The 576,716-nt window shown below is 45.2% G+C and overlaps 1 protein-coding gene across 1 annotated transcript; it reads right to left on the reverse strand.

Annotated features, from left to right (window-relative positions):
* Positions 1 to 19,293: 19,293 nt before the first annotated feature.
* LOC137540985 (septin-9-like) lies at positions 19,294 to 470,884 on the reverse strand. Its single transcript, XM_068262143.1, has 4 exons — positions 470,722 to 470,884; positions 292,123 to 292,182; positions 37,949 to 38,572; positions 19,294 to 19,349 (listed from the first exon to the last, which is right to left on the reverse strand). Exons 1-4 carry the CDS (start codon positions 470,741 to 470,743, stop codon positions 19,294 to 19,296), a joined length of 762 nt encoding a protein of 253 aa, XP_068118244.1. The 5' UTR covers positions 470,744 to 470,884.
* Positions 470,885 to 576,716: the final 105,832 nt, after the last annotated feature.

Here is a 576,716-nt window from a genome sequence, read left to right on the forward strand (position 1 = left end):
CGACAACATCCCTGAGAGTGCCCTCCAGCTCCCAGGCTTCAGCCTCATCCGAGCAGACCGTGATAGCACCCTTTCTGGGTAAAAGAAAGGGGGCGGCATCTGCTTCTACATCAGCTCCGTCTGGTGCCCAAACACCTCTGTACTGGCCAAGAAATGCACACCAGAACTTGAACTCCTCCTCATCAATTGCAGGCCAACCTACTCGCCCAGGGAGTTCTCCTCCTACGTCCTCGTGGGGGTGTATATCCCTCCTGATGCAGAGGTAAATGCTGCCCTGCGGGATCTCAGTGATGCCATCATGCAGTGGGAGACGGCCCTCCCGGACTCGATGTTCATTATCTTGGGGGATTTCAACAAAGCCAACCTCCGTAATGAGCTGCCCCGCTTCCACCAGCACATCACTTGTCCCACCAGGAATGCCAACACCCTCGACCATTGCTACACGGTCCTGAAAGATGCATACAAGTCGACACCGTGGGCAGCACTAGGCTCATCTGACCACTGCATCATCCACCTGATACCTACTTACATAAGGCGCCTGGAAACCTCAAAAACTTGTCACCTAATCCTTCAAGGTGTGGTCAAGTGAGGCTAAACTACAACTTCAGGCCTGTTTTGACTGCACAGACTGGAAGGCTCTGGAATCACCTAACCTGGACGAGTGGGCGGACAACGTATCCTCGTACATTGGCTTCTGCGAGAACTCCTGCATCCCTACAAAATCCTTCAAACTATATTCAAATGATAAACTGTGGTTCTCGAAAAGACTACGACAACTGTGACGCAGCAAAGAAGCTGCACACAAGTCCGGCAACCAGGAGGACTACAGGAGGGCAAGAAACGACCTAAACAGGGAACTGAGGTCCGCAAAGAAGTGCTATGCGGAAAAGCTGGAACAGAACCTCTCCTCAAACGACTCACGAGCTGTATGGAAAAGGCTTAAGGCTGTCACCAACTACAAGCCTCCCCCTCAGCATGCTACACCCAGCTATGAGCTTGCAGAGAGTCTCAGCGACTTCTACTGCAGATTTGAGAACCAGCCAGCACTTGCAGGACTCCCACAGCCGCCTGCACAATCCTCTGACATTGACTCACTGGGCCCAAACTCGCCCCCACCGTCAGTGGGTGAGGCGGATGTGCTGAAACACTTGCTAAGACTAAATGCTAGGAAAGCCTCTGGCCCGGACAGAGTGTCACCAGCCTGCCTGAAAACTTGCGCTCGTCAGCTTGCTCCTACCCTCTCTTTCATCTTCACGAGGTCCCTCCGAGGTGGCAAAGTACCCGCATGCTTCAAGAGGTCCACCACTAACTCTGTCCCCAAAAAGCAGGAAATCCTCGACCTTAACAACTTCAGGCCCGTGGCACTTACATCCGTGATCATGAAAGCTTTTGAAAGCATGGTGCTCCCCCTCCTTAAGCACTCCACGGAAGGACTGCTAGACCCACACCAGTTCGCGTACAGAGCGAACAGGTCCACTGACGATGCCATTAACATCTGCTTGGAGCTCGTCTATGATCACCTGGACAGACCAGACTCCTACGCCAGGATCCTCCTACTGGACTTCAGCTCAGCATTCAATACCATCAGCCCCAAAATACTGCAAGACAATCTTACTGCGATAGGAGTCCACCCCACCCTACGCCTGTGGATCACAGACTTCCTCTCCAACAGGTCCCAGGTTGTTAGGCTGGGCACTATCTCCTCACAACCTAGGATCACCAACACAGGAGCCCCACAAGGCTGCGTCCTGTCGCCGTTTCTGTTCTCTCTATATACGAACAACTGCAAATCCACGACAGACTCTGTAAAAGTAATCAAATTCGCTGACGACACGACTATTGTCGGTCTCATCACCAATAACGATGAGAAGGAGTACCGCCACCAGGTCGAAGGGGTCTGTCACTGGTGCAGAGAGAACGAATTGGTCCTAAACACAGCGAAAACTGTGGAGATGATTGTTGACTTCAGGAGATGCGCCTCCACCCTGCCTCCAATCTGCATCGATGGCAAGGAGGTGGAAAGAGTCCCCAGCGTCCGCCTTGTGGGCACAACCATCTCCAATGACCTGAGGTGAAAGGCCAACACTGCCTCCCCACAGAGGAAAGCCCAACAGTGACTTTTCTTTCTCCGTCAAATAAAAAAGTTTGGTATGGCTCAAAAACTTCTGACAAACTTCTGCTCCGCTACAAAAGAATCTGTCCTATGCTCTTCCATCCTGGTTTGGTACGCCAGCTCCTCTGCCAGCGACAGACTCAAAGTGCAGAGGGTCATCAGATCAGCGGAGAGGATCATCGGGAGATCCCTTCCCTCACTGGACCTCCTTTACCATTCCAGGCTGTACTCCAGAGCATTAAAGATCACCAATGATCCCTCACACCCAGGCTACCGCTTCTTTAGTCAGCTACCCTCGAGTCGGAGGCTCCGGTTCCGGTCCATCTTCACCAAGACCTCAAGGCTGTCAACCTCCTGAACTCTTTCCACGCAACTGCCCATCACCACACCACAACACCATGTCTGCACTGAGGCACTCTGCACGTGGATAGACGGCGCCCTAGCTCAAGCTGAATTTTTCTGTTGTTTGTGTTGTAACTTTTTGTGTTGACTTGTCCTGTACCTGTATCTATATCCTGTATCAGTACCCTGTAACGTGCCAAGACCAATTCCAGGCACGATCCAGTCGTGTTTGGCGATAATAAAGATTCTGATATAATGATAATGACATCACAGAAAATGTATGTCACAGTTTTTTTTATGCTGGCAGACTCAAAGCACTTCAGAGCGGCAGCAATTTAGGGTATGCCCCATGGGTGACCAGGATCATTAGCAAGCCTTGTCCAAAGCCTCCTTACTGTTTACATACTAGCTTGAGCCAGAATTTAAACCGTGGTTAAAGGCTCAAATCCCACATCAAAGGCAAAATCACACAGCCTCTGACCTTATAAATAAGGGAGAAGGCACACAACAGGCTTTTCAACTTGTGTTTATCTAAACTTTAGCAAATACATGACATGTTTCAGGGTTACCCCCCTTCATCAGGTGTACATGCTACCCCAAAAACACAGTGTTTAAATGAATCAAACAAATGCACCATACCCATCAAGGACAACCCCCTCTTTGGTCAGCATAACCAGAGTGATCACGGGGGTCGTGGGGAAGTATTGACCGATAACAACATGACCCCACATTTGGTGAACTGTTTAAGGAGCCACCTCTGTTTTCCTATCGACGAGGCAGAACGATCAGGGATAGAGTTACCAGGGTGGATCTGTCGACCAGTAAGCGTGAGATCCAAGAACTCACTAAGAAACGGGGGACATTCCCTTGTATGGAATGTAACTGCTGTAGTTCCATTGTAAAAGGTACTTATATAGATATAAACAGTTAACTCTTGCGCCTCAGCCAGTATTTTAGCCAGAATCTCCTCAGTAAAAATATGTGAGATAGCAAAATATTACCACAATGGATATAAAATAAATACAATGTATTGCTGTTATTTCCAATAAAATAGTCAGAGAATCTCAAACATATGGCAAACTGTCAGACCAGCAAATGACCAAGTGCCCCTAGCCCTAACTGCAAGACGGCCGTCCTGAACAAACTTACTGGCAACCTGCTATTGCACCTATATCTGCAGACCTCTCATCTATTGGAACACCTAAGTAAATAAAAATGAATACTTATGCTTAAAAACGGGGGGGAAGGAATATTATATATACTTTTAAAATTCCACACGGACACAATAGTCTTCTCATCCAGCAATAAACAGTGTCTCCATTAAATTTGGATGTTAATAATAAGATGAATCTCCTATTTCAGCAACAGAATGGTATCCAATAGCATTGTTTTGCTCAAAATGAATGTATACGTGTCCTTGTTTCCAAGTCACTATGCGTTTTTCAACTATATGCACCAAAGCATCAAAGAGTATATATTGCCGCATGCAATCTTGATACTCACGCCTGTAGTCTGCGTGAGTTAAAGTCCTTCCCAGCGAGATGCGTGTACGGGAGAGGAGGAGGGGAAAGATTGAATCTGACCGGTCCGTGGATCCGTTCACACCCGTGTATGGCTGCGGCCGCTCCTGCCAACACAGAATGGTCCGGGTTCGTTTGAGGAGACCTGCTCCGGATATCGGTCCACAGTACTCGGAAGCGCTGCTGCGTGACGTCTCTCTGCAGTCTTAGCCAATCAAGCCAACGCGTTTCAAAAGGTAACGCCTTCCTTCTTCAGGAGCATTCGTGGCTATAAGCCGCGGGTGAGGGCCTGTGACACCCCAGTGGCCAGGCATTTTTTTGATCGTGGCCATGGGGTGTCGCAGCTCTGCTGGCTGGTGCTTGACCACGTGCCACCATTGCAGAGAGGAGGTGACAGAGAAAAAATCTTCTTACAGAAGGAAGCAAGTTGGATGCGAAGATTGGATACCATTTCCCCAAGAGGGATGAATGAAATGTTTAGCCTGAAATGCTTTCTGTAATATTGTGCTTGCAATTTTATGCATTTGTTTTTGTCCCGCTCTCTCCTTAGATGATGGGCTTTCAGTCCATTTACGTCTCTGGGGATATCGATTGGAAGGTGGTAAGATTAGACCGATCAGTCAATATATTGTTGCATAGTGGCTGCATTATGTTGCATAGTGATTGCACTGTAGTTTAGAATTATCAATATGTACATCAGGTTCAATAGGTAGACTGGTATGTAGTGCCCTGTGTACTTTCTTTTTCTTTTGCAGGTTTTGGGACTTTTTTCCATATACAGTGGGTTGCAAAAGTATTCGGCCCCCTTGAAGTTTTCCACATTTTGTCACATTACTGCCACAAACATGAATCAATTTTATTGGAATTCCACATAAAAGACCAACACAAAGTGGTGTACACATGAGAAGTAGAACGAAAATCATACATGATTCCAAACATTTTTAACAAATAAATAACTGCAAAATGGTGTGTGCACAATTATTCGGCCCCTTTGGTCTGAGTGCAGTCAGTTGCCTATAGACATTACCTGATGAGTGCTAATGACTAAATAGAGTGCACCTGTGTGTAATCTAATGACAGTACAAATACAGCTGCTCTGTGAGGGCCTCAGAGGTTGTCTAAGAGAATATTGTGAGCAACAACACCGTGAAGTCCAAAGAACACACAAGACAGGTCAGGGATAAAGTTATTGAGAAATTTAAAGCAGGCTTAGGCTACAAAAAGATTTCCAAAGCCTTGAACATCCCACGGAGCACTGTTCAAGCCATCATTCAGAAATGGAAGGAGTATGGCACAACTGTAAACCTACCAAGACAAGGCCATCCACCTAAACTCACAGGCCGAACAAAGAGAGCGCTGATCAGAAATGCAGTCAAGAGGCCCATGGTGACTCTGGATGAGCTGCAGAGATCTACAGCTCAGGTGGGAGACTCTGTCCATAGGACAACTATTAGTCATGCACTGTACAAAGTTGGCCTTTATGGAAGAGTGGCAAGAAGAAAGGCATTGTTAACAGAAAGCATAAGAAGTCCCGTTTGCAGTTTGCCACAAGCCATGTGGGGGACACAGCAACCATGTGGAAGAAGGTGCTCTGGTCAGATGAGACTAAAATGGAACTTTTTGGCCAAAATGCAAAACACTATGTGTGGCGGAAAACTAACACTGCACATCACTCTGAACACACCATCCCCACTGTCAAATATGGTGGTGGCAGCATCATGCTTGGGGTGTGCATCTCTTTAGCAGGGGCAGGGAAGCTGGTCAGAGTTGATTGGAAGATGGATGGAGCCAAATACAGGGCAATCTTGGAAGAAAACCTCTTGGAGTATGCAAAAGACTTGAGACTGGGGCGGAGGTTCACCTTTCAGAAGGACAATGACCCTAAACATAAAGCCAGGGCAACAATGGAATGGTTTAAAACAAAACATATCTATGTGTTAGAATGGATCAGTCAAAGTCCAGATCTAAATCCAATCGAGAATCTGTGGCAAGATCTGAAAACTGCTGTTCACAAACGCTGTCCATCTAATCTGACTGAGCTGGAGCTGTTTTGCAAAGAAGAATGGGCAAGGATTTCAGTCTTTAGATGTGCAAACCTGGTAGAGACATACCCTAAAAGACTGGCAGCTGTAATTGCAGCAAAAGGTGGTTCTACAAAGTATTGACTCAGGGGGCCGAATTACGCACACCCCACTTTGCAGTTATTGATTTGTAAAAAATGTTTGGAATCATGTATGATTTTTGTTCCACTTCTAACATGTACACTACTTTGTATTGGTCTTTCACGTGAAATTCAAATAAAATTGATGCATGTTTGTGGCAGTAATGTGACAAAATGTGGAAAACTTCAAGGGGGCCAAATACTTTTGCAACCCACTGTATATGGATTATGAACTTTTTTCCCCTATTGGACAATAATGGGCTAACCCTCATAGGAATGTGATGTTATGGGTCAGCTGACCAAAGAGGGGGTTGTCCTTGATGGGTGTGGTGCATTTGGTTGTTTAATTTAAACACTGTTTTTGGGGGAGCATGTACACCTGATGAAGGGGGTAACCCCGAAACATGTTGTGTATTTGCTAAAGTTTAGATAAACGCAAGTTGAAAAGCCTGTTGTGTGCCTTCTCCCTTGTTTATTAGATTATTTGAAGTGGATTGGTGACCCACTGGTGGATCGAGCACCAGTGACTCAGGATAACCTAACCTGAGTAGGTTACCATTGGTTACATCTGTTTGTAAACCTCCGACCTTAAGCTACTTAGAATTTGGGGTTGTACCAGAAAAGGGGAGTTGACATCCATTACACACTGGTGAATGATTCCATGCAAGTACGCTGCCTGACTCTCCGCTTGCTCTGCCCTATGGAGAGGGAAGGATGAGCAGGAGCAAGTTGCAGCAGGATGTAATGATAGCAGTTAAAGGGAATATGAAGTGAAAATAAACTTATGATATAATGAATTGTATGTGTAGTACAGCTAAGAAATAGAAAATTAGTAACAAAGAACAGAGTCTCAAATTGTTTTCAGTACAGGAAGAGTTAAGAAACTTTAGCTCTTATCTATGCAAAAGAGCTGCACTGATCTCTCTGACCCAAGTTGGGTCAGAGACAGTCCTATTTTCTGAAGCACTTATACATCAAAGAAACAGTGAGACACAGCTTCAGATAAGTTTTTCCTGCATGAAAGTTCAAAGGATCATTAGCTCTGCTCTGTTTCATAGTTTAAAATACAATGTGTGGTTTGTAACTGCAAATATGACAAAATGATGAAAAAAAAGGAAAAGCTACATAACTGAAAATAAAAATATGAGACTTTATTTGCTACTAATGTTCTACTAATTATCTGGACTACACATACAATTCAATATATCATACATTTTTTGTTTTTTTCCAGCTTTAGTCTCTCTTTGAGAATTATTTTCTCATATGTCGATAAGACTGTGGATGCAGGGTCATTTGTACACATGGTGTCGGCACCAGTGCCACAAAGCACTTACTACACTAATTACTTACGACACATAATACTTCTCTACTGGAGTTTCACCTTCTGTTAGAGTGAAATGGTTACATATCACCTCCGTTTCTTTTTCTGTAGTGTAAAAATTGGGCAAACCATGATGTACTACATATACTGTATTCCCATATATAAATAACTTTTACTAGTTTAAAAGTAAGTATACACACACCAAATGGAGCTGCTCCCTGTGGCATTGTCCTGCCAAGGTACCATCCCAGCAGGCAGAGGGCTCAGAGCTATGCTGACATTTTTGCCAAATTTTGATGGAAGTGGTAGGTCTAAATTCTTTATTTTAAATTGGTATCTCTTGGCAAGAGAGTTGTTCTGATCCATTCCATACAAGGTAAAACATGCTGATATATTGTGATCATAAAATGTCAGTATACAGTGATTGCAAGAAATTATCACACATTTTACTATCTTGTAAACTGTAGAAGCTCTGGCTAAAATTAGTGTTTATACAGCTATGGTGCTTATATATCACAGGTGTCAAGCTTAAATGGAGGGCCAAAATGAAAAACTTAGACCACAGGGCCAACAGACATATTTACCCCCCCCCCCCCCCCCCCCATTTGGAATGATCGCACAGCACCTGACAGTTTGTACCGCATGCTACAGCTGCGGTGGGACAAAAGAAAAAAAAAAACCTCAGTATAGGTCGGTAGCCAGGTATAGGTGACTCTGTATAGGAAACCAGGTATAGGTGCACCCAGTATAGGTAGCCAAGTATAGGTGGCAACAGTATAGGTTAGCCAGGTAGGTACTCCCAGTATAGGTTATTTAGGCATAGGTGCCCCATATATAGGTTAGCCAGGTAGGTGCCCCAGTATAGGTAGACAGGTATAGGTTCACCCAGTATAGGTTAGCTAGGTAGATGCCCCCTGTATAGGTTAGCTAGGTAGGTGCCCCCAGTATAGGTTAGCTAGCTAGGTGCCCCCAGTATAGGTTAGCTAGGTAGGTGCCTCCAGTAGGTAGCCAGCCTGTCTCCCCTCCTTCCCTGGCTGCCGCTAGGTAGATGCTCCCAGTAGGTAGCCAGCCTACTGCCCCTTTTTCCCGGCCGCCGCTCCATTACTTGCTGGAGTCGGTGGCTCAACCTGCATGGAAGTCCGCTTCCCTGATCATCTGCGCATGCCCGGTGCCGTGGAATGCAGCAGTGATGTGCAGACAGCAGAGCAGCTCCTCCGGTAACATCGCGTATACAAGAAGTACTTCCTGTATACGCGCCTACTTGGTCGGAGCCGCTCTGCTGTCTTCACGTCACTGCTGCATGCCACGACACCGGGCATGCGAAGAGGATCAGGGGAGCGACTTCCTTGCAGGATGGGCCACCGACTCCATGTGGTAAACGAGCGGCGGACAGGGAGTAAGAGACCCCTCCGTTTCGGAGCAAGGGAATGATAGAGTGTAATTACGCTCTATCACTCAAACAAGGAAGGAGGGCAAAACAAGCTTACAGTGAGAGAGGACAGAGCTGGGAGCATTGCCACGGGCCAAAATTAATGTTAAAGCGGTATAAAACCCTGACATAATATTCAATAAAAACAGGTTTTCCTACTTTTTATATGCCTTACGGGTTAGCATATTTGCTTTTGTGCATGAGTATTATTATTCATTTAGAAATTATACGTTCCCAAAGTACACTTTTTTTTTCTCTAAGAGCTGACTTTGCATTTTATTCATAACTGCTTTATTCATCGTCTAATTTAAGCATAAATGCTTTCTGATGCTTTCTGATTGTCTAATTGTATCAAATGAGGAATGTAAACAAACCCTTCTCTCACACTGCCGGGTCTCCTAAAGACAGTGAAACACAAGATAACATTATCTTTTATTACATTTTATAATAGCTACAAATATCCTAACTTCTTTCTATTCCTCCCCTACCAGCCTAATCCAAGCCTCATTCCCTGTTTTTAATAATATTAATCCTAACAATTATATAGAAAATTTCTCCTGTCAGACTTAAAGCAATTGCGAGCTGCAGCCACCAATGGTGCACTCTGTAGGCCACCTTGCAGTGTTAGGGAGTCTTGCCCCAACGACTTCTTACAGAATAGGTACTTGCTTACTTAATAAGAAGAGCAGAGATTTGAATCCTGGTCTCCTAACAGTCCCTCTTGCTAGTAGGGGGACTGTTGATAGTCTGCCGTTTGAGCACCCACACAAATGAATAGCCAATTTTCTGAGTGCCAGGATTACTCATTGTTAGTAATTAGAGGTACAGCCTCCATGACTTCTCATTCAAGTATCTTTCTCTGTCAAAGTCTATGATGGCCATGGAGAAAACACTGCACAAAAGATTACAAAACGTGTTCAAGCAACCACGACTCACCACTTGTATTGTCAGAAAATCTCATATCTCAAATAATTTCCATCTTGCTTTAAGATGATTATATATGTGTTAAAATGTTCTGCAGATTATTTTAGTTAATTTCATGATTTTATGATTATAAGCAGAGTTCTTCTTTAAATCAGTTAGATTGTTGGTTAGAGTAACCCTTAATGTCATTTTCTTCAGTAAGCTGTTTGTTCCCTGTACAAGGTTATGATTATATTAAGATAGCGCTGTAGAAATGTTCTGACTATATTCAGTTTTTGCTGCAATGCAATGCGCTTATGCAAGGCCAAACACATACACTGCAGAAGCTAAGCCTGTTATATGCTGATATATTAATCCTGTATAGAGATCATGTATAGTGATCATAGCGTTATTAATTAATTACTTGATCAATAATAAACCTATATAATAAGGTAAATAAGTTTGTTTTCTATATATTTTAGCATGTATTAAAAGTACATGGCTGTTTGTTATGAATACCAAACCAAAACAATAAGCCATGTGATCAAGACAGTACAACCTGTGACCACTGGGGCGTTCAGGAAATCCCCGTTAATTAATGATGTACCAAAGAACATGCCAAGTTCCTAGATTAAGTTAAGAACATACGCATATATCTTTGCATCCATCAGATCCAGAAAGATGTCATAAGGACAGCACCTGGGTCATCACTTGTGTCAAATGATCTAATTAAAATGTTATTGATGTAATTTTGATTAGAAAAGACATAGATTGCTTAGGTTAGTAAGTCAAGTAGCGTCATATATGTACGCACCTGCTCAGATAACCCGCTAGTTCAAAATGTCACAAAATGTCAGAATGTACCAGTTAAAAATAAGTTTAAGTTTTGTGCGTCACCATGAAATCCCCTAACCGAAGCCATATTAGAAATTTTACAATAAAAAGCCCTGGCAGGTTGGAATATTTTGTCATTGAGCCTGAAACTCTACTAAGATCAACTGAGGCCTAGAGACCTACCTTCCACTGTGATTCTAGAACACGAGACGTAATATGCATTATTCTAGGTGAATTTATTGACAATAGCTTATATAAATGTTAAAGACTTGTTATTTCAAACTTCAGCAGTTTAACGTTTTTTTAGATAACTTTTTTATGCTATACTTCATATACAATCAGTAAGCATTACTATTTAACTGCAATTGTAAGCTTAGGGACAACTACCTAGCTTTGATTGATTAAGATATATCTACTTTAAGTTCTTTAAGAATAGAACTTTAGATATCATGTTTTAAGGATAAAGCTATATTTGTGTGTACCATACACTGTACAATCTCGAGATAACAATTATCGATGGAAGTTAAAATCTACAGGAGAAGAATTGCTATGTTGATATGGACTTGTTTCACTACAGGAACTTTGAAAATGTATTTTGGATGATGGACAACAACTGGAGAGATGTATATCCCTGTATATATGCTTTATCTATTTTTTATATCAATATAATTTTATAAAATTCAACAGATGAGTGTTGCATATTTTTTCCAAAGGTAAACCTGTTAACCTATAACTATTCTGTTTATAGTGAGCTACGCACCCACTACTGACTAATATTGATTATGACGACTTTAAGGCTTGCCCTTTAAGTAGTTGGTAATCATTTAAGGCAGACATCGATAAGATATTTGACAGTATGATGCTAAAAGCAATTCTGAACTGAAGAACTGAAAATTAAGTCAAAATAAATATACACACGTCATACTTACCTACCATGCAGTCTACTCATCAATCTCTTTCTCCTCTTCTGCATCATGTTTCTTCACTGTAATCAATAGAATTCTCCATCCTCCATTTTGAAAATGGCCATTACCCCAGCTTTCTGGTCAAAACGCACTGTAATATTACCCACTTGAGCCATAACGAAACAAAGGCATTACCTAGCTCATCAGTTGTGCTTTCAGTTATAATTGACATCAACTGATATCAAACTGACAGCAACTGATATATTTCAGTTCTGACAAAATCTTGTCAGAAGTGGAAGGAATTGTTGTAAGAAAAAAATGGTGAGCTTCTGAGAGGAACTGACGGCAAGGTAAGTATGTAATATTCATTTGCAGGTATATCATGTGTTTATCTCTTTAAATAATATCCCTGTGTCTCTGCATCCGCTATGTCCCTGTGTCAGTGCTTTTTTGCACTGCGCATGTGCAGGGAGGGACGCAGAGACACTGAGGAGAGCTGAGGGAGGACAGGGCAGGCGTGCACGCGCGCGCGACGGACAAGTGCATGCACTTGTCAGAATGGTGACAGACTAAGCCCGTTTTTAAACAGGCTAAGGTCATTAGTTTCAAATAATTTTACTCTGTTCATGTTCACTTAAAGTGTTTCAACAGGCAGGTTGAGAAGATGCTGCTGTGAATTCTCTCAGTTATTCTTATTTATGTTTGCAGCTATAAGGGAGGATAAACCCCAATAATATTCCAGAAGATGCTAAAACCATTCTTCTCTCTATTCAAAATGAAATACTGAATGGAATAGCCTTTTATTATCATTAATATACAGCAGTGACACCTTCTGAAGTACTTAAAGTAAATAGTCATAGCACTAACTGTCCTCAGAAGACATCATTGTAAACCTTGTAGTTTTCACACTATTTATAATGGTGTTTTATTCCTGTGTGTGTTTTTATTGGAGAGATTTCACCAGCTATCCTGAATTTGGAATAGGACGGGAGAAAAATCGCCCCAACTGGAACCCAGAGAGGAATAAAAAAAAACCTCTCAGTGGTTCTAACCCTTTCGTTCTGCAAAAAATAAAAAAAAATAAAAAAAGACTACCATAGCCTCCCTTAAATCTCCTCTGAGGTATGGAGTACTTGCAACACCAGACTTTACTAGAGATTAGTGTTACATCAAAATTGTAACTATCTTATTTTTTTATAATGTGGAAAAACAGAACTTTGCATGGGGATACTAAGGTTTGAAGAGTCAATTATTTATTTTACAAGAGGGAATCTCCGATGAACACTGGTGCTGACACACTGCCTCATGGAGCGCTCCTCAAGCCAGGGGTCACAGGTAGTTTACTGGCCACTGGCACACCAAGCATGTTGCAGGGGGGGGGGGGGCACAGGGATAGCAGGGAACCCAGGCACTGGAAGATGCAGGCAGATGCAGGATCCTGCTACACATTCTGTCGGGTACACAAGTGGGGGGAGGCTGCCTAAGGGGCACATCTGGCTATGGGGAGGGAGACTGCCTACTGGGGGAACATCTGGCTATGGGGAGTGGGGCTGCCTACTGGGGCACATCTGACTATAGGGAGGGAGGATTTCTTCTGGGGACCAGTATAGCTAGAGCGAAGAGGGCTGACTACTGAGGGAACATGTGGCATTAGGGAGGGGGCTGCCGCATACCAGAGGGCACATATCGATACAGGCAAAAATGGCGCCGGCAGGCCTGGATTTACCTCACAGGAGCCTGTAGGCACAGATGTCCTGGCACCTTAGACTTTGCCCTCCATGAACCATCAACCCCCCACCAAGCTTCACTGTGAGTATGCTGGCTGGCCCAGCTGTAACAACTCCCTTACTTTTCCTACCTGGCTTTGGTAGCCACAGGTGTCCCTTAGTATTAATTAGCTAGAGGAACCTCAATATTACAGTAAGTAGCTAGAGGTGCCCCTGACTGAAGAAAGATCTCATCATTGGAATGCCAAGAGCAGTGTAAGTAACCTCTCATTTACACTCTCATCAGGACTCTGCATAGGGAAAGAGGGAGGGAGGCTCTCTGGGAGGGGAGTGGGCCGCATTTCCATCATCAGGCGCCTGTAGGCTAGTGTCTACAGTGCCTTATTGTAAATCCAGCCCTGAGAGCCAGACATTTGAGTACATCTGAGATTGGGCCCTAGTAACGCATTAGACTGTGACTAGGGATTAGATTGTGAGTTACTTTCAGGAACAGTTAATGACATGTCTATATATACTGTAAAGCACTGCAGAAGATGCCAAAGCAATATAAATTATATTAATAATCTACATAACTAGTAACACATTAGACTGTGACTAGGGATTAGATTGTGAGTTCCTTTCAGGAACAGTTAATGACATGACTATATATACTGTAAAGCACTGCAGAAGATGCCAAAGCGATATAAATTATATTAATAATCTACATAGCTGAGCTAAAGAGGTGTTTTTATATTTTTCTGACCTGTCACTTCTTTCCAAGGTGATTCAAATGACCAATATATCCTTTTTACAGTCACTATCTTATGTCAGCAAATACAGCTATTGCTATACTAACACGGTTAAAAATGTGTCACTGTTTTATACATCCAATCTTAAAACACCAAAGCTTTGGAAAGATATTTGTTGGCCAGGAAAGGGTTTAGATCAGATAATGCAGCAACATTTTCCAACCTCCTCCAAAAGCAGCAGAATTCCCAGATCACTGGGTAAGATGTATGACTCACTAGGTCAGATGTCCCAGCACAACCCCCTCTAGTGACTTGGACATAACTCATGTTGTATTCATTCAGTATCCTGCAATACTGTGTTTTCCTTTTATCACAAGAGAGTGGAGACAGATCTAGAAACAGGACTGCAGAGGACACTCTATTACAATAAATGGCATGAATCACTGTCATTCTGTACTATAGAAGCTTTTGTCAGAGTTCCAACAGATGATGCTTATTAAGCCCAGTCATGATTATGAAACCACTGTATGTGCTTCTGGATAGGGCTGAGAGCTGCAGCAATGGGCATCATTTACAATGGGCAGCACAGTGGCGTAGTGGTTAGTGCTCTTGCAGCGCTGGGTCCCCGGTTGGTGTCCCAGCCAGGTCAACATCTGCAAGGAGTTTGTATGTTCTCCCCGTGTCTGTGTGGCTTTCCTCTGGACACTCTGGTTTCCTCCCACATCCGCAAAAACATATAGATAAGTTAATTGGCTTCTCCCTAAATTGGCCCTAGACTATGCTCTACACGACACATACCGTATTTTTCAGACTATAAGACGCTCCTGACCTTTTAGCTTTAGAGTACAAGAACCAGGGAAAATATATACTAAACCTGGTGCATCCATGGAGAAGGGGCATCTTGTGGATTATGCCCCCTTTGTACCTCATGCCCTCTTGTACCTCTTATGTCTCACTGTGTCCTCCTCTGTCCCCCTGTGTCCTCCTCTATGCCCATTTGTTTCTCCCTTGTGTCCTTCTCTATGCCCCTTTGTGTCCCCCTGTGTCCTCCGTTTGTCCCCCTGTGTCCTCCTCTGCATGGGTATAGTACAGAGAGTCCCTGACATTGCGTCGGGTTGGAGGTTCATATTGGCAGGCATTCTCAAGTCAGGAACTCCCTGCATTTGAACTATAAGACGCAGTGACTACCCCCCCCCCCCCCCACACACACACACTTTTGTGGGCGAAAAAGTGAGTCTTATAGTCCAAAAAATACAGTAGATCTATGACTATGGTAGGGACTAGATTGAGAGCCCCTCTGAGGGACAGTTGACGACAAGACAATATATTCTGTACGGTGCTGTCAGCGCTATATAAATACTTAAATAAATAATTTACTATGGAACTCCAAAGCTGAAGAACAGCAGACAACTGAAAGACCAATACAAATGCCCAATTCGCCAGAAACAATAGTTAATGATCGTTTTGGGTGACATCTTAAAGAGACACTGAAGAAAAAAAAATTATGATATAATGAATTGGTTGTGTAGTACGGATAATTACTAGAACATTAGAAGCAAATATTCTCATATTTTTATTTTCAGTTATATAGTGTTTTTTATAATATTGCATCATTCTCTAATATTTGCAGTTTACACACTACCCAGCATTCTAAATGATTTTGCAGAACAGGCAAGTGAACTTTTGACCTGTCCTCTGGGGAAGAAAAAACAGTACAATGCCTGACAGTTAAGATAATAAGCTTCAGAAGACAGAACTCTCCGCAACTTTGAAAGTCGTGGAGCTGAATGGCTTTTTTGCATAGATAACAACTGGAGTTTCTTAACTCTTCCTGTACAGGAAACAATATTAAGGCTGCCATACACTGGTCGATTGCCACCAGATCGACCAGCAGATAGATCCCTCTGTGATCGAATCTGATCAAAGAGGGATCTATTGGCTGCCTACACTGTAAAAAGATTTTGAATCGATTTCATTATGAAACCGATTCACAATCTGTGGAGCTGCCGGTGCCGCTGCCCCTCCTGCATACATTACAGTCCGCCCGGTCTCCGCTGTCCCTTCTCCGCTCTGGGCTCCAGCTTCACTTTTTACTTCCTGTCGGGGGAAGTTTAAACAGTAGAGGGCACTCTACTGTTTAAACTTCCTGTCGGGACAGGAAGAAGTGAAGCCAGCCGGAGCTCAGCGCGGAGAAGAGACAGCGTGGAGATCGGGGACACGCGCCGGTGGAACAGGTAATGTATTGTCGCTAGCATCGGTTGTCGGACATTCGAATGCCGCTATCGACCCGCCGGCGATCGAGCGAAATGTTCCGCTCGGACAGATCGATGGTAACAATCGATTTCGGACAGAAATCGGTCGTTCGGTCAGCGTTTGCACATCGATTTAACAGCAGATTCGATCACAGTGATCAAATCTGCTGTCTATCAGCGGGCAAATGTTTAAGTGTATGGGCACCTTTAGACTCATATATCTGCTGTAAATGTTTTATTTCTTAGCTGTACTACACATACCAATCATTATATCATAATTTTTTTTGCGCTTCAGTGTATCTTTAAGGAGCAGCTGCTGTACAGACATGCTGCAAAGCCACTGCTGAAAAGTCTGTCCTGTTTTATGGAGAAGATAAGGGGAAGATGAGTGTGAGGTGCCCTATTACAGGGACAGCAATCTGACAATAGAGGTTGGTCACTAGTGATCCAGGGAATCACTAACAACATTGCTGATGATGTTATGGGCCACTTATAGTGATACCAGGTTTTCATCTAAAATAATCACAAATTATCATGTTGGGAAATAAAAATCTATCATGTCTACATAACGTTAAGTTGTGTACACACCCACAATTATAACCGCCCACAGGGGTCAGTACTTAATACCTTGGTTGACAGTTTTAACGGAGTGCTGTACAGACGGTTCACTTTCCTATAGGCTAATTATGCATTCTGTTGCTATGGAGGGTTGATGGTGCGGTGCCTAACAGAACAGCTTTGAGAGTGAGGGGAAAGTAGGAAAACTGTCCTCAGCCTGTGCTCAGCTGAGAAGTTCTGGCACTCTAGATCCCTATCTGAGAAGTTCTGGCACTCTAGAGACATATCAGGACCACTGTACACATGCTAGATTCTCGGCAGACACGGTTGTAAACAATCTTCTAATATGTGTATGAGGCCTAAACAAAGGAGAAAACTTGGCTTAGATTTATTATATAAGCTGGCGCACGAAAGACCGCCTCTTGTTTTTCCCTGTGTTGTCTGTCCTCTCCGGCGTAATGAAGCCTGTGTCACCTGCATTTGCTGCTGCATGAGAGCATTACCAATACAGCAGCAAATGCAGGCGACACAGGTTTCAATTAAGCTGGGAAGGAGACACACATGGCATCTGCCTGTATACTTCCATTCGTGAAGTGGCTCCCTACTAGACAAGGACAGCAGGAAAGCCACAGCAATAATTCTACCTATGCCCATGTGATTAAAGAAGAACTGTAATCTAGTAGGAAAAAAAGTATCCAGACCACACGTGGGACATATTACATTCAAGTTTGGATTTTTGAAAAATTGCAATCACAAAAAATCACATGCAATTCTCACTACAAGACTATGCATGTGATTACAATACTGAAGTGCTGCTTCACTACATTTGCTGCTATGGGGCCCTTCAGCAAAGGGGGCCCAGTGGATATTTGTATTATATGTATTCAACATTAACTTTATTGTGTTTCTTCACCCTCTGACTTTGTCTCAGTGCTCATGAACTATGTGCAGTGTTGAATGCAGGGGAATGTAAATTACACTCTGGAAGCGGGGAGATAGAAAGGTGCAAAGACACAACTGTGGCAGTCAGGGCCGGATTTGTCCTTTCCAGCGCCCAAGGCCAGGTGTCACCGACCGCCCCCTTCTGTCTGAAAACCTTACTAGTAATCACTAGCTTGAATGGGCTCCTTTCCATTGTGATGCTCTGTCCTCTATTCGACAAACAAGCAGCACATTCTCTGTTCACTTGTGCTCCCTGTAATTCCACGCTTCTGCCCGAATGCGCACAGCAGCCAATACTGTTCTGGGCATGTATACTTCGGAAATGAAGCTTGTGTATGATCAGTATCTGTCAAGTATGCATACCCATATTTTTATAAAATGTGGTCAATGCGCTCCTCTGACAGATTTTTCCAGATGTATTCCTATGGGTAATAGATATTGTGCAATTTTGTATATAGTGATGGATCGCTTCACCATGGGGGGTATCACCACCCTGAATAGACATAAAAGGTAAAGGTGGAGCGCTCTACATCACATATACCATATAGCTCTTACAGCTCTAAAAATGAACCCAGCTGTCTATACAGTGAAATTTGACACTCTTTATTGCCAAATTTCTCGTACGAGCAAGGCTTTTGATTGACACCCCCCCGGGCCCGGCAAATGATTTAGGACATTAGGGCTGTGTAATGGTGCACGACCAATTGAATAAGACTGCCGCTAAAGCCTAATGGTAAATGGCGGTGGAATAAAGTTCAATAAGAAAATTGTCCACGGGAGGACGCCATGATGCCGGAGCCCGATAGGGTGACGTCACCAATAGCCGCGAGAATACCGCCAGTCTCCAGGAAATATTTGCATAGGAGAGGTATATAGCGTCACCACACCCGACCAATGGTATGCCCCTGATGAGTCTTATGACGAAACCGGTAGGGCGGGGCCTCAGGCGCGGAGTGTGGAGACGCTAAAGGAGGAAGACGGCGGTGGGGGACGTCCTATTTTATTCTATGCGCATTTAATCTTTTATATTGTAAGTGCACTACTTGTGATTTTAATTCTATTAAATACGGAGTTACGCTATGTTGGCATGTTTCTGAGTCTTAAAGGTATCAACATCCCGGTCACCAAAGTGATGAGAATGCCATACTACCTGGTCAGCGTGAGGATCAGCCATTACGTTTGGTGAGCGAGCAATTCATTCATTTCTCACAGAGGTGTGGATACTTGTGGGGAGTTACACGTGGAGTTTGTTCTGGTGCATGGGCTTGACCAGTTAAAGCAGTATCACGCTATGTTATCTTTGTGTCTCTGAGCTTAATCCAGGAGGAGGTTGTCTGGATGTGAGGAGCTACAATCATACTATGCCCATTTGCTGATCTGTGATTCAATCAGCTACTATTGCTGGTAAGAGTATTCTAGCTGGAGGAGTGATCAAGGGAATAAGAGGAACAGTTTCTGGAACCTGTTGTATTATAAGGATATTTCAGCCTGATAGCAGGAAGATTAGCAAACACGTGGCTTGATTGCATTCTGGGTCTGCAGGGGAACACTTGTGTTGTTACTGCAGGGGGACATTGGATATCCTGTAGACTGTGTCTGTTTTCCACAGGAGGACTGGAATATAATAACATCAATTGAGATTGTCAAATTTCACTGTATAGACAGCTGGGTTCATTTTTAGAGCTGTAAGAGCTATATGGTATATGTGATGTAGAGTGCTCCACCTTTACCTTTTATGCATACCCATAACACTCCCGGCCTGAGCTGCTGTGCACATCCGCAAAGGAACGCAAAATTACAAGGAGCGCCAGTAGTCAGAGTATGCACGGCTTCTTTGTCCTTTGTGGGACTAGCTGCAGTCAGAGCCATAAACAGGGACAGGGTAGCGCAATGAAGAGAAACCTATCCAAAACAGAGAAGAGGTAAGTAACAAATAACAACATCTTGTCAGAATACAGGAAGAAGAAGGCTTAGTAACAGAAAGCTTTTTCTTTTAAGTTAGCCAATAAATGATATGATCCTGATTAAACACTTTCTGTCTTCACTGATAGCTAACACAGTACAATACTCTACTGCTGCAGGTAATTAGAAGGATCCTAAACTACATACAATGGCATAGATGTAGGTGTCCATTAAATAGTGACAATTTAGTGCTTAAAAAAGAAAGACAGATCTGAAAATGAGTCAGGAAAGAGTTAACTGAAGCGGAGATCACTACTGCTATAAACATCCCTGGCTAACAAGAAAAAAAAAGTCATACATTTAGGGTTAGATAAGAAAGTCATTCTGACAGCTTAGGAGAGAGGGAGAAGTAACTAGCAGAGCTGAAATTCCTCTGTAGTACTAAAGTATTGTACCATGTATAGAGATGTCACGAACCTCCGATTTTCGGTTCGCGAACCGCGTTCGCGAACTTCCGCGGAAGGTTCGGTTCGCACGAACGTTCGCGAACCGCAATAGACTTCATTGGGGATGCAAACTTGGAAAACTAGAAACACTTATGCTGGCCAGAAAAGTGATGGAAAAGATGTTTCAAGGTGTCTAACACCTGGACCCCAGGTGGCGGAGTGGGATACATGCCGAAAGTCCCGGGGAAAAATCTGGATTTGACACAAAGCAGCGTTTTAAGGGCAGAAATCACATTGAATGCTAAATTAGAGGCCTAAAGTGCTTTAAAACGTCTTGCACGTGTATACATCAATCAGGGAGTGTAATTAGAGTACTGCTTCACACTGACACACCAAACTCACGGTGTAACGCACCGCAAACAGCTGTTTGTGTAGTGACGGCCGTGGTGGACTGGTGCGCACCATGGCGAGATTGCTCTTCCTCACTCAGTGATGTCTGGTTAGGTAATGTCTGTCTGCCTTATCAACTTTCGATGGTTCTTTCTCTACCATTGTTAAAGCTTACATCTATTTTTTTTACATTACATTTTTTACTTGCTGTTCAGTACCTGCAACGAGAATCTGTTATGGAGGGCAAGTCTTCCATTGTGACCACTGACCATGGGTAATGTCCGGGGAATCCTTCCTGGTGTGATTCCGGTCCGGAGTTGTAGCCTAACAAATTGCTACCACCACACATCCAGGCAAGGAGGGCAGCAGGCATGGCATGCCCGCCCCGAGGTAGTGACCAAAAATAACAATACAGGACTCAGGAGGACTTTTGAGGCCCTAATGTAATGAATCTACTTTAAATCCTTTAACGAGAATCAGTTATGGAGTGCAAGTCTGATGGTGCCTTCACTGCAATTCACCAGGTTGGTCTCCGGCGAGAATCTGTTATGGAGGTCAAGTCTGCCATTGTGACCACTGACCATGGGTAATGGCCGGGGAATCCTTCCTGGTGTGATTCCGGTCCGGAGTTGTAGCCTAACAAACGGCTACCACCACACATCCAGGAAAGGAGGGCAGCAGGCATGGCATGCCCACCCCGAGGTAGTGACCAAAAATAACAATACAGGACTCAGGAGGACTTTTGAGGCATTAATGTAATGAATCTACTTTAAATCCTTTAACGAGAATCAGTTATGGAGGGCAAGTCTGCCATCCATTCAAGTGAAAGGTATGCACTGACTGCCAGGTATAATACAATGTGCAGTCACAGATGCAATGAAAGGTATGCAGTGACTGCAAACAGCCGTTTGTGTAGTGACGGCCGTGCTGGACTGGTGCGCACCATAACGAGAGTGCAGGTGATGGTGGCTTTACAGCCTATATGGTCGCCCGGCTGATGTAGCTGAATGACAGAAGTGACTGTCCAGCTGATCAAATTTGGTCTGACCACAATGAAGCAACAGCCTTATTATCTTTGGTGTGCCACCCCCATCCGAGACACTCATATAGCCGGCGGTCATTGCTTCATTGTGATACGCAAGCCCCTACACCGCGGCAAGGTAATGATCACGAAGGGGGATGGGCACATGTACATGCCTTTTTTTTTGTTGCAACCGCCCGCAGTGCAGCCAGAAAAATTAGGCAGGCATCTACACGCACCAGAAAAATTAGTATAGCGGCCGCTGCTAGGTATATGCAGTGAGGTGGGTTCACTCAACGCAAAAGGTAGTTAGATGCAGTGAGGTGGGTTCAATGAACACAAAAGGTAGTTAGATGCAGTGAGGTGGGTTCACTGAACACAAAGGTAGGTATATGCAGTGAGGTGGGTTCACTCAACACAAAGGTAGGTATATGCAGTGAGGTGGGTTCACTGAACACAAAGGTAGGTATATGCAGCGATGACATGGGTTACCTAAACACAACAGGTACTAGGTATATGCAGTACTGGGTATTACAATGTGCAGCTCCCTGTCACACACACAGTTAGTCACTGAATGTGCTGGGCTGCTGGCAGTGGCACACACACAGTATGAATTATCAAGGCTGTCTATGCAACACAAGTGTCAGTTTGACACACAGAAGAAAAAAAAATAGATCACACAAACAGGATTAGCTCTGAAAAGAGCTGTTGAGGGGTGCTATTAAATCAATAAGATTCAGCCAGGAGCAAGCTAACAAGCCAAGAGCCTAACTAATCTTTCCCTAGGAGAAAAAATCTGCAGCAGCTCGCCCTATTCTGACTATAACGGACACACAAGTGAGTGTAATGGCCGCCAGAGCCTGCCTTATATAAGGTGGGGAGTGGCTCCAGGGCTGAGTGTAGCCTGATTGGCTACAATGTGCCTGCTGACTGTGATGTAGAGGGTCAAAGTTGACCCTCATAGAGCATTATGGGGTGAATCGAACTTCCGGGAAAGTTCGCCGGCGAAGGCGAACCACCCGAAGTTCGCCTGGAACCGTTCGCCGGCGAACCGTTCGGGCGATCTCTAACCGTGTATCATCCTGATTTAAAACTTCTTGAAATTCCTCTGTGAATGTGAGCATTAAAACTGAATGCAATTCTGTCTGCTTTACTGTAAACTCGCACTTCTCACACAGTAGCATGTACTGTATTTCCATCATGCAGAGGACTGGATCATCATCAGATATGCAGGGTGTACATGAACTCTGGAATTTAGACATCCATGCAGAGCAGGGCGCTGCGGACCAGAAGAGGTGATTTACTTTAACATATGACCACTTTTCTCTCCAAGTTCTGCCGCCCTTCTTATCTTATCTGATTTTATCGCCCTAGCCTAGGCCATGGCCTTTGTGGCCTTCCCAGAAATTCGGCCCTGGTGGCAGTACAGCCTACTTTTATTCTTGGTTGAGCAGAGTTGTCTACTTTCCAGATATAGTAGTAGCAGTAGGGTATTGTACCGTGTTAGCCATTAGTAAAAGCAAGAAGTTTTAAATCAGGATGATACCATTTATTGGCTAACTAAAAATGAATAAAAATAAGCAAGCTTTCAACCTTGCAGCCTTCGTCGGGCTTACATCCTGTTAGTTTGCAGGCTGGTGGTACAGACAGCTATATACATGCAACATATACATGCTTACCTTCTCAATCAATTCTTCTCTACCGTCAACTCCTCCAACACTACACCATCCGGTCATGCGCAGGAACTACCGCAATCTGTATCTGAATACCATGACTGAAGCCTTGCCAACTCTAAGTACTCTGTCATCCTACACTGACCCAGAGGCAGCATCCAGTTACTTATTTAGTGTAGTCTCCTCTGCCATGAATTTAGCTGCCCCACTCACCACCACCCGCCCCCGCCAAACTAACAGGCAGCCCTGGCTCACTGAACAAATCAAACAGCTGAAAAAGCGCTCCAGGGTGGTAGAAAGGTGCTGGAGAAAGAGCACTGCTATAGAGGACTTCCACTACTACAAACAAACTATGCAGGAGCTCAGGGATGCCCTCACCTCTGCTAAGCAGTCTTATTTCTCCTCGCTCATTTCCTCACAGTCCCACAACCCAAAACAATTGTTCAACACCTTTAACTCCCTACTTCGTCCCCCACCTCCTCCCCCTACCACATGTCTGTCAGCTGACGACTTTGCATCATACTTTACAAGCAAGATTGATGCAATACGTAATAGCTTCAACACGCAACCACTTTTACCAGCTCAACCATCACCTGTAGATTCCTTCTGTCCGCCTGCATCCTCGCCCACTACTAACTGCCTTCCCCCCAATCCACAAGACCACTCTCCCACTCTAATATCTTTTACCACACTCACTGAACAGTTTCTTTCCTCACTAATCTCCAAAGCTCATCTCACTACCTGTGCCCTGGACCCCATTCCCTCCAATCTAATCCCCCAGCTTTCCTCCTCCCTTAATCCCGCTCCAACAACTCTATTCAATCTTTCTATCTCCACTGGCACTTTTCCTTCCTTATTCAAACAAGCTATTATCACACCACTTATCAAAAAACCCCTCTCTTGATCCAGCTTCTCTATCCAATTACCGGCCTGTCTCGCTCCTCCCCTTTGCTTCTAAACTGCTGGAACGTCACATCCATTCAGAATCGTCCGCCTTTCTCTCTACCAACTCCTTACTTGACCCCTTTCAATCTGGATTCCGCACACACCATTCCACCGAAACTGTCCTCACGAAAGTTGCTAATGACCTACTGGTAGCTAAATCCAAAGGCCAGTTCTCTATTCTAATACTCCTTCACCTTTCCTCTGCCTTTGACACGGTTGATCATGCTCTGCTTCTGCAGACACTGTCATCTTTAGGAATCAAGGGACAAGCACATTCCTGGATCTCCTCTTATCTCTCTGGACGCTCTTACACTGTGTCCTTCTCTAACACCAATTCCTCCCCATGCCCACTGTCTGTTGGTGTTCCTCAAGGCTCTGTTCTTGGGCCACTTCTTTTCTCAGTCTACACTCATGGCCTGGGACAAATAATTAACTTTTGGCTTCCAGTATCACCTCTATGCGGATGACACCCAAATCTATCTCTCAGCTCCTGATCTGTCATCACTACTATCTAGAGTCCCCGACTGTCTATGTGCCATTTCTGTATTTATGTCCTCCCGCTTCCTCAAACTCAGCATGAGTAAAACGGAAATTGTGATTTTTCCACCATCGCTATCTACACCCCCACCAATTGCAACCATAATGGTATACAACACCCCAATAACCTCAACCTCTAAGGCCCGCTGCTTGGGGGTTATACTTGACTCAGAGCTCTCCTTTAAACCTCACATTGCCTCATTAACCACCACCTGCTATTTCCAGCTCAAAAATATATTCCGTATCTGTCCCTTCCTCACACAAGAGGCCACCAAGATGCTTGTACATGCCTTAATCATCTCCCGCCTAGACTACTGCAACACCCTGCTCTGTGGGCTACCACAAAAAAGGCTAGCACCTCTCCAATCCCTTCTAAATTCAGCGGCCCGCCTCATTCACCTCTCCACACGCTCTTCTGATGCAGTCCCACTGTGCCATTCTCTCCACTGGTTACCTATTACCCTGAAACTCCTGACTCTAACATACAAAGCCCTCCATGAGTTGCCCTGGCCTCTAAGCTGATCACCTCCTCTCATGCTCGCATCCAGGACTTTACACGAGCATCATCTCTTATCTGGAACTCTCTTCCACAGCCTGTACGTCATGCTCCAAACCTGGACATCTTCAAAAGCACTCTTAAAACACACCTTTTCAGACAAGCTTATAACATTTTATAGCCTTTATTTACTTATTTGACACAATGTAATCAGAGGCAAAGGGTCACTGCCTCATCCATCCTCCACCCCCTTATCTATACAATAATACAATACAATACAATAACATTTCTATAGCGCTTTTCTCCCATAGGACTCAAAGCTCTTAGGCTCTCTCAGATTCAGTAATTAGTAGGAAGAAGTATTCACACAACAAAAGTTATATTTCTGCAAATGCCAAACTGAACAGGTGGGTTTTTAGTCTGGATTTAAACACGTCCAGGGATGGAGCTGTCCTGATCTGTTGAGGTAAGAAGTTCCAAAACGTAGGGGCAGCATGACAGAAGGCTCTGGGACCAAAAGTTTCCAAGTGGACTCTGGGTATGACTAGATTATTAGAACCTGTTGATCTGAGAATGCGGGGATTGCTACGCAGCTGCAACATATCTTTCATGTATCTAGGGCCTAAATTATTCAGGGATTTAAATGTCAGTAGGCCGATCTTGTATAGGACCCTCCATTCTATAGGTAGCCAGTGAAGGGAGTGCAGGACTGGCGTTATGTGGCAGTGACGGGGTTGGTTGGTTAGCAGTCTGGCAGCAGTATTCTGTATCAGCTGTAATTCGGTACAAGACCTTTTTTGGAAGGCCAGTGTAGAGATCATTGCAGTAGTCCAGTCTGGATGTGATGAAGGCGTGGACTAAGGTTGGCAGATCTTCTGGGGGTATGAGGTGCTTGATTTTTGCAATGTTCTTCAGGTGAAAATAGGATGATTTCACCACAGCAGAGATTTGAGTTCTGAAGTTTAAATCCCAATCAATTAGAACTCCCAGGCTACGCACATGATCAGAGCTGCGCAGATCCGTGCCTCCTATTCCCAATGGTGAAGACTGCAAGTTAAGTTGTTTTGTTATCATGCTCTGCCCTCCTATCAGAAGGACTTCAGTTTTGTCTGCATTTAGTTTCAGCCAGTTGTCATTCATCCATTGCTGTAGTTCACGTAAGCAGGCGTTTATAGTTAGAGTTGGGTCTGTCACACCAGGCTTGAAGGAAAGGATATAGTTGGGTGTCGTCTGCATAGCAGTGGTATGTCAGGCCATGTTTTTGGATTAGTTTTCCCAGCGGTAACATGTAAATCGTGAAAAGCAGGGGAGAGAGGATTGAGCCCTGGGGCACCCCATACTTAAGTGATACAGGGGTGGACAGGAAGGGCCCCATAGACACTTTGTGGGTTCTGCCACTCAAGAAGGATTGGAACCACTGAAGAACTATGCCATCAATGCCGCAGTATTCCTGTAGCCTGTTTATCAAGATGTCATGGTCAACTGTATCAAAGGCTGCAGAAAGGTCTAGCAGTATGAGGATGGAGCACTCTCCTCTGTCTCTTGCCATGAGCAGGTGGTATCTAATGTGTCCCCCACTACCCACTAGATTGTAAGCTCGCAAGGGCAGGGTCCTCCTCCTAATGTTTAGTATTTTTGTCACAATATTTGTGCTGCTTGAAACTGTTTTACAATTTGTTAGTATATCTATCTTCCCCTTGTCGTCTTATTGTGCTTTGTAAAGCGCTGCAGAATATGTTGGCCAATTATTCAATCTTGCACTGTGAGAGACAAGTCGGCAAGGGTGGGGGGGTTGCCATATGCTTCAGATCCTCCTTGAACATAAGGCCCCTGCCCATAGGCCCCACTGAAACCTTTGAATGTATTGCAGCTCAACTGTCAGCAGAAGTAAACATCAACATATTGCTCATATACCGCCCCCCAAAAAATGGTCCAGCCTTTCTTAAGGAAATATCTGAACTCTTATCCTGCGTAACAGTGGAACACCCTAGATGGATCATCCTGGGAGACTTCAATGCATGGGTGGATGATCACGACTCCCAGCTAGGAAGTGAACTACTTCTCATAATGAATGAACTGGGTTTCTCTCAGGCTATCAACCTCCCCACCCATACGAAAGGGCACACCCTGGATCTTATATTTCATTCCGGACTTTTAATATCACACATGGATATAAACCCAGTGGTATGGTCAGACCACCACACCATCCACTTCTCTCTGACAGCACCAGCGATAAAACACAGAGGGAAAGAACTCATAAAATACCGTTCACTGAAAGATGTCTCACCCCAGCACGTTCAGAATATCCTCAACTTCGACGCATTAACCAATCATTGCGCAGACCCAGACTCCATGGTCCTGATTTACAACCATGCAGTGTCATCTGCCTATGACGCCCTCGCTCCAGTTCGCATCAAACGATCTACACCACTTCACCATGCACGGTGGTTTGACAGCTCACTAAAGGACCTAAAGAAAGAAGTGCGCAGACTAGAAAGGAAGTGGCGAAAATCTCAGAATTCAAAAGATAAACACACCCTTGTCTCTCACCGGGAAAGCTACCAAAATGCGATCACCAAGAAAAAATCCTCCTACCTATCACAGGAGATCGCAAAGGCCGCCAACAGACCAGCCCAACTATTCCGCACAGTTGATAGACTATGTAATCCATCCTGTCTAAAACCCACTATAACTCCCTCAAAGGAGCTATGTGAGAAATTTGCCTGCTACTTTGCTGACAAAGTATCTTCTATTCGGTCTCTCATTCAGTCCACAGCACCCAAGACTCATGCAACTAATGGAAATAGCTGCAAAAACAACCTAACACCCTGGACTGATTTCAAAAGTATTAGTGAGGAAGAGATCTCAGACACCCTCTGTCGTCTCCACCAGACAACCTGCGACCTGGACCCTGGACCAACTAAACATATGCTGAAATGCCCTGACCTGCTTGGTCCAGCATTTCACAAAATAGTAAATTGCTCTCTGCAAGCAGGGAGGTTTCCTACCTCTCTAAAAGAAGGAATCATCAAGCCCCGTCTCAAAAAACCTTCCATGGATCCAGATGCTATGAGCAGCTACAGACCTGTCTCCAACCTCCCCTTCTTAGGTAAAGTTATTGAAAAGGCTGTCTATCTGCAACTTGAAACCAGGCTGTCAGTAAACAACATCCTGGACCCTCTACAATCTGGCTTTAAGAAACACCACAGCTGTGAAACAGCCCTCATCCAAGTCTGCAACGATCTGCTCATGGCAAGGGACAGAGGGGAATGCTCCATCCTAATCCTGTTGGATCTCTCAGCTGCTTTTGATACAGTTGACCATGAAATCCTGCTTAACAGACTGCAGGAGTACTGTGGCATCAGTGGATCAGTCCTCCAGTGGTTCAGATCATTCCTGACTGACAGAACACAGAGAGTATCCCTAGGACCTATAATGTCCAAACCTGCACCTCTACAATTCGGAGTGCCACAAGGATCAATCCTATCCCCTCTGCTGTTTGCAATCTACATGTTGCCACTCGGTACACTTATCCAACGACATGGCCTGACGTACCACTGCTACGCCGATGACACACAGCTATACCTGTCCTTCAAACCTGGTGGAACAGACCCTACCCCAAAAATAAACTCTTGCTTAGCTGAGCTTCAGGCATGGATGAATGATAACTGGTTGAAACTGAATGCTGACAAAACTGAGGTCCTGTTTGTCCAAAGCCAGTGCTCGCCATCAAAACAGCTCTATCCTAAAGCAACACCAATCAGGATTGGGAATTCAGACATAAACAGCTCCAACCTTGTGCGCAGCCTTGGCGTACTAATCGATGGGGAATTGAGTTTCAGAAACCAAATTTCATCTGTAGTTAAATCTTCCTTCTTTCATCTGAAGAACATTGCAAAGATTAAACATCTGATTCCCCCAGAGGATCTTCAAACCCTAGTCCACGCCTTCATCACATCACGGCTGGACTACTGCAATGCCCTTTATGCTGGCCTCCCCAAAAAAGACTTGCGTCGCCTGCAATTAGTGCAGAATGCTGCTGCCAGATTGCTAACAAACCAGCCTCGCCACTGTCACATTACACCGATCCTTCGCTCACTGCACTGGCTACCAGTAGAATGGAGAATACTCTTCAAGATTGGACTGCTGACATTCAAATCCCTGCACAATCTGGGCCCTGGATACATGAAGGACTTGCTGAAGCTGCACCACACCTCTCACAACCTCAGATCAGCAAGTTCTATAAACTTGGTCACTCCCAGAGTGCACCTCAAAAAATCTGGAGACAGAGCCTTCTGTCATGCTGCCCCTACTCTTTGGAACTCCCTACCACACCCAGTAAAGACAGCACCATCCCTGGAGCTATTCAAATCCAGACTGAAAAGCCACCTGTTTAGCCTGGCATTTCCAGATTTATAAAATTCTTCCCCTGTACCACGATGGTCGGAGCCATGCGCTTTGAGTCCCACGGGAGAAAAGCGCTTTACAAATGTTATTTGTTGTTGTTGTTGTTGTTATATAAATAAAAAATAATAATAATAACATCAAAAGGGAAAACAGATTTTTTTTCAAGCATAAATATATGTCATTGAGATGCCTTAAAAACAGAACATCTTAATGGGATGAGAGGTTGTTAGCTGAGATAAGGATCCTTGTTTACTCCCTGCTCACAGACCTGGGAGTTGGACTGACACAGAGGTATCGTAAATTCTGAGTTCACAAGTTCAGCTGTATAGGCTGAGAAAGAGTTTTTAAATATCATCAGCCTCATACCAATATAAAAAGTTTTTGTCCTTATTCAAGCCCTTGTCCACAGCTTTGAACAAATTTATACATTTTGTTTCTACTATTAATCGATTGTTTGACGTTTTGAAGCCACCCTTCAGGGCAGTGACACGAAGAACATACATGCTGTGTATGTTGGACTGAAAGTGTGTAGGAACTGGTAGTTCAGATTTGGTATCGTTAATAGATTGCCTGTGTCCATTCATACGTTTGCGCAGAGTTTGTCCAGTTTCTCCCACATACATAGCATTGGGGCATTTAGCACACATTATTATTTAGTATTTATACAGCACTGACATATTACGCAGCGCTGTACAGTGTATATATATATATATATATATATATATATATATATATATATATATATATATATATATATATATTGTCTTGTCACTAACTGTCCCTCAAAGGAGCTCACAATCTAATCCCTACCATTGCCATATGTCTATATTATGTAGTGTAAGTACTGTAGTCTAGGGCCAATTTTTTAGGGGGAGCCAATTAACTTATCCATATGTTTTTGGAATGTGGGAGGAAAGCGGAGTGCCCGGAGGAAACCCACGCAGACACGGAAAGAACATACAAACTCTTTGCAGATAGTGCCCTGGCTGGGATTTGAATCAGGGACCCAGCGCTGCAAGGCGAGAGAGCTAACCACTACGCCACCGATCAGATATACCAGATTGGTGGAACCACAGGAAAATGTGCCTTGTACTCTGCCATAAGAGGACTGTAACCTTGTTTAATGAAAATGTTCTTAAGGCGATTCAGGTGCTTGTCTCTGTCCATCCTGTCAGAACAAATCCGGTTGTACCTTATAGCTTGCTTGGCTGTAAATTATAGAGTTCTTAATGTGCTTGGGATGAAAACTGTCATATCTTAGGTATGTGGGACGGTCTGTAGGTTTGCGATACACAGGCGTTTGTAGGTTGTCACCCCTGATGTATATGGTGGTGTCCAGAAAGTTATCTCTCTGTGTGAGAGTAGGTAAGTTTCAATTTGATTGTAGGATGGAAGGTATTGAAGTTCCTGTGGAACTGGAGAAGATCATCCTCACTTGCGGACCAGATGATTAAAATATCATCAATAAAGCGGAAGTAGGCTATGGGTTTTATGTGACATGCATTGAGGTATTCCTCTTCGATTTTGGCCATGAAGAGATTTGCATACTGTGGTGCAAATCGTGAACCCATTACCACATACAGATACAGATACAGGGGCTTGCTTAGAAACAGAGAAAATTATTTTCAAAGCTAATGGATGTAAAAACACTTTAATTTTATTATTACTATTGGTTTATAAAGCACCAACATATTCTGTGGTGCTGTATAAAGAAAGAAACAAACAAGGGGCACAAAATAATACAGACAAAGGTAAACACCAATATACGAAATACAGAGTTGGTACAGAATTTGTACAAAATACAGAATTGGTAATTACAGTGACAAAATGAATATGAATAAATGGGTAAGGCCCCGTTCACACTTGCGTTTTGGCAAGTAAGCGGACCGGATCCTGATCGGATCAGGACCTGATCCTGATCAGAACCGTACGGTTCCGATCCGGATCCGATCCGGATCCGGTCCATTGTATCAGGCATGCATCAGGCTGCCATCCGGATCCATGGGCAAAAAATAGTTAAATTTAAATGAGAAAATGTTGGGGTCAGCAGAAGGTGCACCTGGTGCACCTGTAGAATCAGGTTCCTCCGCTGTAGGCCTCACCTCCACCTCCGACATTCTGCCAAACAGCTCCAGCACGTCTGTCACTGCTGCTCCACTCCAGACATGCTTGGCCCATGTGTCCCCATTCGAAATGGCCGCTTGGATACGCATAGGAAGTGGGGTAGAACGTCAGGTTTTTGTAGGCAGTGTGTTCTGTGCCTTCCTTTTCCCATTGGTTTCTGTGTTCCGGATGGTGCTGTCAGGCTCAGGTCCGGCTCCGGTCCGGGTGCGTGGGCCGGAGATCCGGACCCAAAAAATAGCGCATGTTGGAAAAGTGTCCGGAGTCCGGATCCGGTCCGGCACCGTACTGTACGGAACGGACACGTGTGAACGTCCGCATAGCCTTTGCATTGCTATGCGGAACGTACGTTCCGTTTGTACAGTATACGGTCCGGATCAGATCAGGAATATCCGGACAGGGAACGCTAATGTGAACCGGGCCTAACAAATTCCAAGACACAAATGGGTGAGAGAGAATCAGAATCATTTATTTCCCCAAGTACAAAAGGGAGGTTGTACCCGGAACTAGTTTGGCTCATACAGGTTATTGAAGGAGGGATGGGGGGATATGGATGGTGAAAGTAAGGGGGAAAAATGTCCGAAAGCCAAGAGCCGAGGCTAGCCCCGCCCCCAGCTAGTGGCGTACTCCCGGTTGGGCAGGAATTACATCACTGGTATTTCCGTCAGTCTGTGCATGCACGCCAACCATGCTCCCGTCATGCACATTTACGGTGTCGCCCATTAACTTGCATTACTGAATAATACTTCATCATGCAATAATACGGGTCATGCAGTAATGCACTGCAGCCTTTGCGTTGATATTGTGGCGATTTGAATACTTCTGGCTCACCACGTCGCATCATGTGAACCCTGCAAGTCTCGATAGACTTGCATGACCCTTGCACGGGGATGAGGCAGGGAAGAGAAATGCTGTGCAACGCAGCGTGCTAGTGTCCAAGTGGCCAAACTCATTTGCAGCTAGCCAAAAACTGATACTAATAATTTGGTGATACAGCTAAACAATCTAGCAGTGAGAAAATAGTTTTAGATGGAGTCCTATTTTACAAGCAACATTTTAAAGCCATTTCTTTTCTTCAGCAACTCCAAAATATTTATTGGATCATCACATTCAGGCTTCTGTTACACTGTAAATCGCAATTGCAAATTCCGATTTGCGATTTTCACTGGATGCTAGCAATACGAGAAGAAAAATGCAGCATGCGGGATTTTTTTCCATCGCGTCAAAAATCGGAATCACATGTAAAATGGCATCAAAATCAGAAATCAGAATCGCATGTAGTGTAAAAGAGCCCCAAGGCTGATCACAAGTATAATTCTACCTATGGCTCCCCCTGTATTCTCCTGCTGAAGGAACTGATCGGTCTGGCAGGTTTATGAAAAGGTGACAATCCCAGCAGCACTAACAATTACACTAACAAATACAACATCTTGGCTATTGTCAACCCAAACAATACACTAGGACCTTTATGTATACTATTCTATGGCATCCCAGCACATAGTTAAAATATGCTAATGACTTTTGAAGAAACAAATTTTGAACACATACTGTAAGGGAACGCGGAAAAGCCGCCGCGTGTACTGACAGCAAGGCGGCTGATTCCGCGTCCAGCGCGGCGGTTTGCACGCAGCAGCGTGGGTCTGGTGTGGCTGGGTCTGTTAGTTCACACAGATTCAGGAATACCCCCGCGCGCGCTGAGAGGCAGAACCTTTATGACAAGCCAAGGAGGGATCAGCTGACCAAGCGGGTCAGCTGACCTCAGAACAAGTGACTATTGGTCAATCAATCATGGGTGGCGCCGGAGAGCGCTGCTCTATATATAGTTACTTCTGCTCAGTCTCAAGTTGTCTGCCGTTGCGAACACTACGTGGAAGCACTCAGACCTTAGTCAGATCCTACAGTGTGTTTGAACCAGGAGGACCTGGGAATTCACACTGAGCCAGATTACTTCTGTTTATTATTGTGTTATTATTCAGACTAGTTCCAGGGTGTCGAGGCCACGGACCTCACATCCAAGATTAGGGAACTTGTGTTATCTTTGTGCTATTACTCCAGACTAGTTCCAGGGTGTAGAGACCACGGACCTCACACCCAAGACTAGGAATTGTTTGATATCTGTTATGACCTACTGCTTTCCTGGCTATCCCTCTGCTCTCTGATTCGGTACCTACACTTATCTGAATATCTGTTGCCAACCCTGCCTGCCTTGGATACCGAATCAGCCTACTGTCTCTGTACCTTATCTGTCTGTGTGTTGCCGACCTGGCTTGCCCGACCTCGAGAGCTATCTCTCTCTTTTTAGAGATAGTCTCCTGACCTGCTAGTGAGATCCACCTTCAAGTGTCACTCACTCACAGGTCCCTCCTACCTTCAACCTGGGACTCCACCCCTTTGGAGGTCTCAGGCTGCTGGAAGGCTTTTGTACTTCTCAAAGGGCAGTATCGCCCATACTGCAAGAGACCACCTGCTCCTCGGGTGGTCTTACTCAAAGTCCTTACTGTTGCACCAAACACTCACATTATAAAGGTGTCCAGAGGTTAGTTATACTTAGATTATCGGTGATTCTGCAGATCATCAATAATCAGGTATAATCTGTATTCTTGGTGATACTGCAGATCACCAATAATCAGATTCTCTCTGTGTGCTGACACCGATCTTTACACATACAAACTAGGGAGAAACTAGGGTGGGGCAACTTGTAACAGAAAGAGATGTGTAATCCATTTTCTGCTGATTAATAATGCCACTTCTGTAGGTCAAGGAGTTGAATGCGCTCTATATGTAACTGCACAAGTCATCATCATGTGACTGATAAAATGAACAATGAGGCCATTTTGGGAATTATGGGGAACACTATTCATTGATCGTATGATGGAGACTTGGAAGCTCTGATACTGGCATGAATTCAGTTATTTAAAAAAAAAAAGTTGTGTGAGAGTTTCAGGAGTTGAATCCTAAAGTATATCTGTGAAGTATGGTCCAGTGTTAGACAAGGAGCAGAAATGCATCATCAGATCAACAAAAGTTGATCCCAAACTGTCCTGATCCAGTTCTTTATAATGCCTGAAGAAGAAACTTAACATTTTGTAAGCTTGCAATAAATCCTGTGCGGTTAATCATTATAAAGGTATTACCGGAATCAACATTTGTTGGATCGATGTCTGCAAAGTATGTGCAATGAAAGCACCTATCCTGCCTTAGCTGTGGGGTTGTATGTCCTATCACATGTGTGATGGAGAGAACCAATCTTTCTTTAGCTTTGGGGTTTGTATGATCTAACATGTGTGCTATCAAGAGGACAAATCTTGCCTTAGCTGTAGGGTTGTATATCGTGACATGTGTGATGAGAGGCAACAACACAACAGAAGGAATAAAAAGCACAGATATTTGTAGCTGTGCCACCAGTCCTAGGCATGGTACATCTCCTGTGGTAAGTTCCAGAACGTTACCAAAGATTTTAGCGATCTTTTAAAGCACATCATAAGACAGGAAATAAATATTTCTCAAATTAACAATAATACATGACATAACCCTAAGGCTAACTTAATTTGACAACCTAATTTAATAGCTATTTGTCTCTACGCCTCTATGCTATGTATCCATGTGGTTTAGGAATCAAAACTTAAAAAATTGTGAAGCCTCCTTACACTTTCAGTTACAACACAGTAATGTGCCTAGTTTGAGTCTCAAGGTAAATCGGTCAGGCAAACAATACATTTGTCTCAGATTGGGGAACATTTGTCACAGTCAGCTGTTTAGAAACCATAGAGATGTATAAAAACTACTGCAATCCTGCAATAAGTCAGAAACAACTTGACTTGCACAACATATATGAGCCTGATCCTGACACAGCCTCTGATGAAAAATTCCTTCCACTGGCTTTCCATTATACACATCCCTGTATGGTAAGCAGAGCTATGCAAATTCAGTCATGGCGAGCATTGAAGCTGTAATAATCCCCCTCCCCCACACACCTGTATAATCCATATGTGGACAGATGAGGGCCTTGAGCTCAACCATTTCATAAACAGGATTCCGTTTTATTCCCCACACAACCATAATTTAATGCTATTTTTTATCCTCATAAATTATTTTCTCCTTGAGCAAAGGAGTGGATGGTGAAAATATATTAAATGCAAGATTATTGCTTCGATCAATGTGGCGTTGCTCAGGCTAATGAAAGCAAAGTTCTGGTGTCAGATTCTGCATACTAACTTTTATTTTTATGGAAAGAATATGTGTGCAGGCCTTTCAGATGCAATACTGGAAGCGCTACCGATCTTAGGCAAAGGTAAATATTATTTAAATGCAAATGGATTATTTCCTTTGTCCTCATTTTACACTGTAATAGACACACATATTTTTTTCTCAACATTCTGAGAATATATGGTATAGATTTGGCACATCTGTATTCAAAGTCTTACATGAGGTTTGCAAGGGGCATATTTTCCACACATTCCCATTCATTTTAGTTTTATCTTCCTCCCTGAAAATCGGGTGAGATGTCTAAAATTAATAAGGACAGTGGAATAAGTTAAAATTCTGTCCCCACTCACACACACCTTTACTTTAAAGCCAACCTGAAGTACGGTAATATTAATAGAGACTCTGGTAAAGCTTATTAAGCAAACCTACTTAAATGAAAGCGATTTCAAATGGTGCTGAATTGAACACCAAAGAGTCCTAATATTTAGCTATCCAGTCACACTCCTTCACCTGCACGGCCTCTAAATAACTGCAGATGCCGAACCACAGTCATGTGAACGAAATAAGTATAATTATTGGACTTCCATGTAAATAATGGGAGCATGTTACTCCCATTATTTACAGTAAAAAAAAGTGCAGCAGGACGATTTACAAGAGGGCAGGAAAAGGGAACATTTTAGAAGCCCACATATAAAAAGGGGATCATCACACACTGCAGTTACTTTACTATAAGTATAAGTAGCTGCATAGCATTTGTCCCTCAACTGTTCAATGTCCCTTTATCTTTTTTTCTGTGTTTTCCAGTGCCTTGTGATAATTATACACGTGTGTTTGTGGCAGAATTCACATGCCAGAGCTCAGAGTGAATGTCATGGGATATGAATAGTTTGATAATAATAATAATAATAATACCTTTTTTTGTATAGCGCTTTTCTCCTGTCGGACTCAAAGCGCTTGCGAGGCAGCCACTAGAGCGCACTCAGTAGGCAGTAGCAGTGTTAGGGAGTCTCGCCCAAAGGGCTCCTTACTGAATTACTGGCTTATTGAACAGGAAGAGCCGAGATTTGAACCCAGGTCTCCTGTGTCAGAGGCAGAGCCCTTAACCAGTACACCATCCAGCCACTACATCCAGCCATAATGAGAGAAAACAGGGGGTACAAACAGATGTAGATCATACTGGAAACCTAAGATGATGGTTACATTCTCTCTCAAATAATCTGGTTAGATAAGTGTTGTTCCTCTGTAAGAAGGGACATCACGAATGCAGGAGAGAACATTTCTTTTACCATGTTCCAGAAACATATTGTCCAATAGAGTTACTGCAGGCTCTGCACCTGTCTATCTGTGGGCTATATATGTTTTGACCACACGTCTGGGTTGATCAAAACTTTTGTCATGAAGTATGTAATCTAATTTATTTTTTAGTAGCGTAGTTTGTGTTACTGTAGTAATGGTAGCAATACTCCTGTACTGTGGGTTGCACTAATTGCGTAACACACGTTACACTGCTGATGGTAGTAGGGGTAAAATTCCTGTGCGCTGCCTGCGCACAACAATATTACCGGGAGTTAGTGCATCAACACCAAGGAGAGATAATTAATGGGATAAACAGAGAATTCATGTGATCGCGTTTGTGAATGAACCCCACTGTGTACAGTATGGGACTGTAAGTTGCAGATGAGCCATTGTATCTTACTCTGGACTTGTGAGCATGTGCTATTATTGCCACTCATATATATTGGGTTTGGAGGACAGGAGATTACTGCTGCTCAAGGCCAGGAGACCCCTCACATTTTTAAATCTATGGGGCCTCATGTTTTGTAATTACACTTTTATGTGACACACCATTTTTTTAAAGCATTAATAAACCAAATACAGTATACTGCATTACTGTGCAAGCCGTATTGTGAATATATACAAACATTTATACCATCACTAAAATTGTAAATATAGTGTAACTTGCATGGCACTATGTAGTATTACCCAACATAATATAACAATTGCCATTCAGGGAAATGCATTCTGGAATGAAAGAGAAACTTGTGATGAAGGGTAAACATATGACTCACCATCTGGAGGTCTCTGCTGCTGAACTTCTATATGGACGGTCTGCAGTTTGGGCTCAGGTTGATAGTGAGGCACAGTTGATGATGGTAGGGAGTTTTCCATCTGTTTTACTAGGGGGACTTCTGGGGATTTTGGCATCTGGATCTCAATTCGTTTAGCATTGGATTCTTCTGTTCTTCTCTGGACCATTTCAGGAATTTTAGAACTTGGCACATCTCCACGGAGCTCATGAGGCTTTCCCAAACTTATCTCTGCTCTTCTTGGACTGGGCTCTGGAGGTTTATGTCCTGGCAGTTCAGCTCTCTTCAGACCAAATCGGGATACTGCTGGGACAGAATTTTCAACCTGCTTGGATGAGATGTCAATGGAGATCTCTGTTCGCCTTGACATGGGTTCTGGATGTCGAGATCCTGCTAACTCAATTCGCCTTAAAGATGATTTTGGAGATCTCTGTCCTCCAGAGTCTGCATGTCTCAGGAGTGGTTCTGCATTTCTAGGGCTTTGATCTTGAAATTTCTGGGCGGCGGAGCCTGCACCTCTTAGGAGTGGATTTGGAGCTCGGCGGGGCTGGACAGAGGGATGCGAAGATTGATCAACCTCCTCAACCTCAAACGACCTCTTCAATGCTAAAAGAAAGAGAACTCACTTTTAGATTTTTTACACTCTACTCAAATGATGCCTTACCAATAGGTTTTAACTTTATAGCACAGTATTTTTACCAACACATGGAACCAAAAGCGCAACAATGTTTTTATATTGTATGGGAGTTGACATGCTGAATTATTCTGCAAAGTGTTGGATAAAGTGTGAATGCACCCTTAATCCTTCTACTGAGACCTGTACTATTCTAAATCTAGAAAAAGATTGCGGGACACAATACTATTCTCCTTCATTGCAATCCTAAAGCGGATCCTAAGGCATATTGAGTGCATTTATTTTATGGAGATGGATATGTCAGACATCTTACTACAGGCAGTAGTGGGGTTTTCTATTATGGGATCCAAAGCAGTTCACTGATTTACCATATTTATAATTAGTTCCTTGCAAGGAAATTAGTGTTTGCTCAATTTTGTCCAGTTCTGTTTTATTATACTGGCTTCAATTCACAACATGACAGTAGTAAAAGGCATCTCTGATATCCTTTTATATGTTCATGTTTGTTCTACTCTCTCTGAATAATGTCTATTAGTCTTTATTAACATTTTACTTCATGGACAGAGTTGAACTTCCAAGAAATATTTCCCCTCTAGCTCCTCTGCATCTTTTGACAGGAACCTAAAGGGTTAAATGTCTGAAGGGCTGCAGGGGAAATCTGTTTTGTACCAGCTCCCTATCCTCTGCTGCCTAGGGGGTAGAGAAGCTTTAGCCTCCCTAGTAGGTATTGGAGCCTGTTAGAGGGACTTGCAGGAGAGGGAGAATGTACCTATTCGCTCTCTGCTTCTGTCAGTCATGGGCTATCCTTCTCTGCTGCAGTCAGACATGAGCACACTTTCTGACACATCAGAACTGGCAGCGATTACCAAACATGTTACTGGGCTTTACCACATGTTCTAATCTCTATGAATTGACATTTACTGACATGTGTTAAGGTATTTACCACACAAGTCGGTAATTTACCTCACTGGTCTGTAATTTCTGCTTGCCATACAGTAACAGCCTTTATTAATTAACATTTTCCTAAATGATCGGTAAAATCAGCTGTTTTTTGCATTACCGAATGCAGTAATGCTTTGTGAATTGAAGCCGCTGTGTTATTTATTTCCTCAATGGACCTATATCAACATATTATGCAGTGTTTACATGTTTAATTGAACAATTTACCCCACTCACTGTCCCCACTAATGGAGCCCAGGGTTTCCATAATTTGCTGCTTTCCCCTGCACTGGAACTGGGAATGCAGGAGAGTCCATGTGAGGTGCTCTTCTGGACAAGGGGATTAGTCGAGGTTATGACCTCTACAACCCCTGAAATAGGGACCTCATAGGATCCTGGGTAACTCCCGATACTGCTTCACTGCTTGGAATCCTGGGCAACAAGCCAGCTATCCCCTATGGAAGCACTGCACAGGTGAAACCAACATAATAGGTATATGACTGGCGTGGTAAAACCCTGTACGTTATACTTGCAATAAATACTCGGTAGTAATAGCTAGACAAAATGTTGCCAACATAAATTGATTAGCAGCATATTGTAAATTATATATTAAATTCTGTGAACTTTTGCGGCTTTCCGTACAAAGGGCACAATCTGTTGCCTTGAATAGTTTTTTTCTGTTAATTATTCTCATAGTTATTTAAAAACTTGTTCTGCCCTGATAAATCTCCTAACAGGGACATCATGCTTGCCTCTTGCACATGCCCTCCTGAAAACAAAACTGTATAACCTTATTAAATCTGCAGGTTTTGCTTCCTCCTTCTCAGTTCTGTATCAAAGTGGAACCTGTAAGCTAAAACAACAGAGTGCAAAGGGTTAATTTAGAATGCTTTTAGTAAGGTAACCCTCCAGTGACCAGGCTATTGCAGCCTTAACAGCTCACTGCAGAACCATAATAGGTAGCACACAAATGAACCCCCCTCCTTTTTCTGCCCACCAACAGAGATTTCTGTTGGTGGGCACTAATCGCTGCTGCAAGCAGTATTATATTTTTTATTTTTATTTCTTTAATAAAATTGGCTTTTTTTCCCCTCCCTCTTCCCTCCCTCACCCCGCTCACGATCCAATCAGCAGGATCGTCTCTCACAAGCATCGGCCTATGCGAGCGATCCTTTGTCTTCCCCTTCCAGGAATAGCCGAGCTAGTAAAGTGCTGCATTAGTTCACAGCGCTGTTTTTTTTCAGTCTGCTAGCGGTGATCACTGCTGGCAGACTGTTGACGCAGAAGCAGGGATGCATACAAATCGGCTTGCGCGCTCCCCACTAGTCTCCGCCCACCGCTCTTTATTTTTTTCCAGAATTTTTTTTCATACAAATAGAGATCAAAAAGTGAAAAAATGAAATAATAAATACATTGTTTCGACATTATCTTTTTACATTCAAATCCTAATAATCTTGTCCCATATAAGATTAGTAAGGGCTGGTTCACACGGACGTCTGCCCGGCTTTCTGTGGCGTCGCGTTTGGTGGCTTTGCGCCGGCTACGCGTTTGGGCTTTCAGCAGCCTTCACGTAGCTTTCAGATGTGGTAGGCGTTTTTCTTCCCCTAGAGGAACATTACCTGTGGCGGTTAACTGTCCCAGGACGCTACATGTAGCGTCCAGGGTCGCCTTGAACGCCAGGGAAAATCGGGACCCGAACGCCGCGTTCGCGTAAATGCCTGTAAAAGCCTGGTACAAACGCTCCCATTCACTTGAATGGTGAGACAGAGGCGCTATTCGTGCTACTGACGAGCTACTGTTTGGTCCCCTATCTTATTGCCTGATTAAGCGGGCTGTGTCTGCGAAACGCGTTGCATCTTTTGGGGTACCAATAATAAATGTATTTGTTTAATTCAGACAGTATTTTGAGTCTGCTTTCCGGAGGTAAGTCCACCACTGCCTCCCAGCAAATTTAAAAAATGTTTTATTACCTTTTATCCTGCTGGCGACTCTGTTCTCTTACAATAATACTGTGTCCACCCCTGGTGGAGGGGTGACCTACCCCTACTTTTCTGATGTACAGAGAGCGACATCTTAATCCTGAGTGAGGACAGGTCTAATCTCCTCACCTGCATCTAGAGTGGTTGCCTTAGAGGTAACCCATGTTTGTGAGTATATTCATCTCACACTTACATTTATCTATGGTTTCCAATATATACTACACTATATTGGGCTCTCTATGTTTCTTATTTATTTATTACATGGTGACATTTTTACTGTGGGCAGGTGATGTAGCTGCTGCATGATTTTTTGGCAGTTGGAAACAGCTGTAAACAGCTATTTCCCACAATGCAGCAAGGTTCACAGACAGGAAACTGCCAAGAGTACGTACTTTTCTTGTTTCTTGTGGGAGGGGTTTCACCGCAATATCAGCCATACAGCGCCCCCTGACGATCTGTTTGTGAAAAGGAATAGATTTCTCATGTAAAAAATTTTTGGTCGGAGTTTCTCTTTAGGCAGTACCAGTTACTTCCTGGTTTCATGGAAGCACATACAGGGTTAACCATCCAGTGTTTACATATAGCCTGTCTGAACAGCACACCATGGCACAGATCAGACAGAGGTGACAACTCATATTGCAATGATTTACTACTAGCAGATAAGGGAGAATTAGCCCGTTTTCTCTAAATACACAGGTTGGGTTTTTATGTGTTTTACTTTTCTCCTGTGGAAAAGTTTAGATCGTCTTTAAGGTGTATAGATGCTGATTGCTGTCACTGCACTGTCCAGTGCACAAGTGGCCATGATCTGTGCCTGTGGCTCTTCTGTCATGCCATACAGTGGAATAAAATGTTACCTCTGAACATGGCACAAAGTAAAGATGATTAGTAAGCATTTTTCCAGAACCGAGTGGAATTGACTAGATAAATGAACAGTAGTTGGTTGTCTGGCCTGGGTATTGCAGCAATTTTTCTACAGAAGTGATTGAATAAAACTTGTTTTTGATTGGAAGTAGCTATGGCAGCTATATAAGCAGCAAAATCTTTTGAGATTTTAGAGTAAATCTAATTCTCTGCCAGTTTTCACATGTGTCTAATGCTGGGGATACACAGTTCATTTTGAACCGTGTATTGAGCCGCACGATAGATTGCGGCGTGTCCCCGCTCGTCCCTGGGCACGGCCGGATCGATTCCCGCTCTTCCCCGTTGGCAGTTCTTTATCTTCTCTTCGTTTCTGACCATTGTCCTGCCCGCGGTAGACAGGTCGGAAATTATCAGCACTGCCATCAGCGCTCGATTACACGGTTCAAAACGAACCGTGTATTGCCATCATAACATATGACCACTTTCTCCTTCTTCCTTTGTAAAAGTCATGTGAATTTTCACAATTCACATGCAAAGTTATTGAATCATTGTGCCCGATTTGGACAGGTTTTAGTGGAAATGAGCCCTAAAGCAAGAGATAAAGGAACATGGCCTACACTGTGAACTAATCCAGTTACCAAGTCGAAGGGAAGAGGTTCAGAGTGGGGAGAATAGGCCACTGCAACCTCAATGACTACTATAGCCCCTTACACACGCCTGGGAGTTCTGGTTCACCATGATCTTGCTGGGTACTCCAAACGGGGAACAGAGGCGCCAGCAGGGTAAAAGTTGATAAAACCTTTAAAATTTGCTTGGAGGAAGCGATGGACTTACCTCCATAAAGCAGACACGAAAGTTTGTCTGTATAATAGTAATCACATTTATTTTATAGTACCCCAAAAGTGCAACACGTTTCGCTGGCCACGCCCGCTTCATCAGGCAATAAATGTGGGGACAAACAGAATTTCAGCAGTAGCGCCTCAGTGCTGGGTACTCCGTACTTCATTCACATCTGGCACATGCCACTTAAAGTGGATCTGAGGTGAACTTTTACACATTGCATAATAGTGTTCCTTTCCTATTGTTTATAGGGCATTCCACAAGCCAAATACTTTTTTTATTTTTGTTTTAATACTCTAATTCCCTATAAACTAAAAAAGCCACACCCACAGGTTTTCAGAGAGCCTTGGCAGTAGCAAGGGCTCATGGGAGCTCAGTCTGGGCAGGAGGAGGAGTAGGTGTTACTAGCCATTGATTTCAGAGGCAGAGGGGAGGAGGGAGGAGGAGAGGGGATTAGGCTGATGGCTCAAGATACAGATAAGCCTGCCTCTGTGTAATGTTTACAAACAACATGGCTGCTGTCATTGTATCACAGGAATAAATAATCATATTCTATTAAAACTGTTTGCAGCTAGATTTGCTGTGTAAACCATCTGAACTTTAGATAAGATATATAGACAAGTTACTTGTTATAGTTAGTTTTTCATCTCGGATCCGCTTTAATAGCGCTATATGAGATCTAAAGTAGCAAGAAAAAGTATGGGAACCATTTGGAATTACTGTATATGGATTTCTACACAGTGGTCATAAAATGTGATCTGATCTTTAATTAAGTCACAACAATAGACAATCACAGTCTGCTTAAACTAATACCACACAAATAAAGACAAGACATCAAGACATTTTGCAGGAGAACTTAAGGCCATCTGTCCACCAGCTGAAGCTCAGCAGAAGATGAGTGTTGCAACAGGACAATGACCCAAAGCATAGATGTAAATCAAAAACAGAATGGCTTAAACAGAAGAAAATACTCCTTCTGGAGTGGCCCAGCCAGAGTCCTGACCTCAACCCGATTGAGATGCTGTGGCATGACCTCAAGAAAGTGATTTACACCAGATATCCCAACAATATTGCTGAACTGAAACAGTTCTGTAAAGAGGAATTGTCAAGAATTACTCTTTACCATTGTGCACGCCTGATCTGCAACTACAGGAAAGGTTTGGTTGAAGTTATTAGTGCCGAAGGAGGTTCAACTAGTTATTAAATCGAAGGGTTCACATACTTTTTCCACCTGCACTGTGAATGTTTACATGGTGTGTTCAATAAAAACATGAAAACATTTACTTATTTGTTTGGTATTAGTTTAAGCAGACTGTGATTGTCTATTGTGACTTAGATGAAGATCAGATCACATTATATGACCAATTTGTGCAGAAATCTATATAATTCCAAAGGGTTCACATACTTTTTCTTGCTACTGTATATAAATTGATAATTTCACAGTTCACTTAAGAATGGGCAGCTCGCCCTACAAATTATAGTTCTATGTAGCGGAGTTCTTGTAAACTATTGCAATACAGTAAATGAGGAAATGTCTCCTGAACAAGTGTTTTCATTTTGTACACAAGGGGTCATGTGACCCCTTCTCCCACATGTCTGATGCAAGGGTAGGTGTCAGGGTTCTTGTGAACCGTCAGGGTTCTGTTGATCCCATCACTGGTATCAAGGGGCAAGCTGCCCCGGGGCATGGGGTCTAAGCAAGCACAGGTCTTTACCAGCGCACGCCGCAAGAGATTATTGGTCTGTCACTCCTAGTGGGTGGCAGACTACTTTGCTGCCTGGTGCTTTCCTGGTCATGATCCCCATGGCTACCGCACCAGTAACGGGAAGAACAGACAGTACCTGACAGGATAGGAGGGGTCTCGAGCAAAGCAGACCGTAAAGCTATAGGGCAAAAACAGGCTTGATGGGCAGGTAGGCCTAACCTATAGAAATCCCGGGAAGGCTTTAAACAGGAGGGATTCCCAGGAGGAGAACGAACAGATAGGATAATTTTGGGAAGGGAGCTGAGTGAGAGGCTCCAGGGAGGACTGCGGACAGATGGGGAATCCCAGGTAAGGAGCTGACAGCAGCGGATCCCTGAAGGGTACTGACTAACAGGGTAAGTCTCGGAGATACTGACAGTCTTGAGTAAGCTCTGGGAAGGAAGCTGACAGACTAGGAACCCAGGAGGGGGATGGACATGCTGGAGGAAACCCCGGGAAGGGAGCTAGCTGTAGGGGCTCCCAGAAGGGAAGCAGGCAGCTGGAGGAATCAGGGAACCAAGGATGGATTAGTGCACAGGAGACTGACAGGTAGTGCAGGGATCATATGTTAGGCAAAGCTAAATTGCAGGCAGACAGGCAGGCTAGAGTAACAAAAGGGATTTAGCCAAAAGGGGATCAACTAGGAAAGGAGAGGCTGGTGGTGAGGGAAAGCCAACAGAAAGGAAATCAGGAAAGGGAAGGGGAACGGCGGCAGAACACCGTGGCTATGACCAGGGATGCAACAGCATCCAAACAGTGAGAGTGTAGTGTTTAAATACCCTGCCTCTCAATTAAGCAGGGTGCAGTACTACCTACCGCCACAATAATAAAGGAGGAAGAGACACGCAGGCGCGCGCCTAGCAACAAAGGAATGCTTGACCCGGAAGCCTGTCGCGTCGGAGTCTCTCCACCATCCCGGACAAGCGAGAGGAACAGTGTGGGACTTGGCGACTGGAGTGAAACGAACGATTGTTACATTCCGCCGCCCTTGCTGAAGCCAGAGCTGGAGACGAGGACATGTAAGTGACACGAGCAATCGTGACAGTAGGTGACCACTTCTCCCACATGGCTGATGCACGGGTAGGTGACCCCTTCTCCCCAAGGCTTCTACAGGGGTAGGTGACACTTCTCCCACATGGCTGTTGTAGGGTTAGATGACCTCTCCTCCCACATGGCTGCTGCAGGGGTAGGTTTCCCCACCTCCCACATGGCTGCTACAGGTGGAGATGACCCCTTTCCCACTTGGTTGCTGCAGGGGTAGGTGACCAGGGGCGTAACAATAGGCCCTGCAAGGGATGCCTCCGCAGGGGGGCCCAGAAGCCACAGGGGGCCCGTGGGGGGAAAGGTTTGAGAGACTGACAGCTAAGGGCATGGAGAGAAAAAAACGTATTCTGCTCTCGCACGATTGTTATATTGACTGCATGTGTCCACAACACAGATAAGGACTCATACACACTTTGGAATTTGTACACTGTCCCAACTTTGTAAAAAAAACATCTGTCTCTCACTGCTGCAAAGTTCTGATGACTTCATGTACAACCTTACAAACAAAGGAGTCACATTTTGAAAAAAAAAGTTGTAGACTTTCCCTTTTCAGCAATCACTCCAAAAGGATTCCTAGATTCTTATCACACACAGGCTAATGACCTTATGGCTCTGATTACTTTTACAACACAGTGGAATGGAGATTGATGTCTTAATTACTGTTGCTGCTTCATTGAGAGCTTTTTGTCTCATACTGAGTCCAAGTTCTTGTAATAACAGTATCAATCAGTGACATTCTGAATGTTTTGCCAAAGTTACAGTAAATACTATATCTTATGTTCAGTATGTCATTGTTCCTCCATATAGCATGTGCTCTCGTGTAGTAAAATAATAAGGCTGTGTGTGTATGTATGTACTGGGAGCAGAGCTGCAACGAGGAACTTGTCGGCTGCAAGGGGCTGGAGGAAGCCCCGGGTAAATAGATCTAGGGGTAGCATAGATTGCCTGACGTTTCCTTTAAGTCTAAGTATTTTTATATGCAAGGGGAAAACACATTGGTCCTCAGTTTTCCTGTGCAGAAAGAAAGGGGGGTGGGGGCCATCCAAAGTTTTTTTTTTTGGGGGGGGCATCCAAAGTTTTGCAGGCGGGCCCAGTGATGTCTAGTTATGCCCCTATATGTGACCCTTCCTCCCACATGGCTGTTGTGGGGTTAGGTGAGCCCTCCTCCCACATGGATGCTGCAGGGGTAGGTGACGCCTTCTCCCACATGGCTTTTGTAGGGGTAAGTGACCCCTTCTCCCACATGGCTGTTGTAGGGGTGGGTGAAGTGGGTTTTGTAGGGGTAGGCGACCCCACCTCCGGCATGGATGTTGCAGGGCTAGGTGGCCTCTTCTCCCCCATGGCTGCTGCAGGGGTAAGTAAACCCCTTCTGCCACACGGCTGCTGCAGGGGTAAGTGACTCCCTCTCCCATACGGTTGTTAAAGGGAATAGATGAACCCCCTTCTCTTTTAACCCATTTGGAAGCCTCAAACAATTTAGAAGCCTAACTCCTATACAGTATTCATTTCCCTGTTAAAACACAGTCATTCTGAGCTCAGGGAAACTGCAGGGCCACCACAGCAATTCATCTCTCCACATTACAATTCATACACAGGCGATTCTATTTCTGTTAATTACTAAGGGATTATGGATCAGAGGAAAAACAACTTAACCACTTTGTTACCAATAGGCCGGCACTGGGTAGCTGCTTGATAGCCACACTACAGTTAAAGGATTAGGATTTTTTTAAATTTTGTTTTCTTTCTGCTGACTGAGAATAACCACATCCTACACCCAGAAGTAATGAGCACTGCTGGGCTCCCATTCATGGTGTGCCACGAAAGCAGTTAGGAAATAGTTAAATAAAAGTCCAGAATCAGCAACTTCCAGTGCAGAAAAGAGGAACACAGAGCCAAACAGAATAACAAGAAAATCTATTATGCTCGAAGTTTTGGGACTGTATAGGAGATATTGAAAAAACAGAAAATGAATTTGGACATGGTAAGACTGTTAAAGCTAAGCTCTGGACAATCTAACAAATTATTTAAAGTTATTTATCAAACACTATATGTACTAGAAACAAAAACTAATTAATATATTTACCCTAAATCTCCCCTGAAAATTCAGATCATGTGATTTTGTTTCTGGCAGCAGCACTTACATATCCTGTGATTTGTGGGTGGGCAATATTGGAAGCAGTGCAGAGGCAGAGGCAAGAGAGGCTCCAGCCTCAGGATGCAGTACAGGAGGGGGTGCACAACTCACTCACCTATCATTCCCCTATTGTGTTTGAAGGAGAGAGTAATAAGAAAAGGGGATACATGGCAGTGACTGCAAGACAAATAACTAGAGATTACGGTGTTGGGTGGGGGGTGGGTGGAGGGTTGAGGGCCCTGAGGTGTCTCTTAGTCTAATAGCAATCAGGGCAAGGGGTAGGAGGGGTGGAGGAGTGCACTTTAATGTCTCAGCCTTGGGTGCAGAAGGACCTTGTCCCGCCTCTGACTGGAAGTGATCTGGAGAGATATCTAGACTTGTGAGACAAGTGGGAGAGTTACCTCAGTATAAAGGTGACCCCACATGATACAATAAAAAGATCTGATTTCACAGCAATCCGATAAAAATGAACAGATGTACAGAATACAGAAGAATCAAAAGGTGTTTTCTTATTATATGAGCAAGAAAACTGATTGGATTTCCCATTTTTATCTATATACAGTAGATAATCGTCAATGGCTGCTGATGCCAGCCGCTTGCTCCCACCGCCATACTCCCGTTAGAAGGGAGATGAATGAATGGGAACGCAGTCCCCGCATGATTGTCTGCATCAATGAGATGCCGCGATAATTTGTATCTTACGAAGTAACACACCCAAACATTACTTCCTGTTTAGCGTACTTATAGTATGCTAATAGGAAATAATGCAAGAGGACACCTCAGGGCCAATTAGTAAAATTACACCTACATTCATTTCTTTTAATAAAAAGACCCACACTTACATTCAAAATTAACTCCTTTCCTCCTGTAATGATCTGCGGTCGATTTCCACCGACAGCGCACTTCAGGTGCGCTGAAGCAGATGGAAATCCCCACAATCACGGAAGAAGTGTACCCAGTATGTGGAACACATATGCAGAGGGGAATTCCAACCAACAGGTGGAGCTGTGGAGTACAGAGAAGCAGGTTCTCTGTACAACCACAGATGTCAGATAGGAATTGCACGACTTGAAACAAAACAGAGCAAACAGAAACAAGATAGTAGAGAACAGGAACAGATGCAGACAAAGAATTTCTACCAATCTAGTCGCCCCCCGGCGACGATAGACATATGAAACAGACCAGAGTGTGAAAACCAATCGCACAAGAGGTGATTGCTATCAGAGATACAAGACTGAGTAAAGACAGAGCATGAAGGAAAATACAGCAGTAGGTACAATGTAAAGGCCAAGGAAAATAACAAAGCACTAACTGAACGCGGCCACCGCACGTTATGCGCAAAAGCGACAAAACACGTCAATGGCACGGACACCGCACGATAAGCGCAACAGTGACAAAACGTACCAACCCTGACTAACAGATGAAGACAGAAAGCAAAGACAAACAGACAGTGAGAACGCTTGCCAATCGGTTGTCTAACACCAGACAACAGCGAGCGTTCCTTCCCTGCAAGACAGACAGATGGAGTAACCAGTAGCAACCGCTGCCAAGGTATACTCCACGACACAAACAAGGGAGGTCCACCACCTCTAACGCTAGGGTAAATGCGACCAAGGAACAGGACTGAACGATTCACTACCAACCACCGCTGGAGGTAGTGCAATCGCAACAACAGGACAAGACAAAACTAGACAGAACGATTCGCTACCAGTCACCGCTGGAGGCAGCGCAATCTCAAGTTCGGGACAAGACAAGATAGACGGAACGACTCGCTACCAGCCACCGCTGGAGGCAGCGTAATCGCAAGTTCAGGACAAGACAAGATTGACAGAACGATTCACTACCAGCCACCGCTGGAGGCAGCGCAATCGCAAGTTCGGGACAAGACAAGATAGACAGAGCGATTCGCTACCAGCCACCGCTGGAGGCAGCGCAATCGCAAGTTCAGGACAAGACAAGATTAGGCAGTACAAATATAACACAATACTAACTGCACTAATAGGAATGCCGAATGCACTCCCCAAGAATAACTACACTAGAATATAGACAATATGATCCAAAAAGGCTGAGGCTCAAGGTGAGTCTATCAAACAAAAACCTATGACGAGCAAGGAACTCTGGGAGGAAGTAACATATATACTGAAAACCTTCCAAGGAAGCAGACACGCAATTTGCATTTTCCCTGGACTGCATTATGCAACCTGCATAAGAAACCAACCAAATGTCCAGGGAAACACGGCCAGCAAAGCTAATTCTGACACCTCCCACCCGCTTCCATAGTTACCTTAAAAATTATAAGTATATAATAAAAAAACAAAAACGACAAATAAAAAATTACATAAATAGTTACCTTAGGAGTTGAACTTTTTTAATAAGTATGTCAAAAGTATATATTAATTTAATTTATGAAATTATGGACTTGTAATTAGTGATGGACGCAATTGAAAAAATGCACCTTCATTTACAAATAAAATATTGGCACCATACATTGTACTAGGGAAATATTTTAAATGTTATAATAACCGGGAAAAATGGGCAAATAAAATGTGTGGGTTTTAATTACGGTAGCATGTATTCTTTTTAAAATATAATGGCGGAAAACGGAGAAATAATGAATTGTTCCCATTTTTTTCTTATTTTTACCATAAAAATGAATTTAGAATAAAATGCATTTAGAATAAAATAATCCTTAGCAAAATGTACCACCCAAAGAAAGCCTAATTAGTGGCTTAAAAAACAAGATATAGATCATATTGCTGTGATAAATATGAATAAAGTTATAGGCGAATGAATGGCAGGAGTGCTGAAAAAAAATTGCTCTGGTACAGAAGGGAAAAAACCCTTAGGCCCTGTTCAGACTGTCAGCGTTTGTAGAACGCGTATAAATTCAAATGCGTTTTCTATTGCGTTTTGCACACACACGTGACCCGGGAAACAGAAAAGAATTATGGGAACTGCAGAGGGAAACGTACGCTAAAAATGCAGTAGTACGCGTTTTTGATACGCGTCCATAGACTTTCATTGTGTCCGTTTCTGTGCGTGACGCCCAGAACTGCGTGCAGCAATGCAGATGAGAAACGTATGCATCTCATATGCATACATGTGAACGAGGCCATTAGAGAACATTAGTAGCCGTTTCTATGCGTAAAATCTTTCTGTATGCGTTCTGTAAAAACGGCTAGGAACGCACACAGTCTGAACGGGCCCTTAGTAGTGAATGTGTATGTCAGGTTTGTGCATTGCTGAAATGCAACAGGCAAACCCAAGAGACAGACGTGTGGAAATGTCCATAAGAAATGTCCATAAGAATGCATGGGTCCATTCAGCAAGCATGTCTGCATTCTGCTCTGGTGAATTCTCTAGATGCAGACCTATTGTGTATAGACTTACAATAATGATTGGCCAATCACTGACTAATTTTACCACCTCTATGTAGTATGAGGGTCAACAGATACAGGATACTATCAGGGCTGGCGCTATTGTTAAGGCAAGAGTGGCAACTGCCTCAGAGTCCCTTTAAAAATTCTATGTGTCCTGCCTCTAGGCACTGCAGCCGCGGGGTATATGTGGTGCAATGGTGGTGGAGGTGAGGACCGTGAGGTGGCAGCCCAGCAGGCAGGAGAGGGAGGCAGGGATACATACTTTACATGCTTTCACTGGCATCATGGTTACCATGGTTCCCTCCCTGCTTGGTGGACTGCAAAGGCGCCCCTCCTTCCCTGACATGACGTCACATCATTGTGACTGCATAATTCGGAGAGAGCGCCACTGCGGTCCAGCAGATAGGAAGGAAACCATGATGCCGGCGGAAGCAGGTAAAGTATGTATCCCTGCCTCCCTCCCCTGCCTGCTGAGCTGCCATCTCACCTCCACCACTATCGCACCACACGGTGAGAGAAATCAGATGCTGCGGGCTGATATTGAGGAGGGGGAAAGTGTGCAGCAGCTTGGAGGACCAGGGGGCAGACTTCGGGTTCAAAATCAGGTACATGACCTGAAGAGAGGGAAGCCTCAGGAACCTATTGAGGCTTCCCTCAATCGTCTGAAGGCCCCCCTCCACATCGGGCCGCACAGCTCCTGTTCCTAAATCATGCCTGCGTCTTCAGCTCACCGCGCCTGCGTGGGCAGGCTCAGTCGATTATTGTGCAGCCATGATACAGGAAGAGGAGCTGTGTGGCCTTGATGTGACCATCGGGGGGGGGGGGGGGGGGGAGAGAGACACAGAATAGCAAGGGTAGCCTCAATAGGATCCTGAGGCTTCCCTCTCTTAACTACTTCCCGACAGCCGTATAGACAAATGGCGGCCGGGAAGCAGACGCCGTAAGGACCGCCGTATTGACAAAATGCGGCGGTCCTTGTTTGGGCATGGGCGGAGCGACAGGCGGAGGCGGAGGATCGCGTCACGGATGACGCGATCCTCCGCCTCCGCCTGTCGCCGCTCACTCGCCGCAACATCCCGCCGGCCATACGGAAGCGCCGGCGGGATGTTAACCCGACGATCGCCGCATACAAAGTGTATAATACACTTTGTAATGTTTACAAAGTGTATTATACTGGCTGCCTCCTGCCCTGGTGGTCCCAGTGTCCGAGGGACCACCAGGGCAGGCTGCAGCCACCCTAGTCTGCACCAAGCACACTGATTTTCTCCCCCCCCCCGCCCCAGATCGCCCACAGCACCCATCAGACCCCCCCTGCCCACCCCCCAGACCCCTGTTTGCACCCAATCACCCCCCTAATCACCCATCAATCACTCCCTGTCACTATCTGTCAACGCTATTTTTTTTTATACCCCCCCCCCCCCTGCCCCCTGCTCCCTCCTGATCACCCCCCCACCCCCCAGATTCTCCCCAGACCCCCCCCCCCATGTACTGTATGCATCTATCCCCCCTGATCACCTGTCAATCACCTGTCAATCACCTGTCAATCACCCGTCAATCACCCATCAATCACCCCCTGTCACTGCCACCCATCAATCAGCCCCTAACCTGCCCCTTGCGGGCAATCTGATCACCCCCCCACACCAATAGATCGCCCGCAGATCCGACATCAGATCACCTCCCAAATCCATTGTTTACATCTATTCTCTCCTCTAAACACACACTAATTACCCATCAATCACCCATCAATCACCCCCTATCACCACCTGTCACTGTTACCCATCAGATCAGACCCTAATCTGCCCCTTGCGGGCACCCAATCACCCGCCCACACGCTCAGATTGCCCTCAGACCCCCCCTTATCAATTCACCAGTGCATTCATTACATCTGTTCTTCCCTGTAATAACCCACTGATCACCTGTCAATCACCTGCCAATCACCTATCACCCATCAATCACCCCCTGTCACTGCCACCCATCAATCAGCCCCTAACCTGCCCCTTGCGGGCAATCTGATCACCCACCCACACCATTAGATCGCCCGCAAACCCGCCGTCAGATTACCTCCCAAATGTATTGTTTACATCTGTTATCTTCTCTAAACACCCACTAATTACCCATCAATCACCCCCTATCACTGTTACCTATCAGATCAGACCCTAATCTGCCCCTTGCGGGCACCCAATCACCCGCCTACACGCTCAGATTACCCTCAGACCCCCCTTATCAATTCGCCAGGGCATTATTTACATCTATCCTTCCCTGTAATAACCCACTGATCACCTGTCAATCACCTGCCAATCACCTATCACATCAATCACCCCCTGTCACCCCCTGTCACTGCCACCCAACAATCAGCCCCTAACCTGCCCCTTGCAGGCAATCTGATTACCCACCCACACCAATAGATCGCCCACAGATCCGACATCAGATCACCACCCAAGCGCAGCGTTTACTCTCCTCTAAACACCCACTAATTACCCATCAATCACCCATCAATCACCCCCTATCACCACCTGTCACTGTTACCCATCAGATCAGACCCTAATCTGCCCCTTGCGGGCACCCAATCACGCGCCTACACGCTCAGATTACCCTCAGACCCCCCCTTATCAATTTGCCAGTGCAATATTTACATCTGTTCTCCCCTGTAATAACCCACTGATTACCTGTCAATCACCTGTCAATCACCTATCAATCACCTATCAATCACCCATCAATCACCCCCTGTCACTGCCACCCATCAATCACCCCCTGTCACTGCCACCCATCAATCACCCCCTGTCACTGCCACCCATCAATCAGCCCCTAACCTGCCCCTTGCGGGCAATCTGATCACCCACCCACACCAATAGATCGCTCGCAGATCCGACGTCCGATCACCTCCCAAGTGCAGTGTTTACATCTGTTCTCTACCCTAAACACCCACTAATTACCCATCAATCACCCCCTGTCACTTTACCTATCAGATTAGACCCCTATCTGCCCCTAGGGCACTCAATCACCCGCCCACACCCTCAGAATGCCCTCAGACCCCAGCCCTGATCACCTCGCCAGTGCATTGCTTGCATCTATTCCCCCTCTCTAATCACACCTTGAGACACCCATCAATCACCTCCTGTCACCCCCTAGCACACCTACCCATCAGATCAGGCCCTAATTTGCCCCGTGTGGGCTCCTGATCACTCGGCCAAACCCTCAGATCCCCCTCAGACCCCCTTCCGATCACCTCCCCAGTGCATTGATTGCATCTATTTTCCCCTCTAACCACCCCCTGAGACACCCATCAATCACCTCCTGTCACCCCCCTAGCACTCCTATCCATCAGATCAGGCTCAATACAACCTGTCATCTAAAAGGCCACCCTGCTTATGACCGGTTCCACAAAATTCGCCCCCTCATAGACCACCTGTCATCAAAATTTGCAGATGCTTATACCCCTGAACAGTCATTTTTTAGACATTTGGTTTCCAGACTACTCACGGTTTTGGGCCCGTAAAATGCCAGGGCGGTATAGGAACCCCACAAGTGTCCCCATTTTAGAAAAAAAGACACCCCAAGGTATTCTGTTAGGTGTATGACGAGTTCATAGAAGATTTTATTTTTTGTCAAAAGTTAGCGGAAATTGATTTTTATTGGTTTTTTTCCACAAAGTGTCACTTTCCGCTAACTTTTGACAAAAAATAAAATCTTCTATGAACTCGTCATACACCTAACAGAATACCTTGGGGTGTCTTCTTTCTAAAATGGGGTCACTGGTGGGGTTCCTATACTGCCCTGGCATTTTACCGCGAGGAGTAGTCTAGAAAACAAATGCCTCAAAATGACCTGTGAATAGGACGTTGGGCCCCTTAGCGCACCTAGGCTGCAAAAAAGTGTCACACATGTGGTACCGCCGTACTCAGGAAAAGTAGTATAATGTGTTTTAGGGTGTATTTTTACACATACCCATGCTGGGTGGGAGAAATTTCAATGTAAATGGACAATTGTGTGTAAAAAAATCAAACAATTGTCATTTACAGAGATATTTCTCCCACTTAGCATGGGTATGTGTAAAAATACACCCCAAAACGCATTATACTACTTCTCCTGAGTACGGCGGTACCACATGTGTGGCACTTTTCTACACCCTAAGTACGCTAAGGGGCCCAAAGTCCAATGAGTACCTTTAGGATTTCACAGGTCATTTTGCGACATTTGGTTTCAAGACTACTCCTCACGGTTTAGGGCCCCTAAAATGCCAGGGCAGTATAGGAACCCCACAAATGACCCCATTCTAGAAAGAAGACACCCAAAGGTATTCCGTACGGAGTATGGTGAGTTCATAGAAGATTTTATTTTTTGTCACAAGTTAGCGGAAAATGACACTTTGTGAAAAAAAACTATTAAAATCAATTTCCGCTAACTTGTGACAAAAAAATAAAAACTTCTATGAACTCACCATACTCCTAACGGAATACCTTGGGGTGTCTTCTTTCTAAAATGGGGTCATTAGTGGGGTTCCTATACTGCCCTGGCATTTTAGGGGCCCTAAACCGCGAGGAGTAGTCTTGAAACAAAAATGACCTGTGAAATCCTAAAGGTACTCATTGGACTTTGGGCCCCTTAGTGCAGTTAGGGTGCAAAAAAGTGCCACACATGTGGTATCGCCGTACTCGGGAGAAGTAGTACAATGTGTTTTGGGGTGTATTTTTACACATACCCATGCTGGGTGGGAGAAATACCTCTGTAAATGACAATCTTTTGATTTTTTTACACACAATTGTCCATTTACAGAGGTATTTCTCCCACCCAGCATGGGTATGTGTAAAAATACACCCCAAAACACATTGTACTACTTCTCCCGAGTATGGCGATACCACATGTGTGGCACTTTTTTGCACCCTAACTGCGCTAAAGGGCCCAAAGTCCAATGAGTACCTTTAGGATTTCACAGGTCATTTTGAGAAATTTCGTTTCAAGACTACTCCTCACGGTTTAGGGCCCCTAAAATGCCAGGGCAGTATAGGAACCCCACAAATGACCCTATTTTAGAAAGAAGACACCCCAAGGTATTCCGTTAGTAGTATGGCGAGTTCATAGAAGATTTTATTTTTTGTCACAAGTTAGCGGAAATTGATTTTAATTGTGTTTTTTCACAAAGTGTCATTTTCCGCTAACTTTTGACAAAAAATAAAATCTTCTATGAACTCACCATACTCCTAACGGAATACCTTGGGGTGTCTTCTTTCTAAAATAGGGTCATTTGTGGGGTTCCTATACTGCCCTGGCATTTTAGGGGCCCTAAACCGTGAGGAGTAGTCTTGAAACGAAATTTCTCAAAATGACCTGTGAAATCCTAAAGGTACTCATTGGACTTTGGACCCTTTAGCGCAGTTAGGGTGCAAAAAAGTGCCACACATGTGGTATCGCCGTACTCAGGAGAAGTAGTATAATGTGTTTTGTGGTGTATTTTTACACATACCCATGCTGAGTGGGAGAAAGATCTCTGTAAATGGACAATTGTGTGTAAAAAAAATTAACAAATTGTCATTTACAGAGATATTTCTCCCACCCAGCATGGGTATGTGTAAAAATACACCCCAAAACACATTATACTACTTCTCCTGAGTACGGCAATACCACATGTGTGGCACTTTTTTGCAGCCTAACTGCGCTAAGGGGTCCAAAGTCCAATGAGCACCTTTAGGCTTTACAGGGGTGCTTACAATTTAGCACCCCCCCAAAATGTCAGGACAGTAAACACACCCCACAAATGACCCCATTTTGGAAAGTAGACCCTTCAAGGTATTCAGAGAGGGGCATGGTGAGTCCGTGGCAGATTTCATTTTTTTTTGTCGCAAGTTAGAAGAAATGGAACCTTTTTTTTTTTTTTTTCTCACAAAGTGTCATTTTCCGCTTACTTGTGACAAAAAATAATATCTTCTATGAACTCACTATGCCTCTCAGTGAATACTTTGGGATGTCTTCTTTCCAAAATGGGGTCATTTGGGGGGTATTTATACTATCCTGGAATTCTAGCCCCTCATGAAACATGACAGGGGGTCAGAAAAGTCAGAGATGCTTGAAAATGGGAAAATTCACTTTTTGCACCATAGTTTGTAAACGCTATAACTTTTACCCAAACCAATAGATATACACTGAATGGGTTTTTTTTTATCAAAAACATGTTTGTCCACATTTTTCGCGCTGCATGTATACAGAAATTTTACTTTATTTGAAAAATGTCAGCACAGAAAGTTAAAAAAATCATTTTTTTGCCAAAATTCATGTCTTTTTTGATGAATATAATAAAAAGTAAAAATCGCAGGAGCAATCAAATAGCACCAAAAGAAAGCTTTATTAGTGACAAGAAAAGGAGCCAAAATTCATTTACGTGGTAGGTTGTATAAGCGAGCAATAAACCGTGAAAGCTGCAGTGGTCTGAATGGAAAAAAAGTGGCCGGTCCTTAAGGGGTAGAAAGCCCTAGGTCCTCAAGTGGTTAAGGTAAGTACCTGATTTTGTACCCGAGCTTCGGCTCAGGTACTCATGAACGTGCCCTGAATATGAGCAGGTTGTTTGGGTAAACTGTCATACTACATGGAGGCGATAAAAATGGTCACTGATTGGCCAATTATAATTGACTAGTAGATGCACCTGTCTGTCCCGCCCGACTCCTTGGCACTGTCCTCCTGTCCCAATGGCTGTCCGTGCTACGCACATGTGCAGTAGCAAAAAAACAAGGACACAGGGACAGGATGACGCAGGGACAGGTTAGGTTTTATTGTATAGGATAGTGTGTACCAGGCTTAAAGCTGGGTGCAGACGTTAGATACAAGTCTTTGGAAAATGAAAAGATCAATCCACAGATAATATTTGTAAAAAGTTTGAAAAAGACCTCAAAAGATAGAGATGAAAGATATTTGTCTCTTGATCTTATAAATCCAACCCGGCGGATCGGGTCTGCAGATGATTAAATAATGAGACCTGCAGATGTACATGAGATCTGCAGATATTTCTGAACTTATTTTGTGCACAGCACAGGGGTGAAAAAGAAGGCATTAAATGTATGAACTGACAAACCTGTGCGGTAGATTGATTCCTTGTCTGCCAAAGATTTTTATTTGATGTTTGTACCCAGTTTAATACAGAATCCTAAACATATGTATGCGCTTTACATCCAGTATCCTGAGATACTCTAGTAAGACATACCACAAATGTCTTTTAGGGCCCATTCACATTTGAGTGGGAATCGCGCGATTCACGCTCAAGGCAAACCGCTAGCGGTTTTTCAAAAACCGCTGCAGCATGTCAAACATGGCAGTGTTCTCACTGCCGCATTTGCGGTTAGCGATAATCGCAAACGTGTTACATGCAGAGGTTTGTCGGCGATTCGCAATTAGCGTTTAGCGATTGTGATTAGCATGCATAGCATAGCCAAAACCGCCGCTTGTCCAGTGATTTTTCCGCGTTAATCGCGGGAAAATTACTCCCGCAAAACGTTTTGCGATTTTAGATGTGAACGGGGCCTTATAGCTAGAAGAAAAACAAAAGCTTGCTTTCTTAAAACAGAAAGAATTTGCGATAATTCAGGTTGGAGTGAGCTTGAGATGTCTCCCAGTGCATCACTGCTGAATATATGCAAATTAACCATTGTTACCCTTAGAAGCTAAACACACCTCCAGAACCGCTGGAATGCAATGATGTGTCACCTTGTTAATTTGTACAGAGCCATAATAATCCAACATGCATACAGACTGTTTCGGATTGTTTGATCCTCATCAGTGCATGGCATGGATTAGTTAGAAGAAGTCCTGTTTCTTCTGCGGATACCCTCTTTCCTTTCTCCTTAAAGGATACCAGTGCTGAATAAACCAAGAGAAACGTTTTCCTCTCTGCCCTGACATCCTCTCTAAATGCCCCTCCAGCAGCCTCTTCTGGGTCGTGGGCGTTGAGTACTACAGTGCGGGTGCTGACCGGGCTGCACATCCTACAGCACATGTCCATGGCCGGGAGCGCACTGCGCATGCATATGACGTCATGCGCATGATGTAGTGATGTCATACGCCTGCACAGTGTGCTCTCGGCCATGGGCGCGCACTGTAGGAGACATGCAGCGCGGCCAGGGCCTGTGCAGTAGTGCCTGACTCCAGGGACAGAGAGGAGAACAGGGGGAGTGGTAGGCATCAGAACAGGTGACAGTATATGCCTGCTCCCCCCATTTCTCTAGGTTGATTCGGCTCTAGTATCCTTTAATGGTCAGATGGGCTGTATTCCCAGATGTAGCCCTCATCTGTTGAGGGAGGACTAAGCCATCATCTGTTGAGGGAGGACTTCCTTACAACTATACTTATCTTCCTTCTTAGACCACACAACCACATTTGGCTGGCTGGATAGTGTAATGGTTAAGGGATCTGCCTCTGACATAGGAGACCTGGGTTCGAATCTCGGCTCTATCTTTCAGTAAGCCAGCACCTATTCAGTAGGAGACCTTGGGCAAGTTTCCTTAACACTGCTACTGCCTATAGAGCGCGTCCTAGTGGCTGCAGCTCTGGCGCTTTGAGTCCGCCAGGAGAAAAGCGCAATATAAATGTTCTGTGTTTGTTACATTGGTGCACAGGCTGGAGAATGCCAGCTTTTTCTGCATTACCAATACTAGGAAGAGCATTACAGTTACAGGAAAAGCACTAAAATAGCACTTTGATATACAGCTGTAAGGATTCCTCCTGTGGCGTGTTCTGTCCATTGCAGTGGAGCCGCAAACGGACAGCTCTGGGTGGTCAGCCTGCATTCGGTTGTGCATTCGCAATGAGTCACATTGTCATTTGCAATTCAGAATCAGAATCAGAATCAATTTTATTTCGCCAAGCATGACTGGGTCAAGCCCGGAATTGGGTTTGGCACAATGGAGCAGTACATAGAATAGTACATTGGCCTCAGGGAGTGGAGGGCCGCGATGTTCCCACCGCAGAAGTTGCTCCCTGGAGTATGTGGTGCGTGTGGTAGAGTGAGGGGCGGGGGCGTGGCCGATGGCGGGAGTGGGGTGCCTACGGGGGGTAGAGGAGCCTGGCATTGCCAAGGGACGCAAGGGTTACCCGCCACAGGGACAGTCCAGGTCAACTTAAAAAGCAGTCTTGTGCGGTTAAAGACAGTTTATCACGTGCAACGTACAGTACAGTCTGTCACATGAGCGGTTTCAATACAGTCCCTCACAAGAATGATGACAATACATTCCATCTTATGAGCAATGCAATACAGTTTACCATACGCAAAGTGCGATGCAGTTCTGGGCAGCTCAGAAAGCTGTCATCATTCCACCAATGGCTTACTACAGCTGAACTGCAGCCAGATAGCCCTGGATTTCCTGCATGCATGTTGTTGCATAGGACTGCATGCATTGGTACGGATAGTCTTTTTTAGCTAGCAAATAGTAACCAAGCCAGCTCAGGATTGAAGGATTACCATTCAGCTGTGTGGAGATTTTCATGCTTGCATCCATTGGCTGATGCCAGCATAAAAGTCTGCCTCCCCTTTTAGACCTCGCCCGTCATAGTTTCAGCTCTGTCTAAGCTGTTACTGGGTCCTTTGATACTGTGAATAATATTCCTTGTCTTGTTACCTTCTATGCAAAAAATGTGTATGGGTAAGTAGGAGGAGGAGTACACTTCAAAAAAGTTATAAACCTTCTTGCTATAAAAATATAAATTTTATTAAAGTACTGCAAAAACACATCAGAAACATATATAAAATAAGACTTTAAAAGGTGTACACCCACTAGGTAAATTAACCACTTCCCGACCGCCTAACGCACAGAGGCGGCCGGGAAGTGGAGCCCTGAAGGACCGGCTCACCCACAGAGGCGGCGGTCCTTCTAAGGGCATGGGCGGAGCGATCGCGTCATCCGTGACGCGATCCTCCGCCGGCTACTGTCACCGCTCGCCCGCTGCAACATCCCGCCGGCTATACGGAAGCGCCGGCGGGATGTTAACCCCGCGATCGCCGCATACAAAGTGTATAATACACTTTGTAATGTTTACAAAGTGTATTATACAGGCTGCCTCCTGCCCTGGTGGTCCCAGTGTCCGAGGGACCACCAGGGCAGGCTGCAGCCACCCTAGTCTGCACCCAAGCACACTGATTTCTCCCCCCCCCTGCCCCAGATCGCCCACAGCACCCATCAGACCCCCCCCCCCTGCCCACCCCCCAGACCCCTGTTTGCACCCAATCACCCCCCTAATCACCCATCAATCACTCCCTGTCACTATCTGTCAACGCAATTTTTTTTTATCCCCCCCCTCTGCTCCCTGCCCCCTCCTGATCACCCCCCACCCCTCAGATTCTCCCCAGACCCCCCCCCCCCCCCAGACCACCACCCCCTGTTTACTGTATGCATCTATCCTCCTGATCACCTGTCAATCACCTGTCAATCACCTGTCAATCACCCGTCAATCACCCGTCAATCACCCCCTGTCACTGCCACCCATCAATCAGCCCCTAACCTGCCCCTTGCGGGCAATCTGATCACCCACCCACACCAATAGATCGCCTGCAGATCCGACATCAGATCACCACCCAAGCGCAGCGTTTACATCTATTCTCTCCTCTAAACACCCACTAATTACCCATCAATCACCCATCAATCACCCCCTATCACCACCTGTCACTGTTACCTATCAGATCAGACCCTAATCTGCCCCTTGCGGGCACCCAATCACCCGCCCACACGCTCAGATTGCCCTCTGACCCCCCCTTATCAATTCGCCAGTGCATTAATTACATCTGTTCTTCCCTGTAATAACCCACTGATCACCTGTCAATCACCTGCCAATCACCTATCACCCATCAATCACCCCCTGTCACCCCCTGTCACTGCCACCCATCAATCAGCCCCTAACCTGCCCCTTGCGGGCAATCTGATCACCCACCCACACCATTAGATCGCCCGTAAACCCGCCGTCAGATTACCTCCCAAATGTATCGTTTACATCTGTTATCTTCTCTAAACACCCACTAATTACCCATCAATCACCCATCAATCACCCCCTGTCACCACCTGTCACTGTTACCTATCAGATCAGACCCTAATCTGCCCCTTGCGGGCACCCAATCACCCGCCCACACGCTCAGATTGCCCTCAGACCCCCCCCCCCCCCTATCAATTCGCCAGTGCAATATTTACATCTGTCCTTCCCTGTAATAACCCACTGATCACCTGTCAATCACCTGCCAATCACCTATCACCCATCAATCACCCCCTGTCACTGCCACCCAACAATCAGCCCCTAACCTGCCCCTTGCGGGCAAACTGATCACCCACCCACACCAATAGATCGCCCGCAGATCCGACATCAGATCACCACCCAAGCGCAGTGTTTACATCTATTCTCTCCTCTAAACACCCACTAATTACCCATCAATCACCCATCAATCACCCCCTATCACCACCTGTCACTGTTACCCATCAGATCAGACCCTAATCTGCCCCTTGCGGGCACCCAATCGCCCGCCTACACGCTCAGATTGCCCTCAGACCCCCCCTTATCAATTCGCCAGTGCAATATTTACATCTGTTCTCCCCTGTAATAACCCACTGATTACCTGTCAATCACCTATCAATCACCCATCAATCACCCCCTGTCACTGCCACCCATCAATCACCCCCTGTCACTGCCACCCATCAATCACCCGCTGTCACTGCCACCCATCAATCAGCCCCTAACCTGCCCCTTGCGGGCAAACTGATCACCCACCCTGATCACTCGGCCAAACCCTCAGATCCCCCTCAGACCCCCTTCCGATCACCTCCCCAGTGCATTGATTGCATCTATTTTCCCCTCTAACCACCCCCTGAGACACCCATTAATCACCTCCTGTCACCCCCCTAGCACTCCTATCCATCAGATCAGGCCCAATACAACCTGTCATCTAAAAGGCCACCCTGCTTATGACCGGTTCCACAAAATTCGCCCCCTCATAGACCACCTGTCATCAAAATTTGCAGATGCTTATACCCCTGAACAGTCATTTTGAGACATTTGGTTTCCAGACTACTTACAGTTTTGGGCCTGTAAAATGCCAGGGCGGTATAGGAAGTCCACAAGTGACCCCATTTTAGAAAAAAAGACACCCCAAGGTATTCTGTTAGGTGTATGACGAGTTCATAGAAGATTTTATTTTTTGTCAAAAGTTAGCGGAAATTAATTTTTATTGGTTTTTTTTCACAAAGTGTCATTTTTCACTAACTTGTGACAAAAAATAAAATCTTCTATGAACTCGCCATACACCTAACGGAATACCTTGGGGTGTCTTCTTTCTAAAATGGGGTCACTTGTGGGGTTCCTATACTGCCCTGGCATTTTAGGGGCCCTAAACCGCGAGGAGTAGTCTAGAAAACAAATGCTTCAAAATGACCTGTGAATAGGACGTTGGGCCCCTTAGCGCACCTAGGCTGCAAAAAAGTGTCACACATGTGGTACCGCCGTACTCAGGAAAAGTAGTATAATGTGTTTTGGGGTGTATTTTTACACATACCCATGCTGGGTGGGAGAAATTTCTATGTAAATGGACAATTGTGTGTAAAAAAATCAAACAATTGTCATTTACAGAGATATTTCTCCCACTTAGCATGGGTATGTGTAAAAATACACCCCAAACCGCATTATACTACTTCTCCTGAGTACGGCGGTACCACATGTGTGGCACTTTTTTTACACCCTAAGTACGCTAAGGGGCCCAAAGTCCAATGAGTACCTTTAGGATTTCACAGGTCATTTTGCGACATTTGGTTTCAAGACTACTCCTCACGGTTTAGGGCCCCTAAAATGCCAGGGCAGTATAGGAACCCCACAAATGACCCCATTCTAGAAAGAAGACACCCAAAGGTATTCCGTACGGAGTATGGTGAGTTCATAGAAGATTTTATTTTTTGTCACAAGTTAGCGGAAAATGACACTTTGTGAAAAAAAACTATTAAAATCAATTTCCGCTAACTTGTGACAAAAAAATAAAAACTTCTATGAACTCACCATACTCCTAACGGAATACCTTGGGGTGTCTTCTTTCTAAAATGGGGTCATTAGTGGGGTTCCTATACTGCCCTGGCATTTTAGGGGCCCTAAACCGTGAGGAGTAGTCTTGAAACAAAAATGACCTGTGAAATCCTAAAGGTACTCATTGGACTTTGGGCCCCTTAGTGCAGTTAGGGTGCAAAAAAGTGCCACACATGTGGTATCGCCGTACTCGGGAGAAGTAGTACAATGTGTTTTGGGGTGTATTTTTACACATACCCATGCTGGGTGGGAGAAATACCTCTGTAAATGACAATCTTTTGATTTTTTTTACACACAATTGTTCATTTACAGAGGTAATTCTCCCACCCAGCATGGGTATGTGTAAGAATACACCCCAAAACACATTGTACTACTTCTCCCGAGTATGGCGATACCACATGTGTGGCACTTTTTTGCACCCTAACTGCGCTAAAGGGCCCAAAGTCCAATGAGTACCTTTAGGATTTCACAGGTCATTTTGAGAAATTTCGTTTCAAGACTACTCCTCACGGTTTAGGGCCCCTAAAATGCCAGGGCAGTATAGGAACCCCACAAATGACCCCATTTTAGAAAGAAGACACCCCAAGGTATTCCGTTAGGAGTATGGTGAGTTCATAGAAGATTTTATTTTTTGTCAAAAGTTAGCGGAAATTGATTTTAATTGTGTTTTTTCACAAAGTGTCATTTTCCGCTAACTTTTGACAAAAAATAAAATCTTCTATGAACTCACCATACTCCTAACGGAATACCTTGGGGTGTCTTCTTTCTAAAATGGGGTCATTTGTGGGGTTCCTATACTGCCCTGGCATTTTAGGGGCCCTAAACCGTGAGGAGTAATCTTGAAACGAAATTTCTCAAAATGACCTGTGAAATCCTAAAGGTACTCATTGGACTTTGGGCCCTTTAGCGCAGTTAGGGTGCAAAAAAGTGCCACACATGTGGTATCGCCGTACTCAGGAGAAGTAGTATAATGTGTTTTGTGGTGTATTTTTACACATACCCATGCTGAGTGGGAGAAAGATCTCTGTAAATGGACAATTGTGTGTAAAAAAAATTAACAAATTGTCATTTACAGAGATATTTCTCCCACCCAGCATGGGTATGTGTAAAAATACACCCCAAAACACATTATACTACTTCTCCTGAGTACGGCAATACCACATGTGTGGCACTTTTTTGCAGCCTAACTGCGCTAAGGGGTCCAAAGTCCAATGAGCACCTTTAGGCTTTACAGGGGTGCTTACAATTTAGCACCCCCCAAAATGTCAGGACAGTAAACACACCCCACAAATGACCCCATTTTGGAAAGTAGACCCTTCAAGGTATTCAGAGAGGGGCATGGTGAGTCCGTGGCAGATTTCATTTTTTTTTTGTCGCAAGTTAGAAGAAATGGAAACCTTTTTTTTTTTTTTTTTTTTCTCACAAAGTGTCATTTTCCGCTTACTTGTGACAAAAAAAATAATATCTTCTATGAACTCACTATGCCTCTCAGTGAATACTTTGGGATGTCTTCTTTCCAAAATGGGGTCATTTGGGGGGTATTTATACTATCCTGGAATTCTAGCCCCTCATGAAACGTGACAGGGGGTCAGAAAAGTCAGAGATGCTTGAAAATGGGAAAATTCACTTTTTGCACCATAGTTTGTAAACGCTATAACTTTTACCCAAACCAATAAATATACACTGAATGGGTTTTTTTTTTTATCAAAAACATGTTTGTCCACATTTTTCGCGCTGCATGTATACAGAAATTTTACTTTATTTGAAAAATGTCAGCACAGAAAGTTAAAAAAAATCATTTTTTTGCCAAAATTCATGTCTTTTTTGATGAATATAATAAAAAGTAAAAATCGCAGGAGCAATCAAATAGCACCAAAAGAAAGCTTTATTAGTGACAAGAAAAGGAGCCAAAATTCATTTAGGTGGTAGGTTGTATGAGCGAGCAATAAACCGTGAAAGCTGCAGTGGTCTGAATGGAAAAAAAGTGGCCGGTCCTTAAGGGGTAGAAAGCCCTAGGTCCTCAAGTGGTTAAGCTGGTCCTAAACTACATACCACACCAGTCATGCACCATACACACAGGGATGTTATTCACTGCGGGCGATCACCATATTCCATGTAGTCAATTGTAAACTTTTTATTGGCCAGAAGATATTGTGTGCAGTTCAACATATGATAATCCGTTAGCAGCGGAGGGAAAACAAAAATATCAACTGCAATAGGTAACGTCTCCTTTAAAGCAGCAGCAGTCGAGGCAGCATGCACGTCAATGGAGCAGCATAAACATTATAGGCAGCATGAAGCAAGTCAGCGTAACAATCTGTATAGGTATACTCTACCAAATCCGTGTAGAAGGCAGGTTGACCCAACATCAGAGGTCCCATTCCAGGGTAGCCGCTTGCTAAACTGATTTGATGGATGGATAGATGAACTTTGTAGTCCACAAGACCGGCGCTGTCATATAGAAGCTGCAACTTGTAGGAGGAGGAGACGCACCAAAGTCCAAGAGGCCAGAGGACCCATCAAAGCATGGAGTAGGGTGTCCAAGCTGGGCAGGTTGGGGTGGTCGAGGACGAGCAAAATCCACGTGGGTCACACCAACACGCCGTGTAGACCCGACATGTTTCGCCGGCTTACTTCCGGCTTTCTCGAGGGGGCGTGTCAACAACGTTCACATCATCATGCATGCACTGCCTATTAGTACGCACTTATGGCCAATCGACGTGCGCCCGCCCACGCACTCCACCACGCAGAGGGATCGCAGCCAGCGACTCCATGCAAAGTAGGAGGGCAGGGCGAACACGCAGAGCGGCCATTAAACTGAAGCCTCAGCAACGAAAACAAAAAACCAATCAGATAAAGTGGAGCCGTGGCCAGGAAAAAAAGGACAAACAACAATAGTAAGATGATGGCCAGTAACTATATACTAGTCTAGGCCATGTGAATAGAACTTCCACATGAATTGAGGAATAGTATTACACTGGTCATGTAGCCACCTAGTGTGTGTTTGGGCTGCAATGCCAAACCGGGGGAAATATACTCTTAGTTGTCCAGATCGAGAGCGATCAATCATATAGCCCACCCTAAAGTCAAGGTGCGCCAGCCCACCCAGGACGCCAGAGAGAGAGCAAACAGCTGATTATAAAGGTAAAAAGGGGGCATAGCTTAAAGAATCGTTTAGACCTGGAGGAACGGTGGCTCTTAATTCAAAGATCCACCGTGCCTCCCGTTGGAGAGCTAATCTATCAAAATTGCCACCAAGAATATTGGTATGAATACGGTCAAGGCTAATGACCCTAAGATCACGATAGACACCCGCATGGGCAGTCTTAAAGTGGCGAGCCACCGGAGACAGGACCACAGGATCTTTGCTTTTTATTTTAGATATATGCTCATTAATCCGTCTCCTTAATTCCCTCTTGGTCTTCCCCACGTAGAAAGCTCCGCAGGGGCAGACGAAGAGGTAGACCACCAGAATGGTGTCACAATTCACAAAGTGAGACAACGTCCATGTCCTGCCATCCGGTAGCTCAACCACTCTCCCTACTTGCATGTAACGGCAGACCGTACAGCCGCCACATCTGTAGGTCCCTGTGACCCTGCAGTGTCTGGGGGCATCACCTGTCCCCACAAAGTGGCTATTGACCAGTATATCTCTCAACGAGGGTGCTCGCCTAAAGGAAAAGTTAGGGGATTCCGGAAGAAGGGCACCGAGTTTAGGATCATTCCTTAAAATGTACCAATGGCGCCTGAGGACGTCCATAATCAAGCCATGTTGGACATTAAATCTTGTGCAGAAACGTATATCATCCCGTGCATGTGTGGAGTGATGTTGCACTCCAATTAGTGCTTCACGATCAGCATTTGCTGCGCGTTGAAAAGCGCGTCTCAGGTGGGCGTCTGGATATCCCCTTTCTCTGAATCTTTTACGTAGATCTCTTGCCTCCTTTTCAAAGGTGGCTGTTTCGGAACAGTTCCTACGCACCCTCAAATACTGCCCAGTGGGAACCCCCCTGACAGTATGCGAGGGGTGGAAGCTGTCCGCTCTTAATAAAGAATTGGTTGATGTCTCCTTCCTATATAGGGTAGTTGAGACATAGCCATCGGCATCTAGAGAAATTTGGAGATCGAGAAAGGGGATAGCCCTCTCGTCAGCCTGAAATGTAAATCGCAAATTGCGTTCATTAACATTTAGACATTGCACGAATCTGGTGAGCAAGCTCCGCCCGCCTGTCCAAAATAGCAAGATGTCGTCGATGTACCTGTGCCAAGTCACGATGTGGCACAGGTACATCGACAGGGACTCGTCGGAGAAGATTTCCCTCTCCCACTCCCCCAGGTATAGGTTTGCGTACGATGGGGCACAAGTGGTTCCCATCGCCGCGCCCTGCACCTGGAGGTAGTGGATCCCCTCAAACACAAAAATATTATTACACAAAAGGAATTCCAACAAAGACAATAGAAGTCCATTGTGCGCTGCATGCACAATGCTTAACTCATTCAGGAAGGTACCAATTGTCCGGATGCCTCGGTCATGGGGGATACTGGAGTAGAGGGCCTCCACGTCAAGGGCCACCAAACATGCGCCAGCCGGGACCTGCAAGCCATTTAGAATTTGTAATAAATGCAAAGTGTCTCTGACATATGAAGGTAAAGATTGAACTTGAGGCTGTAAATGCCTATCCAGATAAATACTAATTTTCTCAGTCAAAGAACCTCTACCGGACACAATTGGGCGTCCAGGAGGTTTGTTAATACGTTTATGCACTTTAGGTAGGGCATAAAACGTAGGCGTGACAGGATTTATTACTTTAAGGAATTGGCTTGTATCATCATTAATGACATTCCGGCGAACAGCATCGTCGATGATGGCGAACAGGTCACCCCGGCATCTGGTGGCCCTCGACATGGAAACCCTCTTATAGCATTGTTGATTGTTGAGTAAATCCATACACATGTCTCTATAGTCAGTGCTCAACATGATGACTACATTGCCCCCTTTGTCGGAGGGTTTAATCACCCACTCTTTCTGTTCCTTAAGGGTGTTCAATGCCTCAATCTCAAGCTTCTCCAAATTAGAACCAGATGACTTATCAATTCTTATCTGCAACAAATCATCTTCCACCACCTTCATAAATGTTTTTAAACTTGAGTTGAGGGAAAAAGGGGGAAACTTAACCAATCTATTCCTCAGGCCCATATCACCCAGGTGCGGCTGAAAGACAGGCGGAGCGAAGATCGCTCCATCTGCCTCATCCGCATCCGGTATATCTCGATTATCAGGATCAGACTCCAAATTTTCCAGAATTCTCAGTGCCCTTAGATCATCCTCTGTCCAGAGCTCACCCGGGGAGAACATCCCACCGTTTTTGTTTTTATCGTTGAATAGTGACTGTAGAAGAATCTTCCTGCCGAAAATCTGAAAATCCGTAACCACCTCAAACTTATCCATGTTGTGGGTCGGACAAGATCCTAACCCCTTGGACAGGCGTGAGGTCATTGGTGCAGGTAAAGAGGTACCTGTTAAATTGATGACTTGTAAACTATTCAGGTTCTCGGCAGGAACTCCACCAGAGCACATATCGGCACTTAGACCCCCAGGTGACTCTGTCCTAAAAAAGGAGCAACAGAGGATGATGCAGATGCTCCACATTGTTACCTTCTAGTTCAGTTATCTTGTGGAGCTACGATTATATATTTCCCACAGGGACATATATACGTACTCCTTCTAGTGCAGAGAATTTGTATTGTTTGTATTGCCTAGTTAGTTCGCTGCATTGCTCCAGTCCAGATCTAGCTAGTCTCCTTGCTTATGTTATATATTGGTTCATCGCCAATATATACATATTCTAGTCAGCGTTTGTTATTTTCTTTGTATTCGTGTTACGGTGATATATCAGTGCCGCTGATATATACGTATTTGAACTGTTGATATCCTGTGTTCAGCTAATCAGTTTTTAGCACGTTTCGGTAGGTTGCGCTTAGCGTGATCACCCGTGCTTAGCTAGCATAGTCCTGTCCTTGTGAGGTATCCATTGCTACGGTTGCTATTGGTTAACTCACTCTTGTCTTTGTGAATGCTTGCTGTCACTGAGGCAGTGACTAGATTAGCAAGCATTCATTTTGTCAGCCTCTGTCCTCCTAGTCCTGTCCTTGCGAGGTAGCCATTGCTGTGGTTGCTATTGGCTACCTCACTCCAGTCTGTCTTGTATCTGTCTGAATGTTTGCTATCGCAAGAGCAGTGCAACATCGCACTGCGCTGCCCGTGCGTCTTATCGGAAGCCCAGAGCTGCAGTTGCTCTGGGCAACCTGTGTAGCCTCTTCCATTATCCAGCTCTTAGCCTTGTTGTGCTGGGTGGTCAGAAAGTATGACCCCTCAGCATTACAACAGCATTCCTATTTAGTTATATTTCATGGGGCTACATTGCAAAACCTTGTTTTACAGCATGTAAAAGTATAAATGAATTGGAAATAGCATGATGAGGTTAACACCGTAGTTATAGAATACTCCTAAATAGTATTTTCCTGGAATCCAATTGTAACATTACTCACGGACGCGGCTGCCGGCAGCCGCTCACTTCCGCCTTGTCTGGCGGCATCCATGGCTCCCCTGTGGCCATGAGACAGCGCGGCGCTTCCAGCCAAGACCCTGGGCGAGTTTGCACGGCTCGTGACAGCCTTTATAGGCTGAGGAGACGGGTGTGAGGCTGGTCAGCTGACTGAGGAAATCTCTGATTGGCTGGAGGTTCGGGGGAGTGCTTGCACTTTACTCAATAATTAATACTTGGCTTGTCAGTTCTTCGGTGTCTGTTATAGCTTTCAGTTCTCTGAGCGCTGGACCTTGCATACTACTGAGTCTAGTTAGTTATTTGCAGACCTATATATATATATATATATATATATATATATATATATATATATATATATACACAGACACTGCTGATATATACTGTATGTACTCTAGGTAGTTCAGTACTGTATATTGTAATTATCCTGATTGTTATTCTGTGTATGACCCAGCAAGCCCTCCACTTTGATTAAAGTCTCTTCCCTCTGTACTATAGTCATCTGATATTCGATATTGACCTCGGCTACCCTAATGACCCTGTCTCTGTCTCATCCCTGTTTGTACCTCAACCATCTGACCTTATGTGTATGACTTCAGCCTGTTCAGTGTCAGGCATGGTCGGAATAGCCAATTTCCGATTCCGTGGTAATTCCGCATACCGCCACTACCGAAATTCCGCTACCGTTTCATTCCGAGGGAATTCCTGAGCCGTTCCGCGGAATTCCGAGATACACGGAATTCCGTCAGAAAATTTTAAAATCTCTCTCTCCTCCTCCTCCTCCTCCATCCATCCATCCATCCATCCATCCATCCTCTTATATCATCCAGTAGGGAATTGCAGATTTTCAAAACAGCTTATATACCATAGCATGCTTTTCAAAAAGTACTGATCCTTAATCATACTACTTTTTCTATTGCATTGATCATAATGGTAGTATGGTTTATGCTAGGATAGCTTTACCATGTAGTGTGGTTCATGGTCTAGAGGTTAAGACAGATACCTACTAGCTACTACACACTGCATCCTGGGTTCAAATCCCAGCTATGGTGTATAAGCATGCTTTTCAAAAAGTACCGATCCTTAATCATACTACTTTTTCTATTGCATTGATCATAATGGTAGTATGGTTTATGCTAGGATAGCTTTACCATGTAGTGTGGTTCATGGTCTAGAGGTTAAGACAGATACCTACTACACATTGCATCCTGGGTTCAAATCCCAGCTATGGTATATAAGCATGCATTTCAAAAAGTACTGATCCTTAATCATACTACTTTTTCTATTGCATTGATCATAATGGTAGTATGGTTTATGCTAGGATAGCTTTACCATGTAGTGTGGTTCATGGTCTAGAGGTTAAGACAGATACCTCCTAGCTACTACACACTGCATCCTGGGTTCAAATCCCAGCTATGGTATATAAGCATGCTTTTCAAAAAGTACCGATCCTTAATCATACTACTTTTTCTATTGCATTGATCATAATGGTAGCATGGTTTATGCTAGGATAGCTTTACTATGTAGTGTGGTTCATGGTCTAGAGGTTAAGACAGATACCTACTAGCTACTACACACTGCATACTGGGTTCAAATCCCAGCTATGGTATATAAGCATGCTTTTCAAAAAGTACCGATCCTTAAATTAATCATACTACTTTTTCTATTGCATTGATCATAATGGTAGTATGGTTTATGCTTGGATAGCTTTACCATGTAGTGTGGTTCATAGTCTAGAGGTTAAGACAGATACCTACTGCATACTGGGTTCAAATCCCAGCTATGGTATATAAGAATGCTTTTCAAAAAGGAGAGGAGTGAGAGTGAGAGTGAGAGTGAGAGTGAGAGAGTGAATGAATATCTTTTGATGTGATTCCGGAAAATTCCGTCGGAATTTTAAATTTCCGCGGAATTCCGTTTGAGAAATTCCGTTCCGACTAACAAAATCGGAATCTCGGAATTAATAATTCCGCGGAATTTTCCGACCATGCCTGATCAGTGTATGAACTTAGCTTGTTAACTAACCTAGCTCTGCTTTAATCCTATAGTTCTGACTTCATGTTTATGACCCCAGGTAACGATCTGACTTTGATTTATAGTATACTCAGTGTACACTTATAACCAGCGTTACACCAATATTCTTATTTGGATTTTAAGGTTTAAAAATCTGGTGTGCCATCCACTTCTCTTTATGTTTCTTCCTATACTGTATCCATACAAATGAATAATGATCTATGGAAGCTCTTTGCTTTGTCCTTCTGCTAGGTCGCCACAGTGGCACACAAGGTTTATGACCTTTAATAGGCAGGATAAACACAGGTTTATCTCCCCATGCCACATGTCACTTTAGGCACCCTTTTAAAGAGACACTGAAGTGAGTATAAATCTCGCTGCTTGTCTCATAGTCAGCAGGGGCATGTGTGCCCCTGCTAAAACGCCGCTATCCCGCGGCTAAACGAGGGTCCCTGACCCCCCCAAACCCCCCCCCCCCTGCAAAATCTACGACCAACGTGGTTGTAGATTTTGCTGCTGTTGAGGCAGGGCTAACGGCTGCAGCCCTGCCTCTCAGCGCCGTCTATCAGCGACGCATCGCCGCCTCTCCCCCGCCCCTCTGAACGAAGGAAGACTGAGAGGGGCGGGGGAGAGGCAGAGATACGCGCTGACAGACGCGCGTGAGGCAGGGCTGCGGCGGTTAGCCCTGCCTTAATCCGGAAGAGATTCCCCGCTGCTCGGAGGGGATTTTGGGGGGTAAGGGACCCCCGTTTAGCCGCAAGATAGCGTCGTTTTAGCAGGGGCACACATGCCCCTGCTGACTATGAGGTCTGAAGCGAGATTTATTCTCGCTTCAGACTCTCTTTAAGTACTCTGAAGGAAACCTGTTTATTACCGTATTTGTATTTGAGTTCAGATCTGCACTAATTGTGGCAACTTTAAATTACTACCATTCATTTTTTTTAAAGCATCAATCACATTATGTTAAGGAGGAAATAACCTGTAGTTTTATTGTTCTAAGTTTAATGTGGAAAAAATGTTCCAACAGAATATTCAGGACTGAATGTTTTCCGTATCTCATGTGCTTCACAATAAAGTTCTTTTTCCAAGATTCCTGCCTTCCACACCCTGTGCTAGTTTCAGTTTTGTTCGGTTAATTTTGTCTTGCTCCTGCATCAGATCTACATGCAGGCCCTGAATTGCATCCATTATTACCCTTGAAATCTGACCTCTTCTTCTGTCTCTTGTCCAGTCAGCTGTAAGCTGTTAGGGTCCATTCACACTAGAGCGTTTTGCCGTGATTTCGGCAAAACGCTCAAACGCTAGCGCTTTTTAAAAGTGCTAGTGTAATGAGACCCTATGGGCCCGTTCTTACTTGGGCGATTTGCGCTAATCGTCGACAAAAACGGCCAAAACCGCGAAACGCAAATGCGTCGCCTGCACCATTTTCAGGTGATTTCCCGGCGATCGCGATTCAGTGCTATAGAACGCGATCGTGGCAAAATCGCCGCAGTGTTCAGTGATTTTTTTCCGCGTGAAATTGCGGGAAAATCACTCCTGCAAAATGCCGGCAAAAATCGCAGGCGTTTTGTAAGTGTGAATGGGGCCTCAGGGTAGTACAGAGAGGTTTTGGCCTTCAATTACCATGTAAAATCTCACAGCTACTTGGAATTCCAGCCAAAACATTTTATTTTGTTTGGAATAGAGTGAGTTCAAAACTCATTCAGGTTTTAATTGCATGTGTACCTGTTGATTAAGTTTTTCTTCACTTCCTTTCCCAGTGACACAGGTACCCCATTTAGTTTACAAAGAACCAGAAGGACTTTTTTATTGTTGGCCACAATGAAATAAAAATCACATCAACTGAAAACACTTGCCAAATACAAGCAAGCATCTGTAGGTCATAATTTTCAGCACGTCTAAAAAGGATGTCAATGCATCGCTTGAAGATAGCAGGTGGAGACATGCAAACCATTACTTTATGCCATTGCATCCAGAACTGCTGGTGTATAGCAATGTCATCACCCTAAAATGACAGATTCAATTATTCCAACTTGTGTATGATTATTTAAAGCGGAATATAACCCTGCATTTCAACTTTGCTCTAAAACATTATTTACAGTATATCATATGCAACCAGCAATTTTTTTTTTACTAGACCAGCATTGGAAGGGTTACACAGAGTTTTAAAGTTCCTGGAGATTTCTGCAGACGCATCCGAAGCTCAGATAGTTACATTTTGTTTACATAAATGTATCTAAGTGTTGAATGTTACACACTTTGGCTGTCCTCCAGCTCAGTCAGAGAGAGTGAGTCACATTCAACACTAAAGGTGCGTACACACATGCGACTATAGTCGTTTGTAACGATCGTTCTCCTATCTTTACCAACGACGATCGTTACAAAAAACGAACCACCGACTATTAAGGCAAACGACGAACGAGCCAAATCGCTACAAAAGAAAGTTCTGTCTCGGCGGATTTTAACCAACGACGATCGTTTGCAAAAGTAGTACATCATTGGAAACGGTCGTTCGTACTAGGCTTGACATGCGCATTTCACTATTTCTCTGTGAAACTTCTCATTTTTATGCGCAGGCGCAATAGTTGCTTTACGTGATGTAACGTTCGTTCTAACGATCAGATCGTTACACACCTTTTAAAACTATCTTTACTTAGGTCGTTCTTTCATCAATTAAAAGTTCGTTCGTCGTTCTCAACGAACGATCGTTGTCGCATGTGTGTACGTAGCATTAGATACATTTATGTAAACAAAATGTAACTAACTGAGCTTCGGATGCGTCTGCAGAAATCTCCAGGAACTTTATAGAGAATCTGTATTGTTAAAATCGCACAAAAGTAAACATACCAGTGCGTTAGGGGACATCTCCTATTACCCTCTGTCACAATTTCGCAGCTCCCCGCCGCATTAAAAGTGGTTAAAAACAGTTTTAAAAAGTTTGTTTATAAACAAACAAAATGGCCACCAAAACAGGAAGTAGGTTGATGTACAGCATGGCCACACATAGAAAATACATCCATACACAAGCAGGCTGTATACATCCTTCCTTTTGAATCTCAAGAGATCATTTGTGTGTTTCTTTCCCCCTGCAGTTCTCATGCACTGAAGTTTCAGGCTGCTCTTTTCTTCCTGCAAACAGCTTTGCCCTTGTCTGAATTTCCTCAGTATGTGAAAGCCCAGCCAACTCAGAGGACGATTTATCCAGCTTGTAAAAGATAAGAGAGAAGAGAGAAGCTGCTCTAATCCTAAATAACACACAGGCAGTGTGCATAGAGGGGCCTGGAAGGGGAAGTTCATAGCAGAACCACAACACTGAAGAACTTGGCAGCCTTCCAGACACAGGCTGACAAGTCTGACAGGGGAAAGATACATTGATTTATTACAGAGACTGACTGTGATAGCAGAAAGTGCTGCTGTAAGCCAGAACACATTAGAATAGCTTTTGGAACTTGTAGGATGATAAAAAACAGGATGCAATTTTTGTTACGGAGTCTCTTTAAAACTCTGTGTAACCCTTCCAATGCTGGTCTAGTAAAAAAAAATTGCCGGTTGAATATAATATACTGTAAATCAGTGCTGTCCAACTTCATGGGCATGGAGGGCCATTTTTTTTTTCAGACCCCATGGTGGAGGGCCGAAGGCTCTTGCTGGAGCCGCAGCCCCCCCCCCCCCCCCCCGCAGTAAAAAAAATGCAATTAAAGGACAATTAGATTGGCAGCACTTTCCACAAAATGCAATGCAATTGGCAGCAGATCCCCACAAAATGCAATTCAAGAGGTCATTGAAGCTGTGTGGCGCGCGCAGCACGCTGAAAAACAAGGGTTCCATTCTGCGTAGAGCGGTGCGCGTAGAGCACGCCGCGCCGGAAAATGGGTGTGGCCATGGACAAGAATGTGGGTGTGGCCACGGGTGGAGACAAATTTACATGAAGTTAGCAATGTGGGACATTAGATCAGGACAGTGGTGGCGAACCTTTTGGAGGCAGAGTGCCCAAACTGCAACCCAAAAGTCACTTTATCGCAAAGTGGCAACAGCAATTTAAACTACATACAAACGTTTTAACTCATACATGAACATTATGGAAAATCCAAGTTGAAAATAAACTGTGAAGATAAACAATTTCATCCATCCTACTCCTGAAAAATGTATTTTTTTTTAGAACCTCCCTGTTTTATTTTCCGTTTTAAAAAGCTAAAAAAGTAGGTTTAATGCTATAGTCTCAAATGATGATGATTCAGCTTTTCCCATAGTCTCGCAGTTAGCAATCATGAGGCCCCCAACAAATCATGAGGACCCCAGCAAGATACATTCAGCAATCATGATGCCCCCAACAAGACAAATTTAGCAATCATGAGGCCCCCAACAAATCATGAGGCTCCCAACAAGACACATTCAGCAATCTTGAGGCCCCCATCAAGACAAATTCAGCAATTATGATGCCCCCAACAAATCATGAGGCACCCAAGAAGACAAATTCAGCAATCATGAGGCACATAAATAGACAGCATTTCACATAATTAGGCAGAATGCCCCCTTAATATGGTAGACACCTCTCACCTGGCTTTTACATTCTCCTCTACTGGCTGCTGTGCCTGGATATACTGTTTTTGGCTGGATTGGGGATGATGTGTGGGCTGAAAGGCCTTGCGGTGATGCTGTGGCCGGGCTGGCGGTGATGCTGTGGTGTGGCCAGCTGAGGTAGTGACAGGTGCCCCCCAGTTAGATAGTGACAGGTGTCCCCCCAGCTGAGGTAGTGACAGGTGCCTCCCAGTTAGATAGTGACAGGTGTCCCCCCAGCTGAGGTAGTGACAGGTGCCCCCCAGTTAGATAGTGACAGGTGCCTCCCCAGTTGAGGTAGTGACAGGTGTCCCCCCAGCTGAGGTAGTGACAGGTGCTCCCCAGTTAGATAGTGACAGGTGCCTCCCCAGTTGAGGTAGTGACAGGTGTCCCCCCAGCTGAGGTAGTGACAGGTGCCCCCCAGTTAGATAGTGACAGGTGCCTCCCCAGTTGAGGTAGTGACAGGTGTCCCCCCAGCTGAGGTAGTGACAGGTGCCCCCCAGTTAGATAGTGACAGGTGCCTCCCCAGTTGAGGTAGTGACAGGTGTCCCCCCAGCTGAGGTAGTCACAGGTGCCCCCCAGTTAGATAGTGACAGGTGCCTCCCCAGTTGAGGTAGTGACAGGTGTCCCCCCAGCTGAGGTAGTGACAGGTGCCCCCCAGTTAGATAGTGACAGGTGCCTCCCCAGTTGAGGTAGTGACAGGTGTACCCCCAGCTGAGGTAGTGAAAGGTGCCCCCCAGTTAGATAGTGACAGGTGCCTCCCCAGTTGAGGTAGTGACAGGTGTCCCCCCAGCTGAGGTAGTGACAGGTGCTCCCCAGTTAGATAGTGACAGGTGTCCCCCCAGCTGAGGTAGTGACAGGTGCCCCCCAGTTAGATAGTGACAGGTGCCCCCCAAGTTAGATAGTGACAGGTGCCCCCAAGTTAGATAGTGACAGGTGCCCCCCAGCTGAGGTAGTGACAGGTGTCCCCCAAGTTAGATAGTGACAGGTGCCCCCCCCCCCCCAAGTTAGATAGTGACAGGTGCCCCCCAAGTTAGATAGTGACAGGTGCCCCCCAAGTTAGATAGTGACAGGTACCCCCCAGCTAGATAGTGACAGGTGCCCCCCAAGTTAGATAGTGACAGGTGCCCCGCAGCTAGATAGTGACAGGTGCCCCCCAAGTTAGATAGCGAGGTGTCCAGTCCCCGTTACCTTTCATCAGCGCTGTCCTCTCCCGTGTCCCCGCTGGCGCTGTCTCAGCTCAGACCTCACAGATCGCGGCGACTGAAGAGAGCAGAGTGCGCATAGCACCCGCGCGGAGGAACTTCACATGCGGAAGTGACTAATGATGTCACGTCCGCATGTGAAGTACTCCGTGTATGCGGGTACTACACATGCGCACTCTGCTCTCTTCAGGCGCCGCAATCTGTGAGGTCTGAGCTGAGGCAGCGCCAGCGGGGACACGGGAAAGTGCACGATATGAGGTTGCAGGCATGGCGCCTATAGCGGAAGCCATGCTTGCAACTCAGGGAGACAAGCGGGCCGCAGCTGGAGGCCTGGCGGGCCGGATGCGGCCCGAGGGCCGCCAGTTGGACAGCACTGCTGTAAATAATGTTTTAGAGCAAAGTTGAAATGCAGGGTTATATTCCGCTTTAAGCCCTCAGTGCACGTTATTGAAATGAGTGGTGAATGGCACTACGAAGTTAGAAGCTTCACTAGAAAAGAGAATTGCTGCTCAAGGAATGTGAGGGGGGAGGGGTGGAGGATTGGTAATTTGTTGTAGGGGATGGTGTGTGATCTTTTTATTGGGGGGGTGGGGGGTTAGAGAAAAATTTTGGTAATACTTGCACTTGTGCATGGTTGCACTTGTGGGGGAATTGATGGCCACACTTGTCAAAGGGAGAGAGGAGATTAAAGTAGCTGGACTTGTTATATGACTTGAGGGACACCATGGGGGTATGGTGAGTAATGTCGGTTGGGGAAGGGGCAGCAAAGTTTTGCTGGGTGTCCCATGATTTGTAGTAACATTCCTGCCTGTCATCTGATATGTGTACATTACACACCAAACCATATTACTTTAATGGTGGCCACTAATGAGCCAATCTTTTTTCATCTAATCTTACAATTTCTATGAAATATAAAGCCCCATCTACACGATGGGACATTGCAGCGATCCGGCGGCTCGATTAGCCGCCGCCGCATCGCCTCTTCCGCGTGCCTGCCGCTTCCCCGCTCGCCGCGCGTGCGCCGGCATCGTCCCCACGCCGCGCCGCTTATCTTCCGCTCGATTCCCTGCCATTGTCCCCTAGCGGGGAGCGAGCAGGGAATCGGCGGAAGCAAGATCCGTCCTGTCGGATCTTATCAATCGAGCCGCATCAGCGGCTCGATTGATAAGGAGCATCGCGGCCGCATCTACGCGTGTAGATGCGGCTTAAGGGAACTGCCGAAATTATCTATTCAATTTAATCCCACAAATTACCCTTCTCCTACAGAGATTTGGTAAAACTGGATGAAAAAGATTGGATCCTTATTGGCCACCTTTAGACCGCTCAAACCAATGGCCTGGAACATCCACTGTCTGGCAAATTTGCTCATGGATTGACACGTGTATGGCTACTACTAGATTGCAATCAGTTGTAAATTCGGAACTGTATTTAGAAATTGCATAGATACAGTGGGCCATATGCAGCTCACTTTTTCACCTGAGTTTTCTCCTGGGAGATCATTTTTCACCTTCGATTTAAAAAAGTTTTCCAGCACTTTTTCACCAAAAAAGTACCAAAAAGTAGGTGAAAAAGTTAGATAAAAATTATTTTCAGTATTTTCTTGCTTTCTGGTGGCTTAAAAAGCATTTTTATTGACAAGTTTAAAAATATCACCTAGGAGAAAACTCAGGTGGAAAAAGTGAATTGCATATGACCCCGTATAGCTAAAGCACCATATATATGGATAAATGGGTTGTTTTGTGGAAATCCTTGATATGGGTATTTGCTTGCACCAGTAACCACTATTATAATTGATTTATACAGTACCACCATATTATTATGTGCTGTACAGAATTAGAAAAAAAAACATCAGTACATAAAAATACAAATATTGGTACATAAAATATACAAGTCATCTTGACTTTTGACCATTGTGACTAACAAAGTGAATATAGTGGTGCTAGATAAAGAGTTAGAGTGTATCCTCTAGTTCAGGGTTTCTCAAACCTGTCTCCCCAACGGTGCATGTTTCGCAGGCAACCTCACCTATGCACAGGTGGGGTAATTAGTGTCTCAGCTACATGAAATCCACCTATCTGAGGGCTAGATTTATCAAGGGACAAAATATTGGTAGTTTTTTAGAAATCCATGCAGAACTGTCTCAGGCATCTTAAGAAAGCATTGGATAGTGCAGATTCCTTCTAAAACTGTAGTAAAATAGGAGGAGCTAGGAAGGTCTCTCAGACAGTGCAGTTTGAGGGGAATTGCCGTTGCTGAGGTAACCAACACACCTGCTGTACTGATAGCAGCAGGCTCTGAGGAGGGATTCAGCAGGGGAGAGGAGCTCATCACAAATCATGTCTAGCCTGCACTCTGCAATCATGTCTAGCCTGCAGTTCTACAGTTGTAGAACTGCTATTCATAATCTGCGCCAGTTTAGGGATGGATTTGCACTTTTCTTAACTGTAATGCAGCTCTAGAAATTCATGCTAAACTACCACTATTACGTAGGATGTAAGAAGGTTCTTATTATCATGCAGAACTGTTCTCCCTGCTGGTTAGAACAGATTAAGAAGAAAAAACTGTCGGTAATTCTTTGATAAATCTCCCTCTCTGACACTAATTACCCCACCTGTGCATAGTTGTGGTTGCCTGCAAAACATGCACTGTTGGGGAGTCACGAGGACAGGTTTGAGAAACACTGTTCTAGTTAATTGCCAGGCAGTGAAGAGCTCCCAATTGAGGTGCAGCAGCTGAAAAATGAGAAGATCAGTAGGTGAGTTGTCAAGATAAAGATCGATAAAACTCAAAATTAAAAGTTTTTTTTAAAACATTAAACCTACGGTAGTTTAAAAAAAAATTGACATGACACAGTAAGCTGGCCATATACATACCTAATGTTCTTAAATGATAGATTGCTTTCTGAAAGCAATATTGAATAGATTTCTGCAGGGAATCCATTGAAAATCAATTGAACTGCATTGTTCGATGCAGTTCAACGCATGGGCCATCGATCTATGGCCATACGTGTCCCGCCCCTGATCAACCCAGATTTTCCATTCTGCATGATCAATACTTTTGATCAATTTTTGGTCTAAATTTGAGGGATCAAATCTGCAGGGAATCAAATGTAAAAAATTGATGTGTGTTTGCAGCTTTGATGTATAATTAAGTAATTACTGAGCAAATAAAGGAGTGATAGTTCTCGCAGATATCTGACTCTGGGACCTTTGCACTGCAAAGCAAAAGTGCTATACACCACACCACCATGCCACAGCATTTTACACATAAAATGCAAAATGGAGGCAATCAAAAAAATCTTTCAGCAAATTGATTACCCGGATCAAATGAATACTGAAATGGGCTTCTACTAGATCACTGCTCTGTACTATTTTATTATATAGACGCCTCAATTAACTTCAGATTCACAGTAATGCTTTTCATAAATGATTTGCTATAAGAATTATAGTGGGGAATGCTGGACACGAGATGGCCATAACTTTCATTCAGCTTATTCATGCCATATTTATGTTTGTTTTCTGGCAAGTCGGGAAGGATAGGAACAAAATGAAGGAAGGCTGTGAATCTCTTGTCATTTCCTGCATGGCTGGTGAAATCCTATCTTGTTTTCAATGGAGATAAGGTCAGGATGATGAAAGAAGCAGAAAAGTCAGGGCATGGGGGAAGTCACAGTGTGACCACCTCTTTTAAGCTGAGTGCCAGGCTAGAAGCAGTGCTTGGAGGCTTCCCTTGGAATTTTTACACACTGACAAAGGAAAATGAGTAAAAATAAATCAGTATTTTTGTTTGAAGTCATGTTGCATGCCATCATTTGATCCTATGTACAAAGTGAATTGGGTCTGTATGCAGTACAGTGTATCCATGCTGGGACACACCTAGCAGGGTATTGATGGCTCCTGGTGACCCTGTCATCACCTTACTGGATAGTTCATCAAGCTGCTCACTTCACTCTCAAGTCTCAGGCAAAAAAACACTCAACTGTTTTATCACACTGTGGGGGAGATTTATCGACGCATTAAGACAGTTTTTTCTTCTTAATCTGTTCTATCCAGCAGGGAGAACAGTTCTGCCTGATAATAAGAACCTTCTTAAATCCTAGGTAATAGTGGTAGTTTAGCATGAATTTCTAGAGCTGCACTACAGTTAAGAAAAGTGCAAATCCATCCCTAAACTGGCGCAGATTAAGAAGTGCTTGATAGCAGTTCTACATGTGTAGAACTGCAGGCTAGACATAATTGCAGAGTGCAGGCTAGACATGATTTGTGATGTGCTCCTCCTCCCTGCTGATTTCCTCCTCATAGCCTGCTGCTATCAATACAGCAGGTGTGTTGGTTACCTGCAATAACTGCAGTTATTATGTGATAACGTAGCAGAGGCGTAGCTATGGGGGGGCAAATGTTCTCGGGCGCATCGCTATGAGGGCGCTGAACAGGGTCGCTACACGACCACGTGCGTGAGAGGCGGTTCGCTGGCTGCCCAAAGTGCCCATGCTTCTCTCCTTCCCTCTGTTGAGGAGTTCAGAAATGTTAACAGCAGCAGGAAAAGCGAGGCACATCTGGCTATCTATAGGGGGCACATCTGGGTAGCTAAATGGGGGGAAGGGGGGCACATCTGGCTATCTTAAGGGGTACCCATTTGGCTATTTAAAGGGGGACATATCTGGCTATCTGAATGGGGAAGGGGCATATTTGGCTATCTAATTGTGTGTGTGTGTGTGAGGAGGCGATGTGGGCACATATGGCTATCTAAACAGCATTTGTACATTTGACTCCACCCATGACCAAATTCTGATGCATGGCCATGCCCATTTTGTCAAGAGGGGCAAAAACCCTAGCTACATCTCTGTAATGTAGACTGATACCGACAGCTTTCCTGATAGAATAGGTGTAAAATACATTTTTTCCTGCGCTCATACTGATTCAGTGGCTTCTTTTGTTTAATGTTCAATTGATTATTGGAATTTATGCACGCTGGTGCTGCTCTCCAACTGGGTGGTGCCCGGGATAGTCTGTAGAAAGTGGAAAAGAGGAGAGAGCACTCCAATCGTGCATTAAAATTTTATTACCAATACTCGCAAAATGCATTAAAGTGGCCACGAACGGTCCAATTTCTAGCGAAAAATCGTTTGAGTAATCAGAAATTCTGATCGGATTGGTTGTAAATAATCTCCATTGACGGTCACAATCGATCTTCCGATTGGATTTTGGTCAAACCAAAATTTTGATTTTCTTGTTGTTTGTGATAGGAAGCAAAGATTGGTTCTTTGGTGGTAAAGTGATCGTTTTTTCTTCTGATCAGAATTATCTGATCACTCAAACAATTTTTCGTTAAAAATTAGATCATTAGTGCCCACCTGTACACTTACTAGAAGTGAGGTTAAAAGTGCATGTAGTAGGCCGCTCACAGCTCGTATCTCCATTCAGAGGTCTGGCCAGGAACTAGGATCGCGATGTTACTTCCTTCGCCGAAGCTGACAGGATTGCAGGAGACGTGGGGGGCGTGGCCTCTGCTTACTAGTGCCGTCACGTCACAACTGGTTTTGGAGTATGCCACACCTTCATCAGGTGACATGGCGGCTATTGGGCACTGAATAAGTAGTCTCTGGTTTGGGATACTCCTATCTTGAGGCGGGGATAGTCCGCTTATTCTCAGTAATGAGTAGAATTAGGTAACCCATCTTTGCAGGTGATCACACTCAGTTTTAACCCCTTAAATAACATAACTATAAACTATAAATACAATTGCAGTTACAATTACCTCCAGTCTGAGAAAATAGCACCCCACTCCTTACTATGCAGCTTAGGCTCAGTCCACACTTGTGCGGATGCAGAAAGGAAACGGAACATGCATCTGTGAGGCAAATGCGTTCTGTTCATTCTGCTTTGCCCAAATACACCCGTTCCGCGTCCATTCCGTGTCGGCAACTTCGCTACCTTGGCCTGTACGTATCGCATCCACCTGTCTCGCCACCGCCGTGCGTCCCACCGCTTGTCTCGTGCTCAGTCCCTTCAGCAGCCCGGGGGCTAGCAGAAGCATGGCTCCCCATAGGCTGCAACAGGCCAAGTCTCCCTAACAGTGAGTATTCTTCCTCGATCCAGCGTGCGCTCCACTGACGTCACTTCCTGCACGCCGCCCACTGTATTGTAAATGGACGGCGCTGCAGGAAGGGACGTCAGTGGAGCGCACGCTGGATCGAGCGAGGAAGAGGTGAGTCCTCCCCGCCCACTGCCTCTTACGAGTTGCGCTAGTTCTGATGTATTTAAGGCTGGAGGGGAGCGGAGGACGGGGACCCAGGCGAGGGAGGGGGGGGGGGTCCGACCCCCCACCCCGCCATTAGGCCCAATACCCCCGCCCTGCCCGCTACTTTTCCAGCTCGGCGGCGGCAGCAATAATTTTTTAAAAAATTTGTCTCAGGCGGCAAAAAGTCTAGGGCCGGCCCTGCGTATACCACGGATACGTTTTTAAAACAAGTGTGAACTAAATGCAAAAGTGTATTACTAAATATTGTTTTTAGTATATCCAGAAATTTTGATACTCAGATGCCTGTATGAATGTCTCTCTTCTGACAACAATTTTGGGGCGTGGGAAAGCGTATAGCACCATACAGATATTTTATGAACTCTGCTGAGGCAATGCAGATCGTGGGGCACATTTTGGAGCACCAAAATCAAATTTAGAGTTTCTTTTTATACTACATATATTTTATTTGCCTTAGGGTACAAAGCAGATGTAGAAACATCAAGGAAACTGACCATATACTTATAGATCCTTTTTTATAGCATTAAAACCATACCAGCTATCTCTTCAATTCAGAAGATAGAGGTTCATGTTCCATTTGTAAGAGTAGGTAGGTAAGTGAAACAATGTTGGTAAAGTCTGCTAGAGACATCCACATTGTCCAGAAATCTACCCAGACAGAATAGACGCCATAAGCCTCAGGCAGTGTCCTGAACACCTGGCCATGACTCTGGCCACAGCAGAATGAACGCATTCCACACGGTATACTCTGTACAGTTGTGCAGCTTCCAAGAGGTTTATGTGTCAGTACAGTAGCAAAATACAATCTTTCACACAAATTGATTCCAAAACGTTCAGCCAGGGACAAATGTGAAACTACAGATTGTAAATGATTTATTAGGTGCCTGTCGCAAACAGGACAGATGAGAATTAAAGGTCTTAAATGTAGCAAGTATGGTTTAAGGCTAAGGAAAAAAAACAAGACTGAAGTTTTTAAGCACTGATGGCCTATGGCCAATTACTTCTTAAGATGACACAGACCTGTTATGCATATTGGAGGGAACACAAAGGATTTAGAAAATATGTATAGATTATGTAACAAAATAAAACAATTGAGACTTTCCTGGCTGGGTGCTCACATAGGGTATGTGAAAGTGCTGCTTTTTCTGGTGACAATCCACAACACCCCTTATGCCATATTCGTTACAAAGCTGACACACTAGATTAAAGCAGACAAATTGGGTGCCAGCATTTTTCTGTTATCTTTGATACCAAAGCCTCATCAGCTGCGGTGCTAGGCGAGTCAGGGGTAGTTTCCGTCGACCAGGGGTCAAGAACAGTGTATCAGCTGCAGCGCTGGGTGCTTGGCTGTAGTATTACCAAGTCTTGGGGGGTAGTTTGGGTGCCGGGAGTTCAGCTACAGTTATTGACTGTGATGCTGTGCACTTGGCTATAGTGAAGTACCTTAGGGGTAAAGGTTAGTTTTAGGTGGGTAAGTGTTAGGGCATAGGGATAGAGGTTAGGCATAATTTTCTATTCATCTGACAATATAATAGTTTAGCAAATGAATGAACTTTATCTCTTCATATACAGCAGAACTGCTATTTTTTTTCAGTTAAATACTGGAAATGTCAAGCATCCAGTTACAAAAGTATCTCACAGTCATACTGCTTCTGCCCTTTCCTGTTCCCAAGAGCATTTCTGTGGTTTTGTGAGGGGACAATGTCTCACATCCAGCAACCTTGCCAAACATTGTGAAAATATGTTCTTACTTATACACATGACTTGTATCTACCTGAAAGTGATTTCTGGCTTTATCTGCCTGTCAGGTTTTTACCTAATGCTGGGGATACACAGTACGTTTCTGTACCGTGTATCGAGCAGCTGATGCGGCCAGCTGATAATATACAGCAGGTCCGAGGATGCTGCTCGATCCCCGCCCGCTTGATCCCCGCCAGCGGACAATGGCAGGGAATCGAGCAGCTGATAAGGAAGCGCCATCGGGGACGAGCGGGAATCGATCCACGGGGATGCGGCGGGAATCGATCCGGCGGCTAATTGGCCGCCGGATCGACTGGTGTATGCCCAGCATTAAAATACAAGCCAGCTCATATCAATGATCTGTGAGTATCAATTACAGTGCATAGCATATATTTACTCAGACTGACAAAATACATGTATACAGGCCCGGATTTCTGCAAAGGCCACAAAGGCCATGGCCTAGGGCGATAAAATCAGATAAGATCAGAAGGGCGGCATGACTTGGAGAGTGAAGAGGTCATATGTCAAAGTAAATCATCTCCTCTGTTCCCGCAGCGCAGCCATCCAGCGCCCTGCTCTGCACTAATAGCTGAATTCCAGAGTTCCCTAATCCCTGCACCTCTCACTTCCTGATGTGTTATAACAATCAGGATCAATCATAACTGTCACCTGATGATCCAATTATGATCGACATACAGTACAAGTGGATGTGAGAAATACCAGGGATTTACATTACAAAGCAGATAAAACTAAGTTCCGCTGAGTTCTAATGCAGGCATTCACAAACATTTCTGCTAGTTTCTTTGCCTTCTTTTTTACAGCTGTGACACTGACCCCAGCAGTTGTAAATTACACTTTTTTATCTAGCTGTAATTTATTGCTTTATTTTCTTCCTACCCAGTGATCTCGTCTCTGCTTAAGTTAACTCTTTCCTGACTAATTTTCTGTCCGTCAGCTCCGACCATCTATGAGAACTGCTGCAGCCTGGAATAAAAATGCTGTATGCTTCCCTTTCATTGCTAAACTGTCACTGTCACCTTAGCTGTTACTACCTCTATGCTAGTGTGTATGGTTTGGCATCCTTCTGCTTTCCTGTAGCATTAGAGCATTTTACCATCTTAGCCATCAGCAAAAGCAGAGAGGTTTGAATCAGGATGATACAATTTATTGGCTTAAAAGAAAAAGAGTAATCTTTCTGCTAATAAGCCTTCTTCAGATTTTGTCCCCGTATACTGTCAATATGCTAGAGTACACCACCATATGTACATTCAGCATTCAAAAGAGATACGTAGATTTTTTCAGCGAATATAAATAAATGTCATTCAGATGCTTTAAAGTGGAGCTGAACTCTTGCACAGGACAGAAGGAAAACAGAGAAATGCACCCTGTATGTATTTAGAGAGCCTTTCGAATTCTTCCACATCTGTGTCTAATCACAAATTTGATATCTTCCCTGTGTCACCTGACTGCCACAGCATATAAGCTTATTTTAAAGTACAATATGTTAATATATTTGCTTCCATGAAAGTAGGAATTATTTGGAAAAGAAGCAGGCGGTTTACTTCCGGCAAACAGAAGGAGCGATCAGTGTGGCAGGGTAGAAGAGGGGAAGGATAAAGGTGCTGCTCTTGGTATCCACCTCGGTGGCAAAAGTATCTGTGTTTGAGACAAGAAGAGACAGAGCGCACTCAGGAGAACAGTACAGCAGTAGATTGGGTGAATTCAGAATAATCTCACCTCTAGAAGTTGCTGGCGAGCCTGTACAGGAGTAGCCAGCGTGTAGGCTTTTATCCCTCTAGCCAGGGATCAGGCACAAAGGCAGCTGGATTCTTCCTTCACTCGGATGGTTGTTGGCAGGCAACGAGCGGCTCTGAAGTTGTACATCCTGTCTGTGTGCGAGTCCGCTATATGCGGTTGCACAAACAGATTGTGGTGGATTTCAAAGCATCAGCTCCAGGATTGAGGGATCTAAAAGCAAAGCTCCACGCTGCTCCATGAATCTTGCACAGGCAGTTCACGGGCAGTTGGAGTGGTAGTCTGATTGTAATGCAGCAATGCGTGTAGGAAAGAAGAAATGGCGGCTGCTGTATAGTGTTAAGATTTATTAAAATATATTGCAACGCGTTTCAGGAGACCAAGTCCTCCTTTCATCAGGCAAAGTAGGAATTAGACACACTGTCTATTTATTGCAAAATTTTATCAGCTGTAACAAAAATGTTTTTATGTAAAGGTTATGTTGTTGCGTATCTTTTAGAGCAGAGAGGAAGTTCTGAGTTCAGGTCCACTGTAATTACAACAGAACATCCAAAGTGGGTCTTGACAGGATGTTTAATACTCACCTGTTCTCTGTTTTGGATGGGCTTCTCTCCATTGCTCTGCCCTGCCACCTGTTTGTGGCTCCAACTGCAGCCAGTCGCACAGAGGACAAAGAAGCAGCGCATGCTCTGGCCACTCACGCTCCCTGTCACCTGTTTGTGGCTCTGACTGCAGCCAGTCGCACAGAGGATAAAGAAGCAGCGCATGCTCTGGCCACTTGCGCTCCCTGTAATTTCCTGCTCCTGCCCAGATGTGCACAGCAACCGAGGCCAGTATAGTGTTATGCATTCTTGACAAGTACCGATCATACATCACCGTAATTTCTCAAGTATGCATGCCCAGAACACTATTGGCTGCTGTGCACATTCGGGCAGGAGCGCAAATTTCCATCGTGAGAGGACAGAGCATCCACTGATTCTTTGTTCAATGAGGGGCACAGCAACACAACTGAAATGAGCCCATTCAAACCAGTGATCGCTAGTCAGATAGTTGGCCAGAATGTTTTTTGGTGGTGGTGGTGGTGGCGGGGGGCGCTTGGTGACAGCAGGCCTAGGGCACTGGTAAGTACAAATCCGGCCCTGCATGTATATCAAGTCAATCAGAAACAGAGAAATACAAAGCCCAGAAACCTTACTATATCAAAAACAGGGAAATAACTTTAAAAATGTGGACCGATTTGCACAGAAAAAAAATTACTACTGAATTCCTTACAGCAATCAGATGTAGACTGTTTAACAATCTACATTTGCAAGAAACAGAATTGATCAGAGATTATTCAACATTTTTACAGGCCTTACAATAATTTTTTTTCCACTTTTTGAACAAATTTTAAGAGGAACTTTATTGAATATAACTTAATGATTGCTATATCATATTTTTTCACAATAATAATTAAGCTATTTAGGCAGTGTTTGTTCATTGCAAAATTTACTTACTCTTACATTTTTCACGGGTGGCAACGTCTTTACTGCTGGCAACCTGAATCTTGGTTCTTCCTGCTCAGTAAGCCAGCTCCTATTCAGTGAGGAGACCATGGGCAAGACTCCATAATGTTGTAATGCGTAATATGTTAGCGCTTTATAAATATCATTAATAATAATAATAATAACACTGTTACTGCCTATAGAGCGGACCTAGTGGCTGCAGCTCTGGTGCTTTGAGTCTGCCACGAGAAAAGTGCAATATAAAGGTTCTGTGTCTTTTCTGGATTAACACATCACAGAGAAGACAACTGAAGGTCTGAGCTTTTCTCATAGAAAATCTTTGTGCACACTACAGACTTTTATTTTCTCAACGCAACGTGCACCAGTGTTCGGTCAATTCACTAAGCCTAACTCCTGTCTTTAATAACTCTTCAGAGCTGTTTTACAGTTATCACCATGGTGATATAATTGTGATAACTGTAAAACAGCTCAGAAGAGTTATTAAAGACAGGAGTTAAGCTTAGTGAATTGAGGCCAATTGTCTGTTGTTTCTTTGACAGTTTGACAAGTTGAAAAACACTTAGCCATAGTCAAGTGCCATTAAATTGACTACTGTTCCTCCTCCGCCTCTCCATACATACATGCTGCGCAGCAGGCAGTCCAGTAAGCTTATCTGCACATACATCATTGGAAATCTGAAATGATCATGTCTCTTTGCCGCTTTCAACTCCCTGCTTAAACCAACCCCACCCTCCGTTTGCTCCCTCTCTGCCATGAATTTAGCCACCCTCTTCACCAGTAAATTTTTCTCCTTTCGTCAGTGTGACAATTCAGCACTGCGGTCCCGTCTACCTGATGTTAAAAAGACCGGTTGCTGGATCACAGATGATAACATGTCAAAGTGCGCCAATTCCATCTAATCTGCTACAATTACCATTCAGGGAATAGTCGCCTCTGATGGCTTGAAATACAGTGAGCAGACTGATGTTAAAGATTGGTCGCACAGCTGCCGACAATGTAATGTGACAACCACCCACCAATTCCGTATTACTAGGCCACAGTTGCCATGCAGATCTCATGCGCTAGAGACTTCTGGAGGCAAATCCAGGGTGTGCACAGTAAACGGTTACGACTGGTTGATGGTGCCCATACATGTACAATTGTATGTACAATCTGTAAAATAAAAGTATTGATTTCACTCTGGAAATTAAGTATTTCACTGCCACCACTCTTGATTTGAAGGGAGGAAAGAGTATCCCGCTAGCTATTCCAAGAAGTAAGAAAATGGTTATTTACAACCTCACTAGCCAATTAACAATTCATTAAGAAAAGAAGAAAGCAAATCGGTAGTATGACTCTTCAGAGGGCAGAGGCACAAGCCCGAACGATTCAATTGTTAGTTTTATTCTCAAACTATATAAACAAATATACTTTACAAGCAACAGGTAAATATACCCGTTAGTCAGAACAGACTGGGTGATAGAAATGAGTAGAGATGAAAAAGGAAATAGAATCTTTTATAATACAGTTCAAAATACTGTTATTGGTAGTCTATGCAGCAATCAAAAGTCTTTGGAGAAAAGTCCAAGATGGCCTATTGTCATGTGGCCCGAGGCCTTTGTGAGATGTAATCCAAAACAATTTTGCCAGTGTCCAGCTGGCAGTTGATTGATGGTATTCCGGCCATCCCTGATCCTCCCAGATGTGAATATCACTGTTAACATACACAACCATTTGCCCTACCTCTCAAGCCCGCTGTCTGGGTGTCACCCTGGACTCCACACTCTCCTTCACCCCCACATCCAAAACCTCACAAAGTGCTGCAACTTCCACCTCCGTAACTTCTGGAAGATCCGCTCTTTCCTGACCTCTGTCACCACCAAACTCCTAATCCATGCCCTCATAATTTCCAGCCTTGACTTCTGCAATGCCCTTCTGTCTGGTCTCCCTATTACCCAAATTGCCCTGCTGCAGTCCGTCATGAATGTGGCAGCCAGAATTATCCACACTTGCCATTGCTCCACCACGGCAGCTCCCCTGCGTGAATCCCTCCACTGGCTTCCTATCCAGTCCAGAATCAAGATACTGTGCCTGGCCTACAAATCTGTCCACAATACCTGCCCAACCTCCATTTCCGATCTTACTCTGAGGTACACACCTAGCTGTTCACTCCGCTCCCCCAATGAACTTCGCCTGACTGCCCCCCGCATCACCCAATCCCATGCATGCCTCCAGGAATTTTCAAGAGCTGCTCCAACACTATGGAACTCCCTACCTCCCCATTAGGACCTCCCCCTCCTTCAACATCTTCAAGAATGCCCTCAAAACTCACCTTTTCACTCTGGCTCCCCCCCCCCCCGACTGAAGTGCTAAACCCGCAGCTGAACTCTGGTCCAATACCTTTCGTGTCCCTACAACCCCCCCTAGATTTTAAGCCAGTGTTTCTCAAACCTGTCCTCGTGACTCCCCAACAGTGCATGTTTTGCAGGCAACCTCACCTACGCACAGGTTGGGTAATTAGTGTCTCAGCTACATGAAATCCACCTAGCTCAAGCACTAATTACCTCTAATGTGCAGGGTGAGGCTGCCTGCAAAACATGCAACTTAGGGGAGTCACGAGAACAGGTTTGAGAAACACTGTTGTAAGCCTTCAGGCAGGGTCCTCTTCCCTATGTCTCCTATCTGTTCATGCACCTCCATTACTGTATACCCATCCTATGGATCTGAGTGATCTCCATGCTCCCATCCAGTGACTGACTAAGGATTACATGTACTCATACTGTGCTGTGTGATCTGATTTACATGTATTCCTGTATTGCCTTATTGCTGTATGTCACTCCTAAATATTGTCTGTAACTTTAACTAATGTCCAGCACTGCGTAATATGTTGGCGCTTTATAAATACAATAATTAAATAAATCATGAAAGATTGCTCCAGTCAATATATAATTGATGTGTGTACATATAAGTTAATTTCAGTAGCATGTATTAAAAACTGAGCTCCTCCATGCTTCTTAACCCCTCTAGCACCACGCTGTTCTGCCCCCTTAAGGGCCAAAGTCTTTTTTTTTAATCTTACAATGTAATCAATTCCTAGCTGCATACAGTTTTTCAATAAATGTGCATGCAAGTTGGAATTATAAATATCTCATTGATAATCACTTCCGACCATACTAAAAGCTGGATTGGCCCTTTTCTGTGACTGATAATATACTTAAAGAACAACTGTTAGCCATCATGTGCCCCCCACAAAAAATACATATGTAAATAGATAAATGCTTGCTCTACTTACATATCAGATGTAATGCACTGTCCACGTTTTGGTTTCTTTTAATTTTCAATTTATATTATTTTCCTGGCAGGGGCCATTTTTTTGCCTTCCAGGTTAAAGAATCCCCCCCCCCTCTGCATCCCCCTCCTCCCCGCACTGATTCAGAGCACAGCGGGGAGGATAAAGGCATCAGGCACAGACTCACCTAATAATGTATCCAAGTGCTGGCGTTCCCATCTGTTCTCTGCACTACCACCGGAGGCAGTGCAGAGAGTATAGAAGGGAACTGCAGCGCCTGGAACCATTATTCAGGCAGTCTGTGTGCAGCTCCTTTATCCTTCCACAATATTCAGCACAGGGAAGAGGGAGAATTCTGCGGGCGGCAGATGCACCAGAGAGGGAGCCCAGATGCCTCTGGAGGAGGGGGGCCGAGGACAGTGACAGGAGACAGCCTCTGGCCCTCCTCCCTGCACACTAACACGGCTGAAACATAGAGAGTGAAGGGGAGTGCAGGCGGCCAATCACAGCGCAGAGAGGTGAGTGACAGAGGCTTCAGCCAATCAGGCTGATACAGCATAGCATGTCACTTCTCTTTTGCGTCTGTGTTAGTCTGCGTACCATCTTAGAGCCCAGGGGCATGGGGAGAGAAAGAGCACAGTAAGATTGATTTTAAAGTTTGGATTTGCCTGGTTAGCATCCTCTTGACTATTGTAACAGCCTGCACTAGAAAATCAATTTTGTATTTAATTGCTAACAGTTGCTCTGTAAAAATATGTTCCTTGCCAGGCTTGTTGTGCTGAATAGTGTGGACCGCAACAAGTAATTTCAGTTCTCTGAATTTTCACATAATTTTCGCAATTACGATTCCGATCACAATTACGATTGTATGTGTAGTTTTAAAGAGAATTCGAGCTGGAATTTCATTCTAAAAAAAAAAAACATACTACCTGATCTGGGAGGCTATCCGGATCAGGTAGCATCAATTAACGCCCGTGGCCAGAAATCCCTAGGTTTTGGCAGTGACCCTGGGGTCACAACGCTGTAGCTCTGGTTCTGTGTTTCTCACCAAAGAGCACAGAGTGCAGGGAGGCATGTGAGAGGTAATGGGTGCACTACTCATTCCATACCTTTTTTGTATTGAAACACATAGATACGTATGGTCCGCAGCCTCCACTTGTCCTCCACTGGCTCCGGGTGCACTCCGTTCTCCATACACGCATGCCCCACTTGGGGGACATTTAACATTAGGGGGATAGCGTCAGGGCAGCAATGCGGTCGGATGCGGCATCACAAAGCCGATTCCTGATTTTAGCATCGGCCTGCGGTGTATGGGCAGCCGACAGATCTCTCTCTAATCACATTTGATTAAAGTTGTCATTTAATAAATCTTCCAATGGTTGTAAAGACTTACATGCACCTGATGAAACCAGTTAAGTGGAATTACTACCCAAACATTTTTCTCAGTTTTGTATGGAGTGGAGAAGGATCAGAGGTCAACTCTGGTGTTAGGGGTGATTTAGGTCACAGTTGAAGAAAATTCCCTAAACTGTGCCCAGTGACAGGTAACTCCAAAATAGAAAGAGATGGAAAACCTCATCACAAGATACATAGACTGCAGTAAAAATCCTCTGGAGATGAGTGGGGAAGGGTTAAAGCTTTTGTGAAGGAATCATCATCCTCATCTATGATTTCCCATCATGTCCTATGCCTAGGTAAATGCAACACTGAAATTCCAAGCATTCCGAGAGAGGACAGCATGTTAGAAGGCTATCTCACGTTATTAATATTGGGCTCTATGTTGTAGAAAGAGAAAACAAGGTAAAAAAGGCTAAGCTTACATTCATCTCACCTGACACAGTAGAGGGGGCAAAGTGATTAACCAAACACAGTAAACATCAGTGGTGAGCACCCCCTTCTTAAGAAGGGGGTGCCATCCAGCATTGTCTCCCTGAATGCTATTATCTCAGATCTCCAGAGTGGCACTGTTTCCGCAAAGTATGGGTAGTACAGCATAGACAATGGCCTCAATTCACTAAGATCATGCTGGAGATAATAAAGCAAGAGAAAATTTACCTCCACACAGTGAGAGAGTTATCTTATCTCTTCATTCCTTAAAGGGAACCTTAACTGAGAGTGATATGGATGTTTCCTTATAAACAATACCAGTTGCTTGGCAGTCCTGCTGATCTCTTTGACCAAAGTAGTGGCTGAATCACAGACCTGAAACAAGCATGCAGTAATCCAGTCTGACTTCAGTCAGAGCACCTGATATGCATGCTTGTTCAGGGGCGGTGGCTAAATGTATTAGAGACACAGGATCAGCAGGAGAGTCAGGCAACTGGTATTGTTTTAAGAGGAAATATCCATATCCTTCTCAGTTTAGGTTCCCTTTAAGTTTCATCCTCTGTAGTTAATTTACCTCCTCTGTAGTTATTTTCACACACAGTTAATTAACAGCCTGTCTTTACCTCTGGTGTTATTTTAAGGATTGGAGAGTTAACTTAAAGACAGAAGAGTTAACTTTAGGTTTGCATGAGGTAAAATGTTCCATGAATACGACATGCCTTATCACCATGGTAACAACTCTAGAAACGTTATTAAAGACAGGAGATAAGCTTAGTGAATTGAGGCCAATGTTTCATTACATATAGGCTGTACCACTCTAATCTGTAGTACTTGAGAGCACTATATTGAATGAATGGCAACACATTCACTTTCTGGGGGCTTGAGCCCACTAACGTAGTTGTGCGAAGTTGTGTGCAGTTGCATCTGCTTTTCAGCATCTGTAACATTGATGTGTTGCTGTAAAGCGGACACAACTGCGCACAACTGCGTTAGTGGGCTCAGGCCCTTAACAATTGTGCAAGTGAGAGTTGTGTATCGTGGAAAAGTAAAGGACAAGACTGGGCATGGTAAAGAGGGGCATGTGTGAACAGGGCCATAGGAAAGTATAGGTCTGTTCTGCATATCCATTGGATTACAAATATTTCTGCCTGCGCTGTGGTGTTTTCTTGGAGGTGATACGTCTACCACTTTTTCTACTGGTGGCTCCTTGAATAACTTATGCTGGGAATACACAGTTTCTACCGTGCGTTTCTCCTCTCGATCGTTTTTTCCGCTCGATTCTGCAGTCGATTCTCTTATCTTCCGTTTGTTTTTCTTATCTTTTTCCATTCACTTCTATCAGAAATCGAGCCGCAAAAGAATCGAAAGGGAGATCGGACATGTCGGAAATGATCTATCAAATCCTCTTATCACCTAAAAAACGAACAGTGTATTTCCAGCATTATGGCTTTGGAAAACAGTCCTGCAGGGGACCTAGTATTACCAGTCAAACTGAGGACACTATTTTAGCACCACCTTTAAAGGATACCCGAAGTGACATGTGACATGATGAGATAGACATGTGTATGTACAGTGCCTAGCACACAAATAACAGTGCTGTGTTCCTTTTTTTCTTTCTCTACCTGGAAGAGTTAAATATCGGGTATGTAAGTGGCTGACTCAGTCCTGACTCAGACAGGAAGTGAGTACAGTGTGACCCTTACTGATAAGAAATTCCAACTATAAAACACTTTCCTAGCAGAAAAATGGCTTCTGAGAGCAGGAAAGAGATAAAAAGGGTCAACAGTTCATAGATTTTAGCTCTGACATACTTCAATGAATGTGTCATTAAGCAAAAACAAAACAGTTAAAACTTAAAAAGTAGATTTAAACATAAAACTGCGGAATATCTTAAAAAGTCATTTTAGGGGAAGGAAGATAGATACAATCGTTTATTTCATTAGTTTATTTTTAACCTCCTTGCCGGTTATCCCGAGCTCAGCTCGGGGTAACCTGCCGCGGAGAATTCCCCAGGCGCTGCTGTGCCGATTTGCATAATTTTTTTTTTATACATGCAGCTAGCACTTTGCTAGCTGCGTGTCACTTACGATCGCCGCCGCTCCGCGCCGATTCGCCGCTACCCACCGCATCAGAGGGTGCCCCCCTCCGAGACCCGTGCGCTGCCTGGCCAATCGGTGCCAGGCAGCGCTGAGGGGTGGATTGGGACTCCCTCTGACGTCACGACGTGGATGACGTCGGCGACGTCATCGCGCCCGTCGCCATGGCGACGGGGGAAGCCCTCATGGAAATCCCGTTCAGAACGGGATTTCCGGATGGGCATATGCGCCGGCGGCGATCGGCGCATACGGGTGGACGCCGCAGGGAGGGGGGAAGCATGTAGCTAGCGCTAGGCTAGCTACATGCTAAAAAAAAAAAAAAATGCGAAAAAACACCCTCCCTGCCGTACGCAGCTAATTTTTAGAACGGCAGGGAGGTTAAAAGACATGACATGAATACATCACTGTTTGGGGAAAAAGAAAAAGCTGTTTGGGCTTAATTAATTTTAGCAAATATATATTAGTCATCTCACCCAATAGAGAAGGGGTGCAGATGCACAAATAATTCCATAACTACATAGGCCATTGACCTTAAAGAGACTATGTAACAAAATGTTCCGCCTTATTTCTTCTATTCTATAAGTTCCTATACCTGTTCTAATGTGGTCTGTCTTACTGCAGCCTTTCCTAGTTGCACAGTGGCTGTATTATCTCGGTTATATAATCTAATCTTCTTTCCGCTGACGGCTTTGTCGGGCTCAGGCACTCAGGCAAGAATGTGCTGCTCTGCTTGTTATAGGCAGAAGCTATACACACCCTCTACACGCCCCCTGCAGGCTCTGTGTGAGTCACAGACTGAGCTCCTCTCAGCCTATCACATGCCATGTCTTTTGTTTGTAAACACTGCCTAAAACTGGCAATTACCAGCCTGGATTGCAGCAGGGAGTGGCAGAAACAGCACAGAGGGGCCCAGGAGAACATAATGAATAGAATGGTTAGCTTTTTATGGTAAGAATTTTAGAGTAAAGATTCTCTTTAAAGTCGATTTCCAGTATGTTTTTCAACTTCACCCTCACCCACTAATCTAACTGTAACACCCTTCCAGCCATCTCCCTGGTTGTTCATCTTTGACAGTCCTTAACTTCAGGATCACATGACGCAGCCATCTGATTAGACAGCCATGGAGTATAAGACACTTGGAGCCACTTTGGGCCTGATCAGCACTGTACCGAGTCCTCCCCTTTCCAAAACCGTTGTCGGAAGTTGCAATGAACCTAGCATCTCTGCCTCATTGTCACACCATCCTGCTTTATCACATTGTTGAAGCCACCCTGACACATAATTTACTGGAGAGTATGGTTGTAACAGCAGTGGGGGAGGGGGAATTTTTGGGGAAAGGAGTAAAAAGCTTTACATTGATGCATAGTCACCCTACATCTGTGGCAGATATGTATGTGTGTTTTATAAGCTGCATAAGTATAGTTATTTTATTTTTCATTAATAGATGGTATAATGCTACAGTGCAAGCAGGAAATATATCCTATGTAAACGGTCCCTGTTTCACTAGCAGCCATGTTTAGTACATCCTAAATGATGCGTTTTATTCTGAATAGGAAGGAAATGTTGAATCATCTTTTTATTTCTAAACACAGCTACGGACTTTTCTATGACAGCAAAGTACAGTAAATGGGACCACAGGTCTCTGAAAATAGCACTTTTTTTATTACGGTAATGCAATATTTACTCATATAGTAGGAAAGCAGGCATACAGTAGAACGGCTTCCAAAAAAACAAAGCATATAATAATGAATTCGCAATATGTATACCAGCCTATACAATCAGCAGTCCTGAATTAATATAAACGTTTAAAGCAGACTTAAGATGGCCATACATTCATCAAGCTCTGCCCGAACAAAAGATCAATCCTTTTTTTCTCAATCAAAAAAATATTACCGATTAAAACACCACAAAGTGGTAGCGATATTGGTTAGATTTCATTCATATTATCGACCAAATATGTGTTTCAATCACTCAAACTTGCAATGAGATTGATGAGAGGATAAAGCAATGTCGAAGTGCATAGAAACAATATTTAATCCGTTCTCATTGATTGGACAGCCAAAAGTATATTCAATTCACCATCAATTCAATTCAAGGCCCCATTAAAACTGGGAATTGCAAAACGCTAATTGCTGGCGATTGCTACAGTGAGAACACTGCCATACACTTTGCACTAAAGCTTTTCAAAATGCTAGCAATTGCCAGCAATTGAAAGGGCTGCTGATCACTATTAAAGCAGTTTGAATGGGGCCAAGAGTTGAAATTAGAGGTTGAACAAATGTACAAAGACGCTGACAAAATATTGCAATAATTTAAAAGTGGTCCCCTTCCCCCTCCATAGGACCTTTCTGTACTGAACAATGCAAAGGTTGGAGATCAGTCACTTGAAAGTTGGCAGAGGGGACAAATCATCACAACCCTCTCCTGGATAACCGAACCTATTATGGCTCATAGAAAGCCAAAGTTATCAAACAGCCAGCAGGGGAATTATCAGTAAAGGCTTATACATGTTACGGCCAGAACCCAAAGTTTGGCCACTTCTAGTTCTGGCCGGCCACTTCGGGTTCTGGCCGGCCAATGTGCGAAGTGGCCGCTGCGCTGCGGCCAATGTGAGAAATTGAATTATTCCTGTAACATTAATGTATCTTCTGGCCGCAGCGCAGCGGCCAAATGTATCACAACTTAGTTAATTTAATGCAATTAAGCCGGTGGCAATGTAACAGATCAAGCCGCCGGCTTTTTCTCTGTCTCTCTCTCCTCCTCCCCCCCGCATCTCTCTCGTTCTCCTATGAGCAGCCGGTGGGGACACGTGTGTGTGTCCGGAGTCATTCGTCGCGGCAGGGAATCCTGCCGTTCTTGCACAGCGGGTGCTGGCAGAAGCAGTGTCTGCAGCCTCCCCGCTCTGCTTTCCTGGCACGACGAACGACTCTTGGGGACACGCGTGTCCCCGCCGGCTGCCCATAAGAGAAGGAGAAAGAGGCAGAGCAAAAGCCGGCGGCTTCATCTGTTACATTGCTCCTTGGACACACACGCTTCCTGCAAAACATCACATAGACGGAGGTTACCGGCGCCGTGGCGAGGAGTCCGGATGACGTCCACAGGGTTATGTGAGATATGCTTGTAATTTTTAATTGGGGCTTTTAGCCATATTAAAAAATATTTTATGCTATGAGAGGCGTCTCTCTATGTTTTCTCTAGTTCAACTGTTGAAGCTACAGCAGTGACATTTATGATATGCCTGATTTCGGATTTTATCTGGTGAGCAGGGGAATGAAGGGGGGAGTGTGACCCCTGTCCTGCATGAGGTGGAGATTCATTTTCCTAGCACTAAGTGTGGAATCTGCACTGGGTGTGCAAGTAGTGGAAGATTACCCGCTATGTGCGTTCCTCTTTTCTCCTTGCTGATTTAGGATTATAAAGATACCTCCTGGGCCCTATCTGCCAGTACGCGCTGCTGTATTTGCTTGGCCAACTTAATGCACAACTAAGAGCACAATATGACCAACCACACACAAGGTGTTTACACAACAAGTGCGTAGCCACACACCAACCAACTAAACAACCAACTCACTTAAATGTTATGTGTGCAAGCTAAATGTCAAACTGCACAACATGTCTGCATTTAAAAACAACAGTTGTTCAAAAGACTTGTACACACCCGTTCCAACCAGCATGATAGTTGGGCAGATTGCTCCGCCGGTTGGATCTGCAAACTACCTGTTATCAGTTCTTTGCCAGCCATACACATGCTCAACTTATCTTCAAACAGACAAGTTTGGAAGATATTTGGACAAGTTGTTGGTAAGTGTGTATGAGGACTGCAACACTGCAAACAAACTGATGTAGATGAGTTCAGGTACACTTTGAACCTTTCTTGCAATGTTGGCAAAAGATGGTTTAACAGAGTCTCAGTAATTTTGCTACACCAGTGTTGTAAGAAGACCTAGGAACATAAGATTAACTCAATTATATTATTTTTCAACTTCACATTTTCCAGTTGTGGGTAAGTTTGTCCAGAAGTTGTTTAATCAGATTTCTGTGTGTGAAAGTCTAGCTTGGCCAGGCCTGTCTACTCACCATAGCCAACTCACTTGGCCTAGTACAACACACCAACACCCCCACCCACACTGCAGGTCACACTCTCGACCTTATATTCACTAAATTCACCACCATTACAGACCTTGACATCGCACCCTTGCCTCCCTCAAATCATCACCTTCTCACCTTCAACCTCCTCACAGAAGGCACCCTCAAACTACCTGCCTTCCCACCCAGTCTCTGGCAGCGAGACCTACGCAAGCTCAACCCTAGTGTCCTTGCTGACCCCCTCCATGCCCTCTCCTCCACTCTCCCCACCCTAAACTGTCCTAATCTTGCTGCAGGTCAGTATCGTCTAACTCTCTCATCAGCCCTAGAGAAAGCTGCTCCCCCAATATTCTGCCGCAACCGCCCCTCCCCCAACCCTGGCGCACTACCCATACTCACAACCTCCAGTGAGTCTTCACCTCCCACCCCTACCAACCAGCTCCTCCTCCACCCTATCCTCCCCTCACCTTCTTCACTCCTACTACCACTGAAGAAATCAACCACCTACTGCAGACTTCCCATACCACTACCTCCCCCCTTGACCCCATCCCTTCTGATTTACTCCAGCCTCACTTCACGGATTTGGCCCCAGTCCTCACTACCCTGTTTAACCTCTCCCTATCCTCAGGCACCTTCCCCTCAGACTTCAAGCAGGCCACTGTACTACCCCTGCTCAAGAAACCCTACCTCGACCCCTCACTACCCTCCAACTACCGCCCTATCTCCCACCTCCCCTTTGCCTCAAAACTCCTTGAGCATCTGGTTCACAAACGCCTGACCCAGTACCTCAATGCCAACTCACTGCTAGACCCACTGCAATCTGGATTTCGGCCTGCTCACTCAACCGAAACAGCTCTCACCAAAGTGGTCAATGACCTTGCCTTAGCTAAAGCTGAAGGTAAATACTCCAGTCTCCTCCTCCTTGACCTTTCAGCAGCTTTTGACACAGTAGATCATCCCCTACTCCTTCAGTCCCTTCAGTCTATGGGCATTCACGACCTCGCCCTGATCTGGCTTTCATCCTACCTCTCCAACCGCTCCTTCATGACCTCCTTCAATGAGTCCACATCCACCCCCAACCACCTCTCGGTGGGAGTCCCCCAAGGCTCGGTCCTTGGCCCCCTACTGTTCTCCCTATACACATCCTCCACTGGCAAGTTTATTTCCTCCATGGGTTTTAACTATCATCTGTATGCTGATGACACCCAGATCTACCTCAACACCCCTGACATATCCCCCACTACCATGGACAAGGTCTACTCCTCCCTATCAGCCATCTCCTCCTGGATGTCCGCTAGGTTCCTGAAACTAAATCTAGACAAAACAGAATTTATGATCTTCCCACCACGGCCCTCCCTGAACCTCCCAGATGTGCATGTCACTGTTAGCCACACTACCATTCGCCCTTCCTCTCAAGCCCGCTGCCTGGATGTCACCCTGGACTCCACACTCTCCTTCACTCCCCACATCCAAAACCTCACAAAGTCCTGCAACTTCCACCTTCGCAACATCTGCAAGATCCGCCATTTCCTGACCTCTGCCACCACCAAACTCCTCATCCATGCCTTCATAATTTCCCGCCTTGACTACTGCAATGCCCTTCTGTCTGGTCTCCCTATGACCCGAATAGCCCCGCTGCAGTTCACCATGAATGCGGCAGCCAGAATTATACACTCCTGCCATTGCTGTACCACGGCGGCTCCCCTCCGTGAATCCCTCCACTGGCTTCCTGTCCAGTCCAGAATCAGATTCAAGATAATGTGTCTGACCTACAAATCTGTCCACAAAACCTGTCCAACCTACATTTCCGATCTTACTCAGAGGTATGTGTACCAATTAGGAAGGAAAGCAACAGTGAATGGTACACACCAATAACACACAAATGTCTATTTTACTGAAATAATTCTAGAAACTTTATTTATCAAAAAGCCACCCCTAAGCCCACCAATCTCATTCAACTCCATACATACTAAACCAATCACGCTCAACATATGATATGCATAGAACTGGTTCACTTGTATACAGGGCAAAAAGAAAAATGGGATAAAGTCACAGTTTGAAAAAAGCCCATACTAAAGGGGGAAGGGAGGGCAGTTGTTAGTGCAAAAAAGTTTTCTCTCAGTGTATAATAGCAGCTGCAGTTAGCATATCGAAGTAGCAAGCCACAAATACTCCTCAAGGCTCCTAACAGTGAATGTAGTTGTCATATGTTAGAACAGTCATATATTAGAGCAAACCTTTTCTCATTAGTATCACCCCAGAGCAGTGAAGCGGTATTAGTAACTCAGCGTAGCAAAAAGCATAGCATATAGCAGGGAGATGTATAGCGTAGTAGCAACAGAGTGCAAGCATAGGTCTGCAGTGTCCAGAACAAACAGCCAGTGAAATCCTCCTGGTATAATGTCAGCAAACTTGGAGAAATCAATGGAGGCTGGAGCTGAGTACCTCACGTACAGGCATACATGCCTTCAGCAAGCCTCTTAATATTCATACAGTGTGAAAGCTCACCAGTCCGAGCAGCAAGTGGAAGATCAATTTCTCACCAGGCAGGTACCGGTCATTATGGCACAGAAGGTCTGGACCTTGTTGTAGATAGCAGTCCAGGCAAGAGGAGAGGATTGGCAGGACAGAGGCATCAAGAAGGCCGGGCTAGACACGTGGTGAACGCCAAAGGAAGCCTCAACGAACTTCCACACAAGTTAAATCAGCCGGTATAGCCAACCACGGTGCAGGAGGGTGGAGCTGCCCGGCCACATCCCCTGCCCAGTCGCAGGGACGCACGTCACCCCACACCAACCCCACTCCCCGCCGCATCAATCCGACAGGCGGGAGAAGGAGGGGGAAACGCGCATCACCGCGCAGACGTCCAACCGTGCCGCGTCGCCCAGGCAACACTGCCCAGTGCCAGCCCCAGCACCAACACCAACATCATGCCACACATGCATGTCATTCAGACAAATAACATATATTAACTGTTGCAATAATTTCTACACTAGCATCAAAAGCTTACTCAGAGGTACACACCTAGACGCTTACTCCGCCCCTTGAATGAACTTCGCCTGACCGCCCCCCACATCACCCAGCCCCATGCGCATCCAGGACTTCTCAAGAGCTGCTCCAACACTATGGAACTCTCTACCTCCACCCATTAGGGCAGCTCTCTCCTTCAACATCTTCAAGAAGGCCCTCAAAACTCACCTTTTCACTCTGGCCTACCACCCCTCACAAGTGCTCTAAACCCGCAGCTGAACTCTGGTCCCCTACCTTTTGTGTCCCTACCTCTTCCTCTAGATTGTAAGCCTTTGGGCAGGGTCCTCCTCCTTTTGTGTCCTACTTGATCATGCACCTCCATTACTGTGCACCCATGCTATGCATTTGAGTGAACCTAACTTGCCTAATCTCCATGCTCCCATCCAGTGACTGACTAAGCATTACCTTGTACTCATATTGTGCTGCGTGATCTGTTTTTTTTTTATTCCTGTATTGTCATATTGCTGTATGTCACCCCTAAATATTGTCTGTAACCTAAACTAATGTCCAGCGCTGCATAATATTTTGGCGCTTTATAAATACAATAAATAAATAATCTATATAAGTGACAACCACAAGGAGTGATACACCACCTTCATACACATGGCAGATATGTGGTATGGTATAGGGCTGAAGCTTCAGCAGACGAACAAGAATTATTTCCCACAGCTGATAGGATACATGGCTTCCCCTAAAAAATAGCCCTAAACTATAGTACAGTAATAATATTCCTGTATTGTCATATTGCTGTATGTCACCCCTAAATATTGTCTGTAACTTAAACTAATGTCCAGCGCTGCATAATATTTTGGCGCTTTATAAATACAATAAATAAATAATCTATATAAGTGACAACCACAAGGAGTGATACACCACCTTCATACACATGGCCGATATGTGGTATGGTATAGGGCTGAAGCTTCAGCAGATGAACAAGAATTATTTCCCACAGCTGATAGGATACATGGCTTCCCCTAAAAAATAGCCCTAAACTATAGTACAGTAATAATATCAGTTGATGACTATGGTAGGAATATTTGATTGTGCACTTTCTAAAAGACGGTTAGCAACAATAATTTTAGTACTTTGGAAATATCAGTGTTACGTAAATGCATAACAATAATTTATTGCATGATAGGCAATAATGTAAACTCCTCCTACTATGACCACCCAATGTATAAACTATTCCCATGCATGTCCTAATAATCCTTTCTATAACATGAACCACCTCACCCCCATCCAACATGCCAGCTGACATAAAAACTATTTCCTATGGATTTCCTAGAAATCTTTTATCTAACATATCACACACCCCCCTCCCCTCCCCTACACACACATCCACATGACCATCTAATATATGAGACAGTTCCTTATCAATGTCCTAGCAATCATCCATCTAATGTAACCCTCCTAACATAGACTGGCCCCATTCAGATGAATGTACCATTTACACCCAGACATTGATCTAGTACTGAAATACAGCGGAGCCAGATCTAACAGTTTCCTTCCCACTCTATCCAAAATTAAAAAAAAAACAAAAAAAAACAAAACAGTTTTGACTTCAGTTGGATTTGTACACATTATTTGTAGTGATTATGTGTTACAAATCCATTACTCTTACAACATTAATGTACAGGTTTGTCATCCACTAAAATGTTCAGTTTTTCCACTTTGTCTTTTTGCTTCAACAACATGTTATCATGTGTTTTTGCTCTGCTTCCTTCCTTTCCATTACTCTATTCACTAAGGAATTAACTTCCTAAGCTAAAATTATTGCTTTTATGTACCTTTGTGCGTGTGTGTACTTTTTTCTTTTGTGTTTTTTTTTTTTGTTCTAAAGGGTCCTGAGTAACAGTCAACCAGTCAAATATCTTATCCTAATAAAACTGAAGACTAATGAATGAACCTTTGGCTGTGACAAACAGGGACGGATCTAGGGGGGGGGCAAGCGGGTCTCTTGCCCCAGGCGCAGTTTGTTGAATTCTTAAAAAGGCGGCAAAATGTGGATGGGGAATGGCAGTTTAGGCGCCAAAACCTGACCTTGCCCCAGGCGCAACTTGGGGCAACTCGGTCTAGATCCGTCCCTGGTGACAAAAACACATCTGAACAATATTCTTAAATGTAAAGTGCTCAGTTCTCCAAGTCTTGGCAGAGTAAATCCATACAAAATATGCCTCCAAAAAATAGCATCACAAGACTGTTTTCTACTTTCTTTTTTGGGACCAGAGATGCAGCCAAAAAAACAAGACCTTTATTGTCAAGGAAGAAAAAGTTCCATAAACAGAAGAGATGGAATCAGAGATTTTTGATCTTGGACAGCCTATCCTACACTCCCTCTACCAAAACATAACAAGACACACCCAGATGAAACAAATTTGAGTCAACTGTCATCAATTACAACATTGGCAATACTTACACAAATAAAATCATTGTAAGAGCGTGATTCAGCTAACATCCACAAGCACAAGTCTTAAAGTGAACTGTATGAAAAATAAATTCTATCATAAACGAATAACAGTAAAAAGATAATAACCCCAAATGCACTTCTGTGGATGTTTCTGAACTAAGTAAACATTTGAATCTTATTAAAGTGGGACTGAACATGTATGGCTATCAATCCATGTTCAATTCCAAATTATGGCACTGAAGCCACAGAGTGGCACAGTGTTCAAATCTGTTTATCCACACAGTGGTACAGTGTTCACACCTGTGTATCATAAAAATATACACTTGTCTGATATGAACTTTTTTTCTTTACCTCTGCATCTCCCGCATCTCATGTTGTCCCATGTATGCTTGTCCCATGTCTATGTATGTGCCATGCTTAGCTGTATGCTATTTCTTGTTTCTTCATCAACGACCCTGTATGCGCCAAAAACAATTCCGGGTACAATCCACCGTTGTACTTGGCGATAATAAAATTCAGATTCTGATTCTGATCTTTAAATTGCCATGGCAGTGCTTGGTCTGTTGGTCAGGAAATTCTTAGGTACTTAGTTGATTGTCATACCATTACCAAAGTGTTAGGCCTAGGTAGGGGTAGTTTAGTGTTAGGAGTAGGTTGGGGGGAGGGAAAGGGCCCTTTTACACTTAATGTTTTGGTATGCATTACAACAAACAAACACAGAACATTTATATCGCACTTTTCTCCTGGCAGACTCAAAGCGCCAGAGCTGCAGCCACTAGGACACGCTCTATAGGCAGTAGCAGTGTTAGGGAGACTTGCCTAGTATGTGTGCATTGTGAAAAAGCTATCAGTTAGTGGGAAATGAGCCATTAGAAAACATGGACATTACTTTGAAAATCAATTGTCCATTCAGTTATAACTGAGAGCAACTATTTAAGTGTAAAAGGACCTTAAAGCAAACCTGAACTGAAAATGAAAAGTTGAAATAAACATACACACGTCATACTTACCTCCCATGTAGTCTGCTCATCAATCCCTTTCTCCTCTCCTGTATCCTGTTTGTCCACTGTGATCAATGGAATTCTCCATCCTCCATTTTAAAAATGGCAATGACCCCATAACAGCTTCCCGGTCAGCACACTGCTAAACTGTAATATTTCCCACTTGAGCCATAGGAAAACATGGACATTACCTTGCTCATCAGTTGTCCTTTCAGATATAACTGACAGTAACTGCTATATAACTGACAGCAACTGATAAATTTCAGTTCTGACAACATTTTGTCAGAACCGGAAGGGATCGTTGTAAGAAGAAAATGGTGAGCTTCTGAGAGGAACTGAAGAGGAAGTAAATATTCATTTGCAGGTACATCATGTGCTTATTTTAAATAATTTTACTCAGTTCAAGGTCACTTTAAGGTAGTTAGGTAAAGTGATCGTATAATATATGTAAAATTGCAGACATTCTACCATTGGCTTTATCCAGTGCTCATTAGTAGAACACCGGTAATACAGGGCCACAGAATATGTTGGTGCTTTATAAATCAATAATCAATATTCGACTAGCAGCTTCACCCAGCGCCCGAATTTCTGGACGCCCTTTTTCAATGTCCGCCGATTCCAAACATCGATGTGGAAGCTTATATCTTCATGGCCAGCCCTTTGGCTATATAATAGCAAAAGGCAGACACCCAAACTAATCCCTCATAGCAAAGGTATGTTTGCAGCCTATAATTATCCTGGGTGTTGGCATCTGCCAAACCAACTGCACCGTAACAAACTGCTTTGCTACATGCTTCACATTTGTAAATGGTAAATAGTTTTCATATTTACCATTAACACAACTAAACTTTTACATACAATAGCTTATCTTCACAGGCTGCAATAAAAGAACTGCTACTATTTATTCTGCAAAATTACAAACAAATGATGAGCACCTCTGAGGGACAGGAGTACATGGCGTCTCGTCGCCGCTCAGTTCGGCTCGGGCAGAGCTGAATGACGACTCTCCCTGCTGCCGCTAAACTTGGTAGTGGCGTTAAATATTATTCCCGATTGTTGTAACAACTCGAAAGGGAGTTATAAGATGCCAGAGCCCCGAATTACTGATGCATGAGGCGCACAGCACAGCATTGCTGCTATGACGGCGCACAGCACCTGATTCAGAGGGACAGCTCATCACAAAACTGACAGTGATCGGCTTCTATTTTGTAAATAGGAGCTGTTCACACTTGTCACTCTGCAATGGATCTGTGGGATCGATTGCGGTAATAGGTAATAGGACCACACTTCTGTGTAGTCTGGGTAATCCCAGGCTGGCGGACGCACTCACCATATAGCCTATGGGGTAAGGCATCTGCCCCAGGCTCCTGCCAGACCATTGGAGGGAACACTACACTGTCTACCCGCACTGACCGCACGTGTTACGATGCAAGTGAGAACCGAGCCTTAGTGACAAGACTATATACAAGCACCTGGGGAGGGTCTGATGTTTACATTATATTATGCATATTTACACTAGTAAATCTTCTGTTCTTCTAGTCCCTAATAATTTTCCTTTCTTCCTCAGCAGCTATCATTACTGCACTCTCTCCCCACCCCTATCCCCTGTGCATGCTCATGATGACACCATCACACATGTACTATTTGTGACACAGAAGACAAGTGGGGCTACACCAGATTTCTGCAGGGGTAAAGGAATAATAGACAGTAACACTACTGCAATTTTCTTCAGCGAAAACACTACCTAAATCTGGCTGGTACTACTTCAGGACCAGGCTCTTTTTGGCTGATCTGTGCTGCGTGGGCGATCAGACTTCCACCCTTTTTTCCCCACTAGGGGGATGTCCTGCTGGGGGTGTCTGATCGCCCCCGCTCTGTGTGGCCGAGCGGGGGCGGGGGGGGCATGTGCTCCTCAAAGCCCCCCTCCGCAACGATTTTCAGCCTCCCTCTCTTTCCCTCTCTCCCCTCCTTCCCATGGGCAGTACAGGACGGCGATCCGTCCTGCACCGCCTCTGATAGGCTTCAGCCTATCAGATGCCGGCAATCCTGCGCAGCAGCGCCGTAAACACAGGGGATTCCTTCCTCTCGTTTTTACATTTAGCCTGCGAGCCGCGATCGGAGGCTCGCAGGCTGTTCACGGAGACACCCTCCGTGAACTGACATGGAACGGCCACTCGGAGCGGCCGGTTCCATGTAAATCCACTTACGACCAGCCGCCGCCTATCGCCGCCATTAAGTGGTTAAGCTCAGCAGTATCAAATCAGGTGAACAAACCTTGGAACATTTGTTAAGGGCAACCAATCAGATTTCAACTAGTAAATGAAGCAAGGGTGCTCTTTGCTACTGTTCCAGCCTTGCTACACTTTTCTTTCTATCATTTTTTATAAATCTGCCATATTATCCTTGAGAAAGATTGCATTTCTCATTTAAAGATGGTAAATCAGCAGAAGGAAAAATGAAGCTACAACCCCACCTTTCAGACTTGTTATATCCTCAACACCACATGCTCAGCTGCTGACCCTTCACAACAGACAGACGGAAACTTGAGAGGCTCAGGCTTGTGCTCTGCTGGGATGAGATATGACAAAACACCACTTGACTACTACAAAAGACCAACTCAGTGCTAAGTTAAAAACAACCCTTGAGGGAAATAAAGACACAATTGCTGAAAAACAAATTCACCTCCCCATTTTTAGCACATAATAAAAAAAATAGAGAAAGTGAAAGGTCAGCATGGGCAAGCCAAGAGAGTAAGCACAAAGGTAAGGCATCAAGTGGTCCTTCAGCAGCTGAGGAGCCACCAGTTCCAATATGCCCTTCTAGATCTTGTATGAGCTAATCAGGACATAATATATGTGAAGAGGTAGAGAAGAAAAAGACGGGAGGAGACCGGGAGCCCAATCTGGTGCAGTATTGTAAGGCAGTTGGTAATGACAACTACAAAAGTGTCAAATATACTCACAAAAATGGGTTGCAGAAGGCAACCACTCAGCTGCGCATGTGGGGAAGTACTGTCCCCACTCGACCTTGTGTCCTGGTGTTAAGGTTGCTGCTCCACAAAATGGTCCACCTTCCAAGGTGGTACCCCAGGGTCGGGGTAAGATGTAAATAGGAGTGAGTAGGAGGCGCCCGATGTACTCATGACACGGTATAGGTTAGCAATTCTCTATGTACAATGGTACAGAAATAAATATATGGTACAGAGACCTCAGACTCTGAGGTCTCTGTACCAGGCACTGTATACAACCTGAGGAAGCCGGTAACCGTGAAATGCGTTGTCATTTGTGCCAATAAAGTTAACCTCTGTATTTTATCGATGGTCTACTTATTCAGGTAGGACCATATCCATTTATATATTTTTTACCATATATTCACTTCTATACCATTGTACATAGAGAATTGCTAACCTATACCATGTCACGAGTACATCGGGAGCCTCCTACTCACTCCTATAATAGATGTGAAGTCTGTTGTAGGATTTGTAACATTCTTAAAAATGGTTTATGAGTAATGGTGTGCTGTAAATCAAAGCAAGTATTCGTTTTCAACAGTTGGGGACAGTCAGAACTTCAAATGATGATTTATGGCTGGATGATCTGAGTCAGTGCTTCTTGTGCAGTGCACTTTGTCTTTTACCACAAAGACAAATGTAACAAAATACTGGTGGATCTACTAGTCAGTAAATTCCAGTATATGGTGTGCTTTATTTATAAACTCAGGTTTAAAGGTCTCGTTCACATTGTTAACGCAAAATGGCTGAGCGATCGTAATAAAATGTGCATGATCTCATGCCATCTGCGCCACACTGCTGATCGCATTCACTACAGTGAATCGTGAATGGGTCAGGACTGCGCTTAGCATAAAAATGCATGCAGCAGTGCATACGATCTGAACGGCAGAAGTGCTGTGTATGTACTTCTCTTCTGCCGTAGCTACACTACGTTCCTATGCTTTTAAAAGGGCAAAACACTGTCACCTCACAGTCACCTTACAGGGACTGGAGGTGATGGTCCAGCCTAAATTGTATGCTTGTCTGAAAAGAAGTGCTTTAACGATGCGCTTGGAAACTACATGGTTGCAGTGGCTTAACTAAGGAGCTTGGGGCCCCTGTGTGAGTTTTACATGGGGACCCAACGACTGTATTAATATGGAGCCCCAAAACCTACCAAGGACCGCTGCAGAGTTACAGAGGTGTATTTAGAGTAAGGAAACAGTTATTAAGGATTACTATTATGCAATGCACATTATATAGAGGTGCTCATTACCAGCATAGCCCCAATGAAAAGATAATAAGATGGATGAAGGAGGGCCCCCAATGGGCCCCTGTGGTCCAGAGGCACCAGTGCGGTCACTTTCTGGTTGAACTCGATGGTCTTTTTTCAACCCAAATAACTTGTAACTATATACACGCTGCCAAAATGCACACGGCAGTGCGTATGATGTAAACAAGGCCTAAGGCTCGTACACACATCCAAACAATCTGCCCAACTATCTTCTAAACTTGGTCTGTTGGAAGATAGTTGGGTGAGTATACAACTGGCAAACAACAATATGACCAACTGATAACAGGTTGTTCGCCAGATTTAACCGGTGGATCAACCTTCCCAACTATCGTGCAGGATGGCCACATGCCTATAAGTCTTTTGAACAACTTTGTACTTTAGCTTGCGCGCATAGTATTTAAGTGAATTGCTTGTTTAGTTGGTTGGTGTGTGTGTAAGTACAGGTACTTGCCGTGTAAACAATGGACGTTGGAGCTTTTTTTAAATAAGCACAGTCTAAAACCACAGCATAGCCAACAATCATATTTTATACTGCACTTGCCCTGCATATTGGTTGTTACAGAACAATACAGCAGCCATTTCTAATCTCAGACATGAAAAGGTCAACCTTTTCTGTGTTTTTCAATACAGCTTGTCAAAGCAAATAAAAGTTTTGTTGTAATGTCTTATACTTCCCTTTTTCTCAGGATTTACTTGGTGACAGTAACAGCCTCTTCTATGGAAAGGTTTGGTGGCAGGTGATACCGCTATACTACTATGCTTTTAAAAGAGCAAAACACAATCACCTTACAGGGACTGGAGGTGATGGCCAAGCTTAAATTGTATGCTTGTCTGAAAAGGTGTGCTCAAATGATGAGACTACATTCCAGGGAAGGGGAAGATACTTGTGAGAAATCCTGTATACATTAATGGGAGGAGATGATTCTAAGGGGGGTGGGGGAAGGAGAAATTTGTGTGCCGAGCAGAGGTTTGGGTTTGCATGGTATTTGGAGATTAGTGAGGAGATATATGGAGGTGAAAGACTGTGGAGAGATTTGACTGTAAGAGTTAAGCGTTTGAAGCGGATCCTTTGGCCAATTAAAAACTTGACAGAGAGGAGCAGCAAGTGAGGAGTGAGAAGAGCGGTGGATGAGTTGAGCAGCTAAGTTCAATATAGACTAGATGGATGCAAGTGTGTTATTTGGTAGGCCATGGAGCAGGGTATTACAGTAATCAAGCTATTATTAGGCATGTACTAGCATTTTAGTAGTGTCCAGAGAGAGGATTGTGTTGGAGATAACAGGAGTTGGTTAGAGAGTGATTGTGTGGGGAAAATGAAAGAGAGGAATCAAATATTAATATTTGAATAAGAGACAGTGTAAGTCTTTCCAGGGAGATAGAAAGATAACTAAGAAAGACCAAAGTCCCTTATGCTGGGAATACACCATGAGTTTTTTTTTTTTGATCTGATCTGATTTCGTTTTTTCTGATTGATTTACTCATAGAAGTGAATGGAAATCGATCGGAAAAACGATCAGAAAATCAATCGGCCAGTAAATCTGCTGAAAAACACTCATGTATTTATTTATTGAATTTATAAAGCGCCAACATATTACGCACCATTGTACATTAGTTATGGTTACAGTCAATATTTAGGGGTGACATCCAGCAATAAGACAATGCATGAATACATGCAAACCAGATCATGCAGCACAGTATGAGTACAAGGTAATGTAGTCACTGGATGGGAGCATGGAGATTAGACAAGTCGAGTTCACTCAGATCCATAGGATGGGTGTACGGTAATGGAGGTGCGTGATCAGGTAGGAGATATAAGGAGGAGGACCCTGCCCGAAGGCTTACAATCTAGATTTAAAATTTCTAGCATAAAACCTCATACACACGATGCCCTCAGGCGATATTGCAGGGCTGACACTGTACAGGTGTGTTACTAGCCTCTAGGTTAGTGATGTGTTATGTTGCTATGTGGGGGAAGAGGGGGGCGGACAGAGCAGGGCAGTTGTGACATCATGCTGCAGGCGAGAAGAGTGGAAGAATAAAGCTCTTGGCCATCAATCTGCCAAAACGATCCGGGTGGCTCATTGCTTTCCGAAGCATTAGGACTGCTGTACATGCACTAGATTTCTCAGCAGAGATAGCCATTATTGACAGCCTCAGTCACGCTTTATCTTATACTGTATGTGTACGAAGCTTACTACCTAAAAATAAAAGTGTCTGGAGAAGCAGATTGTGGACAACAGTATAAAAGACAGAGGTCAGACTAAGAAGATGAGAACGAAGCAAAAGCCTTTAGGTTTAGCTGGTAGGAGACCTTTGGCTAGCTTGGTAAAGGTAATTTCTGTAGAGTGGCTGGAGGGGAAGCCAAACTGGAGTTGATGATCAAGCAGCGTGTTTGAAGATAAGTCATTACTAAACTCATGGGGAAATGAGCAGGCAGCAACGTTTTTCCTCAAGGACATGAGGATCTGTGAACCGGCGTATCAGGTATTTATAATTTTGTAATAGAAACTAAAAGTGTTCCCGAAAAGCGGGCACAAGACAGTTACGTTACATCTTATTTGTTGTTTTTTTTATCTATAGAAAACCTTTTCAGCAACCAGCAAAAAATAAAATAAAAAAGTAATAATGTTGTTAAAGCTCTAGCTCAGGCTTATGTTTTATTTGATGCATATTGTACGGAATATAGTTTTGTGAATAGCAAATAAACCATTTGCCGTTATACTTTTATTTTACCTGGCCGTCTGCCACAGAAAAACAGTTTTGCTAACCCAGTGTCAGATGTAGCCTGGTTAGACTGAATAGCATTCTGTGAGTTGTCCAAACTCCTCCCCTACTCCACCTTTACCAACATGAAGAGGCTGGGAGGGGGCACCAGCCAAACTTGCAGTGTAAACTCTAAGGCAGTGGTCCTCAAACTAAGGCCCGCGGGCCGAATGTGGCCCCCTGAGGCTTTTTTACTGCTCCCCCCAAACACAAAATGTATTATAAATGCGGTCAGCTACATCTTTAAATATTGGTGGTCTGCACATATAGAATGAAGTCAGAAAGTAGTAATTCTCTGGTTTCCAATCAAATTCCACATCAGGTGACACTGCTGTCCAATTGGACTGCAGGTTGCCACCTGGGTATGCTTCACTGTCTGGTCCACAAAGACTTCTACATCATCTTATGCATACTCCGGCCCCCCAGCAGTCTCAAGTATGTTGACCCGGCCCTCGACTCAAAACGTTTGGGGACCCCTGCTCTAAGGTGACAACTCCCACCTCCTTCGTGCTGTTGATACAATGTGTTTGTGCCCAGCACTACAGCTACAGCTCTGCTATCTCATCATCAATTTCTGTCTATTCCTACATACTCAAGAGTGTAATACATCACTTACCCCCTCCCCCTCCAATGTGCTTATAAAAAAAGTAAATAAAATCCCAGTGACAACTGGTTCCTTCACATGAACAAGGTGATGAGAGGTACTTATGACTTTTATAAACACACTGGGAAAATTGTGAAAAGGGGTAAATGCTTTATTACACACTGGGCAAGGAGGAACTACTAAACCATAGTAGTGTTGGTCACAAAAAGTGAATCTCGACAGTTGGAGGAGGTGGACTCTTAACTCTTTAGGGGGACCTATTTATAAACGTAGCAAAAAAAAGCCATCCTTTTCAGCCTGATCCTCAGAGTTGTATGATCACCAATAGCAACAAACGCTTGCGAAAAATCTGTGGCTGCCATATTCATAAAGTTGCGATCAACCGGATCACTACTTTGTAGATTGGTAAACAGTGTTTGTGGCTTTCGGTGTGATGAATGTCACATGTTACAAAACAAACACCCTGTTCTTCACTTTTGCCACAGAATACCACTTTAAGAAGTAGCTGAATGGGACTGCACTGGAATTCAATGGGTCACTTACCACTACAAATCCTTGTGAGAAGGAACACTCAAAGTTGGCGATCCACTCAAATAAATGGAACTGCAAATTGCCATTGACATATGATTGCCTGTTTATAAATATGGTGTTCTAAAAGTGGCAATTGTATCTGGATAAGTAAAAAATGTTATCCTTTTTTATAGCACCTTATTTATACTGAGCATTGAAGTTTGCTTCAGTCTGCTCCATTCCTGCCTGCTGCTTACTTTAGCAAACATACTTCTCTGCACATAATTGGGCATTGATAATTCAGTTCATTCCACCTATAGAAACTCATCTCTATGTAGTGATTGCTTGCCATCTTCAAATGCAGTGATGTGACCTGCTGACGATGTAGCGTGACGTCAAGACATAATACAGGACTCCAGCAATACTCGGCTATAAATCTTTATTTTATTAGGGGATGTTAGATGTCAATATTGTCTCCACACATAAACATGATCATATGATTCATGATGTCTTTTTTTATAGGCTTTGCCTCGCTAAACCTTTCATGCGGATGCAGCTAGGTCTAGGCTCTTATATGTTCCATTTTTCCTCCCCCTCTATGAGTCACTGCTTTTTTTTCTGTTCTTTCTGAGTAATTTTCAGCCTGCTTGCTTTACCACCCCCCTGCCTCTCTCATTACCTGTCTCTGGTCACAGCCACTATTTCCTGTCCATAGCTCTCATTCTGCTACTGAGATCTATGTCACCTATGTCTTCCACACAGGCTGGTTCTCTGTATCATCAGGGTGTACTTGTTGCCCTGGACAAGTGGTTAAATACTGTATCCCTTCCCCAAGCTCTCTTTTGCTTTCCCTCACACATCTTCCATTCTGTATGTAACTAAATACAGCAACCTCACAGTCATTTCACCATGCACAGACAGAGCAGATGTAACTGTAACATATAAAAATAGAACAATCTCATTTATACGAACCTTCGAAGTCGGAAATGATACCTTCCAGGTGCGCATTCACTGTAGGATCAGACATTTTGGGGTCCTTTGGCAATTCCAGAGTCTATCCAGATCTCAGCAATGATTTCTTTCCACCCTCTAAACAACAAATCCCAAATTTGGAAAAATGGGCTCACATCAGAAGCTGCCGCCAAGAAGGGGGAAGGAGAAGAAGAAGAGGGAGGGGGAAGGATTCTCCTGTTATGACTGCGATTCTCAACTTTTTTTCCCTTTAATGCGTGTGGGATTTTGTCTCTCACTCTCTCCCTAACTTGTACTGAGGAAGAGAAACACAGCCCCTAAAAGCTGATTTGAATCAATGGTGCAAAGGCAGCCTTCAGACTCCACCCATGTCAGACACACACACACACACACACACATTCACAGTGCTAGCACATCTCACATTCCCCAGGCTTCCTAGCTGCACAGAGGTGACATCCTTTGTAAGCAGTTTGTAACCCTTCGGGTTCCACAAATCTGGCTCTCAATTAGTTAATCTTGACAAAAGATCCAGTATGTCATATTTCAGAGCTGAAAAATGTTTATAGACAAAAGAGTGCAAATTGCACATTACTTTACACAGTAGTAGCGTCTCCTGTTAAAGGACAATCTGCATGGCTGGCATATTAAAATTATTTACACATTAAGCGTGCAATACTCTCACTTATGGCTGGCTTAAAGAGGGACTCCAGCAGGAACTTCTTTTTAGTTTTAGACATAGTGTGGAAGTGTTAGAACTTCAGTAAAGTTATTACTGCTTTCTCTGTCTTTCATTTCGGGGAAATCTCCCCTCACTTTTTATGCCATAATCATGACAGGACGTTAAAGGAAATCTCCACATAAGACAGGGAAGACAGACCTTTGACAGCTGTCACCTGAACAGGTGTTCCCACTGGAGAATTATCCCCAATTCCTGTTGCATTGACATCCACATTCCCCCACCCAGCTCTATCTCCGTCTTGGTGCCAACATTCACAGGGATGATGTGATGGGAAATCTCCCCAGTAAGAAAATAACACAGATATAAAAATCTTTTAGACGTTTTAACCCTTTGCCCACACTATCCAAGACCTATTTTTTTCCCCAGGAATTACACTTTAAAATGGATCTCAAACCTTTTTAGTTTAGGGGAAGGACTCTCTCTTTTCACCTTAGCTTTTCACCAAGTTACAGGGTCACCAAAAATTGGGGGTGGGGACCTCAAAATTGGGTTAAACATTTTTAGCACAGGAAAGTTTTATATTAGTCCTGCACCTTTCAGATAATTTCCAACATGTCCATTCTGCTCCCAATTGATAGTGGGTTTGATTTTCAGATCACTACTGCACAAAATCGATCCCATTATCGATCAGGAGCAGATTGGACATGTCGCAAATTAACGGTTTGATCTGTCAAAATAGCATGGTGTGTTCCTAATAAAAGGTCAATGATCAATGCAAAATCAAACTGATAAGTTTTAAACAACAAAAATCTTGATTGTTTTAAATCAAATGGGACTGTGTTATCAGATAAGAAAGCTGAAAAATGTAAACCTAATTAATCACATCAAATGGAAAAAATGTTAAAATTATAGTTTTAGAGTCTTCTGTAACTAGTGCAAAATATCGATGTCTAACCTTTTTGAAAAATCTATGTCCATGGCCAACATTAGAATATCCATAAAGGTGCAATTAACAGTAAAGCCTCGAAAATGATCAGAAACAATAGTTCAGGCCCACCAACCAGGGCCGGGCCGAGGCAGAGGCTGGAGAGGCTCCAGCCTCAGGGTGCAGTGTAGGAGGGGGCGCACAATCCATTCAGTTGTCATTCCCAATTGTGTTTGAAGCAGAAAGAAATAGGAAAAGGGGATACATGGCAGTGACTGCAAGTCAGATAACTAGAGATTAAGGTATTGGGGAGGTTGGGGGCCCTGGGGAGCCTCTTAGTCTAATAGCAATCAGTATGTGACGGCTGGGGTGGGAGGGATGGAGGGGCGCACTTTGGTGTCTCAGCCTTGGGTGCTGGAGGACCTTGTCCCAGCTCTGCCACCAACAGACGGAAAAATTATAAGCAATGTGATCAGACTAATAAAATAGATACAAAATTCAGATTGATGGAACAATCGATACAATAATCATTCATTGTTGATCAGTACCTTTATTAGTACCTAATCCAATTAATCACACGTGAGATTGTACCATTAATGGGCACCTTTTGATTTCCTATGCTATTTATGTCACAATTGAACAAGAATTTTGGTCAAAGTCAGTTAAGCAGATTTTTCTTGCTCTCAAATAGTTTTGGAAAAATTCATAGTAAGTAAAATTGGTCTTTGTGACCTCTGCAGTGGACCAGAATGATGCTCCATAAAAAGCTAAAAAAAAAATAATTCTAGAATGACAGAATTCTGTATTAATGGAGAGTTGAAGGCATTTTTCTAAATTGTAAAAAAAAATATTCCTTTGAAATTCCAGGAATTTCTATCAAAGGCTGTTAGCTTCCCCATCCCCATGAGCATCTCATAAATAGTGCAGCCTTAGTACAAAAAAGACATTTGGAAATACCTGTTTTTAATGGCCCATACTCACGGGCTACAAATGTCGCCCGTGAGTATGAGGCGTTGCATGGGCGCGCACCCCGAACCGTCGCTCGTCGCTGATGTTGCCAGGCGATTGACCGCGGTCAATCGCCTGGTGACAGTTGCCGCCACAACTCCGCCGCAACTGTCGTTAGTCCGCGTGAGTATGCGGACTAGCGACAGCAACATAATTGCAAATAGACGGCACTTCTGGCGAGGGGGGAGGAACATCAGCAACAGCTTCCGTCGCACCGCTGGTCTCTCTACCGCGTGTGTACCTGGCGACGAGCTGTTGCCGGCCTGTCGCGAACACGCTCACGTGTGCTGGCGACAGGCCACTTTTGTAGCCCGTGAGTATGGGCCATAAGAGTTGAGACAGGGATAACATACCTGCAGGTTGTACTTTTATGTTTTGCAGACTGCCAGGTTCCCTCCTGCACACTTTCTGGAAGCCTGGTAGTGAATGCTGTGCCCCTTACTACAAAAGGGAAGTTGGACATACCCCTACCAAGGGCACTACAAGGGAGGGTCGTTATCTAACAGGCTTATGGTGCCTTTCAGAAAGAGCTTTATGAATGAGAATTTGTGACTGTGAGTAACCCACGGCCTCTCAGATAGCACTGAAGGAGGCCAAAGGAACAGGAAGTGATGCAATGTTTCACCACCAGGAAGAGAGTCTGGAAGGCAAAAGAGCCCCAACCACAGTCATATGGCAAGGGCTCTACATATATTTCCAAATGTCCTTTTATTGAGATGATAGCCAGCAAAAAAAAAAAAAAAAAAAAAAAAAAAATGTTTAAATGTTTCCTTACTCTACCAAGGTCTGTCTAGGATTCAACTTTCAAATGAAAATAGATCTGTATATTATATGCATATGTAGAAATAAAGAATAAGGGCTTGTTCACACTTAGAGCAATTGTGTTTTTTTTTTTTTAAGCGTTGACGATTTTAAAAATCGCCTTAAAAGTGCTAGTGCAATGTTAATTTATGTGAGTGTTCTCACATAAGCGATGAGCTTTTTAATCAATCGCAAACGCGGGTCCTGCATCATTTTCTGACCGTTTGTGATTCTATAGAAAGGATAGGGAAATCGTTAAGCACTTGAAAAAGTACTTTGAAAAGGGATTTCTCGAGCGCTTTCAATGAATAAATACATTGTATTTATTTACTTCCGGGGCAAAGAGCTTCCTCACTGACGCCAGAAAGTGAAAAAAACATTCCTACACAAAAGAGCTTAGAAAAACGTTTTTCTAATCGCTCTGAAAGCGCTGAGAAAAGTGCTTTCAAAACCACTCAATAAATTGTTCAGCGCTTGCGATAGCGCTGGCGATTTATAATGTAAACAAGGCCTTACTGGGAACATTGAACTTAGGCCCAGTTCACATTGGCGTTCTGAGCCAAAAGCAGATCCGGTCTCTGCTTCACTGGATCCAGATGGCTCAGTCCGTGGCCCGGTTCACATAGTGAAAACGGATCTGATCAATGATTGATCGGATCCATTTTCACTCAGCAATGACTACACAGCGCGTCATGTGACTAGAAGACAGAAGCCTCTACCGCCGGCTGCTACTGAAAATAAGGTACGTATAAACCCTCCCTCACCCACCTGCCAGGCTGCTGCACCCTCCCCTCACTAGATTCGCATCGGCCCATGCCCCCATCCCCTGTGAAACGGTCCATTTCTTCACTAGTGTGAAGAAACGTTCAGTTTATCATTGCCCCAGTGCTGCAGTATTTTTTGTCCGGATCCATTCTGCTAGGCAGAACGGTCCGGAAAATTAGGGCCTGCAGCATTTTTTAGATCCGTGGACCGGAACGTATGGAACGTATCCGTACCAACGGACGCATGTGAATGGAGCCATAGGTTAACATTGGATCCATTCACATCCGTTCCGTTTGTACAGTATACGTTCCGGTTCCGATCCGGAAAAAAACGCCAATGTGAACCGGGCCTTATAGAAACAATGTATTATATGTTGGTTCATATTTCAGTGAACATATTAGGACAAGAATATGGGAGAAGAGGTCACTGGCTTTATTAGGGAAATCGCTACCCCTGTCATCATTTCTACAATACTTCACAAATCACACTTGTTAAATGTATCCCTATGGCGCTCCCGCATTTCAGGCCTTTGCTATTTTCAAATCCTATGTTTTTTTTTTTTTCAAAAACAACTTTCTTGCTGAGTAAAATTGTAAATCACATTTAATGTATCAGAGGCATTTGTTTTGCAGTTTTATGTGTTTAAAGTACACCTGAACTGAGAGAGATATGGAGGGTGATATATATATATTTCCCTTTAAACAATACAGATCGCCTGGCTGTCCTGCATCGACAAGCATGCAGATCAGATGTTTCTGACCGAAGTCTGACTGGATTAGTCACACGCTTGTTTTGGTGGTTCAGACTCTTCTGCCACCAAAGAAATCAGCAAGACTACCAGGAAACTGCTATTGTTTAAATAGGAAATAAATGTAGCAGCCTCTATATCTCTCTTAGCTCAGGTGTACTTTAAATGCATGCATTTTATGCAAATGAGTCCTGATGTATTTCCTGCCTCTTGCTTTCTGTGATTTGGCTCTTGTGCATGGTGCAGCAGAGAAAAAGCATGATAATTGCAGAGAAAAATGCACATGAAAACCGTAAACTGAGGAAAAATGCATGAAAACAAATTGAAGACCGTGCAAATGTGTTTGCGTTCTTTCCTTTACTTTCTGATAACACAAGAAGTAAGAGGCTGCTGACACCATGGGAAGTGAGAGGCTAGTGACTCCATAGGGAATGAAAGGCTAGTGACACAACAGAATTGAGAAGGTAGTGAATGATACCCTTAAAATGAGAGACCACAGGAAGAAAAAAATTGGTAACAACATAAGAATTGACCACAAAAGTGACCGCTGCTAACACGATAAGATGTGACCACAGTAAGCCCAGGGCTGGTAACACCATAGTAAGTCAGGTTAGAAACAACACAAAGTATAAGGCTGGTGAAACTACAGGAAGTGGCAAGATGTTACACTACAAGTAGTGACCACAGGAAGTGAAAGACTGGTAACATTAGAGTGAGAGGCTGCATTAGTGAGAGACTGGTAACACTATTATGAGTGGGAAGTTGATGACACCACAGTAAGTAAGAGGCTAGTAAGAACACAGGAAGTGAGAGAAAATCCTCTTAGTGGGTACTGTGGCAGCAATAAAATCCAGAGAGAAATTGTATCCCTTCCTCACTTCACCTGACATTCAAAAACATTGTGCCTGGACATTTATTTTATTTACAAATAGGAGAATACTGTCCAGTAAAGTTAATAAACTGGTTGTATCATCCTACATCCCAGTGAGTTAAGTGTGTTTTTTATCCTCAGTGCTGTCATTGATTTTTTTTTTCTCATTTCCTCCTCGAGTTACATAAGTTGTGACATTTTCCGCATCTCTTTCTGGGGAATAGATGATTCAGCAGTGGATGGGTTACAGTGATGGCGTCACCATATCCTGGAGTTGAATTGATAGGCAGCAGGAACTCCCAAAAATATCAAGCAAGAGGAAAAGCCAGCTGTCAACAGGAAGATAGCCACATACGGGTGTACTGACTTTGACATTTGCTCACCAGCTTCATTTTTAGGGTTGGTGCACACCAGAAGAGCTTTTCTGAGTGCCTCGTGATTTTGAAAGCTCCTGGTAATGTTATTCTGTGTCTGTGCACACTGGCGCGATGTGATTTTGTAAAAATCCCCCATAGCATTACATTAGCAAGAACTTTTAAAATCACTAGCGTTTAAAGAGCTCTTGTGGTGTGCACCAGGCCTTAGAGCAGTTTGATGAAGTACACTTTAGAATGTTATACAAGCTATTAAACACCCCTATAAAATGACTGCATTTCCTACAGAATTAATGCTTTAATTCAATAATCTGTGCTAAAATGGACAGTAATCAACTAAAAATAATCTTCAATAAAATTAAATGAAAATTGCACAATACAGCTATTGTCATGCAAATTTATTGACAATCTCGTGTCTGTAGAGGGGAGTTTAGATTAGAAAACCTTTTCTGTTTGGTTCTCCACTTAGAGGGAACATGAGGTGAGACATATATTTATTTCCTTGTAACAATACTAGTTGCCTGGCTGTCTTGCAGTCCTTGGCTGCAGTAGTTTGTGAATCACACACCTGAAACAAGCATGCAGCTAATCCAGTCAGACTTCAGTCAGAGCCATCTGATCAACATGCTTATTCATAGTCTATGGCTAAAATTATTAGTGGCAGAGGATGAGCAGTACATTCAGGGAATGTGAATTATTTAAAAGGGAATACATATGTCAGCCTCCATATTTCTCTCACTTCAGGTGAGATCTTTAATATCTTGTGATGGATGTGTCTCTTCACAGCTGCCCATAAGAATGAATTTCTAAAGATTGCCAGCAGATGGCATTCTTTGAGGACATTTGTAATAGAGCTACCTCCTCTTGATGTACTGTATATGGGCATTTTATACGAAATTTGTAATGTGAAGAACATGAAGTTTGCCATAAAGTTGAAGAGAAATCGAGAGCCCAATATGGTGTAGTATTTCAAAATTGATTGGATAAATGAAACAGTGAGATGGTAATACTCACAAACACGGGCTACCACCTAGGTAACCACTCATTAGGCAGGTGAGGAGATTAGACCTGTCCTCACTCAAGATTAAGAAGTCGCTCTCTGTAGATAGGAAGAAAGGGGGTAGATCACCCCTCCACCTGGGGTGGACTCAAATATATTGGTAGGTGAACAGAGGCGCCAGAAGGATAAAAGTACATAACATTTTTAAAAAATTGCTGGGAGGAAGTGGTGGACTCGCCTCCGTTAAAGCAGACACCAAGGACTGTAAATATATAGATATACACATTTATTGAAAATACCCCAAAGATGCAACGCGTTTCGCGGGCACGGCCCACTTCTTCAGGCAATAAGCATGTGATAAACAACAGCAATTCAGTTATAGCAAGCAGAGCACCTCTGTTATTTACAGTCCTTGGTGTCTGCTTTAATGGAGGCGAGTCCACCACTTCCTCCCAGCAATTTTTTAAAAATTGTATGTACTTTTATCCTTCTGGCGCCTCTGTTCACCTACCAATATATATGAAGTTTGCCATCTTTATTTCCTTTTTGAAAAACACAAATTTCCAGGCTGTCACGTTTAGCTTCAGTAGTTCCCATATAATGACTGTAAGAAGTATGGTCAGATGACATTATCTGCATAAATGTTCTGGGATACTGATTCATAAAATATACTGTAAGATCACTAAGTTCAGTATGATCAAGGAGATGCAATTGTCATGGATTTGCAAACAACAAAAAATTGCCTCTAGCAAGAGATCCTGCAAATTTGCATCTGTATGGCTAAATTTCAAGCTGCATGCAAACCAATAATATTGGCATTTCATTGATTATCTATTCTATAGTCAGCATGATGGCCATACGAATTGAATTATTAAATGACAACAAAATGGTTCTGTCAATATCCATCTCATTACAGGTTTCCTTTAGACACAATTCCTCGACAGATTACTACACTGTATATTGTAATCATTCTTTGCACTGCCACATTCTGCTTAAACATTCGGCCTAAATAAGCAGAGGAAATATTTAAAAGTCTGCTCCACTGATGTTTCCAGTATGTTAAGTTTATGTCCAAAACTGACGCCATTTAATACTGTAAGTTTTTACAATGGCCTCAATTCACCGACTTGTTGTGGTACATACCTCAAGAAATTGCAATTCACAAAGGTTAAAGCATTCGGTAAATCAAGCTCTGACCAGCTCACACTCTACATGTGGTAACATTGACAGATGTAGCAGACAGCCAATAAGGAGAGCCAGGCAGCCAATAAGGAGAGCCGCACAGCCCTGCTTCTCACTTCAGAATGCAGAGCAGGGGAAGGAGACATCTTAAAAGGCTTCTCTGTATCCTTTTAGATGCGAATATCTGTATACTTGTATACAGAAGAGCTTACTCTGGTGGCTGCAGCACATCTAAATGGATGGTGGGGATGCACTGGACAGACAAACCCTGACCCATGCACACCGCTGACTACTTCATTAAGCAGCAGGGAAAAATTGTGGCAGCTCTGGAATGTAACATACTGTGGCTGGTGTTGCACTACTCTCTGCACCTCTCCTCTCTGAGATAGGGTGGCTTAGTGGCACAGGTAGATGCACAGTACCCTACAGGTTACCCTTTAAGGCTCCTCCCACCCACAAATAACACAATTTCTTAGCAATCTTGGCAAAGGGAGCGAGGCTAACCAACAAACCTGGATTTTATGATAGTGTGGGTTTTATTTTTACACCGGGGGTCTGCATTAATGAGGGGTTAAAAATGGACTAATGTCTAAACACATTAGTGGAGGTATGAAACTTTTTTGTACCATATTATTACAGTATTCCTATTCATTTCCTATATATAGCAATGACAACTTCTGCAGTGCGTCATAGATTACATTAAACAATTTGTGTCACTTTGTATCGCTGGTGGGACTGGGTTTCCGAGTTTAGAGTCAGTTATTGTGGGGTAAACCGATTTGCCTACCATAATATTTTTGAAATGTGGGAGGAAGACGAAATATTCAAAATAAGACCATGTAAACACTCAGAATATTATAAAATAATGTCAACGATAGCTCCCATAATATTAAAGCCCCTGTCTACCCTTGTCTTTTATAAAAGCAACATCGACAATTGGTCATGTAAGCTTTGTCAATAAAAATGTCAGACTGCGCTTGTGTTCTTCTCTATTCTCTCCCACTTTTGCTGCCGGCCGGAGCAAGTGGGATTGAGCGGCTCCCAGCACGCATCATCTGCTGCGTAACACCATTGAAGGGGCGTGAGTACGCTGGAACGGACAAAGTCCGGATTATCATTCAAACTGTCTACTATAGCAAGTGCTTTGCAGTTTACTAACACCTATCAACATCCTTATAGGAGACTTATAAGCGACCCATATATAGAACGGACAGTGCCCATAAAGGCACAGGACACCAGTCTAAGTAACTGGATTTGCAACAAAGATCATTTGTGCATTAAAGGAATACGATCGATTCACATATTTGTTCAATTGACACAGGAATTGTTTGGCAAGTGCTGCTAAGTATTGGTGTATACATTTTAGTAGCAACTTCTTTGTTTACTGTTATCAAAATACATTCAAACTTTACTGACGCCAAAACTGACGGCTGACTGAGCCATGAGGAGAGGGGAAATTCCCCTCACACTTGATCAGTTAACTCTATGTGTAGCTCTGTGTGTGACAGAGAAGAGAGCTCCCAACAGCTGCAGCTCCTGTGTCCTGTGTTTCTGACTGACCTGTCTGAAGAGAGCAGAGGGAATGTAACTAATTGTCACAGCTTTTTCATACTGTTTTTGATATGTTTGATATGTTTGATATTTGCTTTCTGTAGTCTGATATGCAACTCTGGCTGTGCATTGAAGCAGACACCCCTTCTGCAATAGATTTTTCCCAATATAGCTAAATCCTACCCTCAATAAATTACAGCTTTTGCCTCTGATATTTAACATGAAAAGTAGGAAAATGTTTACACAGCTACTTAGACATTATTTGTACATTGTCATTTTAGAACACTTGGGTATCGATAGTATTCCTTTAAGCATTGTATCAGGAGGACTGATTGCATTCAATTAAGAACTATATCAAGGGAATAGGAGATGTACCTCTGCACAACATGTAATTCCATTAGAGCTGGATGCCACAACAAAAAAAAACCCACAGTTCATTTTACTGCTTAAGTGCAGATTCTTATTAATTAATTTTATTATTATTACCTTATTGGAAGGTTTATATACATTTAACCAATTGCATGTTTTATGTGTACTTTATCTTATTTTATTATTAAAGACAAATTAACCAATTGAGGTTTGAAGAACACAAGCGCAGTCTGACATTTTTATTGATACACTAATCGCGAGGAAGTTTGGACATCCTTGATCAGACTAGAGCTGCTAACCAGATTGGCGCAACACTTTACCATTTTTTTCTCATGTAAGTTTTGGCCGAGGAATTAATTATATCTGATGAAAACAGTTTCAGTCACATGACCACTGATGCTACATAGCCCAGTTAGGATGCAGGAGATAGCAGGAAAGTCATGAGAGAGACGTGGTTGGCCTGTCACTCATCTCATTACCATGGCCTCAATTCACGGAGCTTATCAAGCACTTTATCAAACGTTTGATAATTTTCCTCATGGGTAAAATCTAAATTTTGAATTCACTAAGGTGTTATAGATTTATCGAATGTTTTATCGATGAAATGATCAATAAATCTATAACACCTTAGTGAATTCAAAATTAGATTTTAAACATGAGGAAAATTATCAAACTTTTGATAAAGTGTTTGATAAAGCTCCGTGAATTGAGGCCATATCGTGGTTAATGGAAGGAGTGTCATGACTAGTGAAGTGGGGAAGCGTTTAGACAGCAGGCTCTGTAGTCTGCATACAAAAAACCTGTGAGGCATTGGATAGACTACAGTAGAAGTGGCAGCAAAGTGACTGCCATGTCTACTGGCAAAATAAAGGCATTTGGGGCTTTTTAAATGGCTTAAAGGGGAACTTCAGCCTAATCTAACATACTGTCTTTAAAGAGAACCCGAGGTGGGAATTACTAATACTATTGGGGCACAGAGGCTGGTTGTGCACACTAAGACCAGCCTCTGTTGCCCCATCGTATGCCTCCATGTCCCCCTTGCTCGCCGCTATAGACCCCGCAGTGCTGGCGACACGCAGCGCGTCGCCAGCACAATGTTTACCTTAGCGCTGTCTATCAGCGCCGCTCCCCCGCCTCCTCCGCATCGCCGCTACCCGCCCGCGTCACTTCCCTCCTATCAGCGGGAGGGAAGGGACACGGGCGGGTGCGCCGATGCGGAGGAGGCGGGGGAGCGGCGCTGATAGACAGCGCTAAGGTAAACATTGTGCTGGCGACACGCTGCGTGTCGCCAGCACTGCGGCGTCTATAGCGGCGAGCAGGGGGGACATGGAGGCATACGATGGGGCAACAGAGGCTGGTCTTAGTGTGCACAACCAGCCTCTGTGCCCCAATAGTATTAGTAATTCCCACCTCGGGTTCTCTTTAAGTTACAACAATTATGTTAAATAAAATAGATAGGTAATATAATCTTTTACCCACCCTGTTTTAAAAGAACAGGCAAATGTTTGTGATTTTGTGGGGGCAGCCATATTTTTCATGGGGGCAGCCATCTTTTTGGTTCAAATGAGGTGACAGGGAGCATGAGACACGGTTTCAACTGTCCTGTGTCCTGATCACCCCTCCCAGCCGTGCGCGCTAGGCTTCTAATCTCAAATTCAAAATAAAAAAAAAACAGCAGAAGGAGAACAACATCAGAAATCCCATCATGCTTTGCACAGGCAGTTTTCTTCTGTTTTCTTCTACAGCTAAAAATGAGGCTTAAGTAAGAAAACTGAAGTTCTGATGCTGTGAAACTGTTTAAGAAACACCAAGCCTTTTCAGTGCTGCTGAGTAGATTTTTAGTCTGGAGGTTCACTTTATCCTTACCTTACATAGCTACAGGGAGAAAGGTGTTAGTTTAATAAAAAGTTAGGTTGGAGAGGTGCTTAAGTTAACATGAATCCACTGGATCATCTGAGTCTACCTGGAATTTTCTCAATCTACTGTTCTCTTAAAGAGAACCCGAGGTGTGTTTAAAGAATGTTATCTGCATACAGAGGCTGGATCTGCCTATACAGCCCAGCCTCTGTTGCTATCCCAAACCCCACTAAGGTCCCCCTGCACTCTGTAATCCCTCATAAATCACAGCCGTGCTGTGAGGCTGTGTTTACATCTGTAGTGTCAGTCTCAGCTGCTCCCCCGCCTCCTGCATAGCTCCAGTCCCTGCCCCTGTCTCTTCCCTCCAATCAGCAGGGAGGGAAGGGATGCAGGCAGGGACTGGAGTTCTGCAGGAGGCGGGGAGAGCAGCAGACTGACACTATAGAGATAAACACAGCCAGCTCTGACAAGCTGTTTGTCAGCAGCGTGGCTGTGATTTATGAGGGATTGCAGAGTGCAGGGGGACCTTAGGGGGGTTTGGGATAGCAACAGAGGCTGGGCTGTATAGGCAGATCCAGCCTCTGTATGCAGATAATATTCTTCAAACCCACCTCGGGTTCTCTTTAACAAAAAAAAACAACCATGAAAAAACAAAAAAAAAAACAGAAAAAAAAATGAAGAGTTTGAAGTTTAGGAGCAAAAAGCTTTATGTTACAGTTTCCAGCCTTCGTTTGCCTGAATTTAATAGAGGTTTGTATTAGCAATTAGACTGAAGGATTGTGGGATATTGCTGCAGTACAGTTCTCACACTGATTGCTATATTGCTTTTTTTTTACAAAAAGTGATATCCTGTAGTGTTTCCACTGAGGCAAATGGGGTAGTGCAAATATTTATTATTTATTTATTGTATTTATAAAGCGCCAACATATTACGCAGCATATTCCAGAATGGCATAGTACTGTTCATAAATCAGATCGTGTCCACTGCACTTCAGCTTCTTGTGTGCAGCGTTTGAAAATATGGCACTTGATAAAGGATGCAGGCCCAAAACGTTGTTCTAGTTTGTCTGTAATGCTAACGTATTAGCATATGGAAATGAAGGTAGGGGTTGGTGAATTCCTCTGAAAAGGCCTACTACCAAATGTCTCGAACAAATAATCACCCAATTTCTGGACGACCCTTGTGAAAAAACACCACATTTTCCAACTTCACAAGGGTCATCCATAAATTGGGTGATTTGTGGACTGCAGCCCCTCTTCGCCTCCTTCTAATGCACAGCTAAATGGGCCGTTTTTATTTGGGGGTTATTATTGTTAGTTAGTTATTATATGTATATTTTATCATATAGTATTGTGATAATAAAGCATTTTTCTAATCTCACATGCACCCAAGTGTTAACCATTTTCTTAGTGCTTATGTTTATTGTTGACATGGTGCATGTGAGTCTATCATTAAGTTTTATTTGAATTGTTCATCTTCTGACCTATCTTATTCAGTTTCATGGGGCATTGCACCTGCCGTATTTAAGCACTTTTTTTTACAAGGCATTGTTGTGGGGGAAAAACAAAACATTCCTCAGCTTTTATTTACATTTGAGCAAAAAGTGTTCAGTACAAAATTATTCATACCCTTCACAAACTGTCACAGTCTGTGGGAAAATTCAATGTTCTATACCATTCCAAATAGTCCAAGCTGTTCTAAAGCTAATTACCCTGATTAATTGGGAACAGCTGTTTTAATCAACTCAGCAGGTGAAAACCAGCAGCTCTCTGCAGTTGGTTTGTGGACAGTCATGGCTAAGACAAAAGAGCTCAGTGAGGACCTGATGTGGCGAACATTACGGAAAGTCGTACGCAATCGCCAACGATTTTCGTATGGTCCTGCAAAATTACTGTCAGTGCTGTGTAAATGTACAATAGATGTCTTTTCCCTCTCTTCTCTTAAAAACAGAGCCCCTCACCCCCTCCACCTCCACCAGCTTTTCACACGTAGCTGGTGACATAGGTGTTACAAGCTAGGACCAAATGGTGGCCATGGAATAGCTTCAGCAGCTCAGCAGATAACAATCAGCCCCTCTCCCCAAAGCCAACTCAAACTGACTGAGATAAGAGCTCCCTCCAAAATCATACAATCAAACAAAGAGAACTTTATTTGTAATTCAAAATAGCCTTGTCGCAGAAAGACAAAAAACACATTTTCTGATACCTAGAAATCAGTTCTATCATTCACCTGAATTACAATTTTCTAACTGCCAGGAATCCGTAGGAAAATCACTTTATCCGGCCTGCGTAGAGCGAATGCGATAGACTAGGCATGTATAGCCTCGTTTGATACAGGGTCGCAGGCCGCTTATAAATATAGTCTCGGATTTGCGATGCGCCAATTTGGGGCGGAGTCACACAGATTATTAATAATTGGTACATTTTCCTGCTCTGAGTCTGGGGGTGGCAACCTTGCTGCCAGGAGATAACCCTGCCTTAAACACACCTACTATCCAGGTACTGACAGCCCAAAACTCAGGTCCTATAAAAGTGGGGCGGGACCAAACCTGCCCAGTTCTCCAAATTCCATCGACCAGGCAAGTCCAGGCAGGCGTTTAAGGAGAGCCGACGCCTGCTGTGTTCAAGGACCCTTAACATTAATGCCTACTTTTAAACTGGACTCTTTTTCTTCATTCTTCAAATGGACTGCTCAGCATAACTAAGTAAGAACTTCCTGATTTTATTCCTTTTTATTTTTAAGCTCTGTGTGTATATGTTAATTGGTGTATATAACTGTATGTAATGCATTTTTGTTATTAAACGTTTTAAAAATCGTTTAGCGGTTATGACCTGTTGCTGAACATACACAATAGTACCTATTCTCCTGAAATCGCTACCCTGTGTTTAATAGAAGTGTACATTTATAACCCGTATGCATGAATCCGGCTCAGATAGTCAGATCTGACCCAGATTCCTGCATACCGCAAAGGGTTAACAGAGCGTTCTCAAAGTATTAGCATAATTACAGTAGTGGGCTGTGTAACTCGCTTGGTGGCAGATCTTTGAATTGTATGTGTGAAGTGAATCCGTTGGCATCCGAACGCTCCCTCCGTGAGTCAGTTCATCAAATTGCGAAGTCTGGTTACCCTTCGTGATGAACAAAATGACCGTGTGAGAGGATTTCTGACGCTGATCGATTGACCTCATCCGCAGACCGGCCTTGCAATCTGTGACACCTGCGACTGCGCATTGGGAATGCTCACAAGTCAGCAAAGGGCTACAAAACCATTTCTAAATGTTTTCAAGTTTCAGTGGCTACAGTGCAAAGTATTATTAAAAAATACAAGATGTCCTCTCAGAGGACATGGTTGGAATCCAAAAGTGACACCTGTGCTGGCCAGGAGGATAGTGAGAGAGGTGAAAAATAATCCAAGGATCACTACCAAGGCCATCCTGGTGAATCTGTGCTCTGTTTGTGGCAATGTCTCAAGGCAGACAATCCAACGGACACTGCACACTGCTGGGTTCCACAGATACGCTACTTCTCCAGATAAAGCACACAAAAGCAAGTTTGGCCTTTGCAAATGCTCACCTGGACAAAGAAGAAGACTTCTGGTCTTCTGTGTTATGGGTCCAGGGCTTGCCCACACTTCCCTCTAGGTATCGCATGATGGTTTGGGGGCCCCAGCGAGTGAGAGAGACCTGGGGCCCCCGGCTGTCATGCGGACCAGTGTTTGTGATTTTAAATTTCTTTTTTGCAGCTTCCAGGATGCGGTTGACAGGTGAGTGGTTAGGGAGGGGGCCGTGTGGGAGATGTGCCTACACGGGACGTCCCTGTAAATGATGCAATTCACGATTGCGTCCAACCGAAGCCTTCCACCTGAATGCTAATTAATGTAATTCCTGCTAGATTTGGTACAGCAGGCAAAGGGTATATGACAGTACACCTGATTGGCTGACTGGCTTCTGCTGGCCAGATAGAGGCAGGACATTGCTCTAGCTGGAAGTTAGCAATTGTGTTTGTTGCTTCTGTGTTATGGTCAAATGAAACACAAATTGAATTGTTAGGTCACAATGATGTTTCCTTCATTTGGCGTATAAAAGGAGAAGCCTTAAACAAAAAGAACACCATCCCCACCCCCAATGCTTTGGGGGTGTTTTTCAGCCAATGGACCAGGGAACCTAATCATAGTAAACGCACCATGAAAAAAGAGCAATACATGAGGATTCTCAGTGACGACATCAGGCAGTGTGCAGAGAAACTTGGCCTTGGGTACCAGTGGACATTTCAACATGACTATGACCCAAAGCACACAGCAAGTGGTGAAGAAATAGTAAGAAGACAACAACATTATTGTTTTGGAGTGGCCCAGCCAGAGTCCTGACTTGGATCCAATTGAGAATCTGTGGAGGGAGCTAAAGATCAGGGTGATGGCAAGAAGACCCTCCAACCTGAAGGATTTGGAGCTCATTGCTAAAGATGAATAGGCAAAAATACCTGTGGAGACTTGCAAAAAGCTGGTCTGCAACTATAGGAAGCGTTTGATTGCTGTAATAGCCAATAAAGGCTTTTCTATTGATTATTGAGAATGGTATGAACAATTTTGGACTGGACACTTTTTGCTCAAATGTAAATAAAAGCTGAGAAATCCCCCCCCCCCCCCCCCACTCCACAGTAATGTCTCTTGTACATCATCTTATTATCTTTTGGGAGACACCTATGTCAGTTCCCGTCAAGTAACTTTAAGTCAAAATTTGCCAGGGGTATGAATAATTATGGGCAGCACTGTATGTAAATGTGAGGAAGTTACTACGATCAAGGACTGAAGAAGGATGTGCAGGAAAGAGACGTATGGAGCAGACAGACTGTGGAGAGCTTTGCAAGTTAGTTTGAAGCAGATCCTCTGGGTGGCTGGGAGCCAGGGAAGAGCTTTTCAAGGGATGCAGGTGAGGAGCCACATAACAGATGGCTGAGGCAGGCAGCAGATTTCAGAATACACTGGCGAAGTGCTAGTCTGTTAGTAAGTTAGCAACAGAAAAGCTATGCTAGTCAAGGTGTGATATGACTAAGGTGTGAACCAGGATATTGCTAGTATATGCCAGGAATAAAAGAATGCAAAATACATTTTTGTGAAGATGGCAGAATTTTGTTAGTGAGTTAATGTGTGGACTAAATGAGCATAGTCAAATATTACACTTAAAGAATACCTGAGGTGACATGTGACATGATGAGAGACATTTGTATGTACAGTGCCTAGCACACAAATAACTATGTGTGTTCCTTTTTTTCTTACTCTGCCTGAAAAAGTCAAACAGGTATGCAAATGGCAGTTCATGTCTGAGTCAGGATTGGGTCAGACTACAGTGTGAACCTCACTGGTAAGAAATTACAACTATAAAACACTTTCCTAGCAGAAAATGGCATCAGAGAGCAGGAAAGAGATAAAAGAGGTTAATAGTTCATAGATTTGAGCTCTGGCATACTTCAATGAATGTATCATTGAGCAAAAACAATAAAACAGTAAAAACGTTAAAGTAGATTTAAATATAAAATAAAACTGTGGAATATCTTAAAAAGTCATTTTTAGGAGAAGGAGGGTAGATACAATTGTTTATTTCATTCGTTTGTTTTCAGCTCGGGTGCCCTATAAGCAGTTCACTTGACAAGCTAAGGTGTTAATATTCCATCCAGTTGTGGGCTGACACATTATAAATACTTCTGAACAATCATTGTAGTTCAGTAAGAGTCTGCATCAAAAACTGGTGTTTTAGTTTTGGATGAGCATTGATGGGGTGATTCACCTACTGGTTTATATCAGCTGTCTGAGACTTAAGTGTTGAGATTTCCCTGCAGCTGTTTGTGTTTCCACTCTTTGCCGCAAGGCTTCAAGCCTATAACAAAGGATTCACTCTTTCAAAGCTGGACTGCATCAGTATTTATTTTACATTACACATAGTCAGTCTGTAAGAGCAATAACACCCACCAATGTGCTATGTAATAGCTGTAGCAGTTGGAGTGTATTGGAAACACTGATGAAGATATATTTCTTTTGGAACCCTCAAGAGATATAAGAAGACAATGTGTGATTAAATTTGCCAGGAACCACAGGTGATCCTTGGGTAGAGTTGGTCTTTAAGAACTTACTCTTGGAAGTAGGGCCAAATTTCTCCTTTCTGCTTCTTCTAGCATTCCCGGTCTGTAACACACCCACTCCTTTCTCAAAAGGAAATGTGCTGAGGTCTAACATAAGTAGCTGCATACTACAAGAGTAATGTCACCAATGGCTCTATTTAGTACACTGGTTACTTCAATGGTTTATCATCACCAGCAGCTGGTGCTGGACTGGTGCATGTTTACCACAGCCTACCAAATGGTTACATTTCTGCTTTCTTACTGTACAGTGGCAAGCAGAGGTCAGTACCCCTAGCCTGACCAGGATACTAACAGGAACTTGTGCACCTTCAAGTACATGTTAAAAACGTGCCTTCAATTTATCATGCACTTAAGGATGTTATGGGTGGATGTAAAACAGTGGAGTCACTCAAAAAGTAGAAAACAATGAAAACAATAATATAAAAAGAATAGGTATGGTAAGATTACCTCTCCTGTGGTGAAGTAGCACATGTAGCAATCAAAAACTTGATTGAGATTTTCAAGGGTTTATTGCACAAAAGTCTGAGGTTGAGTTCACAGTAGTCAGTTGCATAACGCTAGCGTTATAATGTTTTATAATGATTTTGAACTTCAGTGGAGGCTGGACATAGACTTTAATACAAAACCTACATGCAGCGAGTTAGAATAATGTGATCAGTTACACTGTAGCAGTATTATTATTATTTATTTATATAGCGCCAACATCTCCCGTACCGCTGTACATAGTACAAAACAAATAATGAGAAACAAATATACAGAAGAAATTCAAGACACAGTCATGACAATAGTAGAAATACAAATACATAGTTACATAGTTAATATGTAGTTTGAGATATCTCTAAAGTTGGTACATGTGCATATGTTAAATTACCGCTCAACCCCCAGTGCCGGGCAGTGCTGGAACCTGGAAGCTTGACTCCAAAAGACAATTAGAAAGACAAATAAGTCACAAATTTCAAGTCTATACCATAAGGTGCTCTGTGATCTGGCCTATGAAACAGTAAAACCACACTGCTTCTGCATTGTAGCTACACAGGAAGTTCTGATGATATGATTAGAATCTGCTGCAAGTGTTGGCGATAATCTGAGTTATAAAGTCACAAATTATTCAGCTCTACCAAATGTCACTGTCATTGTAATCCATTCTAACAGTACACAGTGATCAGTCATAGAGATCTTGTAGAAAAGGATACCCCGCTACACTGATGGATCAAATAAAAGTCCAATCTTTATTGCAGCATTCATGGACATTCAGCAGTAAAAGCTCACCCGTATCGGAGCGGACATGGCTTCTTAGTCAAAACTAAGTTATAATCTTAGCTTTAACTTAACTTTACTAACTAGCGGGGTATACCGTACTTTCTACAAAATCTTCTATGGCTCATTGATTCTCTGTTCCTGGTTGGAAGGCTGTATGTGTGGAGTGGTTGTAGCAGCCCTTTCCTTTTCTCCACAGTCATACAGCTCTGTAGCTGCAAAACTGGAGGGCATAATCAGATCCTCTGCCATAGTCCCATCATCCCATTAAAAATAAAATATTTCCCCAATCGGAAAAAAAAAGCAAAAAAAGAAAAAAGTTGAGTTTGAAAAAAATAAAAACATTGGGGATACGATCCCAGGGCGACAAATCAGAGACCGATGCTGTAGACACATCTCTAACCTTCCAGCTAGTGATGCGTTCTGTTTCTTGTGGAGTGGGGCGGAGGGATGGCAATTGGCACACGACAGACTGGTTTCCTGCGACGTCCACCATACGTTGTACACACATTAGAAAGGCATACAATTGTTTGCTGAAGCAGTCGTATTCTCCCATTTCCACCAACTTATACAGTGGTGTGAAAAACTATTTGCCCCCTTCCTGATTTCTTATTCTTTTGCATGTTTGTCACACTTTTTTTTTTAAAAGAGAATTTTTATTGAAGTTTTTAACAAAGAACAGATAAATCAGCAATTCAGCATCATTATACCAGTTAGTGCTGTTATCGTGACGTGACTCAGAAACAGATATACATCTATATATATATATATCATACGGGATTGTAGAATGGAATACATAAGTTATACGTGGATATGTTTGTCACACTTAAATGTTTCTGCTCATCAAAAACCGTTAACTACTAGTCAAAGATAACATAATTGAACACAAAATGCAGTTTTAACCACTTTACCCCCGCGCGTACGGATTTCTCCGCCCCTTTTTCCATCCTTTCACCCCCAGGGACGGAGAAATCCGTACTCTGCGCACTCCCGCCGCTGTCCGCGTTCCCGCTCGTAAACACGCCGCCCACCGCTAGTAAACACGCCGCCGCCCGCTCGCCCAGAGATCAACGAACGGGAAAATCCATTCCCGTTCGTTGATCTAAGCCCCGCAATGACCTGCTGCCGCTCGGCTGAGCAGCGCGATCATTGTGAAAAAATAACAAAGTCCCAGCCTCTTTCTACTTCCTGCAAGAGTCCGGAAGGACGCTTGCAGGTAGCATGAAACAAATTAGTAATGTTGCCATCTTGTGGCCAAATAGTAAAACTACACCCTAACCATTTTCTACACACAAATAAACTTGTTTTACACAAAAAATTAACTCCTTACCTCCCACACTCCCCAATTTTTTTTTTTTTTGTAATTAAAAAAAAAAAAAAAAATTTACAATAAAAAAAAAAACATAAATAGTTACCTTAGGGACTGAACTTTTTAAATATTTATGTCAAGAGGGTATAACACTGTTACTTTATAAACTATGGGCTTATAATTAGGGATGGACGCAAAACTGAAAAAAAATGCACCTTTATTTCCAACTAAAATATTGGCGGCAAACATTGTGATAGGGACATAATTTAAACGGTTTTATAACCGGGATAAATAGGCATATACATTTAATGGGTTTTAATTACAGTAGCATGCATTATTTAAAAACTATAAAGGGCGAAAACTGAAAAATAATAATTTTTTTTCCAACATTTTTTCCTATTTTCCCATTAAAACACATTTAGAATAAAATTATTCTTGGCATAATGTCCCACCTAAAGAAAGCCTAATTGGTGGCGAAAAAAACAAGATATAGTTCATTTCATTGCGATAAGTAATGATAAAATTATAGACGAATGAATGGAAGGAGCGCTGAAAGGTGAAAATTGCTCTGGTGGTCAGGGGGTAAAACCCCTCAGTTGGGAAGTGGTTAAATGATGGTTTTTATTATTTAGTGAGAAAAAAACCTCAAAACCTACATGGCCCTGTGTGAAAAAAAAAGAAATTGCCCCCTGAACCTAATAACTGGTTGGGCCACCCTTAGCAGCAATAACTGCAATCAAGCATTTGCGATAACTTGCAACGAGTCTTTTACCGCGTTTAGGAGGAATTTTGGCCCACTCATCTGTGCAGAATTGTTGTAATTCAGCTTTATTTGAGGGTTTTCTAGCATGAACCGCCTTTTTAAGGTCATGCCACAACATCTCAATAGGATTCAGGTCAGGACTTTGACTAGGCCTCTCCAAAGTCTTCATTTTGCTTTTCTTCAGCCATTCAGAGGTGAATTTGCTGGTGTGTTTTGGGTCATTGTCCTGCTGCAGCACCCAAGATCGCTTCAGCTTGAGTTGACGAACAGATGGCCGGACATTCTCCTTCAGGAATTTTTGGCAGACAGTAGAATTCATGGTTCCATCTATCACAGCATGCCTTCCAGGTCCTGAAGCAGCAAAACAACCCCAGACCATCACACTACCACCACCATATTTTACTGCTGGTATGATGTTCTTCTGCTGAAATGCTGTGTTACTTCTACGCCAGATGTAACGGGACACGCACCTTCCAAAAAGTTCAACTTTTGTCTCGTCGGTCCACAAGGTATTTTCCCAAAATTCTTGGCAATCATTGAGATGTTTGTTTAGCAAAATTGAGACGAGCCTTAATGTTCTTTTTGCTTAAAAGTGGTTTGCACCTTGGATATCTTCCATGCAGGCCATTTTTGCCCAGTCTCTTTCTTATGGTGGAGTTGTGAACACTGACCTTAATTGAGGCAAGTGAGGCCTGCAGTTCTTTAGATGTTCTCCTGGGGTCTTTTGTGGCCTCTCGGATGAGTTTTCTCTGCGCTCTTGGGGTAATTTTGGTCGGCCGGCCACTCCTGGGAAGGTTCATCACTGTTCCATGTGTTTGCCATTTGTGGATAATGGCTCTCACTGTGGTTCGCTGGAGTCCCAAAGCTTTAGAAATGGCTTTATAACCTTTACCAGACTGATAGATTTCAATTACAGTACTTTTGTTCTCATTTGTTCCTGAATTTCTTTGGATCTTGGCATGATGTCTAGCTTTTGAGGTGCTTTTGGTCTACTTCTCTGTGTCAGATAGCTCCTATTTAAGTGATTTCTTGATTGAAAAAGGTGTGGCAGTAATCAGGCCTGGGGGTGACTACAGAAATTAAACTCAGGTGTAATAAACCACCTTCAAGTTATTTTTTAACAAGGGGGGGCAATTTCTTTTTCACACAGAGCCATGTAGATTTTGAGTTTTTTTTCTCACTAAATAATAAAAACCATCATTTAAAACTGCATTTTGTGTTCAATTAGGTCATCTTTGACTAATAGTTAACGGTTTTTGATGAGCAGAAACATTTAAGTGTGACAAACATGCAAAAGAATAAGAAATCAGGAAGGGTGCAAATAGTTTTTCACACCACTGTATCTAATGTGTGTACGTACCTTTAGGCAAATTGTGCATTCTTTTTTTTTTTCCATGCAAGACAAAGTGAAAGATGATTTGACATATAAAACACGAGCGTGCGCGCATACAAATGTACACACACAGGGGCGCCTCTAGGCATAGGCAGTACAGGCCATTGCCTGGAGTGCCATTGGTCCTAGGGGGCGCCATGTTGCAGAATTAAGCCCCACCCCCAAATTAAGCCACACCCCCGTGGCTGTTCTATTACTTGCTTCTGCTGAATCTACTTAGCGTAAGTTGCAGGCAGCTGACACCTCTGTGCCTTGTGCATCCTTCTTTCATCCTTTGTGCCATCTCTGCCTCCTTCTGTGCCCTTTGTGCCTCCTTATGTCCCCTTTGCCTTTATTTGTCCCCTTGTGCTACCTCTGCCCCCCTGTTCCTCCTTTAGTCCCACTCTGCCTCCTTCTGTCCTCCTGTGCCTCCTTCTGTGTCCCTTTGTGCCTCCTTCTGTTTCCCTTTGTGCCTCCTTCTGTCTCCATGTGCCTCTTCAGTCCCCATGTGCCACCTCTGTCCCCTGCATCTTCCTCTGTCCCCTTGTGCCTCCTTTTGTCCCCATGTGCCTCCTTTAGTCCCCCTGTGACTCCTTTAGTCCCCCTGTGACTCCTTCTGTCTCCCTTTGTGCCTCCTTCTGACCCATTGTAGAGGGTGCCAGGCCGACCAGGCATGAGTGCTGTGCAGGGAGGACCGTGGTCCCCCCCCCCCCCCACCCCCGCCAGATGTTGCGTCCCCAGGTGGTGAACAGGCTTGCGGCGTCAAATAGACTCCGCATCAGTTCACTGGCCCACAGCCCGTAAGCTCACTTCTGCAACCTTACATTACGTGTATTTTCTGGTGAAACACTGCCCGTATTGCGAATTTTCTGATGAAACGCTGCCGCATTATGATTATTTTCATGGAAGGGCGCCATGGGGGTGGGACGCCACAGATTTTCTCGCCTGGAGGGACAACATGGCTAGAGGCGCCCCTGTACACACACACACCACACACACAGGTGTACACATGGGGATGATGCAATCTAGGCACTAGCCGCCGCTCCACCTACAAAGCCTGGAAACTTTCTCAGTAATCTCATTGCTTTTGGTCATGTGATCCAAATATCAAGACAGGCATTTTCACTACATTTCGAACAGAAAAGATGACATCTAAGCACAGTGACTACTAAGATACTAAATGGTATATTTAAATTTGTGCATGGAGATGAACTTTAATTAAAAAGTAAAAATCTAGCTGACATTTTTGCTAAGTAAAAAATGAAAAATGATTTATAGCAGTCAGATGCTGAACTTTGCATGCCATCTGCTGCTTTAATATGCCTAATCAATTACTGTCCATTTACTGGGTGCATCAAGCCTCATAAAAATACATAAAACATTATAAGACGTCACTAAAAAATGCTTATTATACACATTAACATTCATTCCAAACAATATAATGCTGCAATGCGACTTGTAACCAAAGACCCAGTCAGATCTTGATACATTAGAGAGGTCAGGATGAAGTTTCATACTGAACCTACCACTTTTTAAACCAATTATACTGTAAATTAGTGGCGTCGCTAGGGCCTTTAATCCTTCGGACACCACCACCAAACCTGTTGCCATGGTGCCCCGGATCAGATTGATCGGCAGGAGGGGGCACTGGGCTGAGCGAAGGGGGGAAGCGGGCATAGTGTAGTTAGAAACTCACCTCCCGTTCCGATCCCCGCAGGCACAGCCTCCATCTTCTTCCTACTTCCTCCCCTGGCGTTTGTCGCCTTGGTTACAGCGCCCCATGTGATGACGTGACCCATGTCATCACAGGGGGCGCTGTTACCAATGCGAGGGACGTCAGGACAGGAAGTAGGAAGAAGATGGAGGCTGTGCCTGCATCAATCTAAAGGTGAGTTTTTAACTACAATATGCCCGCTCCCCTGCCGCTCCGCCCAGCGCCCCTCCTCCTTACTCGGGGCACCTTCCTATCTAACCTATACTGGGGGAAGCTACCTATCTAACTTACACTGGAATCATCTACCTATCTAACCTATACTGGGGCATCGATCTATCTAACCTATACTGGGGGCATCTATCTATCTAACCTACAATGGAGTCACCTATCTATCTAACCTATACTGGGGGCATCTATCTAACCTATACTGGGGGCACCTACCTATCTAATTTACACTGGAGTTACCTACCTATCTAACCTACACTGGAGTAACCTACCTATCTAACCTATACTGGGAGGACCTACCTATCTAACCTATACTGGAGTCACCTACCTATCTAACCTATACTGGGGGAACCTACCTATCTAACCTATACTGGAGGCACCTACCTATCTAAGCTATACTGGGGGCACCTACCTATCTACAGCCAAGCAAAGCCCCAGGGCCCCAGCCCAGCCAAGCACAGCCCCCAGAAAAGCAAACCCCCCAGCCTAGCAAAGCCTCCTAGTCTCAGCCCAGCAAAGCATACAGCCAAGCAGGGGCGTAGCAATAGGTGTTGCAGAGGTAGCGACCGCATCGGGGCCCTTGGGCCAGAGGGCCCCCGAAGGGCCCTCCCTCAACTACAGTTTTAGCTCTCTATTGGTCCTGTGCTCATAATAATAACTTCTATAGATACTTTGAATACTGGTAATCATTAACAAACTGTTCCCCATCCCCTTCTTGCACCTCAGACACTGTAGTTACCATTGGCAGGTTTTGGTGCACCATATCAATTGTTATGTATAGAGTGCTTGGGGGGCCCCATTGTAAAACTTGCATCGGGGCCCACAGCTCCTTAGCTACGCCACTGCAGCAAAACAAAGCCTAGTAAAGCCTCCAGCCAAGCAAAGCCCCCCAAAATGCCCCCAGCAATTTGCCCAGCCCAGCAAAGCCCCCCCATTGAGTTAAACCAGAAAACAAAGTACAACACCAGCCTGCACCCTCACATATCCCTGTTGATCTAGAGCAGAGGTTCTCAACGTGTGGTACGCGTACCCCAGGGGGTACTTCTGATGGTTCCAGGGGGTACTCGGGCTTCATATACTTAACCAAGAATAACCTATTTAGAGTTTAGAAAATGATACATCTCATTTAAACAACACCAAATTAGTATTTAAGTTAATTAAAAGCATTAGTAAATGCTTGGAAATTGTTTCAAACCAATTATCATGTACTACGATTAAATATATATTTGTCAAGGGGTACTTGTGATAATGTCTGCTATACTAGGGAGTACTTGGTGAGTACAGGGTTACAAAAGGGGTACTTACCAATGAAATGTTGAGAAACACTGATCTAGAGGAGGGCAAAAAACCCTTACAAGGCATGGTCCAAATAGCCCCAAAAGGGGAAAAAAAATCCTTCCCGACTCCAGATGGCAATCAGTTAAAATCCCTGGATCAACAACACCGGGCATTACTTAGTAATTATAGCCATGGATGTCTTTCAATTCAAGGAAAGCATCTAAGCTCCTTTTAAATGCAGATATAGAATTTGCCATAACTACTTCCTGTGGCAATGCATTCCACATCTTAATCACTCTTACTGTAAAGAACTCTTTCCTAAATAAATAGCTGAAACGTTTTTCCTCCATGTGCAGAATCATGTCCTCTAATCATTTGTGAAGGCCTAGGGACAAAAAGCTAATCCACCAAGCTTTTATAATGCCCTCTGATGTATTTATACATGTTATTAGATCCACTCTAAGCCATCTAAATAAATCCAGTTTATCTAACCTTTAAGGTTATTGTATTGAATTCAATACAAAAAAAAAAATGCCGCCAGATGATAATACTGCTTCACCCTGGTGTCATCAACACTGATCACCAGGGAACATGTCACTATTGCAGGTACAAGACAGACGAGGGATCAGCACGCCAATGGTGAGTATAAGCCAACTCGATTATAACACCCCTTCCCCGTGCGTGATGCAGAGTATGCATTGGAAGCTAAGCATCAACTTCCAATCAGGGCAGTTTCTAGGCAACCAGGGTAAGGTTGTAAAAATTGCACCTTACTCGAGAACATTATTTTTGATGGTGTATAGGTGCCCCAGTATAGGTAGCCAGGTTTAGGTGTTATCCCAGTATAGGAAGCCAGGTACAGGTATGGCCAGTATAGGTGGCCAGATTTAGGTGTTATCCCGGTATAGGAAGCCATGGAACAGGTGTGGCCAGTATAGGTAGCCAGGTTTAGGTGTTATCCCAGTATAGGAAGCCAGATAAGGTGTGGACAATATGGATAGCCAGGTTAAGATGTTATCCCAGTATGGGAAGCTAGGTACAGATGTGGCCAGTATAGGTATCTAGGTACAGGTCTGGCCAGTATAGGTAGCAAGGTTTAGGTGTTATCCTAGTATAGGAAGCTAGGAACAGGTGTGGCCAGTATAGGTAGCCAGGTTTAGGTATTATTCCAGTATAGGAAGCTAGGTACAGGTGTGGCCAGTATGGGTAGCCAGGTTTAGGTGTTGCCCAGTATAGGAAGCTAGGTACAGGTGTGGCCAGTATAGATAGCCAGGTACAGGTGTAGCCAGTATGGGTAGCCAGGTTTAGGTGTTGCCCAGTATAGGTAGCCAGAGTTAGGTGTTCACCAGTATAGGAAGCCAGGTACAGGTAAAGGTAAGGCCAGTATAGGAAGCCAGGTACAGGTGTGGCCAATATAGGTAGCCAGGTTTAGGTGTTATTCCAGTATAGGAAGCAAGGTACAGGTGTGGCCAGTATAGGTAGCCAGGTACAGGTGTGGCCAGTATGGGTAGCCAGATACAGATGTGGCCAGTATAGGAAGCCAAGTACAGGTGTGGCCAGTATAGGTAGCAGGTTTAGATGTCCCCCAGTATATGTTTATAAGGTATAGGATGGTAAGTAAATGTGTCCCCCTCCCCCTGATCCCCCCGAATCTACCCCAATACCCTGACAACCCCCGCCCCCTCCGATCCCCAGCACTCACAGGTCTTCTCTGTGTGGAGGATCGGGGCCCAGCATAATGACATCACTAATGTCATGACGTCATCCAAGTCATGAAGCCACCGGGCCCTGATCCTCCACACAGAGAAGTCCTGAGCTATGCGGAGGGATGCTGTCACTGCTGTGAGTGCCGGAATCGAAGGGGGGAGGATCGGGATAGATCCGTGGAACACACACACACACACACACACACACACATTTACTTACCAACCTATAATGGTTACGGGCATACCGCTTTCATCTTCTTTTTCCTGCCCATAACCATTATAGGCTAAACGCTAGGGAGGTTAAACTAATACCACACAAATAATTAAATGTTTCCATGTTTTTATTGAACATACCGTGTAAACATTCACAGTGCAGGTGGAAAACGTATGTTAACCCCTAGACTAATGAAATCGCCAAGGGCTACTTGGAGTGAGGTGTCAGCCAGCTGGAGTCCAATCAATGAGATGAAATCTGAGGTGTTGTTTACAGCTGCCCTGTCCTATAAAAAACACACACCAGTTTTGGGTTTGTTTTTCCCAAGAAACATTGCGTGATTTGAATGATGCCTTGCACAAAAGAGCTGTCAGAAGACCTATGATTAAGAATTGCTGACTTGCATAAAGCTGGAAAGGGTTATATAAGTATATCCAAAAGTCTTGCAGTTCATCAGTCCATGGTAGGACAAATTGTCTATAAATGGAGAAAATTCAGCACTGCTGCTACTCTCCCTAGGAGTCGCCGTCCTGTAAACATGACAGCAAGAGCACAGTGCAGAATGCTCAATGAGGTGAAAAGAATCCTAGAGTATCAGCTAAAGACTTACTAAAGTCTCTGGCATATGCTAACATCCATGTTAGGGAATTTTTGATATGTAAAACACTAAACAACAAAGGTGTTCATAGGAGGATACCACAGAGGAAGCCACTGCTGTCCCCAGAAAACATTGCTGCACGTTTAAAGTTTGCAAAAGAGCACCTGGATGCATGGGTGTCCGCAGGAAATTGTACTGGGCGGGGGCACAAAGGGGAGGGCAAATCGCAGAAAGGGGAGGGCAATTCGCGCAAAATAAGGGGGAAAGACATGTGGCGCCACACCGAAAAATGAGCATGGCCATGGACCAGGATGTGGATGTGGTCAAGGGTGGAGCCGCATTTACACAAACTTAGCAATGGTGCGACATTAGACTAGGACTATGGTAGTTATTAGATTGTGAGTGCCTCCTACACAGGTGTCCCCCAGTTTAGCAGTTTAGTAAGTAGTGACAGGGACCCCCCCCCCCCCAGTTTAGGTAAAGACAGGGACCCCCCATGATTAGTGTCAGGGTCCCAACCTAGTTTAGGTGGTGACAGGTGCCTCCCAGTTTTAGGTAGTGACAGGTGCCCCCCATGTTTATTGTCAGATGCTGGGATGTGTGCAGGTTCAGGATGGTGTGTTATTTATTTATTTATTCATTGTTCTGGTTGGACTTTATGGATGAATGTCTTTTTTCAACCAATGTAACTACCGTATATTCCGGTGTATAAGACGACTGGGCATATAAGACGACCCCCAACTTTTCCAGTTAAAATATAGAGTTTGGGATATACTCACCGTATAAGACTACCCCTCTTCTGCACACCAAATACAAATAAAAAAAAATCTTATACTGGTGCTATGTATGAACAGATACTGGTACTGTACTGTATGTGGTACTCCGTATATAACAGTATATAGGCGATTGGTCAACTCTCCCTCTCCCTAAGTGGATTGGTCAGCTCTCCTTATCTACCTGTTTATCAGAGCTGTATGGAAGAATAGATCACGCTGTACCCATAAAATACGTCTCTTTCACCGGTCTAGCCCGCCCTTGTATCCTATTTACCTGCTTCTCTGCCTCTCAGATCTCGCACATGTGTACCTGCGCCGCTTCACTACAGTCCTCAGCAGCGAGATGTGAGAGTTGGTAACAGGATAGGGCGTAACGGTATCACCACGCATCAATGACACCCGGCGTATAACCGTAGGACCCCTGACTTTTCAGAAGATTTTCAAGGGTTAGAAAGTCTCATACGCCAGAATATATGTAACTCCTCCCTGTGCTGAAGACAAGATTAACTCTTTGTGGTCAGCACTGCAACTGCAGCTATGCAGCGTTTCATTCTTAGTTCCTGTCAGAACCGGATTTGTACCTTTCACCGCCCAAGGCCCACATTCTCCAATCGCCCCTTCAGAAACTAAATGCCATCTACACATGTATAGTAGCACTGTATATGATAAACTGTATAACAGGAAATGAAATGGTGATGTAACAGGCTGCTGAATTTATATTTCTCCCCTCATCCACCAAACATACTAAACTGTACTACTGTAGGGATTGTGAGCTCCTCTAAGAACAGTCAGTGACATGACTATGTAATCTGTAAAGTTCTGCAGATGATGTCACTGCTATATAAATACATAATAATATTAATATGGTAGGACATAAGACTATGATTATGGTAGGATTAGATTTTGAGCTCCTCTGAGGACAGTCAATGACAGGACTATGTACTCTGTAAAATGCAGCAGAATATACCAGTGCTATATAAATACATTATTATTATTATTATTAATAATAATATTAATAATAATAATAATAATAATATGTTAGGACATTAGACGGCTATGTGAAGTTGGCCCCCCTACAATCAGCACAAATAAAAGTTCTAGCATGTTTGGTTAGTGCTACGTTTGTGCCCGTTTGTGCCGCAAAAATAAACATTTGTGCTGCTTTTGTTTTAAAGATAATAGCAATTATCTTTTTCCAAACGATGACATCACCCAGCCCCCCTACAAAGGCGCACGGACACAAAAGTGGTGTCGTTGGTTAGTGCTGGGTTTGTGCTCATTTGTGCTGCAAAAATCACCATTCTATCTGTTATCGTTTTTGAGATATTAAAGGTTTTTTATAAAGGTCAAAAGTTCACCCAGCCCCCCTACAACAGCGTACAGACACGAAAGTGATGTCGTTGGTTAGTGCTGGGTTTGTGCTCATTTGTGCTGCAAAAATCACCATTCTATCTGTTATCGTTTTTGAGATATTAAAGGTTTTTTTATAAAGGTCAAAAGTTCACCCAGCCCCCCTACAACAGCGTACAGACACGAAAGTGGTGTCGTTGGTTAGTGCTGGGTTTGTGCTCATTTGTGCTGCAAAAATCACTGTTCTATCTGTTATCGTTTTTGAGATATTAAAGGTTTTTTATAAAGGTCAAAAGTTCATCTAGCTTCATTCACTATTGAGATGTTTCTGGTTTATTTAATGTACAGATAATGCCCGGTTAACAAGATAGGGACTGTAGGTTCATTCTTCTATGTCCCCACCTCTGTTTGTACCCCCTGTGTGCCTCTGCTTGTGGACCCTCCCCCCCTCCTGTGCTCTGTAACTCCTCTCTGTCTCTGTTTGTACCCCTGTGCCTCTGTACCTACTCTGTGCCTTTGGTTTTTACACCCTGTGCCTCTGTCTGTACCCCCTGTGCCTCTATTTGTACCCCTGTGCTTCTGTTTGTACCCACTTGCCTCTTTTTGTGCTCCCTGTGCTTCTATTTGTACCTCCTGTACCTCAGTGTGTACCCCTTGTGCCTCTGTACCTCAGTGTGTACCCGCTATGCCTCTTTTTGTACCCCGTGTCTCTGTTTGTACCTCTGGTGCCCCCCTGTGCCTCTGTACCTCTGTCTGTACCCACTATGCCTCTTTTTGTACTCCCTGTGCCTTCGTTTTTACACCCCGGTGCCTCTTTGTCCAATTTGTCCACTTGCCGCATGCACCCTTTTTTCCTGCACCCTAATCCCCCGGTTAACGAACAAGATAGGAACTGTAGGTTCATTCTTCTATGTCCCCACCTCTGTTTGTACCCCCTCTGTGTGCCTCTGCTTGTACCCCCCCCCCCCCTCCTGTGCTTTGTAATCCGTCTCTGTTTGTACCTCTGGTGCCCCCCTGTGCCTCTGTACCTCTGTGTGTACCCGCTATGCCTCTTTTTGTACTCACTGTGTCTCTATTTGTACCCCCAGGGGCTATGGCTTAAAGTATTAGAGGCAGAGGATCAGTAGGACAGCCAGGCAACTGGTATTGCTTAAAATGAAGTAAATATGGCAGCCTCCACATACCTCTAGCTTTAGCTCCCATTTACGTTAGAATAATACTAGGGAGTGGATAGCCACAACTAGAAGATACCTTGTATTCACATTTATATCTTGTCCATACTTGCTATTCTTCATGCACTACATTGACCAGAAGTAGCTAATGTTGTTTTACCTTTTCACAGTCAACAGTTGGCTTGTTTGTGCCTTAAATCTGGTTAAATGGAATTATTTTGTTACACTCTGTATAATTTAGCAAAATAAAATTTCCAACCTTTACTGCAACTTGTCTCTCGGCAACTGTCGCTAGTCCGGCACGTGTCTCAGCTTGTGTATGCGGACTAGCGACAGGCAACACTGTGAAGTGAAGGGAGCATCCGGCCGGGGGATGCTCCCTTTGGCGATAGCTTCTGCCACATCTATGCCCTGTAGCAGAGACGTGTAGACAGCTGTCGCTGCTGCAGAGCTGTTGTCTAGCTGTCGTCAGCACGTCCCCTGTGCGCTGGCGACAGCTACAATTGTAGCCCATGTGTATGGGCCTTTAACTTTGCTGTGTTTCTGCTTCTCACCTAAATGTTCCACACCACGCTCAATACATCAGAGACTTCTGGGTTCATAGCCAAAAGTGAGAAATATGGAGCACAGCATGGAACACAATTCTGAGATGGAGTGATAAAGAGAAGTTGACCCTCTGTGCCACAGCCCAAGCAGTCCTGATTTGAGATGAGTAATTATTGAGCAGTAGGGCCAATGTTGATTTTCTGCCTATGGACTTGTGTTTGATTTTGAGCTTTATAGATTGTGGCCGAGGCATCCGTGCAACAAACTTTCATTGATCTGAAGCAAGGGGAACTTTAAAGTTATTGCAGCGTTCTATTTAATTTGAGAGCTATAGAAAATGGACAGATAGTCCACGACTTATGAATGGCCCAATCCCATTGCGATGACGTCATTTCTGCATGGAGGAAGTTTGAGTCCACTTGAGGAACTGAGTCCACCACAGGGTGGGGGGGGGGGGGGGGGTACAAATAGAGGCAGAGGGCAGGACAGAGGCACCTGGAGGCACAGAGGGTACAAACGGAGGCACAGAGGGGGTACAGAGACACAGGAGGTACAAACAAAGGCACAGGGGGTACAAATAAAAGGCTTAGTGGCAGTGGCGTTCCTACCATGGGGCGGCAGGGGGCTCCCCGCTCTGGGTGTCGGGTGCCCCAGGGGGTGTCACTAAGGCCTCCCACAGAGGCCTGTGCAGGAGGGGGAAGCAACACAGAATGGAGGGGTGGTGGAGAAAGCGGCGGGGAGGGGGGACGGACCCCCCACCTCCCTCACCTGGGTCCCCTCTTTCTGGCGCTTCCCCCCTCCTAATTAGCAGCAGCTTTAGATATGAGGGCAGGAGCGGGCGGAGAGGACTTACTCACCTGCTTCTTGCATTCCAGGCGATGGCGCACAGCGTCATCGTCACGTGACGCTGCTCTCCGCCTTCTCCACCGCCCACTGTGCTTCCTGATTAGCGGAAGCGCAGTGAGTGACAGAGAAGTCGGAGACCAGCGTCACGTGACAGATGACGCTGTGCGCCATCGCCTGGAACGCAGGAAGCAGGTGAGTAAGTCCTCTCCGCCTGCTCCTGCCCGCATATCTAAAGCTGCTGCTAATTAGGAGGGGGGAAGTGCCAGAAGCTTCCCCCTTACTGGGGGCAACTATACTACTGGGGAAACTATATTGGGGAGTGGGGGCAACTATACTAGCTAATCTGGGGGCAACTATACCAGCTATACTGGGGGCAACTAAACTTGCTATACTGGGGGCAACTAAACTAGCTATACTGGGGGCAAGTAAAGTAGCTATACTGGGGGCAACTAAACTAGCTATACTGGGGGCAACTAAACTAGCTATTCTGGGGGCAACTATACTAGCTATTCTGGGGGCAACTATACTAGCTATTCTGGGGGAAATTATACTAGCTTTTCTGGGGGCAATTATACTAGCTATACTGGGGGCAATTATACTAGCTATACTGGGGGCAACTATACCAGGTATACTGGGGGCAACTATACTGGGGGCAATTAAACTAGCTAGCTATACTGGGGGCAACTATACTAGCTATACTGGGGGCAACTATACTAGCTATACTGGGGGCAACTATACTAGCTATACTGGGGGCAACTATACTAACTTCATTGCGGGTAACTAGTTTCACTGAGGGCAACTGTACTAGCTATACTGGGGCAACTATACTAGCTAATACTTTAAATTAGTTAGCTCCGCCCTCATCTGGTCATGACCACACCCGTTTTTCGCCGCGGCGCGCTAAGCACGCCGCAGGTTGTGGCCACGCCCATTTTTTTCAGGGGGGGTGTGTCTTTTAATACCCAGTACCGGGTGCCAAATGCCCTAGGTACGCCACTGCATAGTGGGTACAAACAGAAGTACAGAGGCACAGGGGGGGGGTGCAGGAGGTACAAACAGAGACACGGGGTACAAAAAGAGGCATAGCGGGTACACACTGAGGTACAGAGGCACAAGGGGTAAACACTGAGGTACAGAGGAACAAGGGGTACACGCTGAGGTACAGGGGGTACAAACTTTGGTGAGGATTACAAAAAGAGGCACAGGGGTTTACAAACGGAGGCACAGGGGGTACAAATAGAGGCACAGGGAGGGGTACAAACAGAAGCACATGGGTACAAACTGAGGCACAGAGGGATACAAGCAGAGGCATTTGGAGTACAGACAGAGGCACAGGGTGTAAAACCAAAGGCACAGAGTAGGTACAGAGGCTCAGGGGTACATACAGAGACAGAGAGGGGTTACAGAGCACAGGAGGGGGGGGGGTACAAGCAGAGGCACACAGAGGAGGTACAAACAGAGGGAGCAGTGAAAAATGTCGACAAGCTCAGTTTATATAAAAATGGTGCCACTGGAATTCCATTATAAAACGATATTTAGCATTTTAACGATAAGAACTGTAAAAAAATGGCGCCGAATTCCAAAACGTTAATTATCATTTTAAGATGCCCATAAAACAGTTAATTATCGTTTTGAATGGATTTATTTCCGTTATTTATGGTTTTAGCTCTTAAACGTTATTTTATAAAACGTTAATTAACGTTTTAGGTGTTATTTTTCCATTACTACATACATGCATACATATACACAGGGCTGTGGAGTCGGTCCAAAAATCCACCGACTCCGACTCCTCAGTTTAGGATTCCACCGACTCCGACTCCACGACTCCGACTCCTCTAATTTGCATATTACAATTTTGTTGATTAAAAGTATGTAACATGAAATTCGTCTCTTAACTGCCAACGCTTAGGAATTTTACAAGACAACTGAAGTGAGAAGGATATGTAGACTACTATATTTATTCCCTTTAGACTAAAACTAGTCCTTGGTAAGAGTACTTGTAAAAGGTACAAACCGGAACAAAGAACATCTATCAGGCCCTAGGCAATGTAAGTGTGGGTACATGTAAGAATGATGTGCAGGTACTCTGCAGGGGAATGAGGAGATTGTAAACAGACAACACCTCTGTGTTCAATGTGCACAGCATTCTCAGTGGATCCCCTGCAGCTCTGTGGAGAGTGCATATGTAGAGTATAGTACTACTGTGTAACAAAATAAACCTGAGACAGATGAAATTAAAGTTTTATACATACCTGGGGCTTCCTCGTTGTCCTCCTCCACCACCTGGATCTTCTGCTATGAGTCCAGGTACTTGAGCCAGTCAGGCGTAGTGCGCATGCACACACTCCGCCGCCAGCAGCATACTACACCTGTGCAGCACTATTGCGCAGGTGCAGAATGTCCCTGCTGTGGGAGCGGCATGCGGCCGGACAGCGCTGACTGGCTGAATTACCAGGACTCATAGCAGAAGATCCGGGTGGTGGAGGACAGTGAGGGACTGATTAGCCTGAAGGGGGCTGGAGGAAGCCCCAGGTATGTATAAAACTTTACTTTTCATGCGTCTCCGTTACCCTTTAATTTGTAGTCACCAAACCAAATTTTAATAACATATCAAATTATTTGATTTCATGAGCAGAGAGAGTGCATACATTTGCATAAATCAGCATCAATGCAGAATTATTTCCATCTCGTTGACCATCTATTAGTGACACGGCTACACATCAGGCTTTAGTCTTACAGCATAGATGTTATTTAGTATATATAAGAGATTCCTGTGTACACATCATATATACAGTCACAATCAGATATGTATATCTGACCTTAAAAATACGGGGACTGCTTTATTGAAGCAGCACAAGTAACTCATTTTGATTGGTTTATTTCATTTTTGTGGACTAAGCACAGCTATTACTGTATATATACTGTATATATACATTATTTTTAATGACTATTATCTGAGAAATAGAACATTTTATCATATTTTCTATTTTAATTACAGTTACAAATTCATTAGGAGTCGGAGTCGGTGCATTTTTTCTCGACTCCGACTCCAGGCACCCAAAATTGCCCGACTCCACGACTCCGACTCCACGACTCCGACTCCACAGCCCTGCATATACATACAGGCATACATGAATACAAGCATACATACATGAATACATGCATACATACATACATACATACATACATGCATACATACATACATACATACATACATACATATATACATGCATACATACATACATGCATACATACATACATGCATACATACATGCATGCATACATACATACATACATACATGCATACATGTATGCATTCATGTATGTATGCATGTATGTATGTATGTATGTATGTATGCATGTATGTATGTATGCAGTATGTATGTAGTATTGGAAAAATAAAGTATAACAACTAAAACGTTAAATAGTGTTTTATAAAATAACGTTTAAGAGCTAAAAGATAAATAACGTTTTATAATATCGTACGCTAAATATCGCACGGTAAAATGGCTCCATTATTTAGCCGCCGCAATTTTTCATTGTATGCCAAACAGAGGTGGGGACGTAGAAGAATGAACCTACAGTCCCTATCTTGTTCGTTAACCGGGGACTATCTGTACATTAAATAAACCAGAAACATCTCAATAGTGAAGTGAATAAAGCTAGATGAACTTTTGACCTTTATAAAAAACCTTTAAGGGCCCTTTTCCACCAGCGCGGTTGCGCTGGCTGAATCGTAAAGTCGCAAACCGCTAGCGATTTTACAATCGCTACGGTTTGCTTTTTAACATAGGAATCGTGGTAGGTCATTTCCACTACTGCGATTCGTTTTTTACAGGAACGCGAACGCGCGGCGGAGCGATATTTGCCGCGATTTTGCTATGCAGTGCATAGCTTAGCAAAATCGCGGCCGCAAACGTCGGGAAATCGCCGGCTTTGCGATTCAGCAATCGCTAGCGTTCAGCGTGAACGCTAGCGACTGCTAGTGGAAAAGGGCCCTAATATCTCAATAACGATAACAGATAGAACAGTGATTTTTGCAGCACAAATGAGCACAAACCCAGCACTAACCAACGACCCCACTTTTGTGTCCGTGCGCCTTTGTAGGGGGGCTGGGTGATGTCATCGTTTGGAAAAAGATAATTGCTATTATCTTTAAAACAAAAGCAGCACAAATGTTTATTTTTGCGGCACAAACGGGCACAAACGTAGCACTAACCAAACATGCTAGAACTTTTATTTGTGCTGATTGTAGGGGGGCCAACTTCACATAGCCACATTGGACTATGACTTTAGTTGGATTAGACTGTGAGATCCTCTGAGGACAGTCAATGACATGACTATGTACTCTGTAAAGTGCAGTAGAAGAATATGGTAGGACATTAGACTATGCCCTTGGTAGGATTACCTACATAGTAAGCTCCTCTGATGAGTCAGTGACATGAGTAAGTACTCTGCAAAGTGCTGCAGAAGATGTCAGTACTATGTAGGTAGGACATTACACTATGACTATGGTAGGATTAGATTGTGAGCTCCTCTGAGGACAGTCAGATACATGACTATGTACTCTATAGAGTGCTGGAGAAGATGTCAGTGCTATATATATATGCATAATAATTACAGTAATAATAGTAGTATCCCTGTATCTACCTCCCCCTGTTAGGGTCCCCAGTTATAGTTCTAAGTAACCTTAAAGTTCCCCCCAGAAATAGCTGTCCTATTATAGTGCCACCATTAGTAATAGTTTTCTTGTAGTGGTTCCCTGCAAGTATGCCCCTATGCAATTAAGTTGTCCCTTTGAGAGATAGAGGATGCACAGTAGGCAAGAGCAGGGCAGCCATCAGGGGGGACAACTGACACTGCAGTGAGGGGCCCAGGGCTTCTGGGGGCCCTGGGCACCCCCACAGCACTGGAAGGGCAGCATGTGCTGGCTGCGGGCCTGTGGCTCACTCACTAGCACACTGCGTTCCAGCACTTGGAGAAAAGTATGAAAATTACCTATACCTGGCTACCTATACTGGGGGCACCTATACCTGGCTAGGGCAGGGGGACGAGCTGAGACAGAAGTGGACAAGAGGTAACACAGAGGGATAAAAGAGGCACAGGGAAAACAGAGGCGGACAAAAGAGGCACAGGGAGAAAAGAGATGAGACGGGATCATGAGGTCCCACAGAGGGGCACAAAAGAGGCACAAACTGAGGTGAGACAGAAGGGGACAAAAGAGGCACAGGAAGAAAAGAGGGGGATGAAATTGAACGGATAAGGGATAAGAATGGACCTACAAGTCCCTATCTTATTTCTTAACGGTGAACTACCTGTATTTTGCTAGTATTTGGCTCCACCCACAACATGCCATGGCCATGCCCACTTTTTGCTGCATCACGCTGTGCAAGCCGCTTTCTTCAGTTTCTGAGCCATGCACATTTTTTGCCACAGAGCACTTCGCGCATGGACACGGGTAGGGTGGCTAGTGGGCGGGAACAGCAACCAGTGGATGGGCCCAGGGAGGGGGGCAGGCATGATGATGTGTGAGGGGCCCCAAAATTTCTGATGGCGGCCCTGGGCAAGAGGGCAGTGAGAGTAAGAGGGAGGAAGGGATTGTGGCCATAGAGATAAGATTGACACTAAAATAGGTTGGCAGAAAAAAAGTGAGAGCATGAGCAAAGATAGAATGGACACACAAATGGTGCCCATACACGATACAATAAAAACGTTCGATTTTCCCGTTTATTCGATCTAAATGATCCAGAGGGGCCCCGAAGGGCCCTCCTTCAACTACAGTATTAGCTCTCTATTGGTCCTGTGCTCATAATAATCACTTCTATAGATACTTTGAATAGTGGTAATCATTAACAAACTGTTGCCCATCCCCTTCTTGCACCTCTGATACTGTAGTTGCCAACGGCAGGTTTTGGTGCGCCGTATCAATTGTTATGTATAGAGTGCTTGGGGGGCCCCATTGTAAAACTTGAATCAGGGCCCACAGCTCCTTAGCTACGGCACTGTGCATTGCCTAGATTACCTGGCATATTCCAAATGTCCATGTGTATATTATCATCACTCTCCCATCCTACTGACTACAGAGTGAATGAGGATGGACTCCTGCACCTCTCCCCCCCTGTACCCTGTAATGAAAGGTGTCAGCTTAGACTGCATCCTGCACAGGCAGGGATAGAGGGGGTAGGATTGCTCAGCCAGACAGCTTGTCACCACGTTCCAGTTGAGCAGACGCTGTCTGCTACGTCCCTCCATGGAACAGGAAATAATATACTACCTCTTCCATGCAGGGCTGGCAGCAAGGGACTGTGCCATAGTTGCCTGTGTCAGCTGGCTGGCTTCCTTCTCTTCCTCCTCGAGCAGCCCCTGCCTCACTACCGCTGTCTGCAAACATGATATGGAGGGGAGGGGCAAAAGAGTACATCTGACCAGGAAAACAAAAGTTTGCTTTCTTAAAACAGAAATAATTTGTGATAATTCAGGTTGGAGTGAGCTCTGAGATGTCTCCCAGTGCATCACTGCTGAATATATGCAAATTAACCATTGTTGCCCTTAGAAGCTAAACACACCTCCAGATCCGCTGGAATGCAATGGCAATGATGTGTCAGCCTGTTAATTTGTACAGAGCCATAATAATCCAACATGCATACAGACTGTTTCGGATTGGTTGATCCTCATCAGTGCATGGCATGGATTAATTTGGCTCTGACCAGGAAGACTCAAAGAAGTGAAGGAGACAAGCAAGTGGGGACACGTTTTAAAGTCGCTCTGATGCCCACTCTGCAAACCCACCCCAGCCCTAGACACTGGCTTTTGTGGACTTCCCACAACTCCAGCCATGGTTACTGTGCAATTCCTTCCAGCTTAGTCTGTAATAAAACTTTTACATTTGTGACACTCTCCTCAATGTGTTTATAAAATGGCTAAATGAAAAAAGCAGTAAGAAATGGTTTCATACTTTAGGCAGGACTGATAGAGGAGTGGCACACATGGCTTTTATAACAAGAGCAGGGGTTCGGCAGCAGGATCAGTGCTTGCTATACTAAGTATAGCAAACCCCGGCAGAGCAGCTTTGAAAGAACCGCTGGTGCTTCCCATTGGTTCCTTAACAAACCAATGGAAATATGCCTCTTTGTTAAAGGGAACCCCTAGATGCCACCATGAACTCCCCCAGGGCCTACACCCACGAGCATGGTGGTAATTACCCCCAGTCACCTCCTATGGCACTGGAGTTGGGGATAAGCCGCTATTCCATAGTATGGACAAGGGCTCTGGGGGAGAGGGGAAAGTTTTTTCGCCTCTCTCTTTCAGAGCCCCCAATATCATGGACCTGGACCATGTGGGCTGGTATAGCTCAGGCTGTGCAGCCCCATGCAGTCCGGACTCTGTATTTTGGCTATTTTAGCCTCCACAAGTGAAAAGGGGTTAAAAAGACATCAGAGAGTGGACCTCACATTATTATTATTATTTTTTTTATCAGTGCAAACCATAGGTATATTTGCCAGTGATCCTTATACAGCAGTATTGTGGCTGTAGAAGGATCCCTGGTCAAAGCGTCGCCAGTTCCACCGGGTTTCAGGTTTTCATTTTGCATTGTGTACTGACAACCTGGAAACCCCTGCCATGGAATTCACTACTCTTGATTTTGATACATGTACATTTCCACTACCGATAGATAGAGATACATGTAAATGTGCACTACCAATAGGTAGATACATTATCTGTCATTTAATAGCATTTAAAAAAAAAAAAAACATTTTTCCTATCAAAACTTTAAAATCAATTTTCTCAAAAACAACAAGGTCTTTTGGAAAGATTTTTTCCCCTTGTCCCCACTGTTCTCCTAAACATAGTTAGCAAAATGGGTGATTCTAGCATGTATGGTAGCTTTGCTAAAGTTTGTGTCATTAACATTAATGTATTCACAAGAACATTTCTGTGAAATTAGCAGAACTGTTTTTTTTTTTATAAAATGGTTTCACGATAACATCAGAGGCATTTTTACTCATCCCTATTCCCTAATTACTTATTTACCAGTGCTAACACTGAATAATCTGGAGGTTAGACCTAGGGCTTCAAACTAGGGATTCTGGAGAAGGGATATCTCTATTCCCTGATCTAGCAAACTGGAACACTCCAGCTTCTGGCGGCACATGAAGAGAGATAAACTTTAATATATTATGGGTTATTCTCTCTGTATTACTAGTCATAGTGATTATGAACAGCCTGTCTCCTCATTGTGATACTGAATATTTTACCAGCTGCCGGCTAAGGTATTTCCGTCTCTCTTCATGTCTCTAGGAGGCCAGCTGGAAAATATGGAAAGTTTTTTTCCAATGAAGATGTACTTTGTAGCTGTGAACTGGGCACTGCATTAGCTGGACATGTCTGGAGATGAACTGTGATGGGGAGTTAGGCTACAGAGTCAAAATCTGCATTCAAAACAAATACCTCATGCCTAGGATCCAGTGGTGCTCACCGCCAGGTCGTGATCACGCTTACGCGTGGATTCACGACCATTTTGACGCATTCCGCCTCGGACACGCTAAGCCGTGAATAGATTTTCAACCACGAAAATCTACTTCGGCTTCGCGTGAATGCGGACAGAAATCCGCATTCACGCTCGTGAAACCCGGTGCTGAAGTTGTGGTTTGCGGAAATGCGTCAAACTATGCGGAAGTGACACATTGCAGGCCAATCAGAGTGCCCCAGCCAGGCCCTAGCAACCAATCACAGGAGGGGAGCTGTTAAGCTTGGAGGTGTAATCTCCACAGTCAGCATGCAACACATAAGCTGACGTGAAGGAGGTACACACACCAGCACAAGGAATCAGGATATCCCCAGTTTAGTGGAGGAGAGGACTGACTCCAATAGGAGATTGTGGTGCACAGAGCATGTGCAGATCCGAACAGCCACAAACAACACTTTCGTAATAACGTCTCAGCGCAAACCAGGACTGAGGAGATCAGGACAGGTAGACAGAATGAACGCCTGCTTAACTAGCCACTACTTAGTGACAGCAAGCGTCCACAACAAGACAGACTGGAATGAGGCAGCCAATGCGTAGCAGCGATGGCGTGCCTCACAAAGACAGGACAGGATAGCCAGGAAATAGGAGGATCAAGATAGATGAACGTAACACAGACAAATATACAATAAGTATGTTTTCCTAGCGTATTACAATTACAGCTATCAATGAAACTATTTGTAACGTCTGACTAACATATGTATATATCGGCAATGAACCGATATATGACATAAGCAGGAACACTGACTAGCACTGGAGCAATACAGGGAACAGGACTCAGAAGGATTCGCTATCTCTTCGCAGAGATGAACGCAATCCACAAACGGTAACAGGACAGGATTCAGAAGGATTCGTTATCTCCTCGCAGAGATGAACGCAATCCACAAACAGGACCAGGAGCAGGATACTAGCTCAGCACGGGTGATCACGATACGCGCAAACTACCAAAACGTGCTGGAAGGCTGACTAACTGAACACAGGAAATAAACAGTTCGTGTACGTATATATCAGCGACACTGATGTATCAACGTAACACGAATACAAGGAAAATAACAAAATGCGCAAGTATGCGTATATATTGGCGATGAACCAATATATGACACAAGACAAGCAGAGTAACAACTTCTAGAACAAGAGCAGAACTAGGAGGACTCGCTGACCCCTTCGCAGGAGTCAGCGCAGTCCACACGGACTAGGAACGAGGTGGGGCACGAGCAGAGTAACAGACAGAATCTGAGACTATGGTAGCCCATCAAGCATTGCAGGAAGCAGTTCTTTATACTGAGGTCATCCAATGGGAGCAGACCTGCAGATTCCCACACAAGTGAATGGTAATTAATCACAGGCTGACAGCAGGAAAAGGCAGACAATGATATGCAGCCTGCAGGAAAGGGATTGCCCCTCCATTGCAGCAGACAATGTTTGTTTACACAAAAGCATATTAAACTGTCATTAACTTCAGAGCGACTGCAGATGGAATCAGCAACTAGTTTAAGTGCAAACCAAACTATGCAAGCAAATGCATGTAATGACATCAGAACTGCTTGGGTTGCAATACCACTGCAGCCAGCAGTAAACGCTGCAGACATGATCATAACAGGAGCTATGCCCTCCCCTCCTGAATATAAAGCGGCGGCCATGATGGAAAAGCTCTGTCCTTGCTAGACTGTGGTGCTGAGAGGATTATCTCCAGGCCATTGTTGTTTGAGCAAGTGCATTTATTGTGTTAAAAACAAAGCGTTTTTTTTGCTATCACTGCTCTTATACTGTACACAGTTAGCTAGTCAGTGAGTGATTGCTGTAGTTAGTTGTAGTCAGTGTAGTGTAGTCTAGTGATTATTTAACTGTGTGTAGTGCAGGCAGGTTCAGTGCTGCAATGTAGTCAGTGTAGTGGGAGTGGGGATTATCTGTGTAGTGCAGGCAGGCAGGTTAGTGCAGCTGCAGTGTTCACTTGCATATTTCAGTGACAGTTATACACTTGTACTATTTGCAGGCAGCCAGTCACACCGCCGGCGCCGCCACTCTCTGCCATCGCTGTTCATTCATTCTGTCAGTGAACTTGTGCCGTGCCCAGTGCCCACTGCTCGCTCGCTGGCATATGAGCATCTCATTACACAGTGTGACATCCTTGTGTGCCCACTGCATCCTTCAGTGACCTAGTTGTATATCCAGTGCCCACTGCTGTGCCCACTGCATCCTTCAGTGACCTTGTACTGTGCCCACTGCATCCTTCAGTGACCTAGTTGTATATCCAGTGCCCACTGCTGTGCCCACTGCATCCTTCAGTGACCTTGTACTGTGCCCACTGCATCCTTCAGTGACCTAGTTGTATATCCAGTGCCCACTGCTGTGCCCACTGCATCCTTCAGTGACCTTGTACTGTGCCCACTGCATCCTTCAGTGACCTAGTTGTATATCCAGTGCCCACTGCTGTGCCCACTGCATCCTTCAGTGACCTTGTACTGTGCCCACTGCATCCTTCAGTGACCTAGTTGTATATCCAGTGCCCACTGCTGTGCCCACTGCATCCTTCAGTGACCTTGTACTGTGCCCACTGCATCCTTCAGTGACCTAGTTGTATATCCAGTGCCCACTGCTGTGCCCACTGCATCCTTCAGTGACCTTGTACTGTGCCCATTGCATCCTTCAGTGACCTAGTTGTATATCCAGTGCCCACTGCTGTGCCCACTGCATCCTTCAGTGACCTTGTACTGTGCCCACTGCATCCTTCAGTGACCTAGTTGTATATCCAGTGCCCACTGCTGTGCCCACTGCATCCTTCAGTGACCTTGTACTGTGCCCACTGCATCCTTCAGTGACCTAGTTGTATATCCAGTGCCCACTGCTGTGCCCACTGCATCCTTCAGTGACCTTGTACTGTGCCCACTGCATCCTTCAGTGACCTAGTTGTATATCCAGTGCCCACTGCTGTGCCCACTGCATCCTTCAGTGACCTTGTACTGTGCCCACTGCATCCTTCAGTGACCTAGTTGTATATCCAGTGCCCACTGCTGTGCCCACTGCATCCTTCAGTGACCTTGTACTGTGCCCACTGCGTCCTTCAGTGACCTAGTTGTATATCCAGTGCCCACTGCTGTGCCCACTGCATCCTTCAGTGACCTTGTACTGTGCCCACTGCATCCTTCAGTGACCTAGTTGTATATCCAGTGCTCACTGCTGTGCCCACTGCATCCTTCAGTGACCTTGTACTGTGCCCACTGCATCCTTCAGTGACCTTGTACTGTGCCCACTGCATCCTTCAGTGACCTTGTACTGTGCCCACTGCATCCTTCAGTGACCTAGTTGTATATCCAGTGCCCACTGCTGTGCCCACTGCATCCTTCAGTGACCTTGCACTGTGCCCACTGCATCCTTCAGTGACCTTGTACTGTGCCCACTGCATCCTTCAGTGACCTAGTTGTATATCCAGTGCCCACTGCTGTGCCCACTGCATCATTCAGTGACCTTGTACTGTGCCCACTGCATCCTTCAGTGCCGTTGTACTGTGCCTGGTGCATCCTTCAGTGACCTTGTACTGTGCCCACTGCATCCAGTGATTCATTACTAGCAACATGTCTGGCAGGGTTTCGCGGGGTGAGAGGAAAGGGAGTTCAATTGCCTCAGCCACTTCTGGGACTGCTCCACGTCCAGGGAGAGGACGCCCAGCTGTACGTGGTCGTGATGCAGCAGAAAGGGGGGCAGCAAAGCCTGGGCCGAGTCAGCGGACGCCATTGTCCAAATATTTTAAAGTTTCTGGTCCCCGTGTGGTGGTTGAGCAAATGGAACCTGACGTACTCATGGACATCATGACTTCCTCCCAGACCTCTACTGTGAGCACCACTCCAAGCAGCAGCAGCAGCCAACGTCCCACGCTTGTTGTGACATCCACCCCAGCACCCACTGGTCAGCAGCCCTCCCAGGATGACAGCGTTCTGTCCCTCAGTCCGGCTTCTGGGAACCTGCTGATGCAAGAAGCTCAGGACTTACTGGGGACTGATGTGGCAGAGATTGAGATCGGGCCACAATCACAAGCGTTGTTAAGTTCAGGTGATGAAGAAGAGGGGTCTGTGTCTGGGGATGTAGGGACAGAAGAGGAGGCGGGGGAGTCAGAGGAAGAGCTGGATTATGATGATGCTGCTGATGATGACAACGTTGTGGACCCTAACTATGTGCAGCCTGCTGAGTCCATGGAAGAATGGTCAGAGGCAGAGCAGGATGACTGCTTCAGCCGGCACCACCACCACGCAACCCCCGGCAACTACTACCACACATTGTTCCGCTGCACCCTCTGCTAGTGGGGGCCGCAGTAAATTAAAGTCACCAGTGTGGGATTGCTTTGACGAATGTACTGATGACAAAAGGTATGCGGTGTGCAGGTTATGCAGCAAAAGATTGAGCCGTGGGAAAAGTCTGAGCAAGATGGGTACCTCATCCCTCCAGGGCCACCTGAGAAGCCGCCACTGCCGCGAGTATGCGGACTTTAAGAGGAAGCAGGCACTGCTGGCAGGGGTTCCTGAGAGCAGAAGGCCCACCAGCGCAGCAGCATCATCCCTCCCTCAGGGTCGTGAATCCCCCACAGCAGCAGCAGTAGTAGCATGCAAGCGCTCTTCCACCTCGGCAGCCAGTGTTCGTCTCTCTCCACTGTCTCCCCTGCATCCCTGCGTCGTCAGACCCTGCTGAGCGACACCTTTCAGGGTCTGACCAAGCCTCTGCCTCCAAGCCACAGGCGGATCCGCAAACTAAATGGCTTGCTGGCCCGGGCCATGGCATCACAGCTGCTTCCCTACTCCCTGGTGCAGGAGGGGAGCGCCATGCGGACGCTGCTCCAATTTGGCATCCCCGAGTGGCAAGTCCCCAGTCGCCACTATTTCAGCAGGAGCGCGATCCCAGCACTCCACAAGTTTGCGGTGGAAAACGTGGCCCGTTCCCTGGACTACTCTGTGGGCAAGCGGGTCCACGTGACCATGGACTCGTGGAGTAGCAGATTTGGGACAGGTCGCTACCTGTCCTTTACGGCCCACTGGGTGACACTGATGGAAGGGAGGGAGGACAAGAGCGCATCAGCCCAGCTAGTGGTGCCACCACGCGGGATCAGGGGGGATGCAAAAGGGTCCTGTCACGACACCCGGAAAGCAAGCCCGCCTCGGCAGCAGCAGCGCCAAGCCTCGGCACTGCCAAGCCCTTTTAAAATTGGTGACCCTGGGGAAGGAGAGGCTTACGGCCACCAACGTCCTGGCCGCCCTCAGGAAGCAGGAGCGGAGGTGGCTGACCCCCAGAGGTCTGGAAGTGGGGAATGTGGCAGCCGATAACGGGGCCAACCTGGTGGCAGCAATGCAGCAGGGAAACCTCCAGCACATCCCCTGCTTGGCCCACGTGCTCAATCTTGTGGTGCAGCGCTTCTTGCGCACCTACCAGGGGATGAGCGAGCTGCTGCAGGATGCCCGGGCGGTGGTACGCTTTTTCCGCCTGTCAGCCACTGCCTCTGCACTCTTGTCCATCTTACAGCAGCAGTATGGAAGGCCACAACACCGGATGATCATCGACATGCCAGTTCGCTGGAATTCGACTCTGGCCATGTTGGAGTGGCTGTGTCAGCACAGGCTGGCTCTTAGGGCCTACATGCTAGACCCAAGTGTCCCCAGCAACCAGCAAGTCCCCATGATTACTGCCACTCATTGGACACTGATGCAGCAAGTATGCCTGGTGCTGAGTCCCTTCCTGGAGGCAACCAAGATGGTCAGTGAGGAGCGGGCCTCTGTGTGCCAGTGGGTGCCCTTGGTTTGTCTACTGGAGCAGGCAATGGACAATTTAATTGAGCGTGGGGATGAAGCCCTGAGGCAGTTGGAAGAACAGGAGCAGATGGCAGCACAGTCCAGCTCAGAGGAGGGCTCACAGCAGGTAGTGGAAGAGTTGGAGGTCCCTAACCTGAATGAGGAGGAGGAGGAGCAGAGTGCAGCAGGCGTTGTACGTGGATGGCGGTTTGAGGAGGACAACGACATGGCACAGGAAGAGGACAGGCATGCGTTATGGGACAATGGCGAGGACGAGGAAGATCTTGCTGGCAGGGCCCACTTGTTTCCCATGGCTGTGCACATGTTGCGCTGCCTTCGCAGGGACCCCCGGGTGATCCAGATGCGTTCAAGGGAGGACATCTGGATTACCTTGATGCTTGATCCCCGTCTGAAGGGGAAGCTGGGAGACTTAATGATGCCATCCACCACCGAGCAACGCACAAGGGAGTTGAAGGAGGCCCTTGTGCGCAGACTACTGGAAGCATTCCCCCAGCCTTCCACCCCCACTGTAACTGCTCTGCCAAGCCAGCAAGAGGTGCCTGCCATTGCCACTAGCAGCACAACAACAACCACCAGAAGCAGCAGCAGCAACTGGCGCCCCGGAGACCTGAAGAGCCTAAGCAAGAGCCTGTATGCAGTGCAGCAGCCCAGAACAGAGGTGCCCGCCACAGCATCCACCACCAACCAGCACAAGCAACGACTGACCACCATGGTGTCTGACTGTATGGGGTCATCCAGCGGGCTCAATGACACCGACAGCCCCGTGGATCCCTTGGAGTACTTGGTCAAGAGACTGGACATCTGGAGCGAGCTTTCCCAGTACGCCCTGGAACTCCTATCCTGCCCTCCTTCCAGTGTCCTCTCAGAGAGGCCGGTGGCGTGGTCACAGAGAAGCGCTCTCGGCTCTCCCACGCCTCTGTGGACAAACTCACCTTCCTGAAAATCAACCAGGCTTGGGTGGAAGGTGAGTTCCTGGCCCCTATTGTCGGACACAGGGGGACATGAAGTGGCTGCTGCATGTGCTGTTGTTAACTATGCCTGCCTTTATAAAGACTGTTACTACCTGCCTAGTGCCTACCTTGGTTAATTTTTTGGTGTTATGGTACTACTACCAGTAAGTTGCCATGGTCCTCCATCTGAGGTGCTGAACTGACCGCCCGCTTTGTCCTCCTGACTCAGTCGCTACTACACTCTGCGTTCACACTGCCCGGGTCACTGGGTGCATTTAATTTTTTGGCCAGCACTATGACGCTGTGCTACTACTACTACCACCAGTATGTTGCCATGGTCCTTCTGTGCTGCTGAACTGACCGCCCGCATTGTCCTCCTCCTCCTGACTCAGTCGCTTCCACCAATGTACTCTGTCTGCGTTCACACTGCCCGGGTCACCGGGTGCATTTAATTTTTTGGCCAGCACTATGACGCTGTGCTGCTACTACTACTACCAGTATGTTGCCGTGGTCCTTCTGTGCTGCTGAACTGACCGCCCGCATAGTCCTTCTCCTGACTCAGTCGCTACCACCACTGCACTCTGCGTTCACACTGCCCGTGTCCACTGACAACTCTGCTGCGATGTCATTGCTAAATGCTGCAAAAAAAACAAAAAAAAAATTACAAAAACCTCTCTGGGGCCTTTTTGGCGTCAGCCACTCATCCTCCTCCAGTGGTACCTTCGCCGCCAAGTGCCATTGGAACTCGCCTTCACCTCTTTGACTGCTTAACGCGTATATCCCTTTTTAAAACCACTTATTACCAATTAATAGCCCCATTTAAAGTGTTGATTTCACTTTAAAATCCATTTTCTCTAGAAAAAAAAATTTGGGGGAATTTTTTATGAAGTTATGTTGCCCCTTATCACCTTGATAATCCATGCAATTTGGGGGATTGTAGCATGTATGGGGGCTTTGTTATTAACGTTAAAAGAAAATCCGCCTCCAGGCGGGAATCCACGCGTGATTACGCCATTCACGGCAGAAAATCCGCGTGGATGCGGACGAAAATCTGCATGCGGCGGGGCCGAATGCGGATTTTTTTTTGCAACCACGCGGATTGCCGAATTCGTGGATGAGGCACATCCGAGCATCCCTGCTAGGATCTAGAGATGGAAATAGGTATAGCAGTAAAAAGATTTTTTTTTATTTAAAAGTATATATCCCTTAAAAAGGAACTTCAGCCTAAACAAAAATACTGTCATTAAAGTGGATCCGAGGTGATCTTTTACTCATTGCATAATTGTGTTCCTTTCCTATTGTTTATAGGGCATTCCTCAAGCCAAATACTTTTTTGTTTTTGTTGCAATACTCTAATTCCCTATAAACTAAATAAACCACGCCCACAGGTTTTCAGAGAGCCTTGGCAGTAGCAAGGGCTCATGGGAGCTCAGTCTGGGCAAGAGGAGGAGGAGGTGTTACTAGCCATTGATTTCAGAGGCAGAGGGGAGGAGGGGGGATTACCGTATTTTTCGGACCATAAGACGCTCCGGATCACAGGACGCGCCTAGTTTTAGAGGACAAAAATCAGGGAAAAAAAGATATACTAAATCTGGTACATCCATTGTGCAGGGGGTCTTATGGAGCTTCTCCCTCTAAGCTGTCTCTATCTAAACTACACTGCCCAGCTACACTGCTGCTCCCATTTTCTACACTAATCCATGAATACACTAATTGATGCATACACTAAACACTACAAGTGCAGGCCTTTATCACCTCTCCAGCCAGCGCCCAGCGGTAGTCCTCCATCTGCTTCTCGAAGCTGGGGATCAGAGAAACTGCAGGCTGAGTCATGACCCACTTGTAGAGAGTGCCCAGTGGATGCTTGGATGGGTATGCCCATGAGGAGCATACCCATATGCCAGGAATATGCCCAGGAGGAGTATCTCCATGTGCCCAGAAGGATGCCCATATGTCAGGACTATGCCCATAAGGAGTATGTCCATGTGCCCTGAAGGATAGAAATATGCCAGGAGTAGGTCCATGTGCCCTGAAGGATGCCCATATGCCTGGAGTATGTCCATATACCCAGGGGGATTATGGTATGTCCATGTGCCCAGGAAGAGTTTGCCAATATACCCAGGAGAAGTATGGTATGTCCATATGACTAGAAAGAGTCTGGTGTGCCCAGTCCTATGCCAATGTGCCAGGAGGCGAATGGTCCGATGTTCGCGAGTTTCCGGCAACCTGGAGAGAGGCAATGTCCCAGTGAGTAGGCAGGAGGCTTAGATCAGCATTCTGTCCCCAGCCGGCGCAGTGTAGGACGATCAGACACCGCACCGGCACGCTCTGATCACTGTCATTTCCTGGTCCTCCTGGTCTGCGTGGCCGCGCCTCCAGCAACACCCCCCTCCTGGATTGGCTGCCGGTCTGAAGTGTTTGCTCACTGGCTGAGACGGGGCTTCTAATCCCGCCTGCGGAGGTATCGCGGCCAATAGAAATAGACTCCATTTCTATTGGTCGCAATACCTCCGTTAGGGGAGCATCATGTCTCTTCTCTTTGATGCAGCCTTTCTGCCTTCAGAGATGGAGGTGTTTACTGTATCTTCAAAGGTGGAAGGTAGAATTGCGAAGGCATTTCTCAGAGTAGCCTTGTGCCCAGCACTCTTATCTGGGATTAAGGCAAAATAAAAAAAATGTTTCTTCTATAATACACTAATAAGGCAGGGAGATAAAATTAGGAAATTATGCTCTACTGAGCCAGGTTTTAGGAAACCATGATGGAAATCCAGGTAAGAGAAGCAAAGCATGAGATAAAAAAATAAATGACAATCAGAGGGTACCTACATTGAAAACTATGGCCCTTATTCAATTACATTTTTCTCCTAATTTTCTCCTAGGAGATATTCTTTCATAATAAAAAATAATAATCTTTTGTTTAAAAAAGTAGGTTGCTCGTGCTTACATCGCCTCGTTCCTGTGCTGGTTCTCCTGCAATGGTGGCCCCCGTCACTTGTTTCACTCCAGCCGCCGACTCTCACGCTGTACTCCTTGCTTCTGTCTCCACATGGCGGAGGACGCCAGCCCAACATGCTTCCTGGAACTGGCGTCCTCTGTTGCTAGGCACACACGTGCGCCTCTGCTGCCCTTATATTGCAGTGGCCATAGGCGGTACTGCACCCTCCCTAACTGAGAGGCAGGATATTTAAAGGGACTCTGTAACAAAAATGTCATTGTGTTTTCTACCATCCTACAGGTTCCTAAACCTATTATAATGTGGTCTGGCTTACTGCAGCACTTTATACTATCACCATCTCTGTAATAAATCTTTCCCCTGTCGGACTTGTCGTCCTGTGTCTGGAAGGCTGCCAACTCCTAAGTGTGATCTGCTATGCATGCCCCCTCTATGCACACTCCCCTGTGTGTGTGTGTTATTTACATTAGCCAGCTTTTCTCTGCTCTCTTATCTTTTACAAGCTGGATAAATCCTCTGTTCACGTACTGATGAGTCACATACTGCAGAATTACAGACAACCAGGCAGAGCTGTCTGCAAGAGTAAACAAACAATCAGCTTGTAACTCTTCAGTGAGCTGAAGGGGGAAAGAAACACACAAATGATCTCTTGAGATTCAAAAGGAAGGCTGTATACAGCCTGCTTATGTATGGATGTATTTTCTATGTGTGGACAAACTGTACATGGCCATTTTGTTTGTTTACAAACAAACTTTTTAAAACGGTTTTTGACTACTTTTAATGCGGCGGGGAGCGGCGAAATTGTGACAGAGGGTAACAGGAGCTGTCCCCTAACACACTGGTATGTTTACTTTTGTGTGTTTTTAACAATACAGATTCTCTTTACACCCTGCACTCTCACACTTCATTGCTGTTGCATCCTTGGTCACAGCCATGGTGTTCCATCACCGTTTCCCCTTCCCTTTCCTGGATCTCCTCCCTGTTGGCTTTCCCTTGAGCAGGATCTCCCTTCCAGGACACCGACCCCTTTGGCTTATCCCTGTTGCTACACTTGCCTTCCTGTCTGCCTGATTTTGCCTGCCTGTTAACCAGGATCCCTGCACTCCCTGTCAGACTCCTGTCTGCAATTCATCCTTCCCTGTTTCCCAGCCTGCATTTCCCGGCCTGCCTCCCTGTGCCTATCCCTGTTTCCTGTCAGTCTCCCTGCCTCACTCCCTGTCCTGCAGCTTCCCTGTGGTTTACCTCTTTCCCACAGCCTGTCAGTTCCCCCCTGGAGCTCTTCCAGTCACCCGCAGCTTCCCTGGGATTCCCTTGGCCTGCAAGTTCCCTCTGGAGCTCTTCCAGTCACCTGCAGCTTCCCTGGGTTTCCCTTGGCCTGCAAGCTCCCTCTGGAGCTCTCCCAGTCACCTGCAGATACCCTAGAGATTCCATCAGCATGCACAGTCCCTCCTGAACTCTCCCATTCACCTGCAGCTTTTCTGGGTATTCCCTCTTCCTGTCAGTTCCCTCCAGGAACTCTTCAGTCATCCACAGCATCTTGGGGTTATCTCCAGCCTGTCTGTCCCCTTCTGGGTTCGTAGCCTGTCAGCTCACTTCTCAGGGATTCCCTTTGACTGTCAGTATCTCCGGGTCTTACCCTGTCAGTCAGTACCCCTCCTGGGATCCTAGCTGCAAGCTCCTTACCCGGGATTTCCCCTGTCTGTCTTCTGCCTCCTGGGAACCATTCAGCCAGTTCCCTTCCTGGGATTTCCCTTGCCTGTCTGTTCCTTCCTGGGATCCCTATTGGTTAGGCCTTCCTGTCCTGCCAGTTCAGTCCTGCTAGTCTGACCTTGCCCAACGGTTCACTCCACCAGTATCCCCTATATCTCGTTAGGTACCCTCTGTTTTTTTCTGTCACTGGTGCGGTAGTCCTAGGGGTCGTGACCTGGTGAGCACCAGGCAGCAAAGTAGTCTGCCACCCACTAAGGGTGAGGGCCCATCATCACTTGCGGGGTGTGCTTTTGAAGATCTGTGCTCGCTCATACCCCACACCCTGGGGATGCTCGCCCCTCTATACCAGTGACAGGATCAACAGAACCCGACGGTTCGCAAGAACCTTGACAGCCATATTCAATTCACTTTTTCTTCTGAATTTTCTCCTAGGTGATATGTTCACATGTCATAAAGTGTCTTTTAAAACACAAGCAAGCAACAAAATACTCAAATCATTTTGATGGTAGTTTTTCATCAACTTGTAGGTACTTTTTCAATTATAAATTGCTTACAATTTATTTTAAAGAGAATATGAAAATTATCTCCTAGGAGAAAAAGTTAATTGCATATGGGCCTATATGTCAAATTCGAGACACTAGAGCAGGTGTACAGTATTAATTAAAGATGGAACTAAGACTAAAGGTGGGTACACACATCAGATAAAAGTCTTTGGAAAATGAAAGATCACAGACCAATTTTACCCCCTTCCATGTAGTATGAGAGCCATGCCTACACAGTCTAGTCTATTGAGCTGAACTCCCATCAGATAAAAATCTTTGCAAGATCCTGCACACAAAGATGCTGTACACATGCAACAGATCAGTATCTGCAAAAGATCAGTTCCTGCAAAATATCCGTCCCTGTAAAATGCAGTCAAAGCCTATGATATCTGCAGATCTCATACACACCTTGTTTAACGGACATTCATCTGCAGATCAGACAATTATCTGCCGATCTGAAGATCCATCCCGGTGGATCTGATCTGCAGATAATTGTCCGTTAAACAAGGTGTGTATGAGATCTGCAGATATCATAGACTATGAATGCATTTTGCAAGAACGGATCTTTTGCAGGAACAAATCTTTTGCAGATACTGGTCTGTTGAATGTGTACAGCATCTTGCAAAGATTTTTATCTGATGAGGAGTTCAGCTCAATAGAATAGACTGTGTAGAGTATGGCTTTCATATTACATGGAAGGGGGTAAAATTGGTCTGTGATCTTTCATTTTCCAAAGACTTTTATCTGACATGTGTACCCACCTTAAGTTAAGCAGAGCTTTACAATTTGTTAGTTAAGATGACATCTATAACATTACAGTACCAGGCATGGTCGGAATAGCCGATTTCCGTTTCCGGCACAATTCCGCATTCCGACATATAGAAATTCCGTTACCGTTCCATTCCGACAGTATACCGGGTCAGTTCCGCGGAATTCCGTCGGAAAAATTTTAATCTCTCTCTCTCTCTCTCTCTCTCTCTCTCTCTCTCTCTCCATCCATCCCATGCAGTAGGGAATTGCAGATTTTCAAAACAGCTTATATACCATAGCTGGGATTTGAACCCAGAACCTAGTGTGTAGTAGGTATGTGTCTTACCCTCTAGACCATGACCCACACTGCATGCTAAAGCTGCCGGTAGCATAAACCATACTTCCATTATGATCAATTCGATAGAAAAAGTAGCATGATTAAGGATTTGTACTTTTTGAAAAGCATGCTTATTTATATACCATAGCTGGGATTTGAACCCAGAACCTAGTGTGTAGTAGGTATCTGTCTTACCCTCTAGACCATGACCCACACTGCATGCTAAAGCTGCCGGTAGCATAAACCATACTTCCATTATGATCAATTCGATAGAAAAAGTAGCATGATTAAGGATTTGTACTTTTTGAAAAGCATGCTTATTTATATACCATAGCTGGGATTTGAACCCAGAACCTAGTGTGTAGTAGGTATCTGTCTTACCCTCTAGACCATGACCCACACTGCATGCTAAAGCTGCCGGTAGCATAAACCATACTTCCATTATGATCAATTCGATAGAAAAAGTAGCATGATTAAGGATTTGTACTTTTTGAAAAGCATGCTTATTTATATACCATAGCTGGGATTTGAACCCAGAACCTAGTGTGTAGTAGGTATCTGTCTTACCCTCTAGACCATGACCCACACTGCATGCTAAAGCTGCCGGTAGCATAAACCATACTTCCATTATGATCAATTCGATAGAAAAAGTAGCATGATTAAGGATTTGTACTTTTTGAAAAGCATGCTTATATACCATAGCTGGGATTTAAACCCAGGACCTAGTGTGTAGTAGGTATCTGTCTTACCCTCTAGACCAGGGGTCCCCAAACAGGGTGCAGTGTAGGAGGGGGTGCACAATTCATTCAGCTGTCATTCCCAATTGTGTTTGAAGCAGAAAGAAATAAGAAAAGGTGATACATGGCAGCGACAGCAAGCCAGATAAGTAGAGATTAAGGTGTTGGGGGTGGGGGGGGGGGCCCTGGGGCACCTCTTAGTGTAATAGCAATCAGTGTGTGACAGCTGGGGTGGGAGGGATGGGGGGGCGCACTTTGCTGTCTCAGCCTTGGGTGCTGAAGGACCTTGTCCCACCTCTGACCACACTACATGCTAAAGCCTGGCCCTGAGTGTGGTTGATGGTCTAGAGCAGTGGTCCTCAAACTAAGGCCCGCGGGCCGAATGTGGCCCCCTAAGGCTTTCTTACCGGCCCCCCACACAGAAAATGTATTGCTTATAAATGCAGTCAGCTACATCTTTAAATATTGGTGGTCCACATATGGAATAGCAGTGCAGCACCCCCCATCCACATGGAAGCCAGAAAGCAGAAATTTTGCTGGTTTCCAATCAAATTCCACATCAGGTGACACTGCTGTCCAATTGGCTTGCAGATTGTCACCTGGGTATGCTTCACTGTCTGGTCCGCAAAGACTTCTACATCATTTTATGTTTACTCCGGCCCACCAGCGGTCTGAAGTATGTTGACCCGGCCCTCAACCCAAAATGTTTGGGGACCCCTGGTCTAGAGGGTAAGACAGATACCTACTACACACTAGGTCCTGGGTTCAAATCCCAGCTATGGTATATAAGACAGATACCTACTACACACTAGGTCCTGGGTTCAAATCCCAGCTATGGTATATAAGCATGCTTTTCAAAAAGTACAAATCCTTAATCATGCTACTTTTTCTATCGAATTGATCATAATGGAAGTATGGTTTATGCTACCGGCAGCTTTAGCATGCAGTGTGGGTCATGGTCTAGAGGGTAAGACAGATACCTACTACACACTAGGTTCTGGGTTCAAATCCCAGCTATGGTATATAAATAAGCATGCTTTTCAAAAAGTACAAATCCTTAATCATGCTACTTTTTCTATCGAATTGATCATAATGGAAGTATGGTTTATGCTACCGGCAGCTTTAGCATGCAGTGTGGGTCATGGTCTAGAGGGTAAGACAGATACCTACTACACACTAGGTTCTGGGTTCAAATCCCAGCTATGGTATATAAATAAGCATGCTTTTCAAAAAGTACAAATCCTTAATCATGCTACTTTTTCTATCGAATTGATCATAATGGAAGTATGGTTTATGCTACCGGCAGCTTTAGCATGCAGTGTGGGTCATGGTCTAGAGGGTAAGACAGATACCTACTACACACTAGGTTCTGGGTTCAAATCCCAGCTATGGTATATAAGCTGTTTTGAAAATCTGCAATTCCCTACTGCATGGGGGAGAGAGAGAGAGAGAGAGAGAGAGAGAGAGAGAGAGAGAGAGAGAGAGAGAGAGAGAGAGAGAGAGAGAGAGAGAGAGAGAGAGAGAGAGAGAGAGAGAGAGAGAGAGAGAGAGAGAGAGAGAGAGAGAGAGAGAGAGAGAGAGAGAGAGAGAGAGAGAGAGATGCTATTGCGGAAAATTCCGTCGGAATTATAAAATTTCCGCAGAATTCCGTTTGAGAGTTATAGGAATTCCGATTTGACTACCGGAATCGGAATTAACCTAATTCCGGCCGGAATCACGGAATTTATAATTCCGCGGAATTTTCCGAGCATCCCTATACAGTACCAATAAGGAGACTTGAAAGTAGTGAGGACATTCCTTCTGACTCTGGGGAGCTTCCTCCTGATACTCAAGTTTTTTACAATGTTCCATATTTTGCAGGGCATATCTGTGAAATAACATTGTTTTGTCATACAGTTTTCACTGAAAGCAACCACTGGTTATGTATTGTACTCTCATATGTTTATAGTATATTATGTTCAGGGTTGTTTCGGGGTCAACAGGAGCTTCAGACGCAAATGTTTTCCCAGATCTGTGCACGCACAGAATAGCAAAGCTCATTTTATACAACATATCTTTGATTAATCTCTTTTAAAGTACCTCATCAGGAGCTAAGACACTGGCTACTTCCTGCACCAATGACCATTTATACTATAAGCAGCAAGACTTTTCCTTAGCCTGTCCCTGCACTCTTGCAGTCTGAAGTGCAAGATGATGCAATCCAGCCAAAAGTAGCTAAATCCAGCTTCTTGTCATGTCATCATTTGAGCACTTTTTTTTTTTTAAAGTAAACTATGTGGTGATATTGTTTAGATTTGCATCTAGGCATTGGCTTTAAAAAAAGAACTGATCATGATACGGAGGTGGGTGGAGTGTTTTTTACACATATGGTTGTGTCAAAATTACTAATTACAGTTACAGTAATTAACGCTTTTGCTGGTCTTGGCAGAAGCTCTGAAAATCTGGAATATTGTGTTACAGAACTACTATTACTCAGCTAAATCACACTGAATAACACAATAAATTATATACACTACAGCAGAATTCCTTCTGGCATTACAGAAGCACAGCATTCTTGCTAGGTTAGACCTTCAAATCCACCGTATTTATAATCTAATGAATAATGGTTTTCAGCTGAAAAAAAAATAAAAAAAATTATATATATATATATATATATCACTTTTTATTTTACCAGTTAAAAGGTTCTGACAACTTTTCTCAAAATTGGAGAGCACTGGAAAAAATAACGATTGTTATAGATATTAATAACTCATATTACTGTCAATCTCGGCTGCAAATGGCCATTCTGAACACACCACAATTCAATTCTCTTTTTTCCCTGAATTATTTCCTAGAAGATAATGTTTCATCTTTAAGATGCTTTGGAATATAAGACACACCTAGGTTTAGTGGGCAAAAACCAAGGAAAAAAATATATATACTAAACCTGTTGCATCTATATTCCAGGAGTGTCTTGTAGATATTCTCCCCCAATTAATGTCCTCCGGTGTCCCCATGTGTCCTCAAGTGTCTCCCATATGCCCCCAAAAGTCCCTAGTGCGGTCTCCATGCCCCCCATGTGTCCTTAGGTGTCCCCCATGTGTTTATAGGTGTCCCCCATGTGCCCTCAGGTAACCCCAGGTGTCCCCAGTGTGGTCTCCATGTATTCTCAGTGTGGTCCCCATGTGTCCTCAGGTGTCCCTCATGTGTTCTTAGGTGTTCCCCATGTGTCCTCATATGTCCCCAGAACCCAGCTCCCTGTGTGTTCCGCTCCCCATGTACTGCAATTTGTGCATTATGTATGTAACAGCGTGCCGCTCTATGTGCCCCTGGCTTCCCGTGTGGTCTGCCTTCTGTCTCTCCCCTCCCCGCTCTTATGCGCTTCCCTCACCGCTTGTGCGTCTTACTATTCCAGCCACTATCCAGGAACGCAGACCTGGTCTCCCCTCTGTCGCTCCTCTAGTGATGGCTTCAGTGTTGATGCGTATTGCAGAAGCCATCATTAGAGGAGCGACAGAGAGGAGATCAGGTCTGCGTTCTTGGAGAGCGGCTGAGATAGTAGGACTGCCACTATGCTGACACTCGGGGGAGTGCACAAACAAGCGGGGAGGGGAGCGGACACAAGTGGGGAGGGAAGCGCATAAGAGCGGGGAGGGGAGAGACACAAGGCGGACCACATGGAGAGCCAGAGGCACCTAGGGCGACACACTGTTACATACATACTGCACAAATTACAGTAAATGGGGAGTGGACCAGGGAGGTAATGCAGGGAATCCCCAACGTAGCAGCGGTTTGTATCGGCGGGTGTTCTCATGTCGGGGGCTCCCTGCATTTGTTGTGTAAGACGCAGGGAGTTTTTCTCCCCATTTTTGGGGGAGAAAAAGTGTGTCTTATACGACAGAAAATATGGTAACCTTTTCAGCAATTTGCTATTGAAAAATCTGGTGAAAAAGTACAACCAAAGTTATTTTTAGTATTTTCTTGTTTGCTGGTAGTTTAAAAGGAATTTTATTGATAAGGTGTACAAATATTACCGAGGAGAAAACTCAGGAGAAAAAGGAAACTGTTTATGGATCCATGTCCATCCATACTAGCCATAATTTTTTAATGTTTTAGGCAAAAACCCTTTTTTCCCATAGCATGGTATCATCAGATTAATGGCGAAGCAGTAAAATAAATATGCTGCATACTGTGAGAACCCAAATAACCCCAGCAGCTGTTCATTGGTAAGTACATAGCTTGGGATCCACTGTAATTTCTACTATAAACATGTATGCCATTAAATTGACAGACATAGTCCTAGCGAACTCAAAGCACCAGAGCTGCAGCCACTAGCACTCTCTATTGGCAATAGCAGTATTAGGGAGTCTTGCCCAAGATCTCCTCACTGAATAGGTGTCGGTTTACTGAAAAGGAAGAGTTGATGTTTAAACCCAGGGCTTCTGTGTCAGACTGTAAGATTATCTGAGCAGGATGTAACTGATTATTATTATTATTATTAATTTATAAAGCACTGACGTATTCCGTGGCGCTAAAGTTAAAAGATAATATACTGTCCATAGGACACAGTCCTTTAAAAATAATATACCTGAAAAAGCACAATGTACTACTTTCCTCAGCAATCCCTTTCCCTAAAACACATTGTGATGATATATGTGGTGATGATGATGATATGTACGATAATATGCAGAACATGGGTACCGTTTTTGATTAGTATCTAAGGTAGCCACCATCTTGTTTGTCTACCTCACATGTGTGGAGCTCGATCGAGCGGCCTTTCCATGCTAGTTCACGGAGACTGTCTCTGTGAACAGTGTGCGAGCCGCCGATCGCGGCTCGCACGCATAATGTAAACATCCGGGGAAGAAATCCCCGCTGTTTACATCACACGGCGCTGCTGCGCCGTGACGTAGATCGGCGATCCCCGGCCTCTGATTGGCCGGGGATCGCCGGCATCTGATAGGCAGAAGCCTATCCTGTCAGGCGCAGGACGGATATCCGTCCTGCGCCGCTCACAGGGTAAGGGAGAGGGAGGGAAAGCCGGGGAGGGCGGAAAGCGCTGCGGAGGGGGGCTTTGAAGAGCCCCCCCCGTAAAGTGCAGGCAGCCGGCGGCGATCAGACCCCCCCAGCAGGACATCCCCCTAGTGGGGAAAAAATGGGGGGAAGTCTGATCGCCCTGGCTATTTCCTGATCGGTGCTGCAGGCTGGAGAGTCCACGCAGCACCGATCAGAAGAAAATCCCGTGGTCCTTAAGTGGCTAGAGTGCCTATAACAAGGAAATGGGTAATTAGACTATTAGCCAGCCATTGTCCAGAATTCACACCTGGACTGGTTGCAGTGTGCTTTGATGCAGATCAAACCAGCACAGGAGCGAGGACGCTAGGCCAGCCAGGAAGCCCTTACTCAGAGGTATTTTGATGTGTGTGTTAAAATACAATTTGACCCGTGAAAATTAGATCTATGGGGAGATGGGAAATGTCTGGAAAGTTAATTAAAACTAGTTCCTCCCCTTCCAAACAGGCTTGCAGCCTCAAGGCATAGCTCCCAGCATAAAAGGCAGGGCCAGATGCCTAAAATCATCTTTTCTTGGAGGTAGCGCATAGCTAGAGATGATCCTGAGCAAATCAGAAATTTGTGTCTTCCCACGACCAAGTTAGACCTCGTATTGGTAACGTTTATTCCCATTGTTATTTTTATGCAAACTGTCTTGTGTGTTTCTTTGTTTCTTGTGTAGCTTTGTAATTTTTGCTTTGTTTTTGTAAATCCTTTTGTATATATTCTTGTCTGCATTGTTCCCCTTTTTGGAATATTAAATATTTATTTAATAAGCCTGACTTCTGATGTACTAACAGCTCATAGCCTACAAAGAGACTGCTGTGTTATTTGCGTTACAAGTTTAGTGCCTGATTGTGCCTTGCTACTGTACGATTGTATTGTGTGTGTGGCGTTCTCGTATTTGGCCTAAAGCGCAAATGTGATGATCGCTGCTGCAGCAGCTGTTGCTGGAAGTAGTAGTGCTGCAGCTCAGGCAGTTCTGATCTATTTCCATGCAAGCTGCATAGCTTTGTCTGTCTTTCCCTGCTGTCAGCTTGTGACTGATTATCATTCACCTGTGTGGGAATCTGCATGTCTGCTCCCATTGGATGACCTCAGTATAAAGATCTGCTTCCTGCAGGGTTTCCTTGGGTTTTCATAGCTTCAGCTTAAGCCTGCCTTGCTGTCGCTTTAGCCCCCGATCGTGTTTCTTGTTATAAAGATACTTTGCTGGTCTTTGCATCATATATTGGTTCATTGCCAATATATATGCATACCAGCACGTTTATTATTTTCCTTGTATTTGTGTTACGTTGATACATCAGTGTCGCTGATGTATACGTACACAAACTGTTTATATCCTGTGTGCAGTTAGTCAGCTTCCAGCACGTTTTGGTAGGTTGCGCGTACCGTGACCACCCGTGCTGAGGTAGTTACCCTGCTCCTGGTTCTGTTTGTGGATTGCGTTCATCTCTGCGAAGAGATAACGAATCCTTCTGAATCCTGTTCCTGGTCCTGTTTGTGGATTGCGTTCATCTCTGCGAAGAGATAACGAATCCTTCTGAATCCTGTTCTGTTACCGTTTGTGGATTGCGTTCATCTCTGCGAAGAGATAGCGAATCCTTCTGAGTCCTGTTCCCTGTATTACTCCAGTCCTAGTCAGCGTTCCTGCTTATGTCATATATCGGTTCATTGCCGATATATACATATGTTAGTCAGACGTTACAAATAGTTTCATTGATAGCTGTAATTGTAATACGCTAGGAAAACATTCTTATTGTATATTTATCTGTGTTACGTTCATCTATCTTAATCCTGCTATTTTCTGACTATCCTGTCCTGTCTTTGTGAGGCACGCCATCGCCGCATCGCATTGGCTGCCTCATTCCAGTCTGTCTGGTTTTGGACGCTTGCTGTCGCTAAGTAGCCGCTAGCTAGCAAGCGTTCATTCTGTCTACCTGTCCTGATCTCCTCAGTTCTGGTTTATGCGCTCAGCGCTACTTTGCGCTGAGACGTTTTAACGAAAGCATTGTTTGTGGCTGTCAGATCTGCACCGGCTCTGTGCGCCACAATCTCCTATTGGAGTCAGTCCTCCCCTCCACTATACTAGGGATAGCCTGTTTCCTTGTGCTGGTGTGTGTACCTCCTCCACGCCAGCTCATGCGTTGCATGCTGACTGTGGAGAATACACCACCAAGCCTTACATTATGAAAACCCCAGTACCAATCCCCATTGTGGGGGGGATTCCCAGAAAGTATGACACAGTTAATTATGGTTCCTGTTCCTTTAAGAAATTTGAAGAACTTAACCCTGAAACAGAAAATGAGTTTTTCTCTGAATGTGCCAGGTTCCTGGCCAATCCCGATCTCCAAGCGACTCCTGTTTCAACCTGGGCACTCCAGCTAGTTTATATTTTGTTTAAAGGGCAATTGCTTCAGTGGGCATGTGATGTTCTCAATCATTCCGATTTGAATGAGAGACCGCTGGAATTTCTAGCGTTTGTGATCCATAACTGGTTGCGCATAGATCCATTGCCTTTTCCTCTAAATGAACTCCTGGCAGCAGGCCAATCAGCTGCTCCTTCAATTGTTTGCAAAAATGATCAGCAAGCAGAGAGTGTTCCTGATAATTTTCCTGCAGCCTTGAATAAATCACCAAAAACAGCAGGGAAAAAAGCAAGGTCAAAGGCAAAACGCAAACGTTCTAAGAAACGTGTCCAATCTGCAGAATCGTTATCCTTAGCGACTGAGACCTATAAGGAGATTCTGCCATTAACAGATAATGAAATGCAATTGTCTTTCAGGGGAGTTAAATGGACTTATGAAACTACTAATGAACTTTCCTCCCTGGCTAGGGAAAATAAAGATTTTTGTTTAAAAGAATTATCTGAGTATGATTATGAGGAGATATTACAGAGTATTGAACAAATCAACTTATTTGTGAAGCAAGGAAAGTTTGCATAATACAGTTCAACACTTGCTACAGGTATTAGAGATTCTTAAGAATAAGGAATCTGCCAATCACCTGCTAATTAACCCAATATATGTCCCTGCCACAATCATATCTGCAAACTGTGATCTGCCTGTTAAGTATGCTTGGAATCCTCCATTTGAGAAAGGAGAGATGGAAGCTCTGGTCAATGAATGGAAGAATGATTCAAGTTCATTTTGTCAATTTTACAGTGCAAAAAGTGAATTAGTATTGAATGCATGCATTAAGTCTGCCTATAACCTAATAAAAACTGGTGTGTGTGGGTATGACTTTGTGGCTCCATTGATCGATGTGTGGAAAATGATTTTGGATGATTTTTATGCGATTCAATCAGTTGATACCAGGGAAGACACACTGTCAATTGGAGACTGTCCCACTTCTCCAGTTACTGAGTCCCTGCCATGTCTTGTGAATGTTCCTGTAACTCCACCCTGTACCATGGATAACTCAGTGTTACTTCCCAGTAAAACAGAAGCCACTGATACTTTCTTAACTTTGCCCTGCACAAATTTCTCAGCAGAGAATCCAGAGGTCCTGCTGACTTCTGAGTCCAGCCTAGCCAGTACTCATGAGTCTTTGTTCAGTGAAACAGACACCAGAAAAATCTTGCCTGTCTCTGCAAACACTTCTGCAGAAATTACCCGTGTTAATAAAGTTCAACTCCTGTCTGATCCAGCAGATGCCAATAGATGCACTACATCAGTTTCCGAGTCCCAGCAATCCTGTCCAGAAACCTCAGAACCCCAGCATCTGAATTTTCCAATTTTACAATTGAATGGTGATTCAGATGCGCAAACATTGTGTCTTGATTTTCCTGTTTCTACACCTCGCTCTAGGTTCGTGAATAGCTCAGAGCATCTGCTCTGTGAACCTGAAATCGCAGAATTATTACCTTGTTCAGAAAATGTTCCAATAAATTTGCCCTGTACCATGAATTGTGCAGTAGATCTCTCCAATGAAACTCAGGTCACAGAATCATTATGCTGTCCAGCAGGTGCTTCCATGGTTTTGCCCTGCAATATGGACTGTTCAGTGATCCTGTCCAGTGAAGCTGTGGTCGCAGAGTCTTATGCTTCACCCAGTACTTTGGATATTTCAAACCCTCTAGCAGAAGGGTCTGAGGCACTGCTTACCTCAGTTGGTGTTGCAGTAATATTCACTTGTCTAGCAGCTGTTTTGGAATTACAGTCTGCTCTAATAAAACTTGGTGAATTTCTGCCCAGCAAAGCAGAAGCCATTGAAATATTGTCCTCGTCAGCAATTGTGTTAGATACCTTGCCCTGTACACAGTCTGATTTAACCAATGTTGAGTCCCTCTCCAGTGTTGTAACAGACGAGGAACTCCAGCCCTGTCCTCTGAATGTTTCAGAAGTCTTGCCCTGTAACATGGATAATTCTGATTCTCTGGTCAAAATAATAGAAATCTCAGAATTTCAGTCCGGTCTGATGAGTGTTCCTGAAACCCAGCCCTGTATCCTGAAAGATTCTGGTTCTCTGGCCACTGTGGCAGAGGTTCCAGAGTCCCCTTCCTGTCCAGGGAATTCCTCAGTTTTGCCTAGTCCAGTGGGGGCTGCTGCAATACTGACTTGTTCTGCAGCGCCTCATGAGCTCCAATCCAGTGTATTAAATGAGTCTCTGTCCAGTCCAGAGGTAGTTGTGGAGTCCCTATCTGGTTCAGTGCATACATCAGAAGATTTGTCCTGTCTTGTTAGTGCCCCTGAATCTGATTTGTTACTGACTTTGCTGGAATCAGCGACATCTAAGTCTGATCCAGCATTCTCGTGTAAAAGTCCAGTAGTTGCGAAGTTTAGTCATGATGTTTTTTTTTGGCCAGTCCTGGTTTTGGTCCTGTCTTGGCTGACCCTGAGGCTCACAGTTCCTTGACATGCCCAGAGGTTTCTCTTGTGCCGGTGTGCCCAGATGTTCTTTGTGTGCCAGAATGCCCAAGTGTGTCTAAGGTGTTAGCGTGCTCTGATGCTTCCTTAGTGGGAACACGTTCTGATGTTGCCAGTCTGCCTGCATGCCCAGAGATGGTTCTGGTCCCTGAAAGCCCTGATATTGATGTTTGTCCTTGTGGCCCTGACTCGGGAATTGCCCTAGGTTCCATAGGGGTTCTTGATAGTTCTCCATGTGAGCCTAAGGGGCATTCTGACCTATGGGGATCTCTTTGGAGCTTCAAGGTGTTCTGGGAGGTCTCTGAGAAAACTTGTCCTGGTGCCTTGGACTGGTTCAACAGTGGGTTTTGTGTTGGTAAAGACAGTACCGGTGGGCATTGCAAAGGCTTTGGCGTTTCTGAACGGTTCCTGGAAGGCGGTGGGTATCGCTCAGGGAATTTCGGAGGGCTTTCTTCTGGAAATCATGGTTCTGATGGGTGTCACATTGGGGCTTGTAGTACTGATGGGCATGGTTCTGTAGGTTCTGGTTCTGATGGGTCCAGTCTTGTGGGGACTGATTCTGGAATTCGGTCTTGCCGGGCTGTCCCGGTCATCATGAATTATCAGTCGGACTGTTTTGTTGGGAATTTCAGTTTTGAAAAGCGTCTGGAATCCGCTTTTAAGGGCGGGGGTACTGTGATGATCGCTGCTGCAGCAGCTGTTGCTGGAAGTAGTAGTGCTGCAGCTCAGGCAGTTCTGATCTATTTCCATGCAAGCTGCATAGCTTTGTCTGTCTTTCCCTGCTGTCAGCTTGTGACTGATTATCATTCACCTGTGTGGGAATCTGCATGTCTGCTCCCATTGGATGACCTCAGTATAAAGATCTGCTTCCTGCAGGGTTTCCTTGGGTTTTCATAGCTTCAGCTTAAGCCTGCCTTGCTGTCGCTTTAGCCCCCGATCGTGTTTCTTGTTATAAAGATACTTTGCTGGTCTTTGCATCATATATTGGTTCATTGCCAATATATATGCATACCAGCACGTTTATTATTTTCCTTGTATTTGTGTTACGTTGATACATCAGTGTCGCTGATGTATACGTACACAAACTGTTTATATCCTGTGTGCAGTTAGTCAGCTTCCAGCACGTTTTGGTAGGTTGCGCGTACCGTGACCACCCGTGCTGAGGTAGTTACCCTGCTCCTGGTTCTGTTTGTGGATTGCGTTCATCTCTGCGAAGAGATAACGAATCCTTCTGAATCCTGTTCCTGGTCCTGTTTGTGGATTGCGTTCATCTCTGCGAAGAGATAACGAATCCTTCTGAATCCTGTTCTGTTACCGTTTGTGGATTGCGTTCATCTCTGCGAAGAGATAGCGAATCCTTCTGAGTCCTGTTCCCTGTATTACTCCAGTCCTAGTCAGCGTTCCTGCTTATGTCATATATCGGTTCATTGCCGATATATACATATGTTAGTCAGACGTTACAAATAGTTTCATTGATAGCTGTAATTGTAATACGCTAGGAAAACATTCTTATTGTATATTTATCTGTGTTACGTTCATCTATCTTAATCCTGCTATTTTCTGACTATCCTGTCCTGTCTTTGTGAGGCACGCCATCGCCGCATCGCATTGGCTGCCTCATTCCAGTCTGTCTGGTTTTGGACGCTTGCTGTCGCTAAGTAGCCGCTAGCTAGCAAGCGTTCATTCTGTCTACCTGTCCTGATCTCCTCAGTTCTGGTTTATGCGCTCAGCGCTACTTTGCGCTGAGACGTTTTAACGAAAGCATTGTTTGTGGCTGTCAGATCTGCACCGGCTCTGTGCGCCACAATCTCCTATTGGAGTCAGTCCTCCCCTCCACTATACTAGGGATAGCCTGTTTCCTTGTGCTGGTGTGTGTACCTCCTCCACGCCAGCTCATGCGTTGCATGCTGACTGTGGAGAATACACCACCAAGCCTTACAGCAAAGCTGACCCAAATATGAAAACGTGGACTGCATGCAGGCCACTCGACAGCAGAGTGGGAATTGTTGAAGTGTCTAGCAGCAGCTAGTTGTGGCAGTGAGAAGTGTGTTGAGCGGTGACAGCCTTGTGTTAGTTTAAACAAGGCTGCTCCCCCTTTTGATCTGGTCAAACCCGCAGTCGGGAACCGTATCTGCAGGCGTGCCACAGGGCCGGTTACTCGAGTAAAAGCTGACCTTTTGAACCACAAAAAATGGCCTATAAGTAGGGGTGTTGGCTTATACTCGAGTCACCTCTCCCAAGTACCCCCACCATGTTAAAAAACGGAGGCAGCTCTCCCTCCGAGTGCCTTGCCGGCATGTGTTTAAAGCGAGTGTCCCCCTCATAAACAATGTTGTGAATGGCGTGCAGTGTTGTTATACGTATATGCAGTGATGTGAACTGTGCCCCCCAGATGCCCCCCCCCCCCCGTTTATGCACCGTTCAGCTCCGTCCGCCTCGATACCGCATCGGCCTCTCTCTCATCGCTATGACACCCGGTCAGCTCCGTCCACCTCGGTGCCGTATCAGGCTCTCTCTGTCTCACCGCTATGACGCCCTCTGGTTGTGGAGGTGGGGGGTGTCATATGATGATGATGAGACGGAGAGAGAGACTGATACGGCATTGAGGTGGATGGAGCTAACCGGGTGTCATAGCGATGAGAACGAGAGAGAGGCCGATGCGGAATCGAGGCGGACAGCGCCGAACGGTGGTTGAAGAAAGCACGCTCCATTGCGCATCACTCCGCATATAATGGGGGAGGGGGGACGCAGATTACTTCACATCGCTGCATATACTGGTGGGGCCACACTGCACAATCATCACCACTGCATACCTGCACATGGAGGAGGAGGGGGGGGGGGCAACAAGGATCTGCACGCCAGCACAGCACTGTTTATGAGGGGGACACTTGCTCTATACATAGGCGGGCAAGGCACTAGGAGGGAGACAGCACTCTGTGTGAAGGGAGTGCTGTGACCTTATTTACAGACAGTACCCTTCTTCCTGGTACCCTCCCTGGCCTTCCATTACTGCCTGGGTCCACATGGCTCACAGACAATATCACACTGGGCCAGGAACAATGACCTGATTGAGACTGGACAGTGAGCATGCTTGCAGAATAGGAAAGGAACAGCTGCAACCTCTGAGCCCCTGTTCTTATTCCATTAGACAACATTATTTTTAATTATTAGAATAATAATTGCGTCCATACCACCAAAAAGTTGCCATTTACATACCTGGGGCCTCTTCCAGACCCCCAAAGTCTATTGGGTCCCTGCAGCATTTACTACCCTCGGCTTATAGTCGGGTCACTCACTTTTCCCTGTTTTTTGGGGTAAAAGTTGGGGCATCGTCTTATACTCGGGTCGGCTTATACTCGAATATATACGGTACTTTTCTTGTCAAAAGGCCCACTGCGCATAAATGACATGCTTCCCAAACATTGGTGATATACAGCTATAAACCAATATTTGAGATGAGATGGTGGAAATGGGATTAAATGTCCTCATGTGTGGGCAATTTTACTGTAACATATTATAATGTATCTATACTAGTACAGTAACATATATTATTATGTATTTTACTGTACAATATTATTATACTATATTGTGCGTTGCCTAGGGAGACCTTTCAGGAATCCCCCCCTTGAAAATCCTGGATTTGCCTCTGACTAATTTTGTATAGTTCCAGAAAGTGTCTTGGCACAGATTTGAAACAGCAAGTTTAGCCCCACAAGGTCCATACTGCGTAAATTCTAGAGATTCCACGTTGCAATGGGGACTAGCTATACATAGCAAGTAGAACCCCATGTTTTTAATGCACATTGTGTGGATTATATTGTTATTTGCATTGCGCAAGGTTTTTTTGTCATGTAAATCAGGACTGTGGAGTCGAGGAGATGGAGCAATTTTGGGTACCTGGAGTCGGAGTCAGTGGTTTCATAAACTGAAGAGTTGGAGTCGGATGATTTTTGTACCAAATCAACAGCACTGGTAAGTATTAGACTAAGGAGTCAGTGTCGAGGAGTCTGAGCTATTTTGGGTATCTGGAGTCAGAGTTGGAGTCTGAGGTTTCATAAACTGAGGAGTCAGAGTCGGAGTACCGACCGAAACCGGAATAAATATTTTTTGCATTATTCATTTCTATTACCTGGATTAAAGTTTACAAAACTGTCAAATTCGAATTGGTTGGCTAAGCAACAGTTTCTGATCTGTCTAAACTCCTCCCTCTTTCCCATCATCACCCAAAGTAGGTGGTCAGGATGGAGCTGGAAAGGAGCACCAGCTAGTCTTCCACTGTTAGCACAGAGCAGATAACCTGACTCAGACCACTTCCTCCCTATGCTGCTGACAAATTATTATTATTATTTTATGTGGCAAGCACTGTAGACCAACAAATTTAGAGTACTGGGGTTGTGGAGGCACCCAAAAATAGGAAATGCAATGAAACAAAAAATAATAAGGGGGAGGGAGGTGTCTTTACCACTCCAGATGTAAGAAGCCAAACCACAGGGTAAATGTAAAATAATCAAATTATTTATTCAGCATGATTAAAAGGACCAAAACAAAAGGCTCATCAACAATTCCTGTTTAGTTCCTCCTTGCTCACTGTGTAAGCATTGTTTATTCTTACACAATTTGACGCAAGTGAAAGAGTTTAGTTTAACTCCTCTTTCAAACTAAACGTGTGAGCAAATATTTTTCTGTTTTTAACACTGTGGATTAAAATACTTCATCTAAGGTTATTGCAGTTTAAAACTCAGAGTGAGAGAAAAGATAAGCCTTATAACATTCTTTGAAAATGAGTCACATTGGCAGCAATTGTTAAACTCCAGGCAAAACTATTATTTTAACCACTTCACAACTGAGGGGTTTTACCCCTTCAGCATCCGAGCAATTTTCACCTTTCAGCTCTCCTTACATTCATTCGTCTATAACTTTATCATTACGTATCGCAATGAAATGAACTATATCTTGTTTTTTTCGCCACCAATTAGGCTTTCTTTAGGTGGGACATTATGCCAAGAATTATTTTATTTTAAATGTGTTTCAATGGGAAAATAGGAAAAACTTTGGGATAAAAATCATTTTTCAGTTTTCGGCCATTATAGTTTTTAAATAATGCATGCTACTGTAATTAAAATCCATGATATGTATTTGCCCATTTGTCCCGGTTATTACACCATTTAAATTATGTCCCTATCACAATGTTTGGCGCCAATATTTTATTTGGAAATAAAGGTGCATTTTTTTCAGTTTTGCGTCCATCCCTAATCACAAGCCCATAGTTTATAAAGTAACAGTGTTATACCCTCTTGACATAAATATTTAAAGAGTTCAGTCCCTAAGGTAACTATTAATGTATTATTTTTTTTATTGTAATTTTTTTTTTTATTACAAAAAAAAAAAAAAAAATGGGGAGTGTGGCAGGTAATGAGTTAATTTATAATGTAAAACTGTATTTATATATGAAAAATGCTTTTGGATGCAGTTTTACTATTTGGCCACAAGATGGCCACAATAATTTTTTGTGCATGCGTCCTGTAAGCGTAGGAAGTACGCTTACAGAAAGTGTAATGAGGCTGGGAAACGTTTTTTTTCACAATGATCGAGCAGCTTCTCACGGAAGCATGCCGATCATTGCTGCGGGGAGTTATCTCAACGAACAGGAACAGTTTTCCCGTTCATTGATCTCCGGGCGAGCGGCCAGCGGTGTGCATGAGCGCACGCATGAGCAAGCGGGAGCACGGTCAGCGGCGGGGTGCGTATATCTACGTCCCTGGTGGGGAAATGAAGTTAAAAGGGGCATAGATATACAGTACCTTGGTGGCGAAATGGTTAACTTTCAAATGTTTGTCATCTGTGTTAAAGGAAAACTTAAGTGAACTATAAAAAATGAGATTTACTCACCTGGGGCTTCCCTCAGCCCCCAGCAGCTGATCGGTGCCCTCGCAGCCCCGCTCTGACGCTCCAGGACCCGCTGGCGAACACTTCCGGTTTGGCCGTCACCGGCCGACAGGCATGGGAACGCGAGTGATTCTTCGCGTTCCCAGCCTGTATATCGCACCCTATGCTGCTATTGCGACCAGCTGGCAAGAGTCATAATGGCTCTGTACAAATTAACAAGCTGACACATCATTGCATTCCAGCGGTTCTGGAAGTGTGTTTAGCTTCTAAGGGTACAATGGTTAATTTGCATATATTCAGCAGTGTTGCTCTGGAAGACATCTCAAGCTCACTCCAACCTGAATTATTGCAAATTCTTTCTGTTTTAGGAAAGCAAACTTTTGTTTTTCTTAACATCTTAGTAAGGGGGCTTTTAGGACCATTGTAGTCCCTTACACACTCCAATGAGTTCTGGGTCTACTAACTACTAACTAACACTAACTCCAATAGCAGTATCCTAATTAGAACATTAACACTACCAAAGCCTAAAGGCTCATACACACATCAGACTATAGTCTTTTGAAAATGAAAGATCACAGACCAATTTTACCCCCTTCCATGTAGTATGAGAGCCATACTCTACACAGTCTATTCTATGGAGCTGAACTCCCCATCAGACAGAAATCTTTGCAAGATGCTGCACACAAAGATGCTGTAGACATTCAAAAGATCAGTTTCTGCAAAAGATCTGTTCCTGCAAAAGATCTGTTCCTGCAAAATGCATTCATAGTCTATGGGATCTGCAGATCCTCATACACACCTTGTTTAACAGACATTCATCAGCAGATCAGATCCACCAGGATGGATTTTCAGATCTGCAGATGATTGTCTGATCTGCAGATGAATGTCTGTTAAACAAGGTGTGTATGATGATCTGCAGATCTCATAGACTATAAATGCAATTTGCAGGAACGGATTTTTGGCAGGAACAGATCTTTTGCAGATACTGATCTTTTGTGTCTGTACAGCATGTTTGTGTGCAGCATCTTGCAAAGATTTTTCTCTGATGGGGAGTTCAGCTCCATAGAAAAGACTGTGAGGGTATGGCTCTCATACTACATGAAGGGGGGTAAGATTGGTCTGTGATCTTTCATTTTCCAAAGACTATAGTCTGATGTGTGTATGAGCCTTTAGGCCACATACACACATCAGACCATAGTCTTTTGAAAATGAAAGATCACAGACCAATCTTACCACCCTTCATGTAGTATGAGAGCCATACTCTACACCAGGGGTCCCCAACCACCGGGCCGCGGCCCACTGCCGGTCCGTGGGCAGTTGCCAGCTGGGCCGCGGCGGGTCTGGCCTCTCGCCCCTCCTCCCCCCGCGGCCGCCGCTCCTGTCATCTTATGAGCTGGCGGCCGCTTCCTGTCACTGATTCCCCCAGTAGCGGCTGTCCTCCGTATAGCATCTCCTATTACAGCAGCGCTTCCTGTGCGGCTGCTGTAAGGAGGGAAGGAGGCGGGGCAGCGGCTTCCTGTAGCGGCGTTCGCCGTTACCATGGGAACCGCTGCCCGCCTCCTTCCCTCCTTACAGCAGCCGTGCGACGCGCTGCTGTAAATAGAAGATGCTGTACGGAGGAGAGCGGCTACGGGAATCTGTAACAGGAAGCGGCCGCCAGCTCATAAGGTAACAGGAGCGGCGGCCGCGGGGCGGAGGGTGGCCTACACTGGGGCACATGGGGGGTTATACTGGGGCACATGGGGCGCTACTCTGGGGCACATGGGGCACTATTCTAGCTATACTGGGGCACTACTCTAGCTATACGGGGCACATGGGGCACTATTCTAGCTATACTGAGGCACTATTCTAGCTATACTGGGGCACTATTCTAGCTATACTGGGGCACATGGGGCACTATTCTAGCTATACTGGGGCACTATTCTAGCTATACTGGGGCACATGGGGCACTATTCTAGCTATACTGGGGCACTATTCTAGCTATACTGGGGCACTATTCTAGCTATACTGGGGCACTATACTGGGGCACTATACTAGCTATACTGGGGCACATGGGGCACTATTCTAGCTATACTGGGGCACATGGGGCACTATTCTAGCTATACTTGGGCACATGGGGCACTATTCTAGCTATACTGGGGCACTATTCTAGCTATAATGGGGCACATGGGGCACTATTCTAGCTATACTGGGGCACATGGGGCACTATACTAGCTATACTGGGGCACATGGGGCACTATTCTAGCTATACTGGGGCACTACTCTAGCTATACGGGGCACATGGGGCACTATTCTAGCTATACTGGGGCACTATTCTAGCTATACTGGGGCACTATTCTAGCTATACTGGGGAACATGGGGCACTATTCTAGCTATACTGGGGCACTATTCTAGCTATACTGGGGCACTATTCTAGCTATACTGGGGCACTATACTAGCTATACTGGGGCACATGGGGCACTATACTGGGGCACATGGGGCACTATTCTAGCTATACTGGGGCACATGGGGCACTATTCTAGCTATACTGGGGCACATGGGGCACTATTCTAGCTATACTGGGGCACTATTCTAGCTATACTGGGGCACATGGGGCACTATTCTAGCTATACTGGGGCACATGGGGCACTATACTAGCTATACTGGGGCACATGGGGCACTATTCTAGCTATACTGGGGCACATGGGGCACTATTCTAGCTATACTGGGGCACATGGGGCACTATACTAGCTATACTGGGGCACATGGGGCACTATTCTAGCTATACTGGGGCACATGGGGCACTATTCTAGCTATACTGGGGCACATGGGGCACTATACTAGCTATACTGGGGCACACTGGGCACTTTACTAGCTATCCTGGTCCACACTTGGCACTATATTAGCTATACTGGGTCTCTATACTAGCTCCCTATACTGGGGCCACTGTGCTTGCTGAGCCGCCGCGAATATCCAATGCCCCCCCCCCCCCCCCCCCCGGGCCCCAGAGAAAATTTTGGACGGTTACCGGTCCCCGGGCCGAAAAAGATTGGGGACCCCTGCTCTACACAGTCTTTTCTATGGAGCTGAACTCCACATCAGAAAAAAATCTTTGCAAGATGCTGCACACACAGATGCTGTACAGACACAAAAGATCAGTATCTACAAAAGATCTGTTCCTGCCAAAAATCCATTCCTGCAAATTGCAATGATAGTCTATGAGATCTGCAGATCATCATACACACATGATTTAACTGACATTCATCTGCAGATCAGATCCACCAGGATGGATTTTCAGATCTGCAGATGATTGCTTGATCTGCAGATGAATGTCAGTTAAATCATGTGTGTATGATGATCTGCAGATCTCATAGACTATCATTGCAATTTGCAGGAATGGATTTTTGGCAGGAACAGATCTTTTGCAGATACTGATTGTCACAGGAGCCCTTGTGGCTGACCGCACTTAGCCTTCTAAACGGTGCCAGCGCACAGATCGTGCGAACTCTGGTCGCAGTCAATGCGCAGGAACCGTTAAGAATTAGCCGCAGACAACTCAGAAGGGAGCCTGTGAGACACGGGTAATTACAACGTCACCTACTGGTTCAGAGTAAACTGCCACCACCGCGGTTACTATGGGACCGTGGGGCCCACTAACTGACTGACTAATCCTGCGAATAAAACGGTTAAACACACGATATTCTGTCTAGCCAACAACAAACAAACAGTAGCGTATCTTCAGAGACCCGGGATCATTTCTGTGTGTGCTGATAAGCAGGGTAGCGAAACAGTGAATGACTTGGAGAAAGTCGTTTATTCACGCAATGTAAATAATTAATATATACAGGCAATTATGAAAATCAACAATTATTAAAACAGTAATAGCCAGTATGAAAAATAAAAGAAGGGAGAAAAATACTTAGTTCCTGGAAAGATGTCCTTATTGTGGGAAGAATCATAAAGTCCTTGGTTTCAAAGTCCAGAGTTCAGACCAGGTGGATGCCAGCATATCCTCAAGCTGGCATCTGATGAGTGCAAGATGGTTCAGTGTGGAGGACTCCAGCCCGCCTGCTGGCTCTGTGCTTTTGATGAAGCTGGTTTGGGGGTGTGGCAGTGCCAGCCCCCTCTGAGCTACCAGCAAATGACAGTTCATTCCCTCTGAGAGATTTTAGAGCTAAACTTATGAATTGCTGTAACTCCTGAACCATACATGTTACATTTAGGGGGGTAACAGCTTCAGACTTGTTGGAAAATACAGATTAATATGACATCAGACACGGCTAAGCCAGCGGGTCAGGCTCCTGAGAAGATTCATATCTCGATAACCGGACGGTCTATCCCAAGGAATTTCATATCAGCACGATGGCCAGATTTTACCGGACAAGACGATATGAATTTTATAGCTGTGCGACATACGGTTTTCATATGCCGACAGGAAATCATATCACCCATGCTTTTCTTATGGCCCGTGCTCGGTGCCGGATCGGCTGGCTTTCTATGGCCCCCCTGTGGAGCCAGTTTCCTGGTCCTTTTCATGGGGACATCTGCTGTAGGGGGAATGAGCTGGGCCCTGCAGGGAGTCCAGCCACGTGCGACATTCCGGAGGGGTGAGGGGACTGCTTTGGCTCACAGGGGAACAGATCTCTGGATTTAAAACAACACAAAAATGTCATTTTCGGATCGCTTGCCTGACTACACAGATCCGACAGGGAGCGATCAGGAAAGCGACTGTGAATTCTCTAGATTCACCTGCGTTTCTCACGGCTATTCCGTGACACTGATCTTTTGTGTCTGTACAGCATCTGTGTGTGCAGCATCTTGCAAAGATTTTTTTCTGATGTGGAGTTCACCTCCATAGAAAAGACTGTGTGGAGTATGGCTCTCATACTACATGAAGGGTGGTAAGATTGGTCTGTGATCTTTCATTTTCCAAAGACTATAGTCTGATGTGTGTATGAGCCTTAACATTGACTTCTGGCTTCATTTTGACTTTTTAGATCATGCTTAATTTAAAACGGTCACATGAACTATCTCTATTAGTAAGTTACCCCTAACATATCACCAAGCCTTGACCATTAACCCTAGACTAATCCAAACACCAAATTTTAACACAGACCTCCTAACCATAATATTTCCTGACATTGCTATCCACTACAAGATTTTTTATCCTCTGATGTAGATCGATATAACTAGATGAAATGCCAAAGAACCATGCCAAGCACACTGTTCTTTGCATAACTATTAAGGGCACTGATAGTTACATGATGAGTGGGATGAAGTAGATCTATAGTGTTAAGCTACATACATACAGTACATTAAAATCAGCTGGGGCAGCCAATAAAGGCCCAGTGCACACCAAAAATCTCTAGCAGATCTGCAAAACGTAAGTGGTTTTTGAAGCAGATTTCAGAGCGATTCTAGGCATGTTTAGAAACGTTTTCTAAACATGCCTATCGTTTTTTGGAGCGTTGTTGTGTAGCAGGTTACATATATTGATATAGTAAAGCTGTTACTGAACAGCTACTGTAACAAAAACGTCTGGAAAACCGCTCTGATCTAGCGTTTTTCAGAGCGGTTTTCCATTTTCCTATACTTTAACATTGAGACAGAAACGCCTCAGAAATCTAAAAAATGCTGCAGCCCCCGAGTTTGCGTTTGTGGAAAAAATGAACTGCTCTGGTGTGCACCATCCCATTCACTTTCATTAGCCAAGCGGTTTTCCCCCTGCAAGCGTTTTAAAAAATGCTTCAGAACCGTTTAACCGTTTTAAACAATGCTTCAGAACCGCTCTGAAGACCTTTTTATCTTCCATTTAAAATAATGTTTCAGCATTTTGCAATTGAAAAACTGTCAAAAAGTAGGTGAACAGGTACCGTCAAAATTATTCTGAGAATTTTCTTGCCTGCTAGGATGGCATTCCTTAAAGAGGAGCTGTTAGGTATAAGGTCTCAGAGAAAATAAACACATATATCAGTAGCTAAAGATTGGCTGTACTTACATTACATATGCATTTCACTGTCCACGTTTGGATTTCACAGAATTTGTATATAGTATATGCAGAGATAGATGCTCCTGACAGCTCATGGCAGGCTCCATGTTTTTCTGTCAAATGTGTCCTCATGTCCTGCCTGCTTCCTGATCACAGATAAGCTCCTACTTGAACAACACAGTGTGCAGTGAATATTAATGAGCCATGTGGCTAGGAACAATAGCTGACTCCTGCAGAGTACTCTGCCCCGAGATTTATCAGTGCTACACGCTGGACTGATTACAAGCTTCTGTAACGTCTCATTAGCAGCCGAGGGGAGGGCCCCAGAATGCTTTGCAGTTTAGTATGCGGCTTGCGTCCTTATGGGTGTATAACAGACTTGCTGATAAGCACACATCAAAGGTAACTGAGATTTTTATCTTCACTAATGGCTTTTGGGCTTCCTTCTAAACTGTTTAACACAGGAGAATAGAGGTTTAAATTAGCTTCTGCAGCCTGACAGTTACTCTTTAAGTCAGCCAAGAACAACCACCCTCCATGAGTGCAGCAGGGTTCATCGTGTCCATTTTTCTTTTAGAAGTACTAGTAAAATGGATGTAGTCCTTCTCTTTATGCTTACATTGTGTCCATCGGCAAACAGCATATACTGTGCTCAGGAAAGTATTGGACATGTTCCACATGTCTGTGTAATATGTGTAATATGTCTGTGTAATAAATTTTGTTAAAGTATTTGACTAAACATGATTTCATAAGAATTTTTTTTTTACTTGTTTGGTAAAGTGGAGATACAAGTTAATTCACTTTAACAATAGCCGAAATTGATAATTACAACATATTAGTCCAGTGATCTTGTAACATGTAGGTACACACATGACCAGTGGATGGGGTCGAGGCCAACTACTTAAAAATAATTTGACATGTTTTTGAGACTGGAGAAAAGCAGAAACATTCCCATCAGGGGCACAGACAGCAGTATTAGCCTGCAAAAATTTCAAATTTTTTGTTTCCTTATGCAAAACAAAAAATAAAACCTTTATCTGCAGTTCATCTTAAAAAAAAGAAAAGGCATTCCTAGAATTGTTATGGTGCTAATGTTTTGCATATCCAATTGTAGTGAGTGCAGCTGAAGCAGCTTATCAGCAGTGTTCCCATAAACTGAATTAACTTTTTTGCAAGGCTGTTGAGTGAGCCAAGTCTGGTCCTGGACATGTTTCCTTGTAGGATTGTGGAGCTGAGCACAGCTTGATGATGTCACCACTTGGACTTTTTGCAAAGTGACTGTTGTGCACGTGTACTGCATTATGGAAGGCTCATTTCTTTACTGTTTGGAAAGTTTTGGAGGGTTTTGTTAATCTAAATTGTAGATTAATTAATAAAGCATACCTTGCCTGTAGTAATGGGAAATTACAAGTGATCCTGCACAAATCCTCTGCTGTTAGGTGGGAAAAGATTAAGGGCGAGTATCAATTTTTACAAAAACATGATTTTCAGAAAAAGTGTAACAATTGCTAATATCAATTTTTTCACCATGTGAAATCATTCAACATCTACAAGGGCCATTTTGTATGAAATGCTTGCCTCAACTAGACTGATCTTCAGACAGTGCTTTTTAATCACTTCAGGACCACAGGTTAACCCCCCCCCCCCCCCCCCAGTAAACAGGCTACTTTTTACAATTTTTTTTCACAATTCAGGCCACTGCAGCTTTCCCAGCTTGCTGCAGGGCCATTTAACTAGAGATGGCCCGAACGGTTCGCAAGCGAACGGTTCCAGGTGAACTTTCGGTGGTTTGCATTCGCCAACTTTTGCGGAAGTTCGATTCGCCCCCATAGTGCGCCATTAGGGTCAACTTTGACCCTCTACATCACAGTCAGCAGGCACATTGTAGCCAATTAGGCTACACTCTCTCCTGGAGCCATCCCCCCCTTATAAAAGGCAGGCAGCGCTGGCTTTTACACTCACTCGTGTGCCTGCAGTAATTAGTGAATGGACAACTGCTGGCAAACTCTCATAGGGAAAGATTAGTTAGGCTCTTGTAGGCTTGCTAGCTTGCTCCTGGCTGATTGTTATTGCTAAAATAGCACCCCTCAACAGCTCTTTTTAGAGCTAATGTTCTCCTGATGTGTTTTTTTGTGTGTGTGTGTTGCCCACTGACACTGCATTATACAGCCCTATCTGTTGCAGCTGGACCTTGGTAATTGCTATCAGGGGCGTAGCAATAGGGGGTGCAGAGGTTGCGACCGCATCGGGGCCCTTGGGCCTGAGGGGCCCCTAAGGGCCCTCCCTTAACTGCAGAATTAGCTCTCTATTGGTCCTGTGCTCAGAATAATCACTTCTATAGATACTTTGAATAGTGGTAATCATTAATAGATTGTTCCCCATCACCTTCTTGCACCTCTGACACTGTAGTTGCCATTGGCAGGTTTTGGTGCGCCGTATCAATTGTTATGTATAGAGTGCTTGGGGGGCCCATTGTAAAACTTGCATCGGGACCCACAGCTCCTTAGCTACGCCACTGATTGCTATTACTGTGCCAGCCAGGCCCTGTCTAACTATCTATACTGGGACACCTACCTAACTACTGGGGCACCTACTTACCTATACGGGGACACCTACCTATGCCTACCTTCCTACTTATACTAGGGCACCTACCTATGCCTACCTACACTGGAACTCCTACCTATGCCTAGCTAACTACTGGGGCACCTACATATGCCTACCTACCTATACTGGGACTCCTACCTATGCCTAGCTAACTACTGGGACACCTACCTATGCCTATCTACCTATACTGGGACACCTACCTATGCCTACCTATACTGGGACACCTGCCTAGGCCTACTTACCTATACTGGGACTCCTACCTATGTCTAGCTAACTACTGGGGCACCTACCTATGCCTACCTACCTATACTGGAACTCCTACCTATGCCTAGCTAACTACTGGGGCACCTATATATGCCTACCTACCTATACTGGGACACCTACCTATGCCTACCTACCTATACTGGGACTCCTACCTATGCCTAGCTAACTACTGGGGCACCTACCTATGCCTACCTACCTATGCCGGGACTCCTACCTATGCCTAGCTAACTACTGGGGCACCTACCTATTCCTACCTACCTATACTGGGACTCCTACCTATGCCTAGCTAACTACTGGGACACCTACATATGCCTACCTACCTATACTGCGACACCTACCTACCTATACTGGGACTCCTACCTATGCCTAGCTAACTACTGGGGGACCTACCTATAGACATAGGTAGGTCCCCCAGTAGTTAGCTAGGCATAGGTAGGAGTCCCAGTATAGGTAGGTAGGTGTCGCAGTATAGGATGTATCTACCTATACTGGGACACCTACCTATGCCTACCTACTTATACTGGGGCACCTACCTATGCCTACCTACATACAAGAAGATAATAAGGTTGTTGCTTCATTGTGGACAGATCAAATTTGATCAGCTAGACAGTCACTGTTGTTCTATCATTGAGCTACCACAGCCCGGCGACCATATGGGCTTGAACACCGCCACGGCCTGCATTCTCGCCATGGTCCAGCATGGCCGTCACTACGCAAACAGTGAGTTACACAGTGAGTTTGGTGTGTCAGTGTGAAGCAGTACTCTAATTACACTCCCTGATTGATGTATACACATGCAAGATGTTTGAAAGCACTTTAGTCCTGCAACTTAGCATTCAATGTGATTTCCACCCTTAAAACGCTGCTTTGCGTTAAATCCAGATTTTTCCCCGGGACTTTTGGCGTCTATCCCACTCATCCATGCCCCCCTCCAGGTGTTACACCCCTTGAAACATCTTTTCCATCACTTTTGTGGCCAGCGAAAGTTCGCGCGAACTAAACCTTTTGCGGAAGTTCGCAAACCTAAAGTCGGAGGTTCGGGCCATCTCTACATATAACTTAGCACACAAATGGACTACCCCCCTTTTCTTGCCACCAACAGTGGTTTCTGGTGGTGGCATCTGATTGCTGTTGCAATGTTTTTTTTTATTAATTTATACTTTCCTGGGGCTGCCACCTTCCCGCCGCCTATCGGCCTATTTACCTACACAAGGCCCAGGCCTGCGGAGGCAAACTAATTTCTGATTGGCCACAGTCACAATGACAAAAGTGCTGATTTGTCAAGTAAGGTGGCCTTTCAGAGGTTTTATCAGTGTTGCACTGAGGTGTAAGGAAGCTTGTGAAATCCACCTGCAAAGAAGATGCATTAACAGCCCACAACTGTTTTTCACTGAGAATTATTGATCCCAAGTGCATTTTCACAACATTCCCTCCGCAACACTGAGTTTGGTTTCTCCCTTCCTAGAGGGTGTAATCAGGGTAGCACTACTTTGACACAACTGCTAAAGAGGGGGAGTCCTACTACCAAGGGTCCCTGACACACTCTAGTCATGTACAATAAGACATATTTTTACTCCGGGGGGCGGGGATTAGGGCTGAGCTCTCGGAATCCGAGTTTCAAGTTTAGCATCGGAATTTGGCAGCTCCAAGTACACACTCAAAACTTGAAAATTCAACAGTTCCGAATACCGAATTCGGTTTACCATTGATGTCAATAGGGCCAACTTCCACGTTTAATTGTAAAACCCCCATACATGCTATCATCACCACATTTGCTACAAAATCGATTTCAAGTTTCATAAGAAAAATGGCTTTTAAACTGTGTAAAATGACACTTTGTCGCAGTACAGGGTACTGCATTTCGAGTTCTGTATACATATTGTATACATTTCATGAAAACAGACAGTGTGGGGTCCCCCCTCCCAAGCCTCCTTAACCCCTTGTCTCCCATGCAGGCTGGGATACACAGAATGCAGAGTCACGGCCACGTGGGGCTTCGCACCTTGGGCTATACCAGCTTGCATGGTCTATGGTATGGGGGGGCTCTTGAGGAGAGGGACGGCCAAGACTCCCCCTCTTCCCCAGACCCCTTGTCCAATCCATGGTTACCCACCTCCGGTGCCCCATGAAGAGGTGGGGGCCGCCGACATCCTGGGAGGTTCATGGTGCCATCTGGGGGACCCCTTTAGCAAGCAGATGCCCACGCCTCCCCAGGAAAAATGAGTATAGAGGTACACAGTACCCCTTACCCATTTTTGCAAAGAGTTTAAAAAAAAAATAAAAGCACGACAGCGAAAAAGTCCTTTATTGTTCTAAATTAACCAGGGATACTTACCTTGCAATAATCTTCAGAAGTGGTCTCACGCCAGTGATGATAGCATGTACGGGGGCTTTACAATTAACCGCGGAAGTTGGCGCCATTTAATTCAATAGAAATGTACTTGGAACATGAAAATTCGGAACGCGAAATTCGTTTTTTGCCTGCAGTACACCGAATTTCGGCGAAATTGGAATTCAGCTGTTCCAATCAACCCTAGTCGGGATAATAACTGTTCATGTGTCAAGTCATGAAAAATGCAGCTGTTGTTATCCCTGCCTTATGTGTAAAAATATGTGTTTCCTTGGATGACAATGAAAGTGCCTGACACCCGCGCAGCAGTGTGGAGCGCTCTGGCGTCCTGGCAAACCGAGAGGTACCTTGCAAAGCATGCACGCTGGGGGACCACCTAGGACTTTGGAAAACAATCCCTGGACCTGAAATACTAGGATGGGACAAGGGAGTTTGGTGTGACATACCAGCGGAAAGATACTTCACTAAAGAGGGCGGTAAGAATCTGATTAGGTAAGTCCTGCTGTGTCAGGTGAAGATTGCCATTGGTTTCTGCTGCCTGAAGCTTTGTTTGATGCGGACTGTACCCATGATTAGGATATAGCCTAATAGGACATACCAAGAACACTGCGGTTTATTCATTCTACCCACTTACACCCACAAGAGTTGCAAAGAGACTCCTGGTACCGGTACCTGGTATGAGTGGTGAGGAGGGAATGTGAGGTGCAGTGTGATTGGTGGTGTGGGAGCGCTCCATTTTTAAGTGGTTTTAGCTTCATTTACTCCAGTCAGTGTTTGCCTATTGTAAAATTATTCCTCTCCCTGATTTACATTCTGAAATTTATCACTGGTGGTGACATCTATAATTCTGCCAGAAGATTTGTTTGTTAGGGCCCTTTCACACAGGCAGCTAACAAGCGGTGAAGTCACGGTGAAGTCAACAAGTCACGGTTCTCTGATGCCAAGTAACACCACCGCGTGTCAACGATTGACACGCATAGTGTTATCCACTGCAATTCAATTACACCTGAATTGCACTGGTGGGCAGCAGACAGGACAGGAGGCTGAATTACTCGGCAAACGCGCAGTTTAGCCGTCCGTCTGAAAGGGGTCTAACTGAGTGTTCTATGCACAGAGGTAGATATTGCTTGCTAGGCAGTTGGAAAAAGCCATTACTTCCCACAAACGGGCAGGATCATGGTCATCATATAACACTGGGGAGGGTTTTCAACACAATATCAGCCCTGTCCTCTAAGCTGAAGGGTTTTTTATTTTATTTACATTTGTTTAAGTTTTTAGCAAAACCCCTTTGGCACAAAAACCTGGGTAATTCCATTCTGCTCTAATATTAGGGTAGGCCTTCAAAATTAAACTAACCTCTGATTGCCCTCCATCAACTACAACAAGGACACTTAATTGCTAGGGTAAGTAAATGAGCACAGAGGTAATAGAGATAGAAGCAGCACATATCTGGTAGAAGATCTAGAATGCTTATTTCTGGGCATAGAAAGCTTATTTGAGATAATTTATCTGGAAGGTATGCTATCTAATGTTAAATGCTAGGTACACACTATGAGATTTTCTTGCAGATTTACTGTCAGATCGATTATTTCCAACATGTCCGTTCTGATTTCCGATCGATTTCTGATTGTTTTTTGTTCACTGCTATTGGAAATCGATCGGAAAACAGATCGGACATGTTGAAAATAGTCGATCTGACAGTAAATCTGCCAGAAAATCTCATAGTGTGTACCTAGCTAAAGATCAATTCCAGGAATATTCCACCTACCCTCTGCCTTCACAACCTAACACAATGAAGGACTTGCCACTCTCTAAAACCCACGTCCCCCACAACCACCAATTTATAGTCATAATCAGGCTTTATGAGTAGAATGTGAATAATTTTACTAATGTTATTTTCTGATGTAGAAGAAATACTAAGATCTAAATGGATTAATCAAGACAATATTCACTCTGCACAATAGAATCGTGGAAACCTGGATTTGTCAACCTCAAACCTATTTTGCAGGGAATAATTATTTTTCAGTAAGTTATTAAAAATGTAAGTAAAAAAAGACACTAAATATAGTTTAATAGTAATTACATTAAAAAGGGGTAAACTGAGGTGTGCTCATAAAAATGAGCAGATTATATACAGTTCTGATAATTGTCCCTGACCTCTGCATGCACAACCCTCTGATGCGTGCTTGCTTCACCTTAATTAAACTGTTCTATATTTCCGCTAATACAAAAGCCGGACATTAAAGAGGATATCATTAACAACAATTTGGTCTCAAGATTTGAATTGAAAAATACAATAACCCCACCTACTGGACATTGTGCAGATTACAGCCAAAATATTTATTGTAGATAATCTAACTACAGGAAAATGGTACAATTTTCAGGAAGTTTACAAATATACAGACAGCTGAAATGCAATAAGGATAACTATCAACCTTTATTACAAACAAAAGAGAGAAACAGCCACAGTAAACAGTATAGCTAAGTAGTGAGTTTTGGGTCCCCTCAAGCACTCTATAACATAGATATGGAGTGCCAAAACCTGCCAAGTAGAGGCGTAGTGTTTGAAAGGGGTAAGCAGGGAAGAGGAACAGTTTGTTAATGATTACCACAATTTGATGCAAATATAGAAGCGGTCATTACCAGCATAGCATCAATAAAGAGCTAATACAGCATTTAATGAAGGGCTTCTGGAGGGCCCCTCTGGTTCAAGGGTCCTAGTGCAGGGGCAACCTCTGCACCTCCTGTTGCTATGCCACTGCCAACAATATTTTCTGCCCCCCAGGAGATGCAGTCATTCAGCAGTACAGCAAAATCTAGGTGCACAGTGCAGCAGAACATCCCAATGGTCAGGGCAGGATTTCAGCAGTAACAGGGCAAGGAGGTCAAGAAAAGTCATATCTAAATTCAAACTGACACTCTGCAACTATGTCACTTCTGCACACAATGGCCCGATCCAATTCACCTTTTCTTCCAAGTTTTGCACTATGTGATATATTCCCACCTTATCATTTAAATCCATTTAAAGCCACCACCGAAAAAGAAAAAGCTCAGAATAATTTTGACAGTACTGATTTACCTACCTTTTGGTACTTTTTCATTTGCAGAGTACTGGAAAGTTATTTTAAACAGAAGTTAAACCATTATCTCCTAGGACAGTGTTTCTCAAACCTGTCCTCGTGACTTCCTAACAGATATGTTTTGCAGGCAACCCTCACCTATGCACATGTGGGGTAATTAGTGTCTCAGCCCCCACTAGTCACGAGGTCAGGTTTGAGAAACTGTCCTAGGAGCAATTTAGGAGAAAAAGTGAATTGCATATGGCCCATAATACTGTATCTACACAGCTTGCGTTAAATGTTTCTATTTTGCTCTTCACATGCAATTCTAAAAGACTTTAGATGGGTTTTAAAGTGTATGTAAACTGTAAGCTGCCATCCTAATCCTGGATCCATACACATGTTTTGTTTACATAACTATAGCTCACTATCTACTGATCTCACCATCAAGTCTCTCTTTTAAAGCAAACCTGAACTGAAAAATAAAAGTGAAAATAAACATACACACGTCATACTTACCTCCCACGTAGACTGTTCATCAATATCCATCTCCCGAGTCCTGTTTGTCCACTGTGAACAATTGAATTTTCTGTCCTCCATTTTAAAAATGATGATGACACTGGGTATCACACTGGGGCTTCTAGTACTTATGGGCATGGTTCTGGGGGTTCTGTTTCCGATTGGTTCAGTCTTGGTGTGACTGATTCTGGAATTTGATTTTTTCGGGCTGTCCCGACCTTCATGAGTTATCAGTCAGATCAGTTTGCTGGACTTTCTGCATCTGATTTGCTGGTTTGGGTGGTTCAGGAGAATTATGCCAGTTTCTATAGGCGTCTGGAAGCCGCCTTTAAAGGAGGGGGGTACTATAAGGATCCCTCCTGTAGCGTATTCTGTGGAGCTGCAAACGGACAGTTCTGGCTTATCTGCTTGCATTTAGTTGTGCATTTGCAATGAGTCTCATTGTCATTTGCAATCGCTCTGCAGTTCTGGGCAGCTCAGGATGCTGTCAACATTCCACCAAGTGCTTGTTGCAGCTGAGCTGTGGCCAGATAGCCCTGGATTTCCTGCATGCATGTTGTTACATAATACTGCATGTATTTCTTATGGGAGTCCTTTGTATTCACAGCCAGCTAGCAAATGGTAATCAAGACAGCTCAGGATTGAATGATTACCATTCAGCTGTGTGGAAATTTGCATACTTGCATCCATTGGCTGATGCCAGTTTAAAAGTCTGCCTCCCATTTTAGACACCGCCCGTCATAGCGGTCAGTACGCTGGTCTGCTGGGCACCTTGACACTCTTTTATATATCTGTTATTGTAGTTCAATGTGACCTTATTATTTGCGCTTTAGCTAGTTTCTTGATAAATATATATGCAGACTTGCTTATATATATTTATCCGTTAGTTGAGCCGTTTAGTTATTTTTCTGTATTATTGTTTATTGCCTTGTTCTGTTGCCTGATGGACGTTCGCTGAATCCGCGGTGGATCAGTGAAGTCCACTATCCTGATAGCTTGGATTCTGCCATCGCCACATTGGTGACTAGTAGTATTCTTGCTACTCTAGTTTCTGGGAATGTAACTATAAGCTGCAGTTGCTATTAGTTACGTTCTATCCTGTAGTCTTGCCTGGGTGGATGCTTGCTGGTGACTGTTGTTAGCCTGCTTGCTCTGCTTCTGTGGACGTGACTGTGAGCTACGGTTGCTACTAGCTACGCTCCAATCTATCATCCTGTCTTGTACCTGTCTGAATGCTTGCTATTGATAAGGCAGCGCAACATCAAACTGCGCTGCCATTGTGTTTAATTTGTAGCGATATCGGAAGCCCAGAGCTGCAGTTGCTCTGGGCAGCTTGTGTAGCCTCTTCCATTGTCCAGCTGCTTAGCCTTGTTGCGCTGGGTGGTCAGAAAGTATGGCCCCTTAGCATCACAGGGTGTTTGTGACCTAGTCATCGGTGCCACACATGAATACAATTAACATGTATTGGTGTGCAAAGATTCGCTTGCTCCTTAACTGTGATTATTACATCCCATGGTTCATCTCTACATAGCAGCATTTCCATTTTAATCTTCCATAATTGATAGTTTGCATTATTTAGCTTGGTCACTGCTAGTCTAAGTTCTGGGCTGCTAGCCATGTCTGAGTCTGCTGTTTGTTAACTATAGATCACAGTACTTTTGAGAGATTCCCTGTAGCTGTTTGCTGAGCTTCACGGGATCACCATTGGGTGTTTGTCTCTGCTGTCTGGAGTTTTGCTATCTGTGTCTCCAGGTCTGGGCATCTAGTGACTGGGCCCATAACCGCATGGAGCATAGTGGTCTGTACACACAGATAGGGACCACGTATAACAATTTAGAACTCTTTAATGAAGAAAAGAAGTGATAGATCATACACAACTATCAGGAAATGCAGCTTAGAACAGACAGGAACACAGAGTAAGAAATATCACAATACCATAGAGATCTTCACATCATTCTACAGTCAGTGACATCTTGTGTTTTCTTTACTATACTGTAAATTAATTCCGTTAATACTGCCAACACTATGTATATTTTTTTGTATAAATGTATAATAATTTAACAATTTAATCGTTCCAGTTTTGCCCTTGTTACCTGATTATTCTGATCTATGCTAGAACTCTGTTCTTAAGAAAGAGACACACTACCGCATTGTCTTATTTTTATAAATTGTTGATTTGGCTAGTTAGGTTGCAATTAACCGGTTCTTCCTTTTAGGAAAATTTAGCTAGTCTGATGTCTCTCCACCTCATTTTTTCAATACGGAGAGTGTTGGCAACATATTACCTTGATTTCCAGAGCTAAATTGATAACTTTTTTTTAACGATTGTACATATAATTGAGACTGTGTTATGTATGAGCACACCAACCTGTATGGCAACTGTGGCATAGTATGACGGGATTGGCGAGTTATTGTCACACGGGGTATACAACACATATGACTGTGACGAACATTACGGAAAGTCGTGCGCAATCGCCAACGACTTGCGTAATGGTCCAGCCCATTACTGTCAGTCCTGTGTAGACTAATACAAATGTCTTTCTTTTCCCTCTCTTGTCTTAAAAGCAGAGTACAGTAACTTCCCCCATGTCCTGAGAGGTCAGCAAGGAATTTCACACGTGGCCCGACCTCCTAGGCAGAGCCATTTGCTGCACAGCTCATGTCCCAGAAACTAGATCCAACCAGTAAGATAAGAGATTCCCTCCAAACTCGTAGACTCAAACAAAGGAAACTTTAATGTATTTGTATTTCAAAATAGGCTTGTCACAGAAAGACAAAAATTACATTTTCGGATACCCATAAGCTAGTTCTGTAATTCCACCGAATTACAATTTTCCAACTGTCAGGAGTCAGTAGGGAAACTGCTTTATTCAGCCTACGTAGAGCGAATGCGATAGAATAGGTATGTGTAGCCTGATTTGATACAGGGTCGCAGGCCGTTTATGAATATAGCCTCGGATTTGCGATGTGCCAATCTGGGGCGGAGTCACACAGATTATTAATAAATGCTACATTTTCTTGCTCTGAGTCTGGGGGTGGCAACCTTGCTGTCGGGAGATAACCCCACCTTCACTCCACCTAGTTTGGAGGTAACCCAGCCCCAATTCTAAGATTGTATAAACCTGGGGGCCAGCAGAGCCCGCCCTGTCTTTCATAATTTCATCTGCTAAAGAAGAGCTTGGAGCATGGGTTCAAGGAGGACCGAACTCATGCTGTGTTTCAAGGACTCTTAACATTAATGCCTACTTTAAACTGGACTCTGTTTCTTCATTCTCCAAATGGACTGCTCAGCCGTAACTAAGTAAGTACTTTCTAATTTTATCGCTTTTATTTTTAAGCTTTGTGTGTATATGTTAATTGGTGTATATAACTGTATGTAATGCATTTTTGCTATTAAACGTTTTAAAAATCGTTTAGCGGTTATGACCTCTTGCTGATCATACACAATCGTACCCATTCTCCTGAAACCACTAGCCTGTGTTTAATAGAAGTGTACATTTATAACCCGTATGCGTGAATCCGGCTCAGATAGTCAGAGCTGCCCCAGATTCCTGCATACTGCAAAGAGTTAACAGAGCGTTCTCGAAGTATTAGCATAATTACAGTAGAGGGCTGTGTAACCCGCTTGGTGGCAGATCTTTGAATTGTATGTGTGTGGTGAATCCGTTGGCGTCTGAACGCTCCCTCCGCGAGTCAGTTCATCAAACTGCGAAGTCAGGTTTACGCTTCGTGATGAGCAAAATGACAGTGTGAGGATTTCTGACGCCGATCGATTGACCCCATCCGCAGACCGGCCTTGCGGTCTGTGACAATGACCCTCTATCACAAGAAACTGGCAAACGTAAATCCCTCATTAAGTCCCTTTGGAGCCAGGGTATCCAGTCTGAAGATCCACTGAACCTCAATTTGTGTGAGTTTGGTGTCTAAGTCACCCCCCTCCCCCTTTATTCAGATTGTCCACTTCCATATACCCCCAAAACTTAGACTTAGGGGGAGCTCTTATGCATGTTATTCATGTGTTTAGCCACAGTAGTTTCTCTTTTATTCCTAATATCCTCCATGTGCTCAAGGACACATTTTTTGAAGGGTCAGGTAGTTTTCCATACGTACAAGAGATTACTTGGGCATTTTGCTGCATATACTTGCCCCTTAGTATTACAGGTTATAAATGACAAAATCCAAAATGAGCTTTTGTTAGTCAGGGAGATGAAGACTTGGTGAAGACTTGATGGTGGGGTAAATGTTTTTGCATGCCGCACATTTCCCACATGTATATGTTCCCTATTGTTTTGGGGTATCCAACTAAATGTGGAGGGGGTGGGCTTAGTTGGCTTGAAGGAACTATGTACCAATATGTCTCCCAGATTATAGGATCTTCTGAATGTGGTCTTTGTGGGAGGGATTTTGTAAGTTCCTTATCTTCGTGAAGGATGGGACAATAATGTTTAATAATGCGAAACACTGCATGAGTCCTCTTTTTGCAGTTGTGTCTGTTAATTATCGACTAGTGTATTCACTCAATTGGTTATACAGGCTCTAAAAAACATTAGAAATTATATCAGGAATCAAATTCCACAGGTTCAGATTTACCCCAATACAACGTAATGCTGTTCCCATTCCTAGACCTTAAAGAGGAGCTGTTAGATATAAGGTCTCAGAGAAAATAAACACATATATCAGTAGCTAAAGATTGGCTGTACTTACATTACATATGCATTTCACTGTCCACGTTTGGATTTCACAGAATTTGTATATAGTATATGCAGAGATAGATGCTCCTGACAGCTCATGGCAGGCTCCATGTTTTTCTGTCAAATGTGTCGTCATGTCCTGCCTGCTTCCTGATCACAGATAAGCTTGTACTAAATAACACAGTGTGCAGTGAATATTAATGAGCCATGTGGCTAGGAACAATAGCTGACTCCTGCAGTGTACTCTGCCCGAGATTTATCAGTGCTATGCGCTGGACTTATTACACGGCTCTCATTAGCAGCCGAGGGGAGAGCCCCAGAATGCTTTGCAGTATGGTATGCGGCTTGCGTCTTTATGGGTCTATAACAGCCTTTAAGATAAGCACACATCAAAGGTAGCTGAGATTTTTATCTTCACTAATTGCTTTTGGGCTTCCTTCTAAACTGTTTAACACAGGAGAATAGAGGTTTAAATTAGCTTCTGCAGCCTGACAGTTACTCTTTAAGAAATCACCATGGTAAAGCAGAAGCAAAGCATGCATTTAAAATTTCAGCTTTAGAATAAATAAAAAATAAATTAAAATAAACCTAAGACAAGGGAGGAAAGAATGTTTACTTATCTTAAGCTTCCTCCAGCCTCCTGTAGTCTGTCTGCTCCCTTTCCTACCCTCCTGGTCCCCTGTGTTGTGGTCCTGTGTAGTCCGCGATCCGGCTGGGTCAGAGACTACTGGGTATGCGTAGTCCTGGCTGCGCGCACTCTCCTGCCACCACAAGCACAGCTACAGCCTTACCAAACTGCACATGAGCAGAACACTCCAAGCTACAGGAGTGAGATCAGGTAGTGCACACAGTAGTCTGCCACTCAGCCAAGTCGTGTACTTTACAGTGCTGTCAACAGCACAACAAAGAGCACTGGTATGACAGCAAGGGAGCACATGGAATACAGGGGGCTAATGGAAGCCACAGGTATGTAAAAATCATTTCCCTTTCCCTTGGCTTCGTGTACACTTTAAGTTTCCTGACTGATCTTTTAAGAGGTTTATCTTCTTACCCTTCTTCCTTTTTTCTCCTAAGACAAGAAACATGCCCCCCTGACTATTCTCCCATGACATTCACAAAAAATGTCTGTTCTTTTAAAATCTCTTACACTCAATTTGTGTTAGAGTAAAAAGAGGTGACAGGAATATTTCTCTTTATTTACATCAAGCCTGAGGAGGGATAATTTATGAGAAAAAAAAGTTTAGGACCAAAATGACTATGTTCTCTTCATTTCCCTGTACATGCTCTGTTTCCTCCTAAACTCAAAAATATAATGGTGGATTAATTGGCTTCCTTGGACCAAGAATGTAGTATGGACATTAGAAAGTAAACCCCTCTGAGGGGCACAGGCTGCTGTGCCCATGTGGCACCATATAAATAAAGGAAATAAATACATACTTATTCATTTCCGCATCATTTCTGAGAAGCTCTAATAATTTTCTGGCATGCAACACATTGTTAATCAGGGAAAGGAAGTGCTTTATAGCAGAGCATATTTCTGACTAATCTGCCTTGCTGTAAGGGCAGCTGCAGCTGTTCAGCAATGTTCATAGATGCCTAAAGACCTGTACAGATTATCTATGCTTCTAAGAGCAGTTTGTGATGCTTTTTTATCCTTCATTGATTCAAGTCAGGTAAGCATTCTGAATCCACCTAGGCTAGGAGACTCAATAAGCCCTCTAACAATAATTAATGTTCATATAAAACACAACAGTAGGAGGTAAGAATCTTATGTGTGCAGTACTGAAATTAACTACATTTGACTGGCAGAACAAGATGGTTCCTCTCCTGCAGTTACTAATAAGGGAAATCCATCCACTGTTACTCTCTTAAGAATCGCAGGATCTGTATTTGTCACATAGCCGAGGCTTTACGTGTCGAGCCTCCTCCCTCTGCCTGTGAGTAATGTGCTGACAGCACTTCTTGGTGACCACATCCTCCCGGTCGTGGCTTGATCTACATATGCTGATTTCTTTTTTGACCATTTCTAGTTGTCACGAGTACTGTAATCTAATCTTGAACCAACAGAAATAAGGAATTAACCATTTACTCAACACAAATGAGTTGATGCCTTTAGGACTCCATTTTTAAAGTAAAACTTATACGAAAAAAATACAGTCAGCCATTGCTGCCATTTGCCTCAGTAAAAGGCAAATAAAGTGATTATTGGACTCTTGAGAGTAAAATATTATATAAGTACATACAGTAGATCAAAAAAGTTTCCACCCCATTTAGATGCCTGTAATTTCAGGACTTTGCATGGTGACAAGCATGTATTCCTAATACTGAGTTTAGGAATGGATGGTCCGTGTTAGATGTGGTGGGGTACGTGTGGGCTGCTTTTGGACCAGTTTGGGCTAGGGTTTATGATTTTGGGAATGCAATGGGTTAGACTACTTCAAACTACAGATTTGGAAAAAAGTTAGTGCTAAGATTCTTTTAATTGCCTACTTTTTTTTTGCGATAGTGGTCCTTTAACGTCAGTGTAGGTTGACTACAGGTCAACTGTAGTTTGAAGTCATTGGCCACTTTTTCAGTTTTGCATGAATGTTTTCCTTCAATTTGAGGTCCGGTTGAGCTCAGAAACTGACGTGAACTCAGAACTCGATGTACACTAGTGTTAGTGGCTGGATAGTGTACTGGTTAAGCCTCTGACACAAGAGACCAGGGTTCAAGCCTCGGTTTTTCCTGTTCAGTAAGGACGTTTAAGACTCCCGAACACTGCTACTACAGCTCTGGTGCTTTGAGTTCACCAGGAGAAAAGCGCAAAATAAATGTTCTGTGTCTTGTTATAGTGTTAACCACAAACAGAGGAGAGAGGTTAGGGCTAGGCATAGGGCCCAGGAGAGGAGGGCTGGTGAGTAAGGCCAGTTTGGGGGTGCAAGGGAGACAGACGTAAAATAGGTCAAGATTGATCACCATTTTTTGACAACATCGAATCTGCAATTTGAACTTCAATATCCTGTGCAGTGGATACTGGCCTTGAAAAAAATAATGTGCATACCAAAGCTGCATACTTGTTCAAAGGTGATTGGCTTAGAAGGTATTAATAGTGGAAAACTGCTGACTTCTGTTTCAGAAGATGTTTTGTCACTACTAATATAAGCTTCTTTTGAGGACAACTCAAACCTTCAGTCTGGCAATAAACTATTAACATCTGCATCATGAGTGTCAACTGGCTAGACTCTTTGTTGCCTGCAATAAGTAGATTATCTGCACGTAAAACTGACTATTTCTTTCTTCACCTCATTTGAACTAAAGAAGATGCTAGTAATAGTGTCTGCCTTCTCATTTCTCTCATGACAGGTTCACTTGAATAGTCATTCTATGTTAGGACTCATAATTCATACTATTTTCCTAACATCCCCCTTGGCACTGCTCTGTTGGTTCCCTTTCATTTCTATAATTCCTCACAGTACACCCCTATAAAATTTCAAGACTGACTTCCAAAAAGAGGTGGAAGCCACGAATGAAATACCAAGACGATGATACAGAGATGATGTAAATGGGACAAGGTTTGTTCTGCTACAACATAAAGGTTTCCAGTTTTATCTGCTCACGTGGCAGCATAATCTGGACCTCCCCTTCAAAAAAGAAAAAAAAGGAAAACTTTTTAACCACAGGAAAGTTACTTGTCACAGTGCTGCATGGCTGTAAACAGATACATTTCTAACGCCCTTAACCGACATCAGCAAGTAAAAAGAAGCATGCTTGGCTAGAGAAAAGAAAATACTTGTTGGTACAGTCTGGAGTAGGCTTTGCTGGTCAACATCAGAACAGAAGCAGCTTTGTGGCTCTCAGAGTTTGCTGTCCTACTCAGCACGCCTATATTGTATAGCATGTTCAAGGGTGATGCCAAGTTGTGGCTGGCAAAAGCAAGCAAATTTGTTTTTCTTCTAGGCTGGTCACTCTGAAATAACTGGACAAACTATTTCACTAAGAGTCTAAAAACACCCCTCCCTCCTATCCTAGTTACCAAAAGCCACGAGGATGTTAGGAGGTGCTGCAATAAGAGGAAGAGACTGCGGAAAACTGTACACTGAAAAGGGAGGGCTGCCTTACAGTGAGCCGAGTACCATGTATTAACAAATGAAGAGGAATGCAGCATTTGTAGGACACAAGCACAGAACAATAGCACTTTGACAACAGTTCACCTGCACATGGTCTTTTATTTATCTTCATTTATTCAGTTCTGACTCAAAAAAGCTCACCATTTAATGATATAAAGATGGCAATGGCAATAACAGATGCATCCTTGCACTTGACTCGGGAAACTGTTTAGCAAATGTGCAGGTTTCAGGGGATGACTGTCATATGGAAAAGTTTAACTTCACATGTCACATTTTCCTGGTTGAACTTAATGGAAGGATGTCTTTTTTCAACCAAACTATGTAACTATATCAGTGCACAATGAAGTTAAAAGAAACTGTAGCTGGTAATGTACTTTGTATCCTGGGCTGACCAAATTTCAAACCACTGAATTCTAACACTGAGAGGATGTATAGGCTTGAAAAGAAAAAAAAGATGAAACATAATGAATTGTGGAATTAATATTCCTTACCTGAAATTCGCTCCTTGTCCATCACTCCCCCAGCATCAGTTTATCTGCAGGCCAGCCTCTCTGCCCCTATTTGGGAGGTGGTAACCTTCTCTGTCCACCTCTTTCCACTCCCTTGTTTCTTTTTTTACCTCCTCTTTTAGTTCTCTGTTTCACTATTTCCCCCACTATTTCCCCCTTCTACTTTTCTCATTCAGGCTGTAATGTCGTCTCCACTCTGATCTCAGTTGATGCGTCCCTATATCTCCTCCCTCTTGGAAGGTTTTTTTTTCCCAGCTTCCCTTTGTCCGTATCTTCACAATTTTCTCCTTCCAACTTCTGGTGTCTCACTCTTTTTCAGTCTGTCACGCTGTCACAGCCCTTTTTCTAGGTACTTCTCTATTTCCTTCCCTCCTCCTTCCTACTTTATCTTTCAGCCATTCATTTCCTCTCTTCTCTCTTTCTTCAGCTTAAGTAGTTAACTCTATAAAGTAGCTTATTCCACAGCCTCACAGATCTCTCTTTCTTGAAGCTCATTTACTTGTTTGAAGTCTTGTCATCTTCTGTCAGTTTGCTGCTTCTTCAGCTGCCTCCTGTTCTCTCAGCTTCATACACTTTGTGAAGTTAACAATCCCTTCTTTCTTGTACATTCAGTCTGAGTGTTATTCTGGCAGTCCTAATGTGTGAACACAGCTATCATCATTGTCCTCACCCTAGTCTGCATCTAATGTTATAAGCATGTGCCTGTCAGATGCCTCGTGACATCCTCCCCTCTGTAAATCTTGGATGCTAAAGTACTCATTTTATCACTGTTCAGTTGGTTGCCTTGATGGATTTCCAAAACATATTTTAGTTTTGGACTGTGAGAAGAGCAGTAAGAACCTTTTTAGGGTTTCTCCTGCTGTCTGCTTTCAAATAGAGGAGATATTCCCCCATCTCCCTGGGAATCCCCACAAACCTCCATGGCTTTAACTGCTTCACAACTGAGGGGTCTTACCCCTTCAGCATCCAAGCAATTTTCACCTTTCAGCCAGTGGCGGACATACGGCCGTGCAGGCCGTGCCGCCGCACGAGGGCCCCTGAAGTTCCGCTGCTTCAGGGGCCCATTAAGTATTGCAGGTTTTTTTTTGTTTTTGTTTTTTTAATCTTTTATTTTTTTAACCTGGGGGGCCCCGACTCCTGTCCTCCCCCCTCACCTCGCCCCCCCCCCCCCCCCCCATGCGGCGGGAGAGCGGAAAATACAGGAAGTCTCCGGCCGGGGCTGCAGCAGACGCTAGAGGCAGCTGCCGCTTGGTTTCCGATATGTCTCCAACTTGGAGACATATCGGAAACTAACCAGCAGCTGCCTCTAGCGTCTGCTGCAGCCCCGGCCGGAGACTTCCTGTATTTTCTGCTCTCCCGCCGGCCGTCGCGCATACCGGGAGGGGGCCCCGAGGTGAGTGAGGGAGGATAGTCGGGCCCCCCCACCCGGATAGCTACCCACCCGGATAGCTACCCACCCGGCTACCTTACCCACCCACCCGGCTACCTACCCCGCTACCTAACCACCCACCCGGCTACCTACCCCGCTACCTAACCACCCACCCGGCTACCTAACCACCCTGCCGGCTACCTACCTACCCACCCGGCTACCTAGCTACCCACCCGGCACCTAACCACCCTGCCGGCTACCTACCCACCCACCCGGCTACCTAGCTACCCACCCGGCTACCTAACCACCCTTCCGGCTACCTAACCACCCTTCCGGCTACCTACCTACCCGGCTACCTACCCACCCACACACCCACCCGGATACCTAACCACCCACCCGGCTACCTACCCACCCGGATACCTAACCACCCACCCGGCTACCTACCCCGCTACCTAACCACCCACCCGGCTACCTAACCACCCTGCCGGCTACCTACCTACCCACCCGGCTACCTAGCTACCCACCCGGCTACCTAACCACCCTGCCGGCTACCTACCTACCCGGCTACCTACCCACCCACCCGGCTACCTACCCACCCGGATACCTACACACCCACCCGGCTACCTACCCACCCGGATACCTAACCACCCACCCGGGTACCTAACCACCCACCCGGCTACCTAACCACCCTGCCGGCCACCTACCCACCCACCCAGGTACCTACCTACCCACCCGGCTACCTACCCACCTGGCTACCTAGCTACCCACCCGGCTACCTAACCACCCTGCCGGTTACCTACCTACCCGGCTACCTACCCACCCACCTGGCTACCTACCCACCCGGATACCTACACACCCACCCGGCTACCTACCCACCCACCCGGCTACCTACCCACCCGGCTACCTAACCACCCACCCGGCTACCTAACCACCCACCCGGCTACCTACCTACCTACCCGGCTACCTACCAACCCACCAGGCTACCTACCTAAAGACCCACCAGGCTACCTACCCACCCACCCAGCTACCTAACCACCCACCTACCCACCCACCAGGCTACCTACCCACCCGCCTACCCAGCCACCCACCAGGCTACCCACCCGGCTACCCAGCCACCCACCAGGCTACTTACCCACCCGGCTAAGGGCTACCTACCTACCCACCCGGCTGCCTACCTACCCACCAGGCTACCTATCCACCCAACCACCCATGGGAGCTGCGCGCCGGATGGAGGCTGGGACAGGAGGTCTGCTGCTGCAGGTGAGTAAATGTTTTTTTTTATTATTTATTTTAGCAGGTGTATGTTCTGGGCAGGTCTGCCACATGATTGCGTGTATGTTCTGGGCAGGTCTGCCACATGATTGCATGTATGTTCTGGGCAGGTCTGCCACATGATTGCATGTATGTTCTGGGCAAATTTGCTACATGATTGCATGTGTTTTCTGGGCAAATCTGCCGACATGATTGCACGTATTTTCTGGGCAAATCTGCTGACATGATTGCAGGTATTTTCTGGGCATATCTGCCGACATGATTGCAGGTATTTTCTGGGCATATCTGCCGACATGATTGCAGGTATTTTCTGGGCATATCTGCCGACATGATTGCAGGTATTTTCTGGGCATATCTGCCGACATGATTGCAGGTATTTTCTGGGCATATCTGCCGACATCATTGCATGTATTTTCTGGGCATATCTGCCGACATCATTGCACGTATTTTCTGGGCATATCTGCCGACATCATTGCACGTATTTTCTGGGCATATCTGCCGACATGATTGAATGTATTTTCTGGGCAAATCTGTCGACATGATTGAATGTATTTTCTGGGCAAATCTGCTCACATTATGTGTATTTTCTTGAGAAAACCTGCACAATTATGTGAATTTTCTGGGGAAAGGGTCACCAAAACTTGGGCCCACTGTCTTTGCGTTGCATTTTTCAAGGGAACCTGAGGTGAGAATAATATTGAGGCTGCCATATTTCTCTCCTTTTAAGCAATATCAGTTGCCTGGCTGCCGTTCTGGTCCTCTGCCTCTTATTCTTTCAACCATAGACCCTGAACAAGCATGCAGCAGGTCAGGGGTTTCTGACAATATTGTCAGAACTGAGAAGATAAAGCTGCATGCTTGTTGCTGGTGTAATTCAGTTTATTACTGCAGCCAAATAGATCAGCAGGGCCGCCAGGCAACTAGTATTGTTTAAAAGGAAATAAATATGGCAGCCTCCATATCACTCTCACCCCGGGATCACTTTAAATTACAGTTAGCTCCGCCCTTATCCGGTCATTGCCACGCCCATTTTCCACGCCCGTTTTTTGCCGCGGGGCGTTATAGCCACTCCCATTGTTTGACGCGGCGCGCTTAGCGCGCCTCAGGTCAAGGGGGCCCACAATTGATATTTTGCACAGGGGCCCACTGCTGCCTGTGTCCGCCACAGCGCTCCTTACATTCATTCGCCTATAACTTTATCATTACTTATCGCAAAGAAATGAACTATATCTTGTTTCTTTTGCCACCAATTAGGCTTTCTTTAGGTGGGACATTATGCCAAGAATTATTTTATTCTAAATGTGTTTTAATAGGAAAATAGGAAAACAATTGGGAAAAAAGATCATTTTTCAGTTTTCGCCCATTATATAGTTACATAGTTACATAGTTATTTTGGCTGAAAAAAGACATACGTCCATCGAGTTCAACCAGTACAAAGTACAACTCCAGCCCGTCCCCCACATACCCCTGTTGATCCAGAGGAAGGCGAAAAAAAACCCACAAGGCATGGTCCAATTAGCCCCAAATGGGAAAAATTCCTTCCTGACTCCAGATGGCAATCAGATAAAATCCCTGGATCAACATCATTAGGCATAACCTAGTAATTGTAGCCATGGATGTCTTTCAACGCAAGGAAAGCATCTAAGCCCCCTTTAAATGCAGGTATAGAGTTTGCCATAACGACTTCCTGTGGCAATGCATTCCACATCTTAACCACTCTTACTGTAAAGAACCCTTTCCTAAATAAATGGCTAAAACGTTTTTCCTCCATGCGCAGCTCATGTCCTCTAGTCCTTTGAGAAGGCCTAGGGACAAAAAGCTCATCCGCCAAGCTATTATATTGCCCTCTAATGTATTTATACATGTTAATTAGATCTCCTCTAAGGCGTCTTTTCTCTAGACTAAATAAACCCAGTTTATCTAACCTTTCTTGGTAAGCGAGACCTTCCATCCCACGTATCAATTTTGTAGCTCGTCTCTGCACCTGCTCTAAAACTGCAATATCTTTTTTGTAATGTGGTGCCCAGAACTGAATTCCATATTCCAGATGTGGCCTTACTAGAGAGTTAAACAGGGGCAATATTATGCTAGCATCTCGAGTTAAAGTTATAGCTTTTAAATAATGCATGCTACTGTAATTAAAATCCATGTAACTTATTTGCCCATTTGTCCCGGTTATTACACCGTTTAAATTATATCCCTATCACAATGTTTGGCGCCAATATATTATTTGCAAATAAAGGTGCATTTTTTTCAGTTTTGCGTCCATCCCTAATTACAAGCCCATAATTTATAAAGTAACAGTGTTATACCCTCTTGATATAAATATTTAAAGATTTCAGTCCCTAAGGTAACTATTATGTTTTTTTTTACTGTAATGTTTTTTATTTTTTTATTACAAAAAAAAACAAAAATTGGTAACAATTGGGTGTGGGAGTTAATGAGTTAATTTATATTGTAAAATAATGTATTTGTATATGAAAAATGTTTTTGGGTGTAGTTTTACTTTTTGGTCACACGATGGCCACAGAATTGTTTTGTAAATGCGTCCTGCAAGCGTAGGAAGTGCGCTTGCAGGAAGTTCAGGGAGGCTGGGAAACGTTTTTTTTTTTTTCACAATGATTGCGCTGCTTAACATAGAAGCAGCCGATCATTGCTGGGGGCAGAGATAAACGAACGGGAATGGTTTTTCCCGTTCATTGATCTCAGGGCGAGTGGGCGGCGGCATGCACGAGTGTGGAAGCATGTGCACATGCGAGCAGGAGCGCGGACAGCAGGTGCGTATATCTACACTCCGGGCGGGGAACTGAAGTCCAAAGGAGCGTAGATATACTGTACCCGGGCGGCGAAGTGGTTAATATAATACCTAGGGCAGCCAGCAAATGATTTGCTTTAATGGGTAAATGCACCTTAAAGTGACTCTCCAGCTATAAAATAAAAATCCGGCAGCGCTGCTGCAAAGAAAAGTTATATTTACCTACGGAGTCTAGTCCCACAAAGCTGTCCTGAAGCCCCTGCATCACTCCACTGGGAGGCGGGGCCAGGCGCCGGAAGTGGAGTGATGCAGGGTTTTCAGAATGGCTTTGTGGGATGAGACTCCACAGGTAAATATAAGTTTTCTTTGCAGCAGTGCTGACAGATTTTAATTTTATAGCTGGAGATTCACTTTAAGCTGAGTTGTCTTTTTTGTCGCACCAAAGCATGATTGCCAAGCATTCATAAATTTACAGACAGTCCATAAAAGTGGGCTAATCCATAATGACCATGGAATAAAACTGGACAGACCATACATTTCTGGGTGCAGGGCAGAGTAATGGCAGCAACATGTGCTGGAAATTTTCACTTATGATCAAGCACCCTACAGCTGTGCTATTGTTCATGTTTATATGATGTCATATGAACATGATGGTGGAAACAGTAATGTAGTGCTAGCATAGCAGAGAGCTATGAGGACTCTGAACTAAATGATTACATTGGAGGAAGCATGCTACAGGACAGTGAGATCAGGTGAAATAACTAAAAACTCCAGCATGCTTCACTGCCATTAATCTGCTTTGGAGAAACAAAAGTGTAGCAGAGTATCTACTTAGACTAGGGAACTGCTATAGCAGTGGGCTTCGAAGAAAGTTACAACATCAGGGAGAAATGAAGGCAGAGGAGAGCACCACTATTAAGCTTCGTACTCACTGCCAGATGGCTCGCGCGGTGTCCCCTTGAACGTAGTTGTCAGCGACGCCTCTTTCTGACGGCGGATTAAAGCGCGAGGTCACAACATATATGTAAGCGAGTGAGACTTCGATCACTTTGCGTAGTATCGTCAGGGACCTCAAAGATCCGATCCGCAGAGTTGGTCATCGGCGCATCGTACACCTGTACCCACCTTGCTTTGTTGTTTGAAAATCGCCGGTTGTCTGGAAAATCATTGGGAAAATCGCCAAGTGGGTACGCAGCTTAACAGGGAGCAATAAGTGGGAAAATAAAATAACAGAAGCAGCAAAGAAGGCCACTGAAAAACCCATACAGAGTAGGGTACTACAAAACCTAGGGGGAAATATAGGAGGGATCTGTAGAAATTGAGGCGGAAACTACTACAAAAGTAAGCAATACAGTGCGTTTGTTGTTACCGTGACAGCGTTAAAGCGGTGTTCACAAAGGATTTGGCCGTCGATCAGCCAAGTAGATCCGCAGGGCAGATGGCTTACGCAGTGGAAGTCGGGGGCCTCTGTACACTCACGCCTGTCTTGAAAGAGGCTTGAAAAAAGCGCAATCAGTTTTTCTGCACCCATTGTCGTTAACGGGACAATCCAAATTGTATGTGTAGGTCCTAGCAGACTTCAGAGTCTTGGAGTCTCCCTTTTTTGTAGCTGATAGAGCTCTTTTCATGAAAAAATACATTTGTTCTCTGGCCAGGCCAACCAGGCCACCGTTTGTTTTAATTAGCTGGTTCAAAAGAAGTTCCTTCAGGGACCAATGACACTGAGGTGTGATTGGTACAATTTGGCCTTTAGAAGTCAGGAAACTCACAGCAGGGAGGGGGGGGGGCTGTCACAAGAGCCCTAGTGGCTAACCGCACTTAGCCTTCTAAACGGTGCCAGCGCACAGATCGTGCGAACTCTGGTCGCAGTCAATGCGCAGGAACCGTTAAGAATTAGCCGCAGACAACTCAGAAGGGGGCCTGTGAGACACGGGTGATTACAACTTCACCCACTGGTTCAGGGTACTGCCACCACCGCGGTTACCATGGGACCGTGGAGCCCATTAACTGACTAATCCTGCGAATAAAACGGTTAAACACACAATATTCTGTCTAGCCAACAACAAACAAACAGTAGCGTATCTTCAGAGACCCGGGATCAGTTCTGTGTGTGCTGATAAGCAGGGTAGCAGACAGTGAATGACTTGGAGAAAGTCGTTTATTCACGCAATATAAATAATTAATATATACAGACAATTATTAAAATCAACAATTATTAAAACAGTAATAGCCAGTATAAAAAATAAAAGAAGGGAGAAAAATACTTAGTTCCTGGAAAAGATGTCCTTTTTGTGGGAAAACAGAGTTCTGGGTTTCAATTTGAGTTCAGAGTTCAGACCAGGTGGATGCCAGCATATCCTCAAGCTGGCATCTGATGAGCTCAAGATGTTTCAGTGTGGAGGACACTGAGTTTGGGTCCTCAGCCATTTTTATGCCCCTGCTTCAGTAGGAGGGAGTGAGGGCGGGGAGCCATACACCCCCTTAGAAGATGAGATGAGCCCTCCCCTTATCCTGGGGGCTAGAAATCATATCTACCCATATATGGGCTCTATCTCACAGAACCGTACAGGTCCGGGCAGATTTATTAACATTTTCAGGTCTGTCTCGATTTACCCAGCGCCCTGATACCAGACATGAGGGGTGGGACCCCTGTGGTATCATCAGGGCATTTTCAAACTGCCTAACTGGCAGGCCTTACCTCAGAATGTTCTGAAACTTCCTCAGAACCAGCACCGGGGCTCATGCTACACTTCCCCCACGTTTGGTGAAGCTGCCATCTCAGGAACCCCAGAAATATTACAGATCTGGGAAGTTATGGATTATGCCATGAGCCTCAGGTTAATTCAGGAGGTGTTCTAGCTGCTAACAGCTGACTTTCCTTTGATCTTTACTAGGGAGCAAAGTGTCAAGACCTCCCGTGGATTCGTAGCCTGCCTGGCTGTACCTAGGCATCCTTTGGTTAATTAACATCTCCATGAGATCAGCTAAGTGTCACCTGGTTCCCAGAACCAAAAGGGGAATTGTGCCTTCCACAGGGAATATGTCCAAGCTAATTAACACCTTCCCCCCAGGCTGTCACTTCAGCTAAGACAGATCCCCCAGCTGTTCCTAGGCATAGGGATACTACACGTCAAATCTTGGTTCTATTGATCTGAGGCGCAATCGATGCAGGAATCGAGTGCGATCGTTCTTTTCTTCACGGGCGGTTCCAGGACGCGCCTGCGTCCCTGCAACCGTCCGTGACAGGGGCTATTCAGAAACTAGACCCTCCCAGACAGTGTGGCACCAGCATCACAGGACTTCTGTGAGAAAAAGCCGCCACGTGTGCTGACAGCAAGGCGGCTAATTCCGCGTCCAGCGCGGCAGTTTGCACACAGAGGCATGCGTCTGGTACTGGGAGTGAACGCAGAAAAGCCGCCGCATGTACTGATAGCGGGGCGGCTGGTTCCGCGTCCAGTGCGGCGGTTTGCATGCAGCAGCATGCGGCTGGTGTGGCTGGGTCTGTTAGTTCACACAGATTCAGGAATGTGCGCGCGCGCTGAGAGGCAGAACTTTTATGATGGCCAAGGGGGGATCAGCCGACCAGGCTGGTCAGCTGACCTCAGAGCTAGTGGCTATTGGTCTATCACTTAGGCGCCAGAGAGCGCTACTCTATATATAGCTACTGCTGGCCACTCACAAGTTGTCTGCCGTTGCGAACACTACGTGGAAGCACTCAGACCTTAGTCAGATCCAACAGTGTGTTTGAACCAGGAGGACCTGGGAATTCACACTGAGCCAGATTACTACTGTATTATTATTTATGTATACTTCAGACTAGTTCCAGGGTGTAGAGACCACGGACCTCACACCCAAGACTAGGGAACTTGTGTTATCATTCTGTTTTACTTCAGACTAGTTCCAGGGTGTGGAGACCACGGACCTCACACCCAAGACTAGGGAACTTGTGTTATCATTCTGTTATACTTCAGACTAGTTCCATGGTGTAGAGACCACGGACCTCACACCTAAGACTAGGCATTGTTTGATATCTGTTATGACCTATTGCTTTCCTGACTATCCCTCCACTCACTGATTCGGTACCACGCATATCTGATTATCTGTTGCCAACCCTGCCTGTCTTGGATACCGAACCAGCCTTCTGTCTTTGTACTTTATTTGTCCGTGTGTTGCCGACCTGGCTTGCCCGACCTCGAGAGCTATCTCTCTCCTTTAGGAGATAGTCTCCAGATCAGTTAGTGACATCCACCTTCAGGTGTCACTCACTCACTGGTCCTTCCTACCTTCAGCCTGAGACTCCACCTCTTGGAAGATCTCAGGCTGCTGGAAGGTTCTCGTGCTTCTCTAAAGAGCAGTGTTGCCCACACTGCCAAGGATCACCTGTTCATCAGGTGGATTACTCAAAGTGTATACTGTTGCACCAAACACTCACGATATATACAGGTGTCCAGAGGTTAGCACTATATCTGTATTATTGGTGATTCTGCAGATCATCAATAATCAGGTATATATCTGTATTCTTGGTGATACTGCAGATCACCAATGATCAGATTCTCTCTGTGTGCTGACACCGATCGTTACAACTTCCTAGTGTGGGCAGCACATGGTGGAATGTACCCGGTCATTCTTTGGTAAGATTATAGCAGAATGCCACTGACTATCTCTACGATAATAACACATTTAAGCGCAGATGAAATTGTGCACATTTTGAGATATCGTGGAAGTTCCTAGCCCTTTCCCAAGCCGAGATATTACTTTTGGTGCAACTAATTGGGCTAGACTAGTGATTCTTGATCTCTGTATGATCCCCGGATCCACTGTGTATTAATCTGTTATCAGCGCAAATGTGGCATTTATCGTTTTTGAATAGGGCTGCTCAAATCCGGATCCGGGAGATACCCGGACAGTTTCTATCCGGATATCTCCCAGTAAACCTGTGCGGGGTGGGGGGGTCAATCTTACCTGTCTGACGTCTTCTTCGTCCGTCCCTCGGCGCCTCACACTATGCGCTCCACGCGCATCACGTGATTACAAACACTTCCTCCTTCAACCCGGAAGGAGGAAGTGTTTGTAATCACGTGACCGCCGCTTGGACAGCATCGTGGGAGGCGCCGAGGGACGAACCGAAGAAGACGTCAGACAGGTAAGATTGACCCCCCCACCCACAGGTAACTGGGAGATATCCGGATAAAACTATCCGGATGTCTCCCGGATCCGGATTTGAGCAGCCCTGTTTTTGAATTACAGGGTTCTACAAGTTTAAACCTAAAATCTCCCTCCAAGGAGATGGACTGTGATTGGTTGGTAAACCCTGAGGGGGCAGGCGTTGCCCCACCCCAAAACTTGCTTCAATAAAACCAGGATGCATACAGGGAGCAGTTCTCCCATTTTCCATCTGACCAGAACCAGCCGGAGGACCGTGGAGCTGGTTTCTTTCAATCTGGAACAAAGGACTTTAACTTGCTTCCCAGAGGGACATATTTCATCGGAACCTAAGTATTAGTTTATTTCCTTTTTATTTTTACACTGGGTTACTATTCTCTTTAATTGTTATGTTTAATGATTTTCTGTATATATTAATTATTTATGTTGCATTTATAATAAAAGACTTCTAAAAGTCATTTCTCAGCTACACCTACTATTCAGCCACACAGAACGTATCCTAGCTTTCCGAAGAGTCGCTACTACTGTTCATATAGCCAGATAAAACAGTGTGTTTTAACCGTTTTTATCCGCAGGTCTTATGCTGGATACACACGGTGCGTTCGCGCAGTCGATTTCCCGCTCGATTCCCGTCGATTCGTTTATTTCCAACATGTCCGATTTGGATTTCGATGGATCGTTAGGTCGATTCGCATGCAAAGTATGCCGAATCGACCTAACGATCCATCGAAATCCAAATCGGACATGTTGGAAATAAACAAATCGACGGGAATCAAGCGGGAAATCGAGTGCACGAATGCACCGTGTGTATTCAGCATTAGAGTAGGTCCTCCTTCCTTCTACAGAGTTGGTGGCAGCTTTGTACCCTGAAATAGTGTGTAATTTGGGTTACTGTAGTTCGCAAGCCCCCTTCTAGCCTGTTTGCTGCCAAAACTCCAACGGTTCCAGCTCATCGATTGCGTCCAAGAGGTTGGATAGTCTGTGGGTTGAAATACATTGGAAGACACTAAGCGGTCCGGGCATTAGGGGGCTTGTGATAGCGCCTGTCTATCAGCTGAGGTGGTCGTCATTGGCTGCCACAGCTGAGTTTAGTCATGCGTGTGTACGAGGCTTTGAAGAAATATCTGGAAAACTGAAATAAATCTGGGCTTTTTCTGGAAGCCTATACATTCCTCGCCACAGTTCCGATTTAAACTAGATTCCTGGGGTCCCCTCCGTAGGAGCCGCCGACCTAGCCAGGTCGGTGGCCACTGCGCATGTACGATCATGCTCCTGTAGGCAGGAGCGTTCTGCGCATTAGTTCTACGACTGCGCACACACAGTGGCCGCTGATCTTGATGGGTCAGCAGCTGCTATGAAGGGGACCCCTGGAGAATGCTTGGAATGGAGCTGAAGCGAGGGATGCATAGGCTTCCAGGGGCTGGAGGAAGCGTAATGTAAGTAGATCTAATTTTTTTCAGTTTTTCCAGATTTTTCTTTTAGGCAGCACAATAGTCTGGTGCGAAAGTTGAGGATGCAAGGACTGGGGAAGAGTCTGTGTGCATGGATAGGGAACTGGCTAATAGACAGAAAACAAAGAGTTGTGGTCAATGGATCATACTCAAAATGGGTGACTGTTAGCAGTGGGGTCCCACAGGGGTCTGTACTGGGTCCAGTGCTCTTCAATGTATTTATTAATGACCTAGTAGATGCAGTAGTGAGCAATGTTGCTATTTTTGCAGATGATACATAATTGGGCAGAATCATCAACTCTCAGGAAGACAGTGTCATATTGCAACAGGATCGGGATAGGATGGCTATATGGGCACATACATGGCAGATGAAATTCAATGTTGAAGAATGTAAAGTCATGCATTTTGGTCGTACCAATGGTCTAGCACCATACAAAATAAATGGGATACAGTTGGGGACATCAAACTTGGAGAAGGACTTAGGAGTACTCATCGACAACAAGTTAAATAATCATACTCAATACCAAGCCGCTGCAGCTAAAGCTAACAAAATTTTGGGATGCATTAAAAGGGAAATAAAAACTCGAGATGCTAGCATAATATTGCCCCTGTTTAACTCTCTAGTAAGGCCACATCTGGAATATGGAATTCAGTTCTGGGCACCACATTACAAAAAAAGATATTGCAGTTTTAGAGCAGGTGCAGAGACGAGCAACAAAATTGATACGTGGGATGGAAGGTCTCACTTACCAAGAAAGGTTAGATAAACTGGGTTTATTTAGTCTAAAGAAAAGACGCCTTAGAGGGGATCTAATTAATATAAATAAATACATCAGAGGGCAATATAATAGCTTGGAGGATGAGCTTTTTGTCCCTAGGCCTTCTAAAAGGACTAGAGGACATGATCTGCGCATGGAGGAAAAACGTTTTAGCCATTTATTTAGGAAAGGGTTCTTTACAGTAAGAGTGATTAAGATGTGGAATGCATTGCCACAGGAAGTCGTTATGGCAAACTCTATACCTGCATTTAAAGGGGGCTTAGATGCTTTCCTTGCGTTGAAAGACATCCATGGCTACAATTACTAGGTAATGCCTAATGATGTTGATCCAGGGATTTTATCTGATTGCCACCTGGAGTCGGGAAAAAAAATGTTTCCCTTTTGGGGCTAATTGGACCATGCCTTGTAAGGGTTTTTTTGCCTTCCTCTGGATCAACAGGAATATGTGAGGGAGCAGGCTGGTGTTGTACTTTGTTCCCTGGTTGAACTTGATGGACGTATGTCTTTTTTCAACCAAAATAACTATGTAACTTTGCAAAGGGCAATCGATAAGGACACTTTATACAATTAGAGCAGTTAACCTTAAAGTACCTTTTCCACTGGCAGAGTTTCAACCAAATATTTGGCCTTTTTTACAATTGCAAGGACACTGCAATTAACTTGACAGCTGCAGCGCCAGTTTTGAATTGGCGCAATTCAATTTTTAGCTTAATGCAAATACACTGCATGGAGCATTTTTCTATGTGTGTAAATTGGTCAAATCTTTTTTTTTTCTGTCAGAAATTGCAACTGCAATCATGCACGGTGTAAAAAGAAAAAAATCATGATCATATTACAGCACGTTTATGATGCCAATCACCATTTTAAGTGGAGAAGCTGCCCAAAAATGTAACTAGGCAAAATTCTAGTACAGCTTTTTATAGAGTGGGGACTTCTGTCTGGGCTTTTGTTGTGCTCTCATTGAGAAGATGTCCCCTCAGTGTTCACAAAGAAAGCATACTGACTGTGACAGCTTAGCATATGTGCCAAACACAATTCACCAATACCTGAGTGGGTGGAAATAGTTCACCATACATGACACAATTACGTTCAACTGCATAGTTCCTCTGCCTGTCAACCGCCAGCATCAACCATCTGTGTACACTGTTGCATTGGGTTGCATAGGGGTTCCCTGGCTGCTGGGCAGTTAAACCACACCCAGTAACCTCCCATGTGAACTTACCTTTAACGTAATTCCACTGACAGTAAGTGAGCAAATTTCTCCAAAAGCATATGACACAAAACAACACTAGAGGGAATTGATGAATTCTGTTTTATAGCACATAAACTGGGAGAAAACCACCTATTTAATAAATCTCACTCTTCAGTGATCATTGTGCCAGAATAAAGCATGCTGCTTGAGCATGGCAACTTTAACATCATTTAGTGCATCAGGGCCCAATTTTTTTCAGCAGGTGATGGGTCTAGACTGCAGGTAGAGCAGTTCAGCACCTGACCACTTTGATCATAGAGCTAGCACTTTAGTTTTGTCTTTCTGGCATGAACAAGGACTTCCCTGAAATAAAAAGTAATCTGAATAACAGCATATGTTGCTCTAAAACAGTGGTCCTCAAACTAAGGCCTGCGGGCCGAATGCGGCCCCCTGTGGCCCCCACACACAAAATGTATTATAGATGCTGTCAACTACATCTTTAATTATTGGTGGTCTGCATATTGAATGAAGCCAAAAGCAGTAATTCGCTGGTTTCCAATCAAATTCCACATCAGGTGACACTGTTGTCCAATTTGACTGCAGGTTGTCACTTAGGTATGGTTCACTGTCTGGCCCACAAAGACTTCTTCATCATTTAAAGTATACTCCGGCCCCCCAGCAGTCTGAAGTATGTTGACCCGGCCCTCGCCCCAAAATGTTTGGGGACCCCTGCTCTAAAACCTGTGTAGATCATTAATGGTGCATTCCCAGATGTGCAAGCTACCCATGGCATGCACAATAATGCATCCCCATTGTATCACAAATGCTGGCTATGGTTGTGCACTGAAAACAAGTATTCTCCACTTTGGACACAAGGTTCATGATTTCCAAAAATAATTTCAAATTCTGATTCGTCCAGTTACAGGACAGATTTCCTCTTTGCCTCATTCCATCTTAAAGTAGGAGGATTATCCATACTATGCCAGAGGGAAAAAACACATATATAAGTAGATAAATACTTGATCTACTTACATAACAGATGTATTGTACTGTTCACGTTTTGATTTCAGTGAATTTTATATAGTAAATGAAGAGAATTCTGTTCCAGGTGGGAACTATGTCTTTTGCCCACTGTTTGAGGCTAAATACTGATGCTATTTCATCCCTTAACTTTTTTTTTCTTTTCTCCTCCAATCGCTGAGTCACCTCAGCCTTGCTTGTAAACACAAGTGAGCAGAGGATCATGTTTCATCTAGGCAGCTGAGCAGGCAAATAAAGGGAATAGGAGGGATATATTATAGATAAAAAGAACCCCCAGCATGCAACTGAATGGCAATGGCTATTAAAGGGCCAGTGCTCCTAAGGTATGTGATAACTCCAAACCATAACAGCAGAAAAGTTTTGAAAGTTTTGAATGCAGGATTAACATCTTTATCACTTAATACACTCAGACCAGTTGCTGTTAAAATTTGATTTTTATGGTGACAATCCAGCTTTAAATAAGCTTGGGCTTAGAGAACGCAGTGGTGTTTTTGGATCTTGGTTATATAGTGTTTCTTCTTTTATTGGAAAAATTTTAACTTACATTTGTGGATGCAGCAATAAACAGACAATGGTTTCGGAAGTGTTTTTTGAGTCCATTCAGTGATTACTACTAAAGAATCATGTATTCAAAGTAGTGCCGCCTGATTACCCAAAGATTATGGCCATCCATTACTAGCTTTTGTCCTTGTTCATTGCATACAGAGATTTCTCTAGATCCTTTGAATCTTTTAATGATACTTTGTAGTTTGGGTGATGAATTCTCCAAGTTCTGTGCAATTTTCCCAAATTGAGAAGAATTATTATTTAACTTTCAAAGCATTTGTTCATGCATCGTTTCAGAGTGGCATACCCTTCCTTATCTTTTATATCCAATCAGATTACTGACCTGCTGCCAACTAACCAAATACATTACAGCCAAACAGAGGACTGCTCTCCTACACACTTCCTATCCAGCACTCTCTGCTCCCTCTACAATTACTCCAGCTTGTCTCCTTTGCAGGGTGAGTGAGCAGGCAGGGGAAGCGACACAGGAGTATCTGCTGGGGATAAGGAGACTGCTACTGTGAAGGTCAAACTTGAAGGTTTGCAAAAGCTAGCTCACAAGTAAAGATGGTCCGAACGGTTCGACCGCAAATCGATTCGCACGAACTTCGGTCGTTAGCGGTGAACGGCGATATGCGAGTTCAACCTGCCCCCTATACTACATCATTAGGGTCAACTTTGACCCTCTACATCACAGTCAGTAGACACAGGGTAGCCAGTCAGGCTACACTCCCTCTTGGAGCCCCCCCCCCCCCTTATAAAAGGCAGGCAGCATCAGCCTTTTCACTCACTCGTGTGGCTGCAGTAATTAGAGAAGGGAGAGAACCTGCTGTAGACATAGGGAAAGCTTAGTTAGGCTCTTGTGTTAGGCTTGTTAGCTTGCTCCTTGCTGATACGCATTGCTAAAAAGTAGGGATGCTCATTCGGATTCCGCGGAAATGCAATTTCAGAAATTCCGATCGGAAATTGCATTTCCGCATCGGAATGCGGAAATCAGTAATGCAAGAGCCGTAGGCGGATTTCCGCCGGAAATCGCAATCGCGGAAATTCCACCCGACTTTAACATCGATTTTCTCAAAAACTATAAGGTCTTTTTGAAAACTTTTTTTTGCATCCTGTTCACAAGATTCAGTTTATGTAAAATGCAGAAAATCTGCATCTGCCAATTTTCTGCATTTTACATTACAGTAAAAATCTGCCGACTTTAGCGGTTAATAGCAAAGCCCCCATAAGTCCTAGAAACACCAAATGTTCAGGGTTTATTAAACAGAATCTTCTGAATAAGATGCACAAAAAGTTTTCAAAAATACCTTATAGTTTTTGAGAAAATCGATGTTAAAGTCGGGCGGAATTTCCGCGATTTCCGGTGGAAATTCCGCATTGGAATGCGGAAATTGGTAGTGGAAAGCGGAATCGGTAATTGGTACATGACGGAATGCAGATTTACCGCGGAATCAGAAATTGGCATTCCGACCATCCCTACTAAAAAGCACCCCTCAACAGCTCTTTTGAGAGCTAATGTTGTTCTTGTGATCTATCTGGGTTTTTTTTGTGTGTGTCCCACAGACACTTGTGTTGCATATACAGCCCTGTAATTCAGTCATAGCTGGCCCTTGGCCCCTTGGTAATTCCTACTGTGCCACGGCCAGGCCCAGCACATTTAGTGACTACCTGTGTGTGTAACAGCTGCACATTTGTAATACCAATCACTGCATACCTACCTGTTCAGTGCAGTTTGGTTTCAAGGTGCGTTTGTAGTTTCTTGGGGGGGCTCAGCGCACCTCTGATTGGTGGCCATTCGGATGCAGCCTGGTGATGCGCTGAACCACCTTTGCGCAATTTTGAATTTTTACTTGGTAGCGCACCCAGGCTATGCATATGCATACTTTAGGATTAGTTAGTGTTAGGGCCCCTCACATGGGGGATGACTTCTTCGCAGTGGAGGGATGAGTACTTAATAAGTTGTATGCAAGCTATTACGGAAACCAACATCCTCCAATGGTAGACAGGTGCACTTTATTTTTATTTGAATGCTGGGGGTGTATTTTATCCCACTAGTGGGGTTTGCACTCTCAAGCAGGTAGTCATAAGGATGCAATCTGAGATCTGGAGATCTGGAGATCGGCAATGTGATGTGTGACAACGCAGCAATCTCATTTCAGCTTTGAATTTGGGAAAGTTGACTCATGTACCCTGCATGGCACATGTGCTGAATCTAATAATTCAGAGATTTGTGTTTAAGTACCCAGGCTTACAGGACGTCCTGAAGCAGTCCAGGAAGTTGTGTGGGTATTTCAGGCGGTCTTACACGGCCATGGCACGCTCGGCCGATATTCAGCGGAGAAAGAACTTGCCGGTGAGACGCTTGATTTGCGATAGCCCGGCTTGCTGGAATTGAACCCTCCTTATGTTTACCCGCCTGCTACAACAGGAGAAAGCCGTCAACCAGTATCTCTACAACTACAGTAGAAGGACACACTCTGGTAAGATGGGGATGTTCTGGCCGAAGTACTGGACACTAATGCGAAATGCCTGCAGGCTCATGCGGCCATTTGAGGAGGTGACAAACCTGGTGAGTCACAGTGAAGATGCCATCAGCGACTTGATCCCATATGCTTTCTTCCTGGAGCGTGCCGTGCGTAGAGTGGTGGATCAAGCTGTGGAGGAGCGTGAACAGGAACAGGAGGAAGAGTTGTGGGATCAATTCTCAGAACCAGATGTTTCCTCAACACATGCGGCAGCACAGAGGAGGGGGGGGGGGGGAGTCGTGTGGGGAAGAGGAATCAGATGATGAGGAAGGTGTTTTTTTTGGGGGGAGGAGGAGGCGGAAGAACAACCGCAGCAGGCGTTGCAGGGGGCTTGTGTTGCTCAACTTTCCCGTGGTATTGTTCGTGGCTGGGGGGAGGAGGAGAACTTACCTGACATCACTGAGGAAGAGCAAGAGGAGATGGATAGTATGTCTGCATCCAAATTTGTGCAGATGGCATCTTTCATGCTGTCCAGCCTGTTGAGGGACCCCCGTATAAAAAAACTCAAGGGGAATGAGCTGTACTGGGTGTCCACGCTACTAGACCCTCGGTATAGGCACAAAGTGGCGGAGATGTTTCCAAATCACCAGAAGGCAGAAAGGATGCAGCACTTGCAGAACAAGCTGGTAACTATGCTATACAGTGCGTTTAAGAGTGATGTCACAGCACAACGGAATAAAGGTGCCACTGCCAGTAATCCTCCTCCTCCCATGTCCACGCAGGCAAGGACAGGACGCTCTAGCGATCTCATGGTGATGTCGGACATGCAGAAATTCTTTAGTCTAACGCCTTGCCTTAGCCCTTCCGGAGCCACCCTCCACCAATGCCTCGACCGGCAGGTAGCTGTCTACCTGGCCTTAAGTGTGGATGTAGACACTGTGAGCAGCGATGAACCCCTGGACTACTGGGTGCGCAGGCTTGACCTGTGGCTAGAACTGTAAAAATTTGCCATCCAACTTCTGTCTTGCCCTGCCTCAAGTGTCCTGTCAGAAAGGACCTTCAGCGCAGCTGGAGGCATTGTCACTGAGAAGAGAAGTCGCCTAGGTCACAGAAGTGTGCAGTACCTCACCTTTATCAAAATAAATGAGGCATGGATCCCGGAGGGCTACTGCCCGTGCGAAGACTAAGTCAGTCCCCACGCACAGCATCTCTGCCTGCACGCCGTGTGACTGCCTGCCCCAAGACTAAGTCGCTCCCCACACAGCATCTCTGCCTGCAGGCTGCTTGACTGCCTTCTCCGACACCACCAACAGGGTCCAGGACTCCAGGCGGATTCCTGAATTTTTAAGGCCGCTACTAGCAGCGGCCACTATACTACTTTTTCTGGTGCGTGTACATGCCTGCCTAATTTTTCTGGCTGCACTGCGGCTGCAACAACAAAACAAAAGGCATGTACATGTGTCAATTCCCCTTCGTGATCGTTACCTTGCCCCAGTTAAGGGGCTTGCGTGTCACAATGAAGCAATGACCGCTGGCTATATGAGTGTCTCAGGGGAAGGGGGGGCCACACCCACGATAATAAGGTCATTGCTTCATTGTGGACAGACCAAATTCGATCAGCTGGACAGTCACTGTTGTTCTGTCATTGAGCTACCTCAGCCCGGCGACCATGTGGGCTTGAAAACCGCTATCTCCTGCACCCTGGCCATCAGGGCCGTCACTACACAAACAGCTGTTTGCGGTGAGTTACACAGTGAGTTTGGTCTGTCAGTGTGAAGCAGTACACTAATTACACTACCTGAGTGATGTATACACATGCAAGATGTTTTAAAGCACTTTAGGCCTCTACTTCAGCATGCAATGTGATTTCTGCCCTTAAAACACTGCTGTGCATCAAATCCAGATTTTTCCCAGGGACTTTTGGCATGTATCCCACTCCGCCTTTCACAAACTCAGGTGTTAGAACCCTTGAAACATCTTTTCCATCACCTTTGTGGCAAGCATAAATGTTTGTAGTTTTCAAAGTTCGCCTCCCCATTGAAGTTTATTGCGGTTCGAAAAGTTCACGCGAACCGAACTTTTTGCAGAATTTTTCGTTCAAGGTTCGCGAACTGAAAATCGGAGGTTCGAGCCATCTCTACTCACAAGTATGCTGTTCGACTGTCAACAACCCCTCCGCCCCTGCAAGTAGTTTGTCCACCATTAATGAGCATTTATTTTTAATACCTTTTCTGTATGTTGTGAATGTTGCCACATCATAGTTGAAAGTTATATTGTTGGTTATATTGTAAGTACCAGCTTGATCAGTGTCCAATTCTAATTTTTAATAAACTGTAATTCAGCATTGCTTGGTAAATCTCCCCCAGTCTTAACACTAGAGTTGGGAAAGGATAGATCCCTTGGCCTCCTTCCAATAGCTGATCTGCTCATTTATGATCAGTTCCAGCTGCCAGCCCCAAGTGCCATTCAGGTGCATGTCCCCCTTGAGAAAGCCAGAAGTGACTGGCGAAACATGCTGGGTCCTCCCGGTGTGCTCTCCAAGTGACTCATGTGCAGATGGCTGTCTTGCCGCTACATTCACCTGCACTTTAGCTGTGACTTGCTGCACCAGCTAGTAGCGTTCTGCCCCCCAAAAGCTCGGATTGTCATCTTTCCACACGGTGAGCAGGGCTGATGGGCTCAAGCCATTGGAAGTTTGCCTGAGTGAGCTGCGGATTTCTGGATTGCCACACAAGCCTCTGTTGCAATTTGCCTATGTATGAGAGGAACATAGAGACTCTGCATCCATGTGTGTCGAGCTGAGCTTCTGACTTTAAGATCTTTGCAATTTTAAGCTGGAGATTGCTGTACATGGGTAAGAGTGACACACACTTGATCTTCTGGACAAGCTGACTATCACTGGTAAAGTATATGCTTTTACATATCACCTCACTGTTGCTTTTGCATTCATAGCAACCACTTGCTTGATCTCTTGCCGCTCACCTGATTTTGTGCTGGCTACATTGACTGTGCTGTTGCCATTCACTCACTCACAAATTCACCAGTGCTTGTCAACATTAATTCGAGTTTACAAAAAAATATTTTTGCCTTTTTGGTACTTTGGAGGATACAGAACTGGTGCTGATTTTGGTCCACTTTAGCTATGATGAGAGCTGTGTGTTGGTGGTATGAGTGGTAGGTGGCCATACCGCTTGGAGTTACTATTTAAGTTTTTAATCGTTTTTTGATAATACTGATTAATAAAGTTGGTAGAATTTTTCCAAGAGTTTAGTCCATTTATTGTTGCATACACCTTCTTCCTTAATTCCCTTGAATGCTACATATCTGCCATTCAGGTGCAATTAACCAGTGTAAAAAAAAATCTCATGTCACAGGTGGCCCCTCCATTTAGTTGCATCTGAGCACAGCAATTGCCTAAGCATATGGTGGGCCCAGCGGTCCCCAACTGTTACCTAGCTGCCCAGCTTGCCCATATTCTGCCAACGCAGGCTGGTTCTACCTCCCCATTATGGGTTTCTCTTGAGTCTTCACTGCTGTCTCCGCTCACATTTGAATCTCTGGTCTGGTATTTTCTGGCACATCTCTCTCATAATGTTTCACCCTCTCCTTACTCCCTGCATACCCTACAAATTTGGAAGAAGTATCGCTACTCTCTACGCCTCCAAGCTTCACCCTCTTTGTCTATCAAACCCCCATTGGAGGGAGGTGTAGTTTCTTACCTTTATGAGCTGTTGACTACCCGCTCTCAACATCATATGACCCCTGTTTTGGAGAGATGGTAATCTGATTTAAATTTCCACTTAACTCAAAAATGGGCGTATTGCTTTAAGACGCTCATGAAAGAGAGCCTTTACTCCTCCACTTTGGAAACAAATGTGAAACTCTTTCACAGAGCCCCGGTGGGGGTCACAAACATTTATCCAGAGGCCTCGTCCCTTTGTTATAGAGGTTGCAGAGCCAGGAGTACTCTCACCCATATGTGGTGGTCTTGTCCGGTGGTTTCCTCCCTGTGGTCGCAGGTTGGTGCCCTGATAGTGAAGGTCCTCTAGGTCTCTTTCACCCCTGACCCCTCGGTCTTGTTGTTAGGCAATAAATTGAATAGTATGAAGCACCCGGCTCACCGACTGATTCAACACATTGCTCATTTATTTATTTATTTATTGTATTTATAAAGCGCCAACATATTACGCAACACTGGACATTAGTTTAGGTTACAGACAATATTTAGGGGTGACGTACAGCAAAATGACAATACCTGAATACAAGAAAGACCAGATCATGCAGCACAGTATGAGTACAAGGTAATGCTTAGTCACTGGAGGGGAGCATGGAGATTAGGCAAGTTAGGTTCACTCCGATGCATAGCATGGGTTCACAGTAATGGAGGCGCATGATCAGGTAGGACACAAAAGGAAGAGGACCCTGCCCAAAGGCAGATTGTAAATCTAGAGGGAGAGGTAAGGACACGAAAGGTAGGGGACCAGAGTTCAGCTGTGGGTTTAGAGCACTTGTGAGGGGTAGTAGGCCAGAGTGAAAAGGTGAGTTTTGAGGGCCTTCTTGAATATGTTGGAGGGGGCTGCCCTAATGGGTGGAGGTAGGGAGTTCTATAGTGTTGGAGCAGCTCTTGAGAAGTCCTGGAGGCGTGCATGGGACTGGGTGATGCGGGGAAGGGGGGGGGGGGCGGTTAGGCAAAGTTAATTGGAAGAGCGGAGTGAGCGGCTAGGTGTGTACCTCTGAGTAAGATCGGAAATGTAGGTTGGACAGGTTTTGTGGAAAGATTTGTAGGTCAGACACAGTATCTTGAATCTGATTCTGGACTGGATAGGAAGCCAGTGGAGGGATTCAAGGAGGGGATCCGCCGTGGTGGAGCAATGGGAGCAGTGGATAATTCTGGCTGCCGCATTCATGATGGACTGCAGTGGGGCTGTTCGGGTCATAGGGAGACCACACAGAAGAGCATTGCAGTAGTCAAGGCGGGAAATGATGAGGGCATGGATGAGGAGTTTGATGGTGGCAGAGGTCAGGAAAGGGTGAATCTTACAGATGTTACGAAGGTGGAAGTTGCAGGACTTTGTGAGGTTTTGGATGTGGGAAGTGAAGGAGAATGCGGAGTCCAGGGTGACACCCAGAAAGCGGGCTTGAGAGGTATTGAGAATGGTAGTGTGTTTAACAGTGACATGTACATCTGGTAGGTTCATGGATGGTCGGGGTGGGAAGATCATAAATTCCGTTTTGTCTATATTTAGTGTCAGGAACCTAGCGGACATCCAGGAGGAGATGGCTGATAGACAGGAGGAGACCTTGTCCATGGTAGTGGTGGACATGTCAAGGGTGTGGAGGTAGATCTGGGTGTCATCTGCATACAGATGATAGTTAAAACCCATGGAGGAGATAACCTTGCCAATGGAGGATGCGTATAGGGTGAACAGTAGGGGGCAAAGGACCGAGCCTTGGGAGACTCCCACCGAGAGGTGGTGGACGAGGACTCATTGAAGGCGGTCGTGAAGGAGCGGTTGGAGAGGTAGGATGAAAGCCAGGTCAGGGCGAGATCATGAATGCCCATGGACTGGCATTCCACCAAGACTTATCTTGCTTCCCATTGGAAGGATCCTTATCTCCCATTAGATCAAGTAATTGCGAAGATTCACAGAATTATGATCTTAGAAGAAAGAAAGAATGATTGCGACCGTGGAGGACCGGATGCTGCAGTTCATTAATACCTGGTCTCCCTGGGTTGATTATGCTGAGAATAGAGGTCTTCGTTACTTGCTGTTTTATGATTGATACAATCTTGGTTTGCATTAGGGGCCAGAAGCATGGCCTTTTGCGCAATCATGGCGGTGGTAGCTTTTAACTTACTGCATGCAATCTATGATTGCAATATATTGTTTGGTGATCAGGTAGACTTTGTTTTTACTCGTTATTTTTATTTGCTTCTAATCTTTTAATTAATTGTTTGTTTGTCTTTTTTTCCTTTTACTTTGTCTTTTGTTTTTATCTTTATTGATGCTGTGATTCTTTGGCCCCCTGCGTGGGGATATTATGTGCCAATATTTCTTTTTTTTCTAAAAGGTACCCACAGTCAAATGGACCCAAACTCTCTAGTAACCCAGTACAACAACACGATATATGAAACACTTGACAGTATTGCCCCATGGCGCACCAAATCAGCAACCAAAAAGCAGAAAGCTAATTGGTTTGACAAAACCATCATGGATCTAAAACAGAAAGGGCGCAGACTAGAAAGACAGTGGCGTAAATCAGGGACTGGGGAGCACAAATCTAGCCTAGTTCAACACCTCAGACAATACCAACAAGCAATAACCAAGAAAAAATCTGACTTTATCTCGCACAAAATATCTACAGCCAACAACAGAGCTGCTCAACTCTTCCACACAGTGGAATCACTCTGCAATCCTTCCTGCCTAAAAGCCCCAACCACATAGTCCAGGGAAAGGTGTGAGGAATTCTCTGCCTTCTTCACAAACAAGGTGGCTACCATCCGTGCCAGCATTACACCAACAACATCAATTGACCACTGGACGTTGCATATGCCTACTACCGTACCACCATGGCAAGTCTTTGAAACTCTGAGTGTAGAAGATTTTGGAATTCTCATTCAAAGTCTCCGCCCCACTACCTGCGACCTGGATCCTGGCCCAACTGGATCCTTAATGCAGTGCCCAGCGCTGTTCAGGCCAGCACTTCACAAAATCACTCAGTGCTCCTTGCAAAGTGGACTTTTCCCAGAAGAACTAAAGAAAGCAATCATAAAACCCCTCCTGAAGAAACCATCACTAGATCCTGATTCTGTAACCAACTACAGACCTGTGGCGAACTTACCATTCCTATCAAAAGTTATCGAGAAAGCAGTCGCCAACCAGCTAGAAGCCAGGTTTACAGATAACAACATCTTTGATACTTTTCAGTCAGGATTCAGGAAAAGGCACAGCACTGAAACAGCATTAGTCCGAGTAATGAATGATCTACTTACTGCAAGGGACAAGGGTGATTGCTCAATTCTGATTCTTCTTGACTTGTCAGCAGCATTTGATACTGTGGATCATGAAATACTAATCCAGCGACTGAAGAATTACTGTGGCCTAAGGGGTACTGTTCTTAGCTGGTTTCAGACCTTCCTATCTGGCAGGACACAGCAAGTATGTCTGGGCACACACTACTCTAATCCATTGCCACTTGCCTATGGAGTTCCACAGGGTTCTGTACTATCACCATTACTCTTTGCAGTCTACATGCTCCCACTGGGCAAAATAATCCAGAACTATGGTTTAGGATACCATTGTTATGCAGATGACACACAACTGTATCTGTCCTTCAAGCCTGGCACCCAAGACCCATCAGCATCCATAAATGCGTGTCTAGTGGATTTACAAAATTGGATGAACACCAGCTGGCTGAGGCTGAACTCTGACAAAACAGAGGTGTTGGTGGTAGGTGGTCCACACATGATGGATAAAGTTCAAAACGCTCACCACCTCAAACTAGCAATTGGGGGAGATACTGTACAGTATAAAAACTCTGTGCGAAACCTTGGGGTGATCCTGGATGGAAATCTAAAACTCAGACAGCAGGTATCAGCTTTCGTCAAGTCTTCCTTCTTCCATCTAAGAAATATAGCGAAAATCAAACACCTTATCCCAGCTGAAGACCTACCTGCCCTGGTTCACGCATTTGTATCCTCCCGCCTAGACTACTGCAACGCCCTGTTAATCGGATCTACAGATAAGGTTCTGCGCCCCTTACAGCTAGTACAGAATGCTGCAGCCAGACTCCTAGCCAATGCCCCCCGCAGCTCACACATCACCCCAGTACTGCAAACTCTTCACTGGTTGCCAGTAAAATGGAGAATCAATTTTAAGATCTGCCTGCTGACATTCAAGGCTCTACACCACATGGGACCCAAATACATAGCGGATCTATTGGAACTTTATGCCCCTCCACGCACCCTCCGCTCTGCCAACAAGATGAAGCTGGTTATTCCCAGGATACACTTAACATTTGGTGCTCGGGCCTTTTCCTATGCAGCCCCTACTCTATGGAACTCACTTCCACAATCAGTACGAGAGGCTCCTTCTCTGGACAGCTTTAAAAAAAGGCTAAAAACTCACCTCTTTTCCCTAGCCTTTGAGACTGCATAATGCAGGGTCACAGCGCTTTGAGTCCCCAGGGAGAAAAGCGCTATATAAATATTATTGTTATTGTTGTTAATAAAATATTTGAAACTAAAAATCTGACAACGGTTCCAATCAATTCTTATTGTGTTTTAACCCTCTCCTGACCGCCTAACGCCGATTGGCGGTGGGAGGGTGGCAGCTACAGGACCGGCTAACAATGACTGGTGTCAGGTCCTGTAGGCGGAAATTAGTATGAAGTGCGCACGCGGATGCTGGCAGGCTGTAAATAGAAAAAAAAATTACCAAAAATATTTGTACACAGCTGCAGCACTGTACAGAGGACAGCTCTGTAAATGAGCTGTCCCCAGAAGAGGCTAAAAATCTTATCCCTCTAATAGGCTGATTCCTATGAGAGGTGATGCTAGTGGTGGATCTCGGGGGGAGGGAACTTTTTAAAAAATAGCCATATTTATTTAAAAAAATTAACTATAAAATAGATGAAGAAAAAGACATTGCAGCAGCAATCAGATCCCACCAACAGAAAGCTCTGTTGGTAGGAAGAAAAGGGGGTAAAATTCATTTAGGTGGTAAGTTGTATGGCCATGCAATAAACCGTTAAAGCTGCGCAGTGCTGAATTGTAAAAAATAGCCTGGTCACTAGGGGGGTGTAAGCCTGTGCTCCTCAAGTGGTTAAAATCTTTTTTTTTTTTTTTTGCCAGTAGTTCCACTTTTTCTAGCTAGCTGATGATCAGCTGAAATTAAGTAAAAACCTTTTATTATGCAAGCATCTCTGGGAATAAGAGAAGGAGGGAAGTAAAGTCAGCAGCTGTCATCTCTAGTTCTGTTTCTCCAAAAATAGAAGAAGTGATTTTGTCCTTAAAGCGGAATGAAACCCAGCATTTCTACTTTGCTCTAATAGATTATTTACAGCATATTATATACAGCCCGCATTTTTTTTTTACTAGAACTGCATTCAAAGGGGTAACACAGGCTTTAGAAGCTTTCCTGCCTGCAGAGCTGGCCGCTTCTGAACTTTACATAATGTTATCTTGTGTTTAATTGTATCAAGTGAGAAATGTAAACAAATCCATTTTCAAGCTACATTATTTGTATCTGCAAACAAAGTTAGCAATTAGCAGCAATAATCCTGCACCAACTAGGAATTATTTACATCTTATTGACCACCACTACTGATATATTATTATAATTATTTATTGTATTTATAAAGTGGCAACATAGTATGCAGTACTGCAGAATAAATAAAATGGGTTGACATACAAGGTAAGACATGCAAGGAGTTCAGATTACGGAAGATCATGCAATGGGGTTCCATGTCTTTGATAACAATAGTTCAAGTCCGCTGTAGTCCATCAGAGTGAAGCCCCACAATAATGGTGCATGATTAAGCTGGAAACAATAGGGGGAGGGCCCTGCCAGAGCGTACGTTAAAAAGGGGCGCTGGGAAAAAAGGGCGCCGGGTTTTAAACGATAAACATGGATAACGTTTAAAAAATATAATGTACTATATTTCGTTTAAAAATAATGTTTTATAAAGTTATAAATCATTAAATAATGTGCATGAAATTGGCAATTGTGAAAACGTTAATCTTCCGTTTAAAAAGTAACCCTCCCTGTACCTACCCCTAACCCCTAGACCCCCGTGTTGGTGCCTAAACCTAAGACCCCACTGGTGGTGCCTAAACCTAAGACTCCCCTGATGGTGCCTAAACCTAAGACTCCCCTGGTGGTGCCTAAACCTAAGACTCCCCTGGTGGTGCCTAAACCTAAGACCCCCCTGTTAATGCCTAAACCTAAGACCCCCCTGGTGGTGCCTAAACCTAAGACCCCCCTGTGATAAGCATTAATAACGTGTGAATAAATATTGTGCTGTTTTTCGTTTAAAAATAATGTTTTAAAAAAAGATTGTACTGTTTTTCGTTTAAAAATAATGTTTAAAAAATTATAAATCATAAAATAATGTGTAATCATGAAAAGCAGTTATAAAACAGTAAAAGTCTCCGGGCGCCGCTTATAAAACATTATTTTTCTCCGGCGCCCTTTTTTCCTGTCGGGCGCCCATTAAACGATATTTATTATGGGAGTGAATGGCGGCGCCCGATTTGTCCACTTGCCTCAGGCGCCCGAATTTACTGTTCCCCCTGCCAGAGGCTTACAGTCTAAAGAGTGGGGAAGAGACACATTAGGTGCATCTGTTGAGAAGGTGCTCAGCAAAGTACTGATGTGGTCGTTAGAGGATAGGTGGTGGCGGCCAGGTATGTGCCAGTGGATCAGGTCAGAGATGTAGGTGGGGCAGGTCAAGTGCACCGACTTGTAGTCCAAGAACAGAAACTTGAAGCTGATCCTGTATCAAATAGGGAGCTAGTGAAGGGCTTTACCGAGGGAAGTTGTAGAGGCGCTGTGATGGGAGGAGTTGATCAGTCTGGCTGCTGCATTCATGATGGATTGCAGAGGGGTAATGTGGTTTAAAGTGAGGCCTGAAAAAAGGAAGTTGCAATAGTCTAGGAGGGAGATGACTACGGCATGAATAAGGAGTTTGGCAGGGACAGGAATGAGCAAATGCTAGAGATGTTGTGGAGGTGGAAGTTGCAAGATCTGGTAATGCTTTGGATGTGGGGTGTAAAAGAGAGGGCCGAGTCCAGGGTGACATGTAGGCAGCGGACTTGAGGGGTAGGGCAGATAATTGTGCTTTTGATCTTGACATGGATATCCCTGAGCGGTGGTACTGAGCGGGGTGGTAATATTAGAAACTCAGCTTTGTCCAGTTTTAGCTTCAGGAACCTGGAAGACACCCAGGAGAAGACAGTTGAGAGGCAGTAGGGGACCCTGTCCAAGGTGGAGGTAGAGAAATCTGGAGTGTGGAGGTAGATCTGGGAGCCGTCAGCATACAGGAGGTAGTTCCCATGGAGTGGATGATTTTCCCAATCAAGGCAGTGCAGAGTAAGAACAGTAAGCAGCCTAGGACAGAACCTTGGGGGGGGACACCAACAGAAAGGGGGGTGGGAGTGGAGGAGGAGCCATTGAAGGAGGTTGTGAATGAGCGGTTGGAGAGGTAGGAAAGCCAAGCTAAGGCTAGGTCCTGGATGGCGAAGGACTGCAATGATTAGAGGAAAAAGCTAGGTTGTGGATTCCCAAGGACTACAGAGATTAGAGGAGGGTATAGTTGACAGTATCAAATGCCACATAGAGGTCCAGGAGGAGCAGGATGGAGTATTTACCTTTGGCAAGGGCAAAGTCGTTGACTACTTTGGCGAGGGCGGTTTCGGTAGAGTGGGCTTGTCAAAATCCAGATTGCAGGGGTTTAAATAAGGAGTTGTAACTGAGGAACTGGGTTAAGCGTCAATAGATTAGGCACTCAAGTAGTTTTGCGGCAAAGGGGAGGAGGGAGTTTGGGCGGTAGTTGGATGGCAGTGTGGGGTCAAGTGAAGGTTTCTTCAGCAGGGAAAGAAGAGTGGCCGGTTTAAAGACAGAGGGGAAGGTGCCGGTGGAGAAGGAGAAGTGAAGAACAGGTGGATGAACACAGGGGCCAGGTACGGGATGTGTGGGCAGATGGATTCAGAAGGGACCAGATCAAGGGGGCAGGGAGTGTCAGGTGAAGTCACTAGTGACTGTTTGAATCCCTCTATGGTGATGGAAGTGAAGAAGGTGGTGGTGGTGGTGGTGGTGGGGGTAGTAAGAGGTGGGATGAGAGAGGGAGCAGTGGAGTGAAGAAGAGAGATTTTCCTTTTGGATGGATGTGATTTGATTTTGTTGCTTATGTGGTTTGACAGGTCAGTGTGCAGAGAGTGTGGAGGTGGGGGGTGAGAAGGGAGCTGAAGGTAGCAATGAGATGACGTGGCTTGGAGGCTTGGGCATCAATCAGACTAGTGAAGTACTTCAGTTTGCTGTCAGCAAGGGCAGTGTGGAATCTCTGAGCTTGGACTTGTGCTCCAGAGAATCAGAGTTGTGACGGGATATGCTCCATTTGCGATCTGCAGTTCATGTCTCTTTTTGTAGGTCTCTAGTGAGGGTGGTGTGAGAAGGTTGGGGTGACCGTTGGTACAAAAGATGAGGGTATGGCATAATCAATACAAACAGTAGTAGAAATTAGCCAATCCCATATGCAAGAATTGCCATCAAACAAGAATTTTTACAGGTATGTGTAGCAGTACATTACAACTGTTTGAGTTATGCCTTGCTATAAGAGAATTGCAGAACCTTATGCTGGGAATACACGGTTCGTTTCTACCGTGTGTTTCTGCTCTCGATCGTTTTTTACCGATCGATTCTGCAGTAGATTCTCTTATCTTCCGCTCACTTTTCTTAACATTTTCCATTCACTTCTATCAGAAAACGAGCGGCCAAAGAATCGAAAAGGGAGATTGGACATGCCAGAAATGTATTTATCGAACCATCTAATCAACTAAAAAACGAACCGTGTATTCCCAGCATTAGCCCCCGACACACCCCCTTTAGCTTCTGTTCAGTCAAAAAGGTGGGTGATTGGGCAGGAAAATTGAAAGAGATTAGAAAAAACAGGTCTTCTGCTGCCTCTCTTGCTCAGTTTCCACTTATCAGAAGCACTGTGAGCAAAAGTCAAAAATTGCAAATATATATAAGAAAACTTGTAGGAGGCTCCCAGAATATAATCATAACTTTAACCTCTTGAGGACCACAGTGTTAAACCCCCCTAAAGACCATTTTTTGTAAAATAGGCCACTGCAGCTTTAAGGCCAATCTACAGGTCCACACAACACAGCACACAAGTGATCCCCCCCCCCCTTTTTTTCTCCCCACCAACAGAGCTTTCTGTTGGTGGGGTCTGATCCCCCCCCCCCCCCCCCCCGATGTTTGTTTATTTTTTTCACATATATTTTTGTTATTTATTTTTGATTAAATTACTGTAATTTTTTTTTTAAATCCCTCTCCCTCCCTCCCCCGCCAGCCAATCAGCGTGATGACAGCCAATCACTTCCCAGCCTTTAGAGGGGACATCCGTGTCACACGGCTTTCCCCAGTACGGTACAGCGCTGCCTTAGATTGCAGCGCTATACGGGTCATTAGACGGTAGTTTCGCTGTCTAACAGTCTCCGAGCGGCGATCGCCGCTGGGAGACTGAAGGCCAAACAGGAGATGCACGCACAGCGTGCGCACGATCTCCTGCAAAAGCAAGCCCCAGGACTTTACGCCAATCAGCGTTAGGCAGTCCTGGGGCTGCCGCGGCCACGCCCATCGGCGTGACATGGACGGCAATAGGTTAAATCATACGGTATAGGAGTAGTTAGATCTGAGGTAAAAGAGGTGCCCACACTCACTACTGCTACTGACTTTTTATTGACCTTAAGGAAGCAAGCCAGTACCCATGAAACACATTACCTTTTTGTGCATTATTAACCACTTCGGTCTAGATAGACTGCACAGCTGCTGCGGGGCCGCGCGCTCCCGCCACCCCTGAGATCAATGAATGGGAATACAGATCCCATTCATTGATCTGTGTTCCCCTAAGAAAAACCGAAGCCGCAATTTTTCTGTGTCACACGTCACCCCTTCTGTTCCTGCAAGTCAGTCCTCTCGCTTACAAGACGAAAAATCAAAAACTAAATGTGGCCATCTTGTGGCCAAATAGTAAAACTATGTCTACATTTTTTTTTTAAATATACACATTAAATTTAATTTAAAATCCCCTGTTTACTTCCCCACTCCGAAAAACCCCAAATAAAATTTTTAATAAAAAAAAAAAATAAATACAAAATTTACAAAAAAAATAAAAAACTACATAGTTACCTAAGGGTGTGAACTTTTTTAATATGCAAGTCAAGCGAGTGTATTACTATGCTTTTTTAAATTATAAGCTTGTAAATAGTGATGGATGCAAATTGAAAAAAATGCACCTTTATTTCCAAATAAAGGCGCCATACATTGTGATAGGGACATAATTTAAATGGTGTAATGACCGGGACAAATTGGAAAATAAAATACGGGGGTTTTAATTATAGTAGCATGTAGTACTTTAAAGCTATAATCAGGGCTGTGGAGCCAAAAATCCACCGACTCCGACTCCTCAGTTTAGGATTCCACAGACTCCGACTCCGACTCCTCGACTCCGACTCCTCTAATTTGCATATTACAATTTTGTTGATTAAAAGTATGTAACATGAAATTTGTCTCTTAACTGCCAACGCTTAGGAATTTTACAAGACAACTGAAGTGAGAAGGATATGTAGATTACTATATTGATTCCCTTTAGACTAAAACTAGTCCTTGGTAAGAGTACTTGTAAAAGGTACAAACCGGAACAAAGAACATCTATCAGGCCCTAGGCAATGTAAGTGTGGGTACATGTAAGAATGATGTGCAGGTACTCTGCAGGGGAATGAGGAGATTGTAAACAGACAACACCTCTGTATTCAATGTGCACATCATTCTCAGTGGATTCCCTGCAGCTCTGTGGGGAGTGCATATGTAGAGTATAGTACTACTGTGTAACAAAGTAAACCTGAGACAGATGAAATTAAAGTTTTATACATACCTGGGGCTTCCTCCAGCCGCCTTCAGGATAATCAGTCCCTCGTTGTCCTCCTCCACCATCTGGATCTTCTGCTATGAGTCCAGGTACTTGAGCCAGTCGGGCGTAGTGCGCATGCACACACTCCGCCGCCAGGAGCATACTACACCTGTGCAGCACTATTGCGCAGGTGCAGAATGTTCCTGGCTGTGGGAGCGGCATGCGGCCGGACAGCGCTGACTGGCTGAATTACCAGGACTCATAGCAGAAGATCCGGGTGGTGGAGGACAGCGGGGGACTGATTAGCCTGAAGGGGGCTGGAGGAAGCCCCAGGTATGTATAAAACTTTACTTTTCATCCGTCTCAGATACCCTTTAATTTGTAGTCACCAAACCAAATTTTAACATATCAAATTATTTGATTTCATCAGCAAAGGGAGTGCATACATTTGCATAAATCAGCATCAATGCAGAATTATTTCCATCTCGTTGACCATCTCTATTAGTGACACAGCTACACATCAGGCTTTATTCTTACAGCATAGATGTTATTTAGTATATATAAGAGATTCCTGTGTACACATCATATATACAGTCACAATCAGATATGTATATCTGACCTTAAAAATACGGGGACTGCTTTATTGAAGCAGCACAAGTAACTAATTTTGATTGGTTTATTTCATTTTTGTGGACTAAGCACAGCTATTACGGTATATATACTGTATATTTACATTAATTTTAATGACTATTATCTGAGAAATAGAACATTTTATCATATTTTCTATTTTAATTACAGTTACAAATTCATTAGGAGTCAGAGTCGGTGCATTTTTTCCCGACTCCGACTCCAGGCACCCAAAATTGCCCGACTCCGACTCCACGACTCCGACTCCACAGCCCTGGCTATAATGGCTGAAAACTGAGAAAAAAATGATTTTGTTCAATTTTTTTCTTAATATTCCCGTTAAAATGCATTTAGAAAAAAAAAATTCTTAGCAAAATGTACCGCCCAAAAAAAGCCTAACTGGTGGCGGAAAAAACAAGATATAGATCAATTAATTGTGATAAATGGTGATAAAGTTATTGGCGAATGAATGGGAGGTGAACGTTGCTCGGATGCATAAGGCGAAATGACACTGTAGGCTGAAGTGGTTAAAATTATTTCTACCAATGTGTTCATTGATGGAGGTAAGATCTAGTTTTCTTAGCTATAGTCCAACCCTTTGGGGTAGTATATTGTACACTACTTGTCCAAATATCTAAGGAGAGCGACCGACCAGCTCTGGGATACCAAATGGAAATGCCTCATTTCCCGTAGTCTCTGTCGGTGGTTGCAGGAGTGCAACCCGCCCTTGTGAGTATATTTCACTACTCTACTCTTACCAACGTTACCTAACGATACTGCAACATCAAGCTCCTGGTCTCTCTCATTACAGAACCTTGGCGATTGGAAGCACAACCACCAAGAATCATCCCACTATCCTAAAAATGACATATGGCATTGTGAAGTTAAAACAGTGTAAGTAATACTGAGTGCTACTCATTGGACAGCACAGTTCAGCTATTTAAACCATTCTTTGACCATGAAAAGGTTTTACAACAAATGAAGAAGAACTATACAACAATTTTCAGAACAAACAAGGTACTGAGTATTTCCACAAGTGTAAAGAAGAGTCTGTTCTTGAGGAAGGTTCTTAGTTTTTTTTACCTTTTATAAGGCCAGGCATTAACAAGTCAAAATTGTCTGACATTGAGCCATAGGCTTTCTTGAAGTCAATCCAAGGTGCACTCAGGTTGTTCTATGTAATCCTTGAATCTCGGGCAACTGTGTGATGCCTTTGCAAATTCGGCAATACCGATTACTGTATACTGAATGTGGATATGCAATCTATTTCTTCATGTGACCTACGGGCACGGAGAGACCGGCAAAGCAGAAATTCTGCAAGATTTTCTCTCTCTCTAGGTCAAGCCCTACCCCTGTTCCGTTTACACAGGACTGGACTTTTGCATGTAATAGCCACTCCCAGCGGAAAAAAGAGTAAAACCCAGGGACACACTTGGTCCAGGGTCCTTCGCTCATCTGTTGTCAAATTCCATAAATCGACAGGCCAGCCGGACACTGGCCAAAATGCAACACTGTGGATTATTTTAGTACAAAGACTTACTGGACTCTGATTTTTGAACTTTCAGACACTCTACAAAGTTCTGCAAAGAAATTTATGTCACTCATTCTGTGACTCGTTGCTTCTGAATCTATGGTATAAACCACATCTAGCCTGCTGGAGTGCCTGTCATTTTAACTGTTCCTTGCCACTGGTCTCTGTTATTATCGTTTTCTGTAGTTCTCACTGTTCTTGAGAATCTTTTTTTTGCGCCGCTTTCCATAATTGAATAATCTTTCTTAATCTTCTTGCATCAGAAACATGCTTCATTTATGTGTGCTTTTGTGTCTGTAGCTTTAAGTGCAGTTTCAGCATTACTTTCTGCAGTTGTCTGTTCTTTTATGCACCGGTACGCGTCTATGAGTCTGGTTTTAATACATTTTAGGTGCTTCAGCACCTGGCACCCTATTAAACTTCTAGGACACCCAACCTAACACCATTCTGCCAATAATGGTGTTGTACCTTCCTAGATCCACCTGATGTGAGATAAACGTCCTTCTGTATTGGCCAATAAATATAATAAGGACACTACAAATAAAATACCACCTTTATGCCAATGAAACTCAGATTTACCTCCATACCCCCAATATCTCAACCACCACCATGAACAAGGTCTCCTCATGTCTCTTTACAATTTCCTCCTGGTTGTCAACTAGGTTCCTAACCTAGACAAAACTGAGCCCCTGATCTTTCCACCCCACGCTGCTGCACCCCTCCCAGATTTCCACCTCACAATCGACAACACAACCATTTGCCCTACTTCCCAGGCCTGCTGTCTGGGTGTCACCTTGGACTCTGATCTCTCCTCCATCCCCCACATCCAAAACATCACCAGAGCCTGCAATTTCCACCTCCGTAATATCTCCAAGATTCGCCCCTTCTTAACCCCGGACAACACTAAGCTGCTCATCCATGCCCTCATCATCTCCCACCTTGATTACTGTAACTCCCTCCTTTCTGGCCTCCCCTCAAAACGCATTTCCCCCCCTTCAATCAGTTATGAACGCTGCTGCAAGACTCATCGATTCTTCGCACAGCTCCACATCTACATCTCCCCTCTGTAAATCCCTGCACTGGTTCCCTATCCGTTTCAGGATAAGTTTCAAGATTCTATGACTGGCATATAAATCTGTGCACATAACCTGCCCTACCTATATCTTGGGGCTTGTTCACAGGTATACACCAGGTAGTCCCCTCCGATCCCCCAATGACCTTCACCTCACTCCACGCATTTACCACTCTCATGCGCGCCTGCAGGATTTCTCAAGAGCAGCCCCCATAGACTTGCTCCCTCCAACACATACAAGCAAGCTCTCAAAACTCACCTCTTTAAGATGGCCTACCCACCCCCTCCCACACAGTAACTCTCTGAATATTTATTCCACAGCCCCACCTAGTGTTTCCACCCTACCTCCTTAGATTGTAAGCCTCTGGCAGGGTCCTCCCTTCCCTAGTGTAGTCTACAGGATTGTGTGCTTCTTTCATATGACAGCCTGCACTTGTATTACTGGGCCTACCTAACCAGCCCATATTGCATGATCATGTATTTTGTACTGTTTGCCTTGTATAACTTTGTTATATGTTGTATAACCTTGTTATGTCTGTCATCCTTGTATCATTAAATATATTTTTTGTCCAGTGCTGCGTAATATGTTGGCCTCTTTATAAATACAATAAATAATAATAATAATAAAGGGTGGTACAAGATTTTGTAGTACCAAAGTATCTACAATACAGCCAGAAAAGCACTGATGGAGCATAACATGAAATTAAATGTGAATATGTGGCAGAATCTCCTCCACATTTAGAAAAGTGTCTTACATAAATTCAAGTGGTAGAAAGATGATGTTGCTCTAAGTAGGGATGTGCTAGCATTACAGTCACTGCCAGTGGGAGGACTGCAGTCAGTTCTGAAAAGTCCCTGTGATGATTTGCTCAGCTGCCTGTGCAGGCAGGCAGCCCTTTGACCATTGTGTAGGTTTGCATGCTGCAGGACTCTGGAAAGAAGAGCTTCTGTCAGTTTTGCAGCTTGTGCTTGCAAAAGAATTTGCATACGTTGTCATGCAAATTGCCTGGCCACATTCATTGGAGACGTGTACTATAAGTACTATGTCTTTCCCACAATGCTTTGCTGGTCATTTCCTTTCCATGGTCTGTTCCTGATGGACACTGCTGGAGTGTCAGCCATTGCTATCTAGTATAGTTAATTCCTGGGGGTTGCTTTAGGCTCCCCTTCTAGCCCAGTCAGGTTGTATTATCTGTATTGCCTGTTCTGTCTTGTCTTGCCTGTTGCCATTGTCCTGTCCCAATGGTGGTCGACAGGAAATGGTTCTGATCTCTGTTCTTGGAGTATAGCTGGTGCAGCGGTTGCTACCAGCTATCTCTTCTGTTCTGTCTCCTGGGATCGCGCTAGCTACTTTTCGCTAGCGCTGGAGATCCTTATGTTCTGTCTTCTGGGATCGCGCTAGCTACTTTTCGCTAGCGCTGGGGATCCTTCTGTTCTGTCTTCTGGGATCGCGCTAGCTACTTTTCGCTAGCGCCGGGGATCCTTCTGTTCTGCTACTCTGTACCTGGATCACGCTAGCCACTTTTCGCTAGTGCTGTGGATCCTATCTCTCGTTTGTCCCTGTTTTCGTGTGTCTGTCTTGTCCGCTACGCTTGCTGGAGGCTCGGTGAGGTAACCGTTAATCAAGCGCTCGCGTCCTCTGTTTCATGTTTGTCTGTTAATGGTTAGTTAGGCGTGCTTGTCTCTATTGTGCTTATCACGTGGAGATCGCGCATAACCGCGTGCACTGTTGCGAATGAGTGCGGTGTTCGCGGTTAGCAAGCCTTTGTTATTTTCCGTATCTCCTTATTGTATTATTTGCTGTGCCTTTGCTACCCTCGTGTTCTATTCTGATCTGCCTTGTGTCACGTCTGGCGATCGCGTTCCTATTTCGTATCTGCTGTTGTGTGTGCGCGGTCGCGGGGTGGCGACTGGATTGGCGCGCACACACATACAACCTATCCCTTTGCTCAATCTCATTCGCAATCGCCTCTCTTGCGATTGCGTTCTGCGCTTCGTACAATTCCTGTCTGGCACTTGTGGAGGTACAGAGGATTGGTTCCCCAGCGCCATCTGCCGACAGGAATTTCCCTCTACAGGTGCGTAGCACCTTTTGCTGGGTGCCTGCAAATATACGCTTGTGGAGGATTTCCGCCGTGTCAGCGCACGCGTTGTGCGCTGATCACGGAGAAAGTTCCACAATCGTTACAGTCCCCAATTTACAATGCCCACATTGGAATGCTCACATTGAAATAATGGAGCAACACCTAGCAGCATAATAATCTGTTGCCTCTTCCAGCATCTAACGTCTCCAGTATGTCACTTGTCAAATTTGGAAGTTTGGTATTCATTGATGAGAAATAGTTCCTGTCATGTCTAGCAATAATTTCTGTATCTTCGTATCCTCAAACATGAATACCTGCACCTGCAGATAATTTAGCACAGAGATGTGGATTTTGCGCAGCTTGCCCAATATCTCCCTAGTGCACTAGAACAGGAAACAGCTGGAGGCCAGCAGGAGAGGTGAGACTTGTTTTCACCCTTGGATTCTGTGGTGTGTGATAAATTTTACTCCAGTCCTTAAAAGTAGGGAAGTTCTGTATGTATGGGTCAAAAATAACTCCAGCTCTGGATCAATATGCGGTTGGCAACAAATGCTGATATTTCACATACTACAGCTGGAGTGCTTTAGCCCTCATACTACATTGTAGAATGGAGTAAACTAGAGACCTTCCAATGCACAGCTAGAGTGAGCATTTCTTTGGACAATGAATTAATCAAATAACTTAACTCTCTAGATTCTGCATGTCCAAATTTAGCATTTTATCCTGGATGGCCAAAAAATGTATAAACCATAGTTTTGCCGATAAAAGAAAGACATTTGTGTATTGAGTTCATCTTGCAGTATTTTCATTCAACTATCTAGACATTTTAAATGCTTTGCGTACTATTACAAAAAATGCAGAGCTTTTAAAAAAAAATATTTGTTCTTATTTTATTAATTTATATAATTTTTTTTTATATTATTTACTTTTTACATTGAGATTTACTTCATCACTTTCCTTGACTGACTTCACTCAATATTGTCACCAACTGAGCTAGTCACATGTGGAACTCACTTCCACAATCAGTACGAGAGGCTCCTTCTCTGGACAGCTTTAAAAAAAGGCTAAAAACTCACCTCTTTTCCCTAGCCTTTGAGACTGCATAATGCAGGGTCACAGCGCTTTGAGTCCCCAGGGAGAAAAGCGCTATATAAATATTATTGTTATTGTTATTGTTATGTGTCAGGAACCAGGCTCCACTGCAAGCCTGCAGAGACAGTTCCTGATGGGTTTTTTTTGACCAGATGGAGAGGGGAAGCAGCCTTATTCAAGCTAACACAAGGCTGTCGCCCCTCAACAACACCGTCACCACTATCAGCTGCTAGAGACTTTGACAATTTACCAGCTTGTATGGTAACAGCTGGAGGGCTAACAGTTCAGACAAGCTAGCTGTCAGACGCCGGGCAAGGCGGTGACTGGCAGAAATTGGCTTCTTCCTCTCAAATATTTTCTTAACGGACACCTGGCTGCTGTGGGCAGAGGACCAGGAACTGCTCAAGGTGAGAGGCGGAGTGGAGGAGGGTGGCTGTGAAGGTGCAAGGGCAGCAGAGGATAAAGCGGATGAAGATGCTGCACCTGGAGGAAGAAGAGGAGGCGGAGCGTGGCTTTGCATTTGCGTGCTGCTTTTCCTCATGTGCTCATCCCATTGGTGTTTGTGCTTCCTTCATCAAGTGCCTTCATAAGGCTAATGTCCCTAGGTAGGTGTTGCTTTTTCCATGACTCAATTTTTGGTGGCAGATAGTACAGATGACATCGCTGTAATCTGAGGCAGATCACAAAAAAATTCCACACTGGTGAGCTCTGGGATGATGGCATTTTGGTGGTGGCGGCAGCAGCAGCTGACATTGAAGGGTGTATTGGCTGGCTGTCCCTAGATGGCAATACATGCCACCGGACACTGCCACGAGCTGATTCCGATGAGCTCCCCCTGCTTCTTACAGCAACTCGTCTCCTCCTTTCTGACTCCCCCTCTGAACTGTCCCCCTGTTCATCTTGTCCTCCGGGATCCCACGTGACATCCATGCCATGATTATCATCATCATCATCCACAGCTTCGCTTGTATCAGACACCTCCAAAACTGCACCAACAACAGGTACTTCATCATCCTTACACCTTAAATCCATAGTGATGCCTAACTCAGACATATGAGGTCTTGTGACATCCTTAGCGTCTTCATCTTGGAACAATAATAATTGTGAATCAGCAAATTCACCACAAACGTGTGAAAAACTCCTGCGACATCTCAACTGGAGCGGCTGTGGTGCCAGTAGCAGTGATGGTGGCTGCTGGCTGAGTATTAAGTAGTTGAGGGGTGCTAGAGTCAGACCAGGAAGAGGAAGATATTTCACAGTTCTATGTGGAAGCTGAGGAAGATGAGGGGATCTGTGTGAAATAGTCAACTACGTCCTGACAATCTTGGGAGCTGAGGGTATGTGCCTTCTGAACACTGTACTTTGGTTGAGGGCTGCAAGAAACCACGCCAGCATGACCTCAAACAGACCCGCGGGGTGGCCTGCCTGTTAATTTTTTCTATACGGGGGGGGGGGGTGGGGTGGGGGGGGTATGCGCAGCAGTACTAACAATATTCAATAGTGTGTAATCACAAAGAGGTGCACGATCAGTGTCAAATACACAGCAGGTGTGTGTGTGTGTGTGTGTGTATGTGTTTGTGCGTGTGTGTGTATCACAGGGCTGTGCACTTTAACACACACACAGAGTTATCCTATAGTACTTTCAATCACGAATACAGTTGCAAGCTAAGCACTGCTTATGATACACAGTGTGCTGGCTTGCTTGCAATAGTTAGAAGAGTATAGTAGAACTACAAGGGCCACCAACTGACTGTGGCCTGTATGCAGTGTGTAATCCACTCAGATATCAATAACAGATGCAGTTGCAAGCTAAGCACAGCTTATGATGATAGACAGCGTGCTGGCTTGTAATAGATAGAAGAGGATAGTAGAACACCAAGGCCCAGAAATGAGTGTGGCCTGGCCTGTATGCAGTATCTCACACACACACGCACACGCACACACACGCACACACACAGAACAATATGAGCCCTCAAAAGGGCTTTTGTTTTGGGGTGCTTTCAGCAGTAAAGAACAGCCGAGCTAACTGTCCCCATCTCACTGTGGGCTGTATCTATGCAGTGTCACCCGCACAAATACAGTGGAAAGATATGCACTGGTATAATACAGTGTGCTGGGCCTGGCATAGTACAGCAAGGGCCAGCTGAGACTGTGGGCTGTATCTATGCAGTGTCACCCTAAAGGGAGCTATGGTATAGTAAGTTAAATCACACAATACAGTGGAAAGGTATGCACTGGTGGTAATACAGTGTGTTGGCGGACTACAGCATGGGCCAGCTGAGACTGTGGGCTGTATCTACTGTATGCAGTGTCACCCACACACAGAGCTATGGTATAGTAAGTTAAATCACACAAATACAGTGGAAAGATATGCACTGGTGGTAATACAGTGTGCTGGGCCTGGATCGCGCTCCTGTTGCCGGGCACTTTCTGCGCATGTGCGTGACGTCATGAGTGACATCACGCTCATGCGCAGAGAGTGCCCGGCAACGGGAGCGAGATCAAAGACGTGCACCGCCGGGCCACCGCAGTCATACTACTCCGGGTCATAGCGGCCCGGAAGTAGTACTGCCCCATAGAGATTCGCCTGCGAACAGTTCGGGCCATCTCTACAGATGACTCTTAATCTAGAAAAGTTCAGCATGAAAACCATGGGCGCCGTTATTCTGGTTTATGGTCTGATTTCTAAAGGACTGTTTACTGTTTATAAGCACTATTTGTTTCCCTGCATGTTAGTTATTTTGTTCTACGTGTTACTTTTTGGAGATCTTCCACTGTACAATTAACGTTGCACTTATTTGTAATTAATATATATACATACAGTGGGATGCGAAAGTTTGGACAACCTTGATTGTCATGATTTTCCTGTATAAATCATTAGGTGTTACGATAAAAAATATCAGGGGTGGCCGGGGTTGGGGTGAGTCCACTCGCCTCTTTTCCCAGGACTAGACCCCTGGTGCTGGGGAAGCTGGGGCAGCCATGGTGCTGGTCCTTGGGTAGGACTGGAGTACAGTGTGCCGCTCTTTCACAGTGCAGTCTCTACTCCATCTCGTCCGGGTCCCCCACGCTGGATGCACTGCCCGACATAGTCAGACTTTAAAACAGCGGTGATCCATAATGAAGAGACTGGTGAGCATTGCCGGTCCAATGTATCAGTGGCTGCTGTATACAGAAAGTGATTTGGGATGTCACTTCCTGTGTACGGCGGCTGCTGATACTGGGCTCTGGTGCCGTTCGCCAATCTCTTCATTATGGGTCACCGCTGATCTGAGGTCTGACTATGCCGGGCAGCACCACCAGCGAGGACCTGGACAAGGTGGAGGAGGGGCAGAACAGCACCGGCAGGTCTGTGTATGAAAGGGATGTGATAATGCGGGTATGAGGCATTGTGTAATACAAAGAAGAGGCAGCAGTGTCTTCAATATTAGACAAAATGTCAGCTGATATTTTGTCTATAATCTACCGGTGTAATTGGTAGTAGTGTTTGCCTAGCTACTAACAAAACCAGCAATGGGATTTCATGTACTATAGATACTGTAGATCATACATGTCAAACTCCGGCCCACGGGCCAAATCTGGCCCTCAGAGCCATTAAATTTGGCCCCCAAGTGGTTTCCCCACATTACATTATATTTGGCCCACTCTAGACGACCAGGGAAGCTATATTCGAAGTGAAGCCCTAGATCACCACGAAAGCCATATGGGGGAGGTAGGGGGAAATCACTAAACACTATGCAACTGTATAGGGGAGGGGGGGGCCACTAGACACAAGGAACTGTATAGGGGAGGGAGGACCACTAGACACAGGGGGAACTGGATAGGGGACGGAGGTGGTCCACTAGACACCAGGGGAACTGTATAGTGATTTCAGGGGAGCCATTAGACACCAGGGAACTTTATAAGGAAATAAGGTGGCCAGTAGACATTGAGGTTGACCCGGAAGTAGGTTCCAGTGTTCAATTCCGGCATACTTTGTATTTGAGTTTGACACCCCTGCTGTAGATGTACTGTATCAGCAATGAAAATGCAAAATATTCCTTAGTGGCTCTTGCGCTCCTTCACATACCTGTATACATAAATTTAATATCCAAAATTTGGTGCACAGTACCAGTACGGGGTATACCCTTCATACACATTTTTTATCTACTAGGTTTGTGCTCATCAAAGTAAAATACACATCCAGGGATTTGTATTCATAAATTATAAACTGAATTCATAGTAAGTTTGTTATAAAAACACCCTTCATGTAAATTTGTTGCTGCACTGAAGCATTGTCTCTCCTCACTGGGTTTGTACATCTGTCTGTGTCTCCCAGGTTGTGATCACTCAGTCTGAAGACGCTCAGGATTTTCCTCTCTTGAGAGTTTTGGAGATTTTCCAGGTATGGGGCAATTTTATATTCTCTCTGTAGGGACTGGTATATGGTTAGCTTTTGTGACTGTTTTATTTCATTCCTCCATTTATCTACAGTAACAACCTGGGGCTTTCTCCAGCCCCTGGCAGACTATCTGTCCCTCCCTGCAGCTCCAGTGTCCCGGAATCCCCTCCGATGCAGATGCAGACCTTATCAGGTCGGCATCTTCTGTGTCTGCACGAGCGCGTGGCCGCGCCGCTTGCTAGTCCACGTGGCCTGGAGTGTTCTGCGCAGGCGCAGCACTTCTGTACCTACGCAATATGCTTAAAAACACACGATTGGTTCACACGATGGCCAGGGGCCCTGGACCTCTCTCACTGGCCGGGGCCCCAAGGCCAACATGTGATACCTGGAGGGGAGTGCAGGTGGGCCTGGACCTCTCACACCCAGGCTCTGGACCTCTCACATCCAGAAAACCCACCAACACTGCCTCCATACTGAATGCTAAATTCAACACACACAAGCAATCAGTGCATCAGTGCATCCTGATTGGCTGACGAGCACCTGCTGACCTATTTCAATTGTAGCTGGATGCATGTACTGCTGTGTTCTATTGCTTGTGTGTGTTGAATTTAGCATTCAGTATGGAGGCAGTGTTGGTGGGTTTTCTGGATGTGAGAGGTCCAGAGCCTGGGTGTGAGAGGTCCAGGCCCACCTGCACTCCCCTCCAGGTATCACGTGTTGGCCTTGGGGCCCCGGCCAGTGAGAGAGGTCCGGGGCCCCTGGCCATCGTGTGAACCAATCGTATGTTTTTAAACGTTTTCTTTCAGCTCTAGGACATGGCGGACAGGTGAGCGGTTAGGGAGGGACCCCTGTGGGAGGGATGCCTGCACGGGGCGGTCCTGCTAGCGATGCAATCTTGCGATGGCGTCCAACTGAAGCCTCCCACCTGAATGCTAATGGCTGCTAGATGTGGTATGGCAGGTAAAGGGTGTATAACAGTGCATCCTGATTGGCTGACGAGCACCTGCTGACCTATTTCAAATGTAGCTGGATGCATGTACTGCTGTGTTCTATTGCTTGTGTGTGTTGAACCTACGCAATATGCTCCAGAGGTCATGTGAGCGTGATCACGAGCGTCGTGGCTACACGCTCATGCAGGCCCAAAGGATGCTGGCGAGATGCTGGCGAGGTCGGCATCCGCAACGGAGGCAGAATCTCAGTGAATCTCTGCATAGTACCAAATCTGTCTGTGATGCAGGCATCTTGAACAGAATAGACAGTTTAGGGCAGGGGTCTCAAACTCAATTTACCTGGGGGGCCGCAGGAGGCAAAGTCAGGATGAGGCTGGGCCGCGTAAGGAATTTCACAATCGCGGCGCATTGCCGCCTCTGCCAGCCCCTCTCACGCTTCCTTCACAGAGAGGGGCGGGGAGAGGTGGCGATCCGTGCGGCAATTGACGTCAGGAGTGGCAGAGCTGAAGCTGAAAGCTCTGCCCCTTCCAGGAAATGCCGGCGGATTGCCCCCCGGCGATTTGGGGGCTCTGCAGCCCTCGTTTAGCGGCGGGGATGCGGCAGATTACTTGGGAGCACAGAAGCGAACTATAAGGAAGCTTTTGCCAGTGCGGGCCACAAAATATTGTATCGAGGGCCGCAAATGGTCCGCGGGCCGCGAGTTTGAGACCCCTGGTTTAGGGTAATGTCACATAATACTCTCTCTTAATTTAGGGCAGGTTATGCTATTTATTTTCTTACTTAAAGGTCAACTGTAACGAGAGGGATATGAAGGTTGCCATATTTATTTCTTTTTAATCAATACCAGTGGCCTGGCTATCCTGTTGATGCTAAGCCTCTAATACATTTAGCCATAGACCCTGAAAAAGCATGCAGCAGATCAGGTGTGTTTGACATTATTTATCGTTAGCTCAGACAAGATTAGCTGCATGCTTGTTTCTAGTGTATTATTCAGTCACTACTGCAGCCAAATAGATCAGCAGGACTGTCAGGCAACTGATATTGTTTAACCACTACTGGACTGCATGTGCAAAAAAATGTGCACTAATGAGCACTTTAAAAGTGACAACCTGGGGCTTCCTCCAGCCCCTGGCAGCTTATCAGCACAAATGCATCTAGTGTGTTCCCTGCCTAAAGGGAACCTTAACATCCGCACGTTTTTAATTGCACAGCTTTTTGCTTTTTTTTGTGCCGAAGCGGGTGCGTGTGCACTGTAGAATCGTGCACGTTTTGCAGTCTGAGGCAAAACGTGCAGAAACGCATCTAGTGTGTCCCCTGCCTAAAGGGAACCTTAACCTTCCTGGCGGTAACCCCGAACGTAGTTCGGGGTAAGCCGCACAGGAGGTTTTCTCAGGCCGTTCTGTGTAATTTTTTTTTTTGCTGAACGCAGCTAGCACTTTGCTAGCTGCGTCAGCACACCGATCGCCGCCGCCACGCGCCGATTCGCCGCTATCCTGCACTGCCTGGCCTATCAGCGCCAGGCAGCGCTAAGGGGTGGATCGGGTCTCCCTTAGACGTCACGACGTCCATGACGTCGGTGACGTCATCCCGCCCCGTCACCATGGCGACGGGAGAAGCCCTCCAGGAAATCCCGTTCTTTGAACGGGATTTCCTGATCGCCTATCGCCGGAGGCGATCGAAGGGGCTTGCTACATGATTTAAAAAAACAAACAAAAAAGAAACAAACAGCAGCGCTGCCCCCGGGCGGTTTTTAATAGACCGCCAGGAGGGTTAACTAAACTCATAAAAAGAGTTTCACTTGTGACTTCTACCAGCCCCTTGCAGCTGCCCTGTACCTGCGATGTCCTGGAACGATCCTCTGGTCCCCCGCAGTGGCTTCGTTTCGATCCCAGCGATGGAGCCAGTTGCTGGTGGCTGCACCTGCACGGCTCTTGCTGTATGCATCCTTGATTATGCTCCCACCTCCACAAAAAAACAAACAGCAGCGCTGCCCCCGGGCGGTTTTTAATAGACCGCCAGGAGGGTTAACTAAACTCATAAAAAGAGTTTCACTTGTGACTTCTACCAGCCCCTTGCAGCTGCCCTGTACCTGCGATGTCCTGGAACGATCCTCTGGTCCCCCGCAGTGGCTTCGTTTCGATTCCGGCGACGGAGCCAGTTGCTGGCGGCTGCACCTGCACGGCTCTGGCTGTATGCATCCTTGATTATGCTCCCACCTCCGGGAATGGTAACATTTATGACGTATCAAATGTTCTGTCACTTCAGGGACATTGATAAGAAAAAATGACATGACAAAAAAAATGGCGTTTAGTGCTACTGGTAGTTAACAGTTTGCCGTGTGCCCAAAAAAACCTAACTGATTATGATAGGCTATGCTTTTAACCGTGACAAGAGAGAGAATATAATTTGGGGCGTTTGAGAGCTGAGACCTATGTATTTTTTTTTTTTGTGCCAATGTGAAAAAAACTGTAAAAAAAATAAAATTTTCAAAGGTATTGTACAATTTCAGCAAAACTGCATAAGCACAAATGTTAAAAAATATGTATATCTGAGTAGGCCTGGGTCTCTAGTTTTCAGAATGGTGACATTTCTGTTTTTTCTTGACTGTTCAGACACTCCATGGGCTTTGTTAATAAAGAATGATTCTATTACTTCTGGTGCAAAAAAATGGCCTTGAAAAATCAATTGGTGCTGCTCATGGTTAAAGGGACTCCGAGCAGTGCAGAAACTATGGAAAGATGCATATCATTTTAAAGCTCTCTTTCTCCTCTTTCCAATGATATATAAACCACCGCCCTACGCCTTTTAGTTTTCGCTATTTTCGCGATTGAAATTGCCGCGGCCGCGATTTCAATCACGAAAATAGAGAAAACTAAAAGGCGTAGGGCGACGATTTAGGTGTCGCCAGAAAGAGGAGAAAGACAGCTTTAAAATGACATCCATCTTTCCATAGTTACATTGTATTACACAGGGCGACTTTTTCCTAAAGTCAGCAGCTCCATTCTGCTTAAAGGAGCTGCTGACACTGGGGAAAGTGTCGTCCTGTGTAATACAATGTAACTATGGAAATATGGATATCATTTTAAAGCTCTCTTTCTCCTGTTTCTGGCGGCACCTAAATTGTCGCCCTACGACTTTTAGTTTTCTCTATTTTTGCGATTGAAATCGCGGCTGCGGCAATTTCAATCGCGAAAATAGCGAAAACTAAAAGGCGTAGGGCGGCGGTTTACATATCATTGGAAAGAGGAGAAAGAGAGCTGTAAAATGATATCCATCTTTCCATAGTTTCTGCACTGATCGGAGTCCCTTTAACAAGTTAACAGTGTATTGCATGGCCTAAAAGCTATCTGATCATGTACATAGGGTATGATTTTAACCGTGACAAGCCAGATAATAAAATTTGGGGTGTTTGAGAGCTGAGGCCTAAGTCATTCTATTTTTTTTTTTGTGCCAAAGTGAAAAAAACTGTAAAAAATACAATTTTCAAAGTTATGGTACAATTTCAGCAAAACCGCATAAGTACAAATGTAACAAAATTATGTATATTTGAGTAGGCCTGGGTCTCTAGTTTTCAGAATGGTGACATTTATGGCTTTTTCTGACTGGTCAGACGTTCCATGGGCTTTTCTAAGAAAGAATGACTGTATTGCTTTTTGTGCAAAAATGGTCTTGAAAAATCAATTAGTGATACTTATGTTTAACAGTGTATTGTGTGGCCAAAACACTATCTGATTATGTATATAGATTATCATTTTAATCCTAACAAGTGAGATAAAAGAATTTGGGGTGTTTGAGATCTGAGGCCTATGACATTTGATTTTTTTTTTAGCTGCAAACTGAATGAGAAGCAATAAAACTGTTATTTTCATATACTTTGTACCAAAATAAAACACTTGTTAAAACAAACAAACAAAACAAGTGGCAGAATTGAAAAGAGAATACATGAATAGTTACTTTAGGGACTCCATGAGGAGTATGCCATGAGGGTGCATTACTCTTATTTTTGCTAATAAGGGCTTGTAATCATTGGTACTGTGCAATGAGAAAACGAAAACCACAACATAGAAAAAAAATACACCTTTATTTCCAAATAATGAATTGTCACCATACTTTGTACTAGAGACATAATTCAAATCTTGTGATAACCAGGACAAATAGGCAGATAAAATGTGTGGGTTTTATGTATGGTAGCATTGTGTATTTTAAAACTATAGCGGATGGAATTGGAGAAATTGTGTATTTTTTCTTTCTTCCCCCTTGTTTTTCCCTTTAAAATGCATAGAAAATAAAGTAATTACTGAAAACGAATACCACCCCCAAAAAGCCTCACTTGTGGTAATAAAAAAACAAGGTATAGATCATTTTGTTGTGATAAGTATTGAAAAAGTTAATGGCAAATGAGAGCGAAGAGCATTGACAGGGGAAAATTGCTCTGGTCCGTTAGTGTAAAAACCCTTGGGGGTGAAGTGGTTAAAAGGAAATAAATATGGAAGCCTCCACATACCTCACTACAGTTGCCATTAAATATTTATTTTTAAATTGATTGGTAAATGTTATCCTCATCAAGCTCCTGAATACTCTTCCATGGGTCAAGTGATTATTGTGTTTTTCAGACCATAAGATGCTCCGGACCATAAGACAAACCTAGGTTTACAGGAAAAAAATTATTTTAAATCTGGTGTGTCCATGCTGCAGGGGTGTCTTGTGGCGCTTCTCCCCCAAGCTGTACTGTGTGGCAGTACACAATATATAACAAAGCCTGGGCCACAGTGCAAACTGGTAATACAACATTTAGGAAATAGTATAATAGAAAGAAAATAGCATGATCCTGGTATAGATTAATAAAGCAAGGGCTAAACTAACCCCATCATAACAATTAAAAGCACATAAACAGACAGATGTGAAGAAACGCGGAAAAGCCGCCGCTATAAGTCAGCGGGAGGCGGCTCTTTCCGCGCATGGCATGGCGGAACGCGGGAAAACCGCCGCTTCTGACGCAGCGGTTAGCGCGCATGGGCCTGTTGCAAACAGTCTGACCCAGCGCGGGGAGGCCGCCGCCGGTGCTGATGGCGGTGCGACCAACCCCGCGCACAGGTCAGCGAGCACATTGCAAGACAGTACTGGTGTGGCTGGGACTGATAGTCCACCAAGGTTCAGAATGACGCGCGTGCGCGCAGAGAGGCAGAACTTATATGGCAGTCAGAAAAGAGTCAGCTGACCAAGCCGGTCAGCTGACAACCCTGCTTCGTTTCATTGGTCCAGCACTTAGGGAGGGGCTGGAGAGTGTTTTAGTATATATACTGCTGGCTGTTCAGTTGCTGGTTGTCTGGCGTTGCGATCACTATGTGGTAGCACTCAGACCTGAGTCAGATCCTAAAGTGTGCCGGGACCAGCTGGAGCTGTAATCCTACACTTAGCTAGATTCTGTTGATAGTCTAAAGTACTAGTTTGATTGTGATTATCTGTTATGACCTTTTGCTTGCCTGACTATTCTTCTGAACCCTGATCCTGTACCTTGCTATTCTGATACTCTGTTGCCGAACCCCAGCTCACCCTAAGACTCCGCATCTGCCTCCTGATTCTGTACCTCGATATTTCTGATACCCTGTTGCCGAACCCTGCTCGTTTATTAGACCCCGCATCTGCCTTCTGAATCTGTACTGTATCTGTCTGTGTGGTTACGACCTGGTTTGTCCGACCTCGAGAACCGACCTTACTGTTAGAGGCAGTTCCCAGTCCTGGTAGTGACACTCCCTCCTGAGTGTCACTCTCGGTTGTCCTTCCTACTCTCAGCCTGACTCCTCCCCCCGGGAGAGTTCAGGTCTTTGGAAGGAATTTGTGCAGTACTCTTTACTGCTCTGAGGCCTAGTCCTCTAAGTATTACGGTTGCACCAATCACTCCTACTCTACTCAGGTGTCCAGAGGTTAGCTTATATATCTGATTATCGGTGATACTGCAGATCATCAATAATCTGGTATATATCTGTATTTCCAGTGATACTGCAGATCACCGGTAATCAGATACTCTCTGTGTTACACCGATCGTTACAACAGATAGGTGGGAGCGCCGGAGAGCCCAGTTGGTGGATTAAATAAGCCCTAGCCATCACTGCTGCCCTGCTGATCTGTGGGTCGGAATAGACACAGATGGGAGAACAGGAGGGTGGCCCTGGTGGAGGAGGAAAAAGGAAGAAGTCCATGCCCCCCCTCCCTGCAGATTGTGAGGCCACATTGTTCCGCCACTGCCATGATCCCTTCCTTCTCTCTTTTCTCTCTGATAAATGTGTGACTGCACTGCTTATTATCATACACAGCACACAGTATTGACACTAAGCAAATCCTTAGTATGGGAGTAAAAAACTTATGATGAATTGATTCTTACTGATGATGAGTTATTTCTTAATCTAAACAAACAAATGACTCATTGCCCCCCATATTCCCTGCTCAGTGTGTTAAAGAGGAGCTGTCAGCCATACTATCTCAGAAAAAAAAAACCTGCATATGTAAGTTGTCCACCAATCCTGACCCCACCAGAATCAGAATCAGATTTATTTCGCTAAGTGTGACGGATGCCGCACTCAGAATTATTTTTGGTACACATTGGCATTGGACATAGCACATTACATGAAATTAGAAACAGACATGAAGCAAAAAGTAAAAAACAGAGACAGTATAGAAACAAGCGTTCCGATGTAGGGGCCTATATATCATTTGGCAGTAGTGCGAGGTGACCGTGACGCTATGCTCTGAGGACATTCTGAGTGGGGATGCTCTAGTTAAGAAGGAGCACAGCTTGGGGGAAGAATGAGTTCCTGTGTCTGGAAGTTTTAGTTGGAATAGCTCTGTAGCGGCGGCCTGAGCGCATGTAGTTGAAGAAGCGACTGCCGGGGTGGCGGGGGTCTTGTGCAATCCTGTTTGCCCTGTTGCTTAGCCTAGATGCATGAAGGAGGTCCAGTGGTGGCAGCGGAGTCCCGATGATTCTTTCCGCTGCTTTGATCACTCTTTGCAATTTGTATTTGTCGCTTGCGGTGGCACCAGCATACCATACGATGATAGAAGAGCAAAGGATAGACTCAATAGTGGCTGTGTAGAAGCTTTTCATCAGCTCTTGGTGCATACCGAACTTCTTCAGCTGTCTCAGGAAGAACAGCCTTTGCTGGGCTTTCTTTTGGCATTTGGTGGTGTTTTCTCCCCACCTCAAATCTTTGGTGATGGTTGTGCCCAAGAACCGAACGTTGGTTACTCTGGCCACCTCAGTGCCTTCAATGATAACTGGATTGAGAGGGGGAGGGCGCTTCCTGAAGTCCACAATCAGCTCCACAGTCTTTGCAGCGTTAAGGACAAGCCTGTTGCTCTTACACCAGTTGCAGACACGCTCAATCTCGCTACGGTAAGCGCGTTCGTCCTCTCCGTTGATCAGGCCGAGGATAGTGGTGTCATCCGCAAATTTAACGACCTTAATGCAGTCTGAGGTTGAGACGCAGCAGTTCGGGTACAGGGAAAACAGGATCGGGGACAGAACACACCCTTGGGGAGCACCAGTGTTAGTGGTTCTCTCCTTGGAGGAGCAGCTGCCGAGTCTTACTAGTTGCTTCCTGTTGGTGAGGAAGTCCTTGATCCACCCGCAGAGAGTGTGGTCGACTCCCACTTGCGCTAGGATGTCGTACAGGATGTTTGGGCAGATAGTATTAAAGGCGGAGCTGAAGTCCAGGAAGAGGATTCTGGCGTAGGTGTCAGGCCTGTCTAGATGTTCCAGGATGAAGGCCAGGCTGATGTTGATAGCATCCTATATGGATCTGTTAGCTCTATATGCAAATTGGAGTAGGTCCTGGAGAGCGTCAGTAGCCCCTTTCAAATGGGCGAGAACCAGTTTTTCAAAGATCTTCATGACGGTTGAAATTAGGGCAACAGGTCTATAGTTGTTGAGGTCAGTGATGCCCGTTTTGTTGGGGACTGGTATGATGATAGACTTTTTGAGGCAGGTGGGAACTATAACCTCCTTCAGTGATTTCTGGAATATGTGGGTGAGGACAGGGGCCAACTGGCTGGCACAGGTTCTCAAACAGGCAGAGGACACCCCGTCTGGGCCAGAGGCCTTCCTGGGGTTCAACTTTTGGAGGTGCCTTAGTACATCAGCCTCCTGGATTGCCACCGGCTCCGATAGGCCCTGGTCCATTCTTGGAGGGGTGGCTGCGGGAGGAGCACTAGGAGTGACCACCTTGCCCTGATGGTGATAAGGTTGGTGCTCGAACCTGCAATAGAACTCGTTGAGTTTTTCGGCCAGTTCGAGGCTTGGGGGCGCATGTTGAGGTGGCTGTTTAAGATTCGTGGCTGCTCTGAGGCTTTACCAGACCTCCCGTGAATTGTTGGACCTGAGGCTGAGGCCTAGCTTGTTGGAGTAGTCCCTCTTAGCGGCGCTGAGCTCTCGTTTAAGGGTGTATCTGGCTGCCTTGAATTCCTCAGAAGTGCCAGACTTGTGTGCTGCTTCCTTGATTTTGCGGAGCCGGCGTAGCTTGCCGTTGAACCAGGGCTTGTTAGGGTAGACCTTAAAGGTCTTTTTGGGGATGCACATCTCCTCACAGAAGCTAATATAGGAGGTGACGTTCTCAGTCCATTGCTCCAGGCAGGGTGCCTCCAGGGCCGCCCAGTCGGTATAATCGAAGCAGGCCTGCAGCTGCAGCTTAGCGTCGTCGGTCCATTTCCTCACAGTCCTGAGGACCGGTTTGGATGTCTCGAGGTGCCTTCTGTAGGATGGTATTAGGTGGATTAGGCAATGGTCAGAGTTGCCTAGGGCAGCCAGTCGAGTGGGTTTGTATGCATCCTTGAGGACAGTGTAGCAATGGTCCAAGGTATTTTGGTTCCTGGTGGGGCAGGTGATGTGTTGCTTGAAGCGAGGCATCTCTTGGCGGAGGTTCACGCTGTTCAAGTCCCCGCATATGATGAAGAGGGAATCCGGGAGGGACGTCTCCCATGCTGAGATGGTGTCACTGAGAGTACGCAGAGCGCCTTTGGTGTTGGCGTCGGGAGGTATGTATACTCCAACAAGAACGTAGGAGGAGAATTCTCTTGGTGAGTACTGGGGCCTGCAGTTGATGAGTAAGAGCTCAACATCCGGGGAGCAGCATTTGCCCAGGATGGTCGTGTTTGAGCACCAAGTGTCCTTGATGTAGAAGCAGATGTCTCCACCTTTCTGTTTGCCAGAGAGAGCGCTGTCCCGGTCCGCACGGAAGAGGTTGAAACCTGGAAGTAGAAGAGAGTTGTCTGGGATGATGTCATGCAGCCAGGTCTCCGTGAAGCACAGGACTGGGGTGTTCGCACCGATAGAGTGTTTGCTGCCGAGTAGTATGAGCAGTTCGTCTATCTTGTTAGGGAGGGAGCGAACGTTCGCCAGGAGGATAGCTGGAATGGGTGAACGCAGGCCCTTCTTCTTAAGTCTCACTTGCACTCCTGCCCTACACCCTCTGGAGCGGCGTTTCCTGTCCTTGCCAATGAGGAGCTCAGTGAGGGCCCAGACCTCATCAAACAGGTGGGCATGAGTCTCAGCCCTGCAGGCCTCCCAGCGCAGGAGCTTTGCTCTGGAGTGCGCCTGGTTGTTCGGGTAAGCATGGTACTGTGGTGGCAGCTTGTTTTGGCACAATGCTTACGAGGCGCCAGGGGCTATCGCAAAGGCGCTGAGCAGCACATGCCGTAGGTGAGGGCAGGTGGGCAGTGCAATAGGCAATTGTGCATGCAACAGTGGTGCAGCCGCGCATACTACCACCAGGCCAATAGTGTACCATAGAGGGAGCTACGGCCCAGTGGGCAGGCGAGCAGGGCCAGCAGGAGAGCAGTTCACGTGGGAGGCGAGAGGGCCCTATCTGAGGAAAGGAGGGCTGGCAGAGTTGTAGGCCACAGAGGGAGGGAGACCACCAGTGCGGGGTGCGTGCTACTGGGCTAACTTAGGTAATGCTGGCCAGGCAGTGAGCAGTGCTGGCCAGGCAGTGAGCAGTGGATGGGAGAGCAGAGAGCAGGGGTAGCAGCTGTTGCTTACCAGGCAGGCATGGCTCTCTCCTCCCCGAGATGCAGGCTCCGGGATGTCAGCAGCATGCAGAGGGTGTCTGCAACCGGTTCCTGATGCTGCCTATGTCAGCTGTGATTGGGAGGCAGGCAGCTGAAATCCACCGTCGCTGGGGCAGCAGATCGGGCACAGCGAGACCCTCTGGCAGGGTTGGAGGCCAGAAGCCACGTGGGTGGTCATGCAGCGGGGCTACTTCACTTGTAACAATGTGTGGTGTTTGGTGCACACTCAGAGTATTCAGATAGTTGGTGATCCGCAGTATCACCAATAATGCTGATATATCCGATTATGTGGAGATCTGCGGAATCGCCAATAATGCGGATATTTATTTATAACTCTGGATACCGGGTATAACGACAGTGGAAAACCCACCACACTGATATCTTTAAGAGGACTGGCTACCTCTAAAAGAGAAACGCAGTGTGTGCGATTCTGCGACTAGATGACGTAATGCTAGAATCGCGTTCCCTAGCAGCAATGATATACTGGGGAACCACTGAGACCTCCGCAAGGAGGGATTCAGCAGAATAAACCCTTTAGTAGGAGAACCACTAAAGGGGGCAAAGTCAGACGGAAACGGTTCGGTAACAAACTGGCTGCGAGGTACCGAATCGTGAAACAGAGAGCAGAGTCAGAAATCTAGCCAAGGTCAGTAACGGAAATCAGATAGGCGGAGGTACAAAGTCAGAAAGCCGAACTCGTAGTGAAATAGACAAGCAGAGGTTCGGCAACGGGAGATCAGAAAATGGCACAGATAACAATAGTGCTTGCGAATATATTGGCAAAACCAATATATGTCGCAGATCAGGAAAATAACAAATCTGACTGTTGTGGGCTAGTTACGGCAAGCCGCACTTGGCCCACGATGGTACTGACTGTCAGATCACTATCTGGCTGACTATTAGATCAACTGACTGGCTGACTATAACAGAGTAACCAAGCAGCTTAGGGTGACCCAAACTACTAGGAATGTATAGGGGGATGAAAGGAACCAAAAAGCCCTCCTACTAAAAAAGCACTATAACAGAGATCAGGTTACATACAAATATACAATAATCAGGAAAACAACAAAGACTGACTGATGAGAGACAGGGGCCTTGCTCCAGCTAGGACTGTCTCTCTCGGATCTAGCTAAGGTCTGAGGGCTTTCACAAAGTAACGCTTACTGCAGACAACTTGCAACTGACAGAATGCCTGCTTTTATACTGTGCTGGGCTCAACCAGCCCGCCCAGCCAATCAGCCAATCACAACACAGTTCAAGGACCTTGCAGCACAGCTCAAGGACCTTACTGAGGTCAGCTGACCAGCTGGTCAGCTGACTCTCCTTCTAAGAGTATAAAAGGCTTTATTGCACACGCGCGCAGCCCCTACGGGGTCCAGACTGGATTTAGGATAGCGTTGGTGTGTGGCAGGCCCTGAGGCCTGTGAGGGGCCTGTGAGGGAAGAACCGGACCACAGCCTCGACGTAAAGTACGCCGAGAGGCCTGTGACCGAATGGTGGATCGCAACGCCGATGCGGATGTTTCTCCGCGTTTCGCATGCGACCATGTGGTGGATGGTGCCGCTGATGCGGACGCGGACAAACCTCCGCGTTCCGCTTGCTGAATGCGGTCAGGTCGCCGTCTTATGACAGTACCCCCCCTTTCAGGCGTGGCCTCCGGACATGTCTCTCCAGGTTTCCCGGGATGTGACTCATGAAACTTCTTTCTTATCTCTTTGGCATGCAGATCTCGAAGGGGAACCCATAATCTTTCCTCTGGTCCATACCCCTTCCAGTGTACCAGATACTGAACTTTATTGCGTACAATGCGAGAATCCAGGATATCCTGAACCTCATATTCCAGTTCCCCATCGACCACCACAGGAGAAGGGGGAGCCGAGTCTACCCTAACAGCAGGTTTCAATAGGGAGACATGGTATGTCCTGCCACATCTCAGACTGGCAGGTAGTTTCACCCTGTATGTCACATCATTAATCTTTCTTTTCACAGGGAAAGGCCCAATAAACCGGGGACCCAGTTTTGCCGATGGCTGTCTGAGAGAGATATGTTTGGTGGATACCCAAACAAAATCCCCCGGAACAAAGTTCCATTCAATGGAACGTCTCTTGTCCGCATACTTTTTCTGGGTCTTAAAGGCCTTATTCAGATTGTACCTGACATTTTCCCAAATTTTCTTGAAGGCTCCTTGCCACTCCTGGAGAGCCGGAAGAGGTGACTCCCTGACTGGAAGCGACGAGAATTTGGGTGATCTACCGTAAACGACCTGAAATGGAGAATACCCGGAAGATGTGTTCCTGAGATTATTGTGAGCGAATTCAGCAAATGGCAAGAATTTCACCCACAGATGTTGCGCCTCCGCCACGTAACATCTCAAGAATTGTTCAAGGGATTGGTTGATTCTCTCTGTCTGCCCATTGGTCTGGGGATGGTAGCCAGACGAAAAAGACAGAGAGATGCCCAAATCTTTGCAAAAGGACCTCCAGAATTTAGATACAAACTGTACCCCTCGGTCTGAAACCACATCCACAGGAATTCCATGAAGCTTAAAGATGTTATGCACAAATAGTTCTGCCAAATCCTGAGCAGACGGCAACCCGGGCAGAGCAACAAAATGTGCCATCTTACTGAACCTCTCAGTTACGACCCAGATGACGGTCTTACCGTCAGATTCAGGCAGTTCACCCACAAAGTCCATGGAGATGTGGGACCATGGAACCTGTGGAGAAGGCAGGGGTTGGAGAGACCCGGCTGGAGCCTTCCTGGAGGATTTGCACCTGGCACAGACAGAACAGGACTTGACAAACTCCTCACAGTCGGACATGAAAGAAGGCCACCAGACAGCCCTACTCAACAGTTCCTGAGTACGGGCAATGCCCGGGTGTCCCACATTCTTGTGTTCATGAAACATACGTAGCACTTGCCCTCGGAAGCGGATGGGAACATACAGGAGACCCTCGGGTTTCCCCTTAGGAACATTAGCCTGACATGCCGAAAGCACCTTGGAAAGATCCTCCGAGATCTCAGTAGCTGCCAGAAAGTACTTTTCAGGGAGGATATTAGTGGGAGTAGCAGATGGGGCAGACTCAGGCTCAAAGCACCTAGACAAGGCATCAGCCTTAACGTTCTTGTCACCTGGCCTATACGTGATCACGAAATCAAAACGAGAAAAGAAAAGCGCCCATCTGGCCTGTCTGGGCGTTAACCTCTTAGCTTTCTCGATGTATTCGAGGTTTTTGTGATCTGTATACACTGTAAAAGGGAACTCTGCCCCTTCCAACCAATGGCGCCACTCCTCCAGTGCCAGTTTGATGGCCAACAGCTCTCGATTCCCCACATCATAATTTTTCTCCGCGGGCGCAAACCTCCTTGAGAAGTATGCACACGGATGGACCTTACCATCCGGGCCAAAAGCCTGCGATAAAACTGCGCCGACTCCTACATCGGACGCATCCACCTCCACAATGAAGGGGCGGGTGAGGTCAGGATGACGCAAGATGGGAGCGGAACAGAAGGCTGCTTTCAACAACTCAAAGGCCTTAACTGCTTCAGATGGCCAGTTACTAGCATCAGCCCCCTTTCTTGTCAACTGAGTCATAGGGGCCACCACCGAAGAGTACCCCTTAATGAACCTCCTGTAATAGTTGGCGAATCCCAAAAACCTCTGCAGTGCCTTGAGGCCTGAAGGCTGTGGCCATTCCAGGACTGCTGCGACCTTACTAGGATCCATTGCCAACCCAGATGTGGAGATAATGTATCCCAGAAAGGCTACCTCCCTGACTTCGAAAATACATTTCTCCAACTTGGCGTATAATTGGTTCTCACGTAGTTTTTGGAGGACAAACCTAACATGCTGCCTATGCTGCTGCAAGTCTTTCGAAAAAATTAAAATGTCGTCAAGATAAACCACTAAGAATCTGCCTGATACATCTCTAAAGATATCATTGACGAACTCCTGAAAGACCGCCGGGGCATTGCATAACCCGAAGGGCATGACGAGGTACTCATAGTGACCGTCAGGTGTATTAAACGCGGTCTTCCACTCGTCGCCTTCTCGGATACGAATAAGGTTATATGCCCCCCTCAGATCCAACTTGGAAAAAACACAGGCATCAGTAATCTGTGAGAATAGATCGTCGATGAGTGGGAGAGGGTAACGGTTTTTGATGGTGATCTTGTTAAGTTGTCTATAATCTATACACGGGCGAAGACCACCGTCTTTCTTCTTAACAAAGAAGAATCCCGCTCCCGCAGGGGACTTGGAAGGACGGATGAAGCCCTTCTCCAAGTTCTCCCTGATATAATCCTTCATCGCGATCTTCTCGGGACCAGAAAGATTGTACAACCGTCCCCGAGGGGGCATAGTACCTGGTCTCAGCTCAACAGGACAGTCATAGGGTCTATGGGGAGGCAACCTGTCCGCAGACCGGGCACAAAACACGTCACTGAATTCAGAATACTGGGGTGGAACCCCTTCAACGTGAACCTCAGAGGAACAGACTGATACAGACCCTAAACAATTCTCCTGACAATAGTGTGACCATGCAGACAGTTGTCCCTCCCTCCAATTTATCTGGGGAGAATGCTTCCTCAGCCAAGGGAGACCCAGGATGACTGACGAGGTGGCCATCTTTAAAACAAAGAACTGAATGTTTTCTGTGTGAAGAACCCCAATCTGGAGGGTGAGAAATGGAGTTTGACAAAGAGGTGACTTGTCTTGCAGTGGGGAGTCATCGATTGCGGTGACATAGATATGCTTCTGAATGGGGAGAATGGGGATATTGAACCTCAAAGCTAGATCCCGATCTATGAAATTGGCGGCGGAGCCCGAGTCGATGAATGCAGACGTGTGACAAACTTGATTCTCCCATTGAAGGGAACAAGGCAGCAAGATCTTACTGTGATATGGAGGTAGGGTTTGCTCGCTTAGGGCGGTACCTCCAACCAGCCCTAAGCGGACAAGTTTCCCGCCCTCTTGCTGCACTTCTGCACTCGGTGACCCTTCTCCCCACAGTATAGGCATAGTCCCTCCTTCATTCTCCTAGCTCTCTCAGACCCTGTCAGATGGCCATGCCCCAATTGCATCGGTTCCTCCTCCGAGACCTCAGGAGGACTAACCCTGGCGAGTGCTAAAGATCTGCCCTTCTTATGATAACGAATACGTCTATCAATTTTAATGGACAGTGTTATGGCCTCATCTAAACTTTTCGGTTCAGGGTGGCTTATGATGACATCAGAGATGGAATCAGATAACCCATTCATATACGTGTCTAATAGTGTGAATTGATCCCACCTCACTGAGACTGCCCATTTCCTGAACTCTGCCGCATACTCCTCAACCATGCGACTACCTTGTTTAAGTTCCCTGAGCTTGCGCTCGGCTGTGCCGGCGATGTCGGGATCATCGTAGATAATGGCCATCGCTTTAAAGAATTCAGACACCGATGACAAGGCAGTATGATCTTCGGGAAGGCTAAATGCCCAGGTCTGGGAATCTCCCTGTAAGAGGGTCCTAATCAGAGTAACCCTCTGTGCCTCTGAACCGGACGACACAGGTTTCATCTGGAAATATGCTAAACAGCGATTTCTAAAGTTACTAAAGTCGGCCCGTGAGCCAGAAAATTTTTCCGGAAGGGGCATCTTGGGCTCGACTGTGTGAGGGGAAGGTTGAACCACTGGTGGAGACAGGGCATTCATTCTCTCTGTAAGCTGGGAGATCTGAGCTTGCTGTAAGGTCACAGTTTTGGACAGTTCTCCAATAGTGGCTGACAGCATATTCAATCGTTCCACCAGACCTTCCATATTCATAAATGTGGTCTGCAGTACTGTAACAATGTGTGGTGTTTGGTGCACACTCAGAGTATTCAGATAGTTGGTGATCCGCAGTATCACCAATAATGCTGATATATCCGATTATGTGGAGATCTGCGGAATCGCCAATAATGCGGATATTTATTTATAACTCTGGATACCGGGTATAACGACAGTGGAAAACCCACCACACTGATATCTTTAAGAGGACTGGCTACCTCTAAAAGAGAAACGCAGTGTGTGCGATTCTGCGACTAGATGACGTAATGCTAGAATCGCGTTCCCCAGCAGCAATGATATACTGGGGAACCACTGAGACCTCCGCAAGGAGGGATTCAGCAGAATAAACCCTTTAGTGGGAGAACCACTAAAGGGGGCAAAGTCAGACGGAAACGGTTCGGTAACAAACTGGCTGCGAGGTACCGAATCGTGAAACAGAGAGCAGAGTCAGAAATCTAGCCAAGGTCAGTAACGGAAATCAGATAGGCGGAGGTACAAATTCAGAAAGCCGAACTCGTAGTGAAATAGACAAGCAGAGGTTCGGCAACGGGAGATCAGAAAATGGCACAGATAACAATAGTGCTTGCGAATATATTGGCAAAACCAATATATGTCGCAGATCAGGAAAATAACAAATCTGACTGTTGTGGGCTAGTTACGGCAAGCCGCACTTGGCCCACGATGGTACTGACTGTCAGATCACTATCTGGCTGACTATTAGATCAACTGACTGGCTGACTATAACAGAGATCAGGTTACATACAAATATACAATAATCAGGAAAACAACAAAGACTGACTGATGAGAGACAGGAGCCTTGCTCCAGCTAGGACTGTCTCTCTCGGATCTAGCTAAGGTCTGAGGGCTATCACAAAGTAACGCTTACTGCAGACAACTTGCAACTGACAGAATGCCTGCTTTTATACTGTGCTGGGCTCAACCAGCCTGCCCAGCCAATCAGCCAATCACAACACAGTTCAAGGACCTTGCAGCACAGCTCAAGGACCTTACTGAGGTCAGCTGACCAGCTGGTCAGCTGACTCTCCTTCTAAGAGTATAAAAGGCTTTATTGCACACGCGCGCAGCCCCTACGGGGTCCAGACTGGATTTAGGATAGCGTTGGTGTGTGGCAGGCCCTGAGGCCTGTGAGGGAAGAACCGGACCACAGCCTCGACGTAAAGTACGCCGAGAGGCCTGTGACCGAACGGTGGATCGCAACGCCGATGCGGATGTTTCTCCGCGTTCCGCATGCGACCATGTGGTGGATGGTGCCGCTGATGCGGACGCGGACAAACCTCCGCGTTCCGCTTGCTGAATGCGGTCAGGCCGCCGTCTTATGACACACTCCAGAGGCGGCAACGGCAGAGACTCCGACGGGGATCGGGCTGTCTTCAGCTCGGCAGCAGCGGAGACTCCCTCCCTTCAGTGGCGATGGTGCGAGCGGCAGGCGGTGGCCGGGCAGCGAACCTTCGGAGCTGCGGCCCAGTGGGCAAGCGAGGTCCCACAGGAAGACTTGGGAGCCCGGGTGGTCTGGCCCTTCTAGGGGAACAGTCGTGGCCGTGCAGAGGTGAGTGAGGGCTGGGGCTCCTGAACAGCGCGCTAGGCACAAGGACTGAGGCGGCAGATGGTGGCCGAGCAGCGGAACTCCGGGGCTGCGGCGGAAGAGGCCACACCGGTGGCGAAGGGGAGTGGAGACTTCACCCGGTGATGTGGGTGGCTGAGAAACGATGGAGGTACTGTGGCTGAGCAGGAGCAGCTGTGATCGCTGAAGCGGGGGTCCCCAGAGAGGTAGGCGGCAGGCAAAATCCCGCAGGATGGAGGTCTTGGGAGCCCGGGTGGTCTGGTCCTTTCCTTCCGATGGAGCAGACGAGGCCGTGCGGAGGTGGGTGAGGGCTGAGGCTCCTGGTCAGCACGCGGAGCACAGCTACATGCAACTGAAACGCTACTACACTACACTACACTACTAACATAGACCAGACTGACACTGACTAGCTAACGTAGACATAACAGACCACAGCAGAGATGGAAAATTGCTGGGAGCCGATGTGACCGAGGCTGCACGCGTGGGCGCCATCAGTAGCTAAATACTTGCTCTAATTACATAACATGTGTATTGCACTGTCCAAGTTTGATTTTAGTGATTTTTTTATAATGGCAGTATTTGTATAGCGCCTTTCTCCTGTTGGACTCAAAGCGCTTGCGAGGCAGCCACTAGAGCGCACTCAGTAGGCAGTAGCAGTGTTAGGGAGTCTTGCCCAATGAACTCCTTACTGAATTACTGGCTTACTGAACAGGCAGAGCCAAGATTCGAACCCTGGTCTCCTGTGTCAGAGGCAGAGCCCTTAACCAGTACACCATCCAGCCACCGTCCAAAAAAAAAGAGAAAATCCTTCTTAGGATTCTCCATTTTAACTGTGTCTATCTTGAAGCCAATCCTGATATTATTTCCTTCCTTACTCTCCTGTGCCTGATTGTGTATGTATTGCCCACCCTCCTCTCAGTCTTCAGGCACTCCCACCCAGCTCTACAATAGAAAGTGCATTGTCTCAGCATGATAAACATTGGCCAATCAGAGAGGAACAGAGGTGTGGGAGGGGAAAACATTAGTTAAGTCTGAGGGGAAATAAAGAAGCAAAAAAGACAACCCAGCATGCCCTGCAACTTCCTCTGTGCAGCAATGTACCAAATAAGAGTCAGGTAAACTGGGGAATGATCATTTATCAACAAAAAAAGTAATAGTGATTGTTAACTTTTGGATTGCCTGATTAGCATCCTTATTACTTGTTTACCAGATACAAATAAAGAATTGATTTTTGATTTTATGCCCGACAGTTACACTTTAAAATGCTGGTAACATTGGCAATTTGGCACAGATGCAATAAGCAACGCAAACAGGTATTTTACTTTTGAATTATGGTGTGATCTTCAACCCCTTAAACTCATAGAGGGAGACTTAATCTCATACCTCTATTCTGTAATCTCTCAGCCCCAGGAAATGTTTAAGATTGGCCCTATGCTAAAATGGGAAACTGATTTTGGCCTTACAATGACTGAGAATCACTGGTCAAAATGCTGTTTAACTCTGACTAAGGGTATTACTTGCTTCTCACATACAGAAACTAACCCAAGAGTTCTACGCAGGACTTACCTAACACCTGATATGCTTCATTCCATTTATGCCACTAAGTTCAACATGTGCTTTAGGAACTGTGGTCACCTTGGCACCTTTTGGTTCCTTACAGTTGTTAAGAGATTCTGGTCACAGGTTCTCTCACTTATTAACCAGGTACTAGAGAAGTCTTTTCCCCTGACCCCTTAATGCTACTCCTGTGAGATAAACCATCAGCAGTGTTCTCCCCAGAGTATATTAGTCGGGCGCGCTGCCCGGGTAAAATTGGCAGTCGCCCCGGTAAGATTCAGCCACCAGTGTGGCATAATTAGCCAGGCATCCGTCCACCAGAGACCCGATTCCGCCGTTTTATTACATGCGTGCGATTAGGTCCCGGGTAGCTGAAGGCTCTCTTTCCTTCCTTCTCTTCAATCAGCCAGTCAGCGTGTTTACTCCTTGGTGCCTCCCCCGCCAGTAATAACAGAGAGGAAGCGTGTGCTCCCCGCCCCTCACAAGTATGTCTAGCTAGCAGCAGCAGCTGTCGTCACACCAGGGAGGAGAGATCATCCTTGCTCCACACACAGAACGCACGGGCAGAGTGCACGGCAACGTGACGTTACACAGTGGCAGCTCAGTCACTTATACCAGTCACTCCAGCACACCCGTACTGCAGAGGACCTCTAATTAACTCTTTCAACTTCACAAGGCATCCAGGTAATTAGCTTCCAGCAACAGAAAACAAACAAGTAGCACACGGACTACCACTTCTCAGTAATTCAAAGAGAGGTCACTAAAGGAATGAGGCACCTTAATGGGGAGAAGTGTGTATCCATGCAAAGTCAAGAATATAAAAAAAAAGGACCAACTTATCACTGTTCAATAAAAGTGACAGTCTCATAATAATACCTTAAAGGACATTTGCACTAGGGGGGGGGGGGGGGGGGGGAATTAGATCTACTTATCTGGGGCTTCTTCCTGCCCCTAGCAGTCTTATCTGGTCCCTTTCTGTGGGTTTGCTACCCTTCAGGCTGCTGCTGTCCCATCCAAATGATCCCCAACTACAACTGGTTGCATGCAACTGTGCATGCAAAGTCTTATCTGCGCACCTCTCTCGCTCATGCTCCCATAGTCTGGAGCATTCTGCGTTTATGTAGTTAACAGCGATAACATGCAAATCGTAGTGCTCTTTCCCACTATTATACTTTTTTTTCCGAACTGCAATCATCAGGCGATTGTGCTCTGTTTTGGCAGCTATTCAGCACAATCACAGGTAGTGGAAATTGTAGGTTGCGTGATCACAGCGCGATTGCAATCACGTTTCCTAGTGGAAAAGGGCACTTACTTCTCCACCCGGCTACCTTTTCATGCCACCCGGCTGAAAAAAAATTCTGAGGAGAACAATGCACCAGGGTTGAAATTTCCACAACACCTCCATGGTGCAAAACATATAGCCAAGGCTGCCAGGTTACATATAGTCAGAAATTGGTTACTACCAATGTTATCCCTAGACCTTACTTAGAAAGTCATAATCAAAGTACCCCTATAACACGCTCCTGACCATAAGACGCACCTAGGTTTAGAGGACAAAAACCAGGGTAAAAAAAAATCTATACTAAACCAGGTGCATCCATGGTGAAGGGACATCTTGTGGATTCTGCCCCCTTTGTACCTCATGCCCCCTTGTACCTCTGGTGTCTCCCCGTGTCCACCCCTGTCCTCCTTGTGTCCCCCTTGTGTCCTCCTATACACCCCTTTGTGTCCCTGTGTCCTCCTCTGCATGGGCACAGTACAGGGAGTCCCCGTTATTGCAGTGGGTTGGAGGTTCATATTGCCAGGCGTTCACAAGTCCAGAACTCCCTGAATTTGGACTATAAGATGCAGTGACTTTTTATCCCCACGTTTGGGGGAGAAAAAGTGAGTCTTATAGTCCAAAAAATACAGTATATAAGAAAAAAAAACTTATAGCCATTATCAATGACACTTTGGATATATTCACCAAAACCTGGCAGCCTTGGCTCTTCTCTTTAGATGGTGAAGGTCTTACAGCAAATGTGCATTCTGTTTAAATTCTCCAGCGTCTTCTCCATTATTATACCAATGTACAATTATGGCCTGCCCTTATGTCAGTGTCGTTCAGGCTCTGGATAAAACCGTTAGAATTGTGTTTATACCAAGTGATGTTATTGTATCTCAGATATTTTTATTTACACTTTGTACTATGTGTATACTGTATATTGTCCCAATTGGATGACTAAATGTTAAACTGTTTATTATGTAAATGAGGTTTTTTCATATAAAAACTTTTGAAATGAAACAGATATTTTACCAGCGAGAAGGAAGGGAACATGCTGGAAGTAAATATATCTATGATATATCTATGATAGACTGGTCGTATAGAGTGTTGTTCCAGTATTATAAAATGGGGATAAAATCAGTTATGGAAATACATTTTTTATAGAACAGTAGAACAGGCTAGTAAATGTAATCCAATTAACAGAGCAGCAGATTCTGGATAGCACAGCTGTAGTAAAAAGTCTGAGCAGTATTAGCAGATTAATACATGTTCGGGAGAAGGATGTGTATCTACTATCTACCAGCACACTATTTTTCACTATTTTGCAATGTGGCTCAATGTGGCTCGTTCCTAATTCTTCTGTGAAACTTACAGTATAATACTGCAAGGTAGTATAGCTGTAGCTGTAGACAACACAGTTAAATTTATTTCATTTTAGGAGTTTCTTTTGGCCTGGCACACCTTGGCTGACCTCTTACGCATTCCATAACAGGGACAACACTAGACTTAACACTCTTTTATCACCTCATTGCCCTTCTGTTTTCGTCAATGTAATATTTGGATTGTATAGAATGTCTCCCCTTTTCAAAAGCCCTCTGTGTTCCTATTTGTTCCTCAGCCTCTCCCCTCCACTAGCTATCTGTCCTGAATCTCTGATGTGCTATTGGCCTGTATACCTGTTGCTGGATGCGTGCCAGCTTTCAGCTGTTACCCTGTCACCCAGAATACCTTTTTACGCTGTTAGAAGACACTATGTAGTTTTTATAATTAAACTCCTCAATCTCTAGCTGGCACAAGTTTATAAAATAAGTAGTGGAAAAATAATCTGGTATTTCATGTAGAGAAATATTTGCAGGAAGAACAGTTTTTATCACTCTGTTTTGAACTCCGAATTGCGATACAAATAAGAAAATCAGATAAGTGACTGTGAGGAAAAAAAGTACTTCAGTCACCATTATAGTGCTGCGCCATTTATATTATTGTCCAAATGACATTCACAAAAGCCCAACTAAACGCACACTGTAGCGTTTAGTTACACTGTACACATGCAAAAGATCAGTATCTGCAAAAGATCAGTTCCTACAAAAGATCAAAATTATTTAATTGTCTATGGTATCTGGAAATCTCATGCACACATTTTGTAACTGACATTTATCAAGAACTGATCTTTTGCAGATACTGATTTTTTGCATGTGTACAGCATCTTTGTGTACAGCATCTTGCAAAGATTTTTATCTGATGGGTGTACTCAGCTTATTAGAATAGACTATGTAGATATGCTCTCATACTACATGCAAGGTGGTAAAAATGGTCTGTGATCTTTTATTTTCCAAAGACTTTTATCTCAAGTGTGTACTTACATATAGGGGCACCAAGAGCCAAATATAGTGTAGTGTGTATTGGTAATATGGGATGAAGTTGGTAGAGTATAAAAGTATTAGAGGCGGAGGATCAGCAGAACAGCCAGGCAATTTGCATTGTTTAAAAGGAAATAAACATGTCATCTTCCATATCCCTCTCACTTTAGGTGTCCTTTAAAAAATATCTTTTCATATTCATGTCAGAGGTTTGGCATTAAGTTTGCCCACACCAACAGAATTCTTGCTGGATACAACATATAGCTAATGTATGTAAGTAACACCCTTTTAAATTATGACTCATTGCTTTTCTAGCAGACTACTTATCCCAGTCTTTGCCTGAACTCACTATCTACCCTCATTTCAACCATATTTTCGGTTTTAGTACTGCTTACTTCTCTCTCTCTGAACTTTTTCTTTCCTAACTCCCCACTCCTCCAACCTTAATCTACTCACCCCTCCAAGTTCCTTCTTTTATTTCATTCTCTCCGTTCTCAACATTTTTTTTTATTCCTGTGGCCAGCTCAGCACAGCTATAAGAAGTCTATAGTCTAGTAAGGATGACCTTAAACTCTATCATGCCAATAAAAGAATAGCACCTCTGCTACTTACACAGCTTGTTCAAACATTACGAGGCCCATTAAGACCAAAGCAACACTTTTATATACATTTGTAGAGAATATATACTAGAATGTGTCTTGTAAGAGGATCTATAGAGCCCTCCCTTCTCTGAAAAAAGCTGGTTATCCAGCCCAAATCACTACACAGTCTGCCAATGTGTAATACATTGTTACAGTGAGGGATCCTGCTGTACCTGTTTGCAATTATACTGCTCCTTTGCTAAATCCTTGGCCAGAATGCAGGGATTACAGTGGGCGCTTGCTATTTAACCCATGCAAAACACTAAGTAATAGAAACACAAAAATTTGCTTTCCTAAAACAGAAAGAATTTGCGATAATTCAGGTTAGAGTGAGCTCGAGATGTCTCCCAGAGCACCACTGCTGAATATATGCAAATTAACCATTGTATCCTTAGAAGCTAAACACACCTCCAGAACCTCTGGAATGCAATGATGTGTCAGCTTGTTAAATTGTACAGAGCCATAATAATCCAACATGCATACAGACTGTTTCGGATTGTTTGATCCTCATCAGTGCATGGCATGGATTAATTTGGCTCTATGGAGTAGGGCTTGTAAACCGAGAGGTACAGACTAACCAGCAAGCTCATGGTGACCCAGAACTCATTGGAGTGCGTAAGGGACTACAATGGTCCTAAAAGCCCCCTTACTAAGATGTTAAGAAAAACAAAAATTTGCTTTCCTAAAACAGAAAGAATTTGCGATAATTCAGGTTGGAGTGAGCTCGAGATGTCTCCCAGAGCACCACTGCTGAATATATGCAAATTAACCATTGTACCCTTAGAAGCTAAACACACCTCCAGAACCGCTGGAATGCAATGATGTGTCAGCTTGTTAAATTGTACAGAGCCATAATAATCCAACATGCATACAGACTGTTTCGGATTGTTTGATCCTCATCAGTGCATGGCATGGATTAATTTGGCTCTATGGAGTAGGGCTTGTAAACCGAGAGGTACAGACTAACCAGCAAGCTCATGGTGACCCAGAACTCATTGGAGTGTGTAAGGGACTACAATGGTCCTAAAAGCCCCCTTACTAAGATGTTAAGAAAAACAAAAATTTGCTTTCCTAAAACAGAAAGAATTTGCGATAATTCAGGTTAGAGTGAGCTCGAGATGTCTCCCAGAGCACCACTGCTGAATATATGCAAATTAACCATTAAGTAATAGAACCTTACAAAAATGCTGTGGCAAATTTTGGTAGCATGGGCTTACCTTCACTTCACCCAAAACCTCTTGATGTTACCAAAGCAATTTGAAAAACAAAAAAGGTCTAGAGCTATTTTTTTTTGTTACATGTTACATATATAATAATAATATTAATATATATATATATATATATATATATATATATATATATATACACATATATATATATATATACACAGGATCTTCTCAAAAAATTAGCATATTGTAATAAAGTTCATTATTTTCTGTTATGTACTGATAAACATTAGATTTTCATATATTTTAGATTCATTACACACAACTGAAGTAGTTCAAGCCTTTTTATTGTTTTAATATTGATGATTTTGGCATACAGCTCATGAAAACCCAAAATTCCTATCTCAAAAAATTAGCATATTTCATCCGACCAATAAAAGAAAAGGGTTTTTAAAACAAAAAAGTCAACCTTCAAATAATTATGTTCAGTTATGCACTCAATACTTGGTCGGGAATCCTTTTGCAGAATTGACTGCTTCAATGAGGCGTGGCATGGAGGCAATCAGCCTGTGGCACTGCTCAGGTGTTATGGAGGCCCAGGATGCTTCGATAGCAGCCTTAAGCTCATCCAGAGTGTTGGGTCTTGCGTCTCTCAACTTTCTCTTCACAATATCCCACAGATTCTCTATGGGGTTTAGGTCAGGAGAGTTGGCGGGCCAATTAAGCACAGTAATACGATGGTCAGTAAACCATTTACCAGTGGTTTTTGGCACTGAGCAGGTGCCAGGTCGTGCTGAAAAATGAAATCTTCATCTCCATAAAGCTTTTCAGCAGATGGAAGCATGAACCCACTTTTGAACCAGAAACAGCGGCAAAGGCGTCTGACCTGGGCTACAGAGAAGCAGCACTTGACTTTTGCTCAGTGGTCCAAAGTACTTTTTTCAGATGAAAGCAACTTTTACATGTCATTCGGAAATCAAGGTACCAGAGTCTGGAGGAAGACTGGGGAGAGGGAATTGCCAAAATGCCTTAAGTCCAGTGTCAAGTACCCACAGTCAGTGATGCTCTGGGGTGCCATGTCAGCTGCTGGTGTTGGTCCACTGTGTTTTATCAAGGGCAGGGTCAATGCAGCTAGCTATCAGGAGATTTTGGAGCACTTCATGCTTCCATCTGCTGATCTGTAGTTACTCAATTACTCAATGGTCTAGTTTGTAAGCTTTGCGGTGCTTGGCATCAATAATTTGCATTGAAATGAAACAAATCTGATTGGCTGTGGCTCCACTCTCTTTTCTGAATTTAAAGCCCAGTCAGCCAATGACCAACTGTACCCGGTTTGAAGCTTGTGTCCTTAACAGTGCAAGAAAGGCAGCAATTGAATATTCCCCTTGAAAAGAAATACATGAATTTGGATTGGCTTTTTTAGGCTCCACCCTATTTTATGAATATTAATCCCAGTCACCCAGTGATCAACTGTCCAAAGTTTGAGAACCCTACCATTAACAGTGTAAGAATGGCTGCAGTTTACATTTTAACCCAGTGAAATTTGTATTTTTCTCCGCCCACTGATGACCTGGCGTTGCCCGGGTATGTATCTGGCTTGTGTTGTCTGCACCCACTTTTTCTAGCCCTAACACACAATTACTTATTTACTCAATGACCAAGTTTGTGAGCTTTGCGGTCTTTGGCATCAATAACTTGCAATGAAATGAAACCAATCTGACTGGCTGTTTGTGGCTCCACCCACTTTTCTAAATTTGAACCCCCGTCACCCAATGACTAACTGTACCCAGTTTGGGGCTTGTGCCACAAACAGTGCAAGAATGGCAGCAATGAAATATTACCCTTGAAAATCAATAAGTGAATTTTGATTGGCTTTTTTGTAGGCTCCACCCACTTCTATGAATATTAACCGCTTAAGCTCTCAGTCGTTTTCACTATGCATCCGAGCAATGTTCACCTCCCATTCATTCGCCTATAACTTTATCACTACTTATCACAATTAACTGATCTATATATTGTTTTTTCCGCCACCAATTAGGCTTTCTTTGGGGGGTACATTTTGCTAAGAGCTACCTTACCAGCCTGCTCCCTCACATATCCCTGTTGATCCAGAGAAAGGTGAAAAACCCTTACAAGGCATGGTCCGATTAGCCCCAAAAGGAAAAAAAAATACTTCTCGACTCCAGATGGCAATCAGATAAAATCCCTGGATCAACATCACTAGGCATTACCTAGTAATAGATGCTTTCCTTGCGTTAAAAGACATCAATAGCTACAAAGCCCCCTTTAAATGCAGGTATAGAATTTGCCATAACTACTTCCTGTGGCAATGCATTCCACATCTTAATCACTCTTACTGTAAAGAACCCTTTCCTAAATAAATGGCTAAAACGTTTTTCCTCCATGCACAGATCATGTCCTCTAGTCCTTTGAGAAGGCCTAGGGACAAAAAGCTCACCCGCCAAGCTTTTATATTGCCCTCTGATGTATTTATACATGTTAATTAGATCCCCTCAAAGGCATCTTTTCTCTAGACTAAATAAACCCAGTTTATCTAACCTTTCTGGGTAAGTGAGACCTTCCATCCCTCGTATCAATTTTGTCGCTCGTCTCTGCACCTGCTCTAAAACTGCAATATCTTTTTTGTAATGTGGTGCCCAGAACTGAATTCCATATTCCAGATGTGGCCTTACTAGAGAGTTAAACAGGAGAAATATTAGGTTAGCATCTCAAGTTTTTATTTCCCTTTTAATGCATCCCAAAATGTTATTAGCTTTAGCTGCAGCGGCTTGGCATGGAATACGATTATTTAACTTGTTGTCGATGAGTACTCCTAAGTCCTTCTCCAAGTTTAATGTCCCTAACTGTATTCCATTTATTTTGTATGGTGCTAGTCCATTGGTACAACCAAAATGCATGACTTTACATTTTTCAACATTGAATTTCATCTGCCATTTATGTGCCCATATAGCCATCATATCCAGATCCTGTTGCAATATGTCCCTATCTTCCTGAGAGTTGATGATTCTGCACAATTTTGTATCATATGCAAAAATAGCAACATTGCTTTCTACTGAATCTACTAGGTCATTAATAAATAAATTGATGAGCACTGGACGTAATACAGACCCCTGTGGGACCCCACTGCTAACAGTCACCCATTTTGAGTATGATCCATTGACCACAACTCTGTGTTTTCCATCCATTAGCCAGTTCCCTGTCCATGCACACAGACTCTTTCCCAGTCCTTGCATCCTCAACTTTTGCACCAGACTTTTGTGGGGAACAGCGTCAAAGGCCTTTGCAAAGTCCAAGTATATCACATCTACAGCATTCCCAATATCCACATTAGCATTCACTACCTCATAAAAGCTGAGCATGTTAGTCAAATAGGACCTGTCTTTAGTAAACCTATGTTGATACTGAGAAATAAGATTATTTTCTACTATGAAGTCATGTATAGTATCTCTTAGTAATCCCTCAAATAGTTTGCATACAACTGATGTTAAGCTTACTGGTCTATAATTTTCTGGATCTGATTTTTTGCACTTCTTAAATAATGGGAAAACGTGGGCTGTACATCAATCTACTGGGTCTCTGCCAGTTGAAAGAGAGTCACAAAAGATAAGATAAAGGGAATTCTCTGTCCTACATTTTGAAAATGGCCATTACCCCATAACAGCTTCCGGGTCAGCACACTGTTAAACTGTAATATCAGCCCCTGAGCCATAGGGAAACATGGAAATTACCTTGCTCATCAGTTGTCCTTTCCGGTATAACTGACAGCAACTGATACTTTTCAGTTCTGACAAAATCTTGTCAGAACTGGAAGGAATCATTTTAAGAACAAAATGGTGAGCTTCTAAAGAGGAATTGACGGTGAGGTAAGTAGTTAATATTCATTTGCAGGTAAATCATGTGTTTATTTTAAATAATTATACTTGGTTCAAATTCCCTTTAAACGACAACTATCACAAAAAAAAAAAAATTAAAACACACACATATAAAATGCAATATAAATTACCTTTTTCCTATGTTTCTGTCACTTACAGTAGGTAGTGAAACCAACCATGGTACTTACGTATTATACTGTCCAGCACATTTAGGAGCCTCCTGTTAAAAATGTATCTACTTTTCTTGCAAGATTGAACCATCTTTAGGAAGCTGAACATCTTGGTTTTCATTTGCACCAGGTTCCAAGGTGGTATGACACACGGTTCCCGAATTAGTGGGTTTTGAAGGAGGGCTATCCACTTCATTTGGCTGTTGCTGTTACCATTAGAAGCCTTTGGTCTCTTTAGTGGGCGGCCTGTATCTTTAATGCCTAGTGCCAGTCAGGTTAGTAATTGATGAACTCTGGCTCCTGTTTACCATCCACTGTCTTGTCCTCAGGCTTGTTGACTCCAGCTCCTCCTGTATCCCACCCCCAATGTCTCCTGCACTCTGCTCTGTTCTGTGTAGGGTTGCCGTGCAGAAAGCTGTTCTGTTTCTGCAAGTATATTACCTGCCCAGGCCCCTGGAAACAGATCTTATCACTACACTCCACAGTTTCTGAGTTGGTGCTGCCGGGGTCACTGTGATTAGGTCTGCAGGCAAGAAGGGGCCAGCCTCCAGCCGCCCAATATAGAGATCGGAGGCTTCTAATAGTAACAGCGACAGCCAAGTGTAGGGGGCACCCCTCCTTCAGCACCCACTTATTCAGAAACCGTGTGCCATACCGACTTGGGGCCTGGTACAAATGAAAGCCAAGACGTTCAGCTTTCTAAAGATGGTTCAATCTTGCAAGAAAAGTAAATATATTTTTAACAGGAGGCTTCCTAATGTGCTGGACGGTATAATACGTAAGTACCCCAACCACTTACCAAACAGTTCAAGGCCCAGCATGTTTCTATAGATCCTTTCCAGGGAGTACATTTGTAAAGAAAAAAAGAAAATACTGAGAATCTCCCATGAAGAGACTAGTTTAAAACCTGTCATATCTGTCAGCTTTTCACTACTTACTGTAAATGACAACAGCATTTATTGGTAATTTATAGTGCATTTTACTCTGATATATATATATATATATATATATATATATATATATATATATATATATATATATATATATATATATATGTTTAAATTGTAAATTTTTTGCAACAATGGTCCTTTAATACCACAACAAGTACCAAGGGAAAATAGGAGAAGTTTATACTTTGCTTGGTGTTCCTTGAAGTCCCTTAGGAAGTCAGTACAAATATGTATGACTAAAAGCCCGATTTCCCACAATACAGGACCCGATTCCCATAAAACAAACATTTTTTCAAAAGAATAATTTCTTCAGACACTCTTGAAATGATTTGCCTGTCTGCATCTCTGGTCTGTATTTTGGGTGCAAACTTCAGTGCCGGTATTGTGGGCAGGCTATGTCCATATCCCTTGTACATTACTTGCATTTTTGTGGTTGCTAAAGCAAAAGGGTTGAATTTTTTACTGTTTCATATGGTATTGCATTACAAACAAAAAATGTATTGCAGCTTTTACAACAGATAGCAGGTTGGTTCCTTATACTTTTGTATTCGTATGCTTACAAGGGTGAAAGTGTAATCTGATACCATAAAATTTCCTCCACCTCTTTTAAATTTTCTTTAAAAAAGACAAAGCTAAAGCTGGCCTAAGCAAAAGTATGAATATCAACTAAGTAACCATGTATACAGTCGGATCTGAATATACATTCATAATCAGTTTTGGTCACCTGCTGGTATAATTTACAGAAAAGTTAAAGGGTGCAGAGAACAGCCACTAAATTAATAAGTTGCATGGGGCCCTTAAAGCAAACCTGAAGTGAAAATAATCTGATGAAAGAAGCAATATCGTATACATAGTCATAATCCTAAACAGGACTTTGTAGGATTTCCAGTTTTATTTTGTGTTTAAAAGCTAAAAATTATAATTTTAGTTGGTTTTAACATAGTTTTATCATACCTCTTTCTTCCCCTTTGTGCTACCAACCCTCCTTCAGGAGGGGTATTCTATTTGGCCAGGTGGACTAACACCACCTTTGCAACCATTTAGAACTTTTTGTACAAGAGAGCGACCACATCCAGCCTAGCTGTTCACCCGAGTGGAGTCAGGTTTGTGTATCTTCACCTGCCTACAAGGGTTGGTTGCCCGTCTGCAACCTTTCTTTGTGAGTACATTTCATTGATTCTACAACACTTTCTTATTGTCACTAGAGTTGGGCCGAACCTCCGATTTTAGGTTCGCGAACCCTGTTCGCGAACTTCCGCGAAAGGTTCGGTTCGCGAAAAAGTTCGCGAACCGCAATAGACTTCAATGGGGAGGCGAACTTTGAAAGTTTAAAAAAATTCTATCAACTGGAAAAATGATAGAAAACATGTTTCAAAAGCTCTAATACCTGGAGCCACACCTAATTGAGTGAAATACACATCACTGCTGGAGAACCCTCCCTCCCTCCCTCCTCCAAGCAAGGTCCTTTATACCATTTGCCTGCACTAATTAGTTATGGGACAGCTGCTACACACTCTGCTAGGGAGATTTTAATTGTCCTCCCTCCACCCTTCTACCCTTCTACCTATTCCCTCCTCCCTCCTACCAGAGGGAGGAGGGTCTCTTCTGCCAGGGAATTATACTATTTTAAAAACCAGTATACATCATACCATAGATGGGAATACATACATGAGTATACATCATACCATAGCTGGTGATACATACATGAGTATACATCATACCATAGCTGGGAATCGAACCCAGATCTCACTGTGTGGTGGGCACGTCACCCTAAGCACTGTACCACTACAGAAGTAAGTGAAGCTAGCCTAAAATTTAACATTTATGCTCAATGCAATAGAACCATTAGGTTGCTTAAAGGAGAACTGTAGTGAGAGGTATATGGAGGCTGCCATATTGATTTCCTTTTAAGCTATACCAGTTGCCTGGCAGCCCTGCTGATCTATTTGGCTGCAGTAATAATAATAACCCAAACATTTGTATAGTGCTTTTCTCCTGTCAGACTCAAAGCGCTCAAGAGCTGCAAGCCACAGGGACGCGCTCAAGAGGCCACCCTGCAGTGTTAGGGAGTCTTGCCTTGAACTCCTTACTGAATAGGTACTTGACATAGCCAGGATTCAAACCCTGGTCTCCCATGTCAAAGGCAGAGCCCTTAACCAGTACACTATCCAGCCACTGTAGTGTGAATCACACCAGAAACAAGCATGCAGCTAATCTTGTCAGATCTTACAAAAATGTCAAACACCAGATCTGCTGCATGCTTGTTCAGGGTCTAGGGTTAAAAGTATTGGAGGCAGAGGATCTGCAGGATAGCCAGGTAACTGGTATTGCTTAAAAGGAAATCAATATGGTAGCCTCCATATACCTTTCACGACAGTTCTCCTTTAAGCAACCTAATGGTTCTATTGCATTGAGCATAAATGTTAAATTTTAGGCTAGCTTCACTTACTTCTGTAGTGGTATAGTGCTTAGGGTGACGTGCCCACCACACAGTGAGATCTGGGTTCGATTCCCAGCTATGGTATGATCTGATGTTTGACATTTTTGTAAGATCTGACAAGATTAGCTGCATGCTTGTTTCTGGTGTGATTCACACTACTGCAGCCAAATAGATCAGCAGGGCTGCCAGGCAACTGGTATAGCTTAAAAGGAAATCAATATGGCAGCCTCCATATACCTCTCACTACAGTTCTCCTTTAAGCAACCTAATGGTTCTATTGCATTGAGCATAAATGTTAAATTTTAGGCTAGCTTCACTTACTTCTGTAGTGGTACAGTGCTTAGGGTGACGTGCCCACCACACAGTGAGATCTGGGTTCGATTCCCAGCTATGGTACGATCTGGTGTTTGACATTTTTGTAAGATCTGACAAGATTAGGTGCATGCTTGTTTCTGGTGTGATTCACACTACTGCAGCCAAATAGATCAGCAGGGCTGCCAGGCAACTGGTATAGCTTAAAAGGAAATCAATATGGCAGCCTCCATATACCTCTCACTACAGTTCTCCTTTAAGCAACCTAATGGTTCTATTGCATTGAGCATAAATGTTAAATTTTAGGCTAACTTCACTTACTTCTGTAGTGGTACAGTGCTTAGGGTGATGTGCCCACCACACAGTGAGATCTGGGTTCGATTCCCAGCTATGGTATGATCTGGTGTTTGACATTTTTGTAAGATCTGACAAGATTAGCTGCATGCCTTTTTCTGGTGTGATTCACACTACTGCAGCCAAATAGATCAGCAGGGCTGCCAGGCAACTGGTATAGCTTAAAAGGAAATCAATATGGCAGCCTCCATATACCTCTCACTACAGTTCTCCTTTAAGCAACCTAATGGTTCTATTGCATTGAGCATAAATGTTAAATTTTAGGCTAGCTTCACTTACTTCTGTAGTGGTACAGTGCTTAGGGTGACATGCCCATCACACAGTGAGATCTGGGTTCGATTCCCAGCTTTGGTATGATGTATACTCATGTATGTATTCCCAGCTATGGTATGATGTATACTGGTTTTTAAAATAGTATAATTCCCTGGCAGAAGAGACTCCCTCCGGTAGGAGGGAGGAGGGAATAGGTAGAAGGATGGGAGGAGGAGGAGGGTGGAGGGAGGCCAATTAAAATCTCCCTAGCAGAGTGTGTAGCAGCTGTCCCATAACTAATTAGTGTAGCCAGACAACTGAGTCAAATGGTATAAAGGACCTAGCTTGAAGGGAGGATGGGCGGGTTCTCTAGCAGTGTGTTTGACAATAACATGTCTGCTGACAGTGAAATGGAGGCTAAAAATTTTGCTCAATACAGCATTATGGGGCGAATCGAACTTCCGCAAAAGTTCGCCTGATGCAGGCGAACGCGAACCCCCAAAGTTCGCCTGGAACCGTTCGGCCCATCTCTAATTGTCACGACTTACTGCACCATCAGGGCTCCCAGTGTCTCTGTGTATTTTGTTTTTATCCAACCCCCCCCCCCCCCCCCCCTCCTTTTTTTCACCCTACCTACACATGATGTTAAAAGGTCTTTTTTTTTTTCTTTTTCTTTTTTTTACAGATTTGATATATTGCATTCTGGACCTACACTGCATACAAATAATTGTTTGCAATTTTTCTTCATTAAATATTAAGCAAATATTACATTTGTGGAAACCAATAGAAGGCACAGCAGTGTACACAGAACATGCCTTTGTGTCCTATTAACCTTTTGGGGACCGCGTGCATTAGATTCTACGCCGCACTTGTGGCTGTTCTAGCCTGATGTGGCGTAGAATCTACGCCAGCCCGCCTTTTCCGCTCCCGATGCGATTGTGAGCACCCGGAGGGGAAGATTAAGCTGTCATATGATAGCTGACATCTCCCCGAGTGATCACCGGCGGATCGTAGTGATCACTTTGACAGCGGCGGCGGCAGGGGTGAAAAGAAGAGGATCCACTCACCTCCCTGCTGTTCCAGCGACGATCGGCGCCCCCCTCTGCTCTGGCCGGCATCTCCGCTCCTTTTGACGTCAGCGCCGGGTCCCGGCTTGATGACGTCATCAAGCCTTGACCCGGAACTAATCGGCATTAGGAGCAGAAATGCCGGCCGGAGAAGAGGGGGCTACTGCGGCTCATCGCTGGAGCCTGGAAGGTGAGTGATGACTGCTGGCAAAAGGGGATCCGGTCACCTGACCCCCCCCCCCCCAAACGCGCGCACCCCCCACCGCAAAATGCCTGGTCCTTAAGGGGGTTAGTCGGCCGGTCCCGAAATGGTTAAAATTTGACAAACACACCTCGGGTTCTCTTTAAGGCTAGGTTCACACTATAGGGCAAATCGGACCATTTTATGGAATGGACCACAAATAAAAAATAGATCTTATTTCAACTATAGGATCTATTCACTCATGTCCATGGTGAATGCAGAGTCCCATCCCGCACAACTTTTACAGGCACCAGTCAGAAGTCGGACATGTCATAGATACCATGCTATCTATGACATTTCTGTTACAATTAACACCAATGACCACCCAAAAAAAGAGTGGACGTACCTAGTGAATCATGTAGTATCAGATCCGCTGTTGCTGTCCATGTTGTGTCTGTATTTAGTGTGAGCCCAGCCTAAAGGTCCGTACACACGCTGGATTAAAGTCGGCACACACAAATAAGCAAGGCCACTCAAAAAGCATTACCCAGCAAAAAGAAACAAGTACTGTAGTTTAAATGACTTTGTCCATACATAGTGATATTCCAAGAAATTATGTCGTTTGAATACTGTGTGCACAAGCAGAAGTAACATTTCACATGTGCGCATGCTCTGAAACAATTTTGTTTGAACGACTTTGTACACACCTGGCCAACTGCACGATCTCTCTGCCCAATAGTTGTCTGATTTGATCTGCCAATTGGATCAGGCAGAAAGTCAATACTGGTTGTTCTTCATTGTCGTTTAATGTCATGTAACTAAAGTTTTTATAATGTCTGTCATCCGAAAAGGCAAGATCTGTCATTCATTGAACGTTTCAAATTACTTTTATCTAATGTGGTTACAAGGCTTAATGTAGAGCATACATTACACATTTTTTAAAAGATTACATAAAAACACGGAGTCCCCCCTGAAACAATGTTTGTTGTTGTGCCCAAACATTGATCAGGAAAGGAAAGGGAGTTCTTCAGGTGTTATGCAGTGGGATTTTAGTTGCCCAGGTATACACTTTAGTTTGTTACGGTAAATGTATTTGGCAAAATTAAATTCAATCTCCTTACTTGGGCTGGTCACATCGCTGCTGAGTTTGCGTTGTCGTCCACTTGTTGTCCGTGTGACACCTAAAAGAACAAAGTAATTAATCATGTTACAAAAGGCTGCTCTGCTAAACCTTATCAGCATAAAGTATAAAAGATAAGGATTTCAAAAACAGCAAGTATTACAGCAAAAAAACATGATGGAAAACAACTTGTTGAATTTGAATTGGGTAATGAGTCCATGCATTATATGAATTCTATTAACACCAATCTTTGATAATTTTTCTTTTTATTGAGAGTCATCAAGTCAAGGTGAACATGCTCATGAGCCTGATTTACTAAGATGGAGAGTCCTTGGTTTATTAAAGCGGAATTTGAGCCTATATATATTCCATCTGCTTAAAGAGGAGCTGTTAGGTATAAGGTCTCAGAGAAAATAAACACATATATCAGTAGCTAAAGATTGGCTGTACTTACATTACATATGCATTTCACTGTCCACGTTTGGATTTCACAGAATTTGTATATAGTATATGCAGAGATAGATGCTCCTGACAGCTCATGGCAGGCTCCATGTTTTTCTGTCAAATGTGTCGTCATGTCCTGCCTGCTTCCTGATCACAGATAAGCTCCTACTTGAACAACACAGTGTGCAGTGAATATTAATGAGCCATGTGGCTAGGAACAATAGCTGACTCCTGCAGAGTACTCTGCCCCGAGATTTATCAGTGCTACGAGCTGGACTGATTACACAAGCTTCTGTAACGTCTCATTAGCAGCCGAGGGGAGGGCCCCAGAATGCTTTGCAGTTTAGTATGCGGCTTGCGTCCTTATGGGTCTATAACAGCCTTTAAGATAAGCACACATCAAAGGTAACTGAGATTTTTATCTTCACTAATAGCTTTTGGGCTTCCTTCTAAACTGTTTAACACAGGAGAATAGAGGTTTAAATTAGCCTCTGCAGCCTGACAGTTACTCTTTAAGAAGATTTATCCCACTATGATAAATCACATGACTGCTCTGACAGTGCAGCACTCAGCTCTTCCCACTGTGAAGAAATGTTTCCTTTATTGATATGCATACCAAGCAAGGAACTTATCTGGGTGGATTATGCACTGAGCCTGAGCAGTATGCTTTTATCTCATATGTAGGAGGTATGTCCCCAGGCAGGGATTGGGACTCAATCCCTTGAGCGACATTACAAGGCGACATTACAAGGCCAAAGCTGTACAGATGCCTCACTGTTCCTCAGGCCTCACCGCCTTAGGCATCGGTGGCATGGAGGACTGCTGTACACATGCTTGATTCTTGGCAAAGGCAGTTGGTATTGTCGCCTCGGCCAAGTGTGGGATAACATAACAGGATCATGAGGTAACTATGCGATGCCTGCTTTCAGTACTAAAGAGGACTTCTAACACCGCAGAAGAGGGAAGTCCTATGCTTAGCTTCAGTACAGACTTCTCCATCTACTATCATATATCAGTAAGGGATAAACTGGACCTCGACATCAATGCATTTTAAAAGCTAGAAAAGATCTGCTTGCTGTTCTAAGACACTCATTTCAACCTGAGGAAGCGGGATCTACTGTAGCCCACGAAATGCTTCATCTTAACTGTTTCCAATGAAACATTGTTTACGTCAGCCATTCGCTGTTGGTGACTTCTTTGAGGTAAGCCACCCTTCCACTTTAATCTATTTTTATATCCTTTATTATACTCGGGGCGCCTCCTCTCACGCTTTTATGTGCTTACCGCTACAGAGGATCGTGTCAACAGGAAGTAGTATGAAGTAATATTTGGTCACTTTTATATTTTCAGGAGAGCAACCACCAGCGTTGCCAACTCATCCCTTTAATTACTGACACATATAAATTATACAGGTGTTGTGGCTAGGTAGATGCAGTTAAGGCACTGATTATGTGCAAATAGCCCCAGAACCTGTATAACTTAGATGTGTCAGTAATTAAAGGGATGAGTTGGCAACACTGGCAACCACCTGGATCCTAGGATCACCTAAGATTCGAGCAGCCTCCTTTTTAGGGACGGCAGGTCCCCACCTGGGGTGCAGCAGCAAGGGGGGATGCAGTGGTGGGGGAAAGAGGGCCTTCATAGGCATTGGTCCTGGGGGACACCATACCCTGGAAAAAGCCCCGGCCCTGGTCCAAGCCCCACCCCACGAGTGTTATCACCTGCTCTTGCTGCGTGTATGCAGCAACAGGAAGTTCGGTGTCCTGAGAAGCAGCAGCATCACAGGACTCTGGAGAGCAGACATCACAAAGTCCGGATAGCGTAAGCTGCAGGCAGCCTCCACTGTGTCCCTCTGTGACACCTCTCCCCCCATGCATCCTGTTGCCCCCCTTTGGGCCTCCTTTTGTCAAGTACCTCCTTCAGTCCTACGTACCACCCCTGCACCGTGTATCCTTCTGTCCCCTTGCACCTCCTTCTGTCTCCCTTTGTGTCCCCTTCTGTTTCCTTCAGTCCTCCTTTGCCACCTCTGCCCCACCCCCCGTGCCTTCCTCTGTCCCCCTGTATCTCTTCCTGTGCCTCTTTGTGCCTTCTTCGGCCCTATTGCCTACCACCTTTAATTCCCCTTGTGCTACCTCTGCCCCCCTGTGCCGCCTGCTGTCCCCCTTTGTTCCTCCTTCTGTCCCCCTATTCCTTCTTCAGCCTCCCTCTACCTTTTTCTCTCCTTCTGTGCCTCCTTCTGTCCCTCTTTGTGCCTCCTTCTATCCCCCTTTGTGCCTCCTTCAGTCCCCCTGTTCCTCCTTCAGACACCCTGTGCCTCCTTCTATCCCCCTTTGTGACTCGTGTCTGTCTGTCTCCTGCTCCCTCTAGTGCTGGCACCTAACTCGCCTCATGTCACATCACACTGCAGCCTCGATTCACAAAGCCGGGATAAATGCTATCATGGCTGTGATAAACTTAACATGCAGGTTACCGCGCGTACAGGTTTGCGCGCGTAAAAGTAAAGGTTTGCGCGCATTAACGCTCTTCATTCACGCGCTAACCCATATGTTAGTGCGTGAACGGGAAAGTTAATGTGCGCAAACCTTTACCATCACGCACGCAAGCCTGTATGTGTGCTAACCCGCATGCTAAGTTTATCATGCTCGTGATAGCATTTATCACGGTTTTGTGAATCGAGGCTTACATGCAGTAGGAGATGCTGGGCAAGTGGTGAGCAGAAAGACAGAAGCACACAGCACTGCACTCCAGTGAAGCCGTGCTATACTCTACATTTACACACCAAGTTGCGGGAGTTCAGGAAGGGGGTGTACAACAAAATACGACAGGATCGATGGGTTGTATGTATCTTGGGCAATCCCTGTGTTAAGCATTCAACTTATACACCGCATGGAGTACACAGGGGGCAGTAACTTACCTCCTCGTAATCCACATGCTACGTATCTTCTTCCTTGTTCCGTCTGTTCTGTTTCATTGGTAACAGTGTACCTTGAGGTGACATGCTCTTCTGTCACAAATAAGAGGGCACTGTTACCAATGCAACAGAACGGTCTGAAGGAAGAAGAAGCTATGCAGCATGTGGATGACGGAGAGGTGAGTTACTTCCACAAAGAAAGGGAGGAGGAAGGAGGGAGACCTCTCTGGCTACCCAGACTGTCACAGAGGAGGGGTGGGGGCTTCCCGGCTATCTATACAGAGGAGTGGGGAGGGGGGGGGGACTACTGGCTACATATACTGTGGGAGGTGAGGGTTCCCTGGCTACCTATACAGAGCGGGGGAGGGGAGTATCACTGGCTACCTATACTGTGGAGGGGAGGCTCACTGGCTACCTATAAAGATCACTGGCTACCTATAGTGTGGGAGGGGGAGGCTCACTGACTACATATACAGAGGAGAGGGGGGGGGGGGTCACTGGTCACCTATGGGGGTAGGCTCTCTCTCTGGTTACCTAAAATGTGGGAGGGGCTAGGTTTCTCTGGCTGCCTATACAAAGGGGAAAGGGGGGTGGGGCTCTCTGGATGGGGAGGTGGGCTAGCTACGAAAGCGGGGTTTCTTTGGCTACCTATGCTGGGGGGAGGGGTGGTGTCTTTATCTACCGCATCATAACATTTTACTCGAGTCGTGAGCTACACACTCTGGGAGCTATGTAGTCCAGAAACTGCCCTGGTTTCAAGCGGAGATGGACCTATTCTCTCCACAGATGCATCACCATGGTTGCCGTTATTGCATCCCAGATCTGTAAGTATTAATTTGTACTCCTAGGGCTCCTGGTGCTCTCTCAGTTTTTTTGTTTTCCTGACCTCTGGAACCTCCACATACTTTGGGTAGCAGAAGTTGGCATACAGGGTTACACCCCCTTAGTGACCAGGCTATTTTTTTTACAATTCAGTGCTCTTCAGCTTTAACAGTTCGCTGCAGAGCCATACTTCTAAGCACACAAATGAATCTCCCACCTTTTCTTGCCACCAACAGAGTTTCTGTTGGTGGCATCGGATTGCTGCTGCAACGTTTGTTTTTTTTAAAAATAATTTATTTGTCTTTTTTTTTTAATAAAATTTTAAATTTTCTGTTTATTTTTTCCCTCCCCCCAACATCCAATCCCAGCGATTGTCTCTCATAGGCATCAGCCTATGAGAGCGATCACTCTGGGGGCCACTCCAGGGGAAAGCCGAGTGACAGGGCTGTCCCCAGTACAGTGCTGCAGTAGATCGCTGCGTTGTACAATGTAAATAGACTGTGGTTTCACGGTCTAACAGTCAGCTAGCGGTGGGGATGAGCGCATCAGTGCACGCAATCCCTAGCAAAACACTCCCCCAGGACTTGATGCCAAACATTGTTACGGGGCAAAGTCGCCAAATCCAGCACAGGAGACTTGGGTGCAGCTGGCGCCCCCATAGACCGGCCTTGGAATTACGGCGCACAGGGAGTAACTTCAGCGCCGTCAGAAGACGGCGCTGAAGTTACTTTTAAAACACTATAATTCAGCCTCCAGCAATTGCTGGAAGCCGAATTATTTAATTCCCCACTATCCATGGCAGCCTGGAGGGGGAATGGTATTTAACGTGCCCGGGAACTTGTGCAGCAGCAGGATCAGCCATACCGGCTGTATCCTGCGCCCAAGTCTCCCATGCCGATTCCTCTCCAGCGTCTAAGTTTCCCGCGCCGTTTCCTCTTGGGGGAGCCATCTTGCAGGTGCCAATCGGCAGTAGGCGGTCACAAGGAGGTTAAAATGAAATAAAGCTAGCAGCTTTTACTCTCTTTCATTACAGGTCTCCCTTCATACTTAAAGACAAAATGTAACCAGCCCACAGTACGCACAACTATCCCAGAGCAGCTTTTCTTCTAACAATAGCAGCATTGTCTAGAAATGATGACACACTACAAACTGTACTTCATAAGTAAGTATTATATGTTGAATGCCGCTGCAAGTGCATGGCTTTCTTTGTTTCCCAAATTGCTTATGGGTCACATACATCTTGTGTCAATAAATCAAGTCCTCCTACAGTCTGTTGAAAAACACAGAGCATAGTGCTTATGTGCTGTTATCTCACAGTCACCAATTAGTTTTATGAATTCACCAGTTTAGAGAAAAAATATACATGTATATGTGTATTTTTAACAATGATAAAATAATTGGGATTGGATGCACAGGCTTTTGACATGCTTCTGACAACAGTTTGCATATAGTATGATCTAAGCGAAATATTGGTTCAACAAGGTGCATTGCTGGGATCAGAGGATAAATGGGAAATAGTACCACAAAAAGTAGGTAGGGTCATGACAGATTATGGGCATGGCCAAATAATGAGATTTGATACCACTCCCCATACTACCCCTGGCAAACAGCGCATGGTGCCCTATCCTCCTAAATAGTATAACAATCCCTTAAAGCGGACCTGAATTCAGAACTTCCTCTCTGCTCTAAAAGATATGCAAAAGCATGATTCAGGAAAAACAATTCTTAGTTGCAGCTAATACAAATCCTGCAATAAATCTGTAGTGTGTCTACTTCCTGCTTTCATGGAAGTAGACTTATTATTAAAGTGGACCCAAATTAAAAATGCAAGATTTCAGAAATAAAATCTATTTTCTAAATTATAATAATAAATATCCGCCTTTTTCAGCTGCATGATGACAAATATAAAATATTTTACATTTATTGGAGGAACCCCTCCCTTCCTTTCATATAGCCGGGACAGAATCCGGCAAACTGGTGGAGTAGGAGGTGTCCGGCAAAGGAGGAAATGCTAATGGCTGCCACCTGTATAACCCTAGTTATGAAAAGATAAGGGTGAAAAGCATGCACTTTATAGGCTTGAAGGAGTGTTTATTTATCTTTGTATGTGTCAGTGTGGTGCAACTAAATATTTTGAATTAAAAAAATGCTTGGTTTGGGTCCGCTTTAACATCCTGTATTTACAAATCAGCTGCTCTGCCTTGGCAGAGGAGATTCCAGAACTGGCACAGCTGAGACATCGAATTACAGTGATTAGTCACAGATGAGGGGGAATTAGAAAGGCTAAACTCTCTAAATACATACAGGGTGAGCATTTCTCTCAGTTTTACTTTTGTCCTGTGCAAGAGTTTAGGTGTCAAACAAGACTGGTCGAATGTGGCCATACACACCATTTTATGTGGCCCTCAAAAGCTTCAAATGTGTATGACTGTATGCAGTAAAAGAAAGCAGGAAACTAAGAGCACCAACCTGTGCTTTATACTTGTGCTTGTACCAACAGCGGCTGCCACTTCCATGGCATCAGCAGGCTGTAACAGATGTATGTACGCGCATGTATTTTTTGGCTTGTGCATTCACCGTCCTCAGCTCACATTGTGACTTGTCATATGGGTCTACAATTTGCACACATTACATTGTGTCTTCTCCCTTGCTGTCTATACCTTCGAAAGCTGCACACAAGCACTCTCTTTAAGTGAAACAGCTCTATCACCCCCCAGCCTAGGTATCCTACAGCACAGTTGGTGCGCTCCATTGCCCCTATTCTTTTGCTGCAGATGATGACATACTGCCTTTCTGTCCAGAGCACACCAGTGCAGTGGCCACATTCAAGCATTGTACCTTGCATTTTTAGGGTGCCCACTGGAGACTCCCTCTGGTTAAATCTAATAAACTATTTGGCCCACTAATGAGACTGTGTTTAAATATTGGCCCCTTATATGAATGAGTAGCAGTAGGGTATTGTACCGTGTTAGCCATCAATAAAAGCAAGAAGTTTTAAATCAGGATGATACCATACCACCAGCTTGCAAACTAACAGGATGTAAACCTGACGAAGGCTGCAAGGCCGAAAGCTTGTTTATTCTTATTCATTTGTAGTTAGCCAATAAATGGTATCATCCTGATTTAAAACTTCTTGCTTTATATGAATGAGTTTGACACCCTTGCCTTAAAGGACAACTAAAGTGAGAGCTATATATTGGCTGCCATATTTATTCCCTTTTAAACAATGCAGATTTCCTGGCTATCCTGCTAATCCTCTGCCTCTAATACCTTTAGCTTTAGACCCTGAAAAAGCATGCAGCATATCAGGTGGTTCTGACATTATTGTCAGAACTGACTAAATTAGTTGCATGCTTGTTTCTGGTGTTATTCAGACTCTACCTTAGCCAAATAGAGCAGCAGGGCTGCCAGGCAACTGATATTGTTTAACCACTTCAGGACCACCAATAGTATAAAAAGTCCAATTTTACCTTGTTAATGGACGTTTTAAAACGTCCAGTGTTTAAAATTAATTTTCTCAAAAACTATAAGGTTTTTTGAAAAAAAAATGTTCACCTTGTCCTACTTAACGTATCCTGAAAATGTGGTGTTTATATCATGTAAGGGGGCTTTGCTATTAACCGCTAAAGTTGGCGTGTTTTGGTGGTTTTTAATCACGAATACTTTTTTCATTTCAAATTTTAAAATCGATTTTCTCAAAAACTATCAGTTTTTTTTGAAAAAAATGTTTTTAAGTTGTAGCCACTGATAATTTTTATAATTCATGTACTTTTGGTGATTGTAGCATGTATGGGGGCTTTGCTATTAACGTTAAAGTCAAATCCATAATCACGGCCATGATCACGGATTCTACATGTAATCACAGCTAATATCGAGTCGAGCTCCGATTCAAATCCAGATCACGATCTCCGGATTTCGATTCTGTCGTGGACGGATTCACTCAAATTCGTAATTGGGGGGGGGGGGGGGGTATCCGAGCAACACTGCCCGCACAAACTAATGTGCACTTTAAAAATGACAAACTGGGGCTTCTTTTAGCCAATCTGTCCCTTGCCGCAGCTCTAGCATCCTGGGATCCCCTCCGATGCAGAAGCTGACCTTGGCAGGTCAGCATCTTCTGTGCCTGCGCGAGTGCAATGGTCACGTGTTCGCTCACGTAGCCTGGAGCATTCTGCACAGGCACAGTACTCCTACGCCTGGGCAATATGCTCCAGGCCACGTGAGCATGATCACGAGCACCACGGCCAAGTGCTCGCAAACAAGCGCTTACGCAGGCACAAAGGTGTTAGAATGTAAGTATACTTGAATTCTAGGCTCAGGTACTAAAGTCTAGTAAAGACTTGAAATGCAGGGTCTCTTTAACCACTTGAGGACCACAGTCTTTTCGCCCCTTAAGGACCAGAGCCCTTTTCTCCATTCAGACCACTGCAGCTTTCACGGTTTATTGCTCAGTCATACAACCTACCACCTAAATCAATTTTACCTCCTTTTCTTGTCACTAATACAGCTTTCTTTTGGTGCTATTTGATTGCTGCTGCAAGTTTTAGTTTTTATTATATTCATCAAAAAAAGACATGAATTTTGTCAAAAAAAATGATTTTTTTAACTTTCTGTGCTGACATTTTTCAAATAAAGTAAAATTTCTGTATACATTTTTGTCCAAATTTATTCTGCTACATGTCTTTAATAAAAAAAATCCATTCAGTGTATATTTATTAGTTTGGGGAAAAGTTATAGCGTTTACAAACTATGGTGCCAAAAGTGAATTTTCCCATTTTGAAGCAGCTCTGACTTTTCTGACCACCTGTCATGTTTCATGAGGTGCTAAAATTCCAGGATAGTATAAATACCCCCCAAATTACCCCATTTTGGAAAGAAGACATTCACTGAGAGGCATGGTGAGTTCATAGAAGATTTTATTTTTAGTCACAAATTTAAAGGCCACCCTGCTTATGACCGGTTCCACAAAATTCGCCCCCTCATAGACCACCTGTCATCAAAATTTGCAGATGCTTATACCCCTGAACAGTCATTTTGAGACATTTGGTTTCCAGACTACTCACGGTTTTGGGCCCGTAAAATACCAGGGCAGTTTAGGAACTCCACAAGTGACCCCACTTTATAAAAGACACCCCAAGCTATTCAGTTAGGAGTGAGTTCATAGAAGATTTTATTTTTTGTCACAAGTTAGCGGAAATTGATTTTTATTGTTTTTTTCACAAAGTGTCATTTTTCACTAACTTGTGACAAAAAATAAAATGAACTCACCATACACCTAACGGAATACCTTGGGGTGTCTTCTTTCTAAAATGGGGTCACTTGTGGGGTTCCTATACTGCCCTGGCATTTTAGGGGCCCTAAACCGTGAGGAGTAGTCTAGAAAACAAATGCCTCAAAATGACCTGTGAATAGGACGTTGTGCCCCTTAGCGCACCTAGGCTGCAAAAAAGTGTCACACATGTGGTATTGCCATACTCAGGAGAAGTAGTATAATGTGTTTTGGGGTGTATTTTTACACATACCCATGCTGGGTGGGAGAAATCTCTCTGTAAATGGCCAATTGTGTGTAAAAAAAGTCAAAAATGTGTCATTTACAGAGATATTTCTCCCACCTAGCATGGGTATATGTAAAAATACACCACAAAACACATTATACTGTACTACTTCTTCTGAGCATGGCAGTACCACATGTGTGGCACTTTTTTGCAGCCTAACTGCGCTAAGGGGCCCAAAGTCCAATGAGTACCTTTAGGATTTCACAGGTCATATTGAGACATTTGGGTTCAAGACTACTACTCACGGTTTAGGGCCCCTAAAATGCAAGGGCAGTATAGGAACCCCACAAGTGACCCCATTTTAGAAAGAAGACATCCTAAGGTATTCTGTTAGGTGTATGACGAGTTCATAGAAGATTTTATTTTTTTGTTAAAAGTTAGTGAAAAATGACACTTTGTGAAAAAAACAATAAAAATCAATGTCCGCTAACTTGAGACAAAAAATAAAATCTTCTATGAACTCACCATACTCCTAACTGAATACCTTGGGGTGTCTTTTTTCTAAAATGGGGTCACTTGTGGGGTTCCTATACTACCCTGGCATTTTACGGGCCCAAAACCGTGAGTAGTCTGGAAACCAAATGTCTCAAAATGACTGTTCAGGGGTATAAGCATCTGCAAATTTTGATGACAGGTGGTCTATGAAGGGGCGAATTTTGTGGAACCGGTAATAAGCAGGGTGGCCTTTTAGAAGACAGGTTGTATTGGGCCTGATCTGATGGATATGAGTGCTAGGGGGGTGACAGGAGGTGATTGATGGGTGTCTCAGGGGGTGGTTAGAGGGGAAAATAGATGCAATCAATGCACTGGGGAGGTGATCGGAAGAGGGTCTGAGGGGGATCTGAGGGTTTGGCTGAGTGATCAGGAGCCCACACGGAGCAAATTAGGGCCTGATCTGATGGGTAGGTGTGCTAGGGGGTGACAGGAGGTGATTGATGGGTGTCTTAAGGTGTGATTAGAGGGCGGAATAGACGCAAGCAATGCACTGGTGAAGTGATCAGGGCTGGGATCTGAGGGCGTTCTGAGGGTGTGGGCGGGTGATTGGGTGCCCTAGGGGCAGATAGGGGTCTAATCTGATGGGTAGCAGTGACAGGTGGTGATAGGAGGTGATTGATGGGTAATTAGTGGGTGTTTAGAGGAGAGAACAGATGTAAACAATGCACTTGGGAGGTGATCTGATGGCGGGTCTGCAGGCGATCTGATGGTGTGGGTGGGTGATCAGATTGCCCGCAAGGGGCAGGTTAGGGGCTGATTGATGGGTGGCAGTGACAGGGGGTGATTGATGGGTGCCAGTGACAGGGGGTGATTGATGGGTGATTAACAGGTGATCAGTGGGTTATTACAGGGAAGAACAGATGTAAATAATGCACTGGCTAATTGATAAGGGGGGTCTGAGGGCAATCTGAGCGTGTGGGCAGGTGATTGGGTGCCCGCAAGGGGCAGATTAGGGTCTGATCTGATGGGTAACAGTGACAGGTGGTGATTGATGTGTAATTAGTGGGTGTTTAGAGGAGAGAACAGATGTAAACAATGCACTTGGGAGGTGATCTGACGTTGGGTCTGCGGGCGATCTGATGGTGTGAGTGGTGATCAGATTGCCCGCAAAGGGCAGGTTAGGGGCTGATTGTTGGATGGCAGTGACAGGGGGTGATTGATGGGTGATTGACAGGTGATCAGTGGGTTAATATAGGGGGGATAGATGCATACATTACACGGGGGGGGGGGTCTGGGGAGAATCTGAGGGGTAGGGGGGTGATCAGGAGTCCCCAGGGGGCAGTTTAGCACATAAAAAAATAGCGTTGATAGATAGTGACAGGGAGTGATTGATGGGTGATTAGGGGAGTGATTGGGTGTAAACAGGGGTCTGAGGGGTGGGCAGGGGGGGTCTGAGGGGTGCTGTGGGCGATCAGAGGGAAGTGGGGGGGGGGCAGGATCAGTGTGTTTGGTGCAGACTAGGGTGGCTACAGCCTGCCCTGGTGGTCCCTCGGACAATGGGACCACCAGGGCAGGAGACAGCCTGTATAATACGCTTTGTATACATTACAAAGCGTATTATACGCTTCCTATGTGGTGAACGTCGGGTTAACAACCCGCCGGCGCTTCCGATTGGCCGGCGGGTTGATGACGTGGGTGGGCGGAGCCTATTGCCGGAGGATGCCTGATTGACATGTGATTGACAGGTGATTAGTGGGTTAATACAGGGGGGATAGATGCATACAGTACACGGGGGGGGGGGGGTGTCTGGGGAGAATCTGAGGGGTGGGGGGGTGATCAGGAGTCCCCAGGGGGCAGTTTAGGGCATAAAAAAAATAGCGTTGACAGATAGTGACAGGGAGTGATTGATGGGTGATTAGGGGAGTGATTGGGTGTAAACAGGGGTCTGAGGGGTGGGCAGGGGGGGGGGGTCTGAGGGGTGCTGTGCTGTAAAAAATGTTTGGAATTATGTATGACCGCATAAGTACAAATATTAAACAATATGCATATCTGAGTAGGCCTGGGTCTCTAGTTTTCAGAATGGTGACATTTATGGCTTTTCTTGACTGTTCAGGCACTTCATGGGCTTTGCTAAGAAAGAATGACTATATTACTTTTGGTGCAAAAAATGGCTCTGAAAAATCATTTGGTGCTGCTCATGATTAACAGTGTATTGCATGGCTAAAAAGATACAGTATCTCATTGCAAGTTATAGCAAACGCTTGATTGCAGTTATTGCTGCTAAGGGTGGCCCAACCAGTTTTTAGGTTCAGGAGGCAATTTATTTTTCACACAGGGCCATGTAGGTTTTGAGTTTTTTTTCTCACTAAATAATAAAAACCATCATTTAAAACTGCATTTTGTGTTCAATTATGTTATCTTTGACTAATAGTTAACCGTTTTTGATGAGCAGAAACATTTAAGTGTGACAAAGATGCAAAAGAATAAGAAATCAGGAAAGGGGCAAATCGTTTTTCACATCACTGTATCTGATTGTGCACATAGGGTATCATTTTAACCATGACAAGTGAGAGAATACAATTTGAGGTGTTTGAGAGATGAGGCCTAAGTCATTCAAATTTTTTTGTGCACCAAACTGAAAAAATCTGTAAAAAAAAATACCATTTTCAAAGTTATGGTAAAATTTTTGCAAAACCGCATAAGTACAAATGTTACAAAATATGTATTATTTGAGTAGGCCTGGGTCTCTAGTTTTCAGAATGGTGACATTTATGACTTTTCTTGACTGTTCAGACACTCCATGGGCTTTTCTAAGAAAGCATGACTATAATTCTTTTGGTGCAAAAAATGGTCTTGAAAAGTTAACTGGTGCTGCTTATGGGTAAGTGTGTATTGCGTGGCCAAAAAGCTATCTGATTATGTATATAAGGTATAATTTTAATCGTGACAAGCAAAAGAATAGAATGTGGGGTGTTCGAGATCTGAAGCCTATGACATTTGAATTTTTTTAGGCAGTAAACTGAATGAGAAGCAATAAAGTTGTTATTTTCATATACTTTGTACCAAAATAAAACACTTGTAAAAAAAAACAGAAGTGACAGAATTGAAAAGAGAATGCATAAATAGTTACATTAGGGCCTCAGTTTTTTAAATATGTTTGCCATGAGGGTGTATTTACTCTTATTTACTAATAAGGGCTTGTAATCATTAATAGTATGCAATGAGAAAACGAAAACCACAACATAGAAAAATACACCTTTACTTCCAAATAATATATTGTCACTATACTTTGTACTAGGGACATAATTCAAACCTTGTGATAACCAGGACAAATAGGCAGATAAAACGTGTTAGTTTTATGTATGGTAGCATTGTTTATTTTAAAACTATAGGAAATGGAATTGGAGAAATTGTGTATTTTTAAAATATTTTACCTGTTTTCCCTTTAAAATGCATAGAAAGTAAAGTAATTACTGAAAACAAATATCACCCCCAAAAAGCCTAATCTGTGAGGGGAAAAACAAAATATAGATAATTTTGTTGTGATAAGTATTGAAAAAGTTATTGGCAAATGAAAGGGAAGAGCATTGACAGGTGAAAATTGCTCTGGTCCTTTAGGGTAAAAACCCTTGGGGGTGAAGTGGTTAAAAGACAATAAATATGGCAGCCTCCATATACCTCTCACTTCAGTTGCCCTTTAACCACTTCCGTACCAGCCCCTTAAGGACCAGAGACTGCTGGCACAAAAACCGGGCTTACCAATGACACACCGCACAAATCTGTCACTACCGCCAATCGTGTCGCTCTCCCGACGCTGAAGCTCACTCGCTCTGCTGTCACTATGACAGCAGAGCTCTGCGAGCCAGTCAGCAGCCAATTTCATTTGCTCCTGACCCTGTGATTATTGTGAGCCAATGAGATTGGCTTCTGACTGGCCTATGGAGCTCTTCTGTCATACAGACAGCAGGACTAGTAACCTTCGGCGATAGGAAAGCGGGTGATCGGCATGCGGAATATGGAAGTTGAAATCTACGCCCTGGTGGACACAAACAGGGCATAGATCTCAAATACGGCCATCCAAATGTAGCCAAAGGATACCCAAATCGTAATAAAAAATGTCCCCTTTTTCTTACTTTGGGCTTCTTCTAGCCCCTGTAGTTTTGGAGGTCCCTCTCTCTCCTCCTGGTCCCCTTCATTGATCTGCTGTGTGGCCCGATAAAGTCCATGGCTTAGCTAAGTCAAGCAATACTGTTTATTAAAGGACAGATGTGAGGAGACAATTTAAAAAAAGATTTACTTACCCAGGGCTTCCTCCAGCCCCTGGCAGCCAATATGTCCATCGCCGCAGCTCCACTTGTATCTGGTGGCCCGGGGTCCCTTCTGTTACAGAGACCAACCTCACCAGGGTGGCATCTTCTGTGCCTGCGCAAGCGACGCTTGTGGTCGCGCTCACATGGTCTGGAGTGTTCTGCGCAGGCACAGAACACCCCAGACCACGTGAGCGCAACCTGGCGAGTTCGGCATCTGCAATGGAGGGGACCCCAAGGATCTGGCTGGAAGCGGAGCTGTGCGAGTGACATATCGGCTGCCAAGGACTGGAGGAAGCCACAGGTAAGTAGATTTTTTTTTTTATATTGCTCGATCCTTCCTTTTAAGACTCCATGCATGTACAGAAAGCGTGACTTAGTTTGTGACCACTTAGCTAAGTTTTACCGCAGATGCAGGAAGAGGACAGCGAGGGACCTACAAGACTACGAAGGCTGGAAGAAGCCCCAGGTAAGTATAAAGGGACACTTTGATTATGACTTGTGTATCCTTTAAGTATCCCACAAACAGTAATAAAAAAATAAACCAATTAACACAGGCGGAAAAAAAGGGTCCATTTGCGGATCCTAACGGATTTGAACGGATCCAATGTTAACCTATGGATCCATTCACATTGGTCAGTTAGAATGGATCCGTTCCACACGAACACACACTGCTGAAAGGACTGCAAATTTGGTTCTGCAGCAATTTTCTGGACCACTAAGACCAGTGGCACGGAAACAGAGGCTAAAACAGTGAGCACTGCATGGGGGGCAATGAGAAAACGGAACATTTCTTCATACTAGCCAGCTAGTTATAGCCAGCAACATCCACTTTGGTGATGGGGATCGGGGGGGGGGGGGGGGGGGGTAATGGGAAAATGGAAGGAGCTGAATGGAGTGAAAATGGATCCGATCGACTAGTAATCTGAGCCGTTTTCACTGATCCGTTTGTGTAACAATTGGGGAATTATTTCTTTGGTCAGCGCACAAGATGCACGCTGACACTGTGGAAATCCTCCACAAGCGTGTAAATTAACAGAACCCAGCTATGGTGCTATGCACCTGTAGAGGGAAATTCCCACCGGCAGATGGAGCTGTGGAGTGCAGAGGAACACAGCCTCTGTACTGCCACAGATGCCAGATGGGAATTGTACGAGTTGAAGCAATGCAGGGCAAGATAGACCTTAGAGAGATAGAGCACAGAGACAGAATGTATGTGTGTCCACCAATCTAGTCGCCACCCGGCGACGGTGAACACACAACAGTGGAAACCAAATGGAAACGCAATCGCAAGAATGGCGATTGCCAATAGCGACACCAGACTGAGTAAGACAGAGCAAAGGAACAGACACAGCAAACAATAATGAGCAGAACGCCAAGGAAAATAACAAACGCACTCGCTGAGCGCGGTCGCCGCACGAGAAGCGCAACAGTGGCAAAACACGCTAATGGCGCGGTCCCCGCACGAGAAGCGCAACAGAGACAAAACACGCCAACCCTAAGTAACCAATGTAGCACAAAAATAAATAAAGAACGTGAACGCTTGCTAAACGGTTACCTCACCAAGCCTACAGCAAGCGTTCGTTCCAGACAAGACAGACAGAAGGAGTACCAGTAGCAACCGCAGCTCTGGCCTACACTCCCAGACAGAGTACAGAAGGAACCACCGCCACTACCGCTAGGGCTGATGCGATCCAGGCAGACAGAGAGATGGAGCAACCAGTAGCAACCGCTGCTCTGGCTTGCACCCCTAAGACAGAGTACAGAAGGAACCACCGCCTCTACCGCTAGGGCGAATGCGATCCCAACAGACAGAACGATTTCCGGTCGACCGCCGCTGGCGACAAGATAATCGCAACAGATAGACAGTACAAGGTAATACAGATAATTAACAACACAACCTGACTGCACTAAATAGGAGTACAAGGAGCACTCCCAAAGGGTAACTACTCTAAGCTAGCAATAATAGCCTAGCCTCAGCAGAGGGCTGAGACTTCCAGGCAAGTTAGCAGGAACAAACCATCATGGCCAGCCAGGAATTCTGGGAGGAAATGGTTTTTATACTGCAAGCCATCAGAGGAAGCAGCTAAGCAATTTGCATGACAAGTGGATGCAAATTCCTCCCCAGAACAGCAACTCTGCAGTTTGCAGAGTGGAGACAGGTCTCTTTTCCAGGGACCTGCAGCACTCAGACCTACCCCCCCCCCCCTCCAGGGACGGCTTCCAGACGTCCCACAAAACTGATATTTCCAACAAAACAGTCTGATTGAACACTCATGAAGGTCGGGGCAGCCCGACAAGACCCAATTCCAGAGTCAATCCTCCTGAAACCGAACTCATCGGAAGGAGAAGCCACCGAAACATGCCCATCAGTACTACAAGTCTCAGCGTAACACCCATCAGAACTGTGAATACCAGAGAAGAACCCATCGACACTCTCCGAGCAATACCCACCACCTTCCAGGGACCGTCCAAAAATACCAAACCTGCCACAATACCTATTCGAAGTGTCCCTTTCAACAGAGAAGCCACTGTTAATCCCATCCAGGGTACCAAGAAACATTTCTCCCAGGATCTCCCAGAACACTTTGAAGCTCCGCAGAGATCCCAAGAGGCCAGAACAATCACCAGGCTCACATGGAGAACTATCAAGAACCCCTATGGAACCTATGACAATTCCGGATTCAGGATTACCAGGACAACCATCAAGATCAGGGCTTTCAGGGACCACTTCTGGGCATGCAGGCAGGCAACCAATATCAGAACATGTCTCCACTGAGGAAGCATCTGAGCATGCTGGTAACCGAGACACACTTGGGCATTCTGGCCCACAGAGCGCATTGGGGTACACTAGCACAAGAGAAACCTCAGGACATGTCGAGGAACTGCCAACCTCAGAGTCCGTCACGACAAGACCAAAACCAGGACTGGGCAAAGAATCATCACGAGTAGTGGTCACAAGTACTGGTCTTTCAAAAGAAGACTTGGACTCAGACTTAGAAGTCTCTGTGACTGTAATTGTATCCAACCAGAACTCATCATTGACTACGCATGACTGAAGCTCCACAAGAGCTGCAAAGGTAGTCAGTATAGCAGCAATGCCTACTGAAGTGGGCAATACCTCAGACGGCCCTGCGGGGCAGGAGGCACCTCCTAAAAGTTCTGCACCCTTTGGGAGGAACTCGGAGATCTCCAGAACATCAAACAAGACTTCAGAAGCATCATTTCCCAAGTTTTCTGGCAAAGCAATCACGGATTCTGAACTATCCATGTTACAGGGCCGAACATCAAATACAGGGCAGATGTCCCAGGGATGATTTTACCATATGCTGGGACGGAATTTCATCTTCATGAACAAGATGCACAGGAATATCTAGTGAAACCAACACTGACTCCTTGAGTCTAGTTTCACTGCAGGCAGAATCCTTCATAGCAGTCAAACCAGACTGCAATTCTGAAATGGCAGAAAAACAAATGAAATCAGCTGCAATACCTAGACGAGCCTCTGGGCTCCCTGCAGGAGATTTATTGCAAGGTAATATTGACTAATCCAGAGTACAGGGTGGAAAGTCAGTACTTTCCTCAGAGCAAGAAAGGGACTCACAAATGTCAGTGCGAGTGGACATCATAATTTCATCCATGGTACAGGGTAGACTAACAGAAACATTCACTGGACAAAGCAAAGATCCCTCAGTATCAGATTCGCAAAACCAAAGCGCTGTCTCACCCTTAGACTCGGCTAACAATGTCGAATCCGAGGAGTCAGAACGCAAAATTTGCGAATCCAAGATCGCTTTGGGTTGTGAAACTAACGCTTCCAAAGCGCACGCCTCCGCAATCTGTGGACCAGACTGCAAAGTGTTCAAGACAGAAACACTGGAACAACTGTCATCTGGCAACGTGCCATTACAGGTGTGAACAGAGCGACACATAGATTTATTTGCAGAAGAGGTTGTGACAACAACATGAGAAACTTTATTAGTCATATTATCATTACTTTTGAGGCTGCATGGTTTAGGAATTTTCCCCATAGCAGGATCAAAGATGGAAGATCTTAAAGAATCACTGGGAGAAAAAGATCTGTTTTTAAATGACAAGGGATCCCACATATGTTTGACAAAACTGACACATTCACGCCGATCACAATCTGCAGGAACACCTGAGAAACAGGCATCAGATCGCACAGATTCAAACTCCACACAAGCAGGAGAAGATCTTTTAGCATTCACAAAGGTGTCAACAACAGTGGTACACCCATTCATTTCAGATCGCATAGTGTCTAAACTCACTTCCTTTACCCCAGAAAGGCAGGAACAATCATCTGATAACTGTGTCACTTTATTGGAGTTAATTGGTTGGTGTGTGTGCAATTCATCCAAAATCGTCTGCCACTCACAAATCACTGGATCCACAAAACATTCGTCACACTCATCAGATCCAATCAAAGTGTACACAAAATTAACACGAGCATTAAGAATCCCTTCGTTTTCTGTAAAAATCGCAAAACGCCTTCCAATCAATCTTGAACTCCTCAATCAAAGCCCCAATCTCCCATGGAGCAAATGGAGGCTCAAACAACCCTGTATCAAGATAACACTAATACGGGTTGGGATCAGGAACATGCATAGATTTTCTTAAACCTTTAATATACTGAATAATTCTGCCTATCACTGGATCCACATATGCTTTTCCTTGGGGCAACCAAACCTGAGACTGAGAAATCTCTCTGGATTTATCACATTCAAGTGTACTCCATATTTCAGACCTTACAGAAATACTTTCCTTATTTGTAGTTGCTATGGGCAACGGATTTTTCAGCTGGGAAGCTTTTCTAGACACAGGCTGAACAATACCATTGTCAACATCCAAAGGAATTGTTTCACTCAGGTATTTGCGTTTTTTAGACTTTCTCTTTTTAGCAGGTTTAAACAGCTGCTGTTTAAATGCAAAAGAGCTGTCAATGCCTTCCTCCTGCATACGCTTAGTAACCAAAGCAGTAACAGGAACATTAAACTGATTGTCACACTGAATGGTTTTGCATGGAAGGGATAGGACAGCTGACTGATTAGCAGGTACACACTCATCAAGTACAGATGGCAAACAAGGCAGTTTAAACCAATGGGAAAAAATCAATGTAAGGAACTGATAAGGATTATCATTCCAGGAATGATTTTTCAAAACCTCATCAGCCCACACAAACAGATCTCCTTGCAATAGAATATAAGCTAATTGGAGAGCCGATGTGGACGAATCAGTAATTTGAAAGGTAGGATTCAGAAAAAATCTTACACATTCAGAAAGGAAGTCTTCCTTGGTTTCAGAGTCTAGTTTTTTGAAGCTCGTAAAGGTATAAGAACCATATTCGACAAAATCGTACAAATCGGAAATCGGAAATTCCCTCTACACTGGGAATTTCGGTTTGGCTGGTCATACTGTAACGATTGGGGAATTATTTCCGTGGTCATCGCACAAGATGCGCGCTGACACTGCGGAAATCCTCCACAAGCATGTAAATTAACAGAACCCAGCTATGGTGCTATGCACCTGTAGAGGGAAATTCCCACTAGCAGATGGAGCTGTGGAGTGCAGAGGAACACAGCCTCTGTACTGCCACAGATGCCAGATGGGAATTGTACGAGTTGAAGCAATGCAGGGCAAGATAGCCCGTAGAGAGATAGAGCACAGAGACAGAATGTATGTGTGTCCACCAATCTAGTCGCCACCACCCGGCAACGGTGAACACACAACAGTGGAAACCAAATGGAAACGCAATCGCAAGAATGGCGATTGCCAATAGCGACACCAGACTGAGTAAGACAGAGCAAAGGAACAGACACAGCTAACAATAATGAGCAGAACGCCAAGGAAAATAACAAACGAACTCGCTAAGCGCGGTCGCCGCATGAGAAGCGCAACATCGACAAAACACACTAATGGCGCAGTCCCCGCACGAGAAGCGCAACAGAGACAAAACACGCCAACCCTAACTAACCAATGTAGCACAAAAATGAATAAAGAACGTGAATGCTTGCTAAACAGCTATACCAAGAGACAATTGATTAGGGGACGCGCTAGAGGTACTAGCAAACCACGCAATGAACTTTTACACATTAGGGACCGGGATTGGGGTCAGGATGACAGGGTGACTTTTGTTACGGAGTACAGTCTTGAGTACAACAAGATTACAAATATTGTTAGTAAATATCTCCCGGTGCTGCACTCAGATCCCAAACTGAAGTTCATCTTGGAGAAGGGGTGCCGCTTCTCTGCTAGAAGGGCACGCACCCTTGGGTCTATCCTTTCCCCCAGTTCTTTTCAGTCTCCCCTCTCGTCCCGCCCCCCTATTTGGTTAGCCACAGTGGGTTCTTACCCTTGCGGGTTCACAACCTGTCATTACTGTCAATGCCACAAAAAGGGATCCTCCATTGTTTCTTTTGCCACAGGTACCAATCTTCCCATCAAGCAGTACATAAACTGTGATACTAAATATGTTATCTATGTTATTTCTTGTACTGCTTGTCATTTGCAATATGTAGGGTGTACTACTCGCAATTTGAGAGCCCGTATTGCTGAACATTATTGTGGCACAAACTGGAACACCTTTAAAAAATCGGCAGTTTCAAAACATTTTCAAAACGAACACAAAGGAAATCTTTCTTCTTTTGTTTTCCAGGGGGTTGAACGGGTGGTAAGTCCCAGGAGAGGTGGTGATACTTATAAATTGCTTTTAAGGCGCGAGGCATATTGGATCCACAAGATGGATACTCGCACCCCAAGGGGTCTTAATACCCGTTGGGATTTGAGTTTAGTCTATGATCATTAGTTTTGCCATTTTCCTCCTCTTTTCCACCTTCTCCTGGCGCTTAGGTGCTCTTTCCCCCCTTTTTTGGTAAATAGATTCTCCTTTTTTGATATGGGCCATATAAGCTTCCTTTCTAGGGATGTTTTTAGACAGTTTATCTTTTTATACTATAAATTTCTTAATTGATATTATTACCTTTTTGCACATTCTCTATGTATTCATGTATATATTATATTTGTATGTGTCTCCTTTAAGGCGAAGGCTGATTGAGGTATGGGGCGGAGTTTGTTCCCTCACCTGCCTACATAAAGCCTTCCCCTTCTAGGTTCATTTCTAACTATGACTAAGGGCAGATTGTAGGCCCGATACGCGTCAGTTGAACCTTCTGGTTTTATTGCCATGTCATGTGGAATTTTTTGAATAAAGTATCACAGCATTTTTCTACCAGCATTCGGTTTGCGGATCCTTCTTGCACATCTGTGAATTGGTTTGGCTGTTCTGGTCCTGCACCTGCTGGTTTGAATAGAGGGGGTAGAGCGTTTTGAACTTCTCTATTGCTAAACGGTTACCTCACCGAGCCTACAGCAAGCGTTCGTTCCAGACAAGACAGACAGAAGGAGTACCAGTAGCAACCGCAGCTCTGGCCTACACTCCCAGACAGAGTACAGAAGGAACCACCGCCACTACCGCTAAGGCGGATGCGATCCAGACAGACAGAGAAGGAGTAACCAGTAGCAACCGCTGCTCTGGCTTGCACCCCTAAGACAGAGTACAGAAGGAACCACCGCCTCCACCGTTAGGGCGAATGCGATCCCAACAGACAGAAAGATTTCCTGTCGACCGCCGCTGGCGACAAGATAATCGCAACAGATAGACAGTACAAGGTAATACAGATAATTAACAACACAACCTAACTGCACTAAATAGGAGTACAAGGAGCACTCCCAAAGGGTAACTACTCTAAGCTAGCAATAATAGCCTACTATAAGCAGAGGGTTGAGACTTCCAGGCAAGTTAGCAGGAACAAACCATCATGACCAGCCAGGAATTCTGGGAGGAAATGGTTTTTATACTGCAAGCCATCAGAGGAAGCAGCTAAGCAATTTGCATGACAAGTGGATGCAAATTCCTCCCCAGAACAGCAACTCTGCAGCTTGCAGAGTGGAGACAGGTCTCTTTTCCAAGGACCTGCAGCACTCAGACCTAACAAATGGTCAAACAGCTGTCTGCCTGTGCAGACAGCAGCGCAGATCATTACAGTTTGCCACTTAAAGGGAACCTAAACTGAGAATTATATCAATTTTTCCTTTTAAAATAATTCCAGTTGCCTGACTCTCCTGCTGTTCCTGTGTCTCTAATACTTTTTAGCCACAGCCCCTCAACAAGCATGCAGATCAGGTGCTCTGACTGAAGTCAGACTGGATTAGCTGCATGCTTGTTTCAGGTGTGTGATTCAGCCACTGCTAAAGCCAAAGACATCAGCAGGACTGCCAAGCAACTGGTATTGTTTAAAAGCATACATCCATATCCCTCTCAGTTAAGGTTCCCTTTAATTGCCAGTGTGAAGTGGGCCTAACAAAAATCTTAGATCATAATTACAGTAATAATAATATTTTTATCACGCTTTTCCTCCTTGGGACTCAAAGCGCTGTGACCCTGCGTTCTGCAGTCTCAAAGGCTCAGGAAAAGAAGTGGGTTTCTAGCCTTCTCTTAAAACTGTCCAGAGAAGGAGCCTCTTGCACTGATTGTGAAAGGGAGTATCCATAGAGTAGGGACTGCATAGGAAAAGGCCTGAGCACCAAATGTTTTTGAGTGGATCCTGGGAATAACCAAATTTGTCTTATTGGCAGAGTGGAGGGTGCTTGAAGGGGCATTCAGTTCCAATAGAGCTGCTATGCACTTGGGTTCCTTGGAGTTAAGTGCCTTGAACATCAGCAGGCAGATCTTAAAATGGATTCTCCATTTTACTGGAACCCAGTGAAGAGTTTGCAGAACTGGGTAGATGTATGAGCCACAGGGGGGCATTGGCTAGGAATCTGGCTGCTGCATTCTGTACTAGTCGTAATGGGCACAAAACTTTATCCAGGGATTCAATGAATAGGGCATTGCAGTGGTCCACGCAGGAGAATACAAATGCATGAACTAGAGTAAGTAGGTCTTCAGCTGGCATAAGGTGTTTAATTCTCACTATATTTCTCAGATGAAAGAATGAGGATTTGACAACAGCTGATATCTGCTATCTGTGTTAGCTTTCCATCCAGGATCACTCCAGGTTTCGCACTGAGTTTTTATACAGCATGGTAACTCCCCAATTTGAAGTAGGGAGAGTTTTGGACTTTATCCATCATGTGTGGACCACCTACCACCAACACCTCTGTCAGTGTTCAGCCTTAATCAGCTGGTGTTCATGCAGTTTTGTAATTCCACTAGACAGGCTAACGATTGTGCATATTGGGGTCAGATCTGCTACCTGATTGTGCATATTGGGGTCAGATCTGCCAACGATTGTGCATATTTGGGTCAGATCTGCCAAATTATTGAACATGTTTTTTGTTCAAATCTGCTCACATTACGTGTATTTTCTTGAGAAAACCTGCACAATTATGTGAATTTTCTCGGGAAAGGGTCACCAAAACTTGGGCCCTCTGTCTTTGCGTTGCACTTTTAAAGGGAACCCGAGGTGAGAATAATATTGAGGCTGCCATATTTATTTCCTTTTAAGCAATACCAGCTCCCTGGCTGCCGTGCTGGTCCTCTGCCTCTAATTCTTTCAACCACAGACCCTAAACAAGCATGCAGCAGGTCAGGGGTTTCTGACAATATTGTCAGAACTGACAAGATTAGCTGCATGCTTGTTTCTGGTGTAATGCAGTTCACTACTGCAGCCAAATAGAACAGCAGGGCTGCCAGGCAACTAGAATTGTTTAAAAGGAAATAAATATGGCAGCCTCCATATCACTCTCACCCCGGGTTCACTTTAAATTACAGTTAGCTCCGTCCTCATCCGGTCATGGCCACGCCCATTGTTCTATGTTGTAGCCACACCCTTTTTTGCCACGCCCATCAGCTACCCCGGAAATTGGCCCAGCACCTGCATAGCACCCCCCTCCCCAAAAAAAAATCCTGGAGCCGCCACTGCACTGGCGTAGAGAAGCATACTTGCTGTGACCTGCCAGATAGGAAGGACTGAAACCAGCTGAGAACAACATCCCTTAGTCCTCAGTATTTCTTCAATCAATCACTGGATTAATATTTCAGGATCCACGGTATCAAATGCTCCAGACCAGTCAAGAAGGATCAAAATTGAGCATTCACCCGTGTCTCTTGCTGTAAGTAGATCATTCATTACTCGGACTATTGCCGAATCAGTGCTGTGCCTTTTCCTGAATCCTGACTGAAAAGTATCAAATATGTTGTTATCTGTAAGCCTGCTTCTAGCTGGTTAGCGATTACCTTCTCAATAACTTTTGACAGGAATGGTAAGTTCGCCACAGGTCTGTAGTTGGTCACAGAATCCAGGGTCCAGTGATGTTTTTTTAAGAGGGGTTTTATTATTGCTTTCTTTAGAGCCTCTGGGTATAGCCCACTTTGCAAGGACCACTGAGTTATTTAGGGTAGTGCTGGTCTGATTAGCTCCGAGCACTGCATTAAGGGATCAGTTGGGCCGGGATCCAAATCACAGGTGGTAGGGTGGAGATTTTGAAGAACACCAATATCTTCCACACTCAGAGTGTGCAAGACTTACCATGGTCATATGGCAATAGGTACATGCAAAGTCCTAGGGTCAACTTATGTTGTTGGTATAATGCTGGTACGGATGGCAGACACTTTGTTAGTGAAGAAGGATGAGAATTCTTCTCATCTTTTCCTAGAGAATGTGGTTGGAAGTTTTAGGCATGAAAGACTGCAGAGAGACTGTGTAAAAGAGTTGAGCAGCTCTGTTCTTGGCTGTAGATATTTTGTGGTTATCGCTTCTTGGTATTGTTTGAGGTGATGAACTAGGCTGGATTTATGTTTCTCAGATCCCAATTTCTGCCACTGTCTTTCTAGTCTGCACCCTTTCTTTTTTAGATCTATGATGGTTTTGTCAAACCAATTCGCTTTCTGGTTTTTGGTTGATAATATGACGCGCCATGGGGTGATATTGTCAAATGTTTCATATACCATGTTGATGAACTGGGTTACTAGGGTGTTAGGGTCCATTAGATGGTGGAGCAAATTTGTAAAATCCAAGTTTTCAGTTATCCTCTTTGGTGTTAATTAGGCAGCAAATCCCCAAAATACATAATTAGCCAGGCATGTCCCCAAGTTAGAATAAGTCCATCTCCACTAATGTTTTGTAATAGTTAAAGAGACTCTGAAGCAAGAATAAATCTCGTTTCAGAGCTCATAGTTAGCAGGGGCATGTGTGCCCCTGCTAAAACGCCGCTATTTCGCGGCTAAACGGGGGTCCCTTCACCCCCAACCCCCCCCCCCCCCCCTGCAAAATCAACTTGGTCGTAAATTTTGCTCTTCCTGGAGGCAGGGCTAACGGCTGCAGCCCTGCCTCTCAGCGCGTCTATCAGACGCGCATCGCCGCCTTTTCCCCGCCCCTCTCAGTGAAGGAAGACTGAGAGGGGCGGGGGAGAGGCGGAGGTACGCGCGGGAGGCAGGGCTGCGGCGGTTAGCCCTGCCCCAATGCGGAAGCGCTCCCCCGCTGCACGGAGGGGATTTGGGGGATCAGGGACCCCCGTTAAGCCGCGGGATGGCGCCGTTTTAGCATGGGCACACATGCCCCTGCTATCTATGAGGTCTGAAGCGAGATTTATTCTTGCTTCAGACTCTCTTTAAGAGCTTTGCCTCTGACACAGGAGACCTGGGTTCAAATCTTGGCTCCTCCTGTTCAGTAAGCCAGCACCTATTCAGTAAGGAGACCTTGGGCAAGAATACCTAACACTGCCTACTGAGCATGCTCTAGTCTAGTGGCTGCAGTTCAAGCGCTTTGACTGTCACTAAGCAGATAGCTGTAAAACCAAAGCCATTCCAAATTATTTCTGCTTTAGTCAGCATGCCCCAACTCCTCCCCATCTCACAACCCCTTGTGTCAGATCCCAAGAACACTCACATTGTTTCCACATTGCTGTGCTGCATTTCCCAAGCCATGCCCCCAAAACCCCTTGCTTTCAATACCTTGGTATACTGGAGGTAAAGGTAGGTCTGTGGCAGCAACACCCATGCCTTCCCTCCAAGAAGCAGTGAAATGGGTGGTTTATTGTGCGAGCATGACACGCTGTCCAAGATTTCACCATAGAAGGCCACACTACTATCTTTATGCCTCCACAAGTCCATAGGGATCAAAACGGAAGCCCTACAATGACATCATGTCTATAACATATGAATATAAGTATATCCCCCAAGCAAACTTTTCACCAAATAAACACTTTATGCAATATATACTACATCCAACATGTTTTCTCAAATAAAATGTACAGGTAACATAGCCTTTATACAATGTTAGACAAATAAAATTGTTCAGTAATATATCCCCAAAATAGCATGCTTAGACAGCATGGGCTCGATTCACTAACCAGTGATAACTCAGTTATCACGTGTTAAGACTTTGCAAGCGCAAACTTGTGTGCTAAGCATTTTGCGGCAATGCACGATAAGTGCACTTTGCAGGTGATAACTACGGCACTTCACATGTTAACCTATTAGAGTGTATGCTTAGCGTGCCCGTACTAAGCGGGTTTGCACGCGATGTAATGCGCGCAAAACTTTGTGCGTAAACAATTGACTTTGTGTGAAGTCAATAGTTTACACGCGCATGATATCACGTGCAAAGCAGCTTTGCACGGGCGTGCTAAGTGTTAGCACGCTTTTGTGAATCAAGCCTCATAACTAGTAAAAATAAGTTTTGCAGATAGCATTCCTACCTTAAAAAACATTTAAGCAGCATATCTCGCATATAGTGTCCTGTGTTTCCAGGATTGGTGTTAATTGGTGCCTGCAAATTAGCCACTATACTTACCAATGAGTGGAACCTCCAGCCAGGATACCTTGTTTACTTAACCTCCTTGGCGGTTAATTTTTTTTTCAAATTGGCAAAAAAAATCATTTTTTTTAAAAAAAAATTTTTGGTTTCATGTAAAGCTACCAGAGTGGTAGCTACATGAAACACCACTAGAGGGCGCATGTGGCCCTCTAGTGCGATCGTCGCCGGCATCAATGGCAAACAGGGGAGCGCGTATACAACGCGTTCCCCTGTTTGGCTTCTCCTGTCGCCATGGCGACGATCGGCATGACGTCATGGACGTCAGCCGACGTCCTGACGTCAGGCGCACTCGATCCAGCCCATAGCGCTGCGGAACTCATTGGTCCGGGGCAGCGCAGGGCTCTGGCGGGGGGGGGCCCTCTTTTGCCGCTGCGTGCGGGCGATCGCCGCAGAGCGGCGGCGATCGAGCTGTGCGCGCGGCTAGCAAAGTGCTAGCTGCGCGCACAGCACTTTACATGACGAAAATCGCCCCACCAGGGGCTGAGATAGCTCCCTGCGCGGCATAGCCCGAGCTCAGCTCGGGCTTACCGCCAGGGAGGTTAAGCAATGATCTTTCTACTTGTGCAAAGAGCCAGGACTCTACGAACAGTGTCAGAAAACTGCCTTTGTCGATATCAATCCACCACTACCCGCAAAACCATTGGAAGTGGTGCTATTAAGTTCCACAGAAGTGTTTGAAATTCATACAGTAAACAACTAACCCCTGTACCTAGACCTGCTGCAGAGTAGACTGCTGGTTATGACAGGGATGTCATTTAAAAGTACGGTACCATAAAATTTTACTAATAATTTTTGCTACCTAATCTCCCAGTCCCCACTACAAATCTAAGAATGTTCTCCACAACTCTGAAAACCCCTTGAATCTTCACCAACCTAACCTCAACTTTAGAAGTCACGTGACCCAAACATCGGAGTAAATCATAATTACACACATGCGCGCACACGCACGCAAGCACGCACACACACACACACACACACACACACACACACACACACACACACACACACACCAAGTCTAAGGGCCTGGGCGCACTAACGCAGTTGTGTCCACTTTTCAGCAACACATCAATGTTACAGATGTGGAAAAGCAGACACAACTGCACACAACTGCACGCAAATGAGTTAGTGGGCTTAGGCCCTTATGCTGAATGAACTTGTTATCCCCCATTTATTCTAGGATATAGTAATCAGGCAAGAAGGTGGGGCCTGCCTATTTGAGGCCTGTTTAACACTTAAGGTGGCCACACAAAATACAATTAAAAGATCTAATTTTACACCAATTTGATAATTACGATTGGTTGTCCTGAAATTCCAATTTCCCATTTTTATTTGATAAAAAAATATCGGGAGTGTGTTTTATGATCAATCAATCGAAATTGTATGGTGTTTGGTAGATTGTCAATTACTTGATGTACAGACCCGAGTAATTTTTTCTGAGTTTTCAATCATGTTTTTCATAACTGGGGAAAAATTCAACATGTGTGTGGTACATTGGTCAGATTTTTAAAATATTACAGTCAGAAAAATGTATTGCAATTTTTGAATTGAAAAGATATTTTAAAACATGTGTATGGTGTGTGGCCACCTTTAGGCCTTGCAAGATTATTTTGCTAGCTTGCTTCAAGTGCTGCTAAATCCTGGATAACGCTGTTCCATACCTGTATCGTTCCTGGTCTGATCTACTAGGCCTCTTTTGCACAAGCAACTGAAAGTGGTAAATTCGCTGCCTGTCAGTTGCTCCTGTTCACTGGCCTGACCTTTGCTGGCGCTCGGCATGGGCAGTTGCCAGGTAGCCCCCATGAAGTTGCATCTGAGCATGGCAGTTGCCATCCTCAGACGCAACATAAGATGTTATTTAGCCACCAGGTGTCAAACATGCGTGGTATTACCAAATGCTGCCATTCGATTGCATGTAACTGCTGCCGAATGGAGCATGTGGCTGGCAGACGGGAGACGAACTGCCAGACAAACAAGCTTTAGCCCCCCGGGGAAAAAAGGCCTCAGCCTGCTCTATCTGGTTTTGACTTATTATCTTGCTATTTGTCTGTTGATTATTTGTATAGCACAATTCTGTACAGTATATTTACTGTATACCGTATATTGGTGCTTGCTGTTGTTTATTAGTTCGTTAGTTAGGGTTGTGCCATTTGCTAGTGTCATGGTGTTGGCTTGCTGGATTTTATAGTTTTGTTGTATGTTGCAGTATTCTCACTTTAAATAAACAATTATTACTTAACTCCAATCGGATGTCTGGCCTTCTGTACATTATTACAAATGTGGCCATCTGTAACGTTCAAGACAGTAAGTGCCTTACCCTCCCAATGGGCTTACTGATTAAGAGGTGGAGGAAAAGTCAGTAAGGCTTGGTTCCCACTCGCAATGGGTCCATTGGACAGAGTGAAGCAGACTAGTTCAGTGTCTGCTCCATCGTAGTGTTCGCATGGGGGGTTAATGCCTTACACCATAGGTGGCTAAAAGCAAAACACATGTGATCGTCTGTAAAAAATGCTGCAGGTCAAGACTCTGCGTTCCCTAACATTTTCAGCTACGCTCACCTCGAACCCTGCTTGACATCCCTGGAACTTCAGGAGTCCATGTGAGTACAAAAGGGACTGAGCCAGGATACTTTCCTAAGTCTGAGGAAGATGGGAGGGGGTTAAAAATAAATTAGAGTAGATTGGCTTGAAACTAATGTGAAAAAAATTGAGATTGCTTCTGAACATTAGCCTAAGGCCCCTTTCACACAAAAGGCTGAAGGTGGTGAATACAGTGCCTATCAACTATTCTTGTGCACCGCTGGGCACTTGCTTGGACTCAGAAAAGAGAATGGAGACGTGACCCCCTTACGGCGTCACATCTGAGTCTGACATATTGCGGTTTTCTGACACCGTGTAACAGCATGTCAAAAGGTGACACGTGTGGGGTTACAAATGCTGCTATTTGGCTGCATGAAATTGCAGCCAAAAGGAATTTCTGGTTAGGAGGCTGGACTGCCTGATGAGCGCGCATTTCAACCTACCATTTAAAAGAGGCCTAAAGGTTGCTATGGCTAGTTGCTCTGTAGTCTTTAATTAAGCATGCATTCTTAAAGCTGCATTTTTTCAGTAAGCCTGGAAAATTAAAATTGTAAAATGAATCAAGTTAGAGTGTAAGCAAGGGCAGAGCTCTCTCACCCTTTTGTGTCTTACCAATTCTGTATTTTGTATCGATTCTATATTTTGTTACCAATTTTGTATATTGGAGTATACTATTGTGTACACTATGTTTGTTTTTTACTTTGTACAGCGCCACTTTATAAACTAATGTTAAATCAATAATAATGTTTCTCTGTGTGATGAAATACAGTTAATAAGTGTTACCTGATCAACCTTTGTTCCACAATAGTGTTCTGCTGACATCTAGTGGCTAGCTTGGTTCACTGCAGAAAAATATTATGTCTTGAGCTACACATCTCTATTATTCCACTTTCACTAATTGGGCTTGATTCACAAAAGCGTGATAACTGATAGCACGGCAGTCATCACGCGATCTGCTGCGCACAAAGGTTTGCGTGCGTAAAGGATTAAGCTCGAGTGATAAACAAAGGTTTGCGTGCAAGCACGCATGCGTTTGAAGCAAACGCGCACTTGATCACGTGCAAACCTTCGTTTACATCCGAACGTAATCCTTTACGCGTGCAAACCTTTGCGTGCAGCAGACCGCATGATAACTGCCGTGCTATCAGTTATCACGATTTTGTGAATCAAGCCCCTAGATTGCTACAAATGACGGTGCTCCCTGTTCTATCTAATCTCGGAGTATATAACAAATATATCCCCTAATGATTACTTAATTCAGGGTCTGGATATTGCCAGCACCCGAATTCGGCTGCTTTAATCATAATTTGGGCATTGGCCTGCGCCTAATTACACAATAAGCGCAGCTATAGCTGTAATTAACATTACGGCGCCCAAATTGTTGGCACATCATGACACCCAAATTAACTGACTCAGAATTTTCTGCCTGTCTGCTGCTACTTTCTTGCACTGGCGGGGCAATCTATAGCACTTGGCACGGGCAGTGGAGAGGCAGCCTCCGCACTGAGTCACATCTCAGCGTGGCTACACACAAACACAGTTAAGTGAACAAAGATTTTTGTTATCCTTCCTAATAAAACCTAAGTGTCTCTGCGTCCCATGTCCGTGTATGTGAGCATCCCTGTGTTTGCGCTACTGTTGTTGGGACAGGAGAAGCACAGCCAGGGGGCCGGCCAAGCGACGTGCGCTGACAGTTGGTGGTGGTGACAGACCTAGAGCCCATTATTAAACAGGCTAAGGTTGCTAGTCATATTCTATAAAAAATGGTTAAGAAATCATAAATTCTGCCAGGGTATGTAAACGTATACGCACAACTGTATGTTGTCAATAGGAGCCATTCACATTTTATTTTTCTGGACAGACGTCTTTCCTATTGAAGCCTATGGTGGAAATGCATCTGATTAAAGAGGCATTATAAACCAGTACATCAATCCAACTATATGTTCAACAATGGCCTCAATTTACTAAGCTTTATCAAACACTTTATCAAAGGTTTGATAATTTACCTCATGGGTAAAATCTAATTTTGAATTCACTAAGGTGTTATATATTTATCGAATGTTTTACCGATAAAACGTTCAATAAATCTATAACACCTTAGTGAATTCAAAATTAGATTTTACCCATGAGGTATATTATCAAACATTTGATAAAGTGTATTATAAAGCTTAGTGAACTGAGATCAATGTCTGCATCCACCATAGGTGTGCATTAAAGCAAACCTAAATTGAAAACAAAACATATGAGATACTTAATTGTATGTGTAGTACTAATAGTAAATAGAACTTTCCAGCAGTCTCATATTCCTATTTTCAATTTAAGTATTGAACTTCTAATAACTACACTTTCTAGCTGGGGCTACATAGCATACTAGTTAAAGAGAACCTGAGACAAAGGGGGTAAAATAATACTTACTTGGGCCTTTCTCCAGCCCATGACCACCGTTGCCTCCCTCGTCGTCCTCCTTGGTAGCTTCATGGGAGGATGGCGGAACCACCTGGGAGAAGGGCAAGGGAGGCAATGGTGGTCATGGGACTGGAGGAAGCCCCAGGTAAGTATCAGTTCTTTTACCCCCTTCGTCACAGGTTCCCTTTAAGGGGACAGCCTCTGACATAGGCAGGGCTCTAATCTTTTTAGTTGCTTTTCATGAAAGTTAAGGCTGCATTCAAGTGATGTTCGACTGCCTCTTTTGCATGGATAAAAACACTATAAAAAAAATATAGAAGAAGAAAGAAAGAAAAGGGACCTTAGACAAGTTCTTGGCCAGGACTAGTACTATATGTACGCATCTATGTTAATTTAGGTATGCTTTAGGTCCTAAACAATTTTCTGGTATTGCAGTTTGTTTGCCAATATGGAATAAGACTACAAAAACAGATACCAGCCTGTGAATCCTGGCTCAAGCCTGTATGTAAAACAGTAAGTACTCCCTGATGCTCATGAGTGCCCTAAGTGCCTGCAACTCTGAAACGCTTTGTCTACCATGTGAAAAACATGATATAAATGTTGCGTGTTTGTAGAAAGTGAAACAACAGAAAAAATTTCAACTTGTAATACATGAAGACAAACTTTTAAAGTGTTTCTGAAACAACAACATTTAGGGCGCGTTTCCACTATCAAAAATTCGCATGCGTTGCCCGCATGCGAATTCGCATAGCCAGTACAAGTGGATGGGACTGTTTCCACTTGTCCGTTTTCCTGAACGTTTTTCTGTGCAGAAAAAATCTGCACGCTAGGGCCCTCAGAATTCGCCTGCGTGTGGAATGCAGGCGAATCGCACGCAATGTATTTAATAGGGAAATCGCATGCGTTTTCCCCATGCGTTTTTTGCCGCGAATTCGCATGCGATTTCGCATAGGTACCCATGTTAATTCACACAGGCAGTGACACGGTTAAAATTGTATCACCCTAACCTATGCGAAATCGCATGCGAAATCGCGGCAAAAAACGCATGCGGAATCGCACCCGCATGCGATTTGCCTGCGGTGATTCGCCGGCGATTCCGCAACGCTATAGTGGAAACGGGCCCTATAACAGTAATAATCAAAAAGCGTAAGGCTCTGTTCATACTAGCTCCTGTCCCAGAACAGACAGCAGTGAACCATGCACAACAGGCCCATGCCTTCCTATGGACCCATCCACATATGTACCCTTACCATATCTGGGTTTTTCTTTTAATTTTTTGAAATGCAGAAAACTAACCTGCACAATTCATTCTAAAATTGGATACTTCGCAATTCATCCAATAAAATGTCAGGCATTTGCTCTTGAATGCAGTGGACACAGCAACAGACCTCTAGAGTGGCACAGCATATCTGTACAATATAAATATGCTTCCTCTCTAGCAAATGTAAACCAAGCCTAAGCATGTTTACAGTCCAAAGCTCCCAATTGTCACTTGCTTGGAGGGACAGTCCCTCTTTGGGAACCAAATCCCTCTGTCCCTCTTTCTTCCTCATGTGTCCCTCTTTGAGGACTGATGTACAGACTGTGATATCTTCGCAATTAGCAAACGTGTCCCGTCTCGTGCGCAGATTACACAGCACCAGGGCTGGTGAAAATTAACCTTGTGAGCATTCAAACATACAGTATTTCAATTACAGTGTCACAAGCAGCCAGGGCTGACAATTAGACTTTCTCTGCTATGTCAAATGAAACTGCATAGGTAATTAAGTCTTATCAAAACTTTTTTGGAAAGCAGAGCACCCCACTGACAAACTCGAAAATCAAGGTTGACAGAAATCGTGAAAGTACCCTTTCACTAGTCTGAGCAACTCCCAAACATCAGGGGTTCTAACATTTATAGAAACTCTACTGGCTTTAAAAATATCCTTATCTGAGGTGTACACAACTCTGCTATGACCAGAGACAGACAAACTCTGTTACATAGAAAATTAACATTTCTCTATATTTCATGGGATTTCTAGCATTCAGAAAAATGCTAGCAGAACAATCTTTTCCTAAAGTTATTAAAGTTATAATGACACACTTTAAGGGAAAATCCCACACAAATCAGAGATTCCCATCCTGAGATAAAAAGGTTTCAGGCATACTTTGTTTCATAATCATATCTCATATTTGCAGACCCTGCTGAATGCAGGTGTGTAGTCTGTTTGTTGATAGGACTCCTCTAAGAGGGTTGGACTTTCTCCTCCTTCAGGGAGGGCCCCAGCTCGTATGTCAACCCCTTCTTCCAGTACTAGGACTTTAAGAGTTTGTTACACTCATATCTTGGGGTCCATTGTCCTTTGTCTATCAACTTTTTTCGAAATACCATACCAGTAGGCCGACAGGATACCAGCCACACATCATCATTTTGGATAATCCACAACAAAGGATTTATCGCTTACTGGACTCCAACATGATATTTTGAACTTTCATACAGACATTCTACTCATTTTTCATCTGTTACTTATTCTATCCAACCAATCTGTTCAGCTGCCAGATAAAAATACAGTATTTATTTGCCAATCCCAATGTATATTTTTTTGTATATAGTTTTATAATAAAACGAACACTTTAATCATTATAGTTTTGCCCTTGTTACCTGATTATTCTGATCTTTGCTAGAACACTACCGCATGTCTTACTTTCATGAATTTTTGATTTAGCTAGTTAAGTTGCAGGTAACCGGTTTCTTCCTTTTAGGAATAATTATCTTTGAGGACTCTCTACCTCATCAATCTAGAGAGTGGTGGCAGCATATTACCTTGATTTCCAGCTTGAAATCAATAACTTTAACCACTTGCCGACCGGCCACAGCCGATGGGCGGCGGCAAAGTGGCCCGCAGAACGACCGCAATACGTCAATTGGCGACGGCTCGTTCTGCGCTGTGATGCCGGGGATCGCGCGCATCCGCTGGCAATAGGCTCTGCCCACCCGTGACGTCAACCCACCAGCCGTACGGAAGAGTCGGCGGGTGGTTGACCCCCGATCTGCCGCAATACAAGTGTATAATACGCTTTGTATTGTATACAAAGCGTATTATACAGGCTGCCTCCTGCCCTGGTGGTCCCAGTGATCGAGGGACCACCAGGGCAGGCTGCAGCCCTCCCTGTGTGCACCCAATCACACTGATCTGCCCCCCCCCGCCCTCTGATCGCCCACAGCACTCCTCAGACCCCCCCCCCCCTGCCCACCCCCCAGACCCCTGTTTGCACCCAATCACCCCCTAATCACCCATCAATCACTGCCTGTCACTATCTGTCAACGCCATTTTATTAGGTTAGGTCCTATTGCCCCCTGGGGGCTCCTGATCACCCCCCACACCCTCAGATCCTCCCCAGACCCCCCCCCCCCCCCCCTGTGTATTGTAGACATCTATTCTTCCCTGTAATCACTCACTAATCACCTGTCAATCACCCATCAATCGCCACCTGTCACTAACACCCATCAGATCAGACCCTAACCTGTCCCTTGCGGGCACCTGATCACCCCCCCACACACCCTCAGATCGCCCGCACACCCGCCCTCAGATCGCCTCAGAAGTACATCTGTTCTCCCCTCTAATCACCCATCAATCACTCCCTGTCAACGCTATTTTTTAGGTTAGGTCCTAAACTGCCCCCTGGGGGCTCCTGATCACCCCCCCACACCCTCAGATCCTCCCCAGACCCCCCCTCCTTCTGTGTACTGTATACATCTATTCTTCCCTGTAATCATGCACTGATCACCTGTCAATCACCCATCAATCACCCCCTGTCACTAACACCCATCAGATCAGACCCTAACCTGCCCCTTGCAGGCACCTGATCACCCGCCCGTACCCTCAGATCGCCCGCAGACCGCCCTCAGATAGCCTCCGAAGTGCATTGTTTACATCTGTTCTTCCCTCTAATCACTCACTGAACACCCATCAATCACCCCATCACCACCTGTCACTGCTACCCATCAGATAAGGCCCTAATCTGCCCCTTGCGGGCATCCAATCACATGCCCACACCCTCAGAACGCCCTCAGACCCCAGCCCTGATCACCTCGCCAGTGCATTTCTTGCATCTATTCTCCCCTCTATTCACACCCTGATCACCTATCAATCACCCCGTCACCCCCTGTCACCACCACCCATCAGATCAGACCCTAAACTGCCCCTTGCGGGAACCCAAACACCCGCCCACACCCTCAGATCACCCTCAGACCCCGCCTGAACACCTCTCCAGTGCATTATTTACATCTGTTCTCCCCTCTAATCACCCATCAATAACCCCCTGTCACTGCTACCCATCATACCCATCAATTCAGACCCTCATCTGCCCCTTTGCGGGCACCCAATCACCCGCCCACACCCTCGGATCGCCCTCAGACCCAGGGGCGTAGCAATAGGCCCTGCAGCGCCTGCGCGGGGGCCCGGCCCCGCCCTGGGGCCCGCTCGGGCCGTTTTTTGGGGGCTGGAGGGGTGGCAGCATGAGGGGAAAGCCTTGCCCACAGTCGGCGGGGAGAGGGGAAGTTCCCCCCTCTCCCTCACCTCGGGGCTCTCCCCTCTGCGCTCCCCTCCAGCTAGTCAATGTGTGTGGGCAGCGGGCAGCGGGCAGCGGCGGCGGGATACATACCTTCTTCCTTGCGTTCCATCGCCGCCTTCTCGCTCTAGCGGCTGACGTCACTTCCGCTTGGCGATGGAATGCAAGGAAGAAGGTATGTATCACGCTGCTGCCCGCTGCCCACACACATTGACTAGCTGGAGGGGGATTTTCAGGTGTCTGCTGCCCACATTACGATTTTCAGGTGTCTGCTGCCCACATTACGATTTTCAGGTGTCTGCTGCCCACATTACGATTTTCAGGTGTCTGCTGCCCATATTACGATTTTCTGGTGACTGCTGCCCACATTACGATTTTCAGGTGTCTGCTGCCCACATTACGATTTTCAGGTGTCTGCTGCCCACATTACGATTTTCTGGTGACTGCTGCCCACATTACGATTTTCAGGTGCCTGCTGCCCACATTACGATTTTCAGGTGTCTGCTGCCCACATTACGATTTTCTGGTGACTGCTGCCCACATTACGATTTTCTGGTCACTGCTGCCCACATTGCGATTTTCTGGTCACTGCTGCCCACATTACGATTTTCAGGTGTCTGCTGCCCACATTGCGATTTTCAGGTGCCTGCTGCCCACATTACGATTTTAAGGTGTCTGCTGCCCACATTACGATTTTCTGGTGACTGCTGCCCACATTACGATTTTCAGGTGCCTGCTGCCCACATTACGATTTTAAGGTGTCTGCTGCCCACAGTACGATTTTCTGGTGACTGCTGCCCACATTACGATTTTCAGGTGCCTGCTGCCCACATTACGATTTTCAGGTGTCTGCTGCCCACATTACGATTTTCTGGTCACTGCTGCCCACATTGCGATTTTCTGGTCACTGCTGCCCACATTGCGATTTTCAGGTGCCTGCTGCCCACATTATGATTTTCAGGTGTCTGCTGCCCACATTACGATTTTCTGGTGACTGCTGCCCACATTACGATTTTCAGGTGCCTGCTGCCCACATTACGATTTTCAGGTGTCTGCTGCCCACATTACGATTTTCTGGTCACTGCTGCCCACATTGCGATTTTCTGGTCACTGCTGCCCACATTGCGATTTTCAGGTGTCTGCTGCCCACATTACGATTTTCAGGTGTCTGCTGCCCACATTACGATTTTCAGGTGTCTGCTGCCCACATTACGATTTTCTGGTGACTGCTGCCCACATTACGATTTTCTGGTGACTGCTGCCCACATTACGATTTTCAGGTGCCTGCTGCCCACATTACGATTTTCAGGTGTCTGCTGCCCACATTACGATTTTCTGGTCACTGCTGCCCACATTGCGATTTTCTGGTCACTGCTGCCCACATTGCGATTTTCAGGTGTCTGCGGCCCACATTACGATTTTCAAGTGTGTGCTGCCCACATTACGATTTTCAGGTGTCTGCTGCCCACATTGCGATTTTCAGGTGTCTGCTGCCCACATTACGATTTTCAGGTGTCTGCTGCCCACATTGCGATTTTCTGGTGACTGCTGCCCACATGGCGATTTTCTGGTGACTGATGCCCACATTGCGATTTTCTGGTGACTGCTGCCCACATGGCGATTTTCTGGTGACTGCTGCCCACATTGCGATTTTCTGGTGAACTCTGCCCACATTACGATTTTCTGTCCCACATTACGATATTCTGGTGAACGCTGCCCACATTACGATTGTCTGGTGAATGCTGTCCACGTTACAATTTTCTGGTGACTGCTGCTCACGTTACGATTTTCTGGTGAACTCTGCCCACATTATGATTTTCTGGTGAACGCTGCCCACATTACGATTGTCTGGTGAATGCTGTCCACGTTACAATTTTCTGGTGACTGGTGCCCACATTACGATTTTCTGGTGAACTCTGCCCACATTATGATTTTCTAAAGGCCCACATTACGATTTTCTGGTGAACTCTGCCCACATTACGATTTTCTGGCCCACATTACGATTGTCTGGTAAAATGCTGCCCAGTTTACAATTAATTTACAGTGAAACGCTGCCCCATTACGATTATTTGGCACCTATGGGGGGGGGGCCCCATCCAAATATTCGCAGGGGGGCCCAGTGATTTCTAGTTACGCCCCTGCTCAGACCCCCCCCCCCAATCATCTCCCCAGTGCATTGCTTGCATCTATTCCCCCCTCAAATCACACCTTGAGACACCCATCAATCGCCTCCTGTCACCACCTGTCACCCCCTAGCACACCTACCCATCAGATCAGGCCCTAATTTGCCCCATGTGGGCTCCTGATCACTCGGCCAAACCCTCAGATCCCCCTCAGACCCCCTTCCGATCACCTCCCCAGTGCATTGATTGCATCTATTTTCCCCTCTAATCACCCCCTGAGACACCCATCAATCACCTCCTGTCACCACCTGTCACCCCCTACATCAGATCAGGCCCTAATCTGCCCCCTGCGGGCTTCTGATCACCCGGCCAAACCCTCACCTGCCCCACCGCAGTGACAGAATTTTTTTTTCCTGATCACTGCTGGTCTCTATGACTTAATTGTCACTGAGACCAACCGTTATGCCACACAATACGCAACCGCCAATCCAAGAAGCTACCATGTCCAGCCTTTTCGGTGGAAACCACTCCAAGTTTCTGAACGTAACATTTTTTGGGGCCTTCTCCTTAACATGGGTCTAGTCAAAAAGAATGTATTGCGGTCTTATTGGCCTACGCACCCAATACATCACATGCCCACGTTCTCTGCTGTCATGTCCAGGTCACGATTTGAGAACATCCTGCGCTTCCTGCACTTCATTGCCAATACAACCTGTCATCTAAGAGGCCACCCTGCTTATGACCGGTTCCACAAAATTCGGCCCCTCATAGACCACCTGTCATCAATATTTGCAGATGCTTATACCCCTGAACAGGCATTTTGAGGCATTTGGTTTCCAGACTACTCCTCACGGTTTTGGGCCCCTAAATGCCAGGGCAGTATAGAAACCCCACCAAGTGACCCCATTTTAGAAAGAAGACACCCCAAGGTATTCTGTTAGGTGTATGATGAGTTCATTGAAGATTTTATTTTTTGTCACAAGTTAGTGGAAAATGACACTTTGTGAAAAAAAAAAACAATAAAAATCAATTTCCGCTAACTTGTGACAAAAAATAAAATCTTCTATGAGCTCACCATACTCCTAACGGAATACCTTGGGGTGTCTTCTTTCTAAAATGGGGTCACTTGTGGGGTTCCTATACTTCCCTGGCATTTTAGGGGCCCTAAAGCGTGAGGAGTAGTCTAGAAACCAAATGCCTCAAAATGACCTGTGAAATCCTAAAGGTACTCATTGGACTTTGGGCCCCTTAGCGCACCTAGGCTACAAAAAATTGTTACACTTGTGGTATCGCCGTACTCAGGAGAAGTAGTATAACGTGTTTTGGGGTGTATCTTTACACATGCCCATGCTGAGTGGGAGAAATCCCTCTGTAAATGGACAATTGTGTGTAAAAAAAAATATTTTTTTTTAAATCTCATTTACAGAGATGATTCTCCCACCCAGCATGGGTATGTGTAAAAATACACCCCAAAACACATTATACTACTTCTCCTGAGTACGGCGATACCACATGTGTGACCCCTTTTTGCAGCCTAGGTGCGCTAAGGGGCCCAACGTCCTATGAGCACCTTTAGGCTTTACAGGGGTGCTTCAAATTTAGCACACCCCAAAATGCCAGGACAGTAAACACACCCCACAAATGACCCCATTTTGGAAAGTAGACACCCCAAGGTATTCAGATAGGGGCATGGTGTGTCCGTGGCAGATTTCTTTTTTTTTGTCACAAGTTAGCAGAAATGGAAACTTTTTTTGTTTGTTTTATTTTTGTTTCAAAGTGTCATTTTCCGCTAACTTGTAACAAAAAATAAAATCTTCTATGAACTCACCATGCCTCTTAGTGAATACTTTGGGATGTCTTCTTTCCAAAATGGGGGTCATTTGGGGGGGGGTATTTATACTATCCTGAAATTTTAGCACCTCATGAAACCTGACAGGTGTTCAGAAAAGTCAGAGATGCTTCAAAATGGGAAAATTCACTTTTGGCACCATAGTTTGTAAACGCTATAACTTTTACCAAAACCAATAAATATACACTTACTGGATTTTTTTTAATCAAAGACATGTAGCAGAATAATATGATTTGCAGGTCTTGTGCACTCCTCCCTCTGACTCAAACAATATGTTCACACTATATACCGGTATATGTACTACTGTAAACCAATTGGATCGCTATGTACCTAATTGAGTGTGTACCTCAATAAAAAATTCAATTAAAACGTGGTATAGCGCTCAACAATTACACACTTCCAAACCCACATAAATTCAGTCCATAATATCTTAAAACATGATCCTAGAAAAAAATCCTTTTCTTAAAGTCCAAATTGAAATTAAAAGTCCTTCATTCATCAAATCTTCTTTGCACACTTATGATAAACTTTGTACGCTCACCAGATCTGTAGGCCAACCTGAATTGATCGGCAAAACACGCTTGTGACACTTTGTCAGTGATCCCACACGACCAGTCTGCTCCGATCACGCCTCCTCAATGTTCAGACCATAAAAACAAAACACACTTCCATAGGGTAATATTGTATGGCAGCTTGGTTCACCACTCCCTTTATAAGATCTATCTCCAGTGGTTCCCTGAATTTTATGACAAAACACCCAGTGACACTTCCACCGTATTTCAACAAAGCCTCTCACCGTTTGTCTGTGCTGACCCAGCACAGACCAGCCAAAAGCGCTTGTTTGTAGTAGTGTCAGATACTGTGTTCTATGTCCGCCTCTTCCCCTAGGACTCAAGCAGGACTCAACATGGTGTCAGTGGCGGACACAGGCAGCAGTGGGCCCCTGTGCAAAATATCAATTGTGGGCCCCCTTGAAAAATGGGAGTGGCTATAACCTGCGGTGCGCGAAGCGCGCCGTGGCAAAAGGCAAAAAATGGGTGTGGATAGATACAAAAAATGGGCGTGGCAATGACCGGATAAGGGCGGAGCTAACTGTAATTTAAAGTGATCCCGGGGTGAAAGTGATATGGAGGCTGCCATATTTATTTCCTTTTAAACAATACTAGTTGCCTGGCGGCCCTGCTGATCTATTTGGCTGCAGTGACAAACTGAATTACACCAGCAACAAGCATGCAGCTTTATCTTCTCAGTTCTGACAATATTGTCAGAAACCCCTGACCTGCTGCATGCTTGTTCAGGGTCTATGGTTGAAAGAATAAGAGGCAGAGTACCAGAACGGCAGCCAGGCAACTGATATTGCTTAAAGAGACTCCGTAACAAAAATTGCATCCTGTTTTTTATCATCCTACATGTTCCAAAAGCTATTCTAATGTGTTCTGGCTAACTGCAGCACTTTCTACTATGACAGTCTCTGTAATAAATCAATGTATCTTTCCCCTGTCAGACTTGTCGGCCTGTGTCTGGAAGGCTGCCAAGTTCTTCAGTGTTGTGGTTCTGCTATGAACTCACCCTTTCTGGCCCCTCTAAGCACACTGCCTGTGTGTTATTTAGATAAACAAAAATTTGCTTTCCTAAAACAGAAAGAATTTGCGATAATTCAGGTTGGAGTGAGCTCGAGATGTCTCTCAGAGCACCATTGCTGAATATATGCAAATTAACCATTGTTATTTAGATAAGAGAGAAGAGAGAAGCTGCTCTAATCAGCTGGATAAATCGTCCTCTGAGCTGGCTGGGCTTTCACATACTGAGGAATTACAAACAAGGGCAAAGCTGTTTGCAAGAGGAAAAGAGCAGCCTGAAACTTCAGTGCATGGGGGAAAGAAACACACAAATGATCTCTTGAGATTCAAAAGGAATGCTGTATACAGCCTGCTTATGTATGGATGTATTTTCTATGTGTGGACATACTGTACATCAACCTTCCTGTTTTGGTGGCCATTTTGTTTGTTTACAAACAAACTTTTTAAAACTGTTTTTAACCACTTTTAATGCGGCGAGGCGCGGCGAAATTGTGACAGAGGGTAATAGGAGATGTCCCCTAACGCACTGGTATGTTTACTTTTGAGCGATTTTAACAATACAGATTCTCTTTAAAAGGAGAGAAATATGGCAGCCTCAATATTATTCTCACCTCAGGTTCCCTTGAAAAATGCAACGCAAAGACAGTGGGCCCAAGTTTTGGTGACCCTTTCCCCAGAAAATTCACATAATTGTGCAGGTTTTCTCAAGAAAATACACATAATGTGAGCAGATTTGCCCAGAAAATACATTCAATCATGTCGACAGATTTGCCCAGAAAATACATTCAATCATGTCGGCAGATATGCCCAGAAAATACGTGCAATGATGTCGGCAGATATGCCCAGAAAATACGTGCAATGATGTCGGCAGATATGCCCAGAAAATACGTGCAATGATGTCGGCAGATATGCCCAGAAAATACATGCAATGATGTCGGCAGATATGCCCAGAAAATACCTGCAATCATGTCGGCAGATATGCCCAGAAAATACCTGCAATCATGTCGGCAGATATGCCCAGAAAATACCTGCAATCATGTCGGCAGATATGCCCAGAAAATACCTGCAATCATGTCAGCAGATTTCCCCAGAAAATACGTGCAATCATGTCGGCAGATTTGCCCAGAAAACACATGCAATCATGTAGCAAATTTGCCCAGAACATACATGCAATCATGTGGCAGACCTGCCCAGAACATACATGCAATCATGTGGCAGACCTGCCCAGAACATACACGCAATCATGTGGCAGACCTGCCCAGAACATACACCTGCTAAAATAAATAATAAAAAAAAACATTTACTCACCTGCAGCAGCAGACCTCCTGTCCCAGCCTCCATCCGGCGCGCAGCTCCCATGGGTGGTTGGGTGGATAGGTAGCCTGGTGGGTAGGTAGGCAGCCGGGTGGGTAGGTAGGTAGCCCTTAGCCGGGTGGGTAAGTAGCCTGGTGGGTGGCTGGGTAGCCGGGTGGGTAGCCTGGTGGGTGGCTGGGTAGGCGGGTGGGTAGGTAGCCTGGTGGGTGGGTAGGTGGGTGGTTAGGTAGCTGGGTGGGTGGGTAGGTAGCCTGGTGGGTCTTTAGGTAGGTAGCCTGGTGGGTTGGTAGGTAGCCGGGTAGGTAGGTAGGTAGCCGGGTGGGTGGTTAGGTAGCCGGGTGGGTGGTTAGGTAGCCGGGTGGGTAGGTAGCCGGGTGGGTGGGTAGGTAGCCGGGTAGGTAGCCGGGTGGGTGTGTAGGTATCCGGGTGGGTAGGTAGCCAGGTGGGTGGGTAGGTAGCCGGGTAGGTAGGTAACCGGCAGGGTGGTTAGGTAGCCGGGTGGGTAGCTAGGTAGCCGGGTGGGTAGGTAGCCGGGTGGGTAGGTAGGTAGCCGGGTGGGTGGGTAGGTGGCCGGCAGGGTGGTTAGGTAGCCGGGTGGGTGGTTAGGTAGCCGGGTGGGTGGTTAGGTATCCGGGTGGGTAGGTAGCCGGGTGGGTGTGTAGGTATCCGGGTGGGTAGGTAGCCGGGTGGGTGGGTAGGTAGCCGGGTAGGTAGGTAGCCGGCAGGGTGGTTAGGTAGCCGGGTGGGTAGCTAGGTAGCCGGGTGGGTAGGTAGGTAACCGGCAGGGTGGTTAGGTAGCCGGGTGGGTGGTTAGGTAGCGGGGTAGGTAGCCGGGTGGGTGGTTAGGTATCCGGGTGGGTAGGTAGCCGGGTGGGTGGTTAGGTATCCGGGTGGGTGTGTAGCCGGGTGGGTGGGTAGGTAGCCGGGTAGGTAGGTAGCCGGAAGGGTGGTTAGGTAGCCGGGTGGGTAGCTAGGTAGCCGGGTGGGTAAGTAGCCGGGTGGGTGGGTAGGTAGCCGGCAGGGTGGTTAGGTAGCCGGGTGGGTAGCTAGGTAGCCGGGTGGGTAGGTAGGTAGCCGGCAGGGTGGTTAGGTAGCCGGGTGGGTGGTTAGGTAGCGGGGTAGGTAGCCGGGTGGGTGGTTAGGTAGCGGGGTAGGTAGCCGGGTGGGTGGGTAAGGTAGCCGGGTGGGTAGCTATCCGGGTGGGGGGGCCCGACTATCCTCCCTCACTCACCTCGGGGCCCCCTCCCGGTATGCGCGACGGCCGGCGGGAGAGCAGAAAATACAGGAAGTCTCCGGCCGGGGCTGCAGCAGACGCTAGAGGCAGCTGCTGCTTAGTTTCCGATATGTCTCCAAGTTGGAGACATATCGGAGACCAATATGCGCATATCAAACAAAGCCGGCTGGCGTCTCCTCCACTCCATAGGCTCCGCCCAACTAGTTTCGTCAAAGCGACTCATCAGGGGCATCATGCCCCTGATGAGTCGCTCTGACGAAACTAGTTGGGCGGAGCCTATGGAGTGGAGGAGACGCCAGCCGGCTTTGTTTGATATGCGCATTTAACTTTGGAAGATTGTGAGTGCACTCTTTTAATATTTTATACTTTGAATAAACGGTATTACACCATGTTGAGTCCTGCTTGAGTCCTAGGGGAAGAGGCGGACATAGAACACAGTATCTGACACTACTACAAACAAGCGCTTTTGGCTGGTCTGTGCTGGGTCAGCACAGACAAACGGTGAGAGGCTTTGTTGAAATACGGTGGAAGTGTCACTGGGTGTTTTGTCATAAAATTCAGGGAACCACTGGAGATAGATCTTATAAAGGGAGTGGTGAACCAAGCTGCCATGCAATATTACCCTATGGAAGTGTGTTTTGTTTTTATGGTCTGAACATTGAGGAGGCGTGATCGGAGCAGACTGGTCGTGTGGGATCACTGACAAAGTGTCACAAGCGTGTTTTGCTGATCAATTCAGGTTGGCCTACAGATCTGGTGAGCGTACAAAGTTTATCATAAGTGTGCAAAGAAGATTTGATGAATGAAGGACTTTTAATTTCAATTTGGACTTTAAGAAAAGGATTTTTTTCTAGGATCATGTTTTAAGATATTATGGACTGAATTTATGTGGGTTTGGAAGTGTGTAATTGTTGAGCGCTATACCACGTTTTAATTGAATGTAGCAGAATAAATTTGGACAAAAATGTATATAGAAATTTTACTTTATTTAAAAAATGTCAGCACAGAAAGTTAAAAAAAATCATTTTTTTGACAAAATTCATGTCTTTTTTGATGAATATAATAAAAAACTAAAAATCACAGCAGTAATCAAATAGCACCAAAAGAAAGCTGTATTAGTGACAAGAAAAGGAGGGAAAATTCATTTAGATGGTAGGTTGTATGACCGAGCGATAAACTGTGAAAGCTGCAGTGGTCTGAATGGAAAAAAAGGCTCTGGTCCTTAAGAGGTAGAAAGACTGTGGTCCTCAAGTGGTTAAAATAAAATAGTAAATTGATATATCTATTTTCAAATGTTAAAATTAGCTACAGTGGGGTTCGAAAGTTTGGGCAACCTTGTTAATCGTCATGATTTTCCTGTATAAATGGTTGGTTGTTACGTCAAAAAATGGCAGTTAAATATATCATATGAAAAACAAAAATTTGCTTTCCTAAAACAGAAAGAATTTGCGATAATTCAGGTTGGAGTGAGCTCGAGATGTCTCCCAGAGCACCACTGCTGAATATATGCAAATTAACCATTAAATATATCATATAGGAGACACATACAGTGATATGTGAGAAGTGAAATGAAGTTTATTGGATTTACAGAACATGTGTACAATAATTGTTTAAATAAAATTTTATTGATTCCAAAACCTTTAGAACTAATTATTGGAACTCAAATTGGCGTGGTAAGCTCGGTGACACCTGACATACATACACAGGTGAATCAAATTATGAGAAAGATTTTTTAAGGGGGTCAACTGTAAGTTTCCCTCCTCTTAATTTTCTATGAAGAGTAACAACATGGGGGTCTCAAAACAACTCTCAAATGACCTGAAGACAAAGATTGTTCACCATCATGGTTTAGGGTAAGGATACAAAAAGCGGTCTCAGAGATTTCAGCTGTCTGTTTCCACAGTTAGGAACATATTGAGGAAATGGAAGACCAAAGGTTCAGTTCAAGTTAAGGCTTGAAGTGGCAGACCAAGAAAAATCTCGGATAAACAGAAGTGATGAATGGTGAGAACACCCACGTACCAGCACCAAAGACCTACAACATCATCTTGCTGCAGATGAAGTCACTGTGCATCGTTCAACCATTCGGCGCACTTTACACAAGGAGATGCTGTATGCCATGTCAGAGTGATGCAGAGGAACCCTTTTCTCTGCCCACAGCATAAACAGAGAGTCGCTTGAGGTATGCTAAAACACATTTGGACAAGCCAGCTTAATTTTGGAATAAGGTGCTGTGGATTGATTAAACTAAAATTGAGTTATTTGGGCCTAACAAGGGGCGTTATGCATGGAGGAAAAACAACACAGCATTCCAAGAAACACACCTGCTACCTGCAGTAAAATATGGTGGTTGTTCCATCATGCTGTGGGGTTGTGTGGCCAGTGGGAATCTTGTCAAAGTTGAGGAACACATGGATTCCACTCAGTATCAGCATATTCTGGAGACCAATGTCCAGAAATCAGTGACAAAGCTGAAGCTTCGCCGGGGCTGGATCTTTAAACAAGACAAAGACCCTAAATACTGCTCAAAATCTACTAAGGCATTCATGCTGAGTAACAAGTACAACATTCTGGAGTGGCCATCTCAGTCCCGAGACTTGAATATAATTGAAAATCTGTGGTTAAAGTTCTAAAAATCTGTGAGTTAAAGAGAGCTGTCCATGCTCGGAAGCCATCAAACCTGAAAGAACTACAGATGTTTTGTAAAGAGGAATGGTCCAGAATACCATCAACCAGAATCCAGACTCTCATTGGAACCTACAGGAAGCGTTTAGAGGCTGTAATTTCTGGAAAAGGAGGATCTACTAAATATTGATTTCATTTCTTTTTTGTGGTGCCTACATTTATGCACCTACCTAATTTTGTTTAAACAATTATTGTACACTTTCTGTAAACCCAATAAACTTCATTTCACTTCTCAATTATCACTGTGTGTGTCTCCTATATGATATATTTAACTGACATTTTTTGTCGTAACAACCATCGATTTATACAGGAAAATCATAACAATTAACTAGGTTGCCCAAACTTTCGCACCCCACTGTAAAACTAATGATGCTGGAAAGGACCAGTGTGGTTTGAATGATAAAACCTTGCTTTTGAACTCTTGATGTGCATGATAAGGGGTGTGGTAGGGGGCATGATAACAGGTTTGGTGTGTCTTAAAGAGACTCCGTAACAAAAATTGCATCCTGTTTTTTATCATCCTACAAGTTCCAAAAGCTATTCTAATGTGTTCTGGCTCACTGCAGCACTTTCTACTACTACCATCTCTGTAATAAATCAACTTATCTCTCTCTTGTCAGACTTGTCGGCCTGTGTCTGGAAGGCTGCCAAGTTCTTCAGTGTTGTGGTTCTGTGATGCATCTCCCCCCTCCAGGCCCCTCTCTGCACACTGCCTGTGTGTTATTTAGATTAGGGCAGCTTCTCTCTTCTCTCATCTTTTACAAGCTGGATAAATCGTCCTCTGAGCTGGCTGGGCTTTCACATACTGAGGAATTACATACAGGCAGATCTGTCTGCACTCTGCAGGAAGAAACAGCCTAACACTTCAGTGGAAGATAGCTGCAGGGGGAAAGAAACACACAAATGATCTCTTGAGATTCAAAAGGAAGGCTGTATACAGCCTGCTTGTGTATGGATGTATTTTCTATGTGTGGACATACTGTACATCAACCTACTTCCTGTTTTGGTGGCCATTTTGTTTGTTTATAAACAAACTTTTTAAAACTGTTTTTAAACACTTTTAATGCGGCGAGGAGTCGGCGAAATTGTGACAGAGGGTAATAGGAGATGCCCCCTAACGCACTGGTATGTTTACTTTGTGCGATTTTAACAATACAGATTCTCTTTAAAGTGTCCCTCTTTCTTATTGCAATGTTGGGAGGTATGTGTTTACCTCCTTAGCGGGTTGTTAGCTTGTGCAGGGTCTCTTTTGGTCTGGCCTTGAAGTGCTTGTGCTCCCATCCTTCCTGTGCAAACTCAAGTGAGTCCAGCTTAGAATCCTTATGTTCTGAAACCTGCCATTACAGGCATTTTTATCTGTGGAGAAACTTTTCCCACTTTCAGGACTCCTGGAATATTTGGGGCACAAGAGACATCATCCTCCTCACCTGGGCCTTCCTCAAAGGTATGTGAGGTCTGCTTCATAGATGTGCTTTCCAATTCTTGTTTGTTTTTTGTTTTTTTTATTTTTTTATTTGGGACATCAGCCTTATTATAGCCCAGATTAGATGATAATGACTTAATAGCCATGCTCCTGTGTCCCTGTGTATGAATTTGCATCATTGTCCCGTACACAATGATGCCTAGTACACACCATACAATTTTCTGTAAGTTTTTCTGTTAGATTTACCTGCCAGATAGATAATTTCCAACATGTTGGAAATTATCTATCTAACCATTTATCTGCTAAAACAGGAAGTGGATTATTCACAATAATGTTTTTTTTCTTACATGGCAAGAAAGAGGTACAATTCTTGTACAAAATAACATAATGCGATTTGTGTGAAAAATGATTTTAACGAAGTGACTGTCTAAAACACCGGTAATGTGAGAGGTTTGGCTAAGCATTTCTGATTATTTAAACACTTGTAATAAAGTATTCTTGTGTGAAAACTCATGGAGAAGCATGTAATCTGTTTGATGAGGTGATAGATTAACCACTTGAAGACCCAGCCTGTACCTCCCCTTAAGGACCAGCGCTGCTTTTTATGATCTGTGCTGGGTGGGCTCTGCAGCCCCCAGCACAGATCAGATTGCATGCAGAGCGATCAGATCGCCCCCCTTTTTTTCCCCCCTATGGGGATGATGTGCAGGGGGGGTTTGATCGCTCCTGCCGGCTGGCATGTTGCGGGGGGGGGGGGGCACCTCAAAGGGGCTGCACAGGACGCTATCTGTCCTGTGCAGCGTGTGACAGGATGTCCTCTGTCACATGGCAGCGATCCCCGGCCGCTGATTGGCCGGGGATCGCCGATCTGCCTTACGGCGCAGCAGCACCGTTCAATGTAAACAAAGGAGACAAACGTCTCCTGCGTTTACATTTAGTCTGCGAGCCGCGATTAGCGGCTCACGGAGACCCACTCCGTGATCTAACAGGAATCAGGCCTTTCCTGATTAATTAGGGAGACACCTGGCGACGCAGATGTGCATCGCTGGTCCTCCAGCTACCACTTTGCCGCCGCACGGTATGAGTGTGCGGTCGGCAAGTGGTTAATAACATTCTGATCTGCTGGTCTTGATTATCTGCTAAAACAGAAATAAACACAGTAAATCAGAGTGTTTCAATGTTCTACCAAAATATTTTAAGGTTTTGTTTTCTTAACATTTAACTCTTGGTGGGAATGGGTAAGGGATAGTAAGGGATCCTAAGGTACCCCTATACTCATTCGCCTGAAGGAAGCCAGATATCTGGAGTCCCCCTTATTAAAGGGGGCTTCCAGATTCCATTTCTCCCAGTACTATTACTGCCATTTCTGAAGACACTAGTGTTACTGAACACATCCTGACCTGTACACTGGATAAGGGTGTTTTGCAGTTGTGAGGAGAGGTTCTTTGTACTCTTCCAAAGTTAAGAACCATGCGATCTGGTATTGTTGAGGTAGTGGAGGCCCAGACAGGCAGCCTGCATGGGGTTGGGCAAGTGTTTTTATATATTATTTAAATAACATGTAAAAAAATATAAAACAATTAATTATATTAGAATCAGCAGCAGGTGATGTGTGTAATGTGAATGGGGTTTTTGGTCCCTTTAAGCCCCCTGTAACATCCTAGTGGTTCTGGGCCACCATATATACAGAGTCTGAAATATGTGAGATACAGGCCCATATGCAAATCACTTTTTCTCCTGAGTTTTCTCCCAGGTGATATTTTTACATTTGTCAATAAAATGCATTTTAAGCCATCAGAAAGCAAGAAAATGCTCAAATTAATTTTATTAGTCCCCTTTCACTTACTTTTTGGTACTTTTTTAGTTGAAAAGTGCTGGAAAGGTATTTTAATTTGAAGATGAAAAATGTTCTCCTAGGAGAAAACTCAGGTGAAAAAGTGAATTGCATATGGGCCAGAGTGATAAAAGTTTACTCACATGAGGCAAGACTTTTAACTCAATTAGGCCCAAGTCTTTTTAAAGCCCCACCTAAAGCTAAACTTAGAGACAGACAGCTGGCTAGTACTGATGAGTTCAGGACTGCCCTGCCTGTCTTACCTGCCAGAGCTGTTATTTTCTGTAGTGTAGTTATGGGTAGCCTCCTTCCAGGGCCGGATTACCGACCAGGCAACAAAAGCAGTCGCTTGGGGCCCCATTCAGAGTCAAAGGGGCCCCATCAGCACATAAACCAGCCCTTGCCATCCTGTCAGCGGTGGCTGGATGGTATAATGGTTAAAGGGACTCTGAGCAGTGCAGTAACTATGGAAAGATGCATATCATTTTAAAGCTCTCTTTCTCCTCTTTCCAATGATATATAAACGGCTGCTCTATGCCTTTTAGTTTTCGATATTTTCGCGATCGAAATCGCGGCCACAGGACGACTTTTCTCCAAAGTCAGCGGTGGCTGGATGGTATAATGGTTAAAGGGACTCTGAGCAGTGCAGTAACTATGGAAAGATGCATATCATTTTAAAGCTCTCTTTCTCCTCTTTCCAATGATATATAAACGGCTGCCTTTTAGTTTTCGATATTTTCGTGATCGAAATCACGGCCACAGGACGACTTTTCTCCAAAGTTGGCAGCTCGATTCAGCACAATGCAATGAAATATAAGGAACCCAGGGGGATATAATTACAAACATCATGCTGGTAGGTGTGAGGATGTAATGAATTAGTTGTGGGTATGCTTAAAGGCATATCCACAGGCACTGCTTGGAGTCCCTTTAAGGGCTCTGCCGCTGACACAGGAGACCAGGGTTCGAATCTCGGCTTAGCCTGTTCAGTAAGCCAGCACCTATTCAGTAGGAGACCGTAGGCAAGTCTCTCTAACACTCCTACTGCCTATAGGGCGCGTCCTAGTGGCTGCAGCTCTCTCCTGCTACTGTGCGCTCTGCCGCTGCCCACTCCACCCTCCCTTCCCACAGAGAACCACAGCTGCAGCAAGAATGATAGCAGCAGATGGCAAACGCTCACTCACCTATCCATGATCCAAGTGATAGAGATCCCGTCATCTGAAACCCATCTGTCTCTTCTACAGTGCAGCGGCTCGCTCTGAACTTCCTGATTCTCAGATCAGACAGGAAGTAGGAAGTAGTAATAGTAGTAGTAACAGAGCGGCAGCACTCTAGAGGAGACAGATGGGCTCCGGATGACGGGACCTCTATTGCTTGGATTGCAATAGGTGAATGTGAGTCATCTGGTGCTGTCATTCTCCCTCACTGTGGCTGCCTTCTCTGCTGGACTATCGTATTCACTGGGATGGAGGCTGCATGGTGGCTGTCTAGTTTGGGAGGAAATTGGTTGTGCGGTGGTGGGAGTGGTTATGTAATTCTGTCTGGGGAACGGCTTCCGGTTTGGCGGTGTCCAGAGCTTTCTGCTATTGCCAGGCTGGAGATGCAGGTGGGAAAGTGCTGCTGCTGTGATATCTGGCGCCCTCTTCACAGGGGTGCCCCAGCCTCTGAGTGCAAATGTCCCAGCCATTCATCTCTCACTCTGCATTTTGCCGCTGCTATTCCCTGCATTGCGCACCCACAGAGGAAAGTGTGCTGTTGCCCATAGCAACCAGTAGCTCGGCTGCCCGGTGTGTGCGGCATATTGCTGTGCAGCTGCATCTTCTGATTCTATTACGACATGATGGGGGGGCCCAAATCAGTTACTTTGCTTAGGGCCCTATTTAACCTTAATCCGGCTCTGCCTCCTTCCCTTCCCTTGTGCCTATCTGTGCAAAGGTCTGACCACAGTTCCTGTCTCACCAGATAGTGAAAGCTCCCATTCATTAGGTGTGTGCCTGTACATGTTAATTTACAGTCTGGTGTGTGGAGGTACCCATGTGTGATAAAATACTTAAAAGTTTAAAATAAGGACAGCACAAAGGAAAAAAAAAGACAACACATTTCATGGGACTATCCCTCTTTCTCGCGTCAATATAAATTTTACCTGAAGACTAAGGCAAGTCATTGAGGCACTAAGGGCTTGATTCACAAAGCAGTGCTAAGTGTTAGCACGCTTGTTAAAAGCCCCTTATCACGCCCAAACACAGTTTGGGCGTGATAATTAACACTCGCGCGCAAAACTTTGCGAGCGCACAGCGCGGTGCACGCGAAACGTCGCATCGAGGTGCGACTTTAATTACACACACGATGCCCCTATAAGGTCGCATGGGGTGCGACTTTAACGTCGCACCATGCGCCATTAAAGTCCCACCCCATGCGACCTTATAAGGGCATCGGGTGCACCGTTAAAGTCACACTGCGATGCGCCATTTTGCACTTTGCGCGCCGGACTTTGCGCGCGATCAGGTGTACACAGCGGTGTTAACCCAGTTAGTGCTATAGTTATCACGCCTAAAAGTTTTTAGGCGTGCTAACTGGGTTAGCACCGCTTTGTAAATCAAGCCCACAAACTCGATTGCCCAAGTTGTCAAGTACAATTGTTTATATTGACCTGAGGAAGTGAGATATACCCATGGAACATATTGTCTTTTTTTCTGTTTTGGTATTAAACAAGGGTATGCCATGAAAAGAGGAACAGAGAGTGAAGTATAACCATGTCCACTTTATACGGTAATAAGTACAGGCTTGTAATAACGCGGAAAATCAGCCGCCTCCACTCAGCGTGAGGCGGCTGTTTCCATGAAGAGCATGGCGGAACGCGTAAAAAGACGCGGCGGTTAGCACGCATGCCTCTGTTGCTGACACTTTGACCCAGCGCGGGGAGGCAGCCGCTGGTGCTGATAGCGGTGCAACCAACCCCGCGCATGGGTCAGCACAGACATTGCTAAGCAGTACTGGTGTGGCTGGGACTGATAGTCCACCTAGGTTCAGAATGATGTGCATGCGCGCGGAGAGGCAGAACCTTTATGGCAGTCAGAGAAAGGTCAGCTGACCAGGCCGGTCAGCTGACAATCACAGCAACTATCATTGGTCCAGCACCTGAGGGAGGTGCTGGAGAGCACAGGGGTATATATACTGGGTGCTGGTCATTCTCTGGTTGCCTGTCGTTGCGATCACTACGTGGTAGCACTCAGGCCTTGTCTGTATATGTGTTCTATCATAGTTTCCAAAGGTGTTGACGATCACGGACCTCACACCTTAGCGTTAGGAAATTATACGGTATTATTTGTTATGACCTTCTGCCTGCCTGACTATCCTGCTGAACTCTGATTCTGTACCTTGCTATCTCTGATATCCTGTTGCCAAACTCTGCTCGTTCCTGGACTCTGTATCTGCCTCTCGATTCTGTACCCCGCTATTCCGATACTCAGTTGCCGACCCCTGCCTGTTTATTGGATTCTGTATCTGTCTCCTGAATCTGTACCGTATCTGTCTGTGTGTTGACGACCTGGATTGCCCGACCTCGAGAACTGGCCTTACTGTTAGAGGCAGTTCCCAGACCTGTTAGTGACACCCTCTCTCTGGTGTCACTCACGTTCTGTCCTTCCTATCCTCAGCCTGGCTCCTCCCCCGGGAGAGTCTAGGCATACAGAAGGAACCTACTTCTGTGCAGTACTCCTTACTGCTTCTGTACCTTCTCCTAAGGTGCAATTCTCAAAGTATTACTGTTACACCTAAACACTCTTAATCCTCAGGTGTCCAGAGGTTAAATATATATCTGATTATCGGTGATACTGCAGATCACCAATAATCAGGTATATTCGGTATTTTCGGTGATACTGCAGTGTAACAGACTCTCTCTGTTACACCGATCCTTACAGAACGACAGACCAAAACAATATGGACGCACGCACTGACCGTCTGGGCGCACTTGCCACTTCGGTGGATAACATCAACCAAGTGCTGGGTAATCACAAATCGTTAATTGATGCCCTATCAGGGTTTTACAAACCCTCCAGACGTCAGTGGACGAGGTGCGATCTCCTCCTAGCATTGACATACGTATGCCTGTATCCGAAAGATTTTCTGGCCACAGATCTGATTTTCGAAATTTTAGGAGTAGAGTGTTGTCTTATTTTGAGTTGAGACCCCGATCCTCGGGGACCGAAACTCAAAGGGTCACATTTATTAAAACCCTGTTATCTGGCGACTCTCAGACGTGGGCGTACAGTTTGCCCACCGGAGACCTAGCCCTTACCTCTGTGGAGGAATTTTTTAAAGCTATGGCGGTAATTTACGACGATCCAGACCTTGCCTCGACTTCTGAGCGGAAGCTCAAGCTTTTGCGTCAAGGCAAGGGTCCGGTCGAAGATTATGCAGCTGAATTTAGGAAGTGGGCAGTTACAGCTCGGTGGGACACTTATGCCCTGTTAGATTGTTTCTTGTCAGGACTGTCCGATGAGGTCTCTGATCTAATGCTAAGTCAGCCCGAGCCCAGAACAATCGATGAGGCCATCTCAGCGGCCATTCGAATCGACCGCAGGCTGCGCTATCAAAGACCGACCAGGGGTAGTCACCGTGTCAGAGTAGTGTCTTACGCCACAACCCCAGTGACCCCACCTACTGCTGCCTCACCTCCTCCCGTCTCGCCTCCACCCGAGCCAATGCAGATTGGTCGGTCTAAACTGTCCCAGGTGGAGCGAAGACGGAGGATGTAGCAGGGTTTGTACTGTGCTGAAGGGGGACATAGAGTACGAAACTGTCCTAATAAGCCGGGAAACGCTACCGCCTAGGAGTTGTAGGGGGTATCACCCTAGGCGCCCGACTCTTACCCCTAGAAGATAAACGGTTGCTTCTTCCCTGTACAGTTACATGGGAAGATAAGACCGAGGTCACTGAAGCCTTTGTTGATTCAGGCTCTGCAGCTAATTTTATGGATTTTGAGTTTGCTAAGAAACTGGGTATTTCACTCACCCCGGTAAAACCACCCATCCAAGTCACAGCTGTGGATGATTCCCCCCTGCAGAGGAATCATCCGTTATCCCAGACACCAGAGGTGGGAGTCACTATAGGGGTGCTGCACAGTGAAAGATTGCAGATCTTCGTTTTACACATGACAACCTCCACAGTCATCCTTGGCATGCCCTGGTTGCACCTCCACTCCCCACAGATCGATTGGGCCACCGGTCAGTTAACTAGCTGGTCAGGTCATTGTGCTTAGCAGTGTTTAGGGATGGTGAAGTTAGGCCAAACCAGGGTTCATTTGGAGGGTGTACCAGTGCAGTATTCTGAGTATTCAGATGTGTTCTGTCCCAAAGCGGCAGATAAGTTACCTCTCCATCGCCCGTTCGATTGCCCCATCGATCTTCGATCTGGTTGTATGCCTCCCAGGGGCCATCTTTATAATTTGTCTGGGCCAGAGAAACTGGCCATGCAGGAATACATCCGTGAGAACCTAGCCAAAGGGTTCATTCGCCCGTCCCGGTCGCCCGCTGGTGCAGGTTTTTTCTTTGTTAAGAAAAAAGACGGTAGTCTGCGTCCCTGCATTGATTACCGGGGTTTGAATAAAATCACAGTGAAGAATCGCTATCCTTTGCCCTTGATAGACGACTTATTCACGCAGATTACTGACGCTCAGATTTTTTCAAAATTGGATTTACGGGGTGCATACAACCTGGTGCGAATTAGAGAGGGCGATGAATGGAAGACGGCCTTTAACACGCCCGACGCGCATTACGAGTACTTAGTGATGCCCTTCGGGCTGTGTAATGCCCCGGCCGTCTTCCAAGATCTAATTAATGAGGTATTCAGAGAGGTGTTGGGTAAATTCGTCCTGGTTTACCTGGATGACATCCTTATTTTCTCCAACAACCTCTCCGAGCACAGATCCCATGTCAAGTTTGTGCTAAATAAATTAAGGCAAAAGATGCTTTACGCGAAACTGGAAAAATGCACCTTTGAGGTCACGTCTGTTGCCTTCCTGGGATATATAATTTCCACCTTGGGCCTGTATATGGACCCTGCCAAAGTCTCAGCTGTTCTGGAATGGCCACAGCCAGTGGGGTTGAAGTCTTTGCAGCATTTTTTAGGCTTTGCGAATTACTATAGAAGGTTCAAAAAGGGGTACTCCACTGTCATTGCACTTCTCACCAGTCTCACTAAAAAAGGGGCAGATACCACCCACTGGTCTCCAGAAGCTCTGCAGGCATTATCCACGTTAAAGGAACTGTTCTGCTCTGCACCCATTCTAAGACATGTAGACACTTCCTATCCCATCATCGTCGAGGTGGACGCCTCGGAGGTTGGAGTGGGAGCTGTGCTGTCTCAGCGGTCTGGGTTGCAGGGGAGATTACACCCGTGTGCTTATTTCTCTCGTAGGTTCTCCCCAGCAGAGAGAAACTACGATATAGGCAACAGGGAGCTCCTAGCCATTAAACTGGCCTTTGAAGAATGGCGTCATTGGTTAGAAGGAGCAGAACATACGATCACGGTTTACACTGATCACAAAAATCTGGAATACATCGAGGGGGCTAAAAGATTAAGCCCTCGTCAGGCTTGATGGTCACTGTTTTTCTCGAGGTTCAGATTTATTATTACGTACACGCCGGGTAGCAAGAATATTAAGGCAGATGCCCTCTCCAGGTACTTTGAACCAGAGACAGCACAGCCCCCCGGTTCTGAGACCATTGTCCCACAGAAATTGGTGTTAGCTATAACTGAAACTTGGGAGGACTGGAAGGAGACTTTAAGTCCCTTCCAGCAGGACATCCCGGAAGGGAAACCGGATGGGGTTATGTTTTATGTTTATTCCTCTACCATTTCGTCTCCAGGTCTTAGAAATGTTCCATTCACACAAGAAGGCGGGACATCCTGGGGCCTCTAGAACGCAGGATCTGGTGGCCAGGTGTGCTTGGTGGCCCTCTCTGGCAGCAGATTGCTAAGAGTTTGTTAGGGAGTGTACGGTATGTGCAAAAAGCAAGCCCTCCCGGCTGGCACCTGTAGGTACTATGCAGCCTTTGCCCACCCCGAGTGAACCATGGACTCATTTGTCCATGGATTTTGTGGGTGAGCTTCCCGGGTCTGAGGGCATGTCGGTCATTTGGGTAGTAGTCGACCGCTTCAGTAAGATGGCCCATTTTGTGCCCTTGAAAGGACTCCCCTCGGCCCAGGAAGTGGCCGATTTGTTCATCACCCACGTTTTCCGGCTGCATGGCATTCCGGAAAACATAGTGTCAGATCGGGGAGTCCAATTCATTTCTAGATTCTGGAGGGCATTTTGCCACCAAATGGGCATGAAGCTGTCATTTTCGTCAGGCTACCACCCACAGACCAATGGTCAGACTGAGAGAGTCAATCAGTCATTGGAACAGTTTTTGAGGTGTTACGTTGCAGAGGCGCAAGATGACTGGGTCAGATTTCTGCCCTTCGCAGAATTTGCACAAAATAATTTGAAAAGTTCTTCCTCCGGATTTTCTCCGTTTCAGGTTGTGACGGGGAGATTGCCTAAATTTTCCCCATTGCCAGTGGCCTCCACTCCGTTTCCAGCTCTGGAGGCCTGGCAAAAATCTTTTAAAGACATTTGGTGGACCATGAGAAATATTTTGGAAAAAGCGTTTCAGAGTCAAAAGGGTCAAGCTGACAAGAGACGTTCTTTAGAATGGAGATTCCAACCAGGAGACTTGGTGTGGGTATCCACACGTCATTTGACCCTGAAACAGCCCTCAGACAAGTTGGGCCCCAGGTTTGTCGGTCTTTTCCCGGTGGCTAGAAAGATCAACAATGTTACTCATGCCATTGATCTTCCTGCCAGCATGCGTGGCGTAAGATCTTTCCATGTGTCTCTGCTCAAGCCAGCAGTCCATGTAGGTTCCACTCCTCCTCCTCCTGTGATGATAGATAACCAACCTGAGTACGAAGTAGAGAAGATTTTAGACTCTCGTGTGGTGCAGAATTCAGTAGAGTATTTGGTGCACTGGAAGGGGTATGGGATTGAGGAAAGGACATGGGAACCTGAGTGTCACATGCATGCTGACAAATTGAAAAGGGAATTCCACGCCTTACATCCTGAGAAGCCAGGAAGGAGCTGTCCAGAGTCCACTCCTCGGGGGGGGGGGGGGGGGGGGGTGTACTGTAAGGAAACGCGGAAAATCAGCCGCCTCCACTCAGCGTGAGGCGGCTGTTTCCATGGAGAGCATGGCGGAACACGGAAAAACCGCCGCGTCTGACGCGGCGGTTAGCACGCATGGCTCTGTTGCTAACACTTTGACCCAGCGCGGGGAGGCAGCCGCCGGTGCTGATAGCGGTGCGACCAACCCCACGCATAGGTCAGCATAGACATTGCTAAGCAGTACTGGTGTGGCTGGGACTGATAGTCCACCTAGGTTCAGAATGACGCGCGTGCGCGTGGAGAGGCAGAACCTTTATGGCAGTCAGAGAAAGGTCAGCTGACCAGGCCGGTCAGCTGACAATCACAGCAACTATCATTGGTCCAGCACCTGAGGGAGGTGCTGGAGAGCACAGGGGTATATATACTGGGTGCTGGTCATTCTCTGGTTGTCTGTCGTTGCGATCACTACGTGGTAGCACTCAGGCCTTGTCTGTATCTGTGTTCTAGCATAGTTTCCAAAGGTGTTGACGATCACGGACCTCACACCTTAGCGTTAGGAAATTATACGGTATTATTTGTTATGACCTTCTGCCTGCCTGACTATCCTGCTGAACTCTGATTCTGTACCTTGCTATCTCTGATATCCTGCTGCCAAACTCTGCTCGTTCCTGGACTCTGTATCTGCCTCTCGATTCTGTACCCCGCTATTCCGATACTCAGTTGCCGACCCCTGCCTGTTTATTGGATTCTGTATCTGTCTCCTGAATCTGTACCGTATCTGTCTGTGTGTTGACGACCTGGATTGCCCGACCTCGAGAACTGGCCTTACTGTTAGAGGCAGTTCCCAGACCTTGTTAGTGACACCCTCTCTCTGGTGTCACTCACGTTCTGTCCTTCCTATCCTCAGCCTGGCTCCTCCCCCGGGAGAGTCTAGGCATACGGAAGGAACCTACTTTTGTGCAGTACTCCTTACTGCTTCTGTACCTTCTCCTAAGGTGCAATTCTCAAAGTATTACTGTTACACCTAAACACTCTTAATCCTCAGGTGTCCAGAGGTTAGAATATATATCTGATTATCGGTGATACTGCAGATCACCAATAATCAGGTATATTCTGTATTTTCGGTGATACTGCAGTTCACCGGTAATCAGACTCTCTCTGTTACACCGATCGTTACAATAATCGAGCAGAGTCATACACGTAAATCAGATGTCAGTCGTATTGAAAGGATCAGGCAGTAACAAAGTCAGGGACAGGCCGAGTCGGTAACGTATATCAGATGGCAGCGGTACAGAGGGACTAGACAGGAGCGAGGTCAAAGAGGCAAGCAAGAAGTTGATACACAGATAATATACAATAAGGGGCTCGATTTACAAAACGGTGCTAACTTTAGCACTGGCCCTTAGCACGTCTAAACTCAGTTGAAATGTGAGTAGTGATCGTGCGCAAAGTTTTGCGCGCGCACTGCACCGTGCGAAATGCCCACTAAAGCCTATGGGACTTAGCGCGCGCATAGGACTTTGCACACGCAAAACTTTGCACGTGGTACTTAGCGCGCGATCTGATTGAGAAAACCGGTGCTAACCTACTTAGCACCCTGGTTAGCACGCCTAAAGACTTTTCTGGCAAACCATTTTTATTGTTTTATAACAAGAAAGACAGTACATAACATACAACACCCCAAGCCCAACCCCACCCACAACCCATCAGCCCTAGAGTCCCGGGCCAAAGCCCAATGTTCTCGATCAGCGTCAAAGAGCATCATAGCCAGATATACACAAAGAAAAATAGTCGTTTAGAAAAATACAGCACAATACAAGATATATATATATCATTTCGTACAAAAGACTTACATATCAAACTTAAATTTAGAAATCCAGCAGGTCCAGATTTTATAGAACTTCTTTTTTGAACCTCTGTTCTCGTAGACACCTTTGTAGATGGGCAAGTCATTATTAACTGAAGACACAAGGTTGCGTAGCTTAGGAGGATTCATATTTTTCCAGTTGAGCGTAATTTGTCTTCTTAGTAATAGCCTAGCCAAAAATAGTCTATGTTCAGAAAGGTTTTTAGTACCAAATATACCTAATAGCAAGGTCTTGGAGGTGGGGGGAACAGAGGGTCCAACAAGATCAGTGATCAGTGTATATACTGCTTCCCAGTATTCCTGGATAGCAAAACAGCTCCAAAAAATATGGAGGAAGGTAGCGCCAGAGCTGCCGCACCTCCAGCACTTATCTTGGTGATCAGAGTGAATCTTGGATAGTCTGTATGGAGTAAAATAGGCTTGGTATAAATATTTGAGTGCTATCAGCTTATGACGAGCCGCAATTGGAGCAGAAGTTAAGTATGGGAGAGCCTCTGCCCACTCCACCTCAGTAAGATCAGCTATGTCCTTCTTCCAGAGCAGGTAGGTTTTTTGTTTAATCGGGGTGTCTGCGCTAATAAGAATGCCATAGATGAGGGAAATGAGGCCGGTCTGACCAGAACGGCTCAAAGCCTCTTCAATTGGGAAGAGAACCACCAGCCCCCGGGAGGCAAATTGAGACTGGAAGGCATGACGTACCTGCAGGTAGCGAAAGTACATTGAATTTGGTAACGAGAATTGAGTCTTAAGAGCATCAAACTGCATGAGCTCACTGCCCTCAACTATGTCCCTCAGCTTCACAACCCCTCTCTCGACCCAGAGCGACAGAGCGGGGATAGTAAAAAATTCTTTAAGCCTGGCATTATTCCACAGGGGTGTAAAAGGGGACCACTGCTCCTTACAGGAAAGATATTGGCCTGCCTCATCCCATACCCGGACAGTGGTAGCCATCGGGATAGTAATGACTGGAGTAGCTTTATGGCCGCAAAATGGTAAACTGGCGAGGGCCAGCGGTAAGCCAATAATTGCTGCTTCTAGAACGGAGGCTGGATTATAAGGAGATTTTTCGAACCACCGGTATATTGTGGAGAGGACAGCAGCCTAATAGTAAAATTTAAGCTTAGGGAAGGCAATGCCCCCCTGATCACCTGGGAGCTGTAAACTGGAGAGAGCGATTCGTGGAGTGGAGTTATTCCATATAAATGAGGAAAAAATTGCATCAAGGGAGGTAAATAAAACGGCTGGCAGCTTAACAGGGGTTTGTCTGAACACGTAAACAAATTTTGGAAGGATACACATTTTTATGAGACTTGCTCGTCCGATAAGGGATAATGGTAGAGTAGCCCAAGCTCTGAGTTTATCCTTAATTTTAGTAAGTAATGGCTCTATATTAAGGGCATAGAAGGAGTTAACCTTTGGAGTAATTTGAATACCGAGGTATTTTATTTGACCAACTATTTGTAAAGAGGTATTAGACATAGAAGGAGCACAGGGGGTTTCAGTGGGCACAAGTAAAGATTTGTTTTACAAAGACCAGAGGGCGCTGCCCAAACAATTAATTTGAATACAGGGATATTACTGTATATGATGTTCCTTGCTGCAACCTACTCAGGTGGGGTTGACCCCCGTTCCCCACCGTTCACAAAAAAACAGAATATTATAATATCTTGTTGTGCACTCTCCTCGGGCGATTAGGCAGGCAGAATCTGATGAAGACGGTCGCAACCGTTGAAACATGTCAATCATCCTTACACTGCAGTAGAGGTGAAGGGGCGCCCCATTCTATCTACGAGTCAGCGCACTTTTTGTCTGCCTAATCGCCCGAGGAGAGTGCACAATACAGCACCAGCTGGGTGGAACGCAGGGAAGTAGCCTGAGCAGCGTGTGAGACGCACTAGAGGAAGTGACGTCACCACTAAGGAGCAGAGAACCGGAGGCTGATTACGGAGCGAGAGGCAGCGCCGAGAGACGGCTCCCCGCTGCTGATCCCCTTGGAGGTTCATTTTGATCAACCCTCTGAAGGAGACGACCCACCCAATAGCCTATGTGGGACTAGGACATCACAACCCCTCGTTGGAGAAACGCCATAAGAGGTGAGATAAACGCCACAAGTGTCCCTGGCCGCAGGTGGAGTATTCATAGGGGTTTTATTGGAAACGGCAAAGCGTAATTGGAACATTGATGATAAAATACACACTTGATTAAGTTGAATAGTCACAATAAGGACTGGGACTCTTTTTGCATGTCATTACTGGAAAATTCAAATTCATTTTTAAGCAGCACAGCTCCATTCTCTTGGATTCCAATTTTTATCCTTATCCTACACCAGTTTTTTTTTTGCATATATATGCGCATGTATATATTTTTCATATATTTTTATTTTTTATTTTTATTTTTTAACGGGAGAATATCCTTATATACAATTTTTAAGGGAACCAGTACGCCCAGTATGATGGTGTGGAAGTGGTGAATGTTAACAGTGCGCCTGGTATGGTGATGCGGATGTGGTGAACGTTAACAGGTTTTTTGATATATACCTCTCTAGCGAATGTATATATATATTTTTTACAATATAAATATAATTGAATGTAGAAATATAAAGTTGAAAATAAAATAAAACAAGAGATTTTAATCCTATATGGTGGGAATTTATTTGTTCAGCGCACTTCTCAAGATATTATAAACAAGTAAAGATTTGTGCCAGTTTATAACCAGGCCTGAATAGGTGCCGGAAGTGTTGATTGATTCTAATGCAGCAGATAGAGACGCTTGCGGGTCAGCTAAATAAAGCAACAGATCATCGGCGTATAAGGATACTTTTTCATTTAAATTGTTGATCTGTAAGCCAACGATATCCTCCCTGGACCGGAGCACCTGCGCCAGGGGCTCCATGGCCAAAGCAAAAAGAGCTGGAGACAGGGGGCAGCCCTGACGAGTACCCCGGCCCAGAGGAAAAAAGGAAGATACATAATTACCCGTGCGCACTTTGGCCTTAGGTGAGTTATATAATGCTTTAACGTAGGTAATAAATTTGTCACCTATATTAAATTTCTTAAGGACTGCCCATAGATAGGCCCACTCGACTGTGTCAAACGCCTTTTCAGCATCCAGAGATGCTATCACTCTTGATCCCGAATTAGTGTGTTGTATAGAAAGATGCGTAAAGAGTCTGCGTAAGTTAATATCACATCCCTTTCCTGGTATGAATCCCAACTGATCTTTATGGACAATAGAAGTAATTACGCTATTTAGCCTAGTGGCTAAGATTCTAGCTAGGATTTTACTATCAATATTAAGTAGTGATATAGGACGGTATGAGGAGCATAAAGAAGGATCACGACCCGGCTTATGGATTACAGTGATTATGGCTTCCGCCATGGATGGAGAGACTGCGCCAGCCTTCATTATTTCCTGATACACAGATAGAAGCTGTGGGGCAAATTGGCCTTTGTAAGTGGAGTAAAGTTCCGCAGGCAGTCCATCCAGGCCGGGGGCCTTCCCTTTTTTAAGGGAGGTGATCGCTTGTTTGACCTCAGCCAGTGTTATGTCTGCCTCTAATAGTTCGGCATCTTCCGTACTAAGAGATGGGAGAGCGATAGCATCCAGGTATGATTCTATTTCAGTATCGGCCTTTGACACAGTCGAGGTATATAGGGTCTGGTAGTATTCTCTAAAGGTTTCATTGATATCCCCTGGATGTGTCAATAGTACTCCATTAACACCAGTTAAGTGTGCAATTTGAGTTATACCTTGCTCCTGCCTAGACAGGTGCGCTAGCAGCTTCCCGGTTTTATCTCCATGCTCAAAGAGCCTGATTTTACGGATATGAAGTTCCTGTTCAGTATTGCTAATTTGCTTACTAGATAAAGAGATAAGCAGGTTTTGCCAAGCTTGATATAATTGAGGTGTTGGATTCAGTATATAATCGCGTTCAGCTTGCTTTGTATCTCGCTCTAAATTAGTTAAGATAATAACAGATTGGCGTCTCTCCTCTGCAATATTAGCAATATAGGCTCCACGAATAACCGCTTTATAAGCATCCCAGGTGATAAGGGGGGGGAACCGGATCGTGCTTCAGTGAATGGTATTCCCTCATCCTGTCTTGTACCATGTATCTGACTCTTGGCTCCATCAGCCAGTGCGGGGCCAATTTCCAAATACGAGTAGAGGCAGTGTTGCCAAGATCCAGGGTTAACTGCAAAGGGCAGGGGTCCGAAATACCTCTGGGAAGTAGGGTAATATCATGAACCAAGGACTGTGCAGAGGCAGAGGCATAAATGAAGTCTATCCGGGATAATGTATGGTAAGATGCAGAATGGCAGGTAAAACCCGGTTCTAAGGGATTTTTCCATCGCCAAATATCGGTTAATGAATATGCCTGTGCCCAGTCCGAGAGAGCTGTATTACCAGAGGTATTAGATTTCATGCGATCCAAATGCGAAGAAGGAACCATATTAAAATCCCTCAAGAAAAAACAGTATGGAGTAGGGTATGTAAGAGAAATTTCTGCTAATTCGTGAAGAAGTTTAGTGTTGCCCGGAGGGGGGTTATACAAACCCACTAGTATTTTAGTTCCGTGAAAGTTGCCATGGACTATAACATATCTACCCGAACCGTCGATCCGAAGGTCGAGAAGCTGGAAAGGGAGAGATTTTTTAATTAGAAATACTAACTCCCCTGGAGTAGGAAGAATAGGAGGAGTTGTAGTAGCTCCCGACCCATGGCTTTTTGAGTTCAAGGATCTTGCTGCCTTGGAGATGTGTTTCTAGTAGGACAAGTATATGGGGCGAGTACTTTTTAAGATAGTTAAAGACCAACAACCTTTTGATAGGAGAATTTAGGCCCCTGGTGTTCCAGACAACACCGGTTACTTGGTTATTATTACGTGACATGATTGGAATGAGAGTATTCAGAACTTGTACATGAATAAAAACAGGACCCAAGCGGTGATGCCCAATAAACATAAGAAAGAAGGACTAAGGCTGATGTCCGCCCCCCACCCATCCCAGTAGCAACCCCTCCCTGCATCTTCACCCAACCTGAAGCTGCCTTGTCCCTGAACAATTAACGTATCCCCTAAAATTAACCTGACCTACTCAGCCTAATCTGTCTAAGCTAAACAGAATAAGTTTCTTTCCTTCGCTCTCCCCACACAATGGGAGGGAGAGAGGGGAGGAAGGAAAGAGGGGGAGGGGGGTGCAAGAAAAGTAGCGCTTGCATCCGCCATCCAGCCGCACACCACATGGGCAGCAATTCAAGCATCCCCAATGTCAATCAACCAAACATAACATAACGTAGGATTAACAGATAAACATGAATGTCATCCCTATGTAGTAAACATTTTAGACACCTTATTATAGATATCCCTTAAGGTTATAAAGTGCAATTGTAATTTATAAGAGGGAAAAGCAAATAATCCCCCCCCCCCCCACTTAATGCATGAAGTCACCCTGCAGGCAAAAAAAGAGAAGGAAATAAGGTCTAAACATATAAGGCACAGAAAATATGGCAATAGTGCCATCTAGTGACTGCAACGGAATACAGTCCTGCTTCACCTAGGATAGGCAGATGCACTGTAAAAAAAATAAGCAGTTATTTTAGGATATCCCTTGTAGAAAAAATTAGCACCGCTTCAGATACTAGAAGATAAGGGAATGACAAAAATAGCAAAGTCAACCATCATTGTTGTTATTATTCGAGAGAGTATCCAGCCACTCAAAAACGGCCTCAGGTGTGTTAAACATACAAACCGTTTCGCCGTCTTGAACACGCAGACGGGCAGGGAACAGCATTGAATATTGGATTCCTTTCTCTCTCGAGTTTAGTTTTTGCATTAATGAAGGATTCCCTGGCCTTTTGAGTTTCCACCGTGAAAATCGGGAAATAGCATAAGATGCGAACTTTCGAAGTACAGTTCTCCCGCCTTGCAGGCCGCACCCAGAATGGCATCTCTATCTCTAAAGTTCAGTACCTTAAAGATGATAGGTCTTGGAAGAGACCCGGTAGGGCCTAGCTTAGCAGGCATGCGGTGAGCCCTTTCAATCACAAAGTGTTTGGAAAAAGTTTCAGGCGGGAAGAGCTTCTTTAGTAAAGATTTCACATAATCTGGTACATCTTTAGTTTCAGACCCTTCAGGAAGGCCCAGAATGCGAATATTACACCGTCGGTTACGGTCTTCTGCATCGACTGCACGGCCTAATAGTGCTTTCATTTGCTTCTGTATAGTAGGAAGGAGAACCGCATGTTGTCGAGAGGTATCTTCCACTGCAGAGAGCCTATCCTCCAGTTCTTTAACCCTTCCCCTCGTCTTAGATAGCTCATCAGTAATTATATCAAAACGTGCATCAATATTGTCCACTTTGGCCGTCAGTGATGACTGGAACTGTTTAATGGCATCCATTATATCAGCAATGCTTAATTGGGGTGTTTCTTCCTCACTCTGAACAGCGTTAGATGCCTGCATTTTGTCTGCTTGAGCTTTATCCCCCTTTTGCTTGTTAATTTTAGAAGGACCAGGAGTTGAGGGGGGTATCTCAGGGGATGGTGACCTGTCCTTCCTTTCCTTGAGCCTGCCCCTGGTTGTCATCTCTGTAATATCGTAAGGGGCGAATCTGCAAGAAGGCCTCTGTGGCTGCGGGGGCCTGCTATCACACTGACCTGGTGATGGTGGACGGCGGCCGCCGTCTATCTCATCGTGCGGGGGAGAGCACCAGTCCTCCAGGATGCCAGGCGTGTCTTTGCAGCTGGGTGATGTCCAGCAGCAGCTGCGGAGGTTTGCCTGCAGCCCTTCTGCTTCCTAAGATGGCGGGCGGAGCGCACCGCAGGATGGAGGATCCTTCTAGGCAGGTGGGCCTTGCGTGGATCCAGACAGCAGGGGGGTCCCGGGTACACCCGAGGGGTTGCAGGAGGAGAAAGGAGTGTCTCTGATGGAGGAGAGAGGGGTATCTCGGCAGCAGCAGGGGTCAGCGCGTGGCCTCTCCGCGTCCAAGATGGCGGGCGGGCGCACCGCGAGATGGAGGATTCCTCCGCACAGGCCTCAAGCGGAGCTGGGCACTGCGAAGTCCGGGACTCGCTCAGGAGGATCAGCGGGGATGCGGCAGTGAGGGAGGATGCTGCCCAGAGTGAGGGATGCCCATGGTGACTGTCAGGATGGCTCACGAGTGATGCTGGACGGCGGAGCTCCGGAATGCACGTCCTCTTACAGCGCCATCTTGGACATGCCCCACGCCTAAAGACTTTAGACGTGCTAAGTATGTTAGCACCGCTTAGTAAATCAAGCCCAAGATGTTACAATAATAATATTACAAGAATATATACGAAAATAATAAAGACTGACTAACTGGAGTAAATATATATTGTGCGACTCTGCACAATATATCAATTTAGCTCAAAGTAGCTAGCTAGATCTAGAATCAGCGAACTGATTAGCATCAAGGTCACCGAGCAATGAATGCTCTGGCCTTGAATACATGAATTCCCTACCAGCAACCACTTCCACCTGGTGATGTCACCTAGTTACATCACCTGCTGACATCCCTAAACCCTCCTCCTAAGCCTATAAGGCTTATCTGAACTCTTGCTCAACCTAAAGGTCGCACCGCGCACGCGCGAGTCAGAAGAAACTGCCGGAGGGAAGCTGGGGACGCTGCCAGAGGTTTCAGCGCAGAAGCCCCGCTCGCCCGGACGACGCCGGAGACGCTGCGGGACCTGCCGCTGGAAGGTAAGCTTATTACAGACTGCAAGCCAGATAACTAGAGATTAAGGTGTTTGGGGGACCTGGGGCGCCTCTTAAGGTGGCTATACACTGGTCGATTTGCCATCAGATTCGACCAACAGATAGATCCCTCTCTGATCAGAGAGGGATCGTATGGCCATCTTTACTGCAAACAGATTGTGAATCAATTTCAGCCTAAAACCGATCACAATCTGTGTCCCCCAAACCCCCCCCCCCCCCCCCCCCCTGCATACATTACCTGTTCCAGCCGGCGCGAGTCCCCTGGTCCCCGCTATCTTCTTCTCCGCTCCGGGCTCCAGACCGTTCCTGCAGCTACTGAACTTCCTGTCCAGGGGAAGTTTAAACAGTAGAGGGCGCTCTACTGTCTAAACTTCCTGCCGGGACAGGAAGTTCTGTGTAGCTGCAGCCGGTCCGGAACCCAGCGCGGAAAGAAGACAGCGGGGACCAGGGGACTCGCGCCGGCCGGAACAGGTAATGTATACCCACTGTATTGCGTCGGTCGTCGGGCATTCGAACGCCGCTATCGACGCACTCCTGACTCGCCGGCGATCGAGAAAAATCTTCCGCACGGACGGATCGACGGGAATGATCGATTTCGGACGGAAATCGATCGCTCTGTCAGCGGTGTGCACAGCGATTTCACAGCCGATTCGATCACTGTGAATATCGGCGGGAAAATAGTTAGGTGTATGGGCCCCTTTACTCTAATAGCAATCAGTGTGTGATGGCTGGGGTGGGAGGGATGGAGGGTTGCACTCTGGTGTCTCGGCCTTCACTTCTGGAGGATCTTGTCCCGGCTCTGTTTGGAGCGTTTTTTACTGTTATCACCATAGTGATATATCATGTGTAGTATTCACTAACTAATTTACCTCAGGCAAACCTTAACATAAGGATTCTCTCCATAAGTTTAACCACTTCGCATCCAGACCTTGTTTTCCCCTTATTGTTGACGTTTTAGCTATGTCCCTATTCAATCAGCAATAACTTTATCGCTACTCACGACACGTAAATGATGTACATATCGTTTTTTACTAAACTTTCATTGGGGGATATTTTGACCAGAGAATTTTTTTTTTCTGCGCATTTTAGCGGGAAAAGAGGAAAAACCGTTAAAATTGCATTATTTCTCAGGTTTTCTTCAATTCTAGTAAAAAATAAAAAGTGCTACAGTAGGTAAAAGACACGCCATCAGTATTAAGTCAACCAAGGATAAATAGCCAGATGTGTGCCCAGTATCAGACCTCCCAGTATAGCCAGATGTGCCCGCCAATATCAGCCTCCATTATAGCCAGATATGTCCCCGCATTTGCTACATATAGATATATACACATACACATACACCTACACATACACATATACACACACACATACACATACACACATACACATACATCAGAATCGTTTATTTCGCCAAGCATGACTGGGTCATGCCCGGAATTATTTTTGGCACAATACATATAGCTCAGGGAAAGACATAGATGGAAAGAGACATAAATAGATAGCAGCGTCAGCAAAAACATCAAGTTCACATTACATTACAACATTCCGATATATAACAATAACAATATATGCATCACAGACCCCAGTGTGACCTGAGGTGCCTGGCAGTTAGTTTTATGGGCCGGATGGACCGGTCAGCTGATCAGCCGTAGCGTGGCCGGCCCCGCAGTCCGTCGGGGCCTGAATTGATGGTAGTATGTGGAGAGTATTTAGGAGGTTGACCGCTGATGGGAAGAAGGAATTCCTATGTCTCACGGTTTTTGTGGAGATGGCCCGTAGCCTCCGGCCCAGTGGCAGCAGGCTGAAGTAGCGGTGGCCTGGGTGTGAGGGATCGTTGGCGATCCTCAGCGCCCTGGATTTCAGCCTTTTATTGTGTAGTAGGGTAAGTAAAGGGAGGGGGCACCCAATGATCCTCTTCGCTGACCTGATGACCCTCTGTAGTATGTCCTTGTCACTGGTGGTGGCGCCGGCATACCAGACCAGGATGGAAGAGCAGAGGGTCGACTCGATTGTGGCGGAGTAGAAGCTGGTTAGAATTACTTGAGTCCTGCCGAACTTTCTCAGCTGACGGAGGAAGTAAAGTCTCTGCTGGGCTTTCCGTTGGGTGGCAGTGATGTTGGGCTTCCAGCTTAGGTCACTGGAGATGGTAGTGCCCAGGAGCCGGGCACTGGGCACCCTGGCTACCTCGGTGCCGTGAATATAAATTGGAGGTGGGGTATGAGCAGACTTCCTGAAGTCAATAATTAGTTCAACTGTTTTTGCAGTGTTAAGCACCAGCCTGTTCTCCTTGCTCCAGTTGCAGATTCTCTCCACCTGCTGACGGTACTCCTGAACATTATCCCTGGTGACAAGGCCAATGATGGTGGTGTCATCAGCGAACTTGATGACCTTGACAGAGTCTGCCTCAGATCGACAACTGTTCGTGTAGAGGGAGAACAGCAGTGGTGACAGGACGCAGCCTTGAGGAGCAGCTGTGTTCGTGGTTGCAGCTTGGGAGTAGATATCGCCCAGTCTGACTACTTGGGACCTGTTGGTGAGAAAGTCCGTGATCCAGAGTTGTAGGCTTGGGTGGACTTCAAGTGCAGCCAGGTCCCATTGGAGAATGCGTGGGCAGATGGTATTGAAGGCCGAGCTGAAGTCCAAGAGTAGTATCCTAGCGTACGTGTCTGGCCTGTCAAGGTGGTCGTTGATAAGTTCCAGACAGATGTTGATTGCATCATCGGTGGACCTGTTAGCCCTGTAGGCAAACTGGTAGGGGTCTAGGTGGGGCAAAGTGGAGAGCTTAAGGTGGGCTAGGACCGCCCGCTCCATGGTTTTCATGATGACGGACGTCAGGGCCACAGGCCTAAAGTTGTTAAGTTCGGAGACCCCTTGTTTCTTGGGGACAGGTATGATGGTGGACCTCTTGAAGCATGCGGGGACCTTGCCTACCTCTAGGGACTTGGTGAATATGGCAGAGGAGGGGGAACCGGTGCCAGGTTTCTCTCCGGTGTTACCTGGTTCTCGAACCTGCAGTAGAATCTGCTGAGTTCTTCTGCTAGTGTCAGGCTGGGTGTTGCATGCTGGGGTTGAGGCTTGTAGTTAGTGGCAGCCTTCAGCCCCTTCCATACAGCGCGTGAGTCGTTTGAGCATAGGTTGATTCTTATTCTCTCAGCGTACTCATTTTTTGGCAGCTCTCAGCTCCCGATTAAGGTCATTTCTTGCTCTTCTGTAGTCCTCCTGGTTGCCGGACTTGTGTGCAGCCTCCTTGCGCCTCCGCAGCTGCTGTAGCTTGTTGGTGAACCACGGATTGTTGTTCGGGTACACCTTGAAGGATTTTGTTGGTACACAAGAGCCCTCGCAGAAACTGATGTCTCTGCCCCCCACCGCCACGCTATAGTCCCCCCGAGTTTAGCGACAAGATTTGCCTCCTTCCACTCCCCCGCCTCCCTAAACGCTATCAGAGACAACACAGTCTCTCAGTGCAGTGTCATGACCCAGGGGTCACGCAAGTGAAAGTGGGCCATTGCGGCCCACAGAAGCGGCGTTTTTTTGCAGCTACCAGATCCGCTTAGCCCTATTTTTGAGCCCACCTCGGGCTCTCTTTAAATTAACAGCTGAATCCTAAACTTAAAGAAAAGGGAGGTTAAATTACACACAGAAATGCAAGCGATAACAACTGTAAAGTGTAAGATGAATTATCACTAGGCCTGAGCTGTCGTTAAGTGGAGACTGGAATGTAAAGTGCAGGATTCTGTTTTGTCTGCTTAATTGTTTTGTATTTTATACAGAACTGTGTATAGAAAGAAATACACAGCAGGCCCACAGAGAGGGAGAAAGACAGATGCATCAAGCTTATGTATATACACACACACAGACACACTCAGCCATGCATAGACACACACACACACAGACACGCACATCCATTCTCTCTCTCTAGCTCTCCTTTTTCTGGCTGCCACACACAGCACCTGCAAGCTAGCTGCAATCATGCTGGCAGAGGAGACAGCAGGATGGACTGAGCTACATCATGCTTACGTGTCCCCCCCCCCCCCCCCATCTACTGCAAGTAGGAATAACTACCGTGGGGATAATTTAAAGAGAACCCGAGATGTGTTTAAAGAATGTTATCTGCATACAGAGGCTGGATCTGCCTATACAGCCCAGCCTCTGTTGCTATCCCAAACCCCACTAAGGTCCCCCTGCACTCTGCAATCCCTCATAAATCACAGCCGTGCTGTGAGGCTGTGTTTACATCTGTAGTGTCAGTCTCAGCTGCTCCCCCGCCTCCTGCATAGCTCTGGTCCCTGCCCCTGTCCCTTCCCTCCAATCAGCAGGGAGGGAAGGGATGCAGGCGGGGACTGGAGTTCTGCAGGAGGTGAGGAGAGCAGCAGACTGACACTATAGAGATAAACACAGCCAGCTCTGACAAGTTGTTTGTCAGCAGCGTGGCTGTGATTTATGAGGGATTGCAGAGTGCAGGGGGACCTTATGGGGGTTTGGGATAGCAACAGAGGCTGGGCTGTTTAGGCAGATCCAGCCTCTGTATGCAGATAATATTCTTCAAACCCACCTCGGGTTCTCTTTAAGGACTGGAGTGATAAGATATTGCTTTCACGGTATAACAAATGTATCACTACATGTTAATAAGACAAGCTTCTTTAGTGAATCAACATTTAAAATACTGATTGATGAGTTTGGTGATAGATAAGTTTTCACTTACCTTCTTATAACCAGCATGATCTTAGTGAATTGTGGCCAATAACTGTAAAGTGTGTGAGGAATTATCACCTGGCCTCAGCTGTCATTAAAGAGATTCTGAAGCGAGTCTCAATCCACTTTTGTAACTTTTATTAATGTAAAGCACTATAAGCCCTGCTACACTGCCGCATCCCTGTGGCAAAAGGAGGGGTCTATACCCCCCAAATCCCCTCTGCTGAGTCCAGGGAGCGCTTTTTGCTTGAGGCAGAGCTTAGGGCTGTACTTCTGCCTCTTTGCACGTCAATCCCCGCTGATCGGCGCCTCTCCCCGCCCCTCTCAATCTTCCTTCACCGAGAGGGGCGGGGAGAGGCGGAGATCCACAGGCGATTAACGTGCATGGAGGCAGAGCTGAGCTCAAGGCTCTGCCTCCATGAGCAACAAACCAAGAAAGTTGTGGATTTGGAGGAGGGTATTTGGGGGTATAGGGGAGGGGGTATAGGGAAGGGGATGTGTTACAGTATGTGTTAACCCATTTGTATGAATGATGTAGATATGTGAAATTTGAATTTTGTATAATGTGTTGTTTATATTAACGAATAATGTGAAATAAAGAATTTGTAAAAAAAAATTAAAAAAAATTGGGGGGTATAAACCCCTCGTTTTGCCGCCGGGATGCGGCAGTTTACGGGGGCTTATAGTGATTAACATTAAAAAAGTGGAGTTAGACTCGCTTCAGAGTCTCTTTAAGCGGAGTGCTACTAGAGACAAATGTAAAGTGAAGGATTCTGAGCGGTCTGATTTATTTTTTAGTATCGTATGCAGAAGGGGACTCTTTATAGAGAGAAATACACAGTAGGCACACAGAGAGGGAGGAAGAGAGACATCAAGTGTGTGTGTACACACACACACACACACACACACACACACACACACACACACACACACACACACACACACACACACACACACACACACACACACACATACAGCATCTCACTCTCTCCTTTCCTGGCTACCATACACAGCAGCAGCAGGCTAGCTGTAATCATGTTGGCAGAGGAGACAGCAGGAGGGGCAGAGCTACATCATACTTGTGTGTGCTACTCCCCTCCCTATCTACTGCATGTAAGAATAACTACAGAGGTGATAAGTAAAGAGGAACTTTAAACAAGGACTGAACTTTATCCCATTCAGTAGCTGATATCCCTTTTACCATAAGAAATATTTACCTTTTCTCAAAAAGATCATCGGGGATGGGGGGGCTGATATTGTGGTGAAGCCCCTCCCGCGGTGTGATGTCACCACGATCCTAACAGTCTACTGTCTGTGAATCTTGTTGCATTGTGGGAAATACATTTTTCCAACTGCCAAGCAAGCAATATCTCCTTCTGTGCATAGAACTCTCTATAATGAACATTCTGCACAGTTCATGTGGCAGGACTTAAAGAGACACTGAAGCGAAAAAAAATACATGATATAATGAATTGGTTGTGTACTATGAATAATTACTAGAAGATTAGCAGCAAAGAAAATATTCTCATATTTTTATTTTCAGGTATATAGTGTTTTTTCTAACATTGCATCATTCTCTAATATGTGCAGATTACACAACACTCAGCATTCAAAATGAGTCTTTCAGAGCAGTCTGTGAACTAATGACCTCTCCTCTAGCAGAGGAAAAGTAAACAGTTCAATTACAGTTGAGATAATAAAAGTCAGATAACAGCCCTCTCCACGACTAAGTTAAGGTGGCCATACACTGGTCGATGTGCCATTAGATCGACCAGCTGACAGATCCCTATCTGATCGAATCTGATCAGAGAGGGATCGTATGGCTGCCTTTACTGCAAACAGATTGTGAATTGATTTCAGCCTGAAACCGATTCACCATCTGCTGAGCTGCTCCTGCCGCCTGTCCCCCCCCCCCGTATACATTACCTGATGCTGGCTCCCGGGCATCTTCTCCGCATTGCACGTCTCTGTTCCGGCTCCATCCCGGCGCTTCCTGTGTTACTCCGTGACCAGGAAGTTCAAATAGAGCGCCCTCTATTTGAACTTCCTGGTCACTGCAGTGACACAGGAAGCGCCGGGATGGATGGAGCCGGAACAGAGCCGTGCAGCGCGGAGAAGACGCCCGGGAGCCAACCTCAGGTAATGTATACTTGATCGGATCGGCCGCCGCTAGCGACGCGCACTTTACCAGCAGGCGATCAAGGGTAATTTCCCGCACGGCGCGATCGACGGACCGATCCGATTTCGGGAGGAAATCAGATCGGCGGCTGCGTTTACCGCAAACGATTGGCAGCAGATTCGATCCCAGGATGGAATCTGCTGTCGAAACGGCCGCGAATCGAGCCAGTGTATGGCCTGCTTTAGTCGGAGAGCTTAATAGCTTTTTTGCATAGAGATAACAACTGGAGTTTCTCAACTTTTCCTGTACTGGAAACAATTAGACTGATGTATCTGATTTTAATGTTTTTTTTCTTAGCTGTACTACACATACAAATCATAATATCATTTTTTTTCCGCTTCAGTGTCTCTTTAAGATGTTGTAACCTGTGATACATTTCAGTATGTAAATCTGGAAGAGGAAAGATTTTACAATGTGCGATAACTGACTAAATAATCTATAAATGAATATTGTACAAAATAAGATATTTTATGTTATTTTCACTGCAGTTCCTCTTTAATAACTGGAGTGGTAACATAACACAACCACTGTGAATACAGATCAGTACATGTTAATAATGCAAGCTTCTTTAATACTTGAAAAAAAATCAAACTGTAGGGATAAGTTTTCACTTACCTTATTATCACGATCTTATCGACATGAACTTAGTGAATTGTGGCCTATGCTTTGGTCAGTATGCTTTCCTGTGCGGATCACCACTACATGGTGTAAGCATTAAGCAGCAGCAGCTGAGTACGAGAGGAAGACATGTTGATAAAAAGTAAGGGGGGGGGGGGAATATAAGGTGACCCCTTATTTTCTAAATTCAAATTTACTTGACTTCTTACTACTGTAAGTATACAGATTGAGGAATACGCGCGCACGCTGAGAGGCAGAACCTTTATGACAAACGAGGAGGGATCAGCTGACCAGGTTGGTCAGCTGATCTCAGAGCGGGCGGCTATTGGTTGATCAGCGATGGGTGGCGCCGGGGAGCGCCGCTCTATATATAGTTATTGCTGGTCAGTCTCAAGTTGTCTGCCGTTGCGAACACTTACGTGAAAGCACTCAGACCATAGTCAGATCCCACAGTGTGTTAGAACCAGGAGGTCCTGGGAATTCACACTGAGCCAGATTACTATTGTGTTATACTTCAGACTAGTTCAAGGGTGTTGAGACCACGGACCTCACACCCAAGACTAGGCCTTGTTTGATATCTGTTATGACCTATTGCTTTCCTGACTCTCCTTCTGCTTTCTGATTCGGTACCTACGCATATCTGATTACCTGTTGCCAACCCTGCCTGTCCCTGGTTACCGAATCAGCCTTCTGTCTCTGTACCTTATCTGCTCGTGTGTTGCAGACCTAGCCTGCCCGACCTTGCGAGCTATCCCTCTCCATTGAGAGATTAGTCTTCAGTCCTGCTTGTGACGCCCACCTTCTAGGTGTCACTTAGCCACAGGGCCTTCCTGCTGTTCAGCCTGGGGCTCCACCCCCTTGGACGTTTCAGGCTGCTGGAAGGTCTTCGCATTTCCCTGAGGGAGGTATTTCTCATACTGCCAAGGACCACCTGCTCCTCGGGTGGTCCTACTCAGAGTCATTACTGTTGCACCAAACACTCACACTATATAGGTATATAGGTGTCCAGAGGTTAGTTATACTTGTATTATTGGTGATTCTGCAGATCATCAATAATCAGGTATATATCTGTATTCTTGGTGATACTGCAGATCACCAATAATCAGATTCTCTCTGTGTGCTGACACCGATCGTTACACCTTGTTAATCGTCATGATTTTTTCTGTATAAATTGCTAGTTGTTACGACAAAAAAAATGTCAGTTAAATATATCATATAGGAGACACACACAGTGATATTTGGGAAGTGAAATGAAGTTTATTGGTTTTACAGAAAGTGTACAATAATTGTTTAAACAAAATTAGGTAAATGTAGGCACCACAAAAAAAAATATGACATCAATATTTACTAGATCTTCCTTTTCGAGAAATTACAGCCTCTAAACGCTTCCTGTAGGTTCCAATGAGAGTCTGAATTTTGGTTGAAGGTATTCTGGACCATTCCTCTTTACCAAAACATCTCTAGTTCATTCAGGTTTGATGGCTTCTGAGCATGGACAGCTCTCTTTAACTCACACCACAGATTTTCAATTATATTCAAGTCTGGGGACTGAGATGGCCACTCCAGAACGTTCTACTTGTTCCTCAGCATGAATGCCTTGGTGGATTTAGCGCAGTATTTAGGGTCTTTGTCTTGTCGAAAGATCCAGCCCCGGCGCAGATTCAGCTTTGTCACTGATTCCTGGACATTGGTCTCCAGAATCTGATGACACTGAGTGGAATCCATGCGTTCCTCAACTTTGACAAGATTCCCACTGGCCACACAGCCCCACAGCATGATGGAACCACCACCATATTTTACTGTAGGTAGCAGGCTTCTTTCTTGGAATGCTGTGTTTTTCCTCCATGTATAACTCCCCTTGTTATGCCCAAATAACTCAATTTTAGTTTTATCAGTCCACAGCACCTCATTCCAAAATAAAGCTGGCTTGTTTTAGCATACCTCAAGCGTCTCTGTTTGTGCTGTGGGCAGAGAAAATGGTTCCTCTGCATCACTCTGACATACAGCATCCCCTTGTGTAAAGAGCGCCAAATGGTTGAACGATGCACAGTAACTCCATCTGCAGCAAGATGATGTTGTAGGTCTTTGGTGCTGGTCTGTGGGTTGACTGACTGTTCTCACCATTCGTCACTTCTGTTTATCCGAGATTTTTTTTGGTCTTACAGTTCAAGCTTTAACTTGAAGTTAGCCTGTGGGGGTTCCATTTCCTCAATATGTTCCTAACTGTGGAAACAGACAACTGAAATCTCTGAGACAGCTTTCTGTATCCTTACCCTAAACCATGATGGTGAACAATCTTTGTCTTCAGGTCATTTGAGAGTTGTTTTGAGACCCGCATGTTGTTACTCTTCAAAGAAAATTAAATGAGGAGGGAAACTTACAATTGACCCCCTTAAATACTCTCTCATAATAGGATTCACCTGTGTATTTAGGTCAGAGGTCACCGAGCTTACCAAGCCAATTTGAGTTCCAATAATTAGTTCTAAAGGTTTTGAAACCAATAAAATGACAACAGTGCACACATTTATGCACTTGCCTAATTCAATTTAAACAATTATTGCACACTTTCTGTAAATCCAAATATCACTGTGTGTGTCTCCTATATTATATATTTAACTGACATTTTGTGTCGTAACAACCAACCATTTATAAAGGAAAATCCTGAGGATTAACAAGGTTGCCCAAACTTTCGCACCACACTGCATACGTTAGCTAGTTAAGAACAGTAAGAAGCAGTTTATAATTTTTCGCCATAGAGCCCCGTCATTCCAGAGTTTTAAAATAAATCTTATGCATCATTACTCAGACATTTCTTGACTTCCTGCCAAGAGTATATAGTAGCTTGCTGATAATAGTAAGAAAAAGAATATATCCAGCATATGTGTGCAGATAAAAAAAAAAAAAAAATCACTTGTAACAGGAAAAACATTTTGCTTCAGCTGTGCCATGCGGTAATATTGATCAAACATTGTTCCTCACATACCACAAAGCAGGGGTTTTTTTTTCCATGACACCTCCTACACGCCTTATTTTGCTACTTAAATTTACTTATATATTTGTTGGAATGCAGACTTATTTTCCAACTCCAGTACTGACTTCAGCATCTGGTACAGGCTGAGACCTGCATCTAGCCAAACACTGATAATAGCCTGCCTGTGGTGTATGGCATCCCCTCATCATGGTACACAGGACTGTAACCCTGCACATTCATACACAGTTCAGGAAGGTAAACACAAACTCCCAGCTCAGGATTCCATGTTTCAATAATGCTGGGGTTACACTGGCAGCATTACTAACATTCTTTAGATTAAAAGTAATTATGAAAAGGCCAATCCAAAACCTGGTAAGCTGAATTTATGCATGTTTGCATGCATTTAATATGAGCATAGTCTTAAAAGTGGTAGAGTGTACTTAAAGGGACATTTTGAAGCGAGTCTTAAATCATGTTTAAAGTTTTTATTACTGTTAAGCACTATAGATAGTGCTAAACTGCCGAATCCCCACGGCAAAACGAGGGGTTTATACCCCCCAAATCCCATCTGCAAAATCCACAACTTTCTTGGTCGTGGATTTTGCTTCTCATGGAGGCAGAGCTTTGAGCTGCAGCTCTGCCTCCATTCGCATCAATCTGCCCGCGGATCTCCGCCTCTCCCCGCCCCTCTCTGTGAAGGCAGATTGAGAGGGGCAGGGAGAGGCGGCGATCAGGAGGGATTGACGCGCTAAGAGGCAGAGCTACAGCCCTAAGCTCTGCCTCATCAGGAAGCGCTCCCCCAACTTTGCAGAGGGGATTTGGGGGGTATAAACCCCTCATTTTGCTTTACAGTAATAAAAGCTTTAAACATGATTTAAAACTCGCTTCAGGCTCTCTTTAAGCCAGGAATGAAAAAAATCAATTTACTTTCCTGGGGCTTCTACCAGCCCCCTCCAGCCATCCCCTGCCCTCACAGTCACTTATGGAGCCTCCGGTCCCCCGTCGCTAGCTAGTTTTCAAAACTAGATCAGATTAGATCAGAGAGGGATCTATCTGTTGGTCGATCTGGTGGCCATCTATTAGTGTATGGCCACCTTAAGTGTTTAACCTCAAGTGAGTTTCCTCACTTCAGGTTTGCTTTAATAGTGCAATATACATGCATTATTGATTTTACCCAAGTGGATTGAGATAAAATGTTGTTACACCTATTGTTTTTACAGTAGAACCTGTTCCTAACAAATATTTTTCCTGTGTTATAAACTGTTATAAATCACCTTTTCCTCCGGCACCAGCAAACTCATCAGTAGAGAGGTCGCGAACCTCCGATTTTCGGTTTGCGAACCGTTTGCGAACCTTCACGGAAGGTTCGGTTCGCGGAAAAGTTCGAGAACCGCAATAGACTTCAATGGGGATTCGAACTTTGAAAAATATAAAAATGTATGCTGGCCACAAAAGTGATGGAAAACATGTTTCAAGGGGTCTAACACCTGGAGGGGGGCATGGCGGAGTGGGATACATGCCCAAAGTCCCGTGGAAAAATCTGGATGTGACGCAAAGCAGCGTTTTAAGGGCAGAAATGACATTGAATGCTAAATTGCAGGCCTAAAGTGCTTTCAAACATCTTGCATGTGTATACATCAATCAGGGAGTGTAATTAGAGTTCTGCTTCACACTGACGCACCAAACTCACTGTGTAACGCACGGCAAAACGGCTGTTTGCGTAGTGACGGTCGTGCTGGACTGGTGCACACCGTGGCGAGAGTGTAGGCCGTGGCGGTTTTCAAGCCCATATGGTCGCCGGGCTGTGGTAGCTCAATGATAGAACAACAGTGACTGTCCAGCTGATCAAATTTGGTCTGTCCACAATGAAGCAACGACCTTATTATCTTCTTGTATGTAGGTAGGCATAGGTCGGTGTCCCAATAGTTAGCTAGACATAGGTAGGAGTCCCAGTATAGGTAGGTAGGCATAGGTAGGAGTCCCAGTATAGGTAGGTAGGCATAGGTAGGTGTCCCAGTAGTTAGCTAGGCATAGGTAGAAGTCCCAGTATATGTAGGTAGGCATAGGTAAGTGCCTCAGTAGTTAGCTAGACATAGGTAGGAGACCCAGTATAGGTAGGTAGGCATAGGTAGGTCCCCTAGTATAGGTAGGTAGGTGTCCCCGTATAGGTAAGTAGGTGCCCCAGTAGTTAGGTAGGCATAGGTAGGTGTCCCAGTATAGATAGTTAGGCAGGGCCTGGCTGGCACAGTAATAACAATTACCAAGGTCCAGCTGCAACAGATAGGGCTGTATAATGTCAGTGAGCAACACACACACACAAAAAAAAAAACACATCAGGATCTCTCAAAAGAGCTGTTGAGGGGTGCTATTTTAGCAATAACAATCAGCCAGGCGCAAGCCAAGACCAAGAGCCTAACTAATCTTTCCCTAGGAGAACAAGTCTGCAGCAGCTGTCCCTAGTCTGTCTGTAGCAGGCACACGAGTGAGTGTAATGGCCAGCAAACCTGCCTTATATAAGGGGGGATGGGGCTCCAGGGCTTAGTGTAGCCTGAATGGCTACAATGTGCTTGCTGACTGATGCAGAGGGTCAAAGTTGACCCTCATAGTGCATTATAGGGCGAATCGAACTTCCGCAAAAGTTCGCTTGGTCCAGGCAAACACGAACCCCCAAAGTTCACCTGGAACCGTTTGCCGGCGAACCGTTCGCTACATCTCTACTCATCAGCGAGAGTTGCACACACGATTCATCACAGCAAGCAGGAGATAGACTTTCTCAGGCTTCTTCAAAGTTTGATGGAGTTTATTAAGTACACAGCTATACAGATACAGTTCCTCATATCTTAGCAAAGCAAAGTTCCATGTTGCGTTACAGCGGCGTGATTACTTTCCTAGTGACTGTAATCAGGTCCTCCTTATGTAGATACAACGTTACACTAGACTAACTATGTACAGCATACATTATATCAGATTACATAAAGAAGGAAATTATTAGGTGTTCCAGTCAGTAGATAGAAGAGCATGAACGTAGTAATCAGAGTGAGCTCCGTCAGCCCACCCGGCTCTTTAATACCGACTAGGAAAGAGTTAAATGTGACCTCATCTTAGCCATCCCCCAGACCTGGCTATTGGCTTCGACCCCTCGTGGTGTCATAATACACACCTACTCGATTAATATTTAATGACCACTTTTCACTTACTTACAGGAATGTGGTATTTTGTAAATATGGCCTACGTTGATTGTTCTCTTAGTCCATTTGTCTGGGGCAGTGTAGGCCTGTGGCCTTCCTTCAGGAACATGTTCTCAGTATCTGTTTGTTATTCATCTGCTTCAAGCAGACACTGAGATGCTTCTGCCTACATCACAAGAAACTCTATCTATTTTAGAGGTATACTCTGCGGACAAGCCTTTTACCTAAACTCAGTCCAAATAACTGAGGCCTACTTAAATTATAACATCCAGTACTCAGTTTACTGAAGAGCCGATAATAATCTGAACTGGAAGGATAAGAGAAACTATGATTTAGTCAGTGTTTATTCATTTTTTTCTGTTAGTGTCAGAAATTATTTAGTCAGTGTTTGCTCTTTGTAAAATATTTTCTCTCCCTGATCTGCTTACAGAAATTTTTCACATGTGGCATTATCTTCAGTCCTGCTAGGTAATCTCTGTGGAATGTTTGTTCTCTGAGCGTTCCAGAGCCAGTTCAAAATATAGCTGGTCTCCCAGAATGCTTGGGGGGGGGGGGGGGAATTCTGCATAGCTAATCAGCCTAGGCTAAACTTCACTGGGAGGGCTACATTAATTATGCAGTATATATATATATATATATATATATATATATTATTTTTTTTATCAGAAGTGTTTCCAATGCTGAAACCAGGAAATTTCCTTTAAAAGTGGGTATCCAAAATACTCTACTGCATACCACTATATGGCATGCTGTAGCACCTTACATTGCACACATTTCAGTAACTTGACTGTAATAAAATGGGGCTAAAATTAATAAAGCCAGAGTGGCGGTTAGTGCAGGTGCGGCCGGGTATGCACAGAAGCCCACGAGAAGACCAGTCAACAAAAATAAATAACCCAGAGTACCTTTTATGAATTTCTACTGCTTCCTTCTTAAACTCCTCCTCAGAATCTTTAGTGGTGCTTCTTCCCTGACCTGTGACAAAGAACCTGATCTACTTAACCTGGAAAACCCAACTCATCCAGTAATACTACGAATTCCTTGACCACTTGAGGACCGCGGTGTTAAACGCCCCTAATGTTATTGCTGCTACGCACCATCTTATTGTCTACACTGCACTATACTGTTGCTGCTGGGAGTTATGTTATGCACTGTTACTGCTAGTAGCACTGTTATGCACTGGCTCATAAGCGGCTGCTACTGCCGGTCTGTTATGCACTGGCTCATAAGCTGCTGTTACTGCCGGTCTCACTGCTGCTGCACTGGCGCACTAACTCAGCCCTGCCGCTATGTCTCGCGCTTCACCCCTTTCTACACGTACCACCTACACCAGGTCACAGTTACTCAGGTGGGAGCATGCCACAGCCCTACACCCAGAAGACAGGCTACTGGCCGACTCCATATGGAGCCATGTTCAGAAAATTATGGCCTCTCCGACAGGGACCCACGCGAGCAAGCGCCGGAGAGGCTGCCGGGCAGGTGTTCGTGTGAGGTTGCAGAGAAAAGGCTTGAGGTCAGCTATACCAGCAGTCCTCCTGGCGAATGTCCGCTCCCTTCCCAACAAGCTAGAGGAGCTACGGCTCCTAGGGGAAAAAAGAGATCTCGGCAACAACACCCCAGTCTTCTGTTTCACAGAGACGTGGCTCCACGATAACATCCCGGACAGTGCCCTACACCTTCCAGGCTACAACCTCATCCGAGCAGATCGCGACAGCACCCTCTCAGGGAAAAAGAAAGGTGGCGGCATCTGTTTCTACATCAGCCCCACCTGGTGCTCCAACACCTCTGTCCTTGCCAAAAAATGCTCACCAGAGCTTGAACTACTTTTGATCAACTGCAGGCCTTTTTACTCTCCCAGAGAGTTCTCTTCCTACGTGTTTGTCGGTGTTTACATCCCACCCGATGCCGACGTCAAAACTGCCCTGCGCGATCTCAGCGACACTGTCACTCGATGGGAGTCGTCCCTGCCGGACTCACTGTTCATCATTCTAGGAGATTTTAACAAGGCTAACCTCCGCCAAGAGCTTCCACGCTTTTACCAGCACATCACCTGTCCCACTCGAAACGTGAACACTCTTGACCACTGCTACACGGTCTTGAGGGACGCGTACAAAGCCACCTCATGGGCAGCTCTAGGCGCGTCTGACCACTGCATCATCCATCTAATCCCCACCTACAGGAGGCGCCTGGAGACTGCAAAACCAGTCCTTAAATCAACCAAAATGTGGTCAAGTGAGGCCAAGCTTCAACTCCAGGCATGCTTTGACTGCACGGACTGGAAGGCTCTGGAAGCACCAAACTTGGACGAGTGGGCAGACAATGTGAGCTCATACATCAGGTTCTGCGAAGACTCCTGTATTCCAACAAAGACTCACAGACTCTATCCAAATGACAAACCATGGTTCTCCAAGAAACTTCGGCAACTGCGCAGAAGCAAGGAAGCCGCACACAAGTCAGGGAACCAGGAAGAATACAGAAGAGCAAGGAACAACCTCGACAGGGAACTGAGAATTGCAAAAAAGGGCTACGCAGATAAGCTAAAGGAGGACCTCTCCTCGAATGACTCACAAGCTGTTTGGCGAGGGCTTAAGGCTGCCACCAATTACAAGCCCCCCCCTCAAAACACACCTCCCAGCACTGAGCTAGCAGAAAACCTCAGCAGCTTCTACTGCAGGTTCGAGAAGAAGGAGGCTCCCGAAGGGTCTCCGAAGCTACAGGCTCCCTTCACCTCACCCCAGGCCTCAGTACCACCATGCCAAGACCTGCCTCCCCCGACCATAAGCGAATCGGACGTGGAGTGCCACCTGTCCAGACTAAATGCCAGGAAAGCCTCAGGCCCTGACGGAGTGTCTCCAGCCTGCTTGAAAGCGTGTGCACAGCAGCTTGCTCCTACCCTTTCCGCCATCTTCAACAGGTCCCTTGTGAGCGGCAAAGTACCGGCATGCTTCAAGCGGTCCACCATCATCCCTGTCCCCAAAAAGCAAGGCGCGTCTGACCTCAACAACTTCAGACCTGTCGCTCTCACGTCGGTCATAATGAAAACTTTTGAAAAAGCAGTCCTGCCCCTCCTCAAGCACAGAACGGAAGCCCAATTAGACCCGTATCAATTTGCTTATAGGGCAAATAGGTCGACCGACGATGCCATTAACATCTGTCTGGAGCTTGTCAACAATCACCTTGACAAACCAAATTCATATGCCAGGGTTCTCCTCCTCGACTTCAGCTCGGCATTCAACACCATTAGCCCCCATATACTACAAGAAAATCTGGCTGAGCTCGGAGTCCACCCCACACTTCAACTGTGGATTAAGGACTTCCTAACAAACAGATCTCAGGTTGTCAAGCTAGGCTCCATCACCTCGCAGCCAAGGATCACCAATACAGGGGCCCCACAAGGCTGCGTCTTGTCACCATTCCTGTTCTCCCTCTACACGAACAATTGCAGATCCTCAGCGAATTCCGTCAAGGTAATCAAATTTGCGGACGACACCACCATAGTCGGCCTGATCTCCAACAACGATGACCAGGCATACCGCCACCAGGTCGACAGGATTTGCCACTGGTGCAGGGAGAACAAGCTGGTCCTCAACAACGCAAAAACCGTTGAAATCATCATTGACTTTAGGAAGCATGCCCCCACCCCACCTCCACTGCACATTGGAGGGATGCTGGTGGAAAAAGTGCCCTGTGCCCGCCTCCTGGGCACCACCATCTCCAGCACCCTGAAGTGGAAGGCAAACACTGTCTCCATCCAGAGGAAAGCCCAACAGAGGCTCTACTTTCTCCGCCAACTGAAGAAGTTCGGCATGTCCCTGAAACTCCTGACAAGCTTCTATACCGCAACCATCGAATCCGTCCTCTGTTCTTCCATCCTTGTCTGGTATGCTGGCTCCACTGAAAGTGACAGGCGCAAACTACAGAGGGTCATCAGGTCAGCGGAAAAGATAATCGGGCACTCACTCCCTGCCCTGGACTCCCTCTACAATGCCAGACTACGCTCCAGAGCAACGAAGATTGCCAAGGACCCCTCACACCCTGGTCACCAGTTTTTCAATCAGCTCCCCTTGGGGAGGAGGTACCTGAGGTATAGGTCCATCTCCACAAAGACCATGAGACACAAAAACAGCTTCTTCCCCTCAGCAGTAAACTCGCTGAACTTTAACTCTGCTCATGCTCTCCTCCTGTAGACTTTCTGCCTGTAACCAACCTAGTTATGGAGAATTGTGGTTCATGTATATATGTGTGTTGTATTGATGTCTATTATGCCCTATGTTCTGATGTCTCAGATGTTTCTATGTATATGCCCTGTATTCAAGTGCCAAGCCCAATTCCGGGCACGACCCAGTCGTGCTTGGCGAAATAAAAGTGATTCTGATTCTGATGACCAGGCCACATTTTTCACTTAATGGGCTACTGCAGCTTTAAGGCGCTGCTGCAGGGCCGCACAACTCAGCACACAAGTGATTCCCCCCCCCCTTTTCTCCCCACCGTCTGATCGCTCCCCCAATGTTTATTATATATATATATATATATATATATATATATATATATATATACACACACACACACACATACATACATATATATATATATACACACACACATACATACATATATATATATATACACACACACACACACACACACACACACACACACACACACATATACATATATATATATATATATATATATATATATATATATACTGCATAATTAATGTAGCCCTCCCAGTGAAGTTTAGCCTAGGCTGATTAGCTATGCAGAATTCCCCCCCAAAGCATTCTGGGAGACCAGCTATCATATATATATATATATATATATATATATATATATATATATATATATATATATACATATACATACATACATACATATATATATACACATATACATACATATACACACATATACATACACACATATATATATATATATATATATATATATACACATATACACATACATATACACACACACACACATTTTTTTTTTAATAAATGTACTTTTTTTTTTTTTTTATTAATTTTCCCTCCACAGCGATTGGCTGTGTTAGGCTTCATCCTATCACAGCGGATTGCTCCTGTGTACCCCAGGGGGACAGTCGTGTGACATGGCCTTAGATCGCAGTTATTAGACAATTTCGCCGTCTAACAGCCCCCGAGCGGCGATCGCTGCTGGGAGACTGAAGGCGGAGCGGAGCTCTGTCATCCAAGCGAAGATGCGCGCGCTCTCCTGCAATCCCCAGAGGAAGCCATTCACGCCAATCGGCGTGGAGTGGTCCTGGGGCTGCCGCCGTGTTCATGGGGCTGCAGCCGTTAGGGGGTCTTAGGGAGGTGGGGGGTGCTGCTGTGCGTTTAGCAATACATTTGCTGCATTATATGTGTTGCACATGCTCAGTAATGTTTTGTTTTTTTAAATGTAACGCATGCGTCATCAGTTCCATCAGTATGCGACGAAAACAGCGCACCAAGAGACACATAACGCAGTGCAAAATAATGTCCAATTTCATAACCTACATGCGCTGCGTTAGGGGCACGATGTGTGACTTTAACGTCGCATTAAACGCAACGTCCCACTGTGAAAGAGGCCTTAATACACTCAGACCAGTAGCTGTTAAAAGTTGATTTTATGGTGTCAATCCCGTTTTAAAAAATGACTTTTGTTAGGTGATAAGAATTTAACATTTTTGCCTGGGTGATAACAGGTCATAAGTGGGATTGCTGAAAAGTTAGTAAAACAGAACAAACAAAGCAGACAACCCTCTCTGCTTTGTTTGATCTGCAAATAGTAAATACAAGGCAGTTTTGTATGGCACCCACACTTTTATTAACCCTCCTGGCGGTTATTTTGTTTTGCCAGACTGGCAAAAATCCGTTTTTTTTAAATTATTTTTTTTATGTTTAATGTAAAGCTACCAGAGTGGTAGCTACATGAAACACCACTAGAGGGCGCATGTGTCCCTCTAGTGCGATCGTCGGCATCAATAGCAAACAGGGGAACGCGTATATAACGCGCTCCCCTGTTTGGCTTCTCCTGTCGCCATGGCGACGATCGGAATGACGTCATGGACGTCAGCCGACGTCCTGACGTCAGACACCTCCGATCCAGCCCATAGCGCTGCCCGGAACTCATTGGTCCGGGCAGCGCAGGGCTCTGGCGGGGGGGGGGCACTCTTGCGCCGCTGCGTACGGGCGATCGCCGCAGAGCGGCGGCGATCGAGCTGTACGCGCGGCTAGCAAAGTGCTAGCTGCACGTACAGCATTTTAAATGGAGCAAATCGCTCCACCAGGGGCTGAGATATCTTCCTGCGCGGCATAGCCCGAGCTCAGCTCGGGCTTACCGCCAGGAAGGTTAAGTAGCTTCCTAGTAAAGTGGAACTTTGAGGTATTAACCTTTCCAGTAACTTTATGCCATTTCTTTTTTCTCCTATAAAATTCCTTTAACATTCTATAGAGCGGAGATACAATTTTGAGTTTAATACCACTTCAATTTAATGTGTAGTAGCAACAGTATGCAAAACATCCCTGCAGTCTCAAATCCCTATTTTCATTTTAAGGGGTTACAATTAATCTCTAAAGTTCGCACAGCCATCAATTTAAAGTGAAGTACATTCTGGTTCATTCAGCTACTGTACTAACAAAAAAAATAACGAACATTTAAATGTTTCAGTTCTCTTTTTTGTTATTAGCAGTGTACTGAAAAAACAAATTTGGTTCTTTTTACTGTTCAGAAACTGCATATCACCTATTCAACTGCACACAGATAACACTGCTCTATTAACCGTTTAAAGAGACACTGAAGCGAAAAAAAAATGATGATATTATGATTTGTATGTGTAGCACAGCTAAGAAATAAAACATTAAGATCAGATACATCAGTCTAATTGTTTCCAGTGCAGGAAGAGTTGAGAAACTCCAGTTGTTATCTCTATGCAAAAAAGCTATTAAGCTCTCCCACTAACTTAGTCGTGGAGAGGGCTGTTATCTGACTTTTATTATCTCAACTGTAATTGAACTGTTTACTTTTCCTCTGCTAGAGGAGAGGTCATTACTTTACAGACTGCTCTGAAAGAATCATTTTGAATGCTGAGTGTTGTGTAATCTGCACATATTATAGAGTGATGCAATGTTAGAAAAAACACTATATACCTGAAAATAAAAATATGAGAATATTTTCTTTGCTGCTAATCTTCTAGTAATTATTCATAGTACACAACCAATTCATTATATCATATATTCTTTTTCGCTTCAGTGTCTCTTTAAATAAAAATAAAATAAAAGGCTACAATTAGTTTAGTTGAAAAAAGATATTCCTCCATCAAGTTTGCCCAATAAATCCTGTAAATAAAATAAAAAGTATACACAAGCAGGTTCTAAGTAGGCTTTGTACAGTATGTACCCATAGTTATCTCATGTCATATACTAGTTCAGTTTATTAAAAAGCCATAATAAAAACAACTTAAAGTGTATCCGAGGTGGAGTAGGTGAGGCAGATTGGACATAGAGGCATGTTCCCTGCTCCATGACTTGCCTCATGCATGAAATTGGGGACAAGCTGTTTGTCTGCAATCTTGAGGGGAATGGACATCCCTTGCAGGAGAGGCACTCATGCTTAACGCCTACTCTGGTATTAGGAATGCTCCTTCTTCCACTATTCAACCACACTGCTCCCCCGCCTCCCTGCTCTGTGCACAGCGTGAGTGACAGCCCTTCCACACTGATCGTGATCGCAAAGTGGTGCACTGCAATAACAATTTTCACATACTATATTTTTGAGAATGTGTTTGCCACAACACAGATGCGATCGGCGGACACAACTGCTCTTCCTGCCATGGGAAAAAGATAAAAACCGCTGTAAGTTTTTTTTTTTAAAGGGAGACTGCGTAGAAAATCACATAGCACTGTGTTTGCCCTACGCTCCCATTCATTTAACTCAATCGCAAACCAAAACTGGATTGCACCAGATCAGTGACTATGTAAGCTGGTGGGGCACCTTGGCTACCATTACTAGGGAGTAACTACCTAATACTGGGGGTGACCACCTATGCTGGGGAGACACAAAGGCTATCTATACTGGGGAGGTGGGGGGGGCAACTTTGGCTGTGTTATTGTTGGTGTGGGGGTCTTAGGGAGGTGGGGGGTGCTACTTGGGGCCGCACAAACCTTGGCAGTATCCCTGATATTTAGGAGCAATTATCAGATCGCTATTCATAAGACAGTATACACTAAACTCTGTCAACAATCATATGTTGCCTATTCTCACAGCAGAAAGTTTTAGGGATTAAGCTCCAGAATGGAATTAAACACAAGAAGATTAATCAAACGTTAGTCTCTCATTCACTAGACCATTGAGTTAATTTTTCTACTTTGAATACACCTCTGTGAGATCAATACCATGAGACTAATCTGTTGGTAATTAAGACAGATAGCACAGAGCTGCAGTGTCATGACCCCAGGGGTCGCACCCATGTTTGTTTGGTTTTGTTATATTAAAAAAAAAAAATTCAGTGTGGGATGCAGACGAGGTGGTAATTGAGGCTACCTGAACTGGCTAATCCAAATGGATCAGGTAGCATGTTATTTTTTACAAAAAATGCCCACCTAATGCCCACCTCGGGCTCTATTTAAAGAAAAAATAATGGATAGTGTTATATATTGTCACGCTCGGCCATACTCAGTGCAGTTGGTAACTCCCAAATATATGCAGACATCAAGGATTTGATGCAAGTGAAGTTTATTTACAGTGAAAGGTACATGCAATGTTCAAAGCAGGGTTTCCAGGACATAATGCAGGAACAGGTTTTGCAACACAAGTTCAAGAACAATATGCAGGAATATTACCCAGAGACTGGCAAACGGATACAAGTCCAGGAACAGATATGCAGGTTGCATCAGGAACAAGCATGCAGGTAATTCAGGAGCAGGTACACAGGTTAACCAGGAACACACATTTAGGCAAGGAATACAGGTCCTCAGGACATGAACAGGAACACAGGCTTGGAATCCAAACACTCGAAACAGGAACAAGGATACAGGAACTCAAGACATGACACTAGATACTTGAATCAGCTAACAGGGAAAGCTGAAGGCTAACTGCACTGAGCTACGCTTAGACAATGCAATGCAACAGCAAAGCCTGCTGGGAACTCAGGATGGTAAATGCTTCCACTAATTGAGCAGTTACCCTGCAGGTGATGGAACACTCCCATGCATATGCAAATAGGATCAGCCCTAGCTGCTAGCTGATGTCTGCAGCCACAGAGCCCTGACACATGCATATGCAAAAGGGATGAAATTCATTGCTAGCTTATCGCTGCAATGACCTGAAAATCCTTACATATGTATTATAAATGTAATTGCTGTATTTACTATAAACTAAGGATTTCCCCTTTATCAGATCAAATCTGAATAATCTGAATATGATTTTTATTTATATGGCGCCAACATCTTTCGTAACAATGTGCATGGAACAAAACAAATAGTGGGGAGCATAGATACACGACTCAAGACTCTGTATTCAGCAATACAAATACATGCAAAATTGATGTATGGTTTGAGACATTCCCAATACTGGTACATGTTCATATGATAAATTACAGTAGAATAAGAAACACTAGGAGGAGATCCCTGCCCTTGTGAGCTTACAATCTAGAGGATTCAATACATTTAAGTTTCAATACAGCAGCTATCAGCTGAAACAGAGGGTTATATATAGAAGTTAGTTATGAGAGGATCATAAAACTTTCACTGCTGGACAGATGCAAAAATATTGCACTTGTGGGCAGTCATTTAACTATTAAACTGAGCTGATCCAGAACCATTTACAACATCTGATCTCTACTAAACAAAGACAGCGGGAAGTGAGGGACAATCAAAACAGACACTAGCTGACAGAAACCCTCCTCCATTTAGAAACCAAATATGGGCACAGTATATGGCCATGGTAAGAGGCAAACCATTAAATCTTCCATGTACAGTCTATGTGATCTGCAGAAGTATTTTACTACATATATTTTACTAGATAAATATATACATAATATTAACCCCTCACATGGCACATTTACCCAGTCCTGTCATAAAGCAATTCAATAGGAATAAAAAAAAATCCTTCTATGTGTACACCTAATTCTTGGTAAAGTACTATTTCAGAACAGTATTAGATGGAGTGGAATGGGTTAAAGACCACCTCCAGTAAAAAAAAAGGTCTGAATGGCAATACATATATACAGTCTATGCACTGTGTACAGTTAGATGAACATATAAAGTTTACATCTGGTACATCATAGTGGATAGAACAGACTTACATTTATATCTGTAGCAGCACTTCCTTATTTCTCTTAAAGAGAATCTGTATCCATGAAAACATAATAAAATAAACATACCAGCCGGTCTGCAGCGCTCTCCTCTCCCCATCTGCGTCATTTTCGCCGCTCCCCGCCGCTGTTTTGTGCATAAAATCATACTTTTATTGCTTGTTTTGTAAACAAGCAATATGGCCGCCAAAACCGGAAGTGCGTCGGGCAAAGCGTGTGCCCGCTTCCAGTTAGTGTGCATGAGCCGTGCACGAGAGGAGCGCAAGTCTAAGCATGCGCTGTAGGTCCTCTCGTGCTGGCTCTATCGCAGCTGCCGATCAGCCTATCAGGGTCTCAGAGGCGGCTGCAATACACAGAGGCACTCACTGCACAGCAGCACAAGTATTGCAGCCGGAGACTCTGATAGGCAAGTGTACTTTTTATATTATTAGTAAAGTCTATTACTATTTTTCTTTTTCTTTTTTAATGGACAAAACGTTTTTTCTTTGTTTTTGCTGGCCAAATACATGTGAGCACCCAGTGTGTTATATATATATATATATATATATATATATATATATATATATATATACAGCATAAGGGGAAGATATCTCACACACAATCAGCTCTCTTCCTGGTCTGAAGCCTTACAGCCAGAGAGAGCAGAGACTAATGTAACTCACGGGAGCGAGCATAAAGGGGCGTGGAGGGAAGGCCTGCCTAACAGCTAAACAACAATGAAGAGTCAGCCCCTTCCAGAGACGGGACGACAAGTACGACTGAAGAGAGATAAGATGATTTATTACACTGACTCTGCAGCTACAAAGGGCTGCAGTAAGCCAGATCACATTAGATTTGGTTTAGGAACCTGTAGCATAGAAGAAATACAGCCGAAAAATTTGTTACAGAGTCTCTTTAATGCTGAAGTTTTGTGTCCCCCCCTTCCAGCCTGTTTAACTCCCCTGCACCTCCCTCCTCTGCTGTCTGCCTGCCTGGATCAAATTACTTCTCTTTTCACAAACTGTAGTACAGAGAAGAGACAGGAAAACTGCAGCAGCCTGTCTTATCATGTCTGTTTGCTATCATTATTAAGGGGCCCATACACCTAACGATTTTCCCGCCGATATACAGCCGTTTCGATCACAGTGATCGAAACGGCTGTGAAATCGCCGCGCACACCTCTGACAGAACGATCGATTTCCATCCGAAATCGATAGTTCCCGTCGATTCCCGTCGACCCATCCGTGCGAAAGATTTTCCTCGGTCGCCGGCGGGTCGGGAGTGCCTCGTTAGCAGCGTTCAAATGCCCAACGACCGACGCAATACAGCGGGTATACATTACCTTCTCCGGCCAACGCGAGTCCCCTGGTCTCTGCGGTCTACTTCTCTGCTCCGGGCTGTTCCTGCTACATAGAACTTCCTGTCCCGGCAGGAAGTTTAAACAGTAGAGCGCCCTCTACTGTTTAAACTTCCCCTGGACAGGAAGTTCAGTAGCCGGAGCCCGGAGCAGAAGACAGCAGAGACCAGGGGACTCACGCCCGCCGGAGCAGGTAATGTATGCGGGGGGGGGGGGGGGGGTGGCAGGCGGCGGCAGCACCACCACAGATTGTGATTGGTTTCAGGCTGAAACCGATTCACAATCTGTTTGCAGTAAAGGTGGCCATACAATGCCTCTCTGATCAGATTCGTATTAATGATTGTGTTGGCCAAGTACCCAAAGTTGTGAGTAACAAGTGCTCCTTGACACCTACATATTGCTTAGGAGTACTTAAGGTGGCCATAGATCAGGCGACTTGGCGGCTGATCGACCATCCGTTTTGGTTATTATAATCGGATGAAAATAGGTGCCACTGCCACCAAGAGCATGTCCGATCGATGGTTTCTGGCTGAAATCGGTTTCATATATTGACTGGACATGCTAAATGATGTGGGGCCGACATGCTTGATCAAGTGCGCGGTGTTAACAGTGCATGATATCCCGACGAGCGACAAATGCAATGGAACCCCCGCCGCTGTCCCCCTTAGTGTGAAATGTGCCCCCTGGTCCCCCGTGCAGTATACATTACCTGTTGGTGTCCTCCCCTAGCTCCATGCTTCGTCCATGTACACACGCCCTACCTGTTGCCGACATATACATTGGTGCTTGTGTGACGTCACACATGCTCATGTTACGCCGGCAACCACATGGGGAGCATGTATGTGGACAGAGCATGGAGCGAATGGCCAACACCAACAGGTAATGTATACTGCACGGGGCACCAGGGGGCCCGATTAACATTGGGGGGACAATGCCAGGGGAGGAGGATGCAGCATCACAAGGCCTATTCATGCTAAAATGATCAGAAATCTGTTTGCAGTGTATGGGCAGGCAACAGATCTCTCTCTTTGATCAGATTCGCTCAGAAAGAGATCTGTCTCTTGGTTGATCTGCCCATACATCGTCTGATGTGTGGGCACCTTTAATCTTATATGCTATGTATATAAATGCTTTTTAAAGGATACTATGAGAAAACGCGGAAGAGCCGCCGCCATGAGCCAGCGGCAGGCGGCTCTTTCCACGCACGGACGCGCCACACACGGAGAGGCAGCCGCCTCCTCTCAGCATGAGGCGGCTGTCTCCGTGCAGGCGTCTGCGGAGCACGACGAAACCGCCGCGTTGGACGCGGCGGTTCGTGCGCATGCCCCCGCTGCGGAGGCACCGCAGAGCGGTGCTGCTGTGGCTGGGACTCGTAGTCCCTCAGGTTTCAGAGTGACGCGCGCGCGCGCACTCAGGCAGGATTTATGACTCTTAGAAAGGAGTCAGCTGACCAGGCTGGTCAGCTGACTCGAGCTCCACTTCTCATTGGTCCAGCACTTAGGGAGGTGCTGGGGGCACAACTGTGTATATATACTACTGGCTGTTCACTTGCTCCTTGTCTGGCGTTGCGATCACATATGTGGGAGCACCCAGATCCGTAGTCAGATCCGCAAGTGTGCCGGGACCAGCTGGAGCTGTAATCCTACACTTAGCTAGATTCTGTTGATAGCTAAAGTACTAGTTTGATTGTGATTATCTGTTATGACCTATTGCCTGCTCGACTATCCTCCTGAACTCTGATCTTGTATCTCGATATTTCTGATACTCTGTTGCCGAACCCCCGGCTCGTTCCTTGACTCTGCTTCTGCCTCCTGATTTTGTACCCCGATATATCTGATACCCCGTTGCTGAACCCTGCCTGTACTTTGACTCCGCCTTTGCCTCCTGATCTTGTACTTTATCTGTCCGTGTGTGTACAACCTGGCTTGTCCGACCTCGAGAACCGACCTTACTGTTAGAGGCGGTTCCTCGCTCTGTTAGTGATCCTTCCTCCTGAAGGTTACTTTCAGTCTGTCCTTCCTACTGTCAGTCTGACTCCCCCCGTCTTGGAGAGCTCAGGTCTGCGGAAGGAATCTGTGCAGTACTCCTTGCTGCACTGAGGCCTAATCCTCTAAGTGTTACTGTTACACCTAACACTACACTCTACTCAGGTGAACAGAGGTTAGCTAGTATATCGGATTATCAGTGATACTGCAGATCACGTATAATCTGGTATACATCTGTATTCCCAGTGATTCTGCAGATCACTGGTAATCAGATCCTCTCTGTGCTTCACCGATCGTTACAGAACGCCAGACCAAAAAAAAAACAAAAAAAAACAGATGGAAACACGCGCTGATCCTCTGACTGTGCTTGCCACCTCGGTGGACAGTATCCATCAAGCACTGGGCCACAGTGGCGTAGCTACAGACCTCAGGGCCCCGATGCAGAATTTGGACATGGGCCCCCCCCCCCCCCATACTTACTCTGCCAGTGCCCTATGTATTCTTTCAAGTGATGTGGAAGCAGACAGCAATATAGCTGTCACCTGCAGGCCAATATAGCTGTCACTGCAGGCCAGTGTCCTCAGCAAACAGGCGTGTGCACCATGTGACGCCGGTAGCATTGGATCTGGGGGAGGGAGGGTAAGGAATATTGAGGGGGTAGTGAGAAGAGAGAGCGGGATTATTAGGGGTCTGGGAAAGGGAGGGTGGGGAATATTGAGGGGGGAATGAAGAGAAAAAGGGGGGTTATTAGGGGGGGGTGAGTGAGGAGAGACAGGGGGGTTATTAGGAGTCTGGGAAAGGGAGGATGAGGAATATTGAGGGAGGAGTAAGGCGAGAGAGGGGAGCTATTATTAGGGGTCGGGGGACAGTGAAGAATATTGAGGGGGAAGTGAGGAGAGACAGGGGGGTTATTAGGGGTCGGGGGAGTAAGAAGGGAGAGCAGTTAGGAGTCTGGGAAAGGGAGGGTGAAGAATATTGAGGGGGGAGTGAGGGAGGTTATTAGGAGTCTGGGGGAGAGAGGTTGAGGGGGGGCTAGTGAGAATTCTGGGGGGTGGATAGAAAGACAGGAAATTACTAGGGGTCTGGTGGAGGAAGGTTAGTGAGCACTGTTGCGGGCTCTGGATACAGTAAAGGCTGATAAGCAGGACAGGGAAATAAAGAGGGAGACAGCACTCACCTCTCATACCTCCCACTCTGTTTGCCTTCTCCCATGCTCTGTCCTTGCTGTGCCAGCCAATGGGATTTGCAGGGGCAGGGCTCGGTGAAAGAATCAAGCAACTCACAGGAACGATCCTGTGAGAGGCGGAGCTACCCGCGATTTGGGGGCGGAGCTACCCGCGATTTGGGGGCGGAGCTAAGCGGCTGTCACGGAGGGCCTGGGGACAGAGGAGAATGCGGGGAGCAGGGGCCGGTACGGGCCCTAGGAGATTGCGGGCCCCGTCGCCAGTGTGACTGCTGCGACCCCTGCTCCTACGCCAGTGCTGGGCCAGCATAAAGCCTTAATCGACTCCCTATCAGGCTCTGTGCGAACTCTCCAGACGTCAGTTGATTCAGTGCGATCCCCTCCTAGTGATGACATACGTATGCCTGTACCAGACACATTTTCCGGCCACAAATCTGACTTCCAGAATTTCAAGAGTAGAGTGTTATCATACTTCGAGTTGAGACCCCGATCCTCGGGGACTGAGACCCAACGGGTCATTTTCATTAAAACACTATTAACTGGTGATTCCCAGTCCTGGGCATACAATCTGCCTCCCACGGACACAGCTCTGACCTCGGTAGAGGAATTTTTTAAAGCTATGGCCGTGATATACGACGACCCTGACCTTGCGGCAACCTCTGAGCGGAAGCTCAAACTTTTGCGGCAAGGCAGAGGGTCGGTCGAGGATTACGCGGCAGAATTTCTTAGGTGGTCTGTGACCGCCAGATTTGACAACTTTGCTCTGATGGATTATTTCCTGTCTGGGTTGTCGGAAGAGGTCTCTGACTTGATGTTAACCTTACCCGAGCCCAGGACAGTCGATGAGGCCATAGCATCGGCCATCCGAGTCGATCGTCGACTACGCCATCAGAGGCAGATTAGGGGCAGTCATCGTGCCAGGGTGACTTCGTATGCGGCACCTTCTGCTGCGTCCTGAGTAACAGCATCTCCGCCTGTCTCACCTCCTCCGGCCTTGCCGCCACCTGAGCCAATGCAAATTGGTCGATCGAAACTGACTCAGGTGGAGCGAAGGCGGAGAATATGAGAACAACTGTGCCTGTATTGTGCAGAAACAGGGCATAGAGTGAGAAACTGCCCTAATAAGCCGGGAAACGGGTCTGCCTAGGAGTAGTGGGGGGTGACACCCTAGGCACATCATTCGCACCCCAAAAAGAGAAGAAGCTACTTCTCCCCTGTACGATTACATGGGATAATAAGTCTGTAACCACTGGGGCTTTTATTGATTCTGGCTCAGCGGCTAATTTTATGAACATTGAATTTGCTCAGTAGTTGGGCATTCCTCTCACTCCAGTAAGTCCCCCTATTCAGGTCACGGCAGTAGACGATTCCCCTTTGCAACGTGATCGTCCCCTGTCACAGACCCCGCAGGTGAAGGTCACGATAGGGGTACTGCATGGGGAACAACTACAGTTTTTTGTATTGCACATGTCAACCTCCACTATCATCCTAGGCATGCCATGGCTACAAGTCCACTCTCCACAAATAGATTGGGCTACGGGTCAGGTAACCAGATGGTCCGATCATTGTCACCAACAGTGTTTAGGGAAGGTGACATTGGGTCAGACCAAGATTTACGTGGAGGGTGTTCCCGAGGTTTATTCCGAGTTCTCTGATGTATTTTGCCCCAAGGCTGCTGATCAATTACCTCCTCATCGCCGGTTCGATTGCCCCATTGATCTCCGTGCTGGTTGTATGCCCCCTAGGGGTCACCTGTATAACTTGTCCGGTCCCGAGAAGATGGCTATGCAGGAATACATTCGTGACAACTTGGCCAAGGGGTTCATCCGGCCCTCCCGGTCACCCGCTGGGCCGGTTTCTTCTTCGTTAAGAAGAAAGACGGGGGTCTTCGACCCTGTATCGATTACCGGGGTCTCAATAAGATCACGGTGAAAAATCTCTATCCGTTACCATTGATAGACGATTTATTCACGCAGGTCACTACTGCAAAGATCTTCTCTAAGTTGGATCTGAGGGGGGCGTACAACCTAATCCGCATAAGAAGGGGCGACGAATGGAAGACGGCCTTTAACACACCCGACGGGCATTACGAGTATTTAGTGATGCCCTTCGGGCTGTGCAATGCGCCAGCCGTCTTCCAGGAACTAATCAATGAGGTATTCCGGGAGGTATTGGGTAGATTCGTACTGGTATATCTCGATGACATACTAATTTACTCCAATAACCTCGCCGAGCACAGAGTTCACGTGAAATTTGTCCTGAACAAACTAAGGCAAAATATGCTCTACGCTAAGGTGGAAAAATGCATTTTTGAAGTGACCACGGTCACGTTCCTGGGTTATGTAATTTCCACCTCGGGCCTCTCAATGGATCCTGCCAAGGTCACTGCCGTGTTGGAGTGGCCGCAGCCAGTGGGGTTGAAGGCCCTACAGAGATTTTTGGGGTTCACGAACTATTACAGGAGGTTCATTAAGGGGTACTCCACGTTAGTTGCCCCTCTTACCAGTCTCACGAAAAGAGGGGCGGATACCAACCACTGGTCTCCTGAAGCCGTGGCGGCATTTGTTCATTTGAAGAAATTATTTTGCTCTGCACCAATTTTGAGACATGTGGACACATCCTTCCACTTTATCGTGGAGGTAGATGCCTCGGAAGTTGGGGTGGGGGCGGTTCTGTCTCAACGGTCTGGGTTGCAGGGCAGATTACACCCGTGTGCTTACTTTTCCCGCAGGTTTTCACCTGCAGAAAAAAATTACGATATAGGCAACCGGGAACTTCTGGCTATTAAGTTGGCATTTGAGGAGTGGCGCCACTGGTTAGAGGGGGCAGAGCACACGATCACAGTTTACACCGACCACAAGAACTTGGAATACATCGAGTGGGCTAAGAGGCTAAGTCCCCGTCAGGCCCGGTGGTCCTTATTTTTTACGAGGTTCAGGTTTATAATCACATACACTCCAGGCAGCAAAAACGTCAAGGCAGATGCTCTCTCTAGGTGTTTTGAACCAGAGACAGCACAGCCACCCGCCCCTGAATCCATCATTCCGCAGAAACTAGTGTTAGTCGCCACGGATACTTGGGAGAATTGGACAGAGATTTTAGGTCCCTTCCAGCAAGATGTTCCTGAGGGGAAACCTGAAGGGGTAATGTTTATTCCATTGCCATTTCGTTTACAAGTCCTGCAACTCTTTCACGCCCATAAGAATGCTGGTCACCCTGGGGCTGCCAGAACGCAGGATCTGATTGCCAGGTGTGCTTGGTGGCCTTCGTTGGCAACTGATTGCAAGGAGTATGTCAGAGAGTGTGCGGTATGTGCCAAGAATAAACCCTCCCAGCTGGCACCTGTAGGAAGGTTGCAGCCTTTGCCCACCCCGAGTGAGCCATGGACCCACTTGTCCATGGATTTTGTAGGGGAATTGCCCAGGTCTGAAGGCATGTCTGTTATTTGGGTTGTAGTCGACCGGTTTAGCAAAATGGCCCATTTTGTGCCCCTGAAAGGACTCCCCTCGGCTCAAGAACTGGCCGAATTGTTTATCATTCACGTCTTCCGGCTGCATGGTATTCCGGAAGACATTGTGTCTGATAGGGGAGTCCAATTTGTGTCTGGATTCTGGAGGGTATTTTGCCACCAAATGGGCATGAAATTGTCTTTTTCGTCAGGCTACCACCCACAGACTAATGGGCAGACTGAACGAATTAATCAGTCGTTAGAGCAATTCCTAAGATGTTACGTTGCGGAGGCACAGAGTGACTGGGTGAAATTTCTGCCTTTCACGGAATTCGCCCAAAATAATTTGAAGAATTCCTCGTCTGGGTTTTCTCCATTCCAGATTGTGACAGGGAGGTCACCCAAATTCTCCCCTTTTCCAGTTGTCTCGTCTCCATTTCCAGCACTAGAGGATTGGCAGAAGTCATTCAGGGACAATTGGGGAATTGTTAAGGGGAATTTGCAGAAGGCGTTCCAGAGTCAGAAGGGTCAAGCAGATAAGAGACGGTCCGTGGAATGGAAGTTTCAGCCAGGAGAATTAGTCTGGGTGTCCACTCGTCACTTGACCCTGAAGCAGCTATCTGCCAAACTGGGTCCCAGGTTTGTGGGTCCATTTCCCGTGACTAAAAGAATTAATAACGTCACTTACACCATTGATCTTCCTGCTAGCATGCGGGGCGTAAGGTCGTTCCACGTGTCCCTGCTTAAACCAGCAGTTCATGTGGGTCCCACTCCTCCTTCTCCTGTGTTGGTGGGTGACCAACCTGAATTTGAGGTGGAAAAGATTTTAGATTCACGCATGGTGCAAAACTCGGTACAGTATCTTGTACATTGGAAGGGGTATGGCATTGAGGAGAGACAATGGGTACCAGGGACGCGCATGCATGGCGATGAATTAAAAAAGAAGTTTCACACTTTAAACCCGGAAAAACCTGGAAGGAGCTGTCCAGAGTCCACTCCCTGGGGGGGGGGGGGGGGGGTACTGTGAGAAAACGCGGAAGAGCCGCCGCCATGAGCTCTTTCCGCGCACGGACGCGCCACACACGGAGAGGCAGCCGCCTCCTCTCAGCATGAGGCGGCTGTCTCCGTGCAGGCGTCTGCGGAGCACGACGAAACCGCCGCGTTGGACGCTGCGGTTCGTGCGCATGCCCCCGCTGCGGAGGCACCGCAGAGCGGGGCTGCTGTGGCTGGGACTCGTAGTCCCTCAGGTTTCAGAGTGACGCGCGCGCGCGCACTCAGGCAGGATTTATGACTCTTAGAAAGGAGTCAGCTGACCAGGCTGGTCAGCTGACTCGAGCTCCACTTCTCATTGGTCCAGCACTTAGGGAGGTGCTGGGGGCACAACTGTATATATATACTACTGGCTGTTCACTTTCTCCTTGTCTGGCGTTGCGATCACATATGTGGGAGCACCCAGATCCGTAGTCAGATCCACAAGTGTGCCGGGACCAGCTGGAGCTGTAATCCTACACTTAGCTAGATTCTGTTGATAGCTAAAGTACTAGTTTGATTGTGATTATCTGTTATGACCTATTGCCTGCTCGACTATCCTCCTGAACTCTGATCTTGTACCTCGATATTTCTGATACTCTCTTGCCGAACCCCGGCTCGTTCCTTGACTCTGCTTCTGCCTCCTGATTTTGTACCCCGATATATCTGATACCCCGTTGCTGAACCCTGCCTGTACTTTGACTCCGCCTTTGCCTCCTGATCTTGTACTTTATCTGTCCGTGTGTGTACAACCTGGCTTGTCCGACCTCGAGAACCGACCTTACTGTTAGAGGCGGTTCCTCGCTCTGTTAGTGATCCTTCCTCCTGAAGGTTACTTTCAGTCTGTCCTTCCTACTGTCAGTCTGACTCCCCCCGTCTTGGAGAGCTCAGGTCTGCGGAAGGAATCTGTGCAGTACTCCTTGCTGGCTGCACTGAAGCCTAGTCCTCTAAGTGTTACTGTTACACCTAACACTACACTCTACTCAGGTGAACAGAGGTTAGCTAGTATATCGGATTATCAGTGATACTGCAGATCACGTATAATCTGGTATACATCTGTATTCCCAGTGATTCTGCAGATCACTGGTAATCAGATCCTCTCTGTGCTTCACCGATCGTTACAGATACCTGAAGTGACGTGACATGATAAGATAGAGATGTACAGTGCCTAGCACACAAATAACTATGCTGTGTTCCTTTTTTTCTTTCTCTGCCTGAAAGAGTTAAATATCAGGTATGTAAGTGGCTGACTCAGTCCTGACTCAGACAGGAAGTGACTACACTGTGACCCTCACTGATAAGAAATTCTAACTATAAAACACTTTCCTAGCAGAAAATAGCTTCTGAGAGCAGGAAAGAGATAAAAAGGGTCAATAGTTCATAGATTTTAGCTCTGGCATACTTCATGGAATGTGTCATTGAGCAAAAACAATAAAACAGTTAAAATTAAAAAGTAAAATCCTTACAATAAAAAGCATACCATTCTATTCATTATGTTCTCCTGGCCCCCGCTGTGCTGTTTCTGCCACTCCCTGCTGCAATCCTGGCTTGTAATTGCCAGTTTTAGGCAGTGTTTACAAACAAAAGACATGGCATGTGATAGGCTGAGAGGAGCTCAGTCTGTGACTCATACATAGCATGCAGGGGGCCTGGAGAGGGTGTGTATAGCTTCTATCCTATAACAAGCAGAACAGCACATTCAAGCCTGAGTGCCTGAGCCCGACAAAGCCGTTAGGGGAAGGAAGATTAGATTACAGTATATAACAGAGATAATACAGCCACTGTGCAACCAGGAAAGGCTGCAGTAAGCCAGAGCACATTAGAACATGTATAGGAACTTATAAGATAGAAGAACTAAGGGTGAAAATTTTGTTACAGAGTCTCTTTAAACATAAAATAAAACTGTGGAATATCTTAAAAATTCTTTTTTAGGAGAAGGAAGATAGATACAATTGTTTATTTAACGGGCAGCACGGTGGCGTAGTGGTTAGCTCTCTCGCCTTGCAGCGCTGGGTCCCTGGTTCGAATCCCGGCCAGGGCACTATCTGCAAAGAGTTTGTATGTTCTCTCCGTGTCTGCGTGGGTTTCCTCCGGGCACTCCGGTTTCCTCCCACATTCCAAAAACATACAGATAAGTTAATTGGCTCCCCCTAAAAAAAAAATTGGCCCTAGACTACAGTACTTACACTACATAATATAGACATATGGCAATGGTAGGGATTAGATTGTGAGCTCCTTTGAGGGACAGTTAGTGACAAGATATATATATATACACTGTACAGCGCTGCGTAATATGTCGGCGCTATATAAATACTAAATAATAAAATAATAATAGTTTATTTTCGCCTTGGGTGTCCTTCAAACATTCCTTAATGGTTTTTATTAGCTGTAAATACTTATCCAAGTTAATTTATGTATGGTTGATAATTATTTTTTAAATTAAAGTGTTAATGTTAACTATGAAAAGTTCAAGTACCGCCTGAGCCCAACTAAAGTTCCCCGTAGTGTACTGTACGTGTACCACTGTGTTTAGAACCTTTGGGTTAAAGCATGCTTGTCCATTCTATTCTATCCAGGTAATCAAACAATTCCAAAAACAGACAGTAAAATTGTAGAGTACAATTTAGTGACTTTCAAGCGTGGTCAAGAACTGGCAAGGCTACAGTGGGATGCGAAAGTTTGGGCAACCTTGTTAATCGTCATGATTTTCCTGTATAAATTGTTGGTTGTTATGATAAAAAATGTCAGTTAAGTATATCATATAGGAGACACACACAGTGATATTTGAGAAGTGAAATGAATTTTTTTGGATTTACAGAAAGTTTGCAATAATTTTTTAAACAAAATTAGGCAGGTGCATAAATTTAAGCACCACAAAAAATAAATTGATATTTAGTAGATCCTCCTTGTGCAGAAATTACAGCCTTTAAACACTTCCTGTAGGTTCCAATGAGAGTCTGGATTCTGGTTGAAGGTATTTTGGACCATTCCTCTTTACAAAACATCTCTAGTTCATTCAGGTTTGATGGCTTCTCAGCATGGACAACTCTCTTTAACTCACACCACAGATTTTAAATTATATTCCGGTCTGGGGACTGAGATGCCATTCCAGAACATTATACTTGTTCCTCTGCATTAATGTCTTGGTGGATTTTGAGCAGTGTTTAGGGTCGTTGTCTTGTTGAAAGATCCAGCCCCGACACAGATTCAGCTTTGTCACTGATTCCTGGACATTGGTCTCCAGAATCTGCTGATACTGAGTGGAATCCATGCGTCCCTCAACTTTGACAAGATTCCCAGTCCCTGCACTGGCCACACAGCCCCACAGCATGATTGAATCACCACCATATTTTACTGTAGGTAGCAGTGGTTTTCTTGGAATGCTGTGTTGTGTTTCCTCCATGCATAACGCCTCTTGTTATGCCCAAATAACTCAATTTTAGTTTCATCAGACCACAGCACCTTATTCCAAAATGAAGCTGGCTTGTCCAAATGGGCTTTAGCATACCTCAAGTGGCTCTGTTTGTGCTGTGGGTGGAGAAAAGGATTCCTCTGCATCACTCTCACATACAGCATCTTTTTGTGTAAAGTGCACCGACTGGTTGAACAATTCAAAGTGACTCCATCTGCAGCAAGATGATATTGTAGGTCTTTGGTGCTGGTCTGTGGGTTGACTCTGACTGTTCTCACCATTCGCCGCTTCTTTTTACCCGAGATTTTTCTTGGTCTGCCACTTCAAGCCTTAACTTGAACTAAGCCCGTGGTCTTCCATTTCCTCAATATGTTCCTAACTGAGGAAACAGAAAGCTGAAATCTCTGAGACAGCTTTCAATATCCTTCCCCTAAACCATGATCGTGAACAATCTTTGTCTTCAGGTCATTTGAGAGTTGTTTTGAGACCCCCATGTTGCTACTCTTCAGAGAAAATTAAAAGAGGAGAGAAACTTACAATTGACCCTCCCTTTCTCATAATTGGATTCACCTGTATGTATAGGTCAGGGGTCACTGAGCTTACAAAGCCAATTTGAGTTCCAATAATTTCTAAAAAGTTCTAAAGGTTTTGGAATCAATGAAATGAGTGATTCTAGGCATGTGCCAAGCGATTTTCTAATCATGCCTAGCGATTTTTGGAGGGTTTTGCTGTAGCATTTTTTATTTTTTTGTTACAGTAGAGCTGGAACCGGATAGCTTCTGTACCAAAAACGCTTGGAAAATCGCTCTGTTCAAGCGCTTTTCAGAGCGATTTTCCACTTTCCTACACTTAAAGGAATACTATCAATACCCAAGTGTTCTAAAATGACAATGTACAAATAATGTCTAAGTAGGTGTGTAAACATTTTCCTACTTTTATGTTAAATATCAGAGGCAAAAGCTGTTATTTATTGAGGGTAGGATTTAGCTATATTGGGACAAATCAATTGCAGAAGGGGTGTCTGCTTCAATGCACAGCCAGAGTTGCATATCAGACTACAGAAAGCAAATATCAAACATATCAAACTCTGAAAGCAAAAACAGTATGAAAAGCTGTGACAATTAGTTATATTTCCTCTGCTCTCTTCAGACATTTCAGCCAGAAACACAGGGCACAGAAGCTGAAGCTGTTGGGAGTTTCTCTCTGTCACACACAGAGTTACACAGAGTTAACTGATCAAGTGTGAGGGAAATTTCCCCTCTCCTCGTGGCAGGGGAGGACTGGGACCTTTTGGCCTGGGGGGAAAACACAAACTAGAGGCCCGTTTTCAAGGCAGCCCTAGCCCAAATGACATCACACACGTGTCCCACGTGCTATATGCCGGTAGTCACGTGGGAAATACAGCAAAGACACTCGAGGGACAGCGTGACAGGTAAAATATAAATGCACTGGCACCAGGGGCACATAATACATTTTGAGTTACAACGGTCGGGATTTCTAACTCTTACACAAATCCTGCAAGCAGCCCTTCTGGAGTCTAGGGTCTGTCTGCAAGCAGCCCTTCTGGAGTCTAGGGACTGTCAAAAACTTTTCAACTTAGACAATATCTTATGTAGCTGTGCACATGCAGTTAACAATGGTGAGAGACCAGACAGATTTTTCCCACGGACCCTGCAGGCAAGCCTCTGCTCTGTATCATGCTGTGTATATTTACTAGCTTGCCTGCCCTGCAATTGCTCTGTAATTGGGCGTTTATTTCCCTCATCCAGCCTAGTGTTTCACATTGCCTTATACAAAAACCTGAATTCACCAGGCACAGTGCCAGCCCTAAATCATTAAATGAGAGGCAGCCTGGGGGGAAATCTCCCCCCTTCCCCCCTGGCCAATCCTCCCCTGCCTCATGGCTCAGTCTGCAGTTTTGGCGTCAGTAAAGTTTGAAAGTATTTTGATAACAGTAAACAAAGAGGTTGCTACTAAAATGTATACACCAGTACTTAGCAGCACTTCCCAAACAATTCCTGTGTCAATTGAAAAAAAATATGTGAATCGATAGTGTTCCTTTAACATTGAGGCTGAATCGCCTCAGAAAAGCACAGAAATGCTGCAGGAACCATGTTTGCGTTTGGGAGAAAATCACATCGCTCTGGTGTGATCCATCCCATTCTAATACATTATCCTAGCATTTTTAAAAATGCTCAGAAGCACTCTTGGTGTGCACCAGCCCTGAATGTGCGCTCTGAATGAATCCTATAGCTGACAGTTCTTCTCACAGTACTATGTGCAGTGTACAGCTACAAGCTGGAGGACAACAGGTACCTTGCTGTAAATAGTAGCTAAGAACATACAGTTCTAACCTATGTAAATCTAAGAAGTTTTAAATCAGGATGATACCATTTATTGGCTAACTAAAAATGAATAAAAATAAGCAAGCTTTCGGCCTTGCAGCCTTTGTTGGGCTTATATCCTGTTAGTTTGCAGGCTGGTGGTACAGACAGCTATATACATGCAACATCAAAAGGGAAAACAGATATTTTTTTCAAGCATAAATACATGTCATTAAGATGCCTTAATTCAAACAGACCATCTAAATGAGGTAGAGGTTGTTAGCTGAGATAAGGATCCTTGCTTACTCCATGCTCACAGACCTGGGATTAGGATTGACCCAGAGGTATCGTAAATTCTTAGTTCACAAGTTCAGCTAGAATGGCTGAGAATGTTCAAATATCATCAGCTTCATACCAATATAAAAAGTTGTTGTCCTTATTCAAACCCTTCTCCACAGCTTTGAACCAATTTATAAATTTTGTTTCTGCTATTAATCGATCATTTGACGTTTTGAAGCCACCCTTCAGGGCAGTGACACAAAGATTCCATGCTGTGTCCGTTGGACCGAAAGTGTGTAGCAACTGGTAGTAGTTCTGCGCCTGCGCAGTCCACTCCGGCCCACGTGGCGGTGATTGACAGCGCCGATCACGCAGACACAGTACAGAGCGACCTCCAGGTCGCTCTGACGTCATCGCCTGGGACCAGGTCGAAGCTCCGGCCAACGGCTGCGGGCAGAGCTGCGGTGAGGGAGGTCCTGGGAACTTGGGGCTGGAGGAAGCCCCCGGTAAGTACCATTCATTTTACTATACTTCCCCTGACAACTCCTTTAATCATAATTTCAATAACAGTCAGGTAAGAAAATCAGTATAAAAGTCCATGAGTCACGCAGTGAAAGCACAGATGGCCTCTAGGTAAGAGGTAAGGGTTACTACTCCACACACGAAGGCCCTGAAGGGTCCTGAAGGGGCTTATGGTGGAATCTGGGACACCCCTTTAACCACTTGAGTCTTCAGTGTTTTTTCACCTTATGCATTCGAGCAATTTTCACCTCCCATTCATTTGTCAATAACTTTATCACTGCTTATCACAATGAAATTATCTATATCTTATTTTATCAGACACCAAATAGGCTTTCTTTGGGTGGTACATTTTGCTAAGAATTATTTTTTGTAAATGTATTTTAATGGGAGCATTAAGGAAAAAAATGGAGAATATTCATTATTTCGGCCATTATAGCTTTAAAATAATACATGCTACCATAATTAAAACCCACATATTTTATTTGCCCATTTGTCCTGGTTATTACACCATTTAAATTATGCCCCTATCACAATGCAAATAAAGGTGCATTTTTTCAGTTTTGCGTCCATCACTATTTACAAGCTTATAATTTAAAAAATAATAGTAATATACCCTCTTGACAAGCATATTAAAAAGTTCACACCATTAGGTAACTATTTCTGTTTTTTTTCTTTTTTTATTGTAATTTTTTTTTTTTTATTAAAAATTTTATTTGGGCATTTTTTGGAGAGTGTGGGACATAAACAGTTAATGTAAAATGTAATTGTGTGTCTGTTTATTAAAAAAAATGTATGTAGATGAAAATAAACTTATGATATAATGATTTGTATTTGTAGTACTGCTAATAAATAAAACATTGTTAGCACAGATATAAGTCTCATATTGTTTCCAGGACAGGAAGAGTTAAGAAACTTCAGTTGTTATCTATGCAAAAGGGCTTCTGTGAGCTCTGCGACTTTATAAAGTCGTGGACATTAGAGATGTCGCGAACCTCCGATTTTCGGTTCGCGAATCGGGTTCGCGAACTTCCGCAGAAGGTTCGGTTCGCGGAAAAATTCGCGAACCGCAATAGACTTCAATGGGGAGGCGAACTTTGAAAAATAGAAAAAATTATGCTGGCCACAAAAGTGATGGAAAAGATGTTTCAAGGGGTCTAACACCTGGAGGGGGGCATGGCGGAGTGGGATACATGCCAAAAGTCCCGGTGAAAAATCTGGATGTGACGCAAAGCAGCGTTTTAAGGGCAGAAATCACATTGAATGCTAAATTGCAGGCCTAACGTGCTTTCAAACATCTTGCATGTGTATACATCAAACAGGGAGTGTAATTAGAGTACTGCTTCACACTGACACACCAAACTCACTGTGTAACGCACCGCAAACAGCTGTTTGTGTAGTGACGGCCATGCTGGACTACTGCGCAACATGGCGTGATTGCTCTTCCTCACTCAGTGATGTCAGGTAATGTGTGACTTCCTTCTCAACTTTCCATGGCATTGTTAAAAAGCTTACGTTTTGTTTTTAATTTACATTTTCTACTTGCTGTGTACTTGTTCAGTACCGCTACAATGAGAATCCTGTGGAGGCGGGCAAGTCTGCCATTGTGACCCCGGGTAATGGCCGGGGAATGAGAGGTTTGAATCTGGTGTGGAGCCTGAGCAACGGCTACCACTACACATCCAAGGAGGGCAGCGGGCAGGCATGCACGCCCGCCCGCCCCGAGGTAGTGACCAAAAATAACAATACAGGAGGAGGACTTTCGAGGCCCTGCTGTGTATTTGAAATGAATGTACTTTAAATCCTTTAACGAGAACCAGTTATGGCGGGCAAAGATGACACCACATTCCTTTCACGAGAATCATATGGAGGCGGGCAAGTCTGTCATTTATGACCCCGGGTAATGGCCGGGGAATGAGGGATGGAATCCGGTGTGGAGCCTGAGAAACGGCTACCACCACACATCCAAGGAGGGCAGCAGGTAGGCATGCACGCCCGCCCCGAGGTAGTGACCAAAAATAACAATACAGGAGGCGGACTTTCGAGGCCCTGCTGTGTATTTGAAATGAATGTACTTTAAATCCTTTAACGAGAACCAGTTATGGCGGGCAAAGATGACACCACATTCCTTTCACGAGAATCATATGGAGGCGGGCAAGTCTGTCATTTGTGACCCCGGGTAATGGCCGGGAAATGAGGGATGGAATCCGGTGTGGAGCCTGAGAAATGGCTACCACTACACATCCAAGGAGGGCAGCAGGTAGGCATGCACGCCCGCCCCGAGGTAGTGATCAAAAATAACAATACAGGAGGCAGACTTTCGAGGCCCTGCTGTGTATTTGAAATGAATTAACTTTAAATCCTTTAACGGGAATCCGTTATGGAGGGCAAGTCTGCCATTGTCACCGCGGGGAATGAAGGTTGGATTGCGGCCCGAAGTGGGAGCCTGCTGAGACCCATGCTGTAGCTGCCCTGACCGTGCTTTGCAGACCAGGCATCTGTGGTCAGATGGACCCTTGAGCCAGCGGAAGACAAACCAAGTCGAAAGCATTTGCCAAGAATGTTTTACGGAGGGCAAGTTTTTTTGCCCTTTTTTTAAATTTTTTGAAAATGATAGATGGTTGTATTTTTAAATTGTTTGAAAGTTTAGATGGTTGTATTTTTAAATTGTTTGAAAGTTTAGATGGTTGTATTTTTAAATTGTTTGAAAGTTTAGATGGTTGTATTTTTAAATTGTTTAAAAGTGTATCCATTCTTCCTCCCCCCCAGCCACGAACAATACCATGGGAACGTGGAGCAGCAGAAGCCCCCTGTGACGGCTGCCACGGTTGTTCTCCGCTGCTTGTCTTTTGAGGGGTGCTTCTTTTCCTCAGGTGTTCTTGCCATAGCTGTTTGTGCCTTCTCTCCAGGTGCCTTCGTAAAGCACTTGTCCCTACGTGACAGTTGGCCTTTCCACGGCTCAATTTTTGCTGGCAGAGACAACAGATGGCTTTGCTCCGATCTGAGACACACACGTGAAAAAATTTCCAAACCGCTGAGGCCCCCTGGGGTGATGGCGCTACGGTGGCATCAGCAGCAGCTGACGTTGAAGGGCATGTGTGCTCCCTGGCCATAGCTGGCGATACATGGCACCGGACACTGCCCCCAGCTGTTTCTGAGGACGAGCTCCCTCTGCTTCTATCATGGAGTCGTCTCCTCCTACTCCTCTCTGACTCCTCCTCTGAACTGTCCCCCTGGTCATCTCCTCTACCGGGAACATATGTGGTATCCGTATAATCGTCATCATAATCCTCCTGGCCAGCTGCGCTTTCCTCAGACATCTCCTCAAGTGCACCAACTTCAGGTGGTCCACCATCATCCCCATCCACACACGTTACGTCCATACTATCGCCACCTAACTCAGACGTATGAGGTGGTGTACCTGCGCCTTCTTGTTGTTGTTGCAGTAGTGGCTGGGAATCAGTGATTTCACCACCACCACCAAATAACTCCTGCGAAGTGTCAAATGCAGCGGATGTGGTGCTTGTTGTAGCGCTGGTGGCTGCGGGAGATGAGGTGTTCTGTGTTAAATACTCAATCACCTCCTCACGATTTTGGGAAGTGATGGCACGTGCCTTCTTCTGAGCACTGTATTTTGGGGCAGGTCCGCATGAAATCACAGCAACACCACCTCGCACAGCCACAGACCTGCCGGTGCCTGGTGGCCTTCCTCTGGGTCTGCCTCTACCTCTTCCTCTACCTGGTTTGTCCATTTTGTCCATCTTGGGGGTATGCTAGCTATATGCAGTGAGGTGGGTTCTCACTCAACACAACAGGTAGTTAGATGCAGTGAGCTGGGTTCACTCAACAGTAAAGGTACTTAAGATGCAGTGAGGTGGGTTCTCACTCAACACAACAGGTAGTTATATGCAGTGAGGTGGCCAGGTGGGTTCACACTCAACACAACAGGTAATTAGATGCAGTGAGCTGGGTTCACTCAACACAAGGCTAGGTATATGCAGTGATGAGGTGGGTTAAGTAAACACAACAGGTACTGGGTAGTTAGATGCAGTGAGCTGGGTTCACTCAACAGTAAAGGTACTTAAGATGCAGTGAGGTGGGTTCTCACTCAACACAACAGGTAGTTATATGCAGTGAGGTGGCCAGGTGGGTTCACACTCAACACAACAGGTAGTTAGATGCAGTGAGCTGGGTTCACTCAACACCACGCTAGGTATATGCAGTGATGATGTGGGTTAAGTAAACACAACAGGTACTGGGTAGTTAGATGCAGTGAGCTGGGTTCACTGAACAGTATACAGTAAAGGTACTTAAGATGCAGTGAGGTGGGTTCTCACTCAACACAACAGGTAGTTAGACTTAGATGCAGTGAGCTGGGTTCACTCAACACAACGCTAGGTATATGCAGTGATGAGGTGGGTTAAGTAAACACAACAGGTACTGGGTAGTTAGATGCAGTGAGCTGGGTTCACTCAACAGTAAAGGTACTTAAGATGCAGTGAGGTGGGTTCACTCAACACAAGGCTAGGTATATGCAGTGATGAGGTGGGTTAAGTAAACACAACAGGTACTGGGTAGTTAGATGAAGTGAGCTGGGTTCACTCAACAGTAAAGGTACTTAAGATGCAGTGAGGTGGGTTCTCACTCAACACAACAGGTAGTTAGATGCAGTGAGGTGGCCAGGTGGGTTCATACTCAACACAACAGGTAGTTAGATGCAGTGAGCTGGGTTCACTCAACAGTAAAGGTACTTAAGATGCAGTGAGGTGGGTTCTCACTCAACACAACAGGTAGTTAGATGCAGTGAGGTGGCCAGGTGGGTTCACACTCAACACAACAGGTAGTTAGATGCAGTGAGCTGGGTTCACTCAACACCACGCTAGGTATATGCAGTGATGATGTGGGTTAAGTAAACACAACAGGTACTGGGTAGTTAGATGCAGTGAGCTGGGTTCACTGAACAGTATACAGTAAAGGTACTTAAGATGCAGTGAGGTGGGTTCTCACTCAACACAACAGGTAGTTAGACTTAGATGCAGTGAGCTGGGTTCACTCAACACAACGCTAGGTATATGCAGTGATGAGGTGGGTTAAGTAAACACAACAGGTACTGGGTAGTTAGATGCAGTGAGCTGGGTTCACTCAACACAAAGCTAGGTATATGCAGTGATGAGGTGGGTTAAGTAAACACAACAGGTACTGGGGTATATGCAGTACTGGGTAGTACAATGTGCAGCTCCCTGTCACACACACAGGCAGTCAGTCACTGAATGTGCTGGGCTGCTGGCAGTGGCACACACACTATCAATTAGCAAGGCTGTGCATGCAACAAAAGTGTCAGAAAAAAAAAATGTACAGGTTGAGCTCTGAAAAGAGCTGTTGCTGGGTGCTTTAAAAGCAATATTAATCAGTCAGGAACAAGCAAAGCAGCCTAGAACCTAACTAATCTGTCCCTAAGAGAAAAAGTCTGCAGCAGCTGTCCCTTTCCTCTCTCTAGCAGGCACACGAGTGACTGTAATGGCCGCCGGAGGCTGCCTTATATAAGGGGGGGTGGGGCTCCAGGGCTTACTGTAGCCTGAATGGCTACAATGTGCCTGCTGACTGTGATGCAGAGGGTCAAAGTTCACCCTCATAGTGCATTATGGGGCGAATCGAACTTCCGGAAAAGTTCGCCTGGCGCAGGCGAACGCGAACCCCCAATGTTCGCCTGGAACCGTTCGCCGGCGAACCGTTCGGTACACCTCTAGTGGACATCACTGTCTTTTGAAGCACTTATCTCAACTGTCTCATTGTTTCTTCTTTGTTTATGGTTTTTCTGCAGAGAAAAGGCCAAAGGGTCAGTAGCCTGCTCTGTGAAATCATTTAAAATGCTGAGTGTATTGTGGAAACTGCAATTGTTAGAGAATGATGCAATCTTATAGAAAAAGCTATATACCTGAAAATAAAAATATGACACTATTTTCTTTGCTACTAATGTACTATTAATTATCCATGCTACACAACCAAGTCATTATATCATGAGGTTTTTTTTTTCGCTTCAGTGTCACTTTAATAATAAAGAGACTCCCAGAGGGCCATCTCCTACCAGTCAAATAGGTAAAGGGGTCATTTTTGACACCCTACCTATTTTAAGAAAGAGATTAATGTGAACCTTTAACTAAAAAGGAAACACTAAACTACTTACAGACTACCGAACAAGCTCAGGGTGAACCAGAACTCATTGGAGGTGTAAGGAGCTACAAAAGACCAAAAAGCCCTCTTACTAAAATGTTATGCAAAACAAAAGTTTGCCTTCTTAAAATATTCAGCAATCAAATATCACACAAAGCTGCGCTGCCTGACCATAAAACAATAATAAATAAGTAATAAGCAGACCAGTTCAATCACCACAAGTCCAATGATGATCCCATCAAAAGTAAGGAGTGGGATCGCTATTTCAATATTCCAGATACAGAAATGTCAATAAGGGCTGAATTGCGCTCTCCACTGCGTCAGATGCTTCCTAAAAGATACAAAAGCTCCACATAGCGTGACTTTGATACAGCATATTCACACAGCACCCGTGTTCCAGTGACAATAGTGCAGCACACGTGACCAAACACTTGTAGCTCGCTCACCAAATGATGGCCACCTCAGACATCAGGTGGATCTATCGCATAAGTCAAAACTCCCCACTGGCACTCTTTTGTCTTCTATTCCTCTTAAAGAGAACCCGAGGTGGCCTTGTATTACGTAAGTGGGGCACAGAGGCTGGTTGGTCACACTAACACCAGCCTCTGTTGCCCCATCGTGTGTCTCAAAGACCCCCCTGCTCGCCGCTATACCCCCGCAGTGCTGGCGACACGTAGCGTGTCGCCAGCACAATGTTTACTCTAGCGCTGTCTGTCAGCGCCGCTCCGCCGCCTCCTCCGCATCGCCGCTACCTGCCCTCGTCCCTTCCCTCCCGCTGATTGGAGGGAAGGGACGAGGGCGGGTAGCGGCGATGTGGAGGAGGCGTGGGAGCGGCGCTGACAGACAGCGCTAGAGTAAACAATGTGCTGGCGACACGCTGCGTGTCGCCAGCACTGCGGGGGTATAGCGGCGAGCAGGGGGGTCTTTGAGACACACGATGGGGCAACAGAGGCTGGTGTTAGTGTGACCAACCAGCCTCTGTGACCCACTTACGTAATACAAGGCCACCTCGGGTTCTCATTAATATTGCAGTAAACTCCCGTTCATATAAAACTTAAAATCAGAACATAGCATAAAACCTTTTAAACAAGTAAAAATCCCTGCGCCACAAGTGCGCACTCACGTATATTGTCTTCCTGTGTCGTCACCACGGAAGGAGAACGGCGGCAGCTTTGAAGTGAGGGACGGAGCGAAGGACTGTAGAGCGGCCGTACGGGAGTCTAGGGAAGGAATCAGGATGCCGTTTCCGCACTGAAACTAGACCAGGTCTGATGCTGTAACAGACCCTGCTGTTGGTCCATTGATGTGCTTTATATTGAAGACGATATACGTTAATGCGCACTTGTGTACGTAGGACGTCCGATGACATCAGTGCGCTCGCGTGAGACGCACGTTGGAGTGCACAAGAGCCCGAACTTGAAGCCGGCCTGGCCAGGTCGGGTGCGCCACCGGAGAAGACCGGGAGCCTCCGGAGCGGCGTCGAGGGCACGTCCTCCCTGCCACGGGCTGGAGGAAGCCCCAGGTAAGTGTATTTGTATTTTATTTTTTTTAATTTAAACCGTGGATCTTCCCTTTAAGTCCCGCGCCGTCCCTGCAGGATCTTCCATTCCCCGACGCCAGTCACGGTGTCATTATTCGTCTAACTAGACGAATATCACTGCGGATGCGCAGCCAGGGCCGCATGTGTCCTCGCTCACGATCGTATCATCGGGACATACTACGCAGTACAAAGCTTTCTCAAACTGCTCCTGCGCAGTAAGCTCCCGATGACGAGATCGGAAGCGAGGACGTGCACGGTCCCGGCCGCGCAGCCACAGTGATAATGACACCGGGACTGGTGGCGGCAAACGCAAGATCCTGCAGGGACGGCGCGGGAGTTGATGTCTTCAGGGGGCTGGTAGAAGCCCCAGGTAAGTGTCCGATTTTCTTTTTAAAAACCCCACAGTACTCCTTTAAAGGGAACCTGAGGTGAGAAGGATATGGAAGCTGCCATATTTGTTTCCTTGCAAACCATGCCAGTTGCCTGGCAGCCCTGCTGATCATCTGGCATAAGTAGTGTCTGAGTCAAAACCCAGGAACAAGCATATGGCAAATTCAGTAAAACCTGAGTCAGTACCTGATCTGCTGCATGCTTGTTCAGGGTCTATGACTAAAAGTATTAGAGACACAGGGTCAGCAGGGCTGCCAGGCAACTGGTATTGTTTAAAAGCAAAAAAATATGGCAGCCTCCAAATACCTCTCACCTTGCCAGCAGTGATAGTGAGTGTGTGAGGACACATGGCCTGCAGTGATAGTGGCTGTGTGAGGACACATGGCCAGCAGTGATAGTGGGCGTCTGAGACTAGGAGTTATTAACTTTGTAACCAAAGAGCTACTGCTTATGCTGCTGTAATGTGATCCCTCACCCTCAGTGAGCTGGGAGGAGTTGCTTCTCTCACTCCCGAGTCCCTAAAGGCTGGTTCAGACGGACGTCTGCGTGGCGTCGCGTTTGGAGGCGTTGCGGCGACTGCACGGTCAGGCTTTCAGTAGCCTTTGCGTCGCGTTCCGATGCGGTCGCATTTTTTCTTCCCCTAGGGGGACATTAGCCGTCGCGGTTGGCCGCCCCCTGGAAGCTACATGTTGCTTCCAGGGGCAGCTCGAACACTAGCGAAAATCGGGACCCGAACGCCGCGATCGTGTAAACGCGCGCAAAAGCTCAGTGTAAACGCTCCCATACACGACGTTCCGAACGCTTGCGGTAAACGCTCGGCAAGCGTCCTTCTGAACCAGCCGTAACTCTTCACAGCTCAGCAGAAGCTGCAGTTCCTGTTTCTTCCAGCAGACATCCACTGTGAACCGAATCGTTCATTGTGATGATCTGGATGATTCGACTCACAAAAAAGATCCGGATCAAAGATTCAAATCGTTCATGATCCGGACAACACTATGGTACATTGGCTCTCTCATTGGGCAGACATTGTTGCAGGAAGCCTGGCTGGAACAGGTGACAATCTGTAGCTATACTGCTGGCACCTTTTTTGTTGCCTATATTACATCCTTCCCGATATTACATCCAGCCCGGATCAGAGAATGGGGATCGGCCAGCGGGGCAGCAGACAGTCGCCCTGTGTCCTCCACACACAGCAGTACAGAGCACTGCTTTGCACACAATGATGTGTGCACATGAGCACATGATGTGTACACACGATGCCCCTTTCACAAATCTGACTGCCCCTTCATATGTGCTTTTCTAAATCACTTGCGATTTCAAGATAAAAGTACTGCAAATGTAACTGCAATTCTTGGATCAATAGAGCTTTGGTACTCATTGCCTTGTATAGCGGTCACTACGGGTCAACCTCAAAATTTTGTGATTGCTCAGCAATTGCAGTGCTGCTGTGGAACCACCCCCATGGGTTTCCATTGGCACAAAGTGCTTTGCCAATCACAAAAGTGCTGCTAGTGGGCCCCTAGCCCAAATTTTATTGATATTACTTTTACATATTATTCTATAGTCTGCAACTAGCTGTGATTTTTTCAGACATCTTCTATTACTCAAGACATGCTTGCCTGCAATAAGGACAATCCTGGAAATGCTTTGACCTTGGGCCTTACTCAATTCACTTTTTCGCCTAAGTTTTTCCCTTGGTGATATTTCATACCTTATCCATAAATGCCTTTGTAGCTCCCTGCAAGCAAGAACATACACAAAGTTATTTCAAACAGAAGATAAAAATTATATCCTAGGAGAAAACTTGAGAAAAAAAGTGACTTGAATAAGGAACCTGTAATGATCTGCTCAGCTGCCTGTGCAGGCAGGCAGCTTTTTGACCATTGTTCAGGTCTGCATTCTGCAGGTCTCTGGAAGAGAGACCTTTTGTCAGTTTTTCAGCTTGCTGTTGCTGAGGAATTTGCATACGTTTGTCATGCCTAGCCACATCCCTTGTAGGCCTGCTCTATATATACCATGTGATATCACAGACCTTGGCTGGTCATAAGGATTCTTCCTGTGAAACACTCTGGAGAGTGTCAGCCTTGCTCATTGTTTGAATATCAGCTTAGAGTAATTCCTGGGACTGCACTCGGCAGGTTCCCTAGTGCAGTTAGGATTGCTTATCTGTTTTGTTTGTCTGTTGCGATTGTCCTGTCCCAGCGGTGGTCGACAGGAAATCGTTCTGTGTGTCTGGGTGCTAACCAGAACAGCGGTTGTTACTGGTAGCCCCTTCTGATCTGTCTTCCTGGATCGCACTGGCCTCTTTTCGCTGGTGCTGTGGATCCTTCTGGTCTGCTACTCTGTACTTGGATCGCACTAGCATCTTGCGCTAGCGCTGTGGATCCTTCAGTTCTGTCTTCATGGATCGCACCAGCCTCTTGCGCTAGTGCTGTGGATCCTTCTGGTCTGCTACTCTGTACTTGGATCGCACTAGCATCTTGCGCTAGCGCTGTGGATCCTTCTGTTCTGTCTGCCTGGATCACACTCGCCTAGCGCTAGTGCTGTGGATCCGTCTGATCTCCATCTCTCTGTCTCCCTGGGTCGCACTGGCCTCTTTTCGCTAGTGCTGTGGATCCTATCTCTCGCTTGTCCCTGTTTTCGTGTGTCTGTCTTGTCTGCTACGAACGCTTGCTGGAGGCTCGGTGAGGTAACCGTTAAGCAAGCGCTCGCGTCCTCTGTTTCACGTTTGTCTGTCGGTGGTTAGTTAGGCGTGCTTGTCTCTATTGTGCTTATCACGTGGAGACCGCGCATGAATGCGTGCACTGTTGCGAATGAGTGCGGTGTTCGCGTTCAGTTAGCGTTTGTTATTTTCCTTATCTCCTCATTGTATGATTTGCTGTGCCTTTGCTACTCTCGTGCTTCGTGCTCCGCCTTGCTGTAGCCTTGTGTCACGTCTGGCGATCGCACCTCTCGCGATCGCGTTCCTACTTCATATCTGCTGTGGTGTGTGCACTGTCGCGGGTTGGCGACTAGTTTGGTGCACACACATACAATCTGTCTCTGTGCTCATTCTCAATCGCCTCTCTTGCGATTGCGTTTCTTCCCTTCGTACAATTCCTGTCTGGCGTGTGTGGTAGGGGAGAGGAGCTGTTCCTCTGCACTCCACAGCTCCACCTGCCGACAGGAATTTCCCTCTACAGGTGCATTGCACCTTCTGCTGGGTTCCCGCAAACTATACGTTTGTGGAGGATTTCCGCAGTGTCAGCGCACATCCTGTGCGCTGATCACGGAGAGAATTCCACAATCGTTACAGAACCTAGTTGTCTTGCCATCACCATTTGACTCAAACTTGCAAAAGTCACTCAGATAATTATGCATTACCATTTTACCTGCTTCCAACACATCACCTTTAAAGGATACCAGAACCGAAACCCTTAGAAGAAACAGGAGGGCATGCATGGTGAGCTGTCCTGATGCCCACTTCTAGCGCCTGCACAGTGAAGCCCAACTACAGCGACCCGGAAGAGGCTATCGGTATGGCTTAGGTATGTAAGGAGGGGGACACTGGAAAAGGGGGGCGCGGTGGGGATCAGGACAGCTCACCATGCATCCCCCCCCCCGCGTTTCTCCTAAGGGTTTCAGCTCTGGTGTTCTTTAAAGTGTAACTGTCGGGCATAAAATCAAATTCTTTATTTTTATCTGGTAAACAAGTAATAAGGATGTTAACCAGGCAATCCAAGAGTTAACCACTTGCCGACCGCGCACTCATAACGCGCGTTGGCAAAATGGTAGCTGCAGGACCAGCGACGCAGATGCAGGACCAGCGACGCAGATGCGACGCACATCTGCGTCGCCGGCTGCAGGCTAATTAATAAGGAAACAGCCGCTCGCGCGAGCGGCTGCTTCCTGTCAATTCACGGCGGGGGGCTCCTTTGCATAGCCTGCGGGCTGCCGATCGCAGCTCGCAGGCTAAATGTAAACACAAGCGGGAATAATCCACTTTGTTTACATTTTTACAACGCTGCTAACAGTAGCAGCGTCGTACTAGATCAGCGATCCCCGGCCAATCAGCGGCCGGGGATCGCTGTCACTTGACAGGCAGGAGCCTGTTAGAGGCTGCACAGGATAGATCCGTTCCTGTGCAGCCTCCGATCTCCAGGGCAGGGAGGGAGAGGGGGAATCCTGCGGTGGAGGGGGCTTTGAGGTGCCCCCCCCCCACCACCCACATGCATGCAGGAGCGATCAGACCCCCCCAGCACATCATCCCCCTAGTGGGGAAAAAAGGGGGGCGATCTGGTCGCTCTGCCTGTTATTTGATCTGTGCTGGGGGCTGTAGAGCCCACCCAGCACAGATCTTAAAATTCAGCGCTGGTCCTTAGGGGGTGTTAAGGCTGAGTCCTGAAGTGGTTAAAATCACTATTGTTATTTTTTATTTTATAAATAATCATTCCCCAGTTTACCTGAATCTTATTTGGTACACAAAAATTTGGTATGCAAAAAGGAAGTTGCAGGGCATGCTGGGTTGTCCTTTTTTGCTTATCTAATTCCCATCAGACTTAACTAATGCAGCCTGATTGGCTGAAGCCTCTTTCCCTCCTCTTTTCCCCTCCCACACCTCTGTTCCTCTCTGATTGGCCAGTATTTCTCATGCTGAGACAATGTACTTTCTATAGTGGAGGGTGGGCAATGCATACACAATCAGGCAGAGGAGAGTAAGGGAAGGAATTACATCAATATTGGCATCAAAATAGCCACACTTAAAATGGGAAATGCTAAGAAGGATTTTCTCTTTTTTTTTACTGTAGAAAAATCACTAAAATCAAACCGTGGACAGTGCAATACATATGTTATGTAAGTAGAGCAAGTATTTATCTACTTATATATATGTGTTTTTTTTCTGAGACAGTATGGCTGACAGCTTCTCTTTAAGAAATACCTGTTGGCTTTCTGCTTCAAATAGCCCACCCCTTGGCAAGTGCCATTGTCACAAGGTAATCAGTGATATTCGCTTTGCTTGTCAATGTATGCTGATCATGTATATAAAACCCCTGTAATGTAATAGATATTTTCTAAAGTGGACTTGAAAAGTGACAGTCAGTATGTGATTGTTATTAGCTACACCCTTTTTCATTACTTTTATACAGGATATACAGGATACAGAGATAGATGTACATCTGCTAGTGTTATTATTCATGGATTCTCATAGTCTACGCTGGTGACAACGTTTTTTTGTTCTGTATCAAAGCACCACCCCTAAGAGCTTAAGAGCCCAAAGATACAGTGTGGTTAAAGCTTTGTCTGAAACCACAGTGCTTTCCATAACATTTCCCACCTGTGGGTGAGGTGCATTCTCTGGTAATCTCTGATGAAAACTAAAATGTGTTTCTACGGAAAGTGTAATTTGGTCAGGTGCAGGATACTCACAGGGTCACCCAGGGGTTACAAGGTTACCCTGTCTGTATATGACGGCATTGCACATCTTTGCGTGCAGATTATTGTGGAATGTAACCCATGTGTCACCTCCACCCTGTCACTCATCACTTCAGTTACTAGCAGAATGGCTCGGGTAATACTGTATATTGGGAAGCCGGGAAACATGCAGACTAAATTCTTACTATTTAGAGTTAAAGTAAAACACACTGAATGAAGCTGACACATAAATTAAGGTTTCTGGAGGATAATGCAGCCCCTGCTAGCTGGGTTCCTAAACATGAGCTGTCTGGTCCACCACAGCCAAACAGAAATTCCTTTTCCTCTACAGTGACTACATGTGTCAGTGTATTATAATAAATCTGTCAAGAGAGCACATGCTGTTTAGTGCTGCAGTATATTTATTTTTATTTATTTAAAGAGAACCCGAGGTGTGTTTAAAGAATGTTATCTGCATACAGAGGCTGGATCTGCCTATACAGCCCAGCCTCTGTTGCTATCCCAAACCCCACTAAGGTCCCCCAGCACTCTGCAATCCCTCATAAATCACAGCCATGCTGTGAGGCTGTGTTTACATCTGTAGTGTCAGTCTCAGCTGCTCCCCCGCCTCCTGCATAGCTCCGGTCCCTGCCCCCGACCCTTTCCTCCAATCAGCAGGGAGGGAAGGGATGCAGGCAGGGACAGGAGTTCTGCAGGAGGCGGGGAGAGCAGCAGACTGACACTATAGAGATAAACACAGCCAGCTCTGACAAGCTGTTTGTCAGCAGCGTGGCTGTGATTTATGAGGGATTGCAGAGTGCAGGGGGACCTTAGGGGGGTTTGGGATAGCAACAGAGGCTGGGCTGTATAGGCAGATCCAACCTCTGTATGCAGATAACATTCTTTAAACACACCTCGGGTTCTCTTTAAAGTGTAACTGTCGGGCATAAAATCAAAATTCAATTCTTTATTTTTATCTGGTAAACAAGTAATTATTATTATTATTATTATTGATGTATAAAGCGCCAACATATTCCGTGGTGCTGTACAAGTAAGAAACAAACATGGGGTACATAATACAGACAATGGTGTACACTAAAATACAAGATACATAATTAGTGACAAAATACAAAAAATGATACAGCATACAGAATACAAAATACAGAAGTGGTAATGACAGTGATAAAAGTAACATGATGAATAAAATGTATAATGATTTCCAAGACACAAAAGGGGGAGAGAGCCCTGCCCTTGCGAGCTTACAATCTAAAGGGAATGGGGGGAGACAAGAGGAGGGGTAGTATACGATAAAATATATAAAGGCAGTGTGTTTTAGGATACCTAGTAGGAGTGCAATTTGGTCTTAGTACAAAGAGAAGTGGCTTAAGGTAGCGCATATTCTTGTTGGAACAAATGAGTTTTTAGAGAGCGTTTAAAATTAACAAAGGTTGGCAAGTGACGGATGTGTTGTGGGAGGGGATTCCAGAGAAGGGGTGAAGCGCATGCAAAATCTTGTAAGCGTGAATGTGAGGAGGTGATTCTAGAGGAGGACAACAGAAGATCGTGTGCAGATCTGAGATTGCGATTGGGTTTGTGACTGGAAATTAGTGAGGATATGTACCGGGGAAAGAGATTGTGGAGAGCTTTGTAGATTAGGGTTAGAAGTTTGAACTGGATCCTCTGGGTAATTGGCAGCCAGTGAAGAGCTTGACAGAGAGGGTCAGCAGAGGAAGATCGAGAAAAAAGATGAATGAGACGAGCAGCTGAGTTCAGTACCGACTGGAGCGGGGCCAGTTTGTTAGAAGGTAGTCCACAAAGTAGTACGTTTCAGTAGTCCAGACGAGAAATTATAAGAGCATGTATTAACATTTTGGTTGTGTCTTGAGTGAAAAAGGGACGGATGCGAGATATATTTTTGAGTTGGAGATGGCAGGAGCTGGTTATGGAGTTAAGATGAGTAGAGTTGAGCTGAAATTTTCGTAATTTCGCATTACTAAAATTACGCATGCGAAATTTGCGATTACGATGCGAAATTACAGTAGCGTAATTGCCATTAAAATCGTAATTGAAAATACCGTAAGCGTAATTTTCAACGCGTAATTTCGCGTTTCGTTCATGCCGTAATTTAGCATTAAACGCTACCGTAATTTCGCGTTAAACCGTAACGCTCCGTATATTATAAAAAAGCCGCCGACTTTAAGGGTTAATAGCAAAGCCCCCTTAAATGCTAAGAGCCTCAAATTTGGAGAATATATTAAGGAGATCAGGAGGAATAAGAGGAAAACATTTTTTTTTCAAAAAGACCTTATAGTTTTTGAGAAAATCGATGTTAAAGTTTCAAAGGAAAAATGTAAACATTTAAAAACCCGCCGACTTTAACGGTTAATAGCAAAGCCTGCTTAAAGTTTAGGAACACCAAATTCCCAGGGTATATTAAGGGGATCAGTGGGAATAAGAGGAAAAACATTTTTTCAAAAAGACCTTATAGTTTTTGAGAAAATCGATTTTTAAGTTTCAAGGGCGAAAATGTCTTTTAAATGCAGAAAATGTCAGTTTTTTTTGCACAGGTAACAATAGTGTATTATTTTCATAGATTCCCCCAAGTGGGAAGAGTTTTACTTACTTCGTTCTGAGTGTGGGAAATATAAAAAAAAAATGACGTGGGGTCCCCCCTCCCAGACCTCTTTAACCCCTTGTCCCCCATGCAGGCTGGGATAGCCAGAATGCGGAGCACCGGCCGCATGGGGCTCCGCACCCTGACTATACCAGCCCGCATGGTCCATGGATTGGGGGGTCTCGGAAGGGGAGGGGCAGCCAAGCTTTCCCCTCCCCCCCCCCGAGCCCTTGTCCAATCCAAGGACAAGGGGCTCTTCTCCACCTCCGATGGGCGGTGGAGGTGGAGGCCGCGATTTCCTGGGGGGGGGGGTTCATGGTGGAATCTGGGAGTCCCCTTTAAAAAGGGGTCCCCCAGATGCCCACCCCCCCTCCCAGGAGAAATGAGTATAGAGGTACTTGTACCCCTTACCCATTTCCTTTAAGAGTTAAAAGTAAATAAACACACAAACACTTAGAAAAAGTATTTTAATTGAACAAAAAACATAACCACGAAAAAAGTCCTTTAATATTCTTAATTAACCATTAATACTTACCTGTCCCTTTAAATAAATGATCCCTCGAAATAGCTCGGAAATGTTCTATCAGTTACAATGTAACAAAGTTATTACAATGTAACAACTTTGTTACATTGTAACTACGCCGCACCCGACGTCACTCGCCGCCGCCGCATACGCGTCTGCGCTGCACGGACCTGACAGAGCTCTGAGCTATATAGCTCAGAGCTCTCTAAAGCATCTTTGTATTTGGGCTCCAAGGAGCCCCATTGGTCCTTAGCAGACCAATGGGGTTCCTTCAAATCAGAAGGAACCCCATTGGTCTGCTAAGGACCAATGGGGCTCCTTGGAGCCCAAATACAAAGATGCTTTAGAGAGCTCTGACCTATATAGCTCAGAGCTCTGTCGGGTCCGTGCAGCACGCTAAGTCCCCGCAGCTCCTGCTGCCCTCCCCGCCTCTCCCACATGTCACCCACATGTCACCCACATGTGGGTGACAGATGTGGGCGGGGTGGACAGCGGGAGCCGGCGGGGACTTAGCGTCCTGAACGGACGCGTAAGTGTATGCTGCGGCGGCTGAGCGGCGAGTGACGTCGGGTGCGGCGTAGTTACAATGTAACAAAGTTGTTACATTGTAATAACTTTGTTACATTGTAACTGATAGAACATTTCCGAGGCTATTTCGAGGGATCATTTATTTAAAGGGACAGGTAAGTATTAATGGTTAATTAAGAATATTAAAGGACTTTTTTCGTGGTTATGTTTTTTGTTCAATTAAAATACTTTTTCTAAGTGTTTGTGTGTTTATTTACTTTTAACTCTTAAAGGAAATGGGTAAGGGGTACAAGTACCTCTATACTCATTTCTCCTGGGAGGGGGGGTGGGCATCTGGGGGACCCCTTTTTAAAGGGGACTCCCAGATTCCACCATGAAACCCCCCCCCCAGGAAATCGCGGCCTCCACCGCCCATCGGAGGTGGAGAAGAACCCCTTGTCCTTGGATTGGACAAGGGCTCGGAGGGGGAGGGGAAAGCTTGGCTGCCCCTCCCCTTCCGAGACCCCCGATCCATGGACCATGCGGGCTGGTATAGTCAGGGTGCGGAGCCCCACGCGGCCGGTGCTCCGCATTCTGGCTATCCCAGCCTGCATGGGGGACAAGGGGTTAAAGAGGTCTGGGAGGGGGGACCCCACGTCGTTTTTTTTTATATTTCCCACACTCAGAACGAAGTAAGTAAAACTCTTCCCACTTGGGGGAATCTATGAAAATAATACACTATTGTTACGCATTAATTTCGTAATACCCGTTGCAATGCGAAAATTACGTGAAAATTACGCTTACGCGAAATTTCGCGAAATCCTTCTTCATTATGATTATGTACTTACAGCCATAAACGTAATTACACTAATTACGCGAAATTTCGCGAAATCGTAATTACGCCATTACGCTCATCTCTAAAGATGAGGAATAAAAGAGAGAGAAGAGTCGAATATTACCTCCAAGCACCGTGCTTTGGGAACTGAAGTTATGGGAGTGTTATTAACATTAATAGATATTTTAGGCAGAGAGGTGGCCAGAGATGGTGGAAAAATTATTAGTTCCGTTTTACTCATATTAAGTTTTAGGAAGCGAGAGGACATGAAGGAGGATATAGCAGACAAGCAGTCAGGAACATGTTTGAGGAGGGAGTTAAGGTCTGGGTCCGAGAGGTACAGTTGCGTATCGTCTGCATACAGGTGGTATTGAAACCCGAATGAGTTGATTAAGTCACCAAGACCGTGAATTTAGATGGAAAAGAGGAGGGGACCAAGGACAGAGCCTTGAGGAACCCCGACAGACAAAGCATGAGGAGAAGAGATCTGATCTGAGTAGGAGACTGTGAAGGACCTTCCAGAGAGGTAGGAAGATAACCATGTGAGAGCAAGTATTTTTAAGAGTAAGGTGTGGTCGACCGTATCGAATGCTGATGACAGATCAAGAAGAATGAGTATGGAAAATTGACCTTTGGATTTAGCTGTAAGAAGGTCATTGGCCACTTTGGTAAGGGCCGTTTCCATGGAGTGGTTGGAGCGAAAGTCAGACTTGAACTGATCAAGTAAGGAGTTAGCTGATAAATAATGGCTCAATTCTGCATGTATGTGGCGTTCAATTAGTTTGGATGCAAATGGGAGAAGTGAGACTAGGCAGTAGTTGGCGAGTGTGGTAGGATCTAGAGATGGTTTTTTAAGTAGTGGTGTCACAGCAGCCTTTTTGAGTGGCGACGGAAAGATGCCAGTGGAGAGGGACAAGTTAAATAGCGATGTTAGTGCAGGCATGAGAGATGAGGATAGCTGCGGAATGAAATGGGAGGGAATAGGATCCAAAGAACAAGTGGTTAGATTAGCTTTGGATATAATAGAGGAGAGAGAATGTTCAGAGAGAGTAGAGAAGGCAGTTAGAGAGCAGTCGATGCTGGGTTGTCTTTTTTGCTTCTTTATTTCCCCTCAGACTTAACTAATGTACAGAAGCAAAAAAAGACAACCCAGCATGCCCTGCAACTTCCTTTGTGCGGCAACGTACCAAATAAGAGTCAGGTAAACTGGGGAATTATCATTTATAACCAAGAAAAGTAATAGAGATTTTAACTTTTGGATTGCCTGGTTAGCATCCGTATTACTTGTTTACCAGATAAAAATGAAGAACTGATTTTTTATTTTATGCCCGACAGTTACACTTTAAGTACTTATATAGCGCCGACATATTACGCAGAGCTGTACAGAGTATATTGTCTTGTCACTATCTGCCTCTCAGAGGAGCTCACAATCTAGTCCCTACCATAGTCATATGTCTATATCGTGTAGTGAGTGTATCGAAGTCTAGGGCCAATTTAGGGGGATGCCAATTAACTTATCTGTATGTTTTTGGGATGTTGGAGGAAACCAGAGAGCCCATAGGAAACCCACACAGACACAGGGAGAACATACAAACTCCTTGCAGATGTTGACCTGGCTGGGATTCAAACCAGGGTCCCATCGGTGCAAGGTGAGAGCACTAACCACTACACCACCATGCTGCCCACCAGTGAATTCCCTGTGCTTGATCAAGTGACTATACTGTGAACTATTCAGTCATTTCCTATATGTTATAAGTAAGGCCCGGTTCCCATTAGCGTTAAACAGTGCGCCGGAAGCGGAACGGATACTGTATAAACGGAACGGATCCGTTCACATCCGTCCGCTCGAGCGGTTCCGTTCCGTACATTCCGCTGGATGGAACGCAACTTTGCTGTGGCACCAATTTTTCCGGACCGCTGAGCCCAGCGGACTGGAAACGGAAGCTAAAGCCCTGCATTGGGGGCAGTGGGAGAACGGAATGTTTCTTCACACTTGTGAAGAAACGGACTGTTCTAGGGCCAAAATCCACTGGGGGTGGGGGTCTGGGGGGGATGTGGGGACGCTCCATTTTTACGGATCTGTTTGCCAGTGTGCACCGAGCCATTCAATCCGGTAAAGCGAAGACTAGATCCGCTTTACTGGATCTGTTTTGCTTTGAAAAACAGTGTGAACCAGGCTTGACTGTTTTATTTATTGTATTTATAAAGCGCTGGACATTAGTTTAGGTTACAGACAATATTTAGGGGTGACATACAGCAATATGACAATACAGGAATACAAAAAAAAACCAGATCACACAGCACAGTATGAGCACAAGATAATGCTTAGTCAGTCACTGGATGGTAGCATGGAGATTAGACAAGTTAGGTTCACTCAAATGCATAGCATGGGTGCACAGTAATGGAGGTGCATGATCAGGTAGAACACAAAAGGAGGAGGACCCTGCCCAAAGGCTTACAATCTAGAGGGTTTTAGGATCTAGAGTAACAACGTCAGATATCATTTCTGCTATACAGTGACATTATCAGGGTAATGAAAATTAACAGCACTGTGCTGTAATGTGATCAGACAGCAAGAGTTGTAATAGCTGCCTGCCTCCTAATACAGTACAATCTCATATGGTAAAACTTTGGGTATAGTAAATTAAATATCCAGGTTCTGACCAAGCACCATTATAAGTATATGAAGGTAACGCTTGGTATAGTAAAACCGGATATAATAAAACTACTGTTAAAGCAAACCTGTTTTTTTTTGGTCCCGTGGTATTCTGTATCTGCCTATAGTGAAAAGTGGGCAGGCACATGTGTCATACGTCAGTTGGAGACCCATGCCATGGTCAGTGGGTGAGATGGCGGCCACTTGTAGCCTGCTGGTGTGTTATTTGCACACTTGTAGCCTGCTCGCTATTTGCACACCTGTATGGATTGCCTCAAAAGCACCAGCCGGTGACACCTATGCTTCTTGCTTAAGCTGCTGCCTGATTACTAAGGGAATTGCCTGTTATCTGTGACTTGCTTGTGCATGGCTGCAATGCTACAGTATCATCCAGGCTGCACAAAAATGTGGACAGAGGAGTACACTATCAGTACTGTACCTGCATTAACTGGTGAGACCTATGCTTCTGTTGCATGATTATTGCATGCAAATCCCTGCATATTATGCACTCTGCGTTTTCATCTAGCTTAGATACTGTACTCACTTATTGAAGTATCGAAAAGAAAAATGACTTCCAATTAATAACTGAATTAACCATTTCTGCCGCCCCGCTGTGAAGCTTACGTCCCGGGCGGCTGCTCTGCTGCGCTGCCACGCTTTGGTGCGCTCCCCCGTGGTGTCCCCCGGTAGCCCTGGGATCAGTGAATGGGAACATGGTTCCCGATCACCGATCCGTGTCCCCAGCAGAAAAACCGAAGCGCTCTAACTAAATTTCCGCATCCCCCTTGTGCTTCCGCTTAGCAAGAAGCACAAGGAGGGGAAAAAAAAATTCCTTAGTTAAGCAGGCTGAATATGTATTCTCTGACCACGAGAAGAACTCAGAATACCCCACACTATCACACTGATTTTGAAAGAGCTTTTCTAAGCGCTTGTGTGTAGCAATGTTTTTCTTTCACTTCCTGACATTAGTCAGGAAGTGAACTCTTTGCCCCTGAAATGAAGGGTATTTATTCAAAGCGCTCAGGAAATCGCTTTTCAAAGCGCTTTTTCAAGCGCTTAGCGATTTTCCTAGCTTTTCTATTGAGTTGCAAAGACTCTGAAAAATGGTGCAGGAGCCGCATTTGCTATTGGATAGAAAGCTCACCACTCATGTGAGAACACTCACATAGAGCAACATTGCAGATGCACTTTGAAGGCGAAAATTGCTAGCGCTTAAAGGGACTCCGAGCAGTGCAGAAACTATGGAAAGATGCACATCATTTTAAAGCTCTCTTTCTCCTCTTTCCAATGATATATAAACCGCCACCCTAGGCCTTCGCTATTTTCGCGATTGAAATTGCCGCGGCCGCGATTTCGATCGCGAAAATAGAGAAAACTAAAAGGCGTAGGGCAACGATTTAGGTGTCGTCAGAAAGAGGAGAAAGAGAGCTTTAAAATGATATCCATCTTTCCATAGTTATATTGTATTACACAGGGCGACTTTTTGTCAAAGTCAGCAGCTGCATTCAGCAGAATGGAGCTGCTGACACTGGGGAAAGTGTCATCCTGTGTAATACAATATAACTATGGCTTGATGGCTTGATGGATATGCCCTACGCCTTTTAGTTTTCTCTATTTTCGCGATCGAAATCGCGGCCGCGGCAATTTCAATCGCGAAAACAGCGAAAACTAAAAGACGTAGAGTGGTGGTTTATATATCATTGGAAAGAGGAGAATAAGAGCTTTAAAATGATATGCATCTTTCCATAGTTTCTGCACTGCTCGGAGTCCCTTTAAAAAAAGCAAAATCATTTTTAAGTCTGAACAAGCCCTAAATGTGATTTTGCACAGTAAGAAGACAGACTTTTTAATTTCAGCATTACTTTTAAGAGATTATTGCGCAACAGGGACAGCTGCAGTCCTGTTTGTCCTAACTCGTCCTTCTACTGTGGCTAGCAGTGGCTGGATAGTGTACTGGTTAAAGAGAACCAGAGAGGATCAATTATACATACCTGGGGCTTCCTCCAGCCCCATACGCACGAATCGCTCCCACGCCGCCGTCCTCTGCTGCCTGGATCCACCGATACCGGGTCCCGTCATTACCGCCAGTCGGCCGGCGGACGCGGCCAATTCTCTGCATCACTGGGTGCTCTCCCCATACAGTTACGCATGTGACTGCCTACTGCGCAGCCGCATGCGTACGGGTATGGAGGGAGCCCCCGTGATGCGGACGATTGGCCACGTCCGCCGGAGGTGACGGGCCCGGTACTGGCGGATCCAGGAAGCGGAGGATGGCGGCGTGGGAGCGATCCAGGCTTATGGGGCTGGAAGAAGCCCCAGGTATGTATAAAATCTTTTTATATTTTAGCTGGCCATTCGTCTCTGGTTCCCTTTGAGGGCTCTGCCTCTGACACAGCAGACCAGGGTTTGCATCTGTTCAGTGTTCCTGTTCAGTATGCCAGCAACTAAGCCCTGCTTCCTGTTCAGTAAGCCAGCACCTATTTAGTAGAAGACCTTGGGCAAGACTCCATAATACTACTACTGCCAATAGAGTGTGTCCTAATGGCTGCAGCTCTGGGCTTTGAGTCAGCCAGGAGAAAAGCAAAATATAAATGTAATTATTATTATTATTTAGTATTTATATAGCGCCGACATATTACGCTGCACTGTACAGTGTGTATATATATATCTTGCAACTAACTGTCCCTCAAAGGAGCTCACAATCTAATCCCTACCATTGCCATATGTCTATATTATGTAGTGTAAGTACTGTAGTCTAGGGCCAATTTTTAGGGCCAATTAACTTATCCGTATGTTTTTTGGAATGTGTGAGGAAACCGGGGTGGCCGGAGGAAACCCATGCAGACACGGAGAGAACATACAAACTCTTTGCAGATAGTGCCCTGGCTGGGATTCGAACCAGGGACCCAGCGCTGCAAGGCGAGAGAGCTGTGTCTTGTCTTCTACTGTCATCTCCCACACTTTTGTTGAAGTTGATGGGGGCATGGCATGCCATGAACTAAAGCTAAGTACACACGCTAGATGTAACTTGGCTGAGGCGGTTCATTGGAGCCAACTTGGCTGAGAATTCAGCAAGTGTCCCACACATGTATTTTACGTAAACCTGAGATGGTGTAACAGAAAAAAATATACATACTTGGGACTTCATTCAGCTCCCCTGCCATCCTTCTGCACCATCTGGTTTGTCCACAATTTTCACCAGAAAGTCCTCCAGTCCGGGGCTGGCCTCGACTGGAAGACTTTCTATAATGAATTGTCAAAGATCCAGATGGCACGGAGGATCGCAAGGGAGTGATTCGTCTGGAAGGGCTGGAGGAAGCCCCAGGTATGTATATTTCTTCTCCCCTGCCCATCTCAGGTACACTTTAAGTGAACTTGAAGGGGGCAAAGAAAAAAAAAAGGTTAGATGAAAGGCTCTGGATACCATATAGCCTTCCCGATCCTCGGTCTATCCCATTGTTCCTGCACTATCGGTGAAGCATCGGTGAAGTTATTCCTTCTGCTAGCTTGAATACTTCTTCAGCCTTTCTTGGCAGCCTATGGAAGTACTTGCGGCTCTGATTACTATCTAAAGACAAGAGCAAGTCCAGGCTCATGCATGCCCAGTACCGAATCACCTGTCTTTGGAAGCACAATACTTTAGTACTTACTTTAGCACAGTACTTTAGAAGTTGCCAAAGAGGGCCAAAGAGGTATTCAATCAAATGTACTTCAGAACTTCCTTCATTGATCCTCTGCTCTGTCGTCTGTTATCTACCAGATCAATTTGCCAATTAAAGGACCACTATCATGAAAAATAAAAATATTTAAAATACATGAGTATGCATACATACTGTATAAAATGTGCATTTGCCCCAGAGTCAAGCACTATAAGATACTTGTTTCCTATGTCACTGTCACTTACAGCTGGTTGTAAAAATCTGAAAGATTTTGGGCTAGTCCATCTCTTCATGGGTAATTCTCAGGGTTTTCTTTATTTACAGAAGCACTTATTACACGGTAGTTGCTCAGTTCAGCTGCCTGAAAAGTGTGCAATGAGTAAGGAGGTCTGCATTTTTTCTAGGGTTTGCTTTCTAAGGAATAATAATAATACAAAAATGTTGAGAAACCACCATAAGGAGATTGTCTAGTTCAAAACCTGACAGATTTGCAACATAGTGGAAAAGTAATTCATACCTCATTTTAATCTAGAAAAAAAGGTACATCTTATATGTATGTGTTTACATGATTTTTAAATTTTACCACTTTTCATGCTATGGTATTTCAAGCCTAGTACACATGTACAAGGACTTTTGCCTGACCGGATTGGAACTCGATCCCTCGGGTAACAGTTTTGGGCCAAGTGCTTTAAATATGCATCGCTAGCCTGCAGCCTAGCTACATGTCTGCTGTTATGTTATTAATGAGAATATTAACCACTTTACCCCCAGCGCTACGGATTTCTCCCTTTTTCCACCCTGTTAACACCAAGGGACGGAGAAATCCGTACCTGACGCCGCTCCCGCCGATGTCCGCGCTTCCGCTCGCTCGTCCGCACGCCTCCGCCCGCTCGATCAATGAACGGGAAAAACCTTTCACGTTCGTTGATCTCTGCCCCCCGCAATGATCAGCTGCTTCTACGAGAAGCAGCGATCATTGTGAGAAAAAAAAACAGTTTCCCAGCCTCCTAACCCTTCCTGCAAGCGTACTTCCTGTACGCTTGCAGGTCGCATAAACAAAAAGTTACTGTGGCCATCTTGTGGCCAAATAGTAAAACTACACCCTAAAGCATTTTTCATATACAAATACATTACTTTTACACTAAAAATTAACTCATTACCTCCTACACTCCCCCCCCCCCTTTTTTTTGTAATAAAAAAAATTACAATAAAAAAAAATACATAAATAGTTACCTTAGGGACTGAACTTTTTAAATATTTATGTCAAGAGGGTATAATACTGTTACTTTATAAACTATAGGCTTGTAATTAGGGATGGACGTAAAACTGAAAAAAAGCACCTTTTTTTCCAAATAAAATATTGGCGCCAAACACTATGATAGGGACATAATTTAAACGGTTTTATAACCGGGACAAAAGGGCAAATAAATTTCATGGGTTTTAATTACAGTAGCATGCATTATTTAAAAACTATAAAGGCCGAAAACTGAAAAATACTACATTTTTTCCAACATTTTCTCCTATTTTCCCATTAAAACACATTTAGAATAAAATAATTCTTGGCATAATGTCCCACCTAAAGAAAGCCTAATTGGTGGCAAAAAGAACAAGATATAGTTCATTTCATTGTGATAAGTAATTATAAAGTTATAGACGAATGAATGGAAGGAGCGCTGAAAGGTGAAAATTGCTCTGGTGCTCAAGGGGTAAAACCCCTCAGTTGTGAAGTGCTTAAAACCGGAAGTGCACTCTCAATTGTAAACAGTAATACAGCATGTAACAGTATGTGAGGTCATCCGGCCAGGATTCCTGCAGAGTCCCACAGCTACCTGCAGTCAGATCCTCCAATACTATCTCTGGCACCACCATGCTCCTCCCGCATCCAAGATTAAACACACGCTCTGGTTAGCTCTACCCAACACATTTTGTCATCAAACATACTTGTCAGGGGCTCAATGCACATCTTATGATAGAGCTTCTCTCTTCTGTCCCATCATCTTCTTGGGACAGCAGTAATTGGTTGCATTAAGATTTTCCTCAACCAATCACTGTAGCACTCTCCTGCACAGTGCTACTCTGCATTGTTTGGAGAGGGAATATCCTGGAGTGCACACATTATATGGGACTGTTGCTGGAGTCCACATTTCTTATGGGAAGGGAAAGAAGCATGGTGGCAACAAATATTTGGGTGGGGAGGTGGTATATTGAACACACTTTTTGTGAGACCTGTATGGAGACTGCTCAGCTAAATAAAAAATAAAAGCAATTTGAAAATTATGTGGTAGCTGCAACATATAGAAGCTGATGTAATACAACATTTTAAAGTGGATCCGAAATAAACTTTTACACATTTCATAAGTGTGCCCCCATACATATACAGTATATTATAGGGCATTCCTCAAGCCAAATATTTTTACTGTCCTAATTCCCTATAAACTAAAGGAACCACGACCACAGCTCCTCCAGCGCCTAGGCATTCTGAGTCCCATGTAGCAAATGCTCATAGGAGCCTCAGCCTGGGGAGGAAGAGGCTTTTCCCGAAGGAGGAGAAGGAGGCGTTACCAGCTGGGAGGTGCTGAGAGGGGGCGGAGAGGGGAAGAGAGAGGAGGAGAGGGGAGTTGAGTTTTCACAGGCTGAGGGGTGGAAATACAGAGTGGCTTGCCTGTGTAATGATGAAAAGCAGAATATGGTTGCTCTCGTTTGGTCACAGGAAGAAATAATCATATACTTCCGTAAGCTTCCTCCTATCGGAAGCAGAGGTAGGGAGGGAAGGGACACAGATGGAGAGCTGCATTATACAGGAGGCAGGGGAGCAGTGCTGAATGGCAGGGCAGAGGTAAATAACAGGTTAACTACAATCTGCGTATCGCTAGCCTGGCGCTTTTTTTAATGGGGGACAGCAGAGCCTGGCGGAGGGGGGGAGGGGGGGTCTGAAAAAACGATGGAAGGACACAGAGGCTGGGCATTGTATACAGAATGTGTCTCTGTATCCCAATAGGATTTTTCAAACCAGTGTCGTCGCTTGGGGGATAGTACCGGGGCACTCACTGGGACCTGTTGCTGTGGTGCCCCGATTCTCCACTCCCCTAAGTGCCCAACTGCAAAGGGTGCCCAAACACTGGCGGCGCTATAATGTATATGCGGCCGCCATTTTTGTGGAGCCTTTTCCCCTAGGTCTCTCTCTCTCGCTGCTGCTGTCATGTGAGGGGCTCACATGATGCAGGCACATGACTCCTGCCTGTGAGTGAGCTCCCGCCCACCGGCTCCGTTCAAGCTCACCATGCTGCTGGACCTCTCAGCCCCCCAGCCAAATGTAAGGGGACCTCTACATTTATTAATTCCTACTTGCTATTACATTGAATCATCCCTCTGCAACAATGTCCGGGAGCTGATCTTTCTGACAGCTGGGCACACATTTAGGGTTGCATGCTGACATCATTGCACTTTCACGATCATGCCTAGCCTGCCTGTCAAAGATCACAGCTCCTGTCCCGGGCATTGCTGCAGAGGGAAGATTAGCATATGGATGAAGTCCCACTTTGTAACATTTCCCTGCAGTCTGTGTAGTCTTTGTTTGAAGTTGCAAAGAGTGTAGGGCAACTTGTGGTGAACTCTCTGCAACCTCAAACAAAAGCTAAGCACTAGACAACTCTCTCTCCCCACTCTCTCTCTCTGGCCACACTCTCTCCCTCCCCCCCTCCTCCCTGCCCCCTCCTCTCTGCCCCCTCTTTCTGTGTCTCTGGGGAGATCCCTTCTCTTCTCTCTCTCTCTTTCTCTCTGCCCCCCCCCCCACCATCTCCTTTCTCAGTGCCTCTTGCAGTGCCCCACTCTGTGCCCAGGTGTGTGTGTGTGTGTGTTTTGTGCCTCTCTCCCCTCTCTCTCTCTCCCTCCCCTCTCTCTCTGCCCTCTCTGTGTCCTCCCACTTTCTCTCTCTCTCTCTCTTTTTTTTTTCTCTCTCTCTGTCCACTATCTCCCCCTCTCCCACTCTCTGTCCCCCTCTCTTGTTAAACCACTGTTAATTTGATGTAGTTTGGTCCCACCCACTACCACGCCCACTACATACATAGCCACGCCCAGTTTTTTTTGCTGCGGCGCGCTGTGCGCATCGCAGATTGTTAATCCCTGGTGCCCATGGGTGCCCTGAATCTCCTAGGATCTTAGCAACACCCCTGTTTCAAACCCTCGGGTTCTCTTTAACCTCATTAAAAGCCTTATTTTGCATAAATAACAACTCAAGTTTTTTAAAGGACTATTACAGACAGAACTGACAGGTTTTGGACTAATCTGACTCCTCATGGCAGATTCTCAGGGTTTCAAAAACATTTCCTGAGCGGCAGAGTCTAACTGTCAAAATAGTGTGCAAGTGGGTAGGGAGGCTGGCTGATATCTAACTTGATATCTCTATTTTGACAGACCTAGCAAATGCTTTAGAAAAGAACCTGCCCCCCCCCCCCCCCCCCCCCCCTTCGGTTCTGTCAGATTTCAACTGCTTACTTTTTTTGCTATGGTGGTCCTTTAACTCTTGCTGTCCTGGAAAACAGAAATGGACTGCAAAGAATTTCTTACTAGGGCTAGTATTAGATGCACCTATGTTTTTCTCATCATATCACTTCTGGCATGCTTTAAATCCACCGGTAAAGCTGTCAAGAACTGCTTTGCCAAACCATGACAGTGCATCTAGTACCATGCGACTATCATGTATGCAGTCCAGTTAGAAGTGCACATGTGTCAACCTGCACTGGGACTATGAGAAGTGGCAAAACTGGTGATTAAAGGGTATCTAGCGCCGCATGGTGGTGTAGTGGTTAGTGGTCTTGCCTTGCATTGCTGGGGCCCCATTCAAATCCTAGCCAGGGCCCTATCTGCAAAGAGTTTGTATGTTCTCACCCGTGTCTATGTGGGTTTCCTTCGGGTACTCTTGTTTTCTCCCACATCCCAAAACCATACAGATAAATTAATTGGCTTCCCCCTAGACAACGATACATATACTACATGATATGTACATAGACATATGACTCTGGTAGGGACTAGATTGTGAGCCCCCTGAGGGACAGCTAAGTAAATAGACAATATACTCAGTACAGCACTGCAGAAGATGTCGGCGCTATATAAATACTAAATAATAATAATACCTCCACTTTATCTTTCATTCGCCTTCATACCCTACATAGATTTTTGTTCAAAAGTGGAGCACCCGTTTAAAAAAGAAAAAAAGGAGGTGGATAGTAGATTATAAGCGTGTCTCTTGTGTCACTTGAGATGTAACCTTTAGCTATGCAGTTCCAAAACCACAAAAGCATTGGTTTTATTTTTTTCTTTATTTTCTTTTTTTTTCTTTTTAGACGCTTTCTCTCTGTGTTTACCCACGTAAACTCAGCTTGAAGGCACAATGAGTTCAAGAGAAAGTGGATACAGTTCACTTCTGAATCATGCAAATGACGACTGAGGTGGGATGGACACTAAAAATGCTGGCATCAGTAATGGTAAACACTCCAACTAAAAAACAGGTTGACTCTATGCCTGTGCTGAACCCACCACCACTCAAGTGTCACAAGGTGGCTCCCTCTACAGAGTGCATATTCAGCTACCCCATTGTTCTCTGGGTCACTGAGTTCTGACAGTCTTGGAACATTTCTGATGTAGAGGTGGAGTCGCCTGAGGCTGTGCAAGTAAAGCCTTTCTTCTGGTGCACTGCATTGTGTGATTGCAGCATGCTGGCTCTTGCCTGACATCTAAGGGAAGGGATAGCAGTGATGACTGCACTGTGTGTGTATGTTTGGGGGGGCATAGGGAGATGGTTGAGTGCAAAAGGATGCTTGCCATCTAATAACTAACTTTTTTTCAGGATTCAGGCAAGAGTTCATTTTAAATGACAGAAGAAAGCAATAATTTTCCAAGTCAACCAACCATTCTCCTCCAGCCTCAGTTCCAATGTGCTTTTGACACAGTTTTTTTTATATATAGGTTACGGCCAAAACCAGAAATCGGCCAATTCTAGAATTGGCCGGCCGTTTCTAGAACTGGCCGATTTGACGTCGGCCATAGTCCAAAATGCAGGGAATTTCTGACATTGGCCGGCCAGTTCTAGAAACGGCCAAAGTCAGTCGGCCAAACTTCAAAATGCACAAATCCCAGAACATCCAGGGTCCTGTCCAGCACCATGAATGGCACTCGGAACTTCCTCTCTGCTCTGAAAGATACAGCATAATAATCTTTTTAAAGAAAAGCATTTCTTAGTTACAGCTGATAAAAATCCTGCAATAAATCTGCAGTGTGTCTACACCCTGCTTTCATGGGAGCAGACATATTGTTAACATCCTGTGCTTTCAAATTAGCTGCTCTGCTGTGGCAGTCAGGTGACACAGGAGAGATCAAATTACAATGGTGATTAGTCACAGATGAGGGTGAATTAGACAGGCTAAAATCTCTAAATACATACAGTGTGCATTTTTCCATGGTTTCCTTCTGTCTAGTGCAAGAGTTTAGATCCACTTTAATGAAGCAGACATATTTAACAGCCTGTGCTTTCAAATTAGCTTCTCTGCCGCAGTAGTCAGGTGACACAGGAGAGATCAAATTATAATGGTTATTAGTCACAGATGAGGGAGAGCAGGCAGGCTAAACTCTCTAGATACATACAGGGTGCATTTTGTAAACGTTTCCTTCAGCCCTGTGCAAGAGTTAAGGTCCACTTTAAATTAGGTGGCTGGGAGCGGTGCGCTGCTCGGGATTCGGGAAGAGGAGAAGATAGAGTGCAGAAGGCTGAGAAGGAAGGTGGCTGGGAGAAGATGCAGAGAAAGAAGGCTGCAGGGAGAAGATGGAGAGAAGACGGAAGGCGGCGGGGGAATCGGCTGCAGCAGGCAGCATACAAGCCAGCCCCGGGTCCATACAGGAAAGGAAGAAAGCAGCTGCAGCCGGCAGCATGAAAGGAAGCCCCGGGTCCTTGTTTGCAGGAGAGGGGGGCAGACTAGAAGGAGAAAAAATAAGCGGCAGCAGCAGGAGGGAAAAATAAGAGGCAGGAGCGACAATGAAGAGGAGGTACCGGTAATTTGCGGCGGGGAACGGCACTTCGGGACTTGGCCGGCCACATCTAGCCAGAATGCGTTCTGGCCGGCCAAAGTCCGCAAAAACTCGCAGTTTTGCACACTGGCCGGATCAGCCAGCCACTTCGCATTCTGACCGGCCAGAACCCGAAGTGGCCAGACTTCGGGTTCTGGCCGTAACATATACATTTAGTTGAACATTATTTTCAATTACGTGTATGTAAAAGTTTTTTTCTTCACGAAAAATACCTGTTCAACCAATTTACAGATCCTTACTTGCTGTCCAGTCACCTACATTTGCCTCATCACTCCCACTCCGTCTGAAACACTCCCCATCTAAACAAATGAGCAAGTACCGGTAGCCGAAGCAGCTGAAGCCATTCCTCCTGATACTGGAAGGAATGGCTTCAGCAGATGCGATCACACAGCTGAATATTGCTGAGGATCTGTAAAATGGTGCAACAGGTGTTTTCGTTATTTATTTCACACAAAAAAATATTTTAAATTTTTTTTAAATTGATCTGACACCCGGATTCCAATACCGATGCTTGTCCTTGACTATTATGCCCTGTTCTTGACTACTATGACCAGTTTATTTCATTACCAGGCATGGGACCTGTGAAAACTTTGCTTTCCAGGACAGTGCAAAGTGGCTATCTTTGTTGTGATCTTCCTAAGCCTGATCTGTTTAGTGCCAGGACACTTTACTAAAAGGCTCAATAGCTATAAGCTTACTCTTATACTTTTTTTTAAAGTTAACCAATAAATAGTACCTGTATTATCAAAACTTCTTGCTTTCACTAAAATAAATGGAGCTGCCAGAGCAGTGCCATAAAAAGACAAACACTTATATCGTGCTTTTCTCCTGGTGGACCCAAAGCGCCAGAGCTGCAGCCACTAGGACGCGGTCTATAGGCAGTAGCAGTGTTAGGGAGACTTGCCTAAGGTCTCCTACTGAATAGGTGCTGGCTTACTGAACAGGCAGAGCCGAGATTTGAACTTTGGTCACCTTTGTCAGAGACAGAGTCCATTACACTATCCAACCACCACCCATAAAGACACTCACGACAAGAACAAAATAGAACCATTCCTCCTGCTCAGTGGCCTGCACCAAAATTGTTCATGCCTACTTCCTGTACACTACAGAGCATCTCATGTGGATACATGGTTTGCACTGTAATGCTGGCATTCTACTTTGTGTGTCACATAGTTTTACCTGACTGACCCACCTAGCAGCTGAATCCAGAGAGGAGAGAAAGCAAGTTGTGGTTCAAAAAACATTTGGCAGATGAGTCAGGTATTCCATCCAGTGATTTGCTTGTATACACTGTTTATATTCAGTTATCATCCTGATTGATATTGCGATTTGCCCTTGTCAATTTTGAGTTTACTTGGACTTATAACAAGGCAAAACCTTCCAGACGCACACCTGCTTATAATTCAGTGGACTGAAACATCTGACTCTAATTCCTCCTCCAAACGAAAATGTACAACTTTGGATCATTATACTCAATAAATAAATAAACAAGAAATGTTTCGTACTCGTTTGTTTAATTGGGCTGTAATTTTCTAGTTTTAAGACTAAGCATGAAAAAAGATCCTGTTTTATGTCATATTTATGGAGAGGCACTAAAACTTCAAAACAGTTCACCAACTATGTAATATAATGTTACTTGCAATAAGGTCCCATTTTTTGGATCAAGAACAGGTCAAATGTACTTGTTAGAAATGTCCCTAACACTCAGTACATTAACCCTTACAGCAGAACAGTAACACTTTCTCTGCTGTTTTTGAGCCTCCTTTTCTTGTCTGTCAAAAGTGCATAGCCTTCTGGGAGGGAGAGGTGTGGCTAAGTTGCCACTCACCAGCCGTCCCACTTAAAGAGAACCTGAACTGAAAATAAAAAGTCAAAATAAACATACACAGGTCATACTTACCTCCCATGTAGTCTGCTCATCAATCTCTTTCTCCTCTCCTGCGTGTTGTTTGTCCACTGTGATCAATGGATTTCTCGATCCTCCATAACTGCTTCCTGGTCAGCGCACTGTTAAACTGTTATATCGCCCACTTGAGCCATAGGGAAACATGAACATTACCTTGCAAATTCAGTTGTAAATGACAGCAGCTGATACAGTGGAGGAAATCATTATTTGACCCCTCACTGATTTTGTAAGTTTGTCCAATGACAAAGAAATGAAAAGTCTCAGAACAGTATCATTTCAATGGTAGGTTTATTTTAACAGTGGCAGATAGCACATCAAAAGGAAAATCGAAAAAATAACCTTAAATAAAAGATAGCAACTGATTTGCATTTCATTGAGGGAAATAAGTTTTTGAACCCTCTAACAATAAAAGACTTAATACGTAGTGGAAAAACCCTTGTTTGCAAGCACAGAGGTCAAACGTTTCTTGTAATTGATGACCAAGTTTGCACACATTTTAGGAGGAATGTTGGTCCACTCCTCTTTGCAGATCATCTCTAAATCCCTAAGGTTTCGAGGCTGTCTCTGTGCAACTCTGAGCTTGAGCTCCCTCCATAGGTTTTCTATTGGATTAAGGTCCGGAGACTGACTAGGCCACTCCATGACCTTAATGTGCTTCTTCTTGAGCCACTCCTTTGTTGCCTTTGCTGTACGTTTTGGGTCATTGTCGTGCTGGAACACCCATCCACGACCCATTTTCAGTTTCCTGGCAGAGGGAAGGAGGTTGTCGTTCAGGATTTCCCGATACATGGCTCCGTCCATTTTCCCGTTAATGCGATTAAGTTGTCCTGTGCCCTTAGCAAAAAAACACCCCCAAAGCAAAATGTTTCCACCCCCATGCTTGACGGTGGGGACGGTGTTTTGGGGGTCATAGGCAGCATTTTTCTTCCTCCAAACACAGCGAGTTGAGTTAATGCCAAAGAGCTCTATTTTGGTCTCATCAGACCACAGCACCTTCTCCCAGTCACTCACAGAATCATTCAGGTGTTCATTGGCAAACTTCAGACGGGCCTGCACATGTGCCTTCTTGAGCAGGGGGACCTTGGCGAGCCCTGCAGGATTTTAATCCATTGCGGTGTAATGTGTTTCCAATGGTTTTCTTGGTGACTATGGTCCCTGCTAATTTGAGGTCATTCACTATCTCCTCCCGTGTAGTTCTAGGATGCTTTTTCACCTTTCTCAGAACCATTGACACCCCACGAGGTGAGATCTTGCGTGGAGCCCCAGAGCGAGGTCGATTGATGGTCATTTTGTGCTCCTTCCATTTTCGAACAATCGCACCAACAGTTGTCACCTTCTCTCCCAGCTTCTTGCTAATGGTTTTGTAGTCCATTCCAGCCTTGTGCAGGTCTACAATTTTGTCTCTGACATCCTTGGACAGCTCTTTGGTCTTTCCCATGTTGGAGAGTTTGGAGTCTGCTTGATTGATTGATTCTGTGGACTGGTGTCTTTTATACAGGTGACTAGTTAAGACAGGTGTCCTTAATGAGGGTGACTAATTGAGTAGAAGTGTCTAACCACTCTGTGGGAGCCAGAACTCTTAATAGTTGGTAGGGGTTCAAAAACTTATTTCACTCAATGAAATGCAAGTCAGTTGCTATCTTTTATTTAAGGTTATTTTTTCGATTTTCCTTTTGATGTGCTATCTGCCACTGTTAAAATAAACCTACCATTGAAATGATACTGTTCTGAGACTTTTCATTTCTTTGTCATTGGACAAACCTACAAAACCAGTGAGGGTCAAATAATTATTTCCTCCACTGTATATAACTGACAGCAACTGGTATATTTCAGTTTACACAAAATCTTGTCAGAACTGGAAGGGATCACTGTAAGAAGAAAATGGTGAGCTTCTGAGAGGAACTGACGGCGGGGTAAGTATGTAATAATCATTTGCAGGTACATCATGTGTTTATTTCAAATCATTTTACTCAGTTCAGGTTCCCTTTAAGGATTATGGAAGAGGAAGGGGATCGTCCAAACTGCCACTTAACTCCACTGCTATCCATCTATTCATCCCAACTATGCATTGGGAAGAAGAGGCATGCAGTTGCCAGAGGGGAGCGTGGTTCTGATGGTAAGTTCCACGGTGGCTTTAATTGCTAGTCACGTGACTATGCTACATGCCAATGAAATTCCTGTAGACTTTCTTAGGAGATATGTTATTGCAAGCAGATGAGCAGAGTAGCCCTGCACAATCTGGGCCCTGGATACATGAAGGACCTGCTGAAGCTGCACCACACCTCTCACAACCTCAGTGTAACGATTGGTGTCAGCACACAGAGAGAATCTGATTATTGGTGATCTGCAGTATCACCAAGAATGCAGATATATACCTGATTATTGATGATCTGCAGAATCACCGATAATACAGATATATTGCTAACCTCTGGACACCTATAGGTAAGTGAGTGTTTGGTGTAACAGTAATACTTTGAGTAACACACCTGCCGAGCAGGTGAAAATTGACAGCGAAGAGACACTGCTCTGAGAGCACAGGAACCTTCCAGCAGCCTGAGGCTCCTCAAGGGGAGGAGTCAGGCTAAGGATAGGGAAGGCCAGAGAGTGAGTGACACCTGACGGTGGATGTCACTATCTGGTCTGGAGACTTAACAGGAAAGATAGCTCTCAAGGTCGGCCTCGCCTGGTTGGCAACACACTGACAGATAAAGTACAAAGACAGAAGGCTGATTCGGTATCCAAGGCAAGCAGGGTCTGGCAACGGAATATCAGATATGCGAGGTACCAAATCAGAAGACAGAGGAGTAGTCGGAAAAGCTATAAGTCATAACATATAACAAACAATGCCTATTCTGAGTGCGAGGTCCTTGGTCTCAGCACCCCGGAACTAGTCTGAAATATTCACAGATGATAATACAGTTCCCTAAGCTGGGTGTGAGGTCCTTGGTCTCTACACCCTGGAACTAGTCTGAAATATAACACAGATGATAACACAGTTCCCTAAGCTGGGTGTGAGGTCATTGGTCTCTACACCCTGGAACTAGCTTAAGCATAAACAGAATACAATTCAAATAATCTGGCTAAGTGTGAATTCCCAGGTCCACCTGGTTCAAACACACTGAAGGATCTGACTAGGTCTGAGTGCTTCCACGTAGTGATCGCAACGGCAGACAACTTGCAAGTGACCAGCAGAAACTATATATGGAGTAGTGCTCTCCAGCACCACCCCTAATTGCTCAACCAATAGTATCGTGGAGTCAGCTGGTCGGCGTGGTCAGCTGACTCTTCCTGCCTAGTATAAGAATTCTGCCTCTCAGCGCGCGCGCGTGTATTCCTAAGCCTATGTGCACTAACAGACTCAGCCACACCAGACACACGCTGCTGCGTGCAAACCGCCGCGCTGGACGCGGAACCAGCCGCCTTACTGTTGTTGCATGCGGCGGCTTTTCCGTGTTCTGCCCTGCCACCAGACACACGCTTCCGCGTGCAAACCTCCGTACTGGACGCGGAATCAGCCGCCTCCTTAGTAGCACATGCGGCGGCTTTCCCGCGATCTCTCACACTCAGATCAGCAAGTTCTATAAACTTGGTCACTCCCAGAGTGCACCTCAAAAAATCTGGAGATAGAGCCTTCTGTCATGCTGCCCCTACTCTTTGGAATTCCCTGCCACACCCAGTAAAGACAGCACCATCCCTGGAGCTATTTAAATCCAGACTGAAAAGCCACCTGTTTAGCCTGGCATTTCCAGACTTATAAAATTCTTCCTCTGTACCACGATGGTCGGAGCCATGCTTATGCGCTTTGAGTCCCATGGGAGAAAAGCGCTTTACAAATGTTATTTGTTGTTGTTGTTGTTGTTGGAGGAAGCTAGATTGAGGCTTGAAAAAAAAAAACACAAAATGGCTCGTATGGTGAAATTAGACAGTTTTGCCCAGTAATGCAAAATAGGGTCTTGACACCCATGTTGCACTCTTTTGGTATTGGTGGCAGTGATGGTTGGGGGGTGGAATTATTTCCCCTCACTTTGCCAATGTGAAAGTTTGCAGTTTCTCTCAGCCAAGTGAAAATGGCCTCACTGTTAACCTCCTTAGCGGTAACCCCGTGTGTGACACGGGGTAAGCCGCCGGAGGGTGCCGCTCAGGCCCTGCTGGGCCGATTTAAATAAAAAGTTTTTTGCTGGACACCCCGATCGCCGCCGCCGCGCGCCCGATCGCCGCTATCCGGTGCGGCGCGCGGCCCCCCCCAGACCCCTGCGCTGCCTGGCCAATCAGTGCCAGGCAGCGCCAAGGGGTGGATCGGGTCTCCCAATGACGTCCCGACGTCGCTGACGTCGGTGACGTCATCCCGCCCCGTCGCCATGGCGACGGGGGAAGCCCTCCAGGAAATCCCGTTCTTTGAACGGGATTTCCTGATCGCCTATCGCCGGAGGCGATCGGCGGGGCTGGGGGGATGCCGCTGAGCAGCGGCTATCATGTAGCGAGCCCTGGGCTCGCTACATGATTTAAAAAAAATTTTTTTTAAAAAACTGCTGCGCTGCCCCCTGGCGGTATTTTTCATACCGCCAAGGGGGTTAAGGTGGCCACTAACGATCCAATTTCTAGCCAAAATTCGTTCGAGTGATCAGATAATTCTGATCGGAAGTGAAATTGTTCAGTACACTATCAATAAACCAATCTTTGCTTCCTATCTATCACAACCAACAAGAAAATCAAAATTTTGGTTTACCGAAAATCCAATTGTTCTTAATTGATTGTGTCCATCAACGAAGATTATTTACAACCAATTCGATCAGAATTTCTAATCGCTCAAACGATTTTTCGCAAGAAATTGGACCGTTAGTGGCCACCTTAAGGACTGGAACCCCCTTCAAATCACTATCGTAATTGCTAGCGTTTTTAATGAGCGTTTTGTAAGCAATTTCATAAGCTTTTTCTGGCGATTTTGGTAGCGATTTTAAAAAGTGTAAGCTTTTTGCCAGCGATTGTGTAGCGATTTGCGATTAGCGTTTTTAATTCTGATTGGTTCTTTCAATTAATTTTAATTTTTTTACAGTGTGCAGTAATTTAAAAATGCTAGCAAATCGCTGTATAGCGATTCATGAGCGATTACGCCATCGCTTATATACTTTACATTGCAGAAATGCTAACACTAACTGCTAATGCTCAAACTGCTGCATGTCCTGCGTTGTGATTTTGGTAATCGCAATGGCTCCAGTGGAATTTGGCCCATCCATTAACATTAGCTGAGCGTTTAGGGAAATTGCTAGCATTTTGAAAACCTCCCTAAACGCTCAAAAAAATTGCTCTAGTGCAGTGGTGCTCAACCTTTTTTTGCCCGAGGGCCGCACTTCATATTGAGATAACTTTCGCAGGCCGGAACACATACATACTAATTTATTCTGGGTAACTGGGTGTATGTGCAGAGGCCAGGCAGGGTGTGATGTATGGCCCCTGAGATGTACATTGAGAGGAAGGAGCAGCTGGCAGGAGCAAACTTTTTGAAGGCCAGACTGGGCAGGGTGTGATGTATGGCCCCAAGATGGAGATTGACAGGCAGGAGCAGTGGGCAGGAGCAAACTTTTTGAAGGCGAGACCGAGCGGGGGGTGATGTGTGGCCCCTGAGATCAGGCGGGAGCAGTGGGCAAATAATGCGGCATTGAGAAGGAGAGGTGAGCTGAGGAGGAGGGGATTGTGTCATACGCATACACAGCGTACTGCCATTCTCTGCAGTACTGCTGTGATAGTAAGAGACCATCGCCCATTGGTTGCTGCTAGAACATCCCTCTAATAGGGATAAGGCTGATTCCTATTGGAGGGAGGTTCCTGTAGCAACCAATGGGCTAGCCGCTAGTCAAGTCTGTTACTATTACAGCGGTACTGCTGTGATTGCAATGCTGTATACAATTATACATTTTAAAAAAATCCTGATCCTCCTCACTATTCTGCGGGCCACAGAATCCGGCTTCGCGGGCCACAAATGGCCCCTGGGCCGTAGGTTGGGCACCACTGCTCTAGTGGGTTCCAGCCCTTAGAACTGGAAAAAATGAACTGTCTATGAGACAACTCTACAGAAACTCCTGCAACAAGTTGAATACAACTGTGTCAGCAATATGGCACCCCTCTGTACTTGTATATGCTTGTTTAGATGGCAAGAGTACGGAGTTAAGACTGTTCACATCTAAAATCGAAATCGCTGACAACAGGGATTTTCAATTTTTTTGTTTTTTCCCCCCCTCCCAGTGCTCCACTGCACGGTACGAATTTGTGCAAAGTGCTTTTGTAAGCGCTTTTGCAGAGCGATTCCATTTTTTCACTTCCTGACCTCAGCCAGGAAGTGAACTCTTTGACCCAGAAAATAATAAATGTAATATATTTATTCTTAAAAACGCGAACGCAATCGCTGGATAAAAAAAAAAAAACAATTTGTGAGTGTTTGGCATTTTTCCTATACCTTCCATTGTAGAAAAATTTCCCCGAAAATGCTACATGCAGCACTTTTGTGAAAGGAAAGCAGACGAAACACGTTGATATGAACTATCCCATAAGTATTCATTGCACAAGGTATTTTAGGGCGTTTTTCAAAAATAGAGCAAAACACCCTAGGCGTGAACAAGTCCTAATGGTGCCCATAGACAATTTTTTCATTTTCTTTGATCAGAGAAATTCAATCATTTATTTTGTTTCATCTAATAGTTTTTAAAAAGACTTTTCAAGGTACCATACATGAACGATCAATTTTTCAGAAAATCCGAATGATGATCTAAACTAAAAAAAAAACGAAGTTCAATCAAAACTTTTGTAATGATTGGATATGACGTGTTTGTGGCATTTGACACAATTTTTCTTCGCAGCAAAACCGTAAGAAGTGGCTGTAATAAGAAAGCATATATATCATTTGCATTTTACAAATGAACCCTAATGGATGAGGAGGAACTAAAACCGGAAAGACTGTGAGCAAAGAATTGGTTGCAGAATAAAGACAAGTATTCTCATCTAGGGCTTCTACAAGAATTAAAGGATAACAACCCAGAAGATTTCTACAACTACTTGAGAATGAAGTGCTCCCAGAGATGGGAGGCTCCATGCTGCACATGCATAAGAGACTTCCGAAGCATAGGGCAGCGGCAGAGACTGCTAATGGGGGAGCTAGCGGTGGGATGAGAGGACCGTAGGAGGAATGGGAAGGCTCATTAGGACCCAAAGCCTTCCCTCTCCTTAGGTGAGTATCTGTTTTTTTTTTTTTTCATTGGCTTCAGACTCCCTTTAAAATACTAATATTTTCTAATGTAACACTTTGCGCCTACTTTAATACCTATTTTTAAGAAAAATCAACAATCATTTCAGGGCTCCAAAAATCCCCCCCCCGACCCAAAAAAAATCCATAACTAAATACTAACCCTTTCTAATTTAACACTTTGTTTTTGCAGAACACACCCATTTTTCATAAATCTCAATCATTTTAGGGCTCAAAATGATCCAAAATAAAATAAATAAATAAATCCATAACTACTATTATGACTAAAACATGACTACGCTCTTCTTCCTTCATTTTTTCTTATATTTCACAATACATATAAAGTTACCATTCTTGAAACATTTATTTCAGTTTTTTAGCTAATAGTATGTTCTTATACAACCTACCATACACTATACAAATTCACAAACAATCACTCCAACATGTCCGATCAGATTTTTATTGAAAAAACTGAATAATTGTTCGTTTTTTCTCAATCAAAAACAAAAAAAAGGATTTCTTTTTGATTTTCACTCTATTCAATCGTTTTGGTCGAATAATCAGGAACATTGAAGGTTTTAACTGTACCGTGTACGTGCACCATTAGTGATACAATGACGAAAAAGTACATCTGCTCGTCATTGCATCCAACCACGAGCACCACCGCGCTTGTCACTGAAATCAATGGCCTGCTTGGGAATCGGAATTTTTGCATACGTTCCCATTCCACTGGCACATTTTTCACAGTGTTATAAAATTGGACAGCTTTCTGTTTTTTCTCAGCATGACACACACATTTCTTTAACCCTTAGACTTCCACCGACATTTATCAGTGTTCTGCGTTTTCACATACATATGCCATGGTTCTCTAAAAGCTTTTTAATACAAAATTACTTCCGCCTGCAGCAGAAGTCTATAGGCAATTTTGGATCCCCATATTCTTTTGCTACAAACATCTCAAAGGCGTTGGCTTAGTGCTTACTTTCTACTTTACTTGGAACATGCAAATAATTCTAAGTTGATGCAGAAATACACAAATGTTACTTTCAAACTTTGCAGCTTGAATATGGACCAATTAAATACTTCTACTGCAAGATTTTACTTATGCATTTTACCACGGATTTTCATAATTAGTATAATTCTGTCCCATAATAATTAGCATAATTCTCATTCATCTAAAATTTATTTGCGCATCAATTACAATCCTACTGACTAGTTTGGACTTTGGTACATGTGAATTTGGACAGGGCATTTAATAAACACAATACATAGATGGCACTGGAGTGTAGCTTTTGTGAAAAATAGCTGGCAGTCTAAGGGTTAATACAATGAATTTTGCTGCAAATTGTGAACGAATGCAGAAAATTTAGCATGGAAAGCACAATTGCAGAGCACCAGAAACCCCAATATTGCACAGAAAAATACTAGGACAAGTGTGCTCCCTGTCTAAAAGCTGTTTTATACTGCAAAATGCAAATACAACATGTAGTGCAATGCGATTTTTCTGCCACTCTGCTTTTTGATTTTTTTTTCTGGATGCTATGAATACAAGAAGAATTGCAGCATGCAAGAAGTTTGCAATTAGGCAATTAATTTTAGCTGCAATTTTGCTGATGCCCTTCAGCCCAGGGAAAGCACGGTGGTTTAGTGGTTAGTGCTCTCGCCTTGCAGCGCTGGTCCCCAGCTCTAATCGCAGCCAGGGCACTCTCTGCATGGAGTTTGTATGTTCTGCGCAGGTTTCCTCAGGCTACTCTGGCTTCTTCCCAAAAACATACAGATAGGTAACTGGCTTTCACCTAAATTGGCCCTAGACTATGATGCATACACAATGTGATACATACATAAACACATGACTATGGTAGGGATTAGATTATGAGCTCCTCTGAGGGGGCAGTTAAGAGACAAGACAATTTATACTCTTTACAGCGCTGTGGAAGAGGTCGGCACTCTATAAATACAAAATAGTAATAATGTCCTTGTGTTTTGCAATTTGCATGTGATCAAAAAACGGATCTGAAAATACAGCAAATTGTATGTAATATAAAACAGCCCTTATTGCATAGACCTGAGAAAGCAGGGAACACACTTGTATTTCACTTTTCTGTGTGCGTTTTTCTGCAGGTGTTTTCTGCACACCGAGTGTGTTTCTATGCTAAAAACGTGGACAAGCAGCTCCAGCTTACTGCGCAGATGCAGGTGTACTTCTGCAGGCACAGTACAGCCTGAAGAGAAGTGCGGCCACGTACCATATCCGACAAACTCAGTGGGAGCCAAGAGGACATGAGTAGCCTCTGCAAGATCCAGAGACTTCCGTCTTCTTAGTTATCCATGTTTTTCCCTAGGGTTTACCTCGGGTACACTTCAACCACTTAGCGGCAAGTCGCCGCATTAAAATGTCCTGCTGAAGCCTGTTAATGGTTCCAGGACGTTTTAATGCGGCGCTTGCCCCTGCCGCTGTGCAGGTGCGCTCACCCTCCCACCGCTCGTACCCACTAGGACACGGAGGTCCACTATTGGGGAAGGGGAATAAATGTTCCCCTAACCAATTGCAATGCCTGTAATGAATGGGCATGACCCCGCTCAGTAGCCATGTCCATTCGTAATGACAGGAAGTAGTAAAAGCATAAATTAGTGTAAAAAAAAAATTGAACACTTCCTGAAAACCAGTATAGTATTTCTACAGCCATCTAGTGGCAAAAAGTTAAATCACACACACACACACACACACACACACACACACACACACACACACACACACACACACACACTAGATATATAATTAAACATTAATAAAACGAATCCTTTTCAAAGCCTCTTCTCCCCCAAACTTTTGTTAAAAAAAAAAAAACAGTTAAAAAAATACATAAATAGGTGCCTTAGGGACTGAGCTTTTTTAAATATGTAGTTTATAAGGGTATATTACTGTTATTTTACTACAGAATGGCTTGTTAAATAAACCAGAACAATTACACCTAAAATTCCAAATAATATATTGTCACTATACATTGTGATAGGGACATAATTTAAATGGTTAAATAACTGGGACAAATGAGCAAATAAAATGTATGGGTTTATTATCCACAGAAGAATGTTTTATTTTAAAACTATAATGGCCGAGAAATAATACATTTTTCATTGTTTTTATTTTTCCTGTTAAAATGCATCTAGAATAAAATAATTTTTACCAAAATGTACTACCCACAGAAAGCCTAATTGGTGGTGAAAAAAAACCCAAGGTATAGATAATTTTGTTGTGATAAGTAGTAATAAAGTTATTGGCGAATAAAAGGGAAGACTGCTATCAGGTGAAATTTGCTCTGGTCCGATAGGGTAAAAACCCCTTGGGAGTGAAGTGGTTAAAAGAGCCAAAAGGACCTGAGAAAAGAAAAACGTAAGTAAATGTGTAATTTATGTTGATGTTTGTGGGGTTTTGCCAACCTCAGAAAGCAGATTATATATATATATATATATATATATATATAAGAATTGTTGTAGGCAATCCCTTTTACTGGCTAACTAAATATATTTTCAGAATTAAAGGGAAGGTCCAAGCAAAAAAAAAAAATGAGTTTCACTTACCTGGGGCTACTACCAGCCCCATGTAGCCCTCCTGTGCCCTCGTAGTCACTCACTGCTGCTCCAGTCCCCCGCTGGCAGCTTTCTGACCTCGGAGTTCAGGGCCACATTGCATACATTTTTACGCATTCCAGCTAGTGCAGGAACAAAAATGTACGTGTTGCACCACTAACGCGTAAAAATGTATGTGTTAATGTTCCTGCACTAGCGGAAATGTGTAAAAATGTACGCAATTCCGCCCTGACCTCTGAGGTCAGAACGCTGCCAGCGGGGGACTGGAGCAGCAGTGAGTGACTACAAGGGCACAGGATGGCTGCATGGGGCTGGTAGAAGCCCCAGGTAAGTGAAACTCATTTTTTTTTTTTGCTTGGACCTTCCCTTTAAGCTTTTGAGAAAACATAAGTGTCAATTCATAAAGGCTGTTACCGCATGAATAAGTTAAATTACCGAGCAGTGAGGTAAATTACCGACTTGGCTGTAATTACCTCTAACACATGTCAGTAAATTGTCAGCAAATGTCAATTCATAAAGCCTTCAACAAGCGGTAAGCCAGACTTAAAAAGTCACCGACAGCTCTGGTGAGGTCTTAACAATGCAAAGTGCAGGGAGCCAAAAGTCTGTGCAGGGAGCCGAAGTCTCTGTGAGTCGTCTGTACAGGGAGCCGAAGTCTGTGTGAGTCATCTGTGCAGGGAGCCGAAGTCTGTGTGAGTCATCTGTGCAGGGAGCTGAAGTCTGTGTGAGTCATCTGTGCAGGGAGCCGAAGTCTGTGTGAGTCATCTGTGCAGGGAGCCGAAGTCTGCGTGAGTCATCTGTGCAGGGAACCCTAATTACAGCTTGTAACAAAAGAGAGATATGCCACACTTCTGCTGTACCGCTCAATGGGCTGCAGTAATTTACCGAACTTAAAAGGCAGCTGTGTAAATCTTTATGAATTAGCATACAAAGGTCTAAAATACCGAATGCGGTATTTTCCCTCCCAGATTTTTTTTTACCGCAAAGCCCTTTATGAATTGAGGCCATAGTCCTCCTTGTCACGCACTATAACATTTCCCCAATGTAGCGGTATATACATATGCGCTATTAGTGTCACCACTCAAGATCTAGCTTGGTCAGGGGACAAACTCTATACAAACACAATGTACACCAAAGCAACATGTGTATCTATGGGTTGGGGAGGGCACAGACAATGGCTCAATGAGTACCTTCCCATAGATCAGGTACGACTTCATAAAGCCACATTAATCCATGCCATGCACTGATGAAGACCAACCAGTCTGAAACAGTCTGTATGCATGTTGGATTATTGTGGCTCTGTATAATTAACAAGCTGCCAAATCATTGCATTCCAGCAGATCTGGATGTGCTTCCAGGGACAACAATGTGTGATTTGCATATTTCAGCATTGATGCAGTGGGGACACCTGAGGCCCAGTGCACACCAAAAACCTCTAGCAGATCCGCAAAACACTAGAGGTTTTTGAAGCAGATTTTCAGAGCGATTCTAGGCCTGTTTAGAGAGGTTTACTAAACATGCCTAGCGTTTTTTGGAGCGTTTTTGTATAGCAGATTTCATATATTGTTACAGCTTCTGTAACAAAAATGCCTGGAAAACTGCTCTGATCTAGCGTTTTTCAGAGCGGTTTGAGCTTTTCCTATACTTTACATTGAGGCAGAAATGCACCTGCAAACTGCAAAAATGCTGCAGGAGCCACGTTTGCGGTTTGCTAAAAACCTCAAACCGCTGGTGTGCACCATCCCATTGAGATACATTAGCCAAGCGTTTCCACTGGCGGCAGTGGTTTTGAAAACGTTACTAAAAACGCTTGGTGTGCACCAGACCTTAGAGCTCACTCCAACCTGAATTATTGAAAATACTTTCTGTTTTAAGAGAGCAAACTTTTGTTTTCCATAGATCAGGTATGGTGGGGTACAATTGCTATAACTGTTGTTTAAAGATCTGGTGTGCTATATCTTCAAATGCCTTTAAGGTATGCATATTTGGCCAAGACAGCACTCAACGCCATTTTGAACAAGTTTTGTCTCTTGTGTGTACAAGTCCTAAAGCTGGCTAAAAACTGGCATAGTGACCTGGCAGATTTTTATTATTTCAACCTTACGTTCAGGGCAGCTCGGCTGAGTTTCATCTAGTGTATCGTCTTTCCCCGAATATAAGACACTGTCTTATATTCTTTTTGGGGAGGAAATATGTTCTAGGGCTTATTTTCGGGGGGGGGGGGGGGGGGGAGGGGCTAGACGCTTTGTGTATGGGGATGTGTGTGGGCTCTTACCGCACCTCCCTTGTGGCTGCGTCCCCCTCCGTTCCTAGCAATTTCTCCGGTGGTGGTGGCGGCGGCGGTGACATGGTATTCAAGCTATGAGGGCGCCCTTTGACCCTCACGTTGCACTCAGTACGCTTTTCCGGCTCTGCGCTGACGCTCCCTTCCTGTCATAATCGTGCGCCTGGCTGATGCGTCCCAGGCGCACATTGATTATTACATGAGGGGAGCGTCAGCACCAAGCCGGCAAAGCGTACTGCGTGCAGCGTGAGGGTCAAAGGGCACCCTCATAGCTAGAATACCATGTCGCCGCCGCCACCACCACCGGACGAATTACATGGAACGGAGGGGGATGCAGCCACAAAGGAGGTGCGGTAAGAGACCACACACCTCCCCATACACACAGCAGCCCCCCCAGCTAGGCCTTATTTTCGGAGTAGGTCTTATATTTCAAGCATGCTTGAAATATAAGGGAGGCCTTATTTTCGGGGTAGGTCTTATTTTAGGGGAAAGACGGTTTATATGAGCCTTTATTCTGTGGAAGATGGAACCAATGAAAGGAGTAAATAAAATGGAAGAGATGCCTTAGTCCTGAACTCCAGGGTTGGAACCAACCAGGGTAGCATAGAGCCAGTCTGTTTACTCACTAACAGGCAGCTCTATTGAGAGTGAAAAACATAGAACAGTGCTGAATTAATTATCACTAGCCCAACAAACATATTATTTATTGTTTAGGTGGGCCTAAAGAGGGGCCTAAGAACATAAATGGACATTGTAAACCAGAGGTGCCCACACTTTTTTGGCTTGTGAGCTACTTTGAAAAATTAGAAAGTTAAAATGATCTACCTATGTACAATTTTAGGAGCTTACTTGTATATGTTACGGCCAGAACCCGAAGTTTGGCCAGAACTAGAAGTGGCCGGCCACTTCGGGTTCTGGCCGGCCAATGCGCGAACTGGCCGCTGCGCTGCGGCCAATGTGAGAAATGAAACAATTCCTGTAAGGTTTAATGTGATGTTGTGGCCGCAGCGCAGCGGGGGGGCAAAAAATGTATCACACATCTTTACTTTATTCAATGGCATTAAGCCGCCCGGCTTTTTCCTCTGCCTCTCTCTCCTCCCCCACCCCCCCCCCCCCGCCTCTCTCTCTCCTTCTCTTTATGGGCACAGCCGGGCGGGGACACGCGTGTCCCTCCGGAGTCGTTCGTCGCGGCAGGGGAATCCTGCCGTTCTTGCAGAGCGGGTGCTGGCAGAAGCAATGTCTGCAGCCTCCCCCGCTCTGCTCTCCTGCCGCGAGGAACGACTCTCCTGGACACGCGTGTCCCCGCCCGGCTGTGCCCATAAGAGAAGGGGGGAGAGAGAGGCGGGGGGGGGGGGGGAGGAGAGAGAGGCAGAGGAAAAAGCCGGGCGGCTTAATGCCATTGAATAAAGTAAAGATGTGTGATACATTTTTTGCCCCCCGCTGCGCTGCGGCCACAACATCACATTAAACCTTACAGGAATTGTTTCATTTCTCACATTGGCCGCAGCGCAGCGGCCAGTTCGCGCATTGGCCGGCCAGAACCCGAAGTGGCCGGCCACTTCTAGTTCTGGCCAAACTTCGGGTTCTGGCCGTAACATATATACAGAATGGAAAATGTAGTGGGGTTGGGATCTATCAAGAAGTCTTTCGCGATCTACCAGTTGATCGTGATCTACCTAATGGGCGCCCCTGTTGTAAATCAAGGCAGAACGTTTATTAATTGGCAGGCATATTTAGAACTCCAAAGGTCAATTGTACTTGGAACACATAACATTATTATGCAAGTGCTATAAAGAGATAATAATGTCCACGTTTTAATCAGGATTTATTAGCCATACCTTCAACAATGGTAGCTCACTTAAAAATTCAAAGTGTAAAAAAAAAGTCTGAAATGAGTAACAGCACTGAACTCAACTGTGTCTCCATCCTACTATAGCCCTGAAGGAATGCTTTTATGTGACAAAAGTACAGCTACAACAAAGCATATATATGTCAGGAAAATTGCAGCTGTACTGTCTTTCAAACTATATAACTCCTTGCATAACTATGCCCCAACTCTCCTTTGCAGTGTAACTGTTGAAATTACATACATTAACCAATATGTTATGCAGCATTCAACAGCTCCTACTAACCAGCATCCAGATGCTTTTGATCCCAACACTATCACAGATGTTCTGACATGGTCCTCTAACAATCTTTCACCAGGAATAAATTATGTAACAAGCACTCATTACCTTTTCACCAGCAGCTGTTGGTTACATTACTTTGGTAAATAAGAGTGAACTTGGCGAAGCCTAACTTATCAAGGCAGGTTTAAAAAAAGTTGCAAGAGTTGCAGCAGATGTGGAATGGTTGCCCACAGTATCCAATCAAAATCGTTAGGGCTTTTTTTTAAGCTATTGCTTTTTTTAAGCAATTTTTTTTTATTCCCGGCGCTTGGGTGGGCGTTTTTGTGAAAATCGCTTTTCTAATCACTTTTCCAGATCTTTTTTTTAACTCACTCCTTACCCCTGCTGCCACTCACCGGGACCATCTGGAAGATCTCTTCATGCACAAGCATGGACGTGCTGCACCCATGCAAGCACGGACGTGCCTACGCAGTAGCACAAATGGCTCTGGCTTACTAAACATGGGCAGCTACACTAGCGAAGGATCAGTACGGCCGCTCTTGTGCATGAATAAGACCACTGCCTGGATCTTCAAGCTCTTGTCGGATTTATTTCGGGGGTCTGTGAATGGCAAGAGGGACCAGCTACAACCTCTATAGGATCCAGAGGCTTCCTGTAACGATCGGTGTAACACAGAGAGGGTCTGATTACCGGTGATCTGCAGTATCACCTAGAATGCAGAATATACCCGATTATTGATGATCTGCAGTATCACCGATAATCAGCTATATCTTTTAACCTCTGGACACCTGAGATATGAGAGTGTTTGGTGCAACAGTAATACTTTGAGGAAAGCACCCGTGGGATGGGTGCTAGACAGTAGGGGTTACTGTTATGGATACGCTTCCTTCCACAGGCCTGATGCTCCCCAAGGGGCGGAGCCAGGCTGAGGTAGTGGGAAGGACAGAACGTGAGTGACACCAAGGAGAAGTGTCACTGACAGATCTGTGAATTATCTCCTAACAGGAGAGATAGTTCTCGAGGTCGGACAAGCAGGGACAACATGGCCCCGACAGGTTGTAGAGGTGACCTCTAGGAGGCATACAACACGATCGGAGATCAATCGGGCAATCGAAAGGGCGATGTGGAGGTAATTTATCGGCAGCTTTGGGACAAAACACGTCCAAAAACTCCGCATATTGTTCAGATAGTTCTCGAGGTCGGACAAGCAGGGACAACATGGCCCCGACAGGTTGTAGAGGTGACCTCTAGGAGGCATACAACACGATCGGAGATCAATCGGGCAATCGAAAGGGCGATGTGGAGGTAATTTATCGGCAGCTTTGGGACAAAACACGTCCAAAAACTCCGCATATTGTTCCGGAACACCCTCCACATGAATCCTGGTTTGGCCTAAGTTCACCTTCGCTAAACAGTGACGAAAACAGTGGGCTGACCAGCTGGCTAGCTGACCGGTAGCCCAGTTTATCTGAGGAGAGTGAAGGTGTAACCACGGCATGCCAAGGATGACTGTGGAGGTTGTCATGCGCAACACAAAAAACTGCAATCTCTCTCTATGCAGCACCCCTATAGTGACTTCCACTTCTGGTGTCTGAGACAGAGGATGGCTACGCTGCAGTGGGGAATCATCCACTGCCGTAACCTGTAGAGGTGGTTTTACCGGGGTGAACGGAATACCTAATTTCTTAGCAAATTCGTAATCCATGAAATTAGCCGCTGAGCCCGAGTCAACGAAGGCCTCAGAGACTTCCGATTTATCCTCCCATGTAATCATACAGGGAAGGAGTAACCGCTTATCTTCAAGGGGTGAGAGCTGTACGCCTAGGGTATTACCCCCAACTACTCCTAGTCAATGGCGTTTCCCGACTTTTTAGGGCAATTTCGTACTCTATGTCCCCCCTCCGCGCAATAAAGACAGAAATGCTCAGAAATCCTGCGTCTCCGCTCCATTTGGGACAGTTTTGACCGACCAATCTGCATTGGCTCGGGGGGAGGAGAAACGGGCGGAGATGGAGTCACTGGGGGTGTAGCATAGGTCAACATTTTAACATTGTCTCTGCCCCTGGTCTGCCTTTGATACCGTAACCTACAATCAATCCTGATTGCCGATGAAATGGCCTCATCGACAGTCTTAGGTTCAGGCAGACTTAACATTAGATCTGAAACCTCATCTGATAATCCTGTTAAGAAACAGTCTAAAAGGGCATAGGTGTCCCACCTGGCTGAAACTGACCATCTTCTAAATTCTGCCGCATACTCCTCGACCGGACCATTGCCTTGACGCAATAACTTGAGCTTCCGCTCAGAAGTCGAGGCAATGTCTGGATCGTCGTAAATTATTGCCATAGCCTTAAAAAATTCATCTACAGAGGTTAAAGTTACATCTCCAGTGGGCAGACTGCATGCCCAGGTCTGGGAATCGCCTGACAACAGAGTCTTGATAAATGTGACCCTTTGGTCATGGTTCCTGAAGATCTAGGTCTTAACTCAAAGTATGACAACACTCTACTCCTAAAATTCCGAAAGTCAGATCTGTGACCAGAAAAATTTTCAGGTACAGGCATACGTATGTCTGTGCTAGGAGGGGATCGCACCTCATCCACTGCCGTCTGAAGGGTACTTAGAGAACCGGACAAAGCGTCAATCATAGCTTTGTGATTACCCAGCACTTGGTTGATAGAATCCACTGAGGTGGTAAGTGCGCCCAGACGGTCAGTGCGTGCGTCCATTTGCATCTTTGGGCCTGGTGTTCTGTAACGAACGGTGTAACACAGAGAGGGTCTGATTACCGGTGATCTGCAGTATCACCGAGAATGCAGAATATACCCCATTATTGATGATCTGCAGTATCACCGATAATCAGATATATCTTCTAACCTCTGGACACCTGAGATATGAGAGTGTTTGGTGCAACAGTAATACTTTGAGGAAAGCACCCGTGGGATGGGTGCTAGACAGTAGGGGTTACTGTTATGGATACGCTTCCTTCCACAGGCCTGATGCTCCCCAAGGGGCGGAGCCAGGCTGTTGGCTGATGGTGTAATGGTTAAGGGCTCTGCCTCTGACACAGGAAACCAGGGTTCGAATCTCGGCTCTGCCTGTTCAGTAAGCCAGCACTAATTCAGTAGGAGACCTTTGGCAAGTCTCCCTTACACTGCTACTGCCAATAGAGCGCGCCCTAGTGGCTGCTGCTCTGCTCTGGCGCTTTGAGTCCGCAAGAATAAAAGCGCAATATAAATGTTATTTGTCTTGTCTTGTCTAGTGGGAAGGACAGAACGTGAATGACACCAAGGAGAAGTGTCACTGACAGATCTGTGAACTATCTCCTAACAGGAGAGATAGTTCTCGAGATTGGACAAGCCAGGTCGTTAACACACGGACAGATACAGTACAGAGACAGTAGGCAAGTTCAGACTCCAGGGACAAGCCGAGAATTGGCAACAGAAAATCAGAAAGGCAAAGGTACAAAATCAGAGATCAGGAGAATGGTCAGGAATGCAGAAAGTCATAACAGATAATCAACAATGCCTAGACTTGAGTGTGAGCTCCAAGATTCTCACACTCCAGGAACTAAACTAGATAATACAAATAATACAGATGGTACAGAATTCCTAGACTAAGGTGTGAGTTCCGTGGCCGTCAACACCTTTGAAACTGGTCTAGATAACAATACAGATAATAACAGAATTCCTAGGCTAAGGTGTGAGCTCCGTGATCATCAACACCTACGAAACTGTCTAATAAACACAGATACTGACAAGGTCTGAGTGCTACCACGTAGTGATCGCAACGCCAGACACCAGATGAATGACCAGCACCCAGTATATATACACTAGCGCTCTCCAGCGCCTCCCCTAAGTGCTGGACCAATGAAGGTTGCTGAAATTGTCAGCTGACCGGCTTGGTCAGCTGACCCCCTTCTGACTGCCATAAAGGCCCTGCCTCTCAGCGCGCGTCCTCCTAAACCAGTGTGGACTATCAGTCCCAGCCACACCAGTCATGTGTTGTAATGTTTCTGCTGTGTTGGATGCGGAATCCGCCGCACCGCTGACCGTGCGTGCGGCGTTTTCTCCGCATTCCGCATTCCGAGAGGCGCAGGCCTATGCGTGCAACTTGCCGCTTTGGACGCGGAATCCGCCGCCCTGTTGTCAGAGCATGCGGCGGTTTCTCCGCGCTGCGACTGCGTGCCAACTGCCATGTTCACCTTGAGTAATGGCGGCGGCTTTTCCGCGTTTTCTCACACTTCCTTCTTCTTAGGTAAGTACAGAGCTGTGGAGTCAGAGCAATGTTTGGGTACCTAGAGTCAGAGTCATAGAAAATGTCCTGACTCCTAATAAATTACTGTAAATAAAAGAAAAATGGTGACAAAATGTTCTCTCTCCGATAACAGTCATCATAAATAACTTGTATATACAGTAATAGCAGTGCTTAATCCACACAAATGAAATAAATCAATAAAAAAACAGTTTCTTGTGCTGCTGCAATAAAGCATTCAAATTTTTCTAAATCAGAGATATACACTCACCTAAAGGATTATGAGGAACACCTGTTCAATTTCTCATTAATGCAGTTATCTAATCAACCAATCACATGGCAGTTGCTTCAATGCATTTAGGGGTGTGGTCCTGGTCAAGACAATCTCCTGAACTCCAAACTGATTGTCAGAATGGGAAAGAAAGGTGATTTAAGCAATTTTGAGTGTGGCATGGTTATTGGTGCCAGACGGGTCGGTCTGAGTTTTTCACAATCTGCTCAGTTACTGGGATTTTCACGCACAACCATTTCTAGGGTTTACAAAGAATGGTGTGAAAAGGGAAATACATCCAGTATATGGCACTCCTTTCGGTGAAAATGCCTTGTTGATGCTAGAGGTCAGAGGAGAATGGGCCGACTGATTCAAGATGATAGAAGGAGCAACGTTAACTGAAATAACCACTCGTTACAACCGAGGTATGCAGCAAAGCATTTGGGAAGCCACAACACGCACAACCTTGAGGCGGAAGGGCTAAAACAGCAGAAAACCCGAACAGGTACCACTCATCTGCACTACAAATAGAAAAAAGAGGCTACAATTTGCACAAGCTCACCAAAATTGGACAGTTGAAAAACGGACAAATGTTGCCTGGTCTGATGAGTCTTGATAGAGTCAGAATTTGGCGTAAACAGAATGAGAACATGGATCCATCATGCCTTGTTACCACTGTGCAGGCTGGTGGTGTAATGGTGTGAGGGATGTTTTCTTGGCACACTTTAGGCCCCTTAGTGCCAATTGGACATTGTTTAAATGCCACGGGCTACTTGAGCATTGTTTCTGACCATGTCCATCCCTTCATGACCACCATGTACCCATCCTCTGATAGCTTCTTCCAGCAGGATAATGCACCATGTCACAAAGCTGAATCATTTCAAATTGGTTTCTTAAACATGACAATGAGTTCTGTACTAAAATGGCCCCCACAGTCACCAGATCTCAACCCAATAGAGCATCTTTGGGATGTGATGGAACGGGAGCTTTGTGCCCAAGATGTGCATCCCACAAATCTCCATCAACTGCAAGATGCTATCCTATCAATATGGGCCAACATTTCTAAAGAATGCTTTCAGCACCTTGTTGAATCAATGCCATGTAGAATTAAGGCAGTTCTGAAGGCGAAAGGGGGTCAAACACCGCATTAGTATGGTGTTACTAATAATCCAGGTGAGTGTGTACAGTATCTGACTGTGTACAAAGAAATATTTTATATATGTTACAGCTAAAGCCAGAAATCGGCCAAAGTGGGAACTGGCCGGCCATTTCTAGAACTGGCCGATTTGATGTCGGCCAAAGTCCAAAATGCTGGGAATTTCTGACATTGGCCGGCCAGTTTGCAAAATGGCCAAAGTCAGTTGGCCAAAGTCCAAAATGCACAAATCCCAGAACATCCGGGGTCCTGTCCAGCACCACGAATGGCACTCGGAACTTCCTCTGTGCTCTGAAAGATACGCAACAGCATAACAACCTTTAAGGAGGCCCCCACCTCCCTGCACGCTGCAAGAGAGAATCAGTCTCTCCTTCCAGTGTCGTGACCCAGAGGTCAGAAAAGTGAAAGTGGGCCAGTGCGGGCCACAGGAGCGGCGGTTCTGGCGGCTACCTGATCCGCTCAGCCCCCCAGATCAGGTAGCCTATTTTTTTTTTTTTTTTTTATGGGTTCTCTTTAAAAAAAAAAAACAACATTCTTTGTTACAGCTGATACAAGATACAAATCCTGCAATAAATCTGCTGTGTGTCTATTTCCTGATTTCATTGAAGCAAACATATTGTTGACAATCCCGTGCTTTCAAATTTAGCTACTCTACTGTGGCGGTCAGGTGACAGAGATCAAATTACAACTTGTGATTATACACAGATGAGTTGGGAATTAACAGGCTAAACTCTCTAAATACATACAGGGTGTATTCCTATATGGTTTCCTTCTGTCCCGTGCAAGAGTTCAGGTCCACTTTTAATAAGGCGGCGGGGAGCGGTGTATTGCTGGGGATCAGCCGAACATGAAGACAGAAGGCAGCGGAAGAATCAGCTGCAGCCAGCCCCGGATCCATGCAGGAGAGCGGAATCAGATGTCGGCGGTTCTTTACAGCGTTAACAGGAGGTACCTTGTGGCAGCAGAACAAGCCTCTTGGGACCTGGCTGCTGCCTCTTGGGACCTGGCTGCTGCCTCATGGGACAGAGCGGACACTGACAGCGTGAGGAGAACTGAGCGAGGTCAGTGTGGGGAAGAACTGAGCAGCGTGGACACTAACAGTTCGGGGAAAACTGAGCAGTGTGGGGAATAACTGAGCAGCGCGGACACTGACAGCACAGATGGTGCGGGAAGAACTGAGCAGGGACACCTTGGGGACAGCGGGGAAACTTGCAGAAAGGTGAGCTTCGGGACTTGGCCGGCCACATTTAGTTACAATGCATTCTGACCGGCCAAAGTCCGAAATGGAGGATCGTTTTGCATATTGGCCGAATCAGGTGGCCACTTCGCATTCTGACCGGCCAGAACCCGAAGTGGCCAGACTTGGGGGGTCTGGCCATAACATATATAATAAATAACATCTCGGCTGTATGAATAAAACCCAAAGAGTAGTTGTGTCATTTGTTATGCAAATTTTCTATGCCAATTTAGTCCAATTTCAAGCTATGCCAGCTTGAAATTGGGCTAATCAAACTTCACCTTTGCAGGATTTGTTTTTGTCCATTTTCAAGCTGCATAAATGGTCATTCAAAATTTGCATAACCCTGCATCAACTCATTTATTTGCATCTCATTGACCTTCACTAGTCACTACTGCGACATCCAGATAAGCTACCATGCAAACTGACATTACTATATCATTGAAATGTTAGTACATTACAAAATAGTAATATAGTAAAATAGTTATTTACTTTTGCCAGCATCGAGTGCCAGACGTTTTTTCTACTCTTTTTACGTACAGTATCGTATGCTACTGTCAGTGTAGCGTGCGCTCTTAAGCTCCGCGCTCCTTTGAAATGCTGCGCGATGGTATGTAGCGTGACGGGGATACTTTACCAGTGCTGCTGCTACTACATTAACCATTTTAGCCGAATGGACGTGACAATCACGTCTAATCGGCTGCTGCTAGGTTGCTCCCGTGCCGCCTCCAGTTAGCGCGGAAATCAATTAATGGGAACATAGTTCCCATTCATTGATCTACAGTGTTCTCACCAGGCTCTTTTAGCCGGGTGTTACACCCAGCTGGTTTTGGTGAGCACCCAGCTAGTTTTGGTGAGCACCCGGCTGTCATCGGCTCACCTCCTCCTATGCTGTAAGCAGAGTTGCACACAGAGGCACCAGCCCTGTATTCTCTCATCTCACCCCACCCGGCTACTTTTTCATGCCACCCGGCTACTATTTCATGCCTACCGGCTGGAAAAAAATTCTGGGGATAACACTGGATCTATAGTTCCCATTCATTGATCTAAGTCCCCTACAGAAAGACCGACGGCTTCCTATCAGAAGCCACAGTCTTTCTGAGAAAAAAAAAAAGTTTCCCGTCCTCCTCATACTTCCTGCAAGCGAGAGCGTTTGCTTCCAGGACTAAAAAAAATAAATGTTGACTGTGGTCATCTTGTGGCCACATCCACATACATTGTTTATTGAATAAACACATTTTATTACATTTACAATTAACTGTTCACATTGTATGCAAAATTCCTGCAGAAAAACGCTCACAAAAGTGCTACAAATTTTAGCAAAATCGCTTCAGCTTTCAGCAAAATCGCTGCAAAAACGCCTGTAATCGCTTGGCAAAATCGATTCCAAAAACGCTTAGCATTTGCGATTACACTAGCGCTTTTTGGTGTGCACTGGCCCTGAGAGAGCATGTAAGGACTTGTGTTCTCTAAGGACAAAGGACTGGTATCTATGAACTTTCAAACTGTTCATCATTGCCAGTGTGAGGCTGCAAGCTGAGTAGTAGTCATACTGCAGCAAAATAAACAGACTGTGCAGTCAACGCCTATTGAAGCTCCAGTGACCTTTCACCTAACAATTTTTCTAAGCGCCCCCATCGCCCACTGAAACGCTCATGTGGTTCCTATACAGCAAGTGAAAATGAAAGCTTTGATGCTTAGTGTGCTTGTTCTGCACATTTGTTGTTTAGGGGAAGCAACGGTGCATAAAGCCCAGTGCTATATTACTGCCTAAAAGTAGAGTACACTCATAACAATCCAATAACACTTGGGCCCATATGCAATTCACTTTTTCTCCTGAGTTTTCTCCTTGGTGATATTTTCACATCTTGCCAATAAAATGCATTTTAAGCGACCAGCAAGCAAGAAAATACTCAAAATATTTTTCATAGTACTTTTTCACTACTTTTTGGTACTTTTTTGGTTATAAAATGCTGAAAAGTTATTTTACAAAGCAGTTGAAAAATTACCCCCTAGGAAAAAAGTCAGCTGAAAAAGTTGCATATGGGCTTTATTGTGGCAATACACTCATCATATAGATTGTCACCCAATAATGCAAACGGATCAACCACTCTCTGATCTAAATCTCTTTAGATGGGAATTGAATCCTTCCCCACATTGCACACATATTTTCAATAGATTTCAGCATTAAATCTATTGAACATCTATAGAATGGGGCAGCACGGTGGCGTAGTGGTTAGCTCTCTCGCCTTGCAGCGCTGGGTCACTGGTTCGAATCCCAGCCAGGGCACTATCTGCAAAGAGTTTGTATGTTCTCTCCGTGTCTGCGTGGGTTTCCTCCGGGCACTCCGGTTTCCTCCCACATTCCAAAAACATACAGATAAGTCAATTGGCTCCCCCTAAAATTGGCCCTAGACTACAGCACTTACACTACATAATATAGACATATGGCAATGGTAGGGATTAGATTGTGAGCTCCTTTGAGGGACAGTTAGTGACAAGATATATATATATATATATATATACACTGTACAGCGCTGCGTAATATGTCGGTGCTATATAAATACGAAATAATAATAATAATAATAATAGAACTATTACATAGTGCAACGCTATAGTCCAAGATCTATCCCTGCTCCTTTACCGCCTCATATTGATTGAGTTTTTCCATCCAGCTCTTATTGATAATTTTGATCGATTTTCAGCAAAAATTTATTGAAGTGTACAATCGATCTGGCATGTGATATAGATTCTTGTAAGATTTGATCTCTCAAAACTTACGGGAAAAAGCAATGTGTGTATGGCCTCCTTTACACTTTTCTTTTTCATACTCAAACCTCTTAGGCCCTGTTTCCACTTGTGTGTGGCATGCATCTTACGATACGCGATGTCGGCACAGCTGCTCGTGTCTCGCAGCCGAATCCCTCTAGCTGCGCTATGCACGGCTATGGGATTCGGACGGAGACGCAAGCAATTATGCTGCAGGGCCTCAGATTTTTCCTCGGAAACGGAATTCGGATGCTCTGCATAGACTTCTATAGGCTGCCAAATTCCACCTGAATTCGTGGCCGAGGAATCGGCCCCTTTCGCACAAGTGGAAACTTAGCCTTAAAGGGAATCTGAAGTGAAAATAAACTTATGATATAATGAATAGTATGTGTAGTACAGTTAAGAAATAGAACATTAGTAGCACAGATATGAGTGTCATTTTGTTTCCAGTACAGGAAGAGTTAAGAAACTTCAGTTGTTAAAGGACAACTGTAGCAAGAGGTATGTGTAGGCTGCCATATTTATTTCCTATTAGCAATACCAGTTGCCTGGTTATCCTGCTGATCCTCTGCCTCAAATACTTTTAGGGCTCGTTTCCACTATAGTGAATCTGCATGCGGGTACCGCATGCGGATTCGCATAGGCAATACAAGTGGATGGGATTGTTTCCACTTGTGCGTCGTGCGGGTGCGTTTTGGTGTGCGGGGGAAATCTGCACGGCAGGGCCGTCAGATTTCGCGTGCGGCTGGAATGGTTTTAATAGGGAAATCGCATGCAGCTTTGTCATGCTGTTTTCCCCACGATTTCGTGTGCGATTTCGCATGTAATGTTATGCAAATTTACACAGGCAGTGACATGGTTAAATTCGCCTGCTTCTTAGCCATGCGAAATCGCGGGGAAAACCGCATGCAGAAACGCATCCGTATGCGATTTGGTCCACGGTGGAATCCAGGCGATTCCGCACCGCAACAGTGGAAACGAGCCCTTAGTCATAGCCACTGAACAAGCATGCAGCAGATCAGGTGTTTCTAACAATATTGTCAGATCTGACGAGATTAGCTGCATGATTGTTTCTTGTGTTATTCCAACACTTCTGCAGCAAAATAGATCAGTAGGGGTACCAGGCAACTGGTATTGCTTAAAAGGAAATAAATATAGCAACCTCCACATACCTCTTGCTAAAGTTGTCCTTTAAGTATGCAAAAGAGCTGCAACTTGGGTCAGAGACAGTCATATTTTCTGAAGCAATTTATACATCAAAGAAATAGTGAGACACAGCTTCAGATAAGGTTTTACAGCAGGGGAGTTCAAAGGGTCATTAGCTCTGCTCCGTTTCATAGTTTAGAATACAGTATGTGGTTTGTAATTGCAAATATGACAGAATAATGCAATGTTATTTAAAAAAAAAAAAAAAAAAAAAAGCTAAGTAACTGAAAATAATAATATAAGACTATTTTCTCTGCCACTAATGTTCTTTTAATTATCTGTGCTACACATACAATTCATTATTTCATTTTTTTTTTCTTGCTTCATTGTCACTTTAGGATCCTTATACACATATGAAATATTGATCAGACAATGTCAGTAGATACATATCGTTGTCCGATCATTTTTGCAAACTACTATTCAAGATTAGTGTACACAAAGTGATTCAGGACTTTAATTTCCAATTTCCAACTAGACTCATGAAAATACTTACATTTTGGCACCTGTCATCATTCATTGGGCTGAACCGTGATGACATGGTTGACAATACATTTGCTGTGTATTCTTATACAGTGCAAACGACACACAGAGAGAGTTCCTCACGCGCAACTGACATTAATTACCATGCCTCTTCCTATATTGGGCAGGATATTTGCAGGGACCCAAACAAAGTAAGTACACTCTCTTTTGTTGCCATCTTGAATGGATGGTAGTGTAATTTTTCTCAAAAGTTCAAGGCTTTCCCCCAAAATTCCATACCATGAGATACCATGCATTGCTACCACTGTGCTGCTACAATATGAAGAGATTTGACTTCAAAAAAGGTGCATGATGGTCTTATACTGTATCTGCAGCTCCAGTAAGGACTGACTTACTTTAGCGCATCAATGCTACCACCATGAACCACCTGAATGAGCACTATTAAAAGACGCCTGTATGGACTGCCTCCAAATGGTCTCACTGAGGACAATTGCACTTGATTCTCAACTGGAAAATTGCCTGGTCAGTGTCAGTGACCTTGAAAAAGCCTGCAGGTAAGAACTTCTAACTCCACTGACCTAGTCTCAGTGTCACTGGTCAAAGCCACAGGATGAACATCGTGTACATTAGCAACATCTAAGATTAAAGTCACCAGCGGCACATCCAATGTTTCTAGAACTCCAGATTTAACCATGAAATGCAGGTGTAAGTGTGGACTACAGATGACTGTCACAGATGCACATCCCCAGCTGCAGTTAGGGCTGGTTCAGATGAAGATCTGCGTGGCGTCGCGTTTGGGGGCGTTGTGGCGGCTGCACGGTCAGGCTTTCAGTAGCCTTTGCGTTGCGTTCTGATGCGGTCACGTTTTTTCTTCCCCTAGGGGAACATTAGCCGTCGCGGTTGGCCGCCCCCTGGAAGCTACATGTCACTTCCAGGGGCAGTTCGAACGCTAGCGAAAATCGGGACCCGAACGCCGCGATCATGTAAACTCGCGCAAAAGCTTGGTGTAAACGCTCCTCTTCACTTGAATGGGAGCGTTTACCGCAACGTTCCGAACGCTTGCGGTAAACGCTCCGCAAGCGTCCGTCTGAACCAGCCCTTAGTCCTATTTTCCATAGCAGCTGCGAGTAACACAGTCACTCTTGTAGCAAAGTGTTGTAGCTAAGCTATGTAATGTAGCCAGCTACTAGTGTCTGCTAAAAAGCTACTGGAGAAACCAGATATACCCATGATGTCAGCGATAGAAAAGCAATGAAAGCCATGCAATTACTGTACAGTTGAATTTTGTTGAACCTACCATCAGGGAGAGGTTTATGGCTGCTTAGATGTAAATGAACAGATAAAGCACTGTTTAAAGGCTCTACTACAGTATAGTAAACTCCAAGGGACCAGGAAAGTGATTTACTATATTAGGAGTTTACTATAGCAGAAATTGTCCTAGATATGGTCCAGCATGCCCTGGGACATTCTCTGCTGCAAAGGACCAACTTTTTCATCCCATTGGAGGTACAGTACAACCACTTGCACATTAACTACTTAAGTCTTTTGGACATAGCTGCCACGTCCAAAAGACTGCCCCTTCTGCTGCTCTCTGCTGCGGGCGATCGAGTTCACTCCCGTGCCCACCCGTTAGCCCAGAGATTAATGAATGGGAACACAGTTCCAATTCATTGATCTACGCCCCCATTAGAAAGACCGACGGCTTCTATAAGAAGCAGCGATTGTTCTATTTGTACATAGCAAGGAAATGAGCAGCGCTACTTAAAAACAGACTAGTGCCTACCTGCAAAAGAGTGCAAGCCCCACTTGTGGGGTCGAATACACACCGAGCATACACATGACCTGTCTACCACTAGAGGAGGATGTTGGTTTCCATTAACAGCTTGCATGCAACCTATTAAGTACTCGTCCCTCCCACTGCGAAGAAGTCAATCCTCCATGGGAGGGGCCTAACACTAACTAAATCCTAACCTATGTATATGCATAGCCTGGGTGCGGCTAATCAAATAAAATCGAAAATTGAAAATGGCGCAAAAGGTGGATCAGCGCAACACCAGGCCGCCTCCGAATGGCCTGCTTTTGGTGTATATGCAGAGCTTCTGTTTGGGTTCAAGGTGCGTTTGTAGTTCCTGGGGGGGCTCAGCGCATCTCTGATGGAGGCCATTCGGAGGCGGCCTGGTGTTGCGCTGATCCACCTTTTGCGCCATTTTCGATTGTTCTATTTAACACATCCCCTCTTCACTTCCTGTAAGCATACTATATGCTTACAGGATGCCTAAAAGAAAAAGAATGAGGACATCTTGTGGCCAAATAGTAAAATTACACCTACATACATTTTTTTTTAATAAACATTAGCACACTTACATTGATAATTAACTACCGTATATACTCGCATATAAGCCGACCCACGTATAAGCCAACCCCCCAACTTTTACCTCAGAAACCAGGAAAAAATGATTGACCCACATATAAGCCCAGGGTGTGATATAGATCATTGACTAGGGTGATAGCTGTGGGTCCAGGGCTTTAGGCTGTGGGTTTAGGACTGTGGGGTGATGGCTGAGGGTTCAGGGATGTGGGCTGATGACTGAGGGTCCCCCCATATAGAGCTGTGGGATGATGGCTATGGGTCCAGGGATGTGGGCTGTGGGTCCAGGGATGTGGGCTGTGGGTCCAGGGATGTGGGCTGTGGGTCCAGGGATTTGGGCTGTGGATCCAGGGATTTAGGCTGTGGGTCCTGGGATGTGGGCTGTGGGTCCTGGGATGTGGGCTGTGGGTCCAGGGATGTGGGGTGTTTGTGGGTCCAGGGATGTGGGCTGTTTGTGGGTCCAGGGATGTGGGCTATGGGTCCTGGGATGTGGGCTGCGGGTCCAGGGATGTGGGCTGCGGGTCAAGGGATGTGGGCTGTGGGTCTAGGGATTTAGGCTGTGGGTCCAGGGATGTAGGCTGTGGGTCCAGGCCAGGGATGTAGGCTGTGGGTCCAGGGATGTGGGTCCAGGGATGTAGGCTGTGAGTCCAGGGATGTGGGTCCAGGGATTTAGGCTGTGGGTCCAGGGATGTGGGCTGATGGCTGTCCCCAGATATATAGCTCTGGCTGTGCCAACGCAGAGCGCTTGTGTCTGATTCCCTGCCTGCCTGTCATGTGCAGTGTTGTCCACAGCGTTGACGTCATCAAGCCAGGACCCGATCCGTTCGGCATAATGACACAGGCAGCAGTAATGCACGGAGGGGAGGCTGATCGCGCTGGAACGAGGTGATGTATGTTGTTTACATGCTAATCCTCCATGCTGCCCGATCGCAGCATGGGGGAAGAAGGAGGAGGGGGGGGGGATGCTAAATTACAGGGGATCGGGCAGGGGGTTGGAGGATCGAACCCCTAGGAGGGCATCCTTAATTAGTGTAGTTAGAGGGAGGTGAGGTTAATGAGCCCAGACGCGTGCTAGCACGCGCACTGTGCTCATTAAAGGGAACTGACTTATATTCACGTCATGTGGCTTTCAAGCGCCACTTACAATGACGTGAATATACTGTAGGTAGCATGCGAAGTGGTTAAAAAAAAAACACAAATAGTTACCTTAGGGTTTGAACTTTTTTTTACTATGCATGACAAGAGGGTATATTACTACTTTTTAAATTATGAGCTTGTAAATAGTGATGGATGCAAAACAGAAAAAATGCACCTTTATTTCCAAATAAAATATTGGCTCCATACATTGTGATAGGGACATCATTTAAATCAGGGGTCCCCAAACGTTTTGGGTCGGGGGCCGGGTCAACATACTTCAGACTGCTGGGGGCCGGAGTATACATAAACCAGTTCACCCCCAAGGGTTTTTATCCTAACGGACCAGAGCAATTTTCAGTTGTCAGTGCTCCTCCCTTTTATTCCCTAATAACTTTATAACTACTTATCACAATAAAATGATCTATACCTCGTTTTTTTCAGCCACCAATTAGGCTTTCTGTGGATAGTACATTTTGCTAAGAATTTTTTTTATTCTAAATGCATTTTAATGAGAAAAACAGAAAAAAAATTAAAAAAAAACATTATTTCTCACTTGTAAGCCATTATAGTTTTAAAATTAAACATTCTCCTGTGGATAAAACACACACGTTTTATTTGCCCAGTTGTCCCGATTATTAAACCGTTTAAATTATGTCCCTATCACAATGTATGGCGACAGTATATTATTTTGAAATATAAGTGTTATTTTTCTGTTCTGTTTTTTTTTTTCTGGCCATAATTACAAGCCCCTATGTAATACATTAAAATTAATTTCCCCCCATGAAATATAGAATAAAAAAAGCTGAGTCCCTTAAAGAGAACCCGAGGTGGGAATCTTAGAGTTAAATCTATACACAGAGGCTGGGTCTGGCTATAGTGCCCAGCCTCTGTTGCTAGTTGAATATTCCCTAAATCCCCCCTGCTCTCTGCACAAGCCCATAAATTACAGCCGCGCTGGCGACACTGAGCGTGTCGCAGCAGGCTCTGTTTACCATTCTAGTGCCACTCATGCCGCTCCCCCGCCTCCTGCAGAGCGCCGATCCCCGCCCACGTCTCTTCCCTCGCCGCTGATTAGAGAGAAGGGACTCGGGCAGGGAACTGCGCTCAGCAGGAGGCGGGGGAGCAGCGTGAGTGACACTAGAAAAGTAAACAGAGCCAGACAGCGCGGCTGTAATTTATGGGCTCGTGCAAAGCACAGGGGGGATTTAGGGAATATTCAACTAGCAACAGAGGCTGGGCACTATAGCCAGACCCAGCCTCTGTGTATAGATTTAACTCTAAGATTCCCACCTCGGGTTCTCTTTAAGGGAACTATTTATTTTTTTTAAGCTGATTTTTTTTTTTACAAGTGTTTTTTTTTTGGGGGGGGGGGGGGAGGGTTGGAAGTGTAATTTATTAATGATGTGTATATACTTGAAAATGTATGTGTTTTGTAGGTGTAATATACTTTTTGGCCACAAGATAGCGCTAGTGAACACGTTATAGGAAGTGTTCACTTTTTTTTTTTTTTTTACTACACTTTATTTAATTGTTACATTTCCAGTTTTTGTGAATGGACGTAGCCGCTGTTCGCGGTCACGTCCATTCACTCCAGGCACTGCGATTGGGTAGAGGACCGTTCGGTCTTCTTCCCCAATCACCCAGCACGGGATCCCGACGGAAACAGCGGCGGTAGCGGCGCGCACACGGCGGTAGCAGCGGCGGGAATGCGCAACGTATTAAAACGTCATGTTGCCGTTAAATGGTAAAAGTCTTTGTGCACCAGACAGTGAAGCATACCCAGGTGACAACGTGCAGTCCAATTGGACAGCAGTGTCACCTGATGTAGAATGTATTTGGAAACCAGCGAATTATTGCTTTCTGGCTTCATTCTATATGCAGACCACCAATATTTAAAGATGTAGCTGATCGCATCTATAATACATTTTGTGTGGGGGGGGCTGGTAAAAAAGCCTCAGGGGGCCACATTCAGCCCGCGGGCCTTAGTTTGAGGACCACTGATTTAAATGATGTAATAAGCAGGATCATTGGGCAAATAAAATACATGTTGGTTTTTTTTATTATGATAGCATGTATTATTTTAAAACTATAATGGCCGAAACCTGAGAATTAATTATATTTTTCCATTTTTTTTATAATATTCCCATTAAAATGCATAAAAAAAATCTTAGCAAAATGTACCACCCAAAAGAAAGCCTAGTTGGTGGTGGAAAAAAACAAGATATAGATCATTTCCTTGTAATAAGTAGTGATAAAGTTATTGGCAAACAAATGGGAGGTGAAAGTCGCTCAGTGAAAAAACACTGAAGGCTAGAGTGGTTAAGTATACCGTAGGGCTGCATAACCAGGCTGAACAAATTGCTGGTACAGTATCCAGGGCTCCTTAAAAATTGCAGCTGTCACTGAATAGAGGCAGTGTTCTCCCCAGGCTCTTTTAGCCAGGTGCTGCAACCGGCTAGTTTGGTGAGCACCCAGCTGTTATCAGCTCACCTCCTCCTATGCCGTGAGCAGAGTTGTGCACAAAAGCAACAGCCCTGCATTCTCTCATCTTGCCCCACCCGGCTACTTTTTCATGCCACCCTGCTACTTTTTCTTGCCACCCGTCTGGAAATAATTTCTGGGGAGAACACTGTAGAGGCAACCACTCTCTTCCTATGAGTGCTCCTATACCTCAGTGGGCAGGAGTTACAGCATGTGTCCTGCAAAACTTTCTGCTCACACATGAGCCAATCATGAAGCCTATCTTCAAAATGCAGCCAATTATGATAAGCTAATACAGATTGATACACGTTGCTGAAAAGCGGACAGAAGTGCACTAGTGTGAATGAGGCCTTAAAGGGACACTTAAGTCAAACAAAAAAAATGAGTTTTACTCACCTAGGGCTTCCAATAGCCCCCTGCAGCTGTCCGGTGCCCTCGCCGTCTCCCTCCGATCCTCCTGGCCCCGTCAGCAGCCACTTCCTGTTTCAGTGACAGGAGCTGACAGGCTGGGGACGCGAGTGATTCTTTGCGTTCCCAGACACATTAGCACCCTCTATGCTGCTATATGGTATATGATATATGCTATAGCAGCATAGATGGCGCTATTGTGACCAGGAACGCGAAGAATCTCTCGCGTCCCCAGCCTGTCAGCTCCTGTCACCGAAACAGGAAGTGGCTGCTGGTGGGGCCAGGAGGATCGGAGGGAGACGGCGAGGGCACCGGACAGCTGCAGGGGGCTAGTGGAAGCCCCAGGTGAGTAAAACTCATTTTTTTTGTTTGACTTAAGTGTCCCTTTAAGCCCAATCTACACGATACGATTCTTTATACGATTCTATTTACGATCCGATTAAATCCGACATGTCCGATCAGGATTCGATTCGATTTGCCATTGCAAAACAATAACAAATCGAATTGAATCGCATCCCGATCGGACATGTTGGATTTAATCGGATCGTAAATAGAATCATAATCGAATCGTATCGTGTAGATGGGGCTTTGGGGTTGGGACCCAGTAGTAATTACAAATGGCAAACGCTGAGTGTTTGCAATTTGTAACACTAAAAACCCATGAGTTTAGGAACAATTTAAAGGAATGGGATTTTACCCTGAATTTCTTCAAACACGATTGCAAAAAATTCTGCAGCCTGATTGCTAATTGCAAAGTGGAGTCACCCTCATAGGGTTTCACTGTTGTAACCCTTTGCCAGTTGCAAGGAAAAGCGCTGCTAGTGGGCCCCAGCCCTTATTGCAAATGCTCCTGTGATGGCCTGGAGACTGAAGGACCTATCTACAAGGGGCATTAATATGTGTACCATCAATGGGGATATTTAACAGTGAAATATAAATACATTTGAAAAGAGAGAAACATTGCTAGTGCTGCATTGTATCACCTTACATGATCATCTCCGCCACCCGTGAGATTCCACACACTATACAACTCTATGTGTGTGGACAGAAGCTTGCAATCAGCAGTGATTGTATCATCCACTCACTCGGTGGCTTACTCTAACAGCCATCAACTGTTGCAGTGTCTTCCAATGTGAGTTGCAATATTCATCTGCTCTCATTGGTCAGGCAAGTCACATAACATTTACTTCCTTTCTGCAGTACGCTACAGTGTGAAGCAAAATGTAAAGAGATGAAATGCAACCACTTCACAAACGTTCCTGGCTTCCTGCAACAACTGCCTGCCAGTTTTTTCACCCATACATGCCCTTACTTTTACATGTGCTGCTGAATCCAGTGGGTGGACTTCTTCTCTAAGGGATCCAGTGGGTGGACTTCTTCTCTAAGGGCTGCTTTACACTGGCTTTTTCAGCCAAGCGGATCAGGTAAAACGGATCCAGTTTCCGCTTCACCAGATCCTTAAGGCTTGGTTCACACTGGCAAATGGACCCGTGAAAACAGATCTGATCATCAGTTGTTCGGATTTGTTTTCACTCCGTTCCGCCAATCCGTGCACCTAGATGGGTGATGGAGGGTTAACTACCAGGCTTCTGTCTTCCACCCCATGTCGCGTTCCAAGTCTCATCACGTGACAACCACCCTTCAACCCGGAAGGAGATAGCGTGGTAGTCATATGACATGACTTGTGATGCAATTGAAGGGGAAGAAGACTGAAGCCTGGTAAGAAACTCTCCATCACCCGCCCGCTCAGATGCACTTTGTCCCCACATCCCCCCACCCCCAGTTCAGCGTCTCCACATCCCCCCACCCTCAGGGGAGCGGTCCCACACCCCGCCCCCCCACTCCCACCCCCAGTGAATTTTGCCTTTAGAACAGTCCGTTTCTTCACTAGCGTGACGAAACATTCCGTTCTCTCATTGCCCCCAATGCAGGGCTTCATCTTCGGTTTCCAGTCTGCTGGTTTCAGTGGTCTGGAAAAAGTGGTGCTGCAATAAACTTGCAGTTCAGTGGATCAAATTTATTTCAAAAGATGGATGCGAACGAATCCATAGGCTTAGACTGGATCTGTTCGCATTAGTTCCATTTGTACAGTATTTGTTCCATTCCAATCCGCGAAAGGAACATTTTTTAATGGCTGTGTGAAACGGGCCTAATGAGACTGAGGCCCTGTTCACAGTGATCAGTTGTATTGCAGAATAATTCTGCATATCAACCCATAGAATTCTATGGGCTGTTCACAGTGCTGTATTGTAACTGATCGCGTTATTCTAAGGGCCCATTCACTCTGGGGAAGTGCGGTGTGGCAATTTACCACATTCCTACCGCAGGACAATGTAAGTCTATGGGTTAAATCACATTGCCTGCAGTGCAGTGTGCTGTGCCGGAAGTCCCCTATCTAACGCGACTGCATACCTACGTTTTCGGCGATCTGTGGTGGACCGGAAGTCATGTAAGTCTATGGCGATACAGGGATTTTCAAAAATGGTGGCAGTGCGGCGCACATGCACAGAAGCATATATTTTACATTGCGCTTCTGTGTATTTCCTAAACAGGAAATGAGCGCAAGCGAGCGTCACTTCCTGTTTGGCTGTCTGCCAAAAGGGGATCATCGCGTATTAACGAGTTCATTCCCGAAGGCCTGTTTTTATCGGTGCGGCCCCCTGGCTGCACCGCTGCCGCCAATTCGCAGTGTGAAGCCGGCCAAAATCGATGCGTGCAGACTTTGTATTAAAGTCTATGTCCAGTCTCCATTGCAGTTCACAATCATTATACCGTGTGCGTTATGCAACTGACCACTGTGAACCTAGCCTTAGGGCTGGAACCCACTAGATCGATTTTTTGAGTGTTTAGAGAGCGATTCAAAACGCTAGCGATTTCCCTAAACGCTCAGCTAATGTTAATGGCTGGGCCAAATTCCACTGGAGTGATTGTGATTAGCAAAATCGCTATCGCAGGACATGCAGCATTTTGGTGATGTTAGCATTTCTGCAATATAAAGCATATAAACGCTGGCATAATTGCTCATGAATCGCTATCAGAGCGATTTGCTAGCATTTTTAAATTACGGAACACTGTAAAAAAAATTAAAATTAATTCAAAGGACCAATCAGAATTAAAAACGCTAATCGCAAATCGCTACACAATCACAAGCAAAAAACGTACACTTTTTAAAATCGCTCCCAAAATCGCCAGAAAACCCTCATGAAATTGCTTACAAAAAGTTCATTAAAAACGCTAGCGATTGCGATAGCGATTTATGCTTTGTAGTGGGTTCCAAGCCTAAGGGTGCTTCAGAAGGCCAGTATTCTGGAGAAATTAGCTTCTCTCAATAAGGCCTGGAACCCACTAGAAAGCGCAAAACGCTATAGCAATCGCCAGCGATTTGTGATACCGTTTTGCAAGCTATTTTGGGAGCGTTTTCCCTGCTCCTAAACAATTCATTAGAATGGAAATGCTCCCAAAATGCTGCTTTTCCTACGATTACGATTTCCTTAATTGCAATTGCTCTAGTGGAATCTGTCACATACATTTACTTTGGTAAAGCGTTTAGGGAAAATGATAGGGATTGAAAGCGCTCCCTAAAAGCTCAAAAAAAACGCTCTAGTGGGTTCCTGGCCTGAGAACAAGCAAGATTATTTGCAAGACAACCTATTTGGATACCTAAGGCCTGGTGAGGGTCCAGGGGCCTGTTCGCCACCTTGCCTCAAATTTTACCTGGGCCTTACCTAAAAGGTCAGGTAGCAAACTAAGTATTTCCATTTACTTTCTCAGTATTTCATGCTGAAGTGTCAGTTTCCTTCTTCTTAGCTCCAAGCTCTGTAATTATCCTCAGTAATGACAAGCCATATACCTGTAAAGCCACATAAATCAGTAGAAAATCTGATCATAAACAGTACTGAAAAAAGCACATTTTCACCATAAGAATGAAGCTTTATTTAGTAGTCAGAGAGGCTGAGAGCAAGCTCCTCACAGTGTACGTGCCAGGCACTGCCTGCGAGCAGGCGTTTTCCAGAAGACTTTTCACATTTTCCTTCCTACAGAATAACTGTAGGTCACATTTTTGAAATCATGGATCCACCTGCCATCAAGTGGATAGGGCAAATAAAAACAAACTAATATACTTTACATAGGCAACTGGGTGAATAAATTTTGTATACAAGGCAACATTCAGAAAGCATAGCTCGACGTTATAACAGTAAAGAAGGGAGTCTCTCTTACCTGAGTTGGATGTCTTCCTCATGGCACCCCAAAGCTTTCTTTTCCGTTCTCCCTGTATGATCCTTGGGGAATTCTGACCTCCCGGGAGAGACAAATGCTGAACACGGAGAGCAGACAAGACACACTCAACACAATCAGTACACTCCCATTTGTTGGAGGGAACACACCTTTACTGAACTTGTACACAGTTATGGAATGCACCAATGTACTCCCAGGCAGAGGGTACGACTAGCAGCACCTTACAGTCGGCAGGATTTTTAACCCTTGCTGTTGCAGGCACACAAAGCGTTAACCCTTGACAACTGGAAAATCTGTAGCAGAAGGATTGAGAAACATAACAATGAGTCCTGTGTTCTCTTATTCACTTAGTGTTTGTTTTGCTGTTGTAGGAGAAGTTCTTTGGCACAGAAGTTTCAGTCCCTGTTCAGATTCTAGCGGTCTAAAATACTTTGGCATACTTTTCAAAGCAGAGAGTGTGGGTCAGCAGAATCAATAAAATGATGGCTAGTCTGTAGGCAAAACCCCACTCTAGGATATGATAATTTTGGCTATTGCACAGCCTGAACTGCCACACCAGGTTATCGACACTTGAAGACTTATGCTGGGCATAAACGGCTTGATTTTGCCGCTCGATTACGCGCCCGACCATTTTCCGCGCTCGATTTTTCTGGCGATTCTCTAATCTTCCGATCTTTTTTCTTATCTTTTCCCATTGTGCTCCATGCAGAATCGAGCGCAAAAACGATCAGGCCGGAGATCGGACATGTCGGAAATTATCTATCGAGCCATCTAAATGGCTCAGAATTGAGCCATGTATTCCCAGCATGATTCTTTGCACACACGTTCGAGGAAAGTCACCCAACAGGGAACGAAACACGATCCCTCAGGAAACATTGCAGGGCCAAGGCTGTATGGATGCATCACTTTGCTGCTGCTGCTGCTGCTGCTGCTGCTGCTGCTGCTGCTGCTGCTGCTGCTGCTGCTACTAGCAATGTGTTCTGTTGCTGTGAGGGGAGATCCCGGAGGGCCGACGGCTCGATGCAGGAGTAACATCACATGGCAAGCAGGGAGAACAATGTGCTCGGCCCAAACGATCTGCCTGGCAGAGAGTCCAACAGAGTTCTGGGGCTGCTGTGCACACATGGAAGGGGCAATCGTTATTGGCCACCTCAGCCGATAACGATAAAGAGTTTAGCATGTGTACAGTGCTTAAAGTGTACCAGAGCTGTAAAACAAGAAGATTTGATACTCACCTGCAGCTTCTTCCTGCAGCATAAACATGTCTGTGTCCCACGCCGTGCTTCCGCGGTCTGCCGTTCAACTGCGACAATCAGCCCCGTTAACAAGCTCAGTCGGGTCCAGTCTGGATCTTCTGCACATACATGGACCTCCTGCGCATGAGCAGTAGACCCGGACTGATGCCACTGGAGCCTATTACTGGGGCTAATCGCGGCTGATCAGCAGACTGCTGGAGGACGGAGGACTCTGACAGGTTTATGCTGCAGGAGGAAGCTGCGGGTGAGTATCAAATCTTATTGTTTTTACAGCTCTGGTTTACTGTTTAAAGGGAAGGTCCAAGCAAATAAAAGAAAAAAAAGATCGACTTACTCTGGACTTTCTCCAGCCCCTGGCAGCCGTCCTGTGCCCTCACCGCAGCTCTGCTTTCAGAGGTGTCGACTCCCCACGCCAGGTCGGCATCTACTGAGCCTGAGCGAGAGCCTCTATCGGTCACTCTAATGTGGTCTGGCGTGTACTGTGCAGGCGCAGTAGTTCTGCGCCAGCGCAGAACACTCCAGAACACGTGAGCGTGACTGCGAGCGGATCTCGCACAGGTGCAGTAAATTTCCGTTGGCATCTGTACCGGAGGGGACCCTGTGCCACCGTCTGGGAGCGGAGCTGCGGCAAGGGCTCAGAACGGCTGCTAGGGGCTGGAGGAAGCCCCCGGAAAAGTAGATTTTTTATTTTAAGATCGGATCTGTCCTTTAAGGCAGGGTTCACACTTGTAAAACTTGCATATCTTTTCTGCCATGTGAATTTGCATTTGAAGTCAAAGTCAAACTCACAACAGATCAGTATAATCTTGCATAAATCATTGCGCACCTTCTACTGTAGAAGATGTTTAGTAATCAGAGGTAACACTTAAATTGTAGTCTGAGCTATTCCGCTGATGATTTTTTGCAGTCTGACAGCAGCTGACTGTCGGCAATGGAGAGTTGCACGTGGTGTGCGAAAAAAAGGCAATACTGCCGGTAATTTTTTTTTTCAGCGGAAAACGCATTTTAATCCTACTGCACTGCGATATTCCATTGGGAAGCATTATGTACATTTTCCCATATGTTTTCCCAAATTCAATTCTTGCTAGTGTGACCCCTGCCTGGGGCCACGTTCACAGTTGCCTTTGCGTTGCATTCCCTGTGACACCAATAACACAAAGGATTGGGATGCTATCTTCACGCTGCGTCGTGTGCAGTAAAGCATACAGTCAATCAAAAGGCTTAGCATTCCGGCTGTCTGTCTGTCTTGTTAATTGTCATTACTTGTGCTTTAGCTAGTGAGTTATTTGAGAGCTACATTTCATATATTGCGCATCAGTATGGGCATAGAGCCCGCAGTCGCAGGCGTCGCCGTGGCTCACATTGCGATTATTTTCTGGTGAATGCTCCCGCATTGCGTTCATTTTCTGGTGAAAGTTCCCACATTGCGTTTATTTTCTGGTGAATGCTCCCACATTGCGTTTATTTTCTGGTGAATGCTACCACATTGCGTTTATTTTCTGGTGAATGCTGCGCACATAACAATTATTTTCTGGTGACTGCTCCCCATATTGCGATTATTTTCTGGTGAATGCTCCCACATTGCGATTATTTTCTGGTGAATGCTGCGCACATAACGATTATTTTCTGGTGAATGCTGCGCACATAATAATTATTATCAGGTGAATGCTGCGCACATAACGATTATTTTCCTTCAGACTGGCATCTTGCTACTAATTGCCCTATTTCCTCTGGGTGCTGCGTATGTTTGCAAATTGAACGTGGCAGCCATGCTGCTGGAAAGCGGAATTGATATAGCCATGCCATGCACAGCTATGGGGATTTGGATATGTGTGTGCTTCGGGTGTTGCGAGGGGGGGGGGGGGGCTGTTGTTGCCGGGAGGGGGGGCCCACATCCAGATTCCGCATCGGGGCCCAGAGGTTTCTAGCTACGCCACTGCGCATCAGCACGATATATATGTACTCTAGTCAGTCAGTATTGTATTATTTGTAATATTGTATATTGTATTGTGTACCGACCTTTGCCTGCTTCTCGACTACGAATCTGCCTAATCCTTCCAATACGACTGACATCTGAATTAACGTGTATGACCCAAGCCTGTTACCGACTACGTCTATTGTGTATTGTATCACTTAGCATCTAGCCTGATAGGCGGCCCAGAGCTGCAGTTGCTCTGGCAATCTTGTTCCCTTGTTCATTACTCCTGTGTCCATTTGTGGAGCCTCTTCCATTACCCAGCTACATAGTCTGGAGCACACCCGCTGACTCAGAGTATGCCTCCCCAGCATTACAGAGACATCCTGGGGCACATCTGGCCATGGGGAGGGGGGCTGACTTGTACTGGGGGAACATCTGGCTACTGTGGAGAGGGCTATATTGGAGAGGGGGCTTATACGCAAGTCAATCACTTCTTCCTGGTTTCTGAGGGAAAAGTGGGTACTCGTCGTCTTATACACGGGTTGGCTTCTATGCGAGTATACAGTATGTTAAGGGAATTGTTTAGGGCTAGGCAAATTAATGTGGAAAACCCACATATTAGAGCAATGGTATAATGCGTTTTATCTGTATTCTAGATATCAGCATTCCTCATGCCAGATTACCTTTCAGATGGTAATAATACTAATTAATATGTACCCCATAAAGTCAGATGACCAGTCAGAATCCAGCTTTCTTTGATATGCATTCAGTATATTGAAATATTATAATTATAAGGTGCATAGTTGCATTTGGTTATTGTAAGCGTTCATTCTAGTTTTTTTGCTGCCTGGGTTAAGCTGATGGCATGAGTCACAGGTATTATAAATAATAAATATCTCATCTAAAATTAAAATTATTATGTTGACTATAGAATTTAAAACTATTAAACACTGATCTCAATTAGAGCAGCTAAGGGTGAATACTGTATTACCAAGTCTTGTGGCTTGGGGCTAATGCCATACATCACTTTCCACAGGTGGCTGAGCTGCTTGCTTGCCAGGCTGTTCAGCCTCCCAGCTGCTGGCCATAAGTGTCTTTTTGCTGCACGACAGCATTTAGCAACACCACGCATGTCATGTTTTTCAAAATTTTGCGAGCCGAATCGGATATCCAACCTCAGTATCCGGCGGATTCGTACATCCGGATAGAAAACCGGAAGTGGCCTTTAAATTGCTTCTAAATCGTTTTTTAGGGTAAATGAGGCATGTAGCATCATTATTTTTTAAAGGGGAACACTAATTGTTGATGTTGGGACTTAAAATCCCCCCCCCCCCCAAAAAAAAAATGGCTGTCAATTAACATCAGGCCTAGGTTCCAGACAGCGGTCGTGCAGCCCACATTGTGTCCAAAGTCCAACCGCACAACTGGGACATGACAGTTTTCAGCCAAGACACTTCCAAAAAATTACACAGCAATTGTGTTTTGGGTTAAATATAGGTGGTATCAGCACAGCAGCAGTGGCCTGTGGCACCCTGGCGGAGTGAGCAGCACAGGCAGGAGGAGCAGTGCAATGCAGCAGGTGTAACATGTGCCAGGAGCATGCCGGACGTGGCACTTGGCACTTGCCATGTGTCACTTGCTATTTGGCACTTGCACAGCACACACACAGACACATAGCAGCTGCCTGCAGTACACACTCTGACTGTCACACAATGACATCAAGCTAATTAACGATTTAACAATAGTGGAGCATGTCTCTCAGTGAGCATTCAGCAAGCTAGGACGATCTGTCTCATCATGGCAGCCCTCCTTATTACACAGGGGGACTGGCCAGTGTTCCTTTCTGTGATTGGGTGCCAGGGTTTAGGCTGGGAGCCCTTTGATTGGGTCAATGAGGTCAGGTGGGGCTGGCCAGGGTTCCCCTCTGTGATTGGTTGCAAGGGCTTCTGCTGGGAGCCCTCTGATTGGCTCCAGGACGTCATCTCCTTAGTTACAGTATTTCGGATCCGGATATCCGCAGTATCCGTGGATATCCGCGTTATGTGCCCAAATATCCGCAGATAGCTATCCGGATTTGGGCCCAGGTATCCGGAATCCGAATCCGGTCGGATAGCTGAAAAGAGTTCGGATATCGGGGATCCTGATGAGCAGCACTGGTTGCAAATTCTTCGGCTGATTAGCAAGATGAAAGAGGAGGAGGGGGATGGAGAACGGAGTTGAAGGTGCAGAACAAGCGTTTTGGATTGTGTAAATGGGCGGACGTTAGGGAAGAAAAATAGGACAGAGAGTGCGTTTCTTAAGTTGTTCAAGGCTATTTTATATAAGATGAAGTCCTCACTTGTGTTACTTTTCCTCCAACGCCGTTCAGCCGCTCTAGAGCATCTTTTTAACTGTTTAGTGGCTTTGGTCATCCAGAGTTGGCGACTGACACGGTGAGGGCAGACATTGACAAGGGGGGCGAAGTCATCCATGACTTTTGTAATGGAGTGGTTGTAGTGTAAAGCAGCTGAGTCTGGATCAGTGAAGGATTGTGTGAGGAGAGGTGCCAGGGCATCAGAGACAGATTGCATGTTTAGATTGCGATAGTTTCTGCGAGTATGTGAGCATGCTTGTGCCAGGGTGGTAGGAAAAGAAAAGGAGAGAGAGAAGTTAAGTAGGTTATGGTCAGAGAGTGGTAGTGGATCATTCGTAAAGTCAGTGACAGAGCAGAGACGAGTGAATACGAGGTCAAGCGTATGGCCATCAGTGTGGGTTGAGGTAAAGGACCACTGAGACAAGCCATAGGAGGAAGTGAGTGATAGAAGTTTGTTGGAGACAGCGTTTTTGGTGTCAATAGGAATGTTAAAATCACCCATAATGATGGTAGGGATGTCAGAGGACAGGAACTGGAGAAGCCAGGCAGAGAAATGATCTAAGAAAATAGAAGCAGGGCCTGGAGGGCGGTAAATAACTGCAATTTGGAGGTTCGAGGGAGAGTATAGTCGGACTGCATGGACTTCAAAGGATGGCAGGGAGAGAGAACATACAGTGGTGTGAAAAACTATTTGCCCCCTTCCTGATTTCTTATTCTTTTGCATGTTTGTCACACTTAAATGTTTCTGCTCATCAAAAACGTTAACTATTAGTCAAAGAAAACATAATTGAACACAAAATGCAGTTTTAAATGATGGTTTTTATTATTTAGTGAGAAAAAAAACTCAAAACCTACATGGCCCTGTGTGAAAAAGAAATTGCCCCCTGAACCTAATAACTGGTTGCTTAGAAGAATGTAAAAAAGAAAGGACCGAGAGCCCAATATAGTGTAGTATGTTAAGTAAAGGAAAATGACAAAACGGTTACGAGTATTATACTCACAAGTCTAGGTTACCACTAATAACTGGTTGGGCCACCCTTAGCAGCAATAACTGCAATCAAGCGTTTGCGATAACTTGCAACGAGTCTTTTACAGCGCTCTGGAGGAATTTTGGCCCACTCATCTTTGCAGAATTGTTGTAATTCAGCTTTATTTGAGGGATTTCTAGCATGAACCGCCTTTTTAAGGTCATGCCACAACATCTCAATAGGATTCAGGTCAGGACTTTGACTAGGCCACTCCAAAGTCTTCATTTTGTTTTTCTTCAGCCATTCAGAGGTGGATTTGCTGGTGTGTTTTGGGTCATTGTCCTGCTGCAGCACCCAAGATCGCTTCAGCTTGAGTTTACGAACAGATGGCCGGACATTCTCCTTCAAGATTTTTTGGTAGACACTAGAATTCATGGTTCCATCTATCACAGCAAGCCTTCCAGGTCCTGAAGCAGCAAAACAACCCCAGACCATCACACTACCACCACCATATTTTAATGTTGGTATGATGTTCTTTTGCTGAAATGCTGTGTTACTTCTACGCCAGATGTAACGGGACACGCACCTTCCAAAAAGTTCAACTTTTGTCTCGTCGGTCCACAAGGTATTTTCCAAAAGTCTTGGCAATCATTGAGATGTTTTTTTAGCACAATTGAGATGAGCCTTAATGTTCTTTTTGCTTAAAAGTGGTTTGCGCCTTGGATATCTGCCATGCAGGCGGTTTTTGCCCAGTCTCTTTCTTATGGTGGAGTCATGAACACTGATCTTAATTGAGGCAAGTGAGGCCTGCAGTTCTTTAGATGTTGTCCTGGGGTCTTTTGTGGCCTCTCAGATGAGTTTTCTCTGCGCTCTTGGGGTAATTTTGGTCGGCTGGCCACTGCTGGGAAGGTTCATCACTGTTCCATGTTTTTGACATTTGTGGATAATGGCTCTCACTGTGGTTCGCTGGAGTCCCAAAGCTGTAGAAATGGCTTTATAACCTTTACCAGACTGATAGATCTCAATTACAGTACTTTTGTTCTCATTTGTTCCTGAATTTCTTTGGATCTTGGCATGATGTCTAGCTTTTGAGGTGCTTTTGGTCTACTTCTCTGTGTCAGATAGCTCCTATTTAAGTGATTTCTTGATTGAAACAGGTGTGGCAGTAATCAGGCCTGGGGGTGATTACAGAAATTGAACTCAGGTGTGATAAACCACAGTTAAGTTATTTTTTAACAAGGTGGGCAATCACTTTTTCACACAGGGCTATGTAGATTTGGAGTTTTTTTTTCTCACTAAATAATAAATTTAAAACTGCATTTTGTGTTCAATTATGTTATCTTTGACTAATAGTTAAAGGTTTTTGATGAGCAGAAACATTTAAGTGTGACAAACATGCAAAAGAATAAGAAATTAGGAAGGGGGCAAATAGTTTTTCACACCACTGTAGATCCCATAGATGGGATGACCGTCCACAGCCTCTGCAGAGCACTAGCAGGTGCCTGTCCGGTGACTGGGAGCAGCTGCCCATGGAAAAGAGGCCTCACAAAAAAGCCAGCCCTGACTACTCCCCAGCCGGCATTGTTTGTGTTAATGTAAAGCAGGTGGTTGGTTGCAATGGTGTTCGTGTCCAATGCTCAGCTATAACACAGTAGAAGATAATGTGCATCAGGTTTGCTACAATCATGGGCGTCCGCACATATGGCAAAATCGGGCATCTGCCCGACCCTGGCTGCCCGCTGCCCCCTACCCCCCCCCCCCCCCCTGGCCGCGTGCCCGTGCAGCCAGCAGGAGGGGAGCAGCGCAGAGAAGAGGGAAAGCTATGGGCACAGTGGGGAAGGGTGGATGTGCCCCCCCCCCTTCCCTCACCTTAGGGGGCTCTCCCTCCCTCGCTCTCCCCTCCGGAACGAAGTGTGCAGCGGTTGGGCAGCAGGCGGAACTTACCTCGTCTCGCTCCTGCGGCGGAAGTTCTGGTGCCGCACTCTGGTCTGGACCAGACCAGACTAGCGGCTAATTCATCCGGCGCATGCGACGAGACGAGGTAATTTCCGCCCGCTGCTAGCCGCTGCACAATTTGTTCCGGAGGGGAGAGCGAGGGAGGGAGAGCCCCCTAAGGTGAGGGAAGGGGGGGGAGACGTCCGCCCTTCCCCACTGTGCTCATAGCTTTCCCTCTTCTCTGCGCTGCTCCCCTCCTGCTGGGGCACACCTGGCTACTTATTCTGGGGACATATACCCCTGCCTACATATACTGGGCACATATATCCTTGCCTACATATACTGGGCACATATACCCCTGGTTATATATACTGGGCACATATACCCCTGCCTACATATACTGGGACATATACCCCTGGCTACATATACTGGGACATATACCCCTGGCTACATATACTGGGACATATACCACTGGCTACATATACTGGGACATATACCCCTGGCTATATATACTGGGGACATATACCCCCTGGCTACATATACTGGGGACATATACCCCCTGGCTACATATACTGGGGACATATACCCCTGGCTATATATACTGGGACATATACACCTGCCTACATATACTGGGACATATACCCCTGGCTATATATACTGAGACATATACACCTGCCTTCATATACTGGGACATATGCACCTGCCTACATATACTGGGACATATACACCTGCCTACATATACTGGGCACATATCCCCCTGACTACATATACTGGGACATATACCCCTGACTATATACACTGGGCACATATACCCCTGCCTACATATACTGGGCACATATACCTCTGGCTACATATACTGGGCACATATACCCTTGACTACATATACTGGGCACATATACCTTTGACTACATATACTGGGCACATATACCCCTGACTACATATACTGGGGTCATCTATACCTCTGGCTACATATACTGGGGACATATACCCCTGGCTACATATACTGGGGACATATACCCCTGACTACATATACTGGGCTCATATACCCCTGGCTACCTGTCCTGGGGACATCTCTACCCCTGGCTACCAGTTCCTGGGACATCTATACCGCTGGCCACCTATTCTGGGGACATATACCCCTGCCTACATATACTGGGCACATACAGTATATCTCTGGCTACATATACTGGGCACATATACCCCTGCCTACATATACTGGGCACATATACCCCTGGCTACCTGTCCTGGGGACATCTCTACCCCGGGCTACCAGTTCCTGGGACATCTATACCGCTGGCCACCTATTCTGGGGACACCTATAGACCTGGGGCTACCTATTTTTGGGGAACCACTGCTGTCAGATTGAGTGTATTTTGGGGAACTGCTGCCAGGTGAGAGGTGTCTACCATATTAAGGGGGCATTCTGCCTATTTATGTGAAATGCTGTCTATTTATGTGCCTCATGACTGCTGAATTTGGGGGCCTCATGATTTGTTGGGGGCCTCAAGATTGCTGAATTTGTCTTGTTGGGGGCCTCATGATTGCTGAATTTGTCTTGTTGGGGGCCTCATGATTGCTGAATTTGTTTTGTTGGGGGCCTCATGATTGCTGAGTTGGTCATGTTGGGGGCCTCATGATTGCTGAATTTGTCTTGATCAGGGGGCCTCATGATTGCTGAATTTGTCTTGTTGGGGGTCACATGATTGCTAACTGCGAGACTATGGGAAAAGCTGAATCATCATCATATGAGACAATAGCATTAAACCTACTTTTTCTGCATTTTAAAACAGAAAATGAAACTGGGAGGTTCTAAAATGAATACATTTTTCAGGAGTAGGATGGATGAAATTGTTTATCTTCACAGTTTGTTTTCAACTTGGATTTTCCATAATGTTCATGTATGAGTTAAAACGTTTGTATTTAGTTTAAATTGCTGTTGGCACTTTGTGATAGTAAAGTGACTTTGCAGTTTGGACACTCGACCTCCAAAAGGTTTGCCACCACTGTCCTAATCTAATGTTCCACCATTGCTTAGTTCATGTAAACTTGTCTCCATGCACGACCACACCCACATTCTGGTTCATGACCACACCCATTTTTCGGCCGTAGCCCCATTTTTTGGCGCTATACGCGCGCCACACAACACCACCCCAAATTTTCGGCCGCCCCTCTTCCCCCCCCCCTTTTGCCCCCCCCCCCTGGAAAATTTTCTGCGGACGCCCATGGCTACGATGATGGGTTAGGGCAGTGTTTCTCAAACCTGTCCTCGTGACTCCCCAAAGGTGCATGTTTTGCAGGCAACCTCACCTATGCACAGGTGGGGGAATTAGTGTCTCAGCTACAGAGACACTAATTACCCCACCTGCGCATAGCTGAGGTTGCCTGCAAAACATGCACCGTTGGGGAGTCACACAGACAGGTTTGAGAAACAATTAGGGCTTCTGTCCCTGAGTTGGCATTGGACATCACATTAATAAATGTTTTAAAAATTCTAGCATTGGATTAACAGTTAGAGATGGCTTGAACCTCAGATTTTGGGTTCGTGGACCGCGGACGCGAACTTCCACAAAAGTCTGAGAACCGTCGAACTTAGCGAACTGCAATAGACTTCAATGGGCAGGCTAACTTTAAAAACTACAAACACTGTTTCTGGCCACAAAAGTGATGGAAAAGATGTTTCAAGGGGTCTAATACCTGGAGGGGGGCATGGTGGAGTGGGATACACGCCAAAAGTCCCTGGGAAAATTACGGATTTGACGCAGAGCAGGGTTTTAATCCCTAAAGGGCAGAAATCACATTACATTCCTAAATTGGAGGCATAAAGTGCTTGAAAACAGCTTGCGTGTGTATACATGGATCAGGTAGTGTAAGTAGTGTATTGCGTCACACTGAAAGACAAAACTCACTGTGTAACGCACCGCAAATAGCTGTTTGTGTAGTGATGACCGTGCTGGTGCACATGATGGCCAGAGTGCATGCGATGGTGGTTTTCCAGCCCATATGGTCGGGCTGAGGTAGCTCAATGACAGAACAAAAGTGACTGTCCAGCTGATCGAATTTAGTCTGTCCACAATAAAGCAACAACCTTATTATCGTGGGTGTGCTCCCCAACGCAAGACCCTTCACCACGGCAAGGTAACGATTACGAAGAGGAATTGACACATGTACATGCCTTTTGTTTTGTTGTAGCAGCCACAGTGCAGCCAGAAAAATTAGGCATGTACACGCACCAGAAAAATTATTATTATGTTTGGTAACGGCCGCTGTGTGTAACCCACACAGATATCAATAACAGATACAGTTGGAAGCTAAGTACAGCCTATGATCAGGGGCGCCTCTAGCCATTTTGTCACTCCAGGCGAGAAAGCCTGTGGCCGCCCCCCCCCCCCCCCATGTGGCGGCCACTACGGCCCCCGACCCAGTCCCCCCATAACCGTGGCTCCCCCCATTTGAAAATAATCGGAATGCGGCAGTGTTTCACCAAAAAATAATCATAATGCAGCAGCGTTTCACCAGAAAATAATCATATTGCAGCAGCATTTCACCAGAAATTACACTTACTGTGGCAGCATTTCATCACAAAACATACATAGGTAGGGCTCCACTTTCATGAGGCACAAAGGGGGGCAGAAGGAGGCACAGGGATACTGAATAAGGCACAAAGGGTGGCATAGGGAGGCACAGGGGGACAGAAGGAGGCATGAGGGTCAGAAGAAGTCACAAAGGAGGACAGAAAGAGGCACAAGGGAACAGAAGGAGGCACACAAGGGGACAGAAGGGGGCACAATGGGCGACAAAAGGAGGCACAATGGGGGACAGAATGAGACACACAAAAAAGGACAGAAGGAGGCACAGGAGGACAGAAGGAGGTACACAGAGGAGCAGCGGGCAGTAAAGGGGGACAGAAAAAGGCATAAGGGCCAGAAGGAGGCACAAATAAGGACAGAAGGAGGCACACAGGGAGACAGAAGGAGGCACAAAGGGGGGCATAAGGAGGCACAATGGGCGACAGATTGAGGCACAAAAGGGGACAAAAGGAGGCACAGGAGGAAAGAAGGGGGCACAGGGGGACTGAAGGAGGCACACAGAGGACAGAAGGAGAGACAAAAGGGGAAGAAGGAGGCACGATGGGGACAGAAAAAAGCACAAAGGGGGCAGAAGGAGGCACAGAAAGACAGTAGGAGGCATAAATGGGAACAGAAGGATGCACAAAGGGAGACAGGAGGTACTAAAAGGGTGGCAGAAGAAGGCAGAGAGGGATGTAAGGAGGCACAGGGAGACAGAAGGAGGCAGAGGGAGGGAGACAGACAGAGCCACAGGGAGACAGAAGAAGGCACAACCAGGCACAGAAGGAGGCACAGGGTAACAGAGGAAGGCGCAGGGGACAGAGGTTGCACATGGGGACTGAAGAGGCACATGGAGACAGAATGAGGCACAAAAGGAGACAGAAGGAGGCACATGAGGACAGAAGGAGGCAGAGTAGGCCTGAAGGAGGAACAGGGGAGCAGAGGTAGCACAGGGGGGCAAAGAAAGGCACAAGGGGACATATGGAGGCACAGGGGGACAGAAGAAGGCAGAGGTGGCACAAGGGGACTGAAGGAGGCACATGGAGACAGAAAGAGGCACAAAGGGAGACAGAAGGAAAAACAGGGGGTCAGACATGGCACAAGAGACTGAAGGAGGCACAAAAGGGACAGAAGGAGGCACAAAAGGGAGAAAAGGGATGTACAAGGCACAGAGGTACACAGAGGCAGCTGCCTGCAACTTACGCTAAGCAGATGCAGCAGAAGCTAATAATAGAACACCCATGGGGTGTGGATTAGTCAAGGGGGCATGGCTTCATCCTGGGGGTGTGGCTTAATCCAGCAACATGGCGCCCCCAGGACCAATGGCACTCCAGGCAATGGCCTGTATTGCCTATGCCTAGAGGCTCCCCTGCTTATGATGATAGAAAGTGTGCTGGCTTGTAATAGATAGAAGAGGATAGTAGAACTGCAAGGCCCAGCAACGACTGTGGCCTGGACTGTATGCAGTGTCTCCAGGGCCGGATTTGTACTTTCCAGTGCCCTAGGTCTGCTGTCACCAAGCGCCCCCCCCCCCCAAAAAAAAAATATATATATATTTTGTCCAACACTCACTAGCGATCACTGTTTTGAATAGGCTCATTTCAGTTGTGCTGCTCTGCCCCCCATTCAACAAATAATTCCTGTAATGTGCGCTCGAATGTGCACAGCAGCATACTTGGGCATGCATACTTGAGAAATGACACTGATGTATGGCCGGTAGTCCGGTACTTGTTAAGAATGCATAACACTGTGCTAGCCTCGGTTGCTGTGCACATCTGGGCAGGAGCGAGAAATTACAGAGAGCGCGAGTGGCCAGAGCATGCGCTGCTTCCTTGTCCTCTGTGCGACTGACTGCAGTCAGAGCCACAAACAGGTGGCAGGGCAGAGCAATGGAGAGAAGCCCATCCAAAACAGAGAACAGTTAACCTCCCTGGCGGTAAGCCCGTGCTGAGCACGGGCTATGCCGCCGGGAGGCACCGCTCAGGCCCCGCTGGGCCGATTTGCATAATTTTTTTTTTGCTACACGCAGCTAGCACTTTGCTAGCTGCGTGTAGCATCTGATCGCCGCCGCTACCCGCCGATCCGCCGCAATTCCTCTCGCCGCGGCCGCCCCCCCCCCCAGACCCCGTGCGCTGCCTGGCCAATTAGTGCCAGGCAGCGCTATGGGGCAGATCGGAGTCCCCTCTGACGTCACGACGTCGATGACGTCGGTGACGTCATCCCGCCCGTCGCCATGGCGACGGGGGAAGCCCTCCAGGAGATCCCGTTCTTTGAACGGGATCTCCTGATCTCCGATCGCCGGAGGCGATCGGAGGGGCTGGGGGGATGCCGCTGAGCAGCGGCTATCATGTAGCGAGACTTTGTCTCGCTACATGAAAAAAAAAAAAAAATTAAAAAAAAAGATTTGCTGCCCCCTGGCGGATTTTTTGCAAACCGCCAGGGGGGTTAAGTAGCAAACATCCTGTCAAGACCCACTTTGGATGTTCTGTTGTAATTAGAGTGGACCTGAACTCAGAACTTCTTCTCTGCTCTAAAAGATATGCAACAACATAACCTTTAAATAAAAACATTTCTTTGTTACAGCTGATACAAATCCTGTAATAAATCTGCAGTGTGTCTACTTCCTGCTTTTATGGAAGCAGACATATTTTTAACATCCTGTGCTTTCAAATGAGCTTAGATGTTGTGGCAGTCAGGTGACAGTATAGAGATCAAATTACAACTTGTGATTATACACAGAGGAGGGAGAATTAGACAGGCTCTCTAAATACATACATGGTACATTTCTCTGTTTTCCTTCTGTCCTGTGCAAGAGTTCAGCTCCACTTTAAAGCATCTGAATGACATTTATTTATATTTGCTGAAAAATCTATGCATTTCTTTTGAATGCTGAATGTACATATGGTGGTGTGCTCTAACATATTGACAGTATACAGGAACAAAGTCTGAAGAAGGCTTATTAGCAGAAAGCTTACTCTTTTTCTTTTAAGCCAATAAATGGTATCATCCTGATTCAAAACTTTCTGATTTCACTGATGGCTAAGATGGTACAATGCTCTACTGCTATAGGACAGTAGAAGGATGCCAAACCTTACACACTAGCATGGAGGTAGTAACAGCTCAGGTGTCCTTTAAAGTGACAGTTTAGTAACGAAAGGGAAGCAAACAGCATTTTTATTCCTGCAGTTCTCATAGATGGTAGGAGCTGAAAGACAGAAAATAATTCAGGAAAGAGTTAACCGAAGCAGGGAAGACTTCACTGCTAGCTAGGAAAAAAAAGAGAAACAGTCATAAATTAGGGTTAGATAAGAAAGCAATTAGCTGCTGGGGTCAGTGTCACAGCTGTAAAAGAGGTGAAGAAACTAGCAGAGCTCACTGATGTTTGTAAATGCCTGCATTACAACTCAGCTGAACTTAGTTCTATCTGCTTTGTAATGTAAATCTCTGGTATTTCTCACATCGATCTGTACGACCATCATACAGAGGAATGGAATATCAGTTATGATTGATCCTGATTGTTACAACGCATCAGAAAGTGAGAGAGCGATGCAGAGATTGGGGAACTGTGGAATTCAGCTATTAGTGCAGAGCAGGGCGCTGGCTGGCTGCGCTGTGGGACGAGAAGAGGTGATTTACTTTGACATATGACCTCTTCTCTCTCCAAGTCATGCCGCCCTTCTCATCTTATCTGATTTTATCGCCCTAGGCAGTGGCCTTTCTGGCCTTCCCAGAAATCCGGCCCTGAGTGTCTCACACACCCCCACACAAAAAAAAAAGAATAGAATATGAGGCCTCAAAAGGGCTGTTGTTTTGGAGTGGTTTCAGCAATAAAGAACAGCCTAGCTAACTGTCCCTGTCTCTCTGTGGGCTGTATGCAGTGTCACCCACAAAGAGAGCTATGGTATAGTACATTCAATCACAGATACAGCGGAAAGGTATGCACTGGTATAATAGTGTGCTGTCACACTAATACATTGGGAAGGTATGCACTGGTATAATACAGTGTGCTGTCACACAGATACAATGGTTAAGTATGCACTGGTGTAATAGAATGTGCTGTCACAGATATAATGGGAAGGTATGCACTGGTATAATACAGTGTGCTGCCAGTGGTGGGACTGCAAATTCCAGCTGGCCTGGAAAATGTCTGTGAGCTCTGTCTATGCAGTGTCACCCACAAAGACAGCTATGCTTTAGTAAGTTAAATCACAAATACAGTTGAAAGATATGCAATGGTAATACAGTGTGCTGCCAGCAGGGATGCTCATCTGGATTCCGGATATCCGTGTAACCCGGATATCCGAACTTTTTTCAGCTATCTGATTCGGATTCCAGATTTTTTTTCAAATCCAGATAGCTATCTGCAGATATTTGGGCGCATAACGCGGATATCCGCTGATATTGCGGATATCCGGATCCGAAATACTGTAACTAAGGAGATGACGTCCTGGAGCCAATCAGAGGGCTCCCAGCAGAAGCCCTAGCAACCCATCACAGAAGGGAACCCTGGCAGCCCCACCTGACCTCATTGAACCAATCAGAGGGCTCCAAGCCTAAACCCTGGCACCCAATCACAGAAATATTATATATATAATACGGAGGGCTGCCATGATGAGACATATCGTCCCTTGCTTGTCAATGCTCACTGAGAGACATGCTCAAGTGCTGCTGGCCTAGCAAGGGCTGTACACAGTTATAAACCTGAAGCTGTTCAGTGATTAACCCCTTCACTATCACTACACTATTGTTAAATAGTTAATTAGCTTGATTGATTTCATTGTGTGACAGAGTGTGTGCTGTGCTGCAGGGCTGCAGGCAGCTGCTATGTGTCTGTGTGTGTGCTGTGCACAGACCAGGCCAGCTGCTGCCTGCTGGCCAGCTATTAGCTAGCTACAGTTTAAGTTAGGGATTAGGGAATAGCATTGCTGTGTACTTGTGTAGTTAGTACTGCAGTACTGCAGTCAGTGCTAGTAGTTGTTAGAGTAGTAGTACTACTGTGTTAGCTTACTACAGAACTGCTGTGCTGCTGAGCAGTGCCAGTGTGACAGTTAGAGTCCTCTCCCCCGCATGTTTGACTGTCACTCGGCACTTGGCACGTGGCCACAATGGAGGAGTTACAACAATAAACACTGCTCCTCACAGGGGCTGTGAATCAGCTCACGGGACAAGTATCTGCTCAACAGGTGCAACTGACTCAACTGGCCAATGCCTCTTCTCGTGTTGAGCTTCCTATCTCTTCTGCTGAAAGTTCCGTACCTCCTTCAGCTCCATCTCTTTGAACACCTATGGATCCCAAAATGCCTCTTCCGGAGAGATTTTCTGGCGCCAGATCTCAATTCAGTAATTTCATGAATAACTGTCGTTTTTCAAAGTCCGCTCTCAATCTTCTGGTTCAGAATCTCAAACAGTGTTTTTTTTGTCATATCCCTTTTGCAGGGAGATCCACCCCTTTTGCACCGTAGAAGAATATGCTACAAAATTCAGGCGATGGGCAGTTTCAACTAAATGGAATTATTCAGCACCATTAGACTAATTCCTATTTGGACTTTCTGATATTGTTAATGATATTCTTGTCAGTCATCCAGTTCCTACATCTCTGGAGGAAGCTATAACTTTAGCAATCCGGGTAGACAGGCGAGTCAGACAATGCCGTCAGGGGAGGTGTCATATGTCTATTTCTGTATCTGTTCCGTCAAATAGTAATAGTACAACAACCACAGAGGAACATAAGCAGCTGGGGTTCTCCTATGCTGAAAAAAAATCATAGAAGAGTAGAAAGACTACCATATTTTCTGCCATATAAGATGCTCCGGAATATAAGGTGAACCTTGTAATGATCCGCTCAGCTGGCTGCACAGGCAGACAGCTGTTTGACCATTCCTTATGTCTGAGGGATGCAGGTCTCTGGAAAAGAGACCTGGCTTCATCTTGCAACTTTCAGAGTTGCTTTGCTGAGGGATTTGCATACATGCAAATTGCCCAGCTGTCTCCTTTGAGGGCTGGCAGTATAAAAGCCTTCTGCTCCCAGAATGCTTTGCTGGTCATAATGGTTTGTTAATACACTCCTGGAGTGTCAGCCTTTCCTGTTTGATTGTTAAAGTTATCTTAGTGTATTTCTGGGGGCTGTATTAGACACCCCTCTAGTTCAGTCAGGTTGTATTATTTGTATTACCTGTTCTCTCTGTCTGGGGGTGCTAACCAGAGCAGCGGTTGCTACTGGCAGCTCCTTATGTTCATCTGCTTGGATCGCACTTGCCTCTAGCGGTAGCGGCTGTGGATCCTTCTGATCTGTATTCTTGGAGGGTAAGCTGGAGCAGCGGTTGCTACTGGCTACCTCATCTTGCTGTACTTGGATCACACTCGCTCTGGTGCAAAGAGCTGTGGATCCTGCTAAGCTCTGTTGCTGTACTTGGATCGCACTCGCTCTGGCGGAAAGAGCAGTGGATCCTGCTAACTCTGTTTCCCTACTTGGTTCGCACCCGCTCTGGCGAAAAAGAGCAGTGGATCTTTCCTATCCTGTTCCTGTACCCGGATCGCACTCGCTCTGGCGGAAAGAGCAGTGGATCTTTCCTATCCTGTCCCTGAACCCGGATCGCACTCGCTCTGGCGGAAGAGCGGTAGATCGTATCTCTCATATTCCTGTTTTCCGTCCGTCTGTCTGTCTTGTCTGATACGAATGCTTGCTGTAGGCACTGTGAGGTAACCGTTAAGCAAGCGCTCGCGTTCTCTGCTTCGTGTTTGTGTGTCGGTGGTTAGTTAGGGTGGCGTGATTGTCTCTGTTGCGCTTAATGTGCGGAGACCGCGCTGTAAACGTGTTCGCTGTTGCGAATGAGTGCGGTGTTCGCGTTTAGTTAGCGTTTGTTATTTTCCTTATCTTTCTCATTGTATGATTTGCTGTGCCTTTGCTCTGCTTCTGGGTTTACCTCTGCTTAGTCTTGTGTCACCTCTGGCAATCGCCTCTCTCGCGATTGCGTTCCTACTCTGTTTCTGCTGTTGTGTGTGCACCGTCGCGGGTTGGCGACTAGATTGGTGCACACACATACATTCTGTCCCTGTGCTCATTCTCATCTGCAATCGCTTCTCTTGCTATTGCGTTCTCACTTGGTTTTCTTCTGTTGTGTGTTCACCGCCGCGGGCTGGCGACTAGATTGGTGCACACACATACATTCTGTCCCTGTGCTCATTCTCATTTGCAATTGCTTCTCTTGCGATTGCGTTCTCACTTGGTTTCCTCTGTTGTGTGTTCACCGTCGCAGGTTGGCGACAAGATTGGTGGACACACATACATCCCTTTTCTGTGCTTATTCAGTCTTGTGTCGCTATTAGCAATCGCCATCTCTTGCGATTGCTTTCCCACCTGATCTTCACGGTTTTGTGTTCATCGTTGCGGGTTGGCGACTAGATCGCTGTGCTCTCTCTCTTTAGGGGCTATCTTGCCCTGCTCGGTTGCAATTCGGACAATTCCCATCTGGCATCTGTGGCAGTACAGAGGCTTTGCTCCTCTGCACTCCACAGCTCCACCTGCCGGTGGGAATTTCCCTCTACTGGTGCTTTGCACCAAAGCTGGGTTCTCTCCTTTCATACGCTTGTGGAGGTTTTCAGCCGTGTCAGCGCACGCCTTGTGCGCTGATCACGGAGATAATTCCACAATCGTTACAGTATGACCAGCCAAACCGAAATTCCCAGTGTAGAGGGAATTTCCGATTTGTATGTTTTTGTTGAGTATGGGTCCTATGTCTTTAAGAGCTTTAAAAGGCTAGATTCAATGACCAAGGAGGATTTCCTCTCTGAATGTTTGAGATTTTGTTTGAATCCTACCTTTCAGATTACTGATCCGTCCACGTCAGCTCTCCAATTAGCCTATGTGCTGTTGCAAGGAGATCTGTTCTCCTGGGCTTATAATATTTTGAAAGACAATTCTTGGAATGATAATCTGTATCAGTTTCTTACATTTATCTTCTCTCACTGGTTTAAGCTGCCTTGCTTACCACCTGCTCTGATTGAGTCTGTAGCTGTTAATAAGTCAGCTGTTCTATCCCGTCCATGCAAAACCATTCAGTATGACAATCAGTTCAATGTTTCTGTTGCCACTTCAGGTTCTAAGCAGATGCAAGAGGATTACTTTGATTCCTCTCTGGCGTTTAAACAGCAGCCATTCTTAGTTGCAAAAAAGAAAAAATCTAAAAGACACAAACATCTGAGTAAAATGCTTCCTATAGATCTTGACAATGATGTTGCTCAGTGTCAGGGTTTTTTGCCCTAATCAGAAGCATTTGTGGATCCTTTAATAGGCAGAATTATTTTCTATATTAAAGGAGTAAGAAAGTCTATGCATGTTCCTGACCCCAACCCTTATGAGGGTTACTTAGATACCGGGTTGTTTAAACCCCCATTTGCTCCATGGGATATTGGAGCGTTAATTGAGGAGTTCAAGATTGATTGGAAGGCGTTTTGCGATTTCTACATCGCAGAAAGCGCAGAGACGCTAGACGCTTGTATAAATTCTGTGTACACTTTGATAGATTCTGATGAGTGTGACAAATGTTTTGTGGATTCAGTGATGTGTGTGTGGCAGACGATCTTGGATGAGTTGCACACGCACCAATCAATTGATTCCAATAAAGTGACATCATTATCGGATGATTGTTCCTGCCTTTCTGGGGTAAAGAATGTGAGTTTAGACATAGGCTTCAATTCATCAAAGGGTGTTCGATAACAAAACCCCAGTCCTTAAAATACCGCATTCGGTATTTTACACTTCACTGTGCTAATTCATCAATATTTTCCCATGTGCGGTAGAGGTTCGTTAAGTTACCGAACTACTAGGCTTCAATTCATCAAAGGCTGTTCGATAACAGCAGAGTGGTGCAGAGCAGCTTGGAATGTGTCTGTGTTGTTACAAGCTGATAACAATAGAAGGCATCCAGACATCCCTTTACATGTAAACGTGTTATAGTTACTGTTACTTGTACTGCCTCTGCAGCTCTGAATCTGTCCATCAGTCTTTCTTAACATTTGACTTATTTGCCACAACGTAGATGAACTTCCTGGAGACATTACAAATGCCATGCTTGGTGATTTCACCACCAGCATCTTTGCATTATCAAACATGGCCTGAAAGGGTTACACCACCGAAGGGAATCTGGGGATATCTTTTGTCCTGTTCTCTCTGCTCACTGCCTGGGGGGTCTGAAAGCTTGTGTGGAGAAGCCTGTGTGACCTATCAGCGGCACTTGGGCACTTGCAGGAAAACAGGGGCTGTTTCTATTGGCTGCCTGCTCCTGCTAATCATGAAAACATTCACACAGAAGGCTTTCGAAGCCTGTAATGACAGGGGAGAGCTTGAGATAAACACCGAATGTGTTAGCGAATGTGGGAACCTTGATGAATTAACATTTGTTGAGCACATGTCGGTAATTTATCTCATTGCTGTGTCATTTCAGCTTCTCATTCGGTAACAGCTTTGATGAATTAACATTTTCTAAAGTGCTCCCTTAAGTCAGCTGTTTTTAGCATTACCGAATGCGGTAATGCTTGATGAATTGAAGCCATAGTGCGATATGAAATGAATGGGTGTACCATTGTGGTCCATTCCTGTGCGAATTCTGACAGTGTGCCGTTTGAATCTATGCGATCTAATGCCTGTTTCTCAGATGTTCCTGCAAATTGTGATCAACATGAATGTGCCAGTTTTCTCAAGGATATGTGGGATCCCTTGTCATCTAAAGACAGATCTTTAAGATCTTCCATCTATGATCCTGCTATGGGGAAAATTCCTAAACTATGCAGCGTCAAAAGTAAAATTAATATGTCTAATAAAGTGTCTCCTGTTGTTGTCGCTATTTCTTCTGCAAATGAGTCTTTGTCTCACCCTGTTCACACCTGTAAGGGCCCGTTGCCTGGTGACAGTTGCTCCAGTGTTTCTGTGCTGATCGCCTTGCAGTCTGCCCCGCAGATCGCGGAGGTTTGCGCTATGGAAGCGTCAGTTTCACAACCTAAAGCGATCTTGGATTCGCAAGGTTTGCGTTCTGACTCCCCAGATTCGACATTGTTAGCCGAATCTAAGAGTGAGACAGCGCTTTGGTTTTGCGAATCTGACACTGAAGCATCTTTGTTGTGTCCAGAGAAGGTTTCTCTGAGCCTGCCCTGTACCATGAATAACAATATGATGTCCAATCGCACTGAAATTTGTGAGTCCCTTTCTTGCTCTGAAGAAAGTACTGACTCTCCACCCTGTACTCTGGATGAGTCAGTTTTGCCTTGTATAAAATCTGCCTGCAGTGAAACGAAACTCAGAAAGTCAGAGTTAGTTTCATTAGATATTCCTGTGTATCCTTGTCCTGATGATGAAATTCAGTCTCAGCTTATGGTGGAACCATTCCTGGGACATCTGCCTTGCCTGCAGGAGGTATTTAATCTTCAGCCCTGTAACATGGATAGTTCAGAACTCTTCTTAGAAAACTTGGAAAATGACACTTCTGAGGTCTTGTTTGATGTTTTGAAGGTTTCCAAGTCCCTCCTGTGGGGTGCAGAACTTCTAGGAGATGCCTCCTGCCCCCCAGATCCATCTGAGGTTTTGCCCACTTCAGTAGGCATTGCTGTTGTGCTGACTACCTTTGCAGCTCTTGTGGAGCTTCACTCATGTGTAGCCAATGATGATATTACAGTCACAGAAATTTCTGAATTTAAGTCCGAGTCTTCTTTTGAAAGACCAGTACCTGTGACCTCTACTCGTGATGATTTTCTGCCCGGTCCTGGTTTGGGTTTTGTCGTATCGGACTCTGAGGTTGGCAGTTCCCCGACATGTCCTGAGGTTTCTCCTGTGCTGGTGTACCCCGATGTGCTCTGTGACCCCAAAAGCCCAAGTGTGCCTCGGTTACCAGCATGCTCAGATGCTTCCTTGGTGGAGACATGCTCTGATATTGCTTGCCTGCTTGCATACCCAGAAGTGGTCCCTGAAAGTCCTGATCTTGATGGGTGTCCTGGTAATTCTGAATCCGGAATAATCATAGGTTCCATAGGGGTTCTTGGTAGTTCTCCATGTGAGCCTGGTGAGCGTTCTGGCCTCTTGGGATCTCTGCGGAGCTTCAAAGGGTTCTGAGAGATTCTGGGAGAAATTTTGCTTGGTACCCTGGATAGGATCAGCAGTGGCTTTTGTGTTGAAAGGGACACTTCGAACAGGTATTGTGGCAGGTTTCGTATTTTCGGACGCTCCCTGGAAGGTGGTGGGGATTGTCTGGAGGGTGTCGATGGCTTCTTCTCTGGCATTCACAGTCCTGATGGGTGTTATGCTGAGACTGGTAGTGCTGATGGGCATGTTTTGGTGGCTTCTGCTTCCGATGAGGTCTGTTTCGGGTGGACTGACTCTGGAATTGGGCCTAGTCGGGCTGTCCCGACCTTCATGAGTCTTCAGTCAGAGTTTTTTTGCTGGTGTCAGTTTTGAGAGATGTCTGGAAGCCATCTCTAGGGGGGGGGGGGGGGGGTACTGTAATGATCCGCTCAGCTGGCTGCACAGGCAGACAGCTGTTTGACCATTCCTTATGTCTGAGGGATGCAGGTCTCTGTAAAAGAGACCTGGCTTCATCTTGCAATTTTCAGAGTTGCTTTGCTGAGGGATTTGCTTACATGCAAATTGCCCAGCTGTCTCCTTTGAGGGCTGGCAGTATAAAAGCCCTCTGCTCCCAGAATGCTTTGCTGGTCATAATGGTTTGTTAATACACTCCTGGAGTGTCAGCCTTTCCTGTTTGATTGTTAAAGTTATCTTATCTTATCTTGTATTTCTGGGGGCTGTATTAGACACCCCTCTAGTTCAGTCAGGTTGTATTATTTGTATTCACAGAAAAAAAAAACAAGATATCCTTGCGCTCCTTCCTCAAAAGCTGCAGACACACTCTCTCAAACAAGTCTTCTTAACTCCTTAGTTTAATGCAATGTGCAGCTCCATAAATCAGGGCAAAGAACAAATCTAAAAAGAAGGAAATGGAGCGCACAATTGTGCATTATCCAAGGTAGCCTTTAATCGCATACAAAATTTTGGTACTCACAACATGAAGATAAAATCAGCGCTTCTCAGCGGTACAACCACCGCTTTACTCTGCAGATGAAACAGCAGCAGCGCGTTGTGGCCAGCAGCGCGATCTCCGGTGGTTTAGGAGCGCCGTCTCGCTGTGGGTGTGGGCGTGGCTGAAGGTCAGTGTGCGTATGGCGTCATTACGCGTTTCGGCGCTCTGCGCCTTCGTCAGATCAGACCTGACGAAGGTGCAGAGCGCCGAAACGCGTAATGACGCCATACGCACACTGACCTGATTTTATCTTCATCTTGTGAGTACCAAAATTTTGTATGCGATTAAAGGCTACCTTGGATAATGCACAATTGTGCGCTCCATTTCCTTCTTTTTAGATTTGTATTATTTGTATTGCCTGTTCTGTCTGTCTGGGGGTGCTAACCAGAGCAGCGGTTGCTACTGGTAGCTCCTTATGTTCATCTGCTTGGAACGCACTTGCCTCTAACGGTAGCGGCTGTGGATCCTTCTGATCGGTATTCTTGGAGGGTAAGCTGGAGCAGCGGTTGCTACTGGCTACCTCATCTTGCTGTACTTGGATCGCACTCGCTCTGGCAGAAAGAGCAGTGGATCCTGCTAACTCTGTTTCTATCCTTGGATCACACTCACTCTGGCGGAAAGAGCTGTGGATCCTGCTAAGCTTTGTTGCTGTACTTGCATCGCACTCGCTCTGGCGGAAAGATCAGTGGATCCTGCTAACTCTGTTTCTATACTTGGATCACACTCGCTCTGGCGGAAAGAGCAGTGGATCCTGCTAGCTCTGTTGCTTTACTTGGATCGCACTCACTCTGGCGGAAAGAGCAGTGGATCCTGCTAACTCTGTTTCCCTACTTGGTTCGCACTCGCTCTGGCGGAAAGAGCAGTGGATCTTTCCTATCCTGTTCCTGTACCCGGATCGCACTCGCTCTGGTGGAAAGAGCAGTGGATCTTTCCTATCCTGTCCCTGAACCCGGATCGCACTCGCTCTGGCGGAAGAGCGGTAGATCGTATCTCTCATATTCCTGTTTTCCGTCCGTCTGTCTGTCTTGTCTGATACGAATGCTTGCTGTAGGCACTGTGAGGTAACCGTTAAGCAAGCGCTCGCGTTCTCTGTTTCTCTCTCTTGTCTCTGTTGCGCTTAACGTGCGGAGACCGCGCTGTAAAAGCGTTCGCTGTTGCGAATGAGTGCGGTGTTCGCGTTTAGTTAGCATTTGTTATTTTCCTTATCTTTCTCATTGTATGATTTGCTGTGCCTTTGCTCTGCTCCTGGGTTTACCTCTGCTTAGTCTTGTGTCACCTCTGGCAATCGCCTCTCTCGCTATTGTGTTCCTACTCTGTTTCTGCTGTTGTGTGTGCACCGTCGCGGGTTGGCGACTAGATTGGAGCACACACATACATTCTGTCCCTGTGCTCATTCTCATTTGCAATCGCTTCTCTTGCTATTGCGTTCTCACTTGGTTTCCTCTGTTGTGTGTTTACCGTCGCAGGTTGGCGACAAGATTGGACATACATACATCCCTTTTCTGTGCTTATTCAGTCTTGTGTCGCTATTAGCAATTGCCATCTCTTGCGATTGCTTTCCCACCTGATCTTCACGGTTGTGTGTTCATCGTCGCGGGTTGGCGACTAGATTGGTGTACACACATACACCCTGTCGCTGTGCTCTCTCACTTTAGGGGCTATCTTGCCCTGCTCGGTTGCAATTCGGACAATTCCCATCTGGCATCTGTGGCAGTACAGAGGCTTTGCTCCTCTGCACTCCACAGCTCCACCTGCCGGTGGGAATTTCCCTCTACTGGTGCTTTGCACCAAAGCTGGGTTCTCTCCTTTCATACGCTTGTGGAGGTTTTCAGCCGTGTCAGCGTGATCATGGAGATAATTCCACAATTGTTACACACCTAGGTTTAGAGGGCAAAAACAAGGGGAATATATATATATATATATATATATATATATATATATATATATATATATACATACATATATATATAGTGCGTCCATATTCCAGGAGCGTCTTGTACATGTTATCCCCCAAATGGTGTCCTCCTGTGTCCCCTATGAGTCCTCCTGAGTGTCCCATGTCTCCCACATGTGTCCTACTGTGTGCTCCATGTGTCCTCCTGGGTCCCCCATGTCTACCCATGTATCCTCCGATGTGCACCATGTGTCCTTCTGTGTGCTTTATCTGTCCTTGTCTCCTCCTGTGTACCCCTGTGTCCTTCTGTGTGCCCCCTGTCTCTATCCTGTGTGCCCCATGTCTTCTCTTGTGTACCCCCTGTCTCCTGTGTTCCCCATGTCTTCTCCTGTGTGCCCCGTTTCTCTCATGTGTGCCCCCTGTCTTCTCTTCTCCTGTGTTCCCCCCTATCTTCTCCTTTGTGCACCTGTCTTCTCCAGCGTGCCCCATGTCTCTCTCCTGTGTGCCCCATGTCTTCTCCCGTGTGCCCCATGTCTCTCTCCTGTGTACCCCGTGTGTCTTTCTGTGTGTCCCCTGTCTCTCTCCTGTGTGCCCCAGGTCCCCCTCGTGTATTTTTGTGTGCCACTTCTCGACCCTGGTGTCCTGTGTCCCTGCTCTCCCTCCACATGCACTATCCCCCCTCTAATCTGTTTAGACCCTGTGTGTGCAGCGCTGACTGCTAAGTGCCCCTCCCCTCCCCCCCCCCCCTGCGTTCCTCAGCTCCCCATACACACTACCTCTTAAGCGCGGCTACTGATGACGCTATCAGTACAAGCCGCACACAAGAGGAAGTGTATGGGGAACCCGGGTGTCTACAGTCCTCGCAGTGGCATGGATCGGGTAAGCCGCTGCAGGCAAAGCGTGGGGCCAGAACATTGCAGGAGGATAGCAGAGGCCGGTAAATTAGAAGGGCATACCGCAGGCATGCGGGGGGAGCGGAGGCATGTGGGGGGCTGCTTAGCATACAGCGCTGCACACACGGGGTCTAAACGGATTAGAGGGGGATAGTGCAGGCATGTGGAGGGAGAGAAGGTACAGGCAGGGAATCCCCGATGTGGTGCCGGGTCGCGGCTCCTATCAGCGGGCATCCATAAGTCGGGGATTCCCTGCCTTTGCCGCATAAGATGCAGGGACTTTTTCTCCCCATTTTGGGGGCAAAAAAGTGCGTCTTATACGGCGAAAAATATTGTAGGTTTCTATTGTGGGGAATCAGGACACATTGTTCAATTATGTCCCAATAAGACAAAGAGGTTGGAAAAACTACAATGCTTTACTGAGGTAGAGAGAACCCAGTTAAGTAATCAATGTATCTCTCCAGAAAACAATCTCATCATGTTTCCTGTCTCTATTGTCAAAGGAGAAATTGTACACAGTTGCCAGGCCTTAGTTGATTGTGGAGCTGTGAGCAATTTTATGGATATTTCTTTAGCTCAGAAGTTATCCATTCAGACAATTGCAGTGTCTGAATAGATACACATTACTGCTGTCGATGACTCTGTGTTACAGCAAGGTCAAGGGTTAAGGTTAACTTCTGAAGTTGCCCTACAAGTACAGGCTCTACATTTTGAAACCATGAAGTTCTATTGTTTGAAATTGCCTTCTTATCCTATAATTCTTGGGTTACCATGGTTGAAAAGGCATAACCCAGTGTTTGATTGGCAGTCTGGTCAACTGGTTAGTTGGTCTGCCCAATGTAAGGATGAGTGTTTACAAAAAATTGTGTTAAGTTGTAATGAACTCATTGAACAGAAATGACCTCATGTTTATCAAGAATTTGCTGATGTGTTTTCTCCAAAAGCAGCAGACGAGTTACCCCCTCATAGGCCTTATGATTGTGCTATTGATCTTCTCTTCTGGCAGTATGCCTCCTCGTGGTCGTCTTTACAATCTGACCAGGCCTGAAGAGAAGGCTATGAGGGACTATATCCAGGACAATTTACAAAAGGGGTTCATCAGAACCTCTTCCTCACCAGCTGGTGCAGGGTTCCTTTTTTGTAGAGAAAAAAGATGGTGGTTTAAGACCTTGTATTGATTACAGGTGGTTGAATAAGGTTACTGTAAAAAATCGTTACCCATTGCCCTTGATTGATGATTTGTTTTCACAGGTTGTGGGTGCTAAAATCTTCTCTAAGTTGGACCTTAGAGGTGCTTATACCTTATTCGCATCAGAGAGAATGATGAATGGAAAACTGCCTTTAATACTAAAGATGGTCACTATGAGTATTTGGTCATGCCTTTCGGGCTGTGTAATGCCCCTGCGGTGTTCCAACACTTTGTTAATGATATATTTTGTGAGTTTCTTGGGAAGTTTATGGTTGTTTATCTTGATGATATATTGATATTTTCTTCTTCCTTGTCTGAACATCGTGACCATGTGAGAAAAGTATGAAACAAGTTCAGAGAAAATCGATTATATGCCAAGTTAGAAAAATGTATCTTTGAGGTAAAACAAGTCACATTTCTGGGTTATGTGATATCTGATACTGGTCTGACCATGGATCAGGAAAAGGTCAAGGCAGTCTTAAGGGGCCCATACACTCAGCCGATTTTCTGGCCGTCCGATCGATCCCGATCGATCGATCGATTGATCGTTTGCAAATCGGTTGGCCAATCGACCGATCGATGGCCGATTTCGATCGATTTCGATGGATTTCCATCGAACTGGCAGGGTGGAAAATTTAGGTCGATCTGATGAGATGGCTTATCAGTTTGCATTGGCCTTAATGGAAATCTGATGGCAAAAAAATGCCATCAGATCGAATTTCAATAGATTTCAAACTGAAATCTATTGGAATTCTATCCTGGTAAAAAATGTTCTAAAAACGCATCAGATAGATCATCAGATGCATTTCTTATCTATCTGCTGCCAATCTGACGAGTGTATGGGCACCTTTAGAATGGCCTCAGCCTAACAGTCTTAAAGCTTTGCAACGTTTTTTGGGCTTTGCTAATTTGACTGGAAATTCATTAGTAATTTCTCTGCTAAAGTCGCTCCTCCTCCTGACGGATCTCACAAAAAAGGGGCAGATCCTTCCAGTTGGAGCTCTAAGGCTGTTACAGCTTTTGAGGGATTATAACCAGACCCGGGACAGGGTCCTCCAGCACCCAAAGCTGAGGCACCAAAGTGCTCCCCTCCATCCCCCCAACCCCAGTCGTCACACACTGATTGCTATTAGACTAAGAGGTGCCCCGGGCCCCCAACACCTTAAGCTCTAGTTTTCTGGCTTGCAGTCACTGCCATGTATCCCCTTTTCTTATTTCTCTCTGCTTCAAACACAATAGGGGAATGATAGCTGAGTGAGTTGTGCGCCCCCTCCCACATTGCGCCCTGAGGCTGGAGCCTCTCTCACCTCTGCCTCAGCCCGGCAATGGCTGGACTATTGTAATGCCCTCTATGCAGGCCTTCCAAATAAAGTCCTACATTGCCTGCATCTAGTACAGAATGCTGCCACGAGACTTTTAAAAGCTAATGGGACTCGTTTTTTTCAAAAAGAAACTAGATACTTACCTAAGGTGAGGGAAGGCTCTGGGTCCTAATGAGCCTTCTCTCTCCTCTCCCAGTGCCCTCGTTGCGGCGGCAGCTCCTCAGTTTAAATCCCCCGCCACGGGGGACTTCGGTAGTCTTCGGGGAGCCCGAGTCCTCCTGAAGACATGCGGCTCCATACTGCACACGTGTGAGTGCGCGAGAGAGGGCGCTCGCGTGTGCACAGTAATGGAGCGGCACGTCTTCGGGAGCACTCGGGCTCCCCGAAGACTTTCCAAAGCCTCCCTTTGGTGAAGACAGCATTGCAAAGAGCCAACCCGCCATTGCTTCATAAAACTAATCCTTTGCTCAGAACGCTGGCTACCCATTCAAAGGAGAATCCTTTTTAAAACCGGCATGCTAACATTCAAATCCCTACATGACCTAGGTCCTGGATACCTGAAGGATTTGTTGCAACTGAGTCACACCTTCCACAACCTCAGATTAACAGAATATAATAACTTGACCACCCCCAGAGTTCAACTAAAATATTTTGAAGCCAAAGCTTTCTGTCATGCTGCCCCTACCCTGTGGAATGCCTTTACAAACTTAATCAAGACAACTCCAACAATGGACACTTTTAAAACAAAATTGAAAAGCTACCTGTTCAGGCTGGCATTTATGATCCCATAACTTTCTCCCCGTACACATCAATATGAACTGATCTGAGATAAGCTTATGAGCTTTGGGTCCTATGGGAGAAAATCGCTTTACAAATGTTTTGTTGTTGTTGTCCATTTAATGAATGGCAGCATATTCTGCTGTGCTGCAATATAGCAGATGGTAATGCAATGGACAAATGTGAAAGGAAAGCCCGTGGATGTTATGCATGTCCTTTGTGCATCAGTTGTCTGATGACTTTTAGCACAACGTACATGATAGAAAAGGCACTTACTAGCTAATAAATAATATTCAGATAAATAAGTAGGATCCTAATTTCCACATAGGTCACTGAATTATTTTTTTCATTCACCTGTACAATGATATATATTTGGTTTTGTCTACCATTTGGCTAATTGATGGATATGGCGGATGGAATTGACAGAGAGAAAAGAGACATTCAGATTAATTTACAGTATCATTAGTAAACCATTGCCCTGGTTTAATCCGTGATTAGACCACCACTTTCCTTGTCTGTTGTGTTCCTGCTGTCACAGGGAACGCAACACCCACTGTGAATGCAACCTAAAAATATATAAAGGGCAATAAATAAAATAAATTAATCAGTTAATGAGCTTTGGATGTCATTTTGCATGTTTTTCAAATCATCAACCATTTTAAAAAAAGTTTTTGATGATTTTGTCAATCAACGATAGTTTGTCAATTTATTAGTCAGCTAGCAGACCCAAGCCCATTTAAAAACGGGCTCTAGGGTCTGTTTCTCGCCGCCGCCCGTCGCATGTTACTGCGTATGCGCGCGCACACGTGCGCGTGCACCCCCCACACACCCGGCCAACCGCTCACATGCCCGCCCGTCTCCCTAGCCACGTCCCCGTCCTCCTGTCTTTGTGAGGCTGGGTCCGTGCTGCGCACATGCGCAGTATCAAAAAGCACGGACCAAGCTACACAGGGACAGCGTGACGCAGGGACACAGGGGTTTTATTATAGAGGATTACTTATTTACTTATTACATTTTACTAGCTAACTTTATAAGTAAGATGTGGTGAATACCTGTAGATATAACTATATATATTGTCTACAGCTTGATGGACTTTTATTATTAAGGTATATGATTTTATTATTGAATTTTTATACATAAGTCTTATTGACAGTGGCATAGCTACAGTCCTCCGGCGCCTGGAACCTGTACGAGGTGAGTGTGTGTTCTGCCCGTAATGTTCCTCACTACACTCCATTCACACAGTTGGTTGCAGAGTTATGCAGCAGCCGTGTCCAATGGTGAAGTTGAAGGACAAGTGGGCCCCCCAGGAGCAAATGGCCTTGTCAAGGCAGCGATCACTGTAACCAAGGTCCCTACACCACTGCTTGTTAAGGTGATTATTTTAGTTATGAATGTATTTTATTACCAGGCACATGGTTTTGTAATTGCACTGCAGAAGCGGAAGACACCGGTGAAACGTGTTGTCTTCTCTCTGTTGTGTGCAATAAACTTGTCAGTCCTATAAGTTTGGCTAGTTCATCAGGAGAGGTAAGTATTTCATCGCCTCTTCTTTTAAAAGCAAACCCGTGAGGTGTATCCGCACATGTATATACTTAACTCAGGAGGGGGAAGCCTCTGGATCCTAAAGAGGCTTTCCCATCCTCATACCTCAGCACTGCTCCGCTCAGGCTAAGGTGGGAATAGTTGAGCCTGATCAGATCCATGCTACTGCGCAGTTGCAGATGGCTGGTGCCTGCGCAGTAGCATGGACCCAATCCAACCCAGCTTTTTACAAAGAAAGCCAAGCGGGATGGTGCTAGTGTGTCAACAAGCTATTTTTTGGAGGGCCCAGCACTGGAACAGACCTGCGGAGGAGGATGAAAGAAGCCTTTTTAGGATCCAGGGGCTCCAGATCCCCCTAGGGGCACTTTATTTTGCTACATATACATGATTCTCTTAAACAAATTCAAAGCATTTTAATTTTAGTCTCCCCTCCCATGTCACTGGGGTTAACCAAGGCTAACCTCAGACTGCACAATGTACACCAAATATCAGACTTATATTGGTAAAATCTGTTTATGTGGCAGATAGGAATGGAGATGGAAACAGAGCAATATAGTTTAGCTTCTACAAAAAATATATAACAAAATATTTATGTGGTAAATGTACAGTTTTTACTCCTGTTGATACATCAGATCATTTTTGGGATAGCAAACATAAGAAAAAATATTATATAAATTGTTTATAAACTGACAAAGCAATGGGGTGGTCTACATGATAGAGTCCCCTGGTGGGTTTAAATACTAAGGCAAAATTATACGCAATTTGAATACACCCATGTTGGAACATTTCAAGAACATAACCATTAGAAAATGAAAGAAGTTCCCTGGCATCGTGTTTTATTAGTTTCCATGATGGGAACTTGTCTGGAACTAAATTTATAGGCATTTAAGCTTTAAAAACTTCAAAGAGAATATCAAATAATGATGTTCAGCTCCTACTAAATGAAATGTGGTTTTATGAATTGAAACAATTCCTCCTAGTGGCTTGAACTTCACTGTTAACTTTATGCCAAGTTTATAATATACAAGTACATTTACTATGTACTTCACCTATTGGTAAATAACTTTTCCTAGTATTTATCTGCTGTGAGGATGCCCAATCTCCTTAACTGGGGAGGATCTGGTGCCTTTTAAGGAACAGTTTCTTTCTTCATGCTACACCCAGGGACGGATCTAGACCAAGTTGCCCCAAGTTGCGCCTGGGGCAAGGTCAGGTTTTGGCGCCTAAACTGCCATTCCCCATCCAAATTTTTCCGCCTTTTTAAGAATTCAACAAACTGCACCTGGGGCAAGAGACCCGCTTGCCCCCCCCTAGATCCGTCCCTGGCTACACCCTGATACCACCTGCTTCAGGTGCTCAAAGTGGATGGGGTGTGTGAGCACTCTGGAGCAAAAGATACAAGAGAGAAAACCGGAGCCCATTGGTGCAGTATGTCAAAGTAACACAATACATGGAAAAGCAAAAGGTCTACTCACAAAGGTGGGTTGCTAGGGGCAACCGACCACTGGCAGCAGGTGGAGACAGTGAGTGAACCCGACTCCACTTGTGGTGGTCCGACAGGACCTCGACTGGTCGCTCTCCTTGATAAAGAGAAGCACTAGGCTCATGTAAAAACACTGTGACTAATGCTTATACCCCTTCAACAGGGGACGTTGAGGGGCAGATTTAGCGCATGTAGGGGATAAAGAGGCACCCTGGTTGTATAAAATACGTTAAAAAAACCCAAAAAGAACAAATGATGTGGCTTACCTCAGAGACAAAATTCTTAGACAAAGAATTTTTAATAGCAAAGCATAGGCAACGCGCTTCACGGGTCAGAGCCCGCCTCCTCAGGCCAATAAAAGTACAGACAGACCACTAACTTGGGGAGGCTCATGTTTTCAGTTAAAGTTCTGCTTTATTTTATGCCTGTGGAGAGCAATAAGTCCTAAGAGATGATGCACCTGCACCTCAGGGGTATGACTGTTAGCTAACCCATCTGAGTTGCTCATGGTTAACGAAATGTAAGTAGGTTGAAACATCTAAACAGGAATCAGTGTCCTCAACAGCTGTAAACATTTTTAAACAAACTGAATTCAGTATTGCTTCAAAAGACTTCAGAGGTTTTTTTTTTAGTTTTTTTTTGCAGCAGCAGCAGCAGCCACATACTGTTGCCTTTAACGATTACCTTTTAGGTGTGTTGATACTGTCTCATTCAAACCACATGCGTTGAAAAGCTGGCTAAAGAGAATGTTTACAACTTCTGTTGCTGTTAACTTTTGGACTAATAAAATAAAATTAAAAAAATGGTATAAATTACAAATGTTTGCATATTCATGAAAACCATTGACTCTTCATGGCGTTACCCTGAAATATCTGATATGGGCGATTTATTGTAATTCTACAGAATCTTGCCTAGTATTCTAGATAGCGGCACTGTTAAGTGTAAAAGGAATTATCCTGATACCCCTTATTCAGCTAGTAATGGTATGGCTTGATGGGAATAGTCTCAGCTAGGTAATCTATCAGTACAAAGTGCTGTTCTCTGTCAAAAAAAGGGAACTTTTTTTTTTTCTTTCCAGGCAGTTATGAGTGTAAACATATCCAATTTCAGGCTGGTGAAGGGCAAGGGTGACGTCAACTAAACATGCATGTTCAAGGCCTCCAGTCATTTAAGATGAAAGTAAATCCTCTGCCATTAACCCTGCAGACACATAAAACAGTGTGTTTCCTTTTTTTTTTTGGAAAGAGCTTGAATGCGAAGGAATTCCATCAACACTACATAAACTGCCTGCCTTTCATTGATCTGTTAGCATGTTAAAGCCCCGTACACACACAACAGCGGTCTTTAATGCTGGGGATACACGGTACGACCCGGCGGCTCGATAAGCCGCCGGATCGACTTCCGACGCGTCCCCGCTCGTCCCCGCCGCCGTCCGGATCTATTCCCACTCGTCCCCGAGGGCGCATCCTTATCTTCCGCTAGACTCCCTGCTGTTGTCCACCCGCAGGGATCGAAATGATCAATCGAGCCATCAGCGGCTCGATTGATAAGGGGGAAAACGTACCGTGTATCCCCAGCATTAGGCTCTCACAACTTTTCTTGTGAAACACCTAAAAAAAAATCTCTTGCTATTGTTCAAGCAGCTGATAAGACTGATAAGAAGTCAACTCAACATTTGGATTGATTTCTTATCAGTCTTATCAGCTGCTTGAACAATAGCAAGATATTTTTTTTAGGTGCAAGGAGGGGATGGGGAGCAGTTTGTTAATAATTACCACTATTCAATTATCTATAGAAGGGATTATTATGAGCACAGTACCAATAGAGAGCAAATACAGTAGTTGAGGGAGGGCCCTTCAGGGCCCCTCTGGCCCAAGGGCCCCGATGCGGTCGCTACCTCTGCACCCCCTATTGCTATGCCCCTGAATGTGTGTATGGGGCTTAACATATTGTTCACTTGGTGCTGTCAGTACTGTCATTGATTATCAGCCTTCATGGAATGACACACACACACAAACAAGACAAGGTTAATTGCATTACTTACCTCTTATTGCTTTGCAGCAACTTCCTCCTTTCTTCAAGGCCTGGTTAATGTTTAAATACACAAATACACTATTGACCCATAACCCTTGCTTTCTTAGATCTCAGGGAAGCAGTAAAAGCATATATTAGCTATTTTGCAATGTCAGATTCCAAAGAGAAACCACAAAGCATTTGTTTGTTATCCACAGTTAAACAGGCTAACCTGAAAGCCCTTTTCTACTTGATTGTAATGCCTGGCAGATCTCCTGCTTTCTTTCAGCCACTATACCCCAATCTAGTGCCGTAGCTCTGAGCTCAACCCACGTCTTTACCTATATACAAGCCCCCGCTTGAACAGGACACTGAATATGTCTCTTGACTTCGGTTACTCCCAGGTAGGGATGATCGGAAAGAGCAAGTTCCGTTCCGCAGGAATTCGCGGATTCCGCCAGCGCTAAATTCTGTCGCTATGACATTTCCGCCGGAATTTTGCAAAATTCCATGGAATTCCGCATTCCGGTGGAAAAATTAAAGTAATCGCAAATGAAACCTTGTTTATGCTAACTGGTAGCCCATAGCACCTGTTGGCTGTTCCCTTGGTCCTTTTCTCCCTCCTTCCCTCCTACTCCTCCGGAGGAGGATCTTGTCTTCCAGGGAATTGTAGGATGTCAAAAGCCAGCTCACATACATTGGCCAGGAATCGAACCCAGGTCTAGTGCTTGGAAGGCAGCTCTTCACACCATTATACCACCAACGCTACACACTACAATGCTACATGCTGAAGCCAGCCTAGCATGTAGCATTGTGATATATCCAAGAGAAAAATGAGCTTGCTTAGGGATTTGTAGGATGTCAGCATGTAGCATTGTAGTGTGTAGTGTTGGTGGTATAATGGCGAGGATAGCTGCCTTCCAAGCGGTAGGCCTGGGTTCGATTCCTGGCCAATGTATGTGAGCTGGCTTTTGACATGCTACAAATCCCTAAGTAAGCATATTTTTCTCTTGGGTATACCACAATGGTACATGCTAGGCTGGCTTCAGCATGTAGCGTTGTAGTGTGTAGCGTTGGTGGTATAATGGTGTGGATAGCAGCCTTCCAAGCGGTAGGCCTGGGTTCGAATCCTGGCCAATGTATGTGAGTTGGCTTTTGACATCCTACAATTCCCTAAGTAAGCTCATTTTTCTCTTGGGTATATCACAATGGTACATGCTAGGCTGGCTTCAGCATGTAGCGTTGTAGTGTGTAGCGTTGGTGGTATAGCGGTGAGGAGAGCTGCCTTCCAAGCACTAGACCTGGGTTCGATTCCTGGCCAATGTATGTAATCTGGCTTTTGACATCCTACAATTCCCTGGAAGACAAGATCCTCCTCCTCCGGAGGAGGAGGAGGGAAGGAAGGGAGCAGGGGAGGTTTGTGTGGAAATTCTAAGTCTGGCGAGCAAAAAATGTTATTTTTAAGCAGAAAGCCGTTTGGTGGCCAAAAAAAATGTGCATTCCGCGGAATTCCACACTTTTCCGCGGAAATTCCGCCATAGCAATTCCGCTCCGTCGCAATGGAACTGGAATCACCAAATTCTGTCCGGAATCGCGGAAATCTTAATTCCACAGAATCCAGCGACCATTCCTACCCCCAGTTCTTAACGTGCAATATATAGCGGCTGAGGCCGAGAAAGCCAGAGTACCACCAGAGCAAACAAGATTATGCGACTGCGTGATATTAGGTAGTAGAGCGGAATGCTTTTGTGGTGGAAGTTACACAGATCCCACCAAGAGCTATGAACAAGGTAGCAAGATTGCTCAGAGCGACCGGAGGCTCTGAGCTTCCGATAACCACCACAATAAACAAGACACAATGGTTGCTCAGTGTGACTGCAGCACTGAGTATCTGATGTCCACAACACTGAGTAACAAATACAGACAACAGACAGATGGAATGTTTCCAGCTTACGATAACCATCACAATAAACAAGACATAATGGTTGCTCACTGTGACCGCAGCACTAAGCATCTGATGTCCAGCACACTGAGTAACAAAGACAGACAACAGACAGACAGACAGAATGCTTGCTAGGTAACAAGACATAATGGTTGCTCAGTGCGACCACAGCACTGAGCATCTGATGTCCACCACACTGAGTAACAAGGACAGATAACAGACAGTCAGACGGAATGCTTGCCAATCTAATCGCTGCCCCAGCAATAGCAAACATCCACAATGACACGGATAAGACAAACAAGTAGGAGCTTAACTAATAGCAACCGCTGCTATAGCCACGTCCACAGAAACAGGACAACAAGAATCCTACCAGTCACCAATGTGGTGAAGGCAGTCTCCAAACTGTCAGGATAGGAAAAGACTTCACTGTACCTTGCGGGTGCAGTGAATTTCCAAGCAGGCAAGGCAATTGTAATCTTACCTGTCAGTGGCTCCAGCGAGGTCGCAACCAGCTCTGGAAATGGAGTTCTTCCGTATTCTTGCTGCAGCGGCATCCCCGGCTCCCCTGCGGTTGTGGCTGAGCGCTCCTCCAGTTTCCCCAGGCGAACATGCGTATCTCTGAGAGGCTCTTATACTCTCAGACAGGCCCTGTGTAATTAGAGTCAGCTGACATGCTTGACAGCTGACACCTTGCTGGAAGATAGCCTTTGGTCAGCTGGTTTCTGTTGCTGCTCTGATTGGTTGTTTTCTCCTGGGGGTTGGTCTATGTTCCTTTCTGTCTGTACTTAAACTCCCTTGCTGCAGTCTCTCGTTACCTGTGATAGCAATCAGTACGCTGGTTTTGCTGGGCACTTTGTCCCTCTGTGATAAACATATTTTATTTTCAATGCGACTTTCATTACTTAATTATTGTATTTCAATGAGACTGCCAGACTGACTTAGATATGACTTTAGCTTACAGACCATTTTCTTGCCTAGTCCATTGTACCGCAGCCATCTGATCTTACATGTATGACCTTAGCCTGTTACCGACTCCGATTCTGCCTAGTCCACTGTATCGCAGCCATATGATCTAACATGGATGACCTTAGCCTGTTACACACTCTGTTTCTGCCTAGTCCATTGTATCGCAGCCATGTGATCTTACGTGTATGACCGTAGCCTGTTACCGATTACGTCTGTCTCATCCATTGTGTATTGTATCACATAGCATCTAGCATGATAGTAATGCAATACAATATTAAACTTTACACAAGGAACCCAGCAATCAACTATAGCAAAGCTGAACGCTATGACGGGCGAGGTGTGAGAAGAGAAGCAGGCTTTTCTATGGACATCAGCCACTGAGAGCAGACATGCAAATTCCCACACAGCTGAATGGTAATCATGCAATCCTGTGTTAGGCTGATTGAAGGCTGCAAGCTGCCTGTGAATGGAAAGGACTCTCATTACAAATGCATGCCAAATTGTGCCATAGGTGGATTCATGACAACATCCTGAGCTACTCTGAACTGCGGAGTGATTGCAGATGACAATGAGACTCATTGCGAATGCAATCAAAACTAAGCAACCAAATGCAGGCAGAGAAATCAAAACTGCTCATTTGCAGTTCCACTGCAACCGACAGGACATGCTACAGGAGAAACGTACTGCGATGTGATTTACCCTACTTTACAATATGCTATTTTCTGTGTGTTGGGTAGTGATGCTCGTGCGACTGCTCAGGTTTTATGGTGTGATTTTCTTACTACTTGTAGGGGAAAAAACAGGGAAATTGCTAGAAAATGATATAGCATTATGTTTACTTTGCAACTTTCTTGTCCTTCCATTGACTTTAACCCAAATGCAAAATATGATAAAATGCAGCATGCACTACATTTGTGGTGCTTGGGTAAAAACTAGATCTCATCATTTGGAATGGGGCACCACAATTACCTTGATAATCATGGTGACCTGCGATTGACAAAACAATGGCAAATCGTTTGCGATCAGCTTTTCAGATCAAAATGTGGCCAGTGACTTGGTACCCTAATACTTAAATCCCTTAATGGATAGTGTTACAAAGTGTCCAGCAAGCACATGGTGAACCAGAACTTTTAGGAATGTGTAAGGGGCTAAAAAAGACCAAAAACCCCTCTTACTGAAATGTTATGGAAACAAAAGTTTGCCTTCTTGCCTTCTTAAAACAGAAGGTATCGGTGATTATTCAGATTGGAGTGAGCATATGATGTCTCCCACGATGCATCACTGCTGAATATGCAAATCTTCCTTTGTTGTCCTTGTAAGCTAAACACACCTCCAGAACCGCTGGAATGCACTGTGTCAGCATGTTAATTGTATAATTGTATAGAGCCACAATAGTCTAAATGCATACAGACTGTTTCGGATTGGTTGATCCTCATCAGTGCATGGCACGGATTCATTTGGATCTATGGAGTAGGTCTCTGTAGAATGCAATGAAAAAGCTGCATCAAAGATCCAGTTTAAATAGCAAGCTATTCCTATTAAAATTGTATCAACTAATGATACAATGAACAAATAATCAAACATGCAGGAGAAAATAAATGCTAGAAGCAGTGGCGCAACTTAAAGCAATTTAGGAGGATGTAAAAGACAGCCACGTGCCAGCCATATTGCTGTGTAGCTAACCAGAATCATACAATGCACTAATTAATGCTCTGGAAACCAGACCGAAGCAGAACTGACACTAGAATTTGTTAAAACCAGACTCCTAGATGATTACATTTGCATGAAAAGAACATACTGTAATGCCTGGCAGATCTTCTGCTTTCTTTCAGCTGCTATGCCCCAATCTACCACCACCTTCTTCACCCTACATGGTGCATCCCCGCTTGAATGGGAGGTGGGGAAATAACACCTGCCCGACTTCGGTTACACCCAGGCTTTGGAGGCGCAAGGTATAGCAGCTGAGGCCGAGAAAGCCAGAGTACCACCAGAAAAAACAAGACTATGTAGCTGGATGATGGAAGAGGCTACACAGATCACCACACAAGTTATGGACAAGGGAGCGAGATTGCCCAGAGCAACCGCAGCTCTGGGCATCCGATAACCGTCACAAATAAACAATACACAAAGGTTGCTCAGGACGACCACCGCCCTGAGCCTCTGACTGAGTAACAAGACAGACAATAGACAGACAGACAGATTGGTTGTCAACAAACAAGACACACTGGTTGCTCAGGGCAACTTCTGCCTGAGTAACAAGACAGACAATAGGGAGTCAGATGGAATACTTGTCAATCTAATCGCTGCCCCAGTGATAGCGAGCATCCACACTGACTTGGACAAGACAAACAAGTAAGAGCGTAACTAATAGCAACCACAGCCTATTTTAGTTACGTTCGCAGGAACAGGACTAGCAGGGACAGACAGAAGGATTGTTTGCCTAGCAATAGCAAACATCCACACTGACACAGACAAGACAAACAGGTAGGAGCGTAACTAATAGCAACCACTGCTACAGTCACGTCCACAGGAACAGAGCTAGCAGGATAACTACCAGTCACCAACGTGGTGAAAGCAGTCTCCAACTAATAGGATGGTAAGACTTCACTGCACCCCCAGGGGTGCAGTAAACATCCAGGCAGGCAAGGTAATGCAAAGCAAAGCAATACAAAATACAACTTTCACAGAATGGACCCAGCAACAACTCAAGTAAGCTGTACCCAATGTCGGGCGAGCTCTGGAATGAGACTTTTGAGGCTTTTATATGGACATCAGCCAATGGGAGCAGATATGCAAATTCCCCCACACAGAGCCGGGACAAGGTCCTCCAGCACCCAAGGCTGAGACACCAAAGTGCGCCCCTCCATCTTTCCACCCAAGCCGTCACACACTGATTGCTATTAGACTAAGAGGCACCCCAGGGCCCTCAACACCTTAATCTCTAGTTATCTGGCTTGTAGTCACTTCTGTGTATCTCCTTTTCTTATTTTTTTCTGCTTCAAACACAATTAGGAATGACAGCTGAATGAATTGTGCGCCCCCTCCTACACTGCACCCTGAGGCTGGAGCCTCTCCAGCCTATGCCTCGGCCCGGCCCTGCCCCCACAGCTGAATGGTAATCATGCAGTCCTGTGCTACACTGATTGAAGGCTGCAAGCTGCCTGTGAATGGAAGGGATTCTCATTACAAATGCATGCCAGATTATGCAACCACATGCATGTAAGAAATCCACAGCTGTCTGACTGCAGTTTAACTGCAGCAAGCCAAAAGCGGATTCATGACAACATCCTGGGCTACTCTGAACTGCAGAGTGATTGCAAATAGCAAAGACTCTCATGGCAAATGCAAACAAAACCAAGCAACCAAATGCAGGTAGAGAAATCAAAACTGCTCGGCTGCAGCTAGCACTTTACTAGCTGCGTCAGCACACCGATCGCCGCCGGCCCACGCTCAATCGCCGCTATCCGTCGCGCCGCCGCCCCCCCCCCCCCCCAGACCCTGTGCAGGGCCTGGCCAATCAGCGCCAGGCAGCGCTGAGGGGTGGATCGGGACTCCCAATGTCGTAACGACGTCGGTGACGTCATCCCGCCCCGTCGCCATGGCAACGGGGGAAGCCCTCCAGGAAATCCCGTTCTTTGAACGAGATTTCCTGATCGGAGATCGCCTAAGGTGATCGAAGCGGGCGGGGGGATGCCGCTGAGAAGCGGCTATCATGTAGCGAGCCTTGGGCTCGCTACATGATTTTAAAAAAAAACAAAAAACTGCTGCGCTGCCTCCTGGCGGAATTCATTAGACCGCCAGGAGGGTTAAAGCTACAGACACAAAAGCACACAAAAAAGAATGAAGCATGTTTCTGATGAAAGAAGGTTGGACACTTTAATAAATATTTATTGTTCAATATAGAAAGTGGAGCAAAAGACAAGATTCCCAAGGAACTCTAAGCAGTGAGAACTACAGTAAATTATAACAACAGAGGCCAGTGGCAAGAAACATTTAAAGCGACAGGCACTCCAGCATGCCAGAAGTGGTATATAGATTCAGGAGCAACGAGTCACATGATGAGTGACATACATTTCTTTGCAACACTTGATCTAAATAATAAAGAGACTATCTATGTTGCTGATGGGAGCAGCACTACAACTGAGGGCATCGGTCATGGCAAGATTATATGTCACAATGCAGATGGTCAAGGTCTACTTATACCAGTGACAGATGTGTTGTATGTTCCCAAACTAAATGGTGGACTCTTATCCTTCAGGTGACGAGCAAAAGATTGATCACAAAATTCCAGGGTAACCAGTGCACTATCCGACATGGATAAGAAGTGATTGCAATGGCCATAGTGAGTAGACACCTATATGAACTTGACAAGGTTAAGGAGCAAGTGAGTCTTTGCACACCTGGACATAATAATTGCATTCATGTTTGGCAAAGACGACTAGGTCACAGACACCCTGACAGCATACAAGAACTGAATAGACAAAACCTGAGAAATGGTATGATGATTTTACCTGAACCCACAATAGAAACTAACAATGGTCCTCAGCAGTTAACCAGTACACCTATAAAACAGGAAGTTAAAGTAAGAACCAAATCAAACATCACAGATGTAGAAGCACACACAAGTCCAGAGACTGAACCAAGGCATTCAATGAGAAAATAAAGGTTAATAACCACCTTTCAGCCCACAAGCATGAACCAACATCCTGGGATGACATAGTTCATCTCCCAAAAAGGTAAGCTAACAAATGGATAAAGACAGCTGAAGAAGACATTACTTCTCTGGTTAATAACCAAGCTTGGAAACTAACAGAACTACCAGTAAACAAAAGAGCTATAGGCTGTAAGTGGCATTAAGTATAACACTGAGGATACGGTTGGCAGATACAAAGCAAGGCTAGTAGCCAAGGGTTATTCTCAAAAACATGGAGAAGAGTATGATGAGACATTTGCTCCAGTGGTTAAGCATTTCACAATCAGAACATTGCTCACTTTTAGAGCAGCAAGGAAGATGCATGTAAGACATTTTAATGTTAAAACAGCCTTCTTAAAGAGACTCTGAAGCGACTTTTAAAACAGCTTTTTACCTTATTTTCTACATGGGCATGTTTGCCCCTGCTAAAACGCCGCTCTCCCGCGGCAGAACGAGGGGTCTTTACCCCCCGAATCCCCCCTGCAAAATCCACGACCAACTTGGTCGTAGATTTTGCTGCTCCTGGAGGCAGAGCTTTCGGCTGTAGCTCTGCCTCCATGCGCGTCTATCAGCGGCGGATCTCCGCCTCTCCCCCGCCCCTCTCAGTGAAGGAAGACAGAGAGGGACGGGGAGAGGCGGCGATCAGCGCTGATAGAAGCGCTGAGAGGCAGGGCTGCGGCCGTTAGCCCTGCTTCAAGCAGGAAGCGATCCCCGGGCACTACGGAGGGGATTTGGGGGGGGTAAAAACCCCTCGTTCTGCCGCGGGAGAGCGGCGTTTTAGCAGGGGCAAACATGCCCATGTAGAATATAAGGTAAAAAGCTGTTTTAAAAGTCGCTTTAGAGTCTCTTTAAACAGTGAATTAACAGAAGAGACCAACATGGAACAACCAAAAGGATTTGTGGACTCATAAAAGCCAGATCTAATTTGCAAAATTCAGAGAGGAATCTATGGTCTCAAGCAAGCAGTTAGAGCATGAAACATGATAATCAATGATGTGCTCACAAAAGAGATCTTTCAAAGGAGTAAACCAGACCCCTGTCTGTACACAAAGAAGCAGAATGGCAGTTGTATCTTTGTACTTGATGTATGTTATGAGGATGACCTGCTAGTATGTTAAAGGATACCCGAAGTGACATGTGACATGATGAGATAGACATGTGTATGAACAGTGCCTAGCACACAAATAACTATGCCGTGCTTCTTTTTTTCTTTCTCTGCCTGAAAGAGTTAAATATCAGGTATGTAAGTAGCTGACTCAGTCCTGACTCAGACAGGAAGTGACTACAGTGTGACCCTCACCATAGTCAAACGCAGGGGGGGATTACAGCTGCCCAGAATCCCCCCTCAGACCAGGGCCAGTGCAGTGTCTGGGGACAGGCACAAACTGAGACACCAACATATCTGCAGGTATCCTGCAGCTCACAGCACTGCCCCCTTTCTTTCCCTGCTAAAGTTGGCTTTGGATGGCGCAGCAGCGTGTGTACAGAGCATGGAGCAGCAGCGCATGTACAGAGCGTGGAGCAGCAGCAAGTGTACAGAGCGTGGAGCAGCAGCGAGTGTACAGAGCATAGAGCAGCAGTACAGAGCATAGAGCAGCAGTATGTGTACAGATCATGGAGCAGCAATGCGTGTACAGAGCATGGAGCAGCAGCGTGTGTACAGAGCATGGAGCAGCAGTGTGTGTACAGAGCATGGAGCAGCAGCATGTGTTCAGAGCATGGAGCAGCAGCATGTGTATGGAGCATGGAGCAGCAGCATGTGTACAGAGCATGGAGCAGCAGCATATGTTCAGAGCATGGAGCAGCAGCATGTGTATGGAGCATGGAGCAGCAGCGTGTGTACAGAGCATGGAGCAGCAGCGTGTGTACAGAGCATGGAGCAGCAGCGTGTGTACAGAACATGGAGCAGCAGCGTGTGTACAGAGCATGGAGCAGCAGAGTGTGTACAGAGCATGGAGCAGAAGCGTGTGTACAGAGCATGGAGCAGCAGAGTGTGTACAGAGCATGGAGCAGCAGCATGTGTACAGAGCATGGAGCAGCAGCGTGTGTAAAGAGCATGGAGCAGCAGCGTGTGTACAGAGCATGGAGCAGCAGCATGTGTACAGAGCATGGAGCAGCAGCGTGTGTACAGAGCATGGAGCAGCAGCGTGTGTACAGAGCATGGAGCAGCAGCGTGTGTACAGAGCATGGAGCAGCAGCGTGTGTACAAAGCATGAGCAGCTGTGAGGAACTTAGAGTTAGGTAGGAGTACAGCCCTGTGCCCTGCTGTGTGAATGCTTCACTTTTCCCTTCATTAGCAATGTCGGCTGTCCTCATTATTATCTGTATCCAAACTGCTCCTGATCAATATCGTTGTCGATCGGGAGCAGATCGGACATTTAGGAAATAATTGCTAGATCCTTTCAGTCGAACGAGAAATTGCTATATCTGTACCCAGCATGATGTCCTACTATATTATTATACTGTATTGTGCGTGGCTGAGGGAGACCTTTCAGGAAACCCCCCCTTGAAAAACACTTTCCAAGCAGAAAATGGCTTCTGAGAGCAAGAAAGAGATAAAAGGGGAATTTCTTATCAGTGAGGGTCACAATTTATTCACTTCCTCTCTGAGTCAGGACTGGGTCACCCACTTACATACCTGATATTTTACTCTTTCAGGCAGAGAAAGAAAAAAAGGAACACAGCATAGTTCTTTGTGTGTTAGGCACTGTTCATACACATGTCTATCTCATCATGTCACATGTCACTTCGGGTATCCTTTAAGAGCAAGAGTAGGATCATTCCAGAGTCTTAAACATTCTAAATGAGAACTTTGAAGCAAAAGATCTAGGTAATGTGAAACATTTTCTTGGTATGAAGATTGGAGTTTCCTTCTTGATCAAAGTCATAGGATAGAGGAAGTGATTGAAATGTTTGGGATGAAAAATGCCAAACCAGCTAATTCTCTTATGGAAACAAATTACCTGAAGGAAATGAATAAGCAAGGTGATTTACTGCCAAACAATTGTCAGTACAGAAAAGTCGTAGGAAAACTACATAGTTACATAGTTATTTTGGTTGAAAAAAGATATTCAACCAGTACAAAGTACAACTCCAGCCTGCTCCCTCACATATCCCTGTTGATCCAGAGGAAGGCGAAAAAACCCTTACAAGGCATGGTCCAATTAGCCCCAAAAGGGAAAAATTCCTTCCCGACTCCAGATGGCAATCAGATAAAATCCCTGGATCAACATCATTAGGCATTACCTAGTAATTGTAGCCATGGATGTCTTTCAACGCAAGGAAAGCATCTAAGCCCCCTTTAAATGCAGGTATAGAGTTTGCCATAACGACTTCCTGTGGCAATGCATTCCACATCTTAATCACTCTTACTGTAAAGAACCCTTTCCTAAATCAATGGCTAAAACGTTTTTCCTCCATGCGCAGATCATGTCCTCTAGTCCTTTGAGAAGGCCTAGGGACAAAAAGCTCATCCGCCAAGCTATTATATTACCCTCTGATGTATTTATACATGTTAATTAGATCTCCTCTAAGGCGTCTTTTCTCTAGACTAAATAAACCCAGTTTATCTAACCTTTCTTGGTAAGTGAGACCTTCCATCCTACGTATCAATTTTGTTGCTCGTCTCTGCACCTGCTCTAAAACTGCAATATCTTTTTTTGTAATGTGGTGCCCAAAACTGAATTCCATATTCCAGATGTGGCCTTACTAGAGAGTTAAACAGGGGCAAATTATGATAGCATCTCGAGTTTTCATTTCCCTTTTAATACATCCCAAAATGTTGTTAGCTTTAGCTGCAGCGGCTTGGCATTGAGTACGATTATTTAACTTGTTGTTGATGAGTACTCCTAAGTCCTTCTCCAAGTTTGATGTCCCCAACTGTATCCTATTTATTTTGTATGGTGCTAGACCATTGGTACGACCAAAATGCATGACTTTACATTTTTCAACATAGAATTTCATCTGCCATGCACAGTATGTGCCCATATAGCCATCCTATCCAGATCCTGTTGCAATATGACACTATCTTCCTGAGAGTTGATGATTCTGCACAATTGTGTATCATCTGCAAAAATAGCAACATTGCTCACTACTGCATCTACTAGGTCATTAATAAATACATTGAAGAGCACTGGACCCAGTACAGACCCCTGTGGGACCCCACTGCTAACAGTCTCCCATTTTGAGTACGATCCATTGACCACAATTCTTTGTTTTCTGTCCATTAGCCAGTTCCCTATCCATGCACACAGACTCTTCCCCAGTCCTTGCATCCTCAACTTTTGCACCAGACTTTTGTGGGGAACAGTGTTGAAAGCCTTTGCAAAGTCCAAGTATATCACATCTACAGCATTCCCAATATCCATATTAGCATTCACTACCTCATAAAAGCTGAGCATGTTAGTCAAACAGGACCTATCTTTAGTAAACCCATGTTGATGCTGAGAAATAAGATTATTTTCTACTATGAAGTCATGTATAGTATCTCTTAGTAACCCCTCAAATAGTTTGCATACAACTGATGTTAAGCTTACAGGTCTATAATTTCCTGGATCTGATTTTTTGCCCTTCTTAAATAATGGGAAAACGTGGGCTGTACGCCAATCCACTGGGACTCTGCCAGTTGAAAGAGAGTCACAAAAGATAAGATAAAGGGGTTATCTATAACTGAACTTAATTCCCTTAGGACCCGAGGATTACATAGCCACAATTGCAAGACCGGACATTGCTACAGCAATAGGATTCCTATGCAGAAAAGCATCTCAACCAAGTCAGAAGAACTGTATTCTGCTGCACAGTTAAATTAACATGGTGAATTATTGTACCATTTCTATGCAGTAATTGTATATAGGGTTATATGCTCCACCTAGTGGCTGTTTCTGGTAATGTTCTTATGCTCATATTCTGTCTTGTCACATGACTATGACTCTTTTCCTTGATACGCTCCTCCCTTCTTCTTTGTGCCTTCTCTTCCTGTGTCTCCATGTTGTTCAAGCCTCATGCAACAGGTACATTTACTCCTCTTGTAAGCTAAGGAACGCATCATCTTTTGACCACCTATAATACCTAAATCTATCTGTTCTGCTGCACCTGTTATCTACTGACAGAATAAAGCAAGTATCTGATGAACCTGGTGTTGGTGAGTTCAAGCTATCTGATAAGGATTGTCCGCAGTGATCATATCAGCATATACAGGCCATGCATAGAGGTCTCTCATGCAGTGGCGTACCTAGGGCATTTGGCACCCGGTGCTGGGTATTAAAAGACACCCCCCCCCCTAAAAACAATGGGCGTGACCACAACCTGCGGCGTGCTTCGGGGCAAAAATTGGCGTGGTCATGACCGGATGAGGGCGGAGCTAACTGTAATTTAAAGTATTAGCTAGTATAGTTGCCCCAGTATAGCTAGTAGTTTCCCCCAGAATAGCTGCCCCCAGTGAAGCTAGTATAGTTGCCCCCAATGAAGTTAGTATAGTTACCCCCAGTATAGCTAGTTTAGTTGCCCCCAGTAAAGCTAGTATAGTTGCCCCAGTATAGCTGGTATAGTTTCCCCAGTATAGCTGGTATAGTTGCCCCCAGTATAGCTAGTATAGCTGCTCCCAGTATAGCTAGTATAGCTGCTCCCAGTATAGCTAGTATAGCTGCCCCCAGTATAGTTGCCCCCAGTATAGCTGCCCCAGTATAGCTAGTATAGCTGCCCCCAGTATAGCTAGTATAGCTGCTCCCAGTATAGCTAGTATAGCTGCCCCCAGTATAGCTGGTATAGTTGCCCCCAGTATAGCTGGTATAGTTGCCCCCAGTATAGCTGGTATAGTTGCCCCCAGTATAGCTGGTATAGTTGACCCCAGTATAGCTGGTATAGTTGCCCCCAGTATAGCTAGTTTAGTTGCCCCCAGTATAGATGCCCCCAGTATAGCTAGTATAGTTGCCCCCAGTATAGCTGCCCCCAGTATAGCTAGTATAGTTGCCCCAGTATAGCTGTCCCCAGTATAGCTAGTATAGCTGCCCCCAGTATAGCTGGTATAGCTGCCCCCAGTATAGCTGGTATAGTTGCCCCCAGTATAGCTGCCCCCAGTATAGCTAGTATAGTTGCCCCCAGTATAGCTGGTATAGTTGCCCCCAGTATAGCTAGTATAGTTGCCCCCAGTATAGCTGCCCCCAGTATAGCTGGTATAGTTGCCCCCAATATAGATGTCCCTGGAGGGGGGAAGCAGTGCTAGAAGGAGGGGCAGTGGGGGCAGCGGTGGGGAGGGGGGAAATATCCCCCCCCCTCCCTCACCTGGGACCCCTCCTTCTGCCTCTCTCCCCCTCCATTCAGCGGTGGCAGGTGAGGTCTCGGCGGTGGGGACGGGGAGACATGCGCAGAATTACTCACCACTTCCACGTTCCAAGCGCCGGCAGCGTCATGTCGTCACAGATCTCCGCCTTCAATGAACGCGGAGATCTGTGACGACATGACGCTGCCGGCGCTTGGAACGCGGAAGTGGTGAGTAATTCTCCGCACGTCTCCCCGCCGCCGAGCCCGCACTTGCCACCGCTGAATGGAGGGGGAGAGAGGCAGAAGGAGGGGTCCCAGGTGAGGGAGGGGGGGATATTTCCCCCCTCCCCACCGCTGCCCCCACTGCCCCTCCTTTTAGCGCTGCTTACCCCTCCTGCTCTGTGCTGTGGGGGGTCATGGCGACACCCCCCTGGGTGTCTGTCACCCGTGCGCCCCGCCCCCCTGCGCACTACAGTAGGAACGCCACTGCTCTCATGGGATAGATTGCTATTACAATAATCTGAGTCAGAATAGTCAAAAGATGCTGTAGGATTCCTCCAGCTTTCTGTGTATATGTGTGTGCCTAATCCGCAATCAAGCTCAGTGCCATCCGCCATCTTGTGAAGCACATCGTCGCACAACATTACTGCAATCCAAGTAAATGTTTAAAAACTGTTTTTCTGCATTACACTTTATTACCTCACCTGTCTAAGCTGCTGTTCGTCTTCTTAAAGAGACAGTGCTATTTTTTTGCAAAACCACATAAAATGTCTACATAAGGCTCTGAACACTCCTTTATGGCTGAACCAACGCAGATACGTCATGCCTCTGAACCGGCAGACGTACAAGCAGCAGATACTGAAGATAATACCGAACAGGGTGCGAGACTCAAATGTACAATTAAACCAACACAGAAACTGAGAGAAAACTATGAAGTCACTAGAGAGGAGTTCTCCAGTTATCTGTCAGACCTCTGGGACAGAACCTCACATTACATCCCAGCTTTGTCACAATCTAATGATCAACCAGCTGAAATAAGAGACTCTATAAATCGCCTGTTTGCTTCGTATGTACGCTATCAGCGGCTGTCTGCAAAATACTCAGCCTTCTTGCAGGACTATAATACAGAGGATTCTTTGGCAGAACTGGCCAGGATTGATGCACTAAACCAACAAAGGGATCTCACAGTGCAAAATGCTAAGCTTAAGGCATTTCTAAACTGCAGGAGACCAGATCTTACAGGTCCAACTCAACCAAACACTGCACTTTCTTCTAAATCCTCTTGTTCCAGAAGATCAACATTAAGCAACAAGTTAATAGAGGCCCGCGCTGATGCAAAATCGAAAAAGGCGCAAAACCCCTTTGCCAGAAAGGAAGCAGAGATAGAAGCGCACAAGGCTGCTCAGCAAGCAGAGGCAGATTCACAATTAAAGATTCTGCAAATGGAAAGGGAGGAAGCAGCTTTCCTAGCAAGGCTGAAAGTCCTTGAACAAGCAATGGGACAATTGCAGAAAAGTTATACTGCGCTCCAATGGAAATCAATCCTTTCAATAGTCAGGGGATCGCAGCAAAAACAGCAGGTCACTTCACCTTACTCAGTCACAATCGATTCACTGCGCTTCCTTAACCCTGTAAAATCAATTAAAACACGCACATAGTGCATAGTATTGTCTAAACAGACTACAATTTGCACCCCGTGCCTGCACTCCTGGGGGTAGTGCCTCCACCAAATGAGGGAAACTGTGTCACTCTCCCTTCGTGAATGCACTTACCAGAAGCGCATCTTGAATGCCAGCATATCACAATAATCCAGTAGTCAGCCAAGGAGGACCCATAAGTAAAACTAGCATAAAACTTTAATGTGGCACATATACAGGATAACAATGGGTACATACGCTCCTTACCACAGATATAATAGAGCCGCACGCCACCACACTGTCTCTCCTGTTCGTAGTTTCGTGACATCAGCAAGCACACCTCCGACTCCGCCCGACGCGTTTCGTCACAATGGGTCACTCATTCAAGCAATGGGACAAAGTACTGATTCAGACTGCTCTATCCCAGTAGAACTGGAAGAACGCACCAGTGAATATGTTCTGAAGCATACTGGCTCATATGCAATTCACCTTTTCTCCTCAGTTTTCTCGTAGGTGATATTTTTACAACTTATCATAAAAGTCATTTAAGCTACCAGCAAGAAAGAAGATACTCAGAATAAATTTGATAGTACCTTTTCACCAACTTTTGAGTACTTTTTCAATTGTAAAATGCTAAAAAGTTAGTTTAAAGAGAAGATGAAATTTATCTCCTAGCTAATAACATAGGTGAAAAAGTTAATTGCATATGGCCCACTGTCTGCAAAGATACAAGGTCATCTCCCGTACCTCTTCCTGACAACACTGTTCTGACTCCCAATATAGAGACCTCCCAGCTTTATATGCCTGAGCCTCTTCAAGTCTACAACACAAGTACATCTATGCAGCATACCACATCTTTTTGTGCCAACAAGGTGCCTTCCAGCGATAAGCCACATCTCAAGACAAAGGCGGCACAAGCCTTAGAGACTACACCACAGTTAAATGCTTATGCAAATCATTCTACCCTGGTAAACCTCACCTTATCTCACCAGAGCACCTTCACACCCAAGGGGTTACACAAGTTACTTTGGCACCAAAGAGTGAGAGATCAGACATATTCATGTCTGATCTCTCACTCTTTGGTGCCAAAGTAACTTTGCCAGATATATGGTATGCCATGAGCTCATTAACACCAGTCTATCAAGGTTTGATGACTGTCCAGAGAGCTACAGGGCCTGGAGATCAACCTTCAAGGCTACTATTGCTGATCTCAACCTTACTACTAAAGAAGAAATTGATTTGCTCATAAAGTGGCTGGGACCAGAATCTGCAGGTCATGTTAAAAGGCTCAGAACAGTACATGTTGACAACCCAGACAAAGGTCTTGTTGCTGCATGGGCAAGACTTGACAGCCAATGGTAGCTCTGAAGCCATAGAAAGCTCTCTATTCAAAAGACTGCAAAACTTCCCAAAAATAGGGAACAAAGACTATTGCAAGCTCCAAGATCTAAGTGACCTCCTTATGGAGCTAAGGTTGGCAAAAAAAGACCCACGTCTACCTGGACTGAGCTTCCTGGACACTGCACATAGTGTCAAAGCAGTAGTATCTAAACTGCCATACGGCCTGCAAGAGAAATGGATACAACAGGGCTCAAGGTACAAAAGAAACTAGAACGTATCTTTTCCTCCATTCTCATATTTCTGCAAGTTCATTTGTGAACAAGCCTGGATGAGAAACGATCACAGCTTCAGCTTCAGTGAACCCAACCTGTCTGCATAATCCTCACCATCATCAAGGTATGACAACATAGCAGCAAAACATAGAGTCTTACATAGAGCAATATCTGTTAAAAGAACAGACCTCTCACCCTTCACAACCTCACCTACTGATCAGGGTGTTGTGAATAACAGAGATAAAGACCCTAACCTTCAATGTCTTATTCACAAGAAGCCTCACTCTCTTAAAAATGCAGTGGGCTTAGGGCAAAGCCCTTACAAGAGTGCAGGGAGATTCTCCAGAAACTTGGCATATGCTGCAAGTGCTGTGCTTCTTATAGCCATTTTGCTAAAGACTGTGAAGTTGTCATCAAGTGCACAGAATGCATTAGCGACAGACATGTTACAGCCATGCATCCTACTCCACTTCCAGACAACCCACCGAAGCTACCTACCTCCACTCATGTTTCAAATCATGGCAGGGAGCAACCAAGTCATGCTCTAGCCAAAGATAATGTCTCCTCTTCATGCACAGAAGTCTGTGGAGACAAATGCTGTGCCAAGATATGCCTAGTCAAGATATACCCAGAGAGTCACCCTGAGAAGGCTGCAAGGATGTATGCTATAATAGATGAGCAGAGCAACAAATGCCTGGTTAAGCCTAAATTCTTTGAGTTCTTTGGCATAGAGGGTCACGCCACACCGTGTACTCTCAGAACCTGTTCTGGTCGTATAGAAGCATTTGGCAGAAGGGTAGATGGCTGCATGGTCTCTCATCTCAACAAGGAGGAAGGCATACCCTTACCAACGTTAGTTGAGTGTGACCAGATTCCAGATGAAAGGGAAGAGATTCCCACTCCAGAAGCTGCATATCAACATTCTCACTTAAGGCATCTTGTTGATGAAATTCCTGCAATGTACATGAATGCTGAAATCTTGGTCCTGCTAGGAAGGGACATTCTCAGAGTACATAAAGTACGTGACCAGTGTGATGGGCCTGACGACGCCCCTTATGCACAAAGATCTGACCTAGGCTGGGTGATAGTGGGCGATGTATGCTTAGACAGGATGCGTATGTCATCTGAGATCCACTCCTTCAAGACTTATGTGTTAAGAAATGGACGTGCATCCCACTTCAAACAGTGCCCTCACCATTATAAAGTAAAGGAGAAGCTTCTTGACAACGTTCGAGTGCCTGATGTTACTCCTGCCCTTTGTGATGACAACCTAGGTACCACAGTGTTTTGTACTACGACGACAAAGAAATAGCCCTGTCAGCTGAAGACAGAAAATTCTTCAAAATAATGGACAAGAAATTATTTCAGGATGAGTCTAACAACTGGGTTGCTCCATTACCTCTTTGTGTTGCAAGTGTCAAACTCCCAAACAATCGTCAACAGGCTCTATCCAGATTCAACTCACTTCAACGTACACTAAAGAACAGACCTGAGATGAAGGATCATTTCATCGCCTTTATGAAAAGGATCTTTGACAATGACTATGCTGAGCCAGCACCACCACTACAAAGACACGATGAGTGCTGGTATCTGCCTTTCTTCGGTGTATACCATCCACGTAAGCCAAAACAAATCAGGATTGTATTTGACTCCAGTGCCAAGCATCAAGCCGTATCCCTGAATGATGTTCTTCTCACTGGCCCGAATGTAACTAACAACCTTGTAGGCGTCCTTATGAGGTTTAGAAGAGAACCAGTTGCCATAACTGCAGATATTGAGCAAATGTTTCACTGCTTTATTGTACAAGAAGGCCATAGGAACTTCCTAAGGTTTCTGTGGCACGGTGACAACAACATGGACAATGAGATAATTGAATACCGCATGAAGGTACATGTTTTCGGAAATAGTCCCTCACCTGCTGCTGCAACATACGGTCTACGAAGGACTGCTCTTCACGGAGAAAAGGCAGGATGCTCGACACTTCGTTGAGAGAGACTTTTATGTTGACGATGAACTTAAGCCTTTACCTACAGATGAGGAACCCATAGACCTGCTCCAAAGGACAAGGTATGCTTTCAGAGGCTAACCTCAGACTACACAAGATTACTTCAAACAGTGTTGCTGTTATGAAGGCCTTCCAACCTGGCGACCATGCCACAGGGTTCAAAGACTTACATTTGGTAATGGACACGCCATCTGTACTGAGAAGTCTGGGCCTACGGTGGGACTTATTAAAAGACACCTTCGGCTTTCAAGTCAGCCCTACAGACAAGCCATTTACCAAGCGTGGTGTTCTGTCAGTGGTAAACAGCCTATACGATGCAATGGGATTTGTGGCTCCCATCACCATACAAGGTAAAGCCTTACTTAGACAGCTCTCAGAGTCTATTAAAGATTGGGATGCTCCATTGCCATCAGACCAGCTCCCAAAGTGGGAGTCCTGGAAGCAGTCTCTACATGCCTTGGATGCAATCCATATACCACGATGCTACACCTTAGCTTCCCTTGCTACAAGCCGGAGCAAAGAGCTTCACAACTTCTCAGACGCATCTACTGAGGCCATAGTGGCTGTTGCCTACCTCAAGGTAAAATACTCTTCTAATCAAACCCACATAGGGTTTCTGTTTGGGAAAGCTAAGTTAGCACCTAAGCCTGAGCACACCATTCCTAGGCTTGAACTTTGTGGGACTGTGCTAGCTGTAGAAATTGCGGACTTCATATCGCATGAGCTAGACATTCAAATAGATGACATCCAATTCTACACAGACAGCAAGGTTGTTGTGGGCTACATATACAACCAGACTAAACGCTTCTATGTCTATGTCAGAAACTGTGCAGAAAGGATCAGGAAATCATCTAAACCTGAACAATGACATTACGTTCCATCTGAAATTAATCCTGCAGATCATGCCACCAGGCCAGTGTCGACAAGTGTCTTTGCAAGTTCTTTTTGATTAATAGGTCCTGAATTCCTGCTGGATGATTCAGAAGAGACCACAGCTGACGTCTTCGGTCTTCTAGAACCTGACAAAGATCCAGAGATTCGTCCTGAAATTAAAACCCTTGTCACCAGAACTGAACAGAGACTTATCTTGGGCTGTCAACGCTTTGAACGTTTCTCCAAGTGGATAAGACTTGTACGAACCATCGAAAGGTTAGTCCATATCGCACACTGCTTTCACAAAAACATCAGCAAAACCTACTGAAACACAATGTCAAGGTTTGCATGCATGCCAAAAGCCTCTTTCTGCAAAGAACATTGCTGAAGGTGAAATGATCATAATACACAGTGTACAACAAGATGTCTTTGGCTCAGAAATGAAATGCATCAGCGTGTCAGAATTTTATTTATGCAGGAAAATCTGTCATATGTGTATGTTTTAAGTTTTAATGTTTTATGCAAAATTTCATTGTAAACTGTAAAGTTAGAGTACTTTTTTTTAAAAATATTGCTCTGTGACATCTCAGCATATTTCAAGCAGTGAAACTCATAATTGGATTATTCTAGTTACAAAAAGCCAGAACATTTTTGTTTATGTTAGTGTGTTTGTCTGTGGCCTTGACATTTGAAAGATGCTTCTGTGTAAAGACTGGGAACAAGTTAAACTCACATTACTGCAGTTATATATGTACAATTTCTTAATTATTACACATAAATATTATTAATCTAAATATTAATAATCAATACAGTCCAGAAAGAAATGGTTATTGTTAAACCCTATATAATATAATTTAATTCTTTGAAATATATTTAAAAGCTGGTGATGATTTGAGACAGTAAAACATTCTCGTGGGATTGTTTTGGTTCTGAAGAATTGTTGACGTGTTCTGGGTACAAGGCTGTCTCAGTTAGTTGAACACTGAAAGCTGATAACACGTTTTGGGAACAGGCGTCATAAAAAAATATAAAACAAGGGGTTTTCCCAATTAGTTAAAGATGATTCAATGATGCCACCTGGCGGTTTCATAGTCTTATAAAATTAATATTATTAATATAGATTGTTATGAAATGGTGACCTCTGCCGATTGAAGTTATTATATTTATTCATAAGAAAGGCAAATATATAGAACATGATTTTATATTATTAAGAATTAATATGCATTTTTTTCTTATATGATTCATTGTTTTAAGAAGAATTATATAATAAGCTTTATATTTAAATGAGTATATTAGAAGCCCTGTGTATTTCAATAAGCATTACATTACTATATCTGTAATTCACAGATTGTTTGGGTCAACATGCCCTATTTCTTGTCTGGGAAAGTACAGACACATTCCAACCTAGTTAACAGAGAACACTTTATCAGAAATGCGTCATGAATTACATTGTTTAGTCTCAATGTCTGGGGCAAAAAAGTCAACCAGCAGACAAGATGGCTGGTGACGTCCATTTTTAATTAACTGCGTCAGAAATGACCCTATATCAAATGTCAAGCACTCCAAGTGACATTAATTTCCACAAGATAAGGTAATTAAGGAATTTATAAACAATAATAATATGATTTAGGTATCCAAACATGATAAAGCATTGACGCATGGAAGCTTTAGCCAATCAGAACGTGGGAATTAGGGACATTCCAGATTAGGCAGCCATATTTCTTGCTATCCCTATAAAAGTAGAAGCCTGGTGTGACAGACCCAACTCTAACTATAAACGCCTGCTTACGTGAACTACAGCAATGGATGAATGACAACTGGCTGAAACTAAATGCAGACAAAACTGAAGTCCTTCTGATTGGAGGGCAGAGCATGATAACAAAACAACTTAACTTGCAGTCTTCACCACTGGGAATAGGAGGCACGGATCTACGCAGCTCTGATCATGTGCGTAGCCTGGGAGTTCTAATTGATGGGGATTTAAACTTCAGAACTCAAATCTCTGCTGTGGTGAAATCATCCTATTTTCACCTGAAGAACATTGCAAAAATCAAGCACCTCATACCCGTAGAAGATCTGCCAACCTTAGTCCACGCCTTCATCACATCCTGAATAGACTACTGCAATGCTCTCTACACTGGCCTTCCAAAAAAGGTCTTGTACCGCCTACAGCTGATACAGAATACTGCTGCCAGACTGCTAACCAACCAACCCCGTCACTGCCACAACGCCAGTCCTGCATTCCCTTCACTGGCTACCTATAGAATGGAGGGTCCTATTCAAGATCGGCCTACTGACATTCAAATCCCTGAATAATCTAGGCCCTGGATACATGAAAGATATGTTACAGCTGCGTAGCAATCCCCGCATTCTCAGATCCACAGGTTCTAATAATCTAGTCATACCCAGAGTCCACTTGGAAACTTTTGGTCCCAAAGCCTTCTGTCATGCTGCCCCTACGTTTTGGAACTCCTTACCTCAACAGATCAGGACAGCCCCATCCCTGGACGTGTTTAAATCCAGACTGAACACCCACCTGTTCAGTCTGGCATTTGCAGAAATATAACTTTTGTTGTGTGAATACTTCATCCTACTAATTACTGAATCTGAGAGAGCCTAAGCGCTTTGAGTCCTATGGGAGAAAAGCGCTATAGAAATGTTATTGTATTGTATTGAAAGCTCATAGTTTGCAGAAGCCCAAAAACCTCCTGAGAAGACACATGAGGCAGAAGCTATCTTCCCACAAGTGGTTCTAGATGCTGAAGAGATGACAGAGAAAGGGTAACATGCTTAATATTCTGGTGATTTACTTTATTAATTTTTCAGCATTAAGTTCTGTTAAGATGTTAGCAAGAATTTTTTTTAGAAGCGAATCCAATTGCTAACTTGAATCCATTCATCGATAACTTTCGCATGTTAAGAGTTGATGGACGTTTAAACAAGGCTGAGCTGAGAGTTGCAAGACAAGGAATTGTTAAGACTTTCATCACACCCATCACAGAACTTATTCTGCTCTTACCCTATGGAGAATGAAGTTCTTGCTTATGCTACTGGATCCTGCTTGATTTCACAGAAGTACTTGAATTTAATGTTGCAATATATGCCTGTTTTTCCCTGTGTTTTTTCAGGTCTTCGGACATCAGGCAAATTGCACAGTTGTTTATTTGCATGTGTTTAACTACCGTTATTGTTTAAATAGTGACGTTTTCAATGCCAGATGGGGAGTATTCTGCTGCACAGTTAAATTAACATGGTGAATTATTGTACCATTCCTATGCAGTAATTCTATATATGGTTATATGCTCCATCTAGTGGCTGTTTCTGGTAATGTTCTTATGCTCATATTCTGTCTTGTCACATGACTATGATTCTTTTCCTTGCTACGCTCCTCCCTTCTTCTTTGTGCCTTCTCTTCCTGTGTCTCCATGTTGTTCAAGCCTCATGCAACAGGTACATTTACTCCTCTTGTAAGCTAAGGAAAGCATCATCTTTTGACCACCTATAATACCAAAATCTATCTGTTCTGCTGCACCTGTTATCTACTGACAGAATAAAGCAAGTATCTGATGAACCTGGTGTTGGTGAGTTCAAGCTATCTGATAAGGATTGTCCACAGTGATCATATCTGCATATACAGGCCAGGCATAGTGGTCTATGTCAGAATAAACTGGAATGATGTTAAAGGAGTCATATGCTACTTGAAGGACACCACACACTTCAAACTGAGACTACCATCGACTGACTAGGAAGAATGGCCTGATTGGGTACGTGAATGCAGATGATTGATTCCATATTGCAAATGGTGATTCCAGTGATCGAAACGTCTACCAGTGGTTATCTGTTTCTATTCAATGATGGACTAATCAGCTGGACCAACAGGAAACAGCCAAAGACTGGACCCAAATTTCAGAGGATTCTAATTCATGACTTCCCCAGCAACACTTACAACCCTTTAAAATATTTGAATTACTTGGGATGGCAGAGATTTAAGCTGAATTGAATCTTCAATGGAATCACCCATTGCTGCACTCACATTCCTTGAAATTGACCTGGGACTTTAAAGACTTTCAGTCTTTTTGCACCTGCCTTCTCTCCATTCTGTGAGTAACTTTCATTGATTTATCTACAGCATCTATGCTCAGTTTAAAAGTGCTTTGTGTCCAATGGGAGAAAAGTGCTATGAAAAAGTTATTGTTAAGAGTAACACTGTCTTCAACTGAAGCTGAATATGTAGCAGCAGCACAAGCAAGTCAAGAACTAATTTGGCTAAGACAACTATTGGAAGACCTGGATCAAAGGACAGACAGGTGCTATACCAATGTTTGAGGATAACCAAGGATGCATTGCACTCGCACAAACGTAATGTTCATCAAGAACCAAGCATATAGATGTAACCTATCATTTCTTGAGAGACTTACGAGAACAAGGGCAAGTTGAATTGCAGTGTTGTCCAACTGAAGACATGATAGCTGATGTTCTTCCAAAGTCTCTACACATGAAAAGACATTTAGAATTGATGAAAAAAAGACATCCATCCACCAAGTTCAACCAGAAAAAAAACACCATCCTGAACCCCCCAAATATCCCAGCTGGACCATGGGAAGGTGAAAAACCTTAAAAGGCCTGGGCCAATTAGCTTTAAAAGGGAACATTCCTTTGTGACTCCATATGGCAGTCAGATAAATCCCTGGATCAACTCTCCCAGGAATTACCTAGTAATTATAGCCGTGGATGCCCTTCAATGCAAGGAAAGCATCCAAGAGCTCTTGGTGCTTGATTCAGAAAGGGTGCTAACTTAGTTAGCACGCCTAAAAGCCCCTTAGCACGCCTAAAGCTACTTAGGGCGTGCTAAGTTTCGTGCGCTAAGTTTGCTTGCGCAAAGTTTAGCGCTGCGCGGTGCGTCTGAAACGTCGCACCGGGTACGAGCAAAACGTCGCACCGGGTGCGCCTAAAAAGTCACACCTGGTGCGCCCGTTGCACAGTGCGATGTTTCGGGCACACCGGGTGCAACTTTTTAGGCGCATCCGGTGCAACATTTCGCGCGCACCACGCAACGCTAAACTTTGCGCGCGATCAGTAAAAGCTTTGGCCGTGCTAACTGCTTAGCACCCTAGTTAGCACGCCCAGAGCTTTAAGGCGTGCTAACTGAGTTAGCACCCTTTTGTGAATCAAGCTCATAGAGTTTTCCAAATCTACTTTCTGAGGTAAGTTATTTCAGATTTTAACCATTCTTACTGTGACAGACATCTTTCTAAATAGATGGAAAAAGCTTTTTTTTTCTCAATACACATATCATCTCCCCTTGAAAAAGCTAATCTGCCAAGCTTTTGTAATGCCCTCTGATGTATTTGTACATGATAATCAGGTCACATTTCAGTTGCCTTTTTTCCAAGCTAAATAAGCCCAATTTGTCCAACCTTTCTTGGTAAGTGAGATCTTTCATCTCTCTGATTAATTTACTTATTATTATTATTATTTATTGTATTTATAAAGCGCTAACATATTACGCAGCGCTGCACAATAGAGAAATGGGTTAACATACAGGTACAACATACGGAAACTCACAACAAAACAAGATCATGCAAATGATTTGATAACAATACAGTGTCATAGGTCAAAATAGAGACTGTTCTAGTCCACAAGAGCGGTGATTGACAGTAAGATTGCATAATCAAGCTGGATACATTAGGGAGGAGGGCCCTGCCAGAGGCTTACAATCTAAAGGGTGGGGTGGAGACAATAGGTGCGTCTTTTGAGAGGGGGTCTAACAGAACATATTATGGTGCTGGTGTAGGGGGGTATGCGAGCGTGAAGAGGTGAGTCTTGAGAGCTTGTTTGAAGGTATTAAAGGTGGGGGCGAGTCTGACGGCTGGTGGGAGAGAGTTCCAGAGAGTACTTGTCCATCTTTGTACTCGTTTTAGAAGGCTAATGTCCTTTCTTTATTGTGGTGCCCAAAACTGTATCGCATACTCCAGATGTGGCCTCACAAGTGAATTATATAGATGGAGTAGTATACTAGCATTTTAAGATATTATTTACAGTTTTATGCATCCCAGAATTTTATTTTCTTTAGCTACCGCTGCTTGCCTTTGTGTATGATTCCTTAACTTGTTATCAATTAGTATACCTAAATGTAGCCATACATCTAGCGATTTGGCTGTATGGTCGAACAACTATTCCATTTGATCATTTTATAGAATCGAGAAAGAATCAAGTGCGTTCCAGAATTCCCAATCAATGAAAAGTGGCTGAATTCATGTCAATTCGACCAGCTAAGTCGATCGAGCAGGATGCAAGATATCGGTCAATTGCACAGGAATCAACTACTGTTCACATGTCATTCGATTGACTCTGAATCAATTTTTGCATTCAAAGCATGGAGACCAGGCATGCTCAAATGTACCCAAATTCAATTCGAGAACATTCGAATTCGGGTCCGGGGCAAATTCGGATTCAAATTCGATCACGACCATCGAATTTGATTCGAATTTGAATTCGATTCGTGATCGGTAACTGAATTTGGGAAATATTCATGTTCGCGTATCCGGATGGCCTTTTTTTTTTTTTTTAAAGGGAAATCACATTTAAAGAGACACTGAAGCGAAAAAAAATATATGATATAATGAATTGGTTGTGTACTATGAATAATTACTAGAAGATTAGCAGCAAAGAAAATATTCTCATATTTTAATTTTCAGGTATATAGTGTTTTTTCTTGCATCACTTTATAATATGTGCAGATTACACAACACTCAGCATTCAAAATGAGTCTTTCAGAGCAGTCTGTGAAGTAATGAACTCTCCTCTAGCAGAGGAAAAGTAAACAGTTCAATTATAGTTGAGATAATAAAAGTCAGATAACAGCCCTCTCCACGACTAAGTTAAGGTGGCTTAATAGCTTTTTTGCATAGAGATATCAACTGGAGTTTCTCAACTCTTCCTGTACTGGAAACAATTAGACTGATGTATCTGATCTTAATGTTTTTTTTCTTAGCTGTACTAAACATACAAATCATAATATCATTTTTTTTCGCTTCAGTGTCTCTTTAAATAGGTGTAATTTAAAAAAAAAATTGATGGAAAACTTTTTTCTGCATTTCTTCTTCTTCACTGTCTTCACCTTCTTCTTTTTGTTCTCTCCATCTTTTTCTTCACCGTTTTCTTTTTCTGTTTTACCATCTTCTTTCTCGTCATTACCATCATCTTCATCATCTTCTTCACTGGCATCTGATTCTTCAAGTTCTTCTTCTTCTTCACCTGGTTCTTCTTCTTCTGGTTCATCTTCAATTAGTTTTTCATCGTCTTCTACTTCACCTGGTTCTTCTTCATCATCATCTGGTTCTTCTTCACCTGGTTCTTCTTCATCATCGTCTCGTTCTTCTTCTTCTCCCCTTCTCCTTCTTCTCCTCCTTCTCCCTTTTCTCCTCCTCCTCCTTCTCCTTCTTCTTCTCCTCCTTCTCCTTCTTCTCCTCCTTCTCCTTCTCCTCCTCCTTCTCCTTCTCCTCCTCCTTCTTCTCCTTCTTCTCCTCCTTCTTCTCCTCCTCCTTCTCCTTCTCCCCCTTCTCCTCCTTCTTCTCCTTCTTCTCCTCCTCCTCCTTCTCCTTCTCCCCCTTCTCCTCCTTCTTCTCCACCACTATCTTTTTTTTGTTTTGTGTTCATATTCTTCCTCTTGTACCCAACTTAATGTTGTTTCCCTTACAGAACTCTACTGTTGTAAAGTTTTTTCTTCAACACCAGCATAGCTAAATTTGTGGCGTAATAGCTAGTGGCGCATGGCAGCAGCGCATAATTCTGTGGACCCTGGAGGTGGGGACACAGACAGCAGGAGGTTAAATACAGCAGCAGCAGGATAAGGAGGAGTGAGTGACGTTTGGCAGCAGGCAATGTAACGGGCCATGGTAGCCAGCGTTGGTAGCACGGCTGTAAATAAACACCAACAGCAGGAGGTTCCGGACATCAGTCGTGAAGCCCACAGTGTGTCCAATGCATAACTGAGACAGCACAGTTTTCAACCCAGACACCTCAGAATTTTTTTTTACAACAGTATATAGCTATTGACACCTCCTGACACTGCAACTGTGGCAAATTGCATGGGTCTTGTCATCTTCACACTTAGTGAAGAACCGCCAGACTGGAGATTTCAACTTGACCTTCAAGCTTGAGGGCTGGGAATTTTTTTGGGCTATGGAGGATTGTGTTTTTTTACTTTGCTTGGAGGAGGTTTGCTGCGGGTGGTGGTAGCAGCTGAAGCAGCAGGCTGTGGCTCCTGCCTTCCATGCCCTGTGCTGGCCGCCTTGCTGCTGCCGCGCCTCTGCTCCAGAGACGCCTCCTCCTCCGATGACGAACTGCCTTCAACCAACTGTGCTGGTGGTAGTGGTGGCACATAGGGAGGATCCAGCACGTCATCTTCATCATCCCCAAACATCTCCTCTGAGCCCGCCTCAACCAACTCCTCTACCCCAACATCCCTTGCATCAAGCCCCTCCTCCTCAGCACCAACAACAAACTGCTCCACCTCAAACTCATCCTCCTCCGCATGTCCCCATCATCTCTGCATCAAACTGCTCCACAACATCCTGTAAACGCTTGCAGTCCCTAGGGTGAAGAAAGCGCTCAGTGAGGGCAGGCTGGTCGCTGGGGTCGACATGACCTCAAGCGGTGGTGGAGGCCTGCTGCGGACCGGAGTGCTGGTGGTGGTGGCACTGGTCTTGCTGGTGCTGGAGGTCTGGCTGGAAACGCTGGCTTGCTGCTCCGCCATCATTTCCACCACAGCCTGCACCTGATTCTCCGCAATGGGCCGGGGGCGATGACATGTCTCAAAGATGGGCGCAACACGCTGCTGTTACGCCTCTGCTCCCTCCTCCACAACTCTACAGTCAGTGGCTGGCAGCAGACCAGTCACAGACCGGCTGGTGCTGCCAATGGCTGCTGCAATGGCGCTGCCGCTCCTGCTGGTGCCTCGCCCTTTACCTCTGCCAGTCATTGTACAATTATACAAATACAATAAGAAAAAAATTGAGTAGAAAAGGGCGGGAAAGGGTGTAAACTTTAATAAAGAGTCTGGGTTGGTGGTGACTGGTGATGACTAGTGACAACAAAAAAAGAAAGTTTAAAAAAAAAATTAACTACTTTTGCCTCCTGGACGTAGAAGCTACGTCCAGGAGGCCATGTGCGCTCCCACGCATGCTCCCGGCCCGCGGTTCGTTAGCCAGGGAGGCAGTGAATCAGGCCATGGTGCCTGATCACTGATTCCTCTTCCCCGCAGAAAAAGCGACAGCTTCTCTCGAAAGCTTCGCTTTTTCTGCTTCCTATGTCCCCCTACGTCCCTCTAAGCGGACATGTTACGCTTAGAGTGACGTCATTGTAAACAAACTCATGGCTGCCATCTTGTGGCCAAAAAGTAAAACTACATCTAAATAAAAATACACATAGTGATGCATGCAAACTGAAAAAATGCACTTTTATTTCCAAATAAAATATTGTCGCCATACATTGTGATAGGGATATAATTTAAATGGTGTAATAACCGGTTCAAATGGGCAAATACAATACGTGGGTTTTAATTATGGAGGCATGTATTAATTTAAAACTATAATGGCCGATAACTGAGAAATAATGAATTTTTTCCGTTTTTTTTCTTATTCTTCCTGTTAAAATGCATTTACAGTAAAGTGGCTCTTAGCAAAATGTACCCCCCAAAGAAAGCCTGATTGGTGGCGGAAAAAATGAGATATAGATCAGTTCATTGTGATTAGTAGTGATAAAGTTATAGGCTAATGAATGGGAGGTGAACATTGCTCGGATGCATAAAATGAAAACGACTGAGGGCTGAAGTGGTTAAATAGTAGTACTACTAACAATAGTGTAGTCTACAGTAGTCGCTAACTAACTCGTGTGACAGACAGTGATAATCAAAGTCGGTCACACAAGGACGCAATCAATAGGGTCGGGCAGATGACCGTCACAGATCACAACAGATGCTGCTGGCCTGTGAAGTAACTATTACACAGTACAGATGCTAATAAACTCACAGACTAACAGTGGAAATTAAGTAAACTAGTAGTAGTAGAAGTGGTAGTAGTAGTACGCAACTAACTATAATCCCTAGTGTAGTACACGATAACTAAGTCGTGTGGCAGACAGTGAGCGACAATTAAAGTCGGTCACACACAGACGCAATCAATAGGGTCGGGCAGATGACAGTCATAGGTCACAACAGATGCTTGCTGGCCTGTACACAGTCAGTAACTAACACAGTACTGAAGCTAAAAACCTAACAGACTACAGCAGTACAAATTAACTAAACTAGTACACAACTAACTATAATCCCTAACCTACCTAAGCTAGTAGTAGGCTAAGGCTGCCCTAGGCTAGCAGGCCTAGCCTGCACACAGACCTAGCACTAGCCTAGCATAGTATACAGTATACACTAGCTGACTAAAAACAATCAAATTACTAGCTAACTATAAATGAGTGTAATAGAAGTGTTCAGGAGGTGTTTAGGAAGCAAAACGCTAGGTTTAGCACAAGAAGCACTTGCTCAGACACGCAGCAGCACTGGAGATGCTCTCAGTACTGCTCAGTCACACAGCAAGTGTCATCCGGGCTCCGCAACATGGCCGCCACCTTATATAGAGGAGGGGAGGGCCAGGCTCCCCTCCTCTGATTGGTTGCTAGGGCCTCAGTTAGAGGACTTCTGATTGGCTTAATGACATCATCCCCGGATACCGAAGCTGAACCTCGTGATCACCGTGTCATCCGGCCGAATTCAAGTGCAACTATTCGGGAACCTTCGAATTCGGCAACAGCATCGGGCTTCGGCAATCGTGAAAATCTACCCGAATAATCGGGTACATTCGAATTCGAGAGTCCTGATGATCACCCCTGATGGAGACACAACATCGGTCAGATCAATTAGTGAAGGTGAATTGCTTAGGATATCATTTGCAGTGTGTGGGTTACTAGTCGATCGACTTTCGATCAACCATACTGAAGTCGATTCCTTAATAAAGTAGATCGCTTTGTTGATTGAATCAGAATCGCTCGATGTATGACTACCTTAAGTCCTTCTCCAAGTCTGATGTTCCCATTTGTATGCCATTTATTTTATATGGTGATCTACTATTGGTATGTCCAAGGTTCATGACTTTACATTTATCAACATTAAATTTCATCTTGCATGTGTTTGCCCACATGGCCATGTTGTCAAGATCCTGTTGTAATAAATCACTATCCATCTTAGTGTTGATAATTCTGCATAATTCTGTATCATCTGCAAAGATGGCTACATTACTCTTTCTTCCATCTACTAAATAAATTGGAAAAAATTGGACCAAGTACAGACTCCTGCGGTACCCAACTGTTAGCAGTTTCCCATTTTGAGTATGTTCTGTTTACTATCACTCTTTGCTTTCTATCTTTTAACCAGTTCATTCACCACTTCATAAAAGTTGAGAATGTTGGTGAGACAGGACCTGTCTTTAGTAAAACCATAAATTATGTGCTACATAATTTTGCAAAACACAAGGGAATGCTCACTCCAAGACAGCAACTTGCCATTTAAATTGGTCCGCAGATAGCCTGCCGCCAATAAAAAGATGCAAATATATGCAACTGTGTCTGCAGTACTAAATCTAGCAAGAGCTGAAACGGAGCTTCTATGGCCATAGACAGGAGAGTGAGCACAGTCGCACACAATTGTAGATTATCTGACCAGCAGGGGGCATTGCGTGCAGGTATCCCTCTCCAAGCCCTCCTCCCTACCAACTGACTAGGAGCTGAAAATGAAAGTTTAAAAATCACAAAACATTGGGGCACATGAGAAGAGGGGGCCCCAGACGCTTCTCTTAAAAGACTTCAGCGCTGTACGGTATTTCAAACTAACTTTTCCATCACCTGTCACCCTTCAAAGTGCAGGCTTACTAATTTCTGGAGAGACTCAGATTATAAGGTCTAAAGGCTCAGATTTGTCATCAGTACGATCACCATACGACCACCATTCCTTCCCTTAATCCTCAGAGCTAGTTCATATTGCAGGCTTCCTCTTCCTTACATCAATAACCACTCCCAGCATAAAAACAATAATAACCGGGACAGATCTAAGTGTACTCTGTTTAAAAACCAACACATTTATTGGACATCCAAAAACACTTACAGTAAAAGTACTTGTGATGAACACTACGGAAAGCTGTGCGTAATCGCCAACGATTTCCGTATTGTCGAGCAGAATGTCAGTTTTGTTTTGTCACTCGGTTAACCGAACAAGAAGTGCATTTTGTTTTTTCTCCCATCACCCACACTGAATGAAAACCTTCCCCTCACCCACCTTCCCAATGTCCTGCATAGGTACAGAGAGGAATATCACACGTGGCTAAACCTCCTGCTGAAACCATTTGCTGCCTACAGCGCATCCCCAAAAACCAGATAGAGCCAGCATAGATAAGGGTTTCCTTTTGAAATCTTAGAACCAAACAAAGAGAACTTTAATGTAATTGTAATTCAAAATAGGCTTGTCATCAAAAGACAAAAAATTAATTTTCTGATACCCATAAATCAGTTCTATCATCCACCCGAATTACAATTTTATAACTTTTGGGGTTCAGTCGAGAAACTGCTTTATTCAGCATGCGCAGACCGAATGCGGTAGACCTCGGCATGTGTACCTTCATTTGATACAGGGTCGCAGGCCGCTTATGAATATAGTCTCGGATTTGCGATACACCAATCCGGGGTGGAGTCCGCATATGATTAATAAATGTTACATTTTCTGCTCTGAGTCCTGGGGGCAGCGACCTTGCTGACCAGGAGGTAACTCCGCCTTAACCACACCTAGTTTGGAGGTAATCCAGCCCCAATTCTAAGATTGTATAAATCTGGGGCCAGCATTGCCCGCCTTGTCCTTCACCATTTCATCTGCTAAAGAAGAGCTTCTAGCATGCGTTCCCACAGAAGGGCCGAACGCATGCATTGTTCCAAGCAGTGGCGTAGCTAAGAAGCTGTGGGCCCCGGTGCAAGTTGTACATGGGGCCCCCAAGCACTCTATACATAACAATTGATATGGCGCACCAAAACCTGCCAAGAACTACAATAGTGTGAGAGGTGCAAGTAGGAGATGGGAAACAGTTTGTTAATGATCACTACTATTTAAAGCATCTATAGAAATGATTATTACCTACACAGGGCCAATAGAGAGCTAATATTGTGCTTGAGGGAGGGCCCCTCTGACCCAAGGGCCCCGATGCGGTCGCTACCGCTGCAACCCCTATTGCTACGCCACTGGTTCCAAGGACTCTTACCATTAACGCCTACTTTAAACCAGACTCTTTTTCTTCATTCTCCAAATAGACTGCTCAGCCCTAACTAATGTAAGAACTTTCTAATTGTATCCCTTTTATTTTGAGCTATGTATCTATGTGTTAATCTGTATAATTGTATGTAATGCAACTTTATTATTAAAACATTTAAAAATCGTTTAGCGGTTATGACCTGTTGCTGAACATACACAATCGTACTTACTCCTTCGAAAATGTTACTTTGTGTTCTAGAGTATCCTGTATTTATAACTTGTATGCTGGAATCGGGCACAGATAAACAGGTCTGGCGACGATCCCTGCATACAGCTAAGGGTTAACTTACAGTGTTCGCAGTGTGCTAAAATATTTACAGTCCTGTGCTGTCTCACATGTGGTGGAAAGCTTTTGAATTGTATGTGTGTGGTGGATCCTTTGGCGTAAAGATAGAAAAGACTATGGAGAGTGTCTACTAGCAAATATCACAAAAGTTTATTGAATCAAAAATGTCACATAAAACTCCCTTATCCCCCGCCCTAAAATACACGGCCGTGTATAGCTAGATGTCAGCTGACCATACACACTGAACTACACATAGCAGCAAAGCAATCATACTCAAACTATCTTGACAGACTACTCCACAATACAAATCTGACTTGGGTAAGTGAATGCTTCAAATCCACAGCCCAGATGCTGCAATATACATCCTCTGTGATTCTTAATCTGCCACACTGTAAAGCTGACTCAGTATACTGACACTGTCCGCTTGAAGACTGTTTATAGTCTATGATAGATGTAAGGTGCGATTACACCGCTCACCAGGCATCCTCCTCAGTTCAAACTATTTCTTTTCAGATAGGGCAGCCTTAGTAATACACAGTTCAAGGTGTAGGCACAGCGTCCAAACGCTCCCTCCGCTAGTCGGTTAATCAACTTGCGAAGTCGGTTACGCTTCGCGATGAGCAAAATGACAGTATGAGAGGATTTCTGACTCCGATCGATTGACCCCGATTGCGGACCGGCCCTTGCGGTCTGTGACAGTACTCAAATCTTTATATTCGATCTAACAGAATAATCAAATTAAATTATCTAATCAAAAAAAAAAGAAAAATTGTACCATGTATGGGCACCTTTAGCGGGTCCCTGAGCTTTTAAAAGGAAACAACAGCTGAGATAAAATAAACGTTTTATACATACCTAGGGGCTTTCTCCTTCTTCCACTTCTTTTATGCAGACTTGCCGCAAATGGCTGAAGTCAAGGGACCCGGTACTGAAGAGGGAGAAGACTTGGGACGGCGACGTGCGAACGATCAGTGCGCATTGGGCTGGAGGAAGCCCCAGGTATGTATAAAACTTTTATTTCATCTCAGCTCTCTCTAGCCTTTGTAAAATTCATAGTTTCAGGTGTCCCCTTGTTCACAACCCTGTTGAGTAGTAAGTAGAGATGTCGCGAACCTCCGATTTTCGGTTCGCGAACCGGGTTCGCGAACTTCCGCAGAAGGTTCGGTTCGCGGGAAAAATTCGCGAACCGCAATAGACTTCAATGGGGAGGCGAACTTTGAAAAATAGAAAAAATTATGCTGGCCACAAAAGTGATGGAAAAGATGTTTCAAGGGGTCTAACACCTGGAGGGGGGCATGGCGGAGTGGGATACATGCCAAAAGTCCCGGTGAAAAATCTGGATGTGACGCAAAGCAGCGTTTTAAGGGCAGAAATCACATTGAATGCTAAATTGCAGGCCTAACGTGCTTTCAAACATCTTGCATGTGTATACATCAAACAGGGAGTGTAATTAGAGTACTGCTTCACACTGACACACCAAACTCACTGTGTAACGCACCGCAAACAGCTGTTTGTGTAGTGACGGCCATGCTGGACTACTGCGCAACATGGCGTGATTGCTCTTCCTCACTCAGTGATGTCAGGTAATGTGTGACTTCCTTCTCAACTTTCCATGGCATTGTTAAAAAGCTTACGTTTTGTTTTTAATTTACATTTTCTACTTGCTGTGTACTTGTTCAGTACCGCTACAATGAGAATCCTGTGGAGGCGGGCAAGTCTGCCATTGTGACCCAGGGTAATGGCCGGGGAATGAGAGGTTTGAATCCGGTGTGGAGCCTGAGCAACGGCTACCACTACACATCCAAGGAGGGCAGCGGGCAGGCATGCACGCCCGCCCGCCCCGAGGTAGTGACCAAAAATAACAATACAGGAGGAGGACTTTCGAGGCCCTGCTGTGTATTTGAAATGAATGTACTTTAAATCCTTTAACGAGAACTAGTTATGGCGGGCAAAGATGACACCACATTCCTTTCACGAGAATCATATGGAGGCGGGCAAGTCTGTCATTTGTGACCCCGGGTAATGGCCGGGGAATGAGGGATGGAATCCGGTGTGGAGCCTGAGAAACGGCTACCACCACACATCCAAGGAGGGCAGCAGGTAGGCATCCACGCCCGCCCCGAGGTAGTGACCAAAAATAACAATACAGGAGGCGGACTTTCGAGGCCCTGCTGTGTATTTGAAATGAATGTACTTTAAATCCTTTAACGAGAACCAGTTATGGCGGGCAAAGATGACACCACATTCCTTTCATGAGAATCATATGGAGGCGGGCAAGTCTGTCATTTGTGACCCCGGGTAATGGCCGGGAAATGAGGGATGGAATCCGGTGTGGAGCCTGAGAAACGGCTACCACTACACATCCAAGGAGGGCAGCAGGTAGGCATGCACGCCCGCCCCGAGGTAGTGATCAAAAATAACAATACAGGAGGCGGACTTTCGAGGCCCTGCTGTGTATTTGAAATGAATTAACTTTAAATCCTTCAACGGGAATCCGTTATGGAGGGCAAGTCTGCCATTGTCACCGCGGGGAATGAAGGTTGGATTGCGGCCCGAAGTGGGAGCCTGCTGAGACCCATGCTGTAGCTGCCCTGACCGTGCTTTGCAGACCAGGCATCTGTGGTCAGGTGGACCCTTGACCCAACGCTGTGTGCCAGAGATGACACCACTTGCCTCTCAACTGCACGGTACAGTTTGGGTATGGCCTTTTGAGAAAAATAATTGCGGCCTGGTATCTTCCACTGCGGTGTACCAATAGCCACAAACTTACGGAAAGCCTCCGACTCCACCAGCTTGTATGGTAATAGCTTGCGAGCTAATAGTTCCGCCACGCCAGCTGTCAGACGCCGGGCAAGAGGGTGACTGGCAGACATTTGCTTCTTCCGCTCAAATACTTCCTTCACGGACAGCTGGTTACTGCTGTGGGCAGAGGAGAAGGAACCACTCAAGGGAAGAGGCGGTGTGGAGGAGGGTGGCTGTGAAGGTGCAAGGGAGAAAGTGGATGAAGACGATGCACCTGAAGGAGGAAGAGGAGAAGGAGTTTGGCTTGTCTTTTGAGGAGTGCTGCTTTTACTCAGGTGTTCTTGCCATAGCTGTTTGTGCCTTCTCTCCAGGTGCCTTCGTAAGGCACTTGTCCCTACGTGAGAGTTGGCCTTTCCACGGCTCAATTTTTGCTGGCAGAGACAACAGATGGCTTTGCTCCGATCTGAGACACACACGTGAAAAAATTTCCAAACCGCTGAGGCCCCCTGGGGTGATGGCGCTACGGTGGCATCAGCAGCAGCTGACGTTGAAGGGCATGTGTGCTCCCTGGCCATAGCTGGCGATACATGGCACCGGACACTGCCCCCAGCTGTTTCTGAGGACGAGCTCCCTCTGCTTCTATCATGGAGTCGTCTCCTCCTACTCCTCTCTGACTCCTCCTCTGAACTGTCCCCCTGGTCATCTCCTCTACCGGGAACATATGTGGTATCCGTATAATCGTCATCATAATCCTCCTGGCCAGCTGCGCTTTCCTCAGACACCTCCTCAAGTGCACCAACTTCAGGTGGTCCACCATCATCCCCATCCACACACGTTACGTCCATACTATCGCCACCTAACTCAGACGTATGAGGTGGTGTACCTGCGCCTTCTTGTTGTTGTTGCAGTAGTGGCTGGGAATCAGTGATTTCACCACCACCACCAAATAACTCCTGCGAAGTGTCAAATGCAGCGGATGTGGTGCTTGTTGTAGCGCTGGTGGCTGCGGGAGATGAGGTGTTCTGTGTTAAATACTCAATCACCTCCTCACGATTTTGGGAAGTGATGGCACGTGCCTTCTTCTGAGCACTGTATTTTGGGGCAGGTCCGCATGAAATCACAGCAACACCACCTCGCACAGCCACAGACCTGCCGGTGCCTGGTGGCCTTCCTCTGGGTCTGCCTCTACCTCTTCCTCTACCTGGTTTGTCCATTTTGTCCATCTCGGGGGTATGCTAGCTATATGCAGTGAGGTGGGTTCTCACTCAACACAACAGGTAGTTAGATGCAGTGAGCTGGGTTCACTCAACAGTAAAGGTACTTAAGATGCAGTGAGGTGGGTTCTCACTCAACACAACAGGTAGTTATATGCAGTGAGGTGGCCAGGTAGGTTCACACTCAACACAACAGGTAATTAGATGCAGTGAGCTGGGTTCACTCAACACAAGGCTAGGTATATGCAGTGATGAGGTGGGTTAAGTAAACACAACAGGTACTGGGTAGTTAGATGCAGTGAGCTGGGTTCACTCAACAGTAAAGGTACTTAAGATGCAGTGAGGTGGGTTCTCACTCAACACAACAGGTAGTTAGATGCAGTGAGGTGGCCAGGTGGGTTCACACTCAACACAACAGGTAGTTAGATGCAGTGAGCTGGGTTCACTCAACAGTAAAGGTACTTAAGATGCAGTGAGGTGGGTTCTCACTCAACACAACAGGTAGTTAGATGCAGTGAGGTGGCCAGGTGGGTTCACACTCAACACAACAGGTAGTTAGATGCAGTGAGCTGGGTTCACTCAACACCACGCTAGGTATATGCAGTGATGATGTGGGTTAAGTAAACACAACAGGTACTGGGTAGTTAGATGCAGTGAGCTGGGTTCACTGAACAGTATACAGTAAAGGTACTTAAGATGCAGTGAGGTGGGTTCTCACTCAACACAACAGGTAGTTAGACTTAGATGCAGTGAGCTGGGTTCACTCAACACAACGCTAGGTATATGCAGTGATGAGGTGGGTTAAGTAAACACAACAGGTACTGGGTAGTTAGATGCAGTGAGCTGGCTTCACTCAACACAAAGTTAGGTATATGCAGTGATGAGGTGGGTTAAGTAAACACAACAGGTACTGGGGTATATGCAGTACTGGGTAGTACAATGTGCAGCTCCCTGTCACACACACAGGCAGTCAGTCACTGAATGTGCTGGGCTGCTGGCAGTGGCACACACACTATCAATTAGCAAGGCTGTGCATGCAACAAAAGTGTCAGAAAAAAAAAATGTACAGGTTGAGCTCTGAAAAGAGCTGTTGCTGGGTGCTTTAAAAGCAATATTAATCAGTCAGGAACAAGCAAAGCAGCCTAGAACCTAACTAATCTGTCCCTAAGAGAAAAAGTCTGCAGCAGCTGTCCCTTTCCTCTCTCTAGCAGGCACACGAGTGACTGTAATGGCCGCCGGAGGCTGCCTTATATAAGGGGGGGTGGGGCTCCAGGGCTTACTGTAGCCTGAATGGCTACAATGTGCCTGCTGACTGTGATGCAGAGGGTCAAAGTTGACCCTCATAGTGCATTATGGGGCGAATCGAACTTCCGGAAAAGTTCGCCTGGCGCAGGCGAACGCGAACCCCCAATGTTCGCCTGGAACCGTTCGCCGGCGAACCGTTCGGTACACCTCTAGTAGTAAGTTGAATGTTACTATACAGTTTTAGGGTCACTATTTCTCAAATGTTCTTGAACTTGCACATTAGATATAACATCTGGTCTATTTGAAATGACCAAATCAAGCAGAGCATCTCTCCTGGTCGGTTCTGTTACCAGTAAGTTAAGTAATTGCCTTTAAGTGTTCATACAAATCTGTCACTTTTACTAGAGCGAGTGGCCTCAAATTTGAAATTAATGTCTGGATAATGGAAATCACCCATAATTATGACCCCGCTTTTGCTTGCAGATTTTCCAATCTGCTGCAGTAAATGCACTTCCTTTATGTGATTTATGTGTGGAGGTTTATAACAAACCCCAATAAGCAATTGACAACTCTTATTTTTGGCATAAAAACGTACCCACATAGATTCCAAACTATCACAGTCCTCAGCCATGTCATCCATCCAAACTGGAGACAAAGATGTTTTAACAAACATACAGACCCCCCCTCTCCTTTTTTATTGGATCTATTTTTTCTAAAAACACTGTCATCTTCCAAATTTACCATCCAATCATGGCTAACATACAGTAGAGCTGTAGCGAACGGTTCGCCGGCGAACGGTTCCAGGCGAACTTAGGGGGTTCGCGTTCGCCTGCACCAGGCGAACTTTTGCGGAAGTTCGATTCGCCCCATAATGCACTATGAGGGTCAACTTTGACCCTCTGCATCACAGTCAGCAGGCACATTGTAGCCATTCAGGCTACACTAAGACCTGGAGCCCCACCCCCCCTTATATAAGGCAGGGTCCGGCGGCCATTAGCCTCATTCGTGTGCCTGCTAGAGAGAGGAAAGGGACAGCTGCTGCAGACTTTTTCTCCTAGGGACAGATTAGTTAGGTTCTAGGCTGCTTTGCTTGCTCCTGACTGATTATTATTGCTTTTAAAGCACCAGCAACAGCTCTTTTCAGAGCTCATCCTGTACAATTTTTTTTTCTGTGTGTCAAACTGACACTTTTGTTGCATGCACAGCCTTGCTAATTGATATTGTGTGTGCCACTGCCAGCAGCCCAGCACATTCAGTGACTACCTGTGTGTGTGACAGGGAGCTGCACATTGTACTACCCAGTACTGCATATACCCCAGTACCTGTTGTGTTTACTTAACCCACCTCATCACTAGATATACCTAGCTTTGTGTTGAGTGAACCCAGCTCACTGCATCTAACTACCCAGTACCTGTTGTGTTTACTTAACCCACCTCATCACTGCATATACCTAGCGTTGTGTTGAGTAAAACCCAGCTCACTGCATATAACTACCTGTTGTGTTGAGTGAGAACCCACCTCACTGCATCTTAAATACCTTTACTGTTCAGTGAACCCAGCTCACTGCATCTAACTACCCAGTACCTGTTGTGTTTACTTAACCCACCTCATCACTGCATATACCTAGCGTTGTGTTGAGTGAACCCAGCTCACTGCATCTAACTACCTGTTGTGTTGAGTGTGAACCCACCTGGCCGCCTCACTGCATCTAATTACCTGTTGTGTTGAGTGAGAACCCACCTCACTGCATCTTAAGTACCTTTACTGTTCAGTAAACCCAGCTCACTGCATCTAACTACCTGTTGTGTTGAGTGAGAACCCACCTGGCCACCTCACTGCATCTAACTACCTGTTGTGTTGAGTGAGAACCCACCTCACTGCATCTTAAGTACCTTTACTGTTCAGTGAACCTAGATCACTGCATCTAACTACCTGTTGTGTTCAGTGAACCCAGCTCACTGCATCTAACTACCTGTTGTGTTGAGTGAGAACCCACCTCACTGTATATAGCTAGCATACCCCCGAGATGGACAAAATGGACAAACCAGGTAGAGGAAGAGGTAGAGGCAGACCCAGAGGAAGGCCACCAGGCACCGGCAGGTCTGTGGCTGTGCGAGGTGGTGTTGCTGTGATTTCGTGCGGACCTGCCCCAAAATACAGTGCTCAGAAGAAGGCACGTGCCATCACTTCCCAAAATCGTGAGGAGGTGCTTGAGTATTTAACACAGAACACCTCATCTCCCGCAGCCACCAGCACTACAACAAGCACCACATCCCCTGCATTTGACACTTCGCAGGAGTTATTTGGTGGTGGTGGTGAAATCACTGATTCCCAGCCACTACTGCAACAACAACAAGAAGGCGCAGGTACACCACCTCATACGTCTGAGTTAGGTGGCGATAGTATGGACGTAACGTGTGTGGATGGGGATGATGGTGGACCACCTGAAGTTGGTGCACTTGAGGAGGTGTCTGAGGAAAGCGCAGCTGGCCAGGAGGATTATGATGACGATTATACGGATACCACATATGTTCCCGGTAGAGGAGATGAGCAGGGGGACAGTTCAGAGGAGGAGTCAGAGAGGAGTAGGAGGAGACGACTCCATGATAGAGGCAGAGGGAGCTCGTCCTCAGAAACAGCTGAGGGCAGTGTCCGGCGCCATGTATCACCAGCTATGGCCAGCCAGCCAACATGCCCTTCAACGTCAGCTGCTGATGCCACCGTAGCGCCATCACCCCAGGGGGGCTCAGCGGTTTGGAAATTTTTTCACGTGTGTGTCTCAGATTGGAGCAAAGCCATCTGTTGTCTCTGCCAGCAAAAATTGAGCCGTGGAAAGGCCAACTCTCACGTAGGGACAAGTGCCTTACGAAGGCACCTGGAGAGAAGGCACAAACAGCTATGGCAAGAACACCTGAGGAAAAGCAGCACCCCTCAAAAGACAAGCCACCCTCCTTCTCCTCTTTCTCCTTCAGGTGCATCGTCTTCATCCACTTTCTCCCTTGCACCTTCACAGCCACCCTCCTCCACACCGCCTCTTCCCTTCAGCGGTTCCTTCTCCTCTGCCCACAGCAGTACCCAGCTGTCCGTGAAGGAAGTATTTGAGCGGAAGAAGCAAATGTCTGCCAGTCACCCTCTTGCCCGGCGTCTGACAGCTGGCGTGGCGGAACTATTAGCTCGCCAGCTATTACCATACAAGCTGGTGGAGTCGGAGGCTTTCCGTAAGTTTGTGGCCATTGGTACACCACAGTGGAAGATACCAGGCCGCAATTATTTTTCACAAAAGGCCATACCCAAACTGTACCGTGAAGTTGAGAGGCAAGTGGTGTCATCTCTGGCACGCAGCGTTGAGTCAAGGGTCCACCTGACCACGGATGCCTGGTCTGCCAAGCACGGGCAGGGCCACTACATTACATACACAGCCCATTGGGTCAACCTGGTGACCGATGGCAGCAAGCAGGGAGTACGTGGCTGCGCAGAGGACCGACTTGTCACACCTCCACGGCTTGCAGGCAGGCCTCCAGCCACCTCCTCTCCACCTGCTATCACCGCTTCGCTGTCGTCATCCTCCTCCTCCTCCTCCTTGGCTGGTGCCGCCATCTCCTCTCCAGCTACACAGCCCCAGCACCCCAGGGCCTATGCTGCATGCCAGGTGCGACGGTGTCATGCAGTGTTAGACATGTCTTGCCTGAAAGCGGAGAGTCACACTGGAGCAGCTCTCCTGGCTGCTCTTAACAAACAGGAGGAGCAATGGCTGACCCCGCACAAGCTTGAGATCGGCAATGTGGTGTGTGACAACGGCAGCAATCTCATTGCTGCGTTGAATTTGGAAAAGCTGCCACACATACCCTGCATGGCACATGTGCTTAATCTGATCGTGCAAAGATTTGTGTCCAAGTGCCCAGGCTTAGAGGACGTCCTGAAGCAGGCCAGGAAGTTGTGTGGGCATTTCAGGCGCTCTTACAAGGCCATGGCACGCTTTGCGGAGATTCAGCGTAGAATCAACTTGCCGGTGAGATGCCTGATTTGCGATAGCCCGACTCGCTGGAATTCCACCCTGCTGATGTTCTCTCGCCTGCTAGACCAGGAGAAAGCCGTCACCCAGTACCTGTATCATTACAGTACAAGGACACAATCTGGGAGTATGGGGATGTTGTGGCCCAACAACTGGACACTGATGCGAAATGCCTGCAGGGTCATGGAGCCCTTTGAGGAGGTGACCAAACTGGTGAGTCGCGATGAGGGCACCATCAGCGACTTGATCCCCTACGCCTACTTCCTGGAGCGTGCCGTGCGTAGAGTGGTGGATACAGCTGTGGAGGAGCGTGAACAAGAAGAGTTAGGGCAGCAGGAGTCGTGGGAGCCATTTACATACGAAACCGATGTTTCCACAACACCGGCGGCAGCACAGAGGGGGGAGGAGGAGGAAGAAGAGGAGTCATGTGGGGAAGGAGAGGAGTCAGACTCTGATGTTGGTGATGATGAGGAAGGTGTTTCTGTGGAGGAGGAAGAGGCGGCAGAAGGAGAACAACCGCGGCAGCCATCACAGGGGGCTTCTGCTGCTCCACGTTCCCGTGGTATTGTTCGTGGCTGGGGGGAGGAAGAGGAGTTGCGTCCCGTCACTGAGGAAGAGCAAGAGGAGATGGAGAGTACGTCTGCATCCAGCTTTGTGCAGATGTCCTCTTTCATGTTGTCCAGCCTGTTGAGGGACCCCCGTATCAAAAAACTCAAGACGAATGACCTGTACTGGGTGGCCACGCTACTAGACCCTCGGTACAGGCACAAAGTGGCGGACCTCTTAGCAACTCAACAAAAGGCGGAAAGGATGCAGCACTTGCAGAACAAGCTGTCGATGATGCTTTACAATGCATTTAAGGGTGCACAACGCAATCAAGGTACCACTGGCAGTAACCCTCCTCCTCCCAAGTCCACGCAGGCAAGAACAGGACGCTCCAGCGATCTCAGGGTGATGTCGGACATGCGGACGTTCTTTAGTCCAACTCCTCACCATAGTCCTTCCGGATCCACCCTCCACCAACGCCTGGACCGGCAGGTAGCTGACTACCTGGCCTTGAGTGTGGATGTAGACTCTGCGAAAAGCGACGATGAACCCTTGGACTACTGGTTGCGCAGGCTTGACCTGTGGCCAGAGCTGTCCCAATTTGCCATACAACTTGTCTCTTGCCCTGCCGCAAGCGTCCTGTCAGAAAGGACCTTCAGTGCAGCTGGAGGCATAGTTACTGAGAAGAGAAGTCGCCTAAGTCACGACAGTGTTCAGTACCTGACCTTTATCAAAATGAATGAGGAATGGATCACGGAGGGCTACTGCACGACCGAAGACTAAGTCAGTCCCCACACACAGCATCTCTGCCTGCAGTCCGCTTGACTGCCTTCTCCGCCACTACCAACAGGGTCCAGGACTCTAGGCGGATTCCTGAATTTTTAAGGCCGCTGCTAGCAGCGGCCGCTACACTAATTTTTCTAGTGCGTGTACATGTGCCCATCCCCCTTCGTGATCATTACCTTGCTGCGGTGAAGGGGCTTGCGCATCACAATGAAGCAATGACCGCCGGCTATTTGAGTGTCTCGGGTGGGGGTGGCACACAAAAGATAATAAGGTCGTTGCTTCATTGTGGTCAGACCAAATTTGATCAGGTGGACAGTCACTGTTCTGTCATTCAGCTACATCAGCCGGGCGAGCATATGGGCTGAAAAGCCACCATCACCTGCACTCTTGTCATGGTGCGCACCAGTCCAGCACGGCCGTCACTACACAAACGGCTGTTTGCGGTCACTGCATACCTTTCACTGCATCTGTGACTGCACATTATACCTGGCAGTCAGTGCATAACTTGCACTTGAATGGATACACTTTTAAACAATTTAAAAATACAACCATCTAAACTTTCAAACAATTTAAAAATACAACCATCTATCATTTTCAAAAAATTTAAAAAAAGGGCAAAAAAACTTGCCCTCTGTAAAACATTCTTGGCAAATGCTTTCGACTTGGTTTGTCTTCCGCTGGCTCAAGGGTCCATCTGACCACAGATGCCTGGTCTGCAAAGCACGGTCAGGGCAGCTACAGCATGGGTCTCAGCAGGCTCCCACTTCGGGCCGCAATCCAACCTTCATTCCCCGCGGTGACAATGGCAGACTTGCCCTCCATAACGGATTCCCGTTAAGGATTTAAAGTTAATTCATTTCAAATACACAGCAGGGCCTCGAAAGTCCGCCTCCTGTATTGTTATTTTTGGTCACTACCTCGGGGCGGGCGTGCATGCCTGCCTGCTGCCCTCCTTGGATGTGTAGTGGTAGCCGTTTCTCAGGCTCCACACCGGATTCCATCCCTCATTCCCCGGCCATTACCCGGGGTCACAAATGGCAGACTTGCCCGCCTCCATATGATTCTCGTGAAAGGAATGTGGTGTCATCTTTGCCCGCCATAACTGGTTCTCGTTAAAGTATTTAAAGAGACTCCGTAACAAAAATTGCATCCTGTTTTTTATCATCCTACAAGTTCCAAAAGCTGTTCTAATGTGTTCTGGCTTACTGCAACACTTTGTACTATCACAGTCTCTGTAATAAATCAACTTATCTCTCTCTTGTCAGACTTGTCAGCCTGTGTCTGGAAGGCTGCCAAGTTCTTCAGTGTTGTGGTTCTGCTATGAACTCCCCCTTCTGGCCCCTCTCTGCACACTGCCTGAGTGTTATTTACATTAGAGCAGTTACTCTCTTCTCTCTTATCTTTTACAAGCTGGATAAATCATCCTCTGAGCTGGCTGGGCTTTCACATACTGAAGAATTACAGACAAGGGCAAAGCTGTTTGCAGGAAGAAAAGAGCAGCCTGAAACTTCAGTGCATGAGAGATGCAGGGGGAAAGAAACACACAAATGATCTCTTGAGATTCAAAAGGAAGGCTGTATACAGCCTGCTTGTGTATGGATGTATTTTCTATGTGTGGACATACTGTACATCAACCTACTTCCTGTTTTGGTGGCCATTTTGTTTGTTTATAAACAAACTTTTTAAAACTGTTTTTAACCACTTTTAATGCGGCGGGGAGCGGCGAAATTGTGACAGAGGGTAATAGGAGATGTCCCCTTACGCACTGGTATGTTTACTTTTGTGTGATTTTAACAATACAGATTCTCTTTAAAGTACATTCATTTCAAATACACAGCAGGGCCTCGAAAGTCCTCCTCCTGTATTGCTATTTTTGGTCAGTACCTTGGGGCGGGCAGGCGTGCATGCCTGCCCGCTGCCCTCCTTGGATGTGTAGTGGTAGCCGTTGCTCAAGCTCCACACCGGATTCAAACCCCTCATTCCCCGGCCATTACCCGGAGTCACAATGGCAGACTTGCCCGCCTCTACAGGATTCTCATTGTAACGGTCCTGTTTAGCCGGAAGCAGCGTGTGTATCATCGTATAGGCGCGCGGCAGAGAGGAAGAGACCGGCGGCGAGAGAGCAGCGCTTGGAACGCAGGGAGGTATGTTGTATACAGCGCTCCCTGCGCAGTACTCTGCAGTCTGGAGGGGGGAGCACGGAGGGTGGCCCGGGAGAGGAGAGAGAGGGAGAGGTCGGGCTGCCCTCCCCGCGGGGCCGGCTCCCCCCTCCATTATAGGGGGGCAGCTACCTATCTAACCTATACTGGGGGGCAGCTACCTATCTAACCTATAATGAGGGGCACCTACCTAATCTAACCTACACTGGGGGGCACCTACCTAATCTAACCTACACTGGGGGGCACCTACCTATCTAACCTACACTGGGGGGCAGCTACCTATCTAACCTACACTGGGGGGCAGCTACCTACTCTAACCTACACTGGGGGGCAGCTACCTATCTAACCTACACTGGGGGGCAGCTACCTATCTAATCTATACTGGGGGGCAGCTACCTAATCTAACCTACGCTGGGAGGCAGCTACCTATCTAACCTATACTGGGGGGTAGCTACCTAATCTAACCTATGCTGAGGGGCAGCTACCTATCTAACCTACACTGGGGGGCACCTACCTAATCTAACCTATACTGGGGGGCAGCTACCTATCTAACCTACACTGGGGGTACTTATCTAGCCTGTATTGGGGGCACCTACCTATCTAACCTATGCTGGGGGCAACTATTCTGGCTCCCTATATTAGAGGCACCCACCTAGCTACCCTTTACTGGGGCACCTACCTATCTAACTTATACCAGGGGCGCCTGCCTATCTAACCTATACTGGGGGCAACTATACTGGCTACCTATCCTGGAGGCACCTACCTGGCTAACCTATAGCGGGGGCAACTATACTGGCTCACCTATGCCTGGCTACTTATACTGGGGTACCTATTCTTGGCTACCTATACTGGGGGGCCCTATACTAAGTGCAACTAGACCTGGCTAACCTATACTGCGGGCGCCCATACCTTGCTCGGGGGGGGGCCCAATTTTTACACCCTCGCCCTGGGTGCATTTTAACCTAGAAACTGCACTGATGGTTAATCCCCTCCTTACTCTTTGAGTGTCGCATACCCTACTCTCCAGCCTCTATATTGCCAGGGTCTCATTATCTATCTACTCTGTTTAACCCCATGTAGTCTTTGCTCCCACCCACTCCCCTTAGAAGCTAGTTTAAAAACTAACCATCTTCTCCCCCAGCACAGCAGCACCCTCCTCATTTAGGGGCAGGCCATCCCTACAGTATAGTCTGTAGCTGACTGAAAAGTCTGCCCAGTTCTCCAAGAACCCAAACCCTTCCTTCCTGCACCAACTTCTCAGCCACTCATTTAACTCCCTAAGCTTCAACTGCCTTTCTGGTAAAGCAAGTGGCACTGGCAGTATTTCGGAAAACACCTTGGAGGTCCTTGCTTTGAGCTTGTCTCCTAGTTCCCTGAAATAGTTTTTTTAGGACCTTTCATTTACCACTAACTTTGTCATTGGTACCAATGTGCACCAAGACAGCTGGGTCTTCCCCCAGACCCACCCATCAATTTGTCTATGCAATCCAACCAAGCACCTGGGAAACAACATACAGTACGGCATTCATGGTCTCTTCAGCAAAATAACCTATCTGTCCTCCTGATAATAGAGGTCCTACCTCTGACACCCACCTAGCCTTAGCTGCACTCCTCCTTCCATTCTCCTTGCAGTAGTCGGTCCCCTGGTTGCTAGAGGACATCTCATGCTGCAGACTTGCTACCCCAGAATAAGAATCCCCAACATCATGCAAACATGCATATTTGTTAGGATGTGCTAATTCAGGACTAGCCTCCTTTAATTTTTTCCCCCTTTTTACTGTGACCCAGGAACCAACCTCGCTATCCTGTGCCCACTGCACTCCACCCTCCTCTTCTATGGTCCCATATTGTCAATGGATCTCAGTGCTTCTAACTACTCAATTAGCTCCCTGAACAGGATTTTTAACTCACCAACTCTCACACATCAAAGACAACAGTACACACCCTAGAACGTTTGTTCTAGGTATGTATACATTGCACAAGATGTATACTGCACTGCATCGGTCAAGATGGAGGCCATACTAAAACCTATGATATGAAGCGGCAAAAATGCAACATTTGTAAAAAAAAATATGACTGTGTAATTATCAATGGTTTATAAGGCAGATAATAAATAAAAAAAAGGCAAAACGCACCCGTAAACACATACAAAATGCAATTCCCAAACTGCAGCGAAAAGCACAGAACAGACATGGCAGAAAACTCATGTTTTTTTGCACAGACAAGCATGCTCCCAGCCTCAGTGGCAGGGCTAGCTTTTATCAGCTGAGGCCAATCTAGAGATTTCCTTCAGGTGTTTGGTGAATGGCATGCTCTGTCGACCTCCAGCTGGATACTTAGACATTCTGGGATTGTGTTAGTAGTCTGTTCAGTCTACGTGTAGTATAAGTGCACAGGTCCAAGCCACAAACTCACTGGAGTGCACCAGACCCAGTATTAGTAGTCCATATACAAGTCAGAGATAGTGGCTAGGCACATCCGGGATCAGTGGCGTACCTAGGGCATTTGGCACCCGGTGCTGGGTATTAAAAGACCCCCCCCCCCTTAAAAAAATGGGCGTGGCCAAAACCTGCAATGTGCTTTGCGGCAAAAAATGGGCGTGGTCATGGCCAGATGAGGGCAGAACTAACTGTAATTTAAAGTATTAGCTAGTATAGTTGCCCCAGTATAGCTAGTACAGTTTCCCCCAGTATAGCTGCCCCCAGTGAAGCTAGTATAGTTGGCCCAAGTGAAACTAGTTGCCCCCAGTATAGCTAGTTTAGTTGCCCCCAGTATAGTTAGTATCAGGGCCGGATTTGTACTTTTTACCGCCCAAGGCCAACTATACCGTCTGTATGGTTGTTATCTCTGTGTACCCCAATGAGAATTCTACTTACTTTCCATCATTGGATGTCACAGACAATAACTATTTTAGTAATACGTGTATAGATTATTAGTTATGTTTTCCTTAAGAACTTTTATGTTATGTTTGCCATCTCATTAATGATGGACCGATTGTGTCACCATGAGAGTTAGGATGATGTGTACCTGCAGGATAGAGCTTACAGGTTGTGCAGGGACGGCACAAGTACAGGACAGAGAGTTCAAAGGATAAAGCTGTCTTTGTAGATAGGGATGGCTGCATAAAACAGCTTTACTGCCCCTCACTGAGCCGCCCCTACATTTCTGGTGCCCTAGGCCATGGCCTATGTGGCCTTGCCAGAAATCCGGCCCTGGTTAGTATAGTTGCCCCCAGTATAGCTAGTATAGTTGCCCCAGCCACTATAGCTAGTATAGTTGCCCCAGCCAGTATAGTTGCCCCCAGTATAGCTAGTATAGTTTAGTTGCCCTCAGTATAGCTAGTATAGTTTAGTTGCCCCCAGTATAGCTAATATAGTTGCCCCCAGTAAGTATAGTTGTCCCCAGTATAGCTAGTATAGTTGTCCCCAGTATAGCTAGTATAGTTGCCCCCAGTATAGCTAGTATAGTTGCCCCCAGTATGGCTAGTATAGTTGCCCCCAGTATGGCTAGTATAGTTGCCCCCAGTAAGCTAGTATAGTTGCCCCCAGTAAGCTAGTATAGTTGCCCCGAGTATGGCTAGTATAGTTGCCCCCAGTATGGCTAGTATAGTTGCCCCCAGTAAGCTAGTATAGTTGCCCCCAATATGTATAGTTGCCCCCAGTAAGCTAGTATAGTTGCCCCCAGTATGGGTAGTATAGTTGCCCCCAGTAAGCTAGTATAGTTGCCCCAATATGTATAGTTGTTTCCAGTAAGCTAGTATAGTTACCCCCAGTAAGCTAGTATAGTTGCCTCCAGTAAGCTAGTATAGTTGCCCCCAATATGTATAGTTGCCCCCAGTAAGCTAGTATAGTTGCCCCCAGTAAGCTAGTATAGTTGCCCCCAGTGTAGGTGCCCCAGGAGTGGGAAGCAGGGCTAGATGGAGGGGCTGTGGAGGGGTCCCTCACTTGGGACCCCTCCTTCTACCTCTCTCTCCCCTCTCCAGAATAGCGGCGACAAGTGCGGGGAGGCCGGAGGCGTATGGACAATTACTCACCTGATTTCCGCGTTCCAAGCGTGGAGCGCAGCGTCATGACGTTACAGGTCTCCGTCTTCAATGCCGCCCACTGTGCTTCCGCTAATCAGGAAGCACAGTGGGCGGCATTGAAGACGGAGACCTGTAACGTCATGACGCTGCGCTCCACGCTTATGACGCGGAAATCAGGAGAGTAATTGTCCATACGCCTCCGGCCGCCCCGCACTTGTCGCCGCTAATTTCTGGAGGGGGAGAGAGAGGCAGAAGGAGAGGTTCCAGGTGAGGGAGGGGGGGATAGATATGTCCCCCCTCCCCACCGCTGCCTCCACAGCCCCTCCTTCTATCCCTGCTTCCCCCTCCTGCTGTGCTGCTGTGGGGGGTCGTGGCGACACCCCCCTGGGTGTCTGACACACGATGCGCCACGCCCCCCTGCGCCCTATGGTAGGGACGCCACTGTCCGGGATAAAATGTCCATTTATTGAAACATTTTAAAATTCCATTCCATCAGTAATAGGCACACACAGGAAAGGGAGGGAGGACAAGACAAGTTCAGTCTGCAGTTACCAGACTGCAGTGTAGAGACAGTGATAACAACTCAGAGGTAAGACACATGTCCTTGGCAGCTCTGGTGATGGCCATTTTTTTGTTACATATCCATTGCTCCCAACTGTCCCTCTTTTGGAGGGACAGTCCCTCTTTGGTGACCCTGTCCCTCTGTCCCTCTTACTCCCCCATTTGTCCCTCTTTCAGGACTGATGTTCAGATCTATGTGAATATATGTATTTTATCTACTAAAATGTGTTTTATTGACTCTAAGCTTTAGTCCCATCCTTTAACTACATAACGACCGCGTCACGCCCATGGGAGGTGCGCGCGCATCTCCTGCTCGAGGGGGCGGAGTTCCATCCCGCCTTCAGTCTCCAAACGGCGATCGCCGCTCGGGAGACTGTTAGACAGCGAAACAGCCATTTTTACACACAGTACAGCGCTGCGATCAGATGGGGCAGAAGAGAGCAATCGGCTCTCGTAGGCAGAAGCCTATGACAGCCGATCCTCAGGATTGCCCGGCTGGGGGGAGGGAGGGATATAAAAAATATATATAAGCAAGGAGATAGTAAATTTTTTTTTAAAAAGCACATAAATATTTATATAAAAAAAGACAAAACACAGCGGGCGATAAGACCCCACCAACAGAGAGCTCTGTTGGTGGGGTGAAAAGGTTGGGGGGGGGGGATCACTTGTGTGCGGCCGTGCAGCTTGGTCTTAAAGCTGCAGTGGCCAGTTTTGAAAAATATAGCCTGGTCTTTAGGGGGGTTTACCACTGTGGTCCTCAAGTGGTTAAATTGATATATTTCTTATTTTCAAATGTTAATATGCGAGAAAATGAAACAGGATAGAAAGGACCAGTGTGGTTTAATTATAAAACAACATATTTTTCTTATAAAATCTTTGTGGTGTGTGTGACTAGGGATGTGCCAGGGGCGTGGTTAGAGGTGTGGCAGGGGCATGGCTTAAGTGTCCCACTTTCTTATTTCAAAAAGTTGGGAGGTATGCATATCCACTGTGTAGCAATTTCTCACTCTCATTCAGCAGTTCACGTTTTGCCACACCACCAGAAGGAGCCATAGCAAAAGATGATTCCTGTTGATATTGTTACTGTTAAAGGAAACCTGAGACGTAAAGATATAAACGTTTAATACATACCTGGGACTTTCTCCAGCCCTCTTCGCACCAATCGCTTCCACGCACTGCACATGTGTGGCCTGGCTATGTGTGCATGCCCGCTGTGCTCCCATGGCCAGGAGCACTCTGCGCCTGCGCAGTACTACTGTACAGGTGCAGAACCATGGCCGGCTCTAGCATGGGGCGAGAGGGGGAAGGGCCCCCTCAAATAAAAGTCCTGCTCCCTCAATCAGGCAGAACGGCAGGGAGGGGCAGTGGGGGACAGCGGAACAGGTGGCAGGGGACGTGCCCACCTTCCCCCACCAGACTGTGGGACCCCCTTTAGTGAACTGGCCGCAGCATCTAATAGACACCACGCCAATTCATCTCCGCAGCTCACCGCTCCAGCCTGCATAGTCTTCCGGCAGGCAGAGCAGGGGTACGGGAAGATGGTACCCGAAGCCCTGTACTGGAGACTATTTGTGTCTCCAGTAAAGGGCTTTGGGTGCCATCTTCCTGTAGCCCTTCTCTCTGCCTGTCGCAGGCTGGCTGCGCACCGCAGATCATCGGGGGAAGCTGCACCCAGGGAGAGGAGTCTTCTGCAGGTGAGTAAATCCTATTTTTTTTTTTTTTTTTTTTTTTACAGGTGGTCATAAGTTTGTGGTGAAACGCTGGCCACATTACAGCAAAGCTTGGTGTACAGAGGTGCCAGAGTAGAATAAGAACGTTTAAAAACCATCTAAAAGAGGGGGATGTTCAGGTGGACTTACCTCCCTCAAAAATATAAAACTCAATTGAGTCACAATATATCGATACAATTTTTTTTATTTAACTCCACTTAGTGCAACGCATTTCGCAGGTGTGGTCCCGCCTCATCAGGCAAACAGGAGTATAACTCAATTATTATTATTATTATTTTTATTTATATAGCGCCAACATATTCCGCAGCGCTTTACAAAGCACAATAAGACGACAAGGGGAACATACAGTAGATACTAACAAATGTACAGCAGAGTTCCAAGCAGCACAAATATTGTTACAAGAACAGTAAACATTAGGAGGATGACCCTGCCCTTGCAAGCTTACAATCTAATGGGTTGTGGGGGACACACTAGGTAGGGGGTGGAGGATGGATGAGGCAGTGATTCTTTGTCTCTGATTACATTGTGACAGAGAAGTAAATAAGGGCTATAGAATGTTATAAGCTTGTCTGAAAAGGTGTGTTTTAAGATTGCGTTTGAAGATGTCCAGGTTTGGAGCATGACGTACAGGCTGTGGAAGAGAGTTCCAGATAAGGGATGATGCTCGTGTAAAGTCCTGGATGCGAGCATGAGAGGAGGTGATCAGCTTAGAGGCCAGGAGAATTTCTTGGGAGGAGCGAAGGTTGCGGGAGGGACAATATCTTGAGATTAGTGAGGAGATGTATGGAGGAGACAACTCGTGGAGGGCTTTGTATGTTAGAGTCAGGAGCTTGAACTGGATCCTCTGGGTAATGGGTAACCAGTGGAGAGAATGGCAGAGTGGGGCTGCATCAGAAGAGCATGTGGAAAGGTGAATGAGGCGAGACGCTGAATTTAGAAGGGATTGGAGAGGTGCTAGCCTGTTTTTTGGTAGGCCACAGAGCAGGGTGTTGCAGTAGTCTAGGCGGGAGACGATTAAGGCATGAACAAGCATTTTGGTGGCTTCTTGTATGAGGAAGGGACGGATACGGAATATATTTTTGAGCTGGAAATAGCAGGTGGTGGTCAATGAGGCAATGTGAGGTTTAAAGGAGAGCTCTGAATCAAGTATAACCCCCAAGCAGCGGGCCTTAGTGGTTGAGGTTATTGGGGTGTTGTCTACCGTTATGGTTGCAATTGGTGGGGGTGTAGATAGCGATGGTGGAAAAATCACAATTTCCGTTTTAGTCATGTTGAGTTTGAGGAAGCGGGAGGAGATGAATGCAGAAATGGCATGTAGACAGTCGGGGACTCTGGATAGTAGTGAGGACAGGTCAGGAGCTGAGAGATAGATTTGGGTGTCATCCGCATAGAGGTGGTACTGGAAGCCAAAAGAGTTAATTAGTTGTCCCAGGCCACGGGTGTAGATTGAGAAAAGAAGTGGCCCAAGAACAGAGCCTTGAGGTACTCCAACAGACAGTGGGTGTGGAGAGGAATTGGTGTTCGAGAAGGAGACAGTGTAAGAGCGTCCAGAGAGAAAAGAGGAGATCCAGGAATGTGCTTGTCCCTTGATTCCTAAAGATGACAGTGTCTGCAGAAGCAGAGCATGATCAACCGTGTCAAAGGCAGAGGAAAGGTCAAGGAGAATTAGAATGGAGAACTGGCCTTTGGATTTAGCTACCAGTAGGTCATTCGCAACTTTCGTGAGGACAGTTTCAGTGGAATGGTGTGTGCGGAATCCATATTGAAAGGGGTCAAGTAAGGAGTTGGTAGAGAGAAAAGCAGACAATTCTGAGTGGATGTGACATTACAGCGGTTTAGTAGCAAAGGGGAGGAGAGAGACAGGACGGTAGTTGGATAGAGAAGTTAGATCAAGAGAGGGTTTTTTGATTAGTGGTGTGATTATAGCTTGTTTGAATAAGTAAGGAAAAGTGCTAGTGGAGATAGACAGGTTGAATAGAGTTGTTAGAGCGGGATTAAAGGAGGAGGAAAGCTAGGGGATTAGATGAGAGGGAATGGGGTCCAGGGCACAGGTAGTGAGATGCACTTTGGAGATTAGTGAGGAAAGACACTGTTCAGTTAGTGTGGTGAAAGATGTTAGAGTGGGAGAGTGGTCTTGTGGAGCGGGGGGAAGGCAGTTAGTGGTGGGCGAGGGTGCAGGCGGACAGAAGGAATTTATAGGTGACGGTTGAGCTGGTAAAAATGGTTGCGTGTTGAAGCTATTACGTATTGCATCAATCTTGCTTGTAAAGCATGATGCAAAGTCGTCGGCTGACAGACATGTGGTAGGGGGAGGAGGTGGGGGACGAAATAGGGAGTTAAAGGTGTTGAACAATTGTTTTGGGTTGTGGGACTGTGAGGAAATGAGCGAGGAGAAATAAGACTGCTTAGCAGAGGTGAGGGCATCCCTGAGCTCCTGCATAGTTTGTTTATAGTGATTGAAGTCCTCTACAGCAGTGCTTCTTCTCCAGCACCTTTCTGCCACCCTGGAGTGCCTTTTCAGCTATTTGATTTGTTCAGTGAGCCAGGGCTGCCGGTTAGTTTGGCGGGGGCAGGTGGTGGTGAGTGGAACGGCTAAATTCATGGCAGAGGAGACTACACTAAATAAGTAACTGGATGCTGCCTCAGGGTCAGTGTAGGAAGACAGAGTACTTAGAGGTTGCAAGGCCTCAGTCAGGGAATTCACATCCAGGTTGCGGTAACTCAATAGGTCTAAATGCAGAAGTGAGCGGTTCTAATACTCCCCACCTGCACTTGAAGTGGTTGCCTATGGGTAACCCATGTTTGTGAGTATATCTAAGATTTTTTGCTTTAACCCATAACCAACTTAACAATACTACACCATATTGGGCTCTCGATTTCTCTTTGTTCTTCCAAGCTGGCCACATTATGATTATTTTATGGTGAAACGCTGGCCACATTACGATTATTTTATGGTCAAATGCTGCCCACATTACAATTATTTTCTAGAGAAACATTGCTGCATTACGATTTTTTTCTGATGAAACTCTACTGCATTACGATTATTTTCTGGTGCAAGATTGCCGCATTACGATTATTTTATGGTGAATCATTGCTGCGTTATGATTATTTTATGGTGAAATATTGCCGCATTCTGATTATTTTATGGTGAAGCACTGCTTGCATTTCATGTGTAAGAGGTAATGGTTCTTGCATTTTATGTGTCCGAAGTAATAGTTAATAATGGAAAAGACTCGCCAGCTGTGTTAAAAGAAGGATGGGCGGAGACAATACGGGACTCAAAAAGAGCAGGGTAAGGCATGATGTCACACCCTGAAGAAACGCCCAAAGAGGCGTGAAACGCGTCGGTGGGCGGAGCTACCTCACGTCTGGCTAGGCCTGCACACCACTACGCATTACGCTGGAGAGATCCTTGCCGGAGACGCCAGAAGACGCCGGGACAGAGCGGGATGCAGAAGCGGAGACCCACCGACTAAATACGCTGGGACGCCAGCTGGTCAAGGGTCCGCTAACCGCTGCGCAGTCTGAAAACTACACGCAAGTGTTGAAGGTCCGGGCAGTAACTGGTAACAGAGAGCAGCTACAGAGGAAAGCAATTGGTGAGACGCTTATGCAACGCTGCACTAACGCTTAATATGAAATGTGGACTGCATGTGACCATTAACTAAACCTGACTAATGTGCTAGCACGGGAAGATAAGGACTGTTTGTTTGCTATGTACTAACTAGCTTTCTATTTTGCATGCTTAGCAGTATAAACTAAACTAACTGCATGGAGTTTGATCATCTGACACCCTATGGATTACAATACCGAGAAAGATGCAGTATAGTGAAGCACTGTAAGAAAGACCTGTCTTAACATATGCTACCCTTCCCTATGCAAATTTGCACAATATATAGCTTAGAAAGGCAAAGTTGCCATCACCTGCAGATCTACAAACTCTACACTAGTTTGAAGGCTGTGTGTGAGCGAGGCGCATGTGTGTTGTTTGATCATTGTAAGCTGGCCAGCAATCTGATAATTGTAGCTCCGCTATATCCCTAATTGATTTTATGATCAATCCTTTCCCATTACCTTTGCCCCCTGTTTTGTTGTTTCTTTTTTATAAATTGTATCACTATTGAACTAATAAATTTTGATATATTTACATATATACACTTGATACCTTATTTTTGAATTTAAGTAATTAATGACTGGTTGTGTATTCAAATGCAGTGCTAACCTGGTCTGCGTATATTTCACTAGTGGGGATAATTCCCACAGAAAGATAACGCTGTAGCCTGCAAAAATATACAGATCAAAGAGGTTTTGTCACCTCTATCTTTTAGTACTAGGAAGACTGAGTACTTAGAGGTTGCAAGGCCTCAGTCAGGGAATTCACATCCAGGTTGCGGTAACTCAATGGGTCTAAATGCAGAAGTGAGCGGTTCTAATACTCCCCACCTGCACTTGAAGTGGTTGCCTATGAGTAACCCATGTTTGTGAGTATATCTAAGATTTTTTGCTTTAAACCATAACCAACTTAACAATACTACACCATATTGGGCTCTCGATTTCTCTTTGTTCTTCCAAGCTGGCCCCATTATGATTATTTTATGGTGAAACGCTGGCCACATTACGATTATTTTATGGTCAAATGCTGCCCACATTACAATTATTTTCTAGAGAAACATTGCTGCATTACGATTATTTTCTGATGAAACTCTACTGCATTACGATTATTTTCTGGTGCAAGATTGCCGCATTACGATTATTTTATGGTGAATCATTGCTGTGTTACGATTATTTTCTTGTGCATAATTGCCACATTACTATTATTTTATGGTGCATCATTGCTGCGTTATGATTATTTTATGGTGAAATATTGCCGCATTCTGATTATTTTAAGGTGAAGCACTGCTTGCATTTCATGTGTAAGAGGTAATGGTTATTGCATTTTATGTGTCCGAAGTAATAGTTCTTGCATTTCATGTGCCAGAGGTAATAATTCTTGCATTTCATGTGTCCGAAGTAATAGTTCTTGCATTTCATGTGCCAGAGGTTATAATTCTTGCATTTCATGTGTCCGAGATAACGGTTGTTGCATGTTATGTGTAGGAGGTAATGGTTCTTGCATTTCATGTGTTGGAAGTAATGGTTCTTGCATTGCCGCCTCACTGCTACACGTTACATTAGTTAGCCCTGCCCACATGACATCATGACCACACCCATTTTTTGTGCGTGCAACACTAGCATTACTGACAAAAAATGTGCTTGAATATAATGCCCCCTTCACATTTCTGAATGCCCCCTCATATGTGCCTTTCTAGAGCCAGCCCGCAACAGAACACCTCCAGATGTGGGAGCAAGACGGGGGTGCATGCGCGGGTGAACTGCACCTGCGCTGTATGGCCCGACCGGCCAAGCTAACGGGTCTTCTACCGGGCGAACCAGGAGGCGAAAGGAAGACAGCGTAGGAGAGATCAGTGAGGAGGAGGCTGCAGGAAGCCCCAGGTATGTATAGGATAGTGTAGTGAATAACTTCTGTGAACAGAAGGAGCGAGCAGTGGAGCTTCAATAAAAAAATGGGTGCTGTTCTTTAAAATCCACTGCAGTGGTCATTCAATCTGGAATGCAAGACAGAAAATAGAGTGCACTCAGGAAGCAGTATATACAGTGGCTTGCAAAAGTATTCGGCCCCCTTGAAGTTTTCCACATTTTGTCATATTACTGCCACAAACATGAATCAATTTTATTGGAATTCCACGTGAAAGACCGATACAAAGTGGTGTACACGTGAGAAGTAGAATGAAAATCATACATGATTCCAAACATTTTTTACAAATAGATAACTGCAAAGTGGGGTGTGCGTAATTATTCAGCCCCCTTTGGTCTAAATGCAGTCAGTTGCCAGTAGACATTGCCTGATGAGTGCTAATAACTAAATAGAGTGCACCTGTGTGTAATCTAATGTCAGTACAAATACAGCTGCTCTGTGACGGCCTCAGAGGTTGTCTATGAGAATCTTGGGAGCAACAACGCTATGAAGTCCAAAGAACACACCAGACAGGTCAGGGATAAAGTTATTGAGAAATTTAAAGCAGGCTTAGGCTACAAAAAGATTTCCAAAGCCTTGAACATCCCATGGAGCACTGCTCAAGCGATCATTCAGAAATGGAAGGAGTATGGCACAACTGTAAACCTACCAAGACAAGGCCGTCCACCTAAACTCACAGGCTGAACAAGGAGAGCGCTGATCAGAAATCAAAAGCAGTCAAGAGGCCCATGGTGACTCTGGACGAGCTGCAGAGATCTACAGTTCAGGTGGGGGAATATGTCTATAGGACAACTATTAGTCGTGCACTGCACAAAGTTGGCCTTTATGGAAGAGTGGCAAGAAGAAAGCCATTGTTAACAGAAAAGCATAAGAAGTCCCATTTGCAGTTTGCCACAAGCCATGTGGGGGACACAGCAAACATGTGGAAGAAGGTGCTCTGGTCAGATGAGACCAAAATGGAACTTTTCGGCCAAAATGCAAAACGCTATGTGTGGCGAAAAACTAACACTGCACATCACTCTGAACACACCATCCCCACTGTCAAATATGGTGGTGGCAGCATCATGCTCTGGGGGTGCTTTTCTTCAGCAGGGACAGGGAAGCTGGTCAGAGTTGATGGGAAGATGGATGGAGCCAAATACAGGGCAATCTTGGAAGAAAACCTCTTGGAGTCTGCAAAAGACTTGAGACTGGGGCGGAGGTTCACCTTCCAGCAGGGTAACGACCCTAAACATAAAGCCAGGGCAACAATGGACTGGATTAAAACAAAACATATTCATGTGATAGAATGGCCCAATCAAAGCCAAGATCTGAAAACTGCTGTTCACCAACGCTGTCCATCTAACCTGACTGAGCTGGAGGTGTTTTCAAAGGAGAATAGGCAGGGATTTCAGTCTCTAGATGTGCAAAGCTGGTAGAGACATACCCTAAAAGACTGGCAGCTGTAATTGCAGCAAAAAAGGTGGTTCTACAAAGTATTGACTCAGGGGGCTGAATAATTATGCACACCCCACTTTGCAGTTATTTATTTGTAAAAAATGTTTGGAATCATGTATGATTTTCGTTCCACTTCTCACATGTACACCATTTTGTATTGGTCTTTCATGTGGAATTACAATAAAATTGTTTCATGTTTGTGGCAGTAATGTGACAAAATGTGGAAAACTTCAAGGGGGCCAACATGGGCGTCCGCAGAAAATTTTCCAGGGGGGGGCAAAAAGTGGGGAGTTAAAAATTTGGGCTGGTGTCGCGCGCCAAAAAATGGAGCTACGTCATGCGGCGCGCGTAGCGCGCCGCGCCGAAAAATGGGTGTGGTCATGAACCAGAATGTGGGTGTGGTCGTGGGTGGAGACAAGTTTACATGAACTAAGCAATGGTGGGACATTAGATTAGGACAATGGTGGCGAACCTTTTGGAGGTCGAGTGTCCAAACTGCAAAGTCACTTTACTATCACAAAGTGCCAACAGCAATTTAAACTAAATACAAACGTTTTAACTCATACATGAACATTATGGAAAATTAAGTTGAAAATAAACTGTGAAGATAAACAATTTCATCCATCGTACTCCTGAAAAAAATTATTCATTTTTTTTAGAACCTCCCAGTTTCATTTTCTGTTTTAAAAAGCAGAAAAAGTAGGTTTAATGCTATTGTCTCATATGATGATGATTCAGCTTTTTCCATAGTCTCGCAGTTAGCAATCATGTGACCCCCAACAAGACAAATTCAGCAATCATGAGGCCCCCCCCATCAAGACAAATTCAGCAATCATGAGGCCCCCAACATGACCAACTCAGCAATCATGAGGCCCCCAACAAGACAAATTCAGCAATCATGAGGCCCCCAACAAGACAAATTCAGCAATCATGAGGCCCCCAACAAGACAAATTCAGCAATCTTGAGGCCCCCAACAAATCATGAGGCCCCCAACAAGACAAAGTCAGTAACCATGAGGCCCGCAACAAGACAAATTCAGCAGTCATGAGGCACATAAATAGACAGCTTTTCACATAAATAGGCAGAATGCCCCCTTAATATGTAGACACCTCTCACCTGGCAGCAGTTCCCCAAAATACACTCAATCTGACAGCAGTGGTTCCCCAAAAATAGGTAGCCCCAGGTCTATAGGTGTCCCCAGAATAGGTGGCCAGCGGTATAGATGTCCCCAGAACTGGTAGCCAGGGGTAGAGATGTCCCCAGAACAGGTAGCCAGGGGTATATGTGCCCAGTATATGTAGGCACGGGTATATGTCCCAGTATATGTAGGCAGGGGGTATATGTCCCAGTATATGTAGGCAGGGGTATATGTCCCAGACAGTATATGTAGGCAGGGGTATATGTAGGCAGGGGTATATGTCCCAGACAGTATATGTAGGCAGGGGTATATGTCCCAGACAGTATATGTAGGCAGGGGTATATGTCCCAGACAGTATATGTAGGCAGGGGTATATGTCCCAGACAGTATATGTAGGCAGGGGTATATGTCCCAGACAGTATATGTAGGCAGGGGTATATGTCCCAGTATATGTAGGCAGGGGTATATGTCCCAGACAGTATATGTAGGCAGGGGTATATGTCCCAGACAGTATATGTAGGCAGGGGTATATGTAGGCAGGGGTATATGTCCCAGTATATGTAGGCAGGGGTATATGTCCCAGACAGTATATGTAGGCAGGGGTATATGTCCCAGACAGTATATGTAGGCAGGGGTATATGTCCCAGACAGTATATGTAGGCAGGGGTATATGTCCCAGTATATGTAGGCAGGGGTATATGTCCCGGTATATGTAGCCAGGGGGATATGTCCCCAGAAAAAGTGGCCATGTGTGCAGGAGGAGGGGAGCAGCGGAGAGAAGAGGGAGAGCTATGGGCACTCACCTTAGGGGGCTCTCCCTCCCTCTCTCGCTCTCCCCTCCGGAGTCCGGAATGAAGTGTGCAGCGGCTGGCAGCGGTGGGCGGAACTTACCTCCTCTCGTCGCACGCGCCGGATGGATTAGCCGCTACTCTGGCCTGATCCAGACCAGAGTGCGGCACCAGAACTTCCGGCGCAGGAGCGAGAGGAGGTAAGTTCCGCCCACCGCTGCCAGCCGCTGCACACTTCATTCCGGAGGGGACAGCGAGGGAGAGAGAGACCCCTAAGGTGAGGGAAGGGGGGGGAGACGTCCGCCCTTCCCCACTGTGCCCATAGCGCTCTCTCTCTTCTCTGCGTGTTCCCCTCCTGCTGGCTGCACGGGCACGCGGCCAGGGGGGGGCAGCGGGCGGCCAGGCTCGGGCAGATGCCCGGTTTTGCCATATGTGCGGACGCCCATGGGGGCCAAATACTTTTGCAAACCGCTGTATCAGATCAAGTAAAGCTGGAATAATCTCACCTTGTGCAGTAGCTGGCAAGGCCATATAGGTTTGTCCAGCAGCAGGGCTTTTGTCCCTCTAGCCGGGGACTGGGCTTGGCAATTTAGCTGATCCTCCTCTGTTGTAGATAAAAAAAGGATCCGATGGTACTCTTCTGTGCCCGGACGTAACTAGGAATCGCCGGGCCCCCCTGCAGAAATTCTGAGCAGGCCCCCCCTCCCGCCTGGGGCCCACTCAGGACCGTTCTTGGGGGGCTGGAGGGGTCGCAGCATGAGGGGAGAGCTTGGTGGCACCCCTCACCTTGGGCTCTCCCCTCTGCGCTCCCCTCCAGCATTGATTAAAGTGTATGCAGGCGACGGGGCAGTGGCAGATACATACCTTCCGTGAGCTCCACGGATGTTCCTCTATCTAGCTTCTGACGCGACTTCCTGTATAAACAGGAAGTCGCGTCAGACACTAGAAGGAGAAACGTCCGCGCTGGAGTGCACGGAAGGTATGTATCTGCCACTGCCCCGCCGCCTGCATACACTTTATTCAATGCTGGAGGGGAGAGCAGAGTGGAGAGCCTGAGGTGAGGGGGGGGACCGTCCCCCCTCCCCACCGACGTGCCACCAAGCTCTCCCCTCATGCTGCGACCCCTCCAGCCCCCCCAAAAGGGCCCTGAGTGGGCCCCCCGCGAGAGCATGGGCTGCATCCCCTATTGTTACGCCCGTGCTTCTGTGAATATCTGCCTGGTCTGTGTGCTTATTCTGCTATAGGCAGCTGCACTACAGACTGTGACATTTGAGTGGAGAGCTATAAAGAAACTCCTGGGTTATTCTGCAAAGCTGTAGAAAAAGCTCACAGGCAATTAGGAGTATGAATGGATATGCTGTGTAGCATGCATGCGAGAAAGATAGGCGGCTGCCGTGTAATGATAAAAGGTTTTAATATGCTACGCATGTTTCAGGAGGTCAGATCCAGTGGTGCTCGGATACCCCCTGATTATGGTTTTGACTGTTCGGCCGTGATTGAAAAAAAATCAGAAAAATCCAAAAAGAACTTTTAGTTGTTGAGAAAATGGATTTTAAAGTTAAACGAACACTTTAAATGGGGCTATTAATTGGTAATAATTGGTTTTAAAGTGGACCCAAATTAAAAATACAAGATTTCAGAAATAAAATCTACTTTCTAAATTATAATAATAATAAATTGCAGCCTTTTTTCAGCTGCATGATGACAAATAAAAAATATTTTACATTTATTGGAGGAACCCCTCCCTTCCTTTCAAATTGCCGGGACAGAATCCGGCAAACTGGTGGAGTAGGTGGTGTCCGGCAAAGGAGGAATTGCTAATGGCTGCCACCTGTATAAACCTAGTTATGAAAAGAGAAGGGTGAAAAGCATGCACTGAAATGCTCATAGGCTTGAAGGAGTGTTTATTTATCTTTGTATGTGTCAGAGTGGTGCAACAAAATATTTTGAATTAAAAAAATGTTTGGTTTGGGTCCGCTTTAAACAGGGAAATACACTTTACTCAATCGCAGAGGTGTTGGCCAGTACCAATGGCACCTGGCGGTGGTGGTACCACTGGAGGAGGATGAGTGGGCAATGCCACAAAAACACCCGGAGAGGTTTTTGTATTTTTTTTTCATCAATAGCAATGACATGGCAGCAAAGTTGTCCGATAAATCAGTCCAAAAATTGTAGCATTCGTGGACCCTGGTGGTGGGTACACAGACTGCTGTTGTCGTTCAATACGACATGAGAGGCGGCAGCAGGAGGAGTAAGCAGCACTCTGCGGCAGCACAGAAAAAGAGCATGGTACCTTACTGGTGGTGGCACCACAGCATGGTAAATCAACCCAAAAATTGTAGCATCACTGGACCCTAGTGGTTGGTACACAGACTGCTGTTGTCATTCAATACCACATGAGAGGCATCAGCAGGAGGACTAAGCAGCACTATGCGGCAGCACAGAAGAAGAGTATGGCACCTCACTGGTGGCACCACAGCATGATAAATCAGCCCAAAAATTGTAGCATCCGTGGACCCTGGTGGTGATTACACAGACTGCTATTGTCGTTCAATACGACATGAGAGGCGGCAGCTGGAGGACTAAGCAGCACTCTGCGGCAGGACAGAAAGAGGGTATGGCACCTCAATGGTGGCACCACAGCACAATAAATTAGACCAAAAATTGTAGCATCCGTGGACCCTGGTGGTGGGTACACAGACTGCTGTTGTTGCTAAATACAACATAAGAGAACTAAGCAGCAATCAGGCAACACAGAAAGAGGGTATGGCACCTTACTGGTGGCACCACAACACAATAAATCAGCCCAAAAATTGTAAGTATCTGTGGACCCTGGCAGTGGGAGCACTGACGTTAGTATTAAATTCCAACATCAGCAGCAGCAGGAAGAGGACTAAGGAATTCACAGCAGCAGCACAGAAAGGCATGGCCCCTTATTGGTAGCACCACAGCACGAGAATTGTGCCCAAAAATTGTCAGTATCCGTGGACCCTGGCAGTGAGAGCACCGACTTTAGTATTAAATTCCAACATCAGCAGCAGCAGGAAGAGGACTAAGGACTCAGCAGAAGCAGCACAGAAAGGCATGGCCCCTCATTGGTAGCACCACAGCACGAGAATTGTGCCCAAAAATTGTAAGTATCCATGGACCCTGGCAGTGGTGGGAGCACAGACTTTAGTAGTTAAACACAACATCAGCAGCAGCAGGACGAGGACTAAGGACTCAGCAGCAGCACAGGAAAGCATGGCATCTCATTGGTAGCATCAGAGCACGAGAATTGTGCCCAAAAATTGTATGCAGCCGTGGACCCTGGCAGTGGGAGCACAGATTTTAGTAGTTAAACACAATATCAGCAGCAGGACGAGGACTAAGGACTCAGCAGCAGCACAGAAAGGCTTGGTCCCTCATTGGTAGCCCACAGCACAAGAATTGTGCCCAAAAATTGTTAGTATCCGTGGACCCTGGCAGTGGGAACACAGACTTTAGTATTAAATTCCAACATCAGCAACAGCAGGAGGAGGACTAAGGACTCAGCAGCAGCAGCAGCAGCACAGAAACGCATGGCCCCTCATTGGTGGCACCACAGCACGAGAATTGTGCCCCAAAATTGTAAGTATCCATGGACCCTGAAAGGTGGAGCACAGACTTTAGTATTAAATTCCAACATCAGCAACAGCAGGAAGAGGACTAAGGAGCAGCAGCAGCGCAGAAAGGCATGGCCCCTTATTAGTGGCACCACAGCACGAGAATTGTGCCCAAAAATGTATAAGAATCTGTGGACCCTGGCAGTGGGAACAGAGACTTTAGTACTTAAACACAACATACATCATGTTTTCTGGGGTCTGAGGCACATACAGACACCGGTCCTGATCATCATCACCTTCATCATGATAGAACTCTTGTCCTGACACCCCCACCACCTCACCCCAACATCCCCAGACACAGACCCCTCATCGTCCTTAAAATAAACTTGGGATGCTGGCCCAAGCCCAACCTCCTCCTTCACATCAGGCCCCATCATCTCCTCAATGGCAGCCATCAATACTCGCCCAGACGCCGGATTGAAGGGCACAATGCTCTCATCCGGGGAGGGCTGCTGACCACTGGCTGCTGGGTTGGATGTCACTTGCATGGGGTGTTGGTTACTGCTGCTGGGAGTGCTGCTCAAAACGGAAGTCTGAGAGAAATTAATGATGGGCTGCTCCTCCATCATCATGTCCATCAATGCCTGTGGCTGACTCGGCCAAGGCTGTGCTGCGGATAGATGCCTCTCTGCTGCACCCCCTACAGCTGAGCGCCCTCTCCCTGCCCGTGGACAAGTCCCAGAACTAGTGGAGGCAATGGCACTCCCTCTCCTGCCACACCCACGACCCCTGCCAGACATGTTGTATACTATGCAAAAGATTTCAAGGTGGAGAAAGTGTGCTGCTATTTACAGTCAATACGTGTGTGGGCCTGGGGACAGACAGAATATAACAGGGGGCTTTTATTGATTTTTCAGAAAAGAACAAAAAAAATGCGCAGACGGCGCAATTCGCAAATACTGAATACAGTAATAGAACTCAAAAATCACTGGACAGCGCCGCAGTATGACTGCACTATGCGCACAGCAAAGTAACTGGTTGCACGCTACTAGCACAGTACAATGTCAATGACTAAACTTAGTGACTGAACAGTGGCAGTGACTGCAACTAACTGAAGTTGACCACTGGCTAATGAGCTGATTACAAGTGATATACAGTAAAATAATAAAGAGCACAAAAATTAGTGTACAGCGGTCTGCCTGCACTACTAGAACAGTACAATGTCATTGACTAAACTTAGTGACTGACCAGTGGCAGTGAATGCAAATAACTGAAGTTGATCACTGACTATGAGCTAAATACAAGTGTCAGATACAGTAAAATATAGAACACAAAAATTAGTGGACAGCGATCTGCCTGCACTACTAGCACAGTACAATGTCACTGACTAAACTTAGTGACTGAACAGTGGCAATGACTGCAACTAACTGAAGTTGATCACTGACTAATGAGCTGAATACAAGTGATATACAGTAAAATAATAAAGAGCACAAAAATTAGTGGACAGCGGTCTGTGTGCACTAATAGAACAATAAAATGTCACTGACTAAACCTAGTGAATGAACAGTGGCAGTGACTGCAAGTACTAACTGAAGTTGATCACTGGCTAATGAGCTGAATACAAGTGATACAGTAAAATAATAAAGAGCACAACATTTAATGGACAGTGGTCTACCTGCACTAATAGAACAGTACAATGTCACTGACTAAACTTAGTGACTGACCAGTGGCAGTGAATGCAACTTACTGAAGTTGATCACTGGCTATGAGCTGAATACAAGTGTCAGATACAGTAAAATATAGAGCACAAAAATTAATGGACGGCGGTCTGCCTGCAGTGCACTAATAGAACAGTACAATGTCACTGACTAAACTTAGTGACTGAACAACAGTGGCAGTGACTGTCTGCAACTAACTGAAGTTGATCACTGGCTGGCTGGCTCAGCTAGCTAACAAGTATACAGTAATAGAGCAGTGGAATTAGTGTGAAGTTGAACCTACTGCACTAAGCACAGCAATCAATCAGTACACTGTCACTGACACTGATTACAGCTAACTGAAGTTAATCACTCACTGGCTAGCATAATACAATGATATACAGTCACTAATAGAGCAGTAAGCACTAAGCACAGCAATCAGTATTCAGTACACTCTCTCCCTGAACTACACTGACTACAACTAACTTAAGTAATCACTCACTGGCTAGCTAAATACAAGTATACAGTCAGTAATAGAGCAATAGTAGTTAGAATCAGTGAACCTGCCTGCCTGCACTGCACTAACTGAACTACACTGACTACAACTAACTCACTGGCTAGCTAGCTGAATACAAGTATATACTACAGTATAAGAGCAATGTTAGGAGTAAAAACGCTATGTTTTGGACAAAAAACGCGCTTGCTGAAGCAACAAATGGCCTGGGAATGATCCTCTCAGTGCCACAGTCTAGCAAGGACAGAGTTTTTTAAGATGGCCGCCGCTTTACATACAGGAGGTGAGGGCATAGCCTCCCGTTCCATGATTGGTTGCTAGGGCCTGGTTGGGGGCCCTCTGATTGGCCCAGAGACGTAATCTCCGCCCAATCACGACATATCTGATCACGGCTTGTTACCACGATCACGGCCTGAATATTTATAATCACGGCTGCCTCGTGGCCGATTTCCGTGATCCAGAATACCAAAGCCGAATAGTGAAAAAATGCTTGTGAATCACACCTATTCCGTGATCACGGAAAATATCTGCCCATCACTGGTCAGATCCTCTTTTCCTCAGGCAAAATCTTTTTCCATTCATACTCCTAATTGCCTTTGAGCTTTTTCTACAGCTTTGCAGAATAACCCAGGAGTTTCTTTATAGCTCTCCACTCAAACAACGCTGCCTGTCAGCCCTCACTGCCACAGTCTGTAGTGCAGCTGCCTATAGCAGAATAAGCACACAGACCAGGCAGATATTCACAGAAGAGTACCATTGGATCCTTGTTTTATCTACGACAGAGGAGGATCAGCTAAATTGTCAAGCCCAGTCCCCGGCTAGAGGGACAAAAGTCCAGCTGCTGGACAAACCTATATGGGCTTGCCAGCTACTACACAAGGTGAAATTATTCCAGCTTTACTTGATCTGATGTATACTGCTCCCTGATTGCACTCTATTTTCTGTCTTGCATTCCAGGTATATACAGTATAAAACTTTTATATCTTTACGTCTCAGATCCACTTTAAGCAGGCCATACATCACTCAATGTATGGTCAGATTGACCATCAGACCGACCTCTCTCTGATTGCAATTTCCATTAGATTTTAGCCTAAAATGTAGCTACTGCCTGCTGGGCCACTCAAGTGTAAAGTGTGCCAACCCCCACCACCCGTGCCCCTGCTCTGTGTTTTAAAACCTCACCTCTCCTCCAGCACTTTATACTTGGTGGGACACTGGGCCAGGGTCCGTCGATCGTCGCTATATCGAACGACATAACCCCCACACACCTGATTGAGCCTTTGCAACCAATTTTTTTCCGAATGCATAGATCGATCAATTTCACTTATTTTGGCCAGAAATTGATTGAAAGATTGATCGGGTGGCCATGTTGCAACACAGATTCTCTTATTAATTTATTGAATTACTAGGTTGATTGGGCCGCAATATCAAGTGATGCTGATGTGTGGGTACCCTTACTATTCTGTGTAGTTACACTCTCAATTGTTTGGTATATTGCACTGGTTGTTTGTTAAGCATTGCTAAGACCTGTACAAGGACACTAGGTCACTAAACACAGAGTACGTAATGATAATTTTCAAAATGCAGTTGTATATTCTTCCACTAATAAAAATGTTTTAAAAATAATATGCTTTTTTTTTTTTTTTACAGCTGGAGCATACAAACCACTCATCATATCACATTAGGTGAGGCTTGCTTTTTGAAAAGTAATATTTAATACCAGAACTTAGCATTAATGTCCTGCTTTGGAAATTATCTATAGAAAAACATTAAAGAATTCCTTTTCTAATGTAGTGAAAGTACACAATGCTTTCTTTTAGGCTAGATTCACAGTGGGCTATTGCGGTGCATTGTAATGGTGCATTTTGATGGAGTGCAGTATCCTAACGCCATGCATGCAAGTCAGTTACCTCATAACACCAGTGTTAACACTACAGAGAAGCATACTTTTCATTAACTGTATGCTTCACTCTATGTGGTGCAACGCTTGGCTAATATGCGGCACTGCTTTCTCATTGCATTGCGTTCCTGCTGTTACAGGGAATGCAACACAACTCTCAATGTGAACCTAGCCTTAATATTTGTTTTGCTTCTCGTAAAAGCCTAGTTTAAGCTGCTTGGCCACGTGATGAAGTGTTGTGCTCAGCATTTGCCAATGAATCTTACTTTTTAACTTTCTGTTTATGATTCAACACAGATAACAGAAGGTATTATGACAGAATCCTCCTGTCTCATTTCCTTTTCATGAGCAGAGAAGTCGCCCTGCAGCAAATACTGAAACATAATAATTATTATTATTGTGTCCTAATCAACGCAGGGGCGTAGCAACAGAACAAGTTGAAATAAAGGGCCTGTAATCACTTTCTTGCTTGCAGGCTTAAACCTTGTCATGAATCATGCCCGGTATGACTTTTTTCCTTACTTTACAAAGGGAAGGAATAGTGAAGGTTGAGTATTAAAATTTGATTTAAAGCTAATGATTTTGGATTGGCAGTGGCGTAGCTAAGGAGCTGTGGGCCCCGATGCAAGTGTTACAATGGGGCCCCCAAGCACTCAATACATAACAATTGATACGGTGCACTAAAACCTGCCAATGGCTACTACAGTGTCAGAGGTGCAAGAAGGGGGTAGGGAACAGTTTGTTAAGGATTACCACTATTCAAAGTATCTATAGAAGTGATTATTATGAGCACAGGACCAATAGAGAGCTAATACTGTAGCTGAGGGAGGGCCCTTTGGGGCCCCTCTGGCCCAAGGGCCCCGATGCGGTCACTACCTCTGCACCCCCTATCGCTAGGCCCTTGTGGATTGGTCAAACTCTGTGTGCACAAGCAAACTGAACAACATGTATTTTCAATTTTCAAAATATACATTAAGAAAGAGGCCATTATCAGCTTCTTCCCAAAGTATATGCAATGGCGTAGCTAAGGTTCTTGGACCCCAGTGCAAGTTTTACAATGGGCCCCACAAGCTCTCTATACATAGCAATTGATATGGTGCACCAAAATCTACCAAGGACCTCCACAGTATTAGAGGTGTAAGCAAAGGATAGGGAACAGTTTGTTAATGACTACCACTATTCAAAGCATCTATCGGAGTGATTATTACAGCTCTGGACCAAAAATGAGCTAATACTGCCGTTGGAGATTTGCAATCAATTTTCTGATCGATTTTTCCATAGAATCAGAAATCAGATCGGACATTTTGGAAAGAACTAGACCTTTGAGCAATACATGGAGATTTTCAGCAAGAACAAACAGAACAAGATTTAACAAATGCAACGACATCTTTGTTCAAGAAAGGCCACCAGACATGTCCTTTCAACAATTTAATTGTTTTCTTTTTCCCGGGATGACCCACCGACTTAACCTCATGAAATTGTTTTAATACTTGGCGTCTCAAATGAACAGGAACAAAGAGTTTTTCTGGTGGCTTTTCTTGAGGTGCATCAACCTGAACTTTAGACAACTG

The sequence above is a fragment of the Hyperolius riggenbachi genome, chromosome 12 (genome assembly GCF_040937935.1).
Source record: "Hyperolius riggenbachi isolate aHypRig1 chromosome 12, aHypRig1.pri, whole genome shotgun sequence".
In the NCBI taxonomy this organism is placed as follows: domain Eukaryota; kingdom Metazoa; phylum Chordata; class Amphibia; order Anura; family Hyperoliidae; genus Hyperolius; species Hyperolius riggenbachi.

Excerpts from the sequence above, each read along its gene's own strand:
- LOC137540985 (XM_068262143.1), bottom strand. The coding sequence starts at position 470,743 with ATGAGGAAGACATCCAACTCAG. Across the intron at positions 38,573-292,122 it reads CAGCGATGTGACCAGCCCAA|CATTGAAGAGGTCGTTTGAG; the intron begins GTAAGGAGATTG and ends TCTTTCTTTTAG. Across the intron at positions 19,350-37,948 it reads GCAGCAGAGACCTCCAGATG|TCCTCCTGTGGAAAACAGAC; the intron begins GTGAGTCATATG and ends ATTATATTCCAG.